Raw genomic sequence first — 576495 nt, forward strand, 5'->3', positions numbered from 1 at the left:
CTCTCAACTCTCACACAAACCATGTGAGGTGGGTACTGTTTTCCTTTAACTTACAGAAATTCAGCCTTACTTGCTGTGAATAAAAAGAGAGATGGAAAGAAAAACCCCAATTAACATACTGAATATTTCACTCACTCAGCATATGCCTCAAGATGAGTGTGTCAGGGGAGAGGCAAATGCTATTCCTTCTGTTCATATCAGTCTCTATATGCCTCTTGTAATCCATGGTGTGTGTGCATTTTGCCACAGTGAGTGTTATTCTAGTACTTTTGGCCCCAGGCAAGCCAAGCTCTTCATCAAATACCTCACTAAAGAAACAGAAATCTGTTCCAGGGCTAGAGGACAAATTGGCTGGGCTGTTGAGAAACGGTTCTGTACTGTACATAATGAGGGATCGAAAGGTTCCCAAGGTTAATTTTTACACAGCTTTGTAGAACCTTAGCCCAGGTAAGTTTTGACTGGACTGTAGTTCACAAATAGAGTGACCAACCATCTCAGTTTGCCTGGAACTAAAGCATTTCTGGGGCTTAAGACTTTCGGTGGTAAAACCGAGCAACTGGACCAAGTTGGTCTCTATCACATAACACATCTCTGGGGCTGCGTGAGAGCCCTATTGAGGTCATGGTCCACTCTGTCATTCTTTAGGAGGCTCTCAGGAGAAATTCTTGTCTGACCTTCATACCAAGAATAGTTGTATGTCTCCTAAGGAATAAGTGGTTTGTTTTCATCTCATGAACACAGTGAACTGTGTAAGTGAACAGGTTTCCCTTTTTGCCTTGGCTCCTGAAAGTCTTAGAGCTAAAAATGTGGGACATGAATTTAGCTGAATTTGTCACTAAGTTCTGTACTTTTTGCACCATCCCAGGTTCCACTTGGTCTCTGTTTTGTTTTTCTCAATCTTGTCTTAATGATCTTGTTTTACTTAAATGTTTTTCTAGATTTTAAGATGGGATAAAATTAAACAATTCTTAGAGTCAATGTACCTTGCCAATAGTCATTGAAAATCTGCAATGATCTGCAAAATTTATGTGTACATACTTTTTTTTCCCCCCTGGGGAGAAGGAGCCATGGGTTTTAATTTTCTAAAGGAGTCATTGGTGTAAATGAACCAAGAAACAAATGCTTTTACTTGAAGGAAGTTGGAAGATTGAAAGTTTCAAGTGCAATACATAACGGTATTTTAAAATGTTGGAGTGGTGGTATGGAGGAATGTTGGTGGGGCAGAACATTAGAATGGTAGAAAGAGGAATGCTGGTGGGTGGAGCCCCCCATAATGGAATGGCAGGGTAAAAGAACGTGGTATGCTGGGATATTGGTGTGAGAATTTTAGTATTTCTGGAATGTTGATGTGTTTGGGTTCCTAGAACATCTCCTTCTAGATGTCCTGGCATCCTCCTTGCTTAGTTGTACCTTAGGGTCAGGCTTCTCTCTGATTCAGCCTCTAAATCTTCTGCATCCCCTACTCAGTGCCCTACAAGAGGTCAGTGAGGGTTGGTTGCTAGAGCCTTGCGCTAATAGGCACCAGGCTGGCTCATGGGCTTCTGTCAGTTTTGCACATAGATGCATATTCCTTCCTAACTTTGCCTTTTCTTCTTTGAGATGTAGCTCAAATGCCCTGCAGACCCAGGACCCCAGTAGACCACCTTGTCCATTTCTGTGTTTTCAGTGTTTATCTCAGGGCCTGCCCAGAGGTCATGCCAGGCTTATGGCTACTCTAGGGTAGCCTGGCTAAGCTGCTGCCCAGTGGGCCATCTGTAGATGGGACTCCTAGGGCTGGAGTTCAGCTTCTGGGGATGTTAGTCTAAAGGCAACTCGGGATCCTTGGAGCTGATCGTGAGCAGGGGAAGCCAGGGGAAGCTATGGGACAGTTGAGGTTTCATTACCAGAGGAACCTGATCTAAAGGCCAAATCCAGGAGTTGAGCTAGGGCAGAGACTGCCGCTCTTGGCCTGGTGTTTAGAATGGAAATGGAGCAGGAGTTGGGGTAAGGGTGGGTTCTTGGATGTTCTCTCCTACTTTTTCTCGATTCATTTATTCAATTAGCTAACTTTGCTGAGGCCTCTCTATGAAGACTTGCCTTATCGTACCCTGGAGTTGACAGTCTATAATGGAGGAGAGTGGCACATAGACAGTGACAACCCAACGTGGTCTGGGCTGTGACACGGGGAAGTCGTAAGGGCTGTGGGAGTCCAAAAGATCTTCCTATAAGAATGCTGTTTGAGCTGACTTTGGAGTCAGGATGCAGTTGGGGGGTATCTGCATGGTGGGAAGGCTGTCTCAAGGGCCAAGGCACATGGAAGTTCCCTAGCATCTAGGTGTGGGCTCAGATCAAGGTGCTAATGATTGCAGACTGTCCAGTTCTTTGGGCCAACAAGTTTGATCCGTCCAGGTCTAAACTAATTGTCTTCAGACCTCTTGCCCCAGCTATTCTAATAACTGATAAATTTAAGTCTCTTGGAATCATTTCCAATCAGGAGGAGGTAACTGGCTCTCAACGTCTGGAGACATTTCCTGATTGTGAGAGAACAGGATGGAGGTGCAAAGCCTCTTACCTCCAGCCGTCCTGCTGCCGTGCTCTTTCTTCCGGGCCCACATCTTAGCCAGGCCCTCATCCCAGTAGCTGGGTGGATCATGTATTTGCTTGCTGTCCATCTCAGTTACATCAACTTTAAAATGAGCTCCATGGTGGGGTGGGGAATATTCACTAAACTGGAAGGTAAGGTACATTCAAACCCTAGCTCTTGAATGAGGCTTCACAGGTGGCACTGTGCGAAGTTCAGAAGGGCACTTCTTCCCTCCGGGCCTCAGCTGTGCCATCAGTGAAGGGACGGAAAGGATGTGGAGATCACTAAGACCTCTTCCTGGCCTGACATTCTGTGCCTCTGTTGAATCAGTGTTCTGCTTTCAGCCTGTTCCTTTGAAATTGAGGCCACGTGACAGAGAAGACTCTGGAGACAGGAGATCTAGACGTGATTCATGTTCTGACTTGCTCTGTGAGCTTGGAACAATCACTAAGCCTCCCTGAACCTCAGTTTTCTCATTTGGCAAACTGGGGTAATACCTACTTCCCCAGGTTTTGTGAGGCTTCTATGAGCTAAAAGCGCTATGATGATGATAACAGTGGTAATGGTGATGATGAAGATGGTGATGCTCCATCTGCATAGCAGCCAATCTCTTGGAATCCTGCCTGAGGTCACACAGCAAGTCCGCAGTGTGGTATGGGACTAACCATGAACACCTTAGTAGTACAGTGTATTTATATATCACTTTCCATCACACATTATTGTTGAACAGTTTATTGTTGATACACTGGTTCAAAAGCCTTAGAATACCCCCATGAGGCCCACAGGACCAGAATCCTCTCTTTAGATAGAGAGGAAGGTAATACCTCAAGGTAAACCTATAAACAGTAGTGGCCTGTACCCCACGACTGGTGTTCTGGTTATGTCCACACACATGAGGTCACATGGACATATGCTGCTGCACCCTGTGAGCAGCCCCATGTGAATATGTGGGTACCTGGTACATTAGCCACCTGGGGTGAGTCAGTAGCTGCCTGTGAAGCCAGCAGAGAGGGAACATCATATACCCGAACCTACAGAAAGGAATACTCCTTAAGCCACTATGCTGATCTGGGGTGTGACGGAATTAGGGTGTTTAAGGTATAGGGTGAGGAGTTGGGAGGTGGACTCACCCTAAATTGGGGCCTCCTCTGCTGGGCCAAATAATCAAGGGAGGCTTTGATTCCTGCAGTGTTGTTGAAATGGTTTAATTGAATCTAATGGGAGAATATTTGTGATGAATATGGACAATACAGGCAATGAGCCTCAACAAAAGCTGGCTGGGGGAAGGCTGATGAACTGAAGACAGGTGTGATGGAAACTAGGCTAAGGCTTCAGGGATAAGCCCAGAAGGCTGACCTGGGTCTCCATCCAGCCCTGGTCTAATACCTAAACTTCATGCTTGTATGGAATCAGAGAAAGTGAAACTCACAGAGTTCTGGGATTCGAATCAGGATCAGGATTCCAGAATCATAGACTTTAGCATCACATATGGTAGTTATAGAAAATTTTGGAAACTAATCATTTGACAATTGGAGACCCTTGGGAAAAATTTACACTATCCTTCTCCAACTTTCTTTTAATAACAATAAATAACATCTGTTGCACATGTCATACCTTCCAAAGTCCTTTTACATCACTCCATCACACTGGAGTGGGTGGTATTCTACCTTTAGGTTAAGTAATGTGTAGTTCAAAATGAGCCAGTTGGGACTGGAACTCAGCTTTGCAGAATAAATTCTATTTTTCATATGCCAAAGTTTTGATACCCTTGTCTTCAAGAGTTGTAAAAACACTTTTAACTATTTGGTATAATGTGTCCAAATTTTTGGAAGTTTGTTGAGTAAATTTTGCACGTTCATGTACCGTTTTCTTAATGCCTTCTGGCAAACTGCAGCGCTCTAAAATGTGATTATCCTTGTTGCATCAGCATAATCAGGGCTGGTACATTCTGCGATAGCTTTTTGGCAGGTTTTATCATCCAGCACTATTTTCAGTGAACAAAGGACTTAAACAACATATCCGAGAATAGATTTAAAGTCACGAACGTAAAGACTGAACTTCAAGTCGTTCTAGGTTTAGTCAGAACATGTTCCAATCTTCTTAGAACAAAAAGTTAAACTACCAACAATGAAGAAAGAAGAAAAAAGAAAATAAACCTCCCTGAATAGAATCGTATAAGGCCACACGGAGGTGTGGCTGTGGTGAGGAAGGGGTGTCTCTCGTGGAGGAAAGCTTTGTTTATGATGCTGCTGGTAACGTGGGGCAAATCCCTGCGCTTCTCTGGGTCTCAGTTTTCCCCAGTTACAAATGGGATAATAATTCCTGTCTTGGGAAAGTTGGGGAGTTTATCAGCCCTGGGGGAGAGCTGCAGCCACAGAAGAAACGGCTTAAAGACGAGGCGAATGGGGGAGGGGTGCGGAACAGCAGGGAGCTGCGAGGGGCTTACGGTCTCCATGGTAACGCGCAGCAGCCTGGAGAGGAGGCGGGGCTTGGGAACCGGCTGCCGCAGGGTTTGAAATTGAAGGTTTCACAAAGAAAGCTCCCTTCTCCCAGGAGAAAGGCCTTCTCGGAGACAGAGCTCTGCACTCGGACAGGCCTCTGTGCCGAGTGCACTCTGCTTTTTGCCTCGTGTTATAGACACGGAGAACAGGTCCACAGAGAGGTCGAGAGTCTTCAGCAAATCACTGGCAGGGCAGGCATTCCTGACCTCTGATCCGTGCTCTGGTCTGTACCAGAATGCTGTTTCTCTGAACGTTGGTCTCCCCGAGTGTACAATGAGACAACTGAAAGAGTAGGTTTCCAAGGACACTTTGCGCCCTGAGAGTGTTTGATCAAACTATTAGCAAACACAATGGAGATGGTGAATACTAAGATGAGGATCATGCCATCTGTGAGGCATGGGCTGATTTGTCTCTGGGTCCCCCACCCCAACACGTGGTGAGGCACAGAGGGGACATCTGGTATTTGTGGAATGAATGTTTGTGTCAATAGACACAGTCATTCTTTTGTTCCAACAGATTTAAAGAGCACCTACTAAGTGCCAGGTTAGTTCAGAGAAGGGCTCACTCACTGAGGGCTGAAGCCTTGCTGGCCAAGGAAGCCCTGAGTGCAAGAAACAGCTGCCCAAGCAGGTGCAGGTGAAGGAGAGGATGTCTGCCCTCTGCCCTACAAAATGCCCTGCATTCATGTCCTGGGGCTTCCTGCCCAACCGTGATTTCTCCCAATCCCCAGGCTCCGGAAGGGCAGATTTCATCCTCAAGGATCCTGCTAGACAATGAGGAAGGCAGCCAGGCCAAGACCTTTTTTTGGAAAAGCTCAAAAATTTCTGTGGAAGAAAAGGCTGGGCAGATGGCCCCTGCTGTCTTCTCCTAGGAGTGCACACTTTGTTTTTTGTTTTCTTCCCCAACTGGCTTATAGGACGGAAGGAGGGCACGCCTCTTCCTCACCTGTAGGGCAAAAACAGCACTGCACTGGGAGTCCGAGATTGGATTCAAATTCTGACTCTACCTCCAGCTCAATGTGTGGGCTTGGGCAGGTTGTTTTTCTTCCTGGTCTCACTTTGCTTAAAAAACCCCAAAATATATGGGGATAGTGATCTTCATAGTGGTGTAGTAAGAGTCAAATGAGAAAATGGTTATGAAATCCCTCTTACCTCCCCACCAAAGTTATATTTATCATTTACTGTGATCCAAAGATTTTACAAACTTTATCTATAATCCAAGCAATAGTCCTGCAGTGTTGGTGTTGGTTATTTAGCATATGAGGCTCAGAGGAGTGAAGAAGTTTGCCCGAGCTCACACAATTAGGAAGCCACAGAGCCAAGATGCAGACCTAGGTCTTTTTGACCAGAGTATAACTATATCAGCAGATCCCTTGGAATCTCATTCCTTCACCAAATGACATTTATTGAGCGTATACCATGAGCTAGGTGGCAGCTAGGGTAGATTAATAATACACTATCAATCAGGATATTGGGAGGAAACAGATGGCATTTCTCAAATTGGATACTTTGAGAGGGGTTTTAATAAAGGGATTATGTAATGCAGGGAAGAGGAATAGGGCGATACTGCAGGGCAAGTAATACTGAGGCACTAGTTATTACCCTTAGGCTTAAAGGAGCAAGGAGGGAGCAAGAATCTGGAGTCAAAGAGAGCTGTGGTAAGGGCAGTCTGACAGGAGCTATATTCTTGGTATAGAGATGCAGCCAATCCATGATGTTACCTCAGGCAGGAAGCTAGGGGAATTTATACTCTGCTGGGACTTTAGTTGGCCAAATCCTACTAGAATCCAAGGGCACAGTAATGCCTTAAGGTAAACCATACAAATCCTCCTGTTAAGATATGGATCAAGGTCAAGAAAGGAAGAAAGTGGGTCTAGAGTAGCAAACAGAAGATAACACAAAGACCTTTTTTTAACTCTAAGGAGGAGCTCACCAAATAATGAAGACAGGTATATTCACAATTGTAATGAAATATGTGAAAAGAACTATATCAGTAATCTACCCTTGTGTAACAAACTATACTAAGACACATGGCTTAAAATAATAACCATTTATTAATATTTGCTAATGAGTCTATGAATTGGCTTTGGACTAGGCTTAGCTGGTGGTTCTTCTGCTGATCTCACCTGGGATCATTCAGTAGCTGCAGTTAACTGGTAGTTCAGCTGGGTGCTAGTTGGCCTGGGGGCCTCAGTGGAGAGCTCACATATGTTCTACATGGTCTCTTCTACCAGCAGGCCAGCCCAGGCTTCCTTACATGGTAACACTGCATTCCAAGAGGGTGAGAGAGGAAGCTGCAAGGTCTTTTGAGGCCTAGACTCAAAATAGCACAGTGTAACTTCTGCCACTTGCTGTTTGTCAAAGCAAGTTGCAAAGTCAGCACAGAAACAAAGGATGGGAAAATACCTTCCACTACTTGATGGGAGGGGTGGCAAAGTTACATTGCACTAATGTAATACCATGTAAATTTGTATAACCTATCTTAATGGTAAGCCATCTTTCAACCATTGGAGAAATAACAAAATACATCTAATTGTGTATTAACCTATCAGTCTTCCCCCAATAGCCTAAGAGCTCCCCAAGGATGTGAGTTATGACTGATTGATTTCTTTGTTCCTAGAGCTCAGGGCAAGGCACCCCAAACATATTAAACGTAGTTTGTTAAATGACTATGGCTGGGGGTGGGGCTGGTGAATGGTCTACTTGTCCAAAACATTGGAGCCACAAATGGGACTCTCTTTAAATACAAAGTTGACATTACAGAACACTTCCCCTACCTCACTGAGACCCTTTGAATATTGCCATGGTCCACCAGGGTCAGATTCAATCCCCATATCCTCCATAAAGGTGTTCGGACTACTTCTTTCCTCCTGTTTCAGAATCTCTGCAACTCTCATGGCCTATACCCCACAGCTTGACATTTGCTTTCAAAATCTTATTGCTCTCTAGGGGTCTCATGGGTCAAACCTACTTTTTATCTCTAGTGAGTAAATCCCTAAGGGCAGGACTGCGTCATGTTTCCTTAAGAACTTGTCAACATGGTGGGTCCACAGTACCTCCTCAGTCAACACTCCCTACGTGGATCATGCACTCTGGGCAGCCTAGACCTTATGAGGTATGTAGAAGGCATGTAGGGAGTCATTCACACCCTTGCAAGTGTTCCCAGATCTCTGGGATAGAGCAAGGCTCGTTTCCCTTGGGCTCTGACCTGTGGCCTGGGCCTTGTTTGTCTGCACTCTGGCCCCTGGGCTAACTGGACCCAGACCAAGAGGAACAGTGTCCCACTTGGCAGTGGAATGACCTCCTCCTGACAAGAGGAGAGATGTCCAAGGTTTGAGCCATTTCTTATGGGCAAGAGAACCATCACTGTCTGTCAGACTTCTAACGTTTCGGGAACCAAAGGGGCAGTTATTGACGAGGTCCCAAAAGCAGAGCTCCTGGGTGGCAAATTTCACTTCAGTGTCACAAAGAACATAAAAAGCTGTCACATAAGGTACCGAGTTCCTTCCAATGCTTTAAATTCTATCCCAAGGCTCCCCCTTGCCCACAGGATGAAGCCCAAGCCCCTTGATGTGGCCAGGCTTCAGGACTTGGCCCATATACCCCTTTAGCTTCATCCCTTACCATCTCCCACATTGTAGCCTCCACCAAACTCAACTACTGATTGTTTCCTGAGATCATCATTTGCTCTCTGCCCTCGGTCATTGTGTTTCAGCTCCCTCTGCCTTGAATGCTATTCTCCATCTTGTACCACAAACTCCCTTTCCTTCAAGACTTAATTTACAGATCACTTCCTCCAGGAAGCCTTCCCTGAAGCCGTTGGCTGGGTTAGGGATCTCCTGTAGATACCATAGCCATGAACTCCTTGAGGATGGAAACTGGGACTTCCTTTAGCCCAGATTCTGGCAGAGAATCATTGTCAGTGATGTTGAAGGAACAAACAAATGTACATGTTTAGGGGAGGCTGGAAAACCACCTGACAGGGGTGCTGTAAAACCGAGTGGAAGGTTCTAATATTTCCACGTTGTAAGATTCAGTTCCTCCTAATTCTTGGTCAAAGATTCAGACTTGGGCTCCACTCCATCTGGGGCCCTCTCCCCAGCAAGCTACCTCCACCCCTTGCCCTCTGAGTGTTTGTTCCCAGGCAGGCAAACACACGTGTCCTGAACATAACCAGGAAAGCAATTTACGAGAAATAATTGCCAGCCAGTCCATGTGTGCTTGAGAGCAGCGGTGACCTCAGACTATTTCTGTCTGTGCGTCAGCCCACCCCGCTTCCTTCCTCTTCGGCTGCCCTGAGGGAGGGGTTCCTGCTGCACAGGTTGGGCAGTGTGTTTCCAACCCAGGACTGAGGCAGGGCAACACCAGTGTGAGCCAGCTCTGGAGGCTGATTGAATTCAAATGCGAGATGCTGAACAAGGGCAAGGGGGAGGAGCTTTACGGGGGCCTGGGATGTGTAGTTCAGCAAAGGCAGCGCACAAATCTGTTTTCCACCTATGCCCACCCCATCCACACAGGCTCTGCTGGGGAGATTCCACTAGGCCTTGGGGCCCTGCTCAGTGTGAGGTCTCCTTCTAGCCTCCCCAGCTCTGAATTCTCTTTGTTCTTCCTGGCCAGTCATTCTCAAAGGGTGGTCCCAGACCAGCACTGCCTGGAACTCATTAGGAATGCAAATTCTGAGGACTTAATCCAGACCTACCCAATCAGACACTCTGACGGCAGAGGGGGTGGGGAAAGGGGGGCAAGGATCTGTGTTTTAAACTAGCCCTCCAGCTGATTCTGACCTTGGCTGAGGTTTGAGGACCACTGTTTAGGCCACTGATGACCATTTGAATTTTTAGAATTTACAGATCCTCTCCCCCTAACAGACCAAGAGCAGTCTAAAAGTAAGGTCCTTATAGGATTCTTCCTTTAACCTGCCAGAAGGTGCTCTGAGGAAAAATCTCTGAGGATGTTCCTGATGTGGATACCAAGGAGACAGACAGGATCCGTCCTGTGAAAGGTCACAAAGTCCGTCAGTGACTACACCCCCTGCCTGTCACCCGTTCCCGCCACACATGTGTGCACACACACACACCCTAAGCTCTCTCACAACAAATGACTTGCAGTGCTTAGGCTATGCTAGGCTTTTTCTCACTGTTTTTGAACAGACTGTACTCTGGCCATAATTTCTAATGATTCTGTCTTACCTGGAAACTGACTCATCTCTGATGATTCAGCTCAGGCATCGCTTATTCCTCCCTCAAGCTGCATGAAGGGTCACTGTGGGTCCATTGCTCTTTTGTGTGCCCCTCACCCGTCACATGGACTCCCTGGGGAGAGAAGCTGTGGATAATTCCCTGTTGTTTCTGGTAACCTGAACAGGATAAACACCATGGAAAGTACAATAAGGCGAAAAGGTGCTGGCTTTAGAGTGCTGAAAATTACACATACACATGCCACAGGAGACCACAAATAAAGCAAGGCCAGAACTGAGATCTCCTGATGTGCAGCCTGGGGCACTTCTGAGGTTGACTCACCTGGCCTTTCCACCTGTCGTGTGTCCTTGGCTGGTTCAGGCCCCAGGCACAGATGTCTAAGAGTGACCATTTCACGGTTGCCAAATCCAGCGGCAGATCATGTCAATGTCAAAAATGTCAAGAACCGCTTTCCGTGGCTACTGAGTCTCCCCATCCTTGCCTTACACCCTCAAGGAAAAGCCTAAAGCCACTGACAAAATGAAGATAAGGAGCGTAGCTGGGAGAGAACGGGCGGCAGTAGCATCCTACCCTAAGATTCCTTTGCTGTCAGACTAATAATATTTTAAAACCTAATAAAAAGAGCTAATGCAATGCTTTCCATTTGCCAACCTTGTTCTAATTACTTGGATGAAGTGATTTAGTCCTCCCCCAAATGTTATGAGGTAAATATTACTGTTATCCCTGCTTGTATAGATGATCAGGTACAAATGTTACTAAGCAAGTAAGGGCAGGGACGGGATTTGAACCAGGCATTTGGCTCAGAAGTCCCTGCTCTTAATCACTATGTTACATTGCAAAATACTCACCTATAACTTTTTAAGTCTTTGTAGCACTTTCAAGTTTAGGAATAGGGTTCATATACATCATCTCAACACTCACCATAACCCTGCAAGGGAACTGAGGCTCAGAGAAACTAGGGGACTTTACCAAAGCCATGCTGTGGAGTCTATTAACCATTCATTCCCTCACTCACTTGATTATTCACTCTTTCATTCACCTGAGGAGCTGAACGATATTAAACATGGCTGAGTCCTGTGTATGTACTCTGTATGCTATGCTTAGTCATGTCCAACTCTTCGTGACCCCATGGGCTGTAGCCCGTCAGGCTCCTCTGTCCATGGAATTTTCCATGCGAGAATACTGGCGTGGGTTGCCATATCCTTCTCCAGGGGATCTTCCTGACTCAGGGGTCAAACCCGCATCTCTTGTCTCTCCTGCACAGGCAGGTGGATTTTTTACCCCGGCACCGCCTGGGAAGTCCAGTGAGTATGCTCTATTCCCTCTCATTCTGTTCCTTGGCAAGGGACTCACTCCAGGAGCAATGCTGAGCTGTTGGAGAGGCAGAAGTCACTGCTTCTGGGTCCCAGTCATCTTCCCTGGATTTCCTAAGTACATCTGCTCCATGGCAGGAAGACTAAGTCAGAATTCCCTGACTCCCTGGTTTAGGTGAGGGGCTCCTCTGAATCTCCACAAGCCCCAGACTTCTCCCTGATCACATGGAGTTGTCATGACCATTTTACTGGAGACCCATGTCTAAACTCCCTTCGGCCCACAGTGGGCCAGGTAGAGCACTGTAGCTGGGTTCACAGTGGAACCTGAGTGGGTTTGCAAGGAAAAGCACTCATTTATCCTGTTAGGTTCCAAAGTCCCTTTGATTATCCCCACTCCCACGTTTCTTTTTTTTTTTTTAAACACCAAAAAGAGGCTCCAGAAGAGGATGGTGGAGAGACATATATTGGATGTTTATGGGGCTGGGTATAGTAGACTGGGGACAGGAACCTCCTCAGGGCTCCCTGGAAGGTCACCGGCGGTCACTGTAGCCATGAAGCAGTGCTGGAGGAGGCGTTTGGGATCCTTAGCCTGCTCCTCATTGCAGTCCAGCCAGGAGTTCAGGAAGGGGTGGCTCTGCCTGAGAGGGCTCACTCCTCGCACCTCCACCGAGTTGCCTGTGTTTCCACCTTGGCAATCAGAGGGTGCCTCATCAGGGTCTGGAAAACAGCAAGCCAAGGGCATGGGGCTTCCTCCTGTAAGCCCTTCCTTTCCATCGGGATCATATTATACATGTAACTTCCCTGAGTGCTTACCTTGGACAGGGGTGGGCTCAGAGTCTTAAACATTCATTTAAACAAATCATTCATTTAAAAAAATATTCATTAATAATATTCCACATTGTGAACTATGAGCTATTAATGTTTCTCATGAGCTTAAAGTTTAATGGAGGGGACAGACAATAAACAATTGCTAGCAGATATGAAGACTTCATCTTCACCATAAACTCATAGGGTCAGTTCAGTTCAGTTCAGTCACTCAGTCGTGACTCTTTGCGACCCCATGAATCGCAGCACGCCAGGCTTCCCTGTCCATCACCAACTCCTGGAGTTCACTCAGACTCACGTCCATCAAGTTTGTTATGCCATCCAGCCATCTTATCCTCTGTCCAGTAGCATATTGGGCACCTACTGACCAGGGGAGTTCCTCTTTCAGTATCCTATCATTTTGCCTTTTCATACTGTTCATGGGGTTCTCAAGGCAAGAATACTGAAGTGGTTTTCCATTCCCTTCTCCAGTGGACCACATTCTGTCAGACCTCGCCACCATGACTCGCCTGTCTTGGGTGGCCCCACAGGGCATGGCTTAATTTCTTTGAGTTAAAAGTTACTATTAAAAACTCACTTATTAAATGAAGATTCAGGCTGACTACACAGCTAGCCTGCAGGGAAGTGTAGTAATTTAAAAAATACATATTGTTCTTTGCTTTAAGAATAGATTTCATGACTCTCTTCACTTACTGCTTGATCCTCTCCTCCTTTTATACCTGGACTTGATAGGAAGCTCACTTGGCCATATTATTTCCCACTTCCCATTCATGACATTCTGCTGCAACCTACTTGGTTTCTGCCTGTAACACAACTTAAAACTTTTTGTCACTAAATCCTATGGTTACTTATAAATCATTGCCTCCTTTGACTTATTAGGAGCATTTGACAGAATGAAGCACTCTTGCCTTTTTTGAATTAAAAATGTATCAAGTGTTCAAGCTAGAAATCAAGTGTATCAAGTGTTAGCTCTCACACCTTCTCTCCCTACCCATGTCCAAGGTCAAGCAATTCACTCCAGGTCCTGTTAATTCCACCACATCACTATCTGCTGTACCCACCCATTCTCTCCATCCTCAAGGCACCACACTAGATCTGCTTTTCATTTTCTTCTGCCCAGACCAAAAGACAGCCTTTGGTTGGGCCATCTTCCAGAGAGATCTTTCTAAGGTTAAATGAGTCCATGTACTACTCTTTCTCAAAAGCACTCAATGTCTTCCCATGACCTGTGATACTCGAGGTGGCATTCAAGGTTCTTTAGGTATGGGCCCCATACCTAGCTTTTCACTACTACTCTTCTCGGAAGAACTCAATGCTTTACTACACCAGAATTTTATTGTTCCCTGAATGGGTCCATTCCTTCATATCTCTGAGTCTCTGCTTTTACTGTTCCTTCTGTCTGGAATGGCATTTTATACCTTGTTTATCTAGAAAACTCCTATGCTTTAAAACCCATTGATGGAAGAGATCAAGGATGAATGGTGCCTCTGAAAACAACGAAAGAGGAAATTTGAAGAAGGACGCTGTATGGGACACTGGAGTTGGCTATGCAATATCCATTCCACCCTCTTTCCACCCAGCAATTATGTTTGGTTGGGATTGATCCCATCTCAGCTCCAGCAGAGGGGCCTGATTGATATGAGCCTGTCAAGTAATCCTGTTCCTTTGCCACAGGATGGGCAATCAGTGCATAGCATTTCCCTGGATGTAGTGATTGGGCACATGACCTGAGATGGTCCAATCAGAGTCAGGCCTCCTCCTTCCCCAGGGGAGGGATGAAGGAAGAGAGCGCTCCTTTCTTCCCCTAGTTAGATGGGAACAAAAAGAACACAGTCCCAGGGACTTCTGGAAGCCAACTTACTACCATGGGAAAAATCAGTCTGAGGAGAAAGCTAACACAAGAGGGCAGAGTTGTGAGAATCTCGGAGGATGGAGCCGTAGCCTGAGGACACTGAACTTCCACTTAGACCATTCCTAAAGCTCACCATACTTTTGGACTTCTCATTTACAGAGCCAATAAATTTTCTTTTTTGTTTTGAACTCTCTATTTTTGATGATTTAAGACTCACAAAAAGTTACAAAACAGTTGAGTTCCATTGTACCCTTCACTTAGTTTTCCCCCATGATAATATCTTATATAATCATAGAGTAATTTCAAAACTAGGAGACTGACATTAACATACTACAACTGACTAAACTACAAATCCTATTCAATTTTACCCATTTTTTTAATATGGACTTTTTTTGGGTGTTTAGTACTATGAAAGTTTATCACATGTATGCGTGTGTGAATGCATGCTAAGTCACTTCAGTCATGTCCAACTCTTTGTGACCCTGTGGACTGTAGCCTGCCAGGCTTCTCTGTCCATGGGACTCTCCAGGCAAGATTATTGGAGTGGGTTGGTGGCCATGCCCTCCTCCAGGAGATCTTACTGATTCAACCATTGAACCTGCTTCTTTTATGTCTCCTGTGTTGGCAGGCTGTTCTTCACCACGAGCGCCACCTGGGAAGCCCTATCATATGTACAGTTTTATATTATCACTGCCACAATCAAGACAAAGAACTGTCCCATCACCATGAATAAAAATTTCCTTATGCTACCTCTTTACGTCAGAACTTCCTCCTAAATCTAACACTGGTAACCACTAACCCCTTTTCCATACATAACGTTGTCATTTAAGAAATGTTACGCAGATGAATTATACACTGTACAACCTTGTGAGATGGGCTTTTTTCACTCTGTTTAATACCCTTGCAATCCATTCAAGTTGTTATGTGTATTGATAGTTCATTTGTTTTTATGGCTGCATATATTCCATTATATGGTTGTACCATTTGCCCACTAAAGAACCTTTGGCTTATTTCTAGCTTTTGTCTATTAAAAACAAAGCTGTTATGAGCAGTTGTGTATAGGTTTTTGGACAGACATACATTTTCATTTCTCTAGGATAATAATAATATTGTTTTGAATGGTATAGTGGACTGAATGGTGACCCCCAAATATATCAGGTCCCAATTTCTGGAACCTGTAACTGTTAACTTCTATGGTTTTTGCAGATGTGATGAAATTAAGGACTTTGAGATGAGATTATCCTCAATTATCTAGATGGGCCCTAAATGCCATCACACGTGCCCTTATAGGAGAAAGGCAGAGGGAGATAGACACTCACAGATAGTGATGTAAAAACAGAGGTAGAAACTAGAGTGAGCTACAAGCAAAGGAATGCTGGCAGTCACCAGAAACTGGAAGAGTCAAGGCACAGACTCTCCTGTGGAGTCGTTGATTTCTGCCCAGCAAAACTGATTTTGAATTTCCAGCCCTGAGAACTGAGAGAGAACACATATCTACTATATTAAGCCATCAAGTTTGTGGTAATTTGATACAGTGGTCATAGGAAACTAATACTTATAGTGAGGATGATTAACTTTATGAAAACACTGTCTTCCAAAGTGGCTATATATCATTTTAATTCCCACCAAAAATGTGTAAGAGATCCAGTTGCTCTATCCTCCCTTGGAATTATCAGTATTTTTACTTTAATATTCTGATAGGCGAGAAGTGGTATCTCATTGTGGCTTTAATATGTGTTTCCTTAATGGCTAATGAAGATGAAACATATTTTCATGTGCTTATTTGCTCTCTGTATCTCCTCTTCAGTAAAGTATCAGTTCAAGTATTATGCTCATTTTCTAAAAGCATTGTTTGTTTTCTTATTTTTTTTGTTTTTAATTTTAATTAATGAAATTATTTTTGGCTGTGCTGGATCTTTGTTGCTGTGTGGGCTCTTCTCTATCTGTGATGAGCAGAGGCTACTTTCTAGTTATGGTGCGTGGGCTTCTCACCGCTGTGGTGTTCCTTGTGGAGCACAGGCTCTGGGGCAGGCAGGCTTCAGTCGCTGCGGCGTGTGGGCTCAGTAGTTGTGTTTCCCAGGCTTTAGAGCGCAGCTCAGTAGTTGTGATGTGCACACTCGTGTGCACACCTAGTTGCTCTGCAGCATGTGGGATCTTCCTGGATCTGGGATTGAACCGGTGTCCTGAATTGGCAGGCAGATAGATTCTTTACCACTGAGCCACCAGAGAAGCCCTATTTGTTTTCTTAATGTTGAGTTCAGGGGACTCTTTATATGTTCTGGGTAAAAGACCTTTGTCAGATATGTGAACATTATTTCCCAGTTAGAGGCTCTTCTTTCCTTCTTCTTAATAGAGTCTTTATCAGCAAAAACATTTTGAGTTTTGATCTAGATCAATGACTAATGTATTTTTTTGTGCTTTTGATGGCTTGTCTAAGAATTCTTTGCCTAACCCCGGGTCATGAAGATCTTCTCCTGTTTTCTTCTAAAAGTTTTATAGTTGTATAGGTTACATTTTGGTCCATGATTTATTTTGGGTTAATTTCTATATAAAGTATGAGGTTATGTAAAAGGTGTTTTTTTAACCTGTGGAAGTCTAATTGTTTCAACATTATATATTGAAAAGACTATTCTTCTCCCATTGCATTGCTTTTATACTTTGTAAAAAATCTTTTGGACATACATAGGATGTGGGTCTATATCTTTGATAGGAACAAAGTAGATGATTAAATAGTTAATCTCACTAGGGGATTGTAAGTAGAAAATATATGAGGGACACCTATAAGTTAATGATCACTCAAGAAAGCAGGTTTGCTTAACCACAAAAATTACATGGTGGATTTTAAAAATATGGGAGACCCCTGTAAGTTAATGATTACTCAAAAAGTGGGTTTGCTTAACCACAAAACCAAGCAGTCTTGCTTAGCAACAGAACCATGCAACAGAAGGACGAGACATGCCCCCAAACAATAAACAATGGTGGCATGAGACCCACATCCTGCCCAGTGAGCTCAGTGAGTTAATGATCCCTAGGACATGCTTTCTGCACACATAAAAAACAGTAATTTGTAGACCTAAGCTTGACCATGTGCAGACAAAAAACTCCCCTGCCCAAAGGAGGAGAAGATGATGATGGGAGTATGACATCTACTCAAGAAAGACAAAGTTCTTCTCCCCCTCCCCACTTCTCCTTTGATTATAAAACTGTAGCCCAGTAGGTTCTTGGGGCGAGGCATTTCTCACCTGCTGGCTTGTAAACCTCACAAGCTTCCTATTCTAATAAATCCTTTCTTATCTATCATTTTGCCTTTTGCTTAATTCTTTTCTGCACTGGGATATGAAGGACTATGGTACCAGGGCTCTTCAGAGCCCCTGAAATGCCACTCAGTCAGTTTTATCATATCTAGGTGTCTGTCCCTCCTCCAGTACCACACTGTCCTCAGTATTGTTGCTCTATAATGTGTTAAAATCAAGTAGGGTGATTTCCTCCAACTTTATCTCTTTCAATATTATTTTAGCTACTCTATTTCCTTTGTCTTTCCATATAAATTTTAGAATCAGCTTGTCTATATATACCAAAGAGCTGCTATGGTTTTTAATCTTTACTATGTTGAGTCTTCCAATTCATGACATAGTGTGTGTGTGTGGGTGTGTGTGTGTGTGGCTCAGTCATGTCTGACTCTTTGCGACCCTGTGGACTGTAGCCCGCCAGATTCCTTTGTCTGTGGAATTCTCCAGGCAAGAATGCTGCAGTGGGTTGCCATTTCCTCCCTCAGAGGGTCTTCCTGATCCAGGTATCAAACCTGTGTCTCCTGCATTGGGAGGCAGATTCTTTACCACGGAGCCACCAGGGAAGCCCATGACATAGTGTATCTCTCCATTTATTTAGGTCTTCTTTGATTTCCTTCACTAGCATTTTGTAGTTTTTATTGTATAGATCCTATACATGTTTGTTAGCTTTACACCTCATTATTTCATTTTTTAGAGTGACTATAGATGATATTTTATTTTTTAAAGATCTGTCTTTTTAGAAAATATTTATTTATTTGGCTGGGTCTTTGTTGCTGCACGCAGCCCTTCTCTAGCTGTGGCAAGTGAGAGCTACTCTCTCCTTGCAGTGAGCAGGGTTCTCATCACTGCAGCCTCTCTTGTTGTGGAGCATAGGCTTTGGGGAACAGGCTCAGTAGCTGTGGCATTAGAGCTCAGGTGCCTCGAGGCATGTGGAATCTTCCCAGAGCAGCAATTGAACTCCTGTTGTCCCCTGGATTGGCAGGTGGATTCTTAACCAGTGGACCTCCTGGGAAGTCCCTATATTTAAATTTTAGTCTCTAGTTGTTTGTCACTGATACATATATAAATACAATTGATATTTGCTTCTGACCTTACGTACTGTGAGCTTGCTAAGTGCACTTGTTAGGTTTAGGAGGTTGTTTAGTGTGTCTCTGTGTGTTTTGTAGATTCTTTGGGATTTTTTGTTATTTAAGCTTGCATTTTAAGGCATTCCATTTGGCACAAGGATTTAGTTCAATTTTCTATTCAATGCAAGAATCTCCTTCAATGAATCCCACATTTAGCCTTTTCCTGGTTACCTTCCAGGCTTGGGGTGCTTTTTAAATGGAGAGTTACAAACTGGTGAACCAAATATAGCCCTCATGTAACTTAGAGGGTGCACTTTACAAAAGAATTTCAGGTCTTAGTCTAAGAAAGACCTAGCTTTTTTGAATCAACATCTGCCTCCCTATGGCTTCTCCCACTGATTTAACTCTGTTCTCTGACATCTCATAAAATGTCTCTTCTTCATGCCCCAGGACAACCTTGCAGAGGCCTGGGGTCCTAGGGTGTGAGCCCTGAGCCTTCTTTGCTCAGGGCCAAATGTCCCCAGCTCTTAGCCCATATACACATAATCTGGTTCTCAGACCAAGCTGGTCACTCACCTCTGATCACCTTCTGACTGATTAGTCAAGGTTCTTAAATTGTGGGGCTCTGGGCTGCAAGGAGATCCAACCAGTCCATTCTGAAGGAGATCAGCCCTGGGATTTCTTTGGAAGGAATGATGCTAAAGCTGAAACTCCAGTACTTTGGCCACCTCATGCGAAGAGTTGACTCATTGGAAAAGACTCTGATGCTGGGAGGGATTGGGGGCAGGAAGAAAAGGGGACGACAGAGGATGAGATGGCTGGATGGCATCACTGACTTGATGGACGTGAGTCTGAGTGAACTCCAGGAGTTGGTGATGGACAGGGAGGCCTGGCGTGCTGCGATTCATGGGGTCGCAAAGAGTCGGACACGACTGAGCGACTGATTTGATCTAATCTCTGATCTGATCTGAGCCGCAGGCAGTCAGGGGTTGGGAGGAATCCTTGGGCTTTTAGGAGTTATAAAACCTTGGCTTAAATCCTCATCTTGATATTAAATTATTACACTGCTGCTGCTAAGTCACTTCAGTCATGTCCAACTCTGTGCGACCCCATAGACGGCAGCCCACCAGGCTCCCCCGTCCCTGGGATTCTCCAGGCAAGAATACTGGAGTGGGTTGCCACTTCCTTCTCCAATGCATGAAAGTGAAAAGTGAAAGTGAGGTCGTTCAAGTTTCTGACTCTTAGCGACCCTTTGGACTGCAGCCTACCAGGCTCCTCTGTCCATAGGATTTTCTAGGCAAGAGTACTGGAGTGGGGTGCCCCGCTAACCCCTTCTCTCTGGATCTCAGTTACTATTGTATCAAATGGGGTAGAAAGTAGGACTGGCCTCATTTTTCTATTTGTTTTCCCTCAAATTCCAAATTGTAAAGAATTCAGTCTCTTTAATGGACTGCCTTTATTAGGTACTAGCCTCTCCACTCCCCATGACCATTTTCTGTTAATCAAAGAGTTCTCATTAGCAGGAAAGAGCCCATGCTAAGTACCCTCCTTAGCCTAATACAATTCTAGCTCAAAACAAAGAAACTTGGTCCCAGTAAAACCTTTGAAATATTGGAAATTGCTCAAGAATCCTCATTGCTATATTTGGGGATGCTTGAGTGATATATTTGGAACCAAAGTTGTGCACCTGTGGAGTGGATGCTAAAATGTTACCTCTGAGATGTGATGGCTGATATGTTCTAATTCAATTGGGGGTAAAGAAGGACCACCATTCTCTTGCTTCCAGACTCTATAATTCTGTTAACATGACCTGAGATTTCACTCATTTTTTTTTTGGCAGATACATCAAAATGCAGGTTCACACTGAACTTGTGGGCCCAATATGCCCACAAGTTTTTTTACATGATTCTCTTTCCCAGATGCCACGGATTCCCTCACATGAGTATCCCAGGGTCTTCAAATCCACAACTCTTCAATCCCCTTCCAGGGAAACCAGCAAAATAGCCAGTGGTCCAACTCTTGAGCACACTGTTTCTGCCTCTTCCTCTGGCTGATATATAATGAAAGTTCTTAAAGTCCCTCAGTGGCGCCTGAAGCCTGGGGGAGGAAGAACCATCTTATAAAGGTGCTAGCCAAGAGGAAAGGAGGATGCCTAAGGCACATATAAAAGATTCAATTTTCAAGTTACAATAAGAAGATTCATGTTTGGCTAAAACATGCTGGCACAAGCATCTTATTCGATTCTTCTAACGATTCTCTGAGGCGAGTGTTATTTCATGTTATAGACAAACACAGACAGAGAAGGTTACCACTGGCACAGCTATTAGTACCGGATCCAGGATACACTTTCAATTCTACTTGATTCCAAAGCGTGGGCTCTTTCCACAGAGCAAATCTACCCTTAGTATAGGTTAGGAACTCTACTAGATGCTGGGGACACAAAGGCATTTAAGACATGATTCCTATCTTTGACATATCAACAGTCTGAGGCGACTAACATGTAAACATCTAAATGCCTAACGATAATAAAAATGAGGGTTACTCATTTTTAAAAGCCACCATGTATTAGAAACCAAGCTCCAATGTAAGCTTCATCTCTAGTTTTATTGCTTTCTTAGTGGGTATTATTGTACACATTTTACAGAGTAAATTAAGGTCCAGGGAGAAGTGACTCGCCTAAGGCCACACAGTGAGAGTAACAAAGCCGGAATCAGAGTCATGTTCTCTGACATCCCAGCAGGGTTGTGCTTTCCCATCTTTTTTTCAGGGACCTTTTGGCCAGTCCCCCCATTGCCTGGGGTCTTAGCCTGTCGTGACCAGCAGGAAAGGAGTTCTCAGGTTTTCTCCCTGATTGGAGATGAGTCAGCCTTGACTCATCTCTGAGGCTTGTTTGGGTCATAGGTACCACCTCTCCAAGTGTGGTTAAGTAAAAAGCAGTGGGCTCTGAGGAAGTGGAACACTTCCTGGAAGGTCAGAGGGCCTGCTATAGGAAAAGATCTTTGGCCCTGGAGGCAAAGTCTTGGCCAATTGGCTGGGTGACCTTGGGCATATCACTGACACTTTCTGGGCCTCAGCAACCCATTGATAAACTGAGAACATCAGGCTCGATTCCCAGGAGCCCTAAGAGTTAGAGGGACTTCCCAGGTGGTGCTAGTGGTAAAGACTTCACCTGCCAATGCGAGAGACCCAGGATACCCGGGAACGGGTTCAATACCTGGGTCGAGAACATCTTCTCAAGTAGGAAATGGCAACCCACTCCAGTATTCTTGCCTGGAGGAATTCCATGGACAGAGGAGCCTGGTGGGCTACAGTTCATGTGGTGGCAAAGAGTCAGACATGACTGAGCATTAGAGCCACAAGCCAATTAATGCCCAATAGTTCTCTGAGGTGGTTGTTAACTGTATTCAGACCAGCAATGAATGAGAGAGGTGAGAGATGAGTTAGTGAAAATGACAAATTAATGATATCCCCACCAACATTTTTCAGAGGAGGATGAGTCTCCCCACCTCCCATTTTTTATCTCTTATTAAAGGTACCTAGGTTAGAATACTTACCTCACTTACCCCATCAGTAAAATAGAGTTGATAATAACCTAAAGTAGCTGAACAGGTTAAATGGGATAATGTGCTAGGCACCTTGGCATAGTGCCTAGCACAAAAGTAGGTGCTTGGTCAGCCTCTGATCAAGCTAGTTCCTCACAAAGTACAAGAATGAGAAAGCTATGGTCTTCATTGCATCCCGAGTTTGAGGGATGGGTGGGATAGGGTTCATGGGACAGTAGAGAATACCTGGGCAGCAAAAGGAGCCTATCTTCAGAAACTGTTCTATTTTCACTGTGCTCTTGTCAAGGAACTCCCCACCCCACCCTTGCCCCCAGGCTCAGAGATTAGGACCCAAGGTACAGTGTGTAGTGATTGTGGGTTTTAGAGTAGGGAAATCGGGGTTGACATCCCCAAATGACAAGCCCACTAGCTGTGTAGACTTGGGCCAATTGCCTTCTCGTGGCTGAGCCTTGATTTCCTCTCCTGTAAAATGGGGCTAATGATCTCTCTATGGGCTTCCCAGGTGGTGCTAGTGGTAAAGAACCTGTGAATGCAAGAGACATAAGAGACTCAGGTTCAATCCCCGGGTAGGGAAGATCCCCCTGGAGGAGGGCATGGCAACCCACCCCAGTATTCTTGCCTGGAGAATCCCCATGGACAGAGGAACCTGGCAGGCTACAGCCCATAGGGTCGCACAGAGTTGGACATCACTGAAGCAACTTAGCACGCGTGCATGCACATACCATCTCTCTACAGGTCCTACTGTAGAAGGAGACAAAAACAGATGAAAGTCTGTGTGAGGGGGAAGGCTCTGAGTGTAAGGGAGTGGCCTGTAAATGTTGATGCTGGGTTTGATCAACCCAAATGTTGGGTTGATGCTGCAGGTTCAGAGGAAGGAGAGGACAGCACTTCATGAAGAAGAAAGGAAGGAACTAAGAGCTGAGTTTGGGCAAAAGACAGAGAGAGCTGAAAGCTGTTATTTAATAAACAGAAAGTGCATTTTCCATTTTAAAAGTAAGAAGCAAAAAGCAAGAACACAAGCTGTATCAAACCCTGGTGATTGAATAATCAAAAAATCTAGCTGGTGGCTGAGCAGTGAAAAGCAGGAGGATCGTCTTCATTCACAGGACCGCCAGGTGAGCTGTGTTCCATTGATTTAGAAAGGCTGCAGGTGATAGGGTAGGGGGAGATGAGGGGAGCAGGGTATAAGCACCCTACACACCCGGCCTGGTGAGGTAGAAATAGGACTTTGGAGGCAGAAAAACACACACATTTGAATTACAACTCTGCAGTTTACAAACTGTGACCCCGTGGGCAATTGAAACACTGTTTTCACATCTGTAAGATGGGCGATAATAATACCTACCTCACTGGGGTGGTTTGGAAAATTAGACAAGATAGTGCATGTAAAGTTTCAAACAGAGTCTGGCATCAAGTAGGGACTTCCCTTCCTCAGCACAGGGATAAGGAGAGGAAGGAAGGTGGAGATGGAGTTGGCTCTAACATTCACTCACTAGGTATGTGGGCCTTAGTCTCCACATCTGTAAAATAGATTTTAATAAGATCCATACACTGCCTGGTTATTATGAGGAGCAAATGAAATTGTCTATTTAGAGATAATGCATTCCTTTTAACGACAGTATTATTTTTCATTCCTTCTATGTTGATGGACATTTAGTTTCTTTCCAGTGTGACAAATTGTCATGGTATCCATCTTTACAAGTCCTCTCCTAGTGCAACTGTGTCTCTAAGGCAGATAATTAGAAGTGGAATCACTAATAGGCTATATACATTTTCAGTTTAAATGGATAGTGCCAAAATGCTGTACAAGTGGTTTTGCCAATTTATTGTTACCAGTGGTATATGAGATTACCCATTCCCCCATGTAACCTTCTCACTATCAATGTGATCCATTTTTTATTTTTGCCAATGTAATTGTTTTTTAAATCATTTTTTGAAAAGGTATGTCATTCTTAAATTGCATTCTCCTGATTATTAGTAAGGTAGAGTATCTTTTTATGTGTGTTGGGCATTTGTATTTTTTGGTGGATTATGTATTTCTCATGTGTTTAAAGGTGCACTTATATATCCTGGATATCAATCTTGTCTCTATTTTATATACAGTTGATTCTCATTATTTACTGTGCACGCATGCTCAGTCACTAAGTTGTGTCCAAGTGTTTGCAACCCCTCTGTCCATGGATTTCCCAGGCAAGAATACTGTAGAGGGTTGCCACTTCCTTCTTCAGGGGATGTTCCCAACCCAGGGATCAAACCTGCATTTCCTGCTTGGCAGGCAGATTCTTTACCACTGAGCCATGAGGAAAGTGAAAGTGAAAGTTGCTTAGTCATGTCCAACTCTTTGCAACCCAATGGATAGTTCATGGACTTCTCCAGGCCAGAATTCTTGAGTGGGTGGCCGTTCCCTTCTCCAGGGGATCTTCCCAACCCATGGATTGAACCCAGGTCTCCAGCATTGCAGGCGGATTCTTTACCAGCTGAGCCACCAGGGAAGCCCATTATTCACTGTTATTTTGTTCTATTAACTTACCATTAACACTGAATTAGCAAATACTGAATCAATTGCCCCTTGCTGCTGCTGCTAAGTCACTTCAGTTGTGTCCGACTCTGTGCGACCCCATAGACCGCAGCCCACCAGGTTCCCCCGTCCCTGGGATTCTGCAGACAAGAACACTGGTGTGGGTTGCCATTTCCTTCTCCAATGCATGAAAGTGAAAAGTGAAAGTGAAGTCGCTCAGTCATGACCGACTCTTAGCGACCCCATGGACTGCAGCCCACCAGCCTCCTCCATCCATGGGATTTTTCAGGCAAGAGTACTGGAGTGGGGTAGGGAAATACAAATTTAGGTTCCTGTGAGCCTCTGGTCACATTGTCAACCAATCAGTACATAACTTTGCTTTATGTATGTTTCTGCTTAAAGATACTGTATTTAATATATATTACTAACTGATAACATTTAACTCATGTGTATTGAACACATGTATTTTTTCCATAAGGCACATGACAGCCTTTTTATGTTGAGGAATACTAGATAGCACTTCAACGTTATATTTGGGGGCCATTTTCAATAGCGAAAGTGCCAATAAAAACACAAAACTGCAAAAATGTGACACTAAATATACCATGAAAAGGACGCTTGTTCATAGTCTGAGAGCTGAAACAAAAAGGCAAGCGTGGCCCTGTGCAGCCTCCGCTGGGCAACCTCAGTGTGACTGGGCAACTCAAAGTTTTTGTTGCTCTGTGCACATCCACGTCTGCAAATGACCTCAAAAACACTGAAAGTATTGATTTTTGAGGTTACAAGTTAATTCTAGCATGTAGGCAAATTCACCAATATGGAATCTGCAAATAATAAGGGTTGACTATGCATCTGTATTTACAATATCTTTGCAGTCCACCACTTGTTTTTTTAACTTTATACATAGTCTCTTTTGTGTTATTTGCATTTGTTGGAGGCAAATTTGCTAATATTTCTCTTATTTAAAAAACTAAACATTTTATTCATGTTACTATATTTTAATTAGTCTCTTTCTGGAGTCTTCTTCTATTCTAAGGTTTCTCAACATCAACAGTATTGACATTCTAGGTCAGATAACCCTTTTTTTTAGACCTTGTTATGCAGCCTGTGGGACCTTCCTTAACCAGAGATAGAATCTGTGTCCCCTGCCCTGGAAGCACAGAGTCTTAACTGCTGAACCACCAGGGAGGTTCTGGGTCAGATAACTCTATTGCAGAGTGCTGTCCTCTATATTGTAGGATGTTTAGTAATATCTCCCTGTAATAAACATAGAATTATTTTGATTATCAATGAACACATGAAGAGTTTGTGATGGAAATGTTCATATCATGAACCTCCTGAAAAATGCACTGGTGCTTCTTAATATTCCAGAAACACACGTGAGGCAAATAGTCCAAACATCATTTCCAAATATCTCCCCTCTGAAAAGGTGCTAGCCTGCTGAATACAAGGAAATCACGTGGCCCCTTTCTTACCTGTAGTCTGTAAGTTTAAGCCTGGGTCCAACTTTGTGTGGGGTTTTGAGCTGATGAACAGGTAACAAAGCACACAGGCAGTGACAATGAAGGCCAGGAGGACCACTGCTGCTATGGACAGGCCCACAAGAGCACCAATACTGGGGACAGAAAACCACAAGGGAGCAGAGTGTCAGGAAAGGACTTGGAAGGCAGCATGTTACAGGAGAAATGTTGTAGGTGTTATAGGAATCAGCCAGTCTTAACTTTTGTTCTGTTTCTGCTTCCCTTAAACAGACTTTTGGGGCCTAAGCCTGGGAAAGAGCATCAGCTGTGTGGCAAGTCCTCACCACGTACATAACTTGATGTGGCTTTATCCATACACATATTCAGTGCCATGATGTAGTTGAGACTGAATTTGTGTTCCCTTTATTCTCCTCTCCTTTCCTCAACCTGCTGCCACCCCAAGAAGCTAGAGATGATCTTTTTCAATAATTATTTTTTATTTATGTATACTTCACTTGGCTGCTCCATGTCTTAGTTATGGCATGTGAACTCTTAACTGCGGCATGAGGGATCTGGTTCCCCAACCAAGGAGCAAACCCCGCCCCCTGCATTGGGAGGGCAGAGTCTTAGCCACTGGACCACCAGAGAAGTCCCTAAAGATGATCTTAAAGAGCCCTCCCCATACTGCCATTTCTTAAAAATCAAGACACATAGCAAGCCTCAATTTAATATCAACTGTCCTTCCACCCTCAAGGTAATATCTGACTCAGTCTCTAGTGGGTCATCACGGCAGTGTGGACTCCACATCTGAAACCCCTTTTCTGCTGCTGGTCCCTCACCCCTCAGCCTCATTGCCTCTGCACCAAGTCAGGCCCTGGTCATCTGGTCTCCAGACTACTACCTTCTGGCTTGTTCAGGGAGCCACTGTCTTTCTGTTTCACATGATCCCTCCCATCATCTCCCCACATCAGAATTTTACCTGTCCTTAAAGGCCCATCTCAATGTCTCCTCCTCAGTGCTTTCCTTGGTCCCCTTTCTCTTTCTTTTCTTCTCCCAGTCCAGGCCTACCCAGCTAGGACACCTTACTTGGGGTCATTAGCACTTTCCACTTGGTCAGGGAGTCCAGTGTGGTAGGGAAAGAGCAAAGAGCTTTGGAACTCTCACAGACCCACCTGGTAAATTTAGGACCCAGATCTGTAACTAACTCGATATGACATCTTGATGAAATTATTAAGCCTGTTGAGTCTCAGCTTCTTTGCCTGAAAAGTGAGAATGATCAAAACACAGCACCTCTCAGGTGGTAGTGAGGGTGAATGATATCTATAATATTCTTGGCACACAGTAGTTCAACATATTCCTCATGCGTTCTCTGTAGGCATACTGAGACCATGTTTAACTGGCTCTGTTCTGCCTTTGTACGAGCCTAGCACATAGCACGCACTTAGCAATGATTATTGAGTACCTAATTTGTGTCAGACACTGTGGGATGTTCTCCCAGTGGTAGGACTAGGCTTGACTGTGTGCCCTTTCTGCCTACGACTCCTTCTGCAGCTTTTCTGCCTTCCCTAGCCCGACCCTGACCCCAGTCTCAGATTCCTGCCTTTGCCATTTCTGCTAGATTTCACTCCCAGCTAGCTGATGGTTATCTTCCAGTAAACAGAAACACCTTAGAGCTTTGGAGAGTCTGCTTTCCCAGGGCTAAATAAATTATTGGCTATCCCTACGATGGAATAGTATAGAGCCATTAAAAAACATGTTTTCAAATAAAATTTAAGATCAAAGATAAATTCTGATGAGTTAATGTGAAGTGAAAAAGGCAGGACCCAATATTAAATATATAGTGTAGCCCTAACTTAAATACATAAAATAACATGTACATATATAACATAACAAGGTGAGGATGGATGGAAATACACTAAATGCTAATGGGCTGTCTCTGGGTATAGCACAGGCTATGGATGTCCTGTCCATGTCCCACTGGATCTTACAATTCTGGAATATTCTGGCCAGGGTTTCAATGCCAGCATATGTATCTCTTTGCCTGAAAGCTTTCTTGGGCCCAGAAGAATCTCTGCACACTGAACAGGTCAAAAGTATAGGAAAATGGATGCCTCCCTTCTCCCTCCAGCATGTAGCCAATGACTGAAAAAAACTGACATGTAAACACCCAGCTTCCCGGCCCTGAGGTGGGATGACTCTGAGACACGTGTGCAGTGGCTGACACAGGATAGCAGTTTCAAGGCTGGTGGCCCTTGGTGTTGACTTGCTTGGTAGCACACCGCCATTAACTCCTTCCCTTTCCCATCTCACTTCCCACCCTGTACCAGTATTTCCTAGGATCGTTTGTCATGTAAACTGCTTGCCTTAAAGTCCTTTGTTTCCCAGTCTTCTAGGGAACCCAAGCTAAGACACTGGGGATCTCCCATGATTGCTTTTCTTTTCTGTTTCTCCTGCCCTTTCTATTTTTTTCCCACATTGAGCATGTAGTAGTTTGTAGTTCTTTAGTATTAGTTTAATACTTTTTAGTTTAGTATTTTAATTAAATATTATTTCTTTTTTTTTAATCTACTCACTGTTTATAAGGCTGTTATCTGTGGCTCAGATCATGAACTCCTTATTGGCAAATTTGGACTTCAGTTGAAGAAAGTAGGGAAACCACTAACCATTCATGTATGACCTAAATCAAATCCCTTACAACTATACAGTGGAAGTGATAAACAGATTCAAGGGATTAGATCTGATGATAGACAGAGTGCCTGAAGAACTATAGATGGAGGTTCGTGAAGACCATCCCCAAGAAAAAAAATGCAAAAAGGTAAAATGGTTGTCTGAGGAGGCCTTACAAACAGCTATGAAAAGAAGAGAAGCAAAAGGCAAAGGAGCAAAGGAAAGATATACCCATTTGAATGCAGAGTTTCAAAGAATAGCAAGGAGAGATAAGAAAGCCTTCCTCAGTGATCAATGCAAAAAATAGAGGAAAACAATAGAATAGGAAAGACTAGAGATCTCTTCAAGAAAATTAAAGATACCAAGGGAACATTTCATGCAAAGATGGGCACAATAAAGGACAGAAATGGTATGGATCTAACAGAAGTAGAAGATATTAAGAAGAGGTGCCAAGAATACACAGAAGTACTATACAAAAAAGATCTTCACAATACAGATAATCAAGATGGTGTGATCACTCACCTAAAGTCAGATATCCTGGAACACAAAGTCAAGTGGCCCTAGGAAGCATCACTATGAACAAAGCGAGTGGGGGTGATGGAATTCCAGTTGAGCTATTCCAAATCCTAAAAGACGATGCTGTGAATGTGCTGCACTCTATATGTCAGCACATTTGGAAAACTCAGCAGTGGCCACAGGACTGGAAAAGGTCAGTTTTCATTCCAATCCCAAAGAAAGGCAATGCCAAAGAATGCTCAAACTACCGCACAACTGCACTCATCTCACATGCTAGTAAAGTAATGCTCAAAATTCTCCAAGCCAGGCTTCAACAGTACATGAACTGTGAACTTCCAGATGTTAACTGGATTTAGAAAAGGCAGAGGAACCAGAGATCAAATTGCCAACATCTGTTGGATCATCAAAAAAGCAAGAGAGTTCCAGAAAAACATTTATTTCTGCTTTATTGACTATGCCAAAGCCTTTGACTGTGTGGATCACAACAAAGAAATTCTTAAAGAGAATTACACCCTGTGTGGAAAATTCTGAAAGAGATGAGAATACCAGACCACCTTACCTGCTTCCTGAGAAATCTGTACAAAGGTCAGGAAGCAACAGTAAGAACTGGACATGGAACAACAGACTGGTTCCAAATTGGGAAAGGAGTACGTCAAGGCTGTATATTGTCACCCTGCTTATTTAACTTATATGCAGAGTACATCATGAGAAATGCTGGACTTGATGAAGCACAAGCTGGAATCAAGATTGCTGGGAGAAATATCGATAACCTCAGATATGCAGATGACACCAGCCTTATGGCAGAAAGTGAAGAAAAACTAATACATGTATACCTGTGGTGGATTCATTTTGATATTTGGAAAAACTAATACAAAAAAAAATTAAATAAAATTAAAAAAAAATAAAGAGCCTCTTGATGAAAGTGAAAGAGGAGAGTGAAAAAGTTGGCTTGAAACTCTCAGAAAACTAAAATCATGGCATCTGGTCTCATCCTTCATGGCAAATAAATGGGGAAACAGTGGAAACAGTGACAGACTATTTTTTCGGGTTCCAAAATCACTGCTGATGGTGACTGCAGGCATGAAATTAAAAGACGCTTGTTCTTTGGAAGGAAAGCTATGACAAACCTAGAAAGCATACTAAAAAGCAGAGACATTACTTTGCCAACAAAGGTCCATCTAGTCAAAGCTATGGTTTTTCCAGTAGTCATGTATGGATGTGAGAGTTGGACTATAAAGAAAGCTGAGTGCCAAAGAATTGATGCTTTTGAACTGTGGTGTTGGAGAAGACTTTTGAGAGTCCCTTGGACTGCAAGGAGATCAAACTAGTCCATCCTAAAGGAAATCAGTCCTGAATATTCATTGGAAGGACTAATGCTGAAGCTGAGACTCCAATACTTTGGCCACTGGATGCGAAGAACTGACTCATTGGAAAAGACCCTGATGCTGGGAAAGATTGAAGGTGGGAGAAGGGGATAACAGAAGATGAGATAGTTGGATGGCATCACCGACTCAATGGACACGAGTTTGAGTAAACTCTGGGAGGTGGTGATAGACACAGGGAGGCCTGGTGTGCTGCAGTCCCTGGAGTTGCAAAGAATCAGACATGACTGAGTGACTGAACTGACTGACTGATCTGGAAGATTCGTGCTCAGGTTGGGACCATACCCTTTACAAGGGACATCTATGGGTACCTGGCTGGAAAAAGCCTGTAAAAGTAGGATCCTTTGAGGAGTGGGTGAGAGAGTTGGGGGGATGCGTTCCAGATCAGCAGACAGTCAGGTAGTAGGTACTGCACTGAACGTCTTCCAGGGGACAGAGGAACCAGTTTCAAGGACAGAGCTGGGAGCAACAGGGGAGAGTCCAAGGGGGCAAAATCTGTCCTTAGTATAAGATGAACTCCAGGGAGTTCCCTGGTGGTCTAATGGTTAGGATTCTGGGCTTTTGCTGTCATTGCCTGGGTTCAATCCTTGGTCAAGGAAAGGAGATCTCACATAACATATGAAGTGACCAAAAAAATATAAGTTCAAAAAATGAACTTCAAATGATCAAAGTTGTCCCATGGTGAATGTACTGCCTCAAGAGGTGGTGAGTTTTTTATTATCAGACAGGTTTGCACAAGACCTGGATGAATCCACCTTTCAATGAAGTTAAAGATTCTTGCTGATGATGGGTAACTGGCCTGAAGAGCCACTAGCCTTCTAGAATTTCACAAACCTACAACTCTGAAAGATAGGTAACCCACTGTGACTTCTGGGAAAGAACTGGAGGGGTGATCTAACATTTGTTAAGGTTTTTGAGTCAGGCAGTTCTAAGTTTGAATCCTGGCTCTCTCACATATAAGTTGAAAACTCCTTCACCTTTTGATCTTCATTTTCCTTCATTCATAAAATTCACTATCTCACCAGGTGTCCATACAGATTAAATGAGATAATGTATCTACAGTGCCTGAATGCCAGTTCTGCCCTTCAGCAAGGCTGCAGCCCTTGGGCTCACATCTTAATCAAAACCAGAAACTACTGATTACGGGTGTTTGGAAAGTCTATCGGACATGTGATAACACCAGCTGCTTCCCCACAGGGAGTCTTCATTTCCTGAGACATGCTTTTAAAACAGCAATTCTCCTCTAGCACTATCCAAGGAAACAGTTCATCTGCAAATTTTTTAAAGGCCAGCTTTCATGAAAAGGGCCAAATGGAGTCCAGAGCAAAACAAGGTCTCCACCCTGCAATGGTGGGGCTCGACAGGAACATGCCAGAAGGGTTATTTCAGGGTCTGGAGTACACTGATCACCTAAATGTCCTGAGGACTTCAGTTTCCCTTCTCCACTTTGAAATTGTCTGTGATGTTTGTGAATCACATTCTAGCCAAGCCTAGGGGGCTTCCCTTGTGGATCACTGGTAAAAGAATCCACCTGCAGTGTAGGAGCCACAGAAAACATGGGTTTGACCCCTGGGTTGGGAAGATCCCCTGGAGAAGGGCATGGCAACCCACTCCAGTATTCTTACCAGGAGAATCCCACGGGCAGAGGAGCCTGGCAGGCTATAGGATATAGAGTCACAAAAAGTCAGAAACGACTGAAGCGACTTAACATGCACCCAGGAAAAGTCAGCCCTACAGGCTGCCCTTGGGGTCATAAACTCTGAAGGACACTGATGTGCAATGTGACCTCATAGCTCACTTCATGCAACCTTCTACCTCACTGTCTGAGCCATTAAAGCACTCCATACCTCAAGAGGGTCCCAGGCAAGGAGAGGAACCATAGGGGTGTATGGGGAATCGGGTGGTAGGAGTGGAATGGGATTCTGACTACATGCTGAAGGGTTTACTCATTCTGTATCCCCAAGTGCCACAACGGTGCCCAGAAGACAACAGAGGGTCAGCCAGTGACTTTTCAACTGATCTGAGTAGAGCAGGTTCAGTTCAGTTCAGTCGTTCAGTCAAGTCCGACTCTTTGCGACCCCATGAACCACAACACGCCAGGCCTCCCTGTCCATCATCAACTCCTGGAGTTCACTCAAACTCATGTCCATAGAGTTGGTGATGGCATCTAACCATCTAATCCTCTGTTGTCCCCTTCTCCTCCTGCCTTCAATCTTTCCCAACATCAGGGTCTTTTCAAATAAGTCAACTCTTCACATCAGGTGGCCAAAATATTGGAGTTTCAGCTTCAACATCAGTCCTTCCAATGAACACCCAGGACTGATTTCCTTTAGGATGGACTGGTTAGATCTCCTTGCAGTCCAAGGGACTCTCAAGAGTCTTCTCCAACACCACAGTTCAAAAGCATCAATTCTGCGCACAGCTGTCTTTAGAGTCCAACTCTCACATCTGCATATGACTACTGGAAAAACCATAGCCTTCACTAGATGGACATTTATTGGCAAAGTAATGTCTCTGCTTTTGAATATGCTGTCTAGGTTGGTCATAACTTTCCTTCCAAGGGGTAAGCGTCTTTTAATTTCATGGCTGCAATCACCATCTGCAGTGATTTTGGAGCCCCCCAAAATAAAGTCAGCCACTGTTTCCACTGTTTCCCCATCTATTTCCCATGAAGTGATGGGACCAGATGCCATGATCTTCGTTTTCTGAATGTTGAGCTTTAAGCCAACTTTTTCACTCTCCACTTTCACTTTCATCAAGAGACTCTTTAGCGCCTCTTCACTTTCTGCCATAAGGGTGGTGTCATCTGCATATCTGAGGTTATTGATAATCTCCCGGCAATCTTGATTCCAGCTTGTGTTTCTTCCAGTCCAGTGTTTCTCATGATGTACTCTGCATATAAGTTAAATAAGCAGGGTGACAATATACAGACTTGACGTACTCCTTTTCCTATTTGGAACCAGTCTGTTATTCCATGTCCACTTCTAACTGTTGCTTCCTGACCTGCATACAGGTTTCTCAAGAGGCAGGTCAGGTGGTTTGGTATTCCCATCTCTTTCAGAATTTTCCACAGTTTATTGTGATCCACACAGTCAAAGGCTTTGGCATAGTCAATAAAGCAGAAATAGATGTTTTTCTGGAACTCTCTTGCTTTTTTCATGATCCAGCGGATGTTGGCAATTTGATCTCTGGTTCCTCTGCTTTTTCAAAAATCAGCTTGAACATCTGGAAGTTCACGGTTCACGTATTGCTAAAGCCTGGCTTTGAGAATTTTGAGCATTACTTTAGTAGCGTGTGAGATGAGTGCAGGAGCTGACTGTGGCTCAGACCATGAACTCCTTATTGCCAAATTGAGACTTAAATAGAAGAAAGTAGGGAAAACCACTAGACCATTCATGTATGACCTAAATCAAATCCCTTATGATTATACAGTGGAATTGAGAAATAGATTTAAGGGCCTAGATCTGATACATAGAGTGCCTGATGAGCTATGGAATGAAGTTCGTGACATTGTACAGGAGACAGGGATCAAGACCATCTCCATGGAAAAGAAATGCAAAAAAGCAAAATGGCTGTCTGGGGAGGCCTTACAAATAGCTGTGAAAAGAAGAGAAACGAAAAGCAAAGGGGAAAGGAAAGATATAAACATCTGAATGCAGAGTTCCAAAGAATAGCAAGAAGAGATAGCCTTCTTCAGTGATCAATGCAAAGAAATAGAGGAAAACAACAGAATGGGAAAGACTAGAGATCTCTTCAAGAAAATTAGAGATACCAAAGGAACATTTCATGCAAAGATGGGCTCGATAAAGGACAGAAATGGTATGGACCTAACAGAAGCAGAAGATATTAAGAAGAGATGGCAAGAATACACAGAAGAACTGTACAAAAATGATCTTCACGACCCAGATAATCATGATGGTGTGATCACTCATCTAGAGCCAGACATCCTGGAATGTGAAGTCAAATGGGCCTTAGAAAGCATCACTACGAACAAAGCTAGTGGAGGTGATGGAATTCCAGTTGAGCTATTCAAATCCTGAAAGATGATGCTGTGAAAATGCTGCACTCAATATGTCAGCACATTTGGAAAACTCAGCAGTGGCCACAGGACTGGAAAACGTCAGTTTTCATTCCAATCCCAAAGAAAGGCAATGCCAAAGAATGCTCAAACTACCACACAATTGCACTCATCTCACACGCTAGTAAAGTAATGCTCAAAATTCTCCAAGCCAGGCTTCAGCAATATGTGAACCATGAACTTCCTGATATTCAAGCTGGTTTTAGAAAAGGCAGAGGAACCAGAGATCAAATTGCCAACATCTGCTGGAACATGGAAAAAGCAAGAGAGTTCCAGAAAAACATCTATCTCTGCTTTATTGACTATGCCAAAGCCTTTGACTATGTGGATCACAATAAACTGTGGAAAATTCTGAAAGAGATGGAAATACCAGATCACCTGATCTGCCTCTTGAGAAACCTGTATGCAGGTCAGGAAGCAACAGTTAGAAGTGGACATGGAACAACAGACTGGTTCCAAATAGGAAAAGGAGTACGTCAAGGCTGTATATTGTCACCCTGCTTATTTAACTTATATGCAGAGTACATCATGAGAAATGCTGGACTGGAAGAAACACAAGCTGGAATCAAGATTGCCGGGAGAAATAACCTCAGATATGCAGATGACACCACCCTTATGGCAGAAAGTGAAGAGGAACTAAAAAGCCTCTTGATGAAAATGAAAGTGGAGAGTGAAAAAGTTGGATTAAAGCTCAACATTCAGAAAACAAAGATCATGGCATCCGGTCCCATCACTTCATGGGAAATAGATGGGGAAACAGTGGAAACAGTGTCAGACTTTATTTTTCTGGGCTCCAAAATCACTGCAGATGGTGACTGCAGCCATGAAATTAAAAGACGCTTACTCCTTGGAAGGAAAGTTATGACCAACCTAGATAGCATATTCAAAAGCAGAGACATTACTTTGCCAACAAAGGTCTGTCTAGTCAAGGCTATGGTTTTTCCTGTGGTCATGTATGGATGTGAGAGTTGGACTGTGAAGAAGGCAGAGCGCTGAAGAATTGATGCTTTTGAACTCTGGTGTTGGAGAAGACTCTTGAGAGTCCCTTGGACTGCAAGGAGATCCAACCCGTCCATTCTAAAGGAGATCAGCCCTGGGATTTCTTTGGAAGAAATGATGCTAAAGCTGAAACTCCAGTACTTTGGCCACCTCATGCGAAGAGTTGACTCATTGGAAAAGACTCTGATGCTGGGAGGGATTGGGGGCAGGAGGAGAAGGGGACGACAGAGGACGACAGGCTGGATGGCATCACTGACTCGATGGACAATAGTCTGAGTGAACTCCGGGAGTTGGTCATGGACAGGGAGGCCTGGCGTGCTGCGATTCATGGGGTCGCAAAGAGTCGGACATGACTGAACGTCTGATCTGATCTGAGTGCAATTGTGCAGTAGTTTGAGCATTCTTTGGCATTGCCTTTCTTTGGGATTGGAATGAAAACTGACCTTTTCCAGTTCTGTGGCCACTGCTGAGTTTTCCAAATGTGCTGACATATTGAGTGCAGTACTTTCACAGCATCATCTTTCAGGATTTGAAATAGCTCAACTGGAATTCCATCACCTTCACTAGCTTTATTCATAGTGATGCTTCCTAAGGCCCACTTGATTTCATATTCCAGGATGTCTGGCTCTAGCTGAGTGACCACACCACTGTGATTATCTGGGTCGTGCAGGTCTTTTTTGTACAATTCTGTGTATTCTTACCACCTCTTCTTAGTATCTTCTGCTTCTGTTAGGTCCATACCATTTCTGTCCTTTATTGAGCCCATCTTTGCATGAAATGTTCCCTTGGTATCTTTAATTTTCTTGAAGAGATCTCTAGTCTTTCCCATTCTATTGTTTTCCTCTATTTATTTGCATTGATCACTGAGGAAGGTTTCTTATCTCTCCTTGCTATTCTTTGGAACTCTGCATTCAAATAGGTATATCTTTCCTTTTCTCCTTTGCTTTTTGCTTCTCTTCTTTTCACAGCTATTTGTAAGGCCTCCTGAGACAGCTATTTTGCTTTTTTTGTATTTCTTTTTCTTGGGGATGGTTTTGATCCCTGTCTCCTGTACAATGTCACGAACCTCTGTCCATAGTTCATCAGGCACTCTATCAGATCTAGTACCTTAAATCTATTTCTCACTTCCACTGTATAATCATAATCGTTTTGATTTATGTCATACTTGAATGGTCTAGTGGTTTCCCCCACTTTCTTTGATTTAAGCATGAATTTGGCAATAAGTAGTTCATGATCTGAGCAGGTTATGAGAGTCATTTAGCCTTAGACATTTGTGGAGCAGGTCAAGTCAGGGCTTGGGACCAGACAGGCCTGAGTTTTCATCCTAGTTCTGACACTTCTTCTCACTAAGGTAATCTAAGATAGTAACTTAACCTCTTACAAGTTTCCTCATCTGTAAAATGGAGAGATGTGGAAGAGCTGTGATTGTGTAAACGCAACTAGCCCTAAAATGGTGTGAAGTAATGTTCTTTTACCACCAGACACATCCACAACTGAGCATTGTTACCACTTTGGCCCAGCTCTCTTTCTGGAGCTATTTCTCCACTCTTCCCCAGTAGTATATTGGACACCTACTGACCTGGGGGGCTCATCTTCTGGTGTCATATCTTTTTGTCTTTTCATACTGTTCATGGGGTTCTCCAGGAAAGAATGCTGGGGTGGTTTGCCATACTTTCCTTCAGTGGACCACATTTTGTCAGAACTGTCCATCCTGACCTGTCCGTTTTATGGATGTCGATGTAGTTATGTCTGGCGGTGAAAGTAAAGTCCTGTGTTGTAAAGAACAATACTGCAAAGGAACCTGGAATGTTAGGTCCATGAATCAAAGTCAATTTGATGTGGTCAAACAGGAGATGGCAAGAGTGAATATTGACATTTTAGTAATCAGTGGACTAAAATGGGTGGAAATGGACGAATTCAATTCAGATGACCATTATATCTACTACTGTGGGCAAGAATCTCTTAGAGGAAATGGAGTGTCTCTCATAGTCAACAAAAGAGTCTTAAATGAAGTACTTGGGTGCAATCTCAGAAATGACAGAATGACCTCGGTTTGTTTTCAAGGCAAACCATTCGACACCATAGTAATCCAAGTTTATGCTCCAACCAGAGAAGGCAATGGCACCCCACTCCAGTACTCTTGCCTGGAAAAATCCCATGGACGGAGGAGCCTGGTAGGCTGCAGTCCATGAGGTCACTCAGAGTCGGACACAACTGAGCTGAGCAATTTCACTTTCACTTTTCACTTTCATGCACTGGAGAAGGAAATGGCACCTTCTCTGGCTCCAACCAGAGAAGGCAATGGCACCCCACTCCAGTGTTCTTGCCTGGAGAATCCCAGGGACAGAGGAGCCTTGTAGGAGGCCGTCTATGGGGTCACACAGAGTCGGACACAACTGAAGTGACTTAGCAGCAGCATGCTCCAACCACTGATGCTGAAGAAGCTGAACAGTTCTATGAAGACCTACAAGACCTCTGGAACTAACACACAAAAAAATGTCCTTTTCATCATAGGGATTGGAATGCAAAAGTAGGAAGCCAATAAATACCTGGAGTAACAGGCAAGTTTGGCCTTGGAGAACAAAAATTAAGCAGGGTAAAGGCTAACAGAATATTGTCAAGAGAACACACTGGTCATAGCAAACACCCTCTTCCAACAACACAAGAGACAACTCTGCATATGGACATCACCAGATAGTCAATACTGAAATCAGATCGATTATATTCTTTGTAGTCAAAGATGGAGAAGCTCTATACAGTCAGCAAAAACAAGACCTGGAGCTTACCGTGACTCAGATCATCAGATTCTTACGGCAAATTTCAGACTTAAATTGAAGAAAATAAGGAAAACTACTAGGTCATTCAGGTATGACCTAAATCAAATCCCTTATAATTATACAGTAGAGGAAATGAATAGATTCAAGGCATTAGATCTGGTAGACAGAGTACCTGAGAACCTATGGATGGAGGTTCATAACACTGTACAGGAGTTGGTGACCAAAACCATCCCCAAGAAAAAGAAATGCAAGAAGGCAAAGTGGTTGTCTGAGAAAGCCTTACAATAGCTGAGAAAAGAAGAGAAGCAAAAGGCAAAGGAGAAAGGGAAAGATATACCCAACTAAATACAGAGTTCCAGAGAACTGCAAGGAACGATAAGAAAGCCTTCTTATGTGAATAATGAAAAGAAAGGAAAACAATAGAATGGGAAAGACTAGCGATTTCTTCAAGAAGACTGGAGAAAGGGAATATTTCATGCAAAGATGGGCTCAATAGAGCACAGAAATGGCAAGGACTTAACAGAAGCAGAAGAGATTAAGAAGCAGTGGCAAGAATACACAGAAGAACTATATAGAAAAGGTCTTAATGACCAGGATAACCACAATGGTGTGATCACTCACCTAGAGCCAGACATCTTGAAGTGTGAAGTCAAGTGGGCCTTAGGAAGCATCACTACGAACAAAGCTAGTGGAGGTGATGGAATTCATGAGATATTTCAAATCCTAAAAGATGATGTTGTGAAAGTGCTGCACTCAATATGTCAGAAAATTTGGAAAACTCAGCAGTGGCCACAGGACTGGAAAAGCTCAATTTTCATTCCAATCTCAAAGAAGGGCAATACCAAAAAATGTTCAAACTACCATGTAATTGTACTCATTTCACTTGCTAGCAAGGTAGTGCTCAAAATCTTTCAAGCTAGGCTTTAGCAGTACTTGAACCTAGAACTTCCAGATGTAAAAGCTGGATTTAGAAAAGGCAGAGAAACCAGAGATCAAATTGCCAACATCCACTGGGTCATAGAGAAAGCAAGAGAATTCCAGAAAAACATCTGCTTCATTGACTACACTGAAGCCTTTGACTATGTGGATCACAACAAACTGTGGAAAATTCTTCAACAGATGGGAATAACAGACCACTGTCTCTTGAGAAACCTGTATGTGGGTCAAGAAGCAACAGTTAGAACAGGACATGGAACAACAGACTGCTTCAAAATTGGGAAAGGAGTACCTCAAGGCTGTATATCGTCACCCTGCTTATTTAATTTATATGCAGAATACATCATGCAAAATGCCAGGCTGGATGAATCACAACCTGGAATCAAGATTGCTGGAAGAAATATCAATAACTTGAGATATGACATCACCCTAATGACAGAAAGTGAAGAGAAACTAAAGAGCCTCCTGATGAGGGTGAAAGAGGGGAGTGAAAAACCTGGCTTAAAACTCAACATTCAAAAATCTAAGATCATGGCATCTGGTCCCTTCACTTTATGGCAACCAGTTGGGGAAAAAGTGCAAACAGTGACAGATTTTATTTTCTTAGGCTCCAAAATCACTGCTGATGGTGACTGCAGGCATGAAATTAAAAGACGCTTGTTCTTTGGAAGGAAAGCTATGACAAACCTAGACAGCATACTAAAAAGCAGAGACATCACTTTGCCAACAAAGGTCTATATAGTCAAAGCTATGGTTTTTCCAGTAGTCATGTATGGATGTGAGAGTTGGACTATAAAGAAAGCTGAGTGCCAAAGAATTGATGCTTTTGAACTGTGGTGTTGGAGAAGACTCTTGAGAGTCCCTTGGACTGCAAGGAGATTCAACCAGTCCATCCTAAAGGAAATCAGTCCTGAATATTCATTGGAAGGACTGATGCTGAAGCTGAGACTCCAATACTTTGGCCACTGGATGCGAAGAACTGACTCATTGGAAAAGACCCTGATGCTGGGAAAGATTGAAGGCGGGGGGAGAAGGGGATGACAGAGGATGAGATGGTTGGATGGCATCACCGACTCAATGGACATGAGTTTGAATAAACTCTGGGAGTTGGTGATAGACAGGGAGACCTGGCATGCTGCAGTCCATGGGGTCGCAAAGAGTCAGACACGACTGAGCAACTGAACTGAACTGAACTGAACTGATGGTTTTTCCAGTAGTCACGTATGGATGTGAGAATTGGACTATAAAGAAGGCTGAGTGCCAAAGAATTGATGCTTTTGAACTGTGATGTTGGAGAAGACTCTTGAGAGTTCCTTGGACTGCAAGGAGATCCAACCTGTCAATCCTAGAGGAAATCAGCCCTGAACATTCATTGGAAGGGCTGATGCTGAAGCTGAAACTCCATTACTTTGGCCACCTGATGTGAAGAGCCAGCTCACTGGAAAAGACACTGATGCTGGGAAAGGCTGAGGGCAGGAGGAGAAGGGGGTGACAGAGGATGAAATGGTTAGATGGCATCCTCAACTCAGTGGACCTGAGGGAGATAGTGAAGGACACACTCAGGGAGATAGTGAAGGACAGGGAAGCCTGGTGTGTTGTAGTCCACGAGGTCGCAAACAGTTGGACACAACTTCGCAACTGAACTGTGCCTAGCATAGCACCTGGCACAAAGAAAAAGCTATAATCAACGAATGAAAATATGGATAAACAGAGAATATATGAATATAATTCTGCAAGCGACAGCAGCCAAATGTGCAGGATTTGAAAACCTGGCCATCTGAAAATCCTTTGAAATTACAAACCGAGCTGTCTATAAAAAGCAATGATATCTGTAATTGTTAGTGGCATATGCCAAGCTGATTTTACCTTGATCTTGATCTCATTTGGCCCTTGCCCTAGTCAGCATCATCATCCCCATCTGATAAGTGAAAAGACAGTGGCTCAGAGAGGGTTTAAGGCAGGCTGTCCTTTCACATCCAGAAGGCGTGCAGCCTCCAGTCACATACCTCCAAGGGACAGGAAGATCAATGTCTACAGAGATGGCCCACCCCATTTTTGCTGATGCCTGTTTTCTAGAGCACTCAGGATCAAGTCCTGTTTTCTGGGTGAGGCCTTTGAAGACCCAGAGAGACTGAGATCTATTGATCTATTGCCCTCTCAGCTCCACACTTAGGTTCCAGGAATGTCAGCACTGGTCTTATCATCTCCTTCTCTGAACAAGTGAGGAGACTGGGGTCCTGTGGGTGGGGGTTCACCGCAAATACACTGATCTGGCTTCTGCTGTGGCATTATGTCATTGTTTAATGATGAACTTGAAGGCAACTCTGAATCTCTGGTCATCTGCCTTCACTCAGAACTCACCACAGGACCTGACATGCTAAGTTCACAGGCAAGGGTGGCTGAAAGAATGACTAAATATGAGCGGGAACAAAAGGACTGAGGTTAGGCTGAGTCTTGGATTGAGTTGGAGAATAGCATCTAATGAAGTATTAAGGCTTGTGAGTGAGGTCTAGATAATGTTTGGAGTCAGGGTGGGGAAGGAGAGCTGAGGTGAGGTTGCAGGGAGGATGAAGGAGGAGATCAGGGCTGCTGGTAGAGTAAGAGCTTGGATCAGTACTGGGGAGTGGGTAAGGTCAGGAATGAGGCTGGTGATGATATCAGGAAGGGGACCTTGCTGGGCACACAGATAAAGGAGGAGTTATCCTGTGAATGCTGCGTGATGGGAGTTTGCTGTTAGGGTGGGGGTTGTTGTGTAATTTGGGTTGAGGGTGGTGGATGAAGACATCTGGAGTGGGGATGAAATGAAGCTTTTCCAGGGTGGAGTTGGGGTAAGGTTCAAGGATGGATCTGAATAACGGTTGGGTTAAAATGGCGGGGGGTGATGGAGAAGGCAATGGCACCCCACTCCAGTACTCTTGCCTGGAGAATCCCAGGGACGGGGGAGCCTGGTGGGCTGCCATCTATGGGGTCGCACAGAGTCGGGCACGACTGAAGTGACTTAGCAGTAACAGTAAAATGGGGGAATGGAGTGGAGAAGCGGCTGCAGGGGGGATCTGGGTTGGTGAGAGCCTGAGGGGGTAAAGGTGGGGTGGGGGTCGGTGCTGACTTTGGGGTGGGCACTGGATGAGGATTGAGGGTTTAGCACGCGGTTGGGCCGAAGATGGAGCAAGGGGGCTAGGACGGGAGCGGGGTTCTAGGTGGGGTGAGGGCCAGGGCCGGTACCTGAGCCACCACATGTAGCTGTGCTCGTAGGGGAAGAAGCTGTGCGGGTCGTCGCAGCAGTACTTGTGGTCGCGGAAGCCGCAGCAGAAGACGGCGGCCGCCTCGCCCCCCGGCCGCGGGCAGCTGAAGCCACGCACCACCTCCTGCTCGGCGCTCACGTAGCTCGTGCAGGCGCCGCTCATCGCGGCCTGCGCGCGGCCCGCCGCCACCCCGGGTCCCCAGACGGACTGACGGACAGAGACAGCAATGAGCCCGAGAAAGAGACACACAGAGAGGCAGAGATAAGCAGAGAGACAGAAACTGACACAGAGACGGAGAGGCACACAGATGGGCGCAGACGGAGTGGTGAGAGACCCTAGAGCCCCCGAGATTCTAGAGAGGATCGAGAGGCAATCGGGTACGCGGACAAGTCTTGCCAAGAGAGGGGACGGAGGAGGGAGAGGGAGGAAGGAAGGAGGAGGGCCGAGGAGAGGTGGGAGTGGAGAGGGGCGGGAAGGCGGGCGGGGGATCGCGCCTGAGCACGGGGCGGGGGGCGACTCGCGGAGCCGGGAGGAGGGAGCAGCCTCTCGTCTGTGCGCGCGGCTCCCACCAGCCCCACTTCGTTCCCGGTGGACGCACTCGGGCGCTGGGTGCTCAGAGAGACAGCCCATGTGCAGGGTGGCAAAGCGGGAATCGAAGTCACCGGCTTGGATTCCACACCTGTGCTGAGCACCATCCATTGTGCTAGGTACGCATTGTGAGTGTCACTGGGAATCCCCGGGCAGTGCCAGGCTAGTGTAGGACACGGACGAGGGACCTGACATCGACCCCACAGTAGGGTCAGTACAGGTATGATTAATGCACGATCTCACTTAACCTTCACAACAACTCAGAGAACCAGGGATTTTCAAACTTATTTTATAAATGAGAGCTAAGGGTCAGATGAGAGTCATTTTCCTGAGCTCTTAAACCCATGGGATTTTAACCTGGGTCTTTCTTGTTCCCAAGCCCTTGATCTTTCTGGGGTTCCCACAGCGCCTCTTTTTCAGTGACTTTTACATGTTGTCATCCTTTGGCTTCCTTGCCTGCAACTTCCTTTCCCTGAGCAGCTAGCTCATGCACTGACGTGTTCACACTCCCCTGATCAAACACTCTCTCTCCCACACTGGCCTAGGATAAGGGGGCTAGCGGATGTTCAGATGGTAACTCCACCTACCCAAGAGCAAAGCCAATAGGCCTGACCATTCTCACATAACTTTCCCAGATCACAAGGTTAGTGTTCTTATTAGGATCAGAAGAAGCTCCTTCCTACAGTCTGAAGGAGCTGTAGGAAGCCTTTGCAGATTATCTGTCTGTCTGGTCAGGGTTCACTGGGGAGACCCAGGCTCTAAGTTAAGGTGCACATTTTGGCCCAGTTACACTGAACCAGGACTAGGGACTGTTGGACTTGAGTTGTCAATAATTCCTATTCAGTCAATCACAGAGTGCTTAGGCTGAAAAGGACCTGTGAATCATGTAATCAGTGGATGAGTTACAGCTAGCATTAAGAAAAAAAAAATTAATGGAATAGAAAAAGTATAGTGCAAATAGTAAAGCTAAGTAGTCTTTCATAAAATGTTTCAGTTACATATGTCTGTATGTATTGTGGTCCAGATCACAATGTAAAAAGGATTTCTCATTTTGAGTCAGGTCAAAAAGGTTTGAAAGCCACTGAATCTGACACCTTCCATTGTTCTGATGAGCAGAGACTCACACACGATTACAAAATCTTTAGCTCTCCTGATTTCTTACAGCAGTGGGGAGAGTAGGAAATAGCTGATGTGATGCCTTGGGAGTCCCTAGTTCCTCTATCTCTTGCTTTTAGTGTGAATGGGATAAATAATGGGCATCAGGGGATCTCAAGCCCTAGCTACTCCTTCTCTGCTTTTTTCCTCTCTGTGCTTCAGGTTCCGTTTCTTCATCCAGGCCAGCTCCTCAGATGCTGATGTGTGCCATGCCCTTGACCTGGGCACTGGGCCCCCTGAGAGAGATCAGATCTGGGTCTGCCCAGAAACACAGTATAGAATGAGAGCCAGACAGATGATCTAGGACGGGGCAGGGAAAGGGGAAATGCAGGGACCATGGCCACAGAGGGATCACCATCTGAAAGAGAAGGGAGAAGTTTTGAGGGGGTAGTATCTTCAAGGGCCACTGTAAGGTCAAATATGAAAACTGGAAGGAATTGTTTTATCCTCCAGAAAATTCCTCCTGTGAATCTCTGCAAACTGGAAACTGGATGACATACTCTAAGGGAGGTGCACTTTGGCCTCTTTATCAGGTAGGGATTAAAGAGGAAGGATTTGGAATCCTATGGAAAGGAGCAAGGTGTCCTGAAGACATGGGATTCAGCTGTGAGATACAAAGCACTCTGCTCTGGCTTTTGGCAAATTGGCAAGCTGCCAACAGTTTCCAAAGCCCTTTCCTGCCAAGAATTAGTTTCTCCAGCAACCCTGTGGAGTGAGCCAGGTAGGGATGATTATGCCCCTGAGAGAGATAACAAGCCCAATGTCACAAAGCAGCCAATGGCCCAGGAGGGACTAGTACCATGTCTGTCTAGCCAACAGTCCTCTTTGGCACTGATGAAGACTATGGTCCCCTATTCAGAAGAATATTTTTAACTACAAAAAGTAAATTAGAATTACAAAGTATACCAATTATATAGAATCATTATCAAAATAGTTATTTTGTGAATTAGTTCTTTTTTAACATATTAAATAATAAGATATAGAGATTTATTTATTAACTATTATTACTTTTGAGGTGGTAAATGACTATAAAAACAATACTTCAAGATATTGCTACTGTAATGCAATACAAAAATAACTATGATTTCTGTTGGTGACAGAGCTTCCCTGGTGGCTCAGATGATAAAGAATCTGCAAAGCAGGAGATGCAAGAGATGTGGGTTCGATCCCTAGGTCAGGAAGATCTCCTGGAGGAGGGCATGGCAACCCACTCCAGTGTTCTTGCCTGGAGAATTTCATGGACAGTGGAGCCTGGCAGGCCAGCGTTCATAGGGTTACAAAGAGTTGGACATGACTGAAGCGACTGAGCACACACACACCACTGGTGACAAAGTCACAGGTTCTGCTAATCCTATGCTAAATTTGACTTAGAGGCAGTGAAAACAAGGATGTCACTTTTTTCCATCCAAGTTCATGGACCTCTCCCAGGCTGAGCTCTATCTGTGGACCCCTTGGGCTTTTTGGAATCTATGCTAGGATCTTTGACCTCTTCTGGTCTAGAACCTACTGTAATGCTCGTTCCTTATCATGTGCATCATGTTCCTTCCTACAGACACTTACTGCAGACCTACTGTATGCCAGGCAGTTTCCCACCTTATATGTCACATAGGCCTTGAAAACTTCCTTTGTTTTTCTCCCCATTCTGCAGACAAGGTAACTGAGACTCAGAGAGGTCAAGTGATTTATCCAAAGCTACACAGGTAGTAAATAGAATTCTGTACCACCGCACCTTCTTCCCAACCTGAGGTCTGGGGGCCAGAGTCTCCAACCAGAAGGGCAGGTAAGTGTAAGAGGGAAGAGTGAGCAGGGAGAACTCACATTTATGGAGAACACACTGTGAACTAGGAATTGTGCCAGTCTCAACCCACTCCAGTGTTCTTGCCTGGAGAATCCCAGGGATGGGGAGCCTGGTGGGCTGCCCTGTATGGGGTCGCACAGAGTCGGACACAACTGATTCGACGCAGCAGCAGCAGCAGTCTCCTTCAATGCTTACAGTTCTGTGCTGTTACTCTCTTCATAAAAATAACTAGATACATATGTATTCATTATGAAACAACAAATTAGAAAATAAGGATAAACCACATTAAAAATAACAGTCACCCATAACCTCACCTTGTAGAAATATCCACTGATACTTTGGTATGGAGTCTTCCAGATACACACACATACATACACACACAACTTTTTACCCACTCTACTCATAGGAAAACTGGACCCAGAGAGGTGAAGTAACTTGCCCAAGGATATACAAGTATCAAGTTTCAATCACCTGCGGTGTGACCTTAGACTGGTCACTTTCCCTCTCTGCCTTAGGGCAGTAGTTAGTTGATGGCACCAGGCCAAGCTCGCGGTAACTGGAAGCCTCTTGGGCGTGGTTCTCTAAACAATGCTTTCCAGACCTACCAGCCTTGCTCCGGATCCTCAGGGGTCTGGAAAGACATGCCCCTTGCTGTTAGTCCACAAGGAGGCTGAGGACCCGAACACAACCCGAGATGAGGGTTCGATCCTGCTCTCTGGGTGGTCCACTCCGAGTCCCTGGACTCTGGACACCGCGGAGCAGCCCCTATCCTCTAGCCCTACTGCCTCCAGCTGTGCCGGCCCGACACCCCTCCCCCAGGGCTCCCCCGTCCCCTACTCGGCTCCCCTTCAGCTTGCAGGTCACTGCATTGGAGAGGTAAAGAAAGGATGCCGAGAGGGCGAGGGTGGGATGATTTGGGAGAATGACATTGAAACATGTATATTAACATATGTGAAACGAATCGCCAGTCCAGGTTCGATGCAGGATACAGGATGCTCCAGGCGGGTGCGCTGGGATGACCCAGAGGGATGGTATGGGGAGGGAGGTGGGAGGGGGGTTCAGGATGGGGAACACTTGTACACCTGTGGCAGATTCATGTCGATGTATGGCAAAACCAATACAATATTGTAAAGTAATTAGCCTCCAATTAAAATAAATAAATTTATATATATATAAAAAGAAAGGGTGCCAACATGCATTAATTCCCTTTGAGTGCTGGTTCTAGGCACAACCACTCTTCTGATGCCCACGATGGATTCTTACCCTTTTTTTCCAGTGTGAGGCTCCTGCCTCTCATCTTGAAAGAAGTGACATTGCCAGGTTGGAACATGAAGTCCAAGGACAAATTGGACCAAAGCTCAGATCTCCTGATACCAGCTAGACACTCTCCGAGCTGGAGGTGGTCTTTGGGTTTAGGTTTTTGTTAGTTTGTTGTTTGTTTTCCTGTGAAATCTTTAAAGCACACAAACAACATAAAGAATAATACAAGAACCACCCATGCACTCTCTACTAGTAAGAAATTGCTTCCACTCACAACTATTCTCCTGAATTTGGTGTTTATCATTTCTATGTTCTTACTCATGCATTTATCATGTACGTGTGGATCTTTGAACAATGTATAGAATTTCTTTACATGTGATTATATCTCAAATAAATAACATCACATTAATGTATTCTTCTGGAGTCTGCTTTTTTTTTTTACTCCATCTTATGTTTTTGAGCTTTGTCCATACTTATGTGTATGCTCAATCTGGTTCATTCATTTTCACTGCTGTATAGTTCCCCAGTTACTGAATATATGATGGCTTATTATCCATTTTCTTTAACATTGATTCCTTCCAATTTCTTTTATTACTATACAATGCTGTTTCTCTTGAGATTTTTAAAAATAATCAATTTTACTGAGGTATATTTTACAAACAATAGAATACACACATTTCAAGTGTGCATCTTAGTGAGTTTATACTCAAGGAGCCACCACCGCAGTCAAGATACAGAACATTTCTGTCACCTGTCACCATTCCTTGGGGTGCAATCAACCCTCCTCCCTACCCCTAGCCTTGCCTGAGACAAGACCTGCTTGCCCTCCCTATAGATTAGTTCTATCTGTTTTTGAATTTTTGTCTCAATAGAATCAGATAGTATGCCCTCTTTTGTGTCTGATCTCTTTTGCTCACCGCAACGCCTTTGCGATAAACAGAAATTGCTGCATGTAACAGTAGTTCCTTCCTTTTTATTGCCAAGTACATGGAAATATACTCTTTATATGAAAAACTGCAATTTGTCCATTCAACAGTTCTTGGGCATTTGAGTTGTTTCCAGTTTGGGACTATTGTGAATAAAGTTGCTATAAAATTTTTGCATATATGCTTTTTACAGGTGCCTATGCTTTCATATACCTTGGGTGAATCCTAAAAGTGGAATTTTGAGGTAATAGAATAGATATATGTTTAACTTTGGGCTTCCCAGTGATGCTAGTGTTAAAGAACTTGCCTGCCAATGCAGGACATGCGGAGACAGGGGTTCGATCCCTGGATTGGGAAGATCCCCTGGAGAAGAGAATGGCAACCACTCCAGTATTCTTGCCTGGAGAATCCCGTGGACAGAGGAGCCTGGCAGGCTACAGTCCATAGGGTCACAAAGAGCTGGACATGACTGAAGCGACTTAGCATGCGTGCATCCTTGGCACATCAGACAGTTCTCTGATCAGAACAGTTCTCTGATCAGAACTCAGGCATCCACACTGTAAGCACCAAATCCTAACCATTAGACCACCTGGGAACTTCTCGATCTTTTCTCTATTGAATTAACACCTTTGGTATATCTCAATTAATCATGTATGCATGGATTTATTTCTGGATCCTCTATTCTATTTCATTGATCTTATCTGAATCTATCCTTATGCCAGTTCCACTCTGTCTTACTTACTGTAGCTTTCTAAGTGGGTCTTGAAATCAGGTAGCATAAATCCTCTAACTTTGTCCTTATTTTTCAAAATTGTTTTAGTTCTTCTGAGTCCTTTGCATTTCCGTATCAATTTTAGAATCAACTCATTGATTTCTGCCCCCCTAAAATCCTGCTTGGATTTTGCTTAGGGTTATGTTGAATCAATAGATCAATTTGAAGAGAATTAACATCTTAATATCGAGTTTCCCTATCCATGAACATGGTATATATCTCTTCATTTATTTTGTTCTTAATTTCTCTCAGCAGTGCTTTATACTATTCTATGTACAGGTCTTGTACACATTTTGTAGAACTTTTCCCTTTCTCTTATTTTTGATGCATTGTAAATGATATTTTTTGAAAATGTGATTTTCTAATTGTTTGTTGCTAATTTATAGAAACACAAATTATTTTCATATATTCACCTTGTATTCTGGGATCTTGTTAAATTCACCTATTAGTTCCAGCATTTCTATAGGCTGCTTAGGATTTTTTTTATGTTAACATGAAAAAATTTCCTCACAAGCAATATATTTTAAAGGCAGTTTTACTTTTCCTTCACAGTTCGTGCTTTTTCTTTCCCTCTTGTTTTGTTATACTCTTTAGGATTTCCGGTATAATGTAGAAGATAATTCATTTGACTTTTGAGGTGGAGTTATATGATTCTTTTTCTCTGCATTTTGATTCTCTCCCATCACACACTTATCAACAGAGAGATCCTCTGAAAGCTTGACCTGAGCTGTTTAAGCAGCCCCAGTGGTTCTAGTCTGACCTCTAAAATATGAAACTGTCCATACCTCTCCAACTATACCTGCCTCTTCTCTCCTACAGGAAGCCTCTGTTTCAGCCAGTCTGACCTGGGAAAGGAGCCTCCTTTCCCAAGTTTTGCCTTTATTGTTCCCTTCTTCTGCTTATCTTATTCCTCTATACTCTCCAGGGTCCATCTTGAAGACCACCCCCACCCTGTCCCACAGAAAACCCTTCTGTGACCAACACTCAGAGTACCATTCTTTTTTTTTTTTTTTTTGCAGTATCTGCCGTTCTGTCTGCCATTCATTGAGCACTTCCCTGTGCCATCATATCACTTAGGAACCACAGCTTCAGACTATAGGCTCCTCTAGGATAGAAAATGTACCTGCTTCCGGTCTGGTTTCACCACACTCAGTCTAAGGCCTGGTTCTCAATGGCAGGGGTGTTATTTTGTGCCGCCTGGTTTTTTATGTGCTTTTGTGCAAATGAAAAAAAAAAAAAGTACCCCTTCCTCTGGCCTGATACAGCTCTATTCCAAAGGTAAAGCTGGGTAAATAAGAATTCAGGCTAGATTTCAACTCCTTCTTGTTCCTTCTGCTGGCCACCTTCAAAATCTGCATAGCCATATGGGTTAAAGGGAGAGGAAGAATTAATACATTCCCCTTAATAAGAGAACAAATGATTCTATATATGGGTATTTTATACATAAAGATATTGAGTCTCAACAAGGTTTGTCTCACCCAAGGACCCAGCTAGGAATGATAGAAACTACGATTTGGCTGTATATTGTCACCCTGCTTATTTAACTTCTATGCAGAGTACATCATAAGAAACGCTGGGCTGGAAGAAGCACAAGCTGGAATCAAGATTGCTGGGAGAAATATCAATAACCTCAGATATGCAGATGACACCACCCTTATGGCAGAAAGTGAAGAGGAACTCAAAAGCCTCTTGATGAAAGTGAAAGAGGAGAGTGAAAATGTTGGCTTAAAGCTCAACATTCACAAAACTAAGGTCATGGCATCCAGTCCCATCACTTCATGGCAAATAGATGGGGAAACAGTGGAAACAGTGTCAGACTTTATTTTCTTGGGCTCCAAATCACTGCAGATGGTGACTGCAGCCATGAAATTAAAAGATGCTTGTTCTTTGGAAGGAAAGTTATGACAAACCTAGACAGCATATTAAAAAGCAGAGACATTACTTTGCCAGCAAAGGTCTGTCTAGTCAAGGCTATGGTTTTTCCAGTAGTCATGTATGGATGTGAGTCAAGTTGGACTGTAAAGAAAGCTGAGTGCCAAAGAATTGATGCTTTTGAACTGTGGTGTTGGAGAAGACTCTTGAGAGTCCCTTCAGTCCCCAAGAGAGACTCTTGAGAGATCCAACCAGTCCATGCTTAAGGAGATCAGTCCTGAATATTCATTGGAAGGTCTGATGCTGAAGCTGAAACTCCAATACATTGGCTACCTGATGCGAAGAACTGACTCATTTGAAAAGACTCTGATGCTGGGAAGGATTGGAGGCAGGAGGAGAATGGGACAACAGAGGATGAGATGGCTGGATGGCATCACTGACTCGATGGACGTGAGTCTGAGCGAACTTCGGGAGTTGGTGATGGACAGGGAGGCCTGGCATGCTGCGATTCATGGGATCGCAAAGAGTGGACACGACTGAGCGACTGAACTGAACGGGACTGAGCAACTGAACTGACTGATCGACTGACTGAGGATTTGTCTTGGGCCTTAATGGCACCCCACTCCAGTACTCTTGCCTGGAAAATCCCATGGATGGAGGAGCCTGGTAGGCTGCAGTCCATGGGAGCGACTTCGATTTCACTTTTCACTTTCATGCATTGGAGAAGGAAATGGCAACCCACTCCAGTGTTCTTGCCTGGAGAATCCTAGGGACAGGGGAGCCTGGTGGCTGCCATCTATGGTGTCACACAGAGTCGGACACGACTGAAGTGACTTAGCATAGCATTCCAGTCCCCAAAGTTCAAGGAAACAAGCCCTGCCTTTGTCTACGTCCTTCTTTGGTTTTGACATGAGTCCAGCACTCTATTTGTTTTCAAGCATTTTTCATATTCACAGTTATTTTTCAGCCTGAGATTAGCCACCTCTGCAATTTACTTCAAGACTGTTGTACCCTGGAGTGAATGGCTTTCTCCCAAAATAAAAGTCTCCAACTTAGACCCTCCCCATCCCTGCTGGAGTGTTACCAGGGCCTAGAAAGCAGAGAATAGAGGGAGAGGGCAAGGACTTTGGTATTACGTCAGCCTGAATTTCTTTTTTTAAAGTTGGTCATTAATAAGGACAGTGAGTTTATTTTAAAAAATATTTTTTAAGTCTTTATTGGATTTGTTTCAATATTTCTTCTGTGTTTTTTTTTTTTTTTTTTGCTATGAGACATGTGGGACCTTAGCTTCCCAACCAGGGATTGAACTTACATCCCCTATTATTGAAAGTCAAAGTCTTAACCGCTGGACCGCCAGAGAAGTCCAAGCCTGGATTTCAATTGCTACTTGGCAATTGACTTGCAGGGAGACTTTAGACTTCTCACATAGTCTCATCTGTAAAAATGGAAATAATAATACCTATCTTAAGATATTAGATATAGGTATGTGAGCACTCAGTAAAAGTTCTCCTTTGCCTTCCACTTTCCTGAGAGCAAGGTTGGTGTCTCATCTTAGGACCACACACAAGAAAACTGCAGCCTTTGTCAACAGAAGATTCTTGGTGATGTTTGTCAACCCCATGAGTAGAATTGCTTTTTCTCTTGACCTTAGGCAAGTCTGTTCCTATTTCTGAGTCTCATTTTCCTATCTTTTAAATGGGGATATGTGTGCGTGCATGCTAAATTGCTTCAGTTGTGTCCAACTCTTTGTGACCCTATGGACCATAGCCCGCAGGCTCCTCTCTCCATGGATTCTCCTGGCAAGAATACTAGAATGAGTTGCCATGTTCTCCTCCAGGAGATCTTCCCAACCCGGGGATCAAACTGGCATCTCTTACATCTCCTGCACTGGCAGGCCAGTTCTTTACCTCTAATGCCACTTTGGATGCCCTTAAATGGGGACAGCACTACCCAAATAACTGTAAGAAGAACTATGATTTACTGAATGTTTACTAGGTATCAGGTACTACAGTGATTTATGGGCGTATTTTCATTTTCATCATAATAGGCCTATGAGGCCAGGGCTATTAATATCCCCAAGGTCTCAGAAGAGGACACTGAGGCCCAGAGAAGTAAAGTCCACGAGTCAGCCAGCTGCTGAGTGGCAGAGCTGGGATATAAATTCTGTTTTTCAGTACTCCAGACCATGATTTCTCAACCAGATGACATTTTAAGCCAGGTAGTTCTTTGCTGTAGGAGACAGTCCTGTGTACTATGGGATGTTTAGCAGCATCCTTGGCTCTACTCACCAGATGCCAGCAGTACCCATCACCCAGTCTGACAACCAAAACTGTCTGCAAACATTGCTAAATGTCCCCTGTGAGCAAAATCACCCTTAGTTAAGAATCATTGCCCTAGGCACTAGATCCCAGTGTTTTTTCTCTACAATAAGAGCAAGCCAGGGAAACTTCTTTCCCTTCAAGTTTTCAGTAAAGAAAATAAGCTGCAGATAGCTATTACACGAATGCTAATACTATTTCATATTTTACAGCCCACTTCCACTTAGAAAGTGGTTTTTCACGCACTAGTTTGTCTGAATATTCCAGGGGAGACAGCACACACACAGAAGTGTCTAACACTGCATCCAGCACTTATTAGGTAAAATCTTGGTTTTCTTTTATTGGCTAGATGAAACAATGGAGGTTCAGGGAGATTAAGTGACTGTCCCAGTGTTACACAGCTAGTAAGGGGATATTGTTATTTGTTATATTGATTAGCCAGTTAACTGTATATTCAATTTTTGGACTTTAATCCTGAGTCTGCTTTCCTTGGGAGTTACAAGGCAAATCAGAAGGCTATATAGTTCAACTTCCTATTGTGTGGTATTCAATCCTGGATTAGCATTGCCAGATAAAATGCAAGATGGCTAGTTAAATTTGAATATCATATGAAAAATTAGTAATTTTTAAAATATGTTTCATGCAACTGTTCCTAATACCAGGGATGACAGTAGCCCTGGGACCCCCTCTGGAGAATGAAGAGCAGGGTGCAATTGGTCATGTGCTCAGAGGGGAGCACTCATATTCTAAGATATTAGAGGAAAGGCCTTCTGACCAGGCTTTCCCATCTACCTGAGACTGGTCACCTCTCTCATGGGAGGATTTGAGACTTTTAGGGGGAACCCAGCTGAGGCAGGGGTTGAGACAGTCTCTAGGACATTCAAAAATAGACATAGATGATGACAATGAAGTCTAATCAGTCAATATATGCCTTTTGAATACCTACTATGGGCCCAGCTGCAGAGGTGGGGGTGTCTCAGATGGTAAAGAATCTGCCTGTAATGCAGGAGACCTGGATTCGATCCCTGGGTTGGGAAGATCCCCTGTGGAAGGAAATGACCACCCCACCCATTGCAGTATTATACATGGTCACAGTTTCTTGTACTTCTTCCTGGTGCTTATCATAATTGCAATTGTATAATAACTGGTGTAATTATTTGTTTAATGTTTGGATTTTCTTTTATTCTCTTAGCACCATGACAGCTGGGACATGGGTGTTTTGTTCACTGATGTACCCCTAAAACCTAATGCAGAACTTGACACATAGGCAATGCCCAAGAAGTATTTGTTGATGAACAAATGTCTCTTCCAACCATAATTTTATAGAAAATCCCCTGACACATGCTTTCCTCCCTCCACACTCTAGCCCAGCTCAGAGAGATTAAAAAGCAGTCAGGATGGGTCCACTCTTTCTCTGAAACCTGGACCAGTTGATAGTGAATGAGAATCATCTGAGGGTGAAAAGACAGAGGCCCTTACTGTATCCACAGCCAGAAATGAATCCTTCTCCAACTAAACTGTGAAGTGCTAAGATATAACCTAATAAATACAGTATTTGGCTTACAAGTAAAGTGTTAGAAGATAATGAAGGCATTAGTAGAAAATCAAATATTAACTATGTAAGTGTTAGCTGATAACCAAGGAATTAATTTAAAACTAAGTTGTTAGCAGATATTGCTTAACCAATGACTGAGGTAACAGTTGTTTTAAAGTGAGATTTTTCCTAGGGGAACCCTTGCCCATTGGAGGGGGCTTGGGAACAGCAGAAAGCTGACAAAACCTAGGAATGAAGGTCTAGTCAGATCAGATCAGATCAGATCAGTCGCTCAGTCGTGTCCGACTCTTTGCGACCCCATGAATCGCAGCACGCCAGGCCTCCCTGTCCATCACCAACTCCCAGAGTTCACTCAGACTCACGTCCATCGAGTCAGTGATGCCATCCAGCCATCTCATCCTCTGTCATCCCCTTCTCCTCTTGCCCCCAATCCCTCCCAGCATCAGAGTCTTTTCCAATGAGTCAACTCTTCGCATGAGGTGGCCAAAGTACTGGAGTTTCAGCTTTAGCATCATTCCTTCGAAAGAAATCCCAGGGCTGATCTCCTTCAGAATGGACTGGTTGGATCTCCTTGCAGTCCAAGGGACTCTCAAGAGTCTTCTCCAACACCACAGTTCAAAAGCATCAATTCTCCGGCGCTCAGCCTTCTTCACAGTCCAACTTTCACATCCATACATGACCACAGGAAAAACCATAGCCTTGACTAGACGAACCTTTGTTGGCAAAGTAATGTCTCTGCTTTTGAATATGCTATCTAGGTTGGTCATAACTTTCCTTCCAAGGGGTAAGCGTCTTTTAATTTCATGGCTGCAGTCACCATCTGCAGTGATTTTGGAGCCCAGAAAAATAAAGTTTGACACTGTTTCCACTGTTTCCCCATCTATTTCCCATGAAGTGATGGGACCAGATGCCATGATCTTCGTTTTCTGAATGTTGAGCTTTAAGCCAACTTTTTCACTCTCCACTTTCACCTTCATCAAGAGACTTTTTAGTTCCTCTTCACTTTCTGCCGTAAGGGTGGTGTCATCTGCATATCTGAGGTTATTGAGAAGGTCTAGTAGGGACTGCAAAATCCCCAGGTGGACTCTAAACTTCTGTGGGAAACTGTTGGCTCATCTGTGGTTTTCCAGATAGGGTCTAGGCAGAGATGGAATGGAGCCAGTGCTCAAAATGCTTCCCATACAATTAAGTTTAACCTGCTAAGGGCCAAGCACTGTGCTGAGGAGAGAAGGGAAGGCAGTTACATAAAGAATGAGACTGTGGTAAATGAGCAAGTGAGTGATGTGTAAAAGGAAGGGTTTAAGGGGTTTGTGAAGGCTGTGAAGGGAGAGAGGTGTGTCAGGGAGAGGTGATGAGCTTAGTTCTGGAGACACTGAATTGAGGTGTCTCTGGTCATGCCCCAACAGGCAAGTGGATATGAGTCCACCGTAGATACAAAGAAGAGATTTAGGTATCATCAGGGTGTGGATGGTGGTCAAGATCTTGAGAAAAAATGAGATGGCTGTGGCAGAGCATATGAAGTGAGAAAGGGACCAGCCTAGAAGCCCAAGGAAGACCAACAGGAAAGAGTGGGCAGCAGAGGAAGAGTTACCAACAAATACCCAGAAGGAAGGTGCACTGGGAGAGATGGGGGAAACCAAGAGAAGGCAGGGGCAGGAAAGCTGAGGGAAGAGAATGTGTCAGGGAGAGGAGCAGTGCGGTCAGCAACGTCAGATGTGGCTGACAGGTCAAGCAGGGTGAGGTCAGAGATGTCCATTGAGAATGTGGTTCTGAGATGTTCATCACAAACATTTCTGTGACAGCTGGGTTTCCCTGTGTGTGTGTGTGTGTGTGTGCCCATGTCTCTACAGAAATGATCACGTGGCAAGCCAGAGCATGGGAACAGTGTGCAAGGACAGGCTGGAGGCCACCACAGGGTGGTTTGTGGTCAGCCCACAGAAAGCCTTCATTTACTCTAGGAGCTTTGGGGAAGGAATATTAAAGTAGGCTTTGAGGATTGTGAGCACAGATCAACCCTTTCTCTGTCCAATGGGAAAATGGAAGACAGCAGAAGGAACCATTTGCTCAGTCTGTGAGTCAAGGGTACAACCAGAACTTGAATCTGAGTCTCCTGCTTCTAGAAGAGTGACTTTGGAAGAAGTGGATATAAAATCCTCATTGGTCAATAAATTATAGATCAGTGACTTTGCTCATCACCTCAGTTTTTAGATGCCTCTTTTTTAGATTTATATAAAAGTGAAATACATATTTTACATACAAAATGTAAACATTAAAAAAATACCTAACAAAGAAAGCGAATGACTCCTGTTATCCCACCCCATGCCCTCACAGGCAACAACAATTAACAGTTTTGTCTACATCCCTCCCTCCCTCTCTCTCACGCTTAACATTGACATTTTTAATACAAATATTATTCTTGTTTATGCTGGATGTTTTGTGTGCATGCATGTGTTCATTATAACTTGCCTTTTTTCACTTTTGGACAACTTTCAGCACAGAAATTAATTTATCTGAACAACTGTACTAGTGGATCATTTGGTTTTGTGTCATAATTTGCTATAAAACCATACTGATGGACACAAGGTTGCATAAAGTTTTCACTATAATGAACAATGTGCATACATATTTGCACTGTTTGGGAGTCTTTTCAAAGGAGAAATGATGGAGCAAAGCGTGTAGACATTTTGTTTTAAAAGATACTGACAAGTCATCCTCTAAAACCCTGTACCAGTTTGTCCTGCCAACAGCTTATGTGAATGCCGATTTTCCCACATCCTTACCAACAGCAGGTATTATCATTTAACAAAATCTTTCCAACTTGAATGAAGCTGAACATCTTTTCATATCTTCATTATCCATCTCTATATTTCAGTGAATTACCTATTCATATTCTTTGCCTGTAATTGAAGTGTATTTTTGGTCAGTGAATTTCTTATCAGGCAATAATGATTGGTTTGATTAAAATAAGTTTGAGAAGACTTTGTACCAAATTGCTAAAAGTTTACCTCCAGGGACCAAGAGTACAGAAAATGAGGGAGATACTTTCATTTTTTATTTTGTATCATCTTGTATTATTTTACAATGAATTGTATTACTTTTGTAATTAAAAAAAAAAAAACACATGAAAACAGTAACAGCTACAAATGTTTGGCCTGGATTCTCATGGCTCTAAATTCATGTTGAGTTCAAGTTTTTATTGATCACAACTTATTTTTTGGTACATATGCAAAAACCATTTATTGAATGCCTCCTGGTTAGCTGGCACTGCCCTTGGCACTTTCATAGGCTTTTCTTCCTCATCCTCACAACAGCCCTGTGAGGTAGGAATTGGCCCTGCTTTATAGGTAGGAGATTATTGCTTGAAATGCTTCTATTTGCCACACATTCTCACGGGCTAGAGGTTCTTATCGGCTGGTGAGTCATTGGTCAAGAACTCTCACTGGTCAGGAGTTCCTAGAGGTTGCTCTAAGATTCAAATAATCAAGCTACTAGAATTTTCCCCCAGTAGGAGTGATGGGGTGGGGGAACAAGAGTGGAGGAGAGTCAGTGGTCTCTCCCTTTGTAGCACCATTTCAGTCTGCTTTGGTCACTCATGCACGGTCAGGGGAGGGGATGGGGGTGAGGAGGGAAAGTGGTTATAAGTCTTCTCGCTTCTTCAGGATGAGTTTCCTCACAAGCGCTGTAATCTGGGGCCTGATTTCCTCCACCGACACAGTTGGGTCCCAAGCTCCTATCACCTTTCCATCTGGGGCCACCAGGTACTTCCAGAAGTTCCAGGTAGGCTCCTTCCCAGAAGTCTCTAGAGAAAAGGAAGGAGAGCAAAGTGTGCTTCTCTGTGTCCCGTCTCCTGGAATTCCATTAGCGGTATCTATCTCTCCCTTGAAGCACTGGTTCTATTAGTTAGAATGAACTGCAGAACTTTTAAAGGTCCTGATGTCCAGTCCATACCCACAGACTACTTAAGGAAGAATCCCTGGGGGTAAGACTCAGGCACCAATATTCTCTAAAAGTTTTCCAGGAGATTCCAATGTGGTGCCTAGGTCGAGAACCATTGCTTTAGAATTATGTCAAGTGCCTGATAAGGCAATATCTGATCTTCCTTTATTAATGATCTCAGAGACTTCCCTGGCAGTCTAGTGGTTAAGATTCTGCTTTCACTACCGGGGGCACGGGTTCAATCCCTGGTTGGGGAACTAGGATTCTGCATGCTGCATGGTGTGGCCACAAAAAACCAAAAAGTTTTAATGACCTCAAACTACTGCATAGTCTGTAACCTACTCTCTGATTTAATCCTTTTTTTAGGAGTATTTTATTTAATTTATTATAACACTGTTTCATGTTTTGGTTTTTTGGCCACGAGGCATGTGGACTTTTAGCTTCTCCCACCAGGGATCGAACTAGCACTCCCTGCACTGGAAAGGGAAGTCTTAACCACTGAACCACCAGGGAAGTCCCTGATTTAATCTTAATGGTTCCCATATGTTAGTCCTTGGACTGGTTGCATCTGAATCATGGTGGTGGTGGTGGAGCGGGGGCTTATAATTAAACAGATTCTTGGGTCCTGCTTCAGTAGGTCTCAGGCTAATGTATTTTAAAGAGCTCCCCAGGTGCTTCTAAAACATGGCCAGGTTTGATCTATAACTATGGGAACTGGGAAGGAACTAATAAAAACACACGGGGGGTGGGGGTGGGAAATATTAGGACTGACCCACAGAGCAAAATTCAAATTGCCTCAAGAAGGGACCTTTGGTTTGCAACACTGCTGTTTGTCATTTACTCTTCCAGGTAAATGGGTTCTGGGGGAGGGCAGTGAGGGATATGAAAGCAACCAGAAGCATGGAGTGGGAGGTGGGAGAAGGCAAGAATGGAGCCCCCAAAGGAAGGGAAAAGCCTGAGAAAGGAAACAGGACTTAATGACAAGATTGGCTAATGACCCCATTTTGTGGTTCTCAGGCTTCTGGGAAGGGATCTGTTTCTCAAATACCAAGATCTTTTCTTTTTTTTGTTATTTTGGGGCTTTTTTTTTTTTTTTTGCCATGCCTGACAGCTTGAGAGAGCTCAGCTCCCTGACAAGGCACTGAACCCAAGCCCTGGAAGGCAGTAGAAGTGCTGAGTCCTAACCACTGGACTGCCAGGGAATTCCCAAGAGCTGGTATTTTAGCTTAGAAGGTTTACCTCCTGTGGTCTACAGACTGACTGCCTCTAACTCAGGACAGGAGATACCTGTCAGCCTTCTCCAGGAATGTGGTGTCCCCTGTTTGAAGCTAAAATCTGAGAGTGCAGTTTCCTTCTAGGAGCCCCTGTGGATGGTAACAGGAGCGGAGACAGGCCTGCAGAGTGACTCTGGGGGAAACTGCAAGGCATTAAGGGTGGAGATACTCTTAGGCAGGAATATTCTTCAGTTCATCCTCAAAGATTTGTGCTAGAATAGACCATCAACCCAGCTGCGGGCATCTAGAAGGGGCCCCAGGTCACCCAGCCAGCCAGTGGCTTTTGCTGCCCAGCCAGCTGGGGGACTCACCAGTCAGGTACTTGAAGGCAGGGTGGGCACCAGTGCCGGTGACTGCAATCTTGCTAAACATGGGGAAAGAGACACTGTATGTGCGGCGGGCAAAGCTCTCGATCTCCTTGTTGCTGTCGGGCTCCTGCTGGCCAAACTGGTTGCAGGGGAAGGCAAGCACATTGAAGTGGTGGGGCCCCAGGTCCCGCTGCAGCTGCTGCAGGGCCCGATAGTGCTGGTCTGTGAAGCCGCACTCGCTAGCCACGTTCACCACCAGGGACACCTGGGCAGCAAAGACAAAACCCAAACACATACACAACCCAGAGAAGAGGCACACGCTCTGACATGCCCACATGTGTGGCCCCTCAACAACGAAAGCATTCTCTCATATATGCAGGAACACAACGTATACACATGTAAATGATGCTCTCACATATACACAAACACATACACACAGGCACAAATGAAATCAGACATGCAGGGGCTTACAGAAACATAAACACTCAGAATAAGCACACAATAGACATCAGTGGGTCTGCCTATGGCCTAGGACACAAAGATACTTTAGTACTCATTACTCATGCCCACAAACACAGAAAGAACACCATCACAGAGAGAGGCACACATACTGGCGAACTCCCATCAGGAGGTGATACAGGAGACAAAGAAGGCAGACCTGGCTTTAATTTCTGGCTCAGTCAACTAGCAGTCATCATTCTATACTGGAGTCATCATTCTATTCTATATACCTGTTGGTCTCCCTTCTAGAATGTGAACCTGCTGAGGGCAGGAGCTACGTTCACTTCACTGGGGCTGAAACATGGAAAAGTCTTAGAATGTATGTGCTGAGTGAATGAGTAAATGTGCACATATAAATGATCACCTATGCAATGGGTACATAGATAGACATGGTTTTCCTGATAAAAGGATCTCACGAACCTCAGGGCAATCCTTTTTTGCTCTTCTCCTTCCAGCAAAAAAAACACCACTTCCTTCTGTCACTAGACTAACCTTTAAATAATAATTGCCTTATAACACATTTATTCATTGCCTTCAGGTGATAAATATAAAGCTGGCTGATGGAACTCGATTATATGACTGCAATTACAATTTTGGCACCAATGTGCTATATTTTTCAGCTTCTGGTTACATATTATTGCAGGATTTAAAATCTTACCCTGTATCTGGGCAGCCAAGTCCTATCAATCTGGCCACCTTTTAATACAAGTGGAAGGATTATACCAGTTGGCTCCATAGAGAGCCAGGGGCAGCTCAGGGCACTAGACATGCTCAGGCTGGGCAGGGTTTCTAAACCTCAGCACTACTGACATTTGGGGCTGGGTAATCTGTGTTGTGAGGTAGCTGCCCTGTTCACTGTAGAATGTTTAGCCATATCCTTGGCCTCTACCCACTAGCCGCCTAGTCTTACTAATCAAAAAGTCTCCTCCAGACATTCCTGAAAGTCCCCTGGGGAGAAAGATCACCACCAGCTGAGAACCACTGGGCTGGATGCTGAGAACCATTGAGCTGTAACTCCCTCACCCATTTCTTGGGGCCCCAGCCTGTGGCCATTTTGTCATCGTATGCCATATTGTGAGGCCCCTTTAGCTCCCTTCACTAGGTGGAGGTCTTCCTCTTTCTTCTCTGCTGGATCCCTGGGCGCTGAGAGCATTAAAGCTTGTATAACCTACATCTTGTGTGTCTGCCCATACTTTTAGAAAGAGGGAAATCCTACTTCTATTTCCATGCCTGAATCCAAAAAGCTTATCTTTAAAGTGACCAAAACACAGACATGCCTATGTGCTCAGTCATGTCCAATTCTTTGTGACCCCACAGACTATAGCCCACCAGGCTCCTCTGTCCATGGGACTTTCCCAGGCAAGAATACTGGAGTGAGTTGCCATTTCCTCTTCCAGGGGATCTTTCCAACTCAGGGATTGAACCTGTCTCCAGCACTGGCAGGCAGGTTTTTGACTACTGAACCACCTGGGAATTTCGAAAACACAGATACGCCCAAATACACACAGTTAATTTATATATATACATATATAAGTACAGATGCAAACTCATAGGTGTATGCAAAATAAATAAACCATTCACACTGGGGGGGTTTCCCTAGTGGCTCAGATGGTAAAGAATCCGCCTACAAAGCGGGAGACCTGGGTGTGATCCCTGGATTGGGAAGATCCCCAGGAGGAGGGCATGGCAACCCACTCCAGTATATTCTTGCCTGGAAAACCCCCTTGGACAGAAGAGCCTGGCAGGCTACAGTCCATGGGGCTGCAAAGAGTCAGACATGACTGAGCGACTAAGCAGCACACATACACTACACTCAGGCCTACACGTACATAACCTCACAGCATAGGCCAGGGAATTCCTGAGTGTCATGCACTCATCTACACTCCACACTGGTCTAAAGGACTGTCTCCCAGTTTGTGCCTGAGGACACAAGCCATTCAACTTTGCCCATGGCTATGTCTCCAGGGCACATATGGCTATGTCTCCCTGCAGCAGGCAGTAAGGAAGCCAGTGTTTTGTTTTGTTTTGTTTTTTTCCTAATTAAAAAACAAACAAAAAAAAAACCTGTAGTAAAATATACATAATGAGCCAGTAGCTGTTTGCAGGTGAAGGACTGACCATACTGCCAAAGGATCAGAGCAAACTTGGGTTAATTCATAGTATCATTTACAGCTTCCTGGCCTGACTGTTCCTGGTTTCCCTCTAAAGCTGGAGATTAAGACATGGGCTCTGGGAACTGGATTGCCTGGCCTCAAATTCTAACTCTACCTCTTAGCAGCTGGGTGACTTTCTGGATTTTTTGTTTTTGTTTTTAAATTTCTTTCTGATTGAATTCTAGGCCTCTCACTCCAATGCTTTTTAGGATTTACCAATGACCTAGAGGATGAAAACATTCAGAATTCTGGAACCACTTGCTGGGTAATTTTTTTCCAGGATTTCTGTTCCTCACATCCTGGATGCCTTATTACTTCTAAAAACAAACAGTCTGTGTCTCTTTTTGCCTTAGTACCTTTTACTATTAGAAATTACATGGTTCGTATCTCTGTTCTTTTCTTGTCTGTCTCCTCTCGACCTCATATAAGCTCTATTTAAATTGAAACTTGGCCACTTTGTTCACCGTTGCATCCCCTGTACCCTCAGGGCTGGCATGGTACTTAGTATATAGTAGGTGGTCAATAATAAATGAGTTAATGAGTAGCAGAGCTGGTCAAGTGTTAAACCTGGGGCTCTCTCTGATGAGCTGCACTAGTGGGAAGGGAAGGCCCGAGTGGGAATGGGTCCTGCTCTGACTGGCTGTTTCCCCGAGTCCTGGATGAGATTTCTGCTGGGGCCCAAGAAACACAAGTACATGGCACTCTACCAAGGGTTTCCACACTGCACGTCATTTGAACCTCACAATACCTTGGGGAGGGGGGGAACCTGGACAAGGGCTACTGTCCCCAGGACTCCCAGTATAATTGAGAATTTCAAGGGGTAGAGAGTACTTTTTTCATTGAAGATGGCCTTGCTCTTGGAAGATTGCTAACAGCCATTTTCTTGTGTGGTTCATCCAAACCTGGAGGCTGGGCCTACCTGTCCATTAGAGACCAACTCCTTATCCTTTCCACACACAGCCCCAAGTCTACCTTGAGAAATGAACTTGGAGGGCTCTTTGTTTCACACAGTGAAACATTTAGGTCTCTGAATAAAGTGTTTAAGGCTCCTTTTGATCACTCCCTACCCTCTTCAGCCTCATCTTTCAGCAGATGCTTTATATTCCTTCAAGCACAACGGCTTGAGGACTTCACTACCCCTCATCACCCTTCTTGCTGTTTATTTCTGAGCCTTGCTTCCCTGGTGGCTTAGATGGTAAAGAATCCGCCTGCAATGCAAGAGACCTGGGTTCAATCCCTGGGTTGGGACAATCCCCTGGAATAGGGAATGACTACCCACTCCAGTATTCTGGCCTAGAGAATTCCACGGGCAAAGAAACCTGGCAGGCTACAGTCCATGGGGTGGCAAAGAGACCGACTGAGTGACTTCCACTTGGCACTGACAGTTCTCTTTGCCTGAAATGCTCTTCTTGGTTTTGCTAAAACTCACTCTTGTTTCAAAGACTCACCCAGGCACAATTCCTCTCTCAAGCCCTCTCCGAGCTGAGATGCCCCCTCTGTAAGGAGGTAGCAATTAGACTGGATGACTCTTCCATCTCAATCTGAGCTGCCATCTTAAAAGTTTGCCTAGAGGAGACCACGGATGGGTGAGTGGTTCTCCTCCAGGCTCCCTGCTTTCTAGCGCTGTGTGACCCTCCATCTCTGGGTCTTAGTGTACTCTCCAAAACTGGGCTCTCCAAGTTTTAGAGAGTACTCTAAACTCTGTACTCTCCTCTGGGCTCTATTGCCTGATGACCTGAGGTGGAGCTGATGTAATAATAATAGAAATAAAGTTCACAATAAATGTAATGCATTTGAATCATCCTGAAACCACCCCACCCTCCCCACCCTCTGAAAAAATTGTCATTAATGAAACCAGTCCCTGGTGCTAAAAAGGTTGGGGACCGCTGCTCTAAAAGACGATGTGTAAGGTCCCGGTGCATCTGAAGTGATAACTTCCTCCGCACCGAGCTTTCATTTCCACAGTGTTCTCAATGCACTTAATATAGCCAACTCCCTTTGTTCCGGTCGCGGAAACTGGGGATGGGAGAGACAAAGGCTGCTACTGTTAATTTTTAAACCTGTGCGTGACAGGCTGCGCCCCGCTGCCCAAAAGCGCTGGGAGGGAAATCGGCGCGAGCAGCGAGAGTTTCGGGTTTCACCGCGCACGCCGGGCCGTGCCACGTAGTCATGGGACAGACCCGGCCGAGGATCTGGGGGCGCCACGCCCGGGGGGGATGCCGGGGTGGGGGCGGGGAGCCAGGGCTGGGTGACCGAACGACCCGAGCCCCACGGAGCCCCATCCGGCAGGGTCCTGGGCGCCCGGCTCCCGGGCCAGGGTCCGGCGGGGCGGCGCCGAGGCCCGGCGGGCGGACACTCACCGAGCCTCGGTACTTCTCCAGCGACACCAACTTGCCCCGGATGTTGACGGCCTTGAAGTCGTAGAAGTCCTGCTCCCGCGGCGCGCAGGCCGCCGCAGCCAGGAGCAGCCACGCCGCCGCCCGTGCCGCCACCATGACTCGCTCCGCAGCAGGCGGCGTGGCGAGGGCAGAGGCAGGGCAGGGGGCACGGGCGCAGCGGGGGCGGGAGGCAGGAGGGGGCGGCCCCGGCGCCACGCGGCCCTCCAGGCAGGACGCGCCCCCTTCTTCCCCGAGGGCGGTGGAGCGCCGGGCTCTGGACCTCGGTCTCCCCATCTGTACTGCAGGAGTGCTGGGCTCCGCGCCCCTTCCCCGACCCCAGGGCCGTGGTTTCAGGGTTCTGACCACTGAGATCCGAATTCGTTTCAATGAGGTTTCCTCTTGTTCCAGGATGCAGGGAAAGGGAGTGGAAAAACTTCATCTGGGAGCTCCCCTTCTGATTAGTGCCTTTGGCTGGTCGCTTCACCTTTCTGGGCCCCAATTTTTCATCCGTTCCCTTCCTGACCCACCTAGACAGGACAGGATGATAGCAATAGAAAAATGGATGTGAAACGTTTTGAATGGTGTCTGTGAACTTTGGGTGGATGAATGAACATTCCCTAAAAGTGATGGGACAAAGAAGACAAGCTGCTGCTGCTGCTGCTAAGTTGCTTCAGACGTGTCTGACTCTGTGCGACCCCATAGACGGCAGCCCACCAGGCTCCCCTGTCCCTGGGATTCTCCAGACAAGAACACTGGAGTGGGTTGCCATTTCCTTCTCCAATGCATGAAAGTGAAAAGTGAAAGTGAAGTCGCTCAGTTGTGTCCAACTTGTCACGGCCCTATGGACTGCAGCCTACCAGGCTCCTCCATCCATGGGATTTTCCTGGCAAGAGTACTGGAGTGGGGTGCCATTGCCTTCTCTGAAAGAAGACAAGACAGAGGCCCAATTTCAGGTTGGATTCCTGGGAAGCAGATTCTGAGATGGAGATTTGCAGTTCAGGGTGTTTGTGGGGGAGTGCCCTTGGGATGAACACCTGTGGAGGGAGGCGAGGAAGCGGAGTCGGCAGAAGCCAAGAGCTCCATGCAGGCTCAAGGACAGTCATGGCTGACCCCGCAGGGGCTCTGGAGCTAGAATGGCCCGTCAGAGTTGTCCCCAGGTGAGCGAAGATGACCAGACCAGGCCTTTATATCCCTGCCTTCATCTCTCATGGGGTGTGGGGCCATCTGGGAAGAGGTCTGACAGGAGCCAAGGTGTCTGTGGTGCGTGGCTGACAGTTAAAGACTCTTCACTGACAGCATTCCCAACAGCTGGTGTTCCAAATCTTCCCTGATGGGGCTTCTGGGAAGCATGTCACAGTGTCTCCCAAACTTGGAAAACCCTTATGGTGCCCCACTAAGTGCCAAGCATGGTCCTGGATGCTGACACTCTCCAGGGGCTCACGGGCTGGTGGGAGAAAACTAGAGCTTTCATGTAATGCGATATGGACTAAGCACTTCTACAGTCATTCAACAAACGCTTCTTCCGGTTCTATAGCAGGTACTGCTGTAGGTGCCTTTCATGCAAAGGATAAGAAGAAAAGACAGAGAGGCAGGTAGGCCTGAGGTCGCACAGTCCCGACAGGCCACAGAGAAGATTATGATACTTAAGCCAAGAAATAAAGCTTATTTTTCTCAGGCCCCGTGGGTTTTGGTATTTTTTGTTCCCTGACCAGGGACTGAACCCGAGAGCTCAGCAGTGAAAGCCGAAGAGCCCTAACCACTGATCCGCTAGGGAATTCCCCTAAGCTGCTGCTGCTTCTTTTTTTTTTTAAGCAGGGGCGAGCCGGTGAGTCCTATGTTGCAGAAAGAGCCCTCTGGATAGGAAAGGGCAAGAGCAGATGTGCTCCACACGCTGCAATAGAGGAAATTCTGGGGTTTTGAGACCATCGCTAACCTAGCCACCAGGGAAAGCCTCCTGGAGGTGGTTAACACCAGGATCGTGTCTTCAAAAAGGAATGGGAATTCTCCAGCTTGGGAAGGAGGAGGGGAAAGATGTCAACCGAGGTAACTGTCTGTGAAGACACAGAATCCAGAAGAAGTACTTGGCTGTTAGGTGAGAAGGGGTAAGCGATAGATGAGGCTGGAGGGGTCATCAAGGGCCAGAAGAAGAAGAGTCTTGAGAGCCAAGCCAAGGAGCTTGGACTTCATGCTCTAGAGTATGGCTAGCAAAGGTTTTGAAGCTGGGCATAAGGTTATACAGTTGATAGGACTCAAACCCGGGCCTTCAGATTCAGAACATGAGCTCTTTCTGTACACCAGGGCAGCTTCTCTCTTCAGAAGCAGACATTTTAAGGAGGTGTGGAGAATAGGAAAACGGCTGCTCTAGGCAAGGGCCAAGGCAAAAATAATGTACTCCTGCCTTCATACTCCTCCTTCCCCATGTCTTGTGGGAGTCTTGAGGCTGTGATGGGTCCTGTGGAACAAAATGGTCCCCTCTTCTCTGCCCTGCCCTTGTGAATCTTTTGGTCTCACTTCCTGCCATCTGTCCCTTTCACTCAGCCTTTCCTTGCATGTCCCAATCACCAGGAGTTCTCAAATTATGCCCCACAAAACTTGGGAGTTTTGCAAGCTTGGCCAACCTATTCCCTGTTACAATCCAGATACCTAGGCATTTCTAGTAAGCAGAGAGGGGAAAAATTGTAGTGAATTTGTAAATTTTGCTTGTAAATTTCTCACTGGGCATTTCCCTCCTTCCTGTTCATGCTTTAGAACCCAGCTCAGATAACATCCTCCTCTGTGACTGCACTTAATCATCCTGTCCTCTCTGTTGCCTTTGTACTTAGGACATTTTCCTGTTAGTGAGCTGATGATAATATTGTGTAGTTGTCTGTTTCCATGGTCTATCACCCCATCATACCCGGATCATCTTTGTGCCCCCCTGGCACAAGCTGGCTTTTCAGTAAATACTCATTTTTCTTAAATGTTCCGGTGACTTTTTACTACTTGTCTATACTGGAATCTATAAAATCTAAAAAATGTTGATTTTAGCCAACAGTATATATTTTGTCAGGTTTCCCAGCTGGTGCTAGTCGTAAAGAATCTGCCTGCCCTTGCAGGAGACATAAGAGATGTGGGTTTGATCCCTGGGTTGGGAAGATCCCCTGGAGGAGGGCATGGCACCCTGGGTTAGGAAGGTCCCCTGGAGGAAGGCAAGGCAACCCACTCTTGCCTGGAGAATTCCATGGACAGAGGAGCCTGGCAGGCTACAGTCCATAGAGTTGCAAAGAGTCAGACATGACTGAAGCAACTTAGCACACACGCATATATTTTATCATTTTATTTTCAGTCCACTATATAAATTTTTGGTGTTTCTGAAAGAGCACAGCTGTTTCTAGGTAGTCCATTGACACAAACATGAGACCTCCAGGCACAGACAAATGTACCCTTACTCTCAGCTGAGCATCTGGAGGAGTAGAGGACTCAATCCTGGATCCCCCATACTCCTCTTTCCTATAATAAGCTCAAAGAGGCTTTTTATGGGTATTTAGAATACTTACTGGGTTTCCCTGGTAGCTCAGCTGGTAAAGAATCCATCTGCAATGCAGGAGTCCTGGGTTTGATCCCTGGGTTGGGAAGATTCCCCTGGAGGAGGGCATGGAAACCCACTCCAGTATTCTTACCTGGAGAATCCCCATGGACAGAGGAGCCTGGTGGGCCCCATCCATGGGGTCGAAAAGAGTCAGACATGACTAAGTGACTTAGCATAGCACAGCCCAGAATACTTATTAATGTTTTGTTTGTTCAACAAATTGTTGAATACCTACTATGTACAAGACATTAATTTCATGGCCAGGAATATAGTAGTTAATAAAACAGATTAAAAAATTCTTGAACTTACATTCTAATGGGGGCAGGAAAGGATAATAATTAAAATTTATAATATGGAACATACAGTACATTAGATGGTGACAAGCAAGAGAGAGGGATAGAGAATATGGTGGTGGTGGGAAGGGATGGCAACGTTATTTCAAAGATCAGGAATCCTCACTGGAAAAGTGGTTTGGGCAAAGATTGGAAAAAAGAGAGCAAACAAAAGAGAAAACTTGAAGAAAAGTCACATTCCAGGTAGAGAAAACAATAAAAGGCTTTGAGGCAGGAAATGATGTGTTTGGAAAACAGCAAGGAGGCTAGTGTAGCTGCAGTGGAGTGAGGGAGGGGAGGAATAACAGGGCATGCGGTTAGAGAGGTAATGGCATGGGAGTGGGGCAGAGACTTAATAGCCACTATAAAGACATAGGCTTGGAATCTGAGTGAGGTGGGAAGCCACTGAAGAGTTTTAAGCACAGGAATGACATTTCTATTTTAACAGAATCAGTCTGACTGCAGTATTGAAATAAAGAGACTAGTCAGAAGGCTACTGCAGTCATCCAAGAGGGAGGGGGCAACATAAAGTCTTAGACCAAAGTGATGGCAGCAGAAGCAGGGGGATGTAGTCCAGATTCTGAATGTATTTTGAAAGTAGAGGCAAAAGGATTTCTTGACAGGTTGGATGTAAGGTTTGAGAGGAACAAAAAAGTCAAGGATGATTTTAAAGTTTTTGGTCAGAGGCACTGGAAGGGTGAAGTTGCTATTAATTGAAATGAAAACATCATCATTCTGCAGGGACAACTGGTTTGGAATGGGAAATCAAAAGTTCAGTTTTGGACATGTTAAGTTTGAGTTGCCTGTTAGTAGTGGTATGCTGGTAAATGTTTAACAACTGGCTCTCTAGGGAATAAAGCTGTGTAAGTGTGTGTGTGTGTGTATATCCCATATCAGTTTGTTATAAAGTTTTCTGCTATAAATGATGCATAGCAAATAATTCACAAATAACAATAAAATATACAATACTCCTTATTGTAAATCCCACATGGCCAATTTATACTTACAGAATGCTTTTTCAATTTTTGCCAAACTGTATTGGTAGCCAACTAATGGCTGAATGAGTATAGTTCTAGGATGAATGTTTGCTGATATTTTCATTTGCATTATATGCAGAGTACATCAAGAGAAATGCTGGGCTGGAAGAAGCACAAGCTGGAATCAAGATTGCTGGGAGAAATATCAGTAACCTCAGATATACAGATGACACCACCCTTATGGCAGAAAGTGAAGAGGAACTAAAAAGCCTCTTGATGAAAGTGAAAGAGGAGAGTGAAAAAGTTGGCTTAAAGCTCAACATTCAGAAAACGAAGATCATGGCATCTGGTCCTATCACTTCATGGGAAATAGATGGGAAACAGTGGAAACAGTGTCAGACTTTATTTTTGGGGGCTCCAAAATCACTGCAGATAGTGATTGCAGGCATGAAATTAAAAGATGCTTACTCCTTGAAAGGAAAGTTATGACCAACCTAGATAGCATATTGAAAAGCAGAGACATTACTTTGCCAACAAAGGTCCGTCTAGTCAAGGCTATGGTTTTTCCAGTAGTCATGTATGGATGTGAGAGTTGGACTGAAGAAAGCTGAGTGCCGAAGAATTGATGCTTTTGAACTGTGGTGTTGGAGAAGACTCTTGAGAGTCCCTTGGACTGCAGGGAGATCCAACCAGCCCATTCGAAAGGAGATCAGTCCTGGGTGTTCTTTGGAAGGACTGATGGTAAAGCTGAAACTCCAATACTTTGGCCACCTGATGGCGAAGAGTTGACTCATTGGAAAAGACCCTGATGCTGGGAGGGATTGGGGACAGGAGGAGAAGGGGACGACAGAGGATGAGATGGCTGGATGGCATCACCGACTCGATGGACATGAGTTTGAGTGAACTCTGGGAGTTGGTGATGGACAGGGAGGCCTGGCGTGCTGCGATTCATGGAGTCGCAAAGAGTCAGACACGACTGAGTGACTCAACTGAACTGAACTGAACTGAGATGAAAGTGAAACAATAAAGACGTATTGGAATTCACTACAAAGACATAAGTGACTTCTATGCTGAATGGGTTAATAGTTTTCCAATAGTAGAAGAATATTTCCTCAAGTTTTAAAGTTATTTACAATGTAATAGCCAGACACGATACACTGTAAATTTATTTTGCATTATTAATATTTTCCTATCACTTAAAAAATATTTATTTATTTTTAGCTGTGTTGGGTTTTCATTGCTGTGCAGGCTTTTCTGTAGTTGCAGAGAGTGGGCTGCTCTCTAGTTGCGGTGCAAGGACTTCTCGTTGCCGTAGCATCTCTTGTTGTGGAGCATGGGCTCTAGATCGTGTGGGCTTCAGTGGCTGTAGCACATGGTCTCAGTAGTTGCAGCTTCTGGGCTCTAGAGTGCAGGCTCAATAGTTGTGGTGCAGGGGCTTAGTTGCTCCACAGCATGTTGGATCTTCTTGGACCATGGATCGAATCTGTGTCTTCTACATTGGCAGGCAGATTCTTTCCCACTGATCCACCAGGGAAGCCCTTTCTGTCACTCTTAAGTCTTGGCAGTCAACAAAACAATAAACCGAACTCTCATTGGTAGCATTTGTCAATTTCTGTTGTATAATACTCTCACCATGGTTGATTTCAAGCTACCAACTTGATGTCACTGAACATGGAGTTAGGAAGGGATGCAAGAGTAGCACACTATTATATAGTATTTCCATAATACAAGGAGAATAGATGAAAATAACCCCAAGAGTATAAAAAATAATAAAATATACTGAAATAATTAGAATGATTAATTTTAATTTTAATTTTTAATATAATTTATTTTATTTTTAAATGTACATAATTTAAATTTTTAGTAATGACTATGTTTAATACTCGGAGAAGGCAATGGCACCCCACTCCAGTACTCTTGCCTGGAAAATCCCATGGATGGAGGAGCCGGGTAGGCTGCAGTCCATGGGGTCGCTAAGAGTCGGACATGACTGAGCGACTTCACTTTCACTTTTCACTTTCCTGCACTGGAGAAGGAAATGGCAACCCACTCCAGTGTTCTTGCCTGGAGAATCCCAGGGACGGGGGAGCCTGGTGGGCTGCCATCTATGGGGTTGCACAGAGTCGGACACGACTGAAGTGACTTAGCATGTTTAATACTTAATACTCTGATACCTGTTCAGATCGTACGACTCTTACACCCTTTTCAAGAAGGTTTGACAAGAGGCTGAAAAAATTCCTGAAAATGTAACAATTGGTATGAGGGGTCAACTCCAGATACCACTCCTATCTCTAGTTAGGTTGGATATATAAGCCTGAATTTGGAGGAGAGATCTAGGTCAAAGATAGAAACTTACTGGATGATGATGGAGAGTTAGTATAGACAAGAGAACCGAAGATAGTCCTTGGGACTCCAAGATTCACCTTCAGGGAGATGAAGACATCAGGAAAATAGGAGAGAACCAGAAGAGAAAACTGAGAAAGAATAGCCAGAGGAAGTTATTGTTTAGTTGCTAAGTAGTGTCCAACCCTTTTGAGACCCCATGGACTGTGGCCCTCCAGGTTTCTCTGTCCATGGGATTTTCCAGGCAAGAACACTGGAGTGGGGTGCCATTTCCTTCTCCAGGGGATCTTCCCCACTCAGGGATCAAACCCTCATGAATCTACATTTCCTGTATTACATGCAGATTCTTTACCACTGCACCACCTGGGAAGCCCTAGCCAGGGGAAGAATAAAAACCAAAAGAGCTCAATGTCATGGAGGTCAAGTGACACATTTCTCCCAAGAGAGAGAGCAATAAATTGCTTAAATGCTGCTGATGAATCTAGTAAGAATAGGACTGAGAACGGAACATTGCATTTAACAATATGTCCTTCACCAATAAAGGGAATTAAACAAAAATATAATATTTTCATGCCTCTTTTTCATTGCTCATGCTGCTCCCTCTGCTTGAATATGTTTTTTTCCCCCCTTCCTTATCCTTAGAGCAAGCTCCCATCCTACTTCTAGGCTTTATCAGTCTCAAAAGGAAACAGATGACACACTCAGATTAGGATAATTAGACAAAGGTTTATTCACAAGAAGTTCATGATCCGAGCCACAGTCAGCTCCCGGTCTTGTTTTTGTTGACTATATAGAGCTTCTCCATCTTTGGCTGCAAAGAATATAATCAATCTGATTTTGGTGTCAACCATCTGATGATGTCCATGTATAGAGTCTTCTCTTGTGTTGTTGGAAGAGGGTGTTTGCTATGACCAGTGCATTCTCTTGGCAGAACTCTATTAGCCTTTGCCCTGCTTCATTCTGTACTCCAAGGCCAAATTTGCCTGTTACTCCAGGTGTTTCTTGACTTCCTACTTTTGCATTCCAGTTCCCTATAATGAAAAGTGCATCTTTCTTGGGTGTTAGTTCTAAAAAGTCTTGTAGGTCTTCATAGAACCGTTCAACTTCAGCTTCTTCAGCATTACTGGTTGGGGCATAGTCTTGGATTACCGTGATATTAAATGGTTTGCCTTGGACACGAACAGAGATCATTCTGTCATTTTTGAGACTGCATCCGAGTACTGCATTTAGGACTCTTTTGTTGACTATGATGGCTACTCCATTTCTTCTAAGGGATTTCTGCCTGCAGTAGTAGATATAATGGTCATCTGAGTTAAATTCACCCATTCCAGTCCATCTTAGTTCACTGATTCCTAGAATGTCGACGTTCACTCTTGTCATCTCCTGTTTAACCACTTCCAATTTGCCTTGATTCATGGACCTAACATTCCAGGTTCCTATGCAATATTGCATTGAACCCTGCTTCTATCACCAATCCCATTCACAAATGGGTGTTGTTTTTGCTTTGGCTCCATCCCTTCACTCTTTCTTGAGTTATTTCTGCACTGATCTCCAGTAGCATATTGGGTACCTACCGACCTGGAGAGTTCCTCTTTCAGTGTCCTATCTTTTTGCCTTTTCATACTGTTCATGGGGTTCTCAAGGCAAGAATACTGAAGTGGTTTGCCATTCCTTTCTCCAGTGGACCACATTCTGTCAGACTGCTCCACTATGACCCGGCCATCTTGGGTGGCCCCGCCTGGCATGGCTTAGTTTCATTGAGTTAGACAGGCTGTGGTCCGTGTGATCAGATTGGCTAGTTGTCTGTGACTGTAGTTTCAGTCTGTCTGCCCTCTGATCAACTAGCTGACTGTGGCTCGGATCATGAACACCTTATTGCCAAATTCAGATGAAATTGAAGAAAGTGGAGAAAACCACTAGACCATTCAGGTATGACCTAAATCAAATCCCTTATGACTATACAGTGGAAGTGAGAAATAGATTTAAGGTACTACATCTGATAGACAGACTGCCTGATGAACTATGGATGGAGGTTCGTGACATTGTACAGGAGACAGGAATCAAGACCATCCCCAAGAAAAAGAAATGCAAAAAAGCAAAATGGCTGTCTGGGGAGGCCTTACAAATAGCTGTGAAAAGAAGAGAAGTGAAAAGCAAAGGAGAAAAGGAAAGATATATCCATTTAAATACAGAGTTCCAAAGAATAGCAAGAAGAGATAAGAAAGCCTTCCTCACTGATCAATGCAAAAAAAATAGAGGAAAACAATAGAATGGGAAAGACTAGAGATCTCTTCAAGAAACTTAGAGATACCAAGGAAACATTTCATGCAAAGATGGGAACAATAAAGGACAGAAATGGTATGGACCTAACAGAAGCAGAAGATACTAAGAAGAGGTGGCAAGAATACACAGAAGAACTGTACAAAAAAGATATTCACGACCCAGATAATCACGATGGTGTGATCACTGACCTAGAGCCAGACATCCTGAAATGTGAAGTCAAGTGGGCCTTAGGAAGCATTTTTTTCTGGGCTCCAAAATCACTGCAGATGGTGATTGCAGCCATAAAATTAAAAGACGCTTACTCCTTGGAATGAAAGTTATGACCAACCTAGACAGCATATTAAAAAGCAGAGACATTATTTTGCCAACAAAGGTCCGTCTACGGTTTTTCCAGTGGTCATGTATGGTCAAAGCTACAGTTTTTCCAGTGGTCATGTATGGATGTGAGCGTTGGACTGTGAAGAAAGCTGAGTGCCGAAGAATTGATGCTGTTCAACTGTGGTGTTAGAGAAGACTCTTGAGAGTCCCTTGGACTGCAAGGAGATGCAACCAGTCCATCTTAAAGGAGATCAGTTCTGGGTTTTCTTTGGAAGGACTGATGTTGAAGCTGAAACTTCAGTACTTTAGCCACCTGATGCGAAGAGCTGACTCATTTGAAAAGACTCTGATGCTGGGAAAGATTGTGGGCAGGAGAAGAGGACAACAGAGGATGAGATGGTTGGATGGCATCACCAACTGGATGGACGTGGGTTTGGGTGGATTCCGGGAGTTGGTGATGGACAGGGAGGCCTGGCGTGCTGGGATTCATGGGGTTGGAAAGAGTTGGATACGACTGAGCGACTGGACTGAACTGAACTGAACTTATTCACAAGGGGACTAATTTCAAACATGTGGGTGGGGTATAGAGGAAGACAAGGGATAGTTCAGGAAGCTATCTGGGCTGTTCATACCCCTTGACCTGAATGGGTAGGGATAAAGGGGAGAGATTATGGAATCTGAAGAGTCCTATTCATCAAGCCATCTTGAGAGTGGAATTACCTTCAAAGGAGGGTCATAGCCAGCCCTAGGCAAACTTACCAGGACGTAGCCAGGGAATTACTACCTGCCTGCCCTCTCACCAATCTCGTGCTAGGGTGTTGGCCCATACCTAAGCTGAAGCCAGTGAGCAAAGGAACCCATTGACTTTGCACAGTTTCAGTGTACTCAGCAGACCGTGGATCTAAAGGATCAAATAGAAGGTATTCAGTGCAAAAGTCAGCTCAAAAAACAACTTCTCTTTGAGGCTTTTCTCAATACCTTTAGATAGTTTGATGCTCCTGTATTGTGCTTCCCTTTAATGTCGCGCTTATACTTTATTGCTCTGATCCTCAGACCAGTTGCCTTAGAATCACTTGTGGAGCTTTTAAAAAATACCAATATCCAGGGGAATGGGAGGAATTGGGAGATTGGGATTGATACATATACATTATCAATATTACAGGTAAAATAGATAACTATTGAGAGCATACTGTAAAGCACAAAGAATGCTATTTAATGGATGGGGTGATCTGAATGGGAAGGAAGTCCAAAAAAAAGGGGATATATGTATATGTATAGCTGATTCATTTTACTATACAGTAGAAACTAACACAACATTGTAAAGTGATTATATTTTAACAAAAACTAGCTAAAAGCATACCAAAATTAAACAATGAGTGTATAATGAGTTTCAGGGTCCACAGGAAGTCTATTATTCCACCAGCATGGATCTACCTAGTTGATTCTCATTAGTTAACATCATATCCTATGGCTGTGCACTGCCTCCCTCCCTCCTGTTTCAACTCTGGAGCCCAAAAAGTAAGAGAGTTTCCAATGTGTTTTTCCCTCATAATACTCCCTGTTATCAATATATGTGCATGTCTAAATAACAAAAAAATAAAAAATACAAATACAAATATCCAGGCCCCATCACATACCAACTGAATCAGAAACTCTGGGAATAGAGACTCAACACTAATTAGTACTTTAAAAACAAATCTTCTGAGTGATTCTAAGATGCAACCAGGATTGAGAACCACTGCTGGCTGTCTTTGCCTACCCACCTGTTTCCTTGAGGAGGCTGTGAATGCTTTGAGTGCAGGACTGTGTCTGATTCAAACCTGTGTCTTTGACCTGCAGCATGGAACCTGATACGGGCATTAAAGAGTATGACAACTTCACATTTTGTGCAATTTTGTTAGGGTTGTGGTATATATGTTGCCTAGGGACTTGTTTTTCAAACTATGTATTTCAAATCATTAGTAGGTCATAGAATCAATTTAGTGAGAAGGCAATGGCAACCCACTCCAGTACTCTTGCCTGGAAAATCCCATGGACAGAGGAGCCTGGTAGGCTGCAGTCCATGGGGTCGCTAACAGTCGGATACAACTGAGCGACTTCACTTTCACTTTTCACTTTCATGCATTGGAGAAGGAAATGGCAACCCACTCCAGTGTTCTTGCCTGGAGAATTCCAAGGACGGCGGAGCCTGGTGGGCTGCTGTCTGTGGGGTTGCACAGAGTCGGACACAACTGAAGCAACTTAGCAGCAGCAGCAGCAGCAGTGGCTCAGAACAGCATAAAAACAAAACAAAAAAAAGAATAGAAAATATTGAGTGTGTCCCCCATAGTAAGGATTAGTATAATATTGTGAAACAGGTATGTGTGATCTAAAGTATAAGGTAAACTATGTTTCTGCTATGTTCAGTTCAGTCACTCAGTCGTGTCCAACTCTTTGCGATCCCATGAACCACAGCACGCCAGGCCTCCCTGTCCATCACCAACTCCCGGAGTCCACCCAAACCCATGTCCATCGAGTTGGTGATGCCATCCAACCATCTCATCTTCTGTCGTCCCCTTCTCCTCCTGCCCTCAATCTTTCCCAGCATCAGAGTCTTTTCAAATGAGTCAGCTCTTTGCATCAGGTGGCCAAAGTATTGGAGTTTCAGCTTTAGTATCAGTCCTTCCAATGAACACCCAGAACTGATCTCCTTTAGGATGGACTGGTTGCATCTCCTTGCAGTCCAAGGGACTCTCAAGAGTCTTCTCTAACACCACAGTTCAAAAGCATCAATTCTTCGGCGCTCAGCTTTCTTCACAGTCCAACACTCACATCCATACATGACCACGGGAAAAACCACACCCTTGAATAGATGGACCTTTGTTGGCAAAGTAATGTCTCTGCTTTTCAATATGCTGTCTAGGTTGGTCATAACTTTCCTTCCAAGGAGTAAGCGTCTTTTAATTTCATGGCTGCAGTCACCATCTGCAGTGATTTTGGAGCCCAGAAAAATAAAGTCTGACACTGTTTTCAGTGTTTCCCCATCTATTCCCCATCACCATGAGGTGATAGGACTGGATGCCATGATCTTAATTTTCTGAATGTTGAGCTTTAAGCCAACTTTTTCACTCTCCTCTTTCACTTTCATCAAGAGGCTCTTTAGTTCTTCTTCACTTTCTGCCATAAGGGTGGTGTACTCTGCATATCTGAGGTTATTGATATTTCTCCCAGCAGTCTTGATTCCAGCTTGTGCTTCCTCCAGCCCAGAGTTTCTCATGATGTACTCTGCATAGAAGTTAAATAAGCAGGGTGACAATATACAGCCTTGACGTACTCCCTTTGCTATTTGGAACCAGTCTGTTGTTCCATGTCCAGTTCGAACTGTTGCTTCCTGACCTGCATATAGGTTTCTCAAGAGGCAGGTCAGGTGGTCTGATATTCCCATCTCTTTCAGAGTTTTCCACAGTTTATTGTGATCCACACAGTTAAATGCTTTGGCATAGTCAATAAAGCAGAAATAGATGTTTTTCTGGAACTCTCTTGCTTTTTTCATGATCCAGCAGATGTTCTGCTATGAGTTGCACTCAAAATGCTAGAAATCCACTGACCTAGGGCAAGTAATATAACTCCCTTGGCTTCTGTTTTGTTATCTTTAATATGGGGATAATAATAGTACCTCTTGCTTCATGGGATTGTAATGAAGATTAAATAAACTAACATATGTAAAGTACTTGGTGTCTAGCACAGAGTAAATAATCAACAGCAGCTGTTTTATTGTTGAACAACAAAAAACATTTTTGTAAAGCAGAATATAAAATTGTTTATCCTATGATTACTGCTGTCTAGTTAGGCACAGAGATAGATAATGGCATTCTGTCTATTTTAGATCAGTTATTATTGGTACATGCTAAAGCAATAAATAACCTTTTACAAATAGGAAGCTGTGTACCCAACCTCTTTCCTTTTCTTCAGGCCAGGAATGTTGTGGGGCCTGACTGGGGTGGTGGAATTACTGCCTTACATTCTATCCGAGGCTCCGTCCTATTAATATCTCTACTGCATCTGACCAGTTCCCACAGGCTATCTCTGCACCTGCTCTTGGAAAATTAACACAGCTCTGTTTAGAGGCCCTGAGAGGAGGAACTCAGCAGGGCTTATTTATTTAAATATCCAAAGCACTTAGCATCATGTCTGGCACTCAATAAATATGGGATAAATTGAATTGAACTATTGGTAACTATTGTGTGACCTTGATTGAGTCACTCCCACTCTGGACTGGAGTTTCCTGTATAAGGTAAGGAAGGTTGCATGAAAAGTTAGATGTAGAAGGCAACTCTGATTTTATAAGTGAGGAAGCTAAGATTCAACTAGGAAAAGGGACCTGCCCAGGTTCACACCACATGTTAGTAGAGGGGCAGGGGCTATAGCTGAAGTCTCTCCACTCAGTGATAAAGCCCTTTCTATGGCATTGTATTGTCAATCTAATTCTTTAATTCTAGGAAGACAACAGACTAAAAATAAACATGTAGCAGGAATAGATCTTGAAAAATATAATGTGGTGTACTGAAATAAGTTACAGGGACTTCCCTGCTGGTCCAGTGGTTGAGAACTCACCTTGAAGTATGGGAGATGTGGGTCCCATCCCTCGTCAGGGAAATAAGATCCCACAGGCCTGTAAGCAGCTAAGCCCAAGTGCCACGACTAGACAATCCATGTGCCTCAACGAAATATCCTACATGACACGGTGAGGATCCTGTGTGCCACAGTGAAGACCCAACACAGCCAAATAAATAAATAAATATTTTTTTAAGAAGTAAGTTACAGAATGAGATACATAACTCAGCACCATTTGCCTGGATGTAAAATACGTTCAACACAATATGAAAACACATATTTGCAATATAAAGTTACACAATAAATACATGAAAGAGTTTACCTATAGGGTTTGGGAGAAGAAAGAGGGTAAAAGGGAATAAATAAGTAGATAAGACAAAGACCAAAGACAACCGAGTAGTATGTTTAACTCAACTCTCTGCTTTTGCGGTCAAAAAATAAAATAGGTTCTGCTTTCTCGTGGACCTTATTTCTAGCAGTATGTGTAAAGTTCATAGTCTTTGTCATTGATTTCTAAAACCTGTCCTCCTCTCCCTGGCCTCTACCCTCATGTGGGCCTCAGCTTCTCTCACTGGGACTCCTGGAGCAGCTTTCTCCTTGGTCTCTCTGCCTTCACTCTTGCCCCATTCAACCCAATCCAAGCCAATCTGTAGAGCAACCAGGATAATCCTTGTCTCACAAATATTGGATCCTGGGATTTTCTTGTTGGTCCAGTTATTGGGAGTCCACCTGCCAATGTAGGGGACACGGGTTCAATTCCTGGTCTGGGAGGATTCCACATGGCTTGGAGCAGCTGAGTCCAGGTGCCACAACTACTGAAGCCCACATGCTCTAGAGACCATGGTCTGCAACAAGAGAAGCCAGCATAATGAGAAGCCTGCACATTGCAACTTCAGAAGGCGCATGTGCAACAGCAAAGACCCATGTCAGCCAAAGCAGCAACAACAAAATGATCCTGGTTCACCACTGTTTAAATACCTTCAGTGGCTTAGTCTGTGACCAAATGACCTAGGCAGCGTGGAGCAGTGATCAAGCATGCTGGAATTATCATTGGTGTGTTCTGCCACATTCTGTGGGATTTTAAGCAAGGTAATTAACCTCACTGTGCCTCAATTTCCTCATCTATAGAATAGAAATAAAAGCACCTACTCATTGTGTGGTTGGTGGATTAAATAAATGTAAACATGTAAAGTATTCCAAACAATGTCTGTCATACCACAAACATTTAGCTATCATGACTGTTATTCTCAGGCCCTTGACAGTTTGGGCCCCATGTAACCCCTCAGTCTCATTTCCTGCCTCTTCCTTCTGGTTTCTGATGCCTGTAAGGGCTTGCCTCCTTTCCCTTGTACGGTAGACTCCCACTTGATTAGAAATCGCCTTCTCCAGGAAGTCATGCTTCAGTCACTCCGGAAGCCCTGCTCATGCCCTCTTCTAGTCACTACCTCCCAAGTCCTCAATCTTGACTTTTGGCAGTATAGATTACTTCTTCCTGTTTTTGTACTTTAAGTGTAATCATACAGAATGTACTATCTAGCTTTATTCACTCATCATATGTTTCACTTTTGGCAGTATAGATTACTTTTTTCACTTGTCATATGTTTCACTCAGTCATCAATATCTCATATCTTTGTGTATAGTTGTAGATCGTTCATCCTCTTACTGTGTGCATACTATTAAGTCGTATGAACATGCTACAACTTTATCCATTCTACTGTTGCTGTTGATGGGCACTCAATAAATATTTCATGAATAAATGAAGAAATCTGTCCATTCTGCTACATTATGAATTACTTGAGGAAAGACACTAGGTTTTATTTATAAGTCCCCAGTACCTAGCACAGGGCCTGGCACTTGGTGGGAGCCCAGTGAATATTTAAGAAATGAACTGATGCATGATTCCCCTGAGAATTTGTAATTAAACTGGTCATTTCCACATCCTCTGTGGGGCCCCAGCTTCAGATCCCTGGGTGATGCAGGTGAGTTGCTAGGCAACAGCATGAGGTTGGCTCTGGGGTCACAGTGGAGAGTGTGCTGCGGAGGAGGCTGAGGCCGAGGTAATTGGAAACACTTCTATTCAGCAGCCTCTGAACTGTCTCTGGTTTCGCCCCTCCAGCCCATCCCCCACACAGCTGCAGGAGGGATCTTTCTAAAATGGACATGGACACAGCACTCCTCTAATCCAAGAACTTTGGGGTCTCAGTTGAGGGAACTAAGGTTCTGAGATTTGAAGTAACTTGCCCAATGTCCACCAAATGAGTAAAGTGCAGAGCTAAACCCAGATTTGTCTGATTTTAAAGCCCAAACCATCTCCAGTATTTTGACTTTGGACAAATCAAAATCTGGAGTGTCTGCAGATTCTCAGGAGGAGTGATTCAAGAGTTTGTGGGTCACACTGATGCCCTCCCCATGAAGGTTTCAATGGGGTAAGTGCTTCAGCAATAAGCAAGAACTAGAAGACTGGGAGATCAGCTCCATGTAGGACAGAGATGACCTTGATGGTTCCCTCCAACTTGGTATCTGGGGTCCCAGTTGGTGGACTTTGATCCAGAGAGCAGCAACATCAGAACCCCAGAACTCTCTGTCTAAGCTCTCTTGATGCCAGAAAGACACAACAGAGTGGTAAGTACTTGACCCAGACTGGAAGGACAGAGGAGGGCTGCCGGGAAAGGATTCTGGGACAAAGGGAATTTCCTGGCTGTTACGTGGTTAGAACTCTGCACTTTGACTGCTAATGGCCTGGGGTTCAATTCCTGGTTAGGGAATTAAGATCCCACAAGCTGTGTAGTCAAAAATAAATAAATAAAGTTCTTACAAGCATTCATTCATTCATCCATTCCACAAATATTTCTTGGTTGAGCTGTGTGCCCTATGCTTTAATCATACTGAATTTCTCACTGCTCCTACAAATAAACAAAAGCTCTATGCTCATCCAGCCTTAACATATATACACAGTTCTATGGGAAACCATGGCAATAAGTCAGTCTAGGTGTGGGATGGAGAAAGGGCTTGTGAAGGAAGGCTTCCAGGAGGAAGTGTTAACCGAACTGTTACCAGAAACATGTATAGAGTTAACTGGGTCAGGAACAGGGAACGGGGAAGTGGTTTAGATAGAGGAACAACATGTGTAAAAGTTCAAAGGCAAGATAGCATGGTGCGTTTAGATAACTGGAAGAAGCTTCTCGCAGCAGATTCTTACATGTTCTTCAAATATGTCCTCTCTCCTTATGGAGCTGTTCCCAGTTATTCCAAGGAGACTTGCATCCTCTCCTGCTCCCTGAAGACTTACAATGTCTCTTTTTAGTGGATTCATTATATTGTCATTTATCTGGATTGTAATACTCAGTGTGTATTTGTCTTTTCTCCTAAAGACTATAAGTTCCTTGAAGGCAGGGAACTATGTCTGATTCTGCTTTGCGACAGCAACTAGTAAATACTGCTACTATCCCCTTCTATCGCCAAATGAAAGCAGATATTTTTTCTGCTCAAAACTGAGAGAAGACTGGGGTGCTGTCCCTTCCTCTCAGGGACCCCAGATTACAACTTAGAACCCCCTAGCTCAGTGTTACATGCTTAGTTTCCCTTAGACCTTCCCACTTTCCCCTTTCTTTTGTTCACTCCCTTGTACCATCTGTGAGTACCTGTCCATCTCCTCCCCAGACTGCAAGTCCTGGGAGAGCATGAATCAGGATGGATCAGGATGGATTAATACCCTGGCTCCTCAGTGTCCTAGTACAATGCCTGGCACATGAGGAGTGCTTCTCCTTAATCACATGTGAAGGACAAATATGAAGAACAATGAGTCTGAATAATACATTCAGGGTGATTACAGACTCTAATTTAACTCAAAGACATCCCATTAAAAAATTCTTCTTTCCTGGTAGCAATTTTCTATTTGGGGCCAGTGACTTGGTTTATTGAAAGACCTTAAAGTGCTGTCAACTTGAGCCAAAAAAGGTTCAGAAAGCCTTTTCTTGGCAGGGACTCAATCCTTTCCTTCTATTATGTCAGTTGCTTTAAACAAAAAGGGATTTAAAAAATCTTTTTTAATTGATTCTCTTGTAAACACTCAAAGAAAGAATGTGTGTTCTGTGGCTGGGCTGTGATTGACTCTAAGAATAAACTGGAGGTCTCTTAATTGTAAAGACACGAAATGTCTGAACCTTTCCTCCTACATATTGAGTGTAATTGGCAATAATTTCCCCCTCCCCCACTCCCTGATTGAGAGACAGCTCACTTCCTATTAGAAGAAAACCAGATCACTAACCTGGGAACCTGAGTCTTGGAAAGAGTTTACTTTACTAGAGCATGCTTCCAGAGGGAGTAGAAAGCAGGAAGCCTGCATTTTCTCTCTGCTTCAGTCCACCTGGTACCTGGACTTATCACCACACTTATGATTGGCCTCAGCTTTCCCTCTTCCCTCTTGGGACACTTCACAGCCTTCGAAATATTTGGGCAGATGTTTCCTGTGGAAAATATTCCAGAGGGCTGCCCTCCGTTATGTGAGTTTCTGGTAGATGTATCAAAGGTTTGAAGCTGGGCCGTGTATTGAGATCCTAGGAGGTATATTGTACTTCTAAAAGATCTGTTGTAATAGTAGAAAATTCCTTCTTAGAAATTTCTTCACGTTGCCAACAATCAAACTTCTTTTCTTCAGCAGGCACACTTTGAAATTTGTCATCCTCCTGACCCCACCGTTTATTGACTATATGGTTTGGGACAAGTTGCCCAAACATCTCCAAAACTCAATTTCTTTTTCAGAAATAAAAGTTGCTTTTGAAATAACAAAGTCATTATGAGGTGGAGAAATAGGCATGTGAAAGATCCTGGCACATAGTAATCACTAATAAATTATAACAATTATTAGTGTTATACCTTGACACCAAAGGATCAGTTTGGTTCCATATAAACACTTCAACTGGAGTTAGAGTATTCTTCTAGGCTTCCCTTCCTGCCTGCTGCTTTGTACCACCTAGTCTATTCTTTCCTGGGGTCCTGCTTGGCTTCCCATCTTGACTGTTCCTTCTCATCTTGCTCTGTTTACAGGTAGTAATCTTGTTCCAATGCCTGGTTTGTAACTGACCAGACAATATTTGATCAATCACTAAATGTATTTAGGTTTTGTATTAGTTTGCTAGGGCTGCTTAATAAAACACCACAGACTAGATGGCTTCAAGAATAGAAATTTAGGGACTTACCTGGTGGTACAGTGGTTAAGACTTTGCTTTCCAATGCAGGAGGGTACAGGTTTGATCCCTAGTTGGGGAGCTAAGATCTCACATGCCTTGCGGTCAAAAAACCAAAACATTAAAAATAAAACCCAAAAAACTAGAAGCAGTACTGTAACAAACTCAATAAAGACTTCAAAAAAAGGGTCCACATCCAAAAAAATTGAAAAAAAATAAGAACAGAAATTTGTTTTCTCACACTTCTGGAAGCTAGAAGTCCAAGAGGAAGGTATCTGTAGGGTCTGGTTTCTCCTGAGGCCTCTCTCCTTGGCTTACAAGTGGCCACCTTCTCATTGTATCCTCACACGGTTGTCCCTCTGTCCACATATGCCCGCAGTGACCGTGTGTCCAGATTTCCTTCTCTCAGAAGGACAGATTGAATTAGGCCCATCTTAACGGACTCATTTTAACTTAATCAGGTCCTTAAAGGCTCTGTTTCCTAATATAGTCACATTCTGAGGTACTTCAACATAGGAAGTTTGACAGAAGACAGAATTCAGCCCATAACGGGGTTCTAAGCAGTAAGCAACAGAAACTGACTCATTGATTTCAGCAGGAAAACAAATTATTAAAAGCACATTAAAAAGGTGGAGGTGGGAGGGCCATTGAGGATTTCACAGAATCACAGCAAAGGCACGGAAAATACGCAGCAGTGAGAAAAGGTGAGGCAGTGAGTAACTAGCCCACAACGCAAACCACATCACCAAGCCAGTCTGGCGAGAGCGCTGCTGCTGGGACCAGTGGAACTGCCGTCTCTGGACCCTGTACGCTGCCACGGTCCCCACCCACAGAAACTCAGCATGCCCGCTGCTGCTCCCACTTTGCCACTAGAATGGGTTTTCTGTGGCCCCTCCTCCTCTGGGTCACCAGCCCCAGATTCAAAGTTTGGGGTGACTATGTCTGATTGGAGGACACAAGCCCTTACTTAGTTGCAAATGAGGCTGGGGAAACAATCATCTTGTGTTTTCTGACTCTCTATAAGACTCTGCCTTCCACCAAGACTCAAAGAGTCTCCCAATATAAAGAGGAGGATCAGAGGTGAGAAGTGGCCTCCTGATCTAAGGATATCTGAGATTGGACACAAGGTTCCACAATACAGAGACATACCCCCACATGCACTGAATTCATTCGTTCCTTCATTGATATTCTCAATCTCTTTTGGAAGTTTCTTAAACTGCCCAGCCCTATGCTAGGCAGAGGTGGGAGATGAAACAGGAGAAGCCATGTCTGTGCTCTTTTTTTCTTTGCTATGCTTGCTGCTTGCAGGATCTCAGTTCCCCCAACAGGGATCCAACCCAGGCCACAGCAGTGAAAGACCAGAATCCTAACCAGTGGGTCTGTGTTCTTAAGAAGCTTATAATCTGGCTCTGGAGAAAAAAAGGTCTGCAGTGGAGCTAAGAATGTGGTCCCAGGAAAGGTCTGCTGGTCACCTGGATTCATTTTCACAGACTGGTACATTACCAGGGTCCAGCATCCTGACAGGCTCAGAACTTTGATGTTTATGGCACTTGACAGTGGCTACATCTCTCAGATTAGAGACATATCTCAGACCCACATTAACAAAGATCACTATAACTGATGCATAAACCAGGAGTCCATTTATTAATTCTCAAAAAGAAAGTGCTATTTTCAAAGCCAATTTAATTTGCAAAACAGACCAGAATATTCACATCAGAAGATCCATGCATTTTCTAATGGGGAGCCAAGTATCAGAGGGTAGCCTGGTGGTAGGTCTGGAATCAGAGGAAAGGGTTTGAGTCAATCTCAAGAGAGACCTCTACATCAGTAAGCTTAGACACTCTACTCATTTCAGCTGTTTCTCAACCCTGATTGCACTTTAGAGGCATCTGGGGAGATTTCTTAAGCGCTCATGCTTGGGCCCTCTCTTCAAGATTCTGATTCAGTTGGTTATGCACCTTGCTGTGCTGTGCTCAGTTGTGTCCAACTTTTTGCAACCCCCTGGACTGTAACCCGCCAGGCTCCTCTGTCCATGGGATTTCCCAGGCAACTATACTGGAGTGGCTTGTAATTTCCTCTTCCAAGGGATCTTCCTGACCCAGAAGTCGAACCTGCATCTCCTATGTCTCCTGCATTGCAGACAGATTCTTTACCACTGAGCCACCAGGGAAGCTCTTTCAGTTGGTTATGGCAAAGCCCAAATAGGAATCTTACTTTAAAAGTAGCTGAGGCAAGTCTAACATGCAGCAAAGGACTGTTTTCTAGGTCTTGTCAAGAAAATCATATTGTTAACATTGCTTAGCTAAAATTTCTTATCCCCGGGTAGTACCTGGAGAGACACCTGTGACTTTACCTTTTCAGGTTTCCATAGTTGACCATTCTTGTTTTTCTATTCACACAGATGTTCTCCAAACAGGATATATTACAGTTGATATGATTTCCACTCATTAAGTTGCAGTCAGTTTCTAGGGAACACTTCCAGATCACCTTGGCATCTTGTTTTGAGTGTTTCCAAACTTCTCTGACAGTTTTACACACAGGCTCTTAGTTTCCTACAGATGTTTAATTTCACTTATGGAGAGTGGATTTTATTTCAGGGGCAACTTTATTCTCTGTCTTTTTGAGGATGCCTCATTGTTTGTCATCAAGTATCCAGAGAATAATCTAAGGCTGTGGAAATTCAAAGAGAAAGTTGAAGTACAGTGAATTAACTCTGATTATTATGTACATAGTGGTGGCTCAATGGAAAGAATCAGAGAGGTTTTGATCTTCTGGGGGTATGTGACTTTGGGCAAAAGGCTTTATCATCCTGAGCTTCATCTGTAACCTAGCCTTTAGAGTTGTGGTTAGCAATAAAGATACTATATGAAAAATCCTTAGCGTGATGTAGGCACTCAATGAAAATAACTTTTAATATTTATATTATTGACAGAATCTGTTTTTTCAAAAGTTAGGGAGTATTTCCTCAGAACCAAACTCCCTCTCCAGTTTTTTAGAACAGTAATTTTGTCATGATTTAAAAATAGTAATATATGCTTATAAAAAATTCAAGCAATACAGAAAAAAATGCCAGGAAGAAAGTAACATATCACTCTTAATTCTAACACTCAAAATAACATCTTTAACTTATGGTGAAAATCATTCTGAACATCTCTATATGTATTTATACTGGATAATTGGCATAGAGAAACCATTTAAAGGGCTCACACTAAGCAAGATGTTTTAAATAAAATATTTAATTAAAAAGCCTTATGGAAGTTAATTTAACAAGTAAAATGACTAATGGATTTATGAATAAGTTATAAAAGATTATGAAAATAATTGGAGTTATTTTTAAAAACTACACATTTTAATGTTAAACAATATTGACTATTGTCTATTAAAAAGATGATCACTAATCTATACTTCTCCCATCTCCTCTCCTACACCTAATTTTTGTTATTCATTATTTTTACTATTGGCTTCTCTGGTGCTCAGTGGTAAAGAATCTGCCTGCCGATGTAGGAGATGCAGGTTCAGTTCCTAGGTCAGGAAAATCCTCTGGAGGAAGAAATGGCAACTCACTCCAGTATTCTTGCCTGGAGAATCCCATGGACAGAGGAGCCTGGCAGACTACAGTCCACACGGTTTCAAAAGAGTTGGACACAACTTAGCAACTAAACAGCAATAATTTTTACTTTACCAATATTTATAATATATACATTTTAATTTACAACTATAATTCCTCTAATTGTTTAGGCTAAGTTCTAGATTTAAATAGATACAATTTTCATCACCAATATTTCATAATAACTTCTTTTATTTACATTCATGTTTTGACTTGCTGGATTTCAGCATCAAGTTTTTTTTTTTTCAAGAAGGATTCTAGATTCTTTAAATTCTTTCAATTTTAATAATAGTTTTAACAACTTTAAATTGTTAAAGCACTTGTTATTTTTTTATTTCTCTGACAACATAGTTGGGTAAAATATTCCTGGGGTTACACTTTCCCTCAGAATGACATAAACTTTTGCTGTGGACAAGTCTGATTTTATTCCTCCTTATAGGTAACTTGCTTTTACTTCTTGAAGAAAGAATTGTTTCTTCATCTGTGAAATTCAACAATTTGATCAGGATTAATCTATCTTTTGATAGTATCACTAGAGAATTTTGAAGAAGGCAATGGCACCCCACTCCAGTTCTCTTGCCTGGAGAACCCCATGGACAGAGAAGCCTGGTAGGCTGCAGTCCATGCTAAGGGTTGGACACGACTGAGCGACTTCACTTTCACTTTTCACTTTCATGCATTGGAGAAGGAAATGGCAATCCACTCCAGTGTTCTTGCCTGGAGAGTCCCAGGGACGGGGGAGCCTGGTGGGCTGCCGTCTATGGGGTCGCACAGAGTCGGACACTACTGAAGTGACTTAGCAGCCACAGTAGCAGCTAGAGAATTTATTATGTTCCTGTAATTGGCTGAGTGAACTTGGGTTAAGACCTTGTCACTCTCTGGGCCTCATTTTCCCCAAGTGAGGGAGACAATGAGTACTTTCAGCTTTGGCAGTCTATGCTCCTCTGATTGAATTTGTGAATGAGCAAGCAGGTAGTTTTTCTTTTGTGGCCTGTTAGGAAAAAGATATGTAAGAACTGAGTTGAAAGAGCTGCTTCTGGAGGTTATTGCAGGACTTCAGGTTCTTGTGGGGAAATGGACTAGAGCACTAGATGGTCCTTTCCATCCCTAGAGTGAATAACAATGCTTTGATATGCATCTGTGACTAGGGGCCAGTTGGCTAAAGTCTGATGTTTCATAGAAGTTTAGAGTAGGAATGTATCTTTAAGCCCTTCTACCCAATGCTTTCATCTTACATATTAGCAATCAGATGCTCAGAGAAGAGGTATGGCTTGTACAAGGTCACACAGTGAGTTAGTGGCACAGCAGGGACCGGAATTCAGACTTTGTAATCCTCAACCTATACTTTCTTCTCTGCAGTGCAGTATGATGACGAAACTTAGAACAGGTCTAGACCCAAGATGAACCCATTATCTTGGCTCTGCCTCGCCATTGTCAACTGACACCAATAGGTCCTCATTTTAGTGGGAACATCTGGGCACTTAGGGGCTTCCCTGATAGCTCAGTTGGTAAAGAATCCGCCTGTAATGAGAGAGACCTGGGATCCATCCCTGGGCTGGGAAGATCCCCTGGAGAAGGGAGCAGCTATCCACTCCAGTATTCTGGCCTGGAGAATTCCATGGACTATACAGTCCATGCGGTTGCAAAGAGTCAGACGTGACTGAGCTACTTTCATTTTCCTTTTCCTTGGAGAAAAAGTGACTTTCACTCACTTCACTTCACTCTGGACACTTAAAATGAGGTTGAGGAGAAAGATGAAACTTAAAGATGTCCTTCTTTTTCATCAATTCCTTTCAACTCCTCAGTCAGTTCAGTAGCTCAGTCATGTCCGACTATCTGCGACCCCATGAATCGCAGCACGCCAGGCCTCCCTGCTGCCACTGCTAAGTTACTTCAGTCGTATCCGACTCTGTGCGACCTCATAGACAGCAGCCCACCAGGCTCCCCTGTCCCTGGAATTCTCCAGGCAAGAACTCTGGAGTGGGTTGCCATTTCCTTCTCCAATGCATGAAAGTGAAAAAATAAAGTGAAGTCGCTCAGTCGTGTCCAACTCCTAGCGACCCCATGGACTGCAGCCTACCAGGCCACTCTGTCCATGGGATTTGCCAGGCAAGAGTACTGGAGTGAGTTACCATTGCCTTCTCCGCCAGGCCTCCCTGTCCATCACCAACTCCCGAGGTTCACTCAGACTCACGTCCATTGAGTCAGTGATGCCATCAAGCCATCTCATCCTCTGTCGTCCCCTTCTCCTCCAGCCCCCAATCCCTCCCAGCATCAGAGTCTTTTCCAATGAGTCAACTCTTCGCATGAGGTGGCCAAAGTACTGGAGTTTCAGCTTTAGCATCATTCCTTCCAAAGAAATCCCAGGGCTGATCTCCTTCAGAATGGGCTGGTTGGCTCTCCTTGCAGTCCAAGGGACTCTCAAGAGTCTTCTCCAATACCACACTTCAAAAGCATCAATTCTTTGGCACTCAGCCTTCTTCACAGTCCAACTCTCACATCCGTACATGACTATTGGAAAAACCATAGCCTTGACTAGACGGACCTTTGTTGGCAAAGTAATATCTCTGCTTTTGAATATGCTATGTAGGTTGGTCATAACTGTCCTTCCAAGGAGTAAGCGTCTTTTAATTTCATGGCTGCAGTCACCATCTGCAGTGATTTTGGAGCCCAAAAAAATAAATTCAGCCACTGTTTCCACTGTTTCCCCATCTATTTCCCATGAAGTAATGGGACCAGATGCCATGATCTTCGTTTTCTGAATGTTGAGCTTTAAGCCAACTTTTTCACTCTCCTCTTTCACTCTCATCAAGAGGCTTTTTAGTTCCTCTTCACTTTCTGCCATAAGGGTGGTGTCATCTGCATATCTGAGGTTACTGATATTTCTCCTGGCAATCTTGATTCCAGCTTGTGCTTCTTCCAGACCAGCGTTTCTCATGATGTCCTCTGCATAGAAGTTAAATAAGCAGGGTGACAATATACAGCCTTGATGTACTCCTTTTCCCAACTGGAACCAGTCTGTTGTTCCATGTCCAGTTCTAACTGTTGCTTCCTGACCTGCATACAGGTTTCTCAAGAGGCAGGTCAGGTGGTCTGGTATTTCCATCTCTTTCAGAATTTTCCACAGTTTATTGTGATCCACACAGTCAAAGGCTTTGGCAAAATCAATAAAGCAGAAATAGATGTTTTTCTGGAACTCTCTTGTTTTTTCCATGATCCAGCAGATGATGGCAATTTGATCTCTGGTTCCTCTGCCTTTTCTAAAACCAGCTTGAACATCAGGAAGTTCACGGTTCACGTACTGATGAAGTCTGGCTTGGAGAATTTTGAGCATTACTTTACTAGCATGTGAGATGAGTGCAATTGTGCGGTAGTTTGAGCATTCTTTGGCATTACCTTTCTTTGGGATTGGAATGAAAACTGACCTTTTCCAGTCCTGTGGCTACTGCTGAGTTTTCCAAATGTTCTGGCATATTGAGTGCAGCACTTTCACAGCATCATCTTTCAGGATTTGAAATAGCTCAACTGGAATTCCATCACCTCCACTAGCTTTGTTCATAGTGATGCTTTCTAAGGCCCACTTGACTTCACATTCCAGGATGTCTGGCTCTAGGTGAGTGATCATACCATCCTGATTATCTTGGTCGTGAAGATCTTTTTTGTATAGTTCTGTGTATTCTTGCCACCTCTTCTTAATATCTTCTGCTTCTGTTAGGTCCATACCATTTCTGTCCTTTATCGAGCCCATCTTTGCATGAAATGTTCCCTTGGTACTCTAATTTTCTTGAAGAGATCTCTAGTCTTTCCCATTCTATTGTTTTCCTCTATTTCTTTGCATTGATCACTAAGGAAGGCTTTCTTATCTCTTCTTGCTATCTTTTGGAACTCTGCATTCAGATGCTTGTATCTTTCCTTTTCTCCTTTGCTTTTCGCTTCTCTTCTTTTCACACAAGCTGGAATCAAGATTGCTGGGAGAAATATCAATAACCTCAGATATGCAGATGACACCACCCTTATGGCAGAAAGTGAAGAAGAACTAAAGAGCCTCTTGATGAAAGTGAAAGAAGAGAGTGAAAAAGTTGGCTTAAAGCTCAACATTCGGAAAACTAAGATCATGGCATGTGGTCCCATCATTTCATGGCAAAAGATGGGGAAACAGTGGCTGACTTTATTTTTGGGGGCTCCAAAATCACTGTAGATGGTGACTGCAGCCATGAAATTCAAAGATGCTTACTCCTTGGAAGGAAAGTTATGACCAACCTAGACAGCATATTAAAAAGTAGAGACATTGCTTTGCCAACAAAGGTCTGTCTAGTTAAGGCTATAGTTTTTTCAGTGGTCGTGTATGGATGTGAGAGTTGGACTGTGAAGAAAGCTGAACGCCAAAGAATTGATGCTTTTGAACTGTGGTGTTGGAGAAGACTCTTGAGAGTCCCTTGGACTGCAAGGAGATCCAACCAGTCCGTCCTAAAGGAAATCAATCCTGAATATTCACTGGAAGGACTGATGCTGAAGCTGAAACTCCGATACTTTGGCCACCTGATGCGAAGAACTGACTCATCGGAAAAGATCCTGATGCTGGGAAAGATTGAAGGTGGGAGGAGAAGGGGATGACAGAGAATGAGATGATTGGATGACATCACCGACTCAATGGACATGAGTTTGAGTAAGCTCCGGGAGTTGGCGATGGACAGGAAGGTCTGGCATGCTGCAGTCCATGGGATTACAAAGAGTTGGACGTGACTGAGCTACTGAACTGAACTGAAATGAACTGAACCGAACCGTGATTGTGCAGTATGTTAATATTAAAGAAAATTTAGTACATATAATTTTCTATTCCATTCATCTATAAATTTAACTTGAAATTAGACAGTTAAAATGCAAAATAATACTATATATTATTCATGGGCACAAATATGCACTGAAAATATAGAGGAGTGAAAAACACCAAAATCACAGTGGTGAATACCTTGAGATTCTAGGGGAGGAGATGAGAGAGGTAGGCAACTGAGGAGTATTAGGGGATTCAGTATTTTATTTCTTAAATGGGCCTTGGGAATAGAAGTATTTGTTACATTGTTTTCCTATAATTTTTTGGTATATTTGAAATATTTCATTAAAAATTAAATATATAGTTCAATGTCAAATTGAACAACTGTGATAAGGACTTACCCTCTTCCTTTATGATCAGGAACAAGACAAGGATGCCTACTCATGCCACTTTTATTCAACAGAGTTTTGGAAGTCCTAGCCTAAATATCAGACAATAAAAAGAAATAAAAGGAATCCAAATTGGAAAGGAAGAATTAAAACTCTCACTGCTTGCAAATTACATGATACTATACATAAAAAATCCTAAAGGTGCCACCAGAAAACTATTAGAGCTCATCAGTGTATTCAGTAAAGTTACAGGATAAAAAATAAATATACAGGAAACTGTTGCATTTCTATACACTAACAATGAACTATCAGAAAAAGAAATTAAGGAAACGATCTCATTTACCATCTCATCAAAAAGAATAAGATACATAGAAATAAATCTACATAAAACGGTAAAAGACCTGTACTCAGAAAACTATAAGATGCTGATGAAAGAAGTGAAGATGACATAAACAAATGGAAAGATATATTAAGTTCTTGATTGGAAAATTAATACTGTTAAAATTGCCATACTACCCAAGGTTTTCTACAGCTTCACTGTAATCCCTGACAAAATACCAATAACAAATTTCACCGAACTAGAACAAATAATTTAAAAAATTGTATGGAAACACAAAAGACCTGTATAGCCAAAACAATCTTGAAAAAGAGTAACAGAGCTGGCAGAATCACACTCCCTGATTTCAGACTCTATCACAAACCTATATAACCAAAACAGTATGGTACTAGCACAAAATAGACACGTAGATCAATGGAACAGAATAGAGGGCCCAGAAATAAACCCAAGCGCTTATGGTCAATTACTCTGTGACAAAGAAGGCAAGAATATGCAATGGAGAAAAGAAAACCTCTTCATTAAGTGGTCCTGGGGAAACTGGACGACTACATGTAAAAGAGTGAAATAAGATCATTCTCTAACACCGTACCCAAAAGTAAGCTAAAAATGGACTAAAGACCTAAACGTAAGACCAGAAACCATAACACTTCTAGGGAAAAACATAGGCAGAGCATTCTTTAAAATAAATTATAGCATTTTTTTTTGGATTGGTCTCCAATAGTAAAGGGAATAAAAGCAAAAATAAACAAGTGGGATCTAATTAAAACTTAAAACCTTTTGCACAGCAAAGGAAACCATAAACAAAATGAAGACAACCAACTGAATGGGAGGAAATATTTGCAAATGATATGATCATTAAGGGGTCACTCTTTTATATGTAGTTGTCCAGTTTCCCCAGGACCACTTAATAAAGAGATTTTCTTTTCTCCATTGCATATTCTTGCCTTCTTTGTCACAGAGTAATTGACCATAAGCTCTTGGGTTTATTTCTGTCCAAAATATATGGACAGCTCATACAACTCAACTTAAAAAAAAAAATCCCAATCCAATTTTAAAAATGGGCAAAAAAAAAAAAAGAGAGCAGGAGAACTGAATAGACATCTCTCCCAAGAGGACATGCAGGTGGCCAACAGGAACATGAAAGGATGCTCAGCGTCACTATTATCAGGGAAATGTAAATCAAAACCACACTGAGATATCACCTCACACCTGTTAGAATGGCTATTATTAAGAAGAATATAGATAGCAAATATTGGCGAGGAGGTAGAGAAAAGGGAACAGTCACACACTATTGGTGGGAATTAAATTGGTGTAGCCACTGTGGACGGAGAAGGCAATGGCACCCCACTCCAGTACTCTTGCCAGAAAAATCCCATGGACTGAGGAGCCTGGTAGGCTGCAGTCCATGGGGTTTCGAAGAGTCACACACGACTGAGAGACTTCACTTTCACTTTTCACTTTCATGCGTTGGAGAAGGAAATGGCAACCCACTCCAGTGTTCTTGCCTGGAGAATCCCAGGGACAGGGGAGCCTGGTGGGCTGCCGTCTATGGGGTTGCACAGAGTCAGACACGACTGAAGCGACTTAGCAGCAGCAGCCACTGTGGAAAAGAGTATGGAGGTTTCTTAAAAAACTAAAGTTAGAACTACCGTATGATCCAGCAATTCCACTCCTGGGTATAAATTCGAAAAACAAAAATACTAATTTGAATAGATACATGCACATCAATGTTCATGGGAGCGTTATTTACAGTTGCCAAGACATGGCAGTAAACTAAATGCCCATCAACAGATGAGTGGATAAACAAGGTGTGGTGTATGTATATACAACAGAATATTTGTTCTTGTGTTGTTTTTCAGTCGTTCGGTCATGTGTCTGACTCTTTGTGATCCCATGCACTATAGCCTACCAGGCTCCTTTGTTCAAGTGATTTTCCAGGCAAGAATACTGGAGTGGGTTGCTAGTTCCTTCTCCAGGGGATATTCCTGTGTTTCCTGCAGCTCCTGCAGGGCAGGTGGATTCTTTATCACTGAGCCACTGGGAAGTCCACAATGGAATACTATTTAGCCATAAAAAATAATGAGAATTTTGCTATTTGCAACAACATGAATGGACTTGGAGAGCATTATGGTAGTGAAATAAGTCAGATAGAAAAATGCAAATACTGTGTGATATCACTTCTAGGTGGAATCTAAAAATACAGCAAACTAGTGAACATAACAAAAAGAAACAGACTCACAGATATAGAGGACAAACTAGTGATTATCGGTGGGGAGAAGGAAGGGGGTGGGACAATATAGGGGTAGGGGATTCAAAGGTAAAAACTACTACATATAAAAAAAGTTATATAGGTATATTGTACAACACAGGGAATATAGCCAATATTTTATAATAACTATAAATGGGGTACAAACTTTGTGAATCATTGTATTGTGCACTTTTAACTTATATAATATTGTATATCAGCTACATTTCAACAAAAAAACTAATCATAAATAAGGGGAAAAAAGAATATGACTCTGGCTACAATAGAGAATGAATTGAATGGGGGTTGAGAATAGAAGCAAAGAGATAAACTGGGAGGCTGTTACCATAATCTAGAGGAGAGTATATGGAGTCTAAACCAAGATGATGGTGGTGGGAAAAGTGAGAAAGGGAAAAATAGAAGACCTATCTTAGAAGAAGCTATCTTAGAAGAAGGAAATAAAAGAAACAATACTTGGAATATGATCAGATATGTGGTAAGTAAGATTCAAGGATGATGACTCCTCTGAACTATCTCACAAATGCTCTCTGTACATTCACATCATTTGGCATTTAAGCAAATACAGAATGCTATGGTTGTTTTGCTTTTTGTGTTTATCTTTTGTCTCCTCGACAATCTCTTCTGTGGCTCAGATGGTAAGGAATCTGCCTGAAATGCAGGAGACCTGGGTTCAATCCCTGGGTCCAGAAGATATCCTGGCAAAGGGAAAGGCCACCTATTCCAGTATGCTTGCCTGGAAAATCCCATGGACAGAGAAACCTCGTGGGTTACAGTCCAAGGGATCAAAAAGAGTTGGAAACAACTGAGCAACTAACATTTTGTCTCCTCGATAGACTGGGAGCTCTTTGAGGGTAGAAACTCTTTTCTTTTGACTCTTCCACACCACCCAATCCCTTACCTTGTGCCAGAGCTTTTGAGAAAGGCTTGGTAGGAGCTGGGGAGGTGCTGAGTGGGATGGCTTGGGGCCAGAAGCAATAATATTCTGATGCTCTGGGCAAGGCTGTTGAGGAAATGGGAATCCTCTGGCTGGCTGGAATCAGAGGAGCCTTTGAAGAACCAGGAAGGAGAACTTGGAGCAAGAGATGAGTTGAAATCTGGTATAGGAAAACAAGCTCAGGAGATTTTGATAGCAAGGAAGGGATTACTAGAAATGATTCAAGAGCAGAGGGGAAAAAGGTGGTGTGCATAGAGGTCGCTGTAAATTGTCTTGGTTAAGACACTGTTCTTCAACTGTTTGCTTGGCAGAGCAACAACCCTGATTCTTAATGGTGCATTGGAAATACTTACAATACTAATGGGTTATTTGCTAATTTGATCAGTTCTAATCTATCATAGAGCCTCCTGAAAGCTAAGTCACTAAAGTGAAGCAAAAGTCACCCAGTTGTGTCTGACTATTTGCAACCCCATGAACTATACAGTCCATGGAATTCTCCAGCCAGAATACTAGAGTGGGTAGCCGCTCCCTTCTCCAGGGGATCTTCCCAACCCAGGGATGGAACCCAGGTCTCCCCCATTGCAGGTGGATTCTTTACCAGCTTAACCACCAGGGAAGCCCAGGCCACTAAAAAAATCATATTAAAAATGAATTATAGCACTTTATTCATTTATTCAGTAACTTATTCAAAAGAGTTTTTTTTGAGCACCTGTTATCTTATATATTCTGTTCCAAGTGCTGAATTATGAAACTTCTGCTCCACTGGAGAGACAGTGATTAAGTATTTACAAGTGTGATAAATGACACTGAGAAATTTACCATTTTATAAGACCGTATAACAGGAAGGTCTAAACTTGTCTCTGGGCCAGGGAGGGCTTTCTTCAGGAGTGATGTTTAAGTTGAAGCCTCAAGGATGAGTAGGAGTTAGCTGGATGATGAACTGGAAAAATGAACGCGAAGAGACAGTGGGAGTGGCATTGGCATGTGGGGAGGCCCATAGGCCTTAAGAGCCCAATGTTATTCAGAGAACTGAGAGGTATATCTTGACTGGAGCATGTCGTATGGGACATGAGACAAAGCTGAGAGACTGCTGGAGGCCAGCTCATCTAAGACTTCATAGTCACGTAGGAGTATTCACAGACCTTCTTGCTGGAATGGCTTTGTTCTGGTACTAGAGAATATACAGAATTGAATCAGACTTTTAAAGGACTTTAACCCTAGGCCTTAAATAGCTCATCATGTGGGTAGAACCACTCTACTAATGACAGTGCAGCATGATAAATATGATGATAGAAGTAAGAAGAGATGTTCATGGGGATTCACAGAGCAGCCACTTAACGAAAAAAGTATCTCATCATACTGCCTTTTATGTTATGGCATATTGTCTCTAAACTCATATTAGAACAATCAGTTGTAGAACTAAGTTTAGTTTAGTATTCTTTTCAGACACACAGAAAAAATGGTTTAGCCACTTAGGCAATCAAACAATTTATAGTATAGTTCTTGCTTATGACCTATTTCTTCCCTTTTCATAAACTCTCACTATTCCTTTAAGACTCTGCTGAACTGTCCCCTTTCTGCTTTACTCTAGATTGAGTCAGAAATCTTTCCCTCTGTGTCCCTGAAGGATCCTGGTATATAATCTATTATAATATATTCTTTTCATTTTCTGTATCCCCACTAGACCTTTTTTTTTCCAGGTAAACTTCATAAGTATAGAGATTTTGTCATGCTCATCCTTAAACTGGTCATTCGACAAATATTTATCAAACACCTACTATGTGCTGGTCATCAGGTTGAGTGCTGCATATTCAGTGATAACCCAGATAAGACTCAGTCCTTGGTCTCACAAAGCTTCTAGTCTAGTGCAGAAGGCAGATAAGTAAAGGGGCAAGAACAGTAAGTATACAAACGCTATGATAAAGAGAATGCAAAGTGCTGTGGGGAGCTCAGAGCAAGGGCATGTAAATTACTTGAGGAGGGGAGGCAGGGGGCGGGAATAACTATGGTTTGCAGAAAGAATGGCTTCCCAGGTGGTTCAGTGGTAAAGAATCTGTCTGCCAAGGCATAAGATAAAGAGTTCAGTCCCTGGGTTGGGAAGACCCCTGGAGGAGGAAACGGCACCCCACTCCAGTATTCTTGCCTGGTAAATCCCATGAACAGAGGAGCCTGGTGGGCTACAGTCTCCAGATAGTGGGACAAAACTAAGAATGCACACATGCACGCACGCAAACTGAGAACTGAAGGATAAGCATGAGTTAACAGGGCAAACTGAAGTCATGGTTCCAAAGCTGAGACACAGAGAGTACAACACATTCAAGAAACTGAAAGAAGTTCATAGAACAGTGGAGTTTTGGGGCAGGTAGAAGTGATTAGGTGGAGGGGTGATAGGGGAAAGGAGGGAGCAATTAGAGATCAGTGCTCAACATGATGGTGTACACATAGAAAGCACTATGTAAATATTTGCTAGATGAACGTCTCATTTGCCTGAGAAAGTGAGACCTTTGGGAAAGCCAAGTTCGCGAGCAATTATTTGTTCTCTTGTTCTCTAGGAGACATTGTACTGGGTGAGTTAAAAGCCTGGTTTCTGATACCAACTACTTATATTAGTATCCTGGCTTTGACAATTAGTAGCAGAGGTGACCTAGACAAATTACATAAACTCTTTTGAGTCATTTATTCTTATCTGTAAGTTAGAGATGATAATAATACTTCATATGATTGTTGTCAAGATTAAAGTTAATATTTGTAAAGCATTGGAACAGAGCCTAGAACTAAGCACTGTGTGTTGGCTGATATTATTCCTCCATTCATCAAAACATTTAATGAAGGACAGAACTGTGATAGAGGCTGTGAAAATAAGATGTGGCTCCAGCCATGGAGGAGGACCATAAAGTCTGGTGAGGGAGAAGATTCATAAATAAGTAATTACAATACAATATGATCAAGCAGCGTGATAGCAGTAAGTGCTGAAGAAGAGGGAGAGACTCATTCTCTCCAAAGAAGCCAAAAAAAAAAAAAAAGACAAGGGAAACTACAGAGGGGAGGATGCATTTAAGTGGGTGAAGAAGGAACAGTTTGCCAGCAAAGAAAGGCAATAGAGTTTATCATGCCAAGGAAGTACCATATTGCAAAGGCTTAGGAGGATGCAAGCCTAAGGCATGTTTAACAAAGGAAAAGGGGCCCTAAAAATCTTTTATGTTCCAAGGTCTATGCCTGACACTTTTTTAAAGTTACTTCTTTTACTTTTCATAAGAACTATTACCAGTGTACCCACTCTACTTGATACTCATATAGAACCTACTGCTGCACTTTATGTATACAAACCTTATGAAAATTGTATGAAATAGGTATATTATTATCCCTGTTTTACAGATGAGGAAACTGAGGCAGAAAAAGGTGAAGTACCTCAATCAAAAGCATATAGCTAGGAAGTGGCAGAGCCAAAATTCAAGCCTGTAGTTTGACACCAGAATCTGTGCTCTTCACCACTAACTTATTCTGCACCCCCAACTCCCACCCACTAGTTGATGATTTTGATCTGTGATAGTTATGGAAATTAGATATCCAACCTAGTTGGAAGTGCTTGTAAAGTTAGAGTTGAAGGTCACTTCTGGGAGAAAAGTGTGTGAACTCTCTAGTATGTGCAGTCTGCACAAGACTGTACATAAAATTGCTTGAATATAACTCCTTCCCCTCCCTGACTTTCACATTTGCTTTAGCCAGCAAATATGGGTTAGGGGTAGGGTGGATATTCATTGAATTACACAGGATGCCTCAAGCCATACATGTTTCTCTGGGGGTCCATTTTAAACTTGGATCCTCCAACCAGCAAGTTGCTCTTTCTGGAAACAAAAATGTTTAAAATACCCCTTTCACTGGAGGGGTGGACAAAAGTGCACAGAAAATACAACACAGACAAGACACATGACAGAAAATTAGGATTTTATCTAGAGCTAGGCAGAGCCATATTAATTCACAAAGAGTAACATTTCAGGGGACAATCAAGAATAATAAGAGAGAATTTTGCAGGCTTATTGGAGGAAGCAAGCTTCCTCAGGAATATGATCCATTAAGATTGTACTTAAAGTGAACCTTGAGCCAATACAGTTATGGAGATTTAGATTTAGGGCTCCAGGCAGAAGAGAATTTATAAAATTAGGATAGTGCCGAAAGGAAAGTCTAAAGTGGTTCTGAGGAATTCACTTTGCTTAATAGTTTCCCCTAATTTTCTTAGAAAGAAGGAACTGAAGTTTAAACCAGAACCTACTAAACCACCTTTGAAGATCATTAAATAGATTTATCTGTAAGTCAATGGGCGGTAAACTGTACATTTCCATTTTAGAGCATGGACTTAGTCTTTCTCAGTGAACCCTTTTGTGACCTTTGTAAAATCTCCAGTTAAAGAAACCCTCTGTGTATGTCCTATAAATAGCAATCTGGAAGGTTAGACCTAAGTTGACGTGTAGTCAAAACTCTATCTTCCAGAGTGGACAAAAAAGAGAACACTTCTTTTTAGTCTGAGTGTAATATATAGAACACAAACTTCTAGACAACTCCGAGGATGTTCAGATTTCTCCGTGTGTGTGAAACTGCTGGAGAGCTGGGTTCTGGAGAGGTGGAATTTATAGCAACATTATGTCCCAGATTTTTGAGGACAGCTCAGATTTCAAATATCCTATCTTGTTGCAATTATAAGTATGCTTATAAACTTGCACTCTCATGTATCCTAATTTGAATAGAGGAAAATATGGGCATAATGTAACTGATTCCTTCTTGGACTTTACAGTCAAAGCTATGGTTTTTCCAGTAGTCATGTACGGATGTGAGCATTGGACCATAAAGAAGGCTGAGTGCTGAAAAATTGATGCTTTTGAACTGTGTTGTTGGAGAAGTCTTTTGAGAGTCCCTTGGACTACAAGGAGATCAAACTAATCAATCCTAAGGCTATGGTTTTTCCAGTAGTCATGTATGGATGTGAGAGTTGGACTATAAAGAAAGCTGAGCGCTGAAGAATTGATGCTTTTGAACTCTTGAGAGTCCCTTGGACTGCAAGGAGATCCAACCAGTCCACCCTAAAGGAGATCAGTTCTGAGTGTTCATTGGAAGGACTGATGTTGAAGCTGAACCTCCAATACTTTGGCCACCTGATGCAAAGAGCTGACTCATTTGAAAAGACTCTGATACTGGGAAAGATTGAAGGTGGGAGGAGAAGGGGATGACAGAGGATGAGATGGTTGGATGGCATCACTGACTCAATGGGCATGAATTTGGATAAACTCTGGGAGTTGGTGATGGACAGGGAAGCCTGGCATACTGTGGTCCATGGGGTCACAAAGAGTCGGACATGACTGAGCAACTGAACTTAACTGAAAGGAAATCATCCCTGAATATTCATTGGAAGGACTGAAGATGAAGCTGAAATTCCAATACTTTGGCCACCTGATGCAAAGAGCCCACTCATTGGAAAAGACCCTGATGCTGGGAAAGATTGAGGGCAGGTGGAGAAGGGGGGGACAGAAGATGAGATGGTTGGTTGGCATCATTGACTCAATGGACATGAGTTTGAGCAAACTCCAGGAGATAGCAAAGGACAGGGAAGCCTGGTGTGCTGCAGTCCATGGGGTCACAAAGAGTTGGACATGACTGAGTGACTCAACAACAACAATGATAAGTATAAGTAGCAGAAGGAGATCATCTTTGGGTTAGAGGGATAACAGTGCTCTTTAAAGAGTATTCCTTGGTAACAAGGTGAAAGAAAGCTGTCTTAGGTGTAAAAGAGGCTGGGAGAAACTCCTGCAAAACTGAGACTGTGGGTGCCATTTGGACAGAACAGAAAAGTCCGAGGGAGAGAAGTCTGGGGACAAAATAGAGAGATGCAGCTCCTAGTTAAGGTCAGCTGTGTCCCTGTTGAAGAGGAGGAAAGGGCTGAAAGTTTGAGAAAACAAGGACAGAGAGGGAAAGGGAGAGCATTAATAGAGAATTTAAGAGAGAAACTTAAGACTCAGGAGAGTGAGGAGAGAGGAGAAGATTAGGAAGATCAAGAGCAGAAAAATGGAGTGAGAATGGGTAGTAGGGAACTAGAGTAAGCAAGCGTATGTGGGCCAGAGAGACAAAGGGGAATCTCAAGATTTCTCTCAAGGTTATAGATGCCTGGAGGGCCCTTGGAGGAGTGTAGGGAGAGATCTAAGGCTGGGTAAGGATTCTGGAACTGGACCAAGGGTTGTCTAAACAAGAAAAATTCAGAGCTGCATATAAAATCTGCTTGAACTGCTAATCCCTCCAAGGATCTCTTTGACAGTCTCCCCTCCAAAACTGTAAGTGATCTTGGGTCATATTCTCTGGGGAACTTTGGAAACGCAGCAAGGTTTTCACTGATGTTGCCTAACCTTTAGGTAATCTCTGTCTAAAATATTGTTGATGTGTAAGGTAGGGGTACTTGACTATTTAGAAGGTGTGTTTTCAGACTCCAGGGGGATGTCAAAGTAACTAAAGTGTGACAAGTCCCCCCACTCCCCAAATCTGGCACTCCTGTGTTTTTAGTCAGTATTTTTTTTTTTTTTAAGGAAACTGTGTTTGTGGATACTATAGCCTTTATTCAGAGATTCTGAGAAACCTGTCATTTTTAAAGCCTGAAAATATTTAGTTTGTTTTCTCTCCCACATAGTAGGGAAGTAGAATTTAGGACAGATCTTTTAAAGTAATTTGGTAATACACATCAGGAAGCTTTAAAATTTTAGAAATCCTCCATCTTAGAATTTTCTCTGAGGAAATATCTTTTTTATTTTTAATTTTATTTATTTTTGCCTGTGCTGGATCTTCGTTGCTGTGTGGGCTTTTCTCTAGCTTCAGCAAGCAGGGGCTCCTCTCTAGTTGCAGTGCACGGGCTTCTCTTTGCTGCGGCTTCTCTTGTTGTGGAGAACTGGCTCTAGGGTGCTTGGGCTTCAGTAATTGTGGCAACGGAGCTTCAGTAGTTGCTCTGTTGCATGTGGGATCTTCCTGGCCCAGGAACTGAACCCGTGTTTCCTGTATTGGCAGGCTGATTCTTTACCACTGAGCCACCAGGGAAGCCCTGAGGAAATAATATTATAGTGCTTTATACATTAATGCAAAAAGCATTATTTAGAATAGAAAAAAAATTAAAAGTAACTTAAATGCCTAACAATAAGGGACTGGTTAAGCAAACTATGACACCTTCTTTTATATAAAATTTTACAGCTGCTAAAACTGTATTTACAAAGAATTCTTAACGATGTGGAGAAATACTTAGGATAAAACCAGTCAATCTTAAAGGAAATCAATCCTGAATAGTCCTTGGAAGGACTGATGCTGATGCTGAAGCTGAAGCTCCAATACTTTGGCCACCTGATGCAAAGAACTGACTCATTGGAAAAGAGCCTGATGCTGGGAAAGTCTGAGGGCAGGAGGAGAAACGGGTGACAGAGGATGAGATAGCTGGATGGCATCACTGACTCAGTGGACATCAGTTTCAACAAGCTCCAGAAGATAGTGAAGGACAGGGAAGCCTAGCAAGCTGCAGTCCATGGGGTCACAAAGAGTCAGACACAACTTAGCAACTGAACAATGACAAAACATTAAACAAAAAATATATTATGTGCAAAGTGTGATCTCAACTGTTAAAATGCATTAAAAAAAAAAAGGCTGAAAGGAAATATGCCCAAAAGTTGTTTAGATTATCTTAAGATAGTGGGGTATGGTCTATTGCTATTGTTATTTTCCTCTTTGTATGCTCAGTCACTCAGTCGCGTCTGACTCTTTGTGACCTCATGGACTGTAGACCTCCATCCTCCTCTGTCCCTGGAATTCTCCCAGGCCAGAGTACTGGAGTGGGTTGCCATTTCCTTCTCCATTTTCTTCTTTATTTTTTCCTAAAATTTCCAGAGTTTCTGAAAAGAGCATGTAATTCTATTATAATCAGAAAAAAAAATGATTTCATTTTAACAGTTTAAGAAAACAGGGAACTATTGGGTTGGCCAAAAAGTTCATTGGGATGAAATTTTAACTTTTCACCCAACCCAATATTTACAAACATAAAAGTCATTTATTAGAAAATAATTTTAGAAAAGATTTAGGAGTTGTAAAATACACATTAAAGGAAATAAAGCAAAATTGTTAAAAGAAATAAAATAAAACTTTTACTTTAAAAATTGATTTTTAACTTTTATTCTATGAAAAATAAAACTTAACCTCTGAAAATGCAAATAGTTATGAAGACTATATAGCAACATGAAAAATGCATATGATTTAAGGTTGAATGAAAATAAGACAAAATTATTAAGATTACAACTATCCAGTCTAACACTTACATACAGCTCACAAAATACAGTAGGCACCCAGTCAAAGGAATTTCTGTATACATATAGTGGGTAACACTTGAACCTTTCCACCTTTGCACTCTAGCCCTTTGCTTTTTCGTTTTAGACATGTATTTCTGACGTGGTCTACTTCTAGATTCTGCCTTGCTCCTGCCAAAATACATTCAGAGACAACTTTTGGTTATGCTTTTCCAAATCTGACCTAGTCTCTGGTACTGGGCTATCAGCACAGGCCAGCTGTCTTATCTTGAAGAGCTGTTGTTTTTTTTTTTAAAGAAGAAAGACTGTTATGAAATCCAGTATATGAAAATGCTAACAGTACTGTAGTAGAATTATCCACAGTTCATGCCCCCTTTCTTTAGGTTTGAGACTTTGCAATGTGGTTATGTGAGGTCTATAATAAAAAATATTCAAAGTTTGAATTAAAGACACTTGCCAGGTACTTTCAGAGGTAATTGGATTCCCCTCCCTTTTATGATTTCCAAGGATGGATATAAAATTGATAAACCATTAGCCAAGAGGATACTGGGTCTGAGATCCAAGCTGGGTCAGAGAAACTGTTCTTCACTTTTTCTCTCCAAAGGAGACTCTGCACAGCCAAAACAGAGATATGGGAATATCCAAAGCTTTATATACTCCCCAAAGGCTGTAGGAACAAGTCCAAGCTCTTTAATGTGTGTGTGTGTGCTCAGTCAATTCAGTCGTGTCAGACCCATGGACTGTAGCCCGTCAGAATCCTCTGTCCGTGGGATTCTCCAGGCAAAAATACTGGTGTGGATTGCCATGCCCTCCTCCAGGGGATCTTCTTGACCCAGGGATGAAGCCCATGTCTCCTGTGTTGCAGGCAGATTCTTTTACTGCTGAGCCACCCGGGAAGCCTACACTCTAAAATGGTTTCCCAAACCTTTCACTATCTATTGCCATTCTATTACTTCCCCAACTTTATCTCCCAGTAGTCTGCTAACCTTTTTCTTTCTTCCTTACCCTATACAACATCCAACTATTTGCCATTCCTTAAACACATATTCACTTTTTTCATTTTTAAAAATTGATATATATAATTCATATAGTAAGAAGCACAAAACTTAAGTGTACCACTTATTGGTTGTTCACAGATATATACACATGTGTGACCACCACCCAGATCAAGATCTAGTAGATTTCTAGCACTCTAATATGCTCCCCTGTACCCCTTTCCAGTCCATATCTACATCCTCACACAGAGATAACAACTATTTTGACTTCCATCAACAAAAATTAATTTTGTCTGTTCTTGAATTTTAAAAAATGGAAATATACCATATGTATTCTTTAAAATACTCAGTTTATCTTAATGTTTCCTCTGCCTGAGAGTGAAATGTTAAATATCTGTCATGTGCCAGTGCTTTCCCATTCAGCAGACATTCCTAATTCATCATTTAAAAAAAACCGTTCTATTTATTTGGCTGTGTTGAGCACAGGATCTTTAGTGTGACATGTGAACTCAGTTGTGGCATGTGGGACCTAGTTCCCTGATCAGGGATCAAACCCAGGCCCCCTGCATTGGAAGAGCTGAGTCTTAGCCACTGGACCACCAGGGAAGTCCCAATCACTCTTTCTCATTGTCCCTAGACTGAGTTTTTAGGCTTACTTTCTAAACTGCGTACCAGCAGTTGCTCCTGGTTGTTCAGAGCTGGTGATAGTGAAACCTCCCTGAATAAGAACAATCTCTTCTACATGAGAATTTTATCTGTACCATGAACAACACATCTTAATAAACCATTTAGGTCTTGTTATTCTAACACTGTACACATGTTACATCTTTCTGATCTGTCCCTTTTTTCTGTCCTACTTCTTCTACTTATTTCAAGCTTTCATAATCTCTCACCTGATTTTCTACAACAATCCCTAACTGTTTTCCCTGCCTTCAGTTTTGGCTCCTCTATTCTTATCTATGCATTGCTAATTAATCTTTTCTAATATCCAAATATGACTGTATCATTCTCCTGGTTGAAACTCTTTAAGGACTACCTTTCAGGTACGGCCAGGTGCTCAGCCTGGTACTGCAGGCCTATGATCTGGCCCTCCAGTATCATCTCCTGCACCCTGCCCTCCAGTGTGCCAACTAGCTGCAGATTCCCATAACATGCCCTACCCTTTTTCTTCTCTATATCTTGAATGCTCTTCCTCTCCTTTAGATGGCTATTTCACTCGCCTTTCAAAGATACTTCAAGAATATTTATTTTCCAAAGTTTTGTTGATCATTCTTTCCTTCTCTCCCAAATAAAATTAGTTATCCCTTATTTGTGTTTTCATACTGTTTATACATACCCTTATTATGGAAATTATCACATTCTATTAGTATTTGTTTATGTTTCTGAGAGCTCCTTGAGGAAAGAGAGATTTCCAGCTCCAGAACTCATCAGAGTGTGTCTTTTTTTTTTTTTACAACTTTTTAAAGTTCTGGTAAAGTACATGTAACATAAAATTTATTATCTTTACCATTTTCAAGTGTACAATTCAGTCAGCATTAAATGCATTCATAATGTGCAACCATCACCACCATTCATCTCTGCCACTCTTTTAATCTTGTAAAATTGAAACTCTTTCTTCATTCTCCCCTCCCCCAGCCCCTGGTAACCACCTTTCTACCTTCTGTCTATGATTTTGACTACTCTAAGTATATAGAATCACACAGTATTTGTTTTTTTTTGTAACTGGTTTATTTCAGTTAGCTTAGTGTCATCGAAGTTCACCCATGTTGTAGCATATGCAGAATTTCCTTTCTTTTTAAGACTGAATAGTATGCCATTGTTTGTATATACCACATTTTGCTTATCCATTCATTCATCAGTGGATATTTGCAATGCTTTCACTTTTTAGCTATTGTGTGAATAATGTTGCTAAGAATATGGGTGTACAAATATCCCTTTGAGACTTAGTTTTCAAGTCTTTTGAGTATATGCCCAGAACTGTAATTGCTGGGTTATATGGTAATATAATTCTATGTTTAATTTTTTTGAGGAACCACTTACTGTTTTCCACAGCAGCTGTATCATTTTGTATTCCAACCAGCATTGCACAAGGGTTCTAATTTCTCTACATTCTCACAAACACTATTTCCTAGTTTTTTTGTTTGTTTGTTTGTTTATTTGTTTGTTTTATGGTGGTAGCCATACTAATGAGAGAGAGAGATACAATGATATCTTGTAGGTTTGATTTGCATTTCTTTAATGATTGGCAATGCTGAGGATCTTTTCATGTGTATATTGGTCATTTGTATATTTTCTACAGAGAAATGTGTATCAGGTTCTTTGCCCATTTTGAATCAGGTTGTTTGTTTTTTTGTTGTTGAGTTTTACTTCACTCTATACTGTCGATATCAGATATATGATTTGAAATATTTTTGCCCATTCTGTGGGTTGCCTTTTTACTCCATTGATACTGTCTTCTGATGCACAAGTATTTATTTTTCTTGAAGTCCAATTTGTCCATATTTTCTTTTGTTGCCTGAGCCTTTCGTGTCATATCTAAGAAGTCATTGCCAAATCCAATGTTGTGAAGTTTTTGCCTTACATTTCTGTCTCAGTTCAGTTCAGTTGCTCAGTTGTGTCTGACTCTTTGCAACCCCCTGAATCGCAGCACACCAGGCCTCCCTGTCCATCACCATCTCCCGGAGCTCACTCAGACTCACATCCATCGAGTCGGCGATGCCCTCCAGCCATCTCATCCTCTGTCATCCCCTTCTCCAGCCCCCAATCCGTCCTAGCATCAGAGTCTTTTCCAATGAGTCAACTCTTCGAATGAGGTGGTCAAAGTACTGGAGTTTCAGCTTTAGCATCATTCCTTCCAAAGAACACCCAGGGCTGATCTCCTTCAGAATGGATTGGTTGGATCTCCTTGCAGTCCAAGGGACTCTCAACAGTCTTCTCCAGCACCACAAGAGTTTTATTATTTTAGGTCTTACACTTAGGTCTCAGATCCATTTTGAGTTAATTTTTTTATATGGTATTAGGTAAAGGTCTCACTTCATTCTTTTGCAATATGACTGTCCATGCACTATTTTCCTAGGCAAAAAGACTTTTTGCCTTTGAATAGCCTTAGCACTTTCATTCGGAGAAGGCAATGGCAACCCACTCCAGTACTCTTGTCTGGAAAATCCCATGGGCGGAAGAGCCTGGTAGGCTGCAGTCCATGGGGTCGCTAAGAGTCAGACACGACTGAGCGACTTCACTTTCACTTTTCACTTTCACGCGTTGGAGAAGGAAATGGCAACCCACTCCAGTATTCTTGCCTGGAGAATCCCAGGGACTGGGGAGCTTGGTGGGCTGCTGTCTATGGGGTCGCACAGAGTCGGACACAGCTGAAGCGACTTAGCGGCAGCAGCAGCAGCACTTTCATTGAAAATTATTTGATCATATATTATCTGGGATTTATTTCTGGACAGAATGCATGACATTTTAGAGGATTCAAAAATGAATCAGAGTATAGATTGTCCTCAGTTCAGTTGAGTCTCTCAGTCATGTCCGACTCTTTGTACCAGGCCTCCCTGTCCATCACCAACTCCCGGAGTCTACCCAAACCCATGTCCATCGAGTCGGTGATGCCATCCAACCATCTCATCCTCTGTTGTCCCCTTCTCCTCCTGCCCTCAATCTTTCCCAGCATCAGGGTCTTTTCCAATGAATCAGCTCTTCGCATCAGGTGGCCAAAGTATTGGAGTTTCAGCTTCAACATCAGTCCCTCCAATGAACACCCAGGACTGATCTCCTTTAGGATGGACTGGTTGGATCTCCTTGAAGTCCAAGGGACTCTCAAGAGTCTCCTCCAACACCACAGTTCAAAAGCATCAATTCTTCGGTGCCCAGCTTTCTTTATAGTCCAACTCTCACATCCATACACGACCACTGGAAAAACCATAGCCTTGACTAGACAGACCTTTTTTGGCAAAGTAATGTCTCTGCTTTTTAATATGCTGTCTAGGTTGGCCATAACTTTCCTTCCAAGGAGTAAGCATCTTTTAATTTCACGGCTGCAATCACCATCTGCAGTGATTTTGGAGCCCAGAAAAATAAAGTCAGCTAACACACTAGAATTGGTCACAGGGAGATTGTTAGAATGGGAGTTGGACCTCATTTTTGTTTTGAAGGAAAAGGGGAAAAGATATGATTCAGAGGAAGTAAAATAGCTGACTTAAAGGGAGTTTATATCAGAATTATAGACCTTTAGACTCCTATTCGGCTTTAGTTCATCTAGTTCACATCCTTGTTTTTATATATGAAGAAAAAGAGGCCTGGTGTTACTCTTGAGGTAAGAACTTACAAAAAAACAGACATTATAGTAGGAAGATTTCAACTCAGTAAAGGAAGAATTTCTAACATATAGCATAAATAAACATGGGAAGAAATGAGCTCTGTGTTAAGTACAAATATTCAAACAGAAGTTGTGTTACTGAATTAGAAGCAAGGCTCCCTCTTGGGACCCTAGCTGAACTGAAGATCCCCAGGCTCAGTCAGGGAGTTCTTTCTCAATCAGCTTTGCACTGCCAATAATAAAACTGAATTTGGTACAAGCAGGGCAGGCTTTTATTCAATGGCCAGAGAATGGAGAAGGGGAGTTCATGCTCTAAAAGCACTTTTTAAGTGAATAGGTCAACAGGGCTCTAGGAAAGGAGCAGAGATTTTCGTGGGCAGCCAGGGCATGCACAGTCTATCGTGTTCCTTTGCATCCGGCACCAGTTGTGCCTAACAGAGTACAAACCCCCACTTTGGGTGGAGATCTTATTAAGGTAATGAAGCAAAGGTAATTTTCAGATACCTCTGGGTTTCATCTGAGCAGGAACATTCCTGTGATCAAGTCAGAGCTGGTTGGGGATGGTTGACCATTGTATACTTCTCAAAGCACTTATCTCTTACAGTACAGCTGCAAGGCATCTCTGCCAATAACTAGGAGGTAACTTGAAACAAACACAGAGATAAATCAAGGCAAGTGTATTTCAGCTTTCAGGGGTTGGTATGGAAACAAAGAGATAAATCAAGACAAGGAAAGCAGTGACCTTTAGCTTACTTTATCCACCATCTTGGATCTAGCTGTTTCAGTCTGGTTTTATCGTGGTCCTTTGTGGCATCCTGTTGATAAAATACAACTTACAGTACCTATACAGTAAAAAAAATACAAAATACAATCCCTATATAGTAAAAAAAAAAAAAAAAAAAAGTCAACCAACAGTGTCTATGCCTGGGACCTGAGCTGTGTAGCATGTAAGTAAGTTTTGCTGTAGGAGGTAGATCTGATGATCTCTCTGCCTTGCTTGCAAATGTTCTGTGTTATTAACTCCATTTTAACTTTCATTGTAAAAAGGCTGCCCTTTAAAATGGCACACATGGCCCTTATGATATGGTCCTAGGTTACAATTACAGCATCATCTCTTGGTCTGTATTTAAGTATTTGATATATACATCTATACCAACTCCAATGTCTTTTCTAATTCTCATTTCTTATTTACATTAAAGAAGAAAGCCACCCTGAAAAAAAAAGAAACAGACCATTTCAACACACTTCAAGCAAGTACACTAAAGGGTGTGGCTGTAGTTAAAAATTCCATGCATTGAATCTTCAGAACAAATTAAATGGAATCAATGGATAGCAAGTATTCACATGTGCTAGTGTGAGTCTGGGGCAGATGAGAAGAAACTTGATTTTAAGGATAAAGGGAATTAATTTTCATTGAATGTTTACTAAGATAGGCATTTTAACATATTTTAGCTTATTTAATTCCAAGAATGCAAAAAAATAAAAAGAAATCAATTCTTTACACTCTCTTTGAAGTGCGCATTAGAGGCTCTGGTATTGCATGCTGCTTTTAAGAATCACAAAATTTTAAACTCTGAACCTACCTTCTGCTTTACAGATGACTTAGAGTGTCAACAAGCAATTTCTAGGTACTTTCTGAGTATCGGAATTGTTCTGGGTGCTGGAATACACAGGTGAAGAAGACATATTAGGACCATATCATGGGACTCTTTTTGACTGGAGAGTATCATCAGCCAGAGTCTATAAAAGGTTACCAAGCACTGAAGTCTCTCTCTTGAAGAAATCAGGTTATTTGGGAGAAAAAAAGGAGTCTTAGAAAAAAACTTTAGCAGATCTGATTGTATATTTCTCTTACTTACGAATGTTCAGTAAGTTTCCATTAATTACAGGATAAAACCTGTTTTTTTAAAATAACATACATGCATGGCTTGTTACGATTTGTTCTCTTTATGATTTACCAGTAGATGTTGGTTTTAGCAGACTTATCTCTAAGGAACCTTTCTTGTTCTGATATAATTTACTCATCAGTCACCTTTTCACTCAATATGATGAATGATTTTTGGATTGGGTTTTCCTGTCACCTAGGAAACAAGAATACACAGAAGAACAATACAAAAAAGATCTTCATGACCTGGATAACCATGATGGTGTGATCACTCACCTATAGCCTGACATCCTGGAAAGGGAAGTCAAGTGGGTCTTAGGAAGCATCACTACGAACAAAGCTAGTGGAGGTGATGGAATTCCAGTTGAGCTATTTTAAACCCTAAAAGATGATGCTGTGAAAGTGCTACACTCAATATGCCAGCACATTTGGAAAACTCAGGGTGGCTACAGGACTAGAAAAGGTCAGTTTTCATTTCAATCCCAAAGAAAGGCAATGCTAAAGAATGTTCAAACTACCACACCATTACGGTCATCTCACACGCTAGCAAAGTAATGCTCAAAATTCTCCAAGATAGGCTTCAACTGTACATGAACCGAAAACTTCTAGACATTCAAGCTGGATTTAGAAAAGCCAGAGGAACCAGCAATCACATTGGCAACATCTCTTGGATCATAGAAAAAGCAAGAGAGTTCTAGAAAAACACTTACTTCTGATTTATTGACTATACCAAAGCCTTTGACTATGTGGATCACAACAAAATGGAAAATTCTTAAAGAGAAGGGAATAGCAGACCACCTGACCTGCCTCCTGAGAGATCTGTATGCAGGTCAAGAAGCAACAGTTAGAACTGGACATGGAACAACAGACTGGTTCCAAATAGGAAAAGGAGTACATCAAGGCTGCATATTGTCACCCTGCTTATTTAACTTCTATGCAGAGTACATCATGTGAAATGCCAGGCTGGATGAAGCACAAGCTGGAATCAAGATTGCCAGGGGAAGTATCAGTAACCTCAGATATGCAGATGACACCACCCTTATGGCAGAAAGCAAAGAAGAACTAAAGAGCCTTTTGACGAAAGTGAAAAAGGATAGTGAAAAAGCTGGCTTAAAACTCAACATTCCAATCCCATCACTTTATGGCAAATAGATGGGGAAACAGTGACAGACTTAATTTTTGGGGGATCCAAAATCACTGCAGATGGTGACTATAGTAGCCATGAAACTAAAAGACGCTTGCTCCTTGGAAGAAAAGATATGAGGAACCTAGACAGCATATTAAAAAGCAGAGATATTATTTTGCCAACAAAGGTCCATCTAGTCAAAGCTATGGTTTTTCCAGTAGTCATGTATGGATGTGAGAGTTGGACCATAAAGAAAGCTGACTGCCGAAGAACTGATCCTTTTAACTATGGTGTTGGAGAAGACTCTTGAGAGTACCTTGTACTGCAAAGAGCTCAAACCTGTCAATCGTAAAGGAAATCAGTCCTGAATATTCATTGGAAGGACTGATGCTGAAGCTGAAACTCAAACTTTGGCCACGTGATATGAAGAACTGACTTATTAGAAAAGATCCTGATGCTGGGAAAGATTGAAGGCAGGAGGAGAAGGTGACGACAGAGGATGAGATGGTTGGACAGCATCACCAACTTGATGGACATGAGTCTGAGTAAGCTCCGGGAGTTGGTAATGGACTGGGAAGCCCGGCATGCTGCAGTCCATGGAGTCGCGAAGAGTCAGACATGACTGAGTGACTGACTTGAACTGAACTGATAACCTAGGAAGATAATAGAGTATGAATATTGATCCACTGGGCAATTACATTTCTAATTACTTATGATGAAATAAGACTTTTGCTGTAAGTAATTTTCATCTGAGTTTGGGAGAAACTGAGCTCCCAGAACTTCCGAACAGGAGACTTAACCACAAGCATGAGGTCTTTCTTGCAAGTATCAGATGTAAGTCCTTAGAGTATTTATACAGAGCAGTCAGATATTTACCATTTAATTTCTCATTAAATGGGTGATTCAATGAAAAGGACACATAACTGGTATTCTAGGACTGCCTGTGACTTCCCGTGTGACCCTGGCCACTAATGAAGTCTCTTATACCTTAACTTCCCTCATTTTTCACATAGAAATACCTGTGTTATAAGTGTTTTATTGTAATGATAAACAGGAGTATAGTTGCCAGAGGTTTCCTTCAACAAGTATGTAGGCATTATAAGGAATACAAATGTTAAGTATTTGCACTCAAGTTTATAACTTATTGGAGTCAGACTCATAAAAGTAATGTGTAGGGATTCAGAGAACGGAGGAATCTCATTCAGTGGCTTGTGGGGGTGTTGCTGATGAAGATCATTTAATAAAGGAGGTAGAAGTTGAACGGATCTTGAGTAATAGGAAAAGTCGTACAGAAGCATTATCTGGAAGGGATAAGAGCAGAGAGGCACTGGGATTCTGTCTGGCCCCCACCTTTGTTTTCAGAATCATTATTTCCTGCCCACTCCAGACAAAACAATGTTCTCAGGATCACAGACATGTGTCCAGCATATATAAGCAAACTTTCAGGGTTCAGCTTCTACCTCTTCCAATAAAACTTCACCCACGTGGGATTTATCATGCACTCCTCTGTATTAGTCCAGCTCTTGCTAAAACCTGTTGCCTTTATTGTAGTGCAGTAGTGAACTTCCTTGCTCAATGGTGAACTTTTTTGGAGACAGGAATCTGGTTTGGCTTTATAACTCTTAGTGTTTTGCTATTAAGTAATTGGGAAATTTTATTCAATTGAACTTGCTCCAGGGACCTTGATATCACTCACCAAAGAGAAGGACATGTTAGTATCATCTTAATGTCTCTACAGGTTTTAAATTTGGGATCTGCTATTTTCCTTACATTATCTCTGTGAAGTAGCTATTTTGTCATTGAAAACTTACATATAAAGAAACTCAGAATGTATTTGGCTAAAATTAAACAACAGATAAGTGTTGAAGCTAGGTAGAGCTCTTTTAACTTGAAATGGCAACCCACTCCAGTACTCTTGCTTAGAGAATTTCATGGACAGAAGAGTCTGGAGGGTTGCAGTCCGTGACATTACGGAGTAGGACTGAGAGAGTAACACACTTACTCTGTGTACTATACCTGCACACCCTGGCATGAAATGGGGGCTGGGGCGTAAAATGTATTAGTTCTCAGAGCTCTGGTTTTCTCATTTATAAATGGGACCTCATGGGATTGTTATAATTTTTTTGCTGGGGGGCTGTGCCACTTGTGGGATCCTAGTTCCCTGACCAGGGATCACACCTGAATCCCTTGCATTGGAAGCTCAGAGTTCTAACCATTCATCAGCAGAGAGAATTCTCTGTTATAAGAATTAAATGGAAAAACATATGAAATCTCTAGCTCAATGACTAGCACTTAGTGGTCTCTTCTCATCAAACTTCAGATTCATATACATACAAAAAGATAAATAAGAAGGAACCAGTTTTGGAGTGCAAAGAAGATGGATCCTGCAGAGAGGAAGGCCCCCTCTGTAAACTTTTATAGGTTCCAGCCTCTGAGTCATATCATGAGAAATTTTATTAGGCAATATCCTAGGTGGCTCAGTGGTAAAGAATGTGCCTGCCAATGCAGGAGATGCCAGTCCGTCGCTGGGTGGGGGAAGATCCCCTGGAGAAGGAAATGGCCACCCACTCCAGTATTCTTGCCTGGGAAATCTCATGGACAGAGAGCCTGGTGGGGCTCACGGGGTCACAGGATAGTCCGACACGACTTAGCAAATAAATGACATCTTGTAAAGACTTAAGATTTTGCATCTTCCCTCAGGTCCACCCTATCATATCCTTTTCCTGCCTTAGCATGTGTCACCTGCAAGGACTATAGTCGTGTGATTTGTCCAGCTTTGAGGTTAGAGGTTGGTTGAATAATCTCCAAGGCTGGGACCTTAAAAAAATTAGGACCTGGGCTTCCCAGATGGTTCAGCAGGTAAAGAATCCACCTGCCATGCAGGAGACACAGGAGACGCCGGTTCAATCCCTCCGTGGGGAAGATCCTTTAGAGGAGGAAATGGCAACCGATTCCAGGATTCTTGCCTGAAAAATCCCATGGACAGAGGAGCCTGGTGGGCTACAGTCCAAAGTGTTGCAAAGAGTCGGACACGACTCAAAAAATTAACCAAACCATAAATCCTTTCCTATTGGGACTTTAAATAACTACATGGAGGAACCTATATTAAAAGCAAAAGGGGGAGGAGGCTCATGGATGGTAGTTGATTCCAAACCCGTGTAAAACTAAATAAGTGATTTCTAAAATCTTTTTCCGGGCGGCGCGCGGAGCCGGGGGGTACTCTTGAGATTTCTTTTGGGCTCCTAACTCCAGAAATTAGCTGCATTTTTAAAGAAAAGGATTCCAGCTTTGGTGGGGTGGTGGCAAAGGTGAATAGACGGGGAATGGTGGGGGAGACCCAGAGGATTCGATTCCTCTGTCTGCCTACTCGCTGGTGGTCAGAAGCCCGGGCTAAATCGCCAAGGGTCCGCGGCGGCCGGGACCGGGCCAGGTCAGTACACAGGCCGGAGGGTGCATGTCCAAGGCCGGGGTTTCCGACCCCTGGGGGCTGGCTTTCCGGCCCTCTTCACGTTTGGGGGCCTCCGCGGGGAGGTCCATAGCCCAGGAACCAGAACTAAGCAGGGCGGTAGTGCCCGCGACCCCGGCCTCCGCAAGCAAATAGAAGTCCTCCCGCCGCTCTCCCGTGGGGCCCCGGCAGGGAGCTGGACTTAGCGACCCCCGCTCGGGCCCCCCCGCAGGCCCGCGGTGACTTCAACCCTCCCCCAACGCTAGAGGGGCCCCGCCCCCTCCTCGCGGGCTAACGAGTGTCCTCGCGCGCTCGCCCCTTCCCACAGCGTGAGTGTGAGTGAACTGTCCTCCCACCTCGGTCCCCTCACCATTGTTTCCCGTCTCCACCACCAGCCCCTGAATGTAGCCCTTCTCCCATTGGTGTTTACTACCTCCCGCCCCGGTTTAACCAGTGCCCTGGGGCCCCTAGAACGAAAGGAAGGGGCACCCCCAAACCCTTTCCTCCGCGCCTCCTACCCACGGTCTCCTGTGCGTTTGTTCCCTACCCCCGCCCGGGTCACGACTCCATTCAGGGCTCTGTCCCTCTCTCCCCTCCCCCCTCCCTTGGCTCCCTTTCTCCCTCGGCCCCCTCCCCTCAGCGGGTCCTCCTCTTTCTCTCCCCCTCTCTCCTCCCCCTCCCCATCCCTTCCCCCCCACAATGCAGTTCGCGGCGCGGCGGACATGGCGGTGGAGCCCTGAGCTCGTCGTGTCCTGGCCTCCAGCGGCGGCGGCGGTGACGGCGGCAGCGGGAGGCGGAGGGGGAGCGGGAGCCACTGAGATGAGGAGGCGCCGCGCGCGCCTGTAGCTCGCGGGCTTCGCAGGTACGGAGGTTCCGGCCGCGGCATAGCACCCGGCGCCCGAGGGGGTGTGCTCGAGGCAGGCCGGGCGGCCCCCTCGTCGCCCTCAGGTGCCGCGCCTCGCAGGTGTCGCGGTCCCGGCCCGAGCGCGTATCAGCCGCCCTCTTGGGGCCTGACACTTCTTTCTTTGCTGGATTGGGCATCGGGTGTCCCAGGGGAAGGCGGAGATGAGGGAGGTAGGGGCGGCGGCCTGGGCTTCCTGAGCAGGGCACCGGGGCGCTTTGGGACCGAACTCCACGGTGAGGTTGGAGCTCTCGGCCCCGAGCCGAAACCTGTAGACCCAGGCGGAGGATTCTGAGTTAACGGGATAGGAGTGAATATTCTCTGGGGTCCAGTAGGATTCCCTGTCCTGTGTGCCTTTTCTTTCATCCTGGCTTTGATACAGACTACGTATATAACTTATAGACACACACGCATATAATACATAATAAATATTTATTCCGGGATCGCCCTTGTCGGGAGGAGAGAAGGCAGAGGTGTCTGTGAGGATTTCGTTTCTTGCTCGCCCGCCTTCTCTCTCCCCCGCCCCCCAGTCGAATGGTGGTAATGAACGCTTTTGACGTGGGAAACTGTGAGATTCGTATTTGTAAACAGACAGCACTCGCCGAGTGTGTTGTACGCCTCCGCGAGAGGTTTCAGGTCCTTTTGGTATCCGGGTTGCAAAAGAATGAGATATTTAGACCTGAAAGAAAGACCTCATCGGGATTTCAAGTCGTATGTGGATGCGATGAATTACTGTTATTTTAACAACATTGATTAAATTCTTTTTAGATGATCAACTTTTTAATCAAATGAATGTTGTACCTTGCGCGAGATCTTAGTTTCGGCGTACCGTGTTTCTTCGTTTTGATTATTTTTAATACAAAAGTAATTCCTTACACATTTGACGTTCTGCTCCCTTTGTGATCTTAGTGTCCAGAAATGCAATTCGAATTTTGTATTGTTGGTATGCATTTAGTAATTAGCTGGAATGGATCAGGTTACCTTTTGTTTCCGAAGATCGGCGCCCCCCCCCCCCCAAAGTCTTGTAGTTCCGAAATGTGTAACTCTGGGTGAAACAGAACATACCCTGTTTCTGTTTTAAAGTGATGAGAACTGTTAGTTATTAAAATTGGGTAATCTCACCTGGATATAATAATTTAGAGAGAATGATATATCAGGGTGGTGAATTGTGGGATAGTTTTTTTTTTAATTTTTTTTTTTTTTTGGTTACTATCAGTCAGCATGTTCTGTGTGTGAGTAAAGCGTACGCTGAAATTTTCTTTAGGCTCAGAACCCTTGTATATATGTCTGCTTGGAAATTGTTGCACTACACTGCATCCTAGTATTGATTAGTCACAACTTGTAAAATTATGAAATATTGGTTCATTTAGAAAACTGCTTAAGACAATGAATTTACTAGTATCTAGTGTACTATGATCCTTTTATAAACAAATTTTAGAGTGCATCTTAAAAACTGTATACTTTGGGGCAGATAAGAATTTTAAGTTGTTTTAGGCTTTAAAAAGATCACATTTAATGAAAAAATAAAGCTTCCTTGAAATAATACAGAAAAGGAAGTGAAAAGTTATTAACATTTAATGTTTTAAGTCTAGCAAAATCTAAATACAAAAAAGAAATTAAAATGTGTTCATTTCCCTAGGTTGTAGCAGATAAACTAACAAGATGTTATCATGCACAAAAGTTTAGTTCAGTATTGTAAATCACTTCTAACATTACATTTAATTTTAATCAATGTAACTGGAACAGAACAGTGTCTACATTATAATTTTAGACCTTTTTAAATAAAATTTTATATATGTAATTATAAATGTCTGATTAATAAAAAGCTGTTTAAAGATAATTTTTTTTAGTTTTGAGTACTCAGAGTCATTTTAGTAAGAGTAATTGGAGAACTTTTTGACCTCAAAGTTAACCTTGACATGCATAATAAACAGGATTAATTATGTTATATTCTTTATATAATGTCAAATCAGGATCTTTGGGTAGGAAAGGTTATGAATTTTATTTCTGCAGCAAGTTTCTGGTGTCAGAAAAGCTATAAATAAGACTTACCTATGAATGCTGATGTCAATAAATTTTATCCTTTTTTTTTTTAAAAAAAAGGCCATTTTGATAAAACAAATTCAGTGAGATGTATTACTTCCTAATGTAAACTGCAAATGGTTGAATTAAGTTGTTTCTGCAGATAGAAATATGTTCTAAAAAAGAACAATTCTAGAAAGACTAACAGGCAAGGGGAAGGGATACTGTAGTAAAGCAGGATATGTAGACTTTTTCCTCGTCTTAATATTCGAGGAATTAAGATTGCTTTTGCTGAACTAAGTAAATTAGAATTTTTTTACACTAAACTAAGTTTATACCTGTTTTATTTCAGGCATTGTGCTAGACATGTCCATGTATTTTTTTTATTTGTTCAGTGTAACGCCCCTATGAAACCTGTTTTATAAATGAGGAATCTCTGACTCAGATGTTGGCTAATTTGCTTAAGATCATAGAGTTAGAAAGATTGAAAGCAGCTCTGCGTAGTTTTATTATAACATAGGCCATGTTGCTTCTCAGATGTATCAAGTGTTTTCCCAGTTTTATAGGAGGAACTGCCTCAGGTTGCTCATTGATTCATCATTTAATCATCAAACATTTGGGTTTGTACTTTATGCTAGACATTGCTACATTTTAGAGGTATAAACTTATTGAAGATAGTCTCTTGCTTCAGGGAATTCAATCATATAATCAGTTCAGTCACTCAGTCATGTCCGATTCTTTGCCGACCCCATGGACTGCAGCATGCCAGGCTTTCCTGTCGATCACAGCTCCTGGAGCTTGCTCAAACTCATGTCCATCGAGTTGGTGATGCCATTCAACCATCTCATCCTCCGTCGTCCCCTTCTCCTGTCTTCACTCTTTCCCGGCATCAAGGTCTTTTCTGATGAGCCAGTTCTTTCCATCTGGTGGCCAAAGTATTGGAGTTTCAGCATCAGTCCTTCCAGTGAGCATTCAGGACTGATTTCCTTTAGGATTGACTGGTTTGATCTCCTTGCTGTACAAGAGTCTTCTCCAACACCACAGTTCAAAAGCATCACTTCTTCGGCACTCAACTTTCTTTATAGTCCAGCTCTCACATCCATACATGACTACTGGAAAAACAGCTTTAACTTAACTATATGGATCTTTGTCGGCAAAGTAATGTCTCTGCTTTTTAATATGCTGTCTAGGTTGGTCATAGCTTTTCTTTCAAGGAGCAAGCGTCTTTTACTTTCATGGCTGCAGTCTCCATCTGCAGTGATTTGGAGCTCCCCAAAACAAAGTCTGTCACTGTTTCCACTGTTTCCCCACCTATTTGCCATGAAGTGATGGGACCAGGTGCCACGATCTTTGTTTTTTGGATGTTGAATTTTAAGCCAGCTTTTTCACTCTCCTCTGACTTTCATCAAGAGGCTCTTTAGCTCCTCTTAGCTTTCTGCCATAAGGGTGGTATCGTCTGCATATCTGAATTTATTGATATTTCTCCCGGCAATCTTGATTCCAGCTTGTGCTTCAAACAGCCTGGCACTTTGCTCGATGTACTCTCCATATGAAGTAAATAAGCAGGGTGACAATACTACAGCCTTGACATACGCCTTTCCTAATTTTGAACCAGTCTAGTGTTCCATAACCAGTTCTAACTGTTACTTCTTGACCTGCATACAGATTTCTCAAGAGGCAGACACACAATAGTCTGGTAGTTTTAAATGGATATTTGATTTACAATGATAATAAGTAACTTACTGCATAGTTATTATTTGTTAATTTGTTTCCAAAGATCTTAGTCCTCAGTCCTCACAACAGCTTATAAATTATCAGCATTTATAGGTGAGGAAAGTAGCTGCAGAAAGACTAAATAGCTTGGATAAGATCTCAGAGCTAGTTTGCTGCTGAGCCAGGAATTGAACTGTGGGTGTCTAAGTCTAGAGTTAGAGCTCTTAACCACTATGCTGTGTTGCACGTCAAGCTTAGGTTGTCAAAATTTAGTATGCAGAGAGTGTTAAATTCAAAATAGTCACATAGGTTGTCAAAAACTATCTTGTAAGAACACAGAGTATGAATTAAACATGACAATGAAATTTAATTGCATTTTGTTAGTCTTAGCTGTACATTGTAGTTTAAATAATTTAATTATCATTAAAATTGATTGGTCATTAACTATTTTAGCTCAGTCTTGTGCTGAGTGGTAGGTTTAGGTCAGTGATATTCAAACTATGTGTGGGGAATCTTTTTGGGGTTTCTGAGTCATAATTGTTTTCATAGAATGTTAAGATATTTCCCTTTTCCCTTTTCATTTTCTCACCTGGAATGTAGAATGATAGATACGTATGAAAACATTATTGCTTTGATGGCTATTGGAATGTGTAATCGTGTTTGTTTGTTTTTTTTTGCTTTTGCTTTGAGATACAATTTTCAGTACTGTAAAACTCACCTTTTTAAAGCATGTAGTTCAGGGACTTCCCTAGTGGTCTAGCGGTTAAGATTTCATGCTTCCAATGCAGGGAACACGGGTTTGATTCCTGGTTGGGGAACTAAGATCCCGCATTCCACGAGGTGTGGCCAAAAAAAAAAAAGGCATGCAGTTTTCAGTGTATGTTCATAAGCTTATGTAACCATCACCATTATTTAATTCCAGAATATTTTCATCTTCCTCCAAGAAACCCTGTGCCCTTTAGCAGTCACCCTGCATTCCCCCCCACCCCCACCCCCTCAAGCTTTTGACAACCACTGAACTGCTTTTCTGTCTTTGAATTTGCCTACTTTGGATGTTTCATATAAGCAGATTCATATAACATGTGGCTTTTTGTACCTGGTTTCTTTCACTGAAGCATAATGTTTTCAAGGTTCATCCATAATATATCGTGTATTAGCACTTCATTCCTTTTTATGGTTGAATAATACTACATTGTATGGAATGTATTCTATGGAGATACCACATTTTGTTTATCCATTCATTATTTGATAGACATTTGGATTTTTCCCACTTTTTGGCTGTTACAAATACTGTTGCTTTGAACATTCATGTATAAGTTTTTGTGTGGATATATGTTTTCATTTCTCTTGGATGTATACCCAGGAGTGGAATTGCTGAGGGTTTTGATACATTTATGTTTAACTTTATGGAGGACCTGCCGAACTGTATTCCTGAGAGGCTTCACTATTTTATATTTTCACTAGTAATATATGAGGGTTCTAATTTCTACCCATCCTCACCAACACTTGTTATTGTCCATCTTTTAAATTATAGCTATCTAACTGGTGAAGTGGTATCTCATTGTGGTTTTGATTTGCAGTTCCTTAATGACTAATGATGTTGAGCATCTCCTCATATGTCTGTTGGCTTTTTATATTAAAATATGGGAGAAATGTCTATTTAAATTCTTTGCTCATTTAAAAAATTGGATTATTTGTCTTATTGTTATGAGTTCTTTATATATTCTGGATATTAGATCCTTGTTAGATAAATGATATGCAAAAATGTTCTCCCCTTTTGTGAATTGTCTATTCATTTTCAAATGTAAGAATTGTGGAAAAATATGCATAAAAGTTACCATTTTAATCATTATTAAGTGTATATTCAGTGATACTAGGTACATTCACAGTGTTGCACAAATCATCACCACCATCCATGTTCAGAACTTTTTCCTTTTTCCTGTTCTGTGCCCACTAAGCAATAACTCCTCATTCCCTCCTCCCTTCAACCCCTAGCAGCCATCATTCTACTTTCTGTTTCTATGACTTTTGACTACTGTATGTAATTGCTGCTAAGTCACTTCAGTCATGTCCGACTCTGTGCGACCCCATAGACGGCAGCCCACCAGGCTCCCCCGTCCCTGGGATTCTCCAGGCAAGAACACTGGAGTGGGTTGCCATTTCCTTCTCCAATGCATGAAAGTGAAAAGTGAAAGTGAAGTCGCTCAGTCGTGTCGGACCCTCAGCAACCCTATGGACTGCAGCCTTCCAGGCTCCTCTGTCCATGGGATTTTCCAGGCAAGAGTACTGCAGTGGGGTGCCATTGCCTTCTCTACTGTATGTAATTAGAATCATATAATATCTGTCCTTTTGTGACTTGTTTGCTTCATTTAGCACAGTGTCTTCAAGGTTCTTCTATGCTGTAGTATGTGTTGGAATTTCCTTCCTTTTTAAGGCTGAATAATGTTCTGTTGTATTTATGTATATACCATATTTTGTTTTTCCAGTCATCTGTTGATAGACACTTTGGTTGCTTCTAACTTTTGGCTTTTGTGAATAATGCTTCTGTGAATATGGGCATAAAAATATCTGTTTGGGTCCCTGCTTTCTGTTCTTTGGAAATATACCTAGAAGTGGAATTGCTGGATCATGTGGTAAATCTTTGTTTAATTTTTTGAGGAATTGCCATTTTGTTCATTTTCTGGAGTGTGTTTTTTCAAGCACCCAAGTTTTAGGTTTTGATAAAGTTATATTTATTTTTTCTTGTGCTTCTGGAGTCATATCTAAGATAAGCCAAGATTATAAAAATTTACACCTATGTTTTCTTCTGACAGTTTTGTAGTTTTAGCTTCTACATTTAGTTCTTTGACCCATTTTTAGATAATTTTATATGTGCTGTGAGGTAGAGGTCCAACTTCATTCTTTTTCATGCGGCTGTCCAGTTGTCCCGGCATCACTTATCGGCAAGACTGTTATTTCCCTTGTTGAATGGTATTGGCATCATTGTTGAAATCAATTGACCATAAATGTCTCTGTTTATTTTTGGATTCTCAATTGATTCTGGAGTCTCCATTGATTTGTATGTCTGTGCTTATGGCAGTACCACCCACCCAGTCTTGATTACTGTAGCTTTGTAGAAAGTTTGAAGTTGGAAAATTGAAGTTGAAGTTGTGAGTTCTCCAACTTTACTTTTCTTTTTCAATATTGTTTTGGCTGTTCTTAGTCCTTTGCATTTCCATGTGAATTTTAGGATCTGTTTGTCAGTTTTTGAAGAAAACCTTGTATTTCTTTGTTAAATTGATTCCTGAGTATTTTATTCTTTTTGAAGCAATTGTAAATGGAATTTTGGACTCTACATTGCTAGTATATAGAAATACAATTGATTTTTGTATGTTGATCTTGGATAGCACCCTTGCTAGGCTAATTTATAGCTCTAATTACTTTTTTGTAGATTCATTAGGACTTTATATATGAGATCATGTCATCTACAAATATAGATTGCTTTACTTCTTCCTTTCCATTCTGGATGCCTTTTAATTTCTTTTTCTTGCCTAATTGCCCTGGCTAGTACAGTATTGAATAGAAGTGAAGACAGTAGGGAATTTCCTGGCGGTCCAGTAGATAGGACTTTGTGCTTTCACTGTGGAGTCCAGGTTTAACCCCTGATTGGGGAATTAAGATCCCACAAGCTGCACAGCCTAAATAAATAAATAACATTAAAACAAAGTGAAGACAACAGACATCTTTGTCTTGTTTCTGTTCTTAGGGGAGAAAACATTTAGTCATTCACCGTTAAGTGTGATGTCACATGTGGTTTTTCTGTCAGATTGATGAGAGTTTCTTTCCATTCCTAATTTGTTGAGGTTTTTTTTTATTATGAAAGGACATCAGATTTTATCAGATCCTTTTTTTGTGTCAGTTGAAACAACTGTGTGGTTTTTGTCCTTTATTAATATGGTGCATTTCATTGATTGGTTTTCATATTGAACCAAACTTGTATTCCTGGGTTAGAATACACTTTATCCTAGTATATAACCTTTCATTGCTGGATTTGGTTTGCTAGAATTTGTTGAGGATTTTGCATCTATTTTCATAAGAGACATTGGTGTATAGTTGTCTTGAAATTTCTGGATTTGGTACTAAGGTAATACTGGCCTTATAGAATAAGTTAATAGTGTATTCTTGTATTTTAAAAATTTCTCAATTTTAGTATCTAATGATATAAAACCAAAATATATGTCTCTTCTTTCTTCTCATAAACCAATCCCATTTGTGTCATTTTACTCAAGTCATATACTCAGGGTGTCTCAGTAAATAAAGTGAAACACTACCAGACTGTGTTAACTTTACAGATTTGAAAAGATAAATGAATGGGCATATTAGACATATATATGTTAGGTAATGCTGTATCTTCAAAACAAATCTTTTTTTAAACTGAAAAATTTGTAAGAGCTGCAGTACTTTTATAGCCACTTATGGTATTGTTATGAGTGTCTTGTATTCTGTCATACAGGTAAAAAATGGCTAGTTTGTGTTTGCAAATTGTATTTACGCTTTCTGTGATAGTACCAGTTTTAAACCAATGATTCTCGCTGTATGACAGGTACTCTTCCTTAGGAAGGTATTTCATAATTGCTTTGGAAGGTCTTTTAAACCACTCACAGCTAGCCTTTCCCATCTCCCATTCTTGTGTTCCTCTTCACTTCTATTGGACATGTATTCTATTTCTTGGATGTGTTAGAAAAAAAACTGGGAACCATTATTCTAAATCCTCTAAGGAGGGGTGTAGCTTGTTTTTCTCACACCTGCTTCCTTAAAGCCGGAAAACCAGACCCATGTTTTTCTAATTAGTGTCTGTTTATTCTTCTATCTTCCTCTACAGCTTCTCTTCTTTTAAGATTGGTACCCTACTGGCTGTTTCTTACCTGACTTTGTCATTTCAATCTAGGAACTTCTATGCCACTCCCCTGTATTCACTGATAACTTTGGTATAATTCTTCATATCATATTAGGCAGTTGGAAGTGTAACATTGAAGGTTACTTAACATCTTAAGTTTATTTTTCCTTAATTTCTGTATTCCAGTGGTATTCAACTTTCTTTGACACGGCTACTAATATGGTTCAGAAATGGTTCTACTTCTAACCAAAATCTCCTTAATATCTGTATACTTCTTTCTCACTTCTTTAGGTTTCTCATCTATCCCTAATCTTTTTGTATAACCTCTTTTGAGTTTTATCCCTCCCACTTACCAGTATCATCACCGTTGTGTTCAATTCAGTTGCTCAGTCGTGTCTGACTTTTTGCGACCACATGGACTGTGCAGCATGCCAGGCTTCCCTGTCCATCACCAACTCCCGGAGCTTAACTCAAACTCATGTCCATCGAGTCGGTGATGCCATCCAATACCCTATTGAAATATTCATTATGTTAATTCCCTGCTGCTGCTGCTGCTAAGTTGCTTCAGTCGTGTCCAACTCTGTGCGACCCCATAGACGGCAGCCCACCAGGCTCCCCCATCCCTGGGATTCTCCAGGCAAGAACACTGGAGTGGGTTGCCATTTCCTTCTCCATGTTAATCCCCTACCCAGAATGAATTTAAATATCTGCATTGTATAAACTAGTAGACAGGTGTTTTATATAATGTAGTTAGACCTTTAACCCAGCCTGGCAATATTTCAGTCAGGTTTCTTTCCTGTTTCTCACTTTTGGTATTGTTTTTCTCTGATCTTAAGTCCTCTACTGCCCTCTGCCTTTCTCTGTTAGTGCTGGCCTTCTGCTTCATAGAACAGTGTTATAAAACTTATTTTTCCCACAGTTCTTTCAGATGCTAATAGGTTGTCCTGGCAAAAAATGTTTTTTGGTCAAATAAATCTGGAAAATGTTGCAAATTTGATCTTTCTCTTAGATATTTACAGTGCTTATTACCATACCAAAGCGTCTTCTGGGAAGAAGTCCATTTACCTTCAACACAGCTTTTCCCTCTCCACAATCCCACCAAAATTGCTTGTAATAAGATCCTAAATAACCTCCTAATACTTTTTAATAATAATTGGTAATTACTTTTACTTACTTTAGTAGCATCTCTTTTTCCTCTTATCTCTGTCTTCCTGTTCTGCAGAAGTTAAGCTGAAGCAGAAATTGTGCCACTCTTCTGCTCATAATCTATGGCTTCTTTTTGCTAAAGTCTAAACTTGACTCGGTATGTAAATGTGTATAATGATTTACATTCCCAATTCATCTCCTGTAATCATTATACATGCCATTTTGCATCCTAAAAAACTTGTTAAAATTTTATAAATGTATTTAGTATATACAGATCCTATTCCTTCTTACTCCCTTTCTCAAGTGAAAAATTCTTTCACAGCTCAATTACCTCTATGATGAACACTTTCACTTAGGCTCTTTCCTCAGAGTTTCCCTAACATATGTCATGTAATATTGTCATTATTTGTTTATATGACTGTCTCCTCTTTTATACATGAGACTATTCTATTATTTATCTTTGTATTCCCAGCTTTAAACTGAACACCTTCTGTGTTAATGTTGACTATCTTTGTTAAAACACATTCCATGTTTATATTTGTTTATCTGAACAAGTGCAGGCCCAGCTACATAATTGCAGGATATATTGAGAAATAAAAATACAAAGTCCCTAGTTCAGAAGGCAGGAAAAAGTGCTGTTAAAGGTACTAAAACATAAAGTTTTTTTCTTTCTTCTTTGATCTTTATCTTAGCTTGTCATGTTTATTTACTTTTTAATGTCATTCTAAATAAAGAACAATTGAAATTGTTGAATTAATATTAAGCATGAATTTTACTGTTCATCTTTATACTGTGCAATGCCAGTTTTAAATGCAAATATATGATTATTTAACTCTTATGTGAAATTGATGCTATTTCATAGCTTATACATGTATATTTCATTCTTACCAGAACAGGGAAAACACTGTGTAAAACTTACTCAGCTGTTTTTATTTAGTTTCGTGCACATTCTACCAACAGTCTCTACCTTTGATTTGGCAGAACTGAAAGGTGAAGGACCTGTGGCTTCTTCCTCTGTCTTTCCCTTTCCTTCTGTTGTCACTTTTGTCATAAGTGGTTAGTTAATACAGGGAAGTAACATGAGTAAGAAAAGATGTGATAGACTTTTTGGTAATTCATGTTTCTTAGAATCAATTGCCTTTGCTCTGGGAAGAAAGTTATATTTTAATAGAAAATGTGACTTCTTGGGCTGTTACTACCCTTGCTTACCTAGTTGTAGACAACATGCTTACTTTATATCCCTTTGAGTTTTGCTAAACTCCTACACATCATGGATCTACTGAATGTTCACAGGGCATCATCAAATCTGTAAGAATAAAGTAGAAAGCAATGGCAGATAGACATTTTGCATGTATCTCTTCTGCTCCTCTGCCTGTTACTTTGTCCCATTAGACTTCACTACAAAACACCAATTCAAAGATAAAGTTATTAAGAATATCAAGTTGATGACAGGAGAGCTTTAAATCAAGCATAGTGTCTTTCTGAGTATGGAGCCCTGTATAACTACACAGATCACATGACCATGAAATTAGCCTGGAACAAAAGGATTGGAGGAAAACAGTAACATACGTGGAGACAAAGAGATTGGCTTATTTCACCTTGTACTAATGTGATAAGCCCTGTTGCTACTACTTTATTTTGAGGTATTCTGAGGGTTGTGTTCCTTATTGCCTTGAAATTAGGTGTAGCCATGTGGCATTTTTTTTTTTTTTGGCAAATGAAATGTGAACGAAGGCTATTCCTTCTCCCTCTGTTTTGCTAATATGGGAGGTAAGATAAAATTAAAGCAGCTTGGCATGCTGAACCAGTGCATGAAGGACAGCTGCCTTAGAGAGTTACCTTAATTCCAAAAGGATTTTGCATGAGTTAAATCAGTTTATGTTATGATAAGCATTAGTTGTAGGAGTTCTTATCACAGCATAACCTGGCCCATTCCAAACGGTATGGATGTAAAATTTCAAAATGAGTGTGATGTTAGAAGCACAAGCATTGGAGGGCCAGCACAGTTATATATATCACAGTTTTTGGACCTATGGGACAAGCTAAGTCTCCTCAGCAAACCACACTTAAAAAGTGTTAGCTACATTATTATATACGAATACCCAGGAGCTGCTTGAAACTGGAGGAATGAGGAACTTTCTGGAGTATCTAGCATCACAGAACTCTTCCTATAGAGCTCATTCTTAATTTTTTGTTTATAAGGAACAAGAGGAAAAGCTGGCTTGGATAATTAGGGAATCCAGATGATCTCCATATCTCAGGGGAAAAAACTCAAAAAACAATTGACGACCTCAGGCTATTTTAATCAACAAATTGCTGGTGAAAAGAAGCGTGACCTCAGCTTCTTTGACCAGTGGCCAAAAAAGCTTACCTAGATGAACATAGAAGGAAAAGACTTGAGTAATCTAGAAAACCTAGCTAATGGGGATTTAGATGAAGATTTAGGTAATTTAGTTTAGAAATCCCATTTATTTACAAAACTGAATTTTTTTTTAAATTTTATTTTATTTTTAAACTTTACATAATTGTATTAGTTTTGCCAAATATCAAAATGAATCCGCCACAGGTATACATGTGTTCCCCATCCTGAACCCTCCTCCCTCCTCCCTCCCCATACCATCCCTCCGGGTCGTCCCAGTGCACTAACCCCAAGCATCCAGTATCGTGCATCGAACCTGGACTGGCAACTCGTTTCTTACATGATATTTTACATGTTTCAATGTCATTCTCCCAAATCTTCCCACCCTCTCCCTCTCCCACAGAGTCCATAAGACTGTTCTATACATCAGTGTCTCTTTTGCTGTCTCGTACACCGGGTTATTGTTACCATCTTCCTAAATTCCATATATATGCGTTAGTATACTGTATTGATGTTTTTCTTTCTGGCTTACTTCACTCTGTATAATAGGCTCCAGTTTCATCCACCTCATTAGAACTGATTCAAATGTATTCTTTTTAATGGCTGAGTAATACTCCATTGTGTATATGTACCACAGCTTTCTTATCCATTCATCTGCTGATGGACATCTAGGTTGCTTCCATGTCCTGGCTATTATAAACAGTGCTGCGATGAACATTGGGGTACACGTGTCTCTTTCCCTTCTGGTTTTCTCAGTGTGTATGCCTAGCAGTGGGGTTGCTGGATCATAAGGCAGTTCTATTTCCAGTTTTTTAAGGAATCTCCACACTGTTCTCCATAGTGGCTGTACTAGTTTGCATTCCCACCAACAGTGTAAGAGGGTTCCTTTCTCCACACCCTCTCCAGCATTTATTATTTGTAGACTTTTGGATCGCAGCCATTCTGACTGGTGTGAAATGGTACCTCATAGTGGTTTTGATTTGCATTTCTCTGATAATGAGTGATGTTGAGCATCTTTTCATGTGTTTGTTAGCCATCTGTATGTCTTCTTTGGAGAAATGTCTATTTAGTTCTTGGGCCCATTTTTTGATTGGGTCATTTATTTTTCTGGAGTTGAGCTGTAGGAGTTGCTTGTATATTTTTGAGATTAGTTGTTTGTCAGTTGCTTCATTTGCTATTATTTTCTCCCATTCTGAAGGCTGTCTTTTCACCTTGCTAATAGTTTCCTTTGATGTGCAGAAGCTTTTAAGGTTAATTAGGTCCCATTTGTTTATTTTTGCTTTTATTTCCGATATTCTGCGAGGTGGGTCATAGAGGATCCTGCTGTGATGTATGTCAGAGAGTGTTTTGCCTATAAGGGGGTGTGGTTCTACATGCCTTTGATCATAAAAATCTCTGTCAGTTGATTTACCTATATAAAAAGTTATGCTTTTTTAACCTTTAGCTATTTTAGAGTTGATAAATGTTTAAAAATCGAGCTTTGTGATACTTTATATAAGCTTAATACACATTGTTTTGACCTTTTGAGTTAAATTTTTTTTTATTGTGGTAAAGGATCAAAGTGAAAGTGGCTCAATTGTGTTTGAATCTTTGTGACCCCATGGACTATACAGTCCATGGAATTCTCCAGGCCAGAATACTGGAGTGGGTAGCCTTTCCCTTCCCCAGGGGATCTTCCCAACCCAGGGATCAAGCCCAGGTCTCCCGCACTGCAGGCGGATTCTTAACCAACTGAGCCACAAGGGAAGCCCAAGAATACCATAGTGAGTAGCCTATCCCTTCTCCAGGGGATCTTCCCGACCCAGGAATCGAAACAGGGTCTTCTGCATTGCAGGTGGGTTCTTTACCAACTGAGCTATCAGGGAAGCCATAACGGTAAAGGATACATAACATTAAGTTTACTGTTTAACCTTTTTAAGTGTACAACTCAGTGACATTAGTACATTCATGATGTTGTGTAACCATCACCACTGTTTATTTCCAGAGTTTTTTTTTAATCATCCCAAACAGAGACTCTACCCGTTAAACAATGACTCCTTGTTTCCCACACCTCCAGCCACTGATAACTTCTGTTCTGCTTTCTGTTCCTATGAATTTACTAATTCTCAGTCTTATACAATTGGAATCATGCAATGTCTGTCCTTTTGTAAGTGACTTATTTAGCATGATGTCCTCGAGGTTCATCCATGTTGTAGCATGTGTCAGAATTTCTTTCCTTTAAATGGCTGAGAAATATTCCATTGTATGTATATATCACATTTTGTTTATCCATTCTTCTGGTAATAGATGCTTGGTTGCTTTTACCTTTTGGCTGTTGTGAATAATATTGCAGTGAACATGATGTTCAAATATCTGAGTCCCTACTTTCAGTTCTTTTGAATATATGCCTATGAATAGAATTGCTGGATCATATGGCAATTCCATGTTTAAGATTTTGAGGAACTTCCAACTGTTTTCTGCATCAGCTGCATCATTTTAGTTCCACCAGCAGTTGCATGAGAATTCCCACTTGTTTTGTTTTTGCTTTTGTTGCGTTTGCTTCATATCAAATCCAAAAAATCACTGCCAAGGTAGATGTCAAGGATGAAAGTTTAAATTTTGATGAAGTCCAATTTATCTATTTTTTTCTTTTGTCTGTGCTTTTGATGTCATATTTAGAAAATGTTGCCAAACTATGAAGATTTATAGTTTTTATGTGGTTATATGTATGTGTATGTTTGTGTAACTTAGTGTATAAGGTATAGTTTTAGTATAGGGATTAAATTTAGATCTTTGTTCTTTTGTTTTTGTTTTTATCCTTCCGTTGTTTACTTCTGAAAACACAAGTATGTACTCTTTCTTACAAGAAATTAGTTTATTATGGATGCCTGTGTGTATTATTTTTTTTTTCACTTAACAGTGTATTTTCAGTATCGCTGCATAGCAGAATAGAGATTTCCTTATTTTGTTTCATATCTGTATGGTTATATATTTTGTTTTATGATAGTTTTTCTGTAATTTTTCAAGTGATTCGAATGGTCATTTGTGTTCTTTCCCTGTCTGATCTTTTTACATTTAGTGTCTTGTCTGATTTGACCCATTTTGAGATAATTTTTATAACTGGCAGAAGGTCAGGATCCAGCTTCATTCCTTTGAACAGGTGTATTCAGTTTTCCATCACCATTTGTCCTTGCTGCTAAGTTGCTTCAGTCGTGTCCGACTCTGTGTGACCCCATAGATGGCAGCCCACCAGGCTCCCCTGTCCCTGGATTCTCCAGGCAAGAACACTGGAGTGGGTTGCCATTTCCTTCTCCAGTGCATGAAAGTGAAAAGTGAAAGTTAAGTCACTCATTCGTGTGCGACTCTTCGCAACCCCATAGACTGCAGCCTACCAGGGTCCTCCATCTATGGGATTTTCCAGGTAAGAGTACTGGAGTGGGGTGCCATCACCTTCTCCGCCATTTGTCCTTACCCCTATTCAATACTATTAGCGTTGTCAAGTTGAATGACCATGTGTGTGATGGTTTATCTATTGGCTCTGTTCCATTGTATGTCTTTCTTATGCAATTACTGGACTGTTTTGGTTATTATAGCTTTGTGTAGTAAGTTTTGAAGTAATAAAGTGTTAACTCTTCCAACTTTTCTTTTTTTAGATTGTTTTGCCTATTTAGAGTCCTTTGAAATTCCATATGACTTTTAGGATGGGTTTTTCTATTTCTGCAAAAAATGCCATTGTGGTTTTGATAATGACTGCATTGAATCTTTAGATCACTTTGGGTAGTATTGGCATCTTAATAGTACAGTTAACAACGTAGGTCATTGGCATTGACTTAAGTGAAGGAAACAAATGGGGGAGTGCACAGTGGGCTGAAGTTTATATTTGCCAGTCTCCAGCTTTTGGCAGCTCTGGGGACTCGTGACCTTAATTTTCTGACCCCATGGACTGTAGCCCGCCAGGCTTCTCTGTTCATGGAATTTTCCAGGCAAGAATAATGGAATAGGTATCCATTCCCTTCTCCAGGAGATCTTCCAAACTCAGGGATCAAACCGAGGTTTCTTGCATTGCAGGCTGATTCTTTACCGTCTGAACCACCAGGGAAGCTCAATAACAAAGGGAAAGAAAGAAAAAAAGTGAAGTCGCTCAGTCGTGTCTGACTCTTTGCGACCCCGTGGACTGTAGCCTACCAGGCTCCTCAGTCCATGGAGTTTTCCAGGTAAGGGTACTGGAGGGGGTTGCCATTTCCTTCTCGAGGGGATCTTCCCAACCCAGGGATTGAACCCGGGTCTCCCCCATTGCAGGCAGACACTTTACTAGCCACCAAAGGGTGGAGTATATAATTCTTCTGAAGTGAATGATAAACATTGTAAAATGTGTGTTTTCCAATCTTCTGCTCCCTTGGGCTGTAGGACACGTGAACTTAGACTTTTCTTTCTTTCTGACTCCTTAGTTACCGTAGGTAGTGATCAGAGTTTGAAAAGAGAAGAGCAAGAAAGAGATAGGCAGGGAAGGTAGACCGCAAGGAATCTATGAACCTGGGATGTCGCTGCATGTAAGTGTTTAATTTCTTTCAGTAATGTTTTGTAGTTTTCAGTATACTAACTTTTTTTTGCCTCCTTGGTTAAATTTATTCTTAGGTATTTATTCTTTTTGATACTATTGTAAGTGGAATTGTTTTTTAAATTTCCTTTATGAATTGTTCGTTGCTACTGTATAGCATTCTTTGTGTGTTTATTCTATATCTTGCAACTTACTGAATTTGTTTATTAGCTTTGATTTTGTGTGTATTTTTAGGATTATCTTATGATTTAAGATCATATCATCTGCAAACAGAGATGATTTACTTCTTTCCCAGTTTGGATTTCTTTTATTTCTTTTACTTGCCTAAGTGCTCTGGCTGGAACTTCTAGTACCTTATTAAATAGAAGTGACAAAGCAGATGTTTTTTCTGGATCTTAGGGGGAAATTTTTAAAATCTTTCATGGGGTATGATGTTAGTTGTGTGTTTTTTGTTTTGCTTTAGGTTTTTTTGTTGTTGTTGCTAGCTGGCCTTTACCATGTTGAAGAAGTTCCTTTCTATTACTAGTTCATCATGAAAAGGTGCTGGATTTTGTCAAATGCTTCCTTCTGCATCAGTTGAGATGATCATGTAATTTTTCTTTTCCTTCAATCTATTAATGTGGCTTATCACATTGATTGGTATTTCATACATTCAATCACCCTTACATTCTGAAGATGAATCTTACTTGATTTTACTTGGTCATGGTGTATAATCCTTTTAATATGCTGCTAAATTTGGTTTGCTGGTATTTCATTGATGATTTTTTGCATGTGTGTTCATAGAATCAGAGTAACACTGTCCTCATAGAATCAATTAGGAAGTGTTCCCTCCTTTGCAGTTTTTCAGAAGTATGAGAAGGATTGATGTTACTTCTTTACATATTGAATAGACTTCAGTGGTATAGCCTTCTGATTCTGAGTTTTTTTGTTGAGGGATTTTTGATTATGTATTCAGTCTACTTGTTATAGGTGTATTCTGGTTTTATATTTGTTCTTGACCCAGTTTTGGTAATTTATGTGTTGGTAGGAATTTGTCATCCCATCTACCTTATCCAGTTTGTTGATGTACAGTTGTTCGTAGAATTATTTTATAGTCCTTATTTTTTTAAATTATATTAAATATCCTTTTGTTTTCATTTGAAAATTTATGGTAAAATAATACATTGTTTTTAAAAAACACATTGTTTTCAAAAAACACATTGTTTTCATTTGTCTTGAAGTATTTTCTAATTGTCCTTGTGATTTCTTTTCACTCATTGGTTGGTTGAGCCCTTTGTTTAACTTCACATATTTGTGAATTTTCCAGTTTTTTCCTGTTACTGATTTGATTTCTAATTTCAGTCTGTTGTGATAAGAAAAGATAATTTGTATAATTTCAGTCTTTACATTTATTGAGACTTGTTTTGTGGCCTAACAAAATAGTCTATCCTTGAGTATGTTCCTTGTGTACTTGAGAGGACTGTGTATTCTGCTGATGTTGTGTTGAGTCATCTGGATCTATCTGTTAGGTCTCATTGTACAGTGTTACTTAAGTCCTCTGTTTCCTTAGGTTTTTTGTCTGGTTGCTTTAACCATAGGTATCGTCCCTGTAGCTCAGACAGTAAAGAATCTGTCTGCAATGCAGGAGACCCAGGTTCGATCCCTGGGTTGGGAAGATCCTCTGGAGAAGGTGATGGCCATCCACTCCAATATTCTTGCCTGGAGAATCCCATGGACAGAGGAGCCTGGCGGGCCACAGTCCATGGAGTCACAAAGAGTCGGACACGATTAAGTGACTAACACTACCACTACTGCTCTAACCATTATTGAAAGATAGATATTAAAGTCTCCAATTAATGTATTTACTTATTTAATTGAAGTGTAGTTGATTTACAATGTTGTTACTTTTTGCTATACAACAGAGTGACTCAGTCATATATATGTGTATATCTATCTATACACACACACACACATTCTTTATAATATTCTTTTCCATTGTGTTTTATCCCAGGATACTGAATATAATTCCCTGTACTATACAGTAAAACCTTGTTTTCAGTCTACTCCATATGTAATAGTTTGCATCTATTAACCCCAAACTTCCAGTCCAAACCCCCTCCACAGTCCCTTCTCCCTTGGCAACCACAAGTCTGTTCTCTATGTCTTTGTGTCTGCTTCTGCGTCATAGTTAGGTTCATTTGTGTTATATTTTAGATTGTACACACACACACACACACACACACACACACACACATATAAGTGATATCATACAATATTTGTCTTTTTCTGACTTCCTTCATGTAGGATGATAATCTCTAGTTGCAGCCATGCTGCTGTAAATGGCATTATGTATTTTGTTCTTTCTTATGACTGAGTAGTATTCCATTATATATATGTACTGCTGCTACTGCTGCTGCTGCTCCTGCTGCTAAGTCGCTTCAGTTGTGTCTGACTCTGTGACCCCATAGACGGCAGCCCAGCAGGCTTCCCTGTCCCTGGGATTCTCCAGGCAAGAACACTGGAGTGGGGTGCCATTTCCTTCTCCAATGCAGGAAAGTGAAAAGTGAAAGTGAAGTCGCTCAGTCGTGTCCAACTCTTAACGACCCCACGGACTGTAGCCTACCCGGCTCCTCCATCCATGGGATTTTCCAGGCAAGAGTACTGGAGTGGGGTGCCATGTTTTAAAAAAATTTTTAATTGGAGTACAGTTAATTTACAATGTTGTATCAATGTCAGGTGTACAGCAAAGTGAATCAGTTTTACATATACATATATCCACTCTTTTTTTAAGATTCTTCTCCCATATAAGTTGTTACAGAGTATTGAGTAGAGTTCCTTGTGCTATACAGCAGGTTCTTATTAGCTCTCTATTTGTATATGTATATATATATACATATATATATATCTCATATATATATATGACATATACATATACTATGTATATGTCAGTCCCAATCTCCCAATTTATCCCTCTTCTCCCTCCCCCCATCCTCAGGTAATCATAAGTTTTTTTCTATATTTGTAATTCTGCTTCTGTTTTTTAAATGTTCATTTGTACCTTCCCTTTTTGTTTAGATTTCAGATATAAGTGATATCATGTAATGTTTGTTTTTCTGTGTCTGACTTACTTCACACAGTATGACAATCTCTGGGCTGCGAATGGCATCAGTTCAGTTCAGTCACTCAGTTGTATCTGACTCTTTGTGACCCCATGGACTGCAGCACGCCAGGCCTCCCTGTCCATCACCAACTCCTGGAGTCTACTTAAGCACATGTCCATTGAGTCAGTGATGCCATCCAACCATCTCATCCTCTGTTGTCCCCTTCTCCTCCCTCCTTCAATCTTTCCCAACATCAGGATCTTTTCAGATGAGTCAGTTCTTCACAACAGGTGGCCAAAGTATTGGAGTTTCAGCTTCAGCATCAGTCCTTCCAATGAATATTCAGCACTGATATCCTTTAGGATGGACTGGTTGGACCTCCTTGCAGTCCAAGGGACTCTCAAGAGTCTTCTCCAACACCACAGTTCAAAAGCATCAATTCTTCGGTGCTCAGCTTTCTTTATAGTCCAACTCTTACATCCATTCATGACTACTGGAAAAACCATAGCTTTGCCAAGATGGACCTTTGTTGGCAAAGTAATGTCTCTGCTTTTTAATATGCTGTCTAGGTTGGTCATAACTTTTCTTCCAAGGAGCAGGTATCTTTTAATTTCATGGCTGTAGTCCCCGTCTGCAGTGACTTTTGGAGCCAAAGGAAATAAAATCTGTCACTGTTTCCACTGTTTCCCCATCTGTTTGCCATGAAGTGATGGGACAAGACCCCATGATCTTAGTTTTCTGAATGTTGAGTTTTAAGCCAACTTTTTCACTCTCCTCTTTCATCAAGAGGCTCTTTAGCTCTTCACTTTCTGCCATAAGGGTGGTGTCATCTGCATATCTGAGGTTATTGATATTTCTCCTGGCAATCTTGATTCTAGCTTGTGATTCATCCAGCATGGTATTTCTCATGATGTACTCTGCATACAAGTTAAATAAGCAGGGTGACAATATACAGCCTTGACATACTCCTTTTCCAATTTAGAACCAGTCTGTTGTTCCGTGTCCAGTTCTAACTGTTGCAAATGGCATAATGCTGTTCTTTTTAATGGCAGATTAATATTAATATTCCCTTGCATATGTGTACCACTCTTCATCCATTTATCTGTTGATGGTCATTTAGGTTGTTTCCATGCCTTGACTATGGTGAAGAGTGCTGCTGTGAAGTTACAAATGCATATATCTTTTGAATTATAGCTTTGTCTAGATATATGCCTTGGAGTGGAATTGCTGGATCTTATTGGTAGCTCTTTTACAATTTTAAATAGCACAACTGGAATTCTGTCACCTCCGCTAGCTTTGTTCATAGTAATGCTTTCTAAGGCCCACCTGACTTCCCACTCCAGGATGTCCATCTCTAGGTGAGTGACCACACCACCATGGTTACCTGGGTCGTTAAGACCTTTTTTGTATAGTTATTCTGTGTATTCTTGCCACCTCTTCTTAACCTCTTCTGCTTTTGTTAGGTCCTTCCTGTTTCTGTCCTTTTTATGGTGCCCATCCTTGCATGAAATGTTCTCTTGATATCTCCAGTTTTCTTGAAGAGATCGCTGGTCTTTCCCATTCTATTGTTTTCCTCTATGTCTTTGCATTGTTCACTTAAGATGGCCTTCTTATCTCTTCTTGCTATTCTCTGGAACTCTGTGTTCAGTTGAGTACGCTCAAACTGCCATACAGTTCAGCTCATTTCACATGCTAACAAGGCTATGCTCAAAATCCTTCAAGCTAAGCTTCAGCAGTACAGGAACTGAGAACTTGCAGATGTTCAAGCTGGATTTATTTAGAGAAGGTAGAGGAACCAGAGATCAAATTGCCAACATTCGTTGAATCATGGAGAAAGCAAGGGAATTCCAGAAGAACATCTGCTTCGTTGTGTGAATCACAACAAACTGTGGAAAATTATTAAAGAGATAGGAGTACCAGACTACCTTACTTGTCTCCTGAGAAATCTATGTTTAGGTCAAGAAGCAACAGTTAGAACTGGACATGGAACAACATACTGGTTCAAAATTGGGAAAGGACTATGACAAGGCTGTATATTGTCACCCTGCTTATTTAACTTATATGCAGAGTACATCATGTGAAATACCATGCTGGATGAATCACAAGCTGGAATCACAATTGCTGGGAGAAATAACAACCTCACATATGCAGATGATGCCACTTTAATGGCAGAAAGTGAAGAGGAACTAAAGAGCCTCTTGGTGAGGGTGAAAGAGAGTGAAAAAGCTAGCTTGAAATTCAGCATAAAAAAGCCAAGATCATGGCATCTGGTCCCATCACTTCATGGCAAATAGAAGGGAAAAAAGTGAAAGCAGAGACAGATTTTATTTTTTTGGATGCCAAAATCTCTGCTGCTGCTGCTGCTAAGTCGCTTCAGTCGTGTCCGACTCTGTGCGACCCCATAGACAGCAGCCCACCAGGCTCCCCCGTCCCTGGGATTCTCCAGGCAAGAACACTGGAGTGGGTTGCCATTTCCTTCCCCAGTGCGTAAAAGTGAAAAGTGAAAGTGAAGTCGCTCAGTCGTGTCCAACTCTTAGCGACCCCATGGACTGCAGCCCACCAGGGTCCTCCATCTATGGGATTTTCCAGGCAAGAGTACTGGAGTGGGGTGCCATTGCCTTCTCCGAAAATCACTGTAGCAGGCATGAAATTAAAGATGTTTGCTCCTTGGAAGGAAAGCTATGACAAACCTAGACAATTAACTGAAAAGCAGAGACATCACTTGGCTGACAAAGGTCCTTATAGTTAAAGCTGTGGTTTTCTAGTAGTCATGTATGGATGTGAGAGTTGGACTATAGAGAAGGCTGAATGCCAAAGAATTGATGCTTTTGAATTGTAATACTGGAGAAGATTCTTAAGAGTCCCTTGGACAGCAAGGAGATCAAACCAGTCAATCCTAAAGGAAATCAACCCTGAATATTAACTGGACAGATTGATGCTGCAGTACCAATACTTTGGCCACCTGATGGGAAGAGCTGGCTCATTGGAAAAGACTCTGATGCCGGGAAAGATTGAAGAGAAAAGGAGAAGGGGGCAGCAGAGGATGAGAAGGCTAGATAGCATCACTGATTCAATGGACATGAGTTTGAACAAACTTTGGGAGATGGTGGACGACAGAGGAGCCTGGTGTGCTGCAGTCCATTTGGTTGGACACAGCTTAGTAACTGATCAACAACAACAACAAATGGTAGCTCTATTTTTGGTTTTCTGAGGGGTTTCCATAGTGGTTGCACCAGCTTGTATTCCCATCAACAGTGTAGGAGGGTTCCTTTTTGTCTTCACCCTCTCCAGCATTTGTTATTTGTAGACTTTTCGATGATGGCCATTCTGACTGGTGTGAGGTGGTACCTCATTATAGTTTTGATTTACATTTCTCTGATAATTAGCAATGTTGAGCATCTTTACATGTGCTTTTTGGCCATCTGTATGTCTTGTTTGGAGAAATGTCTATTTTGGATCTTCTGTTCATTTTTCGACTGGGTTGTTTGTTTTGTTGTTGTATGAACTATTTGTATAATTTGGAAATTAAGCCCTTGTTGGTCTCATCATTTGCAAATATTTTTTCCCATTCTGTAGGTTGTCTTTTTGTTTCATTTATGGTTTCCTTTGGTATGCCAAGGCTTGTAAGTTTGATTAGGTCTCATTGGTTTATTTTTATTTCTGTTGCATTAGGAGACTGATCTAAAATACTAATATGATTTATGTCAGAGAATATTTCACCCATGTTTTCTTCTGGGAGTTTTATGGTGTTAATGTCTAAAATCTTTAAGTCTTTAAGTCATTTTGAGTTTATTTCTGTGTATGGTTAGAGATTGTGTTCTAACTTTATTGATTTATATGTGGCTGTCCCAACTTTCTCAACACCACTTTAAAAATTTTTTTATTCATTTTTATTTATTTATTCGACCATGCTAGGTCTTTCTTGTGGCACGTGGGATCTTTAGTTGCAGCATACAAAGTCTTAGTTATGGCATGTGGGATCCAGTTCCCCTACTAAGAATTGAACCTGGGCCCGCTGCATTGGGAGCACAGAATCTTAGTTGCTAGACCACCAAGGAAATCCTCTAATATCACTGTCTTTTATCACATTGTATATTCTTGCTTCCTTTGTTGACAATTAATTGACACTAGGTGTGTGGGTTTATTTTTGGGCTCTCTGTTCTATTCCATTGATCCATATGTCTTTTTTTGGTGCCAATACCATGCTGTTTTGATTACTGTTGCTTTGTAGTATTATCTGAAATCTAGGGTGGTTATGCTTCCTGCTTTGTTCTTTTTCTTCAGGATTGCTTTGGCAATTCTGAGTCTTTTTTGGTTCCATATAAATTTTAGGATTATTTGTTCTAATTCTGTGAAAAATGTCATGGGTAGTTTGATAGGGATCCAGCCATTGTCATAGAACTGCCTATTTCTGTTTTCAATTTTGTTAATTTTTCTTCCTATTTTGGGGTCTCTGTTATTAGGTTCATATATGTTTATAATTATTTCATGCTTTTGCTGGATTAAACTTTTTATCAGTGTATAATGTCCTTCTTTGTCTGTTGTTACCTGTTTTGACTTAAAGTATATTTTTTTCCTGACAATTATATAGCCAGTTCAGCTCTATCTTGATTATTGTTTTCATGGAATATCTTTTTCCAGACTTTACTTTCAACCTTTGCTTCAGCCTCTAAAGTGAATCTCTTATAGTTAGATGATAGATGGATCATATGTTTTTTAATTTAGTTTTCCAATCTTTTGCCTTTAATTGAAGAGGCTAACTCATTTACATTTAAAGTAATTATTTACTTATTTACTTTTGGCTTTGTTGGGCCTTCATTGTGTGGACTTTTTCTCCAGTTCAGGCAAGCAGAGGCTACTCTCTAGTTGTGGTGCGTGGGCTTCTCATTGCAGTGGCTTCTCTTGTTGCAGAGCACAGGCTCCAGGGTGCATGGACTTCCGTGACTCTTGGGCCCTAGAGCACAGCGTTAGTAGTTGTGGTGCGTGGGCTTAGTTGCTCTGCAGCATGTGGGATCTTCCCAGACCAGGGATCAAACCCATGTCTCCTGCCTGGCAGGTGTATTCTTTACCATTGAGCTTTGTTTTCTTGGGCTCCAAAATCACTACAGATGGTGAATGCAGTCATTAAATTAAAAGACGCTTACTCCTTGAAAGAGGGCTTTCCTGATAGCTCAGTTGGTAAAGAATCCGCCTGCAATGCAGAAGACCCCAGTTTAATTCCTGGGTTGGGAAGATCTGCTGGAAAAAGGATAGGCTACCCACTCCAGTATTCTTGGGCTTCCCTTGTGGCTCAGCTAGTAAAGAATCTGCATGCAGTGTGGGAGACCTGGGTTTGATCCCTGGGTTGGGAAGATCCCCTGGAGAAGGGAAAGGCCCCACTCCAGTATTCTGGCCTGGAGAATTCCTTGGACTGTACAGTCCATGGGGTTGCAAAGAGTCAGACACAACTGAGCGACTTTCACTTTCCTTCTCCTTGAAAGAAAAGCTATGACAAACAGACAGCATATTAAAAAGCAGAGACATTCCTTTGCCGACAACGGTCCATCTTGTCAAAGCTGTGGTTTTTCCAGTAGTCATGTTATGGATGTGAGAGTTGGACCATAAAGACAGTTGAGTGGCGGAGAATTGATCCTTTGAACTGTGGTGTTGAAGAAGACTTGAGAGTCCCTTGGACTGCAAGGAGATCAAACCAGTCCATTCTAAAGGAAATCAGTCCTGAATATTCATTGGAAGGACTGATGCTGAAGCTGAAGCTCCAATACTTTGGCTACCTAATGGCAAAAACTGACTCATTGGAAAAGACCCTGATGTTGGGAAAGATTGAAAGCAGGAGGAGAAGGAGACAGAGGATAAGATGTTGGATGGCATTACTGACTGGATAGACATGAGTTTGAGCAAGCTCCAGGATATGCTGATGGACAGAGAATCCTGGAGGACTACAGTCCATACAGTCCCTAGGTTGCAGAAGTGAACTGAAGTGACTTAGCACAAACGTATGACATACTGATTCCATATTCAAGTATATTGGGAAATGATCACCATAATAAGTCTGGTTAACATCTGTACAAAAGCTGTGTCTTTATGGGAACTGAGAGGTCCTTGGTGATTTTCTGTAATTGTAAAATTATCAGAACTAATATAACATTAGCATCACTGTGTTTTAGGATTTGCATTGAATTATAACATCTCAGTTGGAATAGACTGGTTTATTTTATAGTTTAGAAATGACTTAGAGAGGGTCAGTGTCTCTTGTTTAATGTCACTCAGTAGGTAACTAGTGGGCCTCAGGGGTTGGAAAAGTGAGTGTTAGACTCTCAGTCGTGTCCCACTCTTTGCAACTCCATGGACTGTAGCCTGCCAGGCTCTTCTATCCATGGGATTTTCCAGGCAAGATACTGGAGTAGGTTGCCATTCCCTTCTCCAGGGGATCTTCCCCATCTATCAGTCAAACCTGAGTCTCCTGCATTGTAGGCAGATTCTTTACTGTCTGAACCAGGGGTTGGAGGCCTTAGCTGAAATTGACTCATATAATTTTTCTTTCCAAAGTAGTAGGAACTTTGGATAACTTTCTGTAATTATGCCTTAAAATAGTTTCCTTTGTCTATCCCATGAAGGGTTACTTGAGCAGTAAGGTAACTCTGTGATACAGCTTTTCCATTAGTTATGCAACAGTTATTTCAGGTAAGCTTTCTCAGTTAATGTATCCAAACAACACTTTTTAAGTTTCAGGCCCCAGAACTTGTGGTCAACCTGCCAATTGAACGATGGATAATTACAGAAAGGCATCAAAAACTTCTCTTGAAAGAATTCCAATTTCTGCTGAAGACTTTAGTTTGTAGCAGGAAAAGAATGATGTAAAGACATCAGTCTGGAGTAGATATTCTTTTAATTGCTAGTGATTTTAAATGTTTATTAAGTATGTAGCATTGTGGTAGTCATTGATGGTAAGGATTCAAGGAAGGTAGAAGACATGATTAGAACTAGAAGTAGGAAATGGACTGATGTTTAATGATTTACTAAAAATTGCATGGAATACATCCTGAATGCTAATGCTATATCAGACACTTAAATTTGTTAAAAATTATCTGTATTTTCTTGTTAATAATTGGTTATTTAAGGTTAAAATCTCATTTAATACTCACTACTGCATTATGAAAAAAAACCCAGGAACTGGAAAGTCTGACATTTTTATTTGTTTCAACCAATTTTGCTGAATGTGCACTGGGAAGCAGTGAATCTTATTTTCAAAGCACTATGTTCTCAGAGAGAACTTCGTTTCTAGGGACTGTAGCTTTTTGGGAAGAATTTTATACTCTTGATGCATGCATGCTACGTTGCTTCAGTTGTGTCCAGCTCTGTGGACTGTAGTCCTCCAGGCTCCTCTGTCCATGGGATTCTCCAGGCAATACAGAGTGGGTGCCATTTCCTTCTCTAGGGGATATTCCTGACCCAGGGATCAAACTTGAGTCTCCTGAATTGGCAGGTGGGTTCTTTACCACTAATACCAACTGGGAAGCGCATATTGTTGATAGCTTAAAATAAAAAGTTAAAAATAGTACTTTTTTAGTATAATTAGTACCTTTTTTTGAAAGCAAGAGGACATTTGCCACTCATATAAGAAAAAGTGCAGAAGGTCAGAAAATAACTAAGGTATGTTTTTTAATAACACATTATTTCTATTAAAAATGTAAATGTTGTTTCAGTTACGTGAAACAGATTGCTCACTTAAAGTGAAGCCTAGCAATTTTTCGGTCTTTTAACTCCTCGGTTGCATTTATCTATATTCAGTAGATTTAAAAAAAAATCTTTGTAGCTTTTATTTATACATACAAACTTGATTTATAGAGGTTTTTCTGTTCTTTTTTTCTTTTTGAATGGAGGAATAGTGTGTCTAAAAAGTTTTATAAACAGAATTGTGGATCACCTTTGCTATATCAGGTCTTTATTGTTTAGGCTTTTGTCAGTAAGATGATGTCTACAAAATTATTAGAGTTGTTATAGAATAGCAAAAGAAAATTTTAAATAATTTGGTTACTGGATAAGGTTAGCTAGTACTTCAGAGCCCATTTTTATTTTTAAAATTAGGAACCTTCAGCAGTTTCTACAAGAAATTATATATGTTTGACAACTGTTTTGACAGGTATGTAAAAAAACTTTATCAAGAATAATAACAGAAAAATGTATTTAAATATCAAAAATCCAGGAGCAAAAACATTCTTTTATAGGTAAAAGTGCTATATTTCCAGCTTTTTACTGGAAAATAATGTTAGTCAAAAAATAAATTAATGGTGAAAATCTAATATGGCTTTGGCTTAAGTTTTAATTAATTCCTTTAAATATTATCTTATAGAATAATTTAGAGGCAGAGGGACAACCATGTGAGGACACAGGAGGGAAAAAGAAAAAAAAAGAAAAAAGCCTAGTAAATTTTTTTTAATTGAAATATATTTTATTTACAATATTAGTTTCAGGTGTGTAGCATAGCGATTCAGTGTTTTTAGAGATTATACTTCATTGAAAGTTATCACAAGATAATGGCTGTAATTTCCTGTGCTGTACAATACATCCTTGTTGCTTATCTACCTAGTAGGTTTTCAAAATAAAAGATAATATTAATCTGAACAGAGATGAAGGCAGAGAACGTAGAGGACTGTACTACAACAGGAATTATAAAAGCTAGGTCCAAGTAGGTTAGTACAATTAGTAATCCCAGATGGCTCAGTGGTAAAGAATCTGCCTGCCAGTGCAGGAGACCAGAGGTTCACCTTCAGTCTCTGGGTGGGGAAGATTGCCTGGAGGAGGAAATGGCAACCCACTCCAATATTCTTGCCAGGAAAATCCCATGGACAGAGGAGCCTGGCAGGCTACAGTCTGTGGGGTCAAGTCAGACATGACTGAGCATGCACGCACACCAAGTTGAATAAGATGTTTCAGTGAAGGCATAACTGGGTAAGTTTAATTTCTTTCTTTTTTTTGGAAATAACGCTTTGATATAAACATAGTTTGGAGTAAATGAATTGTGTTCTGATCTTTTGAATTTAGGTAGTATTTTTGTTTTAAAATGATGTATAGTTATATGATTAGAGGTGTTTGACTGCCCAAATTTGTTATTTAATAAATTAACCAAGTAAAATAAAAAATGCTACATGCAGTTTGCTTTTGGTGACTAATTTTTATTCATGTTTTTAATCTTTGTTTAGAGGCGTAAATTTAAGTATCAATTTAAGGCATATAGGACAAACTGAAAAGTAAAAAAAAATCCTGATTTCCATAATACATAGTATACAATCTATTTCTCTTATAGAGGGGCTATAAAATGTAGTATTTTGATTTGTTTATAGTTTGTACTCTGTGGTAAAAGTGTAATAGTTCTTTTAATATTTTAGAAAAAAATTGGTTCTGACTTTTTGTTCATTATTACTGTCTTTTTGTAAACATTATTATTCTTTTAGAGCAGTTTTAGTTTCACTGTAGAGTTGGGCAGAAAGTACATTGTTGTTGTTCAGTTGCTCAGTCGTGTCCCACTCTTTGTGACCCTATGACTGCAGCACACCAGGCTTCCTTGTCCTCCACCATCTTCTGGAACTTGGTCAAACTCATGTCCATTGGGTTGGTGATGCCATCCAACCATAGTGCCCATGTAACTCCCTTCCCCCACACAGGAATAGCGTCCCCCACTATCAACATCCCTGCACCAGAATGGTACATTTGTTATAATCGATGAACCTACACTGACACATCATTATCATCCAAAGTCATAGTTTACCTTAGAGTTCAGTCTTAAAGATATCCATTCTGTGGCTTTTGACAAATGTATAATGACATATATCCACCATTATATCATCATACAGAATATTACTATCATTTTTAAACTCTGAGTTCCCATTGGTTTTTTATTTTTTTAATTTAAATTTATTTATTTTAATTGGAGGCTAATTACAATATTGTATTGGTTTTGCCATACATCAGCTTGAATCAGCCACGGGTGTACACGTGTTCCCCATCCTGAATCCCTCTCCCACCTCCCTCCCCATACCATCCTTCTGGGTCATCCCAGTGCACCAGCCCCAAGCATCCTGTATCCTGCATCGAACCTGGACTGGTGATTCGTTTCTTAGTTGGTTTTTTAAAATTTTCTTACTTCAGAAGATTTTATTAAATTCCATTGTTCTTTGGAGATGGAAAAAGTCTGTTTGACGTTGATTCCCCATGTTTAAAGGGTCACGTTAGAAGTAGATTAATGACATAAACAGGTAGTGTATAGTAGGAAAGTCATGTGGGAAAGATCTTACCACCTGTGTATGTGTTTAGTTGCTAAGTCATGTCTGACTCTTTGCAGCCCCCTGGACTGCAGCATCCCAGGCTTCTCTGTCCTTCACTATCTCCCGGAGTTTGCTCAATTCATATCTGTTGAGTTAATGATGCTATCTAACCATTTCATCCTCTGCCATTCCCTTCTTTTGTTGTAAGTCTTCCCCAGAATCAGAGTCTTTTCCAATTTGTTATTTTTGCTTCATTTTCTTTTAGGTGGTTGCGGTATATCACTTGGAAGTTTTATTTCGCTTTTAGTTGAAATGCTTAGTGTAAAACATTTTACTTCTAAAGTTCCCATGTTTTGATGTCATTTGCCAGAATTACATTAGAACCTCCTTTACGGGCATTTTGCTGTTATTTACTAAGTGGGCATTAACCCTTTTTCATATTGTTTTCAGAGTTTAAAATTTTTTATTTTTTACTATTCAGTTTTGAAAGTAAATTGTAAAAGCTTTTTTTTATGTCTAACCAATTTTTTAAAAATGGTTTTTGCATTTTAAATAACAGATTTTTTGTTGTTGTTGTTGTTTTCTTAACCCAATAGTTTGCTTGCCTAAACTGGATTTGAAGTAATTCAAACTACTGGACCTCTGCCACGTTACAATATCATAGAAAGAAGCAGGTTTTCAAATAATGGAAGAGTCTAAGACCTCTGAAAATGAAAATCATGAACCAAAGAAGAATGCTTGGGCTCTTTCTGAAGAAAGCAAAGCAGTTAAAGTTATAACTAATCAAACTTTGAAAGCTAAAAATGATAAATCCATAAAAGAAATTGGGACCAATTCTCCAAATAAGAATAGTAGTAAAAAAAATAAGCAAAATGATATTTGTATAGAAAAAACAGAAGTTAAATCATGTAAAGTAAATGCTGCCAGTGTTCCAGGTAAAGATTTAGTCCTTCGAGATCAAAGTCACTGCAAAGCAAAAAAATCACCTAATTCACCAGTGAAAGCAGAAAAGTTACCTGTTTCTCAGGCAAAAGTAGAAAGAGCACCCAGTTTACAGGCAAAAACAGAAAAACCATCAAAGTCACCTAATTCACCAGTGAAAACAGAAAAGACACCCAGTTCACAGGCAATAGTAGCAGAAAAGACACTTAATTCACAGAGGAAAGCAGAAAAAGCACCTGGTTCTCAGATGAAATCAGAAAAGGTACCCAGCCTGCCAGCAGAAGCTGAGAACGTACCCAATTTGCTGTTGAAAGAAAACATGAGACAGACAGAATTACAGCACATTGGAAAAAAAATTCCAAGTTCCTTTACTTCTCTGGATAAAGTGAATATTGGTGTTGCAGAAGAAGAAAAATCTGCTATGGAAAACTCACAACGATCTCAGAAGCAGCAAACGTGTACAGATAATACTGGTGATTCTGATGATAGTGCTTCAGGAACTGAAGACATATCAGATGATTTGAGTAAGTACAACTTAGATTATCCCACAAGTCACATTTTTGGAGAGATTTTTTAATATTAATGTCTTTAAATTTTTTCCTAGTTTAACCATTTTAACTGTGAAAAAGACATTCTTTAGATGGAAAAACATTTATTATGATAGGACAAAGCTTGTGAAAATACGAATTTAGTGGCTTCTGTAGTTGGTACACGCACGGACACATATACTATTTTTAAATGGTCCTGGTAATACAATGCTCATTCGTTCACCAAACGTGTATGCCTGTATTGAGTTCCTGTTATATGTCGTTCAGGTATTTACAATGGAAACCAAAAGAACACAGCCCTAGGTCTCAAGGAAGCTTCTAGTTAGGTGAAGGTATTACAGATAAGTAAGGTGGTAATTTAGTTTAGTGCCAAAAACTTAGAATTGAGAAAGTACATGATTTAATTGAGGTATTTAGACTTTTAGGGCTTCCCTGGTGGCTCAGTGGTAAAGAATCTGCCTGCCAATGCAGGAGACACAGGTTCATTCCCTGGGTTGGAAAGATCCCCTAGAGAAGGAAATGGTAACCCACTCCAGTATTCTTGCCTGGGAAATCCCATGGACAGAGGAGCCTGGCAGGCTGTTACAGTTCATGGAGTGGCAAAAGAGTCGGATACAAGTTAGTAACTAAACGTCAACAACATTTAGACTTTGGGTTGAGAAAGGCATGATGCAAATGTGAGACTGCAAGTGTGACCGAGATTCATCATGACTGAAATAAGGACTTGAGGAATGTGGCAAAAGATGGAGCTGAAAAAGGCACACAAGAATTAAGAGAGTAAGGGGCCTTTAGGATATGACAGGACCTTATGAGTGTTTTGAGAAGCCACTAAAGAGGTAGCACTGTGATCACATGTATATGTGTGTGTCTTTTTTGGGGGATACAATGCAGCAAATTCTTTGACAGGAACAAAACTGGAAACAGAGATCTGTCAGGACACTGTTGGAATTTACTTGAGAACTATCAGTGTAAAATTAATTTTCTAATGGGATCTTGATATTAGCTTTAATTAATTACTTATAAATATTGTCCATGTCTCTCGAGTAATCTTAATTTTGTTGAAATTAATGAATTTTCCCTGGCAGTCTTTTTTCCTGATGTTTTTGTGGCTAAAAGAATAAAACCTTTTCTTGATGTATAAATAGAAAAAGCTATTTTTAAGTCATCACTTTTTGAGAAATGCTAATAAAGAGTTCAGAAATAACTTTTTTTGTTTCTAGTGGTACACAGATAATGGCCTATTGACAGACTTTTTTTTTTTTTTTTAATTTAGTAGAGGTACCTGTATGTATGTAAAAAAAAAATTTAATACTTTTATAGATATGGCTTAGGACAAGGCCCCACAAAGTAAGCCAAATTAAAGACAATATCAAATAAATAATAGTACTTGGAAGTTTTTGGATATGGCAAATCTAAACATGACAGTATGTGACTCAGGTTGGGAAATACTGGTGTATGAGATCACTTACAAGGGTCTGGTCACTTTAATTAGTTAAAGCTATGATTTAAAGATTTTTTTTTAAAGGTGACAAAGTGACAGAGTGAGGTAGTTAAGCTAGTGAGCTCTGGAGTAAAATTTCATAGGTTTTGAATCTTATCTTCCTCACTGAAGAGCTTTGTGATCTTGGATAAGCTGCCTATCCTTTACAACATATCTTCAGTTTCCTCATTTTTTAAAAAAGTGGAGGTGCTGCTGCCTTTGTTATAAAGGTTAAGTGAAATAATTCATAGAATGTTTCATGTAGTCCTTGACACAGTAGGCACAACGGCAGTGAATATCCTTTATTATTATTATTTCTCCAATTCAGTGCAGTTTTGTTGTTTGTTAATGTGGAGAACAAGTTGAACTAGCTTAAGGAAGATAGTAGACCGAGTAGAGGTCCTTTTGGGAGACTTGTTTTAACAAAGTAATAAGAAGGAGTTATAGTAATCATTTCATAAATAAGGGCTTATTTTAAAGAATTTTCTTCAATATGTATAATATTGGCCTTGAAGTCATGTTGATACATAATTAGCTCTTTTTTTTCTGTTTTGTAAATTAAATTTTTACATAGATTTCCCCTTTGTAAATGAAATAGAATAAAATCTCTTTGTCTAGGTCATTGCCTATTTGGACTTAATTTAACATAGGTTATAGACTTTTGATTAATCTCAGGCCCACCTGATTAGTGAATTAATTTTCATTAAGTCCAACTTTGGCTCCTGTGTAGCACTTACACAATTTCTCCTTTTGCCATTCATAAATTTAAAAAATATTTTGAGTGATATCTGCTATGTGCCAGTTACTGATCTAGTCACTGAGAATATAACAATGAACAAAACAGGTAATACTACACTTATGGAGTTAATATTCTAGTGGGAAGAAATAGATGGCGACATAGTAAGTAACAGAAGTATGTAATAAGTTCACTTCAGTTCAGTTCAGTTGCTCAGTCGTGTCCTACTCTGCGACCCCATGAATTGCAGCACGCCAGGCCTCCCAGTCCATCACCAACTCCCGGAGTTCACTGAGACTCACGTCCATTGAGTCAGTGATGCCATCTAGCCATCTCATCCTCTGTCGTCCCCTTCTCCTCTTGCCCCCAATCCCTCCCAGCATCAGAGTCTTTTCCAATGAGTCAACTCTTCGCATGAGGTGGCCAAAGTACTGGAGTTTCAGCTTTAGCATCATTCCTTCCAAAGAAATCCCAGGGCTGATCTCCTTCAGAATGGACTGGTTGGATCTCCTTGCAGTCCAAGGGACTCTCAAGAGTCTTCTCCAACACCACAGTTCAAAAGCATCAATTCTTCGGCGCTCAGCCTTCTTCACAGTCCAACTCTCACATCCATACATGACCACAGGAAAAACCATAGCCTTGACTAGGTGGACCTTTGCTGGCAAAGTAATGTCTCTGCTTTTGAATATGCTGTCTAGGTTGGTCATAACTTTCCTTCTAAGGAGTAAGCGTCTTTTAATTTCATGGCTTCAGTCACCATCTGCAGTGATTTTGGAGCCCCCCAAAATAAAGTGTGACACTATTTCCACTGTTTCCCCATCTATTTGCCATGAAGTAATGGGACCGGATGCCATGATCTTCGTTTTCTGAATGTTGAGCTTTAATCCAACCTTTTCACTCTCCACTTTCACTTTTATCAAGAGGCTTTTTAGTTCCTCTTCACTTTCTGCCATAAGGGTGGTGTTATCTGCATATCTGAGGTTCTTGATATTTCTCCTGGCAATCTTGATTCCAGCTTGTGTTTCTTCCAGTCCAGCGTTTCTCATGATGTACTCTGCATATAAGTTAAATAAGCAGGGTGACAATATACAGCCTTGATGTACTCCTTTTCCTGTTTGGAACCTGTCTGTTGTTCCATGCCCAGTTCTAACTGTTGCTTCCTGACCTGCATACAGATTTCTCAAGAGGCAGATCAGGTGATCTGGTATTCCCATCTCTTTCAGAATTTTCCACAGTTTATTGTGATTCACCGATGGTGATGAATATTAAAAATAAAACAGGAAAGGTCATAAAGAATGGAAGAATGATGCTGCTGTGTCTGGTGATGGTGTTTCATATTTAAATTGTCACTGACAAGGTGACATTAGAGCAAATATTTGAAGATAAGAGGTGAGAGAGTGCGCCTGGTAAATATTTGAAGGGAGAATATTCTAGATTTGGGCTTCTCAAACTTTAGTGTGTGTAGGAATCACCTGGGAAGTGTATTAAAATTCAGATTCTTGGGCTCCATTCTCTGGGGTTTTTATTTAGAAAGTTAAGAGTTTGATGCTGGATTTCTAGCAAGCTCCTTAATGAAACTGCTGCTGCTGCTGGTGGTCAGGATCATGCTTTTGGCAGCAGAACCTATTAGTAACTCATCTTTTTACTTTTCACTTATACCACCCTTCCTTATGTTTTCAACATAGCAGCCAGAATGATCCTGTTAAAATTATTCAGATTGTGTTACTGCTATTCAGAATGTTTCAGTGGTTGTCAATATATTAGAGTAAAAGCTAGTGTCCTTGCTGTGACCTTGTGATTTTTGACACTCCCCCCTGCTTCTCTGATCTCATTTATCTACTTCTTATCCTTTTTCTCTGTTCCAACAGCATGATTTCCTTACAGTTCCTCAAATGTGAAGGCAAGTGGTCACCTATTGTCTTTTGTATTTGCTTTTTTCTTTGCCTGGAACACTCTTCTTCCAGATGGCCACATGGCTAGCTGTCTTACTTCTTCACCTTCTCATTGAGCCTTTTGCTGGGTTGCTTATCTAAAATTTATAACCCTTACCTCTACTTCTGGCACTCCTTATTCCTTGTACTATTTTAATTTTTCTCCAAAGTTCTTATTATCATGTCGTATTTAAAGTTTCTCCCACTTACCTTTTTATGTTTCAAGATACAGTTCATACACCATAACATTTGCCATTTAAAAATATACAATTTAGTGTTTTTTTAGTGTATTTATGGAGAAGGCAGTGGCACCCACTCCAGTACTCTTGCCTGGAAAATCCCATGGGCAGAGGAGCCTGGTAGGCTGAAGTCCGTGGGGTCGCTAGGAGTCAGACACGACTGAGCGACTTCACTTTCACTTTTCACTTGCATGCATTAGAGAAGGAAATGGCAACCCACTCCAATGTTCTTGCCTGGAGAATCCCAGGGATGGGGGAGCCTGATGGGCTGCCGTCTATGGGGTCACACAGAGTCGGACATGACTGAAGCGACTTAGCAGTGTATTTATAAAATTGTGTAGACATTACCACTGTCTAAATCTTGAATATTTTCACCACCTCTAAAAGAAATTCCATACCCATTAGCAGTCACTACTCATTATCCTGTCCTCCTAGGTACTGCCAACCACTAATTTAGTTTCTGTCTCTGTAGATTGCCTCTTTTATATGAACAAAATCGTGAAACATGTGGCCTTTTGTGTTTCACTTCTTTCACTTAGTATATTTTAAGATTCGTCCATATTGTAGGTATTGGTATATCATTTTTTCTCATTGCTAAGTAATACTCCAGGTATGCCCTTCTTGTGGTAGGAGACATATCACCTCCAGAGGCACACTGTTTTTGTTCAGAAAATTAGTGTTATTAAAAGAAAGAACCTACTTTCAGGGTTCTTGTAGATGGCATGTAGAGTGGCTTTTCAGGGCAGCAGGGAGAGGTTTATTGATTATCTATGAGCATTTACTTTTAGATTTGTCCAAGTCAATTTAACACTCTGTTATTGTCATCTCTGGTCTAGGCATTGTATTAAACTCTGAAGGTACAAAAGTGAATAAGACCTGGTCATTAGCATCAAGGAATTCATTATCTCATGTAACATGTAGATAAATGAATACAAATTACATTACTGTGAAAATGAAATAATAGAGAGTGCTCGGAGAATATAAATATCAAACTGTCTTCTGAAACAGATGAAGCTTAAGCTGAATTTTGCAGGACAGGTAAACAGTACTAATTGAAGTGGGACGGGCCTTGATAGTAGAGGAAACAGAGCATATGAAGGCATTGATCCTTGGAGCGCAGTGATCCATTGTAACACATTTGTTATGAATGAAGTGGAAAGTGTTAGGGCAGGATATAAGGTTGGAGATATAGACTACTTAGCTCTTTTTAATGGAAAAGGCAATGGCACCCCACTCCAGTACTCTTGCCTAGAAAATCCCATGGATGGAGAAGTCTTATAGGTGCAGTCCATGGGGGTCGCTAAGAGTTGGACACGATTGAGCGACTTCACTTTCCCTTTTCACTTTCATGCATTGGAGAAGGAAATGGCAACCCACTCCAGTGTTCTTGCCTGGAGAATCCCAGGGACGGGGGAGCCTGGTGGGCTGCCGTCTATGGGGTCACACAGAGTCGGACACGACTGAAGTGACTTAGCAGCAGCAGCAGCTCTTTTTTAAAAAATTTTAAATTTTTTATTTTCCATTTTAAGTCTTTATTGAATTTATTACAGTATTGCTTCTGTTTTATGTTTTGGCTTTTTGGCCATGAGACATGTGGGATCTTAGTTCCCCAACCAGGGATTGAACCCCCACCCCCTGCATTAGAAAGTGAAATCTTAACCACTGGACCATCAGGGGAGCCCCAGCTCTGTTTTTGAGGTGTTGGCTTAAAATCTCAGAAAAGCCTTCCCTGAAAGTTTATCTCCTCCATTACTTGTTTTTTTTCCTTTATAGCATTTGCACAACTTGGAATTATTGTATTTAAACTGTTGACTGCCTGCAAGAGGACAAGTACTGTGTGTTTATTCTGAACTTTATGAGAGCCCATTAGTTATTTTAAGCATGAGAGTTACATGATTCAATTTGTATTTTAAAATATCACACTGGTGGAGCATGCATTATTGCATGTTGGAACCTACTCTATTCCAAGTATATATTGATAGGTGCTAGAAATGCATGGATTGAAAGCACATAGTCTGTGCCTTAAAGAGATTGCAGTCTAGCTAGGAGAAACAAAGAAAAAATATTGATGTGGTTGAAATATCTATTGAGTTCAGTGAAAGCAAAAAGAAGGACCCTCATAGATTTGTGTATTTGTGGTCTGGAGTATATATATTCTTTTAGCTCATACTTTATAGTGATAAAGTCACTGAAGTGACTAGTTCAGTGAGTCACCTTTGGGATTTAAAGTAGTTTTATATCATATTTGCTTTGGAGATTCTGCAAGATAGTATGTTACATTAGCCTTGTATAGTGAGTCTTAGTCATAGTTGTCTTTTTTGATATAGGTGGGTCAGAAGAAGATAGACATTTGACCCATGAAGTAGTTTTTTGTGTGTGAATTTTGATATCATGTATATCTTTTACTTAATATTTTATGTAGGTATACCAATTTGCACTACCAAGGAAAAATATTTTTTCTGTATGTGTATACATTGAATGTCTGTTTTTCATTAAATTTTTTTTAATTTACCAATTCTGTTGATGGTAACTAAGTGATTGCTTCCTTTTCTAGGTAAAATGAAGAGTGATGAATCTAATAAAGAAAATTCTTCAGAGATGGACTATTTAGAAAATGCCACTGTGATAGATGAATCTACATTGACACCTGAGCAAAGGCTAGGCTTGAAACAAGCAGAAGAACGCTTAGAAAGAGATCACATCTTTCGACTTGAAAAAGTATACTATATTGTTTTAGTTATTTGGAGGAAAATGCATGTTCAACCAAGTACAGCTCTTTTTATTTTTCTTACAGTATTCCTTAAGCAGAGATATCACTCATTTTCCCTTCCTTCCCTCTTCTTTTCTTCTTTTCTCCCTCTCTTTTGCTCCGTTCTTCAGCAAATCCTTTCATCTGTGAGTCTTCATTCTTTCATCCCAGGGCTTGACAAACTATGGTCTATCACCTTGTTTTTGTTTTCTAAAATTGTAGTAAAATAAATACCTCATGTTTTTATGAACAGTTTTATTGGAGCACAGCCATGTCATCCTTATTATCTATGGCTGCTTTCTTGCTCCTATGGCAGAGTTGAGTTTTGAATACTTGGTGCAGTGTATTTGGATCACTAAGCATAAAATATCTACTCTTTACCAAAAGCATAAAATATTTACTGAAATATTACTTTGTTCCTTTACAAAAAGTGTGCTGACCCCTGATTTACTCATTTATCAAATAGATATGGAGAGCTTGTTACGTTCTAGATACTGTGCTAAACACTGGGGATATATTGGTGAATATGGCACAGTGTCTGCCCATTAGAAGTTAACAGTCTGTTTGGAGTGCCAAATAGCAAATACTACAGGATATACTAAACTTTCTTCCTTCCCTCTGGGTTTTCTCTTTCTCTTTTCTCCCATATTTACTGAGTATCTTCTGTGTATTAGGAACTGTTCTAGCCATCGGTATCTTGTTCCTAAGTACTTATTAATTCCCTGACCTAGAAATACACATTCCCAGCGTTAACAACAAAAACACTGCTAGATGTTGAAAGAAAGAAACATAAATCATCTTGTTCTTAAACAGATTCTTGGGATATTTGTTAGTATGCATACAGGGAAATATTAGGTTGGTGCAAAAGTAAGTATGGTTTTAGACCCTGAATTTTAAATCTTTATAACTAGGCTCAGACACATCTTTATTAATCAAAATAGGAACCATTATAATCATCGCATTTTTGCCAATGAGAAATAAGTTTGTTTATTCCTGTAGCATAAAAATACATGCTTGATTCAACGAACTCTTGGAAAGCATTTTCCCTGTAATGGTTTCTCCAGGATTCAGAACATGGTAGTGGATCAGACTGGCAGCAGACCACCAGTGACCGTGACATTTTTTGGTGCAAGTTTGACTTTGGGAAGTGCTTTGGAGCTGCTTCTCGGTCCACCCACTGAGCTGGTTGTTGCTAGTTGTGTAAAATCCACTTTTCATCACGTCTTCTTTCATCACTCATCAACTTCTCCTGTAGTTACAAGAGGATCAGTTTTGATGATCCTCTCAGTTGGTCATTGTCACCTTCCAGTGGCCAGCCATTATGCTCCTCATCTTCAAGGCTCCCATTTCCTTTACAAAACTTCTCGAGCCACCACTGTACTAAACCTTCATTAGCAGTTCCTGGCCAAATGCGTTGTTGATGTTGCAGGTTGTCTCTGTTGCTTTATAACTCATTTTTAACTCAAATAAGAAAATCACTGGAATTTACTTTTTGTCTAACATCATTTCTATAGTCTAAAATACATATAAAATAAACAGAGGTAATAACTCATTAGCAAAAAACATAAAGCAAGAAATGGGCATTCAAATGATGTATAACATAACTTTTATTTAAGAATGTATTCCAATATCAAATGGCAAATTTCAGCAATGCAGACTTGGAATTACTTTTGCACCAACCTTATATAATAAATATAATAAATACTTATCATTTCTGATAAATAGGGAAAGAAAGAAATGGTGTGATTTTATATAACTTAGAGAAAAGGTCATATCTAAATTGAAGAAGGCAATCCTGAGTCATTAGTAAAACTTATGAAAAAGTAGTTATCCTGTGAAAGTAGGAAGGAATATCAAAGAGTATATAAAATAGGAAAGAGTTTGGCTTATATAGTTTCAGACAATCCTAGTTAGAAGGAAGTCTTTTTTTCAATTTGCTGTTTCACAGAGTTCTGTCTTTCCTCTCACTTTCTCTGTCCTAAGTCTGGAATTAGTCTGGATCTGTGTATTATCAGGATAAATATTGAATACTTGTGTGCCATGATCTTGTGATAAAAAGCTAGAATTGGGGCATACATGGCTTCATTATACTGCTTTTCTAGGGTTTCTTTTAGAGAAAGACATGTAAGCAAATAATAATAGTAGTAACAATATTGTTTGAAAATGGGTTCCCAACTTGAGTTGGGGTATAGAGGCATAAATTTGGGAATGCTTTATAAGAAAGTGACATTGGAACTGAGTTTGCAAAAATGGCTAAGAGTTGAGTAGGTGGGTTGGAGAATGGTGGTGTAGGTAAATTGTATGACATGTATAAAGGAAAGGTGAAATGTGTTTTCAAGGGATAGAAGCAGGGGACTAGGTGTGAAAATGTATAGTATATGAAGTAGGAAAAGTCACTTGTTGGGAAAAGGAAGAAGTTGGGGTGGAATGGATATTTGATAGTAGTAGGAAAGAAGGGCCTGAGGTGAAAGAAATCTTGAAAGCATGTAAAACATATTGTTGTTGAATTTAAATAGTAATGATGTAAAATCAGCATGCCAGTACCAGCATAGATGTCTATAAACTCTTCTTTTTCTGACACCTTTTTGGTTTTCATGCCCTCCAAAACCTCTTGTTTTCAATCCATTATATTCTTAGATAAAACTTTTCTTTACCAATTTTAAATACTCATTAAGAATATTCTTACCAGCTTGCTTTTGATTGCATCAGGTATTTGGTTCACAGTTTACCTGTGGATTATCTAACCTAAGAGTAAAGACGTAGACTTTTTAACCTGTAGCAAGAAGGAATAAACCCAAACTGTTAGATCTGGGTCCCCAACCTCCGGGATCTAATACCTGATGATCTGAGGTGAAGCTGATAGAATAGTAATAGAAATAAAGTGAACAATATATGTAATGTGCTTGAATCATCCTCAAACCATCTCTCCCCATCTGTGGAAAATTTACCTTCCATGAAACTCATCGCTGGTGCCAGAAAGGTTGGGGATCAATGTAGATCAAAAGAGTAAATTTCCCCATGTGTGCATGCATGCTCAGTCGTGTCCAACTCTTTTTGACCCCACGGACTGTAGTCCACCAGACTCCTCTGTCCATGGAATTTTCCAGGTAGAATACTGGAGTGGGTTGCCATTTCTTACTCCAGGGGAATCTTCCCCACTCAGGGATCAAATCCAGTCTCTTGTGTCTCCTGCATTGACAGGTGGATTCTTTATGACTGTGCCACCTGATACTAAGTGTTAAATATTGATTATGAAATACTTAGATTCTCCATGCTCAGGAATCTTTTTTTTTTTTTAATTACAGCTTTTATTTTTTCCAGTTTTATTGAGAAGTAATTGACATACATTGACTGTATAAATTTAAGGTATATAGCATGATGATTCCATTTACATGGATTGAAATAATTACCACGGTAGGTTTAGCTAACATCTTCTCATATAGATGCAATAAAAAGAAAAAAGTAATAAATATTCTTTGATGAGAACTTTTAGGATTTACTCTCAGCAACTCTCTTACATATCGTAACAGCAGTGCTCATTATATTCCTGGTGCTTATTTATCTTATAAGTAGAAATTGGTACTTATTATCCACACTTCTCCAGTATTCTCGTCTTCTCCCCTCTGCCTCTGGTAATCAGAAGTCTGATCTCTTTTTCTTTGAGGGATTTAAAAAAATTGATTCCATATAAAAGTGAGATCATAGAGTATTAATCTTTCTCTATCTCACTTATTTTACTTGGCATAATGCCTTCAAGGTCCATCCATGTTGTAGCAAATGGTAGGATTTTCTCATTTTTTTTTAATGGCTGATTTGATTCCTGGGCTGGGAAGATCCGCTGGAGAAGGGATAGGCTATTCACGCCAGTATTCTTGGGCTTCCCTTGTGTTTCAGCTGGTAAAGAATCCGCTTGCAATGCAGGAGACCTGGGTTCCATCCCTTCCATCAGGGAAGATCCCGTGAAGAAGGGAAAGGCAATCCACTCCAGTATTCCTTCCTGGAGAATTCCATGAACTGTATAGTCCACAGGGTCATAAAGAGTCAGACACGGCTGAGCGACTTTCACTTTCCTTTTCTTTGCTTCTTCATATAGACATTTATTGCTATGAACTTTCCTCTTAGAGCTGCTCTTGCTGTATCCCACGGGTTCTGGTATGTTATTTTTCCAATTTTGTCTCAAGAAACTTTTATTTCCCGTTAATTTTTTGTTTGGTCCATTGGTTGTTCAGGATACAAATCTTTATTTTAGCTGGTCTACGTAAACTTACCAATGTGTTTGTTAATGGTAAAATAAAATACTATAACTATAATAAAGAAATTTTTAAATATTGTATTTTTCATGTGTCCCTTCTGTGAAACTAGAAGCTTCATGATGATGAGGACATTTTTGTCTTATTTACTGTTATGCTGAATACAGTACCTTGCACATAGTAGTTGGTTAGTAATTAGAGATAGTTTGCATCCTGGTTAAATAAATGGGTTTTGGAGTCACTGGGTCTTAGTTCTGCCACTTACTGATTAAGTAAGTGGTTAGAATTGGTAAGTTATTTAACTTCTTTAAACTGATTAACATTGGTAAGTTATTTAACTTTAAACCTCAGATTATCATTAAAATGGAGTTGATAGAAATTTGCTTATTGGGCTATGACAGATAGTAGAGATAAAGTTCTTGGTCAGTGCCTGGTGTATGCTAAGTACGAAATAAAGATTAGCTACTTGTAGAAATGAGTTATTTTACCAAGTAGGGCAATTTTTATTACTTCATTTTTACAGCCATAGAAGCAGGTTTAAGTGTTAGAAATTTATCCAAGATCAGTTGAGATGTCATTTCAGGCCTTTTGTCTCCCCAGTCAGTGTTATACCAAGCTTTTCTTACTTAAAGATTCCAGGCATGTCTTGTCTGCTCACATTTTACATTTGAAAAAGTTGTCTGATAAGAGGGCATATGATTTCCTTAGTGACGTCATCAATATTCATGGCTTTAGGTATTTTTTATTTATGCGTTCAACTCCTCAGTCCAGCCATTCTTGCCACTTCCACAATTCTTACCTTGAACCAAGTCAGTGTCATCTGGATTATTGCAGTGTGCTTATAATAGCAATAAGTTCTTTTTGTTTCTTTTCTTGATAAAGAAGGCAAGTGATCCCTGTTAATAGATTAGATCTTGTAATTCTCTGCTCAGAAGTCTTCAGTACCTTTCCCTCACACTTAGAATCCTTAGAGTCCTTAATAAGGGGCCTTGTGATCTGACTTCTATTACCTCTCTCTTCAGTCATAGTAGCTTTTTTTTTTTTTTTTTCCAGTTTCTTAAATTAAGCACATTCCTTCCTCAGGGTCTTAGCATTCACATTTCTCTTCACTTGAAATGTCTTCATACATCCATACAACTCAGTCCTTTACTTCCTTTAAGTCATTTTTATCAGTAAATGATGATTCTATTTTTAAAAAGAAGATACCTCCCTTAAATTCCTATTTTTTTATTTGTGCATTTATTTATTACCTTTCTATCTTAGAATGTAAATTCATGAGGACAAGAATTTTCATCTATTTTGTTTACTCCTAGAGAATATTTGACATATAGTATGAGCTCAGAAAATATTTGGTGAATTAAGAAGTAGTTATGGTCGGAAACTAAGAGAAGTCTCTGTGAGGGCTTAATTCATTCCCCAATAAGGACAGGTTTGAAGTAATTTTAAAGAAATGACTAGATTGAACTGATTTTTCTTACTTGCTTATTGCCTTGGGCAGATTTCTTAATTCTAGGGGTTTAGTTGCTTTGCCAGTAAAATGAGGAATTCCTCATGGGGGTATTGTAAGGTTAATAATGGATACTGTATATAAGTGAAAGCTATGTTTATTTTTGATCTGTGGCAGGACTGTTGCTAAATTGGGGCAGGTTCTTATTTAAAGGAAATTGTGTTATGTTCTGAAGTAAGAGAATCTTTTTGCAGCCTATTGAAGGTCAATAATGGCACCCCACTCCAGTACTCTTGCCTGGAAAATCCCATGGACGGAGGAGCCTGGTGGGCTATAGTCCATGGGGTCGCTAAGAGTCGGACACGACTGAGCGACTTCACTTTCACTTTTCACTTTCATGCATTGGAGAAGGAAATGGCAACCCACTCCAGTGTTCTTGCCTGGAGAATCCCAGGGACGGGGGAGCCTGGTGGGCCGCCGTCTATGGGGTCGCACAGAGTCGGACACGACTGAAGTGACTTAGCAGTGAAGGTCAGTATGAGGTAAAAATTAAGCATTGCTGCAATTTCAGTGTAAGGAACTAGAAACAATTTTAAAATTCAACATAAATTCATTGTGTTTGGTAATTTTTTATTGTACCATCTTAGGGTCTTTGGTGGATTTCGTCTTGGCTTTGATTCAGATGTACATGAAATTAAATCAGTGTCTACCTTGTAATACTGTTGTATCCTTGTAAAAGTTACAAGCTCTGTGAGCTTTTTTCCCCCCAGGTGTATAAAATGAAGACAATACCAATGTAATAGGATTATTAGGGGAGTTAAAATGATAAATTTTATGTTGAACATCTAGCATAGTGCCTAGCATATAACGGACCCTTTGAAATTTTTAATTTTTTATTATTTCAAGATTGCATGTATAAAGTATGATTTAAGTATTGTGACTGCTACTTTCCATGTGTCGTAATTGTTTTTCCTTTCAGAGTAGTTACCTCAAGAGGTTATCCATTTATTCCCAGGTGATTGTAACTGATTAGAGTGTTTTCACAACTCATCTTTTGGAGTTGTCTTCTGTATTTATAGTATTTGTTGTTTGTTTAGTCGCTAAGTTGTGTCCGACTCTCTTGTGACTCCATGAACTGAAGCCTGCAAGGTTCCTCTGTCCATGGGCTTTCCCAGGCAAGAATACTGGAGTGTGTTGCTATTTCATTCTCCAGGGGATCTTCCTAATTCAGGAATCAAACCTGCATCTCATGCATTGGCAGGCAGATTCTTTACCACTGAGCCACCAGGGAAGCCCCATATTTGTAGATTCTTTTGAAATCCCCAATTTAAGAGTAGATTTTATCTTTTATAGGAATCAAAAAGACAAATTTTGAAACCAATTTTTGGCAGTGTTGGAATAACACTAAATAATAATACTGCCTTTCTTATTTTATAATGAATTCTAAAGACTATATTAGATGAATATCAAACATGTTTAGGACTATCATGATATTGTTTGAAATTAGTATATTATCTCCTATGATGACTACTTTAAAAGGACACCTACCTCTTGGGTGTATGAGTATTGAATTGTTTATTAAAAAGCATTACTTCACTGCTTATTTTTGCCTCATATATTTACATAGTTGTTGTATTAACATATGTAGTAAAAAATTTTACTGTTTCTGTTTTCTGAAAAAATGTGTTTTTAACTTTTTTTTTAGCGCTCACCAGAATATACCAATTGCCGATATCTATGCAAACTTTGCTTAATTCACATTGAAAACATCCAGGGAGCTCATAAACATATAAAAGAGAAACGACATAAGAAAAACATTTTGGTAAGTCTTTTTAGAAAATATTTATTTATTGAATGATAAACCTGTATGAAATATTTTTATTAATGAAACTAAAAACCAAGTGTTTGTCCATTCTTATAGTAATAACTGATATGATAGTGTTGAAAGCTGTGATTTCCCTCCTTCTGTTAGATGGTCAGGAGGGGAACCTGCTCAGTGACCAGTTTGCTCATCCTAAAGTATGTTGTGATTCCTAAGCTTAAAAGTCAGGTATAGTCAGTCCAACTGGTTTTTATTGAGTTCTTATGTGTTAGCTCTATGGAGTGGTGAATAAGATAGTCATGGTTCTTGCCCTCAGAGTTTCTAAAGTATTGGTGAAAGCATACAATGAATAAGAATTTAAGTATGATGAGTTTCATTAAAGGGGGAATTGTAATACTAAGGAAGTATACAAAGGATATTTTACTTAATGTAGAGGAGGGATGATTTCTTTAAGAAAGTGACATTTGAATTGTTGAACCTTGAAGTAGAGGTTTAAAAGGCAGAAAGCTAAAGCATAGAAGGATGAGATGAGAGTATTTTACACAAAAAAGCAGCATGAATAAAGGTCTCTAAATTGTGAAAGGACATGACATATGAGGAACTGAAAGAGTCTAGTATGACTGGAGCCAAGAGAGCTAGGGGAAAAGTGGTATAAGGTGAAGCTGGAGAAGTCTAGATCACGCAGGGCCTTTGGGAATTCATATGTGATAAGTTATTAGAATGTTTTCTTTTTGAAATTCATTAGTATGTTAGCTACTTAATTTTTTTCTTTTCAAAATTATAATAATAATTCTATATAACTTCTTACTTATCTCTAAGATATCCTCTCTGAGAAATACTCTTTTACTTGACCTTTCCAGCAAGTCTGTGTTACAGATATTTTCTTCATGTTCCTATAGTGACTTGATCAGAAAACCTTACACTTATGTATTATAAATATCTGTGCTTCTCTTCTCTTGCAGACTTCAGTATGTAAATGTTTTCAAGCACAGATTTAATTTCTTATTTATTTATTTTTCTTCATTCCTAAGTACAGTATCTGATGCATAGTTGGTGATCAGTACATTTCTATTGGAAGAAAAATTCATTCAAAATATTCAACAACTTGGAAGAGAAATCACTCAAATTTTATCAGCCTATTTTTATTCAATTAGCATTTCAGAAGAGTTGATAGAGACAAAGTGGTAGTTTAAGAGATAATAACTGAGAAATTTCAAGAAATGTTGGAAGGTGCTGATCACTAGTTGCAGGAAGCTCAGGGAATTCCCAAAAAACTTAAAAAGAAAGTCATTACACATTATATACATTACAGAGAAATTTTAGAATATTAAAAAAACCCAAACCAACCTTAAAATCAGCTATCCTGAACTTTTAGTGAAGTTGGAATAGTAAAGACTGGATTTACCTTCTTGAAATAAGCAATAAAACAAAACAAAAAGAGAAATATGACTAATAATTTTTTTCTTTAGGCAGTGAAGGACTGACAGTGAAAACAAATGAGCTCAATGATTACTTCAATTTAAGAGAGTTTTCAGATTGTACAAATGGGAGCAGAATGCAATGGACTCCCAGAGATGAGGAGATGAACTTGACTTCAGGGAGTACAGTGTGGCTAGAGTTTGTAGGACAGAAAAACATAAAAGAAAGCTATACAGGCAGAAACTCAAAGATCTATGAACAGTTCCCTCAGAATATTTAGTGCAGTACTGATACTGATTGGTGCACGCCTGTGAGAAAGCTGCCTGAAGTCAGGGAAAGAACCATCTGAAGGGATTAGAATAGTGCTTGGCGCGCCTCCAAAACCGCAAATAGTATCTTCCAACTGTCCAGACTGGAAAACCTCATGAGACTTCCCTTGTGGTCCAGTAGTTAAGATTTAGCGCTTCCAATGCAGGGGACCTGGGTTCAGTCCCTGGTCAGGGATCTTGATCCAGTATGCCACAACTAAAGATCCTACATGCTGCAACAAAGATACCACATGCTGAAACGAAAATGAAAGATCCCGCGTGCCCAAACTAAGACTCAGCGCAAACAGTGAATGCATTAAAATGAGCTAAACCCCAAACTCAAATAGCTAATCTGCAAATAAGAAAAACCTTGAAAGGAAGAGTTGTATTTTTACCCATATATGTGACAGCTTCACATGAAATCTACAATGATATTCAGACTGCTACTAGGATCTTCTCCAAAGTATAACTTTCTTGATAATATGAACAGAATCTTATTTAAAATAAAGCCTTCTTGGACTTCCCTGGTGGTATAGCAGATGAGAATCCACCTGCTACTGCAGAGGACGTGAGTTTGATCCCTGGTCTGGGAGGATTTCACATGCTGTGGATCAGCTAAGGCCATGAGCCACAACCACTGAACATGCGGGCTGCAGTTACTGAAGCTCACATGCCTAGAGCTCGTGTGCTACAACAAGAGAAGCCACCACAGTGAGAAGCCTACTCTTACACTGCAAGTAAGAGTAGCCACTGCTCTCTGCAGCTAGAGGAAGCCTGTGTGCAGCAATGAAGTCCCAGCACAGCCAAAAATAAGTAATAAGAAAATAAAATTTTTAAAAAGGCCTAGTGTAGCTGGATAAATAAATAAATAAATATGTATTTTTTTGAATGGAAAAGCAAAAAGAAAAACCTCATACTTTGTGGGAAGTTGGGTAAAATAATCAGAAAGATCTTATTTCAGTAGTGGGGAATCTTTAACCCTAAGCTAAATCTGGTGCCAACTAAAAAATTCTGAAGGTAAGACACCAAAAAATAACCTATTTTCAATTATTTCATGTCATTATAGAAAAAAGCTTGAGAATATTTTTAGGAATACAAAATGTCCATCCTCCCCTGAAAGTTCACATTGTCTGCCATTCAGTCAAAAATTATCTGGAGTACAAGGCAGCAGGAAGATACAAATTGTGAAGAGAAGAAAGATCAGTCAATCAAAAGCAACCTTGAACTGACACCGTAGAATTGGTAAAGAAGGACATTAAGACAGTTAATATAACTACTCTTGATGTTCCTAAAAATAGAGACTTGGAAGATATAAAAATGATTCAAATTGAACTTACAGAAATGCAAACTATAATGTCTAAGATGAAAAATACAGTATTTAGGATGGCAGATGAGACATTGCAAAAGAAGAGGTTGGTGAACTTAAAGATATAGGAATGGAAGTAAATAATGAAACAGAAAGAAAAAAGAACTTGGAAAAAAGAGCATCATTGAGCTCTGGGATAATTGATATTTGTATCATTCCTTCATAAACTCTTCAGAACATTGAGGAGGAATGCTTCCCAACCCAGTCTATAAGGACCATATTACTCTAATACAGGAACCAGAAGAGGATATTACAGTGAAAGAAAACTTCAGATCAGTATCCCTCATTATAACTGCAAAAATTCTAAACATTATCTTAGAAAATTGAATCCAACAATATGTTTAAAGAAGGAAATACAAAATGACCAAATAGGAATTTATTCCAGGAGTGCATTTTTGGTTTAACATTAGAAAATGAATCACTGTAATTAATTAGCATTAATTAATTAACTATAATCATATTAACAAACAGAAAAAGAAAAACATGTGATCATCTTAGTAGATGCTGAAAAAGCATTTTAAAAACTCCTGATTAATAAAAATCTCAGCAGACTCGGAATAGAAGGGAACTTTCTTCACATCCTAAAGAACATCTGTGAAGAAGTTACAACTAACATTATACTTAATGGCGAAAACTGAATGTTTTCTTCTTAAGATAGGAAAAAGACAGGTATGAAAATGGTATAGCTGTGGAAAACTGTATTGTAGTTCCTCAAAAAGTTAAAAATGGAATTACTATATGATCCAGCAGTTATACTTTTGAGTATAAACTCAAAGGAATTGAAAGCAGGGTCTTTAAGTGATATTTGTACCATCATATTCATTATAGCATTATTCACAATAGCTAAAACATGGAAGCAACTCAGCTGTCAGCAGATGAATGGATAAACAAAATGTTACATATACATACATTGAAAAGTACTGCCTTAAAAGGAAGGTAATTCTGATATGTCACAACATGGAAGAACCTTGAGTAAGTTAATGCTAACTGAAATAAGCCAATCATAAAAAGACAAATACTGTAATTATTCCACTTATATGAGATACTTAGAGTAGTCAGAATCATAAAGACAGAGAGTTGAATGGTGGTTGTCTGGGGAGATGGAGGAATGGAAAGGTTTCAGTTTTACAAGATAAAAAGAATTCTGCTGATGTGTGATGGTGATGGTTGTACAACAAATGAATGTACTTAATTCCATTGAATTGTACTTGTAAAAATGGTTAAGATAGTACATTTTATGTTATGTGTATTTTATTACAGTAAAAAAAATTGGGGAAAAAGATAGATATGTTCACTCTTAACCACTTTTATTCAGCGTTTTATTCGAAGTTCTAGCCAGTGAATTCAGACAAGAGAAAGAAAGGAAAGCTATCTAAGTTGGAAAAGAAGAAGTACAACTATATTTGTAGGTAAATGTGATTATTTATATAGAATATTCAGTGACGTCAGGGAATTATTAGAGTTAATGAGTTTAGCAAGGTTGCAGAATACAAACTCAGCATGCAAAAGTCAGTTGTATTTTTATATACTAATAATGAATAGTACAAAAGTGAAATTCAAAAAACTACTATTACAATAGCATCAAAAATATGCAAAATTATGCACAGAAATTATAAAACATTCCTGAGAGAAATTAAAGAAGAGCTAAAGAAATGCAGAAATAAACCGTATGTGTTGGAAGAACTAATATTATTAAATTTCTTTCTAAACTGATCTGTACACTCAGCCCAATCCTGAACAAAATCCTGAATTGAAAGCCTAATTCTAAAATTCATCTGGAATATACACTGCTATATTTAAAATAGATAAGCAACAAGGACCTACTTTATAGCACAGGAAACTATATTCAGTATCTTATCAGTTCTGTTCAGTTGCTCAGTCGTGTCCAACACTTTGCGACCCCATGAATCGCAGCACGCCAGGCCTCCCTGTCCATTGCCAACTCCCGGAGTTCACTCAAACACAATATTTTATAATAACCTCTAATGGAAAAGAATCTGAAAAAGAATGTATCTGTATGTATTTACGTATATATGTATGTATAACTGAATCATTTTGTTGTAACCTGAAATGCTGCAAATCAACTATACTTCAATAAAGAAAACTAAAAAAGAAGGAAGAGAAAAGCTGAAATTCCATCTGGGAAAGCAAAGGCCCTAGAAAATTTAAAAGAACTTTGAAAAAAACAAAGTTGGAGGACTAACAACGCCTGCCTTACAGACTTAAACTACAGTAATAAGGCAGTGTGGTACTGGCATCAAATAGACAAATAGATCAGTGGAGCAGAATAGTGAGTATAGAAATGGCACACTTATATGAACAACTGATATATATATATATATTTTTTTACAGAGATTCAAAGGTAATTCAGTGGAGAAATTATATTCTCTTAAACATATGAGTAGTTAAATATCCATGAATAAAGACCTTTGGTCCATACCTTACTTATTGACCTAAATGTAAAACCTAAAAGTATAAAATTTCCAGGATAAGATATGGTAGAAAATCTTTATGACCTTGGATTGGGCAAAATTTCTTAGATATGATACTAAAGAGGAAAAAACTGATGAATGGACTTACTCAAAATTAAAAACTTCTGCTCTTTGAAAGATATCTTTAAAGAATGACAGACAATAGTAGCTGCAGATTGGGAAAAGATATTCACAAATCATATCAGGTAAATGAGTTGTATCTAGAAGAAATAAAAAACTTCTAAAACTCAGTAATAAGTACAGTAATCACTCCTTATTCATGGTTTTGCTTTCCATGGTTTCAGTTACCCTTGGTCAGCCATGTCTGAAAATATCAAATGGAAAATTCCACAAATAAAGAGTGTACAGTTTTAAACTGCATGCCATTCTGAATTCAGTTCAGTAGCTCAGTCATGTCTGACTGTGAAACCATGGACTACAGGATGCCAGGCTTCCCTGTCCTTCAACTGTCTCCTGGAATTTGCTCAAACTCAAGTCCATTGAGTCTGTGATGCCATCCAACCATATCATCCTCTTTCGTCCCCTTCTCCTCCTGCCTTCAATCTTTCCCAGCATCGGGGTCTTTTCCAGTGAGTCAGTTTTTTGCATCAGGTGGTGAAAGTATTGGAGCTTCAGCTTTAGCATTGGTCCTTCCAGTGAATATTCAGGGTTGATTTCCTTTAGGATGGACTGGTTTGATCTCCTTGGTGTCCAAGAGTCTTTTCCAGCACCACAGTTCAGAAGCATCAATTCTTTGGCACTCAGCTTTCTTCATGGTCCAAACTCTCACATTGGTACATAACTACTGGAAAAACCATAGCTTTGACTATATGGACCTTTGTTGGAAAAGTAGTCTCTGCTTTTTAATACTCTGTCTTAGGTTCGTCATAGCTTTTCTTCCAAGGAGCAAGCATCTTTTAATTTCATGGCTGTAGTCGTTCGCAGTGATTTTGGATCCTAAGAAAATAAAGTCTGTCACTGTTTCCATTGTTTCCCCATCTGTTTGCCATGAAGTGATGGACTGGTTGCCATGATTATAGTTTTTTTAATGTTGAGTTTTAAGCCAGCTTTTTCACTGTCCTCTTTGACCTTCATCAAGAGGCTCTTTTAGTTCCTCTTCACATTCTGTCATTAGGATGGTGTCATTTTCATACCTGCAGTTACTGATATTTCTCCCAGCAATCTTGATTCTACCTTGTGCTTCATCCAGCCTGGCATTTTGCATGATGCACTCTGTATATAAGTTAAATAGGCAGGGTGACAGTATATAGCCTTGATGAACTCCTTTCCCAATTTTACACCAGTCTGTTGTTCCATGTCTGGTTCTGACTGAATAGTGTGGTGAAATTTCTTGTTTGACTTTGTCCTGCCCATGATGTGGGTATCTGCATAGTGTATGCTACCTGTCTGTTAGTTACTTGGTAGCCATCTTAGGTATCAGATTGGCTGTTGGTGGTATCACAGTGCTTGTGTTTGAGTAATTTTTACTTAATAATAGCCCCAACGTGCAAAAGTAGTGATGCAGGCAATTTGAGTAGTCTCTTAATGTGCCTAATTTATAAATAAAACTTTATCATAGGTATGTATGTGGAGGAAGAGAATAGTATTTACAGGGTTCAGTGCTTTCTGTGGTTTTAGGCTTCCACTGGAGGCCTTGGAGCATATCCTCCAAGGATGAGAGGGAACTACTGTAAACAAACAACCAAATAAAATATGGGCAAAAGATTTGAGCCAACATTTTATTAAAGAAGACATATAGGTGTCAAACACATGAAAAGATGCTCAACATTATTCTTTATCAGGGAAATCACTGCACTTATAAGAACAGCTAAAATTAGAAAGATTGACTCTGCCAAGTGTTGTCAAGGATGTGAATGAATGGCAAGTCTAAAACAGTGCTGGTGGAAATGTAAAATAGTATTGGGTTGGCTAAAAAGTTTGTTCGGGATTTTCCATAGCATAAGATGGTATAGAAAAACCTGAATGAACTTTTTGGCCCACCCAATAATCCACCTTTTATTTTAAAGGTTTATTTTTAAATTATTTTTTAATTGAGAGTTGGTTGACATACAACATGTTAGTTTCACATGTACAACATAATGATTCAACATATATATATTTTGTGAAATAATCACCACAATAAATTTAGTCAATACCAACTACCACACATAACCTTTTTTTTTCTTGAGGTGAGAACTTTACCTCAATTTTCACTTTAAGATTTATGCTTAGCAACTTTTCAATAGACAATACTGCATTATTAACTATAATTACCAAGAAGTATATATAAATCTTAAGGACTGATTGATTTTATAACTGAAAGCTTTTACCTTTTGGCTATGTTCACCCATTTCACTCACCCCCAGCCACTAATCCCTGCCTCTGGCAATGACCAATATGTTCTCTGTATTAGTTCAGTTTTTGTTGCTGTTCTTTTTAGATTCCACATACAAGTGAAATCATACAGTATTTATCTTTCTTGGTCAGACTTCATTTAACAGTATGCCCTCAGGGTCCATCCATGTTGTTGCGTATGGCAAGATTTTCTTTTTTTTAATGGCTGAATAATGTTAAGTTGTATATATGGACCACATTTTCTTTATTCACTCATCCATCAGTGGACATGTAGGTTGTTTCCATGTCTTGGATATTATAAATAAAGCTGCAGTAAACATGGAAGTGCAGATTTCTTTTCCTGTTAGTGTTTTAATTTTTTTTGGATAAATACCCAGCAGTGGAATTACTAGGTCACATGGTAATACATCCATTTTTGAAAACACATTGGCAGTTTTTTAAAAATTAAACATACAACTAATACATGAGTCAGCCATTCCATTCCTATGGGTTTACCCAAGATAAATGAAAGCATATGTCTCTACACTTACTTGTGTATGAATACTCATTGCAGTTTTATGTTTAATAATTAGCCAAAGAAGTGAACAAATACATGTGGTATATCCATATCTTGTTATGCTATTTGTTGTTAAAAGGAGTGAACTATTGACTATACAACAACATAGATGGATCTTAAGTATCATGAGTGTAAAAAGTCAGACAAAAATGACTATATACTGTGCAATTCGATATATATATAAAATTCTAGAAAATGCAGTCTAAGCTGTAATCATAGAAAGCAGATTGGTAGTTCCCAGAATATGGGTGTAGAAGAAGGACGGAGTGATTACAAAGGAATATGAGGAAATTTCTGACAGAGATTGATATGTTTATTATCTTGATTGTGGTGATGGTTTTATTATATATATATATATACGTCAAAAATGAACCAAATTGTAAAGTTTAAATATGTGCAATTTATTTTATATAAATTATATCCACAGTAAAGTTGCTTTTTTAAAAGCAGCCGAAAAGATAAAGTCATTCACAAAGGTGCAGAGGATGGGAATGTTGGCTGACTTATCAATAACAGCAGTAGAAGCCAGAAGACAGTTGAATAGTATCTTCAGAGTTCTGGAGGAAGGAAAAATCTCCTGTCAACATATGTTTATTGATTTTTTTGGCCACACCACACGGCATGAGGAACTTCCCTGACCAAGGATTGAACCCATGCCCCCTGCGTTGGAAGCACAGAGTCTTAAGTACTAGATCACCAGGGAAGTCCTTTTTTTTTTTTTAAACTATATTTCTATACCCAGTGAAATTGCCCAACAGTAATGAGCACAGAATATATATATATACACCCATGCATTTATTTTTATTTTATTCAAATATAGTTGATTTACAATGTTGTGTTAATTTCTGCTCTAAAGGATAATAATTCAGGTCAATATATATATACATTCTTTTTTTTTAAATCATTGGCCCATGGTCTTGTAAGCCAGTAACTTTTATTTATTTATTTTTGGCTGTGCTGGGTTTTCATTGCTGTGCATGCAGGCTTTCTCTAGTTGCAGCTAGCAGGGGCTACTCTTCGTTGTGCTGTGTAGGCTTCTCATTGTGGTGGTTTTCTTGTTGCAGAGCATGGGCTCTAGGCACATGGGCTTCAGTAGTTGTGGCACATGGACTCGGTAGTGGCATGGGCTTAGTTGCTCAGCAGCATGTAGAATCTTCCTGGTAGTGTTCGAACTTGTGTTCCCTGCATTGGCAGGTGGATTCTTAACCAGTAGACTACTAGAGAATCCCAGTATACATTATTTTTTTTTAAGTTTATTTATTTATTTGGCTGTACCAGATCTTAGTTGAGGCACATGGGATCTTTGATCTTTGTTGTGGCTTGCGGCATCTTGGTTGCAACATGTGAGATCTAGTTCCCTGACCAGGGATTGAACCTGGCCCCCTGCACTGGAAGTACGAAGTCTTAGCCACTGGACCACCTGGAAAGTGCCCCATGTTCTTTCCAATATTCTTTTCCATTATGGTATATCCCAGGACATTGACTATAGTTCCCTGTGCTATAAGCAGGATCTTGTTGTTAATCCATGCTATATATGTAATAGTTTGAATATCTGTTAATCCCAAGCCTCTCAGTCCATCTCTCCCCACCACTTTTGGCAAACACAGATCTGTTTTCTATGTCTGTGATTCTGTTTCTGTTTCAAAAGTAAGTTCATTTGTGTCATATTTTGGATTCCACATACAAGTGAGGTTACATGATATTTGTCTTTCTCTGTCTGACTTACTTCACTTAGTATAATAATCCCTAGGTTCATCTGTGTTGCTGCAGATGGCATTATTTTATTCTTTTTTATGACTGAGTAGTATTCCCTTGTATATGTGTACCATGTCTTTATCCTGTTGATGGACATTTAGTTTGTTTCTGTGTCTTGGCCACTGTGACTGGTGCTACTATGTACATAGGAGAGCATGTATTTTTTCAAATTAGTGTTCCCTCCAGATATATTCCAGGTGTGGGGTTGCTGGTTCATATGGTTCTGTTTGTAGTTTTTTAAGGAAACTCCATACCGTTCTCCATATTGGTTGTACCAGTTTACATTCTCACCAACAATGTAGGAGGGTTCTCTTTTCTCCACAGTGTCTTTAGCATTTTCATTTGTACACTTTTTAACGATGGCCATTCTGACTGATGTGAGATGGTACCTGGTAGGTTTGAGTCACATATTTCTAATAATTAGTGATGGTGAACATCTTTTCATATGCCTGTTGGCCATCTGTATGTCTTCTTTGGAGAAGGATTGATTTAAGTCTGCCTCTTTTTTGATGGACCTAACAAGAGTCAGAAGAGGTGGCAAGAGTACACAGAACTATACATAAAAGGTATAGTTCTTATAAGTTCTTAAGTTCTTAAGTTATAGTTTTTAAGTTATAGTTCTTAAATTCTTTTAAGGACTGGTGTGGTGTGGATGCTCACTTGGAGCCAGATATCCTGGAGTGTGAAGTCAAATGGGCCTTAGGAAGCATTACTACAAACGAAACTAGTAGAGGTGATGGAATTCCAGCTGAACTATTTCAGATCCTAAAAGATGATACTGTTACAGTGCTGCACTCAGTATGTCAGCAAATTTGGAAAACTCAGCAGTGGCCACAGTACTGGAAAAGGTCAGTTTTCATCCCAGTTCCAAATAGGGCAGTGCTAAAAAATGTTCAAACTACCAGACAGTTGTGCTCATTTCCTGTACTAGTAAGGTTATGCTCAAAATCCTTCAAGCTAGGCTTCTGCAGTACTTGAATTAAAAGTGTCTAGATGTACAAGCTGGATTTAGAAAAGGCAGAGGAACCAGAGATCAAATTGCCAACATTCATTGGATAATAGAGAAATAAGGGAATTCCAGAAAAAAAAAATGTGCTTCATTGTGCTAAATCCTATGACTCTGTGGATCACAACAAACTTTGGAAAATTCTTAAAGAGATGAGAATACCAGACCATCTTACCTGTCTCCTGAGAAAGCTGTATGTGGGTCAAGAAGCAACAGTTAGAACCTTATATAGAACAAATGACTGGTTCAAAATTAGGAAAGGAGTATGACAAAGCTGTATATTGTTACCCTGTTTATTTAACTTATATGCAGAGTACATCATGCAAAATGCCGAGCTGGATGAGTTACAAGCTGGAATCAACATTTCCAGGAGAAATAGCAACAGTCTCAGATATGCAGATGATACTCTGCATATCTCATGCCAGAAAATGAAGATGAACTGAAGAGCTTCTTGATGAGGGTGAAGGAGAGTGAAAAAGCTGGCTTAAAACTCAGCATTAAAAAAACTAAGATCATGACTTCCATTGCCATTACTTCAGGGCAAATAGAAGGGGAAAATGTGGAAGCAGTGACAGATTTTCTCTTCTTGGGCTCCAAAATCACTGTGGATGGTGACTGCAGCCATGAAATTAGAAGATGCTTGCTTCTTGGAAGGAAAGCTATGACAATCCTAGACAGTATATTAAAAGCAAACAGATCACTTTCCTGACAAAGGTCTGTATAGTCAAAGCTGTGGTCTTTCCAATAGTCATGTACGGATGTGAGAGTTGTACCATAAGGAAGCCTGAGTGCCAAAGAATTGATGCTTTCAGACTGTGGTGCTGGGGAAGACTCTTGAATGTCCCTTGGACAACAAGGAATTCAAACCAGTCAATCCTAAGGGGAATCAGCCCTGAATGCTCATTGGATGGACTGATGCTGAAGTTCTAAGACTTTAGCCACCTGATGGGAAGAGCTAGCTAACTCATTGGAAAAGACCCTGATGCTGGGAAAGATTGAAGGCAGGAGAAGGGGATGACAGAGGATGAGATGGTTGGATGGCATCACCAACTGGATGGACATGAACTTGGGTGAACTCTGGGAGATGGTGAAGGACAGGGAAGCCTAGTGTGCTGCAGTCCATTGGTTCACAAAGAATCAGATGTGAGTTAGTGACTGAACAACAACAAAAATCCTGCTTTCCTAGTACCATGTTTTGATAAGACAGTTTTTTCCATATTGAATGTTCTTAATATTTTTATTAAAAATAATTTGACCTTATATATGAACATCTACTTCTGGGGCCCTCATTTTATAGGCCTCTGTGTCTGTCTTTATGCCAGTGCAATACTCTTTTGGTTACTGTGACTTTGCACTAAGTTTTGAAATCAGGAAATTTGAGTCCTCTAAGTTTGTTGTTCTTTTTCAAGATTGTTTTGGCTGTTTGGGGTCTCTTGAGGGTCCATGTGAATTTTAGGATTTTTTTTTTCTTTTTCTACACAAAAGTTGTTGGGATTTTGATAGGGATTGAATTGGATATGTAGATTGCTTTGGATACTACTGACATCTTAACAATATTGAATCTGCCAGTCCAGAACATGGAATGCTCAGTTGCTTAGTTGATTCTTTGTGATGCTATGGACTGTGTAGTCTGTCAGATTTCTCTTTCCAGGAGTTTCTCCCAGCATGGAATATCTTTTTTTTTTTTTTGTTTTATTCATGTCTTCTTTAGTTTCTTTAAGCACCATTTTGTCTTTTTCAGTGCATACCTCTTTCATCTTCTTGGTTAAATTCATTCTTAAGTCTTTTATTCTCTTTTATGCTGTTTTGGATGGAATTATTTTCTTCTGTTTCAAATTGTTTATTGTTAGTATATAGAAATGCACCTGATTTTAAAAATAATATTATTTATTTTTATTTTTGACTGAGCTCAGTCTTCGTTGCTGTGCAGAATTTTCTCTAGTTGTGGTGAGTGGGAGCTACTCTAGTTGTGAGCAGGTTTCTCATTGTGGTGGCCTCTTTTGTTGTGGTACACGACTCTAGGTGTGCAGGCTTCAGTAGTTGCAGTATATGGGCTCAGTAATTATGGCTCCCAGGCTCTAGAGCACAGACTCAGTAATTGTGGTGCATGGGTTTAGTTGCTCCATGGCATGTGGGATCTTCCCCGATTAGGGACTGAACCCATGTCTCCTGCATTGGCAGGCAGATTCTTTACTGCTCTGCCAACAGGGAAGCCCAGAAATGCACCTGAGTTTTGAGTGTTGGTTTATATCCTGCTGAATTTGTTCAGTAGTTCTGATGTCTGTTTTTAGACTTGTAAGGGTTTTCTATATACTAGATAATGTTTATTTGTGAATAGGGATAATTTTTTTTATTCTTTTTTAATGTGAATGCCTTTTATTTCTTTTTCTTGCCTAATTCCTTTGGCTAGAGGTGTTGAATAGAAGTGGTGAAATGGTCATTCTTTACTGGTTCCTAATCTCACAGGAAAAATTTCAGTTTTTCAGTATCAGATATGATGTTAGCTATAGGTTTTTCATACATGGTCTTATATAGCAGTAGTTTCATTTTGTTCCTAGTATTTTTGAGTGCTTTTACCGCAGAGGTGGAGAAGGCAATGGCACCCCACTCCTCTTTCCAGTACTCTTGCCTGGAAAATTCCATGGATGGAGGAGCCTCGTGGGCTGCAGTCCATGGGGTCGCTAAGAGTCCGACACGACTGAGCGACTTCACTTTCACTTTTCACTTTCCTGCATTGGAGAAGGAAATGGCAGCCCACTCCACTATTCTTGCCTGGAGAATCCCAGGTTCGGTGGAGCCTGGTGGGCTGCTGTCTGTGGGGTCGCACAGAGTCGGATACGACTGAAATGGCTTAGCAGTACCACAGAAGGGTGTTGTATTTTGTCAAATGGTTTTTCTGCACAGTTGAGGTTCTTTGTCCTTTCTCTCCTTTCATGCTGTTAAGATGATATATTACATCTTGATTGTTTTATGTTGAACCATTCTTGTGTTCTAGGAATAAATCACATTTGGTCATGGTGTATAATCCTTTTAATATTCTGTGAATTCAGTTTGCTAGTATTTAGTTGAGGATTTATTGAAAGTTTTTAAATAGAAGAATAACTGGTATGTGCTATGCTTAGTTGCTCAGTCATGTCTGACTGTTTGCGACCCCATGGACTGTAGCCTGCCAGGCTCCTCTGTCCAAGGGGATTCTCCAGGCAAGAATACTGGAGTGGGTTGCCATGCCTTCCTCCAGGAGATCATCCCAACTCAGGTATCGAACTGAGGTCTCCCACATTACAGCCTGATTCTTTATCATCTGAGCCACAAGGGAAGCCCAAGAATTCTGGTTGGGTATCCTGTTCCTTCTCTAGTGGAACTTCCCCACCCAGGAATCGAACCAGAATCTCCTGCATCGCAGGCGGATTCTTTACCAGTTGAGCTACCCAGCAAACCCAATAACTGGTATAAATACAGGGAATTGGATGAAGAGTCAGAGATTAGAAATGGGAGAATGATTAGGAGATTTTGCCTCCTGGGCAAATTTTCCAAGCCTAAACTAGTTCTTTCCATTATACCTCACCTCAGTAGAAGGCACCACCATTTGCCCTGTTCTTAGCATAAGCACATTTGAGTCATCTTTGGTTCATCTCTTTCTTTCATATTCCACGTTCAAACAATTAGTAAATTCTATTGAATATGCCTTCAAAATATTGTGTGTTTCACATTTAGTCATTTGTCACATATCTCTACTTTTTGTACTGTAATCTGAGCTACCACCCTCTGTCACCTGAACTATTTTCAAGTTATTCCATTTCTTTCCCCCCACAATCTTCTTCACTTAGCAGCCAGAATTGTTCTTTTAAAATATATCATGTTATTTCCTGTTCATAGCCCATCAGTGGCTTCCCAACTTAAAATTCTAAACCCTTATCAGATTTTACAAGGTTGTACAGTATTTGGCTTCTACTTAACTTTTCAACTTCATCACATTTCATAGTCACATCTTTGTTACTGACCTTCAGACATTAGGCTTTTTTTGCCTCTGAGTCCTTGCATTTACTATTTCCTGTGTCTTGGAAAATACAGGGAATTGGATGAAGAGTCATAGATTAGAAATGGGAGAATAATGTGGAGATTTTTGCCTCTTGGGCAAGTTTTCCAAGCCTATTTCCTATGTCTTGAATGCTCTCCCCCAAGAAATTTAAATGTCTCTTTTCTTCACTACTTTCAAGTCTCTTTACCTGTTTAGAGTGATTTTGTCTACTGTATTCTATAGTAGCACCCTCTTCTCATTAGTCTGTAGCCTCTTACCCTGTTTCTTCTTAATAACATTACCTGACACTATAATATTTATTTATTTATATGTTGTCTGTTTTCTCTAATTAGAATATATGTTACAGAAGGGCAGGGACTTAATTGATCATATTTATGACAGGATATATATTGTGTTGATATGAGGATGATCAATGATATGAGGATATAAATGACAATATTTGATGGAACAGTATCCTAAAGGAGGTAGAATAGGCTTATTAATAGCATAGAGGAGTGTGTTCATTGATTGTCTTTTATCCATTTTCAATCTAGAAATACTTCTGTGTATATAAAGATAGTTTTGTTACATGTTAATTTTGTATCATTTTTTTCACTAAGTACGTTGGATAAATCCTGAAAAAAAAAAAGTCCTGAAAACTGATATATCTGTTCATATAACTTGTATTTAGTTTATAGTTAAGATTGTAAAAATGATCACAGAAACTTATAAAAACAAAGTTGTCTTACTTTCTATGCTTAACTATTCTGTACCATAGGTAAACTTTATATAGGTTAAAATTGATTATGATAACAATAAAATTAGGAATAGACCAAAGTCTTTGTTTAGCCTTATTGAGTGTGGGAGGGGGAAAGAACAAATTTACTTTTGATTATTATTTTGGGAGCTCCTTTTCTCAAAAAAATAAGAGATTGTTTCTTGACTGAAATGTGATAATATGCCTTTATTATAATATTAAATAAAAAACGTAATAGATGGAGGAGATGCGGGTTCAATCCCTGGCTTGGGAAGATCCCCTGGAGTAGGAAATGGCAACCTGCTCCAGTATTCTTGCCTGAAAAATTCCTTGGACAGAGAAGCCTGGTGGGCTACAGTCCATGGGATTGCAAAGAGTCGGACATGATCTCGCATGCTGCATGCACGCACACACACACACACACACACACACGATCTTCAGTTATGTTAAAAAAAAATGAACAGAATAGTATGGGAGCTAGTGGATGATTTTCTTCTTTTCCTGTAATTTATGTAGCTTTTGCAGTTACCCTGTATTTTTTAAAATCAGTATTAATTAATTTTAAAAAGTTACTGTGCATATATAATATAGTCCCTCTTTAGCTCCTTGTTTTAAATTGGCTTTCAAACTTATCAGAATAAAGATTTTTTTTAAACATTTTGCCTAGTTTTGTATAAAATAACAGGGAAATCATTTTTTAATGGGAGGTAGTATAATATATGATGATAGTGTTTAGAATGTTTTCCTGCAGTGATTTAATCTGATTACTGTACATGCCAGTCACAGTCAAGACCTTCTGCTACACCTAAGTCAGTCTCTTTTGGCTACAACAGAATGATCAGCTAAATGTTGTACTTATAGAATCTTGGCTTGTAGCATTTCATAATTTATGCAGACAGTAAAGTAAAACGAGTTTTATTTTTTAAATGTTTAATAACAGCTTCTCCCATAGCATGTCTCATTCTTTCAGTCCTGTTTCACAAAGGCAGGGATCTGTTTCTTTTGTTCAGTTTCATTTCCTAGGTGTCTTAAATCTGGCAATAGAAGATGAATATATGTTGAGTATGTCCTGCTCTCCTAAATATGAGGACATTAAAATAGAAGTCTCTTTTTGTATTGTTGTTATTAAACGTTACACTAACAGGAAAAACAGGAAGAAAGTGAGCTTCGTTCTCTGCCGCCTCCTTCCCTTGCTCACTTGGCTGCTTTAAGTGTTGCAGTTACTGAATTAGCAAAAGAACAAGGAATAACAGATGATGACCTCAAAGTCCGTCAGGAAATTGTGGAGGAAATGTCAAAGGTTGTAACAACATTTTTACCAGGTACAACTTCATTTTATACTTAGTTTTAAAAGTGATACAACTCTTCCTCTTACTTCCTCTTGAACTTAATGTTTTTCTTTCAATTTTTTTCTCTTCTTTTTTTCTACTTAAAAGTAGATGAATTTCATTATTTTATAAGTGAACTTTTTGGTGGGAGATAGTTCAGAAAAAGAAAAGGAAAAATTATAGTATGGTATAATTTTTGTAATAAGAAAAAAAGATTTTTAAAGTGTCAGATACACTTTCAAATAATTGCTTAGTGCTTGAATATGGTATTTTATATTAAATTTTCATTGTCATTGACTTCTGAATGGACATTTTAATCATATTTATTTCAGTTGTTTGTATTCATGCTACTCACTAAATAAAATTTCTTTTGCTTGGTTGTGGAGGAAATTAAGGATGTTAGAGGCAAAATTTGCACTTTTATTTCTTTTTTTGACTCTTGATCTTTCTTTACAGAAAGCTTAAGTTTTGGGTTCAAGGGGGAATTGGGTCATTTATTATAGACATTTATGTATAGATTGTTTGCTTAGCCCTAATTTTTTTCCATTGATACTGAATTTACATAAATGTAAATGTATATTAAATACGATTTGTTTCTTACCACCAAAGGGATTTTGGACAGTTAATAAATTATAGTTTTATATGAAGCCGTTGTGATATTTATAAGAAAGAATATAAATTGAAATTGAAAAATGTTTACTTCTCTATTATTTCTAATAACTAATAATAAAATTAATAATGTAGTTTTATATCTAAAACACATTGGTATTTAAAATTACATATAGAAATAATTCACCATTATTATAAAAAATGAAATATTTAGGATTTTAATGACTTAGATGACTTTAGACATTTTGTGAACTTGAAAAGTAGAGTTTTATATGTATAACTGAGTATAAACTTATACTTTCTAATATACTAAATATGCCCATCAGTCCTAATCATGTTACTTTTCAACTTGTCCTCAGAGTTTTCCAACTCTGTTCATAGTATTTGCCTTATTATGATTTTTGAAATAACATGTTTGTTAGTTTGCAAAAGATGTAGGTGGCATGTTATCGTTTCCTTTATTTTGTTCTATGAACTCTTGAAAACTATAGTTTTTGGATTTTAGGTCTGCAGTATCAATTGAGTTGGCTTCATTTTGTGTTTTTAAGAGCATTGGCTGAGTGTCTGTGATTCCTTCCCCATTTAAAGTGCTATTGCACATGTAAATAGAAATATCTAAAAATGTAGTTTGTGACAGTAGCCATGGCTAGGTTAGTACATTCTTTACTGTTACGTATTAAATGTGAAATATACTTCTGGTCATTCCTAAATGAATTATTACTAAAATTTTGTCTAAACACTGAATTTGTATGAGTTATTTCTCTCTTCCTGAACCCTATAAATGAGAAACCTTTTTATTCTTTTGTAGATCAGTTAGAAAAGGATATTATTGTTTTATAATTCTTGTGTTAGAATTGGAAGACACAGAATTGAAATATATGCAATTTTCCTACCACTGTTTATTTTTTAAAGTTCTCATATTTGCATGCTGTTTCATACTTTAATATTTTTCCTTCATTTCCAGAGTGTTCACTTAGGTTGTATGGCTCATCTCTGACTAAGTTTGCTCTGAAAAGTAGTGATGTTAATATAGATATAAAATTTCCTCCCAAGGTAAGTAATTAGAAAAGAACCTTTCCTGTGTAGTTCTTATTTAGTAGTTAGTGATTTTTATTATCTTTTTAGAGAAGATACAGGAGAATATAAAACTCTGGCTTGTAGAATGTTACCATGATTTAACAGTGCTTTTGGAAAGTACTTTTTAGGTGTTAGGCATAGATAGTATTAAAGAAAGATGAGACAGAAAATAAAAAGGAAGAAGAGGATGGCATTAAAAAAAAAAAAGAAAGGAAAAATGCTTGTGTTTGACTGTGCTGAACAGTTATTGCTTATGGTAAGCAGCATAAAAAGAGGAAAGAATTTTGAAATCATACCTCTGTGTTCAAATCTTGGCTGCAAGGAGCAAGTTGCTTGACCTTCTTGAGCTTCAGTTCTTAATTTCCAAGATAGGAATAATAACTTTTATATTAAACAAGGTGATATATACCATATATTTTTGTATAGTACCTGGTACATTATGGGTACTTTTAATAAGTAGTGGCTAGAGCCATTAGCAGAATACCAGTGTTGTTTAGCATTGCTGAAATTGCTTATTTACTGATACACCAAACATTTAAAATAATTAGTTGACATTTTTTGTGTTTTGAATTTTTTGAATAATAAGTTTATGCTCAAGGAGGTTTAATTTGGGTGAAAGTTTTTTGATGTTTGATTTCTAGTCTGAATCAGCTGTTAACTCTTTTTTTAAATAGCAGCAAAGAACACATTTAAGGTAAATATTTGACATGGTTGTTATTTAAAGTAATATTTCAATCTAAGCCTTTTAGCCATGCTGCCAATTGTCAATATCCTTTAAATTTCTTATCTCAACAACTTCTCTTTAGAAATCATGTGGTAATTTCTTTTTCATTTGTTTTGATATGAAATTGCAGACTTTTGTCACTCTAAGAACTCATTAATTCTAGGAGTGTTGCTAGAATAATAGCAGTACATGATTTATTAGATTCTACTTCCATGAATCAGACCTCTTAATATAAAAGTAAAACACTATTCTGTTTTCATTATTTTAACATGCAAAGCATTATTTTACTTGTGTTTAATGAATGATCTCTAAAGTTTTGCAACTTGAAGTTTAAAATTAGTATATTGGTTTAATTTGAAACTTATTTTTAGATGAATCATCCAGATCTTCTGATACAAGTGCTTGGAATTTTAAAAAAAAGTGGTGAGTTTTACAAGTTGCTTTCCTAAAGAAAGTTCTCTAAATTTATATGCATTGTGCTGTTTATGTAGGGCTATTCAAGTTATGTATGGCTTCCCTGGTGGCTCAGATGGTAAAGCGTTTGTCTATAGTGCGGGAGACCTGGGTTCAATCCCTGGGTTGGGAAGATCCCCTGGAGAAGGAAATGGCAATCCACTCCAGGACTATTGCCTGGAGAATCCCATGGACAGAGGAGCCTGGTAGGCTACAGTCCATGGGGTCGCAAAGAGTCGGACACGACTGAGTGACTTCACTTGACTTCACTTCATTCAAGTTAAACTAAAACTGCTAGCATGTTTGAGTCATTGATTAAACACAGATATATCCATATACATACATGTATTTAATAGGTTACGAGAATATTTACATGTCGGTTAGATAAAAAGCATCATATTTAAAATCAACATATTATAAACTGTTGCCTTTTGGGTAATTTTAAAATTTTACCTTTGAATATTATGGACTGTTCTTGTGTAGAAGGAGACAGAAAACGTACAGTCATTAGATTGTTGATGAAGGAAGATTTAGGGAGAGACTTGGGGAAAAATATGTGTATGCATTGAGTAGATATGTTTTTTTCCCCACTTAAACAATATTAACCATTTATAGTACATCAACCAAATTATACCTAATAAGTTTTTCATATGTGGCCCTTCTGTCTGGATTGATTTTTATGTAAAAATGACATTCATGTAGGTAAAAATACTTTTTGAATAAAAATTGTAAAAATTACATCTTTTTCAAAGTAAATCCCAGATCATGTAGTACAGTCTGCAATACTATTCTCTTGGTTTTATTTGCTGCTTTTCTTGTTATAAAGTAAATGCTTAAGAGCTTAGAATATGAAGCCAGACTTTCCAGACTCAAATTTTAGTTGTACCACTTACAGGTTGTGTGTCCTTTGACAAATTACTGGTGTCAATGCTTCAGTTTTCTCATCTGTAAAATGGCAATAAGTTAGTATCTTTTTGATAAAAAGAGTGTTTATGAGGATGAAATGGGTTAAGTCATAGCTTAGAAAAGTACCCGGTATACAATAACTTATTAAATTTCTGCTGCCATTGTTGTTATTATTACTATTATCATCCTAAATTTTATGAATCAAAATTACCTGTCAAAAATATTTGCATTTTGACTTAGCAGACATAGCTGATTGACTTTAGCCATACCTCCTTATTGGCTCTAGTGTCAGTTCTAAACTTCTTTTTCTCTCTCTGTCTGCCCTGTCAGCTCTCCGTTATTTATCAGCTTTTTGGCCATTTTTCAAGGAAATTTTTAAGGAATTATTTTGGTTCAATTTAACCTGTGAAGGAATTTTACATTTTCTTTTGTAATAAATAGCTAACGCTCATTGTGTAAAAGCTCTAAAGCATATTATTGATAAGAGCTTTTACCTTTTTAGACTCACTGCAATTCACTGTCAAGCTGGCAAAAATATTTAAAATACGTATTTCCACTGAAATACATGGATAGTACATCTTAAGTCACATAGCATAGGTTTTCAAGATTTAGTCTGATTGATGGATTATTCCCTGCATTATATACCCTCTGTGTTCTTTGAGGACCTCTATCTTGTTATCTACAGGATTTATTTGCAAATTCTTGATTGAGCTCTTTGTATTTATTCATTGTCATATCCACCATGCATAATACAATTCCTGATATATGGCTCTTCAGCACATTTGTTTTGAATAAATTAATTCCAACAAGTACTACTAAGAGATTTTCTTTAAACTTCAAATGAGATAATGTTAATCCATCTATTTTTGTTTAGATTAGATATTTTATGGTGTGGAGCCTACCTTGGAGATGTAGAGAAAGACTTCAGAGTGGAAGTGTGCTTCACCTGTTAGTCCTTCCTTAGGAGCTTTGATTGGGCAGACTCTCCATATATTAACAGCAAATGAGGCCAATAGAGTTAGCCTTTTACTGCCATGGATAATTTAAAAGAACTATATTGTCAAAGCGTTGTAGGTTCTCATTTCGTGACTCCTGTGGAAGTTAGTCTTCAGAAGTAAGTGATGTCCTCCTCTGTTTACTATATGAAGGTTTAACAACTTTGACTAGATTGTATATGTACTTAGAAAAAACTTTTAGGGATGTTAAAACCTTTCTTTTTAAGGTAATTACAATGTTCTGATAGTACTTGGGACTCTGCCTGTTTGTGGTTTGTGATAATACAGCAGATGACATCAAGAGAGATAAGAGATTTTGTTGGGTTGATGCTCAATACAAGAACATCCATCATCTTATGGATTATCCACAGAAGCACTAAGAGTGATTTTTAGAAGGAGACTATTACATGTTTACCATAGAGTAAATAAACATTTGACAGTTGTTGACATTAGCTTAACTGTTTTATTTTTTTTTTCCTTATTAGTATTATATGTAGATGTGGAATCTGATTTTCACGCTAAAGTTCCTGTTGTGGTGTGCAAAGATCGGAAAAGGTTGGTAACAGTGAAGAGAAAGTAAAGTTTTTTGTTTTTTTTTTTTGAAATAACAGCAACCAAGTATGCAGTGAGTATTTCTAAGAGAGAACATTTTTGTTTTAGATTTCTCCTTGGATTAACTTGATTAAGCTAGTTTCTATTTATTAAAAATAGCAAGCCTACTACAAGCTTTTGAACAAGAAATTGGGTTACCAGAGAGTTAGAAATAAAACGTTCTGATGCAAAACTTTTCATTTTTTTATTCACCCAACAGTATTGAGCACTTACTATATGTTAGGTACTGCTTTGCTTTCAAACTTTTGCTTTCTTACTTTTGTTTCAAAGTAAGAAATAGTCTTTCTTCTCAAGAAGCTCACTGTCTATTAGAATTTAGTTTTTAGTTCACTGAAATTGAGGTGTCATTGGATATGACTTTCTGTTTGGATATTTATAGGACTGAGACAGCAACATACCTTTGATAAAGGAAACTAAAATAATCCTATTTGAGACCAATGTGGGAGAGATGGAAACAGTACAGAAATAATAAAGTGTTCTTTTATTGATTATTTATCATTATTTCTTGTATTTTAAGATTACTGTGCTTTCTTATTCAAAGCTAGAAGGATCTATGAAGATCTAGTTCAACTTCCTTATTTTCTAAATTTGAAAATTGAGACCTAGAGTAAGTGATTTATCCAAATTCAAATTATTCAGGGGAAAGTTAGAACTGGAATAGAAGTATTAACGATTTCTAGTGATTTTTCTACCACATTGTGTTAAATTGCCTTTGTGGCAACCTCAGTCACATTCTCCCTGTCACCAAAATGTTTCTGCTATAATTTTGTTTAAGGTATCTCTTACTTTCACTTAAATATAAGCGTTACTTGTGGATTAATAGATAAATTCTTTCTAATCTCTAATCTGGAAATAGCCTAACAATAAAATCTTAAAAGTTAGACAGTAAAAATTAGATTTAAGAAGTATAGCTAGTTCAGTATTTCATATTTTGTTTTTATTATATGCAAAGCAAAAAGAATGGACTAGGAAGATATGTTGCATTGTTTAACATTGATGTGATCAGTGTCTTTCCCCTCATATAAATCAAATTTTGATTAATCATAATGCAGCTTTTGAGATTAATTTTTCATGATTTTAAGTACTAATTACTTAAGATTATTTTTTTCTGAAGTATAAATGAACAGATAAAACATCTTTAATTTATATGGAACTTGATGGAAATGATACATAGTTTTCAGTTAGCTGTAAGTTTATTAAAATATTTGTTTTTTATTATGACTTCTTAGGTGTTAACTATGGGTACCTGGAAAGTATAGCCACAGGATTTGAAATATTCTGCTTTTTAAGGTATTAATACAGTGAACTTTGTTTCTTTTTCATTCACAGTGGTTTACTTTGTAGAGTGAGTGCAGGAAATGATATGGCATGCCTCACTACTGATTTGCTTGCTGCTCTTGGCAAAATGGAACCTGTCTTTACTCCTTTGGTGTTAGCCTTTCGCTATTGGGCTAAGGTATGTGGAACAGAAGGGAAAAGTACTTAATATTTAGATAACTAAGGCTTTTTCTTACACAAATACATAATATAAATTATAGTATTGTGGGGACAAAATAGTTATCTGTGCTGGACAGAAAGTGGTATGGCAGGTTCTGATAATGGAATGAAAATAAAGTTTCACAGGCATGTAGAGTTATTTAGAGATTTTAGATTTTTGATTATTATAGTTCATTCTCTTTTATGCCATGTAGAAATATTCTCTTATATCTAGACTTAGGTTTTCACTCTTCCTGTAAGTTAAAGTTGTAAGGTTGTAAGATATGGTTACGCAAGTTAAGATTCTTATGTTTGCATGTTTTTTTTCCAGTTTCTGTCTTAGAATATTATTCTCTTTCCTCTTAAATTGTTGATAACCTGCTGCAGTTTTTGAACGGGAAACTGCTAAGATTTAGGTATCTGAGTTTCCTAAATTAGAATTAACTTACATTATTAAAGGCTGTGATTCCCCCTCTGCTCCCCCTTTCTACCCTTGGAGGTAGCAAGGAGTGGTAATTACCAGTATCAGTCCAAATGACAAGAGAGAGAAATTTTAGCTTTTTTGTATACTGTTCGTCAGTACAGTATTCATTACTTGTTAGACTAGTGATGAGTAAATTCTCTGTCTTACACAAGGAAGATGAATTAAAGGGATAGTGGTGGAGTGATAACTTGAGAACAAAAACAGACAGAGGGTTCTTTTTAAATATTTTGCCTCAACTTTTGATTGGAGGAATCTCCCCATAGTTGGGGCAGAACCAGCTGAGTGGAACAACTTAAAAAATAAGAAACTATCAGAAGCCTACAGTTGGGGTGTCTTCATACGTAAGGCCTTTGTGTTTGTTATTCCCTTCATCTAAAATGTTCTTACCCCCACATATCCCTGGGTTAGGAAAATCCCCTGGAGAAGGGAATGGCTACCCACTCCAGTATTCTGGCCCGGAGAGTTCCATGGACAGAGGAGCCTGGCAGGTTATAGTCCATGGGGTTGCAAAGAGTGGGACACAACTGAGCAACTTTAACTTTTTCCACATATCCAGAATGGTTCACTCTCTTACTTTTTTTCAAGTTTCTCCTCAAATTTCATCTTTCCAGAGTTTCATGGCCCACCCTGTATAAAATAGCGTCACTCTCTCCGCCTTTTCCTTTTTTAATTTGTTCATATCATTTCTTACTACCTGCCATACATATATTCATGTATTGTTTATAATCTGTTTTCTTCTGTGAAATTATAAGCACTGTGAGATAGGAATTTTAGTCTGTTTCATTATTCATGGCTGGTCCCAATGCTTCTCATTTTCCTGTGCCAGCTCAGAGTAGGCATTTAATAAATATTTGTTGAATACATGAACTAGTTCTTCAGAAAGATTTTTAACCCTTGGAAGTGACTGGGAGAGGTGAACCAGTCTAAATAAAATATAAGCAAGTGGAATATATGGAAGATACCATTGTAACAAAAGCTAATATATTGTGACCATGTAGGGTTTATTTCAGGAATATAACAATAGTTTAATCTCAGGAAATCTGGTAGCATAATGTATTATAGTAACAGTTTGAAGTGGAATTAACATCATAGATGCTGATAAGGCATATTCTTCCTTAAAGAAAATTCTTAAGTAAACTAGAAATGGAACTTAATGACTATTTTCTAAAACCCCCAAACAAAACAGAAGCAAACACCATCAAAAAGGTGAATTGCTCAAGCCATCTGTGTTAAAATAAGGAATATTACAGAGATGTTCACCAATGATGTTATACATTATTTTGGAGATTTTTTAAAAAAATGCAGCAAGGAAAGAAGACAAAGTAATGAATGTAAATACTGGAAAAACAAAATGTTCTTTTTGCTAATGATATGATTGTATACCTAGAAAATTGAGGTTAAAAACTACTAGAATCTGTGATGACTAAATACAATATAAACGTATAAAAACCAGTGGCTTTTCTCTGTCATAAAAATAACCTTCTAGAATAGACATAGGGAACAATATTACCTTCATGACAGTGATAAAAATTATAAAATACTAAGGAATAAATTTAATTGGAAAGGTACAGGAAGAGAATTATTGAATGGTGAAAACAGGCTCTGAGCAAATTTATTTATTAAGAAAACATTTGTTAAATGCTTCCTGTGTGCTACATACTGTTCTTAGGTGCTGGAAACATCTAACAGGATGAACTGAGTCCTTCTGTTGTGAAGCTTACATACTTGTGGAAGAATCAGACAGTAAACAAATATTTAACACAATATGTGGTAGAATTTAGTGCCATTAAAATGAGATGGTGTGTTAAGAGTGTGACATTTCATTGGATGGCAGGGAAGTCTCTTTGAGGATGTGATATATAAACTCAGACCAGCGTAACTAGCCACTTGAACATCTGAGGGAGTAGCATCCAAGGGATAGCTCATACAAAGTCTTGAAGGTAAGAATGGATTCTTGAGAAGCAAAACAAGGCAAGAGTGGCTGGAGTGAAGCGAGTAAGAGTGAAAGTTGTAGTGGATGAGGTTAGGCAGATACTTGTAGTGGTAAGGAATTTGTATTTTAATTGCAGTGGGAAGGCATAGGATGAGTTTTGTAAGCAGTGTGTGACTTGATGTGATTTATGTTTGGAGAAGGTCTTTCTGGGGTAAAGAGTAGTAATGGGGAACCAATTGAACAGGATTTTGTGGTAGATTAGCTGGAGAGGATAATGACCTGTGTTGGTTCCATCACTTCATGGCAAATAGATGGGGAAACGATGGAAACAGTGACAAACTTTATTTTGGGGGGCTCCAAAATCACTGCAGATGGTGACTGCAGCCATGGAATTAAAAGACGCTTTCTCCTTGGAAGAAAAGTTATGATCAACCTAGACAGCATATTAAAAAGCAGAGACATTTCTTTGCCAACAAAGGTCTGTCTAGTCAAAGCTTTGGTTTTTCCATTAGTCATGTATGGATGTGAGAGTTGGACTATAAAGAAAGCTGAGCACCGAAGAATTGATGCTTTTGAACTGCGGTGTTGGAGAATACTCTTGAGAGTCCTTTGGACTGCAAGGAGATCCAACCAGTCCATCCTAAGAGAGATCAGTTCTGAATATTCATTGAAAGGACTGATGCTGAAGCTGAAACTGTAGTACTTTGGCCACCTGATGCAAAGAACTGACTCATTTGAAAAGACCCTGATGCTGGGAAAGATTGAAGGTGGGAGAAGGGGATGACAAAGGATGAGATGGTTGGATGGCATCTCCGACTCAATGGACATGAGTTTGAGTAAGCTCCGGGAGTTGGTGATGGACAGGGGAGCCTGGCATGCTGCAGTCCATGGGGTCGCAAAGAGTCACACACGACTGAGCGACTGAACTGAACTGAACTGAGACAGATTTGGGATAACTTTTATTAGTAGGACTGGCAGCGGTGAAGGACGTTAAGAATTAAGGGAAATGCTGAGTGATGACAACTGCTAAATTTTTGGAAAATGGAAAGATACTAAGTTTTTGGATAGAGAGATGGTATCCCTGAAATGTAAAATCTTCTTAAATTAATTTTCGAGTGTACAGCAGTTTAAATTAGAATCACCAAGAATTTTTAAAAAAATTATAAGATAATACTTTAACTTAGTATGGAAGAATAAATGTTTGAGAGTAGCCAAAATAATTCAGAAAAAGAAAACTAGTGGAAGAAGATGTACTTTACCTTATAAAACTGCTTTAGTCAAGTATATACCATTGGCATAGGGATAGACAAATAGATCTCTGGAGCAGAATAGAAAGCCCAGAAGTAAATCCTAGTGTAAATTAAAGTTTAGTCTATGAAAAAATAAAATATTTCAGTGAGAAAACAATGGTTTATTTAATAAATGGTGCTGTCACAACGTATCTTTCTTAAAGAAAATAATGTTGGACCTTAGCACACTGCAAAAATAAATTCCACTTAAATGAAAATTCAGAATTTTAGAAGAAAATTTAAGAGTATATGTATATAACCTGTGGATTAGAGAAATCTTTTCACCATGGTAGGAAACCTAGAAGCTATAAGCATCTTTAACTACATAAACATTAGTATATTTTATAGGATAAAAGTACCATAAATAATGCCAGAGCAGATTAGGAAAAATAACATTTTTCAAATGTATATAACATATATAAAGGGTTATTATCTATAATGTAAAAAGAACACATACAAATTGATACGTATTGTTGAAAACAGAAAAATTGGCAAAAGACTTAATAGTTCAGAAAAGAGCAAATTCAAATCGTTAGTAAATACATGAAAATTTGCATAACCTAGTAGGATCAAGGAAATGCAAATTGAAGTAATTATTAGATATTACATCTCACCCATCCTGTTGACAAATTTTTAAAAAACTGATAACACCTATACACCTGAAACTAACACAACTTTGTAATTCAACTATATTTTAATTAAAAAAAAAAACAGCAACTGGTAACACCTAGTGTTGGAAACCATGTGTATACATTCTTGTTACAGATGAAAAGAGGAAATTTTACACTGATTCTGGAAAACAGTATTATAATATCTATTAGAATTTAAATATATCACATTTTAAAATCCAGCAAACACTTCCCTGGTAATATAGTGCATAGAAATGAGCACCAGCACTCAGGAAAATGTAGAAGGATAAATACTACAGTAGTGTTTAAAAGTGGCAAAAACTGGGAACAAATGTAAAAATCCTTGGGTGGGGAACTATTGAATAACCATCCAGACCATAGTCTATAATTTAATCATTTAAAAGGATACATTAGACATATGCTAATTGACTAAGGAGCTTCCCAGGTGGCTCGGTGAAGAATCTGCCTGCCAACACAGGAGACGTAGGAGACACAGTTCTATCCCTGGGTTGGGAATATCCTCTGGAGGAGAAAATGGCAACCCACTCCAGTATTCTTGCCTGGAAAATCTCATGAACAGAGAAGCCTGAAAGGCTATATTCCATAGGGTCTCTCTCACAAAGAGCTGAACATGACTTAGTAACTGAGCACACAATCGACTAACAGGAACTTTCTTGGTGCATTGTTAAGGAAGAATTATAATATACAGAGATATATCTGTAATACACAATTTTAGTAAAACAGTGACAAAAAAGATAAAATCCTCCCTGTATTTATATAGAAAATTGGAATATATATATATTTGTGTATGGTTGAGTATAGAAAAAGGCATGGAAGAGTACATAGAAGATTGTTAACATTGAGACAGAAGTGGGAAATATGAAAATAATATTTTTTAAAGATGTCCACAGTAAAAGCACTATGGGTGATATGATTCCATTCAACTAAAAAATATATGTCTTCATATGCGCTAAGGAAATGAGTTGATACCAATTTATAAATCAGGGTGGTGTGATTTCAAGTAATTCCTTGTATTTTTCATTATTTGAACTTTTAACGATGATTGTGGAAGGAAATAAAAGCTACTTTTATTTTGAGGGGAACAGAAAGAAAGTTAAATGGTGGTTCTTTTTTCCCCTCTTCATTTTGCAGTTGTGCTATATTGACTCCCAAACTGATGGTGGAATCCCTTCTTACTGTTTTGCTTTAATGGTGATGTTTTTTCTACAACAAAGAAAACCCCCTCTTCTTCCTTGCTTACTTGGAAGTTGGGTAAGCATGAGTTTGTAACATGTATGTGTATGTATATATGTATGTATGTATGTAGTTTGCTCTTGCAGAGTACTCTGTTCATACATTTAAAGCTGGATTTCTGGTTTGTCTGTTTGTTCATCTTGTTTTTTTCTTTTAATAATTTTTTCACTACCTATCTGGAATGCCTTTTTATATAGATTGAAGGCTTTGACCCAAAAAGAATGGATGACTTTCAGCTGAAGGGCATAGTAGAAGAGAAGTTTGTGAAGTGGGAATATAATTCAAGTAGTGCAACTGAGAGAAACTCAATTGCTGAGGAAAACAAAGCTAAGGCAGACCAACCAAAAGATGATACCAAGAAGACAGAAACAACTAACCAAAGTAATGCCAGGAAGGAAAAATATGGCAAAGTAAGCTTATTTTGTTTTTGCTTTTGGCTTTTCTATCTGTAGAATTTTTGATACCTTTGATTAAAGCTATTTTAATAGTAGATTGACTGACCTTAAGTAAGCCTCTTGGCCTCATATTCCTCATCTGTAAAGTGAGGGGTTGATCTGGTTTAGTTTTTCAGTACCAATATTCTTTAATGAATTCATACCTCATTTTGAAAGACTTGTATTATTTGAATCATATCAAGGTAATTCTTTGTATCCTTTTCATTTAGATAGAAAAATTTTCCTTTAGAGATGGGCTGTGACCAAAGCTTTAGTATATGACTATACTGATTATGTTGCCAGATTGGTGGATAATGAAGACCTTATGCTTCTTTAGAGGGTGGCTTGCTTATTTAATCATTCAGCATTCATTTATTAAGGACCAGCTATGTGCCTGGCATTATCTTGAGCGCTAGATAACCCAAGATGAATATTCATGGATGATTATGTCCTCTAAAAGTGTGTAGTCTTCTGAAGCAGACAGACATGTTATTACAAAAATTACATTACAGATATCATTGCTCTAGCTATACTGAATTATATGTAGTTCTATAAACTCATATTCAAGTCTTCTACTTTCCTAGACTACCTTCTACCCTTTCCTCAAACCATCAGTACTCCAGCTAATGATTTTGCTTATTCTCTAAGAAAACTGAGGCAGTGAAAAGAGAACTTCCATTCCTACCACTAGCTCCCACTCTCTGTACCCACATATTCTGCCTTGCTGCCTGCTTTCATAAAGGAACTTCCCCTGTTGTTGTCTGAAGTCATTTTCTCAACTTGTGTATTTTGTCTCATCTTTTCTTGTCTATTTTAGAACATTGCCCTAGCAATTCTATCCTAGGTTACCAATTTTTCATTCTCGATTGATCATACATGCTTTTATTTCTCCCACTTGAAAGAAAAATCTTGCTACCACTTCCCTTCCCAGCTATTTTCTTGCTCCCTTTTGAAGAAAACCTTCTTGAAAGAATTGTTTGTGTATACTATTTCCCAGTTTCTCTGTCTCCTCGTAATTCAGTCTACTCAGGCTTTGATCCCCATCAATCTACCAAAACTTATATCATCAGTGTCCTCTGCATGGCTAAATCCAATAGTTATTTCTTAATTTTTATCTTTTTTTATTTGTCAGCAGCATTTGCCAGTTGATCATTTCCTTCTCTAAAAAATTTCTTAACTTGGCTTTCAGAATACCACACCCATGACTGGTTATTCCTCCTCAGTCTCTTTGTTGGTTCCTCCTTTCCTCTCCAATCACTTTAATGTTCTTGATCCCCCTTTTTTATGTGTCTACACTCCCTTGATGATCTCATCCAATCCCGTGGATTACTTCTCTCTTTCATACCCCATCCAAAGTCTATCAGGAAATCCTGTCATCTCTACTTCAAAATAAATCCACAGTTTGGCCACCTCCCCTGTTACCATCCTAATCCTAGCCATATGATCTTTGGCCTGGATTACTACCACAACCTCATAAGTTTCCTTGAATTTACCCTTCCTTCCCCATTTTATAGTCTGTTCTCAACACAACAGTCAGAATTGTTCTTCTAAAACTTAAGTCAGATCATGCCCTTCTCCTTCCCCACCCTCCAGTTACCCCTCATTTAATTTAGAATAAAGGCCAAAGAGTGCTTACTGATGAGCTCTGTTTCCTTCTGTCTCTGCCACACTAGTTTTCTTTTTAAAACTGTTTACACTCCTACTTTATCCTGCTTTAGTGTGTTTGCTCTGTTTCCTGTTCTTAGAATACTTTTTCTTCTTTTTCAAATCAAACCTTTTCAACAAGTCCTATCCTGACCACTGTATTTTAACACTGAAATCTCCTGCTTCCATATCCCATCTCCTTTACTAAACATACTCAACTTTTTCTTATTTCCACAACAATTTTCTTCTTCTAATTTACTGTGTAATTTACGTATTAAGTTTGTTGTTTATTATCTTCTAGTTTACTCTAGATTGTAAACTCCATTAAGGCAAAAAACTTTGGTTTTTTTTTTTCATGGGTATATCCCCAGTGCATGGCACATAGTAGGCACTCAATGAATAGTTGTAGAATGGAATGAGTGAATGACTGTTTTATGCTTTTTTATACCTTAGTGGTCACTTTTAGTCAGCATTCATCTAGCTAATTCCTTCAGAATTTAGATACTACCTTTTCTGTTAAGACCCCTCTGATTTAGAGGTCCATTTTAACTTACAGCCTTTACTGTAAATGTTAAAAGGTCTCTTCCACTCCTAATGGTCTGTGAAAGAGGACCTCATCTTGTTTGAGTGGCACTATGCAGTAATGATAAGCAGCATGGACCCACGTGGTCCTGAGTCACATCCAACTTCATAGTTGTTGAATTAGTTATTTATGTGTAGCACTTAGAAGAGTGAGTGATGCATGGTTTACATGGCAGCTCCTGTTTTTTTTTTTTTTTTTTTCCTTTTATCCGCAGCACAGTGCTATGGATTTAGTGGGTTCTAAAATGTTTGTTGAATGAAGGAATTAGCTTTTGAAAACCCTGGGCCTTTACATAGATTTTATAAGTAATTGCTATAATGGAAGCGTTATAGTAGTTATACAGTGGTTAGCAACCTTGGTTGCACAGGAGAATCACTTAGAAAGGAAGCTTTAAAAATCTCTGTCCATTAAGTCATAGTCTTGGAAAGGGTATGGGAGATGGGAATGGGGTCAAACTAAAATTAGTGAATTTTAGTGCTCTCAGTGTGATTCTAATGTGCAGCCAAGGTTGAGAATCACTGGTTTAGTGGAAAGAACACAAAATTCTAGGAGTTAGTAATCTGGGACACTGTGTTCCCAGCTGTGCCACAAATTGCTTTTTGGCAACTAACCCCTTTATGCCTCAGTTTTTGAAAAGGTGATCCATCTCTAAGGCCTTTTTAAATTGAAAATTAAGTGATTCTATAGTTTTGTGAAGCTTAAAGGTATTTTTTCTTTTCTAGTCTCCTTTAACATTGGAAACACCAAATCGGGTGTCCCTGGGACAGTTATGGTTAGAGCTGCTAAAATTTTACACACTGGATTTTGCTTTGGAGGAATATGTCATATGTGTACGAATAAAAGATATTTTAACAAGAGAAAACAAAAACTGGCCTAAAAGGCGGATAGCCATTGAAGGTGAGATGATATGTTATATTTCATTTGGAGAATTTTTGTGTGTGTGTGCTACTCATTATCTATTTCTTTTTTAAAAATTAATTTATTTGTTTTTGGCTGTGCTAGGTCTTCATTGCTATGCACAGGCTTTGTCTAGTTGTGGCGAGTGGGGGCTGCTCTTTGTTGTGATGCGAAGCTGTGGCTTTTCTTGTTGGGGAGCATGGGGTCTAGGCATGCAGGCTTCAGTACTTGCAACTCATGGGCTCTTGGAACACTGGCTCAGTAGTTGTGATGCTGGGACTTAGTTGCTCCACAGCATGTGGAATCTTCCTGGACCAGGGATTGAACGCATGTCCCCTACCTTGGCAGATGAATTCTTAACCACTAGACAATCAGGGAAGCCCCCTCCTCATCTGTTTCTAAAATAGTATTATATATAAATTTTACCCTTTCACTTTGTAGCACTATATGCCACCAGGTTGTCAGTAAATATTTTGGATAAATTCTTTATTAAGTCCATGATAGCTTAATAGGATTAATGCTTATTTGAAAGTTTCCAGTCTGTAAATATTATAATGGCTAGGGTTATTAGCTTATTTACATGCCTTTATTTTTAATTGTAAAAAATTTCAAAATATAGAAAAATAGAATAGCTATATAAATAAATAAGATAGCTTTGAATATATTTGTGCCATAAAATTATGTTAAATTTTAAAACTCAGTTTTTCATTGTCTTGTAAAGTACATCTGTTAAATGTGGCTAAGCTAAAGGAAAAAAGAACAATTGATATTGACAAATAAGCTTTCATATGAAATCTCAAGAACATTAAGATAGAAATTAATAGTAAATATTGAAGAATAGTAAAGAATATTAATAATATGGCTTCCAAATTCTTAATAAAAAAATTTAAATTCTACAACATTTTGCTCATCTTTTATAGATAGGAAATTGAATTTCTGTCATCATTTTATTATTAGTCTGTTTAGACTGCACATTCTTCTGTTCCCTTCATCCTCTGTATGCCTTCTCTATTGTCAGTTGGACCTGTAGATATTCTCATGCACTCACATCTTTTACTCTCTTGAGATCTGAAGTCTGCAACCATCATAATTTCTCTGCCTTTTTTTCCCCTAGAAAAGGGAAAGAGGCTAGGTAAAGCTTTTTAAAGCCTATGGATTTAGATAACAGTAAAAAGAAAAGTAACAGATGCCCCAATCTTAATATTATGAAGCCTGGCCTATTATTAATTCTTTTACTTAATGATCTTCAGTAGTGGAGAAAATGTGTATTGTCTTTTGGGTGGCATCATTCTTTTTTCCTGGGGCATATTTTTATTAAGGCTTATAAAATCCAAACACCCATAAACATTTTGAGAATTCTGTTCTATGCTCCTAGTAATGAGGATTCAGTTGTCACAAGCATTTTCAGCATAGACATTTTAGACTGGATCAGAATTGAAATTTTGGTTTAATCTTTACTTTTAGGTTTCTTTCTATTATTTCTCTTTCTTTCTGTCTTTAATTTTCTGATTATTACTGAAGTTAATCTTAAAATATAACTTGAATCCTTGAGTGTTTTAGGTTGTATATTATTTGTTTAAATTGCAAGGAGTATATAACTAAAGAATACTATGACAAGAGATGAAAATTATTAATAAAATAGGTCCCAGAGCTTGAAAAATTTCACTCTAAGACTGTACAGTGAAACATGTTAGCATAGCCTTTTCTACCAATTTCATCACTGCAATTTTGTAATTACTAAGTTGGCCTCCTCAGCCATTCTGTCATTAATTACCTTATTTTATTCTTTTCTCCCTCTTTTTTTTAAGTTTTTTATTTTATGATAGAAACAGAAGAAAGACACTGCTTTTTCATTTCCAGTTAGCAGGAACTCTCACTGGGAGTGGGGAAACGTACTCTGCTGACAATGTAGCTGTTCGTATAAGCTTGGAAATGGAGTTTGTTAGTAAATACTTAGCTACTGACCATTTTCTTTTTTACTAGATCCATTTTCAATCAAGAGGAATGTTGCACGGAGCTTGAACAGCCAGCTTGTCTATGAATATGTTGTAGAGAGATTCAGGGCAGCTTATCGTTACTTTGCCTGTCCTCAGAAGAAGGGTGGAAATAAATCTACAGTGGATTCCATGAAAAAAGAGAAGGGGAAAATAAGCAATAAGAAACCAGTGAAGACTGAAACTGTGGCATCCAGTTGTTGCAGTCTACTTGGGGAAAGCACAGAAAAAGTAAATGCAGGAAAAGGTCAACCTGATAAATACAATGAAATGGAATGTACATCACAGCGATGTATTACTGAAGCTGATAATTTGTTGGTAAATGATCTAGATTTGGCTAAACGTGGACAGGAATCTTCATCTCTTTCTACCAGTGAAAACAGTGAATTAGAGCCCAGATCAATTAAAAATCAAGATGTTTTAGCACCCTCAGAAACTTGTTTTAAAAAGGATTTCAGCCAGTATAATTGCATTGATTATAAATCCCCTGAACCAGATGAATCTTCTGGTACAGACTGTAGGTCAGATTTAGAAACAAAAAGTTCACATCAGATTGTGTGCACTGACACATCTGCTACCTCTTGCAACTGCAAAGCTACAGAAGATGCTTCTGACCCTAATGATGATGAGAACCACCCCATCCAGGAATTATATTATGTGTTTGATAAGTTTATTTTAACCTCTGGCAAGGTAGGATACAGTTTTTAAACATTCTGTAAGATTTTGTGGTTGTTGTATGACTCTGTATTTAATGGTTTTTAGATTCAGAAGTGTAAAAATAGCTTCTGTGATGTTAGACTGCTTTTGGAATGGTATTGTGGTGTGTGTGTGTGTATATATATATATATATATATATATATATATTTTTTTTTTTTTACTTTTTGTGTATTTGCCTTATAAGAATGTACATGAAACCCTGAAAAGCACTCTTTTTCTGGTTGGTGTGCTTAACTTTTTCATATATGAAAGGATTTGTTACAAAAGTGAGTTTGGTAAAGGCAGCATATATTTTAAGTTTTGTTGCTTTTTTATAGGTGTGATTATATTTCCTTCTACAAAGGAGAACACAGTGTAAACTTTAATAGTATTTTAAAGTTTTTGATGAAGCTTAGGAGCTGTTATATAAACTTAACTAAAGATAGTTGAGTTAAAACTATGTAAGGTCAGGAACCAAAAAAAAAAAAAAGAAAAAATTCAGAACCTGTGTCTGCCACTGAGCTTCTCTTTGGATTTTGGCACTTTTCTCATGAGTCTTTAACTTTTCTACTTTTAAAGTGGAATAGTCTGAACTTTAACTTGATGAATTACAGAAAATAAGCTACTTTGTAACAGAAAATAATTACTTTGTGAATAAAATTTTAGCTAAGTTTTACATTGCCTCAAGTACAGGGTATGTAACTGAACATATTATCAGCGCCTCGTATGAAAAAATGATTATATAGATAATGTATAAATCAAATAGAATACCAAAAAACCCTGAAAAGTCATCAAGTTTTATTGTTTGATCAATAATTATTTATTAACAAGCTTAAAAAATTTTACCCTAATTACTAAAATGTGTATTTTCATCCTTTTTAAGGGTACTCTGTCCCATTTTGTTTAGGTGTAGTATTTAGGGCATGTTGCTGCTGCTGCTGCTAAGTCTCTTCAGTCGTGTCCGACTCTGTGCGACCCCATAGACGGCAGCCCACCAGGCTCCCCCGTCCCTGGGATTCTCCAGGCAGGAGTACTGGAGTGGGTTGCCATTTCCTTCTCCAATGCATGAAAGTGAAAAGTGAAAGTGAAGTCGCTCAGTCATGTCTGACTCTTAGCAACCCCATGGACTGTAGTCTACCAGGCTCCTCTGTCCGTGGGATTTTCCAGGCGAGAGTACTGGAGTGGGGTGCCATTATAATGGACTGTTAAAAAGATGAAATAAATGGCAGATTTTTAGAAGAGCCTCTTAATAATATAACTGCAGCTTACATTTCTTATACTTTTTTTTTCCTGGAAACTTATCTTAGGGTAACTGTTTCTCCAATTTTATTTCTCTCTGTATTTATCTGTAACATATTTCTAGAATTTTCTGGTAAATATGTCATTTTTATAAAGGTTTTTAAGCTGATAATGGCACCCCACTCCAGTACTCTTGCCTGGAAAATCCCATGGACGGAGGAGCCTGGTAGGCTGCAGTCCATGGGGTCGCTAGAGTCAGACACGACTGAGCGACTTCACTTTCACTTCTCACTTTCATGCATTGGAGAAGGAAATGGCAACCCACTCCAGTGTTCTTGCCTTGAGAATCCCCGGGACGGGGCAGCCTGGTGGGCTGCCGTCTATGGGGTCACACACAGTCGGACACGACTGAAGCGACTTAGCAGAGCAGCAGATAGCAGCAGGAGCACAGTATTCTCACAAATACAAATTTCTGTGTATATTTGGCTAGGTAACTGTCCAGACTAATCCTGGAGAAAGAAGCTAAGTTCCTAAGCATATTATAATAAAGCAAAGAGTAGTGCTCTTCCTTAATCATATATTTTTTTTTTCTCCAAGCTTGAATTTTTACTGTTTTGGTTCCCTGTCTGGTAGTCCATTGGAATATATTTGAAAATGGTATTGACAGGGTTTGAAAGTTAAGTTTGTGATTATTGCCTAAGAATTGTTTCTTGTATATAGTTACTTTTAGTGTTCAGCCCTTTAGTTTGTTTTCTTGAGTACCATGTTAATGTAATAAATTGAACCAACTAGTCTAGGTTCTATAATTAATTGACTCTAAAGACAGAAAATGTTTAGAGTGAAATGAAAGTTACCACTTGAACTTTCTTTATAATCTAGTTTGTTAAGGACCTTAATAGATTAAAATGGGATGCATACATTTCATTTTGGGAGCTGATCAAACTCTTTGAAATAACCTGTTGCTTTTGTGTCTCCTGCTATTTCCTTTATCCTTCATTTTCAGGTAAATCTAATCCTTGGTAATATCATTTTAGTGAAGAAGAAAATGTTGGCTCAAAGTATGTTTATTTACATTTAATACTGAATTTCAGTAATATGCTTTTTTTTTTTTTAACCTCTTGAAAGTGCAGGCTTTCAGACTGAGTTACTAGTTTCTTTTTGTACTACTTTGTAAGTGATTATGAAGTCCCTCAATAGCTTGTTTGATTATTAGATTTTTTTTTTAACCTTTGTATAGCCGCCAACAATAGTATGCAGCATCTGCAAAAAGGATGGCCATTCAAAAAATGATTGCCCAGAGGATTTCAGGAAAATTGATTTAAAACCTCTACCACCAATGACAAATCGATTTCGGGATATACTTGATTTAGTATGTAAAAGATGTTTTGGTAAGTCTTTTATTATTAGAGCTACTGAGACTAGATTTTTTTTTAATTTTGGTATTTATTTATTTTTTTACTTGAAAATAGTTTGCTAACATTTTGTTTGAGTAGAGCTTCTAAATAGTTTAGACACCCAACACATATATTTATTAACTGCCTACTCAATGCCAAAGGGAATGCAGAGTCCATAGTGTTGCTTTTAAGGAGCCTTAGACTCTAGATTTGTGCTTCTAGTTTGATGGTCACTAGATATATGTGGCTATTTCAGTTCAGTTCAGTCGCTCAGTTGTGTCTGACTCTTTCAACCCCATGAACCATAGCAAGCTAGGCCTCCCTGTCCATCACCAACTCCCAGAGTCCACCCAAACCCATGTCCATCGAGTCGGTGACACCATCCAACCATCTCATCCTCTGTCATCCCCTTCTCCTCCTGCCCTCAGTCTTTCCCAGTATCAGGGTCTTTTCACATGAGTCAGCTCTTCACATCAGGTGGCCAAAGTATTGGAGTTTCAGCTTCAACATCAGTCCTTCCAGTGAACACCCAGGACGGATCTTCTTTAGGATGGACTGGTTGGATCTCCTTGCAGTCCAAGGGACTCTCAAGAGTCTTCTCCAACACCATAGTTCAAAAGCATCAATTCTTCGGCGCTCAGCTTTCTTCACAGTCCAACTCTCACATCCATACATGACCACTGGAAAAACCATAGCCTTGACTAGATGGACCTTTGTTGGCAAAGTAATGTCTCTGTTTTTTTAATATGCTATCTAGGTTGGTCATAACTTTCTTTCCAAGGAGTAAGCGTCTTTTAATTTCATGGCTGCAGTCACCATCTGCAGTGATTTTGGAGCCCAGAAAAATAAAATCAGCCACTGTTTCCCCATCTACTTGCCATGAAGTGATGGGACCGGATGCCATGATCTTAGTTTTCTGAATGTTGAGCTTTAAGCTAACTTTTTCACTCTCCTCTTTGACTTTCATCAAGAGGCTCTTTAATTCTTCACTTTCTACCATAAGGGTGGTGTCCTCCGCATATCTGAGGTTATTGATAATTCTCCCGACCATCTTGATTCCGACTTGTGTTTCCTCCAGCCCAGTGTTTCTCATGATGTACTCTGCATATAAGTTAAATAAGCAGGGTGACAATATACAGCCTTGACGAACTCCTTTTCCTATTTGGAACCAGTCTGTTGTTCCATGTCCAGTTCTAACTGTTGCTTCCTGACCTGCATACACGTTTCTCAAGAGGCAGATCAGGTGGTCTGACATTCCCATCTCTTTGAGAATTTTCCACAGTTTGTGGTGATCCACACAGTCAAAGGCTTTGACATAGTCAATAAAGCAGAAATAGATGTCTTTCTGGAACCCTTGCTTTTTCGATGATCCAGCGGATGTTGGCAATTTGATCTCTGGTTCCTCTGCCTTTTCTAAAACCAGCTTGATCATCTGGAAGTTCATGGTTCACGTATTGCTGAAGCCTGGCTTGGAGAATTTTCAGCATTACTTTACTAGAGTGTGAGATGAGTGCAATTGTGCAGTAGTTTGAGCATTCTTTGGCATTGCCTTTCTTTGGGATTGGAATGAAAACTGCCCTTTTCCAGTCCTGTGGCCACTGCTGAGTTTTCCAAATTTGCTGGCATATGGAGTGCAGTACTTTAACAGCATCATCTTCCAAGATTTGAAATAGCTCAATTGGAATTTCATCACCTCCACTAACTTTGTTCATAGTGATGCTTTCTAAGGCCCACTTGACATCACATTTCAGGATGTCTGGCTCTAGGTGAGTGATCACACCATCGTGATTATCTTGGTCGTGAACGTCTTTTTTGTACAGTTCTTCTGTGTATTCTTGCCATCTCTTCTTAATGTCTTCTGCTTCTGTTAGGTCCCTACCATTTCTGTCCTTTATTGTGCCCATCTTTGCATGAAATGTTCCCTTGGTATCTCTAATTTTCTTGAAGAGATCTCTGCTGCTGCTGCTGCTGCTGCTAAGTCGCTTCAGTCGTGTCCAACTCTGTGCGACCCCATAGATGGCAGCCCACCAGGCTCCCCCGTCCCTGGCATTCTCCAGGCAAGAACACTGGAGTGGGTTACCATTTCCTTCTCCAATGCATGCAAGTGAAAAGTGAAAGTGAAGTCGCTCAGTCGTGTCTGACTTTTAGCAACCCCATGGACTGCAGCCTACCAGGCTCCTCCATCCATGGGATTTTCCAGGCAAGAGTACTGGAGTGGGGTGCCATAGCCTTCTCCGATAGTCTTTCCCATTCTATTGTTTTCCTCTGTTTCTTTGCATTGATCCCTGAGGAAGGCTTTCTTATCTCTCCTTGCTGTTCTTTGGAGCTCTGCATTCAAATGGGTATATCTTTCCTTTGCTCCTTTGCTTTTCGCTTCCCTTCTTTTCACAGCTATTTGTGGCTGTTTAAATTAAATAAAGAATTCAGCTCCTCAGTTAAACTAGCGCACTTCAAGTACTGATGTGTACTGGCCTGCCTTTAGCTGCTGCATGTGGCTAGTGGCTACTGCATTGGACAGTCTGGTTAGAGAACATTGCTGTCATTGCAGTTTTCTTGCACCGTATTGCTCTAAATGGATGTATACCAACCCATGTATGTACACATATTTATGAATATTTCTCTGTGACCATCTTAACCTTTATCAAGCTAAATATGAGGTTGTACTGATGTCTCCAACTCTAATACATTACCGTGTGGCTCTTTCTAGCCTCCTTTTTCTGCTTATTTGTAAATCTCCAACTCTTAACAGGGAGAAACCTGACTTCCACCATGTGCCACCCATTTATTTAATTGCTCCATTTAGGTACACATGTATGGCATTATCAGAACTGTTATCGTCTACCCGAATGGGAAGCAACTTTATCAATTAGAGTACAGTGCTTATGTGCAGTTCCTTTAACCTTCAGTCTTAAAGACTCTACTTAATTTTGAAATTATTTAGATTAGCACTGTTTCCCCCTACTCCCTTGAGTGAAGTTTTCTTACACATTTATAATACAGCAGGATTCTTTTGCTATAGACTATATTCCATCCTGAATTCCCTGACCTCTTAGATAATTTTTTAAAATTTGCGTACCATAAAGTTGACTCCTTCTTTGTACTGCAAAGTTCCGTGGGTGTTTACAAGTGCATCATGTCATATATTACCATTAGAGTATCTACAGAATAGTTTCTCCACTCTTAAAAAAAAAAACACCTGTATTTCAGCTATTCAGCTTGCAACCATTGATGCTGCATTTGTTTTTCAAAAGATGAATATTAGTTTAATTCTTTACCATATTAACTCTTTGAGTCTAGAGGAAGAAATAGGAAAAAAAGACTATTCTTAAGGAGTATGTGGTTTTATTTGGAAAAATAAATGAATATAAATGAAATAACTGGAAAACTGAAAGTATAAACTGACAAGAACGAAGGAATGAAGGTTTGGAGAACGAAGGAAATTCAGTTAAGGAGAGGTCATTGAAGGCTATGATTGGTCAGAGCAGCTTATAAGGAAAATAGGAGTCTTGACCAGGCATTTGAGGGAACTGTTAGATTTAATTGAATTGGGTATCTAGTGTAAGTATGAGAATAGTCTTAATAGAAGGGAAAAAAACAGCATGTATATGGGAGAGAGTGGATTGTATGACAAAATATTAAATGATTTGTAGAAGAAACTATGTCTTACAGCTGTTTCATAGGGGAAATGGTCATGTGTAATATACATAAATCTATAAAATTATTTTTCTGCACTTTCTTTGCACCTTCCTTCCCAGTAACATTTATGTGTTTAATGTCAGAAAATTCAACAAATTATGAAGAAAAATGAAGTTTTTAGGGGAAAAAATTGAAAACATTTTCATATTTCATTTTCCTTTCTTTTCTTTTTCCTTTTTTTTTTTTAACTTAGATGAATTGTCACCACCTTTTTCTGAACAACACAACAGGGAACAAATATTAATTGGCTTGGAAAAGTTTATTCAAAAAGAATATGATGGTATGTTGTATGTCAAAATTGATTGCTTTCATTATTGTAGTCACCTGGTTTGAGTTTCATTCATTTGTATAAAAGTGTTTATTTCTTCATTCATTTGTTTGTAAGTATATTGCATGTTATGTGTTAGGTACTATTCAAGTTGCTGGGGATATAGTGCTAATAAAAGAGGTGAAGCTTGCTTTCATTAAGCTTATATTCTTATATTAAGAGGGGTGACAGATAATCAACTGACAAGTAAATAACAACATCAGGAAATAATAAATACTGGTAAATACAGAGGTTAAAAGGATAGTGATGAGTTATTATGGTAGTTATCTCTGGTAAGGTGACATTTGAGCAAAGCCGTGAATAATATGAAGGAGCAAGTCACTATGAATATTTAAGGAGAGAACATTCTAGAAAGGAGGAGTATTAAGTGCAAATATATCATGACTGAATTATGCTTGACATGTTTGAAAATCAGTGTGACTTGAGTGGAGTGTGTGAAGTAGATTGTCTAGAAAATTGAGGTCAGAAAGTTAACCTAGAGTTTAGATAATGAGTCTTATAGATTTTGAGAAGAAGGACTTTAAATTTTATTTTGAATGTCTCATGAGAAGCTTCTGGAGGGTCTTAACAGATAAGACCTGATCTGAAAGAATAGAGTACAGGCCCATAAGGATAGAAGCAAACAGAACATTTAGAAAGCTGTTGCATAAGTTCAGATGAAAGACATAATGGTGATTTGAAAGAGTCAATGAGAAACAAATAGAAGATATATTTTGAATGTAGAGTCAGCAGGATTTGTTGATGCGATACGTGTTAGATGTGAGAAAAAGAAAGGAGTCAAGGACAGTTTCAAAGTTTTTCATTCACTTTTTGGATGGTGCTGTTTAACTGAGATGACAAAAGTATCAAGAGCAGGGTTTAGGTATGGGGTAAAGAATCAAGAGTTCTATGGTCATATATTTGAGAAGAGGATAAAGAGTTGATATATAATCAGAATGAACTTATATCTTTACAAGGTGATCTTTTTTGTGCTACAAGATTCTAGTTTTTAATTATATTTTGCTAGTGTATATTGACCAAATCTAAGTTCCTATTATATTAAACCCATGTACATTTTTATCTGCTGATGAATGTAGGTTCTTATATGTCTCTCAGCTGTCATTGATTTCAAGTAGGGCCTCATAACTGAATAGGAGGATTAAGTTTTGAAAATACAGAATTTGTTATCTAAATGTGCAGGCTATAAGAGTTAATAGGGAGAATAATCCAATCCTGGTAAGCCACAACTTGTTTGAAGTAGCAACTGTTACTGAGTGACACTGAGCATGAAGGAGATAGTAAGAATAAACGTCAACATCCTAGGAATCAGTGAACTAAAATGGATGGGAATGGGTGAATTTAATTCAGATGACCATTATATCTACTCCTGTGGGCAAGAATTTCATAGAAGAAATGGAGTAGCCCCCATAATTAACAAAAGAGTCCAAAATATAGTACTTGGGTGCAACCTCAAAAATGACAGAATAATCTTGATTTCTTTCTAAAGGAAGCCATTCAACATCACAGTAATCCAAGTCTATGCCCCTACCACCGATGCTGAAGAAGCTGAAGTTGATCAGTTCTGTGAAGACCTAGAAGACCTCCTAGAACTAACACCTAAAAAGATATGTTCTATTCATCATCAGGGATTGAAATGCAAAAGTAGAAAGTCAAGATATATCTGGAGTAACAGGCAAGTTTGGCCTTGGAGAACAAAATGAAGCAGGGCAAAGGTTAACTGAATTCTGCCAAGAAAATACATTTAGTCATAGCAAATACCCTTTTTCAACAACACAAGAGACGACTTTACACATGGACATCACCAAATGGTCAATACTGAAATCAAATTGATTACATTCTTTGTAGCTGAAGATGGAGAATCTGTATACAGTCAGCAAAAAAAAAAAAAAAGACCTGGAGCTGACTGTGGTTCATATCATCAGCTTCTCATAGCAAAGTTCAGGCTTAAACTAAAGAAAACCAGGAAAAACAGTAGGCCAGCCAGATATGACTTAAATCCCGTGTGAATTCACAGAGGTAACAAATAGATTCAAGGGATTAGATTTAGTTAGCAGTGTACCTCAAGAATTATGGACAGAGGTCCGTAACATTGTATAGGAGGTAGTGAACAAAACCATGCCAAAGAAAAAGAAAAGCAAGAAGCCAAAGTGGTTTTATCTGAGGAAGCTTTGCAAAAGAATGAAGAGAAGTGAAAAGCAAAGGAGAGAGTGAAAGTTACATCCAATTAAACGCAGAGTTCCAAAAAATAGCTGGAAGACACAAGAAGGCCTTCTTCAATCAACAGTGCTTAATAATAGAAGAAAACAACAAAAGGGGAAAGACTAAAGATCTCTTTAGGAAAATTGGAAAGGTCAAGGGAACATTCTGCCCAAAGATGGGCACAGTGAAAGATAAAAATGGTAGTGACCTTTGGTAGCTGAAGAGATCAAGAAGACATGGAAAGAATACACTGAGGAGCTGTGTAAAAAAGATCTCAATGAATTGAATTTCTATGATGGTGTGGTTAGTCACCCAGAATGAGACATTCTGGAGTGCAAAGTCAGGTGGGGCTTAAGAAGCACTGCTATTAATAAAATTAGTGGATGCAATGAAATTCTGGCAGAACTAGTCAAATCTTTAAAGGATGATGCCATCAAGGTTTTGCATTTATTATGTCAGCAAATCTGGAAGGCCAAGCAGTGGCCACAGGACTGGAAAAGGTCAGTCTTCATCCCAGTTCCCAAGAAGAGTAGTACCAAAAATGTGCTAACCATCAGACAGTTGGCACTCATCTCCCACGCTAGTATGCTCATGCTTAAAATCTTGCATGCTAGGCTTCAGCATTATGTGAACCAAGAACTTCCAGATGTCTAGGCTGGGTTTAGAAAAGGAAGAGGAACTAGAGATCAAATTGCCAACATTTGCTGGATTATAGAGAAAGCAAGGGAATTTCAGAAAAACATCTATCTCTGTTTCATTGACTACACTAAAGCCTTTGACTGTGTGGATCATGACAAACTGTGAAAAGCTCTTTGAGAGACAGGAATACCAGACCATCTTACCTGTCACCTGAGAAACCTGTATGCAGGTCAAGAAGCAACAGTTAGAACCCTGTATGGAACAACTGATTGGTTCAAGATTGAGAAAGGAGTATGAAGGACTGTTTGCTGTCACCCTGTTTGTTTAACCTATATGCTGAGCACATCATGAGAAATGCCAGGCTGGATGAGCTACAAGCTGGAATCAAGATAGGTGGGAGAAACATCAACAACCTCAGATATGCAGATGATACCACTCTAATGGCAGAAAGTGAAGAGGAACTAAAGAGCCTCTTGATGAGGGTAAAGGAAGAGAGTGAAAGAGCCGGCTTAAAACTAAATATTAAAAAAACTAAGATCGTGGCATCTGGCCCCTCTACGGCATGGCAAATAGAAGGGGAAAAGGTGGAAGTAGTGACAGATTTCCTCTTCATGGGCTCTAAAGTCATTGCAGATGGTTGACTGTAGCCATGAAATCAGAAGGCAATTGCTTTTTGGCAGGAAAGTGATGACAAACCTAGACAGTGTGTTGAAAAGCAGAGACATTACTCTGACAACAAAGGTCCATATAATAAAGGCTACGGTCATCCCAGTGTTTGGGTACAGTTATGAGAGCTGGACTGTAAAGAAGGCAGAACACCAAAGAATTGATGCCTTTGAACTATGGTGCTGGAGAAGACTCGTGAAAGTCCTTTGGACAGCAAGGAGATTGAACCAGTCATTCTTAAGGGACATCAACCTTAAATATTTACTGGAAGGACTGATGCTGAAATTGAAGTTCAGGTATTTTGGTCATCTGATGCAAACAGCCGACTCATTGGAAAAGTCCGTGGTGCTGGGAAAGATTGAGGGCAGAAGGAGAAGAGGTTGTCAGAGGATGAGGTGGCTGGATGGCATCACTGATGCAATGAACATGAACTTGGGCAAACTCTGGGAGATGATGAGGGACAGGGAGACCTGGTGTGCTGCAGTCCACGGGGTTGCAAAGAATTGTACACAGCTGGGCAACTGAACAACAACAAAGCATGAAGGAATAACCCTATTATAATTTATATCAAATGGATTAATCCCTCACTTTTAGAGGAGGATTAATTCTATATACTGAGGTGATATTTGTAAAATTATTTGAATTGTGCCCTAAAAAAAACCCAGTTTATTTCCAAGAAATAAATCTCTATATGTTGATTTTAACTATTGGTATTGATGGTGAAAATGAATAAAAGTAGATGAGTTTATGAGATAGTTATGTTGGAAGAAGTTAAAGGACTTGGTAAGAGTATGAATGTGGAAGTCGAGAGGTGTTAAGAACCACTTGTTTATTTCTGGTGTAGACAGCTGAGTAGACGATGATCCTCTTTGCTGAGAAACAGGGATTATAGGGATAATAGTAGATTTGAGGTGAAGTTGCTAGTTTAGTATGCACTTGTTGAATTTATGATGTCTGTGGAAAAATGGAAAAAACAGTTTGATATACAGGTGTAGGATTTTGGTTAGAACATTTGGGCTTTAGGTGAGTGTTTTGGAATTTTTCGGTACATTTGCCAGTGGTAGGTAATGTAAGCTGTGGAATTGGGTAAGATCATCCTGTGGTAGGCCATTAGTAGTTAATAGAAGATTTGTCTTTCCTGGTAATTATACAACTTTTGACTTTTGTTTTTCTTTACTTAGAAAAGGCAAGATTGTGCTTATTTGGCTCTTCTAAGAATGGATTTGGATTTCGTGATAGTGATCTGGATATTTGTATGACACTTGAAGGCCACGAAAATGCAGAGGTAAGAGTTATTTAGTGTTTGGAAAGGGATGTGGAAGTATATTTTCTTCCAATGATGAATCTGTTTTTAATTTTGTATGTAGAATTGATAAAAATGTGTGAAGTCATTCTTTGGATAAATACATTAGCAGTAGCAGTGTTTGAAATGTAAAAACATTAGCATTATTGTTTTAAAAGACATTCGAGTATTTGAGTAAATATACTGTTCAGTGATTTTATGATGTGAAACCCATGTCATCAATAGTTACAAGTGCTTTTCAATGAATTTTTGAAAAAAATATGCCATAGAGTTGGAATTTTTTTCTTTAGAGCCAGTGAGAAACTGTTGCTTTAGTTTGGGTAGGGAACATTGATCTCACTTATACCATCTTTTCATATCTCTTCTGTTAGGTGATGTCTCTGTATCACTAAAGATAGAAGATAAAGGTGGACATTTAATTTATAAATGGATTGTGTTCTGCAAGTTAATTATGATTTGGGGGCACTCAAAGCACATTTTTTTCTGTAGAAGAATTGTTATAAATGATGCATTCTAAGATAGCTTTTAGAAACTCATTTTGGGGTGGGAAGGGGAACTAACATTTGAGTCCCCAGTATACACTTTTACATACATTTCTCATTTCACTCTTACAACCACCTTCGAGGTAGATAATTTCCCCCATTTTACAGATGAGGAAACTGAGGCTTTGAGAGATAAACTGACTTGCTCAAGTTCACACAGCTAGTAAATGTTGGAGCCGGGATTCATACCCAGGTCTGTCTGTCTCCAGAGTTCACGCTCTTTCCGTTGTATCCCACTGCTTCTCTGTAATTTATTTAACCCATAATGTAGTTGAAATATAGTACTAATAGTACTGTAGAACCTAACCACTACTTTCTGAGATTGAAAGCTTTCTGAGTTACACCATGAGATGCCAGGAGCAAACCTTCCCCCCAGAGCAGTCTCAGCAGTGGGAGTGGGTACTTATGTTTTCCTTCTTTGTGTGCCAGGCCTCAACAGTGGGAATAAGATTGTCCAAGCTCCATAAAGAAAGAGAGTGAATGGACAAGAAAGAAGTGTCCCAAGCCTTCCTAGCAACAACTAGAAAAGGAGGGTATCCCTGTAGTTGCTTGTTTCTTTACCAGCATAGCTGTTGGGATTTATGTTTCCAATTCAGGGACTGCTTGCAAGATTGGGGTGAGGCCAAGCTTCTGGCATCTTTAGTGGTGTCAGTATACCCTCTGTTGTATTATAAAAGAATTCAGCAGAATAGTGTATCTGTGAAATAGCTTTTTTAAAAAAAATTTCTTTTCATTGTTAGAACCAAAGAAAAGATGGCACTGATGCCTGGTAGATGCTTATTTCTTGTCTCAAGAAATTGCTTCTGGTGTTAATATCTTTTTGTTCTATAAAGAAACTGAAGAGTTGTAAATTTTTTAGTTCTCCTTAACTAACTTCTACTCAATGCCATCTACTTGGGAAGATGGCATTCTGAAGGACAGAATTCCCTCTTCCATTCTGAAGGGCAGGAATTGAGGGAATAGGAAATAGTTTTTACCCAGGGAGGAGGTTAGAGTTTAGATTTCTTCTATGTAAAATTTAATAATTAGACCTCTAATCACTAAGGGTTTATATATTGTATAGTGTCTGTGCCATTCACACTGGAAAGTTGAAACAATGAAAAATACTAAATTTTTTTTCAGATGAGCCATAATTGAAACTTTTTAATTTAGTATAAATCGTATTTTTGTATAATAAAAATAACATCTTTTATTATGGATTAATTCTAAGGATTCCCTTGAAATCCTCAGGTTAAGCTGCAGTGGCTGCTCTTCTCTTGTAGCTAAAAAGGAACATTTTGGGGATATGAAAAAGTGATTTTAGTAGTAGGTATAGCCATTGAGCTTAGTCCAGTTAGTTTATGCCATTATCTTCCTGTTCCTTATATTATGATTATTGTTAGCGTATCAGCTTTGCTGTCTAGTTTTTAAATAACCAACACATTTAAATTGGCAGAGGTGGGAGGTTTTTTTGGAAGAAGGAGGTGTTGGTAATGGTAGGATTATTTTTCTTCTCCTCATCAACATATAATAATAAATGACAGACTTAAAGTGCAACTGTGTATGAAGTATGCTGCTGAATGATTTACCTAGGTGTCTCATGTAATCTTCCAGATACTTTACAGAGTATGAGTTTATGTTTATCTTGATTTTATAAAATAGTAGTATGACACTCAAGAGAGGTTAAGGATCTGGTCAAAGTCAGTACTTTGGTTCAAGCTAGTCAGTACTTAGGTTCAAGATTTGAATCCAAGTTTGTCTAAATTTAGAGCCTATGTTCTTAATCACTATACTGTTTTGTCTTCACCAAACCCATCTCTGGTTGTTTATCGGTGTATTTTAAAACATTATTTCCCTGTTTTTGTGATTCTCAAACTTTAATGCAGATTTGAATTACCTGGGCATATTGTTACTATGCAGATTATGATTTAGTAGATGGCAGTAGGGGTTTAGATTCTGCATTTCTATCAAGTTTCCATTTGTTGGTGATACTGCAGGTCTATGGACCCATGTTCTTTGACCACTGAGGTTATGTAGATCTTCTGGCTGGAGATTTTATATGCTAGTATTAAATGTCTAGATTAAAATAGAATTTGTACAAGGCCAAGTTAAGTCAGACAGACTTATTTATTTATTAATTTAATTATTTATTTTTGTTTTTTAGAAATTAAATTGTAAGGAAATAATTGAAAATTTGGCAAAAATTCTTAAGAGACATCCAGGTATGAACTTTAAAACAAAAAGAATTTTTTTCAGTTTTATGAAAATTGTTTAACCTAGTAAAGTTTTGTTTTTTTTAATCAGGTTTAAGAAACATTTTGCCTATAACTACTGCCAAAGTGCCTATAGTAAAATTTGAACACAGGCGAAGTGGTTTAGAAGGCGATATCAGTTTATATAATACGTTGGTAAGTTTCACTGTTTGTAAAGACCCAGGTATGTTTACAGTCGTCATTTTAAAAGTTTGCAGATCACTGACTATACCTCTATGTTTAAAACTTATGAATGTGAGCAGTATAAGGGAAAAAATTTTATTGATCATTTTAACATTTCCTGCAGATTGAAAATTAGTTTTTGCTTCACTCCCATACAGGTATTTTAAGTTTAACATCTGTTTGGATGTTCATTTTACCTTTTTATCTGATCTGTAAGTTTAATTTTAGTAAATTTGAAGTGCTTTCAAATATGTATTTTGTTTTTCAGGCTCAGCATAACACAAGAATGCTAGCTACATATGCAGCTATTGATCCTAGAGTACAGTACTTGGGATATACAATGAAAGTATTTGCTAAGGTATTTGTGATCCACTTTGTTATAATACTTATGATATTAAGGTAAAACATATTGATGTCAGACTTGTGAAAAATGTTTTCTCAGTTTTGTTTACCTGAGCTTTTAAGAAGAGACTGTCAATATTAATGGGTTTAAAAGTATACCTGTTAGACTAGGTTGATTCTTCGTTTTTCCTGGGTTTGCTGTATTCTCAAGGGTAACATTCTAGTAAATTTCTCATAGTATAATTTCTCAGTGATGATTTTCAGCCCCAAGCGTGAGAGTTGGCATGCGAAGTTAAAAAGCTCTGGATTAGGAGATCTGGTATTTGGATTTTAGTTCAGTTCAGTCACTCAGTCGTGTCCGACTCTTTGCAACCCCATGGACTGCAGCACGCCAGGCTTCCCTGTTCATTACCAGCTCCCAGAGCTGGCTCAAACTCATTTCGATTTAGTGGTAAATTTTTCTGGCCAAGAAAACAAAGCAATACCAATAAAACCTAATGTTTCCTCTATTATCACACTTAAAATACTCAATAATGTTTTCTTGATTGTTCTACTCCATGTATGAACTCCATGAGGATTGAGGCCTCTGTATCTTTATTTCAATGTAGTGTCTGCTTTATGGGTAGCTGCTCAGTAAATAGGTAATTTTGTGAATGTGTTGGTGGAAGGGTTTTAGTAGGGGAGTGACTCAGTTATGTTTTCATTTCATAAAGCCCATTCTTCCAAAAGGGAGACATACTTGTTTAAATATTTCTATACGTGTCTTTATGGATAGTAAGTCATCTTAGAAAAGAAGGGCATCCAGCGACATACTACAGATCATATTCAGTACAGCTAGTCTTCTATATTCATTTCACCAAATAACTCCAACATAACAGATCCTTGCTCTAGTGGAGTTTTGGTAATGAAATCACGTGGTTCATGTTAAAGAAATCGTTCTTCTCCCTCCCTTTATGTCAGAAAATCTCCCTTCCCCATCTGTCTCTTAACCAACCATTGCCTCTTGTTAGAGGCAAACAGTGTTAAACATTCCTCTGTATCCTTCTATAAATATATTATTCCAGTACAAGCAAATATATACATTTCCTACCTCTTTTTTTATTATGGATATAATATACTGAGAACATTGTTTTGTATTTTGCTTTTTTAACTGAGCAGTAGATATTGGAAATTATTTCCTATTAGTATACTAAGGGTTTACTTTTTTTTTTTTTAATGGTTACATACTATTCTGTTGTGTGGATACTCATCAGTTTTTTAAACCTGTATTTTACTGATGAGCTTTTAAGAAAGATCCCATATTTTGCTATTAAAATAGTGCTACAATAAAAATCTTAGTCATTTCATGTGTTTTTGGCATATTTACAGGATAAATTCTTAGAATTGATATATTAAAGGAGATGTGCTTTTGTAATTTTGATATTGTCAAATTATTCTTCATAAAATTTACACTGATGTATACTTTTATCTGTAATGTGTAAGAGTGCCTATTTACGCATACCCTCTGTAACAGTTTATTTTTGAACTTTTGGGTATTTGACAGTTTGATGAGTTTAAAAATGGTGTTTTAAGGTAGCCAATACTTGTGCATGGAATAAGATTCTGAAGTTTTATTTTCAATCATTATGTTTTTTTAGCGATGTGACATTGGGGATGCTTCTAGGGGAAGTTTATCTTCATATGCTTATATCCTTATGGTGCTGTACTTTCTGCAGCAGAGAAAACCACCTGTTATCCCAGTTCTACAAGAGGTAAGTGTTTAAGAAAATTATAAAGTCATTTCTTGTGACAGCAATAGATCTAAATATAGTAGACCTTGCTCAGTTCATGAGATCATGAGGGATTTTTCTATCATGAATGGCCTAAGTTTTCTTCTTCCATTAATGGTATAATCAAACAATGAACCTTTGGGAGAGTTTATTATGGGAGAATATAGACTACTGAAAGAACATTAGAGGAATAGAACTATTGAATACCTTTTGCAGCGTTTTTGTATTTTACAGCCTTAGAATGCTGCCAATGATTATGAAATTTGTAACCATTCAAAAACTTAAACAGTCTCTCAGATGAAAATACATAGTTTCTTCTTTCCAGAGTATTCTCCCTCCTTGTGCTTGGCAACGAAGCTTGATTTTGTTGAAAGTTAAAAGTGTTAGTCACTCAGTCATGTCCAACTCTTTGCAACTCCGTGATCTGTCCATGGAATTCTCCAGGCAAGAATACTGGAGTGAGTTGCCATTTCCTTCTCCAGGGGATCCTCCCATCTCAGGGATCCAACCCGGGTCTTCCTTCCTGCATTGCAGGCAGATTCTTGAGAAGGGAAGCCTGAAGTTTGATTTATTCTGTATATGTTTTGGTCAACTTTGTGAATTTTGATTGAGGAAAAAATTCAAGGAAATTCTTTCTTATCTCTGTAAGGTCATGTCAGTTGTATTAAGCATAAGAATATACATCAAAAGAAACATATTATATTTACTCAGATTTGGTGACTCATAGAGGCTTGTTATAGCCCATTTATACTCTCTAAAATAGAACCAAAAGAATTCTTAATCATCATCTGTTCCTCCTTTTTCTTGGCACAAAGTGAATGAGCAAGCCTTGGGGTGGATCAAAGTCTAATTTCTTAGAAAGGTGGTTATTTTGAGGTAGGCAGTAACCATCAGAATTATTTGGAAAATCACATATTCTGATTTCACGTTAACTTTGGTCATCATAGCAAAGATGTACATTGTAAAATAATAAGCCATATTGTGTGCCAGATGGCCTTAGTAAGTTTTTTAAAGTTCTAATGAATGCCATGTGGTTTTAACAGCATTTCCTTCCCTCTTTTAAACAAATAGTGGGAGAGAAAAAATTTAAATATCCTTTTCTAACAGAAAAGTTTAAGTTGCTTGAATCTGTGTTGAGTGATGTTTATTTTTTACCAAGTTTGTTCACTATAGAATATTTAAAATTTTGCATGAATTAGTTAAGCCTGCCAAAGCCAAGGTTATTCTCTATATTAGTCTAATTCTTGTTAAGGCTTTAAATTTGGAGATCTTATGCATAATTGCCCGAATAATATTATAGCAGCCATTTGCTATACTTTGCTATGCCTTTGATAGAATACTGTGATTAACCCAAATGGAACGCAAAGTTTGTTTTCATTGTGGTTTGTCTCTGTTCTCTCATTATGTTACCCATGGATGAAGAGTTATTGAGGCAGCGTGATATAATGGAAAGACGATGATATAATGGGCAGACCATGGTTTTGGAGTCAGAGTTAATTGATCTGAATCCTGATTTTAACATGTGGCCTTCAATAAGCTGCCTGACTACCACTAGTCTTAATTTTATCTTTTGTAAAAATGTAATAATAGTAGTATTATTTCAGTGTTGATATAAGGAACAGAGACATCAAATGGTTTTGAATGCAGTAGATGCTAAAGTAGGAATTTATAAATGGTGGTTGCTTTTATTATTACTTTTATTATTATCATTAGCAGCTTTATTAATATTATTATTGGAAAATTGTAGGTAGGATTGCTGTAGCCAACTTCAAGAACTGTTCCATTATCTGCTTAACAGACAGTGATTGATGAAATGAGAGACAGTCCATGGAATGTTTTCCATCATAATGAGCTCTGATTGTGGGGGGCTTTGTGATACATATGAACTGATGATAAATGGATTTTTGCTTCTGGCCTTTTTTGCTTGTCATATGGGACCCCATTGTCCATTGCTCTGGCATCATTTAAGTATTGATCATTGGCATCGATCAACTTTTAAGGGTAAGGATATGTTTAATGAAGCTGATGATCTTTGACTCCATTTGTAACTGAACTTAGACTTTAAGTGACTGGGTATAATAAGTAAGGCTTTGCTGAGTGTTATTCATGATCAACAATACAGAATTCTTTAGGTCAAAGGAGCTTTTCTAAGCAAGATGATTTTGCTGTATTCTAGCAATCATTGTAAGTAAAAGTAAATTTTCACATAAAAATTAATACCAAGAGAAGATTAGGGAGTGTTAGTCACAATTGATATTATGAACTATGTTTTCTTAGCTTCTATCAGCTTAAAAATTGAAATTGAATGGATGAACCTTGAGGACATTATGCTAAGTGAAATGAACCAGTCACAAAAGGACAAATACTATATGATTCCATTTATAGGAGGTACCTAGCGTAGTCAGATACATGGAGACAGAAAGTAGAATGATGGTTGCCAGGGCTGGAGAGAGAGAGGCATGGGAAACTATTGTTTAATAGGTTCAGAGTTTCATTTGTGTAAGATGAGAAAAATTCTGTGGATGGATAATGGTGATGGTAGCACAGTGATGTGAATGTGATTAATGCCACTGAACTGTACTCTTAAAAATGCTTGAAGATGATAAGCTTTATATATATTTTACCACAACTAAAAAATTACAGTTTAAATATTCCAGTAGATATTAAAATATCATAATACAAAATAAGAAAGACTTGTTTGGTGAGGTTTTAGAGGGAAGACTTGAGTGCTTGAGTAGAGAATGATTGGCATTGAGAGAAAGAAAAAGAAACAAAGAAGGTGGGGCCTTCTTTGGTGATCCAGTGGAAAAGACTCCACGCTCCCAATGCAGGGGGCCCAGGTTCTATCCCTGGGAGGGGAACTAGATCCTATGCTGTAACTAGGTGTCTGCATGCCAAAACTAAAGATCCCACAGGCCACAACTAAGACCCGATGTAGCCAAATCAATGATAAATTTTTAAGACAAGAAAGAGAACGTAGATATGTTTTGTATGTGTGTGTGTGTGTTTAAGAGAAAGAGAGGACAATGTTAGTACTTCTAAGGGCTGAAACAGTGAAAAGTTAGGCTCTATGAAACATGATAGGTCATTAAAACAGGTGGCAAATCAGTGATTAAAGGCTCTCCAGAGCCCTCAGGTTCAGTTTACTGTGTTTTTAGCCAACATGATTGGGTTTGGATGTTGGTTATTTCTCAAAAGTAGGAATCTATTGAAATAATCAAAGTCTAAAGAGGCAGCTTGTATAATAGCACCTTAATCTACGAAGGCAAGATGTTATACTTTTGCCCCTTTAAAACCTTTTTTTTCTTCCTTGAGTGTAGGATCCCATGTCTCTTATTTTAGATATTAATACCTGTAATTGCTGGACTTTCTCTTTTTTGATTTATGGAATGTTGCAATTTATGCTAGATGATTCTTGGTAACTGTGTTTGTTTAAATTATATGTAAATAGTAAAAGGCCAGGTATTAGTTTAGGTCCCTGGAAACCTGATCTTTATGTAAACATGCTTACAGAGTAAATATATTCATTCAACAGACATGTATTAAGTATTCTCTATATGGCAGGCTTTGATGTGGTAGGAGTTTTGGCTCTAGATGTCAGTTATAGTCCTTGCCCACAAGGAACTTAAACCTAAGAGTGAAACTAGAGGGACAGACATGCAGTTAATTTTATAATTAACTGTCTCATTTAAAATGGAAGGAGCCATGGGGAGCACCTTAGCTAATGGTTTTAAAGTCTATTTTGATAAGTTCTGTGCTTAGTCAGACTGCTCAGTCATGCCCAACTCTTTGCGACCCCATGAACAATAGCTCACCAGGCTCCTCTGTCCATGGGCATTCTCCAGGCAAGAATACTGGAGTGGGTTGCCATGCCCTCCTCCAGGGAATCTTCCCAACCCAGGAATCTAACCCAGGTCTTTTGCATTGCAGGAGGATTCTTTGAGCCACCAGGGAAGCCCTGACAAGCTCTGAGAGCTCTTTAAAATGTGTGTGAGGAGTGGAGGAAGGAAAAGATAGGCTGTAATTTTCTCCACTCAGGCTTTTATCAGAGTACCTCTGTTTTACTGTTCAACTTCCAAGAAGAATCCATTTTAGGAAGGGGTTCTAACAGTTTGAAAGAAAAATAAAATTTGAAAACAACTGACCTAATTAATCTAATCTCTCTTTTTTTTTTTCCATTGGGAAAACTGAGGATTTCGAAGGATAATTGTCTTGTCCAGAATTATTAGTTGGCAGGACTAAGACTAGAAATGAGGTCTGCTGACTCTGCACTTATCCCAGCTTTTTACTTTATTGCATCTCTTTCTTAAAGCTCCTATAAGAAATAAGTCTCAAAATTCCTTATAGAGGTCAGTTGTACCTGTACAATCATCTTATGAAATTCTTCTAGTAGAATAGCATTATCTTCCCCCCTTTCCTTAGGACAGGGAATTACTATTCATAATTAATCATGAAGATTTCACAATATTTATCAAAATGTCAAGAAAAGCTATCTAATATTCTATTTAAAAGAGAATCAGTGTCCAGGCCCTTTTCAGCCTCATCTGATACACATAATTGATTAAAGGTACTAGAGCTGTTCCCCACAACAGCTTCTTTGATTTCCTTAAGATTTACAGTCAGTGAGTATTATCTCTTATGGATTTCTGCATCTGTGATCCTTTGATGAAAATGCCATTTTCATTTATTTTTTTAGTTTTACTTAATTAAACTTGGGCTGGATGTGTTTTGATAGACCAAATAGATAACATCAAATGTATCATTTGGACAGTCTGGTGCTCTCAAGATACCCTTTCCCAGCTTTGGTCTTTCAGATACATTTTATTCATTTTCATTAATAACTTGACATCAAATTATACCATCTTGACATGTTCCTTTTGGAATAAATATTTCAATGTGTCTATTATATGTAAATTCTAAAATGATGTGAAGGTATTTAGGCTTTGAGTTGGATGACTTGAAATCTAATAATAAAATTGATTTTCTTAATGCAGATCTTTGATGGAAAACAGATTCCACAGAGAATGGTTGATGGATGGAATGCTTTTTTCTTTGATAAAACAGAAGAACTGGTAATTTCTTCATAGTTTTTATGTTGTGGAATGTTCACTGATACATGTTAGGATTTGCATAATTTAATAATTTTACTTGGATTTGGGATCTATATTTTGGATAAGTATAGATAGATATGTCACTCTCCTTTTTTTCTTCTCACCTTAGAAAAAACGTTTACCTTCACTTGGAAAGAACACAGAAACATTAGGAGAGCTTTGGTTGGGACTGCTTCGCTTCTATACTGAAGAATTTGATTTCAAAGAATATGTAATTAGCATTCGGCAGAAAAAACTGTTGACAACTTTTGAGAAGCAGTGGACATCAAAATGTATTGCCATTGAAGGTAATCATTCATCTGATATTAATTAGGAACAAAACAAAGCAAAACAAGACAAAAGCAGAATTTTTAAAATATATTTTTAATTGAACAATAATTGCTTTATAATATTGCTTTGGTTTCTGCCATACATCAACATGAATTAGCCGTAAGTATACATATGTCCACTCCCTCTTGAACCTTCCTCCCACCTCTCACTCTTCCCACCCCGCTAGGTTGTTATAGAATCTGAATTTGAGTTCTCTGAGTCATACAGCAAATTTCCTTTGAAAAGCTAGAATTTTATTTGGCTAATGAAATTGAGAGGGAAACTGAAACACATTAGAATTTGGAAGATATTTCCTTGTGTGTGTTTTTTTTTTTATCCTTTTTTTATCCTCCAGTTTCCATCCTTTAATCTGTAATTATAAAAAATAATTTCTAAAAAAAAATAATAATTTCTGACTTTGGTCTGTGTTACTTAGTATTAGACTCTAGTTATGGTTACTAAGTATATTTATGTTACAGTGAGCTTCTTAATTAAAGAATAAAATATTTCTTTTCTAGATCCTTTTGATTTGAATCATAACCTTGGTGCTGGAGTTTCTAGAAAAAGTAAGTTTTAAATATAGAAATACCCTGCTTTTAAAGCTCTTACACCTTAGGGTCTGGATCTTCATTGTTTTTCTTCTTTTTTCAATAGTGACCAATTTCATCATGAAAGCATTTATCAATGGAAGGAAACTTTTTGGTACCCCTTTTTACCCACTCATTGGCAGAGAAGCTGTAAGTTTACATAATTCGAATTCTGAGTCTTTTCTGTTTTCCTGTAGAACTTTTTTTTTTGTAGTATAAGAAACCTAATCCTGTTACAAGTTGGTGTTAGGAATAGGGGAAAAGATGGTTATAACTCCCTCTGTCTTTTCTTATTGCACTTACCATAGTCTATAGTGAAATATCTGTTGGCTATATTTTATCTGTTTTTTTAATCTATTCGTTAAATTCTGTCTCTCCCACTAGACTGTTTAGCTCCATGAGGACAGAGGCCATGTCTGTGAGGTTTACCATCATATTGCCAGTGCTTGTCATAATTTCTGGCACATAGGATGCATCAAATAAGCGTTTGTTAAACAAGTGAGAGTTGATAGGACTCAGGATCCTTTAATTGTGAATCTGAGGTGCTCCCTACTGCCTCTCTTCTATCTCTAGAAATCTTGGTGAAAATACAAACAGAGAAGTCAGTACCAAAGTATCAATGTGAAAGTGAAAGGGTTAGTTGCTCAGTCATGTCTGACTCCTTGCAACCTATGGACTCTATGTAGCCCACCAGGCTCCTCTGTCCATTGGATTTCCCAGGCAAGAATACTATAGTGCGTAGTCATTCTCTTCTTCTAGGAGCTCTTCCCAACCCAGGGATCAAACCTGGGTCCCCTGCACTGTAAACAGATTCTTTATTGTCTGAGCCACCAGGGAAGCCCAAAATATTGGTAAAACTTTATTATTTGCTGAGGCTTCTGCTTTAATTGTGATACAGCCCTTGGTAAGCTGAACTAATGGTATGGAACTAAGAGTTCCACTTCACCCCCTGAACTGGGGGGTGTAGTGTCCCCCATTCCTTTTGGTCTTATCTGGTTTAGGTTGCTTTCTAATGGGTGGATATCACAGTCTCACAGAGAAAGAAGGAAGAAATCTTAAAAGAGAAACAATGTCTCTGTTATTGCATAATAAATATCTTTGATCTTGTTCAGTTTCATCACTCTTGCTTGTTGGGGTGAGAAAAGCAGAAAAAGTCTAGAGCTTTTTTCCTTTGAAGCAGTTTTGATAGTCCTGATTCATAGGCTGCTGCTGCTAAGTCACTTCAGTTGTGTCCGACTCTGTGCAACCCCATAGACGGCAGCCCACCAGGCTCCCCCATCCCTGGGATTCTCCAGGCAAGAACACTGGAGTGGGTTGCCATTTCCTTCTCTAGTGCAAGAAAGTGAAAAGTGAAAGTAAAGTCACTCAGTCGTGTCCAACTCTCAGCGACTCCATGGACTGCAGCCCACCAGGCTCCTCCATCCATGGGATTTGGAGTGGGGTGCCATTGCCTTCTCCGATTCATAGGCAGTGGGGGTGATAATAATTGTAATCAAAATAAAATAACAGTAAAATTTGAAATGGCGCAAAAGTCATGCAGAAGCAAAATATATAACAAAAGGAAAATATAGTGATAATTTTACTAATATATTAAAATAATAAATGAAAAGCACAGTCAAATCAGAATAAATATGGTGATGCACTGATAAAGCATTTTACTTGAAAATCATGGAAATTCTATTAGTATGTGTGCATGCATGTGTTTTCTAGAAACCTAGCAGTTTCATGCAGTCAGACTTTTTAGTGAAATACTAACATAGAATCCTCTTGAATGTGATTTGGCATAAGAGCCTATCAGAGGGGGCCTATGATTCTTCCCAGTCATCTTTTAATTTGCTTTATTCTACTTTAAAAGTCAATATATGGTATTTTAGAGCTTGGGTATACCAGTTTAACTCTTCTCCTTAAATGGACATTTAAGTTGGTATCAGTGTTCTAACTGATATTATAGAAAAATAACATTGTTAATATAGTTTTTCATGCTTAATATTTTCCATAGTAAAGTTCATTCTTTCAACACATACTGAATTCCTGATTTGTACCTATTTCTTTGATATGTACTAGGATTATAACGGAGAAGGCAATGGCACCCCACTCCAGTACTCTTGCCTGGAGAATCCCATGGACAGAGGAGCCTGGTGGGCTGCAGTCCATGGATTCGCTAAAGAGTCGGACACGACTGAGCGACTTCACTTTCACTTTTCACTTTCATGCATTGGAGAAGGAAATGGCAACCCACTCCAGTGTTCTTGCCTGGAGAATCCCAGGGACAGCAGAGCCTGGTGGGCTGCCGTCTGTGGGGTCACACAGAGTCGGACACGACTGAAGTGACTTAGCAGCAGCAGCAGGATTATAACAGCATATAGAATAGATGTGTTTCATCCCCTTAGATTCTAGTGAAAATGACGACCAAGTATATTTTCTGTACTTTCTTGCTCACTGAAATATTCCCTTTTCAACTATTCTTCTATTCATTAGGTTCTCTGACATATTAATCCCTTTTCTCCCAGTCTGTCAGTTATCTCCTGTTTTCATTTTTCCTCTCCATTTAACTCACGTTCCTTGGTCTCCCTGTGGCATATACTTCATATTCCTTTGTACCATTGTCCTTCTTTCGCATTGTTGTGTGTTCAGCTTTACATGAACTCAGCCATCCACCATCTCTTTATGCTTGGACTAAGCACCGATGGAAAAAAGTCTTAAAGCTAAGCAGTTTATAGCAAAACTATAAATTAATGTTCACCAGCCTCAACTGGACTTTCAATACTCTCTGACGTTCTTACTACATTTCTTTAGTTACCTCTGTCTCCCATTCAATAGGGACTATTCCAAGTTTTATTTATTTTACTAAAAATTCAGTGCCCAATTTATTTTGTCCTATCTTTCTTCTCTGCCTTTCTCACACTTGGATGTTTTCCTTTTGAGGCAGAGATGATATTAAATAGATATTCTTCAACTTTCTGCTACCACATCTATAAATCTGCTTGTATCTTCAGATATCTCTTCTTTTTTTTAAAAAAAATTTGAGTTCATATTGGAACATAGTTGATTAAAAATGTTTATCAGTTTCAGGTATATAGCAAGGTGATTGAGTTATACATATACATGTAGCTATTCTTTTTAAAATTCCTATTTAGGTTATTACAGACTATTGAGGAGCATTCCCTGTGCTATACAGTAGGTCCTTGTACAGATACATACAGTTGGTTATTTATTTTGAATATAGTATTGTGTACATGTTAATCTGAAACTCCCAATCTATCTTCCTCCCCCTGCCCCTCCATAACCATAAGTTCATTCTCTAAGTCTGAGTCTGTTTTGTAAATAAGCTCATTTGTATTTTTTTTTTTTTAGAATTCACATATAAGCAATATCACATGATATTTGTCATTCTCTGTCTGACTTTCTTCACTTAGTATGAAAACGTCCAGGTCCATCTACGTTGCTGCAGATGGCATTGTTTCATTCTTTTTAATGGCTAATATTCCACTGTATGTGTGTACCACATCTTTTTCCATTCACTTGTCAGTGGACATTCAGGTTGCTTCCATGTCTGCTATTGTAAATAGTGCTTCAGTGAACATTTGGGTGCATATATCTTCTTGAATTATGATTTTCTCTCGATATGTACCCCAGGATTGGGATTGCTGGATCATATGGTATCTCTGTTTTTAGTTTCTTTTTGGTTTTGTTTTTTTAATTATGTTTTACATTGGAGAATAATTGCTTTACTATGTTGTGTTGGTTTCTGTCATACATCAAGGTGAATCAACTGTAAGTATACATACATACCTTTCTCTTGAACTTCCCTCCCACCCCCACCCCAGATCTGTGCCTCTAGGTCATTACAAGAGACCAGGTTGTGCTCCCTGTGTTATACAGCAACTTCCCACTAGCCATCTGTCTTACACATGGCAGTGTATATGTTTCAATGCTACTCTCTCAATTTGTCTAGTTTTAGTTTTTTAAGGAACCTCCATACTGTTCTTCATAGTGTCTGTACCAATTCATATTCCCACCAATAGTGTAGGAGGGTTCCCTTTTCTCTACACCTTCTCCAGCATTTATTGTTTGTAGATTTTTTGATGATGGCCATTCTAACTGATGTGAAATGATACCTCATTATAATTTTTGATTTGCATTTCTCTAATAATTAGCAGTGTTGACTATCTTTTCTTGTGCCTCTTGGCCATCTATATGTCTTCTTTTGATTGGGTTTTTTTTTTTTAATTGAGCTGCATGAGCTGTTTGTAAATTTTGGAGACTAATCCTGTCCATCGCATCATTTCTTTTCATTTTGTTTATGGTTTCCTTTGTTGTGCAAAAGATTTTGAGTTGAAGTCACATTTGTTTATTTTTTAATTTCCCTTACTCTAGGAGACGGCTCAGAAAAGATGTTGCTGTGATTTATGTAAAAGTGTGTTCTGCCTGTTTTCCTCTTGTTTTATAGTATCAGGTCATACATTTAGGTCTTTAATCAGTTTTTGTGTATGGTGTTAAAGAATGTTCTAATTTCATTTTTTTACTTGTAGCTGTGCAGTTTTTGCAGCACCGTTTGTTAAAGAGACTGTCTTTCCTCCATTGTATAGTTTTGCCTCCTTTGTCATAGATTAATTGACCATAGTTGCATGGGTTTATTTCTGGGGCTTACATCTTAGTCCGTTAATCTGTATTTCTGTTTTTGTGCCAGTACCATACTATTTTGATGACTGTATCTTTGTAGTACAGTCAGACATCAGGAAGCCTGATTTCTCCAGCTCTGTTTTTCTTTCTCAGCATTGCTTTGGCTATTCTGGGTCTTTTGTGTCTCCATACAAGTTTTAAGATTTTTTTTTGTTCTAGTTCTGTGGAAAATGCCATTGGTAATTTGATAGGGATTACATTAAATCTGTAGATTGCCTTGGGTAGGATAATCATTTTGACAATATTGATTATTCCAATTCAAGAACATGGTATATCTTCCCATCTGTTTGTGTAATCTTTGATTTCTTTCATCAGTGTTTTATAGTTTCAGAGTACAGGTCTTTTCTCTCCTTGGGTAGGTTTAATCCTAGGTAATTTTTTCTTTTTGATGTGATGATAAATGGGGTTGTTTCTTTAGTTTCTCCTTCTGGTCTTTCATTGTTAATGTATAGAAATGCAAGATTTATGTGTATTTTATATCCTGCTGCTGCTGAGTCGCTTCAGTCATGTCCGACTCTGTGTGACCCCATAGATGGCACCCCACCAGGCTCCCCTGTCCCTGGGATTCTCCAAGCAGGAACACTGGAGTGGGTTGCCATTTCCTTCTCCAATGCACGAAAGTGAAAAGTGAAAGTGAAGTCTCTCAGTCGTGTCCGACTCTTAGCGACCCCGTGGACTGAAGCCTACTAGGCTCCTCCGTCCATGGGATTTTCCAGGCAAAAGAGTACTGGAGTGGGGTGCCATTGCCAAATTCATTAATAAGCTCTCACAGTTTTCTGGTGGCATCTTTAGAATTTTCTGTGTATAGTGTGTCATCTAAAACAGTGACAGTTTTTCCTCTTTTCCAGTTTATATTCCTTTTATTTCTTTTTCTTCTCTGATTTGTTATGGCTAGGACTTCCAAAACTATGTAGAATAAAAGTGGTGAGAATACGAATATCCTTGTCATGTTCCAAATCTAAGAGGTAATGCTTTCAGCTTTTCACCACGGAGTATGATGTTAACTACAGGCTAGTCATATATGGCCTTTATTATGTTGAGGTATGTTCGCTCCCTGCCCACTTTGTGGAGAGTTTTTATCATAAATAGGTGTTGAATTTTGTTTAAAGCTTTTTCTGCATTTGTTGAGATGATTGTATGGCTTTTATTCTTCTATTTGTTGATGTGGTGTATCATACTAATTGATGTGCAGATATTGAAAAATCCTTGCATCCCTGGTATAAATCCCAATTGATCATGGTGTGTGATCCTTTTAATATATTGTTGGATTCAGATTGCTAGTATTTTTGTTGAGGATTTTTGTGTCTGTTCATCAGTGATAGTGACCTATAAATTTTTTTTTTGGTAGTATCTTTGTCTGATTTTGGTTTCAGTATGGTGATGGCCTTATAGAATGAGTTTGGGAGTATTCATTTCTCTGCATTTTTTTGGGAATAGTTTCGGAAGAACAAGTGTCAACTCTTCTCTAAGTGATGGAACTAATCTGTGATGCCATCTGGTCCTGGACTTTTGTTTATTGGAAGTTTATATTTCTTTTTGGTTCAGTCTTAGGTGACTGTGCCTTTCTAACAATTTATCCATTTCTTCCAGGTTGTCTACTTTATTGGCATATAGTTGTTTGTAGTAGTTTTTTATGATCCTTTGTATTTCTCTGATGTCTATTGTAACTTCTCCTTTTTAATTTCTAATTTTGTTGATTTAAGCTCGCTGTCTTTTCTTGAAGAGTCTGGCTAAAGGTTTATCAGTTTTGTTTATCTTTTCAGATAATCAGCTTTTTGTTTCATTGATTTTATTGATTTTGTTTGTTTATATTTCTGCTCTGATCTCTCTTTCTTTCCTTCTGCTAACTTTGAGTTTTGTTTATTCTTTTTTCTCTGTTGGCTTTAGACATAAAATTAGGTTGTTTATTTGTGATTTTTCTTGTTTCCTGAGGTAAGATTGTATTGCTATAAATTTCTCAAAACTGCGTTTATCATGTCCCTAGGTTTTGGATCATTGTGCTTTCATTTTCATTTGACTCTAGGTAATTTTTATGTCCTTTTTGATTTCTTCGGTGATCCATTGATTGTTTAATAGTATTTTTTTTAGCTTCCATGTATTTGTGTTTTTTAGTTTTTTTTTCTTATAGTTGATTCCTAATCTAATAGCAATGTGGTTAGAAAAGATGCTTGATATGATTTTTAATTTTCTTAAATTTACTGAAGCTTACTTTGTGGCCCAGCCTGTCATTAATCCTAGAGAATGTTCCATGGCCTCTTGAGAAAAGTGTATATTCTGCTGCTTTTGAATGGAATACTCTATAAATGTCAGTGAAGGTGGTCTGGTCTAATGTGTCATTTAAGACCTGAGTTTCTGTATTAATCTTCTTTCTAGATAATCTGTCCATTGATATAAATGGAGTATTTTTAAGTCCCCCACTATTAATTACATTACTGTTGATTTCTCCTTTAATGACTGTTAATATTTGCCTTATATATTGGGGTACTCTGTATTGGGTAAGTATTTATATACAATTGTTATAGCTTCTTCTTGGAATGATTCCTTGATCATTATGTAGTGTCCTTCTTTGTCTCTTTTGTCTATTTTGAAGTCTCTTTTGTCTGAGAAAAATATTGCTATTCCAGCTATCTTTTAATTTACATTTGCACAGAGTACCTTTTTCCATCCCCTCACTTTCAGTCTGTATGTGTCCCTAGATGTGAAGTAGGTCTCTTGTAGATATCATGTATATGGATCTTGTTTTTGTATCCATTCACCTCTATTTCTTTTGGTTAGAGCACTAAACCCATTTAATGTTTAAGGTAATTACCAGTATATATGTTCCTATTGCCATTTTCTTAATTGGTTTGGATTTGCTTTGTAGGTCTTTTTTGTTCCATTCCTGTTTTGTTCCAGTAGTCATGCATGGATGTAAGAGTTGGACTGTAAAGAAAGCTGAGCGCCGATAAATTGATGCTTTTGAACTGTGGTGTTGGAGAAGACTCTTGAGAGTCCCTTGGACTGCCAGGAGATCCAACCAGTCCATCCTAAAGGAAATCAGTCCTGGGCATTCATTGGAAGGACTGACGTTGAAGCTTCAACTCCAATATTTTGGCCACCCACCTGATGCAAAAAACTGACTCATTTGAAAAGACCCTGATGCTGGGAAGGATTGAAGGCAGGAGGAGAAGGGGATGACAGAGGATGAGATGGTTAGATGTCATCACTGACTCAATGGGCATGAATTTGGGTAAACTCTGGGAGTTGGTGATGGACAGGGAGGCCTGGAGTGCTGCGGTTCTTGGGGTCGCAAAGAGTCGGACACAACTGAGTGACTGAACTCAGTTCAACAGTTCAGTGTCCTGAACTCAGTTCAGGACAACAAAACTGAACTGTTTTGTTCTCTTGTTTTGTGATTTGATGACTAACTTTAGTGTTGTATTTGGATTCCATTTTCATTTTTGTGTATGTATCTGTTGTAGATTTTCAGTTTGTGGTTACCCTGAGGTTTTGATATTCAGTTCAGTTCAGTTGCTCAGTCATGTCTTGACTCTTTTCGACCCCATGGACTGCAGGACATCAGGCCTCCCTGTCCATCACCAACTCCTGGAGTTTACTCAGACTCATGTCCATTGAGTCAGTGATGCCATTCAACTATCTCATCCTCTGTCGTCCCCTTCTCCTCCCACCTTCGATCTTTCCCAGCATCAGGGTCTTTTCAAATGAGTCAGTTCTTCGCATCAGGTGGCCAAAGTATTGGCATATCAGCTTCAGCATTGGTCCTTCCAATGAATATTCAGGACCTTTTTCCTTTAGGATGGACTGGTTGGATCTCCTTGCAGTCCAGGGAACTCTCAAGAGTCTTCTCCAACACCACAGTTCAAAAGCAGCAACTCTTCGGTGTTCAGCTTTCTTTATAGTCCAACTCTCACATCCGTACATGACTACTGAAAAAACCATAGCCTTGACTAGACGGACCTTTGTTGGCAAAGGAATGTCTCTGCTTTTTAATATGCTGTCTAGGTTGGTCACAACTAGTTTGTGGTGACCATGAGGTTTTGATATAGCATTCTGTATATAAAAAAGATTGTTTTAAGTTGCTGGTCTTTTAATTCAAACTTTTTTCCAATATCCTGCATTTGTGTTCTCCTCTTCTCATAATTACTGGTTTTGATATCATATTTGTGTGCAGATGATTTCTTACCTTTACTTTGTATTTACTGGTAAGCTTTTCCATTCATAATTTTGTTTCCAGTAGTTGCCCTTTCTTTTCTGCTTAAAGTTCCTTTGGCATTTGTTGCAAAAGTGGTCTGGTGGTGCTGAATTTTCTTAGTTTTTTCTTGTTTGTAAAGCTTTTGCTTTCTCTATCAAATCTGAATTGAGATCTTTGCCAGATGGAGTACTGTTAGCTGTAGGTTCTTTGCTTTCATCACTTTAAATATATCATCAGATCAGATCAGATCAGATCAGTCGCTCAGTTGTGTCCGACTCTTTGCAACCCCATGAATCGCAGCACGCCAGGCCTCCCTGTCCATCACCAACTCCCGGAGTTCACCCAGACTCACGTCCATCGAGTCAGTGATGCCATCCAGCCATCTCATCCTCTGTCATCCCCTTCTCCTCTTGCCCCCAATCCCTCCCAGCATCAGACTCTTTTCCAGTGAGTCAACTTTTCACATGAGGTGGCCAAAGTACTGGAGTTTCATCTTTAGCATCATTCCTTCCAAAGAACACCCAGGGCTGATCTCCTTCAGAATGGACTTGTTGGATCTTCTTGCAGTCCAAGGGACTCTCAAGAGTCTTCTCCAACACCACAGTTCAAAAGCATCAATTCTTCGGCGCTCAGCCTTCTTCACAGTCCAGCTCTCCCTTTTTGCCTGCAGAGTTTCTGCTGAGAAATCAGCTGATAACCTTATGGGAGTTCCCTTGTATTTGTTGCTTTTCTTTGTTGCTTTTAATATTTTGATATTTTTTTCTTTGTTTTTAATTTTTGTCCATTTGATTCCTATTTGTTTTGGTGTGTTCTTCCTTGGGTTTATTCTACCTGGAACTCTCTGACCTTCCTGGAATTGGATGACTGTTTCCTTTCCTTTGTTAGGTAAGTTTTCAACTATTACCTCTTCAAATATTTTCTTAAGTCCCTTCTTTCTTTCTTTTCCTTCTGGGACTACATGATGTGAATGTTTGAGGCTTTTAAAGTTGTCCCAGAGGTCTCTTAGAGTGTCTTCATTTCTTTTCCTTCTTTATTCTGTTCCATGGCAGTGAATCCACCATTCTGATTTCCAGATCACTTATCCTTTCTTCTGCCTCAGTTACTCTGCTGTTGATTCCTTCTAGTGTGTTTTTCATTTTGGTTATTGTATTGTTCATCTCTGTTTGTTCTTCAGCTCTTCTGTGTCTTTGTTAAACGTTTCTTTCATCTTCTTAATTTGTGGCTCCATTTTTTTTTTAAGAGATCTTGGGTCATCTTCACTACCATTAATCTGAAATTTTTTATTTTTTTTTTAACCCTAGATTGCTTATCTCCACTTCATTTTGTTTTTCTAGGGTTTTGTCTTGTTCCTTCACCTGGGACATATTCTTCTGTTGTCTCATTTTGTCTAACATTCTGTAATTACAGCTTCAGTTCTGCAAGCTGCAGGATTGTAGTTCTTCTTGTGTCTGCTGTCTGCCATCTGGTGGATGAGGCTGTCTAAGAGGCTTGTGCAGGCTTCCTGGTGAGAGGGTCTAGTTCCTGTCTGCTGGTAGGTGGTGCTCTGTCTTGTCCGTTTGGTGGTCAGGGCCATGCTCAGAAAGACTTCAAGTGACCTGTCTGCTTGATGGATGGGGCTGTGTTTCAGTCTTTTTGGTGGTTTGGCCTCAGGTGTCCTGGCACTTGAGCCTTCAGGCTGTTGAATGGGGTTAAGGTTGTGGGGAGGAAATAGTAGCCTCCAGGAGGACTCACACCAATGCATGCTCATTAAAACTGCTGTTGCAAGTGTCTTTGTTCCCAGAGTGAGCCACAGCCCCACCCCCCCACCTCTGCCAGAGACCCTCCAATAATAGCAGGTAGATCTAGCCCAGTTTCTTATGAAATCACTGTTCTTTCCCCTGAGTCCTGGTACCTAGAGGTCCTTGTGTACTCCTTCTCAGAGTGGAATTTCTGTTTTTCCCAGTTCTGTGGAATTTCTTCAATCAAACTCCACTGGCCTTCAAAGTTAGATTCTCTGGGGGCTTCTCTTCCTATTACCAGATCCTCAGGCTGGGAAGCCTGACATGAAGTTCAGGGCTTTCAGTCCTGTGGTAGAACTTCTGTGGTATAATTATTTTCTAGTTTGTGAGTTGCCCACACAGCAGGTATGGGATTTGATTTTACTGCAGTTGTGCCTCTCCTACAGTTTTGTTGTGGCTTCTTCATCTTTGGATATAGGGTGTCTTTTTTGATAGGTTCCAGCCTTTTTGTTTTTATTGTTCAATGGTTGTTCAGCAGTTAGTTGTTATTTTGGTGTTCCTCTAAGAAGGGAGCTTCCCTGATAGCTCAGTTGGTAAAGAATCTGCCTGCAAAGAGACCCCAGTTCGATTCCTGGGTCGGGAAGATCCCCTGGAGAAGGGAAAGTCTACCCACTCCAGCTTTCTGGCCTGGAGAATTCCATGGACTGTATAGTCCATGGGATCTCAAAGAGTCAGACACAACTGAGAAGGGGTGAACTCAGTCATTCTGCTTCACATCTTTCTGGCCAGTCACCAGATACACCTTCTTTATCAGAGACTGGTCCTTCCATAGGTACTCTAGATCCGTTCATTATTTTCTGTACCTTAAAGATTCAGTCATCTGTGAAAAATATTTTCAAAGATGAAATAGATAAAATGTAGTTGCAGATTAGGATTAACAATTTGCCTTCTATTTTAATGATAGGGAGCACTAACTTTGAACTCCAATTAAGCAAATGTCTCCTCCAGAAAATGTTCCTTTTTTCAAATTAGTAAACTTACATTATAAAAACATTATACTCTGTTGTTATTAATATATTTTGAAATTCTTCAATAAAATTTTTGTGGGAATTTTCTCTCTTATTTTATAAGTACCTATATAATACAATGTCTTCAATTTTACCTCAACACCTAAAATTTTAACTCTCTGGCTCTTCCCAGAAGTTTGCTGACCCCAGGTCTAGGCCACCTTAACTAGGAAGGTGGGATGAAGAAAAATTGATTAAAGAGATAGATACTCAGGAATAGAATGGATACAACCTGGTGGTTAATTAGAGGTGATGAGTCGAGGAGAAATCAGGGGGATTTCCTAGATTTTGCCATAAGCAACCAGGTAAATTAAGAAAGGCTTTCATTTTTGTCTTATCAGAAAAAATGATAATGAAGAGTTTAGTAAATTATGTTGACTTCATCAGTAGTAAAGAATTATATTGTGTTCTTTTATAGAAATACAGTTTTATTGAGAAATAATTCATGTACTTTAGCGTTCACCTATATAAAGTGAGTAATTCAGTTTTTTTGAGTATTTTTTGCAAGATTGTACAACCATCACCACATCTAATTAGAACATTTTGTCCTCTCTCAAGGAAACTCCTGTCCCAATTAGCAGTCAGTTCTCCTTCCTTTTTCCTCTCACTCTGTTGATTTGCCTATTGTGGACGTTTTATGAAAATGGAATCAGAGTATGTGTAGCCTTTTGTGACTGGTTTCTTTCATCTAACAGAATGTATTCAGGGTTCATTCAAGCTGTAGCATATATCAATATTTCATTCTTTTTTTTATGGTTGAATGATATTCCATTGTATGGTTATATTACATTTTATTTATTCATTCTTCAGTTTGTTGGAAATTTGTATTGTTTCTATTCTTTGGCTACTATGAGTAGTGCTGCTATAAATATTTGTGTACAAAATTTTCTGTGGATGTATGTTTTCATTTCTTTTGGGCATATACGTAATGGTAGAATTGTTGGGTCATTTTAATAAGTTTATGTTTAACTTTCTGAGGAGCTACCAAGCTGTTTCTTAAAAGAATTGGACTATTTTATATTCCCACCTGCAATATATGAAGGTTCCAGTTTTTTCACATCCTCACAATACTTGTTGCTATCTTTTTTCTTTTCTAATAGCCATGTAGTGGGTGTCTCTCTTAAACTTTTATCCCTGACATTAGATAGATTTGAAGAAATCAGAGTACTAAGTAAACATGTTCTCTTGCCATCCAAAGATATGGGTATTGTCAGGATAAACTAGTCTTTGTGATGGTGCAAAACTAAACTAAAGCTTAGAAAGATAACAAAGGTAGTAAGATAAAGCAAAAATGAGCTGATTCTTCGAAGACTTGGAAAAATGATTTAAATTGTTATTGGTTCTCTGTATTCTTTTTAGGTGTATTCTACTTTGGATAGTAAATGTTACATATTCTTGAAATGTTGAATGTAAATCCAGTGATACTTTAAACAAACCAGAGGATTGATTTATTTACATAGAGTTATTTTGTAAAGATACTGATTCCTTTGTGGAAGTAGCCTGGTGGGGCAGAAAGCATGAGATTTGTAGTCAGACAGACTTAGCTTGAAATCCTTTATCTCTTACTTACTAGCATTTTTTGCTGTGGGCAAACGGCTTGAACTTTCCGAGCCTTGGAGCCTCAGTTTCCTCATCTATAAAATGAGCAGGAAAATAGTATCTACTTTATTGGGATATTACACAAAGATGTTACAGATGAATGAGAAAAAAGTGTGAATGTGAAGTGATTAGTACTGTTAGCAGCTGTGATATTGATGATGATAATTCTGAATCTTGTTTTCATATCATGGTTTTAGTTACAGTGAAATACTTGTTGATATTTATTTTGTTTTTTAAAAAATTACTTTTGGGTCCTGGTCTGTTTTCCATTTGGATTCAAAAGTTTACAGTGATTTTTTTTTTTCCCTAGTAAAGTTGTATTTTCTTCCTAGGAGTACTTCTTTGATTCCAGAGTATTAACAGATGGAGAACTGGCTCCCAATGATCGATGTTGCCGTGTATGTGGAAAAATAGGCCACTATATGAAAGACTGCCCCAAAAGGAGAAGGTTGGCAAATGATTATATAACAACATTGTAGGGAAAATAAATATGAGGCAAATTGATATAAATAAATATGAGGAAAATAATATGAGGCAAATTGTGTTTAGATATGTTTAAATTGAGAAAGTTTAGAGCTTGAAGTTGACCCTTAGGTAAATGTATATTTGAATGGTGTTTTGTGAAAGAGTGAGATTTATTCCTGGTACATTGGTGTCTCATGATGTTTATTATTTGTTCATCTATTCATTAAGGCTTTTTAAACTGCAGAAGTATTTATTAACACCTACTGTATGCTGGAAAGTGTGCTAGGATCCAAGGGGAAAAAAGACCAAGATACGAGGTTCTTGCTGAGAACCTCACTGTTACGAAAACAAATAAGTAAAAAATAATTAAATGAATCTTTGAGGTATATATTGTAAGATATGCCTATATACTCTTTCCCTTAAGGAATATTCATCCTCTGTGCTCCCTGAAAATATGTCTGTCGTACTTTCCTGTGTTCTTTATACTATGTTATTAGGCCAGGAAATTCCTTTTTTAGTCATCAAGCCTTACTTAATGTAAAGAGCTTAGAACTTTTCATACAGAACAAATTCGTAGTTTCCATCACTGCTATTTATTAAATTTAGAGAAGACACTTTCTCTAAGCCTCAAATGTCTTTCTCTATAAAATGGAGATAATAAATAGCCAACTAAGGATTGTAGAATTAAAATTTGCTATTAAACATTAAAAACTGATATTGTATTATGAAACTACTAGAATACCCAGTGTCTGCCATATGAGTAGGTATGTGAGAACCCTTGCCTTCAGAAAAGTGCATGAAACAATGGGCATGTTAGTCCCTTTATTGTGAGGCTCTTGTATAGTTTAGTTTATTCTATAGTTCCCTTGGTTTATAAGTCCCTAGCCCCACGTTATTGCTATCAGCAGTTTACTGTTTAGACTAAAGAAGAAAGACAGTGAAGAAGAGAAAGAAGGGAATGAAGAGGAGAAAGACTCCCGAGACCTTCTTGACCCCCGAGACCTCCACGACACTAGAGACTTTAGAGACCCCAGAGACCTCAGATGTTTTATCTGCGGAGATGCAGGACATGTGCGAAGGGAGTGCCCAGAGGTCAAGCTGGCCCGTCAGAGGAATAGCAGTGTGGCAGGTAAATAGAAAAAGCCAAAAATAGTTTTTGGCAGAAATAGTGTCATTTATGTTGATGTCATTTTAAGGGCCCTGATTCTTCTCTATTCTAAACATAGCTGTATGACTTTAGGTCTTTTAATTTATTAAAGAGAAAATTTAGGTTTTTACTTTGAATAGTATTTGGATATGTTTAATATCAAGGTCTTAGCAGTCTGTTGTATTCAGTCAGCTCCCTCCACGTATTTTTTGGATTTGAGTCATATTCTTTATTCTCTTGCTATGAAAAGTTAACAAAAGTTAACTACCCACCCCCAAAAGTTAATGAGAGATTGTTTTTCTGGGAATATATAGGAGAAATTGTATCTCTTCCCATGTCTTTTATAAGAGAGGGAGATCTGTTCTTATTATATTTCATAGGGAATTTTATGAATTAGAAACCCAGATGAGAGTTTATTGAAAGAAAAAAACAAAATATATGTGATGATTTCTAGTTATTCAGATTCTTGTTGCCAGAGTTATTTTCTTAAATAAATGTATAATCTTCTTTAGAAAACAGTATGATATTTGTTCTTGTTTCCAGAATCACTGTATTTTTTTAATGCTCTAAGGATTGAGAAATGGCATGATACTGGATGCTTGGGGCTAGTGCACTGAGACGACCCAGAGGGATGGTATGGGGAGGGAGGAGGGAGGAGGGTTCAGGATGGGGAACACATGTATACCTGTGGTGGATTCATTTTGATATTTGGCAAAAATAATACAATTATGTAAAGTTTTAAAATAAAATAAAATTAAAAAAAAAATTAAAAAATGAGTTGTTAAAAAGTTCTTTGCTAACATAATCATAGTTTAAAAGTCCAAGTTTGTAAAATCATAGATTTGAGACTGTTGTACTGAAGAAGGGAGTTTATTGATTACCATTTTTCTGTTATTTTATCTATTTTATTTCTTTTTGATGTCTTCTCTTAGCAGCCCAGCTGGTCCGCAATCTTGTAAATGCCCAGCAGGTGGCTGGTTCAGCCCAGCAACAAGGTGATCAGTCCATAAGGACTAGGCAGTCCTCAGAATGCGTGAGTACTCTGCTTGCAGATGGGTTGGTCTTGGCAGGAAAACAGCTAATTTTGGTGGGTGATAAGGTTGATCTTTGAGATTGGCAAATTCAGTCTTTCAGATTACACAATGCTTTATAGAGATGTCCTTGCTAGGCACATCAGCTAGAATGAGCATTACTTTTGGAGTAATATAGATCTGAGTTTTAATCTATGGGCAAGATACTTAACTTCAGTGAACCTATTTCTTATTTATAAAATAAGGTAACTACCAAATAAGGTTGTTGGTTGGATTATAATAAAGTAATAACTTTAAGGTTTTAGGTTTTGCATAATGCAGGAATATGGAAGAATATTCTATAATGAAAGAACACTGTTAATTAAAAATAGACCCCAAAATTGAGATGTATTAAGGATTTAGTACTGTTAAGGCAGTGCATGCATGATACTTCATTTGCTTGAAATTTTTTGGCTTCTCATCGCTGATATGGATACCTAGTGAAATGTATCCTGTAAAAGACAGAGTATTTAATTAGATTTCTGATTCACAGGTTTCATGTTATCTTTGCTGAGTTGCTCTAACCTTTGTCTAAATATGTATTCACCTTGTACATTTTAAATTAGGTAAATACTAATTGAATGCTTATTCTAAATCTGACACTGTGCTTTAGTGCTTCACACCTGTTATCACATTTAATCCTTCGAATGGCCATGTGAAGCAATAGGTATTGGTATGATCAAATTTTACAAATTGGGAAGCGGAGAATAAGAGAAATTAAAAGATTCAAACACAGGTCTACATCACTTCAAAGCTGTTAACTATTAAACATGCTAAATCTGATGTGATCTGTGTTTTGGAAAAAAATTCTTAGAGCATTTGAAGAGCAATAGTAGAACTTGTCTTAAAAAAACATTTAGGATCCCACTAACCCTACCTCCAACACTTGAATATGTACCACTATGGGTCTGACATTTTCATAAAAATTATATAATAACAATTATATTACAGTAACAACATTTATTGATTGCTGTTTGCTATCTATGCATCTTTCCTGTTTCTTCTTATTAAATATTTTTAAAATACTGAAAAGGTATAGAAAATGATAAACATCCATGCACTACTACCAGGCTTTAACAATTCTCAATGTTTTCTTATTTTGGTTTTATTTAAGTGTATCCACAGTTGACAACTCCTATGCATTCCTCTTGGATGCTGTTCCCTTCTTAAAACTTTCCTACTATCCCTTCCTTGCTACTAAAATGTATCTACTATTCTGAATTTGGAGTTTATGTTTTTGACATATATTGTTGTAGTTAATCTTCACAAAAACCTATGATGTAGATTCTATTATTTATACAGGTGAAGAAACTGAGATTTAAGTTTGTTGCCTGAGGTCAATAAACACTTGGAACCAGAAATTGTATCCTTAGGTTCTGTTTCCAAAACCTGTGCTCTGACCACTTTGCTATGGTGCCCCTAACTCTCATCCTCTACTTCTAGCACTCACCCCACCTGAGACTGGGTAAGAGTCTGACTAATGGACTTTGCAGTTCAAGGTCTCACAAAGCACTTCAGCTTCAACATGTCTAGAATGTAGCTTATATTTCTTTCCAACTTCCCAAGTTTGCCTCTTGCTCCTGTCTTCTCCATCTCATTGAATGATCTCACTGTCTCTAGTTTCCTGCCACTACTACTTTTCCCTCAACCTCCGCATCCAGTCAGTCACCAGGTCCTATTGTTTCTATCTATAAAAAATAGTTCACATCCATTTGCTTCCCTAGCCTAGGTAACTGTCATTTCAGATTCCAGTTACTTTAAAAGGCCATGTGCTTTTGTTTCTGTATACCTTCAGTTATGTTGTTCTCTAACTGAATCTTCCCTTCTCCTTTTTCTCTACTCTCTTTTATCATATTGATTTCTATATAAGTATCAGCTTAAAAATCGTTTCCTTCAGGAAGATTTCCTTAATTTCCACTTGCTTTCATCTTGTTTTCTCCTCTTCTCCCAAAGTGGGTTTAGGTATTCCTGCTCTGGGATTTCATTATACATTATACAGTCTTTATCATAGTAATCATTATATTTTATTGTGATTGCTTATGTAATTTTTATCTGTTCCTCCTCTTTTTCCTTATTGACTTTAAGCTTCATGAGGGCATACATGTTAGTATTTTATTTTTAATACCTAGAACAATGCCCAGTACATAACTGACACCCTGTAAATGTTTGTTGAGGAGCTAAATGAAAGTCAGTGTGAGATACTTAGATGTAAACTTCTAGTTACAGTTGGAGTTGTGGGTTCTATGTGATAAGTATGTTGTCTGGACTTTGTCTTCTTTGGGCAATAAAAAGATTTATAGATAAAACCTATGTGAGAGAGGGTTGAGAACCTTGGGAAAAACTCTACCTTCATATAAAATGAGGTTCTGTTATTATCTGTTAGTATGTATATCATAGAGTTCTGTTTATAGTATTCTGATGAAGTAACTCCATAGTTTTATATTTTTATAATTTCTGCTTTTATAAAATTAAGATGTTCATAAATTAATTTTAAAATATATCTTTTTTTTTCTCTGCAGTCTGATTCGCCATCTTATTCTCCTCAGCCCCAGCCATTTCCACAGAACTCTTCCCAATCCACTGCCATTACCCAGCCTCCATCCCAGCCAGGATCCCAGCCCAAGCTTGGCCCACCTCAGCAGGGAACCCAGCACCCCCATCAGGTCCAGATGCCTATGTATAACTTTCCTCAGTCACCACCAGCTCAGTATTCTCCCATGCACAACATGGGATTGTTGCCAATGCATCCCCTCCAGATCCCTGCCCCGTCCTGGCCTATTCACGGCCCAGTGATCCATTCTGCACCAGGCAGTGCGCCCAGCAATATTGGCCTGAACGATCCCAGCATCATCTTTGCACAGCCTGCTGCCAGACCCGTGGCGATCCCTAGCTCCTCTCATGATGGACACTGGCCCCGTACTGTGGCTCCAAATTCCCTGGTGAACAATGGTACAGTGGGGAATTCGGGTAACCCTTTCTTCTCTTCTTTTGTATCTTTCTGTAGAAAGGTTGGATGAATTGTATTATTGGTTGAACCTGGGGAGATAAATTTGAGTAAAAAGATGGCAATCATTATTTGTGGAGTGGGGAGCATAAGGTAAGGTGAAGAGTATGGGCTATGGATTCAGACCACCTGGATTTGAATTGTGGCTCTGCCATTTATTATGTGGCATCAGGCATTTGCTTAATCTCTTTGTACATTGGTTTCATGTGTGAAATAAGTGTGTATTAATAGAACCTAACTCTCAGGAATGTTGTGAATATTAAATGAGATAATAAATATAAATGTTTGTTATTATTTTAAAATTTCATTACAGTCTCATTTGGTGTAGGTATTATTAGCACTTATTTTTACAGTTGAGGAAATTGTGAAGAGTTAAAAATAACTGTCATGCTGTCATAATCATAGTAGATCCAGGATTTAAACTTAATTTCTTTCTTTAAAACCTGTAATCTTTGCTTTGGACTCTTACTGTCTCCTTACTTACTAAGAAGCAGTTTTCTAAAAAGAAAAAGATTAGTAACCCTTTATAGCTTAAGAAAGAATAGTTTTTTTTACTGATATTTAAATAATGCATATTCTTTGTAGAGCATTTGAAAAGGAAAAAATAAACCATCTATAATCTTAATTCCTGGGTAGAATTGTTCAGAAGTATTTTGGTTTATTGCTAGCCAGTCATTTTTTTCATTTTTATGTATTTAAAAATAGTTGATAAATGCTGTTAAACTAGTTTTACATTATATTTATTTTTAAAACTTTTATCATGGAAAACTTGAACACGAAAGGAGAAAGTTAAGTATAACCCTCCCATTACCCGGGTTTAAGTTATCTATGTTTTCTATTTATTGTTTGTGATTCTTCTGTAACTTACTGTCTGTGATTCTTTTCCTTATTAACTACTTGGTTATCCTCATATATTGTTTGTAGAGGAAATGTAGAATAAAAGCTTGATTATTTACCTTTATAAATTTTCAGAATAATTTTAGTGATAGTTTTAAATCAATATATGTTTTCTTAAAGCACTGTAATGGAGGAATCTCTGACCTCTTTTGGAATAATACAGATAGTATATTTTGCTGAGCAGAAATTCCAGAATGTGGAACTCATTTAGATTTCAAGGATCAAAGGATATATGTCATACATGGCCATTCTAATGTGGCCTCTGCTTTTTTCATTCAACGAATGTTTATTATATGCATGCCATGATAAACACTGTGATAGTCACTGAGTTATATAACCATGAAGACAGACACATGCTTTGCCTTTTGATATATTGATTCAGTTTGAACAGTTTTAACTTCTTCCTCTCTCTACCACTAGTTGATCTCTGTTTTAGCCTTAATGAACTAATTAATTAACACCCTACAGACACACCATGCTCTTACCCCTGATTATTTACTTAAGTGGTTGGTTCCCTCTGCCTGGAATGTCCTCTGCAATAACTCTCCTGTTCACTCTCGCCTCCTTCTGCATTTCTCCAAAAGCTTAGCTAACTTACTTATCCTTCATTTTAAAATTTGGATCACTTTCTTTAGGAAGTCTCTAATTCTTATAGATCCTCTCCTCCAATTGTATTAGGTATTCTTTTCTCTCCTCCATGTTTCCTTAATATCCATATTATAAGACCTGTCTTACTGTGTTGAAATTGCCTGTTTACTTGTCTGCGTAATGCATTAGACTGAACTTTAAGAGATTGTAAATTGTTTCTTGTCTATCATTGTTTTCCTAGTGTCCAGTATAGTGACTGTTGTCAGATAGATGTTGTTTGTATACTTCTATTATATAATAAACTATTACTCAACAAAAAAATTTATTATTTGTTGGATGGGTGTACAACTTCTAGTTACTATTACTGCTAAAATTAACATTATGTTAAAAATGGAAAAACCAGATGGGGATACATTAAAATGATAATAGTGTTTGCGTTAGAATAGGGGGTTGTATGAGTGTGTCCCCCCATTTTTCAAATTGTCTTTAATGGTAATTGTTCAGACTATCTCGAATTACAAAAATATTTGGTTGTGAAAAACGACCAAGAGAGATTGAACTATATCCTAAAAATACTCTTTTATGTAAAAATGTTTCTCAGTTAGTAAGGATTTCAGTGATGTATACCCAGTCTTATTTTTTGTAAACTCTGAGCTCTGTAGCTTCAGCTCTCAGTTGTAACTTGGCTTTACGAACTTGCAGTGAACCAGCTGCTATGTTTACTAGCTACCTCCTAAGAAGACCAAGCTTGTAGGAGTGTGGCTAGTATGGGTTTTGGTTTTCTTCTTCCCTATCCTGTCCCTCCTAACTTCCTGCTAGGAAGTTTAGTAAATAAGGGCCAGTGTCTTTCAGATTATTTCCTGCCACATTTTGATCCTGAATGAGAAAAGCCTCCAGAAATGATCCAGAAGATTCAGGGGTTACTGCATTTTGAAAGACTTACTCTAAGATAGGTAGGGGTGGTTTGCCGTAGAATAGGACTCATGTTTGGTTTTTTTTTTGAGTTCCTGGTTATATGCCAGAATTTGTGCAGGCCACTTTATTTTTGTTATCTTATTTAATCCTCATAACAACCTGGGGTTCATAATTAAACTTTAGTAATTTTTGTAATTAGTATTTGAACTTAAAGTTGTTTGGCACCAAGGCCTGTTTTCAACCATTTCACCACAATGTCTCAGCTTCTAACAGAATCTTCCAGGCCAATATATAATTGATTCTAGGATAATTGCCAGTGTCTTTATGATAAAATGTAAGCTGCTTAATGACATACTAAGGTTCTTTGAAATATAAATTCTACCTACCTGTCCAGCCTTTCCTCTTACCACTGCTTTCCTTTGCATTTGTCTCTGTATTGCCAATTGTTTTGCAGCTTCCCAAACTTGTACTTTCCTGCTTCCTGGCTTTTGAACACACTATTCCTTCTGTCTGAAATTCCCTCCCTCTCCCATTTTGCCTAACTTGTTTCTTGTCTTTTAAAATTCAATTTAGTCAATCATTTTAGGAAAACTTTCTCTGTCTTTGAACAGTTGGATTAGTCCCCTCTTTAGACACCATCACCAATCTGTTACAGCGATTACCCATATTATTGTATATGTCTTCTTAAGTATTTCCTTTATGAATAATTTAGGAACAGTTACAGTGTTTATTCCTTAAAAGTTTTTTTGGTTAACATGTATACACTGTACATAATACATATATTGACATATGTACATTATTGATATATATATATACACACAAATTGATATGATTTACACTGTTAATATATAGTATTAATTGTGTAGATATGTCAACCAAAAAAACTTTTAAGAAATAAAACACTGTAATTGTTCTCAAATTATTCCTAAATAAGACATTTAGATAACTAATGAGAACCTACTGTATAGCACAGGGGACTCCACTCAGTGCTCTTTGGTGATCTAAATGGGAAGGAAATTTAAAAAAGGGTATATGTGTAGCATATAGCTGATTATAAAGCAACAGTACTTCAATAAAAATTTTTTTAAAAATTTGGGAGGAGGATATCCTCTGCATTTAGCATATTTCTTGGTCAGTGATGACCCATAAATCTTTGTGGAATGAAGGGATGTTTGAATGAACAAGGTGATGTTTTAACATATATCTCTCCTTTGTTCTTGAAATGCAGAGCCAGGATTTCCAGGACTGAATCCTCCAATTCCCTGGGAACATGCACCACGACCCCATTTCCCTCTTGTCCCAGCTTCGTGGCCTTATGGTTTGCATCAGAACTTCATGCATCAGGGAAATGCCAGATTCCAGCCCAACAAACCTTTCTATACTCAAGGTACCGTTGCTTACATATTTGTTACAAGGCTGAGTGGGTTTTGTTCTGGGACAATGGAGCCTTTGTAAAGGCCAGGATCTGGGAGTGAAACTTCAGGAATTCAGTAAATATTCATTGAGAGAGCATACTGTATGTCAGATTGTGCTAGATGCTTACTGCTCAAGCAGAATTAAATAATAACACCTACACTTAATACATATTTTATTAGGAAAGCTAGACATGTAAAACAGACAAGGATAGGAGCTTAGAGGAATCCATTAACTTTGCCCTAGCAGAGAGAACAGAATATGGACACCAGGGATCGAACTGCCTAAGATTTTGACATTTGAATTAAGTCTTGAAATATATGGAATTTTTTTCCCTAGAGATTGATTGTGTAGAGATTAGAGAAGAGTGTTCTTAGCTGAGGCAAAAATATACGCAAAATCACTGAGTTTTGCCTCAGTAAAAAGAATAGGAAAAAAGAAAAAATAATAGTAGATGAGGTAAATGGAAAAATGTGTAGGTAATGAGGCTAGAGAAGGTCAGCTGAGGTCATATTATAAAGGAGTTTGGATTTAGTTTAGTAAGCAATGGAATCTAGTAGAATTTTTGAGTTGAGTAGTGTAATTGTTTAGTAAAACTGAGATTTGAATGACATTTGAATTGATTATATTGTTGGTACTTATGTACCAGTAATGGCTTTGATCTAAGTAATGAATAGCACATTATCTAGTCTTATTTGCCTCCACAGTATCTCAATTCAAATAAGGAATGTCTAGGGGGAAAAAGTTAATTCTAAGTGGTTATCAGGTAAATAGGCACAAGCCTTTCAGTTTCCTGTCTGTGTTGTGTCCAACAGACAGATGTGCCACCCGTCGGTGTAGAGAGCGTTGTCCCCACCCACCAAGAGGAAACGTGTCGGAGTAATGCAAGTCCATTTTCTTTCAGCTGGTCTACAGATGCACAGCAACCAGCCAATCCTGCTGTCTCAAGGGTATCCGTACCTCAGTGTCAGTTACATTCAGCAGAAAAAGTGACATTTAATGGAAAATAAAACAAATCAGGTTCTGATTTAAAATTTTAACATTTAGATAGCTTATTTAAATTCTAAGACTGTTTTTAAAGACTGTATTATTTGTATATAAATATGAACTATAGTTTTTACTAGTATCACCAAATTGGGTGATACAAATTTCATCTATTTTATTACCCTATTTTTAAGGGAATTTTGTTTTGTTTAACCTTGATGAATTGTATAAAGAGAGAATTTAAAAATTACATTCTTTATTTTCTATTAGCTGTATTCATACTTTGGTTGCTTCAGACTTTATATATATTGTTCTTAAGAATTAGGAAAGACTTTCATGTGTTTTAAATTTGTCACTTCTATTCTTTACAGAACCTTGTAGTGCCAAAAACTTTTTAAAAGGTAAAAAAATAATAAAATAAAACCTCAAGATTGAAGATTTAGAATTTCTTTTACATTCTTGTATATTGAAAATATTCATACTTGAACAGAAATTTGCTTTTGTCTGTATTTGAAGTAATTCTATTTTAAGTTAATAAATCTTTTTGACAAGAGTCAAATTTGGTTAATTCATCTAGTTGTTTAGATGATAGGAATATAATGTTACAATTCAGAGATTTTTTTTAAAGCATTTATTTATTAGGCTGCACCCTGTCTTAGTTGTGGCATGTGAACTCTTAGTTACTACATGTGGGATCTAGTTCCCTGACCAAGGATTGAACCCAGACCCTCTGCATTGGGAGTACAGAGTCTTAGCCACTGGACTACCAGGGAAGCCCCAGAGATTTGTTTTTCTCCCAGTGAATAGACTATTCTGAATCACAGACTTAATTTTAGAAAAAGATCTAAGAATCTTTTCACTTTATTTTATTGGATCTTCACAACACCCATATGAGATTGATAGAAGCAGATACTATCTCATTTTATCATTGGAAAAACTGGAGGTGCAAAACAAAATGAATTCTAAAGTTAGGACAGTTACATGTTGGGAATCAATTTGAAACAGGTCTTTGAAGTAGAGTTTTTAAACCATTGAAACCGATACTGACAATTAGAATGGAGGGAAGGTAATTCTTATTTACTGAGGAACTAACATATGCCAGACTGTTTTGAGTCCTGTATTACTGGACTCAAAGTACGCTTTGGAAGGATGGTGTTTACCAATAATACCTCGTGATCAGTGATTATAGTTGGATTTCAAGCTTGTATTGGTGGTGGTGTATTTAACTGTTCCTGGTACTTTACGTTGAAGTGAGGTCATCTTATATGAACAACTGAGAGAGACTTGCCAGAGATTTCAGACTAAACGATGCTATAGATTTATTTGGAAATCTGCAGAATAAGTAAATACAATGTCTTTTAAGAACAGTGTATTATCTTTCTTCTGCTTCCTCACAGATATGTGTTCCTTAAATAGGAGAGCACGTGGGCTTTTGCCACAGTTCCAGTATGGAAGGGAGATGCTTGAAATCTATTGCAGGTGGTTGGAAGGCTTTCCTGCCGTATTTATAGCCTTGGAAAGGAATTTATTAAATGTTAAGCTGTTGGTTTTTCATATTAAAGCTTCAGCATGCCTTGGCGATCATTGTGAATTACTATGCTGTGCACCTGGAACTAACATAGTGTTGTTGGTCAGTTAAACTTAAAAAAAAAAGCTTCATTCACAATCTCATGGCATCCTCCTAAGTGGTGGAGTTTAGCTTATTGCTTTTGTTAATGATGAGATAGGTAACTGGCCCAATGTACACTTTTCTGTTAAAATATGACTTAAGAGAATTCAAGATTTTTCTTTAAAGTCAGTGTTCTAAGCATTTCATGTCCTTTCAGGTCTTAGAGAATAGAGTGCTGGTTTTTCTGTTCTACTTTTGTACATATTTTAAATATTCATTAAAAAGAAAATGATTTGAGAATTCCCTGGTGGTCCAGTGGTTAGGACTCTGCACGAGCACTGCCAAGGGCCTGGGTTCAATCCTTGGTCGGGGAACTAAAATGCCAAAAGCTGTGCAGCGCAACACTCCTCTTGCCCCCAAAATTAATCTGCAACAAGAGACTGCCCCAGTTCAGCCTTCCTTCTCTAAGGTAGGTAGTATACTATCTGGCAAAAGGTATTTATGGGGCAATAAACCCCAGTCACCTAAGTTTTACTTATATAACAGTGTTCCTATGTAGTAATTTTCAGCATTTCACTTGTCCTTCCTTCAGTAATTGCTAGTATTCAATTGTAGAACTGTTCCAAGTTGAAAAATAGAAAATTTGTTTGTAATTTATGTGGTAGTAGCTGAGTTTTACAATTTATAGACTTTTCATATAAACTATAAAATTTATTATGAATTCAAATCTCTTGTAGATCAATTGAAAAGTCTGAAATTCAGTCTTCTGCAGAGAATACATATACACGCTTAAGATCACATTGCTTTGAAATTTTTGTATAGTGTTCAATCACATGGAGTAATTAACATTTTCCTTTGCCATTAAAGATTATTTAAAAATATGAACATACTATATATTCATTCAGTCCCCTGCAGATAAGACATTTCTGCTGTTTCCAGCTCTTCTAATTTATAAAATATATATGTAAAATGATGATAGGATAGGCTACTCTTGTATTTGGTTATAGTCAGCTCTCAGTATCCAGAGAATTGGTTCCAGGATCTGTGGCAGATACCAAAATCCACAGGTGCTTAAATCCCATAGTTGGCCCTCCATATCCACATCTGCAGATTCAGCCAATTTTGGATCATGTAGAACTGTAATGTTTATTGGGAAAAAATCTGCATACAAGTGGACTCATGCAGTTCAAACTCACATTATTCAAAGATCAACTGTATTATGGTGAAATTTTTTTTTTCAAATTAACATTTTATTATAAATGAAATATCTCAATTTTTATGTCAGTTTTTTATAATACTTAATTCTTTATTTTGTTAACTATTCTGTTAGCATTGTTTTTTATTTATCTTGTATATTCAAGATTTATAATATAACCCATTTCAGTATTAAATGAGTGATTTAAATTTCACTATTAAATAATCATAAGAAATCAAAACAGATGCTAGGAAATTATATTCAATTGAACATTAAAAGCATAATAACCCAGAGAGAAACAGCATTTATTCACAAACTATAGATCTTGTGATAAAAGAAATGATAATTTACCTTTTAGGCAGAAACAAATCTTAAATGGCAATTATCACTGCACTTTAAGTCAGAATTTTTATTTTTTTAATATAAATTATTTTAATTGGAAGCTAATTACTTTACTATAAATGGGATTATTAGATAAAAAGGATAAACCTCTGGTGGCTCAGAGGTTAAAGCATCTGCCTGCAATGCGGGAGACCTGGGTTCGATCCCTGGGTTGGGAATATCCCCTGGAGAAGGAAATGCAACCCACTCCAGTATTCTTGCCCAGAGAATCTCATGGACGGAGGAGCCTGGTGGGCTAGTCCACGGGGTCACAAAGAGTCAGACATCACTTTCACTTTCAGGATAAACATTCAAAGGTTCCTGCTGTGCTATGCTAAGTTGCTTCATTGTGTCCAACTCTTTGCCACCACATGGACTGTTAGCCCTTAGGGCTCCCCTGTCCATAGGATTTTCCAGGCAAGAATACTGGAGTGGGTTGCCTTTTCCTGCTCCAGGGGATCTTCTGGATGGAAGGATCTAATCCATGTCTCTTACACTGACATTTCCTGGCGGGCAGGTTCTTTACCACTAGCGCCACCTGGGAAGCTACATACTACAAAATTGCTGTATTGTCAAAAAGTGGTTACTAATTTGCAATTCCAAGAAACAATATATAAAATGTGTTGATAAGCTTATAAAAAAGCCCTAAACGCCAAACACAGTTTTTCCTTGTAAAGGATAATGTTTATTACAAAAAGAGCATTAAATAACAGTATAAAAATCACTAAAAATTCCATAAGCCAGAAATATTAATATCCAGAGTTTCATTCTTTCAAACCATCTCTTTAATACACACATAACATATAGTTACACATACATAAGAAAAGTTTTACAAAAGTGGGTTCATATGCTGTATTTAGTACATATAGCAAATTAATTTTACATCAATTTAACTGAAGAAAAAAAATGTAAAATTTTCAACTTATAAAAAATTTTTTTCTACAAGAGAATCTAAAGACTCCTAAAATAAGGACAAGTATAGAAAACATTAAAGAGGCTGGAGTTTTTTTTTTTCCCAGTTTCATGTATGTTTTAGAGATCGTATGACTCCTGTCATAAAAAACTGAGTTCTCCTACTTCCTGCTTATTTCTGTACAGTGTTCAAATATTTCATTTGTCTTAACGATTTTCCATTATTTTTATGTAAAATTTCTAAAGCATTTACTACCATTTCTTTTACTGCTGCTTTTTTCCCCTAAGTCCTTAATTTGATTCATTTCTTTTTCAGTAACATCAGGCAGTTTTCCCCCCAAGTGGTTGTATGCTTATAAGCACTTGAAAACTTAAGAATGTCTATTCCCTTTATATTTTAAGGACAACCTTGGCTGGGTATAAAGTTCCCGGCACACTGTTTTCCTTAGACCTTTGGAGCCTTTTGCTTCACTGCCTTAATGGCAGTGCCTGGGGCCATCCTGATCCTTTCCCTCACTATACATGACTTGATTTCTCTGCTTGGGTGCCCATATTTTTTCTCTTTAAATCAAGGTGATTTTTCTTCTATTTGAATTTTTTAAGTTGATTTGCTCAATTCTCTTTATCAGAAATATCAGTTAATCATGGGCAAGATTTCTTTCCATGTCTTTTTATTATCTCTGCAGCTTTTTCCATTTTTTATTTCCTCCAATCTGTTTTCTCTGTGCCTTATCTATTTTGTATTTTCTAAGGCTTTCATTTTCAGTTTTCAAATCTTCATTTCTTCAAGCTCTGCCATGCTTACTTTCCACCTCTTATCTTTTAATCTCTTTGAACTTGTATTCTTGCGTTAAAAAAAAAACAGATCATTTTATCTTTTTTGAATCTGTAGAAACTTGTTCCTTTTTTTGGCTAGGAATGACCAGCATGTGAGCATTTTTTTCTGATTAGTGCTTATTTAAATTTAGATCTGCCAAAAATAATGGAAAGGGGCTAGAGGAATGAACTTTGTTACATTGGAAGCCTCTCACCAAATCCATTGTTTCCTTTGCCCCTGAGAATACATATCCCTTCATTCTTTAGTATTAAAAGGTCATCATGCCCAATGGCAAACTTTTTAAAGCAGTATAATTCAAATTGTGGGGAGTATAAACCATCTAGTGATTGTATACCCAACGGTAAAACTGATAATGAAATATCAGAATGTATTTTGCATAAGGAGTATCTTCTTGAAATCTGTTTTAGTGCAGAATATGTAAAAGTATAGAGGTAAGATGTAAAATATGTCTCAATACAGGCCAAAGAAAGTTGTAAACCTTTAGTTCCAAGGCCTCACTCATGCAGTAGGCTAGCACACAGATGGCAGAAGTGGTCCCTCAGCAAGGTTTGTCCTAAAGTCATCTGCTCTACAATTCTGTAGTTTATCAAAGGGATCTCCAGAGAGAGAGGTTTGACATGTCCTACTCTCAAGTAGGCTGTCAGTGTGTAGTTTACGCTTGGGAAGGTTTATTTTTGGTATTAAATATTACTGGGGTTTAGGGTGGGTTTCTACATTTTTATACTTTAAAAATATACTTTTAAAACTAATATACTGGATGATAATTTGGTTGGTCCATAGGTCATTCAGCCAGAATACACTTTTTTTTTTTCAATTTAGAGCACTTTGATAAAAGAAATAACTGCTAGGACTCTATGTAACAGATTCAAATAGAGGCGCTTACATTTAATTTTTAAAGACAGTCCTATATATAGTTGTATGATGAACCATAACAACTCTTATGATTTTATTAGCTCAAATATTATCAGGAGAGCAATTATTGAACAACATGAAATCTCAAATACAATCCCCAAACTAATATTGATACTAAAGTCCTTAAGTTCAACAAGCAATAGGATATTCAGCCTGTAACTAGATATGACTTCCCAAGAAACTGGATCCTGTGTGGCAGTTGGTCTTCACAATTGTTGCCAGGGGCAGAGCTGCAGGAAATCAATTTTTTTTTTCCATTTTAAAGGAGGAAAGGTGAGTACAGGTAGACAGAACTCCTCTAGCAAAGATCCAACACTCTCTTGATTATCAATACCCATGGGCACTATTTAATCCTTATTTTGCTTTGTCCTTAGCATCCTTAACCCCCCTCTCCCATTTCCTCTACCTTTCTGAAATGATTCAATTTTCAGTCAGTGTTTGCCCTTCTTCCTCAACAGAGTGAGTGTTGCTTATGATTCTACTACTGGTTTTCCTTACAAATGTATGCTCCCTGGGCATTGCATTCAATTCTACATCTTCTACAATTACCTGAACATTGTCAATTCAGGGTTAGATCACTAGCTCAGCTCCAGTTCTTATTTATAATGTCTGGGCTTTATCTAGATATACCATAGCTGTCTCAAAGTAAACTTCAAGTTAAGGTGAATGCATTCTTTTCTCCCTACTACCACAATTCTCACTACCTGCCCCTCTAAAACCTGGTCTCTTCCTGCTGTATTTTCTGGTTTTGTGAATGGTGCTGTTGTTTAGTAACTCAGGTTAAAACCCTGAGTGGCATTAGATATTTTTCTCTCCATTGAATGTTTTCACCCTGGTTGCCCTACTGCTACTGCCTAGTCTTGACAGTATCAACGCTCACAGCATAAAGGTGCTGAGCACCTTAATTTGGAATTCAAGGCTGTAGGGAAGAAGAAACACTATACAATAATGCTATGTAATAGGTGTCAAGTTTTACTCTTTGTTGAACATTTAATGCAACTGGATTAAATAATCCAGAAAAAGCCTTACAACTGAATTCATTCTTATAAAGTTGCTGATAACAGGTCAGTTTTCATGTTTATTACCATTTGCTGCTGCTGGAAGTAAAACCTGGAGCTAATATATTTTACCGACTTGGTTTTTTTAAGGGAACAGCAAGCAGTAGCCCGTATCTCAGAATTCTCGAAACAGTTCTAATCTCAGTGTAAACCAAAACTAAAACCACAGAAAAACAGGAAATGGGTGTGTCAAATTTAATAACAAAAATAACAATGTGGCCACATTCTCCCCTTGTTTCATACACCCTATTTGAATCCATTCTACCCTCATAAATTTCAGTACAAACAAGGCTGATTGTACAAAGAGGCCAAAAGCAGCTCAGTTCAGGAAGCATTATCTTTCAAATGTGTGGATTACATACAATTCATAAAGAGATACAAAACTCAGCACCTCTTTCATGTTAAAAAAAAAAAAAAGTGAAAACTTGGTTTAAAAAAAAATCTAAAATACTCTCATAGCTGCCTGGGACTGAGTAGATCTTCTACGTAGACAGATGCCTTCATCTCCACAGAAGGCCACTTGTATTAAAACCAAACTGAGTCCATTACTCATTCCCTCTCCGGCTCTTCTTGTGGCTTTTCTTAGACCTGAAATGGTGACACATACAAATCATTAAATTTACCAGCTGTTTTAGGAGCTGAGTAAGGATTTTTGAGAAAGACTGATACGTGCTAACACTGATGGGGACAAAGACAGTCAATATTCATTAAATGTACTTGGTGTTTTTATGTTTAAGAGCAACACTGAGTTAGGCATTACTCTCCAAAATTTACCATTGAAGAATTGACCTCTGAGAGATCGAGTGCTTCCAACAGTGTACAGTTTCTAGAGGTATCTAATGGAAGCTTACCAAATGAAAATGACTTATCCAGTGTCACTCAACTGCTAAGTATTAAAAATTGGGACTGGGACTTCCCTAGTGGTCCTGTGGTTAGGAATCTGCCTGCCACTGCAGGGGACACGGGTTCAATCCTTGGTCCAGGAGGATCCCACATGCTGTGGGGCAGCTATGCCTGTGTACCGCAGCTTCTAAGCCCATGAGCCCTAGCGCCTGTGCTCTGCAATAGGAGGGGTCACTGCAGTGAGAGGCCTACACACCGTGGCTGGAGAGTGGCCTTCGCTCGCCACAACTAGACAGGGCCCAGGAGCAAAGAAGCCCAGTGTGGCCAGAAGTAAATATGTTTTAAAAAATCTTAAAAGCTGGGACAGAGTCCCAGGGCTCCTGAGATTAAGGCTCATGCCTTTATCCAAAGCCGCAATCCTACAGGAAAAATGACTACATACGTATATATAATTCTAATAATTTTCAGGTCAAGAGACCACTTCTTCCTGTAATTAAGGAGAATTCCTAAATTGTATTGATGGAGATTATACCTCCATTAACACAAGGTCCAACTGACTTGTAATTGGGACTTTAATTTGTGAATAAACACTTATATTCTTAAGTCAAAATAGAAGTTAATCCATACCTTTCAGGAGATTTTGAGTGGCTCCTGTGCCTGTGACTACGGTGATGACCTGGAGAAGAAAAAAGGCTATTCAGTGTACCAGTTTCTACCCTCACGCTCTGCTATTTCCCCTAGTTCATTTTTGGCTTGTGATAGGGACACTTTGTTGGTAGTGAAGAACTGAACCCACTTAGCCTTCAGGGCTTTATGGCTAAATTTCACTACCACCACACTGGGTATTTACCACTACTTTGTCATGTCTTACTCCTATAATTTCAGACAAAAACTGAAGCTCACCATCCTATCAACAAAGCTGATAAATGACAATTAAAATGTGAACTCTAATTTTCAAATTCTATGTCCACTTCCTTTTCTAGACAGTAATAGAGAAGATACTCCTGTATTGTAGGAGGCTAACTGCTCCTATTGCATTTCTTTATTAAGACAACCAACAGCAAGCAAAAGGCCCCAGTGCTATACCTGGGGACTTGGAGCGGGATCTGTGCCGTCTATCTCGGGACCTGCTGCGATGACGTCTTGGACTCTTGCTCCGATGCCGTTCTCTGCGAGGGGAGGGGCTGTGGAAATGACTGGTCAGACTCCCGTATCTGTCCTGACAATATAAACACAACAACATCCCCCCTCCCCAAATCTCTATCCTTCATCACAAGTCACTAAAGGCCTACCTCCTCCTTTTGGGAGACCGACTCCGCCTATATGGAAAGAAAAAAGAGAAAAAAGAACCTTAGTAGGTGCCCTGGACACTGAAAATTGCAAAAATTGCCCCAATTCTTAACCCAACTCTGTTATCCATGTCTTTGTCATTTAACTTTAAGATTGGCCATGTGACTTGCTTTGGCCAAAGGGGTGTTTGTACATGTGATGCAGATGCTACAAAGATTACTTCATGGTTGGGCTTGTTCAGTCTTGTGTTCTGCCACTGCCATGGGAACAGGCCTAACCTAGCCTAGAATGTGACACACACACAGATGAACTGCTCCAGTCATCATAGCTAAGGCCAGCTACACTAGCCAACAGAGAATATTGCAAAACAAGTGAGTGACCATAGCTTATACTCAAAAAACTGCCTAAGCCCAGATTAAATCACTGGCCACAGACCTGTGAATTAAATAAATGTTTGCCACTGAGGTTTTGTGGGTGGTGTTTTTGTAGCAATTAATACATTGGTGAGCACACAATATCCATAGGCTAGCATTTTCCTTCCATGAAGTCCAAACTTCTACACTCCAGTGCTTAAAGTATCCCTGGAATATGCCAATGCCTAAGGCCTTACCTTCTGGGAGACCGACTCCTACTCCTCCGATAGCGTAGTGTGGGAGAGCGACGGGGTTTGTCCAAGTCTCGGTAGCTTCTCCGGCGATGATCAGGTGATGGCACTCTTTCCAACTGGAAAAGAGAGGGTCTGGGTCAGTGATGAGCACAGGCTTACAGAGAGCCAACTAGGAACATGGCTTATACCCTCCTCCCCATCCCACCCCAAATTCCACCTCTAACTGACTTTAAAACACAGTACTCTGAATATATATGGGATAACACTAAGGACAAGAAAACACATTACCAAATAAAAAAATCAAAATCTAATAATCCCGTTACTGTTCTTGTGCTGGTACCATTATTCTGGAACTATGTAAGAGTAATGAGAGCTAAGTATGCTTATCTCCTAAGAAGTTGGATTTCCAATGTGAAAGAAGAAATAGAGATGTAAGACTGATGAGGTTAAATATATTGTATTTTAAGCTTACAATTTCTTTTTCCTTTAGCTTTATCAACTGTAAAGTCCTAGAAACACCATGTAGCAATGAGCCCAGACTGTGGTCTCTGAATAACATATCTCAATTAATGGAACTAAGAGCTTCTTGGAAAAATGGCAACTTTTAGGTCCAGGCTACAATCTTAACAAGACATAACGAGAACACGTCATTGTATCAGACAGCAAGGGGCTGAAACTACTATGATTGTTTCAAACAGTGAAGTTGAGGGGCCCCCACTGGCCAGACAGAGGGCAATCCAGCACCAACAAGGACAATAATGGTCCAGACACCAAATATATTTAAATTGATAAATTCAAATGTTACCAAGGGCAAATCTTCTTAGGAGAATACTATAAAATCAACTCATGATTTTAAAACATGACAAAGGGAAATAACTTATCTTACTTTTCTTATATAAACTTTATAAAAAAAAAAACTAAATGTTGATTTGGGAGGTTTTTTAAAAAATACCATTATTTTACAACCCTTAATGGATCTATGCAGAGATCATCAAGTGGATCCTAATATTACAAAAAGAGAGCAGACTATTCCATCCTGGAGGAAGTACACTATACCTATGAAGTAGTGTTGCTTCACTCCAAAAACCCCAAATCCAATTAAAGACTCAAGAACTAGTTAACAGAAAATAAAATAGACGAATGAAATATGAGATATATGATGGCCGTGATCTGCTTTGAGATAACTGGTGGAGGACAACTGAGTAGATGTGGAGGAAACAAAATAGCTGAGCTGATCACTGTTGAAGCTAGGTGATGGGTAAATGGAGGTTTATTCTCTCCATTTTGGTATGTGATTAAATTTTCCATTAAAAAAAAAAAAGAATGCATGTTTTTGGTTCACTCACCACAGAAAAGCCCCTCAGCCGTGCCTGGCTTTCCATTAATGAATGACTGTGCTTCCCTTAACACTTATCTTATATGGAGCCTACTAAGCTCAGAGCTACACTTTCATCTGTACTACCTTAGTATCCACAGGCCAGAATTTCTTATATTTCCCCCTAGCTTTTTCTACACATGTAATTTTAATCACAAATGTTTTAGATCTTAAAAAAAAAAAAAAAAAAAAGCTTACTGTAATCGTTTCCACGTTATCACATACATTTTTTTCTGGCTGCACCAAGTGGCATGCAGGATCTTAGTTCTCCTACCAGGGGGAACTAAGTTAGAACTTAGTTCTCCACACCACCCCACTCCACAGCGGGAGTCTTACCCACTGGACCTCCAAGGAAGTTCATTTGTTATTTTTCATAATACTTCTAATGGTGGCCTAATACTGTTGAACTGTTAAAAATAGTTTACCTGACTGCTCCCTGACAACTTGCTTGTTTTCAAGTTTTCAGCATTTTAACAAATAGTGGAAGAACATGACTATGCAGTAGGTGGTTTTTATTTCCCTAAACTAGGTTTACTTCTTAGTATGCATTCAATTATGAACACTATTATTTTTGTCCCAAGTGTTTAATAGCTACCACTTATTATGCAATTATAATGTCCCAAAGCTAAGGGCTCTATGTATGTAATTTCATTTAATACTCATAAAAGTCCTAAAAGAAAGGTATCATAATCCTTGCTTTATAGAAGAGAAAATATATATGGAGATTATATAATTTACATAACATAAGGCCACTAGTAAACAGGAGAGCTGAGATACGGATCAAGTCCATTTAACTCTAGGACCCATACTCTAAATGATGAAATACTGTATTTTGGGGTTTTTCTTTTTTGGTTAAAACTAAATACAGTTTGAAAACAAAAAAAAATTCCCATTCCCTGTAATTCTCCCTCCTTCAACCCTTAAGCTCCCAGGTGCCTGACCTTCTCATCTTCTTCTTCCTCCTCTTCACTGGACTCCACGTCATCCATGTCTTCTTCTAGAGCACTAACCCGAGGCTCCAGCTGTTCAGCTTCCTCTAGCACGTAGCGTTTCTACAGAGAAAACAATGAAAGTTAGAGAGGGCCCTTCTATCTCCTCTATGTCCTGAAGCTCCAATACTGGGCTTCTGGAAGTGACAGAAAACCTATGGCACAACAGCCGAGGCAATTTCATTTCAAAGACATCCCAGACACAGATATTCTTAGAGACTTTAGCATACCTAAGATCTATATATATTTTTAAGTTTCCCTGTAAAGAGATAAATACAAAGATGAAGAGAATATCACTTTTCTATTGCCTCTATTCCCTGTGACCTTATACTCCAAGGTCACTAGAGTATCAATCAGTATAGCTGTAGCCTTGAATAGAAATTATGGGCTTCACACACAAGGGTCAATAGTTCAAGACAATGTTGGCTGGGACTTTGCCAGGAGCAGCTCAGACCAGAATCCACTAAGAGATTCACTAAGACTCAGTCCACTGTGGGGGTTTGGGTCCTCCTGCTCTTGAGTAGCACCAATTCTCTATTAGACCCAGGATTTGGGGAGCTGTCATGCATTCTGAACAAGGCTCAGGATATAAACAAACCACCTCCTAGTTTCCTTTTCTTCTAAGATGTGACTTAGCAATCCTAAGTGACTAAGGACCTGAAAGGCAAAGGTGAGTTCAAAACAGACAAAAGGACTGGCTGGGTCATAAGACCCTTATGGTTTTGTTTTTGTTTGTGTGTGTGTGCACGCCAAGGACATACAGATCACTGGATAGCCCTAAAATAAATAGTACCATTTGTACTCTTATTTTGCTCTCATTCATCCCTAACAAAATTCTATAAAGGTTAGGAGAAATGAGATAAAGATGCCATTCAGCGACGTGAATCCCTTGAAAAAGGGTTCCTTGGAAAAGATCACCACAGTCTGGGATCTAGGACTGCATCAGACAGGGCATCCAGAATCCCTGATGCTCACCAGACTTGGAAGTGATCAACGTCAATGTATTAACTTCCAGTATTTGTGTTTGATAAAATTAGAATTCATTCCAGAGCAGCTCCCTGCCAATGCCAGGGCACATGAGAAGCTATGCCCTATGGATTGCTTGAAAGAAACAAATCAAAGCTAAAGGTAGTCTTAAGGGTCACTTCATCCAGCACATAGAGGCCCACACCAGAACACACCTCTCAGTGATATGGTAACATGTATCAGTCATATTTTAACTTTCCTCTCCTCAGTGAGGTCTGCTTTGCGGTCTTTCCTTCTGGACTCCAGCAGACTACCCCATTTGCATCAACACTCTTGCTCAGAGATGACTGGATTTAGAAACCTTAGTCACAACCTGACTGTAGTTCAGAGTATATCATTTTTTACAGTATCTCTAAACTTAATAATCATAGCTAAGGATAAAAAGTGTGAGAACTGGACCCTGAAATCAGGTTTTCAGATTTGAAATGTCATCCTTTTCACTAGTCTATAATAATCAATATGGAAAAAGAGAAATAATGTTCAGAATTACTTTCTATGATTTTCTGTAACTGAGTCACTCTGGAGGAAGAGTGCTTCATTGTACTTATCTGTGAGCACTACCATCTATCTTCATCCATCTGCTTTGCTGCCTCAAGAAAGTTTACCTTACCCATTTATCATATTTACAATCCATTCTGTACTCCACATTGATGTTTTTCAGGTCCCTTTGATCTGTTTTTTATTGAGGTGAAATTCACAATGTACACAATCAGCAATTTTAAAGTGTAAAATTCTTCCATCACCACCTCTCACTAGTTTAAAAACTTCCTCATCACACCAGAAAAACATGCCATACTTATTAAGTAATCCTCATTTCCCTTCCCTGAATCCCCTGGTAACTACTAATCTCTGCTTTGTCTCTTATGTATTTACCTTGTCTGAACAGGCAATTTGTCCTTGGAGTACAAAATGAAACAGGGCAAAGGCTAACAAGAGTTTTGCCAAGAAAACACTGGTCATAGCAAGCACCTTCTTCCAAAAATACAAGACATGACCCTACACGTGGACATCACCAGATGGCCAATACTGAAATCAGACTGACAAGAACAAGACCTGGAACTGACTGGCTCAGATCATGAGCTCCTTATTGCAAAATTCAGGCTCAGATTGAAGAAAGTAGGAAAAACCACTAGACCATTCAGGTATGACCTAAATCAAATCTCTTACGTTTATACAGTGGAAGTGACAAACAGATTCAAGGGATTCGATTTGGTAGACAAGAGTGCCTGAAGAACTATGGACAGAGGTTCATAATACTGTATAGGAGGTGATGACCAAAACCATCCCAAAGAAAAAGAAATGCAAGAAGGCAAAATGGTTGTCTGTGGAGGCTTTACAAACAGCTGAGAAAAGAAAAGCAAAAGGCAAAGGAGAAAGAGAAAGATACATCCATTTGAATGCAGAATTCCAGAACAGTGAGGTAAGAAAAGCAAGCTTTTTAAAGTGAACAAGGCAAAGAAACAGAGGAAAACAGAAGAAAGACTAGAGATCTCTTCAAGGAAACTGGAGATACCAAGGGAACATTTCACGGAAAGATGGGCATGATGAAGGACAGAAATGGCAATGACCTAACACAAGCAGAAGAGATCAAGAAGAGGGGGCAAGAACACACTGAAGAACTAAAGAAAAAAGGTCTAATGACCTGGATAACCAAAATGGTGTGGTCACTCATCTAGAGCCAGACATTCTGGAGTGTGAAGTTAAGTGGGCCTTAGAAACCATTACTACAAAGCTAGGGGAGGTGATTGAATTCCAGCTCAGTCATTTCAAATCCTAAAAGATAATGCTATTAGTGCTGCACTCATTACGCCAGCAAATGTGGAAAACTCAGCAACGGCCACAGGACTGAAGAAGTTTTCATTTCGGTCCCAAAGAAGGGCAATGCCAAAGAATGTTTAAATTACTGCACAACTGCACTCATCTCACATGCTAGCATGGTAATGCTCAAAATTCTTCAAATTAGGTCCAACAGTATGTGAACCAAGAACTTTCAGATGCACAAACTGGATTTAGAAAAGGCAGAGGAACCAGAGATCAAATTGCCAACATACACTGGATCATAGAAAAAGCAAGGGAATTCCAGAAAAACAACTACTTCTTCTTCACTGACTATGTGAAAGCCTTTGAGTATGTGGATCACAACAAACTGTTGCAAGTTCTTAATGAGAATACCAGACCACCTGACCTGCCTCCTGAGAAACCTGTATACAGGTCAAGAAACAACAGTTAGAACTGGACATGGAACAATGGACTGGTTCAAAATTGGGAAAGGAGTACATCAAGGCTGTATATCATCAGCCTGCTTATTTAGTTTCTATGCAGAGCACGTCATCCAAAATGCTAGGCTGGACGAATCACAAGCTGGAATCAAGATTGCCAGGAGAAATATCAAAACCCTCAGATATGCAGGTGATACCACTCTAAATAAAGGCAGAAAGCGAAGAGGAACTAAAGAGTCTCTTGATGAGGGTGAAAAGAGGAGTGAAAAATCTGGCTTAAAACTCAACATTCAAAAAACAAAGATCATGGCATCTGGTCCCTCACTTCATGGCTACCAGGGAAAAAATGTTAACAGTGGCAAATTTTATTTTCCTGGGCTCCAAAATCACTGCAGATAGTTGACTGCAGCCATGAAATTAAAAGATCCTTGCTCCTTGGACGAAAAGCAATGACAAACCCAGACAGTGGATTAAAAAGTAAAGACATCACTTTGCTGACAGAGGTCCATGTAGTCAAAGCTATGGTTTTTCCTGTAGTCATGTACAGATGTGAGAGTTGGACCATAAAGAAGGCTGATCTCCGAAGAAGGGAGGCTTTTGAATAGGGGTGTTGGAGAAGACTCTTAAGAGTTCCTTGAACTGCAAGGAGATCAAACCAGTTAATCCTAAAGGAAATTGACCCTGAATATTCAGTGGAAGGACTGACTCTGAAGTTGAAGCTCTAATACTTTGGCCACCTGATACAAACACCCCACTCACTGAAAAAGACCGATGCTGGGAAAGACTGAGGACAGGAGGAGAAGGGGGCAACACAGGATAAGATGGTTGGATAGCATCACCGACTCAAGGGACATGAGTTTGAGCAAACTCTGGGATATACTGAAAGACAGGGAAGCCTGGCGTGCTGCAGTTCTTGGGGTTGTAAAGATTCAGACACTACTTAGCAACTGAACAGCAAAAATGCTATGTTGACTTTTGATCTTTAAATTATTCCTTCTCGGCTTTTATCTAGCAAGGCAAGGTGGGATACAGCAAACTGCTTCAGAATTACTGAGCTACAGCAGCATCAAAAAGGAGATCTTAAGTTCTGGGTCTTCCCAATTTGGGTTTCTGTGGTTGCTTAAAACTCTGAAGAATCTGTTCCCATGCCCCATCTTAAACACTGTCTGTGGGACCCTTTCATCAATGCTACCAATTTTACACAGAATATCAGAATCTGAGAGTCAAAGACTCTTAGTCTACAGGTATTCCAATGACTTTTGCAATACATTTTACAATTTCACTGAGGAATAAGTGATACACAATAAACTGTAATTTTTATAGTATACAATTTGATGAGTATTGTGTTGTATACAAATGTAAGTCAATACATCAGTATAACGGATAGAGCCGCCCCACCCAACAGTTTACCTGTGCTCCTTTCGGATTTCTCATTCCCTCTCCTCCCCAATCCCTTACTCTATAGCTAGGCAACCACTGTTCTTTATTGTCACTATAGTTTACATTAGAAAGGAATTATACAGTACATACAATTTTGTGTCTTTTTTCACTCAGCACAATTATTTTATGATTCATCCATGCTACTGCTATTTATCAACAGTTCATTTTTGCTGCTGAGTAGAGTCAGATACGACTGAGCGAGTTCACTGTCACTTTTCACTTTCATGCGTTGGAGAAGGAAATGGCAACTCACTCCAGTGTTCTTGCCTGGAGAATCCCAGGGATGGGGGAGCCTGGTGGGCTGCCGTCTATGGGGTCGCACAGAGTCGGAGTATTAGCAGTAGCAGCAGTATCATTGTATGGCCACATCATTCACTTGATGGACATTTGGTTGCTTCCAGTTTCTGGCCATTACAAACAAAACTGTTAAGATTATCTGTGCTTAAGTCTTTGTGTGGACATATGCTTTCATTTCCTGAGTAAATTCCTGGAAGTGGAATAGCTGGATTGAATGGTTTAGAAACTGCCAAACTTTTCCAAGTTTGGTTGTTCCAGTTTATATTGTCACCAATAGGCTCTGGAGACTACTAGTTCCTCCACATCCTCACTAACACTTGATACGATCAGTCTTATTTTACACATTTTATAGGTATGTAGTGCATATTTCTATGCTTTTAATTTGCATTTCCCTAATGATTAATGTCTAGTCAAGGCTATGTCAAGTCTATGGTTTTTCCAGTGGTCATGTATGGATGTGAGAGTTGGACTGTGAAGAAAGCTGAGCGCTGAAGAATTGATGCTTTTGAACTGTGGTGTTGGAGAAGACTCTTGAGAGTCCCCTGGACTGCAAGGAGATCCAACCAGTCCATTCTGAAGGAGATCAGCCCTGGGTGTTCATTGGAAGGAATGATGCTGAAGCTGAAACTCCAGTACTTTGGCCACCTCATGCGAAGAGTTGACTCACTGGAAAAGACCCTGATGCTGGGAGAGATTGGGGGCAGGAGGAGAAGGGGACGACAGAGGATGAGATGGCTGGATGGCATCACCGACTTGATGGACATGAGTTTGGGTAAACTCTGGGAGTTGGTGATGGACAGGGAGGCCTGGCGTGCTGCGATTCATGGGGTTGCCAAGAGTCGGACATGACTGAACAACTGAACTGAACTGAATGATTAATGATATAGAACACCTTTTTATGTGCTACTGGTCAACTATGTATTTTCTTTGGTAAAAGATCTGTTAGAATTTTTTGTTCATTTTCCCACTCGGTTGCCTTCTTTTTAGTAAGTTCAAGAGTCGTTTATAAAGTACAGATTAAAGAACTTTTATGGATATATGTTGTACAAATGTACTCTTCCAGCCTGTGGCGTGCCTTTTTAGTTTTGTAATGGTATCTTTTGAAAGGCAAGTTCTTAATTTTTATAGTCAATTTATTAATTTTTAATAAATAGTTCACGTTTTATTACAGGAATTTGTCAAACACAAGGTCACTAAGATTTTCACCTATGTTTTCCATAAGTTTTCTGCTCTTAGCTTTTATGAGTCTATTATCCCCTTCAAGTTTATTTTTACATATAATGTGAGTTAGGGGGACATTCATTTGTCTCATATGGGTATTTAATCATTTTAGCACCATTTGTGGAAAAGATTATCCTTTTTCAATTGTTATTGCCCTAACATCTCTGCAGAAAACCAACTGACCATAAACATGTACTATACACTTACTTCTGGTTCTTTCACTTTGTCCCGCTGATCTGCTTGTCTAGCTTTATGCCACCACAACACTGTCTTATAATTAGGTAGCGTTTGTCCTACTTTGTTCTTTTTCAAAGCTGCTTTGGATATTCCAGGTCCTCTCCATATTCATATACATCTTAGAATCAGTTTGCCAAGTTCTATCAAGTTTTATTTGGATTTGGATTGGAACTGAATTGAATCTATAGATTAATTTGGGAGAACTGACAACAATTGTTAAGTCATCGTCAGATATACCATGAACATGATATATCTCCATTAATTATGTCTTCTTTAACTTCTGTCAGTAATGCAATGTTTTATATTGTTTAAAGTCTTACACATTTTAAACAAAATTATCCATAATTACTTTATAATTTTTGATGCTGTTATAAATAGTATCTTTTATACAAAATCTCAAATTTAATTGTTCCTAGCTCATGTACAGAAACACAACTGACTTTTATACACTGACCTTGCACTCCACAATTCTGCATAAATAGATGACTGGATAAACAAATTGTGGTATATATACCCATGCAACAGAATATTATTCCTATCGAGCAACAAATGAAATAAAAAACTGTTAGTATATGCAAAAACATGGATATATTCCAAAATAACTATGTTAAGTGAGGAAAGATTAAAATATTCTTTTTCTAATTCTTTTCCTATTTAGGTTATTACAGGGTATGGAGCAGAGTTCCCTGTGCTATACAGTATTGGAGGATATTCAGTCAGTCAGTCAGTTCAGTTGTCAGTTGTGTCCGACTCTTTGCGACCCCATGAATCGCAGCACACCAGGCCTCCCTGTCCATCACCAACTCCCGGAGTTCACTGAGACTCACGTCCATCAAGTCGGTGATGCCATCCAGCCATCTCATCCTCTGCCGTCCCCTTCTCCTCCTGCCCCCAATCCCTCCCAGCATCAGGGTCTTTTCTAATGAGTCAACTCTTCGCATGAGGTGGCCAAAGTACTGGAGTTTCATCTTTAGCATCATTCCTTCCAAAGAACACCCAGGGCTGATCTCCTTTAGAACGGACTGGCTGGATCTCCTTGCAGTCCAAGGGACTGGAGGATATTATTCTAAGTGAAATAAATCAAACAAAGACAAATACTGTATGATATCACTCATATGAGTCTCAAAAAAGGAACAAACTACTAAATATAACAAAGAAGTAGACTCACAGATATAGAGAACAAACTAATGATTACCAGTGAGAGGAGGGAAAGAGGGAGGGAATTAAGAGGAACAAAGTATTCGAAATAAAATAAGCTACAATGATATATTGTACAGAGCCACTGTTTTATAATAACTATAAATGGAATACTACCTTTAAAAATTGTGAATCACAATACTGTATACCTATAACATATAATATTGTACATCAACTACACTTCAGTTAAAAAAAGATTTTGAGATCCACGGTGTTTTATAATGCATGTGTATAAAGAGATCTTTACACACATGTTATTGTGTACTGTGTATGTATGACCTTTATCTCTTACCTGCAGCCGGGGCAGAATGATATCACAGACTCTCTCGCTATGCAGTAGTTCATCAATAAATTCATCTACATGCATCAGCTCAAACTCTGAAAGAAAAACCATAAGCTCAAGTAACTTGGAAGTAAGTTTAAATAGCCAAAAAGTTAAAAAAGTTTAAGACTCTTTATGTAAGACATCTAACAGGGTATTTGGTATAGAAAGTGTGAACTCTCTGCAGTTTCCCTCCATGTGTGTGTGTTAGTCACTCAGTCGTGTCTGACTCTTTTGACCCCATGGACTGTGGTCCACCAGGTTCCTCTGTCCATGGGATTCTTCAGGCAGGAACACTGGACTGGGTTGTCATTTCCTTTTCCAGGGGATCTTCCTGACTCAGGGATAGGACCCAAGTCTCCCACATTGCAGGTGGATTCTTTACCATCTAAGCTACCAGGGAAGCCCCTTCCCTTTGCCTACACATGCACTAATAAAGCTACTACAGTGTGGCAATTAACACTGAATAGATTACTGTCAAACCTGGGCTCAACCTACAGGCTTTCACTGCCTTGTCACCACCACCAATCTTCAACCAGTCAACTCCCCTTTATTGAGGCCATTTACGTGCCATGCTTCTTCTAGGAACTGGGAACAATGGGATGAATGAAGCTGTCCCAATTAGAAGGAAAGACAAGCATAAAAAGAAGCACAATAAGTCCTGAATTACAAAAGGGTAATGTTTTTGAATAAAATTTACAACTCAAGTATAGCATCTCCTGTGAACCTACTAAGTTCCTAAAAATAAAATATCTATCTTTTCCCCTATGTGGGTCAGCAAACTTTATTAAATGAACGTATAACTGATTTGGGGCTTCCTGGGTGGCTCAGTGATAAAAAATCTGGCTGCTGATGAAGGAGACGTGAGTTTTCTCTCTAGGCTGGAGAAGGAAATGGCAACCCGCTCCAGTATTCTTGCCTGGAAAATTCCATGGACGGAGGAGCCTGGTTGGCTACAGTCCACGGGGTCACACATAGTTGGACATGACTTAGCAACCGAGCACATGTGGCAACCTGACTTAAGATATTATATTAGTTCCAAGTGATAGTGATTTGCTATTTTTAAGAATCATGTATCTTACATGGTAAGTGGAGCAACAGCTTTTTAGAATTTCTATGGTAAACATTACCTTAGTTTAGTGGTTCTCAACCAGGGGTGTTGCCTCTCCAACTATGGGGTGCTAACGGCCTTTAGTGAGTTGAAGCCAGGGATGCTGTTAAACATTCTACAATGCACTGGACAGCTCCCCATAACAAAGAAATATCTGGCCCAAATGATCACTAGGTTTAAAAACCCTATCTTAGTCTAGCATAATATAGTCATAAACAAGTAATCTCATGATGGCCAGGACCATGTCCATCTTGTTCATCACATTATTTCCAGTATGTAGTACAGTACCCGGCGCAACATTGTCACTTAGTATGTATTTATTCAAATGAATAAGTAAGCTAACAAAAGTTTGAAGAATAATACCAAATTCTTAACCTTGTACTCCTTAATGTAATATTTAGAGGGTAAAGGCCAATGTTACTAATCTTTTGTTATGACACTAAGTGAGAAAAAGTTCTGATTGCATTATCTGAATCCCATTTTACCATAAAATGTGTCTCTTTGTAAAAGGTATGGAGCTGCCCCTCCTGGATATACTTATGTTTTAGGAAGATTCCTACATAAGTATGAGCACACTCAGTCCATGTATTACAGGGTGAAGTATCATATAACAAAGGCCAGTAGAAAGAACTGTGAAGGTCCAACAAATGGAAAACAAAGGTCATTCAGGAGCTAGATCTTACGGGATGTAGCACATGACACAAAGCAGGGATTAACATAAGATGCAGCTGGAAAGATAGGCAGACAGGGGCAGACTGGGTGAGGTTGACAGGAAGCTAGTAGTCTAATGCAGTATTATTACTCCCCAGGAGAGATGGAGGACCTGACTGAAGACGCTAACAATCTGGATTATGTGATGCCAGAGATACTGGTGAAATAAAAACTGGCTCAGGGATGAAGGCCTAGATACTTAGCACCATACTCACCTCCATTTCGGTTCTGACTCTTGATTTTTCGATAGTCATTGTATAGAGGCTCCAAGTACTTGTAGCAATCAATCGCAGTGCCTGTCAACCTCATGTAAAGTGCTCCCAGCATGCGGACGTACCTGACAAATAGACCACAGTGAAACAACAGGCCATTCCACAAAGTTCCTGAGTTTTACCAGTAGCTTTTCTCATGATAGCAGTGGATAAACAAGTTCTTTTTTCTCTTTGGCAGATGAGAAAGCTACATTTTTAGAGGTAGCATAGGGCAGCAGAAAAAATAGCTAAAATATGGAAACCTGGGTTCAAGTTCTCATTCTACCACTTACTGGCTGCAGTGACTTGGGTTATAATGCTCAACTTTCATAGTCTATTATATCATCTGTAGAACTAAGATACAACCTATTTACCTCATGGGATTATTTTAAGAATCAAATGAGATACTGAATTTAACAACAGAAAGTAGAGATTTATTTATTAACAATATAATTTACACAGATTGCTACTTGCTGGAAAGCAGAATGCTGATTATGGAAAAAAGTCAGTCATCTGGGTTCAAATTTTGATTCTATTATTTACTAACTCTGTAACACTAGGCAATTTACTTTTGCTTTCTCAATCCTTGTAAAATGATAGTCCCTAATTTGATGGCTTGGTATATTAAGTAAAAAATGAATAAGATGCTAAGCGAGGTATATAGCACAGAGTACGTACCTAATAAAAGTTAGTTATTTTCTAGCCATTAATGTTTATAAGATTCCTTTATTTTCCCTTTCTCCTATACCCCAACTACCTACTCAAATCTTCATTTCAATAAACAGTAGGCATTTGAAATTCATTTCCTTATATGACAAACAGAATACAGTGGCGAAAGAAATGGACTCTGAAACCAGCTTTGCCACTTATCAGCATTTGACCTTGGGGAAATCAATCTCTCTGTGCCTAAGTTTCATCCCCTACATAATGGGGATAATAATTTTACAGGGTAGTTGTGGAGGTTAAATAAATTATCCCATGTAAATTTCTTAGAATAGAGATTGGCAATAACAATCTATTATTACATCTGTCTCCTGTTCTCGTCTGTGAGCTCCTTGAGCAGCTTATCTTTTGGGGCCAGATACCATGCAACAGGCACTGATAGAGATTTACAGCTCTTTCTTCCTTAATCCTCACATCTATCCTGAGTTGGTAATATTGTTTCCATTTTACAGGTAAAGAAAGTAAAATTTAGAAAAGAAAGTAACTTCTCCAAGGTCACAGTTCATAGGTAATAGGGTCTGGACATGAACCTACAATTAACACAAATGTTTCCTTCTTCTTTACCACACTTTATGTTGCTTTCTTCATCCGTAAGTATTCAGTGCTACCAACATATTTGGCACTAACATCTGCTTAATATATGTCAGTGAGTTTTGTGAAATACTTTTTTGGAAGAAAAGTCACCAAGGCTCAGAAAGTAAAGAAGAAGGTTAATACAATCAAAACAGACAAAACAAAAACTCAAGGGGCTCAAGAACAAAATACTGGAGTGGGACTTTGGAAATGAGATACAGTGTTTTCACTTCTTTTAACCAAAGCCAAATTCTGAACCACGAAATTAAAATATTTATATTAGCCAGTAAATATTTCACTCACTTGAAATCTTCATTTTTTATAAACTCTACAATGATATCCTTCTCGGGTTGAATCTGAAGCATCTTCAAGGTTAAACACAAAAAAGGAGTTGGCTTTATGTTGCCACCGTAGACACCACCCACAAATCTTAACTCCATGGCTTTATCGACTACAAGTTCAGCTAAAAAACAAAACAGAGTGGCATTGCAACATATTAGGACTAAGCTTTTACAGGTTTGAAGTGCAGAGAGTTAAAGTTAGTTCAAAATTTGGTGCTCCTGAATTAACAGCTTAATATTAGGAGAACAAGTGTGTATTAAATAATAACAGCAGCCAATATACACTGAATTATATGCCAAGTACTCTGCTAAGCATTTCATATTACCTCATTTAATCTTCACAAGTCATGAGGTTAAGTTCTAGCACTGCCCTTGTTTTCAGCTAAGGAAAATGAAGGCTAAGAAAGGTTAAGTGATGTGCTCAAGATTCACAGCCAGAAAGTGGCAGGGCCTGGATTTTAGTTCAAGAAGTCTAACTTCAGAGTCTGTGCTTGTCACCATCATGTTACAGGAAAAACTGCCAGATTAAATAAGAGTTAGAAGGACGAAAACTGTAACAAACCACTCCTCAATAACTAGATAACTCTAACTAAAGTTTATCTAGACAATGGGGATAATAACTTTTCGATGTTGTCATCAAAATCAGACACCAGTTTTGTAAACTAGGGCAAGTCATTTCACCTCTGGAATGAGAAAAGGCCCCCAAAGTAAATCTTACATGACTCCAAAATTTAATGGCGACTCAGAAAAACAATATGACGCCTCCGTGGACACATAGCTAGGGTGATGGCAGCGCAGTAACAGCACAGGAGTAATTAACAGTGGTAACAACTAGCACCACTACCACCCCTGATTACTGAGTACTTTTATTAATATATAGCTGTAGCTAAATATACATAGCATCACCGACTCAATGGACATGAATTTGAGCAAACTCGCAGACAGTGGAGGAGAGAGCAGCCGGGCAGGCTACGGCCCAGGGGGTCACAAGAGTCTGACACTACTTAGCGAATGAATAACAAGCTGTAACTATATACCAAACACTTCTTACACACTATTTCCTTTAATCCTTACGTTTCTTGGGTTAAATCATTTAATCCGTAGACCTTTGATGTGGGTATTACTGCGCTCGTTTTACAGTAGATGAACTCATGGTTCACGGGGGAAACACAGGTACCAAAAACAGCCAGAATTAAACAAGTATCAAAGACGACCTGGAAAATTTCTTTTAAAAACATGTATTTATATTAGGACTGGGACGTGAAAATATTTCAAATGATCCAGATTTGGGGGTAATAAGATTATAAATTTGGTTTCGGGAATACTGACGCTCCTTTAAGACCTTCAGGGTTAACACTGGAACCCAGTAAGTTCTCATTAAATATGGAATGCCTCGAAGAAACGACCTGTGACACCCTTCCGAATAAACTCCTATCAGGTCTATCTGTGTTCCCAAAGCCCAACACAACACTAGGCACAGAGTAGGCGCTCAGATTCTTCTGAATGACTGAAAAATTCTCCCTAAATCTCACCCCTAGTGGGCCCGTCCTATTGTACTACTCCGGAAAACTGGGCCATGGGACGACGGGGGTTGGGGCAGGGAAGGGGGGTGTTCAGCACGCTCTTGCTCACCTGTAAGTCCAAAGCACTCCTCTTTCCAGTATTTGGACTCATAAATTCGCGTCCGAATGATTTTCTCCACCAGATACTGAGGGTTGGTGCCGTGGATGCTGTGCGCATCTTTTACCGTACGGTTCGCCATTTTAGAACGCCTGACGTTCTATTTCCGTCGGGTCCTTTAAGACGTCACATCCAGGTTAAAAAAAACCAGAGAGAAAAGATAAGGTTGGAGGAAGTCTCACTAAACGGTTCGAGCGTCCATATTGAACCCGGAAATGTTTTCGAGTTAGGAACTTTCTTCGGCGAACGGCTTCGCAGACCTAATCAATGATGGCCGCGGCACGTTGGCGGGTGTACGTCGTGCGTCCCCTCCTTAGATGGGCGGGGCGGAAGGTCTGGCTGCTGACGGACTATGGAGACACCCTGGGGGCGGGGCTACGGCGTTTGGCGCGAAATTTCCTTTTCTCCACCTTCTTTCCATTCCTAGTGAGGCTTCCGTTTCGGCGTTTGTGCGCGCCTGGCAGCTGTAAGAAGAGTCCCCCTGGGGCAGGTAGATTTGCTGCAGTTCCACGAGCTCCTGAAGCGGGGACGCTGGAAGGAGGCTTGCGCCCATCTCCAACAAGCTTTGGCGCCCGGTGAGTGTGGCGTCCCGGGCTGGAGAGGGACCTGAGCCGCGGGACTGTGGAATTTGTTCTCTGCGGACTCATTGAGCCATAAATCCATTCAGCACATATGTACTAAACGCCTGGTAAATGCCAGGTACTGTTCTAAGTGCATTAGGAGCGTCTTACTTTCCACATGGCGATTTCTAACAGCTTTCTGCCTCTGCCGGGGATTGCGATCTTGCAGTGGGAAACCGGAAGCCAACAGCGGAGAAGCGTGAACACTCCTGTCCTCAGCTCCTTGAGACTATCAATATTGACCTGAGTCATATGAACCTTATATCCACATGGCCCGTGGGAAGCAATCGCATCCTTCTTCCTTTCAGGGTAGTGTAACAAGCACCACAGGGAAGCGGAGCAGCAGAGTTATTACTCGATATGGATGTCGCTATTGCTCCCAGAGGGAAAAAGGGGCTAGTCTTAAGTCCCTTTTCGTGACTAAAGGGCCTGAGCTCCTACTCATATCTTTTCCCCTAAACGAGCTGCTCTTAACTGCAGTGGCACCTCTTTTACTTTCTCTAGTCTAACCCCGAAATAGAAGGGCCTTCTCTTCTGGCAAATTGGAAAAAGCACTGGACTTAGAGAAATGAGATGCAAGCTTCTTATCTTGGGCTATCTGCCAAATTGCAATGATTAGATATGGTAGTTTTCTATTTTGGTTGTCTGTAAAAGTGGTACCCTCTTCCCTACTGTTTTGGGTACATGTGAATGCCACTGGAGGTTTTTGTGCGAGGTCATGTTTATCAAGTCCCTTTGCAACAGTTTTTAATGTAACAGGGCAATATGCAACTTTAGAAGGTTTCTGAATTCCTTGAAATTGAACGCAGAATTTTGTGTGAATTGTTTCATAACATTCATCAAAGTATTAAAAAACAAAACCAAAAAAAACCCACTGTCGCTTATAAATAAATGCAAGGGGTTAGGGAGTGGGGAAGGACTTTCCTGGCAGTCCAGTGGGTGAGACTTGGTGCTTCTACTGCAGGGAGCGCGGATTCGATCCCTGGTTGGTGAACGAAGATCCTGCGTGCTGTGGCCAAAAATAAATAAATTTTTTTTAAAAAGAGTGGGGAAATAAATCGACCATTTTGCATTTTCTCACTTCATCCTCAGTGATCGTAGAATAATGCCCCCAGCACAGAATGGATGATTAATAAATAAATATTGGTTGAATAAAAGAAAGCTTCTATTATTATTTGCATTTTGTGGGTAAGGAAATTGAGACCCATTTGACTGCTCAGTCAGCAGGTAGGAAGCCTGGCTTATTGTAATAAGCATACCAGAAGCAAACTCTTGTGTGCCTGTATTTTCAGTCGCGTGTGACTCTTGGTGACCCTATAGATTGTGGCCCCGCCTGGCTGCTCTGTCCTGGGATTCTCCAAGCAAAAATACTGGAGTGGTTTGCTATTGCCTCCTCCCCTTAGACATGTATTAACATTACCCACTTTCACACAAGGTGTTCTAAGGTGAAGCGCTTAAGAGCACAGTCATCGGAATCCAGCTGCTCAAGGTTTGAATTAGGGCTGTGCCGTTCTGTGTAACATTGGGACAACTTACTATCTTGAAGTGCTAGAGTTTTGGTTCTACCTTTTGTCTTGGTGGATCAATAAATATATGCTATCGTTATTTTTAGGGCTTCCCTGTGGCTTAGTGGTAAAGAACCCAGAGACATGGGTTCTATCCCTGGGTCGGGAAGATCCCTGGAGGAGGAAATGGCAACCTATTCCAGTATTCTTGCGGAGAAAATCCCATGAACACAGGAGCCCGGTGGGCTTGCAAACCCCGGTAGGGTTGCAAAGAGTCGGATGTGACTGAGCACGGACATTTTTTTTTTTTTTCTGCAACTCGTATCTGTTTTTCTTGGGTGTGGCTCCTCGACTGGATAGTGTGTATGTTCAAGATTTCTGGTATCTTCAACATTGAGAGCCTGTAATGTGTGTTTCCTAGAAGCCAAAGTCTTTGCTGAGCCAAATCTGGCCTGTCTTTCCACTCTGTTCATCACTCCTGTTGGGAAACCTCTTTCTGATGATGAGATGCAATACTGGGTCAAGGGTAGGAAAGTGCTGCCTCTTCAGAAGGACTCCTGATTAATTTTTTGAACTTTTCATGGAAAAATAACCTACATATAGAAAATTCACATCATAAGCATACAGCGCAGTGAGTTGTTTTGAAGAAAACATACCTGTGTAACCTGCATCCTAGAAGCACCCCATTCCCTCCCTGTGCTTCCTTTCAGTCATTGAGGTTTCCTTTTAGTCCGACTTCTAGCATCATAGGTTAGTTTTACCTGCTTTTGAGCTTTGTGTAAATGGAATCAATATAGTATGTATTCTTCTGGTGTCTGATTCCCTTAGCTCATTGTTATTTTGTAAAATTTTCCTCATGTGTGCAGTCGTGACTGGTTTAATTTCACTGCTTTATAGTGCTGCTACAACCATTCTGGTGCGTGTCCTTTGATGGTTTGTTTGTTTTTCTGTTGAATATATTTTGTTGGAACTACTGGATCATAAGATATGCACATGTTCCGTTTTAGTAGATACTGTCTGTTTTCCACTTTCTAATTTATGCACTCTCCATCTGTGTATGAGAGTTCTGGCCACTCTACATCCTTATCACACTTGGTATTGTCCAAATGATTTTTAAAAACCTGTTCATTCGTTCATTTATTCGTTCACCTATTATGTGTGAAGTCTTAACCTAGGCCCTGGGGATGCAGTTATGAACAGACAAACAAGGTGCCAAGATCCCTGCTCTTTTGGAATTTAACATTCTGATGTAGAAAGTGCAAAAAATAAGAAAGTAATATAATGGTTATTGCTTTGATAATAGAGTGGTGCAGTAGAACATGACCCTGAAGGACAGTATAAAGGGGTGGGGAGTAACTTTCCATTGGGCATCAGTGAAGGCCTATCTGAGGAAGTTTTACTGGCACTGAGACCTGAACCATCCCTGCAAAGATAGGCAAGAAGAGAGAACAACAACTGTATAAGTCTGAGGGGACTAACAACCTTCGTCTGCTTGAGATTCAGAAAAGCAGTCCTGAAGCGTAGGGATAGACCAAGACAAGGCAGGTTATGTAATCCAGGCCCAGAGAGCCTTCTGATACTCCTGCCTTCTCAGCCTTTGGTAAATCATCCACCCTTGCATACAGATATACTGGTCTCAGTGTATAGAGCTCCTGATCTAGAAAAGGAGTGTTAAATTTTATCTTGGTTTAGTTTTTGAACTAGGATGCCTGCTTTAGTAAGCTAAAATATTGTCTGTATTTAAAATCATTGAAAGCATGGATCTGATGCCCTTAGATACACGTGAATACCTGAGGAGTATGGAGATAGTCCTTCTGTATGCCAGTTTTTGGTTTGAAAAAATGAGATCCCTGTGCCAGTGTAACCAAATATCATAGATAATGTGACAGGTCAGGGCATCTATTCTTCAGTTAGGTTATTCAAGAATTGTAGAAAATGTGTTGCGTGAAAGTGAAAGTCACTCAGTCATGTCTGCCTCTTTGCGACCCCATGGATCCCAGGGACTCTTTGTGACTCCACAGTCCATGGAATTCTTCAGGCCAGAATACTGGAGTGGGTGCCGTTCCCTTCTCCAGGGGATCTCCCCAACCCAAGGATTGAACCCAGGTCTCCCGCATTGCAGGTGAATTCTTTACCATCTGAGCCACCAGGGAAGAAAATGTGTTGGGAGATTCCAATTTGCTATAATACCACTCTCAGTGATACTCTGTTTTTTCCAAAAATGATTGAACTTATTTACTTGCATCTTTTGTCTGTACCTCAGTAGCCTATTTTGCCTGATTTCATTGTGGAAAGGTGAAAAGTTCCAAGGAACTTCTAATAGTTCCGTGTTACATCTTCCATTAAAAGGAACATATATTGAAAGGAAGTTAGAGTTAATATATTCCCTTGGACATTTATTGAGATCCAAACACTTTTATTAATATTTTATCGAAAGATTATTGGATATAATGAATGCAAATGCATTTTTTACTTGAACCCAAGTCTCCAACCTGTGTTAACTCCTCAGTCTGCTGTTTGTTCATTTCTACAATGTATTTTGTTAAAATTAGATTGATTTTAGTAGTACTGTGTTGTGAATTACACTCTACATGTTCTTAATAGTAACCATTGAGGCCTCATTTGTAAGCTGTGCATTTATTGACTCGATAGCTTCTTTTTGCTAATTAGTTTCCTCACAGTGTATTAAAAGATACATTTTTTAAAAGCAGAAAATCTTATGGGTCAAAGTGTTCCCAAGTAGAATGTAGGACATAATGCTACTGGACTTTAGGAAATCAGCTCATTTAATCAGGATGTCTGTATACTGTTCTAATTCTGTTGTTTTCAACATGGACTGAAATTATTGGTCCCTCTCTGAGTAAGTCAGAGTATTCTGTCAGACTGGATTAAAAAAAATTTTTTTAAACCTAGTTTTGGCAAACTTTAGCTCTATAAGAAAAGCATTGAATTTAAAGGAAAGTTATTATTTTCTTAATAGCAAACTTAAGATGATGAATTGGCATTATTATTAGGACTCGTAGATTGCCGCTTCCAAATTGTAAAGATTGTTAAATATGTTTGGATTTTTCATTCATGTTTCAGTATTGTCAGTAAAATGTCTTTTTTTTTTTTCATGTACTTTAATACAATCATTTCTTTTCAGCTATTCACAGTACTTATATCTAGGACCTATCAGTTGCAAAGAAAAATACTCCTTCCAGCTGCCAGAGCAGTACAGGTTAGTGACACTGGGATTTTGTTTTGTTTTTAATGTAAGTGGAATGATACATTTGATAAAACCCATTGCCATTCCCCCAAATGCCTCTTGCATGTTTTTCCCTCCATCCCTTGGAAACCCTCATTTCATCCATCTTATCAATTAGCTATCCATTATTCAATATTCAGTTTAGAAAACCCCTCTAAGAAACCCTTCCTCCCAGAAGTCAAAAGACCTGGTCCTTTACCTTAGCCTTTCTGGCTCTTTCTCTCGGCTCTTTGTACTGTTAGTTGTCCTTCCGTGCATTTTTATTTTATCCCTGCCTAGATTATAAATGTTATAAAGATACTTAAAACTACTGTATCACTGGCTTTTAGTTTCATGTTGGTAGATGTTTCTTATCTCGTTGTGCCTTGTTGCCAAGTACTTCTAAATACCTGTAGTTTCTTATATTGACCTTTCTGTTTCCCTGGATAGGAAGAGATAAGGCATAGTACCAGATCTTACTGAATTGCCTATGTTTGATCTTCACAGAGCCTGAATTTTTCCTCAAAAAGTTTTCTTTTAAGCCTAAAATGTGTGGGAGTGTGGTAGGGGCAGAAAAAAAGGCTGAACCCATTGAAGGCAGGAACTGTGCCCTAGAATTCATCAGAGCTTGTCATGTTAACTCAGAGTTAGTGACTTTTACACAGGAGCCATGGCGTACTATTCTGCAAGACTGAGGACCAGACAAACTTATTCCTGGGTTGGCAGGCCATTGTTGGATCAAAAACTACACTACCAAACCTACAAGTGAGTGATAGAATTCTTTAGTACTGAAACTAATAGCTTCTCCAAGCTAAGCTGTTAATAACTTGTATCCAAAGTGTCCTAGTTATTACAGGTTGAGGAGTGTGTGTGTGTGCGTTTATGACTACTCAGTTATGTCTGACTCTGCAACTCCATGGACTGTAGCCCACCAGGCTCTTCTGTTCATGCGATTCTCCAGACAAGAATACTGGAGTGGGTAGCCATTCCTTTCTCCAGGGGATCTTCCTGACCCAGAGGGACAGTAAATATGAATTGATAATAAGGCAGCAGGGGTTTGTTTAATGGAAGAAGATACTAGCATAAATAGAGCAGCTAGTGAGACAGGAAGACGTTATATCAGGTTAATAAAATTTGATATGTATGATAATGTCTTACCTATTTCAGATAGGTTCTGTGTAATTCTGCATGATAGCAGGGTAGGATTAGATGTTACTATATCTTCACCCAAGACTTCTCTGAACAATTTGATGTTGCTCTTGGGCAGCTTTCATGTCTTAGGAAGCCTTTGTTGTTCTTTGTGAATAATTGAGAGAAGTTAGGTTTCATACGGAGGCCTCTGGATTAATCATCCAATGTAAAACAATTCACTTAACTCATTTCATCTACACTTGTATATGACTGGTATGTTGGTTTCTAGTATAATTGGTCAGCAGAGAAAAACTATTCAGGAGATTTTCCAGTTAAAGAGCATATTCTTCTGTGCCAAGGGGTCTGAAGAGCTTGGCCCACCCTACAAGATTTCCTAACTTGTTTCTCTGTTATTTCCTAGAGAGATGAGTATGAAAAGAGAAGGTTATTCAACTGAGATTCACATCCAAGTTGGACAGTTTGTGTTGATTGAGGGGGATGATGATGAAAATCCATACGTTGCTAAATTGGTTGAGTTGTTTGAAGACGGTGAGTTTGGGGCTGGAATGAAAAGCATTCCTTGTTGTGAATGACTGGGAAGTGCTCCATGATGGGGGAGAAGGGTGGTTACTGATTCCTCTGCTCAGAGCAGTGTATCGGGTGTGCATATGGGGTCACTTAACCACCAGCTGTACCCTCTTCTACCTAGGGAACATCTTTACTCACTGGAGCAGTACTGGGAAAGAGTGGGATTGGGGTCTCAATAATTTAGCTTGTCCATTATTTTTAGGAGCCAGTGAGAATGGCTGTGAAGGCAGGATTGTTGAAGTGGAAAGGATGATTTAGGAAGAGGGCGGAAGGGAAAAAATAGGTGATTTGCACTCTAATAGAAATGTGTCCTTTATTTTGGCATCAGGAAGTTAGTAATTTTGCAAATGCAAAGTTACTTTTACCGGGGAGTTCTTAAGTTGGATTGTGTATTAGTTAACTGATGTTCCGTCAGAAAAACGAAAACACGAGGTGTTTTATTTACGCAGAGGGACTTGTCTACAAGTGTTGAGAAGGTAGGAGAGCAAACATTGGTGCTTTCCAGAGATCAGTAAGGGCAGAAAGCCACTACTGCCCTTAAAGCTGGAGAAGCCAAAGGGAAAGGAGTGTTAAATGGGACCTGCAAGGCCACACTCAAGCGGCTGCTAATTTTCTCTGCTATTAACCCTCTGCAGAGTAGAGAAGAGCACTGAAAAGTGGAAATGGGGCAGAATTCCAAACGGAAGATGAAGGATAACAATTTAAATGATATAAAACTGCTTCTTCCAAAAGCTAGGAGAAGAGTATGTAGTAGTTAGTCCTAGCCTGTGGCAGTTTGTGTGCCTAAAAGAACTCATAGAGTGGATGAAGATGTTTTACATTGCAGAGAGATGAAGATTCTTCACCAAGTATGGAGGAAAACGTCATCAACCTAACGTCCACTAGGGGGAGCACGTCAGCAGGGTGGGCTTTTATACATGGGGTTCGAACCTTTCTGTATAGATTTTAGAATTTGTGTATTGTGCTGCATCGAATGGCTGCAGTCTTTCTCTGAAGCAAGATAAGGAAGAGAAGAGGCAGTGGTGATTGTGGCACTAGTGAGGGTGTGTGCTTGCACGTGGAGCTAAGACTGGTATGGAGTGGTGTTAACAGTACATTACAATGATAAAGCTCAAGACTGCAAGCATATATTTGCCAGAAGTCATCTCAGTAGCTTATGCTCTGAGTCTTACTGGGAGTTTTCCACAGATTTGCAAAATTTATTCAGTGCCTGTGATTAGAATTGCTCCTCTCAAATGCCTTTTATAATTTATTTGGTGACTGATGACACCATTGGGAATGGGGCAAAATGAGAAGAACATGGGTGCTGGGTGGAGTCAGCAAGCTGGTTGGTCCTGTGACCTTTGACACATTACTTAAGGTCCCTGTAATGGGATTACTTTACCTGTAAATGGGAGACAGCCTTAGTGTCTGCCTTGTACAATTATTGTGAGGATTAAGGATAATGTATTAATCAAGTATTATCAAGTACTTAGCACAGTGTCTGGCACAAAGAAGTGCTTAATGAAATGTTAATTGTGTTTTATTAACCTTACCTTTTCCATCTGTCCTTCCTAGATTCTGAACTTTATTCCAAAAAACGTGCTCGAGTACAGTGGTTTATCCGATTCTGTGAAGTCCCTGTCTGTAAACAGCACTTACTGGGCCGGAAGCCTGGCACACAAGAGATATTCTGGTATGACAACCCGACCTGTAACAGCAACATTAGTGTTGAGACCATCATTGGCTGTGTGCGGGTAGGTGGTACTTTGATTCTCAGTTCTGTTGTGAAGCTTATTTATGACTTGACTCCTAAACTGCATGGCTTCAAATATATTACTCGCTCTAGTTTACCTCAAAGAAATGAATTTTTCCTGTTTGTCATTGTCTCTGCTTGCCTGCCTACTTCCTTTCAACAAATACTTACTGAAAGCACTTACCATGTGTTAGGACCCTTCTGGAGGAAGTGACATTTAGGTTGTGACCTGAGGGAAGAGCAGAAGTTGGCAGAAGTATCTCCGTTTGGAAATTACATTTAGCTATGATTGTGGCAGGCATAAAGCATTGTGAGGCTGAATATGCTTGCTTAAATGAGGACTTCACCTTCAGTAAATCAGTACAAAGAGTGCTAATTGCTACAGGCAAATACATGTTATGGGATTTTATGATAAATCAGGTTCTGATGAGGTGTAGCCTGAGCTGGGACACTGGAGACTAGGGTGTGGGTTATTTCTCAAGCTACTTCAGGCCTCCCAAATGGGTTTAGGTCATGATGCGATCATGTGGTGATTAGGTGGTTGGTAGGGCAAGGAAACCATGGTTTGGCAGGACTATAATCAGATTTTTCCAATCTATGGGCTCAGCATATTGTGTGCCACAAAATAACCTTTGAGTTAAATGAGTGAAGAAGTGAAAGGCGGATGTAGAAGTTGAAGCAGCAAGATGGGTGGATTTGGAAAGGCAGAGAAGGCGTTTAGGCGGGAATGAGCAGCACTGTGACAAGCCACAGTCGACTAGTGGTGGGAAGCCATTTTGAAGAGTATTGAGGACTCAAGAGATAGAGTGGGGTCAGATTTAGAACTCACTGCAAATCCATTGAAGTAATCCAATCTTGTTATAGTAGGTAACCACTAGGTTATTGAAGCATTGTGGACTACGCTTAGATAAATTTTTGTGGGGAAATCTGGCCTTGGTGAATAAAATGGATTGAAAAAACAGCATGAGGTATTCATATCAGCAAGGAGGAGTCTGTGGAAATATGCTATATCATGTTCATGCCTTTTTTGTTTAGAAAAGTAATGTTCCAGGTAATAATGCAGGCTTACATGCCTTTTAATCATAGCACTCATAGAACATTCCTTGACTCTTTTGCTTCTCCTTTCATTCTGTCATCTCTGCTTCCTAAATTCAGGTAGTAGCTTTAGCCCCAGATGAAGTCATGCCTATAGATCTGAAAAATAAGAAGACATTCTTTGTGAAACTATCTTGGAATGAGAAAAAATTCAAACCACTACCTCCAGAAGTATTTGCTCAGTTGAATAAGCTTCAAGAAGACAATCATAGATACCAGAAGCCCATGCAAGCCAAAACTAAGAGTGCAGAAAGCCCTTCTTGGACCACAACAGAACATGCAGTCAAAAGGATTGAATCAAGGCATTCCACGTCCAAATCTCGTCACACTGCTTCCCATCCTGTCACCCCAAGGGCAAGGAAGAGGCTGGAGCTCAGCAGTAAGTGGGAAATGGGTGACAGTGGGCAGTATTGAGGCTAAAGGACAGTGGTAAAATATTAATTCACGCTACAGTACAGCATTGAGTTAGTGCAGCAGTGGGCCAAGTACTGATTGGACATACCTTGAAATATGTGTCGTGTAAGATTGACCATTTTCATCATTTTAAAAAGTGTACAGTTGAGTGGCATGAAGTACACTCACACTGTTGTGTCACCACCCTCATTTTCTTCTAAAACAGTCTTTCCAACCTTTAAGCAATAACTTCCCCTTCCCTCATGCCCCATCCTCTGGCAACCACCTTTCTACGTTTAGTTTATTCTTGTCTCCTTTGTTGTAAATTAATTGACCATATATTCTTGGGTTTGCTTCTGGGCTTTCTATTCTGTTCCATTGACCTGTGTGTCTGTTTTTAATGCCAAAACCAAACTATTTGGATTACTTATTGCTTTGTATTGGGTTGGCCAAAAGGTTCATTTGGGTTTCTCCATGCCATCTTACGGAAAAACCTGAATGACCCTTTTGGCCAGCCCAATAATATAGCTTCAAATCAGGGACTATGATGCATCCAGCTTTGTTCATCTTTCTCAAGATTGCTTTGGCTTGTTGGAGTGAGATTTACTTTTTTCTTAAGGCTGAATCATAGCCCATTGTACATATAACCACACTTTATTAATTCATTCAACTGTCAGTGGACGTGTGGGTTGCTTCCACCTTTTGGCTATTGTGACTAATGCTGCTATGGAATTGAGTTTACGAATATCGTATCGAGTCCCTGCCTTCGCTTTGGGTATGTATTCAGAAATGGAACCACGACAGCTGCATCAATTTTCTTTTTACCTTCTCATTAATAATACTAGAGTTCCATCTCCCCACGTCCTCACTAAGTATTTAGATCTTGTTATTTTATATTGTTATTTTCCATGGCTTTGACTGTAGCTATCCTAATGGGTGTGAGGTAGTATGTCATTATTAACATTTTCTTAATAATTACTGATGTTAAGCCCTATAATCAGCTAATTCTTTAAGAGCTCAGCTACTAAGGTGACATTACTTTTAGATCCTTAGCGGAAGAACTAAGAACTCAGTTCAATTCAGTCACTCAGTTGTGTCCGACTCTTTGTGACCCCATGAATCACAGCACGCCAGGCCTCCCTGTCCATCACCAACTCCCGAAGTTCACTCAGACTCACGTCCATTGAGTCAGTGATGCCATCCAGCCATCTCATCCTCTGTCTTCCCCTTCTCCTCCTGCCCCCAATCCCTCCCAGCATCAGAGTCTTTTCCAATGAGTCAGCTCTTCGCATGAGATGGCCAAAGTACTGGAGTTTCAGCTTCAGCATCATTCCTTCCAAAGAACACTCAGGACTGATCTCCTTTTGAATGGACTGGTTGGATCTCCTTGCAGTCCAAGGGACTCTCAAGAGTCTTCTCCAACACCACAGTTCAAAAGCATCAATTCTTCAGCACTCAGCCTTCTTCACAGTCCAACTCTCACATCCATAATGACCACAGGGAAAACCATAGCCTTGACTAGACGGACCTTTGTTGGCAAAGTAATGTCTCTGCTTTTGAAAATGCTATCTAGGTTGGTCATAACTTTCCTTCCAAGGAATAAGCGTCTTTTAATTTCATGGCTGCAGTCACCATCTGCAGTGATTTTAGAGCCCCCAAAAATAAAGTCTGACACTGTTTCCACTATTTCCCCATCTATTTCCCATGAAATGATGGGACTGGATGCCATGATCTTCGTTTTCTGAATGTTGAGCTTTAAGCCAACTTTTTCACTCTCCACTTTCAATTTCATCAAGAGGCTTTTGAGTTCCTCTTCACTTTCTGCCATAAGGGTGGTGTCATCTGCATATCTGAGGTTATTGGTATTTCTCCCGGCAGTCTTGATTCCAGCTTGTGTTTCTTCCAGCCCAGTGTTTCTCATGATGTACTCTGCATATAAGTTATATAAGCAGGGTGACAATATACAGCCTTGATGAACTCCTTTTCCTATTTGGAACCAGTCTGTTGTTCCATGTCCAGTTCTAACTGTTGCTTCCTGACCTGCATACAGATTTCTCTAAGAACTATATATATGTATTTGTTATAATGTTAAAACTCTTAAATTCATACTGATACTTCTAATCTACACCACAGGGTTCTTCCTGTCCTTCCCACGTTGCGTAATTCCAAATCGTAATTGATTTGTTATTCTTTATATTTTTAGAATATATTCCACTGAAGGAGTAATGTTACTTTGATTAAATATTTTTCTTCTGCTAATCATTATTTATTGGTGATATACAGTTAAGTTCTTTCATTTATGTTTAATTTTAGGGCTTTTCCCATCTTTGACTTTTAAAATGTGAAACATTAGCACAGAGTCAAAACTATTTAAGACGAGTGTCCTCAGAGAAGCCCCATTCCTTTCTTTATCCTCTCACCCTGCTTCTACCTCATCTATTATAGGTAATGAATATTATTAGTTTCCGGTTTATTTTTCTCCTAATTTTATTTCCCATTATTTCTAAGCCAGTAGAGCATTATACTGGATATATTATTTTCCCTCTTAACTTTTTTCACTAATAATGTGTCTGAAACTGCTCCATGGCCATTCTACAAGCTCATCCTCATCCCATTATGTGTCCTTAATTTTTTTGTTTCTGTGCCAAGTCCAGTGAGTATTCTTGAAACTTCTTAGTACAACGTATGTTTCAGTTCAATTCAGTTCAGTCACTCAGTCGTGTCTGACTCTTTGCAACCGCATGGACTGTAGCACGCCAGGCTTCCCTGTCCATCACCAACTCCTGGAGCCTGCTCAGACTCATGTTCATCGTGTTAATGATGCCATTCAAACATCTCATCCTCTGGCGTCCCCTTCTCCTGCCTTCAATCTTTCCCAGAATCAGGATCTTTTCCAATGATTCAGTTCTTCGCATCAGGTAGTTTCAGCTTCAGCATCAGTCCTTTCAGTGGCTATTCAGGACTGATTTCCTTTAGGATGAACTCGTTGGATCTCCTTGCAGTCCAAAAAACTCTCAATAGTCTTCAACACCACAGTTCAAAAGCATCAGTTCTTCGGCACTCAGCTTTCTTTATAGTCCAACTCTCACATCCATACATGACTACTGGAAAATCCATAACTTTGACTAGGTGGACCTTTGTTGGCAAAATAATGTCTTTGCTTTTTAGCATGCTGTCTAGGTTGGTCATAGCTTTTCTTCCAAGGAGCAAGCATCTTTTAATTTCATGGCTGCAGCCACCATCTGCAGTGATTTTGGAGCCAAAAAAAATAAAGTCTCTCACTGTTTCCATTGTTGCCCTGTCTATTTGCCATGAAGTGATGGGACCGGATGCCATGATCTTAGTTTTCTGAATGTTGTTTTAAGCCAGCTTTTTCACTGTTGTCTTTCAGTTTCATCAAGAGGCTCTTAAGTTCTTCTCTTTCTACCATAAGGGTGGTGTCATCTGCATATCTGAGGTTATTGATATTTCTCCTGGCAATCTTGATTCCAACTTGTGCTTCATTCAGCCTGGCATTTCGCATGATGTACTCTGCATAGAAGTTAAATAAGCAGGTTGACAATATACAGCCTTGACGTACTCCGTTTCCTGATTTGGAACCAGTCTGTTGTTCCATATCCAGTTCTAACTGTTGCTTCTTGACCTGCATACAGGTTTCTCAGGAGGCAGGTAAGGTGGTCCAGTATTCCCATCTCTTTAAGAATTTCCCACAGTTTCTGTATGTTTAGGAGCTGAATATGAACATATGAAACTTTCTGGAAATGCAGACAACTACTAAAGAAATAATTTGTACAGTCACCATTTAGAAATAATTGCGGTGTTTTTTTCACTGTTGATTTTGTAGGACCTTGAAAGTTAGGGTAAGAAATTTAAACTTGACACAGTGACATAATTAGATGTGGCAGTTATGAGGAAAATATTATGGATTGTTTTTGACAGAAAGATGGAGAAATGAGGCATAAGGGAGACTAGGATATTGGGACATTTTTATATTAGTCTAGACATGCTTTATCCTCATATTTGCCACACAGGTGCTAGCTGACTTCTTGCCTTGCCTGCAGCAGCAGTTCCACACACGCCCTGTGCTGTGGCTGAAGTGAACTCTGCCCAGTGCTTTCCTGCCTCGCTGCCTTAGCTCACACCAGTCTCAGTTATTCTCTTCGCTCATCCCCCTCCTTCCCCTTTCAACTCTGTTGAAATTTTGTCTTTCTTTCAAGGCCTGTCTCAAGAGCTGTATTTATTAGTGCATGCGAGCTAAGTCACTTTATTTGTGTCTGACTCTCTGCGACCCTATGGACTGTAGCCCGCCAGGCCTCTCTGTCCAGTGGATTCTCCAGGCAAGAATACTGGAGTGGCTTGCCATGCCCTCCTGCAGGGGATCTTCCTGATCCATGGATCGAACCTGCATCTCTTATGGTCTCCTGCATTGGCAGGCAGGTTGTTGACCATTAGAGCCATCTGGGAAGCCCTATTTATTAGCACTAGATGCTTTAGGATCATTATTAAACTTGATATTATAGACATTTATGCATCTCATCTGCCCTGTTAGACTAGAGTATCTTAGGATGGGAACCAGGATTGAGTCTCATTCAACTTTTGTCTCCTAGCACCTGGTATATACCTTGCCATTTTAATAGCTCAATTGATGAGCTATTTGTCTATGAATGAATGTCCAGGTTCTTGATGCCTTTGATCATGATGAAATTGGAGGAGATCCAAATGTGGTTCTGTGTACTCTCAAAGCCCAGTTGATTGCCTGCAGTATCCATCTCTCCACTGGTATTGTCTGGGTTAAGAAAAAATGTAAGGCCTTGGTGTTACTCAACAGAGCCATTGGAATAAATTTCAGATGGGGTTGAATGGGGCTTGAGGATGTGCAGTATCACCCTGGTTGAGAACAACTGTTCTAGGAGATTACTTCACGGAAAACCTGATGTTTAAACATTTATCTATGAAGGCTCATTTAACTGTTCCAGCTAGCAAAATTACCCATAGAATTTAAGAGAGAGACTAAAAATTAACAGCTACCTGACCTGGGAAAAGAAAGTATAGAATAATTCCAAATATGGATAATTCATGTCTTTGTATCGCTCAGTGAAAGAATTTATCTCTAAAGAGATTAGCAATCTGTACAGTGCTTGTTAGAAAATTCACACACTGTCTATGGTGATTTCTCTTGAACTTAGGTTTCCCTAGGACTCCTAACACAAGGATTTCCCCGGCAGCTTCGTGTGCCTCATTGGATTCTCCTGGAAGAATGAAGCGGAAAGTGGCCTTCTCTGAGGTCATGTCACCTTCAAAGAGGTCTCTGCCTGATGGTTTTCAGACCTCATCTCCAGCTCTGAAAGCCCCAGAGAAAACTGGAGAGATTCAACACTCCTGTACCAAAGATGCCAAGAAGACCTCACCTGATCATGGCATGATCCTGAGAGCTCGAGCCCCAGCTTTGAAAATAACAGAGACTAGTGAAGAAAGAACACTTACTCCTATCGGCGGGGGACGGAAATCCTCAGTGGTGCCTTCTGTGATTCTGAAACCAGAATACATCAAAAGAAGGTGACTTGGGGATGTTACCCTCTCTCCCACAGAGCAAATCAAGATCCTTCACATGATGGAAATGTGTGGGTCACAGCCAGTGAATCTGTCTGTGTCACAGAATCACCAGCTTTTCTAAAATCCAGATTTCTGAGCCTCTCCCCAGATGCAGTGAATCAGTCTCCAAGTGTTGGGCCCAGGAATCTGTGTTTTTGAGACACTCTTATGATAATTCTGACATACCCAGCTGTCCTTTGGGGATTGCTGCTCCAGAAGATAATTCCCAGACCTGAATTGCTTCACAGTCTTGGATTTCATTACTTGCTTGGCTCTTTACCACATTTTAACAGTAATTTTCTTAATCAGTTTCTTTCTTCTTTTTTAAACTGGAAACCATTTTCAAATACATAAAATACAATAAGATAATGCATTTAGAACAACTCTGAAGTTTGACACTGGGCCTTGTCTGTACATAATGGGCTGTACAAATATGACAATCCTGAAATTTCTGTGTTTGCTGCTCAGAAACTCTAGCACCTGGCTTTCCTGATTTTATTTGGTTTCCTTTTTTTTTTTTTTAGATTTTTTTAAAAATGTGTATCATTTTTAATGTCTTTGTTGAATTTATTACAATATTGCTTCTGTTTAAGTTTTGGATTTTTAGCCCCAAGGTATATGGAATCTTAGTTCACCAACCAGGGATCAGACCTTGTTTGATCAATCCTGCACCCCCTGCAATTGAAAGGCAAAGTCTTAACCACTGGACTTCCAGTAAAGTCCTTTACCTAGATTTCTTGATAAATGCTTTGCATTGAGAGTATACCTGCATAGCTACTAACCTTGAGTGGATAGTAAATTATAGATACATCAAAAATTTAAAAAGAATAAGAAACTCTGTATAGAATTAGTATTAATATATTCTGATTTCTAATTGTGGAGGTGATGAGTCTACTTTAAATGATAAACTTTTGGCAAATTTTAATCTCTGGGATTGAGTCAAACTTCCATTATAAACTTTTGGGCAAATTTTGCTTAGCTCGTTCCAAAGTAGCTGCCGAAAGAATAGGAGCCTGTTAGGCTACCTGACTCACTTCCAGTCCTGCTGCTGATAGCTGGCACCCAAAACCGCTTTCCGTAATCATGCTGTGATATCTTGCAGGGAGGGTAAAGAGCCAGAAGTTCAGGATGAAGCTCCCTCTACTTCCCGTATCCGCAGGAAGAGTTCTGTCTTGACTTTGAATCGGATTAGGCAGCAGCTTAGGTAAGACTGCTCCTTGGCAGGCAGAAAAACATCACTGCCATCTGTGAAATCTGTAATCCTATTTCTTAAATCCTCTTAACATTTCTTGTTTATTTGCTAATCCGTTGAAATTTACCTTTACCTAGTATGTCTGGAATTTTGTTAATTTCACATAAACATTATAGTTTGAAAGGGACAAGAAACACTGCTCTCGGTTTAGATGGCTCCCAGGGCCCCAAGATTATCACACCCAGCAAGACTATTAGTAGGGTGCCTAAGACCATGAACTTTGATTCTCATAGACTTGGATTTGAACCTAGGCTTTGTCATTTATTAGGTTGGTGCAAACATAATTGCAGTTTTGGACCGTGAATTTTAAATCATTATAACTAGGCTCAAACACACCTTTTCTAATCAAAACAGGAAGCATTACAACCAAATTATTTTTGCCAGCGAGAAATAAGTTTGTTTATTTATTACTATAGCATAAAAATTTGTGCTTTGGGATTCGAGGAACTCTTTGAAAGCATTTCCGCTTCCTGCTGGTTGTGGAAGTGTTTTCCCTGCAAAAAGTTGTTGAGATGCTTGAGAAAGTGGTAGTTGTTTGGCAAGAGGTCAGGTGAATGTAATGGATGAGGCAAAACTTGATAGCCTGATTCGTTCAACTTTTGAAGCGCTGGCTGTGCATCGTGCAGTCAGCTGCTGTTGTGGAGAACTGGGCCCTTCTATCAACCAATGCTGGCTGCAGCCTTTGCAGTTTTCAGTGCATCTCATTGATTTGCTGAACATATGTCTCAGATGTAAGGGTTTTGCTGGGATTCAGAAAGCTGTAGTGGGTCAGACTGTCAGCAGACCATCAAGCAGTGACCATGACCTCTTTTTGGTGCAAGTTTGGTTTTGGGAAGTGCTTGGAGCTTCTTCTTGGTCCAGCCTCTGAGCTGGCTGTCGCCAGTTGTCATATAAAATCCACTTTTCATTGTATCACAATCCGATTGAGAAATGGTTCATTGTTGTGTAGAATAAGAGACGACACTTCAAAATGACAATTTTTTTTATTTGTGGTCAGCTCATGAGGCACCCAGGTATCAAGCTTTTTCACCTTTCCAATTTGCTTCAAATGCCAAATGTAGAATGTAGAAAGGCAGGTATTAAGTTCTTCAGCAACTTCTTGTATAGTTGTAAGAGGATCAGCTTCGATGAGGGGCTTCCCTGGTGACTCAGATGGTAAAGGATCTGCCTGCAATGCAGGACACTCAGGTTTCATCCCTGGGTCGGGAAGATCCCCTGGAGAAAGGAATGGCTACCCACTCCAGTATTCTTGTCTGGAGAATTCCATGGACAGAGGAGCCCGGTAGGCTATAGTCCACGGGGTCCACAAATAATCAGACACAACTCAGCAAGTAACTTGATGATCCTCTCAATTGGTCATTCTCAACTTCTAATGACCAGTCACTGCGCTCCTCATCTTCAAGACTGTTGTTCCTTTGCAAAACTTCTTGAACCAGCACTGCACTGTATGTTGTTTAGCAGTTCCTGGGCCAAATGCATTGCTGATACTGTGAGTTGTCTCTGCTGCTTTACAACTCATTTTGAACTCGAATAAGAAAATTGCTTGAATCTGCCTTTTGCCTTTTGTCTAACATCATTTCCCTAGTCTAAAATAAACATAAAATAAACAGCAAGTAATGTCATTAGCAAAAAAACATGAAGCAACAAATACGCATTAAGATGATGTATAGCATAGCCACATGTATTTAAGAATGTATTACAATATCAAACAACAAAGTTCACCAGTGCAAAACTGAAGTTACTTTTGCACCAGCCTAATACTATCTGTGTAACCTTGGGAAGATTACTTAACCTTTCTAAGCTGTGGATTCCTCATCTGTAAAATGGGAAAAGTAATATACAAGTCACAAAGTTGTTGATGGGTTTAGTGAAATAATATGAATAAAGCCCTTAGCAGAGCTTCTCAGTAGCAAGGGCCCAAGAACTGGAGCATGTCTAATATTGCTCAGTTGCAGGAAGAGACTGCAGTACTCACATCCACACTGACCTGATAGGAGCTTCTTATTTAGACTTCACACACTGAATATCAGAAAATAATGTGTCCTACCGTTTAGGTTTTTAGGTAACAGTAAAAGTGACGAAAATGATGAAGAGTTTCTGCCAGCAGCCGAGATTTCAGACTGTGACAGTGAGGAGGAAGAGGCTTCCACAACCCCGCTTCCAAGGAGAACACCCAACAGTGTGTCCAGGAACCTACGCTCTTCCATGAAGTCTTCCTTACAGACCCCCTCCAAGACACCAAAGAAAACTGTAAGGTTCTTTTAGGTTTATTCCCAGTGAAGCTCCTCTCTTAATTTAGAAATTGTGATGACTGAAGTCACACAACTAGTAACAGCTGGATTTTGAGAACATGTCTCTCAAATTCAAAGCTATGCCGCCTGGAGTATTCATAGAGGAAAGCTTCTTTTTTGGGGGGGAGAGTAGTGGATTTACAGTGTGTTTCAGGTGTATAGGCAGTTGATTCAGCTATACATATATCAGTTCTTTTTCAGATTCTTTTCCCATATAGGTTATTACAGGATATTGAGTAGCGTGCCTTGTGTATTCATGGAGGAAAGTTCTAAGTGAACCCTAGGACTGAAAATGGGGACGTCTGTCTGCTTTGTGTGAAACTGAGCAGAATAACATTGAAAGCTATTGAGAAAAGAGGGTCCTACCGTGTTCAGATATGTTTGAAAAATGTTTGGATTAAACAAAGTTAAATTGGTTTCACTGTCACATGACTTCTCAGGGCCTTTAACTTATGTTATTGTGACCTTCCAGGAGACTGTTAGTATATTAGGAAACTTTTCTTCATGAAGCGTCTTGTTCCTTAGAGCAATTTAGAAATGCCTAATTAGGAGACTTTTTCTAAAGCCGATCTCCATTTCTCCATATCAAGAAAAATGTGATTGAGCTTGGGTTGAAGTCAACAAAAGACCTTTAGGGAAAGAAATCCAGTTCAGCACCCCTCAACCTTTTTGGCACCATGGACTGGTTTCCTGGAAGACAGTTTTGCCATGGACTGGGTTGAGGGAGGCGGCCTGTGTAGATTTAGGGATGATTCAGGCACATCACATTCATTGTGCACTTTATTTCTATTATTATTATGTAAGCTCCACCTCCAGTTGTGAGGAGGTCGGGGGCCTCTCCAATAGATCACCTTTGGAGACCAGGCAATCTTATATAAGGGAATAGCTCTGGTTTGATTCCATTTTCTGAGTCCCATTCAGAAGAATGGATTTAGGGTATGGGGGGCCCTCTTTAGCATAATAAAAAAAGGTCAGAGGACAGCCTTTTTTAAAAAAATAACTTCTTAGCAAGGTTTTGTTAATATTTTCCTGTTTTCTCCAAGTTAATAGATATAAAGCTGATTTGAGTCTTAAGTGCTTCTCTGCTTTTGAGAAAAGGTGCAGAGATTATCACTTTATATCTTGGCTGGAAGCAGAGGGTTGGTAGGTGAAACGCCCCCACAAAAGGGAGTGCTTTGTGAAAACCCTGTGGATACTGCTGGGTAGCAGGCCTGCTCTAGTGAGCCAGAGGCAAGGAACAGAATAGTAAAATAGGGCTGTTGGCCTAAGCTGAACAGTGACCCTGAGGTCTGGAGTGGAAAAGTCTGGGGAGGTTTCTCTGGGTACTATGTAGTGAATTTTGGAAATTCTGAACTAAAGTTTGGCCATATTTTCAAAAAGTCTAAAGGAGAATCTTTTTTTTAGGGATGATTTTTTAAATTTTAATCAGTAAATGCAACTCACGGGGGTGGAATAGAGGAGGATCTTATGAATCAAACCTAGTTTATGCCTTCTACTCTACCCTGTATTGGGGCAGAGTATTTAGGATTTCTTAATATTTGTCTTTCTTTTAAGATAAGTTTATTTGAAAAAGTATATTATCTGTACTTTTATTCATTCCTTCGTCAGTTCAGTTCAGTTCAGTCACTCAGTTGTGTCTGACTCTTTGTGACCCCATGAACTGCAGCACACCAGGCCTTCCTGTCCATCACCAACTCCTGGAGTCTACTCAAACACATGTCCATTGAGTTGGTGATGGCATCAAACCATCTCATCCTCTGACATCCCCTTCTCCTCCCACCTTCAATCTTTCCCAGCATCAGGGTCTTTTCAAATGACTCAGTTCTTCGCGTCAGGTGGCCAAAGTATTAGAGCTTCAGCTTCAGCATAAGTCCTTCCAATGAAGATTTCAGGACTGATTTTCTTTAGGATGGACTGGTTGGATCTCCTTCAAGAGTCTTCTCCAACACCACAGTTTAAAAGCATCAATTCTTTGGCACTCAGCTTTCTTTATAGTCCAACTCTCACATCCATACATGACTACTGGAAAACCATAGTCTTGCCTATATGGATCTTTGCTGGCAAAGTAATTATGTCTCTACTTTTTAATATGCCGTCTCTTTTGGTCATAACTTTTTTTTCCAAAGAGCAAGCATCTTTTAATTTCATGGCTGCAGTCACCATCTGGAGTGATTTTGGAGGCCCCCAAAATAAACTCTGTCACTCTTTCCACTGTTTCCCCATTATTTGCCATGAAGTAATGGGACTAGACGCCATGATCTTAGTTTTCTGAATATTGAGTTTTAAGCCAACTTTTTCACTTTCACTTTCATCAAGAGGCTCTTTAGTTCTTCACTTTCTGCCATGAGGGTAGTGTCATCTGCATATCTGAGGTTATTGATATTTCTCCCAGCAATCTTGTTCCAGCTTGTGCTTCATCCAGCCCACTTTGTCATGATGTACTCTGCATATAAGTTAAATAAGCAGGGTGACAATATACAGCCTTGACGTATTCCTTTCCCGATTTGGAACCAGTCTGTTTTACCATGTCCAGTTGCTTCATGACCTGCATACAGATTTTTTAAGAGACAGGTAAGATGGTCTGGTATTCCCATCTCTTGAAGAATTTTCCAGTTTGTTGTGATCCACACAGTCAAAGGCTTTGGCATAGTCAATAAAGCAGATATTTCTCTGGAACTCTCTTGCTTTTTCAATGATCCAGTGGATGTTGGCTACTTTATCTCTGGTTCCTCTGCCTTTTCTAAATCCAGCTCGAAAATCTGGAAGTTCACGGTTCACGTACTGTTGAAGCCTGGCTTGGAGAATTTTGAGCATTACTTTACTAGCATGTGAGATGAGTGTAATTGTGTGGTAGTTTGAGCATTCTTTGGCATTGCCTTTCTTTGGGATTGGAATGAAAACTGACCTTTTCCAGTCCTGTGGCCACTGCTGAGTTTTCCCAATGTGCTGACATATTGAGTGCAGCACTTTCACAGCATCATCTTTCAGGATTTGAAATAGCTCAACTGGAATGCCATCACCTCCACTAGCTTTGTTTGTAGTGATGCTTCCTAACGCCCACTTGACTTTGCATTCCAGGATGTCTGGCTCTCGGTGAGTGATCATACCATTGTGATTATCTGGGTCATGAAGATCTTTTTTGTACAGCTCTTCTGTGTATTCTTGCCACCTCTTCTTAATATCTTCTGCTTCTGTTAGGTCCGTACCATTTCTTTCCATTATTGTGCCCATCTTTTCATGAAATGTTTCCGTGATATCTCTACTTTTCTTGAAGAAATCTCTTAGTCTTTCCCATTCTGTTGTTTTCCTCTATTTCTTTGCATTGATTACTGAGGAAGGCTTTCTTATCTCTCCTTGCTATTCTTTGGAACTCAACATTCAAATGGGTATATCTTTCCTTTTGTCCTTAGCCTTTAGCTTCTCTTCTTTTCACAGCTATTTGTAAGGCCTCCTCAGACAACTGTTTTGCCTTTTTGCATTTCTTTTTCGTGAATGGGGATGGTCTTGATCCCTGCCTCCTGTATAATGCCACGAACCTCTGTCCATAGTTCTTCTGGCACTCTGTCTATCAGATCTAATCCCTTGAATCTATTTCTCACTTCTACTGTATAATCGTAAGGAATTTGATTTAGGTCATACCAGAGTGGTCCAGTGGTTTTCCTACTTTCTTCAATTTAAGTTTTAATTTGGCAATAAGGAGTTCATGATCTGAGCCACAGTCATCTCCCGGTCTTGTTTTTGCTGACTGTATAGAACTTCTCCATTTTTGGCTACAAAGAATATATTCAATCTGATTTCAGTATTGACCATCTGGTGATGTCCATGTGTAGAGTCTTCTCTTGTGCTGTTAGAAGGGAGTGTTTGCTATGACCAGTGCATTCTCTTGGCAAAACTCTATTAGCCTTTGCCCTGCTTCATTCTGTACTCCAAGGCCAAATTTGCCTGTTACTCCAGGTATTTCTTGACTTCCTACTTTTGCACACCAGTCCCCTATAATGAAAAGGACAACTTTTTTGAGTGTTAGTTCTAGAAGGTCTTGTGGGTTCATAGAACCGTTCAACTTCAGCATTACTGGTCAGGGCATAGGCTTGGATTACTGTGATATTGAATGGTTTGCCTTGAAAACGAAGAGATCATTTTGTCATTTTTGAGATTTCATCCAAGTACTGCATTTCAGACTCTTTTGTTGACCATGATGGCTACTCCATTTCTTCTAAGGGATTCCTGCCCACAGTAGTAGATATAATGGTCATCTGAGTTAAATTCATGCATTCCAGTCCATTTTAGTTCGCTGATACCTAAAATGTTAACGTTCACTCTTGCCATCTTCTGTTTGACCACTTCCAATTTGCCTTGATTCATGGACCTAACATTCCAGGTTTCTGTGCAATATTGTTCTTTACAGCATTGGACTTTACTTCCATCACCAGTTATATCCACAACTGGGTGTTGTTTTCGCTTTGGCTCTGTCTCTTCATTCTTTCTGGAGTTATTTCTCCACTGAGCTCCAGGAGCATATTGGGCATCTACCGACATGGGGCGTTCACCTTTCAGTATCCTATCTTTTTGCCTTTTCATACTGTTCATGGGGTTCTCAAGGCAAGAATACTGAAGTGGTTTGCCATTCCCTTCTCCAGTGAACCACATTTTGTCAGAATTCTCCACCATGCCTGCCCGTCTTGTGTGGCCCTACATGGCATGGCTCATAGTTTCATTGAGTCAGACTGACAGTGTTTTCAGATCCTCATACTATATGTAAATTAGAAATAAGAAATTGTTTGGACTGTGAACAAAATGTATGTGTAATGTGAGGGGAGAAGGGAGAATCTTGGTACTTTATACAGGAAAAAACTTAGAGGAATTGACTCACTACCTCTCTTCCTCTTATCAGATCATCAGAAATCAGATTTGCTGATGCATCCTGGATGGAGTTTGCTTTGTTTTTCCCTTCTAAAATATGTTCTCTCTCTTAAAAATCTTTATTTTGTTTTGGAGTACTGGTGATTTGCAGTGCTGTATTAGTTTCAGGTGTACAGCAAAGTGATTGAGCTATATACATATACATAGATCCACGATTTTTCAGATTCTTTTCCCATTTAGGTTATTACAGAATACTGAGTAGAGTTCTCTGTGCTGTACAGTAGGTCCTTGTTGATTATCTAAATTTCCCTCTTTTGAACACAGCCTGAGCCCAGAACACCACGTGATGCCACTCCCCGGATCCGCAGCCGAAACCTGACTGCCCAGGGGCCCACCAACATGCTGGAAGAGGCCCGGCTAAGGTGACGCCGCTCTGGGGCCCCTTTCAGATAGGCCGAAGCAGACCTCTGCTTTTATTCATGTGAACTGGCAGTACTTCCTAGTCATTCTGTATATAGTAACAAAGTGAAAGTTGCTCAGTTGTGTCTGACTCTTTGCGACCCCATGGACTATACAGTCCATGGAATTCTCTCGGCCAGAATACTGGAGTGAGTAGCCTTTCCCTTCTCCAGGGGATCTTCCCAAACCAGGGATCAAACCAAGGTCTCCCGCACTGCAGGTGAATTCTTTACCAGCTGAGCCACAATGGAAGCCCAAGAATACTGGAATGGGTAGCCTATTCCTTCTCTAGTGGATCTTCCTGACCCAGGAATCCAACCGGGGTCTCCTACTCTGCAGGCAGATTCTTTACCAACTGAGCTATCAGGGAAGCCCAGTATATAATAAAGGTAGAGGGTAAAATGAAGGTGCATGTTTAGAAAGGAGAAACCTCTCAAGCAGTGTCTGAGTGAACTACTGTGGACAAGTTCTGGGAGGAGTCTGCAGTGCACTGCTACCCCTTTCTCAGGGATGGAAGGTCATGACACTGCTTCTCAGTTGCAGTACGTTTTAGAACTTTGTAGGGACTTTTTAAAAATAGGTAAGCCTAGATCCTGCCAGAAATCAGCTGAATCATAATCTTATGTGAGATGAGGTCCACCCACATGATCTGGGGAAAGCTCCCAAGTAATATGTACTCTTGATTAGAACCACTGAGCTGTTTAATTTGTTTGGGTGGAGAAGAGCCAAATGAAGAGGTTTAAGAATGAAGGCATTCCCGTGGATTTGTGATTAAGGTTTCCAGTAGAAACTATAGATAAGTCTTTTCCTTTTTTATGGAGTTGATAGTAAATTGTTTCTAATGTCCTCCTTTTCCCTCATTTACCACCACTGTAGGCTGCATGTTGCTGCTGTACCGGAGTCTCTTCCCTGTCGGGAACAGGAATTCCAGGACATTTACAACTTTGTGGAAAGCAAACTCCTTGACCAAACTGGAGGGTGAGTTGTGTTGAGGGAGGCAGAATGGTCAGGAGGCCCCTGCTAGTGCACCACTGTAGGTGTGAAAGGTTGTTGTTGAATCACACAAAGACGCCGCGATTCTTGGCCCCCGGAGGAGAAGAATTCAATCTGGAGCCAGAGACGAGGCTTGATTGCTCAGAGCTTTTGTGTAATAAAGTTTTATTAAAGTATAAAGGAGGTAGAGAAAGCTTCTGACATAGGCATCAGAAGTGGGCAGAAAGAGTACCCCCTGCTAGTCTTCAGCTGGATGTTATACAGTCACTCAGTTCAGTTCAGTTCAGTCGCTCAGTCGTGTCCAACTCTTTGCGACCCCATGAATCACAGCACGCCAGGCCTGCCTGTCCATCACCAACTCCCAGAGTTTACCCAGACTCACGTCCATCGAGTCAGTGATGCCATCCAGCCATCTCATCCTCTGTCGTCCCCTTCTCCTCCTGCCCCCAATCCCTCCCAGCATCAGTCTTTTCCAGTGAGTCAACTCTTCACATGAGGTGGCCAAAGTACTGGAGTTTCAGCTTTAACATCATTCCTTCCAAAGAAATCCCAGGGCTCATCTCCTTCAGAATGGACTGGTTGGATCTCCTTGCAGTCCAAGGGACTCTCAAGAGTCTTCTCCAACACCACAGTTCAAAGGCATCAATTCTTTGGCGCTCAGCCTTCTTCACAGTCCAACTCTCACATCCATACATGACCACAGGAAAAATCATAGCCTTGACTAGACGAACCTTTGTTGGCCAAGTAATGTCTCTGCTTTTGAATATGCTATCTAGGTTGGTCATAACTTTCCTTCCAAGGAGTAAGCGTCTTTTAATTTCATGGCTGCAATCACCATCTGCAGTGATTTTGGAGCCAAAAAAATAAAGTCTGACACTGTTTCCACTGTTTCCCCATCTATTTCCCATGAAGTGATGGGACCAGATGCCATGATCTTCGTTTTCTGAATGTTGAGCTTTAAGCCAACTTTTTCACTCTCCACTTTCACTTTCATCAAGAGGCTTTTTAGTTCCTCCTCACTTTCTATATAGTCACTAGCAGTCTGTTAATGAAAGAAAGGAATGTCTTAAAACTCAGAATGGCACCAGGCCCCTCACCCATAAGATGCATTTTGGGATAATCTTGGCACCAAATGGTTTATCCTGGGCCATAAAATGATTAACTTGAATCTTGAAGAAGGGCAGACAACCATACAAATAGTTTCATTTACATAGATTAGAGGAACAATATCTGAGTATAACATACTGGTTTGTCAAGTAGGTTCTGAGCCAAGAGGAGGAACCGGCTTGAAGATAGAGTCTGGAGTAAATGCATAGTACATTAACATAGCTTAAGACAGACATTTCCATAAGAAAAAGGCTTTGGTTATCTCTAGGTTTGAGAATAGTTAACTTCAGGTGAAACCAGGTGTCATTATGGCAACACAGTATTTTAAGAGAAACCTCCTTTTAAAGTTGTATAGAGAAGGGAAAAATATCGCTAGTTTGTTTCCTCCTGCCGCTTAAGAGAGATAAAAATGTCTGACACTTGCAGGCTATTTCCTCCCTTTGGAGCCCCCTGGCCTTCCTGCCTGTTACCCTCTCAGGTGCAGTTCAACCAAGCAGCCTTTCCCTAGTGTTAGAAAAACAGGCAAGCTCACTGCTGAAGCAGCTTTTGTTATCAGAGTATTTCTATAGAAATTTTGTCTTACACAGAAAATAACTCTGGCCTTTTTGGGGAGGCATTTTGCATACAGCATTGCTTATGGAACGAGTGACTATATATAAACAGGTCCTGCTCTAATCAGCTTCCAAAAATGACCCTTACTCCTCCCACCTCCACATCTCAGGGGTCCTTCCTTCAGCATACATTCTCATACTCATAACTGACGATAGTGTGACGCAGCGACACAGCCCTAGCCCGGGTCTTCTCTCGCCCCAGGTGCATGTACATCTCCGGGGTCCCTGGGACAGGGAAGACTGCCACTGTGCACGAGGTGATATGTTGCCTGCAGCAGGCAGCCCAAGCCAATGAAGTTCCTCCCTTTCAATACATTGAGGTCAATGGCATGAAGCTGACAGAACCCCACCAAGTCTACGTGCAAATCTTGCAGGTGAGCAGAGCTTGTTAGGCTTTCTTGGTTTATTTTGTTTTGGATTGGGGTGTGTTTTTTTGGTCAAGCAGCTTGCAGGATCCTAGTTCCCTAACCAGGGATTCAACCCAGGCCCTCAGCAGTGAAAGTGCAGAGAGTCTCAGCCACTGGATTGCCAGGGAATTCTGATTGGGGCTTTTTGGAAAATATCGTTTCTGGGTGGCACATGAAAAGGGAAAGGTGTATTTAGTTTTGTGCATATAATATGTTTTCACCTTGCCGTATGTGTAGCAGTAGAAAGGGCAAAGAAGGCAGAATTCATGCCCTCAAGGACCTTGAAGTCTGGGAGCTAGTACTTACCAGGAGGGTGAAAACCATTAGTATACACAGGCATGGCAGTACACTGGAAAAGGGTAGGCTGGACTTTCGACTCACTAGCTGCTGTCCCGAAACAAGTAATGTCCAGTCATGCAGTGATGATTCTGGAGGGGCTTCTGGGATTGGCCTGTGACTCGTGTGCATTTCAGACACAATTTATGTCTCTTGTGGCCTTCTCTTCTCCTCCTGGTGGAAGGCAGAGGGTAGGATACTGAAGTCCTCAGGCTAAATAGCTTCCTCTATAGGCAGATTTAACTTTAAACTCTTAAAAGGGGAGTCAAATTCTTAGAGTGTACCACTCCCATTCTTTTCCCCCTCACTGCAGAAGCTGACAGGTAAAAGGGCAACAGCCAACCACGCAGCAGCACTGCTGGCTAAGCGATTCTGCACTCAAGGGTCCTCTCAGGAGACCACCGTGCTGCTTGTGGATGAGGTGAGAAGGCGCCCACGGGAGGACCGCAGTGGCTCTGGACTGATGTTCGGGAGCAGATACAAGGCAGGAGGGAAGTCCTGGCTCCCTTCTCCTTCACTTGGGCACATTCTCTGGTCGGGAGGGGGCATGTGTCCATCGACATCCTTGCTGCTCAGGTTGTGTGACCTGAGGGCACATGCTGCTGAAGCAGCGGTAACCGGCTTCTCCCTGGGGGCCCGGCTCATTCTCTGTGGTTGACCCTGTGTCTCTCTCCGTTTCCTGGCAGCTTGACCTTCTGTGGACCCAGAAACAAGACGTAATGTACAATCTCTTTGACTGGCCCACTCACAAGGAGGCCCGCCTTGTGGTCCTGACCATTGCTAACACCATGGATCTGCCAGAGCGCATCATGATGAACCGGGTGTCCAGCCGACTGGTAGGGCCATTCTCGAGCTGTTCTTATAGTCCCAGAAGCTGGGCCAAGGAGTTCTGCAAAAATGAATACATAGGAATCTAAAATAGATGGGGAAAAGGAAGAAATGTTATTTCTGAAATTCTGGTAATTTCTATATTAGAATTAAATATGTCACCATTGCATGGTTTTCTGCAAATGTATCTTCTTGGGGTTCTACTACCTCTGCACTCAAACTGCACAGAGCACTAAAGGTTTAATTATTTAAAAGAAAAATTAAGTGCTTACCCCTTGGCAGGCAGTGATAGATGCATGGAATGTGGCAGTGAACAGGGCAGACCCGGTCTCTGGCCTTGTGGACCTTGTGGTTCAGGAGAAGTGAAACCAGAAGCTCAGCCGATGTTACAGAGCCAAAAATCCTCCCTCTAGCTCTAATGAGAGCACCTCTGCTCAGATCTACTAGTAAATGATTCCGGTAGAATAAAAGTTTCTTTTAAACTAAATGAAAAAATTGTTGAGAACTACTGCCCTACAGGGTCCCACCGGCCATTGTCAGTAACAAAAGGAGCAGGAAGCAGTGGTAGTCCTGGGATGAAATGTGTAAATTGTTATCTGAGACTTGGTTTGGGGGATTTGCAAGTGGCTTTCCACCAGGACTGTCCTGAGTGGGAAATCCATGAACTTGTTCCTCTGTCGCCTTGGCTCCCCAGGGTCTAACCAGGATGTGCTTCCAGCCTTATACTCACAGCCAGCTGCGGCAGATCCTATTGTCCCGACTCAGACACGTAAAGGCTTTTGAGGATGATGCCATCCAGCTGGTAGCCAGGAAGGTGAGTTGCCTTTGGGGCGCCTGTGGCCACACTGACAGTGTTTGCTGACTACCTGCCCATGTCAGGCCCTAGGCTGGGTGCTTTGGAGGTGAAGAAAAAATTAGGAAGTCCTCTAAAAACAAATTCCAGAAAATAGAAACAAAATTCTGAAAAATTCCTTAAGCTTCTTATTGTATGATTAATTATTAAAAGGTTCTGAGTATGATGGGCTTTTATATATATATATATGTGTGTGTATATATATATATACACACACGAAGATTAATTGATTCAGAGTGTTTTGTATGATTAGAAGAGCAACATAGTCAATGAGGTAGACAAACCTGGTTTGAACACTAATAGGTATGTAGCAAGTTATAGAAAAGTTACTTTAAAACTTCTGGGCTCCGGTTTTCTTCTGAAAAATGGGAATGATAATAGCTATGTCATAGGGTCATTGTGGGAATTAAATGAGACCATGTCTGTAATGTGCCTAGCAGGGTGCATGCTCTGTGGTGGGTATGACGTGTGGCATTCTCCCACTTGAGGCGCACTGGGAGAATGCCAACTGAGATTCCACTAAAGAGTTCTCCGAGGCTGCTGAGGAACAAAGCAGGTTAAACGTCTACCTGGGGCTAAACAAAAGAAACCACACGGCCACAGTATTTGAGCACCTAAAAGAATTGTAAGCTTCTGTCTAGTTTCTTGCCAGAAACAATGTGAATTCTGAATGGCTATAGCAGCAACACTTGTCTAAAACATGTGCTCAGAGCTATGCACTCTGTTAAGTATTAGGGTCAGCAGAGAGCCAGATATGGTGTTTGTCTCCAAGCTATGCTTTCCAGGAGAGAGAACCTCAAAGTTACTCTCTACCCCCTCTATTGGGTAGAGTTTCTCCACCCCTCAGCTAAGTTCAGTCGCTCAGTCGTGTCCTACTCTTTGCGAACCCAAGGACTGCAGCACGGCAGGCTTCCCTGTGCATCACCAATTCCCAGAGCTTGCTCAAACTCACGTCCATAGCATTGGTGATGCCATCCAACCATCTCATCCTCTGTGGTTCCCTTCTGCTCCTGCCTTCAGTCTTTCCCAGCATCAGGGTCTTTTCCAATGAGTCAGTTCTTTGCATCAGATAGCCAAAATATTGGAACTTCAGCATCAGTCCTTCCAACGAATATTCAGGACTGATTTCTTTTAGGATTGACTGGTTTGATCTCCTTTCTGTCCAAGGGACTCTCAAGAGTCTTCTCCAGCACCACAGTTCAAAAGCATCAATTCTACCCCTGCAGTCATACACTTTCTGAAAGTTCTTTTCCCTCCTCTGAACGGTCCTTTTATGTACCATCCTACTTATTCGAGGTTTTCTTCCTTTGACCAGGGGAGGTGGGCTGGAGTCAGGGAGGGTGGAGGTCTTCAAATTCAGTATGCAAATAGTAACTGTCTATATTTAGTAAAGGACATCCCCTTCTTGGCAACAATTGCTAGTGTTCCAGGTGGATAAACTTTCTTTCCTTGAGAATAAATTTCTGGTTTCCTGCCGTGGTATAAGTGGGATAATCTCCAGGGCAGAGAGTTTTATGGAAACAGCACAAACTACCAAGGCATAACATTTTCTCACAGAGCCCTCAGTTGCTCTCATGTTCACCCAACAGCATGAAATGGGGGGAGGCCTAGGCAAGGGTCAGCAGACTTCGTGAATGGCCAGTAGTAAATGTTTTAGGTTTTGTGGGCCATAATGGTCTGTTACCACTATTCAGTCCTGCCCTTATATTGTGAAAGCAGCCACGTAAACAAATGTGCAAAGCTGTGTTCCAATAAAACTTTATTTACAAAAACATGTGGCAGGCCATAGTTTGACTCCTAATCTAGGGCATCAGTTTCTTAACTTTCAACCAGTCCTCCTCATTTTAGACAAAGTTCCCCCTTTACCCCCAGTTCCAGTACCACTAACAATTTGTGTGTTTTGAAGATTTTTAGTGTAGCTTTAGGTTTGTTCTTGGATTCCTCACTATTGATTTAGGACAGGGCTTTCTACAGTCAGCTAAGTCAACCACTACTACCCTGCCACCTCTTTCTAACTTTCAGAATTATATTGTTTACTGCTCTCCAGTTGCTTGCTTATTTAGGGTTCTTGGTCTTTAAATACTGTTTCAGAAGGCTTCAAATTTGGCTGCTGTTTTTACCCAAAACTCTTGCCTGTAATTTCAAACCTCTTTTTTGTTCCTTAACATAAAAAGAAACATACCTATATTGTTTATCTTGTAGTTATGATATCTGATGTCTTTGTGAGTTTACTTCTATTACTTCTATAAACAAAGCCATGTCTATATGGCCTTGTTTCCTTGTTTTTTTTGTGTTTTGCTCCTTAGAGCTTTATCTGGAAGTTGACGGAGGCCTGGGTTGAACTTGAATTCATTTAGTTCGTTTTGTGCTTCTGTCAGTTACCAAGGGGCACTGCCAACTGGGGCCATTTTTAAACAAAATTCTCCACTGAGGGTTTTTAGGAGACACAACATAAATTCGGGCTGCAGATCCACATGAGGGCTTGTAGTTGCAAAGAGTTGCCTTACACTCCCCCCTAATACCAAAGTCACACAGGCCATTTTTCTTGCCATCCCTTCTGAATGAAGAGTCACTCACCCTCATACTGGGGGTGTAGTGTCTGGACCCCAAGTTTATGCAAGGTCTTCTCAGATTCCATGTTTGGTGGCCCCAGCTTTTTCTTTTGACTCCCTCACACCAGCAGCAGTCAAAAAGAGTGCTTATGGTCACCAAGACTCATGCCCTTGGAGGGGGAACTGCTTTGGGTGTTTTCTTGCTTCCCAGGGTCCCCTGCCCACTCTGATTCTAGGCCTCTGCAGCAGCCCTTGAGTCCCTGCTATTATCCACTGTATGGAGCTACTTCACATGAAGGAAGGAGGAAAGATAGGGAGGAAACACCCATAGGACATCCTCACCAGCTGAATATGGAAAAGTAGAAGGAGGGAATAATATACACTGCTGTTCGTATTTCTGTCTGGGGTCACTGGAAAAGTGACCCCAAAGTATTTTGAATGTCTCATAGTTGAATTTTGAAAACAGAAATAGAAAACATATAAAAACTCCTATAATCCCACTTCCCAGAAATAACTCTTTTTAATGTCCTAATTTGGTGTATGTGTGTATACCTATATAGTTTGCGATTCTGTTTTTTAATCTTATCACTTTGTTTTTGATTTGTTTCAATATTTATTTGTTTATTTGGTGGTGCTGCCTCTTCGTTGTAGTGCACAGGATCTTTACTTGCAACATGTGAACACTTAGCTATGGCATGTGGGATCTAGTTCCGCAACCAGAGGTGGAACCCCGGGCTCCCTGCATTGGGACCACAGAGTTTTAGCCACTGGACCACCAGAGAAATCCCTGCAGTTTGCTTTTTGAGACCTGATGTTGTATAAATTTTGGAAGAAAATAGTTTTTTGGGGATACCATCAGACAGGATGTCATTGCCTGCAGTGGTTGTTAGGCAAATGACAGCATTGCTGGAAAGCACTGGGAATATAGAAACAGGTCCCTGCAGACAGTGCTGAGTCCAAGAGTTCCCTCAGTGCAATTTAAAATGCAAGGCTTCCCCTGGAGGGGGCCCAGGAGCCCCTCGGCCCCAGTGCACATGGAAGGGCAGGCACAGAAGTACAGCTGCTGGAACGGGGGCTGGTCTGATGCATCGAATCACGGCTTCCTCTGGGTCCTCCAGTTTCATGGCTTCATTCCCTCTTGATTCTGGTTCATTTAGCCATTGGCCAGGTGGTTTCCAAAACTGACCACGTGCTATGAGCCTCAGGCTGTGGCAAAATAGGCTCCACTTTGGTCTCTTGGCTTTTTCTCTTTATGCAAGGAAGAGACCCTTCTTTTTCCAGATGGTTCAATAATAATCTTGGGCCAAGGGTCTCTTCTTATAGATTTCTTCATTTCTCTATTATTAAATACAGCTGAGAATTTCTGCCTTTTCCATTCTGGAATTATCTGTAAAGCCAAGACAAAGGTGTGGACTCAGGGAAGAGTTCCAGATACAGTATGATAATTTACAGTGTAACTAGGCTCCTACCACGTTCCCGGCAAGGGCTAAGTACTTAATTTCAGGCTTAAGTCCATTTGTCTTTATTGAATTTGTTGCAGTTTTGCTTCTGTTCCATGCCCAAGAGGTATGTGGGATCTTAACTCCCTGACCAGGGATCAAACACTCAGCCCATGCATCGGAAGGTGAAGTCGTAACCACTGAACCACCAGGAAAGTCCCCCTACCTTCCTTTTTAGCTGAACACAGAATCAGTTGGTTTTTCTCATGGACTGAGATGACAAGGGGATCTCAAGGAATAAAATATTGCCTCTTGTAGGTCGCAGCCCTCTCTGGAGATGCACGACGCTGCCTGGACATTTGTAGGCGTGCGACAGAGATCTGTGAGTTCTCCTGCCAGAAGCCCGACTCCCCTGGCCTGGTTACTACAGCCCATTTACTAGAAGCCATAGATGAGATGTTTTCATCATCATATATCACTGCCATCAAGTAAGACCCTTCTGCCTCCCGACTCTCAACCTCCCTCGGAGGACCACTGAAGAGGGCCATGGAAGCATGTTTTCCTTTCAAAGCTTTTACTCATTCAACCTACATTTACTGACAATGCTGTTCTTTTTCTTAAGGGGCATAGTCTAGTCAGAGAGACAGAAATGTAATCCTAGTATGATATATTGAGTTACACTATAGGTGTTTATGAAGTAAAGTGCTGTGGAAATATGATTCAAGTAGCTATTCTCTGACTTTGAATGATGTACTCAGCCATGTAATGGGAGTGCTGGTACATGTCCAGATATACTTGCTGTGTTCCCACACTTCCAAAGTGGTATTTTTCATATCATTTTGAGACTTTGGTGGGGCGGGGAGGGGAATCCTTGCCAAATAATATAGGAACACAGGAGGAGACAGTTCCAAGTTTTTTCCTGTCTCTTCTCTAAAGACACAGAATATCTTTGACTTTTGTCCAGGTTGGTGGTACAGGAAGTCCCCTACATACAAATGAGTTCCGTTCTGAGAGTGCGTTCATAAGTCCAACGAAGTTAGCCTAGGTACCCAACTAACACAATTGGCTATACAGTACTGTACTGTAATAGGTTTATAATATTTTCATGTAAGTAATACATAAAAAACAACAACACAAAAGAAGGAAAACATTTTTTCATCTTATGAAAGTATACAGTGTAGCTCAACACCTGGCATACGGGAGCTGGCAACCAGGGAACAGGCAGGAAGACTTACTGACTGGAGCGGGGAGAGGCGGTGGGGGACGGTAGAGCTAAAGGATCATCAGCAATAGGAGATGGAGGGCACGCTGCCACTTCACTCACCCTGAGGTTGACGGCACAGGTTCTGGTTCCTTGCTGGAACCAGATGTACGTTCGTATCTTTGAAGGTTCACATGTAGGGGACTTACTGTGCAGCCACTTCGGAGAATTCACATTTCCTCATTTTCTTTAAGAAATTCCTCCATTCTGGAACAGAGCTTCCTGAGAGCCATCCTTGCAGAGTTCCGTCGATCAGGACTGGAGGAAGCAACATTTCAACAGGTGATTGATCTGTTTTTCAAAAACCCTAGATTTTGGTCTGGTGCCTTTAAAATATGTGGGAATATCAAACCAGCTCATTTTTATTGAGCCTGGTATATTGAAAATAAAATAAAACCATATTGAATTGCCTGAGAAGAGACCTACAGCAAATGATTTCTGCATATGAGATTGAAGCTTTACTATGTGCCAGATACTTCTATGCAAGTCGGAGATTCACAGATGAACAAAAGTTACTGCCCCGATACAGTTTATGGTATGGTGGGAGGCATGGCTCTTAGAACAAGCCTTGTTTAAAAACAAATCACAAAGACCAGTCCAAATGCTCTGAGCATAATTTCAATTATCTCAAGTAAAGGAATCATCAGGGCTCCTGCCTTAATGAGCCGGGGGCCTCCTACTTATGCTACACCTGTCATGTCTCTGCACCTGGCCCCACTAGAGTCAAGTTCAGTAGGGTCTTCATACCCCGCTGATTCTGCCAAGCCCATTCCCTTGGCTGTGGTTTCGATGGATAGTAGGTAGAGACAGTGAGAATCTCTTTCATCCATTCATGTGAGTCACTAATTAGATGACAAGGCATTTTGGCTATCTTAAGAGAGTAAATGGCAGTCACTCCTGCCATTTACCGGTGCTTCATTGAATTTCTTCAGTTTGACATTCAGAGCACTGGGCAGAAATAACATCGTGTCAACACCTGCCTCAGGCCCTCGCTGTGCTTTGTTTTAATTAAACAGTTGATTCCCCTGGTCTGCACCAGTTCTAAGTTGGCTGCTGGGCACTGGCGGAGGCAAGGTATGTTTGAAACTGGTGCGCATAGGTACTGGGCTGCCTTTGAAGATGAATTACCAAAGATGTTTGAGTGTATACCCAGCAGTTTGTATGTCTGTGTGTATGAGTATGTTTTAGATAAATAGAGAAGTCAGGAGAACATTTCCTTCCAGCTTTTCTTCATTTATTTATGTTTGGCTGCTCTGGGTCTTCGTTGCCACTCTCGGGTTTTCTCTTGCAGCGAGCAGGGGCTACTCTTTGTTGCGGGGCTCGGGCTCCTCATTGTGGCAGCTTCTTCTGCTGCAGAGCACAGGCTCTCGGTCTGCAGGCTCAGCAGTTGTGGTGCCTGGGCTTAGCTGCCCTGAGGCATGGGGAATCTTTCTGAACCAGGGATCGAACCCGTGTCCCCTGCGTTGGCAGGTGGGCTCTTTCTGAACCGCCAGGAAGTCCTGAATTCTGTTTTTAAATATTTAGTTACTAATCATGTTTTGCCTGTTACTGGTTTTCTAAAGCCTGAGACAGCTCTTCTGCAGAGTGTCCTGTATTCTCTCTGGACTTTTGACTTTTCCAAGGGTCATACCTGGGCACCTGCTCACTGTTTCTGCCAAGGAAAAATGCCCGTATAGCAAAATTTGACTTGAATTATGACACTCTCAACTGGAACCATCAGCCCCTGGAGATGAGGACTGTTTGTACAGCTGTGACAGTTACTAGGCATTTCATATCTATTAACTCATGAGGAATGTCATATATTTATTAGATAAAACTGAAGCTTAAAAAGTGAAATAACTGGCCCAGTTTGCTTATTTAGGTAATTGGTAGAACCAGGGTTCAGACCTGCTATTTTCTGATCCTGAGGCCAGTACTACATTCTGTCCCTGTCTTTTCAACCCAGTGGGCCACCCCTTGGTTCCCTTCTGGGGTCCTGAGTATCCTGGAAAAGAAGTGTCTCAGTTTCCCCAAAGAAATAATGATTGGATACAGGACTACCCTTATGACTAGCTGACCTCAAGTTTGCTTTTTGTTTCTAGGTATACATTCAGCACGTGGCGCTGTGCAGGATGGAGGGCCTCCCGTACCCCACCATGTCGGAGACAATGGCGGTGTGCTCTCGCCTGGGCGCGTGCCGTCTCCTCCTTGTGGAGCCTAGCAGGAATGACGTGCTCCGTCGGGTGCGGCTCAACGTCAGCCAGGATGATGTGCTGTATGCTCTGAAAGAGGAGTGAAGGGCTTCACAAGGAAGGACTGTGATCTGTTTTTAAGAAGCCCTATTTCCTTTTTCTAAGCACATGGAATCATTGTAGCAAAGTGTGGAAATGGCTGTCATGTATTTTGGGATTTTCCATTAAATCATTTACTTTTTCCGGGGTGTTTGGGAAGTTTTACAGTCATCATAAATATCAAATTATAAAACCACACACTGTCCTTCCTACAGTAGGCCCTCTCTCTGGCTTTTATTTCTGTTGGTAGCCCTGCCATTTATTTAATGGTAACATAGCATGTATATAAATACATGCACACAGTTACTGTATCTATATAAAATAGTTCCAGGAGAGTAAGGAATTAGCTATATTGGTTGCCTCTGAGATGGCTACCTTCAGGGTTAGAGGAAGACTTTCACTGTATGTCATTATGTTTCTTATAACTTTTGAACAATGTGAGCGTAACATACTTAGTGTATAAAAAAGAACTGTTGGAAATAATATCAGTAATAAATAATCCCTGCTGCTGCTGCTGCTGCTGCTAAGTCGCTTCAGTCATGTCCGACTCTGTGCAACCCCATGGACTGCAGCCTACCAGGCTTCTCCATCCATGGGATTCTCCAGGCAATAACACTGGAGTGGGTTGCCATTTCCTTCTCCAATGTATGAAAGTGGAAAGTGAAAGTGAAGTCGCTCAGTCATGTCCAACTCTTAGCGACCCCATGGACTGCACCCTACCAGGCTCCTCCACCCATGGGATTTTCCAGGCAACAGTACTGGAGTGGGGTGCCATTGCCCTCTCCCTAAATAATCTCTAGCAACAAATAACTAGAAAATGGAATTTTTAAAAAGGTACCATCTATCATAAAAAAATCTTTAAAAATTACTTAGATGGCCTAAAAAATTAAGGAACCTAGGAATAAATCATTAATAATAAAGAGATAATTAATCTCAATTAATCTAAATATAAATAAATTCCAATTAAAATCTTGGTAGGGTTTTTTGTATAACTTTGCAAGTTAACTCTGATAAACCAACAACTGAACAAACTGACATCTAAAAGCCTCATGTCAGGTCCTGAGGAAAACACATCATCCGTGTCATAGTCCTGCCAGAAACCTACTGCTAAAAAGAAATATCAGGTAAATCAAAACTTACCTAATAAAAAGAGCTAAACAGCTAAGTAAATGTAAGGACTTTGGGTCATGGATTTAAGACATTTAATACAGTTATAAGCATTATTATGGACTATATTCATATTAGGTAATAGGATTATGTAAATGTCAAGTTTTATGTGTGTGACAAATTATTGTGGTTGTGTAGAAGAACGTCCTCATTCTGAGGAGAATCATGATAAGGCACTGAGTGAAATATAACATCTGCAACTAATAGACATGCATATATTTAAAACTGCATGTAATGGACTAAGGGTCAGTATCAGAATAAAGTATTTTACAATAAGAAAAAGGGGAAATGGGTAAATAAGGCATCCACAGAATAAGAAATATGAATGGCCGACAAATTAGAAACGTAGTAAAAGATGCCTGCAAGTCAAAACACGTTTGTATCTATTAAAACATCTTTCCATGGTGATATGGAACAATTAGAACCCAAATGGGAGAAGGCAATGGCACCCCACACCAGTACTCTCGCCTAGAAAATCCCATGGACGGAGGAGCCTGGTAGGCTGCAGTCCATGGGGTCGCTAAGAGTCGGACACGACTGAGCGACTTCACTTTCACTTTTACGCATTGGAGAAGGAAATGGCAACCCACTCCAGTGTTCTTGCCTGGAGAATCCCAGGGACGAGGGACCCTGGTGGGCTGCTGTCTATGGGGTCACACAGAGTCGGACACGACTGAAGTGACTTAGCAGCAGCAGAACCCAAATGCCTCTTTGATACAAGTGTGAACTAGGACAACCGCATTGGGGATGATTTGGTAATATTTAGTCTATAAAATCCTATTAGCCAGCAGTTCCACTGCTAGAAATACACCCTAGAGAAACATACACAAGGAATGTATAAGAACACCCATAGCACTGTAATGGCAAGCCATTAGAAAAATGAATTATTTTCATACTATGAGATATCATACAGAAATGAAAAGTAAGATCAATGGATGAAGCTTAAAACCAAGGTTGAGTATAAAAAGGAGTTAAGGAAAAATATGTGCAGGCAGTGATAAGGATACAATGTTAAAGCTAGCAAAACATATTACAGTATGTCTACTAGCAATAGTAATGCTCAGGAATAATAAACTCCAAAATTAGGAGAGTGGGTATCTGTTTGGGAAAGGGTTGCAACATGAGAGGTGGACGGGTGGCTTCAACTATATTTCTCAAACTTAAGTGCCCATGTATTTAACTCACACAAGAAATAGAAACCGTTGAGTACCTACTATGTACCATGCACTGCTCTAGATATAACTTAAAACACAAAAACTTCTTTTAAGTAGCTTGCATTCTAGTGAATGTTAAATATTGTCCATTTTTTAATGTCTTAAATATTTCATTGTAAAATATTTTCAAATTTAATGAAATATGGGAGTGAAATTTCCACTTTATTTACTTCTAACACTTTTTTTCTTGGCTACCCCGTGTGGCTTGTGGGATCTCACTGCGGAGGGCCCAGGTTTGGTGCAGCAACCAAGATCCCACAAGCCACACGGGGTAGCCAAGAAAAAAAGTGTTAGTCTTAACCTCTGAACTGCGAGGGGGGATTCCCTGAAATTTCCATTTTAAAACAATAAAGATGGGGAATTCCCTGATGGTTCAGTGCTTAAGACTGACTGCACTTCCATTGCAGCGGTACCCTGATCAAGAAACTAAGATCCTGCATGCCAAACGGTATGCCAATTAAAGCTGGGTTTTTAAAAATATAAAATAGTAAAGACTGTCTCTTCCTCGGAGAAACCACCAAAAAGAAGTAAGGACGGGAAGATAATTCAGAAGTTTAGGAAACAGGCAAGAGGAAACGATTTGCAAGGTTCCAGGTGGTAATTTCTCTCCCCCACCCACCCATACATTGCATTGGCTTGCAGGGTAGGAGAGTAAGAACTTGGTATTAAACTGTCTGAAGTGACTTTATAAAGAGGTGCGATGAGTACTGCCTCTCATATATTAAAGATTAAACCCGCCTTCTGATTAGAAAAGGTACCTTTAGATGCTGCAAGATTAAGAGGAATCTGTGAGCTTCTGTCCCTAGAGACTCAAATTATAAAGGACACTGAAAGAGATGGTAAGGCAGAGAAATCACTCCTATAGGGCGGCGGCCGCAACCACTCTCCCCGCCTCGCCGACAGGGGCGAGATGTGGACTTGAAGCTAGATAGGTGAGAGAGCACCCAAGCAACCTTGGAATGGGAGTGACGGAGGAAGGTTGGCGGGAAACCTGTAAATGGGCTAGTACAGACGGCGAGGCTGCTGTATTTGCTCCAGATGAGGAACAACGTGGAACGGCCCAAAGACCCTCCCAGAGAACTTCGCGTTACCTGCCCGAAGGCGCCTGCGCGCTGAGAACTCCACCCTTGGAGTCACCTGTAGGAGCGCCACGCCCGCCTCGCCTTGCGCATGCGTGATACGCGCCGCACCGGCCGTGGAGTCACGTGTTAGGGCGCGAGGCGTCTCCCGCCGGGGCGCTTCCTGTCACGGCTGCCTTGGCGGCCCGGGGGCCGCGGGAGGCCTGGGCGGTACCGGGAGGGAGAAGGCCCGGGTCGGTATCGGATCCGCCGCGAGGTATGCCGCGAACCCGCCCTCTGGCGAGGGAAGAGGAGGGGACGGCGGGGGAGATGGAGGCGGCAGGGCAGGGCTGGGCAGGGCGGCGCGTCCTGCCGCGGGAGTGGGGTTCCCGGCTTCGCCTCCCCTGCGCACTCCCTGCCCTCCTCTCTCCAGAGCCTGCGTCTGGGTCCAGCACCACTGCTCCCAGTCGGGTGCCCCCGGAGCCGCAGACTTGGCGGGTCTCGCCGACCCACTCACTTCGTGTCCCCCGTTCAGTTGACCACCCGCCGTACACCCAAGCCACTGAAATCTGATGCCTTGGAGTCACTCTGAGCGCCTCCTCCAGTGGGCGCACAGCCAGTTAATCTCCGAGTCCTGCTGGTGGTACCCCTCTAACTCTGGAATCGGTCCACTTCTCTCCCTCCCCAACACGGCCCCCACGGTCCCTCAGCCTCTCCCCTTTTCGCCGGGACCGATTCACGATCCTCGGTGTCGAGACGGCTTCCAGCCTGCGTTCTCCCTCCTTCCGTCCTTTCTGCAGCCAGGGGGCATGTTTCTGAATCGCCGACTTCATCCCCTCAAGTCCTTTGCCTTCAGAACCGTGCCCAAACTGCTTTAGGCTTCAGAGTTTTTCTCATTTGCCCCTTGCTAACATTTTCAGCTTCGCTTGTCTCACACTGTATGCCGCACTAATCCCAGTTTAGTTTCCCTGTGCAAGTCAAGCTATTGTCACCTCAGAACCATTATCAGGTTGTTCGCTATGTTTGGAATCCTGTTCCCCTTCCTCCCCTTTAACATGTTCGTGACTCAGCACAGGCATCACCTTCTCCAAGAAGCCTTTTCTCTCTCTGCTGGATAAGGGCCGGCCCTGGGCAGGCGCGGCGCCTGGCACATCCCTGTTTGGGTTTTGTCCAGTGGTGAGGGGCTCTCCACCTTGTGAATGTTCGTTGAGAGCTGAGGGTATGTCACATTCACTCCTGCCCTCCGGGTGCCTAGCACAAGGTCTCATATAGTAGGTCCAGTGAATGGTTGTGAGACCTCGGAGAGAACTAGAATACCAAGTCAGATTTCTCCAGAGCAGAACTGTCCAGTAGAACTTGGTGCAGTAATGAAAATGTTCATTATTTGTGCTGGCCCATGGTAGCCACTAACTGAGGGACAGAAACTTTAACTTGATTAAATTTAAGTATCAGCAGCCACATAGGGCAACCATGCTTAACAGCACAGTTTTAGAGCCTTTCTGAATCCTGCCAAGCTTTACACCCTCCTTGTACCTGGAGTTAATGTCCCTGATCTGCCTTCTTAGGCCACTCACCACTCAACCTCTTGGGTTTAATCCAGATTAAATCAGTTCAGTGACTTTTGATTGTGTCCACTCTCCCCTCTTAACGGTATTACTAGGTGGTCCCCTCCCTTCCATCTTCTCTGTTGCTTGCTTCAGTGCTGTACTTCCAGCTTAGGTATTTCAGCCTTGGATGTTAAGCGTATTAAGCATTGACTTCTTTCTCTGAATTGGGAGTTTACTAACCACACCTGTTGGAGGGCCGGGCTTGTAAGCTACTCCAGTCTGAGTTTCTTCCACTCCCCACTAGACAGGTATCCAGGCTGCCAAGATGCCAGGGCCAAGACCTCGGAAGGGCCCTCAGGCCAGTGGCCAGGGTGTGGCAGCTGCCAAGCAGGTATGGATATAGTCTCCTTCACGTTCACTTCTGAGTCAGTCTGAGGATAAGGGTCTCTGACAATTTGGGCAAACTGGATCACCTTTGTGGTTTCCTTGTTAAGTCTAGTGACTTTGAGCCATGCCTCCTGAAGCTGGCAGAACCCATGGAGACCCTCTGGACCAGCCCCTGCCACACACATGTGGAAGCTAAGGCCTGAACCCTCTTGTGTTTCAACCCAGGCTTCCTTCTACAATGGCCATCTCCATGTGAACGACCCAGAGAGTTCAGGAACCACCAAAATTTGGGGTGTTTTCATTGGATCTGCCTGCTCACTTTCTCCCTTTATTTCTTTCGGGCCCAAATTTGAGACTTCTTAGCCTATTGTTACTGTCTTAAAAGAAGCAGGTAAGGGTGGTGGTAGGATAAAGGGCATAGACTCAAGTCACAAGACCTCATTTATTTTATTTATTTTTAAAATTTTTTGGCTGCACCTTGTGGCATGTTATTATAGTTTCCTGACCAGGGATCACACCTACTCCCCTTGAAGTAGAAGCACGGAGTCTTAATCATTGAACAGCCAGGGAAATCCCTTAAGATCTTATTTTAAATTCTAACCCTGCCACACTTACAGGGCTGTCTCAGTTTCATCTGAACATGGAGATAAAAATAGGACCCACTTTAGGTAGTATGCTGCTGCTAAGTCACTTCAGTCGTGTCCAACTCTGTGTGACCCCATAGACGGCAGCCCACCAGGCTCCCCCATCCCTAGGATTCTCCAGGCAAGAACACTGGAGTGGGTTGCCATTTCCTTCTCCAGTGCATGAAAGTGAAAAGTGAAAGTAAAGTTGCTCGGTCGTGCCCGACTCTTCGCGACCCCATGGACTGCAGCCCACCAGGCTCCTCTGTCCATGGGATTTTCCAGGCAAGAGTACTGGCGTGGGTTGCCATTGCCTTCTCCAAGTCAAACTCATAGACAGAGAGTAGAGTAGTGGTTACCCTGGGGGTGGGAGGAGGAGCAATGAAATTGTTTAATGGGTGTAGAGTTTCAGTTTTGCAAGATGGTGATAATAGTTATGCAACAGTGTGAATGTATTTAATGCCACTGAACTCTACACTTAAAAATGGTTAAGATGGTAATTTTCATGTTACATGTGTTTTACCACAATTTAAAAGGAAATAGGATCTACCTCAGGATTTTGAAGATTAACTAAGATAGTCACGTAGGCTGCCAGGTACCCTGCCTGGCAGCTGGTTCTGTTATTGTTAGTAGTAGTAATGGCAGTGTGATCTTATTGGGTCCTTTGTAGAGTCTCCAGGGAGATAAGTGTCCCAGGGAAGGCTGTAGTTTCCCTTTCTGCACATTAGGCCCCACAGGGAGCCGCTTGGCTCCTGTGGATTGACTCCTGGGCCAGTCTCTACTCTCTCCTCATTGTATGGTTCATAGAAACCTTCTCTGCTCTCAGCTCGGGCTCTTCGTGGAGTTCAGCCCCGAGGACGTGCTGCTGGGGGTGGAGGAGGCTGAAGACGACGGGGACTTGGAGGCAGAGTTGCTGGCCCTCACTGGGGAAGCAGGGACCACAGGCAGGAAACCAGCACCCAAGGGGCAGGGTGAGTTTGCCACAGTTGGTGCTGGGACCAGGTGGGCTCAGGCAGGTGGTTGGACAGGCCTTTGTTCACAGCTACGGGGAGCCGCCCAGATCACCTGGTCCTTCTGGTATTCCTGTCCCTTCTGCAGCATTCCCTTTGAGAGGCCATCTTGTTCTGCTCACTTGCCTGTGTGTTGTATGTGGGGAGCTCACTCCTTCCTGGGTTGCATCCTCTCCCTTTGGACAGTTGGAGTCTCTGAGCCTGGTATAGGCTAGGGACTCAGCACAGACTGAATCGGTCACACAATGAGTGCGCAGAAATTGTATCAAATGAACAAATAAGTGGTATCTTCCTGCCCAGCTTGAAGAGGACAGAGACCTGAAGCCTTGTGGGGGAGGCCAGAGGGAACCAGGAGCCCTCAGAGAAAGCCATCTCCCATCCCACATGTCCCTGAGCCAAGGGCAAGGAGAGGACCCTGAAGGGACTGACTGGTCTGGGAGAACCATAGCCATCACTTCTCTCTCAGTGCAAACCTGCTTTGGGTTTGATGAGCCTGGGTTTGAATCTTGGCTCTGCTATTTCCTAAGATTGCAATGTTAGGAAAATTAATAAAGTTCTCAGTTTATTCATATGTAAAATGGGGATAATATTACTTTTGGGGCGGGGGGAGTGGTACCTGTGCTGCACGGCATATCTGATCTTAATTCCCTGGCTGGATCCTCAGACGTGAAAGTGCAGAGTTCTAACCACTGGACTGCCAGGGAATTCCTAGTATTCCCTATTTTGTGGAATCATTGGGAAGCTCAGATGTTAAAAATCTTCATGTATGAAAGGTGGCTAGGGGGAACGGATGGCTATGTCTGTGAATAACTGCCATAGTAAAAGGGCTGAGAAGGCAATAGCCTGATGCCAGTTGGAGGGCCTAGAAAAGTTTCCCTGCGGAGGTGGGACTGTGGCTGTGGAAGGAAGCTACCTGGGTGTATCTGCCAGTGCAGTGGACTGAAGACCATCCTCTACTCCTCGGGAACCTTTTCTGTTGCTCTGACCCTCTGTGACCCTCTTCCCCCAGCCCCCCTGCCTATGGCCCACATCGAGAAGTTGGCAGCAGACTGCATGCAGGATGTGGAAGAAGAGGAAGAGGAGGAAGGGCTGGAGGAGGATGCAGACTTGCTGGTGCGTCTGCCAGGCTGGTGTCGGGGGCTCTGCGGTCAAGCTGTGGAGGAGGCCTGGGTCTGTCCCTCTTGTGCTGATGTTGAGCCAGTGCCTTGCCTTTCCTGGGCCCTTGTCCTGACATCTGAGCTCTGTACTTGGGGATTCTCAGTTCCAGAGGCTTCACTGTTTTGGGGGCTGTCCCTGATCAGATTGGAAGGATGTAGGAGTGTTCTGGTAAAGGGGATTTTCAGGCACAGTGAGTGATGCTTGGAAATACAGCTGGAGGAGTGTCCTTTATTCTCAGGTCCTGTTGTGGGTATGATCATGAGGCTCCCAACTCTTGGGATCTGTGTCTCCCCAGACGGAGCTGCAGGAGGTCCTGGGTACAGATGAGGAGGCTGGGGCCCTGGATGGTGATGAGACAGCCAGCCTGGGTGGCCCTGAGGAGGAGAAGGAACAGGAAAACGTTGAACCTCTGGTGCAAGCAGCTCTCTTGACAGCTCCAGTCCCCGCAGCTCAGGTAGGTTCTGGAGGTCTCCAGTGTGCCTTTGGCTGTGTCCTCTGTGCCTATATGCCCGTGTAGAACACATGTGGAGCACAGCTTGTCTAGGAACGCTGCAGTAATAACCCTTTCCAGCACCCTCCTCCAGCAGCTGCCCCAAGCCGAGACTGAGCACGAGAAACTCCTTGGTGGCTGCCGGCCTGAAAGGCCTCTCTGTTCTCCCATACCACCCCCCACAGCCATTTCCCGGCCTCCACAGATTGTCTGGACCTCTGTGTCTGCCTCTGACATGGCCTCTGACCTCTCCATTGAGTCTTTGTCCCCCACCTTGAGGCTTTTAGGCCCTCCTTCTCCTTGAATCCAGGTGCTTCGTGTTCTGGGGCAGCTTCCTTGCAAGGAGGGAGTGGCAGGGGCCTAGCCCTGGAGTGGCCAGGCCCTGAACTGAAGTATTCACAGGCTGGAGGGCCCCGGGGGCTGCAGGCCCTGCTGGAGGATCGGATCCGCAACTACCAGGAGGCCGCGGCCAGTGCTAAGGAGGCAGGTGAAGCGGCCAAAGCCAGGCGCTGTGAGCGAGGCCTGAAGGTGCGTTGGGCTCGGCTGGGCACCAGTGCTGGGAGGAGTGAGGCTGAGGGTAGTGAAGGGTGAAGCACCAGAGGAGCTTGGTCCAGCAGAGGGGAAGCCACTCCACCAGAATGTGGAGGTGAAGGACCCCTGGCCTGTCTGAGCAGGCTGCAGTCCATGGTGGCTGGCTAGGTTTCTGGTTCTTTTCTCTCTCAGACACTGGAGTCCCAGCTGGCTGCTGTGAGGAAAGGCAAAAAGATCAGTGAGGATGAGATCCCGCCTCCAGTGGCCTTGGGCAGGAGGCCCCTGGTCCTCCAGGAAACAACTAACAGGAGCCCTGAAGCAGAACCCCCAGCTGCCCCCTCCGTGGAGCCAGGTATCTGGAGACAGTCAGGTCCTGGCCTAGTTCCCAAGGTCAGGGCCCGTGGCCTGCCTCCCCATCCTGCCGTTGTCTGTGGCCATCAGTCACAACTTCCGTAAGACATTCTCGGGCTGGCCAGACCTGGAGGCACTGGAAACCTTCTTTGACCTTGATATTTTCTTTTGTTTCTCCATAGATAACCCCTCCCAGCCTGAGACAAGCCTCTTGGGCAGCCCTGGTATTTCTGCCCCACCCGACTCAGACCTGGACCCACGGGCCCTGCTGTTGGCCCGGCAGAGAGAGTACAAAGTGGCTGCTCTGAATGCCAAGCGGGCTGGAGACCTAGACCGTGCCCGAGAGCTCATGAGGGTTGGGAAGGTATGGCATCGGGTTCGGAGGCCCTGTGTCCAGCCCCTCATTTCACAGCTGTGAGCGGTGACCCGGCCAAGCTTCAGTGAGACTGGTCTGCGGGGGCTTTTCAGCCCAGATCCTTGGGGTTCCCTGGCTTATGTTCCCGCCTTGTTCCTACCACAGAGATTTGCTGCTGTCCTGGAGGCCCTGGAGAAGGGGCAGCCTGTGGACCTGAGTGCCATGCCCCCATCACCAGAGGGTCAGTATCAGGGTGGTGGGGGCAGCCTGCTCAGGCTAGGGCTGGGGCTGGCCAAGCACGCCTACCCATACCTACACCTGTGCTCTGGATTCCCCAGACCTGAAGCCCCTTCCACAGGCTTCCCAAGCCCCCACAGCGCCCTCAGATGCACCCCCGGCAGTGGAGCGAATGCACCCAGTGATGGCCTCTGACATCCCAGCAGCCCCGGGTAGGCCTGGGGACACTGTGGAGTGGGGACCTGGGGGGAGGCAGGCAGAGCTAATACTGTCTCCTTTCTCCTTTCAAGTGGCCCCTGCTGAGCCACAGACAGTGCTGGATGCCCTGCAGCAGAGGCTGAACAAGTACCGCGAGGCAGGCACCCAAGCGCGGGGCAGTGGGGATGAGCGCAAGGCCCGGATGCACGAGCGCATTGCCAAGGTGGGCTACAGCCTGCCTCCTTGACCAGCTGCTGTCCGTCTGCTCCCTGGTCTTTGAGTCTTCATCTTGTCTGTGTGTCTCTGGAGCTCTTGCTGTCTCAGGGCTCTCCTTCCTCCTGGGGCTGCTGTCTTCATCTTCCTCTTCCTGCCTCTTGCCTGAGTGGAGCCTATGACCGCTGCCCACCATAGGTCCCTCCCTCCCTTCTCTTGCAGCAATATCAAGATGCCATTCGAGCCCACCGGGCGGGACGGAAAGTTGACTTTGCCGAGTTACCTGTTCCTCCAGGTAAGTGGGGTTTGGCCTGGGGGCTCATGAGGTTTTTTCTCTGAGCAGGATGGAGGGGAGGGAGAAATGATTTCTCACACATCAGCCTCTACCCTGGGGGAACTACCCATCCCAGCCATGCCCAGGAAGACCCCAGTAGGACCCACAGCAGCCTGATGCATCCTCAAGGCTCCCTGAACCCTCTCCCAGTGTCTCTCTCCTGCAGGATTCCCCCCTATACCTGGCCTGGAGCCCACCGTGGCTACTGAGGAGGATATGATGGCAGCTACTTTAGCAGCTGCCCAGAAACTGGCCTCCGCAGAAGATACAGCCCCAGTAGAGGAAGAGGAGGATAACAACAAGGTTTGGCTGAGGGCTCACGACTCCAGGGACTGGTAGGGGGAAACAGCCGATGAGGGGTAAACCCAGACATTGGTGTCCGTACTAACAAGCCCAGCAAGGTAGATATTTTTGCTTTTATTTTATAGAGGAAAATACTTGGGCCAGGGCACCCAGCTGGTAATTAACAGAGCTGGATTCAGACCAAGGTCTTTCTGACTTCAGAGCCCAGTTCAGTCCCCTTTCCCCTCCTCTCTCACATTGGGAGGTTAGTGCAGAGAACTTTTGAGACTTCTGGTTCTAAGATTCTCTAGGGTCCATGAGAGAAAGCCATTCATCTCAGGTCACACAGAGAGTAGTACAGTGTTACAAAGAGAGCCTGAGTCAGGGAGCTGCCATGGCCAGGGTGGGGAACAGAACCCCTGTGACAGCCTCCTGGGCACCTGCAGGATGAGCCCCCAGCCCAGGCCCCAGTGGCCAAGAAGCCAGCACAGCCTCTCGCCCCTTCTTCGCGGTCCCTGCCTGAGCCCAAGACCTCGAGTTCTAAGGAGGTGCTGAGTCCATCTGGTGAGTTGGGGAGAAGAGGGATGGAGGAGGGAAGGCTGTAGTGAGAGGCGGTGTGGCTCTCACCTGTGTCCCCTCCCTCCAGCACGAGAGCAGCTGGCCCTGCTGGAGGCACGGAAACTGCAGTACCAGCGGGCAGCCCTACAGGCCAAGCGTGGCCGAGACCTGGAGCAGGCCAAAGCCCATCTGCGGGTGGCCAAATCCCTCGAGGCTCAGATCACCCAGGTGCGAGCTGGCCGCCCTGTGGACCTCTCCAAGGTGAGTGTCGCCTGGTTAAGCAGCAGGACTTCTCGGGCAGAGAGGTGGGTGGCAGTCTTGATGAGCAGGACTGTGAACAAGGTTGCTTGGAGGAGGGGGGACTTCAATAGGATGTGATGACAGCTGAGAACTCTTTTGCTTATATGTCTCCCTGTCCCATGACCTCAAGAGAGCCCCGGGGGCCCGCCTGTGGTGAGAGGTGACCAGGCCGGGCAAGGCCAGTGAAAAACAGAGCATTACACTGGGATAGGATGGCAGGCAATGAGTTCCCATCACTTGAGGCTGCTGAAAGCTGGAGAAACATTTAGTTTAGATTTCTGGTCTGTTTGGCTCAGTAGAGGAGTAATTTGACTCTTGAGGGCCCCTGAGGGGCCTTGTGACCTGGACAGGTACCTTCACCCTTAACGGATGAGGAGAGTGACTTCATCCTGATCCACCATGAGGACCTGCGACTCTCTCAGAAGGCTGAGGAGGTGTATGCCCAGCTACAGAAAATGCTTCTGGAGCAACATGAGGTCAGTCCTCCCCTTGCAGTGCCCATAGCCTCTTCTTGGCGAAAGGCAAGATAGGGTTCCGATTCTAGCTCTTCACCTTACTGGCTTGTGAGATCTTGGGTAAGGAATTTCTCTTCTCTAAACCACATTTTCCTTATCTGTAAAATAGGATGATTACTACCCCTCTTGCCAGGCTATGAATTTCAAACAACAGAGTGGAGGGGGAATTACCTTGAAGATGGGAGAAAGACATGTTTGAGGAGTATTTGTATATTTCGGTGTATCTATCTGAATGGCTGCCTGCAAGTCTGGTTGCTAAAGTGATGAGGATTGGGTCATTTATTTTTCTGGAGTTGAGCTGTAGGAGTTGCTTGTATATTTTTTAGATTAGTTGTTTGTCGGTTGCTTCATTTGCTATTATTTTCTCCCATTCTGAAGGCTGTCTTTTCACCTTGCTAATAGTTTCCTTTGATGTGCAGAAGCTTTTAAGTTTAATTAGGTCCCATTTGTTTATTTTTGCTTTTATTTCCAATATTCTGGGAGGTGGGTCATAGAGGATCCTGCTGTGATGTATGTCAGAGAGTGTTTTGCCTATGTTCTCCTCTAGGAGTTTTATAGTTTCTGGTCTTACGTTGAGATCTTTAATCCATTTTGAGTTTATTTTTTTTGTATATGGTGTTAGAAAGTGTTCTAGTTTCATTCTTTTACAAGTGGTTGACCAGATTTCCCAGCACCACTTGTTAAAGAGATTGTCTTTAATCCATTGTATATTCTTGCCTCCTTTGTCAAAGATAAGGTGTCCATATGTGCATGGATTTATCTCTGGGCTTTCTATTTTGTTCCATTGATCTATATTTCTGTCTTTGTGCCAGTACCATACTGTCTTGATAACTGTGGCTTTGTAGTAGAGCCTGAAGTCAGGTAGGTTGATTCCTCCAGTTCCATTTTTCTTTCTCAAGATCGCTTTGGCTATTCGAGGTTTTTTGTATTTCCATACAAATTGTGAAATTATTTGTTCTAGCTCTGTGAAGAATACTGTTGGTAGCTTGATAGGGATTGCATTGAATCTATAAATTGCTTTGGGTAGTATACTCATTTTCACTATATTGATTCTTCCAATCCATGAACATGGTATATTTCTCCATCTATTAGTGTCCTCTTTGATTTCTTTCACCAGTGTTTTATAGTTTTTCTATATATAGGTCTTTAGTTTCTTTAGGTAGATATATTCCTAAGTATTTTATTCTTTTCGTTGCAATGGTGAATGGAATTGTTTCCTTAATTTCTCTGTTTTCTCATTATTAGTGTATAGGAATGCAAGGGATTTCTGTGTGTTGATTTTATATCCTGCAACTTTACTATAATCATTGATTAGTTCTAGTAATTTTCTGGTGGAGTCTTTAGGGTTTTCTATGTAGAGGATCATGTCATCTGCAAATAGTGAGAGTTTTACTTCTTCTTTTCCAATTTGGATTCCTTTTATTTCTTTTTCTGCTCTGACTGCTGTGGGCCAGCAATGGGCCACAGATCTAAATAGACATTTAGACCCAAAATGGGCCAAAGATCTAAATAGACATTTCTCCAAAGAAGACATACAGATGGCTAACAAACACATGAAAAGATGCTCAACATCACTCATTATCAGAGAAATGCAAATCAAAACCACTATGAGATACCATTTCACACCAGTCAGAATGGCTGCGATCCAAAAGTCTACAAATAATAAATGCTGGAGAGGGTGTGGAGAAAAGGGAACCCTCTTACACTGTTGGTGGGAATGCAAACTAGTACAGCCACTATGGAGAACAGTGTGGCGATTCCTTAAAAAACTGGAAATAGAACTGCCTTATGATCCAGCAATCCCACTGCTGGGCATACACACTGAGGAAACCAGAAGGGAAAGAGACACGTGTACCCCAATGTTCATCGCAGCACTGTTTATAATAGCCAGGACATGGAAGCAACCTAGATGTCCATCAGCAGATGAATGGATAAGAAAGCTGTGGTACATATACACAATGGAGTATTACTCAGCCATTAAAAAGAATACATTTGAATCAGTTCTAATGAGGTGGGTGAAACTGGAGCCTATTATACAGAGTGAAGTAAGCCAGAAGGAAAAACACCAATACAGTATACTAACGGATATATATGGAATTTAGAAAGATGGTAATGATAACCCTGTATACGAGACAGCAAAAGAGACACTGATCTATAGAACAGGCTTATGGACTCTAGGAGAGGGAGAGGGTGGGAAGATTTGGGAGAATGGCATTGAAACATGTGAAATGTCATGTATGAAACGAGATGCCAGTCCAGGTTCAATGCACGATGCTGGATGCTTGGGGCTGGTGCACTGGGACGACCCAGAGGGATGGTATGGGGAGGGAGGAGGGAGGAGGGTTCAGGATGGGGAACACATGAGAAATAAAGGAATAAAAAATTAAAAAAAAAATAAAAAATAAAGTGATGAGGAAGAAGAGGAATGTGCTAAGGGAATTTGGGGGAATGGCTATCCCCAGTCGAGGAAACAGCAAAAACTTAGTGCAGTGGGACTTGGGAACAGTGACCTTGGGTTATTATGTTGGAGAAGGAGAGGGGGAGGCTACAGAAGGTTGGGGCTTTCAGAAGTCAGGCCTTGAAGGCCAACTTAGCTGGGTCCTGTTCTGGACCCCGGAGTCACTCTGAACCCCCGTTTTCAGAAGTGTCTGCTGTTCTCCAAGCAGTTCATGCACCAGGGCAACGTGGCCGAGACCACACGGTAAGTGCAGGGCTGGGCCAGAGCTGTGGTAGGAAGCAGGAAGTGAGCGCTGCTGTGCTGACGTGCACACCTTTTCCTGTCAGGTTTGAGAAGCTTGCTCAAGACCGCAAGCAGCAGCTTGAGATCCTGCAGCTGGCCCAGGCTCAAGGCCTGGACCCTCCCAGCCACCACTTTGAGCTGAAGACATTCCAGACTGTGAGGTGCCAAAGCCTGAGGGAGACCGTGGCTCCATGCAGAACTGGGCAAGAGGCTGGGAGCCAGGGGTGGAGACTTGGGCCCCTTGAGTGAGGCTGCTCAGGCTTGGCCCTGACATAGGCCCTGGGGCTGGAGAGGGGCAGGACGTGGTGCCTGCTCGTGAGGAGGGGCTCGGAGCTGTGTGGTCGCTGGGGCAGGAGCCCTGTACTAGGGTCACAGACCGAAGCCTTCACTCCAGCTCTGCTGCTCAGACTCAGACAGGTTTTGCCTCCCTGGGCCCACCCTCCTCTTGGCCGCCACCCAGCTGGATAGGCAGGCATTGGAAGAAGGAACCTTTTCCCACTGCTCTCCTTCACTTTGCTTTCCTTGCTTCCTGGCTCTAGGATCTTTGCAGAACTCAACAGCACAGAAATGCATCTGATTGTTGTCCGGGGAATGAACCTCCCAGCCCCTCCAGGTAGCCCTGGGGCCACCCCTGCTCTCTTGTCCAGACACTCCAGCCCTGGCCAGTAGGAGGCACTGGCTCTCCCTCTGCGTCAAGTGCTGGGGCTCCTGGCTACTCCCTGTGACCCTGACTCGTCCTCCTCCTTCCTAGGGGTGACCCCTGACGACTTGGATGCTTTTGTGCGGTTTGAGTTCCACTACCCTAATTCGGTGAGGTTCCAGTAGCAGTAGGGTCCTGTGAGCTCCATCTTCCCTTCCAAGGCCCTGTGCTCTTTTTCTCCCCATCCCTTGGTCTCATCCCCTTTAGGGGTCCCTTCCCTCAGCACTGATGTAAACCAGAGCTCCTGGGCCTGTATCTCTGTTTTTTTCAAGCTGTCCTGACTTCTCTCTTCTCACTGCTTCAGGACCAGGCTCAAAAAAACAAAACAGCTGTGGTGAAAAACACAAACTCTCCAGGTGAGGACCTACAGGAGGGCTGCTTCCTCCTCCCCTCCCCCTCTGATACCTGTGTGCAGCACTTGTGTCCAGAGTACTTTCAGATCTATTATCTTACTTGGTCTACTTATCTTGGGAGATGAAGGCAGGTATTACTACTACTTCTCGAATGTAGTTGGGGAAGCTGAAGCTCAGAGAGGTAAAGGGATTTGGCTAGGGCCTTAAAGCAAAGAGGTGGTGGAAATGGGACTTGAGGCCAGGAATCCTGACTCCCATTTTGATATGATCTGCATCTAACAACTGTCCAGGTGAACTTCAAAGCCAGGATTTGGATGCTCTACCTCCCTCTGGTGGCAGTGGCTGTGAATTGCAGGCAGAAAGACGGAGTGGAGGCAAGTGGGCCAGTTTCCACGTGGTCAGGAGATCCCTGTGAGCCAAGTCCCTCCTTCTTCTTTTCCTCTTGCAGAATTTGATCAACTCTTCAAACTAAATATCAACCGAAACCACCGGGGCTTCAGGAGAGTGATTCAAAACAAAGGAATCAAGTTTGAAATCTTCCACAAAGGGTGAGGGCCCATTGCTCACACGGCCAAGGGGCTGGGAGGAAGGATTGGCTTCTCTTGGTGCCGCTGCCCCCGCTTCAGTTTTCTTGTGCTGGTTTTAGCCAGCTCATTTCTGCTGTCCTTGCCCAGTCCAGTCCTCTGCTGACTCTTGGCTTTCCAGATCCTTCTTCAGAAGTGACAAGCTGGTTGGCACAGCCCACCTGAAACTGGAGCGGCTGGAGAATGAGTGTGAGATCAGAGAGATTGTGGAGGTAAGATGGGCAAACCGGAGGACTTGGCCAGCAAAGGGCAGCATTCTCTGAGTATCAGTCCCTGTCGTAGGTTTTTGATGCCTGTAAAAATATCCCTAAGTGTGCTGTAGAGTATGTGCTATTCCCATTTCACAAATGATGAAATACAGAGGGTCTGAGAAAAGTTCATTGTGTCAGAAAGGAAGTAGCTATATTCTTTCCATAATACTCTGAGCTGTTCATGCTCCCTTGAGGGGCCTGGTCGTGGCTGTCAGTGTGGCACACACAAATTCCTAGGTATCTGGGAGCAGGTTTTGGTTGAGTCAGTTGTGGCAACATGATGAAGCAGAAAAAACTCTGGACATAAAGTTGATAAGGTATTTCCAAGGAGGGACCTACCAGAACACAGCTAGTCTGCTTAGGAATCACCCCCAGACAACTCCTTAAGCTGCCCTGAACTCACTGAATTTCAGAGGGATGTGCCCCTGACGATAGCAACTAAGATCCACAGAGAAGGGTCTCTGGCAGAGCTGGGCCCAGACGTTGGCTGGTGCCTTCATAGGCTGAGGCTTTTCCTGCTGCATTGCCTCTGCCTGCTTGGAGAGTTGTTCTTATATGGGGCCTGCTTTGTATCAGCCCCAGTGAGGTTGGTCAGACTTCAGAGCCTGAGACACTGCTTTCTCCAGCTGCCTCTTCTCCTGCACAGGAGGAAGCAGCACCGTGGGTGAAAAGGCAGGCGTGTCCTGACCTTGCTGCACAGTGGACCGTGTGACTGTAGCCCTCAAGCCATCTGTGAACCAAGGGTTTGGGCTCAGTGGCTCTCAGGCTGTGCCTTAAAGCCAGAGCATTTCTTCTGGGAGTTGCCATGTAGGAGTTGCCAGGGGACTGTGGGGGAAACTGAATAAGCACAGCTCTAGATTTCTCACCTCCACTTCAGAGCACTGGTGCTTATTTGGACTGATGTATTTTCTGAGACTTACCTAAAACCACAGAACCCAAACAGCAGGAGGTTGGGGTTGTCCTGCAATGGAGACTCTTCTGTTGACATGCAGGATACTTGAGCTCCTCTCTCACCTTGTGAGCCCAGGGAGCTGCCTGCCCCCACCCCACCTCTCAGTTACCATCTCCCTCTCCGCGGTCCTCACAGGTGCTGGATGGAAGGAAGCCCACTGGGGGCAAGCTGGAGGTGAAGGTGAGGCTGCGGGAGCCTTTGAGTGGCCAAGATGTGCAGATGGTCACCGAGAACTGGCTGGTCCTGGAGCCCAGGGGCCTGTGAGGTGGGCAGCTCTCTGGGCCCTTAGAACTTCTGCCTGAGCCCCATGGGAACCCTTCCGGTACTCGTATCTAAGGAGAAAACCCAGGAATTTCTCATCTGTGAGGAAGACCAAGAGGCAAAACTGTTGGGTTGGGCTCAGGCTGGTTCATGATCTTCAGTAGAACTGGGGAAGGAAGTTAACCCCCCCAGGTCTGTTGTCAGGAATCCCTTCCGAAAATCTACTTGTACACTCACTGCAGTTTAGACTTCCTGTGCTTTGTGCAACAGAGGGTCAACGGTGGAGTGGAGTCAGGCCAGCGACTCTCCTCCAGCTTTTTCCCCTGGGCTTTGCTGGCTACAGAAGTCTGTGTACATAAAGGAGACGCTGCTACACAAGCACCAGAGACCTGTTAAGCACGTGCATTACTGACCACGGCTCTGGTCTTTCCTGTTGCTGGCCTCTCCCCAGGCCTCTACCAAAGCAGGCTGGATTCCAGGATTTCCCCCTCCCTCTCTGAGTAGGGCAAGGACAGCCTCGCTGCTCTGCCATGGAGCCTTGTAACCAACCCCTTAACCCCTGCGAATCAACTGTTTGCAACTTGCCCCAGCCCCCAATTGCACCATTTCTAGACGTGCCTTTAAAAGATAAAACTGTAAGGGATAGGAAAGCTCGAGTGTGATCTGGACCCCCCTCCCCCACAGGGTGGGGCGGGGTTCTGTGACTGCAGGTGGTCAGCAGCCGCCTGGCCCACACAACTCAGTTGACCCCAGCCCTGCCTGTGCCTCGTCTCCTGACAGCTGCTGCTGCAGCCTCCCTGCTTCCCAGTGCTCTTGGTGGAGTTTTGTTCAGGACTGTGTGGTGGGAAGTGAGAGTAAGGTTATCTTGAGTTAGGTCCATGTACCTGAGGCTGAAAGACTGTTAACTGAGGAAGAAAGAAAAAAATTTATATATATATATATATAAATAAGTAAACTGTAACTGATTTTATTTAAGAAACTAGGTCTAATTCATTGTAGGGGATTTACGTTCTCACAAAATAACCATCAAAGTCTTAAACAAAAGCCCTGCTCCTCCATGTCACTGCCCGCCCCCGGCCCCCACCCCTGTCACTTTTTAAAAGCCAGAGTGGCAGTAACATTTGTTAACTGACAGAAACTGCAGCTATGGCTTCCTCTTCAGAGACAGGGCAGGAGAAGCCTTGCCTCTTCATCTAATCACCTAGGGAAATCCCTAAATTTCTTCCCAAGAAATTCTTTGGATTTATTTTTGTGAACAGATGGAGATCAAGGAGGGATTTATATCAATATTTGCAGTAGATTTAATGTTCAAAACTGCAGTAGTCTACATCTCTTAGAAATAAACTTTAACACCCCATCTTTACCCCCCTCTCTTTGAAACATTAACAAAGCATTCCTGAAGATAGTATTTTAAGGCTCTACATGAAGCAGATACATTCAACTTACTGATGATTGTAGTCCTGCAAACATACAAGTTTGGGATTGAGCTTTTGTGTGTGCGTCTTTTTCTGGGATGCAGCTGGACCACACTTCCCTGCCCTTAAGAGCAGAGCTTATAGTGTAACAACAGGGACAGCAGATAACTTCTGAGCACTAGAAAGCGTCTAGTTAATCTTAAGGCTGATCTTAACTTACTAAAAATTCCATAGATGTGAGACTTAACACTTAAATGCAGTTGTATCTGTGTGTCATATGAGCAGCCATCTAGAATGAAAAGGAGGGCTGTCAGCCCTCATAAGGTGGCCTAGAGCAGAGAGGGAAGCCGAAGCAGGTTCCTGACTCAACCTAGTCTTCCTCTCAGGGTTTGTAAGTGCTAAGAAGTGCTTGAAGTTTCCGACCAGTACCAGGAATGTCTAAACTCAGTTGTCTGTTAGAAATTGGATAACAAGTTTTTCTCTGTGGTTCAAAGATTTCCCATCATAGCCTGTTCAGTTTCATTCTGCTTCACTGCCTTTTGCTTTTTGGAAACCAGAACCTCCAGGCTGAGAGAGGCAAGGCGAAGCCGCCCACTGGACTTACAGACTGAGGTTCTTAAAAGGCCTTTGTTGTAGCCCAGGCATGCAGGGGTCACTGGCATGGGAGGAGCCTGCCCAGCCTCATCTTGTGCTAAGATTTATCCAAATTCAGCAATTCAGCAGTGCAGATTAGTGACTTGTGGGCAGTTGGGAACCAGCCACAACCCAAATGATTTTTAAATTTTAAAATTTCTTTTCAATTGTATAGGACATACTTTCTTCTGAATACAATAGGAAGGAATTTATCTTAGAATCAGGAAGTCTTGCTCACAATTAAAGGGCAAACTAGTTTGCATTTTATTACTTTCCTTTCTCACGGTTCTATTCTGAAACCTACATTGTTGCTTCCCAGTTTTTGAGTGCTTGTTTTCCAAATATTTGTGGGCAGTTTTTAAACACTCTTTTACCCCTTGAGGCAGCTGCTTTGAAGATGAAACTGTGGGGCTGAGGCTAGCAGAAGGCAGCGCCAGGGAGCTCGCATCTGGTTCAGTTCCATCACAGATGGATTCTTCCCTTCTCTCAGCCTCAGCTTCCCAAGCTCTAAAATGGACATCCTCATTCTTATGCTCCTTTTCCCTTCTGGCTACGTTATAGTCCTCCAAGTCCCATTACCGTCATCATTAAAATTATTTCAGCATTATTATTAAAACAAACAACTATCACAGACTTTTTCTAGAAACAGTGTTCAGCAGATTTCTTACTGTCTGAAGTGCATTAAATGCATAAATTATTCCCCAAATGACTAGTTGTGATAGAAGAAAATTTAGTTGGAAATTAGGAGCTCACCAGCAGTCAGGAACCAGTGTAGATGAGGGAAGACACTAGATGGGAACTTACACAGGGCAAAGTTCAGTTTATCTATAGCCCTAGAGACCAACTGTAAAGGAAAGGAACTTTGAATATTTACTGGAAGGACTGATGCTGAAGCTCCAATACTTTGGCCACCTGACGTGAAGAGATGATTCATTGGAAAAGACCCCGATGCTGGGAAAGATTGAGGGCAGGAGGAGAAGGTGGTGACAGAGGAGTAGATAGTTAAACAGTGTCACTGACTCAATGGACATGAATTTGAGCAAATTCCAGGAGATACTAGAGGACAGGGGAGCTTGACATGCTGCAGTTCATGGCCTTGCAGAGTCAGACATGACCGAGCGACTGACCAACAAGAGTCCAGTAGGTGCTCAGATACATGTTGATTTAAAAAAACTGGAGAAACTACATTGCCTAGCATTTGGTGAGAATTTGGTAATTTTTTTAAAATGTATTATCAGAATGGCAGTTCTGTTCCTCATTATAGGATCTCTATATCTCAATCTGAGTTTACATTATAGAAGAATCTGCCTTATTTAGAAACATGATGTTTCCAGTTCTATACAGCATACAGTGTACAAAAACAAAAGTGAAACAAGGGAAAACAGTAAACTAGCCTTGGCTATCTTATGTCCAATTCCACAAGATGATTTCTTTAAATATAAAGGACATTTTATGCAATTGAGAATGGACCCAACTCTGCAAGGCCAGAGTCTGTTCTTAGAATATAAAGGTTTGCACTGATCTGGAAGAAACGTGTACAACTGCAAGGTCTGTTTAGCTGAGAAGGAAGAAAGGTCATGCCTATAGGACAGAACCAAGAGAGCCAGCCCCTGTAGAAGCTCCAGTTTAGACCAAGCTGGATGTTGGACCCCAAGTTCCTACTACGCCTGTTAACAAGTGCATCCTGCGCCTGTCAGCTTTAGGGGGTGACAGTCCAGGGCTTGGTCCTCACAAGCTGGTGTTCAGTGGGCACCCGTTCTTTCTTTGGAAGCTCCCTGTCTATGGGAAAGGTTACAATCCCAGCCCTCTGTAGCCACCATCAGTGAAGCCTATGAAGAGGCAGATGTAGAGTGTGAATTTTCCCCTCTGCCCCAACAGAAGAGGGATAAACCCTGGGCTTCCCCAGTGGCTCAGCAGTAGAGAGTCCAATGCAGGTTCAACCCTGGATCAGGAAGATCCCCTGGAGGAGGGCATGGCACTCTTCGAGTATTCCTGCCTGGAGAATCCCATGGATAGAGGAGTCTGGCGGGCTATAGTCCATGGGGTCACGAGAGTTGGACAGAACTGAGCGACTAAACAAAAACAACAGACACCTTTGGGCCTCAGAAAACAGCTGCTAATCTAAAGGGAGTTCCACAGCCTGTAACTGCCAAGTACTAGGCCTGGCTCCAGCCACTGGGGAGCAGCCTGTCACTGCCTCAGGCCTGCACTACCTTCTCAGAGATTCTTGGAGCTGTGCTTTCACTGCAGAGGGACCAGCCTCCCGCTTGGCCTGGGGTTTTAGACGATGCCAGTGACAAGGAAGTGAGCTGCCTTACAGCAGTGTTTTTCAAACTGGGTTGTGAAATCTATTTGGTCTGACTAAAATAAATTTTTAGTTAAGGAGAAAATGATCAGAATGCATCACATATGTCATAGGTAAAACCAAATCTTGGCTTCTAATACCACTTCCACAAAAAAAAAACCACCCAGCTGATTCCAAGGCTGGGACAGGGTAAGCACAAGATGGCGCTGGGGCATCTTGTTAGGCCAGAAAAGGAAGTGTTAAGAAACAGGAGCATGTTACAAGGATGTGGGACCTCACCTAAATAATGAATTAGAACCATTCAGAGAGTAATCCCAAGTCCATAATGAAAGTTAATTAAATGAATAAATAAGAAAGAAGGGCTTTGGGAACTTTCTTGGCAGTCCAGGGGTTAAGACTCCATACTTCCAATGCAGGAGATGCGATTTCAAATCCCTGGTTGGGGAACTAAGATCCCACATGCTGTGCAGTGCAGCACTCCCGAGGCCACACCCCTCTCCCCCGGCCACACCCCTCTCCCCCAGCCACACACACACAAATTAGATAGGGGCATTAAAGTGAAAGTGAAGTGAGAGTCACTCAGTCATGTCTGACTCTTTGCAACCCCATGGACTGTATAGTGCATGGAATTCTCCAGGCCAGAATACTGGAGTGGGTAGCTTTTCCCTTCTCCAGGGGATCTTCCCAACCCAGGGATCAAACCCAGGTCTCCCGCATTGCAGGAGGATTCTATACCACCATTAAACTTTCATATATATATATATATACACACACACACACACACATATATATATATAAAGAAGAGTGTTGCTTACAGGTAAATCAAGTGCAACTGATAAACAAGTGCTGGAACTGAACAGTCTTGTAGCCATCATAGTAAAAGATCTATTCAGGCAAGAAACATCAGAATGCTAAATCTAAGGGGACATTTCAATGAGTAAGATCTCCACATGATCAGAGTATCTCTATACAAACCAGTTACTTGTTCCAAGAGGGGAATATCCAGTGGAGAAACCAGACAACACCCTGACCAGGTAAAAATTTATCATCAATGAGGGGCAGAAGGACATATCCCTAAGCGACCCACGATGTGATGTCCCAAGAAGGACACAACATCACTTGGGTAGGATTCTGGCCAAGAATGCATAATTCATCTAATTCTGAGGAAATACCAACCAAATTAAAAATGGGACATTTTATGTTAAATGAGTTGGAGGAACCTATATTCACCAAAAATATCAATGACATAAAAAAAAAAGGTGAGTCATGACAGAAACTTACCATGTCTGATCTAGGCTGGAAGCTTCACTGGACGCTGTGAGGGACGTTACTGGACAGACACTGGGTTAAAGTGTCAACCTGAAGTGGAGCCTGTCCTGTGGTGATGAGGATACCCTTATTTGTAGGAAGTCAGCATTAACGTACTTAGGGGTGAAGGACTTTGATGTGTGCAATGTACTTCTTAAGTGCCTCAGTTTTTTATGGAGAGAGAAAGGAACACTGATAAAGCCAACAAGTTAATCTGTAAATAACAGGTGAATCTGGGTAAAGCATACATAGGTGTTTTTTGTGTGTGTGTGTGTGTAACTTGCCACTTTCCTGGAAGTTTAAATTATTTCTCAATAAAGTATTTTTAAAAATACCTCCAATGTGGAGAGCCCCCTGGTGGTCCAGTGGTTAGGAGGGACCTGGCACTTGCACTGCCGAGGCCACAGGATTCAGTTCCTGGTCAGGAAACTAAGATCCTGTAAGCCATGTGGGGACGCCAAAAATAAATAAAATGCCTCTAGTGTGTACTCTAACTAGAAACGTCTTGGGTATAACCTGTCAGCTTTCACAGAAAGGTCCAGTTTGGTGTCTGTCATTCAGTCTGGCAGGTCTTGAGAGAACCTGAACTTGGCTTTACTATTCAAGTGACCTCATTTATACCAAGTCGCCCGTCTTTGGATAGAAGAGAATCCTTTGGGTCTTTGATTCACTTCATGAATAATCTAGGGGGAAAAATACCTAAATGTGACTTCGTGAGGTTGCTGTAATGTATCTGGGACAAGATCAGTGTGAAACTGTCCTTTTTACATCAATTCTGTATAAAGAGTTCAAGACTGATGCTTCATTTTTTATTTCCCTTCTGCCCTCCCACCCACCCTTGGTGATGGCTGTACCCATTTGAGCATTTCTGAGCACAAGACCAAAAGTAAGTCTTAAAACAGAGGAGCAGAATTCTTGTCTAAACAGTAACAGAAGGGGATTAGCTGCAAGGATAGCATAACTGTTGTGCAGTAACAGAAGCTGCCCAGATCTTCTTGGTGGACAATGCATAGAAGACTTAGAATTATGGAACATCTGTCCCTCCACCACCCCTTCCCACCCCTGTCCCCCAAACCCCAACTCCCACCCCACCCCCCATTAATAGTGTTAACAAAAGCTTAATTTTCCAGTTCTAAAGTGCAAATGATTTGGGTATGACTGCTGTTGCAACAGGTCTGAACAGAAAACAATGAAGTCCTCTCTGTCTACGCGATGTTTTCCAGAATATAAAAGATGAGTTCCATGACGATGGGGCCCTCACTGAGCTGGCAGGCCCCTCCATGGATCACCGGCACCAGAGCGCTGTCCAGATCGTTCATGTACTGCGAGGGAAGGGGCTGGCCATTGCTCCCTGCTTGATAGCCAACCTACACCGTGGAAAGAAGGGGATGACAGGTTACTGGACAGAGAAGATCTCTCCAGAAGGCTGAGGGCCAAGGAGGCTGAGCAGGAAAGGAGATGTCCTTTCTGGCCAGGGGCTAGACGCTGGCAGTAAACACAAACTTCTCTTCCTTAGAACTGTCACGTATCGTCCTATCATATGTTCATCCTGCCCCTAGCACCTGGTAGCTGTGAGATGTTGGGCAAGACCATTAACCTGCTGTGGTCTCAAGTTTCCCAGGAAGGGAGGCTGGGGCACAGAGAGGTGTGGAATGTCAGCAACAGTACATAAACCTTTGGGTGTGGAAGTTAAATGAGAAATATACTGGGTAAACTCCCTAACACAGCAGGAACTGAATACCTGTCCTTCCGTCCATTTCTCCATATACCATTTTTTAAACACCTACAAACACAAGAATTCAAGCATGAATGTAAACAGGGCTCCTGCCCTCAAGGGCCCCAGATATTTAGTAGAAAAAAAGTGATGGTCTTATTTTATGTGAAGTAATTCTCTCTCCAGTCAGATTATCAGTACCATTTGGGAAAGGACTGTAATACTCATTTGTATTACCCTGACATGCTTAGTAAAGCATTGGGCAAGACCGTAAGTAGAAAATAACTATCTGTTGATTGATGACTAGTCAAGAAATGGAGCTAAACATACGACCTTTCACATTTTCCCTGATAATAACATAACTGCATCAAAGCAGGAGCACTGGGGCATGTCACAGGGATCTAAAATCCAAAAGAGCGACTTCCCTGGCTGTCCAGTGGCTACAGATCTGCACTGCAAATGCAAAGAACCCCAGGTCGATCCCTGGCCAGGGAACTAAGATCCCACATGCCGCCCCAAAACAATAAAAATCCAAAAGAAATGTAGAGAGATGAGAGTGTTTGGCCATATGAAAGAGGCACTGGGACAAGGAAGTGAGGGCAGGCTGCACTCAGACTGGACTGTGACTACACAGAGCGCACAAAAAGGTTAATAAGTAAGACAGGGAGGGAAGTCCGGCCACAGGAGAGCCGCACTGACAGGAAAACTACTGGGGAAATGGTTCAAGTCACATCCAGAACTAGCATGGCAATGTCGGCAGTAAAAAACACAAGAAGTGGAACTGCAGAGACCAGCGGAAGCCTGCTGTAGTTGGACCAAGAAAACAACAGGAGACGGGACAGCCTGGGACCTGCTCTCTAAAGGAGGCAGGGTGGCCCCTACGTCATTCACACAGGGGCGGCAGGTCCTCACACTTCTTACCCCACACCAAAAAGGTCGGTCCCTGCAAGACATTCAGGCGAGGAAGCCAGAGTTCACATGGTTCAGAGACAGACCAAGCAGCACATCCAGCTGTATTACCAACAGAGGGAAGGCCAAAGACTATATCCGGTCAGGCCCAAGGTGCAGAGACTTGTACTCTGGGTTGCAGGAAGAAAACTCATGTGTCAGAAAACAGACACTGCCCAAGACCTGCTTCAAAGGCTGAGATTCTTACCTGATCTGAGTCAAGTGTCACACGAAGTCCCAGTTTTGTCATTCCATCTTCCTTCAGAAGCTTCAGGTGGGGACACAGAGCAAGACAAAAGGCCTTGGCAACATGCTCCGTTAGTCGGCTGTGATCTGCAGGATCACTCAGGCAATTGTGCTGGTCATCATTTTCTAGGAAAAACACCTGTTCCCCAAACCAAAGAGACTTTTAAGCTTGTGTCCAGGGTCTGTGGGAAGAAATGAGTGCACCAGCTCATGGGTATGCGTACCCTGACTCCCTGAGACGTGCGGGAAGACCAGACACATGGACACCAAGAAAAGCAGGGCACTGACATCTCACATCGAAGAAACAGCCTCTGCCTCTCACAGTCTCTGCATCCACAGGGTGGTAGCTACCACTTACTGATCTCCCTAAAAGCCACGGCCGCAGTCGTAATGGTACATTCTGTTCAGAACCGGGAGAGGCTTACATTTTACACTGTGTACTTCTAAAAGGACTCCCTAATATGTGGACAACTTTCTAAAGGAAATGATCTTAGAATCTAAGAGAACAGTCCTTATAGATCACATTACCCAACACCTGCATATTACTGCTCACTCATAGGAGGGCAGGCACTTGCTCAGGGCACAGGTGAGAATCTGCGTCTTTTGCTTCTCATCACAGAGCTCTTCCTACCACGTGGCTCTGCGACTGCTGAGGTCAGAGCTGTGTCACTGTCTGTGAACTGAACACCGTGCTGGCGCAGGCGGAAGCACAGCAGATCTGGAACTGAGACCTGAGTCCTATCACACAGAGGAGGGTCATGAGCAAGTCCTCTGGCTTCTTAATGCCGATTTGCCTCTGTAAAATGGGAAGCACCTACCTTCTCTGGTTATCGTGTAAATGATATAAAAGCAAAACATAGGCTGATTCATGTTGATGTTTGGCAGAAACCAACACAATTCTGTAAAGCAATTATCCTTCAAATAAAAAATACATTTAAAATTTTTAAAAAAGCAAAACATAAAAGATATAGACATGTAAATCTACAGTGCTTCTCTATACCAATACTTGGCTTATGGCTTAATATAAGCATCAGCTTATATTAAGAATCTGCAAAGGGGTAGCTCTGAAGCCTGGTGCCCGATGCATTAGTGAAAATGGCAGTGTGAAGTGACAGACAGAACTCTTAAGTGGGAGTCAGGAGACCTCTGGTCCCTGCTCTGCCAGCAACCAGCATTAGACAAGTCACAGAGTCACCTGGCCTCTCTCAGACTGTTTTCTCATTATGTAATTTCTCATTTCTCATCTCCCTATCTCAGGGCATTAGTGCCCTGAGAGCAAAAAAGAGGGAACAGAGGTCAAACTACTCTGTAAGCAATAAAGTCATTCACATGTTCAGACCTCGACTACTCAAGATATGTCAAATAGATGGTTATTACAAAGCAAGCAGATAAAACCACTCAGCTGCATATAAAATTACCAAGTCTGGTATGAAAGATGTCACTTGGAACAGCAGCTGAAGAACTTCTAGCCTCTGTGTTGCCAGGAACCAGCTAGAAAACTTGGGTTGCTGCTGCTGCTGCTAAGTCGCTTCAGTCGTGTCCGACTCTGCGACCCCACAGACGGCAGCCCACCAGGCTCCCCGATCCCTGGTTACTAGGCACTTATCCTCCCTTGGCTCGTTTACCTTGTATGTAAAATGGAAAAGGCAGAAGTCACAGAACTTCTTAAGTTAAAAAAAATTAAGACATTTAACGCTAGTAAAGTAATGCTCAAAATTCTCCAAGCCAGGCTTCAGCAATATGTGAACCGTGAAGTTCCAGATGTTCAAGCTGGTTTTAGAAAAGGCAGAGGAACCAGAGACCAAATTGCCAACATCCGCTGGATCATGGAAAAAGCAAGAGAGTTCCAGAAAAACATCTATTTCTGTTTTATTGACTATGCAAAATCCTTTGACTGTGTGGATCACAATAAACTGTGGAAAATTCTTCAAGAGATGGGGATACCAGACCACCTGACCTGCCTCTTGAGAAACCTATATGCAGGTCAGGAAGCAACAGTTAGAACTGGACATGGAACAACAGACTGGTTCCAAATAGGAAAAGGAGTACGTCAAGGCTGTATATCGTCACCCTGCTTATTTAACTTCTATGTAGAGTACATCATGAGAAACGGTGGGCTGGAGGAAGCACAAGCTGGAATCAAGATTGCCAGGAGAAATATCAATAACCTCAGATATGTAGAGGACACCACCCTTATTGCAGAAAGGTAAGAAGGACTAAAGAGCGTCTTGATGAAAGTGAAAGAGGAGAGTGAAAAAGTTGGCTTAAAGCTCAACATTCAGAAAACTAAGATCATGGCATCTGGTCCCATCACTTCATGGCAAATAGATGGGGAAACAGTGGAAACAATGGATGATTTTATTTTGGGGGGCTCCAAAATCACTGCAGATGGTGATTGCAGCCATGAAATTAAAAGACGCTTACTCCTTGGAAGGAAAGTTATGACCAACCTAGATAGCATATTGAAAAGCAGAGACATTTTGCCAACAAAGGTCCATCTAGTCAAGGCTATGGTTTCTCCAGTGGTCATGTACGGATGTAAGAGTTGGACTGTGAAGAAAGCTGAGCGCCGAAGAATTGATGCTTTTGAACTGTGGTGTTGGAGAAGACTCTTGAGAGTCTCTTGGATTGCAAGGAGATTTGGACAGAATGATGCTAAAGCTGAAACTCCAGTACTTTGGCCACCTCATATGAAGAGTTGACTCATTGGAAAAGACTCTGATGCTGGGAGGGATTGGGGGCAGGAGGAGAAGGGGACGACAGAGGATGAGATGGCTGGATGGCATCACCGACTCGATGGACGATAGTCTGAGTGAACTCCAGGAGTTGGTGATGGACAGGGAGGCCTGGTGTGCTGCAATTCATGGGGTCGCAAAGAGTCGGACACGACTGAGCTACTGAACTGAACTGAACTGAACTGATAAATGAGTTTCAAAAGAAATCAAGAGATCCAGGACCTACCTGTTTATTCTCAAAAAATAAACTTTCTGATTTGTTTGATGCGCTTCCCAGGTGGCGCTAGTGGTAAAGAACCTGTCTGCCCATGCAGGAGACAGAGGAGACAAAGGTTCAGTCCTTGAGTTGGGAAGATACCCTAGAGGAGGGCATGGCAATCCACTCCAGTATTCTTGGAGAATCTCACATGAGATTCTAGAGAATCTCACGAACAGAGGGGCCTGGTGGGCTACAGTCCAGAGGGTTGCAAGAATCAGACACAACTGAAGCAAATTAGCACACACGCACATACACATATACAAGGTCCCTGCCTGGCTCCTCTCATCCCTGGGTAAGCCTCTAACACAGCTCTAAGAAACAATATAGTAGAAAACAGGAGTCGGCCACATCTGGCTTTGAATCCGGACTTTGCCAGTGCTTATTTGCCATGTAATCCTGGACAAGTTAGTTTCTGAACTTTCGTTTTCTTATTTGTGAGATAAGTCTATTTTTAAAAGACAGTGTTATCTAAGTTACAACTGAGTGCAACATAACCAGCCTAGCTTTCTGAAGAATCCAGCAAAGACAGTATGCACCCTTCTTGAGGTCCAGTGTGAACAAATCTCTAAAAGCTAGTTCATGGGGCGGAGCTGTCAGACTGCTGCAGGCCACACTGGGTGCACTTCCTCCCAGTGAGCTTAGACAGACCAGAGGGAACTGGAGCATAGAAGGTAACAGAGATTTCCCCCTTTATGCCCCAGAATCAGTCCAGAATGTCTCTGGGCCAAGTAAAAAGTTGTCTTCCAAGTGGGGATCAAGGATGCCAAGTTCCCATTTCCTTACCTCAGTCCATCTGATGACCTTTCCATTCGCTTTGTACTCTGATCCGTGGAATATCTTCACACTTGTTATAGACTCCATGGACTTCCCATCTATGGGACTTAGGACACTAAAACAGAACAAAGGAGAGAGATGGAAGCAGCTCTTAGAAGAACTACTTCTCTCTTATCATACACTGGGTGCCTTGCTGAAAACACCTATGCAAAACATCACAAAGAAGAAGCCACTGCCCCAAAATGTACACGAACAGAGCTCTCAGGGAGGGGCCTGTGCACTGAAATAATTCTGAGGACACACGTACGAAAAAGGAGTTCTGATGGCAGAAGCTGGTTATTTAACAAAAATGTTTCCAAGTCTGCTCTCTTCCTCTCATGTTCCTCCAGTGACTGCACAGACCCGCACCCAGCCCTGCTCGCCCCTGCTCCACCACCACACCCATCACATCATACTCTCCATATGTTCGTGTATCTGCCTCACAAACTTCCGAAGGGGCAGGTACATGATATACTCATTTCCATGTGCAACATTCACGGTCTGACACAACGTAGGAGTTTAGTGTTTACAGACTAAAGGAATTATTTGACCAAGTATGTTAATTATGACAGTGCTGGTATGAACTGATGAACGTGCATCTATATTATCTATTGAAACAAGTTGCCTTCAGTGCTGCATAGCACTCCTAGGTTCCTGAATCGAAAGGCCACATTTTATGGTCGTGTTCTCCAAAATATAGCAAGTATAAATATGTGGATGAACACACTCATTCTGAGGAGGAGTCAAAGTAATTGTTGTGAACTTTTCCTAACAACTTTCAAACCTGTTTTTGTTTTTGAATCTCTATGTATAAAAGATCAGATTTAGCCTAAAGTTGACTATCGGGGACATGCTACATTTGACTGAATTAAAATTATTTAAACACTGTTAAGTTTAATTTCTAACTCATCAGACAGTATAAAAACTAGAGCAGCCTTAGTTGATAAGAACTCTCTTGAGAAAGGATACCCTGACATTGTGGGACAAGCTAGAAAACATTCCGTCTACACACTATACAATAAACTCCTGGGTTTGAGAGTTTTCCCTGATGAGCTCTTGTTCTTTTTTTGAAGACGCTGCCACTGTTGTAGGAAGGGACAACCTACTTGTTGTTAGCTACCAATACCATATGGCATCAGATTGTCAGATTACCAATTTTTTGTCCTAATAACCATAGAATTTATTGTGATAATACAGATGCTTGCTCATATCAGTTCACACCATCAACCTAACAACCGACTATAAGAGAATTAAACACAAATTGATTTTGAAATTAAATTTTCCAGGAAGTATGGGAAGATAAAGTGTTATTTATAAAGCAGACAAACATACTCATTGATTTAGATATTGCTTCTGTTTGTTCAATAACATTCATTAAAAAAAATCTGGTATGCCATGCTGGAAGCGCCCTCTATCTGCCTTCGCTCCTGCCGTTCCCTCATACTGGCAGGCCCACTCTGCCACAGCTGGGCGGCAGATGTCTACCATCTTACCGGACTCAGCTCCAGAGGCAGCCATTCCTCTAGGAAGTCATTCCTGAATCCTGCCCTACCACCTCTACCGAGTTCCTCATTTCTCTTTTATCTTTACTGTCTCCTATAGAGTGTTCTATGAGCATCTTGCATACTTTGGTGCCCTTATTATAACTATCTTCAAAACTAGACTGAGTCACCTGTCACTAAGGACCATAAATTCATTTTTGTCTTTTCCGAAGCCCACGTATAGAATTATTGCCTGAAGGATGAATGGGAGAAGGCTTAATACAATGAAGTCTGACATATTTATTCAATTAATCAGTTTTTAAAGACCCTATTAGGTGCCATACAGTGTTTTAGGTGCTGATGACACAGCAGTGACCAAACCAGCAAAAATTCCTGCCCTCGTGGATCTTACATTCCAGGGCCAATATAATAAATAAGTAAAAATATATGTTAGTGAGTTATAGGTACCCTTAAATATAATGCCGGGAAGGGGGGTATGAAGTATTTGGTGGAGGACGGAAGAAATGTACATGAGAGGCTTACAATGTAGTAGGCTGGCCAGGGAAGCCTTTGTTGAGAAAGTGAAGGTACAAAGGTCTGAGGGCAGAAGAAGGCTGATATATTCACACAAGAAACCGATACTGTTTCTGAGAAATAAGAGAGTGGGCAGGGGATTGTGTAAGGCTTGTAAGTTGTAACAGACTTTGGCTTTTACCCTGAATGACCCTGAAAGTCAGTGGTGAGTTTTGAGCAAGAAGTGACATTGCTCTGGCTGCTGTACTGGAAACTGACTAGGCTAGGAGGAGGGAGGAGGCCAAGACTAGAAACAAGAAAACAAATCTGAAGCCTACTGTAATAATGCAGACCAAACGATGGCAGGAGAAGCAGGGAGCAGTAGTACACTTCTGGACATGTTTAAAAAGAAAGCTAATAGGCTCTACTGCTGGATTAAGGTGTAGGGGGTGAGGCAAAGTGTCAAAGAGGACTCCAAGGTTTTGGCTTGAACCCTCAGAACATAGGTGCCATATTCTAGAGATGAACATAGGATTTGAAGCCCAAGGAGGTGGCTTTAAGTCCTAGCCCAGCCACTTGCAAGCTTTGTGGAGTCATTTATCCTTTTGGTGTTTATTTGCTCATCTGTAGTTGTTATATCAAATGAAACAATATTAGCAAAAGTGTTTTGTAAACCAAAAAGGCTTAGGTTTTACTATTATCTCAGTAACTTTAGAGGGACTGCTGTGTTTCATCAGCTGCTTTCTTCCCCTTCCCTTCAAAAATATGCATAGAAACTCTTTCAGAAATTAAGCCAAGAAACCAGAAATTTAAAAGTCCATGTTATAATACAAAGCAGTCCTTTCTCTTAGGCAGGGGTTTCAGGAGAGTAATAAAAGGCCAGTCTAGACAAAACCCAGAGGCCAGCCCATAACGAAACACCACTGAGGGAACGTTTGCTGCATTCACCCCTTGTTGACGTCCTTGTCATCATCCACCCACTGGATGTGGATTTGCTCCTGCGGGTCCTCGGCCTCTGCCTTGCCACAGGTGATGGTGAAGTCCTTCATCTCCCGCAGCGCCTGCCTCAGGGCATCCATGTTCTCTGCAGTGATCTGGACCATAACGCCATCTGAGAATCAGCACCAAGACAACACAGATGGAAACAATGCAAAGCCAGGGAGAGGGGCAGATGAAACTCTGTACCTGGCATCTAGCAAATCCCTCTAGGATTAAACGTGAAACTTCTGTTCTCTAAAGCTGACAGATACAAAGAGGTTTTGTCCTTTGAGCTCAACCTCTTACTTACTGAAAGTGTTACGAGAAGCAAATGCCAAGATGGATTCTGCTTAAAACACCTGCCTGTTGATTTCACCAGGCACAACTAAGTTTGTCCTGAGACTGCTCAAAAGGAAAACTTACACATGGTCACATCCCTCTTTTGGACACACAGAGCATTTTGTTTGTGTTTCCACTGTTGCATCATGCTCTAATCATATTCATTTGTTCGTATCACTCACCTTACTATGACTGCATACAGTGAATGCCAGTGCTTGTTAAATAAATCACTGAATAAACAACAGGAGTGAACTGGGGAGTAATTCCATTTATTGACTGGCAATAAAGCAAATCTACCATGTATGTTTTACATGGGCTACCATGAGCCAACAGATGATAACTATTTGGGGGCTACCACCTAAGTTAAAGGAAAATACTGAAATTGAGGGAGTAAGCTATCACATGCTGAGCAATTATCCTGCTTCTCTGACACATAATTTTGTCAACTGAAATAATTTCTAAAGAGCATCAGTAAAATTTTCATAAATAGGTAGCTAACTGCTCTACTGACACACGTGGCAAAATGTAAGACCTGAGAAATTCCCACCAAAGGCATAAATGTAACTTTCTAAATACATTGCTTTGCATTTGTAAGGATTTCTTTCAGTTCAGTTTATCATTCTGACATTTAAGGGGTACTTTTTAAGCATCTTGTAAAGACACATTTTAAAGGTAGTCAATATTTGATTACAAAGGCATTAATCAGCCATTTAACGCCTAGATTTCTTGATGAGGAAGCAGAAGGACTAACTCCTAGACTTCTTAATTTCTTAATAGAATATTTCTGCTTTGAGTTGTGAAATTAAGTTGCGAAATATTAGCATACTTTGCTCTTCACTTGCTGTTTTGAGTTTGGCAATAAAGGAGATCAAAGTCAATCTCTGTTAACACACATTAAGTTTATCTATGTATTTCAATTAACACAAAGGAATCCACCCTCAGGAAGAACTGCTCTTAGGGCACTGGAGTGGAAATGAAAATCTGTCATTCCGTATGCAGACTGCACTTTCCAAAGATAATCATAACATCTCCTGTCTCACATGCTTTTCTACAATGCTGCCTTTCCTTTTCCCCCTTAAGAAATGGAGTCTAACTCCTCTCCCCCCAGCAGACTTATGACCACTTCCACCACCAGAGGATGATGGATGCGACTGTGTGATTTTCAAGCCGCATAAAACCAATGCGGCTTTGGCCTTGTGCTGGAACACTTGTGGTTGGAGTTCTAAGCCACCATATAAGAAGCCCAACTAGCCCAAGGCCACATGCTAAACAGTCCATTGTTAAGGACTCCAGTCATCTTTCCTAGTCTTTAAATCATCCCAAGACCGGCCCCAGACATGTGAGTCAACAAACTTTCAGATAATTCTAGCTCCTGGCCATCAAGTAACCACCAACCTTCAAGTCATCCCAACTGAGGCCCCAGACATCACTGAGCAAGATCAAGCCATTCCTGCATTGCCCTATGAAGGGCAATCAGTGAGGGTGATAAAATAGTTGCTTTAAGCCATTAAATTCTGGTTAACTTGTTACACAACAAGAGTAACTAGATCAAAATACAGTGAGAATAGTTGAGGAAGAAAATCCCCAGTGATAAACCATAATGGAAAAGAATATGAAAAAGAATGTGTGTGTGTGTGTGTGTGTGTGTGTGTGTGTGTGTGTGTATATGCTGCTGCTAAGTCACTTCAGTCGTGTCCGACTCTGTGCGACCCCATAGACAGCAGCCCACCAGACTCCCCCATCCCTGGGATTCTCCAGGCAAGAACACTGGAGTGGGTTGCTATTTCCTTCTCTAATGCATGAAAGTGAAAAGTGAAAGTGAAGTCGCTCAGTCGTGTCCGACCCTCAGCAACGCCATGGACTGCAGCCTTCCAGGCTCCTCCGTCCATGGGATTTTCCAGGCAAGAGTACTGGAGTGGGTGGCCATTGCTTTCTCATATATATATATGTATTACATTGCTGTACAGTAGAAATAAACATAACATAATAAATCAACTATACTTCAATAAAATAAACTTATAAGTTCACTTATACGTGAACGTCATCTACTTATTTATAGATTTGCACCCAGTGATGTTTCTGAACTCAGTCTACGGCCCCTTGGATACCTTATTCCAGAGCTCTGAAAAGCCATCTCTTAACTTTATGTCAGTGTCCCATGGCATCTCTACCACTTACTCCTTTCTTTGGAGAGTTAAGCACCCTTATGACAGTCTTAATTAGCTGTACAGTGAGATGCTATTGAATAAATAACTTCTGTGGAGTCTGAAGTCTATGGCAAAAGTGTCAAGTTTTCCTTTAATGTCCCCTGTTTTTCAGTTGTATAATTAAGACTGAACTTGTTCATGCAGTAAATAACCCATTCTTTACCTTCCACAATACTGGACTTGGCAAGATATCCTGAAGAGGATTTCAGAGCGCCACTGAACACAAAGAAACTGGCACCAGTCACTAAAATAGCAATAGAAATATGTTAGTGAAGAAAGACTTTGAGATGGAGGGACTGAAAATAATAATGAAATAGTTGGTAGTTGGGAACTCAAACCATCATACAGAAAATAAAAAACACTTACTCTATACACTACCATATACAAGTAACCAATAACTCAGATGCTAATGAGAGCTTAGAGAATGAGGTTTTAAGATACGTGCTTCCATTTTGTTTTGAGCTTCCTTCAGTCAAGAAGCAAGGAAATCTTACTAGTCAAGACTAAGGTTTGGTCTGCAGCTTGTTTTTGTAAATAAAATTTAATTGGAACACAGCCATATTCATTCACTTATATATTGTCTATGGCAGTTTTTGAAGTGTGATGCCAAAGTGCTGGCAACAAAGACCACAGGTTTGCAAAGCCTAAAATATTTATCATATAGCCATTCACAGAAGAAGTTTGCTGACCCCAGATCTGATTCATTGCTTTTTTTTAAGAGCAAATATATTTTGAATATGGAGATATGATTGCCAACTATTTTATTTACAAAGTGGAGCTTTTAGAAAAACAAACACCTATTTAAAATATGAATACCTCTTCGTAAAAGAAAGGGCATTTAATTACATTTTGCTTTATAAAACTGCACTACACTGTTTTATTTCTCCACATCTTACATTGGACTAAGATATTCCAACTTCCTACCCACTGGCCCTAGAGCATCTCTAATGGGTAGGTCATCCAGCCTTTGTCAAAGACTCCTACTGACAGGGAGCCCACAATAGCACAAGGCAACCATTTCTATTTCTGGATAGCTCTCAGTGTTACAGAGTGTGCTCTCAAACAGAGCCCATATCTAGATCCTTGTAGCCTTCACCCACTGGTGCTGGTTTTGGTCTTTTATAGCTATAGAGAGTAAGTTGAATATTATTTCCACATAATAGAGAATCTTAAAAATAGAGATACCTATTTTTCACCCTCTTTCAATCTATACTTTTTTAGGTTAAACATTTATATTTTATTCAAGAGATCTTCCTGTGACCTAGTTTTCAAACTTCTCACAGGCCTTGAATCATCCTTTGAAGACCTTCTAGTTTTATCAGTGGATATCACCAACTACATTAATGATACCCAGAACTTATTAAAATATTATAGATATGATTTGACTAATAGGGAGCATAGTAGACTTGTCACCTACCTGTTTTAGATATTATATTTGAATATACATGTGCTCAGTACCTTTTATGCCTTTACTAAAGAACTGATTTTAAAAATATACCTCGAAGACAGAAATATATGTCTACTAGAGAAGTGCTTAATGAAGCATACTAAAGAAAGCTAGTTTTAGGAGATATTCTGAGAGGAAAAAGATTTATGGTCAAATAAATTTTAGAAGGTCTAGGCACTATCTTCCTTTAAAAAAAAAGAAAAATGCTAAAGGCTCCGAAAAGTCCTGCAGCAAAGAAATCTGCTTAAACTTTTTTAATACAAGGTTTCTCAGTCTAAAATAATAAGCAAAAATTTTATTTATTTATGTGAATATTTTAAAAACCATAGACACTGGTAAGACATTTTAGGAAATGGCATGTTAAGCAGTGCCTTAAATTCTAATGTTGAGCAGCACTTCTTAAACTCTAATGTGTGTTTGAATCACACTGCAATTGTGTTAAAATGCAAACTCTGATTTAGCCGATCCGGGACACAATCTTCATGTCTAACAATCTCCTAAGTGATGAGACCACATTCTGAGTACCACTGAACCTGGAAGGCTTCCTTTAGAATCCTGTCTATCTGTTAATTAACACTCTTTGGGTATGATCATTCAAAAAGCACTATATCTACCTAAACATATTCTCACTATGGGGGCGATGCCTCAAACACCTATGCTGGCCTGGTCAGTGTCCTGAGGCAGTATTTTCAAGATGCTCCCCTCAATAACAGAGTTCCATTTGCAACTCTAAGTCTGAGTAGTCAACATACACTTGCACAACAAGCTTCGAAAGGTTAATATAATCAATTGTTTTCACCTATTCTGACAGTGAGTGTTTATGGGGTTGAGATATCCACTCTCCAGTTACAGTACAATCTTCCATTCCATGACCTCAATAAGCTCAAACACTCACCCTTTCTGGGCTGATTATGAATACTGATAGCCTGGGTCTGATAGTTGCCATCATCATTCTGTACACACACGAGATGGGAGTCTGCCTTCTCATTGAAACAGGCACCTCCTGCCAGGACGTGCTCATTGGACTTGTTCATGGCTTTTATCATCTACAATCAAAAAAGAGGGCTATCTTTCTCATTCTGCCAAGAACGGGCACTTTTTGGTGTGTGTGACACAGCACAGCTCATTCACCTTCTCAAAGACAAAAGAGAATATTATTTATTAAAGCGACAAAGGAGCTACTAAAGAATGAAGACAAAGTCAAAAATCAGTCACCATTAGTAAAAGTTCAACATACACAAAAATTTTCTCTATAATTTACAGGTGATTTGTGTTATAACCCAAGCATATGACACATTTTGCATTTATTTTGTCTTTTTTACTGCTGCACTGAACTCAAGTAACTAAAATTAGTTTACCTAATTACAGTAGTTTCTTCTATCCAATGCATTCTCTGAGAGTATATATACACTGAAATTCTAAGTCAAAAGAATATCCTATATTTAAGTGTATATGCCTTCTTTTTCCACATCCATACAAAGGAGTGCTTTCCTCTATAAATATACGAACTCCATTATTTCTTAGTTTTACTAACTTATGTTTGATATCTTCAATGTAATAACTAATATTTTGCTTTATTCTTATCAAAAGATTTTAAGGTGATAATTCTGAACCTCACATGGAAAAACTCATCAGCCACCATTTTGTATCTAGTCAATAAAGGACAGAAGTGGTATGGACTTAACAGAAGCAGAAGATATTAAGAAGAGGTGGCAAAAATACACAGAACTGTATAAAAAAGATCTTCATGACCAACTGATCACAATGGTGTGATCACTCACCTACAGCCAGACATCCTGGAATGTGAAGTCAAGTGGGCCTTAGGAAGCATCACTACGAACAAACCTAATAGAGGTGATGGAATTCCAGTTGAGCTATTTCAAATACTAAAAGATGATGCTGTGTAAGTGCTGCACTCAATATGCCACCACATTTGGAAAACTCAGTAGTGGCCACAGGACTGGAAAAGGTCAGTTTTCATTCCAATCCCAAAGAAAGGCAATGCCAAAGAATGCTCAAACTGCCACACAATTGCACTCATCTCACATGCTAGTAAAGTAATGCTCAAAATTCTCCAAGCCAGGCTTCAGCAATATGTGAACCGTGAACTTCCAGATGTTCAAGCTGGTTTTAGAAAAGGCAGAGGAATCAGAGATCAAATTGCTTACATCCACTGGATCATCAAAAAAGCAAGAGAGTTCCAGAAAAACATCTATTTCTGCTTTGTTGACTATGCCAAAGCCTTTGACTGTGTGGATCACAATAAACTGTGGAAAATTCTGAAAGAAATGGGAATACCAGACCTGACCTGCTTCTTGAGAAACCTGTATGCAGATCAGGAAGCAATAGTTAGAACTGGACATGGAACAGACTGGTTCCAAATAGGAAAAGGAGTACGTTAAGGCTGTATATTGTCACCCTGCTTATTTAACTTATACGCCGAGTACATCATGAGAAACACTGGGCTGGATGAAGCACAAGCTGGAATCAAGATTGCCGGGAGAAATATCAATAACCTCAGATATGCAGATGATACCACCCTCATGGCAGAAAGGTAAGAAGACCTAAAGAGCCTCTTGATGAAAGTGAAAGAGGAGAGTGAAAAAGTTGGCTTAAAGCTCAACATTCAGAAAACTAAGATCATGGTATCCAGTCCCATCACTTCATGGCAAATAGATGGGGAAACAGTGGAAACAGTGACTGACTTTACTTTTGGGGGCTCCAAAATCACTGCAGATGGTGACTGCAGCCATGAAATTAAAAGACGCTTACTCCTTGGAAGGAAAGTTATGACCAACCTAGACAGCATATTAAAAAGTAGAGACAAAAAAAAAAGCAGAGACATTCTTTGTCAACTAAGGTCCATCTAGTCAAGGCTTTGACTATAAAGAAAGCTGAGCACTGAAGAACTGATGCTTTGGAACTGTGGTGTTGGAGAAGACTCTTGAGAGTCCCTTGGACTGCAAGGAGATCCAACCAGTCCATTCTAAAGGAGATCAGTCCTGGGTGCTCATTGGAAGGACTGATGTTGAAGCTGAAACTCCAATAGTTTGGCCACCTGATGTGAAGAACTGACTCATTTGAAAAGATCTTGATGCTGGGAAAGATTGAGGGCAGGAGGGGAAGGGGATGACAGAGGATGAGATGAGTCGGTTGGATGGCATCACCGACTCAATGGACATGAGTTTGGGTAAACTCCAGGAGTTGGTGATGGACAGGGAGTCCTGGTGTGCTGTGGTTCATGGGGTCACAAAGAGTCGGACACGACTGAGCAACTGAACTGAGTGACTAAAGATGTTAAGCATCTTTTCAAATGCTTGTTGGCCATTTGTGTATCTTCTCTGGAGAAATGTCTCTTCATATCTTTTGCTCATTTTTAAATTGGACTGTTTGTCTTTTGTTGTTGAATTGTAAGATTTCTTTATTCTAGACCTAGAGAACAGATCCTTATATCAGATAAATGGACTGTAAGTATTTTCTCCCATTGTACTGGTTGTCTTTCCACTTTCCTGTTAATATCCTTGGATGCACAAAAGGTTTTACTTTTTCTTAATTCTAATTTATGTATTTTTTCTTTTGTTTTTTATGCATATCTAAAAACCCACTGCTAAATCAAAGGTGATGAAAACTTACCCTCATGTTTTTCTCTAAGAGCTGTATGAATTTAGCTCTTATATTCAGGTCATTGATCTATTTTGAGTTAAACTTTATGATTTGAAGTAAAGGGACAACTTAATTCTTTTTACATGTGGATATCCAGTTGTCCCAGTACCATCTGTTGAAGACTATTCTTTCACCATTAAATAGTCTTGGCACCCTTGTCAAAATCAACTGGCCGTTAAATGTATGAATTTTATTTCATGCCAATACCACGCTGTTGATTACTATAGCCTTGAAGTAAGTTTTGAAACTGACAAGTTTTGAAGTCTCCAATTTTGTTCTTTGAACATGAGACCACATCTCATGTTCATGTATTGGAAGATTGAAAGCTGTTAGCATATCACTACTACTCAAAGTGATCTACAGATCCAGCACAAGCCTTATCAGAATTCCAATGGGGACTTCCCTGGTGGTCCAGTGGACGAGAATCCACCTGCCAGTGCAGGGGAAACAGTTCAGTCCCTGGTCTGGGAGGATTCCACATACATAGCACAAAGCAAGTAAGCCCCTAAGCCATAACTATGGAGCCTGCAGAGCCTGAGCTTATGAGCCCATGAGCCACAACTAATGAGCCCTCAGGCTGCGACTGCTGAAGCCTGTGAGCCTAGAGCCTGTGCTCCGCAATAAGAGAAGCCACTGCAATGAGAAGCCTGTGCACCACAGTGAAGAGTAGCCCCTGCTCACAACAACCAGAGAAAGCCCTGCACAGAGCAGCGAAGACCCAGCGCAACCAAAAAAAAGAATAATAAATTTTTTCTTTAAATTCCAATGGCCTTTTATAGAACTGGAAAGCCAATACTCAATCAAGTTCATTTGAAATTGCAAGGGACTCTGACGCCAAAATTGTGTAAAAGAACAAAATTTTTTAGGTCTTCTTCAAGTTCTTTCAACAAATTTTATAGTTTTAAGGTTTCAAGTCTTTTATATCCTTGGTAAATTTATTTCTAGGTACTGTACCAATACAATGCCAAGATACCATCATCCTCTGGTTTGACTCTGTTATGTTTATAACTCTTGCAAAGTTAATATTTTAATAAATAGCTGTAATGCCAGAGGCATCCAAATAATAATTAAAAATTCCTCTCACACTAACTTTTATCAACCCAATAAAACAAACCAGTTCTATCAGGGTTTTCCAACAAATACTTTAAAATAAGTTTTTGCAAATAAAGTAAGTCAGAAGATTGCTTCTTGGAGAAGTCAGTAGACAGACTAATTTAGGCTCTCAATTACAATTTACATTTATGTCGCATGAAAGAAATGGATACAATCATATACAGCAATTCTAAAAAATATTATATCTGCCATTTCTTCCAAATCATTAGGCTAAAGTGATTTCTAATTTTGCTTACATTGAGCAGATTAAAAATATTTTCAAGAATTTCCTGGTGATCCAGTAGTTAGGACTCAGCGCTTTCACTGCTGGGTCCAGGTTCAGTCCCTGGTCAGGGAACCAGAGATTGCACAAGCCGAATGGCCTTGTCAAAAAATATAAAAAGTTTTCAATTTGGATATTCTGAATAAATTAGCTAGCCTCTAACAAAATCATTTCCCTGGATATCAATTTCAAAGCTAATGAGATTTTCTTAAAACTTCGTATTTCTTTAGAAATGAATGAACAGGGTTGGTTGGTTTGGTTTCTTAAAACCATGTTCATTTTATACCAAAGAGAGAATTTCCCAAATATTCAAAGGATCTTACTGAACATAAGGCAAACTTACACTTGTCATACAATGATATAAATAATTGGTTTTCCACTTTAGTTGAGCCATTTCTCTGCTCTGTCAATTCAAATTCTGTAATATCTGTTGATCCATTACTATTGTTTAAGACCAATTACCTCTTTTCTGGACATTTAACAACTTTATAACTGTTTTACCTACAGTCAATCTCTAGCAGCACTGATTCATTCTACATGTGAAATAAAATTCATACTTAATGGTAAGATAAGAAAAATTTTAAATATAAAAAAATTTCTCTGTTGGCCTTCTACTGTGCATTGTGCATCTGCTGCACTATGCATCTACCAGGCCTCCCCTATTGGCAACCATGAAAGCAGCATTCTCCAAGCTCCAACAAGACCACTTAAAAGAGAACATTTCCTCTGGATCTTGTAAGGGGGTCATTTCTAGCAGATCTGGATTGTGTCAACTGTTAATTATAAGTCATGTAATGTATAGCATTCTGTCTCAAAAAACTGATAACTGTGCATTGATTTCTAATGGGTGTTAACAGTTCTCAGAGCTTTCTGAGATGCTTTTCCAGGCTATAATCCTCAATTTGGCTCAAATAAAAATTTTCTTTTCTTTCTTAGATCAACTGAATGTTTCCATATTTACCAAAGGCACAGCTCTGATCACATTTTCCCCACCTTGTCCTCCACTCAGATCATAAGTGTCTTATGCTCTAACTCCAAACCAGCTTTCTTGCTTTACCTTGCTTCCTACTGTATCCTTGCAAGCAGGACTACCTCCTGATCTGTTACCAGTTCCCATCTCTGAGCTGTAGCATATGCTGTTATTTACCTTCCCTCTGGGCTTCCTTTGTAGCTCAGTTGGTTAAGAATCCACCTGCAATGCAGGAGACCTGGGTTCAATTCCTGGGTCAGGAAGATCCCCTGGAGAAGTAAATGGCAACCCACTCTAGTATTCTTGCCTGGAGAATCCCATGGACAGAGGAGCCTGGCAAGCTACAGTCCATGGAATTACAAGAGTCAGATATGACTTAGCAACTATACCACCACCACCACCCTCCTTTTTCTTCTCCCATATCCAAGCAGCTGAAAAAAGCTGATCCTGAGTCAAGACTTAGTAAAAACACCAGTTCCTACCAGTAGCCTTCTTTAATTCCCCATCAGAACTAATGTGACCACTCCCTTTTTTGAACTGCCACACCACATTTTTTGTATTTCTTATATGGCATCATCCACACCCAGCTCTGGACATTTCTCTAGAGAAGATTCACAAATGGCCAACAAGCACTTGAAAAGATGCTTAACATCTTTAGTCACTCAGTTCTGTTCAGTCGCTCAGTTGTGTCTGACTCTTTTCGACCCCATGAACCACAGCATGCAAGGCCTCCCTGTCCATCACCAACTTCTGGAGTTTACCCAAACTCATGTCCATTGAGTCAGTGATGCCATCGAACCATGTCATCCTCTGTCATCCCCTTCTCCTCCTGCCTTCAATCTTCCCCATCATCAGGGTCTTTTCAAATGAGTCAGCTCTTCACATCAGGTGGCAAAAATACTGGAGTTACAGCCTCAACATCAGTCCTTCCAATGAACACCCAGGACTGATCTCCTTTAGGATTCACTGGTCGGATCTCCTTGCAGTCCAAGGGGCTCTCAAGAGTCTTCTCCAACACCACAGTTCAAAAGCATCAATTCTTTGGCACTCAGCTTTCTTTATAGTCCAACTCTCACATCCATACATGACTACTGGAAAAACCATAGCCTTGACTAGATGGACTTTAGTTGACAAAGTAATATCTGTGCTTATTAATATGCTATCTAGGTTGGTCATAACTTTCCTCTAAGGAGAGGGTATCTTTTAATTTCATGGCTGCAGGGAAGATACAAATATTTGTCCTTCTAATTAGCTGTAGTTCCCTTGTGTGGAGAAGCTAGCATCCACCTTCCAGGCCTATGGGTCTACAAATCATGAACCATGAACCTTCACTCATTCGTGTAGCAATGAGCATCTAATGTGTACCAGGCTTTGTGTTAGTATTCGGTTTATTCAGTACTCAACAATCTTCCCCCACAGAACTCATATTCTTGTGTGCAGAGGGGGAGGGGAAAAAGTAAAATACATTAAATGTTAGACACTGATAAGTGCTATATAGAAAAATAAGGCATGAAGGATGGTTAGGAGTACTGGCAAGTGCCACTTAATACTGGATACTTGGGAGAGTTCTTACTGAAAAGAGAGAGAAAAGCCATGGGACTATCCAGGGAAGAGCCTAGAGCTCTACAGGCACTTAGAACAGCTGGTTCAATGGCTGTGTAGTTGCAGCATGTTAGCAAGCCAGACAATTTCAAGGAGCATTAATTAAGGACAGTGTGGCTGAAAAGGGAGAGGTGTAAGAAGAAAGGTTAAAACAGGGAGTGGGTTAAGGAGAACACAGGGTACAGAAGACTTCAGGTATCGTTCTGATTGGGATGAAAGATCTTTGGAGAATTTTAAGCAGAAGAGTGACATGATTTTACTTAGTTTTAACAGGATCACTTGGGCTGCTGTGTTGAGAATAAATGGATGGGGGAAAGGCTGCCAACAAAGACCAGTTAGGAGACTACCGCACAAATCCAAGATTACCTCAGACCAAGACTGGCCCTAGGGTTGAGAGGTGGCTGGGTTCTAGATAGGTAGAGCCAGCAGAACACAGAACAACAGGTTCGACTCAGGATATGGAAGAAGACTTAAAGACAACTCCAAAGTTTTGGGCCTAGTAAATGGAAGCATGGCACTGCCATTAATTTAGGGAAGACTGCAAGAGGAAATTCTGAGGGAAGATCAGGAGTTCAGAATTGAACATGCTAAGCTTAAGATGCCTAAAAAAACTGGAGATGTCAAGTAAGGAACAAGAAACTCAAGTTGAGGGCTTCTCTGGCGGCCTGGTAGTTAGGATTCCAGGCTTTCACTGCCATGGCATGGGTTCAATCCGTGGTCAGGGAACTGAAATCCTCCTGCAAGCCATATGGCATGGCAAACAAAATCAATAAATAAAAAAATTAATTAATTTTTTAAAAAGACGCTCAAGTCTATAAAACAAGGAAGAGTCAGGTTGAAGGAAGATATCTGGAAGACATCAGCAAACTGTATTTAAGGGACTGGCTAGATCAACAAAGAAGTGGACAGAGACAAATAAAACTTACAGGGACTGAGCCTTTGAGTTTTTCAAGATGAGTGAAAAATGGGGTCAGAAAGGTGGATGTACAGAGATAGAAATTAAATTTGGGGAGATGAGGGATATGGAGGGAGACCAGGGTTTCTTATGGTACTTGAACACAATGAGATTAGAGCTGGTGGCCTCAACGCTAAAAGTAGCAGCAAGCTTGTGAGAGCTAGGAGATAGGGAAAACTAGGGGTTTAGCCAGAAGGCAATGGCACCCCACGCCAGTACTCTTGCCTGGAAAATCCCATGAGCAGAGGAGCCTGGTAGGCTGTAGTCCATGGGGTCGTGAAGAGTCAGACACGACTGAGCAACTTCATTTTCACTTTACACTTTCATGCATTGGAGAAGGAAATGGCAACCCACTCCAGTGTTCTTGCCTAAAGAATCCCAGGGACGGGGCAGCCTGGTGGGCTGCCGTCTATGGGGTCGCACAGAGTCGGACACGATTGAAGCAACTTAGCAGCAGCAGCAGCAGCATTCTGAAGCCACTACTCACCGCTATCAGTGGACACGCAGGGACATGAGAGAGGAGGGGTAAAGACAATCTTACTGTGAACATGCAGTGTTCAGCTCCTGCTGCAGTCACTGGAGAGGTAACAGCCAGGGCTCCTGAGGGATCTTTATATTTTCATTCAACCTGCGGTTAAACACTGTCTTCCATGTATAACACGAGGAACAGCTATGCTAACAGTCAATGGAACAACACCTCTTTCCTCTGCCCCATTTTCCAGAGCACCTTTCACCAACTCCTTTCATTCTTTTGAAAAGAAGATTATCAGTTCCTCCTCCCTAAGAGAAAAGAAATGTATTCCTGGAAGGCCAAAAAATAAAACATTCCTCCAGCAGATTTTAGGACCATCTGTTCGTGCTTGTGCTACAATGAACCTTTAAAATTATGCTTTTGTAACTTCACAATTCTCTGAAGGATATATGTAGCTTTGAACTAAAATAAACAGAAATTCCTATTTTAGAACTGTTCAGGGAAAAAGAATCTCAAGAGGCCATTCAGCCTAAATTATACAAGTTGGGGACTGCATAGATACACAGTTTTATAGACTCTTGTATTATACAACCAACATTATTTCTCTCTGGTTTTTAGTAAAGAATCAACACAATTTTGTTCCTTTTTGCTTGAAACTCTGACATGAGGCTACCTCTTTGGTTCTATTCCCCCAGTGATGTGATTAAAGTTTGAATGTCCACTACATTTCCTGAAAGATTTTGTGATATTTTTTAGCTGTATTTAAAATAAATGACAAAATGTACACATTTAAGGTATGTAATCTGACAAATTTTGGTATGTGTATATACCCTTATAAACAGCACTTGAAATCACTCAACTCTGTTCTACCGATCTAGACATACATATTACACTAAAATAATACTGTCCTGATTAACATATCTTTAAAAGAAGCCTTAAACATCAGGTAGTGTAAGTCTTTGAATTACGTTCTTTTTCAAAGTTGTCTCAGCTATTCTGGATCTCTTAAATCTCCATATACATTTTAGAATCAGTGTCTCGATTTGTATTTTAAAATAGCTTGCTGGTATGTTGACTGGGATTGTACTGAAGCTATGAATCAATCTGGGGACAAATGCCATCTTAACAATATTGCGTCTTCTGATTCAAAAACGTAGTATACCTCATAGTATTTATTTGGGTCTTCAGTTTCTCTTAACAATGTTCTGTAATTTTCAGCATAGAGGGACTGCTGATAATCTGTTAAATTCACCCCTAAATACGTCATATTTATGATGCTATTGTATTGTTTTTAAATTCCAACTTCTGATTGTTAGTATACAGAAATACAATTGATTTTTACACAATGATCTTATAACTCTGATAAACTGATTGATTAGATGTAGTACTATTTTGTAAACTCCTTAGGTGAAGAAGTGGTAAAGAATCCACCTGCCAGTGCAGAAGACACAAGAGACTGGGGTTCGATCCTTGGTCAGGAAGATCCCTTGTAGTAGGAAATGGCAATCCACTCTGGTATCCTTGCCTGGGAAACCCCATGAACAGAGGAGCCTGGGGGGCTACAGTCCATGGGTCTGCAACGAGTTGAACATGACTGAGCATGCACATACTACTCCAGGATTTCCTACATAAATAATCATGTTATCCATGAATAAAGACATTTTTTTTTCAACTATATTCCTCTAATTTTGTTTTTTTCCCCCCTTATTACATTGGCTAGAAGATCCACTGAAATGTTTAATAAAAACAAGAATAGACATCATCTCCTTGTTCCTCATTTTAAAGAACCAATCAATCAGTCATCATTGGATATATTAATTTTAGGTCTTTCATAAATTCTCTTTATTCAATTGTAAAACTTCTATTTTAAACTGCTGATATATATATATATATGTATATATATAGAGAGATGAGATTTCTGTAGTTTTTTTCTTTTAATATGCTTTTCCTTTCTATCCTATTAATATGCTGAGTTACAGATTGATTTTTTAATGTTAAACCAATTTAGCATTCTTGGAATATATCCCATTTAGTTATGAAGTATCTTATTTTTTCTGTATTATTAAATTGGATATACTAAAAACTTGTTATGTATTTATGCAACCAACTATGAAGGATATAGGTTTTCATTTCTTAAAAATTTTTTCTGATTTTGATACTAGTGGAATTAAAGCCTCCTCATCTATTTTCTAAGAGTTTGTATAGAACTGGTGTTATTTTGTCCTTCCTTTTGTAACAACCACGAGTGAACATATCTAGACCTGGGCTTTTCTTTGCAAAAAGGTTTACAATAATAAATTCAATTCTTTCAATGTATGCAGGGCTATTCTAGTTACCTATTTTTTCTTGACAGAGGTATGAAAGTCAACATTCGAAGAATTTGTCCATTTTGTCCAAGTTGGACATGTATTAGTATAAATGCATTCATACTATGCTCTATTGTTTTTTCACTATTTACAGAGCCTGTAATGATAGCCCCTTCTCTCATATCTCATAATGGGACTTTGTGTTTTCACTATTTTTAAGTGAAATATGGGTGATTTACAATACTAATTTCAGATGCACAACACAGTGACTCAATATTTTTATAGATTATACTGCATTTACAGTTTATAAAACAACTACACTTCCCTGGGCTGTATAACATACCCTTCTGGCTTATTCATTTTACAGACAGTGGTTTGTACCTCCTCATTCCCCTATGCATATCTTGCTGCTCTTCATTCCCCTCTCCCCACTGGTAACCACTAATTTATTTTCTACATCTGTGAGTCTATTTCATTATGTTCACTTGTTTTATTCTTTTCGATTCCACAAGTAAGTGCTAACATTACAGTATTTGTCTTTGTCTGACTATTTCAGTAAGCTTCACATCCTCTAGGTCCATTCATTTTGTTGTAAATGGCAGAATCTCATTCTTTTTTATGGTTGAGTAACACTCCATTGCACGTGCAAGCATGCGTGTGTATTCATACATATACATATACCATTCATCTGTTGATGGACACTTAGGCTGCTTCTATATCTTGGCTATTGTAAATTATGCTTCTATCAACATTTGGGTCCATGTACATTTTCAAATTACTGTTTTTTCCTTCAAATATATACCCAAGAGCGGAACTGCTGTATCATATGATAGTTCTATATTTAGTTTTTTGAGGAACCTCCATAATATCTTCCATAGTAGCTGTGCCAATGTACATGCCCCCTAACAGGAATCCCCTCTGTATTAGGATCCTCCTTTCTCCACAGCTTTGCCACATTTGTTATTTATAGACATTTTGATGATAGTCATTCTGACAAGTGTGAGGTGGTTCTTCACTGAGGTTTTGATTTGCATTTCTGTGATGATTAGAAATGTTGAGAAACTTTTCATGTGCCTATTGGCCATTTGTATACTTTCTCTGGAACATCTATTCATATCTTCTTCCTTTTTTTTTTTTTTTTTTGCTACATCATGCAGCTTGCAGGATCTTAGTTCCCTGGCCAGGGATCAAACCCAGGCCTAGGCAGTGAGAGTGCTGAGTCCTAACCACTGGACTTCCAGAGCATTCTCTTCTGACTGTTTTTTAATCGAGTTGCTTGTTATTGTTCTTTAATTACTTTATTCATTTGGCTGTACCAGGTCTTAGTTGTAGCATGTGGGATCCTTCAGTTGTGGCATGTGGGACCTAATTCTCTGACCAGGGATCGAACCCAGATCTCCTGCATTGGGAGCATGGAGTCTTAGACACTGGACCACCAGGGAAGTTTCCCAAGTTTTTTCCCTAATATTGAGTTCTGTGAGCCATGTATCTATTTTGGATACTAACCCCTTATCAGTAATATCATTAGCAAATATTTTTTCCTATTCAGGGGGTTGTTTTTTCATTTTGGTGATAGTTTTCTCTGCTATTAAAAAACCTCTTACATTTAACTAGGTCCCATTTATTTATTTTTAGTTTTACTTCTTTTGCCTTAGGAGATAGATCTAAGAAAATATTGCTACACTTTCTGTAAATTAGTGTTCAGCCTATGTTTTCGTCCAGTTTTATGGTCTCAGGTCTTACATATAGGTCTTTAATCCATTTTGAGTTTATTTTTATATATGGTGTGAGACAATGTTCTAATTTCACTCTTTCACAAGCAGCTGTCCAGTTTTCCGAGCACTATTTATTGAAGAAACTCTCTTTTCTCTGGTGAATATCATGCCTCCTTCATTGTAGGTTAATTGAACTTAAGTATGTGGGTTTATTTCTGAGCTCTCTATCTGATTCCATTGATTTTTATCTCTTTCTGTGCCAGTACCATTCTATTTTGATGACTGCAGCTTTGTACTATACTCTGAAGTCAAAAAGTATTATACCTCTAGCTTTGTCCTTTTTTTTTCCCCTCAAGATTAGATGACATCTCAAGGTCTTTTGTGATTCCATATAACATTTAGGATTATTTCTTCTAGTTCTGTGAAAAATGTCATGAGTATTTTGATAAGAATTGCATTAGATCTATAGATAGCTTTTGGTAGTATGGATTTTAACAGTATTAATTCTGCTAATCCATAAATCTGGAATATCTTTCTATTCCTTGGTGTCATCTTCAATTTTCATCATCAATGTTTTATGATTTTAAGAGTACTGATCTTTATATCCTTGGTTAAATTTATTCCTGGGTATTTTATTTTAGGTGTTTTAATCTATAGGCTGATAGGTTATCTTTTTTTAGTACCTTAAGGATTTTGTGCACTGTCTTGGGAACTGAACTGTTTGAATGAGAAGTCTACAGTCATTCTTATACCCACTGCTCAGTATATAAAGTGGATTTTTTTTCTCTAGTTGCCTTTAAGATTCTTCTCTTTACCTCTGGTGTTAAGCAATTTGATGATGATGATTATAATGTTCCTTAATGTAATACTTTTCATCCTGCAGCTGGAGTTCACTGAACTTCTTGAATCTATATGATTCTCAGTTCAGTTCAGTCGCTCAGTCATGTCTGACTCTGCGACCCCATGAATCACAGCACGCTAGGCCTCCCTGTCCATCACCAACTCCCGGAGTCTACCCAAACTCATGTCCATCGAGTTGGTGATTTACAAAATTTTTCATCACTGATTCTTCAAATATCTTTTCTGTCAACCTACTTCTCCACTCTTTTGGGGACTTCAATTACAGAGTTAAGCCATCCAACATTTCTCACATCTCAATGATACTCCATTCATTTCAGTTTCCAGCCTTTTATCTTTGTGTTTCATCTTGGATGGTTCTGTTTTTATTAATTTTTTCCAGCAGTGTCTGATCTGCCATTAATCTCATCCAGTGTATTTTTCATCTCATTGTCATTTTTGTTTCTTAAAGTTTGATTTGGGTTTTTTATATTTTCCAAGTCTCGCCTTAAAATGTACAGGCCTTCCTCTTGTTGAAGTTTTATTTTAAGCTTGTTAGGTAGGATCAGAGCAGACTATATTTATGGACAACTTTGATCACTAGAAATTATTTGTCCCTTTCTTACTCTAGATGGTAAGAATATAAATTATTCCTGGACCTTTGAGAACTGTTCTAGCTGTTCCTCTTCAGTGTTTTTCTCATATACATGCATTGATTAGTAGTCAGCTGAAGACCCAACAGGAACCTCTTACAGATCTCCAGAGTTCCTTTATTTCCATAATCTGTCTTGTAAATTCTAGCCATCATGGCCTCCCTACATTCTCTTCAACTCAGGGAGCCTCTAGACCTCTAGGATCGGGTTAAGTTCCCTCTAATTGCACTATGGCCTGGAAACTAACTCCAGACAGTAAGGTAGGGTAACCATAGGGCTCATCTTCTCTATCCCACTGTTCTTAGGTTTTTGCTTTTTTCCCCTCACATATTTTGTCATGATGTTTAGCTATTTAAGGTAGACTGGTATGTTAGTGTGTGCAAGTGCTGCAATAAAAAAATAGCAGCTTAAACAAGTGGTGATGGCTTTAAGTGGTGGCTTAAACAATAGAAATTTATTGTCTCACAATGCTGGAGGCTAGAAATCCCAAATCAAGATGTCAATAGCATTGGTTCCATTTGAGGGTTGCAAAAAGAAAGATTTGTTTCAGAACTCTCTCCTGACTTGTAGATAGTCATCTTCTCCTTATGCCTCTTCCTGTCATCTTCTCTTTATACGTCTATGTCCAAATTTCCCCTTCTTAGACAGTAAAGAATCTACCTGCAGTGCGGGAGACCTGGGTTCGATCCCTGGATTGGGAAGATCCCCTAGAGGAGGACGTGGCAACCCACTCCAGTATTCTTGCCTGGAGAATCCCCATGGACAGAGGAGCCTAGCAGGCTACAGTTCATGGGGTCTCAAAGAGTCGGACATGACTGAGTGACTAAACACACAGGTCATACTGGATTAGGGCTTTACCTCTGTAAAGACCCTAAAACCAGCCCTACGATCAGACATAATAATTAAACTGATGTTTATGAAAATCAGTTTAGGATAGTGTTTAAGAACAGGGATACTGAAATTAGAGTGCATGGGTGTGATTCTAGCTCCAACACTTGCTGCTTCCCTGGTGGCTCAGAAGGTAAAGTGTCTGCCTACAATGTGGGAGACCTGAGTTCGATCCCTGGGTCAGGAAGATCGCTGGAAAGGAAACGGCAATCCACTTCAGTACTCTTGCCTGGAAAATCCCATGGACAGAGGAGCCTGGTAGGCTACAGTCCATGGGGTCGCAAAGAGTCGGACACAACTGAGTGACTTCACTTTCACTTTCCAACACTTGCTAGCTCTGTGCCTTAATTCCCTTACCTGTAACAAGGGACTTACTCTACTCATTTCATAGAGATAGCGTGAAGATACATATATGTTTAGAATAATACCTGATACATAATATACCCTCAATAGATATTACTTAACACAATGAACAAAATAATGTTTCATAAGAACATGAGTAACTTTACCTAGACCAACAGAGTTCTTGATTAGCCTTGATGAAGGAGATTAGAAAATTTATATTCAGTGACTACTTCATTTATTAAAATTACCACTTCAGAAATCCTACCCTCTAGCTTTCTAAGCTTAAGTCTTTCCTTATATGGAAAAAAATGTTGTCTGACATTTCAGTAAAAAAGCATGCTGCCTGTCATTCTGGTAAACAATGAATGCTGCCTGCCATCAATTCATCACCACTATAGCCGCCATCAACAGTCCATGATAAGGGGACATCAGGATGGAGAAAGACAGGACACTGGCCCTAGATGGCTCAGATGCACATCTAAGGAATAATTTCAGTGAACTCTGACTCTTGCATCTTTCCATACTCAGAAAGAACTAAAATCATTAACCTGAGATGTCTGGATTTTTTACACTTTTTTACACTTTACAGTAATCTTTTGATGTTCAACTACATGTTTTTTTTCCAGCAAAAATTCCTACATGTCCTGGCTCCTCCTCCCTTACCTCTTTGAAACAGTCCCTCAGAGGTATCTGAGAGGCTGTCTCCTGGGCTGTATTCTCAATAAGGCCACTTAAGAAAACATAATTCTCAACTTTTATGTTGTGTTTGTTTTTGTCAGTCCCCCTCTCTCCATAATTTACATATAAGCTGCCAAAACTCAGTTTTCTAAAATTTTACTTTGGTTAAGTCATGTTTTTGCTTTAAAACCTATAAAATCTCTTTTACAAATTATCATATTAGAAGCAAAATGCAAGGTAGAAAGGGAAAGATATATCCAACTGAATACAGAATGTCAGAGAATAGCTAGGATTAAAAAAAAGGGGGGTCTTCTTAAGTGAACAATGCAAAAAAACAGAGGAAAACATTAGAATGGGAAAGTCTAGAGATCTCCCTAAGAAAACTGGAGATATCAAGGGAATATTTCATGCTAGGATGGGCACAATAAAGGACAGAAACATTAAGGACCTAAGAGAAGCAGAAGAGATGAAGACGAGGTGGCAAGAATACACAGAAGAACTATATAAAAAAAGGTCTTCATGATGAGATCATCATATTGGTGTGGTCACTCACCTAGAGCCATACATCCTAGAGTGTAAAGTCAAGTGGGCCTTAGGAAACATTATTACGAACAAAGCTAGTGGAGGTGATGGAATTTCAGCTGAGCTATTTCAAATCGTAAAAGATGATGCTGTGAAAGTGCTATACTCGGTGTGTTAGTAAATTTGGAAAACTCACCAGTGGCCACAAGACTGGAAAAGGTCAGTTTTCACTCCAATCCCAAAGAAGGGCAATGACAAAGGATGTTCAAAAACTATCATACGATTGTACTCACTTCACATGCTAGCAAGATAATGCTCAAAATCCTCCAAGCTAGGCTTCAGCAGTATGTGAACCAAGAAATTTCAGATATACAAGCTAGATATAGAAAAGGCAGAGGAACGAGAAATCAAATTGCCAACATCCATTATATTATAGAGAAAGCAAGGGAATTCCAGAAAAACATCTACTTCTGCTTCATTGACTACAAGAAAGCCTTTGACTGTGTGGATCACAACAACATGTGGAAAATTCTTAAAAGAGATGGGAATACCAGACTACCTTACCTGCCTCCCAAGAAACCTGTATGCAGTTCAAGAAGCAACAGTTAAAACTGGACACGGAACAACAGACTGCTTCAAAATTGAGAAAGGTTGTATATTGTCACCCTGCTTATTTAACTTCTATGCAGAGTACACCATGGGAAATGCCGGATGGATGACTCACAGCTGGAATCAAGACTGCTGGGAGAAATATCAACAACCGTACATACGCAGATGATACTACTTTAATGGCAGAAAGTGAAAAGGAACTAAAGAGCCTTCTTGAGGGTGAAGGAGGAGAGTGAAAAAGCTGAACACAGGAGCCTGGTGGGCCACAGTCCATGGGGTCACAAAAGAGTTGGATACAACTTATGGCTAAACAACAACAACATACAATGAAATATTGTGTATGAAATTACTTTTCCAACTAATAGACACAACTGTCCACGATCATAAGAAATAAAATTTCATTGAGTTAAAACAAAAATTGAATTAGAAGAGAAGTGAGTCTGCTAAATCAAGTAAGGAAAAGAAGTGATATACAATTGGTAAACTTTACTGAAAATTAAATATAATAAATTACAAGAAATACAGTTATTGCTTTTGAACAAAAATTTTTGAAACTTCACAGCCATAAAGTTAGGAGGCGGGATTCAAATAAAGACAGATAATATGAATGGACATTGTCATGAATGTCCTTAGTCAAGTACTGAAATAATTATGGGGGCCTCATAGCTTTTATGGGCTTCTTGGTTTGCTCAGAGGTCAAGAATCCTCCTGTCAATGCAGGAGATGCAGGTTCAATCCCTGGGTCAGGAAGATCCTCTGGAGAAGGAAATGGCAACCCACTTTAGTATCCCTGCCTGGGAAATCCCATGGACAGAGGAGCCCAGCAGGCTACAGTCCATGAGGTTGCAAAGAGTCGGACACGACTGAGCAACTAAACAACAACAACATAGCTTTTACAGATATACTTGTATAAACAGTTCCAATTACCAAACGCAAAGCATCATCGTGCAAACATCAGGGATAGCAACCTGTGTTATCATCTCATTTCTGGATGATAAACTCCCAGAAGCATTCATAATGTCTAATTCATCTTGGTATTTCATATCACATAATATATTTAATAGATATCTATGAAATAGATAATAACACTTCGATGAGAAATAAAACAAGTTTTCAAAGCATAGTTTAAAAAACTAGGGTACAAATTACATATTTGTTTAAATATGTAAATTTTAATTAGAACTAAATTACTATTTAGTTCTCTTTAAAAATCTGACTCTACGTAGTTTGGTATCAGAGAAGACAGTGGCACCCCACTCCAGTACTTTTGCCTGGAAAATCCCATGGATGGGGGAACCCGGTGGGCTGCAGTCCATGGGGTCGCTAGAGTCGGATGTGACTGAGCAACTTCACTTTCACTTTTCACTTTCATGCATTAGAGAAGGAAATGGCAATCCACTCCAGTGTTCTTGCCTGGAGAATCCCAGGGACAGGAAGCCTGGTGGGCTGCCACCTATGGGGTTGCAGAGTCAGACACGACTAAAGTGACGCAGCAGCAGCAGCAGCAGTTTGGTATAGTTTCAAAGTAGGACTATTCAACAGCTAATTGTACCCAGAAAAAATTAAGCACTCTTTCTCACTACTATTTTCTAGTGCCCTGAAAAAAGCCATCAGACAGAAAGCACGGGGTAAAAGTTTTCTTCAAATATGTCTTTCCCACATAATAATACTGAGCCCTGAGCTTATAAATCCAGTAAGACATTTCTGTGATTTTAAGTGTATATCAAGTACAAAAATAATGTTTACCGAATGTACAAACGACCAAGTGAATAAATGGCAGAATGGGAAAGGAAAAAAGAAAGGAAGAAGGGAAAGTAAGAGAAGGAAGGAAGAAATTATTTTATACCCAAAATAGTACAAGAAGTAATAGGGGAGTTACTACCCTGCCTAATAAAACAACAAATTTTAACACATCAAACTAAGTTTTAAAATTCCTCTTTTAAATCACAGTGATTACTATTCTACACTTCAGAATTGATTTTAAGAAATTTTAAAATTCAATTAGTACTTCACTTGGCAAATAGGCGAGAACAGTGCTTACATAATTCTGTTAATATATGTACAGTATGCACAATTTCATTTTAGTTACAAAATACAGCTTAATTCAAGATGTAATCATTTGCTTTCAAAATTTTACTTAAAAATCATTTTGGGACTTACACAGGTGAGCTATTCTTAAACATGAAAGGTAGTTAATAATATATACTTACCAAAAGAGGGAAAAATCAAAAGATCCCACCACTAATATTATAAAGTTAATTTTATACCTCAATCAAAATGCAAATCTGCTACTGATCGTCAGCACCAAAAGGTCAAAAAACAAGAAATGACGCACCAAAAACTAAGTAAGACAAATTTAACATCTTCCTTTCTGTTATGAAATTCTCTATCACTGATCTAATTCATATAATATTATGAACTGATTTCACTGTCACTAAATTAAAATTTTACATGCAATCATGTATTTTTCATCTTCATTTATAATGCTCAATTATGAAAAACATCACAGTAAATCTTACCTCATTGTATCTGTTGCTGGGAATTTTGATGCTGGTTTTCCGAACTTCCATATCAACCACCAAACCTTGAACTACTGGCAATGTATACTGGTAATTTCTAAAGTCCTGGGCAAAAGCAGATTGAAGTAGAATAAAGAATTCATCAACGGCAGGATCTGATTAACAGCAATAAAATTAGCACAAAGGAAAAGAATGCCAAAATTAAATACTTTTGAATTAAATGAATGAATTCATTCATTTAAATAATAAGAAAATGCATGATGAAAGCCCCACTGTGTGTATTCTAGCTCTCCAGTTAGTCTGTAAACTCTCACAAGGAAGCAGATTAAGAAGTTTTATATACCATTATATACAATATTAAACAAATATTTAAATGTTTATCTTGCTTTCTCAGCACCTGACATTTTCTGTATTTATTTGTTAACTGTCTCTTCCCTATGAGGTAAGCTCCAAGACAGCAGAGATGATCACTTGTTTTGTTCTTGTTATATCCCAAATGCCTGGAACGTGCTGGGAACTCAGTGAACACTTATACACTAAAACACACACATATACCACATCCAGTGTGGCTGAAGCAAAGTGAGCAAGAAGGCAGGAGTTCAGGTCACAGTGACAGCACACAGCTAGATTTCACAGGGTCCTGTAGGTCACAAGGACCTTGACCTTTACTTTGAGAAGGCTTTCGACCTACTGTAATGGATCTCTTTAACTCTCTCCTCTGCAAAGAACAGATGGAAAAGGAGCAAGAATAGAAGAAAGGAGATCAGATAAACACAATAAAAATAATCTGAGCAAGAGACAGTGATAACTTGAACCAAGATTTTAACAGTTCCAAAGGCAGTCAGAAGTTATCAGATTCTAGATATATTTAAAGGGAAAACAGACAATATTTGCCCTTAAGTTGGATGTGGAATGTGAAAAAAAAAAAAAAAAAAAAGAGTTGATGATTCTGAACTGTATGGCTTGGGCAAGTAGAAGATAGGAACTGCCACCAAATGAGATACAGAATATGATGGGAAGGGGAAGGTGGCAGGTCAGAAGACTGCAGGAAAAGAACTGAGAAAGAATGGTGTCCTGGAAACTAAGAGTAGAAAATGCGTAGATGCTAATAAGTTGTTGGATGGAACTGTGTGAAAACTATCTTCTTATTGCTTCTATTCATTCAGGGAAAATGGGGTTATGTCATCAGCTGAAACTGAGGAAAGGAGAGGCAGCACAGGAAATTTGAGAAGAAATCACATGCAAAAAGTCATATGGGGAGTTAGGAATGTAGTAGGGACCAGGAAGGATTGCTGGGTACGTTCAAGAGCTTCCTTAATGGTACTGGTCATGAATCTAAAATGAGACCCATGGGTATGCTGCTCTTTCTGTCTTCACTCATATTTAACTTGGATGGAAGTTAAGAACGAAGAAAGAGTCAGATCTGCACTGGTAAAATCAATTGACTTTTCAGCTATGACCTAAAGCAAATCCCTTACGATTATGGAACGGAAGTGACAAATAGATTGAAGGGATTAGATTTGATAGACAGAGTGCCTGAAGAACTATGGATGGAGGTTCATGACATTGTACAGGAGGCAGTGACCAAGACCATCCCCAAGAAAAATGCAAAAAGGCAAAAGGGTTGTTTGAGGAGCCCTTACAAATAGCTGAGAAAAGAAGAGAAGCTAAAGGGAAAAGAGAAAAGGAAAAATATAACCATCTGAAAGCAGAGTTCCAAAGAATAGCAAGGAGAGATAAGAAAGTCTTCCTCAGTGACCAAAAAAAAAAAAAAAAAAGAGGAAAATAATAGAATGGGAAAGACTAGAGATCTCTTCAAGAAAATTAGAGATACCAAGGGAACTTTTCATGCACAGATGGGCACAATAAAGGGCAGAAACAGTATGGACCAAACGGAAGCAGAATATATTAAGAAGAGGTGACAAGAATACATAGAAGAACTATACAAAAAAGATCTTCATGACCCAGACAACCATGATGGTGTGTGATCACACCTAGAGCCAGACATCCTGGAGTGTGAAGTCAAGTGGACCTTAGGAAGGAAGCATCACTATGAACAAAGCTAGTGGAGGTGATGGAATTCCAGTGGAGCTATTTCAAACCCTAAAAGATGATGCTGTGAAAGTGTTGCACTCAATATGCCAGCAAATTTGGAAAACTCAGCAGTGGTCACAGGACTGGAAAGGTCAGTTTTCATTCCAATCCCAAAGAAAGGCAATGCCAAAGAATGCTCAAATTACCGCACAATTGCACTCATCTCACACGCTAGCAAAGTAATGCTCAAAATTCTCCAAGCCAGGCTTCAACAGTACATGAACCGTGAACTTCCAGATGTTCAGGCTGGATTTAGAAAAGGCAGTTCCTCTGCCTTCATGAGATCAAATTGCCAACATCCGCTGGATCATCGAAAAAGCAAGAGAGTTCCAGAAAAACATCTACTTCTGCTTTATTGATTATGCCAAAGTATTGACTGTGTAGACTGTGTGACTGTGTGGATCACAACAAACTGTGGAAAATTCTGAAAGAGAAGGGAATACAGACCACCTGACCTGCCTCCTGAGAAATCTGTATGCAGGTCAAGAAGCAACAGTTAGAACTGAATGTGGAACAACAGACTGATTCCAAATCAGGAAAGGAGTACATCAAGGCTGTATATTGTCACCTTGCTTATTTAACTTATATGTAGAGTACATCAGGTGAAATGCCAGGCTGGATGAAGCAAAAGCAGGAATCAAGACTGCAGGAAGAAATATCAATAACCTCAGAAATGCAGGTGACACCACCTTCATGGCAGAAAGCAAAGAAGAACTAAAGAGCCTCTTGATGAAAATGAAAGATGAGAGTGAAAAAGCTGGCTTAAAACTCAACATTCAGAAAACTAAGATCATGTCATCTGGTCCCATCACTTCATGGTAAGTAGATGGGGAAACAATGGAAACAGTGACAGACTATTTTTTGGTGCTCCAAAATCACTCAGATGGTGACTCCAGCCATGAAATTAAAAGATACTCGCTCCTTGGAAGAAAACCTATGACCAACCTAGACAGCATATTAAAAAGCAGAGACATTACTTTGCTGACAAATGTCCATCTAGTCAAATTATGGTTTTTTTCCAGTAGTCATTATGGATGTGAGAGCTGGACCATAAAGAAAGCTCAACACTGAAGCACTGATGCCTTTGAACTGTGGTGTTGGAGAAGACTCTTGAGAGTCCCTTGGACTACAAGGAGATTCAATCAGTCAATCCTAAAGGAAATCAGTCCTGAATATTCATTGGAAGGACTGATGCCGAAGCTGAAACTCTAATACTCTGGCCATCTGATGTGAAGAACTGACTCATTGGGAAAGACCCTGATGCTGGGAAAGACTGAAGGCAGGAGAAGAAGGGGACGACAGAGGATTAGATGGTTGGATGGTATCACCAACTCTATGGACATGAGTTTGAGCAAGCTCCGGGAGTTGGTGATGGACAGGGAAGCCTGGCGTGCTGCAGTCCATGGGGTCACAGAGTTGGACATGACTGAGCGACTGAACTGACTGAAAGGTGCTAAGGCAAGTAAATGACAAGTGATACTGAAATTACTGGACATGCAAATGGGGAAAAAAAGAACTTCAAGGAATGCCTCACAAACAAAAATTAACTAAAAATGGATCACAAACCTATATGTAAAACATAAAACCATCAACTTTTGAAGAAAGCATCAGGGAAATGTTTGTGATTTAAGTTTTAGTCAATAAGTTCTTAGATATGATATAAACAGAATGCCCCATAAAAAATTAACAAACTGGACTTCAACAAAATTAAAAAATTTGGTTCTATTAATGACATTATTTTTAAAAATGAAAAGATGATCTACAGACTTGAGACAAAATATTTTAAATTGATACAAATCTACCAAAGGACTTACATTCAGAATGCATGAAATACTCTCAAAATTCAACAATAAGAAAACAAAAACCATATCTTTTAAATAGGCAAAAATTTGAACATTCATTAGAGACATAAAGAAGATAAAATAAGCAAATAAAAAGATGCTCTAAATCACTCATCATTGGAAACATAAAAATTAAAATCACAAAATTAAAACAATTAGACTTCTATTAGAATGGCAAAAATTAAAAACTAAAGGAGGAACAAGTGTTGACCAAAAAAAAAAAGACTCTTACACCTGATGAATGCAAAACATTGCAAGCATTTTGGAAAACAATTTTACAGCTCCTTATAATGTTAAATCCTGATAGCTCAGTTGGTAAAGAATCCACCTGAAATGCAGGAGACCCCGGTTCGATCTCTGGGTCGGGAAGAACCCTGGAGAAGGGATAGGCTACCCACTCCAGTATTCCTGTGCTTCTCTTGTGGCTCAGCTGGTAAAAAATCCGCCCGCAATGCAGGAGACCTGGGTTCAATCCCTGGGTTGGGAAGATTCCCTGGAGGAGGGAAAGGCTACCCACTCCAGTATTCTGGCCTAGAAAATTCCATGGACTGTATAGTCCATGGAGTCACAAAGAGTCGAACACGACTGACCGACTTTCACTTTCATAATGTTAAACATACAATATGGCTCAACTCTCCCACTCCTAGATAAATGAAAACTAAACATTCACACAGAATTTAATACATGAATGTTTATAGCAGTTTTATTCAGTTGCAAGAAACTAGAAACCTAGATATCCATCAACAGGTGAATGAATAAACTGTAGTTCACACATACAACACAACCCTACTCAGCAATAGAAATCAATCATCTATTGATAATTGAAGGTTACCAGAGTATGCCACAGCTAAATATGCCTCTTGTTAATCAGTCTTTGGCCAGTTTAATTTAGAGGACCGCAGCCAAAGAACCTGAGATGAGTGGAAGAGAATGATTTTATTTCCTTCCCAACAATATATATAACATAGATTAATCTCAAATGCATTAAGATAAGTAAAAGAAGTCAGACTGAGAAGGCTACGTTCTGTATAATTTCCCTTACAGGACAGTCTGAAAAAACTAAAACTACAGGGACAAAGAATCAATGATTACCAGACATTAGAAGTGCACCAGCAAATATTCTGGAGTGACAGAACTGTTCTGTATTTCAATTGTAAGAGTGGTTGTAATGTAACTGTTACATGTGTGAAAAGTCTTGGAAATGTACTCATAAAAAGGTGGCTTTTACCATACAAAAAATTGTTTTAAGTTTTAAAGAAAGAGGTAGATTTAAGCAGGGTTTACATTTTGCCAGGCTACCACAACACACTTAGTAAAAGAGAAAAAGGAACTAGAATTATGTAAAAAAGTGATTTGATGATGAAACTATGGAATCAAAATATACAAAAACAGAAAAGCAACAGGAATGAGAAACAGTGAAAAGGTTTCTTGAAATCAATAGACTGCAGGATCCTGATAATCTAGAGAGAAAGCGATAATGTAGAGTGAGATGCTTCAGGAGATAATTCAACAAATGTTTGTATAAATGAAATGATAGTGACCGTAGAAACCTTAGGCTGCTGTTGCTAGATTACGGGACAAATATCTCCTTTACATTCCAAATTAGATTACAACCTGAAAGAAAAATTGTCTTGCAGAAAAATGAGACTAAAAACTAAAATTACCAAGGAAGGACAAAGGGGTGGGGGCTGGAGTAGAAGAATATAGAGAGATATTATATATTAAAATATAACTTAGAAATTTTCATTTCTGCCCAAGGTGGAGGAAAGGAGACTGGATTAGCCTCATGTCTTAAACAACAAAAGACCACACAAAACACATGGAACAATGATTTTCAAGAGAGTGAATTTCAGGTAACAAGGACAGTGATCCTTGAGAGACTGGAAACAAACAAGATGAGCTCTGTGACTGCCCAGGTTATGCTCCAGGAGAGCTTCCAAGCTCAGATGCAGGAAAGGGGAACCCCGGCAGAGGCTGGCAGATTTCCTGAGGAGAAAACTGAAAAACGAGAAAAATGAAGATAGTTAGAGTTGACAGGACAGAGAGGAGAAAACTGCAGACAGGACTCCAAAGGTTTGCAGAAGGTCACATCCAGTGTTTAGCAGTGCTCTCATTAGCTAATAAGTGTGAGGAAACCTGAGGCCAGTGAAAGAAATGCCTGAAGTGATTATTGGGAGCATTATCTGATACACAGGTCTGGGAATAATGCCTATTCCCAAAATCCAGATAGAAAGACCTCTTGGGCATTCATGGGCATTGAGTAGATCTTACTGTATAATAAAGAATTTGGCTGACCTTTGCCCCTGGTTTCTGGGACATAGCTTCTAAACCCTTGGAATTTCCTGAGTGATATGAGTGCCCTTGTTATTCCTGGTTGGCCCTATGTCGATGTCATTTGACAGTCTGTGTCAACTTGATGATATTCAGGCTAACAAGATGACTCAGGGTGGTAGCTGGCCATCTCAGAAACATCAACCACATGATGAGAGGTTGGGACTTTGAGGTGCACGATACCAGCCTGACTTTTGGGGAATGCTGAAGTGGGGCTGAAGATTGAGTTCAATAACATAGCTAATGATTCAATCAATCAGTAATAGTAAGGAATCTCCAATAAAAACTCAAGACACAAAAGTTACTTGTTTGGAACTCTCCCCAGACCCTGCACTCTGTGTCTCTTCTATTGGCTGCTCCTGATTTATATCTCCACTGTTATAATAAAACTGTATCTTAAGTACAGTTGGCTCTTGAATAACATGGGAGTTAGGGGAATCAACCCCTGCTCAGTAAAAAATCCATGTATAACATGAGTATAAACTCAGCTCTCTAAACTGCAGTTCTGCAATCTGCAGATTCTAGTAACCATGGACTGTGTAGTACAAATTTACTGGAAAAAAAATCCACCTAAGTGGATCTGAGCAGTTCAAGCCCATGTTGTTCAAAGGTCAACTGAATAATACTTTGCTGAGTTCTGTGAATCATTCTAGTGAATCATCAAACCTGACGGGTTAGTGGCATCTCCCACATTTGTATCTAGTTAGTGCCAACTATAGGAGGTCTGGGGACCCTTGAACTTACAGCTAGCATCTGAAGTAATGGCAGTCTTATGAAGGACTGTGTCCTTAATCTGTGAAGTTTAGCTTAATTCCAAATAATGTTCAAAGTCACTAAAAATCACTGTGGTTATTGTTTCTGTCGCTAAGTAATGTCTGACCCTTGAGACCTGATGGACTGTAGCCCACTAGGCTCCTCTGTCCATGCGATTTCCCAGGCAAGAACACTGGAGTAGGTTGTCGTTTTCTTCTCCAGGGGATCTTCCTGACCCAGGTTTGAACCTGTGTCTCTTGCACTGGTAAGAGGACCCTTCACTACTGAGCCACCAGGGAAGCCCTCTTCCACTTATGATGGCCACCATATATTTTCCACTATTTTATTCTCAACCCTACAGTTTGAATAGGTAATTTGCATTACAACTGTTTTTTCTGTACTCTGAGCCAGTTAATTTTAACATAATTCAAAACTGAATTGATAGACTACTTTGTTGAGTGTTTAGAGAAGCTAATCACTACATTTCAAAACAAATTTAATAGTACTACTTTCAACATATGATAATTAATGCTTTATTTGGCTAGAATATTGAGAAAAATGTAATGATCTGATCCACCCTAAATTCAATAAATTCTATAAAGCAAGTTTGCTTTAAATCTAGAAGCTTGTTCTCACAAGTGTTTGCATCTAAGAGCACTGACTGAGAATACAAGGAGTATGCAGTAGAAAGAGCAAGGAGGATGGAGTAGGAAGATGCAAACCCTGGCTTTACAATTTGCTATACAATTTCTAAGCTTAGGTTGCTGAATCTTTAAAATGTAAATAATATGCATCCCTACTAACTTGTAGAGAACTACTGTGGTAGCAAAATAATATAAAGCATTTTGAGTTACAAAGAATCATAAAAATTTCATCATAAATAGTGAAATAACAGCTAAGTGTCCTACTGGTGATAGCTTAAAAGTTTCTTTGTCGTGGCTGAAGGACAGAAAGTATCTGAGCATAATTATATAGTATATTAGAAAAATGGCTGTACATTTAAAGTATTTTTCTATTGATGTCAATACCTGCTCTTGTTTCTCAAAATTTCTACTCAATTTGTGGGGGGAAAAAATGCTTCTTACATTCTCATTCCAAATATCATACAAATTGCTGTAGAGAGGAACAAAGAAAGGCAAGATGGAAAATATATTTCTCATCAGAAAAAAATGCAAACCAGAAGGCAATAGAGTAAATCTTTAAAATTCTCAAAGAATAGAACTGTCAGCCTAGAATTCTACATCCGGCAAAAGTATCTTCTTTCAAATACAAAGGACTTTGTAAGAAACACAGATGCTAAAAGAATTCATTACCAGTCAATCCACACTATAAGAAACATTAGAGGAAATCTTTCAGGCAGGAGGACACCAGATGGAAATACAGATTTCCACAAAGGAATGGAGAGCACTGCAAATGGCAGCTACATGAGTAGACCTATAAGAACTTTTCTCATTGTTTAAATCTCTTTAAAAGATAACTGGAACTACAACTACAATTCCATGACAGAGTAATAAATCAAGTCCCCCAAAAGCAATAAAGTTAGATAATTTATCTAAAAAAGAAAACAAAAACCTAACCATTTCAGTGCCCTTGACTCAGGCTAAAAGCACACAATACACTGAGATGTGCTTATTCAGGAAAATTACTGAATTTCAAGTAAGAAGAATAGAGTTGAGTCTGTGATCTTCTTGCCTGGAGCTGCCCTTAAGTTTGTCCGGTAGTTCAACCAAGGCAAGGTAGTAGTTTGTGAAAACAGTAAGTTTTGCTTCTTGTAGAATCTTGCTTGATTTGGAGTGTCTCAGCCAAAGTGGTAATCTCAGTGACTAGTGAAAGAAGACCAGTGGCTCTGTTACCCAGAGGCTGCTAGTCTATTTGGAGCAAGTAATAAGCAGGCAGACTGGCCAGAAATTTAACAAGGAGTTCTGGGAATGAGACAGCCACAGGGAATTTCATAAATTCTCCACATACACACCCAGGACTGACCTTAGTCTATGCACATGTGCAGCAGAGACCTTAGCGGGCCCAAGCCAACTAATCCTTGGTCAACAGGGTCAGAGTCTATGCATGTGCCAAGGAGACATGAGAGAGTCCAGTGGAAAATAAAGGAATAACATTTGAATCCCAGTCCACACATCAAGAAAGTATAGATACCTTATTGCCTTGAGGTATGTGAATACAATCTCTGATCAATCTTTGGCTAAACTATAAGCTACATGGACACAGGGGAAATTGCTAGGATGCTAGGCTTAAAATTAAAACAAGACATAATGCTGGGGGCTTTAAGTATGCACTACTCCTCACTAAGTGACCTCCTGCAAGGTCACTTAGTAAGTGTACAACCAAGAGCCAGAATCCAGTACTATTTCATTCCAAAGCTCCAAGTACTTTCCAAAGAATATACATGTTCTGTTCTTTTCTTTTAGCATAAATCTTTACTTCCCTGAAGCAGCAAGGTATGAACAAAATAATAAAATCTGCTTCCTTCTCCCATACAAATCCCAGTAAGGAACAAGAAAATAATAATTCTCAACTTACTGCAAGAAGATTCATGATGGTATGCCCAGTCTCTCCAAACAATGGCTTCCGAAATCTGACGCTGAACAGTGGGCATGGATAAACTATGCAAATGAGAAATGAACAGACTAAGTTTGGCAGCTTATAATTTTGGTAAAAGAGATATCAAGCTTTATAAAGTTCTCAAAATATAACTGTAATTACTCATTACAGCACTGAATTCCCTCCTCTGTGGTTAGGAAGTCTTTTTTAAAAGAGTTCACTGTTATACATGTCTGAATCAGGACACTCCTTAGATAAGCCAAACACCAGGTGATCCTAACTGGCTCCTTGAACTTTACGGTTTCAACTGCCTGTGCAAGCCAGGGAGATACAAATGTTTCCTCTTATTTTAATCCTTTCCTTTCCTTACTTTATTTTGCTGATTCATAATACCATCCTCTTAATAATACCATGCAACAGAAAAGGCAAAGAAACTGACAGTCAGCAACTTATATGACTTCACTCACAGTAATAGAGCTAGTAAGTGGCAAAGTTAAAAACCTATTCCAGTGGTCTGATTCCTAGACCAGGACAACTTTGATATGAAGTTTAAAATAAGGCTTGCATTCAGGCCTTAATGTCTTTAAAAACAATCACAGCTTAGTTGCACTGCTACAACCATGGACACAGAGGCTCTTTTATTGCTTACTTTACCAGCTGAGAGTTATCTCTCACTAGCTTCCAGTCTGTTACATTATATAAAATATAATTTGTCATAACTATTTTCCAAGCAAGTGACAAAAAATATGCTCACCATATATGGATATTATAAAAAATACTTGTTACTCTGATATTCATTTTTTCTGAAGATGGTCATGTATAAAACCTATAAATTAACCTATAAAACCAGTAAGTTATAAGGCAATAATCACTAACATCCTCACTTGTTATTTTGAGTCCTTCCCATTACAGCCAAAGCAATGCAAGAGACATGGGTCCAGAAGATCCCTGGAGGAGGCCACAAAAAGAAAGTAGAGATACTGACCTAATTTAGCTTAGTTATTTTAAAAGACTACTTCTGTTTAATTGTATCACCATGAGGCTCTGAATATCTCAAGTCTTTGCTTAGTTTTTATGTCTTGGTCTTGGTCATATGGTTTAGAAGAGGGTATTTTTTACTTACGTCGATATTCAGCTCCAAGTCTCAACATTAGTCGGATGGGAAACACTTTAGCCCAAGGAGTTTCCCATTTCTGAATGAGAATCCCAAACAAGTAAGGTGGGGTTGGGAGTACTAGGTCTTGCAGTGACTGGTAGGTAGATGTCACATATAAGAATCCACCATGTTCTTTACTGCCAAGGAAACTTTGACTGAAGAAGGAATGTCCCAAGTTGCCTACAACATTCCCTAAAACAAAAAAGTACATTAATTACTATCAATAAAACAATCATATTTTTAATAATAATTATTATCAGCACTGGGCCAGACATTACCAAACATTAATTCCCAACCGTTCACTATGAAAGACACACATTTATAAAGTTGTTTTTTAAATAAATGGCATTTATTAAATGAAAATTTGTTTTCCAATTTGATGAGGGCTTCTGGTGAGCATAAAATACCTTGCATTATTAGTACACTCTAGTTTGTCTGGCTAAAAGATATCAAAAAATATTGATACCTTCCTTTAGATTATACAACTTACTGTATGAATTACTTTAGAGGTGTCAGGATCAGAATTATTACCTCAAACGTCATGAAAAAATATTAGGATTAGGTACCTGCTCTCACACAGTTTACAGTCCCACTGAGTAAATAAATTCAATTCACAAATATAATTAATGAAGACATTAAGTACAGATACATAAGAGACACTTAAGGGAAAAAAATTCATGGAGAAAGTAGAGCCACAGATTGGATTTATTCTAATTTTATTAATAGTTGAGGTAAATATGAAACAGAAACAACCTAGGGCTTATTTAATCTCATATCAGGCAGGTTTTTTTCTTTTACTTGCAAATGCTCTTAACCAAGTACTTTCTAATTCAAGTATTTTTTGAATGAAATAGTAACAATAGTTACTATTACTAGTTAATAGTCTCTTCATTAAGGAGACAGTTTTCTCAGTTTAGAATTACAAAAGAACTTCCTGATAAGAGCTGTCCAATAATGTAACAGATTTATTCCGAGACATGTGCAAACTTCCTTTGAGACCTCTGAAATAATAGCAAGTAGAGAAATCACCATCAGAGAAGTTAATGCTTACTTTCCTTGGAAACTAGAGTCTATTTGCAGAACAGTTCAGTGATGGAACATAGAACCCTTGAGAGAAGTGGAAGCTATACTAACAGCAGGGACCACAAGTGGAGAGAATACCACCCCAAAGAATCCAGAGAAGCTTTATGGCTGAAAGCCACGTTCACTGCGCATCATCATCTTAAAAATACCTTTGGGGTATTTTTTACCTCTGCCTCATTGGAAAAGACCCTGAAGCTGGGAAAGATTGAGGGCAGAAGGAGAAGAGGGCAACAGAGGAGGAGATGGTTGGATGGCATCATCAAATCAACAGACATGAGTTTGAGCAAATTCCAGGAGATGGTGAAGGACAGGGAAGCCTGGCATGCTGCAGTCCACGGCGTCACAAAGAGTCAGACATGAGTAAGCGACTGAACAACAACAATCTTTGCCCCAGAATTAACCAAATCTGGCTGCACATTTAAACTGCTGGTCCAGATCTATAAGAACAGAATAATCCCCATATCAAGGAAGGAAAATGTTATTTTGGAAAAAAAAAAAATCACAGTATTTGAAATCACAGAGACATGGGTTTGAACACTAGTTTGAGCATTTACTATTAAGAGATTGGGGACAAGTTACCTAATTTCTGTGAGCCTCAGCATCTGTGACAATAGGGAAGCTTACACTAAATTTCAGACTTGATGTGAATAAATGATAGAATATATATCTGTAAAATGCCAAATAGCATCTTTCACACAGTGTGTTCTCAAAAAATGTTAACTAGATGGGGAAAGAGTGACATACTTTATTTTCTTGGGCTTCAAAATCACTATGGATGATGACTACAGCCATGAAATTAAAAGACGCCTGCTCCTTGAAAGAAAAGCAATGACAAACCTAGACACAATATCAAAAAGCGGAGACATGTCTTTGCCTACAAAGGTCTATATAGTCAAAGCTATGGTTTTTCCAGGAATCACGTATGGATGTGAGTTGGACCATAAAGAAGGCTGAGTGCTGAAGAATTGATGCTTTTGAACTGTGGTGCTGGAAGACTCTTGAGAGTCCCTTGGACTGCAAGATCAAACCAGTCAATCCTAAAGGAAATCAATCCTGAATATTCACTAGAGGGACTGATGCTGAAGCTGAAGCTCCAATACTTTGGCCACCTGATATGAAGAGCTGACTCATTAAAAAAAGACCCTGATGCTGACAAAGATTGAAGGCAGGAAGAAAAGGGGATGACAAAGGACAAGATGGTTGGATGGCATCACCGACTCAATGAACATGAGTTTGAGCAAGCTCTGAGAGATGGTAAAGGATAGGGAAGCCTGTAGTGCTGCAGTCCATGGAGCCTCAAAGAGTTGAACATGACTGAACCACTGAACAACAACATCCATTCAACCATACAGACAAATCTCAAAAGCACTGCACTAAAAAAATTAGTCAAATACAACAGTGAGTTCCATTTATATAACTTTCTCAAAAATGTAAAACTACAGGGACAGAAATCAAATTACTAGTTGCCAGGAGCAGAGGGTAAAGTGAGGGGATTAAATACAAAGGGACATGAGGTAGGGTTTAAAGATAATGAAAATATTATATATTTGACACTGTTACTGGACTTTATTGGTTTGTCTAGATTCACTGAACTGAATATATGTGTATTTATATATAGTAATATATGTCTAAAAAGGTACATTACTGTATATAAATTATACCTCATATACTAGACTAAAAAAACTCAGAGAACTTTAGTAGTGAACTTACAGAAAACCAAAGAGAAAGAGACAGTTCTAAAAGCCAAAGAGGAAAGACAAATAACTATTTATTAAAAAAGGAAAAAAGGGGGATTCTTTGGCAGTCCACTGATTAGGATGCTGCCCTTATACGGGCTTGGCCCCTGGTAGGGGACTAAGAATCCATAACACATGCAGCTCAAAAAAAGCAGCTAGATGGCAGGGCTTCCCTGGTAGTTCAGATGCAAAAACTCTGCCTGCAATGCAGTAGACCCAGATTCAATCTCTGGGTCAGGAAGATCCTCTAGAGTAGGAAATGGCATCCCACTCCAGTAGTCTCACCTGGAGAATTCCAGTAACAGAGGAGCCTGGCAGGCTCTCGTCCATGGGGTCGCAAAGAGTAGGAGAAGACTGAGAGACTAACATTTTCACTTTCTTTCAGATTGCAGAAAATGCCAAAAGACAATGAAGTAATACCTTCAAAGTACTTGCTAAGGGAAGGTGAAATGAAGCAATCAACAAAAGAAGGAAGAAAGAGAGGGAAAAAATCTGTTAACCTAGAATTCTGTAGCCAACTAATTACTCAAGAATGACAGAAAAATAAAAACATTTCAGACATACAAAGACTAATGGAGTTTAATAACCATACCACCTCATCAAGAGAACGAATTAAAAGATGTATTTCAGCAAGAAAAGCAAGTCCTAATGGAAACATGGGATACTAAAATAGCAGATAACAAGAAAATATAGTGGTAAATTTAATAATTTTGGTTGAACTGAAAATCAGTATTGATTTTTAATACTGGAATTAAAAACTGAATATAATTGAATATAAGTAATATTTTTTCTATTACAAAAGGTAAAACAAATTACAACAAATATAAGAATGGCAAGGATATTAAATGAGTGAAGCATGCTGAGGTCTGTGTCATGTTTGGAAGGACTGAAATGCTCTGAGGCAGAACTGTCAGCTTCCTCTTGTTCACACCTTGTTTAATTCCCTACCTTTCTGTGGCGCAAATACCTATTAATATATTGGGTGTCACTCCCATGATTAGGTTACTAATCAATAAACTTTGAGTTAATCAACAGGGAGATTATCAGAGTTGGCCTGACATAAGCTCTTTAAATCTAGGTCTAGAGGTCAGAGATTAAAAGCGGAGACACAGTCCCGCTGACCTGAAGGAAAGGAAAACACCCACGTGGTAAACTATCTATGAGGCAAGAACTGCAGGCAGCCTCTAGGAGCCAAGAGTACGTCCCAATCAGTTGTAATAAGAAAATGGGTATTTGTAAGAAAGTGAATTCTGCCAACAACCTGAGGACCTTGCGCTCCAAATGAGAAGCCCAGCATAGCTAACACCTTAAGGCACCCTGCGATGAAGATTCACCTAAGCTGTGCCTGGACTCCTAACCTATGGAAACTGAGAGAATAAATGTGTGTTGCTTTAAGCCAGTAAGTTTGTGGCTTAGGAATACAGTAAATAAAAAACTAATACATACTGAATTTAACTCTGTCAGAAAATGGTCATAGTTAACACATATGTTGAAAAAATTAAAGGAATCCCAAAGAAAATGCTAATGCAATAGAAACAGGGGTGAAAGACATAAACAGGATGTATCCATCACAGAAAAAAACTATACATGGCCAATAAATACATGAAAATATGCTCATCTCATTAATAGTCAGTAAAATGCAATTCAGAGTGAGATATCGTTTTATATCCACCAGTATGGCAAAAATTAAAACTCTGATAATATCAAGTGCTGACAACTTTTATACACTGGAGATGGGCACAGATAGATATAAACTGGTAAACCTCTCTGGGAAACAGTTTAACCCACTCCAGTACTCTTGCCTGGAAAATCCCATGGAAGGAGGAGCCTGGAAGGCTGCAGTCCATGCGGTCGCTGAGGGTCATACACGACTGAGCGACTTCACTTTCACTTTTCACTTTCATACATCGGAGAAGGAAATGGCAACCCACTCCAGTGTTCTTGCCTTGAGAATCCCAGGGACGAGGGAGCCTGGTAGGCTGCTGTCTATGGGGTCGCACAGAGTCGGACACGACTGAAGCGACTTAGCAGCAGCGGCAGCAGCATGCATGGCAACCCACCCCAGTATTCTGGCCTCGAGAATACTCATGGACAGAGGAGCCTGGTGGGCTACAGTCCGTGGGGTCGCAAAGAGTCGGACACGACTGAGTGACCAAGGAAGGAATAATGTTGAAGATATCCATACCCTATAAAAAAGCAATTCTTCTCCTAAGCATTGTTGTTGTTTAGTCACTAAGTTGTGTCTGACTCTTTTGCAACCCCAGGGACTATAGCCTGCCAGGTTCCTCAGTCCATGGGATTTCACAGCAAGAATACTGGTTGTTGTTTTACAGTCGCTAAGTTGTGTCTGACTCTTTGCAACCCCATGAATTGCAGTACGCCAGGCTTCCCTGTCCTTCACCATCTTCCATTGTTCAAACTCATGTCCATTGAGTCGGTGTGCCACCCAACCATCTCATCCTCTGTCACCCCCATCTCCACCTGCCCTCAGTCTTTCCCAGCATCAGGGTCTTTTCCATTGAGTCAGCTCTTCACCAAAGTATTGCAGCTTCAGCTTCAGCATCAGTCCTTCCAACGAATATTCAGGGTTGATTTCCTTTAGGACTGACTAGTTGGATGTCCTTGCTGTCCAAGGGACTCTCAAAAGTCTTCTCCAGCAACACACTTCAAAAGCATCAATTCTTCAATGCTCAGTCTTCTTTATGGTCCAACTTTCACATCTGAACATGACTACTGGAAAAACCACAGCTTTGACCATACAGACCACATTGTCCAACACTGATATCTCTGCTTTTTGATACACTGTCTAGGTTTGTCATAGATTTTTTCCCTAGGAAAAAGCATCTTTTAATTTTGTGGCTACAGTCACTGTCCACAGTGATTTTAGAGCCTAAGAAAATAAAATCTGTTACTGTTTCCACTTTTTCCCCTATCTAATTGCCATGAAGTGATGGGACCAGATGTCATGATCTTAGTTTTTTGAATGCTGAGTTTTAAGCCAGTTTTCTGTAAAACCCAAACAAATTTTTTGGCTAACCCAATGTGTAACAAACCAAGAAATGTTTAGCTTGGCTTCAATGGTACTATTAGAAGATTACTAGTGGGAAATGAGATTGAAAATAGAGGATCAGATATGTACAGCACTGAATGTCAGAGTACACAGTTCATTCTAAAGGTAACATGAAGCCAAGAAAGGTTTTTAAGTAAAAGAGGGAAATAACTGAAGACTAACTCCAAAAAAAATAATCTGGTACATACAATTCCTGTTTCATTCAAATTCATGTTCTGAGTGTCTGTTTGCAAAACATAAGTATAAGACATGCAGGAAGAGAGGGGAAATGGGGAGAAATACCTTTCCCATGCCCTGCAATAACCAGTAGGCATCCTGAAACTCTCAGAATGTCACTTCTCACAAACCACCATTTTCCCCCTTACTGTGGAAAGGATAAACGGTGATGTGTGACCAAAAATTTTATATACGCTAAAAAAGAAACATATATAAACACATATATACATTATTATTAATACATGTAGTTTAGATTAAAAATTCATAAAAGAATTATAAAGACAGTTCATATAAGGGCTTCTGCAGTCTTCTGAGTGACATATAGCAGAGAAACCACTAAGCTAGGGATAGAGTGTTTAATAACTTCTAATAGCTATGCATTTACTTTCATATTGTTACAGTTAATAATATTTATAATTTACTTTGAAATCATAATAAAGTCACCCATGCTAGTGGTTTTTGAAACTTGAAAATTAAATGAATATCTACATTATGATTATATGAATATTATTAAACAAGTTAGCAAGTTATCATTATCCTTCCTTCTACCAGTTAATAATACCATGTCCTAAACCAATCAAAAGAAAAGATTCTTACATTGTGGTCAGTGGATTATCTTACAACTCTGATTACAGTCTTTGTAAAATAATAACAACTACACTAGATAAAGTATTAAAATTTATAACTTCCTCAAACCATGCCAAGTTCTAACTTGCCAATAATTCCAAAGTCCAATGCCAGGCTTCCAAATTAAAGACTATTATTTTCCATCTGAGTCCAAAATTTTTTATCAACTATAAAGGGTGCAGACAAACTCATAAAGTATCCCCACCTGCCAGAGCATCCCGATAAAGCTGAACAAAATGATTGAAGATATCCTTTGGCAAACACTTTTCATCTGGTAGACACTGCAGAAGAATGACTATCTCAGACTGGCCAACTGCATGCATTCCCTTTGTTGTGAAACACCAGCACTTCCTGTTCACATCTACAGATGAAATAAAAATATATGAATGAAGACCTTCTTCTCAATCCTTACCCTTAAGAAATGCACAGAACTCTCTGTTTTAACACACTGAAGAATAAAATAGATCCCACTGACTTTGTATAATTCAATTGTGAACTGTCACTACTGAGCCAAAGGACTATTGCAGAAAATAAAACATACCAATGCCTCTGGCTTGGAGCAAACACTTAGATTGGATTCAGGCTGTGGCCTACAGAAAATATATTTTGATGTACACTTACTAAATTTAAACTGTGATTGAAAGAGTCTAGCTATTTATAGTCTTTCCTGGTAGAAAGTTCCAGATAGCCAGCAAGAGAACTTTAACTGGCTTCATCCTGTAAAAAGTGGTGAAATGCATGGCTTTTCTGGACTAATTACTTCCACTTCTTCACTTTAAGGCTACGCAGAGCCACAACAACACAAGCTATATGTAGTTCAAAACAATGTCAGTCCATGATACTTTTATTATTTGTACTTCAACACAAGATTCTCAATGGAATTGAAAGAGGGTTCAAATAAAATTATGGATACAGGATATAAATCAACACTAATACAAGATCTTTCTTTCCCTCTGGGAATTGTTTCTTTATATACCAAACAAAAGGTGCCCAATCCAACTATATTAAGATGGTACACACTTAAGGAAATCTAGACTAGCTATTTTCTAAGTATATAAACTAGATATGGTAAATTGAAATTGCAAGCAAATTATTTAAAAATTTGATCCTAGAAGGAAAGGGGGCAAGCAAATACACAGTGAGACTGGAGGACTCCCAGTGCTTTCTTCGTCTCTCCAAAACTCTGCCTATTAACATTCATCCAGGATAAATGCATTCTCCATTTTCCAGTATGATACTGGAACCAAGATTTGAAGTTACTGTCCTCTCTCTCATTCTGTTGCCTAAGAAGCTAGCACCAAGAATTGAGAAGTTTCTTCTGAGTTCTAACTTGTGATACATTGAAGTTTTACTATGTGTTAGTTAACACTACTCCCAAATAAGGTTTTGCACCATGATTAAATGTTTCTGAGATTTAAACCTAGCATGTATAAATTGATCCCCCTGGATAATTTATCCACCTCTAGTTATCCAAGTGGTGAGTTGTGACTTGGCATACTCATCTCAAGAAGAACTTAACTCAGAAGTTCCGTTTGGCTTTCCTCCATGGAGAATTCACTTATCTCACTCCTTTGACTAAAAACAAGAGTCTCAGTCCCACAGTTGTCCTCAAGGATATATAATTTTATACAAACCAACTTCTTTGGTACCCAGTTTTCATTAAGATGTACTTCTTCAGCAACCAGTTTTCATTAAGGATTTATTTCATTAAAAATACTTGTGTGTAATGAATCTAAAAGCTTTATTATCTATGACTCAGTACCTCATTTTAATTAAAAAAAATTCATTTTGATATTTGGCAAAACTAATACAATTATGTAAAGTTTAAAAATAAAATAAAATTGGAAGAATAAAAAAAAAAAAAAACACAAATTTTCAACTTACAATTTACAATTTTAACCATTGACAACAAATTTGCATTTAAAACAAATACAAGTGGGTCAGGGCCACCATCCTCCAACTGCTGCATTACTGAAATCTGTGATGGTTTCTCTTCCACAGCATAGTCTGTAAAGGGAGAAGACAGTGTAAGAGACTGATTAAAGAGACAAATCAAGAAAGAAATCTGATAGAGGAACAGCCTCATTGTTCATAGGAAAAAGCAACTGATTTATAGATAGGCAAATACAGGTTTATATCTGCTACCCTAGTGTCATGTTAATAGTGCCCCTTTCATTCTCAAAAGTGAACCAGTCCAGTTTGGATGGTAACACAGTTATCCTATGCTTAGACTTCTCCACACAATGGTTTATATCACAGTCTAAAAACAACACTTTGATTTAACAAAAATCCTCCAACTATCATAATAAGAATTTCACATATAACATGTGAAATGAAAACACAATCTTAAATTTAACAACAGAGGCCAAGTTAATTTCTTATTAATTTAAGATTTATTAAAATAACCCAAATTTGAAACCTAAGTGGCAAATTTACTTATTACAAAAGAATATTTTTAGACGGTTCTAGTAAAGAAGTATTATCCAATCAAAAGAACACTTAACTTTATGTGAAAGTTCATTGTTGCAGCACCTGAGACACAAGCTGGACTTGACAGTATGATACATTCAGCCCAGAACCATGAAAGGAACAGAAGACACAAACATGAATTCAGACTGAAGGAATTCATGGTTTAGGTGAAAGAATCAGACCGCTACAGTATGTAAATTACAGTGAAAAATGTGTTAATGTAGTAATAGTCTATAAGAATTTCTCTTTAAACAGAGATGAGGATGTAAAACACTACTACAAAGACATCCAAGGTAGGATTCAGAGAAGTTTTCCATTAATATGGATTTTGAAAGATTGAAGAGTTATTCAAGGAGACTGGCATATAGCAGGGTATTCTATTCTAGAGAGAAGAAAGGAAAATAATAAAAATATTTATTAAATGCCTGCTTTGTACGAATTTTATTATGTATTTTCAGGTATGAAATTTAATTTAATATTCATAATGATACTTAAGTAGGTATAGTTACATAATTTAAAAGAAAACAAAAAAATAGGAAAAGGATTCAGAGAGATAAATGACTTGCCCACTGGATCATAAGGGCTTCCCTGGTAGCTCAGCTGATAAACAATCCACCGGCAATGTAGGAGACCTAGTTCGATTCCTGGATCAGGAAGATCTGCTAGAGAAGGGATAGGCTACCCACTCCAGTATTCTTGGGCTTCCCTGGTGGCTCAGTTGGTAAAGAATCAGCCTGCAAAGCAGGAGACCTGGGTTTGATCGTTGGGTTGGGAAGATCCCCCTGGAGAAGGGAATGGCTACCCACTCCAGTATTCTGGCCTGGAGAATTCTGGTCTGGAGAATGCCATGGACTGTATAGTCCATGGGGTTGCAAAGAGTAAGACAGGTCTGAGAGTCTTTCACTGGATCATAGAGCTAAAATGGACTGGTACTGGAATTAAAACTCAGGCTTTTCCAGCTCTTAATTAAGTCCATGTTCTTCCCACTATTCCACACCATAAAAAAAAGCATGGAAGTATGAAATGTGAACATTCAGAAAACAGCAAATAATCTGTAGTATGCCTGTAAAGTACTAGGGTGGTGGCTGAAAATAAAATTAAATAAATTGAAATAAAGTTACCAGGAATACTACACGTCAAAGGAAGTAATTTATCCTGAAGGCACTGGGAACCCACTGAATTTTCTAAGCAAGAACAGTATATGATAATATCTATGTTTAAAAAGATAACTGGACCTAAGCAAGATTATAAGCTTTTGCATCACAAAGAAAATCATAAACAAAATGAAAAGGAAATCTATAGACTAGGAGAAAATATTTGCAAATGATGCAACCAACAAGAGCTTAATTTCCAAAATATACAAACAGCTCACACATCTCAGTAACAAATAATAATCCAATCAAAAATGAGCAGAAAACCTAAAGAGACATTTCTCCAAAGAAGACATACAGATGGCCAACAGGCACATGAAAGAAAAGATGCTCAGCATCACTCATAGAAAAATGCAAATCAAAACTACAATGAAGTACCACCTCATACCAGTCAGAATTGCTATCACTAAAAAGTCTACCTATAACAGCCTGGAGAGGCTGTGGGGGAAAGGGAACCCTCCTACACTGCTGGTGAGAATGTAAACTGGTGAAGCTATTATGTACAACACTACGGGGATTCCTCAAAAAACTAAAAATAGATTTGCCATATAATCCAGCAATTCAACTTGTGGGCATATACCTGGACAAAACTATAATTTGAAAACATGCACGCACCCCTCCCTATGTTCAGAGTAGCAACATTTAAAATAGCCAAGACATGGAAACAACCTAAATGTCCACTGACAAAGGAACAGATAAAGAAGATATGGTGTATATACACACAATGAAATATTACTAAGCTATTAAAAGCGAAATAATGCCATTTGCAGTTACATGAATGGACATAGAGATTACTATACTAAGCGAAGCAAGTCAGAAAGAGAATTGATATCACTTATATGTAGATTCTCTACAAAACAGAAACAGACTGACTGACATAGAAAATAGATTTGTCATTGCTGAGGGAAATGGGCGTGTGGGGGAGGGTTGGATTGGGAGTTTGGGACTAGCAGATGCAAACTATTATATATGGAATGGATAAAAAACAGGGTCCTACTGCACAGCACAGGGTACTATATTCAATGTCCTGTTACAAATCATAATGGAAAATACATCAGAAAGTATATATATACATACACACGCTCACACACACATACATATATATACACACAAACACATGTATAACTGAATTACTTTGCTGTACACCAGAAATTAACACATTGTAAATAACTGTACTTAAAAAAAATAAAAGATAACTGGCACCAATGTGCAAGATTAAATAAAGGTGAGAAAAACTGAAGGCAAGGCGACAAGGTAAAAGCCTAGGACAAAAGTGAGGAAAGATTATTGGAAAAAACCAGCTCCTGAAAATGTACTGACTGGATGCTGATCTGGATCTATCAACAAGAAAATTTCACATAGAGATAAGCATTCTTTTGACTGAGTAGTAACTTAGCTTCTTACCAGGGCTCACTAAAAATATTTTTTAACAGAAAACTGGTACTTATGTTCTGTGCTCTCCACTTATTATATATACATTTCTGAATGTGTATTCTACTCAAAACAAAAAGTTAAATGAATATACTGACTGTATAACATGGGTCAATCCTAGAACTATGAGCAACTCTTCACAGAGTATTATATGCTTTGGAATATAAAGAAAGAACTGCCAATAAGCTACATTTATATTACAATTAAAAATAATACAGCCTTTCAACAAATGCAATTATAATATAAAAACATAAATATATTCTCTAAAACAATCACTAACAGCAACAGTGCTTTTCATGGCACTGAATAATCACTTTTTTGTTGCTAGAAAAGAGAAAGGAGGTTATTACTTGAATTCACTCTCATTCCCTTAATTGGAAGGCAACATTTTGCATGTATAACTATCCCTGTTTAAACATCTAAGTCTACATACCTCCTTTTACCCCAGTGGAGATGAGAATGGGAGGAAGGCCATCTTCAGGAATAAGGTTCATTGCACTGCCAACAGGACTTCCAACCTGAGTTATACTTCCAGAGAATAGAGAAATATTCGTCTAGGAAAAGTAAATTGGCATAGACAGTATTACAGAGAGTTCAAGAATTTGGCAGGATATAGTCAAGACTACAAATGGGAATTTAAGTGAAAACTTCAAATTCATACTTTTTGCAACATAGCATAAGATACTCATTAACCTGTGAGTCTCAAGGGTTGGGCTTAAACTATGAATGAAAATGTGCAAATGTTTACAGTTGTATAGTTTCTCCTTTTGGCATCATCAAATCATAGTAATGAAAGAAAGGTTCCTTTACCAAGGTTTCTTTTACCATAAAAGAAAAATATTTTTTAAACCAGCAGTGGCAACAGAAACAAAATTTCAATATTATCTCATACTTTCTGAACATTTACACATTTGGATCTACTTAAAAGTCTTAGTGATAGGCTTTTTCAAAGTAACTTTGAGAATTGGGGTGATGGTTATACAACAATGTAAATGTAATTTAAAATGATTAAAAAGGCAAATTTTAGGTTATATATATTATACTATAATTTAAAAAATTAACTTTGATAACCTACAGTTTTCATTTACTTTGTAATGAAATTAAATTTCAAGTTCTTTTTCTTTGCATCAACATGAAGATCACATTAACTAAACTTAATAAAGTATAATGTTGCAGAATACATCTTGAGTGGGTTTAAATCTACTTAATTAACAATTTAATAGAATATGCTCAGAGAGCTATTAAAATGATGCTCTACTCTCTCTATTCTTCACAACTTAAGCAAGAAACAGAAGCTTTAAGTACTATTTACAGCAGCCAAGACATGACACAGAAGCAACCTAAGCATCCACTAACAGATGAATGGGTAAAGAAGATACACACATATACACACATACACACACACATAGGGCTTCCCAGGTGAACCTGCCTGCCAACGCAAGAGACATAAGAGGCATGGGTTCGATCCCTGGGTCAGGGAGATCCCTGGAGGAGGAAATGGCAACCCACTTCAGTATTCTTGCCTGGAAAATCCCATGGACGGAGGAGTCTGGTGGGCCATAGTCCATGGGGTATCAAAGAATCATGCACACATGCGCACGTGTGTATGTGTACACACACACACACACACACACACACACACACAGGAATATTACTCAGCCATAAAAAAGAATGAAATAATGCCATTTGTAGCAACTTGGATAGACCTAGACATTATCACACTAAACGAAGTAAGTGAGAAAGACAAATGTCACGTATTTATATATGGAATCTAAAAACAGTAATACAAATAAACTTATTTATAAACCAGAAATAGAGTCACAGACTTAGAAAACAAACTTTCCCTAAAGGGGAAAAGGGGAGGTGATAAATTAGGAGTTTGGAATTAACATATACACACTAGTTTATATAAAATAGATAAACAGCAAGTTCCTACTGTATAGTCAGTATCTTGTAATAATCTATAATGGAAAAGAATATGGAAAAGAATATGAAAAAGAATACATAAATATATAATATGCATAAATGAATCACTTTGTTGTACACTTTGCTATATATAATACAACACTGTGAATCAATAATCCTTCCACTGTTAAAAAAGAAAGCTTTAGAAGAGTTAAAGGAAAAGCACATAAAAACTGTTTAACATGTTTAAAAATGTTTATACCAGCTTTACTCAAATAGCGCAAATATGGAAACAATCCAAATGCCTATTAATAGGAAAACAGGTAAATTGTGGCATAGCCATATGATGGAACATTACTCAGCAATAAAAAAATATTTACTCTTGATGCACACACCATGGATAAATCTCATTAATTACAGTTTAAGAAGCTAGACACAAAACATCATATACTATGTTTTTCCATTTATATGAAATTCAAAAACAGGCAAAACAAATCTGTGGTGATACATGTCAGAATAATGTTTATTTTCCAGGTTGGGGGCACGGGGAAGGGGGAAGGTATTGACAGAAAAAGGGCATGAAGGAAACTTCTATGGCAACGGAAATATGTGTATCTTTACCTGGGTGGTGGTTACATGTGTGTATGTGTTCATATGTATATATAGAGAGACACACACATATATGTATGTTCATCAATATTATCCTAAAGATTAATGCTCCTTAAGTACGTCACTATATATATATATAAAATACTTGAATAAAGATTAAAATTATTAAAAAAAAACACCCAGGCATTAACATATTTTTGTCTATATTAACTATAATTTAGGACTATAAGTTTTTAGTGAGTTTTTGCTAAAAATTTTGCAGTGTTCTCAGTACACCACCCTATAATGAAATTTGGAAAATTTTATTGGCTAAACATTATTGATCTAAAGGGCTAATACAGGAAATAAAGTAACCTAATTCAACTTGTTATTTAATGATGGATAAATCCACCTTTCAGTATTATAAGAAGTAGTCATCTGGCCTCTACTTAAATATCTATGAAAAGAAATTTGTTTCATTTACTGAGCATCTTTTAAATAAGTGCCAGGCACTCTACTAGATCATAAAAATGAAAAAAATATATTCAACTCTGGCCTTAAAGTATTTGTTTCCCTTCATTTTATCAGACAAACATTAAAATAGAGTATTGAACAATGTGAGAGCACAGAAAAGCTAACTTGTTTTAGTTTCTCTTAATGACCTGAACTGTTTCACTAAAACAGTCATTCACTAGAGCTAGCTCATTCATTCACAAAATTTATGTTTTAAGAACCTATCATATAAGTTTCACAGAAAGAAAAACACTATAATCTTTACTGTATAATCACTATGGTTATCACTGATTCAGGTAAGATTGTCTCCAAGGGCAGTAAGATCATTGGCTGAAAGACTATAGAACAGGACACCCAGAGTCTCAAAGTATCACCCTCATTTTACTTTTTAATTGCAAAGAGGAAAAGCTACTTTTGCAGTGGTCATACACAAGAGACATCAATTTAACCAACTATAAATTGATACTTCTCAATGTGTTCCAGTAAAAAATGACCATCATTTATGATAGTATCATTCTTGCTGAAAATATTTAATCTGAAACTATTTATGAGGATAAAAACAAACACAAATTAAGGATTTTATGCCAAATATGGCCTAAATGCTTCAAAATATTAATGATGTGAAAGACAAAAAAAAAAGTGGGAAAACTGTTCTCAATGAAAGAAAATCAAAGAAACATAAGAACTAAATAGAACCGTGATCCTTGATGGAATCCTAATTTTTAAAAAATATTTTAATAAAAAATTATATATATAAAATATATATACACATACATATGTGTAAATGAAAGAATAAGAACATCATGGAACAACTGAAGAAATCTGAATATGAACGATATGCTTGATAATAGAATTATATGTTAAATTTGTTTTATCATGTAATTGTACTTAAGTAAAAAAAAAAAAAAAGACTTGTTCTCAGGAAACATAAGCTGAAGTATTGAAGTGACAAACTGCAACTAATCCTCAAATGGTTCCTCAAAAAAAAAGGTATGTGTGTGGGGAGGGTAAAGTAAAAATGTGGCAAAATGGCAACAGCAGGTGGATATGGATGAATATATATAAGCGTCCACTGTACTATTCTTGCAGCTCTTCTGTGGGTTTGAAGTTTTTCCACGTAAACAACCGTAGAAAAAATAAATTTTCTTGACAAAGTCATTCTATAGATACAAAGAAGAATCAGTCATAGTTCTTGCTATTGTCCTCTGCAGCCATAGAAAAATCCCCTAAAACAGACTTAGAAATACTCGAAGACAGTGACATGGTTTACTGTACTTTCACCAAAAAGGAAATTTAGCTCTGTATGTCAATAAATTTAATCTTAATAACATGTAATTTCAACTGCAACCAAATCCAAAAATCATGTAAATTTCTAGAAAAATATTACTGAACATAAATATAAATAGTAACCATAAAAACTTGAAAAGTAGCAACATTATCCTAATTCTGATCCTCTTACTTTACTTAAAAAAAAAAAAAAAGACAAACACACATAGCTGGAATTAATCACCTTATTATAATCTTGACCACCATATTAAATGGGCAAATAGGAATAAGATCGGGACCCACTGTATAAACAATCCTATGTGTATACTTTCTAATTATGGTCCTAGGTGGCTCTATTCTTTCACGGACTCAAAAAAAAATGAAGATAATATTTGTCCCCTTCTGAAAATAAACCTCCAAATGTGACCAGTATATCCTATAGAGACAAAGTAAATGTGACCACACAGTATGAGCTCGTTTCCTCAGATAAACTAATCTTTTACCCATTGAGTCCGTAGATTTTCAACTTATTTTTAAGCTTTAGAATCCCTTTTTAAAAATCTTACATGGGAAAAAAAAAAATCTTACATGGAAACACTACAGGTAAACCAGAAAAAAGTAGAGATACTCAGACTGAAGACAAAGGGACAGATTAATTCCTCAGCCATCTTCCTATTTCCTGGCCCTTCCTCACCACGACAACTTCTTGGAGGCTATCACAGAACCTGGGGAATATGCTTTTAAAAAGCTTGTGTATCATGGGACCAGGGTTTCCCTGGTGCCTTGACAGCAAAAGAATCTGCCTGCAATGCAAGAGATGCAGGAGATGTAGGTGCAATCCCTGCATAGAGAAGATTCCCTGGAGGAGGGCATGGCAACCACCTCCAGTATTCTTACCTGGAGAATTCCATGGACAGAGGACCCTGGCAGGCTCCAGTCCATGGGGTCACAGTGTCAGACATGGCTGAGCGACTGAACACACATGTATATCTGTATCAGGGGACCAAGATTCTCTCCAGCACAACCTCTAGCTACAGTGGTAGGCTGAGCTCACCCAAGAACGCCCTTTATAAGATTCTTTCTCCTGAAAAAATTTCCAAATATAGAGCAACAAGAACAACTGATTTTGCCACATTTATTTTAGCCCTAAATGCACACACAAGCAGGCACATTCGCGCACGCACACACACGAAACTGTATCAAAAGTCTATAGGGTTCCACAGAAAGGTCACTCAATCCAGAAGAAGGCAAGACAGAGGCAGCACAATGCTGAGAAAAGAAAGTACTCACTTTTAGTTGTTGTTTTATTTTCTTACCTCTGCTGGTAGAGGACTGGTAGCTGCTGGCTTGACTGGGTCGTGTGCCACAGCCAGGGTTCCTGCAGAGGAAGTTCCATTCATGGTTAATTTGGCTGCATCAGCAACTTCTCCATTAGGCAAGATCCCATCAGCAAACCAAACTCGCCTCTGCTCTCTGGGCTGAGCCACTTGAGGAGCCAGAAAAATAAAACAGGCATCACTGTGACATTGGTAGGGTTTCTAACACCAAGAAGAGAAGGTCACCAATTTCAGATGTACAAAGAAACCACTATTTAGCATTTTATAATTATAAACATAATTGTGTGCATAAAAGTGGTTATCAGTTAATAAAATACACATTTAAATATATTCCTTACTTCTATAATTAAATATATTCCTTACTTCTATAATCCCTTAATTCTATAATCTTTAAACACAGTTTTAAAGATTTAAAACACTTTGCTTTAAAATATTAAATACGCCTATGATTGTCACATACTCTGTCCTGTTAACACAAACAGATAAACTAAGGAAAATGTTTGAAGTGCATAGGAAATAAACATCAGGGAAAAAATATCTAGAAATAGACGTCCAAATCTCCAGAAAGTATGAAGTTTCTGTAGGAATAAAGTATCTATCTGGAAAAGTGATACAGCATTTTGAAAGGGCAAAAGATGCCCTGAAGAATGTTGAAGAATCATTAACTAATTAAAGAAGAGCTGGCACAGATATGAAAGAACTGGGAAGCAAACTGACCAGATCTTTGGCTGAAGCGTAGCTGAGAAAGAAAAAGACTGATCTGGCAGTGTGAAAGAAGTCTGCATTTTAGTAAAAGGATAGGGAAAAGCTGGAAAACTGAGTCCGGAAAAATGATCTCTTCAAATCCAGTTTTGAAAATCAATTCAAACAGTGAAAACAAAGAGAGACTAGGGAAAAACAACAAAAGATGTAAAGAGGATAAAGATTTTAAGAAAGAAAACCTGAGCTCATAAAAACACGAGAATGACTAAGGGATGATCTGAAAAGAAGAGGAAATGGGGAAAAGTATGATAATGTCAATAGAAGTTTTTGATCTTCAAAAGGGGAGGAGGGCTATTTAGCAAGGGGAAGGGAATACTGCTAGACAAAAAAGTTATAAAATTAATGAAAGAATACAGAGTTTAATTATCAAGGGAGACTTATTGACAAGATCATTTTAAAGAAATAAATAATTGCTACTTTTGCTATTCATAATCCCCTGAACTTAACAAAGTGCCTTTCATCTAACAATACTATTATCATAAAGATATAATAAACTAAAATAAGTTGAGTCTATAATTTTCCATCTATCATATGATATCAGAATTAAAGTTTGATTTTATAAAGATCTGTGCACCTAACACAGTATTTTCATATTTTTATATGGATAGATTTTTTTTTTAATGGTAATATATATTCCAAAAATTGATACTAGAATGGGCTGTTCAGAAAAAAGAATTCTCATTTTTATCACTTCTTAAAGTCCTACAAAGAACACTAAGGTAGGCATGAGGCTAGGATTTTTCAGGCTGACTTCAAATTCTTCAACTCTTTTCAAGTAAAAACAAAGTAATTACTCCATTCTTCAGTGGGAGAGGGTATTGGCATATTTTTAGAGGTGCCTCCAAATTATCAGGCAATACAATATTATTCTTAATTTGCCCAGAAATAGTCTCAGGACATTTCTCACCTGTTCTTCCACTTTAATAACCACCCAAAGGGACTTATCTGCAGCGTGTTAAAGACTTGTGATGTAAAATCACATCAGCACCTTTTCAGAGGAACTTGGTGAGGAAAAAGAGAAAGAATAGCACATGATCCCCTACCTTCTGCTCCAGGGTGCTTTAAAACTCCCACAGGTACCATCACAGTGGGAGGTGGAGAGCTCAGGGCTCCTGAGGCCTGAGCTTGCTGCAAGGGAGGGATAGTAGAACAGTATTCAGCAGGATTGTTAGGGTTAGGGCTCTGGCTTGAGGCACTCATCATGTTCTCCCAGGCTTGAGCTAAAGCAAATACAGACACAATCAATGTGAATGGATTGCAAAATATGGACATCAAGACCTCCACAATATTGGATAAATAATGTAGTTCCTCCTCATTAACACTCATAGTATGTCTCTCTTCCAGCTAATAAAGGTATTAAGGAGACAGGTGATTTTATTCAGTAAAGGAGACCATGTAGTTAAGTAAACTATTTGGAAGCAACAAATAAGAATTACAGGATACTTCTGATACAGACTGACAGCAGACTAGTCTTGAGGTTAATGATAGGCTCCTGGCTCCTTTAAAGAGGACCACACATTCTCTTAAGAGGGAGTAAAATAAGTTTAAACTTATTAAAGATTTACAGTTGGGATAGCATTTAGACTTTTCTGGTGGTGGGGCAGGTTTAATATTTAATGCATTAAAAAAAAAAACCTCAGGGGCTAAAAGAGCAAAACTCTGTTGTATGATATTTTTTGTTTCATTTCTACATTTTTAGGCTCTTCTCAGCTGAAGTAAAATCTCATTTGAAAAATTCTGAAGCCTAAAGCTCAGAAGAAAACATCTTAACATTTCTATGAATTTTGCTTTCGTGCAATCATTACCCTGTGTAAATGTATACAGCAAGAACAACCATTTCACATCTCTGGTGTGTCTCAAAAGCACAGGACCCATTTGAACATGAAAATGTGCCAATATCATATAAGTGCCATCAACCAGTATGAATGATCACAAATGTGTTAAGGTTCTGCATACTCCATAATTTTACTAATTACTGACATATCAACTATTGTCTTCAAAGTAAATAGGATGAAAGATGCTACAGAAATGAAATATATAAATTTTATTATCTAGGCTCAGGTAATATCACACGCTCAGGAATAAAATCACCCAATTTTTGGAGCATTTTTTTAAAAATCTCATTCTGCATCAAAGAATGATCCATAAGATTTTGAATACTTGTTGCCTCCAAACTGCAGGACAAAGCTAGAAAACAACAGTTATGTTCCTTTGAAAGCACTGGCAGGAAGAGGGAAGGAAGAGAAAAGGAGAAAGGGAAAAAGGGACAGGGAACACTGAAAAGCATCAAATTAAATATTCAGTAAAAGACCAGGCTAAGCCATGCGAAAGGAAAGATGCTGGAAAAACCAGGAAAAGAAGAATTTAGGATCCCCTGTTAAGGGCATCCTTGGCTTAATAAAAAAAGTAAGTATTCCATATGAATCCTCTGCCATTTCCTTCATCTTTAGCTATGCCAAGTTAAAAAAACAAGCTATCAAGTTGGAAGACCTCATCAAATAAAAGAGGTATTGGGTACTGTAATTAAGCAGCATGCTATTATCTGTGAATAAATATCTGAAAATGAAATGATCACTGAGTGAAATAACCACCATCTGAAAAATGACCCTTAAGAGTAAAGAGAATGAATTCATATTTGATCAAAATTATAAGAATTCAGAAATGGGAGGAAACTGGGTGGATCATAGGAAATCAGAAAAGATCAGATTAAATAACATGCAATAGGTTAATAAGCCAGCAACAGGAAAACATCACTATGAGCAATGCAGACACAAAGAGCAGGAGGGGCTTTGAGCAGATAAGTTTCAGCCTCCAGGAGACACACTATCCTGGCGTAAGCAGCACTGGTATCTAACGCCAACATTTCATGTCTATTAGTAACTGTTCTGGCAACTGTACAAAGATGCACTCAAAGAGAAAACACCAAATAGTCTAATCAATTTTATTTCATCTTTTTACAAGAATACTCTGGGGTTAGTTGGTTTGTTTGGTTTTAACTAAAATGCCCTTGGATTTATTTCCAGTCCTGCAAAAGGTGAACACAGGATAAGCTATATTTACCTTTTCCTGGCCATATTCTTTGACCATATAAGTAAATTCAAAATCATTATCCTCATAACAAATCTAAGTGGTACTAAGGTGATAAATGATAGAAAAATGCAATTTTCTTTGATCCTAGATGCTAAAAATATTTATTTTTCACAAGATGAGTGAACCAAGGTGTTAATAAGAATATATTCAGTCATTAAGATATTCCCTAGAAAGAGAATTCTTCCCTCGAAAGGAAAACCTCAGCCCAGTTTAAATATTTCATCAACTTAGTGGTCAATAGCCCCCTCCCCCTCCCACTCCAGTTACTTCACAGGAACATTAACAGCCATGTAGCACCAGATTTCCACAAAAATTTCCATTCTTCCTGCAAAACTTACCTGAATTTAGCAATTATTCATTAAACTAGGCACAGGAATTCTGAAATACTAAGATATTTTCAAATTTTTCTGTTAAAGTTACAACATCTGAGAAGGTGAGCAACTTGAAGAGCAAGGCAGGAAAAATCAGGAGTTTTTTCACTGGCATTCTCTTGTTCTGTCTCAGTAACTGTGAATTCAACCTGTTTTAATACTTACCATTCATTAGCACTGAATGGCAGATTACACATACTCTAGCTTCCTTTCTATCCATGTATAACAGTTTACATTTCAAGCTACAGCAGGAAGCACAAAAGACCTGCAGGAAAAAGAACATACTAAATTACTTAGGATCATAGTATAAAGGAAGTAAACCAATACTGATCAACACTGTGGTCAGGAAACCATATTAATACAACACTAAAAACTTCAAAGTGAAGTCACTCAGTCGTGTCCGACTCTTTGTGACCCCATGGACCCCTGTGGACTGTAGTCTATGAGGTTCCTCTGTCCATGGGATTTTCCAGGCAAGAGTACTGGAGTGGGTTACCATTTCCTTCTCCAGAGGATCTTCCTAACCCAGGGATTGAACCCAGGTCTCTCGCATTGTAGGCAGACACTTTACTGTCTGAGTCACCAGGGAAGTCCTAAAAACTTCAAAGGAAAATGCAATTGAGAAAGCTGGGTGTGGAGACCCCTATTCAAAAGCAAGAAAGAGATGAACATATCTGTCAAAAATAAGGAAAGTTAAATTGCTGACTGAGAACAAACATTTTTAGCCAAGACTATATAGCAAATATATACATGCCCAGTCTCTTTAGTCAAGTCTGACCCAGGGAGAGAACCCACATGTCCCATGTCTCCTGCACTGCAGGAGGATTCTTTACCGCTGAGACACCAGGGAAGCAAATACATAGCAGGGGAAAAAATCTAAGCTGTTTTTAGGCAAAATTTCTCTTCAAAATATCATATGACATGGGTGTTTAGACCAGTAACATCTGCTATTTCTGTTTAAAGAGTCAATATTGTTGTCGTTCAGTCACCAAGTGGTGTCCGACCAGGCTCCTTTTGTCCATAGGATTCTCCGGGCAAGAATACTGGAGTGCATTGCCATGCCCTTCTCCAGGGTACTGGAGTGGGTTGCCATGCCCTTCTCCGGGGATCTTCCCAATCCAGGGATCGAACCCAAATCTCTTAGTCTCCTGCAATGGGAGACGGGTTCTTTACCACTAGTGCCACCTGGGAAGCCCTTAGCTTTCCTGCCAAGAAGCAATCGTCTTCTAATTTCATGCTTGCAGTCACCACCTGTAGTGATTTTAGAGCCCAAGAAGAGGAAATCTGTCATTACTCCACCTTTTCCCCTTCTATTTGCCAAGAAGTAATTGGACCAGGTGCCATGATCTTAGCTTTTTTACTATTGAGTTTTAAGCTGGCTTTTTCACTCTCCTCTTTCACCCTCATCAAGAGACTCTTTAGTTCCTCTTCTCTTTCAGCCATTAAAGTCATATTATCTGCATATCTGAGATTATTGATATTTTTCCAAGCAATCTTGATTCCAGCTTATAACTCATCCAACCCAGCACTTCACATAATGTGCTATGCAAACAAGTTAAATAAATGGGGTGACAATAAATAGCCTTGTCGTACTCCTTTCTTAATTTTGAAACAGTCAGTCTTCCACATAATGTTCTAACTGTTGCTTCTTGACTCACATACATGTTTCTCAGGAGACAGGTAAGATGGTCTGGTATTTCCATCTCTTGAAGAGTTTTCCACAGCTTGTTATGATCCACAACTGAAGGCTTTAGCATAGTCAATGAAACAGAAGTAGATGCTTTTCTGGAATTCTCTTGCTTTGTCTATGATGCAGCAAACGTTGGCAATTTGATCTCTAGTTCCTCTGTCTTTTCTAAGTCTAGCTTGAATATCTGGTAGTTCTTGGTTCACGTACTACTGAAGCCTAACTTGAAGGATTTTGAGCATAACCTTACTAGCATAGGAAATGAGTGAAATTGGCCAGTAGTCTGAACATTGTTTAATATTGAAGATTGATCTTTTCCAGTCTTGTGGCCACTGCTGAGTTTTCCAAATTTGCTGGCATAATGAGTGTAGCACTTTAATAGCATCATCTTTTAGGATTCTAAATAGCTCTGCTGGAATTCCAGCACTGCCACTAGTTTTATTGGCAGCAGTGCTTCCTAAGGCCCACTTGACTTCACACTCCAGAATGTCTAGCTCTGGGTAAGTGACCACACCATCGTGATTATCCAGGTCATTAAAATATTTTTTTGGTATAGTTCTTCATGTATTCTTGCCACCTCGTCTTAATCTCTTCTGCTTCTCTCATTTCAGTCTTTGATTGTGCCCGTCTTTGGATGAAATGTTCCTTTGATATTTCCAATTTTCCTGAAGAGATCTCTAGTCTTTCCCCTCCTGTTGTCTTCCTCTATTTCCTTGCATTGTTCATTGAAGAAGGCCTTCTTGTCTCTCCTTGCTATTACCTGGAACTCTGCATTCAGTTGGTTATACATTTTCCTTTCTCCCTTGCTTTTCACATCTTTTCTTTCCTCAGCTATTTGTAAAGCCTCCTCAGACAACCATTTTGCCTTCTTGCATTTCTTTTTCTTTGGGATGGTTTTGGTCACCACCTCCTGTACAGTGTTATGAACCTCTGTCTACAGTTCTTAAGGCACTCTGTCTACCAGATCTAATCCTTTGAATCTATTCGTCATCTCTACCGTATTATCATCAGGGATTTGATTTAGGTCATACATGAATGGCCTAGTGGTTTTCCCTAATTTCTTAATTTTAAACCTGAATTTTGCTATAAGGAGCTGATGATTTGAGCCAAAAATCAGCTTCAGGTCTTGTTTTTGCTGACTGTATACAGCTTTTCCATCTTTAGCTACAAAGAATGTAATCAATCTGATTTCAGTACTGACCATTTGGTGATATCCATGTGTAAAGTCATCTCTTGTATTGTTGAAAAAGGGTGTTTACTATGACCAGTGCATTACCTCTGTGTGACTCCATGGACGTAGCCTGCCAGGCTCCTCTGTCCATGGGATTTTCCTGGCAAAAACACTGGAGTGGGTTGCCATACCCTTCTCCAGAGGATCTTCCTGACCCAGGGATCAAACCCACATGTCCGTCTCCTGCACTGCAGGCAGATTCTTTACTGCTGAGCCACCAGGGAAGCAAATATATAGGAGGAAAAAAAAAAAAAACCTAAGCTGTTCTTAGGCAAAATTCCTATCTACAAACATATAACTTGGGTGTTTAGATTAGTAACATCTGCTATTTCTGTTTGAAGAGGCAATATAGCAGGTGAAATAAACAAAGACTGGGAATTCTGGGCTTTCACTTCTGTTTTTTTACTACCCTTATGTGTGGAATAATAATCATACCAGCTGCTTTCATTGGTTTGCTATGCAAGCCAGGAAAGATCAAAATACACAATTTAACCATAAAAGTAAGCACAGCCCCAGCTCCAGGGAATCAAATCAGGCCACCAAAAATTGGCCATGCCAATTTCCAGCACCTTATTTCCACTTTCCAGGGTTGGTTCCCGACAATCTTACTTTATTTTCCCTTTCATACCAGGCAACAAGAATCTCCTTAGCTCCCTGTTAAGATTTATTTTCTTGAGAACTCATTAATCCCTATCAGAGAAAACTTCATACAGGTAGAAAGGTGTTCCCAGCAGTGCAAATTTTACTAATCCAGTTTTTATGGCCAATAAGTATCCTGTATCTTACATAACTGAAACAAGGGATGAGGTCCTATTAAAGACAAAGTGAGAGCAATCACCTCTCCTTCTACTAGGTATAATTAATCTACCTAGTTACCATGACTACCAATTTACATTTTCAGAGGCTTCCCATTATCAAAACAACTCTGTGGTATAGGGAGAACTGGGGCTATATTACCTTATTTTCTATCAGAGGAAACTGAATTTGGATCGTTAAATGACTTGCTCAAGTTCACAGGAAACTATATGAATTCTAGGCACTTAACATACATGTATTATCTCATCTAAACTCATAAATTCTATGAAAGCATTCATTCATAATTAACAGAGTTAAATAAATGTGAAGTAAAACTACTCTGTCATATAGCTAGTAAGCTAGATAAAAGGTTCGAAACACTGTATTGGAGGCAGTTACCAAAACCATCCCAAAGAGAAAGAAATGCAAGAACTCAAAGTGGTTCTCTGAGGAGGCCTTACAAACTGCTGAGAAAAGAAGAGATGTGAAAGACGAAGAAAGGGAACGATATACCCAACTTAAGGCGGAGTTCCAGAGAACAGCAAGGACAGATAAGAAAGTCTTAAGTGAGCAATGTAAAGAAATAGAGGAAAACAACAGAAGGGGAAAGACAAGAGATTTCTTCAAGAAACTTAAGAGATACCAAGGGAATAATTCATGCAAAGATGGGCACAATAAAGAACACAGATGGCAAGGACCTAACAGAAGCAGAAGAGATTAAGTAGAGGTGGCAAGGATACACAGAAAAACTATACAAAAAGGTCTTAATGACCCAGATAACCACAATGATGTGGTTACTATTCTATAGCCAGACATGGAGTGTGAAGTCAAATAGGCCTTAGGAAGCATTACTACAAACAAAGCTAGTGGAGGTGCTGGAATTCCAGCAGAGCTATTTAAAATCCTAAAAGATGATGCTTTTAAGGTGCTGCACTCAATATGCCAGCAAAATTGGAAAACTCAGCAGTGGCCACAGCACTGGAAAAGGTCAGTTTTCATTTCAATCCAAAAGAAAGGCAATGCCAAAGAATGTTCAAAGTACTGTACAACTGCACTCATTTCACATGCTAGCAAGGTAATGTTCAAAATCCTTTAAGCTCGGCTTCAACAGTACGTGAACCAAGAACTTCCAGATCTACAAGCTGGATTTAGAAAAGGCAAAGGAATCAGAGTACAAATTGCCAACATCTTTTGGATCATAGACAAAGCAAGAGAATTCCAGAAAAGCATCTTCTGCTTCATTGACTAAGTAAGCTAAAGCCTCTGACTCTGAGGATCAGAACCAACTGTGAAAAATTCTTAAACAGAAAACCAGACCGCTTAACCTGTCTCCCGAGAAACCTGTACGCGGGTCAAGAAGCAACAGTTAGAACTGGGCATGGAACAACAGACTGGTTCAAAATTGGGAAAGGAGTACATAAAGGCTGCCTGTTGTCAACCTGCTTATTTAACTTCTTTATGCAGAGTACATCATAGGAAAGGCCAGGCTGGACGAATCACTAGCCAGACAATCAAGACTGCCAAGAGAAATATCAACAATCTCAGATATGCAGATGATACCACTTTAATGGCAGAAAGCAAAGAGGAACTAAAGAACCTCTTGATGAGGGTGAACAGTGGAGAGTGAAAAAGCTTGCTTAAAACTCAAAGTTCAAACAACTAAGATCATGGCATCCGGTCCCATCACTTTATGGCAAATAGATGGGGAAAAAGTAGAAACAGTGACAGATTTTATTTTCTTGGGCTCCAAAACCACTGTGGATAGTGACTGCGGCTATAAATTAAAAGACGCTTGCTCTTTGGAAGAAAAGCTATGACAAACCTAGACAGCGTATTAAAAAGCAGAGACATCACTTTGCCATCCGTATAGTCAAAGCTATGATTTTTCCAGTAGTCATGTAGAGATGTGAGAGTTGGACCATAAAAAAGACTGAGCACCAAAGATGGAGAAGACTCTTGAAAGTCCCTTGGACTGCAAGGAGATCCAACCAGTTAATCCTAAAGGAAATTAATCCTGAATATCCATTGGAAGAACTAATGCTAAAGCTCTAATACTTTGGCCAGATGATGCAGAGAGCTGACTCACTGGAAAAGACCCTGATGCTGGGAAAGACTGAGGGCAGGTGAAGAAGGGGGTGACAGAGGATGAGATGGTTGGATGGCATCACTGATTCAACAGACGTGAGTTTGAGCAAGCCCCCGGAGATAGTGAAGGACAGGGAAACCTGACATGCTGCAATCCATGGGGTCGCAAAGTCAGACACAACTTAATGACTGAAAAACAACAGCTCATTACAATGCTCTTAACACCACAATTCAACACAACTGTAGTTTGAGAAATTAACTACCGAGCAGGGAATGGCACCCCACTCCAGTACTCTTGCCTGGCAAATCCCATGGACGGAGGAGCCTGGTAGGCTGCAATCCATGGGGTCGCGAAGAGTTGGACATGACTGAGCGACTTCACTTTCACTTTTCACTTTCATGCATTGGAGAAGGAAATGGCAAGCCACTCCAGTGTTCTTGCCTGGAGAATCCTGGGAACGGGGGAGACTGGTGGGCTGCCGTCTATGGGGTGGCACAGAGCTGGACACGACTGAAGCAACTTAGCAGCAGCAGCTGCTTACCAAGAAGCATAACCAAGTGTCTATGTTTTAAGACCAGAGGACAAAAAAACTTGAGAAATTGATCTCTGAGATTGTAAGCCAACAGATTATTTTAAAGTTCTTTTAATTCAGGGTCTTATAAAGGTTATGCCATATTCACCACCAAAATCCTCAGCGGTAAACAAAACTGACTGTAAGTCAAGTTATTCAAAAGTAATTTGCAACTTAATGTATAATTTTATTTAAAATAACAAATTGCCATCTAGCAAAATACAAATCAGGGTTTCTTCACCTTTCTTTTTGAATTAAGTATAAAAGTGTATAAAAGTATAGCATTAAGTTTAATAGGTTTTTTTTTTGAGGGGAAGTATTTTATTTTTGTATTGATACTACTGTCACTCAACTCTGCAGGGAAAAACAGAGAAAAAAGGAATAACAATGGACAAAAATTACTACCTTTAAATGCTCAAAGGTCCAGGTGATGTCTATGCAATAAACCTATTAGGTTTTTAATTTGTACCCTCTCCATCACATTTATGGGGAAAAAGCATGAGTTATACAGCCAAAAAAAGCCTTGGTTGGTTTCTAGTTCCACTTAGTTTCTTCAACTGTAAAGTAGGGATAATATCACCGTTTACACAGGTTTACTAGAAAGATTAAATTAGATAATAAACAAAATACTGAGCATGTACTAAATAAATGTTAGCTCCTTTCTGATTCCCTCTTAGCTGGCTGCCTAGGAACTGTGTGGTCATAGTTCCAGGTGTTGATAGAGAAGTGGCCCTAGTACTAAGGACTTCAATTTCACCATTCTCTTATTCTGTTTTTTCCTAAAATAATTGCAAATTGCTTTGGAGTGTGGACTCTGCAAGTCAAAGAGTCTGAGTTAGAATCCTAACTCAAACAGTTAGTTGCTGTGTGATTTTGAACAAGTTACTTAATCATTTTAAACCTTTTGCAAAATATGGATTATAACACTAGCTATCTCCTAAAGAGTTAACATATACTAAATAAGATAATATAATCAGCATTTAGAAGTGTCTGGCATGTGGTAAACATTGAATAAATATTAAATGAGAACATTATCTCATTCTCCTCACCATCACTACCACCATCATCATCAATCTGCCTCCAACTGTAAAGCATCTGCAACTTTGTTATTGTTTTGTTACTTATTATATTTCATATACTAAAGCTTTGTCATCTACAGAAATATGAGCAGTATGTTTTCATACAGTGACCATTCCTATACTGTTTTTGCCTCTCTTTAATTAAAAACAGAACAGTAAGCAATACATAATGTTCACTGAATGAATCAATGAGTAAACAAATAAATGGAAATAGATGAACAGACGGCAACATAGATGGGCCCTTTTCGACTTTCCTTGCTTTTCCAATAGAAAGTGCTTTTATTGCAAAGACAATGTAACAAGTTAAAAATGTCTCCAAAGACAAATACTGACCCTATCCCAAGAATGGACTGGACTAGTACCATTTGGCTGAAAGTTTAATACAAAGTTTTACAGGGCTATGAAAGTTTCAATTTTCTCCTAGGATTTACTTTCCCACTCCAAAATAACTAACAATTTTCTGAAACCTTCATCATCTATCCCTATTTCACCTTCTCTCTATATTTTTGATATGAAATATGAGCCAAGGATTTAGAAATTTCTTACTGCTTTCACCACTAAATACAAAAATTTACCTAAATACAAAAAAAAATTCCCTACCTTCTCTTTCTTACCCTTGTTGAAAACCTAACACTCAATAAATGCACAAATGTCATCTCTCTGGCTTTCTCAAAATTTTTTCTCTTCCTTTGATTAATCCCCTTTTTCTTCTAAAACAACTTGTCTAGAAGATCATTCATGATGTTATATAAATACAGTAGTATCTTCCATCCTTAAAAAAATTCACCCATAATCACCACCTTCATTTAATAATTGCTCCAATTTTTTCTGTTCTCCCTTAACAGTAAAATCTGAACAGGATCTCTCAGTCCCTTCACTTCTTATTCCATTTTCAACCAATTCCCCATTTTTGACCCATCCTGCTTCTGTATTCATAGAATAGGAAAAAACATTCTCTATCAAGACAGCTTTTATAAGTGACCCTACTGTAGTCAAGTATAATGGTCCTTTCCCTGTTCCACCTTATTGACCCTGATCAGCATTTTACATAGGTGACAGTCCCCATCCTTTGACAAACTACATTCTTCTTTTGACTTCCAAGACAACACATTTTCTTTGTTTTCTACCTGTCTCTCTGCCACTCTTTCTCAGTCACTGTACTGAGTCTTTCTTCTCCATTTGACCTCAGTGGCTCAGGCCTGGGCCCTTTCTCTTCCGTCTATCCATTCTTCCCTAGGTGAGCTCATGCATCCCCATGGCTTCTCACTGAATTCCCTACATAACCTGCAAAGCCCAGTGATCTATTCCCTGAGTCCCTCTCTAAGCTCTTTTTATGAGGTTTCTTTTACTTGTTGTACTTTAACCACACTGTATTCCTTTCAGTTTCCTGAAGAGGTGCTTTCCTGCCTTAGAGACTGTGTCTATAATGTTCACTCTTCCTAAAGCATTCTGCTCCCTGTTTTGATGACTGACTCCACAAATTTCATATATCACCTAAAATGCCACTTTTCAGAGGACTGCCCAGACCTTACTCCCCCTGTCCCTCTTATACAGTATCCCTCCTTGTTAATTTCCTAAATAGGCCTCATCACAATTTGCAATTCTATTTGTTTGCTTTTGGTTATTCCCACTAATCTTTACATGAGAATATGGATCTTAGCATAAACCAGCACCCAGCACAGTGACAGACACTCGGTGTTTACTGAATAAAGTAATTGTCTGGGATTCATTTATTCATTAACAAACATTCACTGAGTGCTTTGTAGGTAGCAGGTACTGCACCAAATGCTGGGGATATAAAAAGAATCATAATCATAAGATCCTTACAGACCAATGAGGGAGAAGGACAAAGATAATACTGTATGATAAGTGCTATGACATGGGTGAGGCTGATTTTTAGCCCTCAGTCTTTTCAATGGAAAACATTTCCTAGCTTCATTAGAACTCAAGATGAAACCAGCGTGCTTGATCCTGTTTCACCACGCCAGAATAGTTAAACTCATGTCAGTGAAAAGATAGGACAGGCAGGTTTTCAGGCAGAGTATGAGGGAAACTAACTTACTATGCAATATTCTATTTAAAGCATCTATTTCTTACTCTTATATCTATTGTTTCCCATTAACATAAGCAAATAGAAAATGGGATTGCCCTGATGGCTCAGTGGTAAAGGATCTGCCTGCCAATGAAGGCACACAGGTTTGATCCCTGGTCCAGGAAGATGCCACGTGCTGCAGAGCAACTAAACCCGTGTGCCACAACTGCTAAGTCTGTGCTCCAGTGCCCAGGAGCTCTACTACTGAGCCCACGTGCCACAACTACTAAAGTCCACGTGCCTAGAGCCCGGGCTCTGCAATAAGAGAAGCCACCACAAGGAGAAGCCCATGCATCACAACTAAAGAGTAGCCCCCACTCACCACAACTAGGAAGAAGCTCTCATAGCAACAAAGACTTAGCAGAGCAAAAAATAAATAAATAAAATTATTTTTAAAAAGAAAACAAACAACCCAATTAAAAGATAGGCAAAAGATTTAAATAGACACTTTACCAAAGAAGATACACAGATGGGAAATAGGTGTAAGAAAAGACGTTCAGTATCATGTCATTAGAGTTGCAAATTAAAACAAAAATGAGATACTACACCTATTAAAACATCTAAAATTTGGGATTTCCCTGCCTGTCTGGCAGTTAGGACTCCAAGCTCTCATTGCCAAGAGCCCAGATTCAATCCCTGGTTGGGGAACTAACATCCCACAAGCCACACATCGTGGCCAAATAAATTAATTAATTAAAATGTCTAAAAATCCAAAACTGACAAGACCAAATGCTGGTGAGGATGTGGAGCAACAAGAATTTTCATTCACTGCTGATGGGAATGCGAAAATGGTACAGCCACTTTGGAAGACAATTTGGCAGTTTTTTATGAAGAGAAGCGCTTCTCTGGTGGCTCAGACAGTAAGGAATCTGCCTGCAATGTTGGAGATCTGGGTTTGACTCCTGGGTCAGAAACATCCCCTGGAAAAGGGAATGGCTACCCACTCCAGTATTCTTGCCTGAAGAATTCCACGGACAGAGGAGCCTGGTGGGCTACAGTCCATGAGGTCGCAAAGAGTCAAACATGTCTGAGCTACTAACACTCATGAAGAGAAACATAGGCTTACCATACCCTCCAGTAATCATGCTCCTATATATTTATACAAATGAAAAACTTACATCTAGTCAAAACCTGCGCACAAATATTTATAATATCTGTACTTATAATTGCCAAAAACTAGATCAACCAAGATGTCTTTCAACAGCTGAATGAATAAACAAACTTGTGGTGTACCCATACAACAGACCACTACAGAGCAATAAAAAGAAAGGAGTTATCATGTCAGAAAAAGACACAGAGGTTCCTTGACTTTGGCCTTTGCAATGATCAAAAAAGTAAAAATAAACAAGTGGGACTACATCAAGCTAGAAAGCTTCTACACAGTAAAGGAAACCATCAACAAAATGAAAAGACAATATGGAAAATGAGAAAATATTTTCAAGTCATGTATCTGATAAGGGGTTAATATTGCAAATGTATAAAGAACTCATATAGTTCAACAGGAGGAAAATACACAATCCAATTAAAAATAGGTAAAAGACATGAACAGACATTTCTCCAAAGAAGACAAAAGAAGGGTCAACATGTATGTGAAAAGATGCCCCCTAATTATCAGGAAAATGCAAATCAAACCACAATGAGATATCAACTCATACCTGTCAGAATGGTTATTATCAAAAAGTTAACAAACGTTGGGAAGGATGTGAAGAGAGCCCTGTGCACTGTTGGTGGGAATGAAAATTGGTGCAGCCACTATAGAAAATTGGTGCAGCCAGTATAGAGGATGCTCAAAAAATTAAAAATACAACTATCGTATGACCCAGCAATTCCACATGTAGGTATTTATCCAAAGAAAACAATATCAATAACTCAAATAGATGCCTGCACCACCATGCTCACTGCAACATTATTTCCAATAGTCAATATATGGAAACAACCTAGGTGTCCATTAATAAATGAATAAAGAAATTTTGGGGGGAGGAGCCAAGACGGCGGAGGAGTAGGACGGGGAGAACACTTTCTCCCCCACAAATTCATCAAAAGAGCATTTAAACGTCGAGTACATTCCACAAAACAACTTATGAATGCCGGCAGAGGACATCAGGCACCCAGAAAAGCAACCCAACTCTTCGAAAGGAGAGAGAAGAAATACAGCTCCACCCACCAGAACACCGACACAAGCTTCCCTAACCAGGAAACCTTGACAAGCCACCTGTACAAACCCACACACAGTGAGGAAACGCCACAATAAAGAGAACTCCACAAACTGACAGAATACAGAAAGGACACCCCAAACTCAGCAATTTAAACAAGATGAAGAGACAGAGGAATACTCAGCAGATAAAGGAACAGGATAAATGCCCACCAAACCAAACAAAAGAGGAAGAGATAGGGAATCTACCTGATAAAGAATTCCGAATAATGATAGTGAAATTGATCCAAAATCTTGAAACTAAAATGGAATCACAGATAAATAGCCTGGAGACAAGGATTGAGAAGATGCAAGAAAGGTTTAACAAGGACCTAGAAGAAATAAAAAAAGAGTCAATATATAATGAATAATGCAATAAATGAAATTAAAAACACTCTGGAGGCAACAAATAGTAGAATAACAGAGGCAGAAGATAGGATTAGTGAATTAGAAGATAGAATGGTAGAAATAAATGAATCAGAGAGGATAAAAGAAAAACAAATTAAAAGAAATGAGGACAATCTCAGAGACCTCCAGGACAATATTAAACGCTACAACATTGAATCATAGGGGTTCCAGAAGAAGAAGACAAAAAGAAAGACCATGAGAAAATACTTGAGGAGATAATAGTGGAAAACTTCCTAAAATGGGGAAGGAAATAATCACCCAAGTCCAAGAAACCCAGAGAGTCCCAAACAGGATAAACCCAAGGAGAAACACCCCAAGACACATATTAATCAAATTAACAAAGATCAAACACAAAGAACAAATATTAAAAGCAGCAAGGGAAAAACAACAAATAACACACAAGGGAATTTCCATAAGGATAACAGCTGATCTTTCAATAGAAACTCTTCAAGCCAGGAGGGAATGGCAAGACATACTTAAAATGATGAAAGAAAATAACCTACAGCCCAGATTATTGTACCCAGCAAGGATCTCATTCAAGTATGAAGGAGAAATCAAAAGCTTTTCAGACAAGCAAAAGCTGAGAGAATTCTGCACCACCAAACCAGCTCTCCAACAAATACTAAAGGATATTCTCTAGATAGGAAACACAAAAACAGTGTATAAACTCGAACCCAAAACAATAAAGTAAATGGCAACGGGATCATACTTATCAGTAATTACCTTAAACGTAAATGGGTTGAATGCCCCAGCCAAAAGACAAAGACTGGCTGAATGGATACAAAAACAAGACCCCTACATATGTTGTCTACAAGAGACCCACCTCAAAACAGGGGACACATACAGACTGAAAGTGAAGGGCTGGAAAAAGATTTTCCATGCAAATAGGGACCAAAAGAAAGCAGGAGTAGCAATACTCATATCAGATAAAATAGACTTTAAAACAAAGGCTGTGAAAAGAGACAAAGAAGGCCACTACATAATGATCAAAGGATCAATCCAAGAAGAAGATATAACAATTATAAATATATATGCACCCAACACGGGAGCACCACAGTACGTAAGACAAATTCTAACAAGTATGAAAGGAGAAATTAACAATAACACAATAATAGTGGGAGACTTTAATACCCCACTTACACCTATGGATAGATCAAATAAACAGAAAATTAACAAGGAAACACAAACTTTAAATGATACAATAGAACAGTTAGACCTAATTGATGTCTATAGGACATTTCATCCCAAAACAATGAATTTCACCTTTTTCTCAAGCGTACATGGAACCTTCTCCAGGATAGATCACATCCTGGGCCATAAAGCTAGCCTTGGTAAATTCAAAAAAATAGAAATCATCCCAAGCATTTTTTCTGACCACAATGCAGTAAGATTAGATCTCAATTACAGGAGAAAAACTATTAAAAATTCCAACATATGGAGGCTGAACAACACGCTGCTAAATAACCAACAAATCACAGAAGAAATCAAAAAAGAAATCAAAATTTGCATAGAAACGAATGAAAATGAAAACACAACAACCCAAAACCTGTGGGACACGGTAAAAGCAGTCCTAAGGGGAAAGTTCATAGCAATACAGGCACACCTCAAGAAACAAGAAAAAAAGTCAAATAAATAACCTAACTCTACACCTAAAGCAACTAGAAAAGGAAGAAAAGAAGAACCCCAGGGTTAGTAGAAGGAAAGAAATCTTAAAAATTAGAGCAGAAATAAATGCAAAAGAAACAAAAGAGACCATAGCAAAAATCAACAAAACCAAAAGCTGGTTCTTTGAAAGGATAAATAAAATTGACAAACCATTAGCCAGACTCATCAAGAAACAAAGGGAGAAAAATCAAATCAACAAAATTAGAAACGAAAATGGAGAGATCACAACAGACAACACAGAAATACAAAGGATCATAAGAGACTACTATCAACAATTATATGCCAATAAAATGGACAACGTGGAAGAAATGGACAAATTCTTAGAAAAGTACAACTTTCCAAAACTCGACCAGGAAGAAATAGAAAATCTTAACAGACCCATCACAAGCATGGAAATTGAAACTGTAATCAAAAATCTTCCAGCAAACAAAAGCCCTGGTCCAGACGGCTTCACAGCTGAATTCTACCAAAAATTTAGAGAAGAGCTGACACCTATCCTGCTCAAACTCTTCCAAAAAATTGCAGAGGAAGGTAAACTTCCAAACTCATTCTATGAGGCCACCATCACCCTAATACCAAAACCTGACAAAGATGCCACAAAAAAAGAAAACTACAGGCCAATATCACTGATGAACATAGATGCAAAAATCCTTAACAAAATTCTAGCAATCAGAATCCAACAACACATTAAAAAGATCATACACCATGATCAAGTGGGCTTTATCCCAGGGATGCAAGGATTCTTCAATATCCGCAAATCAATCAATGTAATACACCACATTAACAAATTGAAAAATAAAAACCATATGATTATCTCAATAGATGCAGAGAAAGCCCTTGACAAAATTCAACATCCATTTATGATAAAAACTCTCCAGAAAGCAGGAATAGAAGGAACATACCTCAACATAATAAAAGCCATATATGACAAACCCACAGCAAACATTATCCTCAATGGTGAAAAATTGAAAGCATTTCCTCTAAAGTCAGGAACAAGACAAGGGTGCCCACTTTCACCATTACTATTCAACATAGTTTTGGAAGTTTTGGCCACAGCAATCAGAGCAGAAAAAGAAATAAAAGGAATCCAAATTGGAAAAGAAGAAGTAAAACTCTCACTATTTGCAGATGACATGATCCTCTACATAGAAAACCCTAAAGATTCCACCAGAAAACTACTAGAAATAATCAATGACTATAGTAAAGTTGCAGGATATAAAATCAACACACAGAAATCCCTTGCATTCCTATACACTAATAATGAGAAAACAGAGAGAGAAATTAAGGAAACAATTCCATTCACCATTGCAACGGAAAGAATAAAATACTTAGGAATATATCTACCTAAAGAAACTAAAGACCTATATATAGAAAACTACAAAACACTGGTGAAAGAAATCAAAGAGGACACTAATAGATGGAAAAATATACCATGTTCATGGATTGGAAGAATCAATATAGTGAAAATGAGTATACTACCCAAAGCAATTTATAGATTCAACGCAATCCCTATCAAGCTACCAACAGTATTCTTCACAGAGCTAGAACAAATAATTTCACAATTTGTATGGAAAAACAAAAAACCTCGAATAGCCAAAGCGATCTTGAGAAAGAAGAATGGAACTGGAGGAATCAACCTACCTGACTTTAGGCTCTACTACAAAGCCACAGTTATCAAGACAGTATGGTACTGGCACAAAGACAGAAATATACATCAATGGAACAAAATAGAAAGCCCAGAGATAAATCCATGCACATATGGACACCTTATCTTTGACAAAGGAGGCAAGAATATACAATGGATTAAAGACAATCTCTTTAACAAGTGGTGCTGGGAAAACTGGTCAACCACTTGTAAAAGAATGAAACTAGACCACTTTCTAACACCATACACAAAAATAAACTCAAAATGGATTAAAGATCTAAACGTAAGACCAGAAACTATAAAACTCCTAGAGGAGAACATAGGCAAAACACTCTCTGACATACATCACAGCAGGATCCTCTATGACCCACCTCCCAGAATATTGGAAATAAAAGCAAAAATAAACAAATGGGACCTAATTAACCTTAAAAGCTTCTGCACATCAAAGGAAACTATTAGCAAGGTGAAAAGACAGCCTTCAGAATGGGAGAAAATAATAGCAAATGAAGCAACTGACAAACAACTAATCTCAAAAATATACAAGCAACTCCTACAGCTCAACTCCAGAAAAATAAACGACCCAATCAAAAAATGGGCCCAAGAACTAAATAGACATTTCTCCAAAGAAGACATACAGATGGCTAACAAACACATGAAAAGATGCTCAACATCACTCATTATCAGAGAAATGCAAATCAAAACCACTATGAGGTACCATTTCACGCCAGTCAGAATGGCTGCGATCCAAAAGTCTACAAATAATAAATGCTGGAGAGCGTGTGGAGAAAAGGGAACCCTCTTACACTGTTGGTGGGAATGCAAACTAGTACAGCCACTATGGAGAACAGTGTGGAGATTCCTTAAAAAACTGGAAATAGAACTGCCTTATGATCCAGCAATCCCACTGCTGGGCATACACACTGAGGAAACCAGAAGGGAAAGAGACACGTGTACCCCAATGTTCATCGCAGCACTGTTTATAATAGCCAGGACATGGAAGCAACCTAGATGTCCATCAGCAGATGAATGGATAAGAAAGCTGTGGTACATATACACAATGGAGTATTACTCAGCCATTAAAAAGAATACATTTGAATCAGTTCTAATGAAGTGGATGAAACTGGAGCCTATTATACAGAGTGAAGTAAGCCAGAAGGAAAAACATAAATACAGTATACTAACGCATATATATGGAATTTAGGAAGATGGTAACAATAACCCGGTGTACCAGACAGCAAAAGAGACACTGATGTATAGAACAGTCTTATGGACTCTGTGGGAGAGGGAGAGGGTGGGAAGATTTGGGAGAATGACATTGAAACATGTAAAATATCATGTAAGAAACGAGTTGCCAGTCCAGGTTCGATACACCATACTGGATGCTTGGGGCTAGTGCACTGGGACGACCCAGAGGGATGGTATGGGGAGGGAGGAGGGAGGAGGGTTCAGGATGGGGAACACATGTATACCTGTGGCGGATTCATTTTGATATTTGGCAAAACTAATACAATTATGTAAAGTTTAAAAATAAAATAAAATTAAAAAAAAAAAAGAAATTTTGGTATGTATTTTTCTATGTATATGTGTACACACACACACACATGATGGACTATTACTCAGCACAAAAAAGAATAAAATCTTTACATTTGCAACAACATGGATGCAACTTGAGGGAATTATGCTAGTGAAATAAGTCAGAGGTACACAAATACTGGATGAGCTTACTTATATGTGGAATCTAAAAACTATCAAAACAAAACAACAAATAATGAGCTCATTAAATCAGAGAAGAGTCTGGTGGTAGTTGCCAAGGTGGCAATATATGTGAAAGAGATGAAGATGCTCAAAAGAAACAAATTTGAAGTTATAAACTACATAAAACATAGGGTGTAGTGCCTGTCATCTTATCTATTGTTAATAATACTATATTGCAAATTTGAAAGTTGCTATGAGTGTAATCTTAAAAGTTCTCATAAGAAAATTTTGTAACTATGTATGGTACAGATGTTAACTGGACTTATTATGGTGATTTCACAATACATACAAATACCTAATCATTATATTGTATACCTGAAAGTAATACATCCTCCTTATATGTCAATTATACTCAATTTTTTAAAAAGTTAGGGAAGAATCTTAAATGTATATTTCTTTTTTTTTTTTTTTTTTTTTTTTTTTTTTTTTCCCCATCCTGAACCCTCCTCCCTCCCAACCTCCCCATACCATAGTCAAAGATGCCAGTTTGAAAGCCAACATAATATATGAATGGCAACCCACTCCAGTGTTCTTGCCTGGAGAACCCCAGGGACAGGGGAGCCTGATGGGCTGCCGTCTATGGGGTCGCACAGAGTCAGACACGACTGAAGCGACTTAGCAGCAGCAGCAGCAACTACTGATAAAAGACATTCTGGAAAAGCAAAAACTACGGAGCCAAGATCAGTAGTTGCCAGGGTTCAAATAAAGTAAGGGAGGGATACATAAGTGGGGCACAAGGGACTTTCAGGGTGATATAACCATTCTATATGATAATAATAAGGTAGATAACTTGCATTTATCAAACCAATAGAACTGTAAAATTCAAGGAGCAAACACTAACAAAAACTGTAGTATGTATTTCTTTTATATGATTATTCTTAATAAAATAATGTATCAATATTGGTTCATTAATTGCAACAAATGTACTACTCTGGTACAAGATATCAATAATGAGGTCCACTTGAGGGGAGGTGTGCCTTTTGCCCAATTTTTCTGCTACAAAAAAAGAAAAGTCTATTCAACAAGCAAGCATCAGTCTTAAAGGATGCATTAGACTGTTTGAACTTAACAAACATCTACAGGACATCCAATCCATAAAAGCAGAAACACATTATTTTCAAGTGCATATGGAAGGTTCTCCAGGACAGATTATATTCCAGGTCACAAAACAAGTCTCAACAAATGTAAGATAGAAATTACTTCAAGCATTTTTCCATATTTTCAAGTGCATATGGAAGGTTCTCCAGGACAGATTATATTCCAGGTCACAAAACAAGTCTCAACAAATGTAAGATAGAAATTACTTCAAGCATTTTTCCAATCATAATTGTATGAAACTAGAAATCAGCTACAGAAAGAAAAATGGGAAAAACATAAACATGTAGAGACTAAACAGCACATTACCATAAAAACCAATGAATCAATGAAGAAATCACAGAGAAAATCAGGAAATACCCTAGACAAATGAAGTGGAAACACAACATTCCAAAATCTTTGAGATGTAGCAACAGCCGTTCTAGGAAGCAAGTTTATGGTGATACAGGCCTACCTCAAGAAGTAAGAAAAACCTCAAACAAACTATAATCTAAAACAATTAGAAAAAGAAGAACAAACAAATCCCAAAGTATCCTGCACTAAAGGTGGGTTCTTTACCACTGAGCCACCAGGGAAGCCCATGACCATAACTAACATCATATTCAATGGTAAAAAGCTAAAAGCTTTTCTTCTAAAATCAGGAACAAGACAAAGGATGCCCACTCTTAATCACTTCTATTTAACATAGTATTGGAAGTCCTAGCCACAGCATTCAGACAAGAAAAAGAAATAAGATGCATCCACACTGAAAAGGAAGAAACAAAACTGTCATTATTAGTAGATGACATGACTCTGTTGCTGCTGCTGCTGCTACTGCACTTCAGTCGTGTCCGACTCTGTGCGAGCCCATAGACGGCAGCCCACCAGGCTCCCCCATCCCTGGGATTCTCCAGGCAAGAACACTGGAGTGAGTTGCCATTTCCTTCTCCAATGCATGAAAGTGAAAAGCGAAAGTGAAGGCGCTCAGCCATGTTTGACTCTTAGCGACCTCATGGACTGCAGCCTACCAGGATCCTCCATCCATGGGATTTTCCAGGCAAGAGTACTGGAGTGGGGTGCCATTGCCTTCTCTGAGATGACATGACTCTACATATAGAAAAACCCTAAAGTCACCACTAAAAAGTTATTAGAATAAATAAGTTTAGTAAAGTTAGAGGATATGAGGTTAATGTACAGAAATCTGTTGCTTTTCTATAAACTAATAATGAACTACCACAGAGAAAAAGCAATAAAACAATCTTGTTTAAAACAGCATCAAAAACAAAAAATATCTAGGATTAACTTACCAAGGAGGTAAAAGACTCTAAAAATGAAACACTGATGAAGGAAATTGAAGATGATATTGAAGAAATGAATTGAAGAAACTGAAGAAATGAATCAGAAGAAGTAATATTGATAAATACTGTACTACCCAAAGCAATCTATAGATTTAATGCCATCCCTATCAAAATAACCATATTTTTCACCAAATTAGAACAACCCTAAAACTTATATGGAACCACAAAAAACTGACTTGCCAAATCAATCTTAAGAAAAATGAACAAAGTTGGGGTGCTAGCTTCAGACTATACTACAAAGTTACAGTCATAAAAACAGCATAGTACTACACTGCTGTGTTTAAAATGGATAGCCAACAAGGACCTATTGCACAGCACATGGAACTCTGCTCAATGTTATGTGGCATCCTGGATGGAAGGAAAGTTTGCAGGAGAATGGACACATGTATATGTATGGCTGAATCCCTTTGCTGTTCACCTGAAACTATCACGACTATCACCATTGTTAATTGGTATACCCCAATACAAAATTAAAAGTTTAAAAAAATAGCACAGTACTGGCACAAAAAAAAGACACACAGATCAACACAGAATAGAGAACCCAGAAATAAACCCATACACTTATATCAATCAACCTATGACAAAGGAAGTAAGAATATACAAAGGAGAAAAGATAGGCTCTTCAATAAGTGGTGCTGGATAACTGGACAGCTACATTTTACAAAATAAAATTAGAATATTTTTTCATATTACTTACAAAAAGAAAATGGATTAAAGACCTAAATGTTAAACTGGAAAGTATAAGACTTCAAGAAAACATAGAGAACACTCTTTAACACAAACTGTATCAATATTTTTTTGGATTTGTCTTCTAAGCCAAAGAAAAAAAAATCAAAAATATATAAATGGCATATAATTAAATTTAAAAGATTTTGTACAGCAAAGAAAACCATCAACAAAGCAAAAAAGCAACCTACAAAATGGGAGAAGACATTTGCAAATTATATGATCAGTAAGGGATTAATATTCAAAATATCTAAAGAGCTCAAACAATTCAGTATCAAAAAAAACAACCAAATTTAAAAATGGGCAGAACACATGAACATGCTTCTAAAGAAGATACACAGATGGCCAAGAGCCACGTGAAAAGATGCTCAACATCACTGATCATCAGGAAAATGCAAAGCAAAACCATAATGGGATATCACCTTCACACCTTTCATGATGGCTATCATCAAGAAGTCTACAAATAATGTCAGCAAGGACATGGAAGGGAACCCTCATAAACTACTGGTGGGAATGTAAGCTGGTATAGCCACTGTGGAAGACAGTATGGAAATCTCTCCAAAAGTTAAGCACAGAACTAACATATTATCCTGCTATCCCAATTCTGGTTATTCAGCCAAAGAATATGAAAATAGTTAACTGAAAAAGATATGGACTCCTATGTTCATCATGACATTATTTACAAGAGCCAAGATATGGAAACAACCTAAATGTTCATCAACAGAAGAATGGACAAAGAATATGTAGGGCACGTGCATGCACGGATGGACACATATGATGCACACGCCCCGCCCCCGACACACACACACTAGAATATCACTCAGCCACTAAGAAGAATGAAATTCTGCCATTTACAACAACATGGATGCACCTTAGAGAGTATTATGCTTAGTGAAAAGAGTTAGAGAAAGACAAAACTCTATATATGAAATCTAAAATATAAAACAAATGAATATGACAAAACAAACAGACTCACAGATAAGGAGAACAAACTAGTGGTTAGCACTGAGGAGAGGGAAGTGGAGGGCAAGATGGGAATAGAGGATTGAGAGGCAGCAATACAAACCACTATGCATAAAATAAATAAGGTACAAGGATGCATTATACAGTACAGAGAAACACAGTCATTATTTTAATAATTTTAAATAGAATATAGGGAATTCCCCGGCAGTCCAGTGGTTAGGACTCTACACTTTCACTGTCAAGGGTGTGGTTTCAATCCATGTTCGAGAACTAAGATCCCACAGTCAGAAAACAAAAAAAGAGTATAATCTATTAAAATACTGAATCACTATGTTGTACATTTGAAACTAATGTAATATTGTAAACCAACTATACTTTAACTTAAGAAACAGGCTATTAATTTCTTAAAGTGGGTATATCCAGGGAGCTGAATTAGGGACTCGGGATTTGTAAAAGTAGGTAGAAGATTGCCATCTTTAAACATATAAATATTACTCTGTTTAAAACAAAAATAGTACCAAGCCTCTTCTTCTCAACTAAAAATGTGTTTTATTTTCAATTTCAAATTTGAAAAATTATTTTAATTCTTCAAAATATTTTTCATTTAAAAATATGCTATAAAGACAAAGATATCAAAATATTATTATATAGTTCTTTTATATATCTTTATAGACAAAATTACTCATAACTACTGTGGAACAGTAATTCAAATTAAAAGTATGGTGTTAAATACTAACTGTAGTTTGCCATTTTATACATAAACATATAAATTATATAAACTTATATTTGTTATATAAATATAAATTTATGTAAAACATAAAATTTTGTGATTACATTTAGAAATGTTCATTATACATGGATCACTTTCATAAATATAAATTTATGTAAAACATAAAATTTGTAATTACATTTAGAAATGTTCATTATACATGGATCACTTTCATAAATATAAATTTATGTAAAACATAAAATTTTGTAATTACATTTAGAAATGTTCTGTATACATTAAATACCTATAATCCCCATTGTGTAGAGGGAGGTACCTTTCTAGAACTATATTAAAAATAATCTAGATCAGTTTTCAATATGCCATTTTGATGTTATACATGTCATCAACCTATCTGCTTTAAACTATATGTGATGATCATTTGTGTGTCAAAGTATTAGTACTATTGGAAATGAAAAAAAAGGAACAGTAATTGCAAAATACAATCCCTAGTATAGCACATTAAGTGGTACTGTAATAAGCAGCATTCCAATCAAACTAAGATGACTTCCAGAAAACACACTTCCAGCACAGCACATTACAAAATGCTTAATGGCATATTTTTCCCACAAAGTGACCTTGGCTAATCAAGTATGTTTAATAATAACTTTACAGAGATAAATCAGTGCTAGCACAAACCTTATCATTTCCTTTTCTTTCTTTTTTAAATACAGAAGTTCACACAAGATTTCAGAGCTGCAAGGAAATAAAATCTATGCAATCCCTTCCTTTTACAGCAGAGAAAACTGAAGTCTAGAGCTATTTCATACCCATTCCAGTGTTCTTTCCATTCTGCCTCTCCTACATTCCTCTTCTGTGGTCTGTCTATTCAAATCACCATCTATCCAAACATAGTAAAAATCCATCAATTTTGAGTTATACTGTTAAAGTCAATTAATGTGGAAAAAGTAGTGAGTAAACTGGAGTGGTATATCTCTCCTCATACTATGACCTGGCACCCACATTATTCTTTTCTTAATTTGTAGTCCAAGACCTAATAGTGAAGTAAAACCTAAAATCCTGCTATCTTTGCTATACTCTCCCATCCACTGACAGCACCAATCACTTAGCATTTTTGTCTTCCTTTCAAATTCCCAGTCCTTTCAGTTCAGTTCAGTCGCTCAGTCGTGTCCGACTCTTTGCGAACCCATGAATCGCAGCACGCCAGGCCTCCCTGTCCATCACCAACTCCTGGAGTTCACTCAGACTCACGTCCATCGAGTCAGTGATGCCATCCAGCCATCTCATCCTCTGTTATCCCCTTCTCCTCCTGCCCCCAATCCCTCCCAGCATCACAGTCTTTTCCAATGAGTCAACTCTTCGCATGAGGTGGCCAAAGTACTGGAGTTTCAGTTGTAGCATCATTCCTTCCAAAGAAATCCCAGGGCTGATCTCCTTCACAATGGACTGGTTGGATCTCCTTGCAGGCCAAGGGACTCTCAAGAGTCTTCTCCAACACCACAGTTCAAAAGCATCAATTCTTCGGCGCTCAGCCTTCTTCACAGTCCAACTCTCACATCCACACATGACCACAGGAAAAACCATAGCCTTGACTAGACGGACCTTTGTTGGCAAAGTAAAGTCTCTGCTTTTGAATATGCTATCTAGGTTGGACATAACTTTCCTTCCAAGGAGTAAGCGTCTTTTAATTTCATGGCTGCAGTCACCATCTGCAGTGATTTTGGAGCCCCAAAAAATAAAGTCTGACACTGTTTCCACCAGTCCTTTACCACTATCCAAAACTGATGTTCACCCAAGGACAATCACTTAGATTTCTAGTAAGCAATCCAAATACTGATAAATTTTGCTACTATGTCCTGTGTGGTAAAAAGAGCAAGGGGCTTTGGAACTGAAAAAATCTGTGTTGAAATCCATGCACTCTTGCTTATAAACTTTACTTTCTGAGGCACTTTTCTCCTCTTTAACTGTATCTCAGAGAACTATGCTTAGTTTAGACCAGATAAGCCTAGTATATAGTAGAAGTGTTAAAAAAAAAAAATGCTATTCTCAACTTGCACACTGTTCTAAACAAATACACAGTATCTACATTGTGAGTATCAGTTCAAGAACTTTTAAAGGCTATTTTCAGGTCTATTTTAGTAGATAGAACAGTCATTAACCAGCTGCTGCTGCTGCTAAATCACTTCAGTAGTGTCCGACTCTGTGCGACCCCATAGACGGCAGCCCACCAGGCTTCCCCGTCCCTGGCATTCTCCAGGCAACAATACTGGAGTGGATGGCCATTTCCTTCTCCAGTGCATGAAAGTGAAAAGTGAAAATAAAGTCTCTCAGTCATGTCCGACTCCTAGAGACCCCATGGACTGCAGCCTACCAGGCTCCTCCATCCATGGGATTCTCCAGGCAGCTAGCATCTCGTAAATAACAACGAGCCACATCACTGATGGTAATGGATAAAGTGTGATAAAACCTTGTGAATGACCAAATAAAAGAAAAAACTTTTTCTTTTAGAAATTCTTTTCCACTTTCAAAAAACTCTTTCCTGTACTCTTAAACTCAATAGTTTCCTTTAGGCCTTTCAAGTCAAATAATCAAATAAAAGGGGTCAAAATATTTATGGCAAATGGAAACATGACAGAGGATGAATAACCATGATCTACTAGATTCAGTGTTTTCCATAGGAAATAAACATAGGTATATAATAACAATGATCATTTGAACTTAAAGGGCTAAGTTCATTAGATTAACAATGATCATTAGAACTTTTCAAGGAAGAAATTCTCTGTACTCTTTTTTTTTTTTTGGTCTCGCTGCACAGCTCTCAGGATCTTAGTTTCCCAACCAGAGATTGAACCTGGGGCCACAGCAGTGAAAGCCCCAAGTCCTAACCACTGGACCAGCAAGAAACTCTCTTCTGTATACTTTCTATTCTGTAATTTATCACTTATCATACAGGAAAAGTAAAGATTACGCTGCTATATGGAACAATTATATGAATTAATATTGCATGAAATCATAAAACAAAACCCATTTGCTAAGCATTTTAGAGCATGACATAGTTTTCCAATTAACAATGAAGACAAGAATGGAATCCAGGTGTTTTGATGTCCACTGTAACAATATAGAAATAAACTGCAATATTTTAATACCTTCCTAAATTCAATATAATTATATTCTTCTTAATGACAATATATCAAGATAAATGTAACAATATCTGTAATACTACTCATCAAGAGCTGAATATATGCCCTAAGCTTTGCTAAACAATTTCCCACAATTTTCTATTAACTCCTTCTATATTCAAGTGTATTTTTATCACAGCCTATTTGTCTGTAAAATGATTTCCCTTTTCCTATTGCTAATTCTCCACCTGTGCTCTGCTGTGATCCCATTCTCTTCACATACTTTAGAATTTTGATCCATAAATTATATCCACTTTCTTATCTCCTTCTCCAAATAGTCATTTTATCTTTTAGCAGGGGGCAGAAGTGGGGTACGGTATGCTCACAGGGCAGCATGCGGGATTAGCACGAGGGATCTTAGTTCCTCCACCAGGGGTGGAGCCTAAGACCCCTGCAGCAGAAACACAGAGGACTCTTAACCACTGGACCACCAGAGAAGGCCCAAATGGTTGCTTTTTGTATTACAATTTTCCTGACTCCTCCTTCCATTCTTGGAAAAATTAAGCTCCCCTATCTTACTGTTTCTAAAGCATTTTGTTCATACTGCTATTATAAATGAGGAGACATGTTAGGAGAAGCAGTTATGATGGAAGGAAAGAGTCCTAGCTTTTCCTCCAAAGGTGGCTCTACCACTTTCAAGCTGTGTGACCTTGGATATATTCCTTGACCTCTCTGAGCCTCTAATACTTGATCTGTTAAGTAGGAAAAAATTAACCACCCATTCTACAAGACAAGAATGAATATAAAACACACAAAACTGCCTCTTAAAATACTGTATTATAAATTGTATGTGATGGTCCAATTTTCTACTCAGATCAGCAGTTCACTATTTTTTTTTAGGATTTTTGCAAAACTACAGGAAATCCAGATACTCCTCACTCACTGAAATCAATCCTTTTGATTATAAACTCTATGGGGTCATACATTCTATCTCCGAATCTCCAGCACTTAGCCCAGAAACTTTCATACAGTAGATGCTTAATATATGCTTGTTACAGTAAGGAAAACTTATTGCCTATAGATATTAAGTTTAAAAAAGTATTGGAAATTACTAGATAGTAGAAATATTAGAATGGTACAAACTAAACTTCTTTTTTCGACAGTAAACACTATTTTACAAAATCACATTGCTTAGGGTATTTTTCCAGCTATCTTCCAAGTATCATTTGATTAATTTACTGTCTAGAAAAACTATACCCACATTTATAGCCCCTTTGCTTCTGAGACGCTCAAGGATTTTTACAGACATTATCTCAATAATCCTCAGAATATCCCTGAGGAAAATGAAGATGGAAAGAAAAAAAGATGGAATATGAATCCATAATCCATATGAATGATAAATTTATAAATTCTACAAATTCCACTCAGCAAAAATTCCACATAATTTTTCAGCTTATGTGCATTTTTACGCCAGCATTTTCTTTCTGAATCCACCTAAGTTACCTATTTAGTCATTATATCTGAATATGTTAGCCTGGAACAAAAGCATTTTTATTATTTGCTTAAGAAAGCAAAATTTTCACAAAGTGTTATACACAGTAAGCAAAACACAGAACAGAAACAAAAAAAATGATGCCTCTAATCCCCTAACAGAAAACTAACTATTCAGGCTACTGACCACAGGTTTACTTCAGATTGCGAAATATTTAGGAATCAGACACATTATTTTCTTCAAATTTTAATAATCAGATACTAACAGACCAGTCACAATTTTAACAACTTTCTGCTCCCCATTATTTGGTTCATTTGTTCTATGACTTTATAGTAGCCCTTGTTGAATGTCCATCCAAGAACCATTCTTCCCCTTTTCCTTTGCCATTGTACTAGATATTCCGGAACCTTCTGTACACATATTTTTGTCTTTCCCCCCTATATAACTATGACTCAAAAAAGAGTTGAAGGCTATTGATCCTTGTGACATTATAAGGAAAATTGATATTCCTTAGTTCTCTCAAAATTCTGTTAGCTAGTAATATATATTATATACTAGGTTTTTTTAAGTGAGAACTATAAACAAGGAGGAAATGGGATTTTGTATTTTTTAATATTCTTTTCATTATCTGAGCTTTCTGGAGCTAATGCTGCCATACTGGCTCAGCCCCAGGAGGTGAATCACGATTGATCTTTGCCAATCCTGGCAATTCTGTTCCCTGTTGTCAGTCATTGGTCTAAATTGGGCCTGTGGTCTAGAAGTGGCCAATAAATTGAAAGAAGTTGCTGGGGTTTCTTTCCTTCCTGATGAGAGGGTGGCAAGAGAAATAGGCTTTATTGCCACTGAACAGCTTCTCTGTACTTAGGAAGTCGTCAGGTTGGACTTGATGCTTAAAGCTGTGCCACATTATATTGAGACCATGAAGGGAAGACCAAGAGAACTTCAGTAACCCTGACTACATCCAGACACAGCAGAGTCTCTATTTTCAGACTTCTTGTTATGTGAAATAAATGTTATTTTTGTTTGAGTCACTGAGAGCCAGATAGTCTGTCCCTTGAAGTTGACGGCAATCTAATTAATTCAGACAGACCAGTAAATCAGGCAAGAAGAGAAACAGAGGTCATTTACTGAGCACTTACTACTACATGTAATTTCATTTAATCTTCAGAGCAGCCCAGTGAAAGTTATCTTTTGGTTTGTTTTCTTATGATAAACTTGGCACATGGCACTAGTGGTAAAGAACCTGCTGCCAATACAGGAGATGTAAGAGACATGGGTTTGATCCGTGGGTTGGGAAGATCCCCTGGAGAAGGAAATGGCAACGCACTCCAGTATTCTTGCCTGGAGAATCCTATGGATAGAGGAGACTGGCAGGCTACAGTCCACAGGCTCACACAGAGTCAGACACAACGAAAGTAGCTTAGCATGCACGCAAAGCTTAACAAAGTTATATAGTTAACAGTAATAAAGCTGAAGTTCAAATCCAGACCTGACACCAAACCTTACATTCCTTTAAAAAATACAAAATCCTATTTCCTCCTTGTTTATAGTTCTTGCTTAAGGAAATACTAGTATATTGTCACTAGTGTCACTAGCTAACAGAATTTTGGGAGAACTAAGGAATATCATTATCCTCATTACACTGTCACAAGGATCTGCAGCTTCCAAGTCTTTTGAGTCAAAGTTATATGGGGGGAAAAAACAAAAATATGTGTACAGAAAGTTCCAGAATGTCTAGTACAATGGCAAAATTTCTATAGTAAAAACTGGGATGGATTCCAAGTATAACATTCAATTTACTCAAGAATTAAAAAATATAAAATCAATTATAAACATTTCTTAAATTCTTAAAATCTTATTCAAAAGAATAACTTCCTCATTTCAAGCTATTCCATTAAGCAAGTATCAATATAGAACTCAAAGTTACCACTTCTGCAGTTCCCATCTCTTCATGAAAACTGATTCGGCTTAAATCTTCACAACAACAAGAAAATTATATAAACACTAAGAATCAGTGAGGCCATTTTTCATTTGGAAATTTACTAGAACTGTATATTCAAAAGCTATTTGTAATTTCACCTCAGCCTTAAGCATGCTCCCTTATATTACCTTTATTAAGTTTTAATTGAGCGTTGTAAAATGCACGTGCCAGATTCCTGACACACACAACTTACCTTCCCACATGCTCTGCAATGATGCCTCCTTTTGGTGAATGTAAACCTGGCTTCACATTTCATGCAGTTTGGAGCCTGAGAATCTGGTACCCACACTGGAGCCACTTCACCCAGAGTGGTAAATGGCTTTCTAGCAGAAATTCCAAACTGACCAGCTCTGAGATCATTATCTGGGCTTTCTGGAGCTAATGCAAGGCACGGTCTACTGGATATCCCAGATTCATAACTTTCTAAATGGTCCCCATTTGTATCAGCAATAGAGATGTTTCCCGAAGAGGCATTGCATACATTGGTTGCTGAGTTTTCCCCTAATTTTGCTTTCCCAAGAACATCATTTTTGTTTTTAGCGGTATTTCCACTGTTCGCAGGAAGGTCATTTTGTAAATGGTCTGATAATGGCTTTGGAATTTGAAGTTTAAGATTAGAAGGTTGCTTGGGTCTTGCACCACCAAAAGGAACACTGATAGATTGCAGGTTTGCTACTATCTTGGGGGAAGATTGCCCAAGCACTGATGGAACCTGGCTACAGAAATTGTGTAAATAGTTTTTCTTCGTTAGGTCACCAGTACTGTTTAAAAGTAGTCCACTCCCTTCTGTGGCTTCATTTCCTCTCTGTTCATAAATATTTGAGTAGCATTCTGACTTGCTCTCCTCTATTTCCTTTTCTTCTGTTACTGAATCTTCTTTGGAGGGTAAAGTCTTTGGAACAAAACAAACAACTGGGCTCTGCATTCCATAGGAATCACAACAATTAGATAGTGAATTTGCTGCTGGTGTATCCATAACAGTGGAGAAATCACATCCTTCACTTTCATTCATGCAAGTTCCTTTTAAATCTAGACCTGCTTCTGCCATTCTATCACACTCTCCACTATCATCACAGGTGTCTTCAGGCTGATTCATCTGCAGGAACTTCTCATTATCTTTTTTCACTTGGCTGTCATTCATCTTGTTTGGTTTAGTCAATTTCCAGTTAGTCATCTCCTGAGATTCAGAGAAATGCTCTGTCATATTAAGAAATTCTTTAGTGCCAAGAATTTCTTCATGTTTACAACCTTCCTTGTCATCAGCTTTACCCTCACTGGGCACAAGACAATCTGAAACCTGTTCAGAGTTATCATCCCTGCCAGACCCATTAGGCGTGTCAGTTTTGAGAAGTAAAGGTAAAGCAGACTGGGTGGATTCTTCAGTTGTCCTCTCCTCTGATGGCTCTTTTTTCATCAAAATCTCCTCACTCAAGTGAGAAAAGGAGTTTGGACTCCCCAGGTCTGTCCTAGGAGAGCTGGTTTTGCCAGTGAGAACCTCATCTGGGGTAGAGTCCTCTTGCTTTACATCAGGACCTTCCTCTGTTCGCTGGGATGAGATTACTGAATCTAGTGTTAAGCTTGTAATCACAGACATGGAGGGGTCTCTATCTATATTTTCATCATCCTGTAACTGTGAAGGGGAACAAACACTGGCTAGATTATCAGAAGTAGTACATATATACTTATCAGAATCCCCCTCTGCACTTGGTCTATTCAGTGGATCCATTTGTTTCTCTGAGTTCATATCTTTTTCAGTGGACCCATTTATACTAAAACTAAACTGATCAGTTTGTCTGTTTTCATTATCCAGTGAACAGCTAAAAGCATTCTTGAGGGACTGACTATTATAATTATTACAATCCTGCAAATCACTTTGAAATGTCCTTTTATCACAGTTATGCATGACAGCTACAACAAGAACGTTCTTCTCATCTGGCAGACAAGCTAGGTTTCCACATTTCTTCTCTCCCACTTCGACAGTACTGCATTGATCATCTCGATTACAGTTCCTCTTAATTAACTGGTCTTCTGTAACCGCATTTTCATCAATCCACATTGTGTTGATCTCTGGATTCAGACTACAGTCTTGTCCATTAGCACAGTGGTCCTCTCCCTCTGAGTCAGGAGGAGCTGAATGAGCCAGAGAGAAGACTTTCAGTTGTGGCTGTGACTCAGAAACTGTAGGTTCATTCACACTGGTCAATGCAGAGTTGAATGACAGCTGACGAGAAGAGGGATCTAGAATCTTATTCCACTTTGTATCCAATAAAATAGGAGAAACGGTTTCATCTGAAAAAATAAATAATTACAGTAAGTTTGTTGGTAACACTGATAAGGCTAGGACTAAGTTATTGAAATACACTTGCAAATATTCTCTGAAAGTAAAATCTACCTAGGATATGTGAAAACAGAATATTCCTAGGATATGAAGTTTCTGATTTTTAGCTAAGGATAAGAGAAAACATTTAAGACAGTTCCCTGAATTATATATCACGAAATGGTAATATCTCAGAACATTTCAAACAACGGAAGAATTCTACCTCAATCTAGTTAACATAATTAAAGTGATTGGCAGGCTGTCCTTTGAGCTGAGCAGGGGAGTGCAGTAATCGGGTAGGCCTTGGATAGGCTAAGCACAGTATGGGGTAGTGGCTAATCTAAAGTGAAAAACAAATTGAACAGTGATAAGGATATAGTAATAGAGTGGAAAAGAAACAAAGGAATTTTCTGTGGAGACAGAAAGTTCTATAATCTACATTATGACTAAGATGTGGGTTATATGGATATATCTCTTGGCCCAAACTGTACATTTAAGATCTATACAATTAATGTATAAATTTTACCTTTAAAAATCTGTTAAAAAAAAAAACAATGAAGCAGGGAGAAAGGAATAAATGAAGATATATAAATGAAAAATGGCAGTACGTCAATCACTACTGAAGTTGTATAATGAGTACACAGGAATTTATTATACTATTCTATTATTCTATTTACTTTTGTATATATTTGAAATTTGTCTATAACAAGTTTAAAAGTTTCCTACAGCATGTGAAATTCTGCTTATAACCATGTGACAATACATTATTTCTTAGGTTCATAATTATACTGAGGAAATTTGGCAGAAATTCTGCATTTGCCATATAAAATCAACGTTTTTATACTCTATCAATAATCAAAATTTCATTTAAAGTTTATTTTTTAATAGATCATAACTATGATAGCTACTTTCCCAAGTTATAGTGCTATGTGTATGTCTAATTAGAGAAGTAAGAAACAAAGCACTTTGCAACTATTGCCTTTCCTGCTTTCTTCCTAGAGTAAATCTGATAATCATAGCCCTGAAATTACATAGATACGATTTGCTCTCAGGGAAGCCCCTTCCTCTAGTAGCAACATTAATCTTTAAGGTTTCCTTAGCACTTTGTTCATATCTCTATCAAAGCATTTATTACACTGAAATGCAATGATTTACCTAACATTTTCAGGCAGAAACCATTTCTTCCCATCAGTGTTAGTCCTAGCTTTGCAGAGCACTTGATATGTAATAGGAACATGATAAAAACATGCTGATAAATATGCAGTAGGTACACAATAAAAACATGCTAAGTGATACCACAGTAAGAGCATTGAGGTTGAGGAATATGAGATTAAATGATAGCTCTGGCTTCCAAAAAGTACATAATCTAGCTGGAAAAATAAGAAATAGATACAGCAAACATGAATATCTAACTAGCAGTATATGATAGATTAAGTATTTGAAAACTACTATGTAGTAGTAGAAAATAAATTTAGTACAAAGATATTTCACAGGCTGATGCAGCAAACTTGAATTCATGGAAGCAGGAGGATATGTGCTGGGCTTCAAAGACAATTTTACATAAACTTGGAAACAGGACATATATAAAAGAGAAAAAAGGAAAAGTACAGCCCTAAGCATAAGAATCTGAAAGAGCAATTAAGTAAATCAGCTTGAGGTGAAAAAAGAATTACTGTAAGAATGTAGTGAAAAGAAGCTAGAAAGGTCAGATTGCAAAAGCCATAAAAAAAATTCAGATTGCATGGAGAATGGGATTAATATACTCTGACTGCTAGATGTTAAATCCTGAGTTCCCCAAATTTGGGCTAGCAGAGACTTGAGATTTGGTAACATGTACTTCCTTTAAGAGATTAAGAGATGGCAAGAATACACAGAAAAACTATACAAAAAAGATCATAATGATCAGAATAATCATGATGGTGGAGGTCACTCATCTAGAGCCAGACATCATGGAGTGTGAAGTCAAATGGGTCTTAGGAAGTGTAACTATGAGCAAAGCTAGTGAGGTGATGGAATTCAACAGAGCTATTTAAAATCCTAAAAGATGATGCTATGAAAGTGCTGCACTCAATATGTCGGCAAACTGCCTGGAAAACTCAGCAGTGGTCACAGGACTGGAAAAGGTCAGTTTTCATTCCAATCCCAAAGAATAGCAATTCCAAAGAATGTTCAAACTACCGTACAATTGCACTCATTTCACATACTAGAAATAGAAAGATAATGCTCAAAATCCTTTAAGGTAGGCTTCAGCAGTATGTGAATCAAGAAATTCCAGATGCACAGCTGTACCAGAGTTTAAATTGCCAACATCCACTGGATCACAGAGAAAGCAAGCGAATTCCAAAGAAACATCTACTTCTGCTCCATTGACTACACATAAGTCTTTGACTGTGTGGATTACAACAAACTGTAGAAAATTCTTAAAGAGATGAGAATACCAGACCGACCACCTTACCTGCCTCTTGAGATACCTGAATGCGGGTCAAGAAGCAGCAGTTAATTCAGATACAGAACAATGGACTGGTTCAAAATCGGGAAAGGAGTACGTCAAGTCTGTACATTATCACCCTGCTTAGTTAACGTCTATACAGAGCACATCATGCAAAATGCCAGGCTGAATGAATCACAAGCTGGAATCAAGATTCCTAGGAGAAATATCAATAACCTCAGATATGCAGATGATATCACTCTAATGACAAGAAAGTTAAGAGGAACTAAAGAGCCTCTCGATAAGGGTGAAAGAGAGGACTGAAAAAGCTGCCTTAAAACTCAACATTCAAAAAACTAAGATCACGGCATCTAGTCCCATCATTTTATGGCAAATAGATGGGGAAAAAATAGAAACAGGGGCAGATTTTATTTTCTTGGGTTCTAAAATCACTGCAGCCACAGTTCAGTGCAGCCATAAAAAAGACACTTGTTCCTTGGGAGAAAAGCTGTGACAAACCTAGACAGCATTTAAAACCTAAAAAGCAGAGATATAACTTTGCCGACAAAGGTACAGATACTCAGAGCTATGGTTTTTCCAGTAGTCATGTATGGATGTGAAAGTTAGACCATAAAGAAGGCTGATCACTGAAGAATTGATGCTTTTGAATTGTGATGCTGGAGAAGACTCCTGAAAGTCCCTTGGACAGCAAGGAGATAAATAAAACCAGTCAATCCTAAAGGAAATCAACCTTGAATACTCACTGACACCAAAGCTGAAGCTCCAATACTTTGGCTACCTGATGCAAAGAGACAACTCATTGGAAAAGACCCTGATGCTGGGAAAGACTGAGGACAGGTGGAGAATGGGGTGACAGAGGATGAGATGGTTGGATGGCATCACCAACATAATGGACATGAATTTGAGGAAACTCCAGGAGACAAGTGAAGCCAGGCATGCTACAGTCCATGGGGTCACAAAGAGTCAGACACGGCTGAATGACTAAACAGCAACAACAGAGATTTTTAAAAAACAGTTCAAAACAGGACTTCCCTCATGGTACAGTAGACGGGAGTCTGCTTGCCAATGTAGGGAGCATGAATTCAATTCTTGGTCCAGGAGCATTCCACATGCTGCAGAGAGACTGGGCCCATGAGCCATAAGTACAGAGCCTGCATGCTAAAACTACTGAAGCTCACGTGCATAGAGCCTGTGCTCCTCAACAAGAGAAGCCACTGCAGTGAAGAGTAGCTTCTGTTCGCCACAACTAAAGAAGGCCCACACACAGCAATGAAGACCCAGAGCAACCACAAATTAAAAAAAAGAAAAAGTTCAAAACAAATGATCAGCACAGTTGCAAAAAATGTGGCTTCTGAAATCATTCTCCTTTTAAAGGAGTTATTTTTGGTAAGCAAACATAATATTTCAACTAAAGCAACAATTTTTACTGACTCAACAGAAATATTTTGCAAATCAACTATATAGAAAATATTCTACTAGAACCTACAAAAGTTGCAAAGAGACCGAGGTAAAGAACTATAATTTTATTAATGAGAGTCAGTGGTGTTCTAGAGACAGTATTCACATGATTAAGTGTAACATTTGTGTAGATGACAAAAAACTGTGATACAAGCAGGGAAGAAACCAGAGAAGAGAGTGAGAAGATACTTGTATAAATGATCCAAACTGAAAGGATAATACACTTTCCACTTTATATTTATAAAGCCCATCTACATACATCTAATAAAATCCCAAAATAATAAGTTTCAAATTTACATGAATCAGGAGTTAGCCTAGGGTTATGGGTTAGCTTAGTATCTGGCTGCTGCTAAGTCACTTCAGTTGTGTCCGACTCTGTGCGACCCCATAGATGGCAGCCCACCAGGCTCCCCCGTCCCTGGGATTCTCCAGGCAAGAACATTGGAGTGGGTTGCCATTTCCTTCTCCAATGCATGAAAGTGAAAAGCAAAAGTGAAGTCACTCAGTCGTGTCCGACTTGAGTGACCCCATGGACTGCAGCCTACCAGGCTTCTCCATCCATGGAACTTTCCAGGCAAGAATACTGGAGTTGGGTGCCATTGCCTTCTCCGTAGTATCTGGCACATAGGGCTAAAAAAATGTTAGTTCTTCCTCTGAATATTAATATATAATACTATCATCAATAAGGCATTGGACCCAACCTTCTCTGTTTTAGTACTGCATCCTCTTATAATCCCACATTTTCTGTATCATAAATACATTCAAATAGTGTCACCAAACTAAATCCTCACCTTCGTTTTGTTCAAATTCATCTAACACCTTGTCCAGGTTGTAAGCTTCTGCTTGAAAGTAATTCTCCATCGGTGAGAAAACACCACTCAAGAGACTTATTTAAATCTAGAAAAAAGATCAAACTTTATTATACTCCCAATTATTAAAATATAATTTATAGATATTACAACTGATAAAACAGAAATACAAAGGAGCATAACAGACTACTATGAATAAGTATATTCTAATAAATTGGACAACTCAGAATAAATGAATAAAGTCCTAGCCACATACATCCTACCAACACTAAATCATAAAAAATAGAAAATATGAACAAACTGATTACTAATAAGGTGATTGATTAGATCACTATTTAAAAACTACCCCATAATATACTCTGTGATGCCAAACTATACTACAAAGCTACCGTAATTATAACAGTATAGCACTCATACAAAAACAGACACATAGATCAATGGAACAGAACGCAGAACTCAGAAAAAAACCCACACTTGTATGGACAATTAACCTATAGCAAAGGGAATGGGGAAAAGACAGCTCTCCAATAAATGGTGTTGGGAAAACTGGACAGCTACATGCAAAAGAATCAAACTGGACTACTTTCTTATACCATATACAAAAACTCAAAATAGATAAAAATACTTGAATATAAGATCTAAAGCCATAAAACTAAAAGAAAACATAGGTAATATACTCTTTGACATCAGCCTTAACAATATTCCTTTGGATACGGCTCTTTAGCCAAGAGAAACAAAAGTGAAAATAAACAAATGGAACTACATCAAACTAAAAAGACTTTGCCCAGCAAAAGAAACTATCAACAAAACAAAAAGGCTGCCTACTGGGAGAAGATCTTGCAAATGATATATCCACCAAGGGGTAAATATACAAAATATACAAAGAACTCATATAGCTCAACATCAAAAAATAAACAACCACATTTAAAAGTGGGTAGAGGACCTGAAAAGATATTTTTCCAAAGAAGACATAAGATGGCCAACAGGTACATGAAAAATGCTCAACATCACCAATCATCACGGAAATGCAAATCAAAACCACAAAGGTATCATCACACCTGTCAGAATGGCTATCATCAAAAAAGAAAACAAATAATAAATGTTGGTGAGAATGTGGAGAAGAGAGAATCCTTGTGTACTATTGGTGGAAATGCAAACTGATAGAGACACTACAGAAAGCATAGAAGCTCCTTAAGAAATTAAAAGTATAACCACCATATAATCCAGTAATTTCATTGCTGGGTATACATCCAAAGAAAATAAAATTGCTAGCTGGAAGAGAGTCTGCACCTCCATGTTCACTGCAGCATTATTTACAATAGCTAAGCCACAGAAACAATCAGATCAACATATTTGCAGTGCATCTACTGTATGCAGGGTACTGGGATCAACTGAAGTCTCAGATAGGATCCCTAACATCAAGAATCTTATCATTTACTTAATGATAAACAATACTAAATGAGAAAATTTAAACAGTAATCAAAATGATTTTCATAACAACACAACGCAAGAAACTAAATGATTAATCTGTCAAAATTAACACATTAGTATTACAGAGAAAGTACTATAAAAGTTCAAGAATGGACCAGCTCATCAGTCTGGATGGTCAAGGAAGGCATTATTTATGGATCTGAGCTGGGTCTGGAAGGATGGATAAAATTGTAATAGTCTTCTACATGGGAAGATGCACAAGTGAAATTTCAAACAGGGAGAGACATACTAGGAATGGGCAACTATTGAGGAATCAGTGAAATTGGAACAAGGATTTATTTACATGGGTAACAGCAGGACACAGCTGTAGTGACAGGCATTATATTATGGAAGCCCTGGAATGTAAATTTGAGAAAGGCATTGTTTATACTTTAAGCAACAGTAAGAATTACAGCATAATGGACAAGAACATAAACTCTAGGACTAGACCGTCCAACTTCTAATCCTAGTTTCTAATTCACTTACTAACTACTTGACCTTAGGGAACTTACTCAATTTGTGCCTACGTGCATGCTCAGTTGTTCAGTTGTGTCCGACTCTTTTTGATCCTGTAGACTGTAGCCTGCCAGTCTCCACTATCCATGGAATTTCCAAGGCAAGAATACTGGAGTGGGTTGCCATTTCCTTCTCCAGGGGATCTGTCCGACCCAAGGATTGAAACCACATCTCTTGTGTCTCCTGCAGCAGCAGGCCGATTCTTTACCACTGAGCCACCTGGGAAGTCTAGTATTCAAATTACCTGTGACTTAATTTTCATCTGCAAAACTGAGTAATAACAGTACATACCTAAAGATTAAATAAATTAACATAGATAACACATTTAAAATACTGTCTCACGCATGATAAATGCTTCATCAGTAATTATTTAAGTTTTTAAGCCTTGGAGTTGATCCTTTGATTATAAAATAAATAATCTAGCAACAGTGATTACACAGGCTAATTTTCAGTCCTATCCTCCCTTCCACTAATATTTACTGAACACCTATTATATGCAGACACTATGCTTTGTGCTGGAACCCTACTTGAATATACACTTCTTCAATGTCTCATGCTCCTTTTCTCTTTGAGACCTTTTATCTGTCTCCAATACACACACTCCTTGCCAAAATAGTGGGCCAAAAAGTTTTATCAGTTTTGTCTTTAACTTCATTTAGCTTCCCTGGTGGCTCAGAGGTTAAAGAATCTGCCTTTAATGTGGGAGACCTGGGTTCGATCCCTGAGTCGGGAAGATCCCGTGGAGAAGGAAATGGCAACCCACTCCAGTAAACTTCATTTAAAACAATTTTGTTAAATTGTATTGTGACAGCTGTCATATCAAAGTGCACTTTAAAAAAAAAAAAAACATCAAAATTGGTGAATTTTGGGGAAAACATTATAACATTGAAGATGGAAGAGAAAAAGTAACATTTTTGGCATACTACGCTTTATTATTTCAAGAAAGATAAAAACACAACTGAAATGCAAAAAAAGATTTGTGCAGTATACGGAGAAGGCTCTATGACTGATCAATCATATCAGAAGTGGTCGGTGAAGTTCCGGGCTGGAGCTTTCTCGCTGGATGGTGCTCCACGGTCGGGTAGATCAGTTGAAGTTGATGTCAATCAAAACGAGGCATTAACTGAGAACAATAAATGTTAATACCACACAGGAGATAAACCAGCATATTCAAAATATCCAAATAAAGCCTTGAAAATCATTTGCACCAGCTTGGTAATGTTAATCACTTTAATGTTTGGGTTCCACATAAGGTAAATGAAAACTTTCCTGACTGTACTTCTGTGTGTGATTCTCTACTTAAAAGATAAAACGTTACGGTTTTAAAACAAATTGTGATGGGTGATGAAAAGTGAATACCGTATAATAATATGGAATGGAAGAGATCATGGGGCAAGAGAAAGGGACCACTAACCACACCAAAGATGGTTTTCATCCGTAGAAAGTGATATCGTGTATATAGTAGGATTGGAAGGGAATCTTCTACTCCTTCCGGAAAACCAAACAATGAACCAACAAGTACTGTTCCCATTTGGACCAAATGAAAGTGGCACTCAATGAAAAACATCCAGAATTAGTCAACAGAAAGCACATAATCTTCCATCAGGACAACATAAGAGTGAATGTTTCTTTGATGACTAGGCAAAAACTAGGAGCAAGGACACTTGTTCCTTGGGAGAAAAGCTATGACAAACCTAGAAAGCCATTACTAAAAAGCGGAGACCTCACTTTGTCAACAAAGGTCTGTATAGTCCGAGTCATGGTTTTTCCAGTAGTCACGTATGGATGTGAAAGTTGAACCATAAAGAAGGCTGAATGCTGAAGAACTGATGCTTTTGAAGTGTGGTGTTGGAGAAGACTCTTGAAAGTCTCTTGGACTGCAAACCAGTCAATCCAGTCAATCCTAAAGAAAACCAATCCCGAATATTTACTGGAAGGACTGATGCTGAAGCTAAAGCTCCAATACTTTGGCCACCTGATGTGAAGAGCCGACTCATTAGAAAAGAACCTGATGCTGGGAAAGAATGAAGGCAGGAGGAGAAGGGGATGACAGAGGATGAGATGGTTGGATGGCATCATCAACCCAATGGGCAGGAGTTTGAGCAAGCTCTGGGAGATGGTGAAGGACAGGGAATCCTGGCATGCTGCAGTCCATGGGGTCACAAAGAGTTGGACACGACTGAGCAACCGCACAACAAGGCAAAAACTGTTACAGCTTGGCTGGGAAGTCCTGATTCACCTGCCGTATTCACCAGATAGTGCACCTTTGAATTTCTATTTATTTCAGTCTTTACAAAACTTTCTTAATGGAAAAAATTTTAATTCCCCAGAAAACTGTAAAAGGCACCTGGAACAGTTCTTTACTCAAAGAGATAAAGTTTTGAGAAGATGGAATTATCAAGTTGCCAGAAAAAATGGCAAAGGGGAGTAGAACTAAACAGTAAATATGTTACTCAATAAATTTCCTGGTGAAAATGTAAAATGTGTCTTCTATTTTTACTTAAAGCCTGAAGGAACTTTTTGGCCAACTCTACATCTTTAGTTCTTAACTCAAATACTACTTTCACAAGAAGTCTTCCCTGAATCCCTAGAAAAGGTGATATCTCCTTATAATCTCTCAAAGCACCCTTACCTTTCCCTTTATAATAATTATCACAGTCTTATTATAAATATACATTGGTGTGATTATTTGATTAATGTCAGTCTCTCCCACCACACCATAGACACCACAAGGCACCCACTAAACTGCAGTCAAATGCTCCATCCCTGAGCTGTAATCCCAAGACACCCCCTAGACAGTGTTCACCATGTAACTGTCACAGAACCTAATGTGGCACCTATTTCATAAACACCTGTGAAATAAACAAACAGTATAAACAGCCATTCAAGAAATTGTATTGAACTCCAATTATAACTACTGATTCAGGCAAGCATCAAAAATGGATACCTAAAACCTTTAGGTAAACAGTGGGGAAGAAAATTTTCACAATGCCTCAAAATATCATTCTATAGATGATTTATTAGTCCCAAGGGAGAAAATGGACATTTACAGTGAAAAGATGCAGTAATCACTCCCTTAACCAAATGAAAAAGTTTAGCATCACCAACAGTTTAACAAGCTGACAATATGCATCTCCTGATGTGATACGATAAATTTAAAACATTTACCTACAAGGTATTCTTTCTCAAATTGTTCAATATGAATTGAATCATGCAAAATTAGACAAATGTAGAATGTGAGGCATTCTAAGACAACGGTCCTGAATTCTTCAAAAAATTCAGTGTATTCAATTCTGAGTTGAGACAGACTAAAGAAATGAAATAACCAAATGTTATGCATGAATAGTAACTGGATCAAGGAAATATACATATAAAATACACAGCAAAAAAATGACATTTAAGGGATAATCAGGGGAATTTGGACTATACATTAGTGATACAATGAATAAATAATCATTTTCCTGGATGTGATAAGTATTTAAATTTTGTAGGAGAATGTCTTTACTCTTAGGAGACACCTACTGTATCTATTTGGGGAAGTTACGTTATTTGCAACTAACTTTCAAATAATTCAGGAAAAAAATATGTGAATGTCAGTGTGAGTGAGTGGCAAGGGTGAGGGGGAGAGGAGAAAAGTGCTCAAGAAAGAGGCAAAACGGTAGAAATTAATGAACCTGGTGATGGATATTTCTGTACTGTTCTTTCATTGTATATTCTTCATTATACTATTCCTTCAACTTTTCTACAGGCTTGAAATTTTTCAAAAGAAAAGGAAAAAAAGTGTACTGAGCTTGTGGTGGAAAACATTCCTTTCTACTTAGAGTACAGAAATTCTAGATAAAACACATTATTTTTAAAGAGTTCATACAGTGAAATTCAAAACCAAGAAAGAAATATGCCATTAACAAATAAGCGATCAAGCCACAGCAATGAGTGAGAACTGAAGGGTAGCAGTCACGGAGGTTACAAAACTAGACATCAACCTTCAAACCCAGGATCTGAAAGCTAGAAAGTACGATGGGAACCATTGGCTGTAAACTTCTAGAGGTTTCTGCATTACAGAGGGCCAGACTGGGCTCTCTGCATAAAGCCAGGAGCTGAAGGAAAAACTGCCCCAAGTGGCCCCAAGACTCAGCAATGGTGCCCGATGGAAAAAAGTGCCAATAAAATCAACCTTCAGAAATTAGAATTCGTAGCCTGCCCCTCCCTCAGGATTGATAATGATACTAAGTTTTCCCATTCATGAACATAACATGGTTTATCTCTATCCTTGCTCAGCTCTTCTCTTCCTGTGACTTGTAATAATGTTTTTAATTTTAAGAAGTCATTAAATATGTGACAGTGGAGAGAGAAGAATTCACATGACAATAAAGGAGAAGCACAAGGGAGATATCTGTGGTGACAGAATCATGCTGTATCTTTCATTGCAATGGTGGTTACACAAATCTGCCTGTGATAAACGGGACAGAACTATATACATTCATGAATATGCACACAGCAGCACTTTTCATAAGAGCAAAAGGGTAGAAACAACCAAAATATCTATCAACCGATGAATGGACAAGTAAAATACTAATTTCCTGGATTTTATATTTTCTCTAGTTGCATAAGATGTAACAAATGAAAAAAACTGTAAATGAAGGATACATAAAAACTATATTATTTTTGCAATGTCCTGTGAATTTATAGTTACTTTAAAATAAAAGGTTGAAAAAATAAAAATAAAAGGGAAAAATTATTAACAGTTCAATAAATAGGGAGCAGATGAAGAGGGCATCTGTGTATGGGGGGAGTCAGAGCCCAAGATGGCAAGCAGATGTCCTTACGTAGGGGTGGCCCAGCATAATGTGTCACAGCCCCAAGAAGGAAGGAAACTGCCTGTGCAGCACAGCCCAGCGTGGGTTGTTAAGAGTCCCAGAGAGGTGAGGAAGGCATCCACATGAAGGGGATGGTCTGGCAGAGAGACAGCATAGTGGGTAAGATGGCTTCACATGCAGGAAGGGTGAGGAGGAGATATAAGAGGGCAGTCCAGGGTGGCAGGTCACAGCCTGAGCAGAACTGGAAGGACCAAGGGAGAAGACAGTGATAGGGCACAGATTACATGCAGAGGGATGCATCGGATAAGCGATGACATAAAGGGTAATAGGAAGAAGGTTTCTCACTGGTGGAGAAGGGGTTAAAACAGGGGAAAACTGAGAACTAGAAAGAACACTGCAATGTACATGTGGAAAAAGAGAAAAATACAAAGAACCCTGCAGTGTTGGTTTGGAATCCGAGTTGTCAGTTTGAGCTCATGGATTTCAATAAGCATACTTATAGTAGTAAGTAAACACAGTTTTTGTATTCAATAAACATATTTCTGGCAATAAACACAGATCTAAGTGTGTGTGTGTGTACACATATATTCAAAGAACCTTGAAGCAGAAGATCCCCACCTCCACTCCATGTAGCAATGAGCATACCTAGCACCAGATTTGATTTATAAATATTGTTATTCACTAAAAGAAGCAAGGGCTCCACAGGAAAATGTCTGATTCTAAAGCTAAAGTAGAAAAAATATAAGAACTTTGATGAGGATGGAGAGAAACATAAACCCTCACACACAGCTGGGAAGAAAGTAAAATGGTGTGGCAACTTTGGAAAACAGTTTGGCAGTTCCTCAAAAAGTAAAAAAGAATTAACCACATGGCATAGCTATTCCACTCCTAGGCTTATTTCCAAGAGAAATGAAAACATCAGTTCAGTTCAGTCGCTCAGTCATGTCCAACTCTTTGTGACCCCGCGAATCGCAGCACCCCAGGCCTCCCTGTCCATCACCAACTCCCGGAGTTCACTCAGACTCATGTCCATCGAGTCGGTGATGCCATCCAGCCATCTCATCCTCTGTTGTCCCCTTCTCCTCCTGCCCCCAATACCTCCCAGCATCAGTCTTTTCCAATGAGTCAACTCTTCATATGAGGTGGCCAAAGTATTGGAGTTCCAGCTTTAGCATCAGTCCTTCCAATGAACACTCAGGACTGATCTCCTTTAGAATGGACTGGTTGGATCTCCTTGCAGTCCAAGGGACTCTCAAGAGTCTTCTCCAGCACCACAGTTCAAAAGCATCAATTCTTCGGCGCTCAGCTTTCTTCACAGTCCAACTCTCACATCCATACATGACCACTGGAAAAACCATAGCCTTGACTAGAAGGACCTTTGTTGGCAAAGTAACGTCTCTGCTTTTCAATATGCTACCTAGGTTGGTCATAACTTTCCTTCCAAGGAGTAAGTGTCTTAATTTCCTGGCTGCAATCATCATCTGCAGTGATTGTGGAGCCCCAAAAAATAAAGTCTGACACTGTTTCCCCATCTATTTCCCATGAAGTGATGGGACCAGATGCCATGATCTTCGTTTTCTGAATGTTGAGCTTTAAGCCCACTTTTTCACTCTCCTCTTTCACTTTCATCAAGAGGCTCTTTAGTTCCTCTTCACTTTCTGCCATAGGGGTGGTGTCATCTGCATATCTGAGGTTATTGATATTTCTCCTGGCAATCTTGATTCCAGCTTGTGTTTCTTTCAGTCCAGCGTTTCTCATGATGTACTCTGCATATGAGTTAAATAAGCAGGGTGACAATATACAGCCTTGACGTACTTCCTTTCCTATTTGGAACCAGTCTGTTGTTCCATGTCCAGTTCTAACTGTTGCTTCCTGACCTGCATACAGATTTCTCAAGAGGCAGGTCAGGTGGTCTGGTATTCCCATCACTTTCAGAACTTTCCACAGTTTATTGTGATCCACACAGTCAAAAGCTTTGGCATGCATTCACACAAAAACTTATCTGTGAATGCTCAGAACAACATTATTCATAACACCAAGAGTTGAATATGATCCAAAGATCTATTAATTGATAAATGGATAAATAAAACATGGTATGATATATTAACCAAATATAATAGTGTATGATAATTTAAATGGATAAAGTATTGCTATATGCTATAACATAGATGAAACTTGAAAATATCATGGTAACTGAAAGAAGCAGACACAAAAACCTACAGATTACATGATTCCATTTATATGAAATGTCCAAAATAGGCACAGAAACAAAAAGTAAATTAGTGGGTTGCCAGCAGCTGGGAGGAATTGGAGGGAAATGGGAGTAACTGCTAACAGATACAAGATTTCTTTTTGGAGTGATGAAAATGTTCTGGAATTAGATAGTGGTGATGACTCCAAGACTCTGCAAATATATAGAAACCACTGAACTATATATTTTAAAAGGGTGAATTTATGGTATTGTATGTGAATTACATTTCAATTAAACAAAAAAGAAAAAAGAAGTGTCCAAAAATGATGGGGACATATCAAAGGACACAGAAATCAGCTTGAAGGAGATTTCACTGACCTAACCACAGACATTCTAAACATCAATGTAAACAACGGTAGCAACAGATTATAACCATTGGATAAAAAAAGAAAGCCATGAGTCTTTACAACATAAATGAATGAATTCCAAATGTAATGAGGAATGGGGTGTTTATATAGTTTCAAAATTCCTCTCCACAAAAATACTAATTACAAAAAAAAAGGAGTCACTTCTGAAGCAAATCTTGGCAGATGTCACCTTTCATGAGTGATCAGAGTGAATGAACATCATCAGTAATGGGACAAACAAACTTCATGCTCCCTGACAGATCGCAATAAAAAGGACACAGCAATGTCCTCACTAGGGGAGGTTGGGAGAGGATTTGGGGGGTGGGGTAGGGTGACATGAGGTATATAGGAACTCCCTGTACTTTGCTCAATTTTTCTCTGAACCTAAAACTGCTCTTAAAAAAATAAAGTTTACTGAAGAGAGATCAAGGTAGTGAAGCAGGAGAACAGTGGAATTCACCTCCCTCCAAAAACACATCAAAAATACATCTCCATGTGGAATCACCTCATTGAACACTAACTGGAGACTGGCAGAAAGACTCTTCTACAACCAAGGCTATAGGAAACATCCACGTGGAATCAGGTAGGAAAGGAACAAAAGTGATCAGGTCGGGGACTGTGTGCTTGGGAGGGGACTCAGAAGAGGAAGGGGATTTCACGGGTGGAGAACCTCCCTGGGGAGTGAGCTACTGAAGGCACATACTGGGAGCCACAGCCCAGGGGTTCGATGCCAGGAAGACAAGTCCCCTTGGCCGGTGGAAGGGCTGGTGGTACTAACAAAAGGGCTGTGGGAAGCACACGGGGAGCACACACACTCTTGCTTACTCCCAAAACAGGGTGGGGAGGTCAGACTGAAACTGCATGAAACACTGGCTGGTTTCCCAACTAAATGAAACATGTGATCCGAAACTCAGTACTCTTGACCAAAAAGGACATTATTTGCACATCTGGCAAAACGAGAAAGGTCTGACAACTGGATGGTGGTAATGCATCAAAGTTCATTCCCTAATTTGATGGCTGTGCTGTAGTTATGTACAAAATACTTTTTTGAAAGGAACAGTTTCAAACATGGCAGGGGATGCAGGTAGCAACTTACTCTCAAATGGTTCAAAGAAAAAAATTCTCTGTACTATACTTGCAAATTTTCTATAAACCTGAGATAGTTTTTTGTTTTTGTTTTTTTTAGTTTAAATGCCCTAAAACTATTATATTTTAAATTTCCAGGGTACTTTCTTTTTCTGATGCTTTTTATGACATCTTGATCTTACTTCATGGATATAATTCTTTTCTTACTTCTTTAATGTAATTACCTACAATTTGGTCTGACCTTTTTTCTTTTTCCTAAACCTTCTGTTTCCAATACTATTTCCTCTAAAGTTCCTGTTTTGTGTTTTGATCTCTGTCTTTCACATTGGATGCTTTCCTTAAAATGCCTCACATTGAACAAATGAAGTACCAAAAACCAATTGGAAGCTCTGCATGTGTGGCTTCTCAGCTGGAAGGCTTCCACTGCATGGTGACTGGGGAAGAACACAGCTATTTCATTGGGAGACCTCCAAATGTCAGAATAACTAGGTCTTTTCTTTGGACTCCTGAGAAGAGTCATATAATCTCCTATAAGGGGGTATAAAGATGTAATACCAGGTAGTCACTGTCTGAAAGAAGAAAAGAACATGGGAAGGGTCTCTCTTTAATATATAGGATTTCCCTTTATCCTCCTGCTTTTACTTTGGATCTTCATCCTTTGGTCTCTCTTATGTCTCACGTCCCCAAGTCTTAACCCTCTTCAGTTTCATTTTCCAAGGAAAACCTGCGATCTTGGAGCAGACTTTTCATTGTATAGGATGGACCTTTCAGAGAGTTCAAATCTTATCTCCCTTTATGTCCACCTCTTATTCAAAATGAAAGTCACTAAATATCATATATGTACAAATAATTGTTGAACAACATGGGTTTGAACCATGTGGGTCTATCTATATATGGATTCTTTGAATAGTAAATATTATAGTAATACATGATCCACTGTTGGTAGAATCCACGGATGCGGAACCTCAGATATGGAAGAATTACGTATATAGGAGGGAGGGCGGTATGGGCCAGGCTACCCTCCCTGGCTTCTGCTGTCTGGTTAGACTCCAGCCAGAGCCATTTCTAACTGCTTTTGGGTCATAGTCTTCTCTGGAGAACCTGAATTGCCTCAGATAACAATTCTCCAAGTTTCCACTTGGTATTCTCCAAACTGTCTGCTTACCAGGATTTAGAGGGGTCCATGGAGAACGCAATGGCACCCCACTCCAGTACTCTTGCCTGGAAAATTCCATGGACAGAGGAGCCTGGTAGGCTGCAGTCCATGGGGTCTCGAAGAGTCGGACACGACTGAGCGACTTCACTTTCACTTTTCACTTTCCTGCATTGGAGAAGGAAATGGCAACCCACTCCAGTGTTCTTGCCTGGAGAGTCCCAGGGATGGGGGAGCCTGGTGGCTGCCGTCTATGGGGTCACACAGAGTCGGACACGACTGAAGTGACTTAGCAGCAGCAGCAGCAGCAGCAGCAGCAGCAAGGAGCGGTGGCTGTGTGGGTGCAGGAGGGCCAAGAGGAGGTGGCTGTGAGGAGACACCCCTCCTCCAAGATAAGGAGCAGCGGCCGTCCTTTGCTGGAGCAGCCCTGAAGAGATACCCCATGTCCAAGGTAAGAGAAACCCAAGTAAGACGGTAGGTGCTGCAAGAGGCCATCAGAGGGCAGACACACTGAAACCATAATCACAGAAAACTAGTCAATCTAATCACACTAGGACCACAGCCTTGTCTAACTCAATGAAACTAAGCCATGCCCTTTGGGGCCACCCAAGATGGGCAGGTCATGGTGGAAAGGTCTGACAGAATGTGGTCCACTGGAGAAGGGAAAGGCAAATCACTTCAGTATTCTTGCCTTGAGAACTCCAAGAACAGTATGAAAAGGCAAAATGATAGAATACTGAAAGAGGAACTCCCCAGGTCAGTAGGTGCCCAATATGCTACTGGAGATCAGTGGAGAAATAACTTCAGAAAGAATGAAGGGATGGAGCCAAAGCAAAAACAATACCCAGCTGTGGATGTGACTGGTGATAGAAGCAAGGTCTGATGCTGTAAACAGCAATATTGCATACGAACCTGGAATGTTAGGTCCATGAATCAAGGCAAATTGGAAGTAGTTAAACAGGAGATGGCAAGAGTGAACATCTAGGAATCAGTGCACTAAAATGGACGGGAATGGGTGAATTTAACTCAGATGACCATTATATCTACTACTGTGGGCAGGAATCCCTTAGAAGAAATGGAGTAGCCATCATGGTCAACAAAAGAGTTAGAAATGCAGTACTTGGATGCAATCTCAAAAATGACAGAAATGATCTCTGTTCGTTTCCAAGGCAAACCATTCAATATCACACTAATCCAAGTCTATGCCCCAACCAGTAATGCTGAAGAAGCTGAAGCTGAACGGTTCTATGAAGATCTCTAAGACCTTTTAGAACTAACACCCAAAAAACATATCCTTTTCATTATAGGGGACTGGAATGCAAAAGTGGGAAGTCAAGAAACACCTGGAGTAACAGGCACATTTAGCCATGGAATACGGAATGAAGCAGGGCAAAGACTAATAGAGTTTTGTTTGCCAGGAGAACACAATGGTCATAGCAAACACCCTCTTCCAACAACACAAGAGAAGACTCTACACATGGACATCACCAGATGGTCAACACCGAAATCAGATTGATTATATTCTTTGCAGCCAAAGATGGAGAAGCTCTATACAGTCAGCAAAAACAAGACCAGGAGCTGACTGTGGCTCAGATCATGAACTCCTTATTGCCAAATTCAGACTGAAATTGAATAAAGTAGGGAAAACCACTAGACCATTCAGGTATGACCTAAATCAAATTCCTTATGATTATACAGTGGAAGTGAGAAATAGATTTAAGGGACTAGATCTGATAGACAGAGTGCCTGATGAACTATGGAAGGAGGTTCGCGACACTGTACAGGAGACAGGGATCAAGACCATCTCCATGGAAAAGAAATGCAAAAAAGAAAAATGGCTGTTGGGGGAGGCCTTACAAATAGTTGTGAAAAGAAGAGAAGTGAAAAGCAAAGGAGAAAAGGAAAGATATAAGCATCTGAATGCAAAGTTCCAAAGAAAAGCAAGGAGAGATAAGAAAGCTTTCCTCAGTGATCAATGCAAAGAAATAGAAGAAAACAACAGAATGGGAAAGACTAGAGATCTTTTCAAGAAAATTAGAGATACCAAGGGAACATTTCATGCAAAGATGGGCTCGAAAAAGGACAGAAATGGTATGGACCTAACAGAAGCAGAAGATATTAAGAAGAGATTGCAAGAATACACAGAAGAACTGTACAAAAAAGATCTTCATGACCAAGATAATCACGATGGTGTGATGACTCATCTAGAGCCAGACATCCTGGAATGTGAAGTCAAGTGGGCCTTAGAAAGCATCACTACGAACAAAGCTAGTGGAGGTGATGGAATTCCAGTGGAGCTATTTCAAATCCTGAAAGATGATGCTGTGAAAGTGCTGCACTCAATATGCCAGCAAATCTGGAAAACTCAGCAGTGGCCACAGGACTGGAAAAGGTCAGTTTTCATTCCAATCCCAAAGAAAGGCAATGCCAAAGAATGCTCAAACTACCACACAATTGCACTCATTTCACACGCTAGTAAAGTAATGCTCAAAATTCTCCAAGCCAGACTTCAGCAATACGTGAACTGTGAACTTCCAGATGTTCAAGCTGGTTTTAGAAAAGGCAGATGAACCAGAGATCTAATTGCCAACATCCGCTGGATCATCGAAAAAGCAAGAGAGTTCCAGAAAAACATCTATTTCTGCTTTATTGACTATGCCAAAGCCTTTGACTGTGTGGATCACAATAAACTGTGGAAAGTTCTGAAAGAGATGGGAATACCAGACCACCAGACATGCCTCTTGAGAAACCTATATCCAGGTCAGGAAGCAACAGTTAGAACTGAACATGGAACAACAGACTGGTTTCAAATAGGAAAAGGAGTACGTCAAGGCTATATATTGTCACTCTGCTTATTTAACTTATATGCAGAGTCCATCATGAGAAACGCTGGACTGGAAGAAGCACGAGGTGGAATCAAGATTGCTGGGAGAAAGATCAATAACCTCAGATATGTAGATGACCCCACCCTTATGGCAGAAAGTGAAGAGGAACTAAAGAGCCTCTTGATGAAAGTGAAAGAAGAGAGTGAAAAAGTTGGCTTAAAGCTCAACATTCAGAAAACTAAGATCACGGCATCTGGTCCCATCACTTCCTGGCAAATAGATGGCGAAACAGTGGAAACAGTGTCAGACTTTATTTTGGGGGGCTCCAAAATCACTGCAGATGATGATTGCAGACAGGAAATTAAGACACTTACTCCTTGGAAGGAAAGTTATGACCAACCTAGATAGCATATTGAAAAGCAGAGACATTACTTTGCCAACAAAGGTCCGTCTAGTCAAGGCTATGGTTTTTCCAGTGGTCATGTATGGATGTGAGAGTTGGACTGTGAAGAAAGCTGAGTGCTGAAGAATTGATGCTTTTCAACTGTGGTGCTGGAGAAGACTCTTGAGAGTCCCTTGGACTGCAAGGAGATCCAACCAGTCCATTTGAAAGGAGATCAGTCCTGGGTGTTCTTTGGAAGGACTGATGCTAAAGCTGAAACTCCAGTACTTTGGCCACCTCATGCGAAGAGTTGACTCATTGGAAAAGACTCTGATGTTGGGAGGGATTAGGGGCAGGAGGAGAAGGGGACGACAGAGGATGAGATGGCTGGATGGCATCACCGATTCCTTGGATATGAGTTTGAGTAAACTCTTTGAGATGATGATGGACAGGGAGGCCTGGCGTGCTGCAATTCATGGGGTCGCAAAGAGTCGGACACAAGTGAGCGACTGAACTGAACTGAATGTATATAGAGTTGATTATAGGTTATATGCAGACTTTCCAATGCACGGAGAGTCAGCACCCCCTCACCCACATGTTGTTTAAGGGTAACGGTACATCTCAAAGATGAATATGATTATTTAATTCAGTACAGTTTCTTCCTGAGGATCTCTTCTTTTTTATTCTATTGACCAGAGATCTTTTAGACACTGTCTTGAATCTCAGTCTTAAGGGTCTAACTTTTACAGCACTTATCTGATTGCTCTTCGGGTGTCTCCTTCACTGTTACTTCCTCTATGCTATATACTAATTACAATGAACATGTGTGCATTCATGCATAAAATATTCCTGAGCATCTACTATGTATCAGACACTGTTTTAATCATTAGGTTACAATGACAGTAAGACAATGTCCTTGACCTAACAGTACCCAATGTTTTATAGAAGATGGATAAGTAGACTTAAAATATGAAATACTGTGATATATACTAATTGATATTAATATATGCACTGGGTACTATGGAGCCAAAGAAGATGGGAATCCAAATCAGACTAGAGCAGGGGTATATTATTTGGGGTAGGATGGGCTACTGTAAGAAATACTCCAATAATTTATTATTGCTGACTAATTATTATTTATTATTATTGATGGTCTTTGCAGTGGGTTGAAAACTTCCTAAAGAGGAGATGCCTGAAAAAGAAGATTTGGCCAGATGAAGGCAGACAGAAGCACTCTTCTCTCACACTCATGTGAGAAAGCTAGGGGACAAGAAATACCTAGCCAACTCCAAGTCCAGAAGTTTTGGTGAGGAAAGTACTACTGCTAGGTGCCTTAAGAACTCAGTCTGCCAGACCCATGCCTCTATCCTTGAAGCTTACATGGAAAATCAGAGCACTCAGCCAGAGCACACAACAGTCCAACAGTGAATGGCATAATCAGTCTCTGAAACCAATCTCACCCACATACCTTCCCTTCCCACCACCATGTTCTACGCATTAAATAATCATAAGACTTGAAAGAAAACAAAGATTCCTAGTCAGAAAAATGTCAATGATTAAGAAGTCTTGCTCTATCAGAATTAATAAAATACTTCCAATTTTCTGCTGGAAATGATTGCTCTTCAGAACTAGTCTAAACATACAAAATAAAAAAGTGTAATTAAATCTGTATTTCTGTTTCCTTATCCTAAAGTAAGATTTAACTATTTAACACTTGTGCGATTGACTAAGAAATATTCATAACATTAATCGGGTAGATATACCAATTAATTGGGTAGATTTTCTCTTAATAATATTGCTCAAGTCCATGCTCTTTGTCATGCTGAAATTACCTGTCTATGCCCAAGGTAGAAGTTGACTCTGAAAGGAAGAAGCCAAGCACTGGTAGAGAAATTAGCATTTTGATGTAATTCAATAGGAATTTTAAAACATCCTTTTTCCCTGGACTTAAGCCAAATCTTTTTTGTAAAAAAAGCAATATTCCTGATTTAATAAGAGACAGTTTCATAAATGAAGCAATTAGAATATATATTCATGAGCATTAGCTTCTATAAAGCTATTTGTTTTCTCAAGTTCAAGCTCTCAAGAGAAATAAGGTCACTGGATTTCTTACCTTTTTCCTTTACACACGTGGTAAGGAGCGGGCTTCTGTGTGTTCACTCATGGTGCTTGCTGTACTACCAGCCAGTCCTGCTGCTTCAGTGTGCTCTGTCTGATCCTAAAGAAAGAACACATTGCTCATTATACCTGCTAAAGCAATAAGCCCCATTTTTCTTCATATCAATCTATCATAGCTAGACAAATAAAAGCTATTGCAATTATATCTTCAGATTCAAAGACCTGGCCAGTATGGAATGCAGCAGCAGACACATTATATTGTCTAAAAAGGCCCAAAGTTAAATGTTTCAAAGAATAGTTAAGAATTTCCACACGCTTCTTATTTTCAATGAGTAATACAAAGTGAAAGATCAAAGGCAGGTACTTTCTATCCAATGACTATGGTAATTCATAAAAACACTATTTATTTATATTTCAACAGGCCTTCCACGAATCCAAAGCTAACAAAACTGCTGCTTCACAAGAAAGTCCTCTGTTAGTGATTTTTTTCCTGTATATACAGAATTTTTAAACTGAGATCAAAAGATTTCTGTTAAGATTTTTTAATGCCAAACAACTGTTTCTCCTCCAAATGGAGTCCCTTATGATTTCAGCCTCTCTCTGCTGCTTAGAAGCAACGGATTAGCAGTTGAAACTAATCAGAATAAAACTAAGTATCTCATATTATCTGTATAAAATATCTAACCTATGATCAAAACAGTTTCAAAATAGAAGAGTATCCTAGACATGACCTAGTAAACAGCACTTAATTTTAAAGTTATCTGGCAATACAAGAAATTTTTCTGACATTATTTCAAATGTAATTCTACTATCTGATGTGAAAATGATGTGCTTACTAAAATGATAAGTATTCAAAAAGGCCAAAGCATAAGTCTTTGACTTTGTGGATCACAACAAACTGTGGAAAATTCTGAAAGAGATGGGAATACCAGACCACCTGACCTGCTTCCTGAGAAATCTATATTCAGGTCAAGAAGCAACAGTTAGAACAGACTGGTTCCAAATTGGGAAAGGAGTGCATAAAGGCTGTATATTGTCACCCTGCTTATTTAACTTATATGCAGAGTACATCATGAGAAATGTTGGACTGGATGAAGCATAAGCTGAAATCAAGATTGCTAGGAGAAATATCAATAACCTCAGTACGCAGATGACAACACCACCCTGAAGGCAGAAAATGAAGAAGAACTAAAGAGCCTCTTGATGGAAGTGAAAGAGGAGAGTGAAAAGGTTGGCTTAAAACTCAACTTTCAGAAAACTAAGATCATGGCATCCGGTCTGATCACTCCATGGCAAATAGATGGGAAAACATGGAAACAGTGAGAGATTTTACTTTTTTGGGCTCCAAAATCACTGCAGATGGTGACTGCAGCCATGAAATTAAAAGACGCTTGCTCCTTGGAAGGAAAGCTATGTCCAACCTGGACAGCATATTAAAAAGCAGAGACATCACTTTGCCAACAAAGATCCTAGCCAACAAAGTCTAGTCAGGGCTATGGTTTTTCCAATAGTCATGTATGGATGTGAGAGTTGGACTATTAAGAAAGCTGAGCGCTGAAGAATTGATGCTTTTGAATTGTGGTATTGGAGAAGACTCTTGGAGGAGTCCCTTGGACTGCAAGGAGATCCAACCAGTTCATCCTAAAGGAAACCAGTTCTAAATATTCATGGAAGGAATGATGCTGAAGCTGCAACTCCAATACTTTGGCCACCTAATGCAAAGAGTTGACTCATTGGAAAAGACCCTGATGCTGGGGAAGATTGAAGGCGGAAGGAAAAGGGGATGACGGAGGATGAGATGGTTGAATGGCACCACCGACTCGATAGACATGAGTTTAAGTAAGCTCCAGGAGTTGGTGATAGACAGGGAAGCCTGGCGTGCTGTGATTCGTGGGGTTGCAAAGAGTCGGACACGACTGAGCGACTGAACTGAACTGATTCTAAAAGGCCAGGAATTCAAGGTTCCAGAGAACAATTTTAAAAAGTGGAAAGAAAATCACTGATGAAAGATTTTCCTGTCTTGAGAACTTGGAAAAATATATACATGCTATACACTCTAAATGAGAAGAGCTACTGATGCTAAGAAACAACTTCCATCTATCAAATAAGGGATAAAATCATACCAGAAGTATGTAAGGGCTGTATAGGATAGAAGTTCCAAAGTCAAAATGAGAATGAGGCCAAAGTAATAATTTTAATAACTAGCTAAAATTAAAATATATATATATATATATACACACCTAAATTCAAAGTCAAATTCTGAGTATGTGTGTCTATTTTAACGTGTGAGGCAAGTCCAATAATATGATGTAAATGTCTTAAATATCATAGGTTTTCCTTCCCGATCCCTCTGATCTTCTAGCCCCAGCTGGCAAAATCTCAAGCCTGGTTAAATTCAACCATCTACCTACTCTATACATTCTCCTAAGCAGTTTAAACAAGGCTAAAGGAAAACTCACATGAGATGGTGACACCTCTCAACTTCACATTTATAACTTCACACTACATTTTCCTTAGTTAGTCTACTTTCAACCCTATATCTCATCTTCACCTTTCTGATATGCCCCACATCCTTCAGTTGAAAGCTTTCACAATTCAATTCTACCAGAAGATAAACCTCTAGTCTCCTGCAGGACAAGAAGGAAAGTTACTTGACTACAAAAGATAAGGTGGAATACCTGCAAAATTAACCACTCGTAGCACAGACTTCCAACCAATCCTGTTTTCAACACCACACCTCACCTAAGCCTTTAGAGATCCCTAAAGCCTCCACATCTATGGTGGTACTCACTTGCTTCTGATCACAGCTCCCTCTGCAGGTAATTTACAGTCTTTGTTTTAAATCCTTTCTTTACTTTTTCTCTTTTTTATAGCTTATTTTTACATTTATTTTATTATTTAATTTAGATAATTTTAAAAGCCTACTTTCCATTTATAGTTATTACAAAATATCAGCTATATTCTCCATGTTGTACAATACATCCTTGAGCCTATCTTACACTCAATAGTATGTATTAATACCTTCCACTTCATGACCTCTACATTGCCCCATCTCTCTCCCCCTGGGAACCACAAGTTTATTCTGTGTTTCTTTTTTTGTTATATTTGCTAATTTGCTATATTTCTTAGATTCTACATATAAGTGGTAACCTATAGTATCTTTCTCCGACTTATTTCATTTAGCATAACATCCTCCAAGTCCATCCTTGTTGCTGTAAATGGCAATATTTCATTCTCTTTTATGGCTGAGAAGGCAATGGCACCCCACTCCAGTACTCTTGCCTGGAAAATCCCATGGACGGAGGAGCCTGGTAGGTTGCAGTCCATGGGGTCGCACACGACTGAAGTGACTTAGCAGCAGCAGTATTCCAATATACATCTATACCACATGTTCTTTATGCATTTATCTACTGATGTACACTTAGGTTGTTTTACATCTTGGTAATTATAAATAACACTGCTATGAACATTGAGATGCATGTATCTTTTTGAAATAGTGTTTTTGTCTTTTTCATATATATAACTTAAGAGTGGAACTGCTGAGTCATATGGAAATTCTATCTTTAGTTCTTTGAGAAAACTCCATACTGTTTTCACAGTGGCTGTACCAATTAACATTCCCACCAACAGTGTAGAAGGGTTCCTTCTCCTCCACACCCTCCCCAACACATATTATTTGTGTCTTTTCAATAACAGTCATTCTGACAAACCTATGATTTTTGAGAGTTACATAATATCATTGGACTTGCATCACAGTAAAAAGACACGCATACTCAGAATGTGTCCTGATATCACATTATGGTTTTTATTTGCATTTCCTGATGATTAATGATGTTGAGCATCTTTTCATATGCCTGTTGGCCATCTGTATTTCCACTTTGGCTATTTAACTCTTCTGCCCATTTTTAAAACAGGTTGCCTTTATGATGTTAAATTTTATGAGCTGTTTATACTTTCACCCATTCAGTAGGTTGTCTTTTCATTTTGTTGATGGTTTCCCCTGCTGTGCAAAAGCTTTTAATCTTAATTAGATCCTATTTACTTACTTTTGTTTCCTTTACTTTAGGAGATGAATCCAAAAAAATATTGTTGCAATTTATGTCAAAGAATGTTCTGCCTATGCTTTCCTCTAGAAATTTAATAACATCCAGCCTTGCATTTAAGTCATTAATCTATTTTAAGTTTATTTTTGTATATGATATTAAAGAATGTTCTAATTTCATTCTTCTACATGTAGCTGTCCAATATTCCCAGCATCATTTACTGAAGAGACTGTCTTCTCCACTGTATATTCTCGCCTCCTTTGACCATATGTGCATGGGTTTATTTCTGGGCTTTCCATCTTGTTTCATTGATCTATAAGTCTGTTTTTGTGCCAGTTCCTATTGTTTTGGTTACCATAGCTTTGTAGTATAGTCTGAAGTCAGGGAGACTGATTCCACTGGCTCCATTCGTCTTTCTCAAGATTGTTTTGGCTAGTTAGGTTCTTTTGTGTTTCCATACAATTTTTAAAATTATTTGTTTTAGTTCTGTGAAAAACACCATCAGTATTTTGATACGGATTGCATTGTAACTATAGATTGCCTTGGGTGGTATGATCATTTTAACAATATCAGTCATTCCAATTCCAGAATACAATATATGTTTCCATCTCTTTATGTTGTCTTCAATTTCTTTCACCAATATCTCACAGTTTTCCAAGTGCAGGTCTTCTGCCTCCTCAAGGAGGTTTATACCTAGGTATTTTATTCTCTTTGATACAATGCTGAAAGTGAAAGTCGCTCAGTCATGTCTGACTCTTTGCAAGCCCATGGACTATACAGTCCATGGAATTCTCCAGGCCAGAATACTTGAGTGGGTAGTGTTTTCCTTCTCCAGGGGATCTCCCCAACCCAAGGACTGAACCCAGGTCTCCCACATTGCAGGCAGACTCTTTACCAACTGAGTTACAAGGGAAGCCCAAGAATACTGGAGTGGGTATGGGATCATTTCCTGAATTTTTCTTTCTGCTATTTCGTTGTTAGTGTACAGAAATGCAACAGATTTCTATGTATTAATTTTATATCTTACAACTTTACTGAATTTGTTGATAAACTCTAGTAATTTTCTGGTGGTGTTTTTTAGGATATTCTGTGTATAGTATTATGTCACTTGAAAACAGTGACAGTTTCACTTCTTCCTTTCCACTTTCTATTCCTTTTCTTTTTCTTCTGACTGCTATGGGTAGGACTTCAAACTATGTTGGATAAGAATGGTGAGACTGGGCATCCTCAGTTTCAAATGTTCCTGATCTTAGAGGAAATGGTTTCAGCTTTTTACCATTAAGTATAATGTTAACTGTGGATTTGTCAGATATGGCCTGATTCATGTTGAGATATGTTCCTCAATGCCTGTTTTTGGAGAGCTGTTTTTTTTTTTTTTAACATAAATGAATGCTGGATTTCATCTGAAGCTTTTTCTGCATCTATTGAGATGAGCATAAGCTTTTTACTCTTCAGTTTAATGTGGTGTATTACACTGACTGATCTGCAAATATGGAAAAATCCCTACGTCATTGGGATAAATCCCACTTGACCATGGTATATTATCATTCTAATGCATTATTGGATTTTAGTTTGCCAGTATTTTGTTGAGGATTTTTGCAGTTATGTTCACCATAGTGGTATTGGTCTGTAATTTTCCTTTTTTATGATATCCTTGTCTGGTTTTGGTACTAGGGTGATGGTGGCCTTATAGAATGAGTTTGCAAGTGTTCGTTCCTCTGCAATTTTCTGGAACAATTTCAGAAGGACAGGTATTAGCTTTTCTCTAAATGTTTGATAGAATTCATCTGTGAAGCCATCTTGTCCTGTACTTTCGTTTGTTGGGAGTTTTTACATCACAGTTTCAATTTCAGGACTTGTGACTAGTCTGTTCATATTTTCTAGTTCTTTTTGGTTCAGTATTGGGAGATGGTATCTTCCTACGAATTTGTCCATTTCTTTCAGGTTGCCCATTTTATTGGCATATAGATACTTATAATAGTCTCTTATGATCCTTTGTATTTTTTTGTGTGTCTGCTGTGGCTTCTCCTTTTTAATTTCTAATTTTATTGATTTGAGCTCTTTCCCTTTTTTTCTTGATGAAGTCTAGCTAAAGCTTTATCAATTTTGTTTATCTTTTCAAAGAACCAACTTTTACTTTCCTTGATCTTTTCTGTTTTCTTCATTTCTATTTCATTTACTTCTGCTCTGAACTTTATTTTCTTTCCCTTTACTAACTTTGGTTTTGTTTGTTCTTTCTATAGTTTCTTTAGATGTATGGTTAGGTTGCTTATTTGATTATACATATCAATTAGCTTAAATGTAAATGGATTAAATGCACCAACCTAAAGACACAGACTGGCTGGGCAGATGAAAACATGTGCATGTATGCACTTCTACTTATCACATCACACTGCTTGACCCTCCTCCCAAATTGTATGTAATTATTTTATACTGTTAGGTTAATCATGTTCCCATTATGGCTTGCAACTGTAATTATCTTCTATTTCTTGTCTGGTTATTGACTGTGAAAACTGATAAACATCTTTATTATTGTGGGAAAAAAAATACCATGCATTTGTATTCTCTTCCCTTCACAATTACTGTATTTGATATCCACAACGGCTTATTGTGGATACAGATGATTTTACCACGTTTGTCGTTTAACCTCCCTACTAGTTTCGTGTGTGGATGATACACTATTTTTACTGTATGTCTGCCTTTGACGGTCAGTCTTTTCTTTTCTTTTTTTTTTTTTGAGTCTTTTCATTTCATAACTCTCTTGTTTCTAGTTGTGGCCTTTTCTTTTTTGCCTAGAGAAGTTGTTTTAACATTTGTTGCAAAGCTGGTTTGGTGGTGCTGAACTCTTTTAACTTTTTCTTGTCCATAAAGCTTTTGATCTCTGCCGGTAAGGTATTATTATTGATTTTAAGCTTTTCCCTTTCATCACTTTGAATATATCCTGTCACTCCCTTCTAGCCTACAGTTTCTGCTGAAACTGATAGCCTTATTAGGAGTTTCCTTGTATGTTACTTTTTGCTTTTCCCTTGCTGCTTTTAATATTCTCTCTTTATTTTTTGTCATTTTAATACAATATGTCTTGGTGTGTTCCTCTTTGGATTCACCGAATATGAGATTCTATATATACTTATGTGACTGTTTTCTTTCCCAAGTTTGGGAAGTTTTCAGCTACTATCTTTCAGGCCCTTTCTCTCTCTGTTCTCCTTCTAGGACCCCTATAATGCAAATATTAGTGCACTGACTTATGGCATCACAGAACGGCTTTTTGGAAGGAACAAAAGAAATTCAGTAAATGCACAGACATACACTATAAAATACAGTATGCTGCTGCTGCTGCTAAGTCGCTTCAGTCATGTCCGACTCCGTGCAACCCCATAGATGGAAGCCCACCAGGCTCCCCTGTCCCTGGGATTCTCCAGGCAAGAACACTGGAGTGAGTTGCCATTTCCTTCTCCAATGCATGAAAGTGAAAAGTGAAAGGGAAGTCGCTCAGTCATGTCCGACTCTTAGCGACCCCATGGACTACAGCCTACCAGGCTCCTCCATTCATGGGATTTTCCAGGCAAGAGTACTGGAGTGGGGTGCCATTGCCTTCGCCAAAATACAGTATAAAGTGCCTTAAATACAGTTTAATATACACAGAAAAAAGTATCTTTTTTATTCTGGATAAAAAAAGTATCCTTCAATATTCTGTTCAATGTCACCTCCCAATGTGACATTAACAGTCACTTAATTCTCTACATTCTCAAAATACATTTATATCAATAACACTTTTCATATTACACAGTAATTTCTCTCTTTATAAACCTGTTACACCCCACTGAACAATAAGCCACTCAAGAAAGGAAGCCACTCAAGAAAGGAAGCCCTTTTTATTCATCTCTTTATACCAATACTTCAGCACAGTGCTTGTCATAAAGTAGGTATTAAAAATACATAGCATAATTAATTAAGTATAGCATGGCAAGGATTCCAAATCAGTGCCTCCTAACTATATCCCCTCCTTCTATTTCTACAACTGCCTTAGTTTAGGCCCTCATTAGTTCTCATCCAGATTGGTTCAGTATAGTTTCCAAACTAATGTCACTATCTCCTTTTGTCTAAAAAATATATCCTCTCATAGTCTTACCAAAGTAACTTTTTAAAAGAAAATCAGGTCATGTTATTTTTCTGCTTAAAAATATTTAAATAGCTCTCCACCTCACCTATTTAATGGACATATCTCTGGATGTCACAATGATGGGTCTTCATTTGCTACCATATATACTAGCCTGATTGATTGTACTTTCCTAGCTAACTGAATGGATCCTCTTCCTCCTTTCCCCCAAGAATGAAGTGTAGTTTTTCAGCATGGTATACAGATCCCTTCAGAACTTGGTCTTTCACTACTTTCCAAAGCTCCAATCATACCAAACTACCAATATTTCTTGTGAGACGCTCTACCAAGCTTCTCTATCATTGCATGTTCTATACCTATGTTGAACTACTTTTGATTTGCCTAACTTGCATTACCAAGGTTCGGTTCACTTCAGCTCAACCTGGGAAGCCTTCCTCCATTCTCTACAACCTGTTTTAGAAGAGTTACCCTATGTTCATCTCTTTACTAATGGCAGCACAGACCAAATTAATTTACATTGTGAGTAATCCTGTCTGTCTTCCCCATTGGACTGTGAATTCACTGAGAAAACAACTATGTCTTCATTCTCTTTAAGCCAGGGCATGACACATATGCATGCATGCATGCTCTGTTGCTCAGTCCTGTCTGGCTCTTTGTGACCTCAGGGACAGCAGCCCACCTCTGTTCATGAGATTTCCCAGGCAAGAATACTGGAGTGGGTTGCCATTTCCTTCTCCAGGACATCTTCCAGACCCAGGGATCGAACCTGCATCTCTTGCACTAGCAGGCAGATTCTTTACCACTGAGCGACTTGAGAAGCCCATAGTGTTCAATAAATGTCTCATGAAGAAGTAAATCAAATGAAACTAATAATGTTCATACTTAAGCAATCAACTTCATGATGAAGATTTCTTCCTAAGAAATAAATATTTATGAATATGTGTGTGTTCAAAGAGAGAGGGCCAGTAAGCAAATACAAGCAAGAAACAAACAAACAAAAAAAATTTTCTAGTAGGAGACAGAAAAAGTGTCAAGGATTTAAATAATTGGGAAATGTTATTGTTAGTATACAAACATAGGCCCTTTGACATTTATCTTACAGAAAAAAATAGAAAGGATGTAAAACACGTTAACTGTGAGATTGATGTTTTAACACGGTGTATAGTAAGAAAAATCTAAATGTCAAATGGAAGTATCAATTTACAAAATGGTACAAATGGTAAGACTCCACATTTGGGGAAAAACATAAAAGCCTTTAAAACTATATACACTAAAATATAATAGTCTCAATAGTGTTTGGGTGATTAACATTTTCTTCAAACTTATCTATAGCCCAAATTTTTCTTAGGATGAATATGTACTATTTATTCATAAAAGGGAAGAGAATGGAGCATCCATGAATTTCAATGAATAAAAACCAAAGTACTTCAATTCTTACTTTCAAATATGAAAACTGAAAAAGGAAGGAAGCAGGAAAGACAAGTATTTTAAAAGATTATCTCCCTGGGATGTACAACAGGTGATTAAAATTTTAATTATAATACAGGGGAAGTGAAAGAAGAATCATCTAAAATTAAGAAACCAAGATTAAAAAAAAAAAAAAACCTATAAGGAAAAATGACAAGAATAAAAATGATGTTTAAAATATAAAATACAAGCAACTTACAGGACACTATGATGTGGGATTGTTTACAACATACGAGATTAAGGTAATAATTTCCAAAATCCTGGCTGCACATTTAAAAAAAGAAAAAGAATAAATTAGAAGATATTCTCAGTTAAATATTGTTTCCTGTCTTGTCTCTGGTTAATACTATTCGCCTCAGAACAAATTCAGTATCTGCTTAACATCCAAACTTCTTAATAGTATTTCCACCAAGAAGTCTGACAAACAGTCTAACTCAATATATACAAAATTACGTTTACCATCCCAAAGTCCTCATTCTTGTTTTCCTATCTCAGTCTGGGCAGGGATCTCAAGGTAGGTGGTGGTGGTGTTCAGTTGCTCAGTTGTGTCCAACCCCGTGACCCCATGAACTGCTGCATGCCAGGCTTCCCTGTCCTTCACTATGTCCCAGAGTTTGCTCAAACTCCTATCCATTGAATCAGTGATGGCATCCAACCATCTTATCCTCTGTCTTCCCCTTCTCTTCCTGCCTTCAATCTTTTCCAGCGTTAGGGTCTTTTCCAATGAATGGGCTCTTCACATCAGGTGGCCAAAGTATTGGAGCTTCAGCTTCAGCATTAGTCCTTCCAATGAATATTCAGGTTTCATCTCCTTTAGGGGGCTTCCCTTGTGGCTCAGCTGGTAAAGAATGTGCCTGCAATGTGAGAGACCTGGGTTCGATCCCTGGGTTGGGAAGATTCCCCTGGAGAAGGGAAAGTCTACCCACTCCAGTATTCTGGCCTGGAGAAATCCATGGACTGTATGGTCCATGGGATCACAAAGAGTTGGACACGACTGAGCGAACTGGCTAGTTTGATCTCCGTGCTGTCCAAGGGACTCTCAAGTGTCTTCTCCGGCACCACAGTTCAAAGGCATCATTTCTTTGGCGTTCAGCCTTTTATACTGTCCAGCTCTTCCATACACGACTACTGGAAAAACCATAGCTTTGACTATACGGACCTTTGTAGGCAAAGTGATGCCTCTGCTTTTTAATATGCTGTCTAGGTTTGTCTTTGCTTTTCTTCCAAGGAGTAAGCGTCTTTTAATTTCATGGCTGCAGTCACTGTCCACAGTGATTTTGGAGCCCAAGAAAACAAAGTCATTCACTGTTTCTATTGTTTCCCATCTATTTGCCATGAAGGGACTGAATGTCATGATCTTAGGTTTTTGAATGTTGAGTTTTAAGCCAGTTTTTTCAGTCTCCTCTTCCACCTTCATCAAGAGACTCTTTAATTCCTCTTTGCTTTCTGCCATAAGGGTGGTGTCATCTGCATATCTGAGGTTATTGATATTTCTCCCCACAATCTTGATTTCAGCATGTGCTTCATCCAGCCCAGCATTTCACATGATATAATCTGCATATAAGTTAAACGAAAGTGAAGTCGGTGAAAGTGAACTCGCTCAGTCTTGTCTGACTCTTTGCGACTCCATAGACTGTAGCCTACCAGGCTCCTCTGTCCATGGGATTTTCCAGGCAATAGTACTGGAGTGGATTGCCATTTCCTTCTCCAGAGGATCCTCCCAAACCAGGGATTGAACCCAGGTCTCCCGCATTGTAGACAGACACTTTACTGTCTGAGCCACCAGGGAAGCAGGGTGACAATATACAGCCCCGATGTACTCCTTTCCCAGTTTTGAACCAGTCTGTTGTGCCCTGTCCAGTTCTAACTGATGCTTCTTCACCTGCATACAGGTTTCTCTGGAGGCAGGTAAATTGGTCTGGTATTCCCACCTCTTTAAGAATTGTCCACAGTTTATTGTGATCCACACAGTCAAAGGCTTTGGCATAGTCAATAAAGCTGAAGTAGGTACTTTTTTTGAATTCTCTTGCTTTTTCTATGATCCAACGCATGTTGGCAATTTGATCTCTGGTTCGTCTGCCTTTTCTAAATCCAGCTTGAACATCTGGAAATTCTCAGTTCATGTACTGCTGAAGCCTAGCTTGAAGGATTTTGAGCATTACTTTGCTAGCATGTGAAATGAGTGCAATTGTACAGTAGTTTGAACATTCTTTCGCATTCCCCTTCTTTGGGATTGGAGTGAAAACTGGCCTTTTCCAGTCTGTGGCCACTGCTGAGTTTTCCAAATTTGCTGACATATTGGATGCAGCACTTTCACAGCATCATCTTTTAGGGTTTGACATAGCTCAGCTGGAATTCCATCACCTCCACTAGCTATGTTCATAGTGAAGTTTCCTAAGGCCCACCCACTGACTTCACATTCCAGGATGTCTGGCTCTAGGTGAGTGATCACACCATTATGGTTATCCAGGTCATTATATCTTTTTTGTATAGTTCTTCTGTGTATTCTTGTCACCTTTTCTTAATATCTTCTGCTTCTGTTAGGTCCACATCGTAGGTATGACATATTATATTTCCAAAGATGGGGAATTCCCTGGCAGTCCAGTGTTAGAATTCCACGCTTTCACTACTGAGGGCCCGGTTCAATCCCCGGATCAGGAACTAAGATCCTACAAGTCCCACAGTACAGCTCAAAAAACAAAAATTACCAAGATGGCTGCTGCAGTAGCCATTCCATCCCACATAATCTTCTTTCAAGAACAGTAAAATCTATATCCCCTTCCTCTAAACATAGGCAAAGCTTTATGACTACTTCAAATAACAGAGTAAAACAGGAGGGAGACAACTTCTAAACGTAGGTCATAAAATATAATAGACATGGAAATGGGGCCGGTGAGGAGCTCCGGTAACACCAGGCGCCGCCTCCTCCCTGCAGAGGCTGGAGGAGGAGCTGCGCCTGCACCAGTGCTCCACGCAGGAGTGCATCGAGAAAAAAAAAATATATATATAATAGATATGGCTGAGTCCCTTTGCTCTCCACCTAAAACTGTTACAACGTTGTTAACTGGCTATACTCCAAAAAGTTTTAAAAACTGCTATTCCTTTAAATAAATCAGAACTGGGGGGAAAAAAAAAAAAAAGTAATAGAGTTCCTGCCTGTTCTTGGGACACTCAGTCTTTGAATCCAATTATCCTGCCAGAGAGACCACAGGGAAAGGCTACTTGTAGGTGATTTGGCCCATGAACCTTCCCAAATGTGAGTGAGCAAACCTCAAGATGACCCTAGCCCCAGACACTGTCTGGCTACACTTTCATGAAGACCCTTAAAAGAGAACCACTTAGCTAGTTCAATCAATCCCTAGAATCACAAGAGAGAATTATATTATTGTGGTGAGACATTATGTTTTTGTGCAAATTATTATATACCAATAGATATAAACAATAGTAAGTTAGTAATTTGACACTCTTCAATCCAATCTCATATGAAAATTCCACGAAAAAAGGGTAAGAACCATAAGAAGAACAGGCAAAAAAAAAGATCCCTGATGGCAGCCTCTCCAGTACTGGCTTATTTTTAGCTCTAGTTCCAAATTTACATATGCCACTCAATAAAAAAGCCTTTGGGCTTCTCAGAGTAGTTTAGAAAACATATTCATTACTCAAACAAGAAGGTAGGTGAGAGAAGGGGGTCTTATCTCCTTCTCTAGAAGCTTACCAAAGTTTTCCTCTACAAGAGTTCTCGTAAATGCATTTTTTCATCTCTTTAACTTTCCAGTGTTACTTTAGTACTCCTTATAGATTGGCACCCTGGGAATTCATCTACCTAGCCAGTTCCTTAATTAATCTATGCATCATAATCCACCTGGCCCACCAACCCTAAAACTTCAGTGCCATTCTAATTCCACCTCTCCTTCTCCCTCTTGCCAATCCTGCCTTTTAAACCTCTCATATCTATCCACTGCTCTCCATTCCCAGGCCGTATCCCACACCATCAACATCTTTCTGTTGCTCAGATTTCTGCAAGAAATCTATCTCCCTGGCCCCCATTTTGCATCCATCTAGCCTATCCTCTACACAAATAAAAAACACAATTTGATGGTATTATTTTCATACTTAACACCATTCAATGGTATCCTGTTGCCCTGAGGATAAAGCCCATACCTCTGTAACACACCTTTGTTGATTTGGTTTCTGCTTACCTCTCTAGTATGAAACATTCTCTGTAGTTTCAAATCCTTGTGCTATACATCCTGATCAATTGAACTTTAGATTCTAGATACTGCTCATCTCCATTTCTCAAAACAGGCCTTCATACTGATACATGCTACAATATGGATGAACCTTGAAAACCTTATGCTAAGTGAAACCAGTCACAAAAGACCACATACTGTATGGTTCTATTTATACGAAATGTCAAGAACAGGCAACTCTTTAGAGACAGAAAGTAGATTAGTAGTTGCCAGGGGCCAGGGAGAAGAGGGAATAGGGAGTGAATGTTAATGGGTATGGTGTTTCTTTGGGGGTGATGAAAATGTTCTGGAATTAGGTGGTGGTTGGAAAACTCTGTGAATATAACTGAAAACCACCGAATGTGAACTTTAAAAGAGAGAATTTTATGATATGTGAATTATATCTCAAAACTATTGAGGAAAAAAACGGATCTTCACATATTATTATTTAGGCCTGGAATACTCTGCACCCACCATTATTACTCAACTAATTCTTGCTTATCCTCGTTTTCCTACCCTAAACATCCTATCTTCCATGAAGCCCTTCTGATCTAGGTCTAGGACAAGAGCTCCTTCTTTCCATATATCTTCATTTCCTCTATCACACCACTTATATGAACACTTATATATGAACACCACTTATATAAACAATAGTAGGTTAGTAATTTGACACTCTTCAATCCAATCCAATCTCATAACTGTTAACTCCTCTTTCCAGGCTACAGAGGTTTTCCAGAAAAGTGACTGCTTCTGACTCATTGATCACTATATTCCACGTGTGTGTGTGTGAGACAGTGTTTGGCACAGAATAAGTGCTCACTAACTTACTAGTGATCCAAAGTAAAATAACCAAAAAGCAAACTTTTAAAGTACTTCCACCCACAAAGGATCCCAAGAGTTGTGCTAAGACTGATAAGGCTCTAATGTAATTACCATTTTAAAGTTCACTAACGCCAACATAAAATTATTAGTTTGCATAATGAAGTTCAAACTTAAACTATGTTTTATCAGGGCTTTCTATCCTAGTCACAACTTCAAGCAGCTTCTATTAGTTTGATGACTCACCTTTAAAGAAAAAAGAAAAAGGTGTGATTCAAGGGTATCCATAAATACAGCAATGGAATATCTAGAAAACTGGGACTGGAATTTCAAATCAATGATTACCAATAAGCAACAGACTTGCTTTTCTGATGTTTAATCAAATGAACATTTTTATGAGCATCAGTGGAGTTTGGTGAAAGAACACTAGCACAAGACTCTGGCAAATTCAAGTCTGAATTCATGCTCTAGCATCTAACAAGGAGAAGGAAATGGCAACCCACTCCAGTATTCTTGCCTGGAGAATCCTGTGAATGGAGGAGCCTGGTGGGCTGCTGTTCATGGGGTTGCATAGAGTCAGACACGACTGAAGTGACTTAGCATGCATGTATGCATGCACTGGAGAAGGAAATGGCAACCCACTCCAGTATTCTTGCCTGGAGAATCCCAGGGACAGAGGAGCCTGGTAGGCTGCCGTCTATGGGGTCACACAGAGTCGGACACGACTGAAGTGATTTAGCAGCAGCAGCAGCATCTTTGTTGTTGCTTAGAGCAAGTTACCTAAACTTTCTGAGTCTTAGTTTCTTTTATTTTGTATGAACACTAACCTTGCCAGGGCAGTTTTAATAATGAAGAAAGTATTTATATATAAAGTGCCTTCCTTAGGTCTCATATGTTGTGTTCAATGAGTGGTTGCTATTACTATTCATCATCAAAATGCAATCTGTGTGAAAGAAGTACAACAGAAAACCAGAATGTGATCTGAACCATAACGCCAACAGTGGACTAGTCTGTTTATACAATTAGTAATCCATCAGTGCCACTGGTCTTACGTGATCGATTCAAGTTTGAACAATGAAAAGAAACACAGGAACAAAAAGTAACTTGACTATTCGACTAAGAGGCTAAGTATATCTGATCCTATAAAAACATGCTTTAAATACAAACAATCTCACTCACAGTGGCAGAAAAAGGAATGAGATAATCTTTGAGAAGAGCTTTATTCCAGCAAGATCAAGACCAAAGTACATTACGAGAGGAAGATGTGGGAAGTTGACATTACTGCTATATCAAATTCACACAGGGTTTCAATTTCCAGGTTATCAACCTGGCATCTTTCACAAACATTGAATTCTCGGTCAAGAGCTATTAGGACCAGGTAGTTGCTTTCATCTAGTACACACTGGGGAAAGAAAAAAAAGCAGAGTTGAACAAATATTGGAAAACATGGTAACAGATGTATCAAATATATACACCCACTGAAACCTCTAGAACAAAAACTGATCTGAGACTGGCACTGAAACAAGTAACATGCATAATTCTCAAGTCTAGAGTAATAAGACTCAAGACATAAAAACAAATTTGTGTATATAGAGTATATTATTCAGATATACAACATCCTTTAAGTAGCGAACAGATGGTCCATGACTGGAAGCACTAATGAACACTACAGTAGTTCAAGTCCATATCTTTAATTTTTAAATAGGTAGTAGGTATCTATTATATTATCTTTGTCAACAGAACTCTAGGATTGCCTTCCTCTCATTCCATACACACACATAAATTTTTATTGCAAGATAAAAAGCCATATTCTGGGAAAACTAATCAATTTAACCAGTTTATTAATCTGGTGTGGGCTCTTGGACTAAACTAACGAATTACAGACTGTCCTGTGCTATTCCTAAGAGACAACTGCAATCCCTGCCTTTCTGTGAGATAATGCTAGTACCCTTATAAAATTCTCCTTTTCCTTAAGTAAGCTTTAATTGGTTGCTTTAACTTACAACAAATATCTTAACAAATACATCTGCACAGAATGATATAAACTGAGACAAGTGACATAAAAATCAGAGTTTTGAAACTTCCCAGTGGTTAAGACTTCACCTCCCAATCCAAGGGGTACAGACTGATCCCTGGCCAGGGAGCTAAAACCCCACATGCCTCACAGTCAAAACATAAAACAGAAGCAAAGTTGTAACAAATTCAAAAAAGACTTTTTTAAATGGTCCACATCAAAAGAAAAAATTCTTTAAAAAATCAGAGTTTCAACCTTAATCACATACTTAATATTTCAAAGATCAGACACTAGCTTAGAAATTCTATGAGGGACAGTAGATAATAAGAGATAAATTCACTGGGGAAGGGTCTTATTTTTTTAGATCACTTCAGGCAGAAGATTGACAGGGAGATATAATTTGTACAGCACAAATTGTATGTACCAAAAGTAATAACAAAAGTTTGTGTAAAAAATGATTATGACTCACCATTAATCTAGTCACAACAAGTTATATATTTTATGTACAAACTACCAACTATTAAAAACCTAGCCAAACAGGTAGGTTCATAAAATTTTTACCCTAACAACTGTAGTAAAATGAGATCCTATGCTGTACCTGTCTTGACAACCTTGAAGGGGAGCAATTTAGAGCACTGTATCTTACTTTTAACAATGTCAAATTTAAGAAGAGCAAAATCTAATTGTATCAGCCAAAGCTTTGGATAACTGAGTTGGAAAAAACAAACCCATGCTCAAATTACTTGTACTAGAAACACTACAACATTATTTAATAACAATCCAAAGAAAATCTCTAACTACAGATGACCTCCCAGTTTTATCTTTGACCCCCTTTTCTTCTAAAGCCTTCAACTGCCATCCCCATGTGAATGACTCTCCGATTTCTCTAACCCACACCTCTCACTCGAATTCCAGGGCCACAGTTGCTTCATCTACCCAACATACAATCCTTCTCCATTTAGATATTTCACTATACCTCGAATTTCAAATAGTTAACCCTTCACATTCAAAAGGACTATTTTCCTTTTATCATTTTTTTTTGGTCTTGCCATGTGGCATACAGGATCTTAGTTCCCTGACCAGGGATCAAACCCATGTCCCCTGCATTGGGAGCACAGAATCTTAACCATTGGACTGCAAGGGAAGTCCCAGGAGAGCTATTTTCTCAAAGATTTGTCTACTTTCAACGTCTCCCCTTCACCGGGCATGCATGCCTCACTCTTTTCCAGCTTTTTTTTCCCTCTTCAGTTCAGTTCAGGTCAGTCACTCAGTACTGTCTGACTCTTTGCAACCCCATGAACTGCAGCACGCCAGGCCTCCCTGTCCATCACCAACTCCCGGAGTTCACCCAGACTCATGACCATTGAATCGGTGATGCCATCCAGCCATCTCACCCTCTGTCGTCCCTTTCTCCTCCTGTCCCCAGTCCCTCCCAGCATCAGGGTCTTTTCCAATGACTCAGCTCTTCGCATGAGGTGGCCAAAGTATTGGAGTTTAAACCTCAGCATCAGTCCTTCCAATGAACACCCAGGACTGGTCTCCTTTCAAATGGACTGGTTGGATCTCCTTGCAGTCCAAGGGACTCTCAAGAGTCTTCTCCAGCACCACGGTTCAAAAGCATCAATTCTTTGGCGCTCACCTTTCTTCACAGTCCAACTCTCATATCCATACATGACCATAAGAAAAACCATAGCCTTGACTAGAAGGACCTTTGTTGGCAAAGTAATGTCTCTGCTTTTGACTATGCTGTCTAGGTTGGTCATAACTTTCCTTCCAAGGAGTAAGCGTCTTTTAATTTCATTGCAGTCACCATCTGCAGTGATTTTGGAGCCCCCAAAAATAAAGTCTGACACTGTTTCCACTGTTTCCCCATCTATTTCCCATGAAGTGATGGGACGAGACGCAATGAACTTCATTTTCTGAATGTTGAGCTTTAAGCCAACTTCTTCACTCTCCACTTTCACTCTCATCAAGAGGCTTTTGAGTTACTCTTTACTTTCTGCCATAAGGGTGGTGTCATGTGCGTATGTGAGGTTATTGATATTTCTCCCGGCAATCTTGATTCCAGCTTATGCTTCTTCCAGTCCAGCGTTTCTCATGATGTACTCTGCATATAAGTTAAATAAGCAGGGTGACAGTATACAGCCTTGACAAACTCCTTTTCCTATTTGGAACCAGTCTGTTGTTCCATGTCCAGTTCTAACTGTTGTTTCTTGACCTGCATATAGGTTTCTCAAGAGGCAGGTCAGGTGGTCTGGTATTCCCATCTCTTGAAGAATTTTCCACAGTTTATGTGATCCACACAGTCAAAGGCTTTGGCATAGTCAATAAAGCAGAAATAGATGTTTTTCTGGAACTCTCTTGCTTTTTCGATGATCCAGCGGATGTTGGCAATTTGATCTCTGGTTCCTCTGCCTTTTCTAAAACCAGCTTGAACATCAGGAAGTTCACGGTTCACATATTGCTGAAGCCTACCTTGGAGAATTTTGAGCATTACTTAACTAGCGTGTGAGATGAGTGCAATTGTGTGGTAGTTTGAGCATTCTTTGGAATTGCCTTTCCTTGGGATTGGAATGAAAACTGACCTTTTCTAGTCCTGTGGCCACTGCTGAGTTTTCCAAATGTGCTGGCATATTGAGTGCAGCACTTTCACAGCATCACCTTTCAGGATTTGGAATAGTTCAACTGGAATGCCATCACCTCCACTAGCTTTGTTCATAGTGATGCTTTCTAAGGCCCACTTGACTTCACATTCCAGGATGTCTGGCTCTAGGTCAGTGATCATATCATCGTGATTATCCTGGTCGTGAAGATCTTTTTTGTACAGTTTTTCCATGTATTCTTGCCACCTTCACCTTACTCAATCTTAAATCTTGAAATGGGGCTTTCCCTGGTGTCTCAGTGGTAAAGAATCTGCCTGCCAATGCAGGAGAGGCAGGTTCGATCTTTGGGTTAGGAAGATCCCATGGAGAAGGAAATAGTAACCCATTCCAGTATTCTTGACTGGAAAATCCCAAGGATAGAGGAGCCTGGCAAGCTACAGTCCATGGGGCCATAAATGAGTCAGACATGACTTAGCAACTAAATAACAACAAAATGCTGAAATTCCACAAAGTTCTATACTTAGCCCTCTTCTTTCTGATTTGTATTTCTTTTCTAAGAGAATTCTACTACAATTGCCTCAGACACTATCTGTTAACAAGTCCTAATTTCCTTTTATCTACTTCAGACTTCTTTTCTGGGTTCTAAATCTATATATACAAGTGCCTATTTAAGTCTTTGTGTCTCACAGACATCTGAAACTTAATATGCACACCTACTCTCATAATAATCAATGCTTTTTCTTCTCTGTTCCCTATATTATCAATTACCCAGATGCTCAGGACATAGTCATTCTCCATCTCTCCCTCTCTATGATGGTCATCATCAACATTCAGTCATGTTCTAAAATTGATAAAAATACACTTTCTCTGTCAACAACCACTACTTTGGTCCAAGCCACTATTATACCATATCTGGATTACAGAAACAATCTCTTCAATGATCATCTCATTGTACCTTTGTCACTTCCCCCAATCCATCCTTCACTCAGCAGCTAAAGTAATCTTTTAAAAAGGTCTAATTAGGGGCCAACAAGGAGATCAAAAGAGAGCTTTAAAAATATCTTTTAAAAGTACCTAAGACAAATGAAAATGGAAATACAATATGCCAAAATTAATGGGATGCAGAAAAAATATTTCAAAGAGGGAAGTTTATAACCATAAATGCCTACCTAAAACTAAGAAAAATCTCAAATAAACCACCTAACTTTACACTTTCCTAGGAAACTAGGAAAAGCAGAACAGAAATAGCCCACAGTTAGTAAAAGGAAGGAAATAAGAAAGATTAGAGTGAAAATAAATGAAATAGACACTACAAGACAATAGAAAATATCAATGAAACTAAAGCCAGGTTTTTGAAAACACAAACTTTAAGCTAGACTCACCAAGAAAAAAAGTGGACTCAAATAAAATCAGAAATGAAAGAAGACACATAACAACGTATCACAAAAATAAAAAGAATCAAAACAGCCAACTATAAACAATTATACACCAGCAAATTAAACAACCTAGGAAAAAATGAACGAATTACTAGAATCATACAACTTTATGAGACTAAATTATGAAGAAATACAAAATCCAAATGCAGCAATTGCTAGTAAGAAGATTAAATCAGTAATAACAATACTCCCAACAACAAAGTCCAATGTCAGCCATATTTAAAGAAGAATTAACACCTATTAATTAATAATACTAATTAATACCAAATCTTCTCAAGTTCTTTGAAAAAACAGAAAAGGAGGGAATGTCTTTTACAAGGCCAGAATTACCCTGATACCAAAACCAGACCACACATCAAAAGAAAAGAAAATTACAGACAAACATCCCTGATAAACACAGATGCAAAAATCCTCAACAAAATATCAGCAAACCAATTCAATGATATATTAAAAGGATCATACACTACAATTAAGTGGGATTTATTCCAGGGATGCAAGGATGGTTCAACACCTGCAAATCAAGGTGATATATACCATGCTAGCAAAATGAAGGATAAAAATCATATGATCATCTCAATAGATGCAGAAAACCATCTGACAAAATTCAATACCTATTCATAATAAAAAATCTCAAATAAGTGGGAATAGAGGGAATGTACCTCAACATAATTAAAGGCCATACATAACAAGTGCATAGCTAATATCATACTTAGTGGTGAAAAACAGAGTTTTCCTCTAAGATCAGGAACAGGACAAAGATGTTAACTTTCACCACTTTTATTCAACATAGTATTGGAAAGCCTAGCCAGAACAATCAGGCAATAAAAAGAAATAAAAAGCATCAAAATTGGAAAGGAAAAAGTAAAACTGCCACTATTTGCAGATGACATTATATTATATACAGTATAGAAAATCCTAAAGACTTCACCAAAAAACTTAGAACTAATAAATTCAGTAAATTTATTTTTAAATTTTAAAAAATAAATTTTTTAAAAAATTTATTTTTAAAAATAAATTTATTTTAAAAAATAAATTTTTAAAAAAAGTTGAAAAATACAAAATCAATATACAAAAATTTGTTGCATTTCTATACACTAATAAACTATCAGAAAGAGAAATTAAGAACACAATTCCACTCACAATTGCATCAAAAAGATTAAAATACCTAGGAATAAGTTTAACCAAGGAGGTGAAAAATTTGTAACTGAGAACTCTGAGACACTGGTTAAAGAAGTTAAGGAAGACATAAACAAGCAGAAAGATATTCTGTGTTCATGGATTACAAGAATTAATATTGTTTAAATTTACATACTACTCAAAGCATTCTACAGATCCAAAGCAATCAATACCAAAATTCCAACAACATTTTTCACAGAAATAGAACAAACAATCCTAAAATCTGGATGAAACCTCAAAAGATCCCAAACAGCCAAAGTAATTGTGATAAAGAATAAACAAGCTGGAGGCATCACACTCAAATTATATTACAAAGCTATAGTAATCAAATCCCTTATGATTATACAGTGGAAGTGAGAAATAAATTTAAGGGCCTAGATCTGATAGATAAAGTGCCTGATGAACTATGGAATGAGGTTTGTGACACTGTACAGGAGACAGGGATCAAGACCATTCCCATAGAAAAGAAATGGCAAAAAAGCAAAATGGCTGTCTGGGGAGGCCTTACAAATAGCTGTGAAAAGAGGAGAAGCGAAAAGCAAAGGAGAAAAGGAAAGATATAAACATCTGAATGCAGAGTTCCAAAGAATAGCAAGAAGAGATAAGAAAGCCTTCTTCAGTGATCAATGCAAAGAAATAGAGGAAAACAACAGAATGGGAAAGACTAGGGATCTCTTCAAGAAAATCAGAGATACCAAAGGAACATTTCATGCAAAGATGAGCTCAATAAAGGACAGAAATGGTATGGACCTAACAGAAGCAGAAGATATTAAGAGGAAATTGCAAGAATACACAGAAGAACTGTACAAAAAAGATCTTCACAACCCAGATAATCACAATGGTGTGTTCACTGACCTAGAGCCAGACATCCTGGAATGTAAAGTCAAGTGGGCCTTAGAAAGCATCACTACGAACAAAGCTAGTGGAGGTGATGGAATTCCAGTTGAGCTATTCCAAATCCTGAAAGATGATGCTGTGAAAGTGCTGCACTCAATATGCCAGCACATTTGGAAAACTCAGCAGTGGCCACAGGACTGGAAAAGGTCAGTTTTCATTTCAATCCCAAAGAAAGGCAATGCCAAAGAATGCTCAAACTACCGCACAATTGCACTCATCTCACACGCTAGTAAAGTAATGCTCAAAATTCTCCAAGGTAGGCTTCAGCAATATGTGAACCGTGAACTTCCTGATGTTCAAGCTGGTTTTAGAAAAGGCAGAGGAACCAGAGATCAAATTGCCAACATCCGCTGGATCATCGAAAAAGCAAGAGAGTTCCAGAAAAACACCTATTTCTGCTTTATTGACTATGCCAAAGCCTTTGACTGTGTGGATCACATAAACTGTGGAAAATTCTTCAAGAGATGGGAATACCAGAACACCTGATATGCCTCTTGAGAAATCTGTATGCAGGTCAGGAAGCAACAGTTAGAACTGGACATGGAACAACAGACTGGTTCCAAATAGGAAAAGGAGTTTGTCAAGGCTGTATATTGTCACCCTGTTTATTTAACTTATATGCAGAGTACATCATGAGAAACGCTGGACTGGAAGAAGCATAAGCTGGAATCAAGATTGCCAGGAGAAATGTCAATAACCTCAGATATGCAGATGACACCACCCTTATGGCAGAAAGTGAAGAGGAACTCAAAAGCCTCTTGATGAGAGTGAAAGTGGAGAGTGAAAAAGTTGGCTTAAAGCTCAACATTCAGAAAACGAAGATCATGGCATCCGGTCCCATCACTTCATGGGAAATAGATGGGGAAACAGTGGAAACAGTGTCAGACTTTATTTTTGGGGGCTCCAAAATCACTACAAATGGTGACTGTAGCCATGAAATTAAAAGACGCTTACTCCTTGGAAGGAAAGTTATGACCAACCTAGATAGCATATTCAAAAGCAGAGACATTACTTTGCCAACAAAGGTTCATCTAGTCAAGGCTATGGTTTTTCCTATGGTCATGCATGGATGTGAGAGTTGGACTGTGAAGAAAGCTGAGCACCAAAGAATTGATGCTTTTGAACTGTGGTGTTGGAGAAGACTCTTGAGAGTCCCTTGGACTGCAAGGAGATCCAACCAGTCCATTCTGAAGGAGATCAGCCCTGGGATTTCTTTGGAAGGAATGATGCTAAAGCTGAAACTCCAGTACTTTGGCCACCTCATACGAAGAGTTGACTCCGTGGAAGACTCTGATACTGGGAGGGATTGGGGGCAGGAGGAGAAGGGGACGGCAGAGGATGAGATGGCTAGATGGCATCACTGACTCAATGGACGTGAGTCTGGGTGAACTCCGGGAGTTGGTGATGGACAGGAAGGCCTGGTGTGCTGCGATTCATGGGGTTGCAGAGTCGGACACGACTGAGCGACTGATCTGATCTGATAGTAATCAAAGCAGTATGGTATTAGCACAAAAACACACATAGGTCAATGGAACAGAAATAGTGCCCAGAAATAAATCCATATATATATATAAGTGCATATAATATATAGTCAATTAATATAACAAAGGATGCAAGAATATACAACAGGAAAAGGATAATCTCTCTTATAAATAATATAGGGAAAGTTGGACAGCTACATGCAAAAGAATATAACTATTCTTACAGTATATACTAAAATTAACTCAAAATGGATTGAAGACTTGAATAATAAAACCTGAAATCATAAAATTCCTACAAGAAAACATAAATAGCAGACCTCTTGACATTTGCCTTGATGATGACTTTTTGGATCTGACTCCAAAACATTGGAACAAAGGCAAAAATAAACAACTGGGACTAAATCAAACCACAAAGTTTCTGCATAGCAAAGGGAATCATTAAAAAATGAAAATGCTTGTAAAAATGGAGAAAATACCTATAAACCATATATCTAATAGGGGTTTCACATCCAAAATAAATAAAGAATTGATACAACTCAATAGCAAAAAACTAAAAATCTGATTTAAAAATGGACAGAGGTCTGAATAGACATTTTCCCAAAGATGACATATTTACAGCCAACAAGTACATGGAAAAGTGCTTAATATGACAAATTATCAAAGAAATACAAATCAAAACCACAATGATAGCACCTCACACCTGTAAGAATGGCTACTATCAAAAAGACAAGAGATAATAACTGTTGGCAAGGACTTGCAGAAAAGTGAACCCTGCGCACTGCTGGTGGTGACATAAATTCGTGCAGCCACCACAGAAAACAGTACGGAGGTTGCTCAAAAAATTAAAAACAGAACTACCGGGAAATAATCCAAGTGTCCAATGAATAAACAGATTTAAAAAATGTAGTATAGACAATGGCATATTATTCAGACATAAAACATGGATGGACCTTGAGAGCATTTTGCTAAGTGAAATAAGTCAGAAAGATAAACACTATATGATTTCACTTATATGCAGAATTTAAAAAAACAAAACATCAAACTCATAGAAAATTGGTGGTTGCCAGAGGTAAGGGGATGGAGAGTGGTGAAATGGGTGAAGGGATCAAAAGGTACAAACTTCCAGTTATAAAATAAATGTCATGGGACATAATGTACACCATAGTGACTATAGTTAATATTATACTGCATATTTGAAAGCTGTTAAGACAGCAGATCTTAAAAGTGCTTAATCCAAAGAAAAATTTTTTTTCAATTACATGTTAACTTGGCTTATTGTGGTGATCATTTCACACTACTACATACAAATATCCAATCATTATACTGTATACTGAAACTAAAAAAATGTTATACATTAATTATACCTCAATTTAAAATTTAATCAAGTGACTTTTCAACTTGAAATTCTTCAACTGTTTCTTGTTGCACTTACAATAATATCAAAACTCCTTACTCTGACTTTATACGGTGGGCATAATTTAATCCTTGCCTAACTCTGCAGCTTATTCTTTTGCCACATCTCCTTCCATTTACTTCTCTCCATCCACATTGACATCTTCCTATTCTGTAAGAGTATTATGTCCTTTTCACCTCTGGTTCTTTTTGTTGCTATCCCTTCTCCTTGCATTACTGTTTCCCACTCATTTCTTTTTTTTTTTTTTTCCCACTCATTTCTTATAACTCTCTCCTGGCTAATAAAAACTCACTCAACCTTCAGGTCTCTAATTAAATCTCAGTTCCACAAGGAAGATCTCCTTTGACTCCTCTGACTAAGTCTCCTGCATTATTCTCTTATAACCCTATAATTATTTCTGTAACAATGTGAAATATCAGCTATATGAAGGTAGGGTCCATGACTATGTAGTTCACTACAGAACTGATAGGATTTAACATAATAGAGAGAAGGCAATAAATAAATAAATATTTGTTCAATGATCCAAGTATGATTCACCAGGCCATTCAGGTATGACCTAAACCAAATCCCTAATGATTATACAGTGGAAATGACAAATAGATTCAAGGGATTAGATCTGATAGAGTACATGAAGAACTATGGACGGGGTTTGTAAAAATGTACAGGAGGTGGTGATCAAAACCATCTCAAGAAAAAGAAATGCAAAAAGGCAAAATGGTTGTCTGAGGAGGCCTTACAAATAGCTGAGAAAAGACGAGATGCAAAAGGCAAAGGAGAAAAGGAAAGATATACCCATCTGAATGTAGAGTCCCAAAGAATAGCAAGGAGAGATAAGAAAGCCTTCCTAAGTAAGCAATGCAAAGAAATAAAGGAAAACAATAGAATAGGAAAGACTAGAGATTTCTTCAAGAAAATTAGAGATACCTAGGGAACATTTCATGCAAAGATGGGCACAATAAAGGACAGAAACAGTATGGACCTAACAGAAGCAGAAGATGTTAAGAAGAGGTGGCAAGAATACACAGAACTATACAAAAAAGATCTTAATGACCTAGATAACCATGACGGTGTGATCACTCACCTAGAGCCAGACATCTTGGAGAGCGAACTCAAGTTGGCCTTAGGAAGCATCACTACAAACAAAGCTAGTGGAGGTGATGGAATTCCAGCTGAGCTATGTCAAATCCTAAAAGATGATGCTGTGAAAGTGCTGCACTCAATATGGCAGCAAATCTGGAAAACTCAGCAGCAGCCACAGAACTGGAAAAGGTCAGTGTTCATTCCAATCCAAAGAAAGGCAATGCCAAAGAATGTTCAAACTACCACAAAATTGTACTCATCTCACACGTCAGCAAAGTAATGCTCAAAATTCTCCAAGCTAGGCTTCAACAGTACATGAACTGAGAACTTCCAGATGGTCAAGCTGGATTTAGAAAAGGCAGAAGAACCAGAGATCAAATTGTCAACATCAGTTGGATCATAGAAGCAGCAATAGAGTTCCAGAAAAACATCTACTTCTGTTTCATTGACTATGTTGAAGCCTTTGTGTGGATCACAACAAACTGTGGAAAATTCTTAGAGATGGGAATACCAGACTACCTTACTTGTCTCCTGAGAAACCTGTATGCAGGTCAAGAAGCAACAGTTAGAACCACACTGGGAACGACGGCTGGTTCAAAATCAGGAAAGGAATACGTCAAGGCTGTATGTTGTCACCCTGCTTATTTAACTTATATGCAGAGTGAAACTGAAACTGAAGTCGCTCAGTCGTGTCCGACTCTCTGCAACCCCATGTACTGTAGCCTACCATGCTCCTCCATCCATGGGATTTTCCAGGCAAGAATACTGGAGTGGGTTGCCATTTCCTTCTCCAGAGGATCTTCCCAACCTAAGGATTGAACCCGGGTCTCCTGCATTGTAGGCAGACACTTTACCGTCTGAGCCACCAGGGAAGCCTCTTATATGCAGAGTACATCATGCAAAATGCTGGGCTGGATAAAGCATGAGCTGGAATCAAGACTGCCAGGAGAAATATCAATAACCTCAGATATGCACATGACACCACCTTTATGGCAGAAAGTGAAGAGGAACTAAAGAGCCTCTTGATGAAGGTGAAAGAGGAGAGTGAAAAAGCTGGCTTAAAACTCAATACTGAAAAAACTAAGATCATGGCATTAAGTCCCATCACTTCACGGCAAACAGATGGGGAACAATGGGAACAGTGACAGACTTTATTTTCTTGGGCTCCAAAATCACTGCAAATGGTGACTGCAGCCATGAAATTAAAAGATGCTTGCTCCTTGGAAGAAAAGCAATGACAAACCTTAGACAGCATATTAAATAGACAGCATATTAAAAAGCAGAGGCATTACTTTGCCAACAAAGGTCCATATAGTCAAACCTATGGTTTTTCCAGTACTCTTGTATGGATGTGAGAATTGTATCATAAAGAAGGCTGAGCGCTGAAGAATCAATGCTCTTGAACTGTAGTGAGTCCCTTAGACTGCAAGGAGATCAAACCAATCAATCCTAAAGGAAATCAACCCTGAATACTCACTGGAAGGACTCATGCTGAGGCTGAAGCTCCAATACTTTGGCCACCTGATGCCAAGAGCTGACTCATTAGAAAAGATCCTGATGCTGTGAAAGACTGAAGGGTAGGAGGAGAAGGGGACGACAGAGGATGAGATGGCTGGATGGCATCACCAACTCAAAGGACATGAGTTTGAGCAAGATCCAGGAGATAGGGAAGGACAGGGAAGCCTGGCATGCTGTAGTCCATGAGGTCGCAAAGTCGGACACAACTGAGCCACTGAACAACAACAAAAAGATTATATGCTGAAATTTTGTATATTCACAATAAATACAGCATATAATTTCTCCTAGTAGATGCTATACAATTATCAGTCAATCATCCCAGGCTTCATTGATATTTATGATGACCTTCAATTTACCAATGTTAATAGCTTTTTGATCTTTACTCTCTTGATTTTGTAGCATTTCCATCAAGATTCCTTAAAAGAACTACTGAAAATTTTGCACTTCAACATTGAGTACACTCAAAATAGAGTAGGAGAACACTCTTGGGCTAAGAGCTTTTGCAACATGGAATATGGTATATGGTAAAGCTCAGTGGCTGGTAGTGGACAGCACGATCTGTCAGGCTAGAGTCCAGTGACTAAAAATGTATGTGAGCAACTAGCATGTGGAATATTTAAGGATATATTGAAATAGTGTTTTACATATCCTTGAATGTCATTTTAACAAAAATTTTCATTAAATGGTTAATAAATTACATTCCATGTACCTATTTATTTGGGAGGGAAGAACAATAGTAATATTTATTGTCCACTTACTATGTACCAGACATTATTGCAAGTCATTTAGAGGTATTAAACCCTTAATCCTCTTATGAACACTAAATAGTAAGGTATAGAATTAAGTCCTTCAGAGTGTACATATACCACAAGAAGGTAGAGAATTTGTCTTAATCCTCCTTGCTTTATCATTGGCATCCAGAATAGTGTCTGGCATATGGAAAGCACTCAAATATTTGTTGGATGAATAATGAGGAAATGGAGGCAAAAAGAAGCTAAATAACTTGCACAAAGTCAAACACAGTAACAAAGCCAGGATTTGAACCCAGGCATCCTGGTTTCATATTTCAGAGTCTTAGCCACTAGTTATGTATATATTTGGAAACAACATTCCTCTTTCACTTCTGTTTTTTGGCATTTAGAAGTACTTGCAGTATAAACATGCTCTCATGAGCTATAAGTTGTCCTTATTCTTTTTGCTAATAAAAGAAAGAGAAACTCTAGTTTAATAACATCTAAATACTAGACCACAGTATGTCTGAATTACTTAATGCTCCCACTACAGGCAAGAGTACTGAGAGCAGAGCAAGGAAAAAGAGATATACATCAATGGGTTACTATAATGGACTTTTAAAATATACACATGCCTACTGTTAGAGTATATTCACACAAAGGTTATTTAATGTAGCATTATAATCAATCAGCACTACACAAAGCGGTGTAAAATGGGGCATGTGTATACACCTAGGTTTGCCACAGTCTTAAAATAGCTGAACAGCACTCCATTACATGTATTACAATTTAACTCTCATCCCTTTCAACATACATCTAGATTGTCTCCATATTTTTATAACTATATACAATATAATGAATATCTTTGTACACATACATTTACACTTTAATATACAATAAATCCCTACAAGTGGAATTTTAGACAAAAGTATTACACAGACTAAATTTAAATATGTTGCCAAAATTACCAAACATGCTGTGCTTATTTCTATTTCTATGTAAAATTCTTTCTATAAGTTCATCATTATTATTATCCATCTTTACCAATTTCACAGGTAGAAGCAATGGGACCTGATAGTTCACTTAGTATTTTTTATTAATTTTTTATTTCTGGCTGCTCTGAGTCTTTTTTGCTACCTGTGGGCTTTCTCTAGTTGTGCGAGTATGGGCTTCTCACTGTGATGGCTTTTCTTGTTGCAGAGCACAGGCTCTAGGGATGTGGGTTTCAGCAGTTGCAGCTTATAGGCTCAGTTGCCGTGTGGCATGTGAAATTTTCCCAGATCAGAGAAAGCAGACTCTCAACAACTGGACTACCAGGGACATCCTCCTAATTTGTATTTTTAATTATGAGTAAAAGCTGAACATCTATTTATCTATCATACGCTTATTGGCCTTTTTGTCTATATATAGGCATATATACGTGTGTGTGTGTGTGTGTGTGTGTGTGTGTGTGTGTGTGTGTATATATATATATATATATATATATATATATATATATGTTGGGTTAGTCACTCAGTCATGTCCAACTTTTTGCGACCCCATGGACTACAGCCCGCCAGGCTCCCCTATCCATGGGATTCTCCAGGCAAGAATATTGGAGTGGGTAGGCATTTCCTTCTCCAGGAGATCTTCCTGACCCAGGGACCAAACCTGGGTCTCCCACATTACTGGTAGATTCCTTACCATCTGACCCACCAGGGAAACCTACATATACACACACACATATATATATAATATATATATATTAAGCCACCAGGCTTCTCCGTCCTTGGGATTTTCCAGGCAAGAGTACTGGAGTGGGTTGCCATTGCCTTCTCCAATTTATACACACAGATACACACAAGGTTTGGAGTTTTTCTTATTTAAATTTATCTTTAATTGGAGGATATTGCTTTACAACATTGTGTTGGTTTCTGCTATATAGCAACACGAATCAGCCATAAGTACACATATGTCCTCTCCTTCTTGAACCTCCCTCACACCTCCTACCCCATCTCACCCCTAGAGGTTGTCACAGAGCACCAGATTTGAGCTTCCTATGTCACACAGCAAATTTCTACTGGCTCTCTAGTTTTACACATGGTAATGTGTATATTTCAATGCTATTCTGTCAATTCATCCCCCCCTCTTCTTCCCTCACTCACAAGTCTGTTCTCTGTCTGCATCTCCAATATTGCCCTGCAGATAGGTTCCTCAGTACCATATTTCTAGATGCATTAACATGAGATTATTTGTTTTTTTTTCTAACAAATTTCACTCTGTATAATAGGCTCTTGTTCATCCACTTTATTAGCATCTCTATTCCAGTTTAATGCTTATTCTTTTTTTTCTACTTGGAAGTCATCCATTTTTTTGTAATCAAATTCATCAGTTTCCTTTATGGTTTTTACATTTCACACCATGCTTAGAAAAGCCTTTCTCATTCCAATATTATAAAAATGTTAACATATGTTTTCCCTGCTATTTTCATGGCTATTTTTGTTTCACTCTTTCATTGTCTAGAATCTATTTTGGCAGTAAAAGTTCTGTAACTTGCTTTTCTCATTCCATAATATATCCTAGATAACTTACCACATCATACTTCATTTATTTATCTATGCATATAGAATTTTAAAATATTCCTATATCATAGCTTATTTAAACGTTTAATAATTATATAGAGCTATACATTAGTTATGTTATTAGTTATTTAGCACTGATGAGCATTTACATTTTCTCCTATTTTTCAACAAGTACCAAGAATGCTACCATGTATATGCCTCCTTATACACGTTTTTTTAAGATATACATTAAGAAATAGGATTATTGAGTTATTAGCATGTGTCTTTGCTGTTCATAAACTACCCTCCAAAATGATATGCCTAATACATTTTCATTTTAAGAATTCATTCAACAAATAGTTAAGAGCTTTTTTATGTGGCAGACACTTCTAGAGGCTGAGCATACAGCATAATGGTAACCAATTCAGACAAAGGCACCACTTTGGTGATTAAGAATTCAGGCTCTAGAAAGAGGGAGGGGCTCAAATGTATATTTATGGCTGATTCACACTGTTGTACAGCAGAAGCCAATACAACATTGTAAAACAATTATCCTCCAATTAAAATAAATTAAAAAAAAGAGTACAGGCTCTAGATATAGGTTGCTGCTGCTGCTGCTAAGTCGCTTCAGTCATGTCTGACTCTGTGCGACCCCATAGACGGCAGCCCACCAGGCTCCGCCTTCCCTAGGATTCTCCAGGCAAGAACACTGGAGTTAATTCAAATTTGGGCTTAGTAAGTACTGACTGTCTGACCTTGGACAAGTTTCTCTATCCTTGTGCCTCAAGTACCTTAACAATAAAACAATAATAATAATAGTACCCACCTCACTAGGATTATTGTAAAGACTATTGTGCCTGCCACAGAGAAATTACTCAATAAAGTTCTCTTGTAATTATTATTTGAATTTGCTCTAACCAACTTTTACTTTTTTGCCAATGAGAGAAGCAAAAATATTATTTTACTATTTAATCACCATTTCTCTGATTACTGATAAGACTGACATATATTTTATCTTTTTTACTTTCTATTCTGTGATTGTTCAAATCTCTTACCCATTTTTTCTATCGGGATGTTTTGTACTTTTCTTAATGTGACACTAAATGTGATGCAAATATTTCATAGCATGACACCTAAGCTCTGACCCATAAGCTATCAGGTTCTATTTGTGGCCAAGTTACAAGAATAGCAGTGCTGAGTACTATTCTGCTAAGAGAATTTCGTGTTCTGCTCTCTACTTTAAAAAGATGTCTGAGTGCTTAGATTCAGGGGAAGGAGGTAAGGAATACTCTTCAGGCAATGGAAAGTAAAAGCTAAAGCCAAAGGGATGGTTTCTATCTTATCTACTCTTGTTTCCTTAACATGTGGTACAGGGCCTGACACATAATGAACTCTGGATAAACACATATTGTTTGAATGAATGCAAAATCTCCTTACTAGGTTACAAGCTCCTTGTGGGCAAGGATGGCATCATACCTATGTTGGTATCACTCCCACAATGCCTAATAGCATTTTTACACAGAGGAAGTACTCAAATGTTTTTACTGAAGAGACTGCTATCTCTGAACCTGTGTGAAAGCAGCTGAGGTAATCAATGAAAAACAAACAATCCCTTCCTCATATAAAGATTATACTCTGATTTGCAGCTGTAGATAGCTCTGTGTGGAGCTGTTGTTTAGGACTCTGGTGTTGTTTAGGTCACTTCTTGAATTCACCGTCTGTTTCAAGTCTTTGTTCTAGAAAAAAAAAAAAAAAAATGCCCCTGGCAGTTACTATGCTATGAGTCCATGCAGGTGCTGCTGAGACCATGTCTGTGCAATGTTTCTCAAGTTTTAGTCTCTCTCCAAATTATTCTTTCTCAATGTGTTATTTAGAAATAAGTCCAGTCCAGTGCCCTAGACACAGTTGTTTGGGTCTCCTGATTTTCCTCGTCCCACATGCCCTGCCTGACAGAGCTCTCTGCTTTGCTAAATGCTATTTGGCTGATTATTTTCCGGAATATCACTCTTGGTGATCTAGGCTTGCAGTTTCATGTGAAACAGTGAGACAATGTGGCATAATGGAAGAAGTGCAAGATCCTTGGAGCCAGACGATCTGGGTCTGCGTATTAACTCAGCCATTTACTACATCACCTAAATATCCCTAAGTCTCAGTTTCCTTAAGTTTTCAAATGGGAATAACAGCAATACTATATCTAACCCACCTGCGTCACAAGACTGCAATAAGAGTTATAAAATTAGATTAAAATGCAGAGATATTTTATAAAGTATTCTACAACTCTGTCACTACTATATGAAATAGGACTCAACGAGAACATAACGTGAAGTCGCTCAGTCGTGTCCAACTCTTTGCGACCCCGTAGACTGTAGCCTACCAGGCTCCTCTGTCCATGGGATTTTCCAGGCAAGAGTACTGGAGTGGATTGCCATTTCCTTCTCCAAGTGATCTTCCTAACCCAGGGATCGAACCCAGTTCTCCCACATTGTAGACAGACACTTTACCGTCTGAGCCACCAGGGTCACTGCTATATGAAATAGGACTCAAAGACTACACTGAAAGAATTCCATCAGACAATTCATAAGAGCAAGCATCATGTCTGACTGGGCCACAGCTGCATCTCCAAAGCCTGGCATATTTGTTGAAGGAACGACTAAAAGAACAATAGAAAATGAAAAGAGCACCTACCAGTGACCTTCATCAAATTAATAAAGCTCTGAGTTTCAATTTGCTCATTTGTAACATGAGAACGATACCACTTATGTCAAAAGATGTAACATAAAGGATACTTTTCTATTTCCTTCTTCCTCCAAAGCCAGATATACTTTAGGACCTGGTTGTATACAAAGTAGATACTCTTAGTAGTTTAATAATAATGGGTACTGACTCAAATTATTTTAGAGATAGTCAGGAACATTATACTATCATCTGCCCTCTAATCTCACTAAAAATTAATACTAGCTAATCAGACAGAGAAAGATAAATATCATATGAAATCACATATATGGAATCAAAAAATGATACAAATGAACTTATTTATAAAACAGAAATAGACTCACAGACATAGAAAACAAACTTATGGTTACCAACGTGGTAAGGAGCAGGAGGGATAAATTAGAAGCTTGAGATTAACAGATATACACTGCAATATATAAAACAGATAAACAAAAAGAACCTACTGTATAGAACAGGGAAATAAACTTACTATCTTATAATAACCCGTAATGGAGAGAATCTGAAAAACAAATATTTATACACACACACACATTTTGAAACTGCATCACTGTGCTGTATAGCTAGAACTAACATTAACATTATAAATCAGCTATACTTTAAAAGTTGTTTAGAAAAAAATATCAGTACTGGCAAAGTCATTATTAAATACTTTATCTCTGCCACATTTAACTGCTTCAGTTCACTCTGACTCACATATTCATAAACCCTTAAAATGAACCACTGCTGTAGTAAAGTTAAGTCTCTCAGACACAAGAGCATCTTTATGTAACCTAGACAAAATAACCTCTGATGCTCAGCCATGTCTGATTCTGTGACCCTATGGACTGTAGTCCACCAGGCTCCTCCGTCCATGGAATTTTCCAGGCAAGAATACTGGGGTGGGTTGCCATTTCCTTCTCTAGGGGGTCTTCCCAACCCAGGGATCAAACCCGTCTCTTGTGTCCCCTACACTGGCAGGCATATTTTTTACCACTGCACCAACTGGGAAACCAAGACAAAATAACTTACTACTAGTCAAAATCATTTAAGCATCAAAGCCATATCAAAACAAATTCCATTTATTGGTCACAGTACATAAAATGGGAATAATGTTTATTGAGTTATCAACAGAGCCCACATACATAGCATCCAATTCACATTATGCAGCAGAATTAAAGCTAGGGCACCTAACAACAGAGCACCAAAATACATGAAGCATAAACTGACAGAACTGAAGTAAGAAATAGACAATTCAATAGTAAGAGTTGTACGTTTCACTACCACACTTTTAATTGTGGATAAAACAACTAGGGAGAAGATTAGTAAAGAAAAAGAAAACATGAACACTGTATGCCAATTAGACCTAAAGACATCTACAGAACACTCCATCTAACAACAGCAGGATATACATTCTTCCCAAGTGCACATGATTAGGAGAGACCATGTTAAGTCATAAAACAAGCCTCAATACATTATGAAGGACTGAAATCATACAAAGTATGCTTTCTGACCACAATGGAATGAAATTAGAAATCAATAACAAAGGAAATTCAAAAATATATGAAAACTAAGCAACACACTAAATAAACATGTCAAATTATAAATCACAAGGAATATTACAAAATACTTTGAGGTGAAATGAAAATACTTTAAGAATGCCAATGCAACGTACCAAAACTTATGGGGTACAGTGAAAGAAATGCTTAGAGGAAATTTTATAGTTATAAACATCTACTTTTTAAAAAAAAGAAGTAAAATTACAAATAGTAACTTTCTACCTTTAGAAACTAAAAATAAAACAAGGAGGGAGGCAGGAGGCAAACTAAACCCAAAGCAAGCAGAAGGAAGGAAATAATAAAGATTATGAAACAGAGCATGACTCTGTGGGGCCCTCCCGGATACAAATCTTTTCTGTGTCTCCCATCTCTTGTTTGTAGTAAAGAGGTTTCATTCAGCCTCCCTGGTCTTCCCTGAGTTCCAAAGGGCAGATTCAAACAGGTGCTTATCGGGAAGGAAGGGCAGAAGGAAAAGGAGCAGTCAAGAAGCAATAGTGCAGCTGTGGCGCAGTACTGGTTCCTCCTCAAGGAACATATATAAACAATGCCTTCGAGTTCTTCTGTAGGAACTAAAGCCCCCACACAGGTGGAGGATGGCAGCTTCACGCTAAACACAAGATTCCTGGAACACCACTCTGTTACCTCACCACCAACCTATCAGAAGTAAGTCTGTACACAGTAGAAGATAATAAAGTCTCTGACCCCCTCCCCAAATGATTCTTCCTTTAAAAACTTTCATGGTTGAGCAGGATCTTCAGAGTTGGTTTTGGAGTTTGCCTTCTCCCCCGGTTGTCAGCCTCCTGAATAAAGCAATCATATATTTTCAAACCAATACTTGCCTCTCTCTAATGATTTGTTGCTAATGTAGCAACCGTAGGAGTTACAAAACTGGAACTCCAGTTTTGTAGTCCAGGCAAACAAAGGGAAGATGGGATAGCTAGGGCTTCCCAGGGGCTCATTCTATTGGTGAATTCAAAACATAAGAACATAAGAAGCTAAAGGCAAAGGAGAAAAGGAAAAACGTACCCATTTGAATGCAGAGTTCCAAAGAATAGCAAGGAGAGATAAGAAAGCCTTCCTCCATGATCAGTGCAAAGAAACAGAGGAAAATAATAGAACGGGAAAGACTAGAGATCTCTTCAAGAAAATCAGAGATACCAAGGGAATATTTCATGCAAAGATGGGCACAATAAAAGGCAGAAATGGTATGGACCTAACAGAAGCAGAAGATACTAAGAAAAGGTGTCAAGAATACACAGAAGAACTATACAAAAAAGATCTTTCTGACCCAGATAACCACGATGGTGTGATCATTCACCTAGAGCCAGACATTCTGGAATTCGAAGTCAAGTGGGCCTTAGGAAGCATCACTATGAACAAAGCTAGTGGAGATGATGGAACTCCAGTTAAACTATTTTGAATCCTAAAAGATGATGCTATGAAAGTGCTACACTCAAAATGATAGCAAATTTGGAAAACTCATCAGTGGCCACAGGACTGGAAAAGGTCAGTTTTCATTCCAACCCCAAAGAAACGCAATGCCAAAGAATGTTCAAACTAATGCACAATTGCACTCATCTCACACACTAGCAAAGTAATGTTCAAAATTCTCCAAGTCAGGCTTCAACAGTACGTGAACCATGAATTTTCAGATGTTCAAGCTGGGTTTAGAAAAGGTAGAGGAAACAGAGATCAAATTGCCAACATCCACTGGATCACTGAAACAGCAAGAGAGTTCCAGAAAAACATCTACTTCTGCTTTACTAACTACACCAAAGCCTTTGACTCTGTGGATCACAACAAACTGTGGAAAATTCTTAGAAAGATGGGACTACCAGACCACCTTACCTGCCTCCTGAGAAATACGTATGCAGGTCAAGAAGCAACAGTTAGAACTGGACATGGAACAAAAGACTACTTCAAAATCGGGAAAGGAGTACATCAAGGCTGTATATTGTCACCCTGTTTATTTAACTTATATGCAGAGTAAACATGAGAAATGCTGGACTGGGTGAAGCACAAGTTGGAATCAAGATTGCTGGGAGAAATAGCAATAACCTCAGAAATGTAGATGACACCACCCTTATGGCAGAAAGCAAAGAAGAACTAAAGACCCTCTTGATGAAAGTGAAAGAGGAGAGTAAAAAGCTGGCTTAAAATTCAACATTAAGAAAAATAATATTATGGCATCTGGGCCCATCACTTCATGGCAAACAGATGGGGAAACAATGGAAACAGTGAATGACTTTATTTTCTTGGGCTCCAAAATCACTGCAGATGGTGATTGCAGCCATGAAATTAAAAGAAGCTTACTCCTTGGAAGGAAAGTTATGACCAACCTAGACAGCATATTGAAAAGCAGAGACATTACTTTGTCAACAAAGGTCCATCTATTCAAAGCTATGGTTTTTCCAATAGTCATGTATGGATGTGAGAGTTGGACTATAAAGTAAACTGAGTGCCAAAGAATTGATGCTTTTGAACTATGGTGTTGGAGAAGACTCTTGAGAGTCCCTTGGACTGCAAGGAGATACAATCAGTCAATCCTAAAGGAAATCAGTCCTGAAAATTCATTGGAAGGACAGATGCTGAAGTTGAAACTCCAATACTTTGGCCACCTGATGCGAAGAACTGACTCATTGGAAAAGACCCTGATGCTGGGAAAGATTGAAGGCAGGAGGAGAAGGGTAGGACAGAGGATGAGATGGCTGGATGGCATCACCGACTCGATGGACATGAGTTTGAGTGAACTCCGGAGGTTAGTGATGGACAGGGAGGCCTGGCATGCTGCAATTCATGGGGTGGCAAAGAGTTGGACATGACTGAGCGACTGAACTGAACTGAATCTTATCAGAACACCCAACAAACTTAAGATATAAGAGAACTTACTCAACCTGATAAATGTCCTCTATGACAAACACTAAGAGCTAAAACTCTCAAAAGAAATACAAAAGCAAATCTTTAGGACCTTGGATTCAGCAATAATTTCTTAGATATGACACCAAGAGAACAAGTAACAAAAGAAAAAACTACATTAATTAATCTTCATCAAAATTTTAAAACTTTTCTGCCTCAAAGGATATCATCATGAAAGTAAAAAAGACAACCCACAAAATGGGAGAAAATACTTGTAAATCATATCTGATAATAGACTTACAGAATATATAAAGACATGTATGTTATTTTCTTTAATTCTTACAGCCAAAAATAAACAAATAACCCAATTAAAAACCAGCAAAGAATTTGACAAGACATTTCTCCAAAGCAGACACAGAAATGGCCAATAAGTACATGAAAAGATGCTCAAGTCATTAGTTGCCAGGGAAATGCAAATCAAAATGATAATGAGATATCACTTCACAACCATTAGGATAAGTTCAGTTCAGTCGCTCAATCGTGTCCAACTCTTTACAACCCGACGGACTGTAGCACGCCAGGCTTCCCTGTCCACCACCAACTCCTGGACCTTGCTCAAACTCATGTCCGTCGAGTCGCTGATACCATCCAACCATCTCATCCTCTGCTATCCCCTTTTCCTCCTACCTTCACTCTTGCCCAGCATCAGGGTCTTTCAAATGAGTCAGTTCTTTGCATCAGGTGGCCAAAGTATTGGAGCTTTAGCTTCAGCCTCAGTCCTTCTAATGAATATTCAGGACTGATTTCCTTTAGAATGGACTGGTTTGATCTCCGTGCAGTCCAAGGGACTCTCAAGAGTCTTCTCCAACACCACAGTTCAAGAGCATCAATTCTTCGGCACTCAGGTTTCTTTATAGTCCAACTCTCAACTTTGGGCTTCCCTGGTAGCTCAGACGGTAAAGCGTCAGCCTGCAATGAGGGAGATCTGGGTTCGATCCCTGGGTTGAGAAGATCCCCTGGAGAAGGAAATGGCAACCCACTCCAGTACTCTTGCCTGGAAAATCCCATAGACAGAGGAGCCTGGTAGGCTACAGTCCATGAGGTTGCCAAGAGTCGGACTTCATTTTCTTTCTCACATCCATACATGACTACTGGAAAAATCATAGCTTTGACTAGACAGACCTTTGTTGGCAAAGTAATCAAAAGAAAAAACAACAGCAAGTGTTGATAAAATGAAAAAAAAAAAACAAAAAAACTGGAACCCTGATACATTGCTGACAGGAAGGTAAAGTGGGGCAGTAGCTTTGTAAACCAGTTGGCAGTTCCTCAAAAAGGTGAACATAGAGATAACCAAACAACCCAACAATTTCACTCCTAGGTAAACACTCAGGAGAACATGCCTACATAAAAATTTATACACAAATGTTCACAACAGCTCTGTGTACAATAACCTAAAAGTGTTAACAATTCAAACATCTATTAACTGATGAATGGATAATAAAATGTGGTATATGCAATAGAGTATTATTCAGTAATAAGAAGAAATGAAGTAGTGATACATGAATGAATGAACCTTGAAAATGTTTTGCCAAGTGAAAGAAGCCAGATGCCACTTACATGAAATATCCATAATAGAGGAATCCATAGAGACAAAAAATACATTAGTGGTTGTCAGGGACTGAAAAAGGGTGATAAAAGGAAATAGAGAATGGGTGTTAATAGGAAAGGAGTTCCTATGGAGGTGATGAAATTGTTCTAAAATTAAACAATGGTAATAGCTGTATGACTCTCACCACTGAATTGTGTATTTTAAACAGGTGAATTTTATGCTATGTGCATTATAAATCAATAAAGCTATTTTTAAAATATTTATTTATTATTTGGCTGTGCTGGGTATTAGCAGTGGGATCTGGGATCTTTGATCGTCACTGCAGCATAGAGGATCTTTGGTTGTGGTATATGGGATCTAGTTCCCTGACCAGGGATTGAACCTGGGCCCCATGCATTGGGAGTGCAAAGTCTTAGCCACTGGACCATGGGGAAGTCTCTCAATAAAGCTACTTTTTAAACAAAACTAGAAATAACTATTATTTTTAACCTGCCTGATCATAATATGCACGTTCTGTCAAGTCCATCAATCTACCACATAAAAGCCACCGTGAATCTTCAATTATAAGATGGAAAATCTTCAATTGTAAGATGGGAAAATTAACAACCAGTATTCTTTCAATAAAGTACTCTCATTATAAGAGCTACAAGACCGTCAAATTTTTGTTCAAAACTCCAAAACTCTTTTTTCATTTTTAGTTGAAGGATAATTGCTTTACAATATTGTGTTGGTTTCTGCCACATACCAACATGAATCAACCATATGTATACATATGTCCCTTCCCTCTTGAATCTCCCTCCCACCTCCCACCACATTCTGCCCACGACTGAGTGACTTCACTTCACTATCTCCTAGACCCTGCTCAAACTCATGTCCATTGAGTCAATGACACCATCCAACCATCTCATCCTGTTTCCCTCTTCTCCTCCTGCATCTTTCCCAGCATCAGGGTCTTTTCCAATGAGTCGGCTCTTCACATCAGGTGGCCAAAGTATTGGAGCTTTAGCTTCAGAATCAGTCCTTCCAATGAATATTCAGGACTAATTTCCTTTACGATTGACTGGTTTGATCTCCTTGTAGTCCAAGAGACTCTCAAGAGTCTTCTCCAGCACCACACTCCAGCGTTTATGTTTGTAGATTTTTTTGATAATGGCCATTCTGACCAATGTGGGGTGATTATCTCATTGTAGTTTTGATTTGCATTTCTCTAATAATGAGCAATGTTGACCATCTTTTCATCTATTAGCCATCTGTATGTCTTCTTTGTAGAAATGTCTGTTTAGATCTTTGGCCCACTTTTTGACGGGTGTTTGCTTTTCTGGTATGAGTTGTACTAGCTACTTGTATATTTTGGAGATTAATCCTTTATCAGTTGTTTCATTTGCTATTACTTTCTCCCATTCTAAGGGTTATTTCATGGTGTTTACAGTTTCCTTTGCTGTGCAAAGGCTTTTAATTTGGTTTAATTAAATTTAATTTAATTAATTAAATTTAATTAATTAAACCAAAAGTTTAATTTGGTCCCATTTGTTTATTTTTATTTCCATTACTCTAGGAGGTGGGTTGGAGAAGGTAATGCCACCCCACTCCAGTACCCTTGCCTGGAAAATCCCATGGACGGAGGAGCCTGGTGGGCTGCAGTCCATGGGGTTGCTAAGAATTGGACACAACAGAGCGACTTCACTTTCACTTTTCACTTTCATGCACTGGACAAGGAAATGGCAACCCACTTTGGTGTTCTTGCCTGGAGAATCCCAGGGACAGCAGAGCCTGGTGGGCTGCCATCTATGGGGTCACACAGAGTCAGACACAAATGAAGCGACTTAGCAGCAACAGCAGCAGCAGGAGGAGGTGGGTCACAGAGGAACTTGCTGTGATTTATGTCATGGAGTGTTCTGCCTATGTTTTCCTCTAAGAGCTTTATAGTTTCCAATCTTACATTTAGGTCCTTAATCTATTTTGAGATTATCTTTGTGTATGGTGTTAGGAAGTGCTCTAATTTCATTCTTTTAAACTGTCCAGTTTTCCCAGCATCACTTATTAAAGAGACTATCTTTTCTCTACTGTATATTCTTGCCTCTTTTGTCAAACACAAAAACAAGATGTGTGTTTATCTCTGGGTTTTCTATCTAGTTCCACTGGTCTTTATTTCTCTTTTTGTGCCAGTACCATATTGTCTTGATGACTGTAGCTTTGTAGTATAGTCTAAAGTCAGAAAAGTTGATTCCTCCAGCTCCATTCTTTTTTCTAAAGATTGTTTGGCTATTTGGGGTCTTTTGTGTTTCTATACAAATTGTGAAATTCTTTGTTCTCAGTTCAGTTCAGTCACTCAGTCATGGCCGACTCTTTGCAACCCCATGAACCGCAGCACGCCAGGCCTCCCTGTCCATCACCAACTCCCAGAGTCTATCCAAACCCATGTCCATCGAATAGGTCATCCCATCCAACCATCTCATCCTCTGTTGTCCCCTTCTCCTCCTGCCCTCAATCTTTCCCAGCATCAGGGTCTTTTCCAGTGAGTCAGCTCTTCACATCAGGTGGCCAAAGTATTGGAGTTTCAGCTTCAACATCAGTCCTACCAATGAACACTCAAGATGGATATCCTTTAGAATGGACTGGTTGGATATCCTTGCAGTCCAAGGGACTCTCAAGAGTCTTCTCCAACACCACAGTTCAAAAGCATCAATTCTTCAGCACTCAGCTTTCTTTATAGTCCAACTCTCACATCCATACATGATCACTGGCAAACCATAGCCCTGACTAGACGGACCTTTGTTGGCAAAGTAATGTCTCTGCTTTTCAATATGCTGTCTAGGTTGGTCATAACCTTCCTTCCAAAGAGTAAGCATCTTTTAATTTCATGGCTGCAATCACCATTTGCAGTGATTTTGGAGCCCAGAAAAATAAAGTCAGCCACTGTTTCCACTGTTTTCCCATCTATTTGTATGAAGTGATGGGACCAGATGCCACGACCTTAGTTTTCTGGATGTTGAGCTTTAAGCCAACTTTTTCACTCTCCTCTTTCACTTTCATCAAGAGGCTCTTTAGTTCTTCTTCACTTTCTGCCATAAGGGTGGTGTCATCTGCATATCTAGTTCTGTGAAAAATGCCGTTGGTAATTTGATAGGGATTGCACTGAATCTGTGGATTACTTCTGGCAGTATAGTCATTTTCACAATATTTGATTCTTCCAACCCAGGAACATGGACTATCTCTCTGTTTATTTATGCTGTCTTTGATTTCTTTCATCAGTGTCTTATAGTTTTCTGTATGCAGCTCTTCTGTCTCCTTAGGTAGGTTTATTCTTACATATTTTATTCTTTTTGTTGCAGTGGTAAATGAGACTGATTCCTTAATTTTTCTTTCTGATTTTTCATTGTTAGTGCATAGGAATACAAGTGATTTCTGTGTATTGATTTTGTTCTGTGACTGATTAGCTCTAGTAATTTTCTGATAGTATCTTTAGGGTTTTCTGTATATAGTACCATGTCACCTGCAAACAGTGAGAGTTTTACTTATTCTTTTTCAGTCTGGATTTATTTCTTTTTTTCTCTGATTGCCATAGCTAGGACTTCCAAAACTATGTTGAATAATAGTGGTGAGACTGAGCACCTTTGTCTTGTTCTTGATCTTCAAGGAAATGCTTTCAGTTTTTCACCATTGAGAATAATATTTATTGTGGGTTTATCATATATGGCTTTTATTATGTTGAGGTAGGTTCCTTCTATGCCAATTTTTTTAAGATAAAACTATTATTTTTAATGAAATGATATTCTTTGAAATGTTCATCAAATGCCAACTATGATAAATGCTGAAGAAACTAAGCAATTTTATTTTTAACAAAGGATTTTAAAGTGTTTAGCAAAGCTCTATAATATATTAAAATCTCCAACTCAAAAACAGCATATTTTGTTTGATTTATCAAGGACTAGTACTAACTGTCTAACAGCGCTGAGCAGAGGAATTTAAGACATTCTTGAACATTTCCCAACTTGTAATTTCATGAAAAGTAACTACACTAAGGGCTTCCCAGGTGGCTCAGTGGTTAAGAAACTGCCTGCCATACAGGAGATGTGGGTTTAATCCCTGGTTGAGAAGATCCCCTGGAAAAGGAACCCAATCCAGTATTCTTGCCTGGGAAATCCCATGGACAGAGATGTCTGGTGGACTGCAGTCCATGGGGTCACAAAGAGTCAGACACGACTTAGCGACTAAACAACAATAACAACTTCCACTAAGCATTGATAATTCTGTCAGAATAAGTTTCCAACCTTATTCTGAGTGCATGAGTTCATAAAACTCCATGATGTCCTATCTGCAGCCCCATACTTTAACTGTCTCTTAAGAATTGCTTAAAAAGGAAAAACTCTGATAAACCTGTATTGAAGACAAAGTTGAAAGAATAACAGAAGAGGGAAAGCTACTAACAATAAAGCAATTCTGAAAGTATGTTCACAATTTTCAAAAACTCTACGCATTGGTTTACAATCTTTTAGCATGGTGTGACCTTACAAAAGTTGCTTGACCTCTTTTTACCTTGTTTTTTAATTCCTTATAATAAAATTATCTGTCCTAACCATTTATTTGATTGCTATGAAAATCAAAAAAGAAAGCATTCTGTAAAGAACAATTATTATCTCCTAAATGGACAAGCAGATGATTAAAATTTCAAACACTTCTTAGGAGGAGCATAAATCTGCGGACGGACATGTGGTGCTATACTAGAAGGAAACAGACCTAAAAGCTTCTAGTTGCTCAAAACAAAAAAATAGTATATCAATTGACTTATAAAGCTTTTTATCAATTATTTTATACTGAGCATTAGTAATTACTTAAATCTAAAGGATCATTATCAGTGATAATCTTCCTAGATAGTCAAGAAAGAATTTATTTTCGAGCAGGACAGAAAGAAATGTTTTTTAAAGCTGACTTCACAAGTATTTTCCTTAAAGCTTTTAAAGTCAAGTCACAAATGTCATGTTGACCTGTTTAACATGTTGCTTTTAAAATACTACAAAAAATATTTGAGCAAAAGTAATGCTCTCTCCAACACCACCCTAAGCAATCTAAAATAGGAACCCCATGCTAGGAAGCATCCACACTTGTCATTAAAGAAACACCAAAAGGACAACAGAAAAAGAAAATAACCTAATTTAAAGTTGGCAGCTAGAAAGGTATTCTCCCAAGGAAAAAAACTGTATTAAATTACCCAACAGTTACATGAGTTCATAAAACTTCATGATGTCCTTCCTATCTGCAGCCCCATCCACCCATACTTTAACTGTCTTTTAAGAATTGTTTAAAAAGGAAAAGCTCTGATGAACTTGTGTTAAAGACAAGGCTGAAGGAGCAACAGAAGAGGGAAAGCACATAACAATAAAGGAATTTTGAAAGTATGTTCACAATTTTCAAAAACTTAAAACACATCTTCTGGTTAACCTTCACAATAAAAGACAACTCATAACTGGTAAGGAAGACACTGGTGTGCATCAATTCTCTCTTTGAAACATCCAGTATAACAAATATGGAGGTTGAGGGCAGACACCTCAACAAATACATGTGATTACGAAGCTTCAAAGTGGGGGGGCGGGACTACTACTCCACCTAAACACTGAAAATAAAGCTCATAAATTTAAGGATTGCTGAAACTCATCCACAGTAAGAGTGGTATATCTGCAGGTTTAAGGTATTTCTTTCCCTTCAGTTCAGTTCAGTTCAGTCCAGTCGCTCAGTCATGTCCGACTCTTTGCGACCCCATGAACTGCAGCACTCCAGGCCTCCCTGTCCATCACCAACTCCCAGAGTTCACTCAAACTCATGTCCATTGAGTCGGTGATGCCATCCAGCCATCTAATCCTCTGTCATCCCCTTCTCCTCCTGCCCCTAATCCCTCCCAGCATCAGAGTCTTTTCCAATGAGTCAACTCTTCACATGAGTTGGCCAAAGTATTGGAGTTTCAGCTTTAGCATCAGTCCTTCCAAAGAACACCCAGGACTGATCTCCTTTCGAATGGACTGGTTGGATCTCCTTGCAGTCCAAGGGACTCTCAAGAGTCTTCTCCAACACCACAGTTTAAAAGCATCAATTCTTTGGCGCTCAGCTTTCTTCACAGTCCAACTCTCACATCCATACATGACCACTGGAAAAACCATAGCCTTGACTAGAAGGAACTTTGTTGGCAAAGTAATGTCTCTGCTTTTCAATATGCTATCTAGGTTGGTCATAACTTTCCTTCCAAGGAATAAGCATCTTTTAATTTCATGGCTGCAGTCACCATCTGCAGTGATTTTGGAGCCCAGAAAAATAAAATCAGCCACTGTTTCCCCCTCTATTTGCCATGAAGTGATGGGACCAGATGCCATGATCTTCGTTTTCTGGATGTTGAGCTTTAAGCTAACTTTTTCACTCTCCTCTTTCACTTTCATCAAGAGGCTTTTTAGTTCCTCTTCACTTTCTGCCATAAGGGTGGGGTCATCTGCATATCTGAGGTTATTGATATTTCTCCCGGCAATCTTGATTCCAGCTTGTGCTTCTTCCAGCCCAGCATTTCTCATGATGTACTCTGCATATACGTTAAATAAGCAGGGTGACAATATACAGCTTTGACGTACTCCTTTTCCTATTTGGAACCAGTCTGTTGTTTCATGTCCAGTTCTAACTGTTGCTTCCTGATCTGCATACAGGTCCCTTGGACACTGGTAAATTTATGCATGAACAAAAAGGAAAATCTATCTTTTGGCCAGTCTGTGAATTCATCCAAGTATCTATCTATTCAAGAATATATTTAGGACTTCCCTGGTGGTCCAGTCGTTAAGAATCTCCATGCCAGTGCAGGGGACATGGGTTTGATTCCTGATTCGGGAAGATTTCACATGCTGCAGAGTAACTAAGACTGTATGCCCCAACTATTGAGCCTGCACTCTAGAGTCCGCAAGCTGCAACTACTTCAGAGCCTGTGTTCTACATTGAGAGAAGCCACTGCAATGAGAAGCCCGTGTTCTGCAACTAAAGAGTAGTAGCCCCTGCTTTCCCCAACTAGAGAAAGCCCATGCACAGCAATGAAGACCCAGCGCAGCCAAGTAAATTTTTTTTTTAAATAATATATTTAGGAATTCTCCTCCAGTGGTTAGGAGTCCATGTTTTCACTGCCAAGTGCCAGGTTCAATCCTTGGTCAGGGAACTAAGATCACACAAGCGACATGGTGCAGCAAAATAAAAAAAAACATTTACAAATCACTTATGTATGCTCAAGAGTTATTTTAAGAGCTCTGAAAATAAGAAATTTCCAGTCCAATGGGGGTCAGGGGACTAACAATATTTTCCATGAGAGATGAGTATACAGAGACACAGCACTTAGTTCACCAGAGAGAAAGTAAGAAAGATCGAAAGAGATATTTGAGATAAATGTGGAATCTGAGGAACGAGTACGCTGCATAAATTATTCTTTTCAAGGTATGCATATTGACTTGTCTAGGATGGTCTTTTTTTTGTTATTTTTTAAAGTTTCATGTGTAATTAGAATATCTTAAAAACTGAAAGTACTTTATCTAGACAAACGTGTAACAAAATTGGTCCTGAAAAAGGATATTCAAGAACATAAGTTTCTTAATTTAATCAATTTAGATAAATAAAATCAATAGCTTAAAAGACAAAAGTACTAACCTAGATCTCAGTTCACTCATCTATCCAAAGAAGAAACTAGCCTAGAAAATCTCTTAAGTACTCTCTGACTTCTAAAATTGACTAGACTGATTAAGTCAAACACTCAATGGAGTTTATCTAACAATGCTGTTGAACTTATGGAAGTTTAAAAACAAGCTAGGAAATCTTATAAGCAAAGTTCAGGCTGCCTGAAGGCATCTAAGCACAATATGGGATGAGTTGAGTAAGTTCTTAAAGCACGGTCCACAGACTCCAGGAGATCTTCCAGAAAGTATATGAGGTCAAAACTATTTTCATACATATACTGATCATTCTATTGTACACCTGAAACTAATATAATGTTAAACGTGAGCTACATCTCTCAATTAAAAAAAAAAATTCATAACGGGCTTCCCTTGTGCTCAGCCAGTAAATAATTTGCATGCAATACATGAGACCCAGGTTCAATCCCTGGCTCGGGAAGATCCCCTGGAGAAGTGAATGGCTACCTGCTCCAGTATTCTTGCCTAAAGAATTTCATGAACAGAAGAGCCTGGAGGGCTATAGTCCATGGGGTGGCAAAGAGTTGGACACAACTGAGCGACTAAGCACACACATTTTTTCATAATAACACTAAGATATAACAGCTTAGTATGCCTTTTTCACTGTATTGACCTTTGCACTGGTGGACATATTTGTGAGGAGCAAAAGCAGAAGTGGGAAGAGCTGTCTACACTTGGGCGCGAATCAAGCCGGCAACACCAAATTGTATTAGTAGTCATATTCTTCACTGCCATGTACTCTCAATTTTAAAAAAAATTAAAATGCCAGTTTCACATGATGGATGAAGCAATAAAACTATTAATTTTGTTAAATCAACTCTTGAGTAAATGTCTTTTTAATGTTCTGTGTGAAAAAATGGTAAGTATGAATAAGGCACTTGTGCTGCATACCAAAGTGTAATGGTGTCTTATGAAAGCATCTGCACAATCATTTGACATGCAAACTCAGCCAGCCCCTTTTTCCATTGAACATACTTCAAAGAAAAGAGGGAATAACAAAGAGTGTGAATAGCAGAAGGAGATTCAGAGGAGATATAAATACTACAAGATATGATTCCAGCCCTCCAGTAACTGATAGCATAGCCTAGAAGTCAGATGGCAGTTTCCAGCTACAGTCCCTTGAGGATCCCTAGCTTTCAAGCTAAGCCCACTCTCTTCCAGGATAGCTGATCATAGCACAGCACTAAAGCCTGGACATTTCTGTCTAATACAGGACACTCTAATGAAGAATATTTGATGGAGCCCTCACTGGGTCTGAGACTGTCAGATCAGAATCACACTAAAGCTCTTCCTGCCAATTCTGTTTCCTCCCTCTTTCCTTTCATATGAGTCCTCCCCCACTCCCTTGTGAAAGTAGCTCAATCGTGTCCGACTCTTTGCAACCACATGGACTATACAGTCCATGGAATTCTCCAGGCCATAATACTGGAGTGGGTAGCCATTCCCTCTTCCAGGGGATCTTCCCAACCCAGGGATCGAACCCAGGTCCCCTGCATTGCAGGCAGATTCTTTACCAACTGAGCCACCAGGGAACCCACTCTCCCTTTTACCTCTTGTATTCCTAACTCTGTCTTGACGTTCACTTCCAGAACTCCAGCTGGCACAGCTGGTACAAGAAACGGACTGAGAAAGCAGAAGGTAAGAAATGGGGTTTGGAAACTAGATCACTTACTGTCCTGCTGGAAATAAGGATCTCATCCAGTTGATGTGCGAGGCATGGACAGTCCCTGGAACAAGCTGGTGGCCCAAATGCTAAAACCTTCCTGGGAAAATGATAAAACTTTCTTGGGAAAATGTTTCCAAAGAGGAATATTCCATCTGGTGTAATAACTGTGATGACTGAAAAGTGTAAGGGGCACAGTACAAATAAGAAAAACGGAATTGGCTGGCTGTTACGTGGCACTGACTCGCTAGCAGGGGCAACTGACTATTGGAAATTAAGTGTGGCTCTCTGGTAACTCACAAAGAAGTCCTTATCATTTATAGTGAAAGAGCAGAAAGAGATAATTAAAGGCTGCAAGCCTTCAAAGATGACTGAATCCTAAGTCAGGGCAAGTTTGCTATGCTTAAGGTCAGGGTCCTGGTTTGGAAAACATGGAGGCCTGATAGACGGTGAAGGGATAAACAAGATGGTTGCCTCCAAACTTTGGCACTTCCCCCTCTACAGGAACACACTTCAGAGGTCTCTCTCCTGCAAGGCAACCAGAGCTCCCCTCAAAATCTGCCGCCAACCTCCATTCCTGGTTGCCATGATAATAATTAATGTGAATCCTGTTAAGGACATCTTGGGCTTGATAAGAGAGAAAAGAGACACCTCAAAGGTGCTCCAAGAATTAGCCAACATATACCAGGTGGATCAATGCGGATACCCACGGTGATGGATTTTGAGAGTGTTTAATCAAGGAGGTCAAACATGACTGAATAAGATAAAGTCTGGTTAGGAGGAGGGCCACTGTCGCAGAATATGGGGATTACCACTGCGACAAGGATTTAGCATGTGGTAACTCAAGGCAATGGCAACCCACTCCAGTACTCTTGCCTGGAAAATCCCATGGGCAGAGGAGCCTGGTAGGCTGCAATCCATGGGGTCGCTAAGAGTCAGACATGACTGAGCCACTTCACTTTCACTTTTCACTTTTCACTTTCATGCATTGGAGAAGGAAATGGCAACCCACTCCAGTGTTCTTGCCTGGAGAATCCCAGGGACAGGGGAGCCTGGTGGGCTGCAGTCTATGGGGTCGCCCAGAGTCGGACATGACTGAAGCGACTTAGCAGCAGCAGCAGCAGCAACTCACTGCCAGTGACTCCTAAAAGCCTGGAAAAAATAGCCCACACCAAATGAAGTTCAGATGCCTGAATTAACATGGCAGAGAATGGATGATGGGATTAAGAGGCTCCAGAAAGGGGGAAATGCTGGAGTGGATATATTATGTGAGGTCAGAAGAATCACCAGATAGCTATGTTCCATAAGACGGTCCATTAGACACATCACTCACCAAGGCCACTAGAATACACAGTGAGACAGGCATTAGCATAACTAAGAAGGGGCTCTACTCTACAGCAGAGGCTGTCATAGAAATTGGTTCATTGATGAAGGCAATGATGGGGCCTGGAAGCAACAGCAGCCAGGTGGTGGCACTAAAAACCAGAAGCCAGTGGACCACACTATCATCATAACTTGCAAGGTAGGAGATAGCCAATAAAGCCTGACCCAAAGGGAGCTGTGGAGATAGTTAAAGAACTTGGTGTCATAAAAGCAAAATAGGCAATCAACAACAGTTCTGCTTATTACTACATTCGCAATCAAAGCAAGCAAGAACAGATAAGAACAAAACTGAGAGTGCCTGCCTCAATAAATAGTTACTATTCCTTGCCTAATTCCTGGACCTGAGTCAGTTTTCTGATTCAGACCCACGGATTTAAAAAGATGGCTGGGTCCCCAGGAATAAGACCTTGAAGCAAATATTATACATATATTTCCCCAAAGGGATCTAGGACTATTTATTCAGGTGAGCTTCAGCAATATGTGAACTGTGAATTTCCAGATGTTCAATTAGAAAAGGCAGAGGAACCAGAGATCAAATTGCCAACATCTGCTGGATGATCGAAAAAGCAAGAGAGTTCCAGAAAAACATCTATTTCTGCTTTATTGACTATGCCAAAGCCTTTGACTGTGTGGATCACAATAAACTGTGGAAAAGTCTGAAAAGAGATGGGAATACCAGACCACCTGACCTGCCTCTTGAGAAACCTATATGCAGGTCAGGAAGCAACAGTTAGAACTGGACATGGAACAACAGACTGGTTCCAAATAGGAAAAGGAGTACGTCAAGGCTATATACTGTCACCCTGCTTATTTAATTTATATGCAGAGTACATCATGAGAAATGCTAGGCTGGAGGAAGCATAAGCTGGAATCACGATTGCCAGGAGAAATATCAATAACCTCAGACATGGAGATGATACCACCCTTATGGCAGAAAGGTAAGAAGGACTAAAGAGCTTCTTGATGAAAGTGAAAGCTCAACATCCAGAAAACTAAGATTATGGCATCTGGTCCCATCACTTCATGGGAAATAGATGGGGAAACAGTGGAAACAATGGATGATTTTATTTTTCTGGGCTCCAAAATCACTGCAGATGGTGATTGAAGCCATGAAATTAAAAGACGCTTACTCCTTGGAAGGAAAGTTATGACCAACCTAGACAGCATATTAAAAAGCAGAGACATTACTTTGTCAACAAAGGTCTGTCTAGTCAAGGCTATGGTTTTTCCAGTGGTCATGTATGGATGTGAGAGTTGGACTATAAAGAATGCTGAGCGCCCAAGGATTGATGTTTTTGAACTGTGGTGTAAGACTCTTGAGAGTTGCTTGGACTGCAACGGAGATCCAACCAGTCCATCCTAAAGGAGATCAGTCCTGGGTGTTCACTGGAAGGACTGATGTTGAAGCTGAAACTCCAATATTTTGGCCACTTGATGCGAAGAGCTGACTCATTTAAAAAGACCCTGATGCTGGGAAAGATTGAGGGCAGGAGGAGAAGGGGACGACAGAGGATGAGATGGTTGGATGGCATCACCGACTCGATGGACATGGGTTTAGGTGGACTCCGGGAGTTGGTGATGGACAGGGAGGCCTGGTGTGCTGCGGTTCATGGAGTCGCAAAGAGTCAGACACAACTGAGCGACTGAACTGAACTGAACTGAACTGATATAGGTATAGTGGGGAAAGGAAAATACCTAGGCATTTGAAGAACTACAGGCCACAGAGTCTAAGTTAGTGTTGATATCTGGAAACCTGGAACATCATTATGGCTCTACTACAGGGGAAGGAATTTAGGAACTAAGTAATAAATAGAATCCTGGCCAAAGTCTATTTTACAGTGGGTCCACTGTCCACTGACCCACCCAGCAATTATTTTCCCAGGCCCTGAATATATAAATGGGATTGCCATACTTAGCAGTTTAAAGCCAAATGAGACTTAAAAATGTCTGCCCACTTCTTGGCCAAAAGAGTAAATCAAAAAAATATTGTGTTGGGGTGGAGGTAAGAGGAATGGCAGATATTAATGCCACCCTTAAGGGTCTCAAAGACACAGGGGTAGTGGTCCGTTCCATACGTTTAATTCACCAGTCTGTTCTGTGAAGAAACTAGCTGGATCCTAGAGAATTAGAGACTAACACACGTTCAGCCAAGCAGTAGCCATGGCCATGGCTATCATGTTGCTGTGCTCAGCTGTGTCCAGCTCTCTGCAACCCCATGGACTGTAGCACCCCAGGTTCCTCTGTCCATGGGATTTTCCAGGCAAGAATACTGGAGTGGGTTGCCATCCTACTCCAGGGAATCTTCCCGACCCAGGGATCGAACCTGGGTCTCCTGCATCTCCTGCATTGCAGGTGGATTCTGTACCACTGAGCCACTGGGGAAGCCCATAGCCACCATGCTGGAGGTAATATGTTTGCTACAGCAGATATAAGCCTCAGGTACATGGCACATGGGCTTCCCTCATGGTTCTGTGGTAAAGAATCCACCTGCCAATGCAGGAGACGGAGGTTCCATCCCTGGGTTGGGAAAATCCCCTGGAGAAGGAAATGGCAACCCACTCCAGTATTCTTGCCTGGGAAAGCCCATGGACAGAGGAACCTGGCAGACAATAGTCCATGGGGTCACAAAAGAGTTGGATACGACTTAGTGACCGAACAACAACAACATGGCATGCAGCCACTGATCTGGCTAATGAGCTCTTTTCTATCCCAATTAGAAACAGTTCCTTTCATGTGGAGTGAACAACAGTATACACTCAGTTTTGCCTCAGGGCTTCATTAACTGTCATACCTTGTCATAATACAGTCTGAAGAGACCTGAACTCAGAACACTAACCTTTTAAATCAACGACATGATGTTGTTCATGCAAAATGAACAAGAGATGGCTAGCATGTCAAAGGATATATATCCAAAGGGATGAGAGAAAAACTACAACTATTCAGGGTCTGCATTTCAATGAAGTTTTGGGGATCCAGTGGTTAAGGTTATGCCAACACCCCGTTCCCCAAAGCAAAAGACAAACAGCTGCACCTTGTATCTCCACTACTTTAAAAAAAAAAAAAAGGGAAGCATAAGGTCTGTAGATTTCTTCAGATTCTAGATATAACACATTCTATACACTGCTCTGGCCCATGTACTGAGTAGTATGAAAGGCTGTCAGCTTTGAGTGGCATAAACAACTCTGCAGTAGATCCAGGTTGTACAGCAAGCAGTTCCTATGCCACTGGAGGTATAAATGGTGGGAAAAGTTGCAGTACAGCATTTATAGCAAGCCCCAGTAGGAGAGTTACAATGCAGGCCCCTGGAGTTCTGCAGAAAAGTCATGCTATTAGTAAAACAGTTCCTGGTGTGCTACTGGGCTCTGGAAGAGAGAGAACACTTGACTGTTGGGCACCGTATGTCCAGAACTGCCCATAAGCAGGGTTCAACAGGAAGCTCTCCAAGTCGTAAAGTCAAGTGAGCTCAGCACCAATCCATTACGAGACAGAAATAGTATAACAAAAATCAAACCCAAGTAGAACCACAGGGCACAAGTAAGCTCTGTAAGTAGGCAGGCAAGACTTCCCTGACATCTACCACAGCTGTGCCAGCACCCTTCCTCAGCTCACATCTATAACTGTTTGGGGATCCTATGAAACCAACTTGGGGCTTCCCTGGTGGCTCAGTAGTAAAGAATCTAACTGCAATGCAGGAGACCCCGGTTCGATCCATGGGTTAGGAAGATCCCCTGGAGGAGGGCATGGCAACCCACTCCAGTACTCTTACCTGGAGAATTCCATGGACAGAGAAGCCTGGTGGGCTACAGTCCAGAGGGTCGCACAGAGTCAGACATGACTGAAGTGACTAAGCAGCAGCAGCATGAAATCAACTTAAGGAGGACATAACCAAAGTTTAGCTTACAAGAAGTCAGGTCAGTATGTGAATGCACACTGGGGGAAAAAAAAAAAAAGGCTTCAGGGACTTCCCTGGTGGTCCAGTGGCTAAGACTTCATGCTCCCAATGCAGGGGGCCCAGGTTTGATTCCTGGTCAGGCAGTTAGATCCCACATGCCACAGCTAAAGATCACATGCCACAAATAAGACCCCGTGCAGCCAAATAAATAAATAAAAATTTAAAAACAAAAACCGAACAGCTTTATTACAGCTACACTTAGGGGTGACCTTGACAGTGGAAAGGGAAAGTCTCCCTAAGATGGAGCTTTGATACACTTTGTGCAGAAAGAAAAGTGGCCTGAGACGAGAATATAGAGACTTATGGGCAATGCAAATGGATTGAGTACCTAGTTAGGGGTCTTTAAGGAAAAAGACGGTACAATAGATGCAAGAAGATGTGAGTGGAGACAAATGAATTAACATACAGGAATGAACATAAAGTGTGAAAATCTTTTCCAGGTGTTAATGTCCACCAGAAGGCATCCAATGCAGAAGAGGCAAGTAAGTAGACAAAATGACTCAGACAGCTGACATTAGCCACCCCAGAACTGGCATATGGAGACATGAACAGAGAAGCCACTCTAACAGAAGTGAAGATGGACACAAAGAAGAAGGCGTGGACTCCCACTCACCAAGGCTTAATCAGGCTACTGCCAACTCTGAATATTCACCCTATGAGCAACAGAGACCAACACTGAGCCCCCAGTACAGCACTATACCTCAAGCTGACCAACTGGCTCTAGATGACAAGCTGACCACTTGTGTTACTTCCTCTTGAAAGGGCCAGTGACTGATCCTCACGAGTATTCAAAAGATACTTATTCCAGGTATGGGTTTGTGTTTCCTGCCAATAGAGCTCCAGCCACATGACTAAGAAAGGGCTTAGAAAGTACTTGACCCACAAACATGAAATCCCACATAAGGGAGCATCCAACCAAGGGAACCACTTCATCATGAAGTAAATATGGCAGTGGGCCCATATCCATGGGATCAAGTGGTCTTATCACATAACAGCACTACAAAAAGGCAGCCAGGCTTACAGATTATCGAAATGACCTACTAAGGACACAGCCAATGTACCAGCTCAGAGGCAAGAATGGTGTGCTATCCTCTGGGATGCAGTATATGTACTGATTCAAAGCTATGTTTCCAACTGGGTCTAAGAACCCATGGGTTCAAGAACCAAAAGGTAAAAGCGGAAATGATCCCCTACTTACCTTCATACCCAGTGATCCACTGGAAGTCTCCAGTGGATTCCCAAACACTGGGCTCTACAGTGTTAGAGGTCCTGGACACACTTGCCAGGAGATATATCAAGGATCATACCTGAGCATTTGAGACTCTGTGTGTCCAGGGACCAGGAGACAAGAAGAATCACTACCATGGCAGAGCTAATTAAACCTCATCCTCAGGAGAAGTAGGGCTGCTGTTACATAATGGGATCAGGGAGTATGTGTGGAATTCAGATGATCTACTGGGTACCACTTGATACTCCCCTGCCCAATTGTGACTGTGAATGGAAAAACACAACCACTTTACTTCACCCTTAGAAGAGTATGGTTTTCAGACCCCTCAAAAAGGTTTGGGTCGTATCACTAGATAAACCACCAAGACCTTCAGAAGTGATAGCTGATGGCAAGAATTCAGACTGGATAGTGGAGGAGACAATGAGAACCACTGTGACCCTAAGACTAGCTACAGAGATGAAGGCTGACGCCTGTCTCACTGTTGGAAGCCTACTTCTTCTAACTTCTAACAGGAAGAGAAGGCCATGGAAAAGGGAGGAGTTGCTCTCAGAAAATGTTTAGAGACATAGATCCATACAGCATAAAAAAAGGACTATAGCATTCACTTGCCTCTCCCTTCAAAAAAGAACTTGCATTCACGTGCAAAGGGTACAATTAGCTAAGAGCCTCCAACTGCAGCATATCAGAATTCATCTCAGCTTTCCAGTGGAGGCCAAACTCTTCTTGGGCAGTTCTTCCTTGTTTAGTCCGATTCTTTGCAACCCCATGGACTGTATCCCGCTAGGCTTCCCAGTCCATGGGATGTCCCAGGCAAGAGCACTGGAGTAGGCTGCCATTTCCTTTTCCAGGGGATCTTCCTCACCCAGGGATCGAACTCACATTTCCTGCATTGACAAGCAGATTCTTTACCGCTAAGCCACCAGGGAAGGCTGGGCAGTTCCTAGCCAGTGACTAAACATGGTGGGTGTTCCATTGAGTTGACTGAGATTCCCGCCCCCAGCCCAGATTTGCATCATAGACTGAGGCTCTCCTTGGTCAGTTCAGTTTCCTCTCCCTTTCCCTTCACAGGCATCCATCTCAGTGATTCCCAGGGGACCACACCAACACACTATGTAATTAGCTCTTTATATGGACCATCCCATTTAGCCTACTAAAGTATTACTGTTATTCCCTCTTTATGGATGAGGAAACAGAGGTGATGACTTGTGCAAGATCACAAGGCAAAAGCAGTGAAACTAAAATATGAACCCAGACAGTGTGAGCTTTGAGTCATTATACCAGGGAAGACAAGAAATTATCTTGTCATCTTCAGATATTAAAATGAGAGCAAATGTATATTCTGTATAATTTCAGAGGTAAAACAACAAAAGGATAGATAGTAAAGAAAAGCAGATCTTAATTATAAAAGAAATTTTCTAATAATCAGCAGTAACCAACAACAGAATGAAGTCCTTCAGAAATAATCAGGGCAAATCACCGGAGGGTTGAAATCGCCATGGATATTGTGAAGAGTGAGGCTTTATAAAACAGATAAAAGTTGATCTAGATCAGTAAAAGCTGTACGACTAAGTATCATGTGGAAAAAATGGTTCCACAGTCAATTAGTCTGGGTACTGCTACTGCTGCTAAGTCGCTTCAGTCGTGTCCAACTCTGTGCGACCCCACAGAAGGCAGCCCACCAGGCTCCCCCATCCCTGGGACTCTCTAGGCAAGAATACTGGAGTGGGTGGCCATTTCCTTCTCCAAAGCATGAAAGTGAAAAGTCAAACTGAAGTCGCTCAGTTGTGTCCGACTCTTAGCGACCCCATGGACTGCAGCCTACCAGGCTCCTCCATCCATGGGATTTTCCAGGCAAGAGTACTGGAGTAAGGTGCCATTGCCTGAGACCGCTAAATAAAGTGAAACAAATTCTTTACTTTTACTCTTCAGTTTTTAAAATACTAATGTGCAGTTACGAATCTCTGAGGGATCTAGTATGCTGGGAAAAAAAACAAAAACAAATTTATTTGACTAAAGAACACTTCCTTGCTCCTGGTCAAGGATTATTTTTTTGCTAAGTCAAGAGTCACTGATTGAAAGACTCCAGAAGCTAACAAGGAAAAGCATGATCATTTTCTAGCTGAGTAACAATTCTCCAGCCAGCCAAAACATCACCTGATTACCTACATATCAATATTAGCATATCTAATACTTTCAGGGTGGGTAGGCTATATAAAAGTTATCACTAAAATACATTTCATCGTTTTTGAAGGCAAAACACACCCTACTTGACTTTATAAACAAATTCTCTTAAGATCCATAATAATGGGTCCACATTTTAATGACTGAATTCCCACTTTATGAGCAATATGAAAGCTTTAATTATTTCAAGTGTGCTAGTGGTGACCTGGTTATTTTCACATAACAGTTTTACATGCATTTTCCACAAATATAAACACACAAGAAAGGGCAGAAGAGGGAATTCCCTGGCAGTCCTGTGGTTAAGACTCAGTGCTTTCACTGCCAAGGGTGCGGGTTTGATCCCTAGTTGGGGAACTAAGATCCCACAAGCTGCAGGGCACAGCCAAAATAGAATAAACAACAACAACAACAACAACAAAAGGGCAAAAGAAGGGGAATAATAGGTAGAGAGGGAAGAGACCTTAGCCACAAACTATTCATCCAGCTAATTTCCAGAGTTTCTGTGTTTTTATTCAGAACATTCTCTTTAATCATTCAGGGAATACATTTCTGTAAATCACAATCCCTTGACCTTGATTCTCCTATCTTCCTCAGCCACTACCAACAGACCACTGCCACCCGTTCTGTTACTTCATTAATGACATCTAGTCACCACTGCCTAGAGTTGTTCACATACCAACCATCTTTTCATTGAGCTCTTCTTTAGAAATATTGAACAGACTATTAAGTGTGGAAAGAGCCTTAACATCTAGCCCAGCACTCAATTTCAGATCAGAAAAATGAGGTCCAGAGGTCAGTTATTATACTTATCTACTAATCACAAAGCAGGCAGGCACTTTATCTACTTCAAAAATAAGTGTATGAAAGCTGAAATTCCCAAAATACATGCATATATACATTTTAAAAAACGAATACAAATAGCTACGTGCCAGTTCAGTTCAGTTCAGTTCAGTCCAGTTGCTCAGTCGTGTCTGACTCTTTGCGACCCCATGAATCACAGCACGCCAGGCCTCCTTGTCCATCACCAACTCCCGGAGTTCACCCAGACTCACGTCCATCGAGTCCGTGATGCTATCCAGCCATCTCATCCTCTGTCGTCCCCTTCTCCTCTTGCCCCCAATCCCTCCCAGCATCAGAGTCTTTTCCAATGAGTCAACTCTTCACATGAGGTGGCCAAAGTACTGGAGTTTCAGCTTTAGCATCATCCCTTCCAAAGAAATCCCAGGGCTGATCTCCTTCAGAATGGACTGGTTGGATCTCCTTGCAGTCCAAGGGACTCTCAAGAGTCTTCTCCAACACCACAGTTCAAAAGCATCAATTCTTCAGCGCTCAGCCTTCTTCACAGTCCAACTCTCACATCCATACATGACCACAGGAAAAACCATAGCCTTGACTAGCCAGACCTTTGTTGGCAAAGTAATGCCAACTTCAAAGGCAAATATCCACCAGAATCAATCAACTAAAGTTGTGTTCTCCTAATTTGAATACTTCCTAAAGCAGTATGGAAAATCTTAGGATAAAACAAATGCAGAACACATGGGTAAGTTCACTTGATGAAAAAGACTGGACTTTGCAGTCAGTTACATGGATGTGGGCTTAGGAAAGTCAATAAAACTCTCTAAGCCTCAGTTTCTTCAGTTGTACAACATCCATGACACCATGGATATTACAGGATCATTTTAAGAATTCTAAAAAAAAAAAAGAATTGTAAATAACAGACATGAAACACCTATTAGAAAGATGGCACACTGTTGACAAAACTTTTGTACATTACACAAATAAGTAATAAAAGGCAAAAGAAATCAAGAAAAATTTTGTTAACCTGGGAGCACTGGATAATGGGGTAAGCAGAAATAAGAGTGAGGAATGATCAGGCTGGAAGCAGACCATGAAGGGCTGTGCCAGAATAAAGAATTTCAATCTTTCTTTTTAACCTCTGAGCAAAAATTTCTGAGTGACCTCACAATAATTTCAAAAATAATTTACTTTAGCTACTAATTTAAAAACAAACAAACAAAAAAACTATGGACAGCTATTACATCACCAGAATCACAAGAAGGTCTAAATGATGAAATTCTGAAGTTTAAAGATTTTTTCTCAAAGTGGCAGTGTTTTTAGAGATTGTTTCTCTCAATTTAAAATGAGAAATGGAGACTAACATTTACATAAACCTTGAGAGAATATTTTCACAAAATTTTGATACTGCTTGCTCTTTATTTTAATAAAGGGAATTCTGAGATAGGCTCTGCTGAGGTTTAAAATTATAATGAAAACATTTATCATTTATCTTTCTTCATTTAAATAAAATGAATCCCAGCAGGTAAGTCCCAAACCTTGCCATGAGAGGTTAAAGAACTATATTACAAACAGAAATGTTTACCTTTCCATTAATCCCAGTAAAAGACTCCAGAACTGTTTTTTTTTTAATAACTATATAGAAATTATGGCATCCAAAGCAACTATAAGACTGTGAAAAAACCAATTATACAATCTTGTATAACTTTCAGCTCACTCAGTTCAAAGTTAGCATTAAAAGATCTAACAGTGATCATAATCAAACGGGAAAATACTGAAGGTGATCCACTGTATGTAGAATGAAGCCCCAAAACGCATTCTGTTTACTCAAACAATGGTTCCCTGGAGAATTTCCTAACTAGTTTGAAAAAACTTAAGGAACATAAGCAAGTCATTACTGCTGACTTTGAACTGTGTCAAACAAAACCTCACAGAAAAGGTTTTAATAACCTGAATGGGAACAAACAATAGGAGACCATCCTACACACAAGTATAAAGAACTTTGCTGTAAATAATTTGTATTTTTGACTAATCTGTATTTATACAGAATTACATCTCATGGGGAGGTAATGACAATCCTTAAAACCTGTCAGAACTGAGTGCTTAGAAACATTAATAGGTAAATTTGCAACTGTATTCTTAACTTTTAAGAAATATTTTAGCAGTTAACAGAAAACTAAACCTAAGGTTTACAACTGCATTTTATTGACAAAAATTCTTAGAATTCAATCTTTTAGTTGAAGTCCCCATACCACAATCTTCATCACCACCCAATGTGGTTAACCAGCTCACTGTTGACTAAACATGAAACTAAAAAGTTCACGGCATTCATCCTCAAGCCAAAAACCCCTTCTCATCGAAGAATCTGGCAATTTATCTGCAAGTAAAAGTTTCAACAACTTACCTAATGATGGAAAATAAAAGTTACAAATCTCAAATAAAAGCCTTATCTTATCACTTCACACCCACTAGGATGGCTATAGGGTAATTTAGAAGACAGATAACGTGTTTTGAGGATGTGAAGAACCTGTGGTAATGTAAAATGGTGCAGTTCCTCAAAAAGGTTTAAACAGTTACCATTTGACCCTGGCAATTTCACTCCCAAGTATATGCCCAAGAGAAATGAAACCACATGAAATATCCAAAGCAACATAATTCATGATAGTGAAAAAGCTGAAACAACCCAAATCGAATGGATAAATTAAACTGGTATTATCCATAAACCCCTGCATGGATCATAGCCTTATTGTGGTGAAGCGGCTTGTGTAACTCAATGAAGCTATGAGCCATGCCTTGCAGAGCCACTCAAGACAGATGGGTTACAGAGAAGAGTTCTGACAAAACATGGTCCACTGGAGAAGGAAATGGCAAACCACTCCAGTATTCTTGCCCCAAGAACCCCATAAACAATATAAAAAGGCAAAAAGATATGACACCAGAAGAGGAGCTCCCCCAGGTTGGAAGGTGTCCAATATGCTACTTGGGAAGAGCAGAGAGCAACTACTATGAACTCCAGAAAGAAAGAAGAGGCTGGGCCAAAGAAGAAACAACGCACAGTTGTGGATGTGTCTGGTGGTGAAAGTAAAGTTCAATGCTGTAAGTAACAATACTGCATAGGAACCTGGAATGTTAGGTCCATGAATCAAGGTAAATTGGACGTGACCAAGCAGGAGATGGCAAAAGTAAACACTGACATCTTAGGAATCAGTGAACTAAAATGAACGGGAGTGGGAAAATTTAATTCAGACGACCATTATGTCTACTACTGTGGCAAGAATTTCTTAGAAGAAATGGAGTAGATTTGATAGTCAACAAAAGAGTCAGAAATGGCAGTACTTGGGTGCAATCTCAAAACAACAGGATGATCTCAGTTTGTTTCCAAGACAGATCATTCAACATCCCAGTAACCCAAGTCCATGTCCTAAACACTGATGCTGAAGAAGCTGAAGTTGACAACTTCTACAAAGACCTACAAGACCTTCTAGAAAAAAACACCAAAAAAAAAAAAAAAAAAAGGTGTCCTTTTCATCATAGGGGACTGGAATGCAAAAGCAGGAAGTCAAGAGATACCAAGACAAATTTGGCCTTGGAGTACAAAATGAAGCAGGGCAAAGGCTAACAGAGTTTTGCCAAGAAAACACATTGGTCATAGGGAATGCAAGAGACAACTCTACACATGGACATCATCAGATAGTCAATACTGAAATCAGATTGATTATATCCTCTGCAGCTGAAGATGGTGAAGCTCTACACAGTCAGCAAAAACAACCTAGAGCTGACTGTGGCTCAGATCATGAGTCCTTATTGCAAAATTCAGGTTTAAATTGAATAAAGTAGGGAAAACCACAAGGTCACTCGGGTATACCTAAATCAAATCCCTTATGAACATACAGTGGGTGGCTAATAGATTCAAGGGATTAGATCTGGCAGACGGAGTACCTTAAGAACTATGGACAGAAGTTCGTAACACTGTACAAGAGGCAATGACCACGAAAATCCCAAAGGAAAAAAAAATGCAAGAAGGCAAAGTGATTGCCTGAAGAGGCTTTACAAATATGCTAAGGAAAGAAGAGAAGTGAAAAGAAAGGGAGAAAGGGAAAGATATACCCAATTGAATGCAGAGTTCCAGAAGATAGGAAGGAGAGATAAGAAGGTCTTAACTGAACAATGCAAAGAAATAGAGGAAAATAATAGAATGGGAAAGACTAGAGATCTCTTCAAGAAAATCTGAAATATCATGGGAATAGTTCATGCAAGGAAGGACACAATAAAGGACAGAAGTGGCAAGGACCTAATAGAAGCAGAAGATATTAAGATGTGGCAAGAATATATAGAAAAACTATACAAAAAAGTCTTAATGACCAGTATAACCACGATGGGTGTGGTCATTCACCTAGAGCCAGACATCCTGGAATGTGAAGTCAAGTAGGCCTTAGGAAAAACTACTACAAACAAAGCTAGGGGAGGTGATGGAATTCCAGCTATTTCAAATCCTAAAAGATGATGCTGTTAAAATGCCGCACTCAATATGGCAGTAAATTTGGAAAACTCAGCAGTGGCCACAGGACTGGAAAAGGTCAGTTTCATTCCAATCCCAAAAAAGGGTAATGCCAAAGAATGTTCAAACTACTGAATAATTGTGTTCATTTCACATGCCAGTAAAATTACGCTCAAAATCCTTCAAGCTAGGCTTCATCAGTACGTCAACCGAGAACTTTCAGATATACAAGCTGGGTTTAAAAAAGGCAGAGGAACCAGAGATCAAATTGCTAACCAGAGATCAAATTCCTTGCTAAAGAAAGCAAGGAAGTTCCAGAAAGACATCTAGTTCTGCTTCATTGACTATGACTTTAGCATAGTGTGGATCACAACAAACTGTGGAATATTCTTGGAGCGATGCAAATACCAGACCACTTGACCTGTCTCCTGAGAAACCTGTCTTCATGTCAAGAAGCAACAATTAGAACCTTCAGTTCAGTTCAGTCACTTAGTAATGTCCGATTCTTTGCAACCCCATGGACTGCAGCACGGCAGGCTTCCCTGTCCATCACCAATTACCGGAGCTTGCTCAAACTTATGTCCATCAAGTCGGTGATGCTATCCAACCATCTCATCCTCTGTTGTCTCCTTCTCCTCCTGCCTTCAATCTTTCCCAACATCAGGGTCTTTTCCAATGAGTCAGTTCTTTGCATCAGGTGGCCAAAGAATTGGAGCTTCTGCTTCAGCATCAATCCTTCCAATGAATATTCAGGACTGATTTCCTTTAGGATTGACTGGCTGGATCTCCTTGCAGTCCAAGGGACTCTCAAGAGTCTTCTCCAACACCACAGTTCAAAAGCATCAATTCTTCAGCATTCAGCTTTCTTTATGGTCCAACTCTCACATCCATATATGACTATTGGAAAAACCATAGCTTTGACTAGATGGACCTTTGTCAGTGAAGTAATGTCTCTGCTTTTTAATATGCTGTCCAGGTTTGTCGAGGCTTTTCTTCCAATGGAAACAGTGATAGAATTAGAACCTTACATGGAACAACAGACAGTTTCAAAACTGGGAAAAGAGTACATCAAGGCTGTATACTGTCATCCTGTTTATTTAACTCATATGCAGAGTACCTCATGTGAAATGCTGAACTGGATGAATCACAAGCTGGAATCAAAAATGCCAGGAGAAATATCAACAACTTCAGATATGCAGATGATACCACTCTAATGGCAAATAGAAGAGGGGAAAATGCAAACAGTGACAGATTTTATTTTCTTGGGCTTCAAAATCACTGCAGACAGTGACTGCAGCCACGAAACTAAAAGACACTTGCTCCTTGGAAGAAAAGCTATCACAAACCTAGATGTCATATTAAAAAGCAGAGACATCACTTTGCTGACAAAGGTCCAGATAGTCAAAACTATGGTATTCCAGTAGTCATGTATGGATGTGAGAGTTGGACCATAAAGAAGACTGAGCGCCAAAGAACTGATGCTTTCTAACTACAGTGCTGGAGAAGACTCCTGCAAGTCCCTTGGACAGCAAGGAGATCAAACCAGTCAATCCTAAAGGAAATCAACCCTGAACATTCATTGGAAGGACTGACGCTAAAGCTGAAGCTCCAATACTCTGGCCACCTGATGCCAAGAGCTGACTCACTGGAAAAGACCCTGATGCTGGGAAAAATTGAGGGCAAGAGGAAAGGGGGATGACAGAGCATGAGATGGCTGGATTGTATCACTGACTCAATGGACAGGAGTTTGAGCAAACCCCAGGAAACAGTGATGGACAGGGAAGCCTGGCATGCTGAAGTTCATGGGACAGCAGAGTCGGAAACAACTCAGCAACAACAATGTGGCTCAGAATCCACCCGCCCAAGCAGGAGACACGGGTTCAATCCTTGGGTCAGCAAGATCCTCTGAAGAAGGAAATGGCAACCCACTCTATTATTCTTGCCTGGGATATCCCATGGACAGAAGAGCTTGGCAGGCTACAGTCCATGGGGTCACAAACTTAGTGACAAACTTGGACACGACTTAGTGACTGAGCACACACACACATGCACGCACACATTTAAATTATTTTATTAAATAAGACTGAGAGTATTATAAAGTGTAAGACATTCCACTAACTATACAATTAAAATACTAATTCTGATACTTTAGCTTCTCCCTAATTTAGCAATATCTAATAGTTACATATTGATTATACTGATTTTATTTTCTTATAGTTAACTCTATAAATAATCACCTTCCAAGCTCTTTCAAATAGAAGTAAACAAGACGTATATTTCCCACTTCCAGGGTAACACTGATTTACCAGGACTCATGGGGTTGAATTACAGATCTGACTTACACATTACATCATTTAATCCTTGCTATAATCCTATAAGGTGGGCATTATCAGCTTCATTTTATAGGAGAATAAATTGAGGCTTATAAGGGGTAAGAAACTTGTCCAGGGTTAATGGGTTATAAGAAAAGACTGGACCCCATATCTGACATGTTATAAAAATCTAGTTCTAATCTACAGCAGTATGTAAGGAAAAGTCTACGTTTTGAAGATTCGTCAATAAACTGATACTGCTTTTTGAAAACTAAGTATAAGAACTATTTCTATTCAATAACTGCAACTATGTACCTCTCACTGATTATTATATACCAAGAATATTGTTCTACATAATGCAAGTAAAGCCAAAGATCATGCAAAACTCTGAAAATGAATAACTGAAAATCAACAAAATTCTGAAAATGTAACGTGTATATTTTCACAGGTGATGGCTAATTTTTAGCTAAACACAGGGAATAGTTAATTTGTTAGCTAAAAATGAAATGGAAAATATGTGTAATAGTTAAGATCAAAATAGTTTTCCATCAAAAAAAAAATTTGTTTTTAAAGTTCAAAAGTAAACTCATTCTCTAAAAAATTAAAGCTACCAAGTTTTAAGTCACACAGAAATTCCAATGCCTGGTTTTGTTCTTGTTTTCCCCAAAATAAGGAATGGAATTAAATATTTATTAAGCACCTTCTAAGTGACAGACACTGAACTAACTGCTTTTGATTACTTTTATCTCATGGAATGCCTGAGTACTAAGGGGTACTATTACCCCAACAGCACCTAAGAAGAAACTCAGGATCTAAATGCCACATTGCTCTAGGGTGTAGGTAACACTGCAGAAAGGATTCATACTCACATCTGACTCCATGCTCTGCACCACATCATGCAATTAACAACCAGAAAACACACCATTTAGGAACATGAGAATTTAAGTTGAAATTCAAGCAGTTATCTTTTAAATAATCTTGCCTGGAGAATCCCAGGGACGGGGGCGCCTGGTGGGCTGCCGTCTATGGGGTTGCAGAGAGTCGGACACGACTGAAGCGACTTAGCAGCAGCAGCAGTGCCGGTGCTACTAGTCTGTGGCAAGTACAAGAAAAGTGCCAAATAAAAGTTTATTGAATGGAATGTAACAGAGGAAGAAATGGGATCAACTCCACTCACATCTTCTTTTCTTTTTTTGAAGAAGGAAATGGCAACCCACTTGAATATTGTTACCTGGAGAACTCCATGGACAAAGGAGCCTGGCAGCCTACAGTCCATGGGGTTGCAAAGAGTCAGACACGACTGAGCGACTATCACTCACTCACTCATAAACACACCAAAGAATCATGTAATATATATTCCCTGCCTCTTGAGCCTCCCACACACACATACCATCTTTCTAACGGAGCTAATGTAAAATTATTCCTCACAAGTAACATATACGATTTTTTCCTTAAAAAATAAAACACTGAATCAGGAAACAGAAGAAGGAATGAACATATATAAAAATTATTACTATCTGTAAAGAGCAAGCTACTGGATTAAACATAGAAGCTTTAAAGAGAGATCCAGCATGTTCCCCTCGATTACACTTGTCTGGTTCTGCCTTATAACATTTAATTAAACACGTCCTGCTTCCACAATTACCTAGTTGCTCGCAGAGACCTTGGTCATTTCCTGGTTCTTAGAACACCAAAGACAGGACCTCACACTTAATATTGGTAACTAAAATTTTATAAAGATCTTTACAGATTACAAAACTTTTCCAAATGTATTTACCCTAAAAGCCTTGCATAAATATAATAACTATCTGTATTTTACAGACAATGACACTGAAATCCAAGATTAAGAGCCAAGGTAAGTAGGCAGGTATCCTCCTGTAACACCACAGCTACCAGAAAAGGCTCTCAAAAATGTGTTTGATTGAATCAGCTGTCCCTCAAAATATTATTTTTCTAAGAGTATAACACCACATCATGTATGAGATAATAAATGATCTGTTGCTATGAGAAATGACTGTACTGCCACTTAAGACTTACAGATTTGCTAGAAAACAGATACCTTCATTTAGCTTGACAAGGTTAATTTTACCAGTGATACTTAAACTTTGGAAGGACTAAGAACTGACTAGCTTGATAAAAATGAAGCTCTTGGATCATCACCAACTCTAAAAATTCTGATTCAAGGGGCCAGCAATCTGCATATTTTAATAAGCACTCTTAGCTGATTCTAATGTTGGCAGTCTTTAGAGACACATTAAGAACTGAATTAGATTTGTTTAAACTTAATCTACCTCCCCAAAATGTTTTAATGAAGGCCATTTTTTTACAGTTATATTTAAGCAAAAATCTTCCAAAAACAGTACTAGACTATGGCATCTAACAGGATAGGGCCCCCAAAAGCATTTCACACACAAAACGTCCTACCACCTGGAGCTTCACACACTGCACAGGAGGTAAATTAGGGGTCTTTTAGGTAGTTACCTATGTTAAATTCTGTTTTAATTGAGGAAATCGACTATGACTGCAATGTAATTTAGTAAAACATCTTTATAGGTCTAATACAAATAACTGGTTGTTCAACAGTAAAATGGAACAGTTAACTCTGAACCTAACACAGAAATTATCACTTAAAAATCACCAGTAATACAAGCCCATTTTTAAACTTTAAGTGGCCATCAAAATGTTCTGTCAGATTATGGCTGAATTTTCCCCCATTATTAAATATTTACTGAGGGTTGGCACGCACCTCTGTGTACTTTCTGAATTTTCTACAATAAGCATATTTTTTTCAGGATTATAAGTTTTATAAGCAATTAATTCTACAACCTTCACATGCATAACAGAAAACAAGAATAATCCGAACCACGTTTATCATTAACTATAAATACTCAAATATCTGACTACGGTATCAAATCATGATCACTAACTTTTCTTTTTACATTAATACTAGGACAAATCATTTACCTACTAAAATTTAGAATATGTCCTATTTCTATCAGGTATGTTATTAAGATAGTTAGCATGACTTTAAAATCATCTTGTCATTCATCCTATGGATCTATTTAGGGAGACAATTTTGTAAAGAGGACTGAGGCACTAAAATATTTACACTCTCTTATGGTAGGGGTGGGGATGGGGGACCAGACCTTTGTTTAAAAAAAAATACACACGATGTTTTTCTAATTGTGAGTATTTATCTAGGAAACTTAACATCTCAAAGCTGGAATAGGGCTTTCTCCAAGGCAGACCACGCTTAGGAGCAAAATGTAACAGAAGAAGGCAGAGCTGAGCTCCCATGAAATTTCACCTCAAATAAGACGCAAGCGGTTGTTTTCAGCCCAGTCAGGTGGGGGAATGACACTCCAGGAGTTCCAAGGGCTTTCGGGGCCCCGCACTTTCGGCGCCGGTTCTCTCACCCTGCCCTCCCGCCCCTCCCCCCGGGACTCTGCGGGACTCAGCACCGGGCGCGGAAAAGCCCAGGCTGTTCGCAAACAGGCGTCCTCTGCCTCCCTCCGGGATGTACGTGCCGGGCCCTGAAGAGGCTGCGCTTTCCCAGGCCCGCGGCCAATCCAAAGGTGGCCAGCGACCCTGCCAGCCCCCGGCTTCACACACCCGGCCGCCCCGCTGCCCAGGCCGGAGCGAGGGCTTCCCGGCGTCGCGGGGCCTAGTCGCCCCCCACGCGCTTCCAGCTTCTCGGGGGACGCGAGGAGGAAGGTCTGAGCCACCCCCCACCCCCCGCCCCAGCCGCGGGGTTGGGAGGCGGCCGCCGCGGCAGGACGCCCCGTCCGCCCGGCCCGAGGACTTGCCGCCAGGGCCCTCCTGGGCGGCCGAAGGCCAGCGAGCCCGGGACCGCGCCGCGCCACACTCACCTCGAGCAGCGGCCGCTGCCGCCTCAGCATGGCCGGGGGGGTCGTCCCTGAGCCGACAGCCTCCTCCGGAGGGCACCGGCCGGGCCCCAGGCGCCGCCGCGAAGCCTCCCACTCCTGCAGGGGCTGAGGTCGCCGCTGTTGCTGAGGCCCGGCGCCCGCCAGACCGCATCGGGCTCCCGGGCCGCCGCAGCCACGCGGATCCCGCAGGAGCGCCGCTGAGCCGGGCCGGGGTCGCAAGGCTGCGGCGGGACGACCGAGGTGCTGCAGGCGGGGATCCTCCGCGAAGCCTCCAGCGTCGCCGTGGCCGCTCCTGCCGCCGGCGCCGCTGGGCCACAGCGCCCCCTGGACCCCACGCCCGGCTACGGCGCCGGGACTGCGGCGGCCGCCAGGGCACGAGCGGTAGGGAACGCGAGGGAGCGCGGCCTGGGGTTGGCGGGGGCTGAGTGCTCCCTGCGCCGCCCTCAGGTCCCCTGCCCGCCCCCGACGACGCCTCCCGGGAGCCGGAAGCCCCTCGGTCCCCACCGAGCTTGATGGGTCCCCTCCCCACTTCCCAATCTTCAGGCCCTGAGCATCTTTGCACCTTTTCCTTCTCTCCAGAAGGTACGTGAACAATCCTGGCACTCGGACCTTCACCTGAGAGCGGGAATGTGAGGCGGTCTTCTTGTTTTCATCTCTCGTGATTCAAGGGGCATCCCTCCTTATCCCTTCAGTGTGTCTGGATATAAGAAGTGACCCAGAATCAACCTCCCTCCCACCACCCCACCCCCCACCCAGTCCTCTCCCAAAACAGACGAAGGAATTGTCTTTGACCTTAACATATTTTGGGTCTAGTGGCAGATCATATGAGGAATTTCCTTCAGATTCCAAACCCGTAACCCCTAACCTCCCCCAAAATAGAAAATAGTAATAATATCCCGAGCAAGAGAAGAGTTAACCAATGAGTTGTCCGGAAATTCATAAGTAACTTAAAGGTAAGAGAAGAACTATCCATTTATTCTAACTAACCTACTCCCCTGCCTCCATCTCTACTCTTCCTCCCGCAACCCCTGCCAAATCCCAGGTGAGGTTTTGCAGGAAGGAAATTGTTACATAGCCGGGACTGTGGAGGGGCTGTGGAATTGTTCTGTTTACAGACACCCCACATTCGAGCCCACTCAAACTCTAGAGTGCAAACATCAGAACCAAAAACAAAACCAACGAAAAGACTGTCAGAGGGAAAATAGGGAAACTGAGAAATTCTTTAAATCCTCTGGTCTCCACTTTTTCCAAATAGACCATTTTGTCATAAAGTGGTGTAGTGGAACAAGTAGGGACTTTGACGGCAGACAGGTCCTGATACAGCCCATTGCAGTTCTGTCGTGGGTAACTTTATGACCATGGGCGAATTATATAATGTTTCAGAACCTTGGTTTTCTGATGCCTACCTTGCTGGTTGTTGTGAAGATAAGACAGAATTTATGTAAAGGAACTGGCCCATGAAAGATACTCAATAAATGTTAGTTCCTACTATGGTTGGTTCCAAAACACCCTTGCAGTCTTCCTTGGGTGTATGAAAAAAAGGTGCAATATTCTTGGACTGGGTAAAATCTCCCTAAATTTCACTGTTGAATTTATATAACATCCCTCCACGGAAGGCTAATAGAGCCAGTATACTGGATCCTATGACATTCTGTTGCATGGCAGATATCAGCATAGAACCAGTATATTTTTCTGTATGAAAAAAGAATTACAAGGCAATCTCACCTTACCTTAGGTTATGTCCTAATAATAATAAATCTTAATGAGAAAATTATATAAGGTCTCTGGGAACTTTCAAATAATAATTGAGCAGCCACCTCAGAGAAAATATAACCTAACAGCTCTCTTCCAATGAAAGCTGTTCCAGCATGTGCCTTTGCCACCTACTTCTGAGTCACATTGCAAAAAAAGTCACTATCCCCTTTTTATAACAAGAGAAACTGGGGCTCAGAAGGAAAATATGATTCATTCTCACAACAGTTCTATGAATTAAGTACTACACTATCACCATTTTACATGTGAAATACATCCAGTGTAAGGAAAAGTTGGAATTAGACCCTGAAATTCCTGCTTCAAGTATCATCTGGTGCTCTAACAGTCCTTTATGCAATAGTCTGAAAATGCTGTAAGGCTACAACAGTTGCTAAAACTTTTCGATCTAGAGAAATGGGCTGTTTAATTAAGATTAGTTTGGCAACCTAACATTAGCACTGTGCTTTTCAAGCCTAGTTCACTACCACCAGCAGGAAATCTGCATTTGTTTATGAATAATCATGCTGCACAGGGTGTAGCTACTACATGAAGATGATTCATTTGTTCCCAGGACCAATTTCCTCTTGCTTCACACTTTCTCCCCTTATATTCAAATTATGTTGCTCAAAGAGGCTGCCTTGATCATCACTACCGTTTCTCTGATTATAGTAGTCCATTTTAGATCCTTTCATCTATGCTTTTATTCCATGGTTTCAATACTTCCTACCCAATCTGCTCTCTGCTTCTGAAATGTCTTTCATCTGTTATCCTCTACTGTAAATCTCTTTCATTTTAATCCACATTGACCTGCTGTCAATTGATTTGGTTACCCTACCCTCAATTTTTCTATTGATTTCCACTCCTATCCAGTGACAGTAATACACCTCCTTATTCCCAGCCTGGTAAACACACTTTCACTTTTAGACCATGTATATCCTATAGAAGGAATTCCCTGGTGGCTCAGACAATAAAGCATCTGTCTACAATGTGGGAGACCTGGGTTCGATCCCTGGGTCGGGAAGATCCACTGGAGAAAGAAATGGCAATCGACTCCAGTACTGTTGCCTGGAAAATCCCATGTACAGAGGAGCCTGGTAGGCTATAGTCCATGGGGTCGCAAAGAGTCGGACACGACTGAGCGACTTCACTCACTCATCCTATAGAAAGCGCGTATTTCTAAGAATGGTTTCTTCAAGTGAGTTTAAAGTATAGCACCCCAAACAAAATTTTCCTTGCTCCTTAAAATTTGTTCTTTAAAACTCAGTCCTTTTATTTGTCAATTATAGGCTGAGAAAAGAAAATTCAGAGCAAAGTTATTCATTTTCTGGCTTGGTGAATGGCATAGGAATCATCATTAACTTTTGTGTCTCTATCCTGGACAACTGGTCACTATGCCTGATAAATTATACTTCTTTTTTTTTTAACTTTAATTTTTTCACCATGTGGCATGAGGAATCTTCATTCCCTGAGCAAGGATCAAACCCACACCCTCTGCATTGGAAGCGTGGAGTCATAACCACTGAAACACTGGGGAAGTCCCTCTATCTGTTACATAATAATTGATTTTCTCTCCTTCTCTCCAATTCCACTTCTGTAGATGCACTGAATACAAAGAAAGAAGGGAAGGAAGAAGGAGGAATTAGTATTATATTTGTGTACAGGAATATTACTGTATCAGTTCAGTTCAGTCATTCAGTCATGTCCGACTTTTTGTGACTCCATGAATCGCAGCACATCAGGCCTCCCTGTCCATCACCAACTCCAGAGTTTACTCAAACTCCTGTCCATCGAGTCGGTGATGCCATCCAGCCATCTAATCCTCTGTCGTCCCCTTCTCCTCCTGCCTCCAATCCCTCCCAGCATCAGGGTCTTTTCCAATGAGTCAACTCTTCACATGAGGTGGCCAAAGTATTGAAGTTTCAGCTTTAGTATCAGTCCTTCCAATGAACACCCAGGCCTGATATCCTTTAGAATGGACTGGTTGGATCTCCTGGCAGTCCAAGGGACTCTCAAGAGTCTTCTCCAACACCACAGTTTAAAAGCATCAATTCTTTGGCACTCAGCTTTCTTCACAGTCCAACTCTCACATCCATACATGACCACTGGAAAAACCATAGCCTTGACTAGATGGACCTTTGTTGGCAAAGTAATGTCTCTGCTTTTGAATGTGCTATCTAGGTTGGTCATAACTTTCCTTCCAAGGAATAAGTGTCTTTTAATTTCATGGCTGCAGTCACCATCTGCAGTGATTTTGGAGCCCAGAAAAATAAAGTCTGACACTGTTTCCACTGTTTCCCCATCTATTTCCCATGAAGTGATGGGACCAGATGCCATGATCTTAGTTTTCTGAATGTTGAATTTTAAGCCAACTTTTTCACTCTCCTCTTTCCCTTTCATCAAGAGGCTTTTTAGTTCCTCTTCACTTTCTGCCATAAGGGTGGTGTCATCTGCATATCTGAGTTTATTGATATTTCTCCCAGCAATCTTGATTCCAGCTTGTGTTTCTTCCAGTCCAGCGTTTCTCATGATGTACTCTGCATATAAGTTAAATAAGCAAGGTGACAATATACAGCCTTGGCGTACTCCTTTTCCTATTTGGAACCAGTCTGCATATAAGTTAAATAAGCAGGGTGACAATAATCAGCCTTGACATACTCCTTTTCCTATTTGGAACCAGTCTGTTGTTCCATGTCCAGTTCTAACTGCATACAGGTTTCTCAAGAGGCAGGTCAGGTGGTCTGGTATTCCCATCTCTTTCAGAATTTTCCACAGTTTATTGTGATCCACACAGTCAAAGGCTTTGGCATAGTCAATAAAGCAGAAATAGATGTTTTTCTGGAACTCTCTTGCTTTTTCAATGATCCAGTGGATGTTGGCAATTTGATCTCTGGTTCCTCTGCCTTTTCTAAAACCAGCTTGAACATCTGGAACTTCACGGTTCTCGGATTGCTCAGCACAAAATCTCTTCCATGTTTTTGATAATCGTTGTGCTTTCCAATTTATAAGTACTCATTACTACTACTACTAAGTCGCTTCAGTCGTGTCCGACTCTGTGCGACCCCATAGACGGCAGCCCACCAGGCTCCCCCATCCCTGGGATTCTCCAGGCAAGAACACTGGAGTGGGTTGCCATTTCCTTCTCCAATGCATGAAAGTGAAAAGTGAAAGCGAAGTCTCTCAGTCATATCCGACTCTCAGCAACCCCATGGACTGCAGCCCATCAGGCTCCTCCATCCATGGGATTTTCCAGGCAAGAGTGCTGGAGTGGGGTGCCATTGCCTTCTCCTAAGTACTCATTACTACCCTGTCAATATCTGTTTGCTTGTATGTTTTCCCTATCAGATTGTGAATGTTTCATTCATTTCTGTGTTCCCACAACCAGTCTAAACACAGAGTACGCCTCAGGGGATATTATTGTTCTGTTCAGTCATGTCCGAATCTGTGATCCCAAGAACTGCAGCACACCAGGCTTCTCTGTCCTTCACTATCTCCCAGAGTTTACTCAAACTCACGTCATTGAGTCAGTGTTGCCATCCAACCGTCTCATCCACTGTCATCCCCTTCTCCTCCTGCCTTCAATCTTTCCCAGCATCAGGTTCTTTTCCAATGATCAGCTCTTCCCATCAGGTGGCCAAAGTATTGGAGCTTCAGCTTCAGCATCAGACCTTCCAAAGATTCAGGGTTGATTTCCTTTAGGATTGACTAGTTTGATCTCCTTGATGTCCAAGGGACTCTCAATCATCTTCTCCATTACCGCAGTTGAAAAGCAGCAGTTCTTTGGCACCAGCTTCCCTGGTGGCTCATATGGTAAAGAATCTGCCTGCAATGCAGGAGACCAGGTTCAGTCCCTGGGTTGGGAAGATCCCCTGGAGAAGGGAATGGCAACCCACTCCAGTGTTCTTGCCTGGAGAATTCCATGGGCAAAGGAGCCTGGCAGGCTACAGTCCATGGGGTCCCAAAGAATTGGACACTTTCAGCTAACTCTCACATCCATACATGACTACTGGAAAAACCGTAACTTTGACTATATGGACTGCAAAGTGATGTCTCTGCTTTTTAATATGCTGTCTAGGTTTGTCATACTTTTTCTTCCAAGGAGCAAGCGTCTTTTTAATTTCATGGCTGCAGTCACTGCCTGCAGTGATTTTGGAGCCCAAGAAAATAAAATCTGTTACTGTTTCTACTTTTTGCCCTTCTATTTGCCATGAAGTGATGGGACCAGATGCCATTATCTTAGTTTTTTTAAAGTTGAGTTTTAAGCCAGCTTTTTCATTCACCTCACCATCAAGAGGTTCTTTAGTTTCTCTTCACTTTCTGCCATTACAGTGGTATCATCTGCATATCTGAAGTTGTTGATATTTCTCCTGGCAATCTTGATTCCAGCTTGTGAGTCATCCAGCCTGGCATTTTGCATGATGTACTTTGCATTTAAGTTAAATAAGCAGGGTGACAATATACAGCCTTGACATACTCCTTTCCCAATTTTGAACCAGTCCATTGTTCCATGTCCGGTTCTAACTGTTGCTTCTTGTCCTGTATACAGATTTCTCAGAAGACAGATAAGGTAGTCTGGTATTCCCATCTCTTTCAGTATTTTCCACAGTTTGCTGTGATCCACACAGTCAAAGGCTTTAGCATAGTCAATGAAGCAGAACTAGATATTTTTCTGGAATTCCCTTGCTTTGTCTATGATCCAAAGGATGTTGGCAATTTAATCTCGGGTTCCTCTGTCTTTTTTAAATCCAGCTTGTACATCAGGGGATGTTAAGCTGAACTAAACAGTGGTTTAGCCTGATGTGCACAAGACTAATGCAACCTACCCACTCAATTACTTTTTAGGCCTTTCCTGTTAACTTCCAGGGTCCACTAAAGAGTAAGACTCTCCTTCAACAGGTGATTGCCCTGCAGCCCAGCTTGCTGTTGCTACCTATGGTCTCCCCAACCCCTCTGACCAATCACAGCCAGGGTTCAAACCAAAATTCACTTGTTATTCAAACAAAATTTACTTGTTACCAAACAGGAGAGCCCTAGACGAAACCAGAAGTCAGGTCAGTAAAGCAACACAAAAAGAAAAATTGGGAACATTTGGGAGTTGGTTAGGTCACTTGAGTCATTTCAAAAGGAAGAAAGCAGTTCCCACTTTCCGAATAACTACATTAAGGAAGTAATCAAATATGTGAAGAAAGATAGGTGCAAAAAGATGTTTATTATAGATTTTACTGTAGGTTTATGATTTTATGTAGGTTTATAGATTTTACTGTAGGTTTATTTTACTGTAGGTTCCTTACAAAAATGTAAGGAAAACCTTAAATGAATTACAGAATCTCAATACAAATATTGTGCATCTACTAATTGCATTTTTGAAGAGTTTTAAAAGATATTTAATACTGCTTGTGATTCAATATCAAGTGAAGTGTTAAGTAAAAAAGACCATTGATGATGCCAATCATTTTTCTATATATTTCTGAAACATATAATATTTAGAACAAGTAATACAAAATGTATGTTTATGAGATTTTTTTTAACTTTCTGTTTTGAAATAATTTCATATTTAAAGAAAAGTTGCAAAAATACTACCAAAAAAAAAAAAACCCCATATATCTTTCACCCTTGTGCTGTGCTGTGCTTTGTTGCTCAGTCTTGTCCGACTCTTTGCGACCCCATGGGCTGTACCCTGCCAGGCTCCTCTGTCCATGGGGATACTCCAGGCAAGATTACTCGAGTGGGTTCCCATGCCCTCCTTCAGGGGGTCTTCCCGACCCAGGAATCGAACCTGGGTCTCTTATGTCTCCTGCATTAGCAGGTGGGTTCTTTACCACTAAGGCCATCTGGGAAGCCCTAGTAGAATATGGGGTCTTTTAGGGGCAGCATGTGGGATCTAATTTCCTGACCAGGAATCGAACCCTGGCTCCATGCATTGGGAGCATGAAATCTTAACCACTGAACCACAGGTCCCTACCTTGGGTTTTGGTTCTATACATTTTATTGTGGGTGGGTGCTAAGTCGCTTTAGTCATGTCTGACTCTTTGCAACCCTATGAACTGTGGCCTGCAAGGCTTCTCTGTCCATGGGATTGTCCAGGCAAGAATACTGGAGTGGGTTGCTATACCTTCCTCCAGGGGATCCTCTCAATCCAGGACTCCCATATCTAACCACATTTGCTTTATTCTACCTTTCTTCTGTGCATGCGTGCTCCTTTCTCACTCTTTATTCTGTCTCTACAGAGAGAGAGATATAAATATATTTAAAGAAAGTATTATAATTATTTTCTGATCCATTTATTCCTAAATATTTTAAGTGTATTTCCCCAAAATAGTACAGATATCACAATACAATTATCAAAATCAGAAAATATTGATACAGCACTGTGACTTAATCTATGACTCTGTTCAAATTTTGCCAGTTGTCCCACTAGTATTCTTTACAGAAAAATAAAATATTTTTTTCTGGCCCAGGATTCAGTGCAGGATAACACATTATAATTAGTGTCAATTTTTTTTTTAATATTCTTTCATCTGAAACTATTTATCAGTCTTTGTTTTTTATGATCTTGACATTTTTACAGAATATATGCCATTTATTTTGTAAAATATCCCTCAATTTTAGCTTGCTATTTCTTCTTGATTAGATTCAAATTATGCATTTTTGGCAGGAGTACTACAGAATTGATGTTGTGTCCTTCTCAATGCATCATATCAGAAGTCATATGCTAACTGTACATCCCATCACTGGTAGTAATAGCAGTTTTGTTCACTTACTACCTTACCCTCCTAAGAAATCTATATGCAGGTCAAGAAGCAACAGTGAGAACCAGACATGGAACAAGAAACTGGTTCAAAACTGGGAAAGGAGTACGTCAAGACTATATTGTCACCCCACTTATTTAACTTATATGCAGAGTACATCATGGGAAATGCTAGGGTAGATGAAGCACAAATTGGAATCAAGATTGCAGGGGGAAATATCAATAACCTCAGATATGCAGATGATACCACCCTTATGGCAGAAAGTGAAGAGGAACTGAAGAGCCTCTTGATGAAAGTGAAAGAGTGAAAACGCTGACTTAAAGCTCAAAATACAGAAAACAAAGATCATGGCATCTGGTCCCATCACTTCATGGCAAATAGATGGGGAAACAATGGCAGCAGTGACTTTATTTTCTTGGGCTCCAAAATCACTGCAGAGAGTGATGCAGCCATGAAATTAAAACACGCTTGCTCCTTGGAAGAAAAGCTATGACCAAACTAGAGAGCATATTAAAAAGCAGACATTACTTTGCTGACAAAGGTCCATCTAGTTAAAGATATGGTTTTTCCAGTAGTCATGTATGGATGTGAGAGTTGGACCATAAAGAAAGCTGAGTGCCAAAGAATTGATGCTTTTGAACTGTCGTGTTGCAGAAGACTTTTGAGAGTCCCTTGGAGAGCAAGGAGATCAAACCAGTCAATCCTAAAGGAAATCAATCCTGAATATTCATTGGAAGGACTGATGTTGAAGCTGAAGCTCCAATACTTTGGCCACCTGATACAAAGAACTGAGTCACTGGAAAGACCCTGATGCTGGGAAAGATTGAAGGCAGGAGGAGAAGGGAACCTCAGAGGGTGAGATGGTTGGATGGCATCAGCAACTTGATGGCCATGAGTTTGAGCAAGCTTGGGAGTTGGTGATGGACAGGGAAGCCTGGCATGTTGCAGTCCATGGGGTCTCAAAGAGTCATCAGACATAACTGAGCAACTGAACTGATGACTAATGATGATCACTTGACTGATTAAGATGGTTTCTGCCAGGTTTATCCAGTGTCAGTAACTATTTTGCTCTTTGTAATTAATAAATATCTTTTAGAGAGATTACAAATTTTAACATGTGTTGATAACTCTTGCTTGAAATAGTTATTGATTTTATTGTTGCCAAATTTCTAATTCCATCATTATCATTCCCAATACATTTTTTTTTTTGCCTCCCTACGCTATGGGCGAGCTTTTTGCTTCTCCCCCATTTATCAATCAACTTGTTGATTTATATCAGAATAAACTCATCAATTTTTATTTTATTCTATGAATTTTATAATCATTACCTTCATTATTTCTTTTGATGGAAAAATTGTTTCAGATTTGGTTGGCTTCTGTGTTCATTTATCATCTTTCCATCATCTTCTAGGCATTTACTTTACTTTCTGGCACTATATCCCAGGCTGGCCTTGCGCTTTCCTAGTCCCAGCCCTGGAAACACCCATTTCCTCTAAAAGCCTTAGTTCTATTTAGTGAAGGAAGGTATTTAGAAATTAAGATCTAGGTGGTAGGTGTGCTCACTGCCACTATGATGCCATTGCTTCTAGACTCTCTCAGTAAGTAGAGCTAGAGAATTCACAAACACACACACTCCACTTTTACTTGAACCTCATTTTTATTTTAAAGAACAGATTAACTCTGGTATTCAGACTTGAGAATTTGGCAGTCATTTTCTAGAAAATGGCTGAAGTGAGCTTGTCACTTCAAGGAAAGGAACTAGCAGTATTTGTTGCCAAGGATAGAATTCAAGCTTTCTACCAACATAAACTTGACAGCTTCCCAAACTTTTCTGAAGAGATGGGTGATTATTAACAAGTGTTGTGGAGTTTTTTGTTTTAATTGTGTAATGAAATATGTTAACATTTGGAAGGTCTACATAACTCAGCATCCTAGTATTTTTTTTCAGATGACCAATGCATGATTTTACAAATATATATGTGGGTAAAATATCCCTTTAAAATGTAATATAGACCAAAATATTTTAAAGGAAACGCATGCAAAATAATTGATATGGTTTCAGATCCTATATTGTAGTGTCAGGACTTTGCTGGTGGTCCAGTGGCTAAGACTTCAGGCTCCCAATGCAGAGAGCCCAGGTTTGATCCCTGGTCAGGGAACTAAATCCCACATGCTACAACTGTAAGATCCTGCATGCCGCAACTAAGACCTGATGCAACAAAAAAAAAAAATATATGTATATATATATATGTATATATAAATATTTTTCTTCACATGAATGGGCTTCTCTGGTGACTAGATGATAAAAAATCTCCCTGCAATGCAGGGGACTCGGGTTCAATTGCTGGGTTGGGAGGATCCCCTGGAGAAGGGAATGGCTACCCACTCTAGTATTCTTGCCTGGAGAATTCTGTGGACAGAAAAGCCTGGCAGGCTACAGTCCATGGGCTCCCGAAGAATCAGACACAACTGAGCGACAAACACTTTCACTTTTCATACATATATATGTATATGTATATATATATGTATATATTATATAAAGAAATTACCACTTGTCAAGTTTTAAAGTAGTGTCAAAGAAAATATCCACTATTATCTGAAATGACTGTTAATGTACTCCTCACTTTTCTAATTATGTATCCTTTAAGGACAGATTTTCTTCACATACAGCAACTCAACATATCCCAAGAGATTGAGTGCAGAAGTAGATATGATAATCCTGCTGTCTTCTAATTGACTGACTTTACAGAGATTTAAAGGGAATTCCCTGGCAGTCTAGTGGTTAGGACTCTGAGCTTCCACTGCAGGGGGATGGGTACTCTGGTTGGGGGCAGGGGTGGAATTTACAAAAATGTAAATAATGCCAGTTTTCATAATATATTTTTGTTGTGAAAAATACAATTATTTTTTCACTAAAATAAGTTGCTTATGTTAACATATAATGAGTTCACTATTATTTTAAATAAATGAATAATTCTTTACATTATTTTCTCAGTTTTAATTTCTAAGATGATAAATATTAACAGGTATCCACACAGACAAAAGATTTCTGCAGTCTTCCATAATTTATAAGGGAGTAAAGGGGGCCTGTTACCAAAATGTTTGAGAACCATGTCTATAGTTTATTCTTCCATAGTTTATTCTACACTTTCTCCTACATGTAGGTATTTATGTTGTTTCCAGTATTTTGCATTACAAACAATGTAACAACAAATAATTTTGTTCATCTATGTTTTTATAATGTTGTAGATGTATCTTCAGGGGAAATTCTTAGAAGAATTGATATTTCTGGCTCAAGAGATAAATGCACATGTAGTTTTATTAGATAGCGCCTATTACTCAACCATGAAAACTGTACAATTTACAGAGATGTGGATGGACCTGGAAACTGTCAAACAAAGTGAAGTACATCAGAAAAAGAAAAACAAATATTGTATAATATTGCTTACATGTGGAATCTAGACAAATGTTACACGTGAACTTATTTGCAAAGCAGAAAAGAAGACAGACAGAGAAAGGACATATGGATACGGGGACGGGGTGGGAAAGTGGGATGAACTTGGAGATTGTAGCTGACATATATACACTACTGTGTATACAATAGAAAATTAATGAGAGTCTACTGTATAACACAGGGAACTCAATCCTCTGTGGTGATCTAAATGGAAGGGAATCCAAAAGAGAGGATGTATGTGTACATTTAGCTGATTCACATTGTTGTCCAGCAGAAACTATCACAACAATATAAAGCAAATATACATCAATAAAAAATAATTTGCAAAAAAGATAGCACCAAACTACCCTACCAAGGGGTTGTGCCTCAGTACTACAGATGTCTTTCTCTCTTCCCAATGTTGCATTTGTACTCAGTCATGTCCATCCCTTTGCAACTCCATGGACTGTAGCCCGCCAGGCTCCTCTGTCCATGGGATTCTCCAGGCAAGAATACTGGAGTGGGTTGCCATTCCCTTCTCCAGGGGATCTTCCCAACCCAGAGATCAAACCCACATCTCTTGCATTGGCAGGCAGATTCTTAACCACTGAGCCACTAGGGAAGCCCACCAACACATGTATTTTTCTGTCAAATCTGATACAGTAAGAGATTACAATAAAAGAATAACAGTTTAAATGATCTGTTGTACAGAAAGCTTTGGAACAAGACAGATCTGGGTTCAAATCCTGAGTAAATGGGGAAGAAGTGGAAGCAGTAACAGGTTTTATTTTCTTGGGCTCCAAAATCACTGTGGATGGTGACTGCAGCCATAAAATTAAAAGACACTTGCTCCTTTAAAGGAAAGCTATGACAAACCTAGAGAGCATATTAAAAAGCAGAGACATTACTTTGCCAACAAAGGTCCATATAGTCAAAGCTTTTTCTGTATTCATGTACAGATCAGAGAGTTGGACCAAAAGAAGGCTGAGCACCAAAGAATTGATGCTTTTGAATTGTGGTGCTGGAGAAGACTCTTGAGAGTCCCTTGGATTGCAAGGAGATCAAACCAGTAATCCTAAAGGAAATCAACCCTGAATATTCATTGGAAAGATTGATGTTGAAGCTGACTGTCCAATACTTTGGCCACCTAATGTGAAAAGCCAACTCATTGGAAAAGACCCTGATGCTGGGAAAGATTGAAGGCAAAAGGAGAAGAGGGTGGTAGAGAATGAGATGGTTAGTTAGCATCACTGACTCAATGGACATGAGTTTGAGCAAACTCTGGGAGATAGTGAAGGACAGGGAAGCCTGGCGTGCTGTAGTCCATGGGTGGCAAAGAGTCAGACACAACTTAGCGACTGAACAACAACAACAATGAACAGAGGACCATTTTTTTCATCAATAAAATGAGGCTAATATCTGCTATATTTGCAAGGATTGGCATATAGTAGGCACTCATTTATGGTAACTGTTGTTATTATCTGAGTCTCTCTGGGCAAGTGTTGAGTTGTGGTCAGGGTTGACCAGCCCAGTTACCCTGGATTCCTTGGAATATCCTAATTCCTTGGATATTCCAATTCCCTGGAATATCCTAAATGGAACTGCAGAGGGTGTTGACAAGAATATTCAGGATTGAAAGTCTTAAGAGACCTGGGGACAAGAAGAGAATAGGGCACCTAAATCAGAAAAGAGGGCTAGAAACAGATCCTAAAATCTAGGGTACAGAGCCAGGAGTCTAGGCAGTGAGAGCATAGAACAATTCATTAATTCATTCAGTTGATCACATATTTATTGAACACTTCTATGTATGAGATAGTATGTTCTATGGTAAACAAGATATTATCTCTGCCCTTAAGTTCAGACTATTGGTGGAGGCAGATGAGAAAATAGGCAATTAGAATTTTAGGCGGAAGCACAGTGTGTTATATAGGAGCAAAAATCAGGGCATCTTAATTAAACTTAGGGGTTGGGCAATATTTTTTTAGGGGAAATGATACCTAAATGGAGACATGAAAAATGGCTAGAACTTAGCTAGGTAAATTGGGTGGAGGGGCACGAAGTGGGTAGTTAGGGAAAGGGTGCTCCAGGCAGCAGGAATGGAATGTGCGACAAGCTAGGGGCAAGAGAAAATATGTGTCTGAAGAACTAAGAGACAGTTTTGTCTGAGGCAAAGTAGACAGGGTTGGGAAGGAATGACAGCCAGGGCAGAAGCAAAGTCAGGAAAGGCTTTATAATCAATATCAAAGACTCTGCATTTAACTTTATGGGTGAGGGAAAGCCATTAGAGCTTTTAAACTGGTCAGTGGGATTAGTAGGTCTGATTTTTACAGAAGATCACTCTATCCACTGTATAGAAAATAGATTAGAGACTTCCCTGGTGGTCCAGTGGTTAAGAATCCACCGGCCAGTGCAGGAGACGGGCTTGATCCCTGGTCCAGGAAGTTTCCACATGCCACAGGGCAGCTAAGCACATGCACCACAGCTGCTGAGCTTGAACACCCTAGAGCCCATGCTCTGCAACAAAAGAAGCCACTGCAGTGAGAAGCCCATGTCCCGCAACTAGAGAGTAGCTCCTGCTTGCTGCAACTGGAGAAAGCCTGTGGGCAGCAATGAAGACCCAGCATATCCCCAAAATAAATATTAAATAAAAAGAAAATAGAGTAGAGGACACAAATTTGGAGACATAGAAGCCATTTATAAGTGTCTATTGCAATAATCTAGGCAAAAGCAATGGTGACCTGAATTAAGGTAGAGTAGGGAGAATGGAGATTTCACAAGGCAAAATGATCAAACTCATGATTGAATCAGTATGTGAAAAAGAGGGAGAAGTCAATGGTGACTCAGATTTCTGGCTTAGGCAACTGGGTGGTCGGTCTATGGCTATCAGACTGGGCCACAACCGTGGGAAATAGCGGGCTTGAGAGAAAAAATGATGACTGCTGCTTCAACATGTTGACAAAGTAAGAAACAGGTTACTTGTTCCAGGTGACTCTAAGTGGCAGAGCTAAGATTCCAAGTCTGGTCCATCTGACTACGATGTTCCTGTTGCTTCAGCACCACCACACCTCCTCCCACACACCGAGTGGGAATGTGCACCAGCCACCAGGGAGGGGAAAACCACTGGAAACATTTATAATGTGAGTGAAATATCTTCCTGTGAGTCAAATTTGACTGAATAACAACACAAGAGGGTGTTTCCATATGCATAATTATTAACCCTCTGCCTGTGATGACTCACACTGCCATTCTCTGGTCCTAGAAAGAAAGTATGGAGATACATTTGAGACTGGGGAATGTTTATTATGGGTTTTCTCATAAGGTTACATATGAGGCAACATGGCAGGTATGTACAATGAAAAGATCTGGGTTAGAGACTGGACACCTGGGTTCTAATCACATAAACATGGACTGGACTGAAGAAGAAAATTGTTATTTAGGTCTTTCAATCTCTGGGCCTTACCTCAGGGTGTCCAGTTCAATCAGGGCTGCTTCAGCATACCAGCCTATTCCATACTACTGGCCATGTACAGAAATAGTATAGTATAGTGGAAAGAACCTGCACTTTGGAGTTGGCAAATCTGAGTTTAAATCACAGTTCCACTGACTTCAGGCTATTTGACTGAAGGTAGCCACTTATTCTGAGTCTTGTTTTACTCATTTGTATGGCATGTGGTTGAAAGCATCATCAAGAAAGTGCCACGTACATGGTAAACACTCAAGGTAAATTATGTTCCCTTGTCTTTTCTCATCTTTTCAACCTCAAACACTGTTTCCCATCTCTGTCAGCTCCAGAAGAGAGTTAATAGTTTCTTTATATGCCTTCCTATTCTTTCCAATGCACATGTATCCTCTCACTGTCAGAAAATCAAATAAACAAAAAATATTTTGGAGCAGAGTAGACCAGCCAAATAGTCAGTATCCATTATAGCCTGATGACTCACAAGGTTTATTGTGTGATAAAAGTAGCTTGTAGCTACTCACAAGCCACACCCCAGTTGTGCATATGAGCAAATAACATGTGTGTGTGTTCTCATATGAATTCAGCTCAGTCCTACAAACACTGATTTTTAACTATGATCCAGACACTATAGGGATACAGAGGTGGAAAAAAAGGACATCTTGCTTAGTTTTAAGTGTATTTATATGCGTCTGTTGGGCTTCCCTGGTGGCTCAGTCAGTAAAGAATCTGCCTGCAGTGTAGGAGAACCAGGTTCCATCCCTGCATTGGGAAGACCCCCTGGAGAAGGAAATGGCAACCCACTGCATTATTCTTGCCTGGAGAATTCCATGGACAGAGGAGCCTGGCAGGCTACAGTCCATGGGGTTGCAACGAGTCGGAAACTGAGCAACTAAACCACACCACACCATCAGATCAGATCAGATCAGATCAGTTGCTCAGTCGTGTCCGACTCTTTGCGACCCCATGAATTGCAGCACGCCAGGCCTCCCTGTCCATCACCAACTCCCTGAGTTCACTAAGACTCATGTCCATCGAGTCAGTGATGCCATCCAGCCATCTCATCCTCTGTTGTCCCCTTCTCCTCTTGCCCCCAATCCCTCCCAGCATCAGAGTCTTTTCCAATGAGTCAACTCTTCGCATGAGGTGGCCAGAGTACTGGAGTTTCAGCTTTAGCATCGTTCCTTCCAAAGAAATCCCAGGGCTGATCTTCAGAATGGACTGGTTGGATCTCCTGGCAGTCCAAGGGACTCTCAAGAGTCTTCTCCAACACCACAGTTCAAAAGCATCAATTCTTCGGCGCTCAGCCTTCTTCACAGTCCAACTCTCACATCCGTACATGACCACAGGAAAAACCATAGCCTTGACTAGACGGACCTTTGTTGGCAAAGTAATGTCTCTCCTTTTCAATATGCTATCTAGGTTGGTCATAACTTTCCTTCCAAGGAGTAAGCGTCTTTTAATTTCATGGCTACAGTCACCATCTGCAGTGATTTTGGAGCCCAGGAAAAATAAAGTCTGACACTGTTTCCCCATCTATTTCCCATGAAGTGATGAGACTAGATGGCATGATCTTCGTTTTCTGAATGTTGAGCGTTAAGCCAATTTTTTCACTCTCCACTTTCACTTTCATCAAGAGGCTTTTTAGTTCCTCTTCACTTTCTGCCATAAGGGTGGTATCATCTGCATATCTGAGGTTATTGATATTTCTCCCAGCAATCTTGATTCCAGCTTGTGTTTCTTCCAGTCCAGCGTTTCTCATGATGTACTCTGCATATAAGTTAAATAAACAGGGTGACAATATACAGCCTTGACGTACTCCTTTTCCTATTTAGAACCAGTCTGTTGTTCCATGTCCAGTTCTAACTGTTGCTTCCTGACCTGCATACAAATTTCTCAAGAGGCAGATCAGGTGGTCTGGTATTCCCATCTCTTGAAGAATTTTCCACAGTTTATTGTGATCCACACAGTCAAAGGCTTTGGCATAGTCAATAAAGCAGAAATAGATGTTTTTCTGGAACTCTCTTGCACACCACACCATATGTATGTGTTAATATGTGTTTTGGCTGAGGAAAGGAAGGATTAGACTCATTGAGGAATATATAAGCTGAAAACAGTGATAGGGTGGAGCCAGCTTTATTGGCTCATGAGAGCCAATTGTTAAATTTTAAGCAACTTTGTGAGCTAGTTGTTAAATGTGGCCATTTTGAAAAGTTATATAAACATTATGTTAGAGTAATCCATACAGGCAACTTGCTTTGCAAAGTTTTGAAATGTGCAAATTTTAGTTCCCACTGCTGCTGCTAAGTTGTTTCAGTCGTGTCCAATTCTGTGCGACCCCATAGACAGCAGCCCACCAGGCTCCCCCGTTCCTGGGATTCTCCAGGCAAGAACACTGGAGTGGGTTGCCATTTCCTTCTCCAATGCATGAAAGTGAAAAGTGAAAGTGAAGTCGCTCAGTCGTGTCCGACTCCTAGTAATCCCATGGACTGCAGCCTACCAGGCTCCTCTGTCTATGGGATTTTCCAGGCAAGAGTACTAGAGTGCGGTGCCATTGCCTTCTCCACAGTTTAGTTAAATAACATCAGTCCAACAAGACAGTTCACATTTCAATTCATCACAGTATATTAACTGCAAGTAATTGCACTAAGCTCAAACTTTGCTGCTGTCTCTTTGGTTCACAAAGCACTATATAAATAACAGATGCACTTTATGACTTGTGGTCAATCACATCACTTCTTTCAAAGTATCAGGAATTGATCACAGTACAGCCATTGTTTTTCAGTTTTTACACAGACAATAAAGTATGTATTGTGTTGCCTCTTCTTTTTACTAGTGACAAAACCCACATGACATTTACAGAAATCAATAATCAAAAAAACAAATTAATAATCAAAAAAGGGAATTAACCAAAAAAAAATGAAGCAAGGTAACAAAAAATGATAAGACTGAAAGCGAAACTTTAATTGAACATAGAATTATAGAAGAAATAGTTGAGCATGGAAATACTGATACTTCTTTCATTTGCAAGGCACTAGATGTGTGTCCCCAGAGAAACTTAGTGAAGGCAAGCTTATTGATATCATTGAGGGAAGTGGTTGTGAGCGAAAGACTGAAGGTGTCTTAGAGAAAGTAACCCTGGCAAAACACTTCACTTTAAAAAGTTTAGAGATACTTTACAATGTTGGAAGTACAAAGAATGCAATGTTGAAAGTGGATCCAAACTTAGAGAGAAGTAGGACCACGTTCTACTTATAGAAAAGTTGCTCACTCATATTTTAAGATATAAAGCAGGAAGGCAAGCACTGTTTAAATTACTCTTAATAATTTTTTACAAAGAAACAAAACAGTTTAATTCTCTGTGTTTTGAATGTTTTCAATTATAATGTGCTATACCACTCAACAAGGAAAGAATAGCCTTTGAACATATAGTGTTCAGACAACTGGATATCCACATGCAAAGGAATGAAGTCAGACCCTGCCTTACACCATATACAAAATGAACTCAAAATGGAATAAAGACCCATATGTAAAACCTAAAACTATAAAACTCTTAGAAGCAAACATAGATGTAAATCTTTGTGACCTTGAATATTTAAGACATCACCCCCAATTCAAAGTCACAAAGATTTACATCTACGACTGAGTGACTAACACTTCGTAAATACAACACCAAAAGTACAAGCAGTCAAAGGAAAAAAATGGATAAATTGGACTTCATCCAGCACACCACAGGCTAGAAAGGACATCAATGATCCTATAATCTATTATCATTTTACATGTTAGGGGCATGAGACCCAGGACCTGCCCAAGGTTACAGACAAGTGAATGAATGGATGGTCAACCTTTGAATCATGTTCTGTTCTTTTACACTTTGACACCACCTCCCTGGGTATCCAGGAAAATATATTTTCCATGACATGCCAGAGTGACCATGGGCAGCAACAGTGTATAAAACAGTGGCTATCAGTTTAGCTAATAAAAAAGCCCTTTTTCTCCAGAGTCCTAATAATGCTGTGTACCTCCCCTAGGGGAAAGAGGCGCGAGAAGAATCAGGACACAAGAAGAGACGTGCCAGGTGCTTCTCCCTATCCTGGCAGACAGCAACAGGGCAGGCAAACCAGCCATGTCTTATTTTTGGACTTTTCTCTGCTTACACCCTGAGGCATTAAAGAGACCGGGGAGATATTCAGGCTTCTCTCTTCAATAAGGGATTAAACAAGAGACCTGGCCCCATGGGAGAGGATCGGGTTCAAACTTGGCCTCCAGGCCAAAGCTCTCTCCTTGGCCTCAATCACTTGAAATATTACTTCAGTATTATCTTATTTACCCAGAGTCTCTCTTGAGAGGATTATTAATAATAATAGACCTTTACTTTTAAATACAGCCCTTTACAATTTGCAAGGCCTTTGTACATGCACCATCTTGTTTGAGCCCCTTAATAGCCCTGTATTGGTGAGTAGGGTAGGGGATTAGTAAAGCTATTTTATAGATGAGGAAATGAGGCTCAAAGAGACAGGGTGCTCATATTCATGAAACAAATTTTAGGACTGGAACCCAAATATACTGACACACAATTGAGTTGTCTTCCATGGTACAAAAGTACCACAGCACAGGCCTAGAAGTATTCAGAGGATTATTACTAGTTAGTCATTTGTAATAAAAAATAGATTGTTAGGAGAGGGAAGAACTTGGGCAAAAAGATCTTTGAGAAGCCGTTATTCAGGAGGGTCCAGGAAACTTGTTACTGAGGAAGTGGCATGTAAGTTGGGACCTGCAGGCCAAGGAGCATTTAACCAGGAAGCCACGTGCACAGTGACCTGGGAACCTGAGTTAGCCAGTGCGGCTGGAGTGGCCAGAGTAAGGAGTGAGTGGCAAGGAGCGAGACCAGAGAGAGGCAAACGTCAGATCACAAAGGACATGTAGCTTATGGTAAGGAGTTGGGATTTTATCTTACAGACAGTAGGAAGCCTTGAAGGCTTTTCAACCAGGGGAGGGATATGACCCAACTTATGTCTAAAAGATCACTGGCTGCTGAGAGGCACTGGAATTGTAGAAACAATATTTGAAACTGGGAACAGGAGTCTCAGAAATCCAAACAATATGAATGCATTTGAAATATATGCTTGTTACTGTCAAATACAGTCTCTTATTTAGGCCTCATGACAACCGCGTGATGTCAGTGTTTTACAGATATTTTTAAAAATTTATAGATGAAGAAGCTGAGATTCAGGGAGGTTCAGCTTCCATATCATCCTTCCCTCTGCATAATAATGATCATCTCATATTCACTTGGTTGGTAAAGAATCCGCCTGCAATGCAGGAGACCTGGGTTCGATCCCTGGGTTGGAAAGATACCCTGGAGAAGGGAAAGTATACCCACTCCAGTATTCCGGCCTGGAGAATTCCATGGACTGTGTAGTCTGTGGGGTCACAGAGAGACAGACTCAACTGAGCAACTTTCACTTTCAATATGCCAAGTAAGGAAACCAGAGTTGGTGTCAGAGTGATTAGCATGATAAAGCTCCTGTCTAAAAGGCTTTTTCTTTTTCCAGATGAAAGAGATCAGGCTAGCATGGAACTGCTATGGTTAGAGGCTACTGCTGCTAAGTCACTTCAGTCGTGTCCGACTCTGTGTGACCCCATAGACGGCAGCCTACCAGGCTCCCCCATCCCTGGGATTCTCTAGGCAAGAACACTGGAGTAGGTTGCCATTTCCTTCTCCAATGCATGAAAGTGAAAAGTGAAAGTGAAGTCGCTCAGTCGCGTCCGACTCTTCTCGACCCCATGGACTGCAGCCCACCAGGCTCCTCCGTCCATGGGATTTTCCAGGCAAGAGTACTGGAGTGGGGTGCCATTGCCTTCTCCAATGGTTAGAGGAGGTTATGTCAACTAGAAAACTGTGTTTGACTCAGCACAAGACCAGGCCATCAGAACCCCTTGATGCCAGTTAGTAGGGAGCTTCCTATTGGGCAACATGAAAAATTGAAGCCCTAGAAAGGTGTCGTTCTCAACATGGAGGGGATATATGTATACATATAGCCGACTCGCTTTGTTGTACAGCAGAAACTAACACAACATTGTGAAGCAATTATACTCCAATAAAAATAAATGAATAAATGAAATGTTTAGCAATTTAAAAAAAACTATAATTGCAGACTGAAAGACTCCTTACAGGTGGTTGGGTACAAATATCCCACTGCACAGATGAGAAAACTAAAAATTAAAATTCAGAGAAAGGGAGGAGCTTGCAAGTATCACCACCCAGAATGATAGTGTCAGAGTTGAGGTAGAACCAGGTCATCTGACTCCCAGCCTATAGCTCCCACAGAACTGGACTCTGCTATTTCTTTGATGGGCCCAATGATACTGGAATATGCCATATCAAATAAATTCCACATGAGTAAAGGAATTTTGAGTAGGGGAAGGAGGGGCAAATCTCATTTCTGCTCCTAGGAGTTCCCTGTCAGAAACAATTGTCTTCCCACTAACAACCTCTTAAGTCCCCGAACAAAGCCAGCTCCTAGAAAAACTGGAGAGAGGGTCAGATTGTCCCCAGGAGTCAAGGCTCCTATTCCTCCCGCTCTGTCCCCTTTCTTCTCCAGGTGATCTCTACTCTTAAATGCATGCTTTTAGGAAAGGATATTCTGTCATGAATTAAAGAGAAGCAAATCCCAGTTAGTCAGGGTCCCTAAAGTCTGCCTCACTGCCATGTATTGTTGTTCAGTTGCTAAGTCTTGTCCAACTCTTTGCAATTCCATGAACTGCAGCGTGCCAGACTTCCCTGTCCTTCATTATCTCCCTGAGTTTGCTCAAACTCATGTCCATCAAGGCAATGATGCCACCCAACCACCTCATCCTCTGTCATCTCCTTCTCCTCTTGCCCTCAGTATTACCCAGCATCAGGGTCTTTTTCAGTGAGTCAGCTCTTTGCATCAGGTGGCCAAAGAATTGGAACTTCAGCATCAGTCCTTCCAATGAGTATTCAAGGTTGATTTCCTTTCAGTTCAGTTCAGTCACTGAGTCGTGTCTGACTCTTTGCGACCCCATGAATCGCAGCATGCCAGGCCTCCCTGTCCATCACCAACTCCCGGAGTTCACCCAGACTCACGTCCGTCGAGTCAGTGATGCCAGCCAGCCATCTCATCCTCTGTCATCCCCTTCTCCTCCTGCCCCCAATCCCTCCCAGAATCAGAGTCTTTTCCCTTTAGGATTGACTAATTTGATCTCTTCAACACCACAATTTGAAAGTATAAATTCTTCGGCGCTCAGCCTTCTTTATGGTCCAATGCTCACATCCATATATAACTACTGGAAAAACCATAGCTTTGACTAGATGGACCTTTGACTATATGGACTATACTGTCAGCAAAGTGATGTCTCTGCTTTTTAATACACTGTGACCCTTGGGCAAATCACTGCTTCTCTCTGGGCCTGCTTCCTTATCTGCACAGTGAGGATACTGGACATAACTTCTGAGGGGCTTGCTAGTTCTGCTCTTATGGGATCAGCACTTCTTAGTTCCCATGATTCAGTTCCCCGGCACAGAGTAGGTAGGAGATCACCTACTTTGTGATGTCTTCCCTAACACACTGGCATATCTCTCATTCCCTTGGTGGTAGGCATTAAGACTTTTCCCTCTGTGTCCTTGGCCCTATCCACTTGATAAAAGTTCAGTAGATATTTGTTGAACTCATTAATCTTTTTTTTTTGAACTCATCAATCTTAAATCATTTATTATAAATTCAGTGAAACCAATCAAGGGAATACATATATTTTTTAATCTTAAGGATCTTCAAGTGTACCTAAGAAAATCGAGAGTGACACTTAGAAAAACAGTGGTGTAATTCAAGCTATGTCCAACAGGTGGCACAGTAGTCACGATCAAAGCAGTCAAGGAGGTGTTCTTTACAAAAGGGACAACAGCAACTAATACTTGGGTAATGTTCATAAAGCACTTTTTTAATGTATACTATCTACATGACTTTTTAATTCCCACTTTACAATTGAAGTGAGAAATAAGGGAGCTTTCCCAAATCCCAGAATCTTTTCATTATCAATCAATTGTTCAGTCGCTAAGCTGTGTCTGACTCTTTGCGGGCCCCATGGACTGTAGCCCGCCAGGCTTCTCTGTCCATGGAATTTTCCAGGTAAGAATACTGGAGTGGGCTGCCACTTGCCTCCTACATTGGCAGGAAGATTCTTTACCTCTAGCACCACCTGAAAAGACCGATCAATCAATTAGGTAAGTTGATTTCAAGGGTCCACCAGAGACTCTGATTTTCCTTCCAAATTACCTCCCTCCTTTTTTGAAAATGTGTGTAGTGTTACATTAGGAGCTTCATCTCTTTGGTTGAGATTTTAAACTTTAAATATTTAAATGGAGGGTAGGGTTTGGGGAATGTATTAAATAATTCATTTGCATTTCAGTGTAAAAAGTTTAAAATATGAATGTATTTCAAAACCACTTGACCTAAGTGGATTGGATGGATGCAGTGAATGTGCACAGGGCAATGGGGACCTGAAGTTCAGTTCAGTTACTCAGTTGTGTCTGATGACTCTTTGAGACCCCATGGACTGCAGCATGCCAGTCTTCCCTGACCATCACCAATTCCCAGAGCTTGCTCAAACTTATGTCCATCAAGTCAGTGATGCCATCCAACCATCTCATCCTCTGAGGTCCCCTTCTCCTCCTGCCTTCAATCTTTCCCAGCATCAGGGTCTTTTCTAATAAGTCAGCTCTTCACATCAGGTGGCGAAAGTATTGGAGCTTCAGCTTCAGAATCAGTCCTTCCAATGAATATTCAGGGTTGATTTCCTTTAGGATTGACTGGTTTGATCTCCTTGCAGTCCAAGGGACTCTCAAGAGTCTTCTCCAACACGAAAGTTCAAAAGCATCAATTTTTCAGCACTCAGCTTTCTTTATGGTAAAATTCTCACATCCATACATGACTACTAGAAAAACCATAGATTTGACTAGATGGACCTTTGTTGGCAATGTCTCTGCTTTTTAATATGCTGTCTAGGTTTGTCATAGCTTTCTTCCAAGGAGCAAGCATCTTTTAATTTTATGGCTGCAGTCACCCTCTGCAGTGATTTTGGAGCCCAAGAAAATAGTCTGTCACTGTTTCCATTGTTTCCCCATCTATTTGCCATGAAGTGATGAGACCGGATGCCGTGATGTTAGTTTTTTGAACGTTGAGTTTTAAGCCAGGGGACCTGAAGAAGAGCCACAAAGATGAGATGGCAGATAGGGGAAGGAAGAGGGACTATAGGAAGTGTCATTAACTTAATTTTGCCATAGGCTAACCTGGTTCTCTGTTGTGGTAGCCATTGCCAGAGGACTCTATTCATCAGGAGATTTGTTATCCCAGGAATTCTGATTTGACACTACAGTTCAGGACAGTGTAGAGTCAAGTAAGAATGCCTAGAAAATTCTCAAGAAACATTTCATGGCATCCTCTAAAGAGAAGCTAGAAAACCAAGAGTCAAATCTGGGGTCATAAGAATGAAATCTGGAATAAAATAGTAAAATCTGAAATTCCAATTTGGTACCTGCAGTTCAGTATTAGAATCTCAGACTTCGATAGAACTGAAAGGTCCAAAATAAAGTATAAAATTTGCAAGTTAGAACCTGTGTTCCAGCATAGAATCCTAGGTTGCTATTATTGAGATTCCAGTAGAATTTCTCTTTTTCTTTCCAGCTGCACTGCACACAGCTTGCAGAATTTCAGTTCCCTGACCAGGGGTTGAACCCAGGACATAACCGTGAATGTGTTGTGTCCTAACCACTGGACCGCCAGGGAATTCCCCAGAAGCAGAATTTCTGATTGTGATTTTGGAATCTAACTGTAGGATTCAAGTTCAGAGAATAAACCCTATTCTTCCGGTAGTATAATTTTGGGGTTCCGAGTAGCAGCTGAGTTCTAACTGTAGAATGCCCAGGCTCAGAGAATAGAACCTGAAGCTTCAACAGTAGGTACAGGAATTCAGTACTCGAGTCTCAGACTTTGAACCAGGAGCCTGGAGTTCTAATAGTAAAATCTCTGGAAAAAAATAAAACTCCAGTTATGAGAGTAAAATCTAGAGGTCCAATAGAGGAATTTCAATTTCAGAGAAAGAAACCAATGGTTCCTAACTTGAATGTGGGGTTACAAGAATAGAATATGGAATTTATAATATTATTAGAATCTTGGGCTCTGAGATTGGAACTTTAAGTCCCAATAATACAGTATTGAAGTTTGAATGCTTAGCCTGAAATCCAAACACAGAATACGGGGTTCAGAGAGCACATGTTGCATTCCAATAGAGAATCTTGAGTTGTCATGGTGGAACCTAAGGTATAGTATTGAATTATGAAATTCCAAAATTGAAATCTAGCATATTAGATTAGTATTAGAATCAGCCTTCAGTAGTAACAATGCTAATCACTAATGCTAATTAAGTGCTTACTATGTGCCAAGCATTGTTCTAAGTCCTTTATCTGTATGATCATTGTCATTGTCATTATTGGGCTTCCCGGGTAGTGCAGTTGGTAGAGAATCTGCCTGCCAATGCAGGAGATGCAAGAGACATGGGTTCAACCCCTGGGGTAGGGAAGATCCCCTGGAGGAGGAAATGGCAACCCACTCCAGTATTCTTGCCTGGTAAGTCCTATGGACAGTGGAGCCTAGGGAGCTACAGTCATCGGGTCTCAAAGAGTCAGACACGACTGAGCAGCACACAGACACATGTGCCAAGCATTGTTCTAAGTCCTTTGCCTGTATTATTATTGTTGTTGCTGTTGTTATTATTACATGTAAATGCTCACAGAAAACCTGTCAGGGGAGTACTATTATTATCATCCCTATTTTACAAATGAGGAAACTGAGGCATAGAGAGGTTAAATAATTTTCCAAAGGTCACACCTGGGAAGCACAGAGATAGATGGTATCTGACCATAAGCAAGTATGCCTCCAGAGCTCGTGCTTTTAAGTACTATTAGAAGTACCTCTAGATTCTATAGTTTAGAAGAACTTTAAATTCTATTAGTAAAACCTGAGGTTTAACTAATATAAATTATGCCAATAGCAGCATCTTGAGTGATTTTTATGTCCAGTGGTAGACTAAGGGACTCATGCAATAAAAACTGAATAAAACATAAATGATTTCATCCTGAATTTAGAGCTCCAAATGAAGACCTCAATTTCATCTCAATAATTGGAGTTCAAAATTTTACAACCAGAATTTCAGACTCAGCTCTGAACCTTCAGGTTTAATCCTGATAATGTAATCTATTCTGCAAGTAAAGTTTATATAGTATAATTTTAGTTTCTGAGAGTAGAACCTTGAGTTTTAACGTTTGAATTTTCCTGGGGAGACAAAGACCTAGGGTTTTCATGGCAGAATCCAGAATTAGTGGATCCTTGAGTTCCAAGATTCGAAACTGAGATTCAAATAATGAAATCTTCAATTGAAGTAGTAGAATGTAAAGTCCAATATTAAGATCTTGAGTTCAGGGCTTCCCTGGTGTCCATAGGTTAAAGATCTGCCTTGTAATGCAAGGGACACAGGTTGGATCCCTGGTCTGGGAAGATTCCACATGTCATAGCACAAATAAACCCATACACCACAACTACTGAGCCATGTGTGGACACTACTGAAGCCCGTGCACCTAGAGCCTGTGCTCTGCAACAAGAGAAGCCACCACAATGAGAAGCCCATGCACTGCAACTAGAGAGTAGCCCTTGCTCTCTGCAACTAGACAAAGCCTGCATGCAGCAAATGATGACCCATCACAGCCAAAAAATAAAAATACATAAATAAATCTATTTTTAAAAGGATCTTGAGTTCAGAGAGTACAATATCACATTCCAAAAGTAGGATATGTGATTCAAAGAATAGAACCTGGAATTCTAATGTTAGAATCTTGGGCCTTGACAAGAGACTCTGGGGTTACTGGAATATTTTAATCTAGAATCTAGGGAATAGAATCTAGTATTGCCAAAATAGATGCTATAATTCCAAAAGCAAAATCTTAGGCTTTATTTAATACTGGAATCTGTTTGCCCAGGGGGAGAACATAGGACTCACAGAATACAACCTGGAATTCTAAATATAAACTGGGTTCCCAGAGTAGAATCTATAGTCGATAGATTAATTTTATGGGATGATAGTAGAGTACGGCAACCCACTCCAGTGTTCTTGCCTGGAGAATCCCAGGGACGGGGGAGCCTGGTGGGCTGCCATCTATGGGGTCACACAGAGTCGGACACGACTGAAGTGACTTAGCAGTAGAGTATGGTTTGCATTAGTAGAATCAGATATGCTCAGAGTAGGCCTAGACGTCCAGTGTTAGAATTTGGAGTTCACAAAATAGATCTTGGGGGTTTCAGTGGAACAATCTAGAGTGCAATTGAAGGGTTCTGGAACTTACAGTAGAACTTGAACTTATGATGGTGAATCCGATATAGTTAGTTTTCAATTCAGTTTTCAATCTTTATCCAATGTTAATAATAAGATTGTGCCTCCACAAAAATCAGTTTCCTATCTAATGAGGGAAGGATCTTATTCAGAGAGTAGGAATTCGGCTGCCACTTCCAAATATGTGTAGAACTGAATGTAACCTCCCAATGTTACTGAAGGCTATTTGGCTGTAGTTGAAAGAAGTCTTCTAAGCAAAGAGCTTAGTGATCAGACCTGTGTTATGTGCTCTGAGGCATTCCAAAGAGAAGATTCTGTCCTTGTTCTGAGAAGCTAGCCATGAATAAGACAATACAAGCCCAGTGCAGGGTAGAACGTAATCCAGGGCAAAAATGTGTAGGCTGGCATTATTGAAACAGGGGAAAGAGCTACGTGTAGGCTGAAACAATTGGAGGATCCACAGAGTAGGCATTTCAAAGGATAGATAGAATTTAAATAGGCAGAGGGGAGGTAGGGTATTTAGGTGGGAAAATACTAAGAGCTTATGGAAGTAGGATCTGACATGGTGTGCACCAACAATTTTCCACAAAGATATATTATGGAGTGTCTGCTACTAACCAGTTACATTGTAAGCCCTGGGGAAATAAACAGAAATCACAAGTCGTTTCCTCTGAGGAAATTATGTGGAAAAAACAATTATAATAGCTTCGGCATTAGACACACCTGGGTTTGGAAAGCAGGCTCATTAACTTACTAGCTATGCAACTAAGCAAACCCCTTTATATCTTTGAACTAGTCTCTTCTTCTATACAAAGAGGATAATGATACCTTCCTCGGGGGTTGTTTAAGGATTCAGAATGTCCATAATTGTGTGTGTGTGTGTGTGTGTGTAAAGAGGCATGGGGGATGCTATAATGATGATGATGATAGTGATGATATGCTGAGAGTCACATACAAAGTGTTATGAAAACACAGAGTAAGTGGCATTTCAGCTAAGTCCTAAATAATAGTAGGATGCATCTGACAATCAGAGAAGGGAAAGAGCATTTCAGAAGAGGAAGCAAGAATTATAAAAGTATGGAAGCATGAGAGAGAACAATATTTTGAAATACTTAGTCATTGATGAGGCTAAGTAAAGGATTTGTAATGCCAGGCTAATTGCCTCTATAAGGTTATGATGAAGCACTGAAGTGTTGTTAATAGGAAAGTCACTCAACAGAAATACATTGAACAGGCTCAGAGCCTAAGTGAATACTAATTAGACTAGTGTAGGAAAGGTGTCTCTGCTTACATATACCTTACAAAAATTCAGCTGGGAAGAAAGATAAACAGCAACATAAGCATAGAAAGAAAGGTTGGGTTTTCACCCATCAAATTTACCTACATTTACTGATCCTCTCCTTTAATCTGTGAGCTCCTTGAGAATAGAAATTATGTCTTTCCCCCCAAACTCCTTTTTGTGGAAAAACTCATACATACAGAAAGTTTAAATAAATATCCATGAACTCAACTTCCTAGGTTTAATAATCAACATTTTAACTTATTGCTTTGAATAAATTTTTTAACTGTGTGGGAGTTGCAGACATCATGACCCTTTACTCCTAAGAAAAAGGAAATTTTAAAATAGATCATAATACAATTATCAATTTCAGGAAATTTGACATTCATTCCAAATTTTTGTCTAATATATAGTTCAAATGCAGATTTCACTCCTTGTCCCACTAAGTCTCGTAGGTCAAGAAACAACCTCTCCACAAATATTTTCACATTTCTGCATGGTTAGGGCTGAGAAAACAAATTCTGGCAACCTGGGTTAAAGGATGACTGAATAGCAACCCTGGAGATAGAAACTTCTGGAGAATTAAAGTTTTCTCTCTCCCCATAGCTCTTTTGTCCAGAAAGGTAGTGATCATTCCAACCTCTCCCTAAATAGGATTTATTGCATTCCAGAGCAAAGATTTCTCTTCACTTCTGGAGGGAAGGATGGGCAGCTGTGAAGGCCATGCTAGATAAGCTCTAGGATTCATAAATTTGGAGTCTCGTACATAGTACAAACTGCACTGTATGTACAGATTACATCAGGCTCTCTTTCTGTCACCCCATGGGAAAATTGGACACAGAAAACTGGTGCTAAGATTGTTATATCAGTAAAAACAGTTCTATTTCTGATCCAGATCCAGAGGTATCATGTTCCTCTGTGTGTGTGTGTGTGTGTGTGTGTGTGTGTGTGTGTAAAACTGAAAGTGGGGAAATACCTCAGACCCTTTACAGTTCAGGACTTAACACTTTAGAACTCTTCTCTCCCCAGATCCAGGAACCTACTGGGGAATGAAAAGTTGCTTTTGTTTGTCAAGTCTCTTTATTGTCTTTTCATATTTACGTCTTAATTTTTTTTTTTTTGGTCGCTCATCACACTGACATTTTTTGAGAGTTCAGACCATTTGTTTCATAGTTCCCTTCCTTCCTATAAGATTAGGGTGGGCCAACAGTACTCTTCTGTACTTTGCTTTTTTTTCACTTAACAATATATCCCAGAGATTATGCTGTATCATAATAAGCTCTTCTGTTCTTTTTTAAAACAAAATTTTATTTATTTGTTTAATTTACTTGGCTATGCTGGGTCTCAGTTGCAGCATATAGGATCTTCACTGCGTCATACAGGATCCTTAGTTGTGGCATGTAGGATCTGATCTAGTTCCTTGACCAGGGATCAAACTCGGGACCTCTGCATTTGGAGTGTGGAGTCTTAGCCACTGAACCACTAGGGAAGTCCCTTCCTTACTTTTTTCTTTTATGGATCCATAATCCTTCTTTGTTTGGGTATGTCACATATAGTACATATATGTAGCTTATGGGGGCTTCCCAGGTGGCTCGGTGGCTCAGTGGTAAAGAATCCTCCTGCCAATGCAGGAGACTCGAGTTCAATCCTTGGGTCAGGAAGATCCCCTGGAGGAGTACATGGCAACCCACTCCAGTAGTCTTGCCTGGAGAATCCCATGGACAGAGGAGCCTGGCGGGGGACAGTCCATCGGGTTGCAAAGGGTCCAACACGACTGAGCACACAGGCAGCAGCCGCAGCAGGTAGTACTCTCAGTGAGTGTGTTGAGAAAGTGCTTGATCCAAAAGAAAAAAAAAAAGTATAACTGAATGAGGAACAATTAAGTAACAGAGCAATGTATCATTTGGGCAGAAAATATTTTGAAGTCAGTAAAACAGGCTAGAGATGCAAATCCAGCTCTCCTGTCATTGAGTAGTTCAGCATAGTAGTTAAGTAAACAAGCTCTGAGACCAGAGTACCTGGGTTTGACTCTACCACTCCACCTTGGGAAAGCTATTAAACCAATGGTGCTTTAATTCAGTTTTCTCATCTGTAAAATGAAAATAAAAAGAGCACCTACTACGTAAGGTTATTGTGAGAGCTCAATAAATATTAGCTATAGTTTATAGCTATGATTTTTCTAAACTTCATTCAACAGGAAGTGTGTTGAGGACTAAGGAAGCTACTGTCGGTAGGGCACTGAGCATCGTGACTAGCACAGAGAAATAATCAATAAATTATAGCTATGAAGACTAGGAGCAGAGAAGGATTATCGGCACTGTAAACTCTCTGAAGGTTGACTTTTATCTTGTTCACTAACTCACACCCAAACACAATGCCTGTCACACTGGGTTTAGAGTTAGACAAATCTAATTGTGTTTAAATTCCAGCCAGAACACTTGCAAATCGTGTGATCTTGGACAAGTTCTCCAATCTTGCTGATCCATATTTTCCTCACTGATAAAACAAAGATAATATTAGTATCTATCTCAAAGTTGTTGTTGGAATTAAATAAAATGATTGGTGTAAAGCTATCCAATTTCACCCTAGATGATGATTTTTAAAAAGTAAAGCCGATGGCTACCCTTGTATGTATGCATTACAAAATATTTTAATGATTATATTGAGGTGGTAGCCATGAGAATGTGACTTGGAGAATTCCAACCAGGGAGGGTAATTGACCAAGACTCCAGTTGCTGAATTGTGAAATCCATTGCCACATTTGTACTGAGTCTGTGCCTTTCAGGGGCTGACCCAATTATTGAGTATGGCAGAATACTAAGGCAGATCTGTATCTGGAAGACATAGGACTCCTCTGATCACTTATTTTGGCTTGGGGATTCCATATGGCTTTGCCAAACCTGCCTCTAACTGTAGGGAAATCTGGAGGGTGTCTTTTCTTCTCTCTTTCACTTAGGGTCAGATTTATATGGTAGTCTGACAGCAATCCCAGCCTGTCCCAGTTCTCTGCCTGTTCTCTTTTACAGAGGAATCTCCCCTAATAAAACTTGTGTATGATAATCCCATCTTGGATTCTTTGAGGACCCACACTAATAACCGCCTTGGAAAAGGGGATTTACTCACTTAAACATAGTGAGTATGTGCCTCTTTAGTGCTGGAGTTCATGATTAGTATATTTAAAATCCAGATATTGGCTAAATTTTATTTTGGAAGGAAAATGACTCAGAGAGGAAAGAAACATTGTAAAAGGTCTGACCCTCAGTCACTTTACACTCCTGCTCCTCTGCTTATCTTCCACAGATGTTACCCCCAATAGATTCATTGCACTTTATCTCGGTCTTGCTTCCAGGAGGACTCCAACCAACACAGCCATCCAGAGGGGGAGAATGCCTAGCTCTTAAAAAGTGTTCTATACAGAACAAAGGAGAAAAACGAGTCAGGGTGGATGAGGGTGTGTGTGCAGATGAGGTATTAGTGCCACTTACCATTTTGCCTCTAAAATAGTACTTGAATGTTGCCCTAAAGGTCCGGGAGTGAGCGACAAGTATGAAAACAGAACACAAAATCTGGGGCAATGGTCAGGGTACCCGCAGTCTCTATTGGACTGCGGTTCAGAGTGCACTCTGAGTCCAGCTTTTATTTCTAATTGCAGACTACAAAACTTTCTTTGATCTTTCTTTCCCAAGACACTACACTGACATAGTCCAGCTCTCCTTGTTTTTACCCCAGGCCATTCCCTTCTGGGAAAGTCTCGGGAACCATCAGCAAGTGCAAAGGCAGGGTTCATACCTGACACTGACCTGGTGTTCCAAAGTCCATGCATTCATGATCCCAATCATAATCCCTTATGGGGTCTGGCCTTGGGGTTTGTAACAAGGTTATTATTCTAAGAAAAACATGAAGAATAATCATAACATAGTTTCTTAACTGATACTGTTTTTCCAAGTGCTATTTTTGTGAAATTGCTCAAGGCTGTGAAAGCACATTATTAGGAATTCCCACTACACTTGGAGACCAGTATATGCAAACTTGAGTTGAAATTAGCTAAAATTAAATTCTTCTAATCCATTGAACAAGCTCATCTGTGATATAAAAAGTGATTATGTAGTTTAATAAATTAGAGACCATGATTGGATGATGTCTTGGGGAACAGAACACAACCAAAGCTGTGGAAAACTTCACATTCTTATGCCTTGGGGGTGTTTTGTTTGAATTTATTTGGCTGTGCTGGGTCTTAGTTATGGCATAAGGGGTCTTTAGTAGCAGGGTGTGTGAGTGCTAAGTCGCTTCAGTTGTGTCCAACTCTTTGCGATCCTATGGACTGCAGCCCGCCAGGCTCCTCTGTCCATTAGATTCTCCAGGCAAGAATACTGGAGCAGATTTCCATGCCCTCCTCCAGGGGATCTTCCTGACCCAGGAATCGAACCCGAGTCTCTTATGTCTCCTTCATTGGCAGGCAGGTTCTTTACCACTAAGACCATCTGGAAAGTCCTAGTAGCATGCAGGGTCTTTTAGGAGCAACATGTGGGATCTAATTTCATGACCAGGAATCAAACCCGGGCCCCCTGCATTGGGAGCATGTAATCTTAATCACTGAACCACAAGTTCTTGCCTTGGGTTTTGGTCCTATGTATTTTATTGTGTGTGGGTGCTAAGTCACTTTAGTCATGTCTGGCTCTTTGCGACCCTATGGACTGTGGCCTGCCAGGCTCCTCTGTCTATGGGATTTTCCAGGCAAGAATACTGGAGTGGGCTGCCATGCACTCCCAAGGGGATCTTCCCAACTCAGGGATGGAGCCTGGGTCTCTTCTGTCTCCTGCATTGGCAGGCAGATTCTTTACCACTAGCACCACCCAGGCAATAAGGTTAAGGAAATGAATCTCAAGCCAATTGTCAAATGAGTTTCATTGTTTTTCATTGTTTTCCAAAATATACCTCAAGCCTCTGAGGGGGAAAAGAAAAGTAAGATAAAAAGTAAAATACTATGACAGATTCATGTTGATGTATGGCAGGAACCAATGCAACATTCACTGTAAAGTAATTATCCTTTAGTTAAAAATACATAGATTAAAAAAATAAACAATCCTTCAAGAATTAAAAAAAAAAAGATAAAATAATACAGGGGGCAAGGTAAAAATACTCTTGTACCTTTATGAATGTCAGGGCTGGTTGGCCCCTGGTGTAGGAAAAAATTGCCTCCGGCAGATAGCACAGAGCCTTACTAAGGAAGCCATGCAACACAGAGCCATCTCTGTGTCCTATTTGCTGTCCCACTTGCTCCAGGAGCTGCGTGTGGGAAAGATAGCCCAATATCACTGTAAGAGTTAATTATATAAAATGAGCATTGGGAAATTAACCATTGGCCTAGATTCTGGCTCCCTGGATACACTCACCATCAAGATAACCTGAACTTGGTGATCAGTCAGTCCACAAAGGATATACAAGATATGAATGTTCTTATACTCATTTTGTGAAAGAAAAAAAATTACATTTTCACAAACATTTTTTGTTATCTACATAAGGGAACTTTGATTTCTTATATTGCTTGGTACATATTTTGCAAAAAATCCACCTTATAGTATTCAGTCATAATAGAAGCCTGACAGTCAAAATAGAAGCCTGAAGCTCGAGTGAATGAATGAAGTAGCAAAAACTAGATTTGAATTTATATCTGACTCCCAAACCAGTTTTCCTTTCACCTGACCATGATGTACCATAAAGAAGGCTGAGTGCAGAATGTATGCTTTTGAACTGTGGTGTTGAGACTCTTGAGAATCCCCTGGACTGCAAAGAGATCAAACCAGTCAATCCTAAAGGAGATCAGTCCTGAATATTCACTGGAAGGACTGATTCTGAAGCTGAAGCTCCAATACTTTGGCCACCTGATGCCAAGAGCCAACACATTAGTAAAGACCCTGATGTTGGGAAAGATTGAAGGCAGGAGGAGAAGGGGATGACAGAGGATGAGATGGTTGGCTGGCATCACTGACTCAATGGACATGAGTTTGAGCAAGCTCTGGGAAATGGTGAAGGACAGGGAAGCCTGGCGTCCTGCAGTCCATGGGGTCACAAAGGGTCATTGGACATGACTGAGTGACTGAACAATGACAACAATGATGTATTTATAAGCAGTCCTTTTCTAATCCTGTGCAAATTATTCTGTCAGAGGAATAAATGCTAGTAAGTAAAATAGAAAACTATCATTTTTGTGCAAAGCTAAAGCACAAAACTCTCCATAAATGTTGAACAGCAATGATAGAAATCCACCTATGGCAGTGTGCACGGATTCACTCAGAATCCCTGGGGGCAGAAAATCATCAAATCTAGAGAAATATGTTCAGGTAGTAGAATTGCTAGAGCTCACAGTGCTCTTTGCAAAACATCACAGATTACTGACAGCTAATATTACATAAACTAGAAATGATGTCACTAGCAGATGCCATGGTGTACTGGGAAGGAGCAGACTTTAAAGTCTCACAGATCTGACTTTTCCATTTGCTAGCTTGTGACCTTGAATGAGTGAGTTAACCTTTCTGTGCCTCTGATCCCTCATCTGAAAAATGGGGAAATTTCCATTTCAGGGTTGTTAAGGATTACTTTTGACAGATGTAATGCTAATACCTTGACAAATGGTAGCTACAGGTCCATAATTTCATATGTAAAGTGCTCAGAGCCAGATTTTTTTTCAGAATTAGTATTTTGGGATAAAGAAATGTAATATAGGACATATGTCTTACAAGTAACACTCCAGCTGAATCTGAGGCAGTACCCTATAATCCAACAGTTTTATATTTCTGCAGCATTTGCACCAAGTTTATTAAAAATATACTTTTCTCTCAAGCTGTCTTGAATTTAGTTGGGGTTTTGGACTTGTAGATAAGGAATTGTAAAGATGTATTATTATTATTTGAAGATAATATGAGTGCTACATATATGCAGGTCTCCATAGCTTAAGAAAAATACGTATTTTTTATGAGGGATGCTGTTAGTACCAACTCAAATCCTTTTTCACCAGTTGATGCAGCCATCCTCCAGCTCCTGCCAGTGGTGGCTGATAATAACTCAGGGTTGTCCCCTTTCTGGAACTTGTTCTCAAGCAAGGAGGAGCCATCTCTTTTGGCAGTAAAGGAAGTGGGGAGAAGAACTGTCAATGACTGACATAATCCTTTGCCTCAAAAGACTAATGGGGCACAGTTATTTCAGAGTTTCTCTGTGGAATTAGAACAATACCAGTCTTTGAATCCACAGCCTTCTTTAGTTTTTCTTCCCTCTCCTAGGCTGCTCTATCTCTCTTCTCCTAAAAGCAAATCCCTCATGTTCTGCTTCTACAGAGCCTAACCTAAGACATTTGGAGCCAAGAGTAGTCCTATAAAGCAGATTCTAGGGATGGACATTGACTCTGAAGTTGGATGACATGAGCACTGGATGGCAATGTGGTAGACGGAGTACAGATTTCCTTGCATCAGTTCCATTCAGTCGCTTGGTTGTGTCCGACTCTTTGTGACCCCATGGACTGCAGCAGGCCAGGCTTCCCTGTCCATCACCAGTTCCCAGAGCTTACTCAAATTCATGTCCATCGAGTCGCTGATGACATCCAACCATCTCATCCTCTGTCATTCCCTTCTCCTCCAGTCTTCAATCTTTCCCAGCAAAGATTTTTATCTGTAGTCAATTGGGATGGAATTTAGGAGGAAGGAGGGCTTCCCAGGTGGCACTAATGGTAAAGAACCCGCCTGCCAATGCAGGAGATGGAAGAGCCACGGGTTCCACCCCTGGGTCAAGGAGGGCATGGCAGGAGGAGGGCATGGCAACCCACTCCAGTATTCTTGCCTAGAGAATCCCATGGACAGAGGAGCCTGCCGGGCTACAGTCCTTGGGGTTGCAAAGAGTTGGACACAACTGAAGCAACAGCATGCACAAGTGGAAGGAAGGGGATGCTCAGTTTAAGTGGAGCAATGTCTAAGACATTTAACAAATATAGGAGAAATAGCAACTATAAGGATTGTGGAAGTGGGTGACTGTTGCTAAGAGTCTGATGAAAGACTGATAAAAGAAAATGACCTAAGATCTATTAACCAACAATTTAAAGCAAAGGACCTCACTGTTAGCTTTTAAAGAGACCCTCATCTCTTGCAGTCAGTGATCAGAGTTAATTATCAGGGAGAATTTTAAGAAAGAGAATTTTAGAAGGCCAAATTCTCAGTGTAAGAAAGTCTCCATATAAGACTTGAGTTTTGATGGAAAAGAAGTAAGACCTTAAGATCTGGGGTGAAGATATCTAGGTAGATTCATCTGGGATGCCTGAATCCCAAGATTCCTCTGAATCCTCTGGCCCAGGTAAGAAGATAAAGGCCCATGTCTCCCAACTTTGTAGGTACCTTAGAAGACAATGTAAGTACTCCTTAGGACCTACTCTGATTTCTCCTCAACCCCAGACTCATAACTAGGATCAAATAGCCCAAGTAGGCAAGATTTTATCCCCAGATAGCTATAGGACCTGACTTACATGTATGGCAATTACCAGGAAAGTATGCCTGAGGACTGGATATATGCGGTGGAATTTAAGGCTGGATAAAGATGGAGAAGCTCTATACAGTCAGCAAAAACAAGACCGGGAGCTGACTGTGGCTCAGATCATGAACTCCTTATTGCCAAATTCAAACTTAAATTGAAGAAAGTGGGGAAAACCACTAGACCATTCAGGTATGACCTAAATCAAATCCCATACGATTATACAGTGGAAGTGAGAAATAGATTTAAGGGCCTAGATCTGATAGACAGAGCACTGGATGAACATGGATGGAGGTTTGTGACATCGTACAGGAGACAGGGATCAAGACCATCCCCAAGAAAAAGAAATGCAAAAAAGCAAAACGGCTGTCTGAGGAGGCCTTACAAATAGCTGTGAAAAGAAGAGAAGTGAAAAGCAAAGGAGAAAAGGAAAGATATACCCATTTGAATGCAGAGTTCCAAAGAATAGCAAGGAGAGATAAGAAAGCCTTCCTCAGTGATCAATGCAAAGAAATAGAGGAAAATAATAGAATGGGAAAGACTAGAGACCTCTTTAAAAAAAAATTAGAGATACCAAGGGGACATTTCATGCAAAGATGGGCTCAATAAAGGACAGAAATGGTATGGACCTAACAGAAGCAGAAGATATTAAGAAGAGGTGGCAAGAATACACAAAAGAACTGTACAAAAAAGATCTTCACGACCCAGATAATCATGATGGTGTGATCACTCACCTAGAGCCAGATAGCCTGGACTGTGAAGTCAAGTGGGCCTTAGGAAGCATCACTACGAACAAAGCTAGTGGAGGTGATGGAATTTCAGCTGATGATGCTGTGAAAGTGCTGCACTCAATATGCCAGTAAATTTGGAAAACTCAGCAGTGGCCACAGGACTGGAAAAGGTCAGTCTTCATTCCAATCCCAAAGAAAGGCAATGCCAAAAAATGCTCAAACTCCCACACAATTGTACTCATCTCATACTCTAGTAAAGTAATGTTCAAAATTCTCCAAGCCAGGCTTCAGCAATACGTGAACCATTAACTTTCTGATGTTTAAGCTGGTTTTAGAAAAGGCAGAGGAACCAGAGATCAAATTGCCAACATCTGCTGGATCATCGAAAAAGCAAGAGAGTTCCAGAAAAACATCCATTTCTGCTTTATTGACTATGCCAAAGCCTTTGACTGTGTGGATCAAAATAAACTGTGGAAAATTCTGAAAGAGATGGGAATACCAGATCACCTGACCTGCCACTTGAGAAACCTGTATGCAGGTCAAGAAGCAACAGTTAGAACTGGACATGGAACAACAGACTGGTTCCAAATAGGAAAAGGAGTATGTCAAGGCTGTACATTGTCACCCTGCTTATTTAACTTATATGCAGAGTATATCATGAGAAACACTGGGCTGGAGGAAGCACAAGCTGGAATCAAGATTGTGGGGAGAAATATCAATAACCTCAGATATGCAGATGACACCACCCTTATGGCAGAAAGTGAAGAAGAACTAAAGAGCCTCTTGATGAAAGTGAAAGAGAAGAGTGAAAAAGTTGGCTTAAAGCTCAACATTCAGAAAGCTAAGATCATGGCATCCGGTCCCATCACTTCATGGGAAATAGATGGGGAAACAGTGGAAACACTGGCTGACTTTATTTTTCTGGGCTCCAAAATCACTGCAGATGGTGACTGCAGCCATGAAATTAAAAGACGCTTACTCCTTGGAAGGAAAGTTATGACCAACCTAGACAGCATATTAAAAAGCAGAGACATTACTTTGTCAACAAAGGTCCATCTAGTCAAGGCTATGGTTTTTCCAGTAGTCATGTATAGATGTGAGAGTTGGACTAAAAAGAAAGCTGAGTGCCAGTGAATTGATGCTTTTGAACAGTGGTGTTGGAGTAGACTCTTGAGAGTCCCATGGACTTCAAGGAGATCCAACCAGTCCATCCTAAAGGAAATCAATCCTGAATATTCATTGGAAGGACTGATGCTGAAGCTGAAACTCCAATACTTTGGCCACCTGATGCAAAGAGCTGATTCATTTGAAAAGACTCTGATGCTGGGAAAGATTGAGGGCAGGAGGAGAAGGGGACAACAGAGGATGAGATGGTTGGATGGCATCACCAACTCAATGGACATGAGTTTGGGAGTTGCTGATGGACAGGGAGTCCAGGCGTGCTGCGGTCCATGGGGTCCCAAATAGTCAGACACGACTGAGCTACTGAACTGAACTGAAAGGAGAGTTGGTCAGTATCAGGACACTCTGCTGTGACACAGGATTTAACACAGCAAGGGCCCCTAAGAGATGGTTATATACACTGCTGGGATGGCTCTTTCCAACTTGAAAAAAGTGATAGCTACATCCACATTAAATAAATAGAGATGCCAGAATTGCCATGGTAAACTGTAGTGAAAGAAATCAAAAGACTCAGTAAAGTGGGTCTGCAATAATGGGTCTATTATTTAAGATGGAGAAAGACCACCAGTAAATCATGCTTCTTGGAAAGGCCTGGAGGACACTCTGTTTATCAGGTACTAGATAAGGGATGTACTAGATAGGGAAATGCCAGCACCACTGAGAATCTTGTTGCAGATGTGGTCTTTAAGTAGGGACTGATGGTAGGAGATGGGCTCCCTAATAGCAATGAGGATAAGAATGCAGATTAGCAGAGAACCATGATTAGATGGCATCACCAACTCAATGGACATGAGTTTCAGCCAGCTCTGGGAGTTGGTGATGGACAGGGAAGCCTGGCGTGCTGCAGTCCATGGGGTTGCAGAGTTGGACACAACTGAGCGACTGAACTGAACTGACTGAGGTGGCAGTCCTTAACCACCTGGAAAAGGGTGGGGCTTAATGTTAGAATGGTAGCCAGGAGGGTCTGGCCAACAGGGATTTTGGCAATGGTTCAAAGAAAGTCATGTTCAGGAATTTCTTGGCCATTCAGTGGTTAGGACTCTGAAGCTTCTACTTCTGGGGGTCCAGGTTCAATCCCTGGACTGAGATCTAAGATCTTGCAAACTAGGTAGCACAGTGAAAAAAAAAAAACAAAAAGAACATGGTGTTCATAGGGCCAAGGTAGATGGAATGCCCATTGTATATAACTAAAAAGAAGGGGAAAATGAGTTGTTCACTGGATAGTTTCAGTTTGGCAAGATGTTAAGACTCTAGAGAGCTGTTGCACAACAATGTGAATAATCTGAATACTACTGAACTGCACTCTTAAGCATGGTTAGGATGGCAAATTATATGTTGTGTGCTTTTTACCACAATTAAAATTTTTAAATTATTTACCAAAAAATGGATGAGAAGGCTGAGCTCCGCTGCTCTACTGTAGAGAGATAGTCACAAATATTTGTTTGTTATTAAACCTAGAAGTTATCAACTGAAGGAGACCAGATTCCCATGAGGAAGGACCCTATGAAACCACAGCAAGTATACATACTAGTGATTCCTGCAGTCCTTCCCCACATGAATCTATTGCCATTTATTCAGAAAACTCTATAGTGAAGTTAGGAAAATACCCAGGTATTTCTAGGGTTGTTGGATAGAGGGTCCAAGTTAACACTGATACCTAGGGACATAAAGTATTAGCATTGTTTCCTTACTGGACTAGGAGCATATGAGTTAGGTAATAAATGAAGTCTTGGGCCAGGTCTGTCTCACAGTGATTCCACTAGGTGCACGGATCTACCCAGTTATTTCTCCTGTTCCTGGATGTATAATTCGAATGGGTGTACATAGAAACAACAGAATTCTCACATTAGTTTCTTGACCTATAGAATAAGAGCTGCTACATGGTAATAAGAAAGGCCAAGTGGAAGCCCCTGAAGCTGCTCCTCAACAATGGTCAAAATAATAAAAAATCTGCCACATTTTAGGGAAATGGAAGAGTTTAGTACCTCCCTCAAAACTTTAAAGAATACCAGAATGATGGTCCCTATCATATTCCTGTTTAATTCACCAGTCTGACCTCTGCAAAAACTGATGGATCAAGGCAGATGACAGACAATGCAAACTTAATCAAGCAGTGGCTCCAACTACACTTGCTGTGTCAGATGTGATGTCTTTCTAGAGGCGCTTAATAGAGCCTGTAGTACATCGTGTGTAAACATCCATCTAGAAACTGTTCTTTTCCACACCCATATAGAAAGAGGATCAACCAGGATGGGCCATTGTACATTCATGGTCATCCCCCAGTGTCATATTCTCTGTCATATTGTAGTCCAAAGGTATATAAACTGTCTGAAAGTTTTGCAGAACATCACATTGATCCAGTATATCAATATCATCAGATGTGATAGAAGAGGCAAATATCCTGGATGCCTTAGTAAGGCATATGCTACTCTAGAATGTGGGGGAGAAACTATACAAATATTTAGAGTTCAACCACATCAGTGAAGTTTTTACAGGTTGAATGATCTGGAACAATCCAGTACATTGCTTCCACCATTAAAAAAAAAAAAAAAAAAAGCCATTTGCACAATGCACCTGTTAACCACCAAGAAGGAAGCACATTTGGTAAGCCTCTTTGGGTTTTGGAGGCAGCATATTCTACACTTGGAAATACTGCAAAGATCCATTTATCAGCAGGTACAGGTTTCCTGGTTTCCATCCCACAAACCCAAAAGCCCTGTACTTGCCCAGCTTCAAGACCAAAGAGCGAGCCCAGAGTCAGCAACAGAGACTTCAACAGTTTAATGAATGGGGGAACTTATATGTCTGAAGCAAGGTCCTGGAGCAACACCCCACCGTGTGTAGCAGACAGCAGACAGGACATGGCAGCAGTCTTCACTCCCAGCAGGAGAGGGAGGTTACCAGTTATAGGGGAAATTGATGTCAAGTTGGCTTTTCAGTTACCAGGGAAAGCAACAGAAGGGTATGCCCCTAATCACACCTTTGATAAACATAATGGAGAGTTCTGATCCAAAGCTAGAACAAGCCATAGCTGGGACCTGGGGCAAGTATGTAGGAAGGTCAATCATGTGAATAGGGTACAGGTGAAGTAAGCACTGGTTGAGCAGGGTATTACAGAGAGCAAGAGAACAGCCATCTTGAGTGGCCTAACTGTGCAGGTTGGTACTTTTGATGGGGGCCCAGAAGGACTGAAAGATCAAAACTGAGATATGAGCACCACTGCTGCTTGGGCCCTATCACGACAGATCTCATAATACTTGAGCTATCTGGGATAGAGAATGACACTGTATGAAACCCCTGGTCACCACTTGGATTAAATATATGGACTTTTATGCACTTCTAAATTTAGTTGATTTTAGTTTACTTAATACGTGCTTAACATATGCCAGGTCCTGTCCTGGACACTGAAAGCACAAAGATGTAATAAAACCTATTCCCTGTTCCCAAGTAGCTCAGTCTAATCTTACTCTTACTATTTGCATTCCATTTGATTCATCTATTTCCTCTACCCTGGCCTTTCCTAGGATTCAGGTAGTAACAAAGTGGGGCCAAATGGGAAAAACTTGAGAACAATTCTATTAGCTAAGAATATACCATGAATTGGGCCAAGATCATCGTGATTTGATTTGAACAAGCCACATCAGTCATCCTGTAACAATAAAAACTCAATTATTGAGTTCCACACACTTCATATACACTTATTTTCCCCAACAATCCTGCAAGGTGTTTTCTCTCCCCATATGAGAAAACTGAGGTTTAGGAAGCTAAGTCATCCAAGACAGATATGAAATGTTAGAGCTAAGACTTGAATGTAGAAATACTGCTGGCATTTCAAATCCTCTTTAACCACTCTATCATATACCTTCATGCTACTTCCAGTGACCTATAATAGTCTGAAAATACCTTAATCTCTTCCAACTCCTTCAGTTCAGTCCAGTTCAGTTCAGTCGCTCAGTTGTGTCCGATTCTTGGCGACCCCATGAATCGCAGCACGCCAGGCCTCCCTGTCCATCACTAACTCCCGGAGTTCACTAAGACTCACGTCCATCAAGTCAGTGACGCCATGCAGCCATCTCATCCTCTGTCGTCCCCTTCTCCTCCTGCCCCCAATCCCTCCCAGCATCAGGGTCTTCTCCAATGAATCAACTCTTCGCATGAGGTGGCCAAAGTACTGGAGTTTCAGCTTTAGCATCATTCCTTCCAAAGAAATCCCAGGGCTGATCTCCTTCAGAATGGACTGGTTGGATCTCCTTGCAGTCCAAGGGACTCTCAAGAGTCTTCTCCAACACCACAGTTCAAAAGCATCAATTCTTCGGCGCTCAGCCTTCTTCACAGTCCAACTCTCACATCCATACATGACCACTGGAAAAACCATAGCCTTGACTAGACAGACCTTTGTTGGCAAAGTAATGTCTCTGCTTTTGAATATGCTATCTCGGTTGGTCATAACTTTCCTTCCAAGGAGTATGCGTCTTTTAATTTCATGGCTGCAGTCACCATCTGCAGTGATTTTGGAGCCCAAAAAAATAAAGTCTGACACTGTTTTCACTGTTTCCCCATCTATTTCCCATGAAGTGGTGAGACCAGATGGCATGATCTTGGTTTTCTGAACGCTGAGCTTTAAGCCAACTTTTTCACTCTCCACTTTCATCAAGAGGCTTTTTAGTTCCTCTTCACTTTCTGCCATAAGGGTGGTGTCACCTGCATATCTGAGGTTATTGATATTTCTCCCGGCAATCTTGATTCCAGCTTGTGTTTCTTCCAGTCCAGCATTTCTCATGATGTACTCTGCATATAAGTTAAATACTTCATTAAACATTAAATTCATTTGAGGCCCTCCAGTGACAAGCAGCTCTCCAAAGTGATCCTTTTCATCTATAATCGAGAGATTCTTATAGAGGAAATTCAGATGTTCTCTCTCTAGGATCATTTAGTTGCAAAGAACACTCACGCTAGCTTAAGCAAACAGTAATGGTGGCAGAAGGAGGTGTTTGTTTATTTGGTCACACCATGAAGCATGTTGGATCTTTGTTCCCCAACCAGAGATGGAATTTGTGCCCCCTGCAGTGGAAGTGTAGATTCTTAACCACTGGGCCACCAGTTAAGTCCCCAAGGGGGATGTTTTAAGAACACAAAAATCTCACTGGCAAGTTAGTAACCCAGGGTCAGAAAAAGGACAGCTGTGCATCATGGGGACAAGAATTTTGAAGCCATTTTCTGAAGCTGTCATTTCTACGTCATTCATTCTTCATTCCATATCCTTCTTACCAACTCCCACTGTTTGCTCATGACCCAACATTAGTGTTTTAGCGCTATCCTACTTGACTTTTCATATTCCGTTATCTCTGACTCAGTCTTTTTTAAAGTACAAAATCCTTAGAAATAAATAGATTGATAGAATTTAACCTATGGGTTGGATCTTGGATCATGTTCTAACCTTGGTCTGACCATCTATGACTCCAGTGGAGTCACCCTGAAAACATGGCTGCTTGGGTTTAAGCAGGATCTCTGGATGTAAAATAATTTCAGAAGGGGTATGTACTGGGTTTGTGTTAACAATCTTGTTCAGAAAAACGTAACGATGGAATGAATATCCTCTTTTTCTGTGACACTTAAACAGAATCTGCAGTACTTACCTGGTCCATGGCATGATATTTTATTTTTTCTTTCTTATTTTTTAAAGTATGGTAACATATTTACAGGAGACTTAGAAAATACACAACAAAGTTACATATAATTACACTATGAAAATTATTTTTAAGTAAATTAAGATTTTTAGTTGGAGTTTTAATATCAAACTCTCAAAAATTAAAAGACAGAAAAGTAGAAGGATATAGCAGACATGAAAAGCACCATGAACCAATTCAGTATAATTAAGATTTATAGTTTTCACACAACAGTAGGATACAATACAAATTCTATTCAAGTTTCCAGAGACTATAAAGTAGGAGACACTGGAACATACCTAGGAACATAGAATAAGGTACCAAAATTGCAAGGTCTAAAGATATTGAAATTATACAGAGTCTGTACTCTTATCACTGTGGAATTATGTTAGAAATCAACATCAAAAGATATTTGAAAATAACCCATATATTTTGAAGTGCAATGTGACATTTACCAAGAGAGATATCTGGCTTAGCCATTGTCAGCCTCAAGAAAGTTAAAAGACTGAAACAACACAGAGGGTGATTGCAGAGAAGAAAGCATTTAAATGAGAAATTAATATCAAAGATACTTTAAAAACCCCATGTATTTGGAAATCAAATGTCCACTTTGAAAGGATGGGTGTATCTAAGAAGCCATAACAAGGAAAATTAGACAAAATTTGTAACAGAATAAAAATGAAAAGAGAATTTACCAGAATTTGTTGGATGCAGGTGAAGCTGCTTGATCATTTATTTTTTGCTTGCTATTTTTCTAATTTAACTAAGTACCATGGAGGCAGGGATTGGCTCCTATCCATCCTTGACCCTTCAAAATTTATATCCAAGGGCTCTCCACACTGTGCCCTGGATCAACTTGATGCTGAGGCGAACAGTTTTGTGATGGGATACACTTACCTACTGCTGGCTGACCTATTAAGAGTACTGAGAGGCATGCTGACAGTTTGATTTGTGTGTGTGATAAGATATACACAATATAAAATTTACCATTTTAACCCCTTTTGAGTATACATTTTCAGTGGCATTAAGTATGTTCATGTACTGCAACCACCACTACTATCCATCTCTAGAACTTTTTCATCATCTTGAACTGAAACTCTGTACTCACTAATCAGTAACTCCCCATTTCCTGTGGGGTTTCCCACATGGCGCTAGTGGTAAAGAACCTGCCTGCCAATGCAGAAGATGTAAGAGACATGGGTTCAATCCTTGAGTTGGGAAGATCCCCTGGAGAAGGTCAAGGAAACCCACTCCAGTATTCTTGCCTGGAGAATCCCATGGACAGAGGAACATGGCAGGCTACAGTCCATAGGGTCACACAAGAGTTGGACACAACTGAAATGACTTAGCACAGACACACCCCACTTCCGCCTCCTCCCATTAGTAATCACTGTTCAGTCTAACTTTGACTATTCTAAGACAACTTACACAAATCTATATTTGTAGTTTTGTGTCTGCTTTATTTCACTAAGTATGTTTTCCAGGTTCATCTTTTTTTTTTTTTTTAACACGTATCAGATTCTTTTTTTAAGGCTGAATAATATTCTATTGTATGTACAGCCATTCTGTTGATTCCTTCTTCTGTTGATAAGACATTTGTGTTGTTTCTACTTTTTTGGCTATTGTAAACAACACTGCTATGAACATAGCTGTATAAATATGTTTGAGTCTCTATCTCAGATCTGGGGCCTATACCTAAAAGTGGAATTGCTGGACCATTTGGTATGCAATTTTTTGAAGAGCCACTATATTGTCTCCTCAATGGCTGCACCACTTTACATTACCACCACCAATGCCCAAGGGTTCCAATTTCTCCACATCCTTGCCAACATTTGTTTATCATCCTAATAGGTGTGAAGTGGTAGCTAATTGTGGTTTTGATTTGTAATGACATTGAGCATCTTTTCAGTTTGTTGGCTATTTGTATATCTTCTTTGGAGAAATGTCTATTCAAATCTTTTGCTCATTTTTCAATTAGGCTGTTTTTTTGTTCAGTTGGTATTGTACTTATTAATCACTTACCAGATATTTGATTTTCAACTTTGTCTCCCAGTCTGTGGGCTGCTTTTTCATTCTTTTGTAGTGTAATTTGATACACAAATTTTTAATTTTGATGTAGTTCAATTTACTTACTTTTTTGTATGTGCTTTTTTAGTTAACTTGGCTATGGTTTACATGAAGTCACTCAGTCATGTCTATTTGCGACCCCATGGACTGCAGGCTGCCAGGCTCCTTTGTCCATGGGATTTTCCAGGCAAGAATACTGGAATGGGTTGCCATTTCCTTCTCCAGGGGATCTTACTGACCCAGGGATTGAATCCGGGGCTCCTGCACTGCAGGCAGACTCTTCACCATTTGAGCCACCCATGGTGTAAAGGGTATAACTTCATTCTTTTGCATTGTTGCTTATCTATTTTAGGTATAGTTGCTCAATAGTTCCAGCTCTCAGGCCCTAGAACACAGTAGTTGTGGCCTGTGGACTTACTCTACGGCATGTGGGATCTTCTTGGACCAGGGACTGAATCCATGTCTCCTGCATTGGCAGGCGGATTCTTTACCACTAAGTCACCAGGGAAGTCCTGTGTCCTTTGATGTCATACTCCTAATTTGACCCTCCCCCCACTCCCCTCTGAACTTCCCTGGTGGCTCAGACGGTAAAGTGTCTGCCTACAATGCGGGAGACCCGGGTTCAATCCCTGGGTCGGGAATATCTACTGGAGAAGGAAATGGCAACCCACTCCAGTATTCTTGCCTGGAAAATTCCATGGACAGAGAAGCCTGGTAGGCTACAGTCCATGGGGTCACAAAGAGTCGGATGCGACTGAGTGACTTCACTTTCACTTTCCACTCCCCTCTGGCAGTTTGTCTTCCATGTCCATAAAACTGTTTCTATTTTGTATATAGATTCACTTTATTATTTTTAAGATTCCATATATGTGATTTAATATAGTATGTCTTTCTCTGACTTATTTCACTAAGCATATTCTTGAGGCCCATCCACATTTTCCCAAATGACATTTCATTCTTTTTTATGACTAATATTCCATTGTATTTGTGTCACATCTTCTTAACCCAGTCATCTGCTGATGGGCACTTGGGTTGCTTCCATGTCTTGGCTATTGTAAACAGTGTTACTATGACCACTGGGGTATATGTATCTTTTTGAATTAGTTTTTTCAAAACCATATATTCCAGGAGGGGAGTTGCTGGATCATATGGTAGTTTTTTTAAGGACCTGCCATATGGTTTTCCACAGGATCACACCAATTTACATCCCCACCAAAAGTCAGAATTAACTTTTCTATTTAAAAAAACTTATTTGGCTGCACCAGGTCTTCATTTCCACATGCAGGTTCTTTAGTTGTGGCATGTAGGATCTAGTTTCCTCATCAGGGTTTGAACACAGGTCCCCTGCATTGGGAGCATGGAGTCCTAGCCTCTGACATCCAGCGAAGTCCTGAGTTTTTCTATTTCTGCAAAAACTTCATTGGGGTTTTGACAGGGATTGCATTGACTCAGTAGATCTCTCTGGGTAGTATTTACATCTTAACAGTATGTCTTCCAATCTATGAATCCATGGGAGTCTGTTGGACTGCAAGGAGATCAACCCAGTCACTCCTAAAGGAAATCAACCCTGAATATTCAGGGTTGAAATCATCCCTGAAGGATTGATACTGAAGCTGAAGCTCCAATACTTTGGCCACCTGATGCAGAGAGTCAACTCATTCAGAAAGACCTGAGGACAGGAGAAGGGGGCAACAGAGGATGAGATGGTTAAATGGTATCACTGACTCAATGCACATGAGTTTGAGCAACTCCAGGAGCTAGTGAAGGACAGGGAAGCCTGGCATACCACATTCCATGGGGTTGCAAGGAGTTGGACACGACTTAGAGACTGAACAACAATCCATGAACATGGTTATGTCAGTTTGTTTATGTCCTAATTTCTCAGCAATGTTTTGTAGTTTTCAGTGTACAAGTCTTTTGCCTTCTTGGTAAAGTTTATTTCTAAGTATTTTGTTCTTTTTTGATCCTGTTGTGAACAGAATTACTTTCTTAATCTACTTGTGAGAGTTGGACTGTGAAGAAGGCTGAGCGCCGAAGAATTGATGCTTTTGAACTGAGGTGTTGGAGAAGACTCTTGAGAGTCCCTTGGACTGCAAGGAGATCCAACCAGTCCATTCTGAAGGAGATCAGCCCTGGGATTTCTTTGGAAGGAATGATGCTAAAGCTGAAACTCCAGTACTCTGGCCATCTCACGCGAAGAGTTGACTCAGTGGAAAAAGACTCTGATGCTGGGAGGGATTGGGGGCAGGAGGAGAAGGGGATGACAGAGGATGAGATGGCTGGATGGCATCACTGACTTGATGGACGTGAGTCTGGGTGAACTCCGGGAGTTGGTGATGGACAGGACGGCCTGGCATGCTGTGATTCATGGGGTCGCAAAGAGTCGGACACGACTGAGCGACTGATCTGATCTGACCCTGTTCATTGTCAGTATATAGAAATGCAACTAATTTTTGTGTGTTGTATCCTGAACCCTTCCTGAATTTATTTATTAGTTCTTTTTTGTGGCTAGTTTGATTTTTTAGACACATTAAAAAAAAGGTGTTACTGCAGGATAAACTCATCACTACCTCCTTCAAGTTTATACTTTTATCCCTGCTGCTGCTGCTGCTGCTAAGTCGCTTCAGTCATGTCCAACTCTGTGCAACCCCATAGACAGCAGCCCACCAGGCTCCCCTGTCCCTGGGATTCTCCAGGCAAGAACACTGGAGTGGGTTGCCATTTCCTTCTCCGATGCATGAAAGTGAAAAGTGAAAGTGAAAAGGAGGCAAATCTTTGAGAAGAAACACCAGTGCTTAAGGAAATCAACATATGCAACTTAAGAATTTTGGCCCAAATCCCATGACCAAAGATCCTGTCCCAGGAATGCAGAATATCCAATTATTAAGTTTGTAAAAGTCAACTCCTGAATATTTACAAAAACTACGAATCCTACTTGTAAAAAAAAAAAAAACAAAAACACAACCTCTCAAACTTACTGAGTAATCTTTGACTTTCAGGCTAATATTGAGTGATATTTAATGAAGATTTCTATCAAGAGGCCACATATACATACTTTTCATTTCAATAAGCATTGAGTGATGTGGGGTGATATTTAGAATTTAGACCCTGGAATTTGATAGCTTTAGATTAGAATTCTGGTTCTCTCACCAATTAGTTATGTTGCTACTTCTCTACACCATTTTTGTTCTGCTTTAGACCATAACATCTGCCCCAGTGAGAGTGTTAAATGACATAACTCTGGATTCAGTAAGTGTTGGTTATTATGACTGTAAGTAGACTACATGTTGTCACTATGCAAGATATTGGGAATAAAGATGTATGACATACCATCTGCCATCAAGGTGTTCAGAATCTAGATGGGAGAAGTATGAAGAAAATCAATCTCAATATTATACTACAGTAAAAACACGTGCAAAGGAATGAAAGCTTGAAACAAAGTGGTATGTTGGTCACAAATGTAAGGCTGTCATGCTCAGATATGAAATTTAGGTTATAAAGGATGGATTGGAGCCAGTGAATCCCAAGCAAGCCCAATAAGGAGGCTATAATAATCTAGGCAAACTTTGTGTGGCAGAGCAATACAGCTTGAACAGGAGGGTGGCAGTGTTGGATGGGGCCTTGCCGTGCCTAGAACTATAAGCTCCTTTCTGCCATGGCTTGGGAGATAACAAACTTTATAATAATCTTTCATCTTCACCTTAATCATTTAGAGGGTCTGGTCCCATCACTTCATGGGAAATAGATGGGGAAACAGTGGAAACAGTGTCAGACTTTATTTTGGGGGGCTCTAAAATCACTGCAGATGGTGACTGCAGCCATGAAATTAAAAGACGCTTACTCCTTGGAAGGAAAGTTATGACCAACCTAGATAGCACAGTCAAAAGCAGAGACATTACTTTGCCAACAAAGGTCCATCTAGTCAAGGCTATGGTTTTTCCAGTGGTCATGTATGGATGTGAGAGTTGGACTATGAAGAAAGCTGAGTGCCGAAGAATTGATGCTTTTGAACTGTGGTGCTGGAGAAGACTCTTGAGAGTCCCTTGGACTGCAAGGAGATCCAACCAGTCCATTCTGAAGGACATCAGCCCTGGGATCTCTTTGGAAGGAATGATGCTAAAGCTGAAACTCCAGTACTCTGGCCATCTCACTCGAAGAGTTGACTCATTGGAAAAGACTCTGATGCTGGGAGGGATTGGGGACAGGAGGAATAGAGGACGACAGAGGATGAGATGGCTGGATGGCATCACCGACTTGATGGACGTGAGTTTGAGTGAACTCCGGGAGATGGTAATGGACAGGGAGACCTGGCGTGCTGCGATTCATGGGGTCGTGGAGAGTTGGACACGACTGAGTGACTTTCTAAACTGAACTGAAGGAACCCTGTTTGACTCAGGGACCATTTACAGGGGAGGAGATAGGCTCAGAGAACAAGGCCATCATTATACTAATATAGGGGCACTAGTGACATTATCGGAGAAGGCAATGGCACTCCACTCCAGTACTCTTGCCTGGAAAATCCCATGGATGGAGGAGCCTGGTGGGCCGCAGTCCATGGGGTCGCTAAGAGTCGGACAAGACTCAGCGACTTCACTTTCACTTTCCTGCATTGGAGAAGGCAATGGCAACCCACTCCAGTGTTCTTGCCTTGAGAATCCCAGGGACGGGGGAGCCTGGTGGGCTGCCGTCTATGGGGTCGCACAGAGTCGGACACGACTGAAGCGACTTAGCAGCAGCAGCAGCAGTGACATTATACTGTATGAAAATGGCAACCACTGGAACACAACAAATATGAATGGTGACCCCTAGAGCTGTGCATTACAGCAGCCTTATTGAAAAGATAACACAGATAACATAGTAGGCAATGGAACTGACCTCCATCTAAAAACCTGTGCATCTTCTATCCCATACTATTGATATGTCTTTATCGTAATATTTTATTTGTGGATATATAGCACACTTCGGATTAAACACTGAATTGAAACAAAGAAACAAATCAAACACATCCCAATGTGGGTTTTCACAAGAACCTGTTTGCTTATTAAAATTAATTTAATGGAATCCCATAAACACTAGTTACTTAACAATAAATCAAGATGCTTGATGTATATTCTTAAGCCATTACTTAACAGGAAAAATGGGGGTAAAACAAATATAAGACTCCAATTATTTACTTTGGGCTTCCCCAAAAACAGATAAATAAGGACCTTTATAAAAACTGAAAGGACTAACCACAAAAACCAAGATTATCAATCAATTCTCTGCAGACATTTCTTGAATTATCCAAAAATTTTAAGGTGAAATTCCCCAGAAAATTCTTTTATAGTTATCTTGGCAATAAACACATAAACTTAGTAAAAAGTAAATGCTGAGTAACTACTTCATATATTTTAAAAAAACTATATAATTCATATTTATGCCAAGAACACTACAATTGACAGAAGTTTCATCAACATTCTTACCTATACCTACTCACTCTGAAGGCAGGAACATTTCCTTGGGTTGAGTCAGGATCTCAGTATGCTTTGTCCAGGAAAAGTGAAGGTATGAAAATATAAAACAAAAAAGAATATTGGCTCATTACACACAAGAGAGGCCAGCCATTAAGAGTTGTTGTCAACAGGATGAAAGGAAATACTGAGGAGAGCTCCTCTGGGTGAGTAGTTAAAATGTGATCAAAATGTAAAAGAGGAAGTATATATACACAAAATACTTCTATCGGTATTGATACAAAGACATCTCTGAAAAGATGATAAAACACCTACTTGAGGATTTTCAGAAATGAGATTCACAGAACTATAGGAACATAAGAAATACTGATTCTGAAACATCTCATTTGACTGCTGATGAATTTCAAAGTTGTTAGGTTAGGGAACCTGCCCAAGGTCATATGGTTAATGCCACAGTTTGGACTAGGACCTAATTCTCCTGAATTCCAAATGAGACATCCCCACGCCCCAACCATTTGCTATACTACCCATCTCTTCTGTGTTCTTAACCACTTTAAGTCCCTTTAACTCTCTTGGCCCCCACAATGTACCCTTTAGGGAAAGTCAAAAGAACAGCGTTCTGGACTATGGAGACCATGTAGACCTGCTGATCTAACAATGTAGGAAGCAGTATATCAAACAATGACTGGATTGCAATTCATTTTGGGGTGAAGACCAGAGAGGAAATACAAAAGGAGGAAATTCTGTAGACAACAAAAGGAGAAGCACAAGAGGAAGTATTATCCTCTTTTGTTATTTTATTACTGTTATTTTATTTTGTAGTTAAGTCCATATATTATATAAAACATAACAGGAAAAACCAACAAATGTATAAAATAAATTGAGGTGTCTGGATGGAAAAAAACACAAGAGCTTTGCTTTCATGTCTATAGATCTCTTGATATGTTGTTGGTCTTGCACTAGCGATATCAAATAAAGATATCTAGCTTGAAACAAGATTTGATATGCTGCAAGGTTAAGCCATAGTTTGATGATGGGTCATGACAGATTTTCTAAATCTTATTCTTAAATATTGGCTCTAACAAATGCTGATATAACAAAGTGCAAGCTTTTATCATCAGATAGCAAGAGGGAAGCTTCAGTGAATGAATGCAACTTACCTCCAAGTCCTCTGAAAGGAGGTGAAAAAATATATACTGTGTTTTACCAGTATTCCCCCAAAGCATTACCTAAGCATGCAGGAGGATGCTGTGAGCAGCTACAATAGTAAGATTCAATCCAGAGGTAGGTTCAAGGCCAAGAGTAGAGGAACGGTTGAAGTCCTCCTGGGGCCAGTACCATTTCACAGAATGTTCATCTGTGCTGGGGAATGAGTCTATGGCCTATTTTTTCTGATTTGAAAGGACATTCCCAACTTCAACCTTGCTGAAAAAGAGGCATTTTTGCACCTGCTATTAAGAACAGCTAGAACAC

General features: G+C 39.9%; 7 protein-coding genes and 1 long non-coding RNA gene across 22 annotated transcripts; 3 read left to right on the forward strand and 5 right to left on the reverse strand.

Moving 5' to 3' along the window:
- Positions 1 to 12034: 12034 nt before the first annotated feature.
- Positions 12035 to 43135, reverse strand: SHISAL2A (shisa like 2A). The gene is made up of 3 exons (XM_005894754.3): positions 42727 to 43135; positions 26165 to 26304; positions 12035 to 12291 (listed from the first exon to the last, which is right to left on the reverse strand). The coding sequence occupies exons 1-3, from the start codon at positions 42906 to 42908 to the stop codon at positions 12047 to 12049; spliced, it is 567 nt and encodes a 188-aa protein (XP_005894816.3). The 5' UTR covers positions 42909 to 43135; the 3' UTR covers positions 12035 to 12046.
- Positions 43136 to 58020: 14885 nt separating this feature from the next.
- GPX7 (glutathione peroxidase 7) lies at positions 58021 to 65770 on the reverse strand. The gene is made up of 3 exons (XM_070368047.1): positions 65523 to 65770; positions 60512 to 60773; positions 58021 to 58789 (listed from the first exon to the last, which is right to left on the reverse strand). The coding sequence occupies exons 1-3, from the start codon at positions 65655 to 65657 to the stop codon at positions 58626 to 58628; spliced, it is 561 nt and encodes a 186-aa protein (XP_070224148.1). The 5' UTR covers positions 65658 to 65770; the 3' UTR covers positions 58021 to 58625.
- Positions 65771 to 118219: 52449 nt separating this feature from the next.
- Positions 118220 to 249607, forward strand: TUT4 (terminal uridylyl transferase 4). Of its 9 annotated transcripts, none has more exons than XM_070368051.1 (31): positions 118220 to 118390; positions 134593 to 134738; positions 149021 to 149890; positions 156855 to 157018; positions 164452 to 164568; positions 181724 to 181901; positions 183481 to 183569; positions 184689 to 184740; positions 187157 to 187226; positions 188613 to 188739; positions 194247 to 194366; positions 194546 to 194758; positions 197732 to 197906; positions 199890 to 200590; positions 203073 to 203223; positions 207119 to 207205; positions 211939 to 212042; positions 214746 to 214803; positions 214886 to 214989; positions 215285 to 215374; positions 216996 to 217109; positions 222122 to 222199; positions 222348 to 222525; positions 223066 to 223113; positions 223202 to 223284; positions 236726 to 236841; positions 237764 to 237987; positions 238938 to 239038; positions 241595 to 242042; positions 245708 to 245866; positions 246797 to 249606. In XM_070368051.1, exons 3-31 carry the CDS (start codon positions 149110 to 149112, stop codon positions 246883 to 246885), a joined length of 5019 nt encoding a protein of 1672 aa, XP_070224152.1. In that variant the 5' UTR covers positions 118220 to 118390; positions 134593 to 134738; positions 149021 to 149109; the 3' UTR covers positions 246886 to 249606. The 9 variants fall into 9 exon arrangements, with proteins under 9 accessions (XP_070224152.1, XP_070224151.1, XP_070224155.1 ...); XM_070368050.1 differs by lacking the exon at positions 134593 to 134738 and adding an exon at positions 146996 to 147111; XM_070368054.1 differs by lacking the exon at positions 134593 to 134738 and having other exon boundaries at positions 241595 to 242024; positions 246797 to 249607.
- Positions 249608 to 252744: 3137 nt separating this feature from the next.
- Positions 252745 to 272468, reverse strand: PRPF38A (pre-mRNA processing factor 38A). The gene is made up of 10 exons (XM_005894739.2): positions 272187 to 272468; positions 270517 to 270676; positions 268882 to 269003; positions 266815 to 266900; positions 258838 to 258948; positions 256525 to 256637; positions 255917 to 255943; positions 255711 to 255808; positions 255252 to 255300; positions 252745 to 254369 (listed from the first exon to the last, which is right to left on the reverse strand). The coding sequence occupies exons 1-10, from the start codon at positions 272314 to 272316 to the stop codon at positions 254327 to 254329; spliced, it is 939 nt and encodes a 312-aa protein (XP_005894801.2). The 5' UTR covers positions 272317 to 272468; the 3' UTR covers positions 252745 to 254326.
- Positions 272469 to 272619: 151 nt separating this feature from the next.
- On the forward strand, positions 272620 to 310013 carry ORC1 (origin recognition complex subunit 1). Of its 2 annotated transcripts, none has more exons than XM_070368063.1 (18): positions 272620 to 272809; positions 277505 to 277579; positions 278237 to 278350; positions 279138 to 279265; positions 280862 to 281040; positions 282195 to 282513; positions 287714 to 288083; positions 289222 to 289323; positions 291426 to 291621; positions 296847 to 296944; positions 297858 to 297959; positions 299895 to 300066; positions 300749 to 300856; positions 301122 to 301271; positions 301958 to 302077; positions 306426 to 306595; positions 307563 to 307650; positions 309450 to 310013. In XM_070368063.1, the coding sequence occupies exons 3-18, from the start codon at positions 278256 to 278258 to the stop codon at positions 309642 to 309644; spliced, it is 2592 nt and encodes an 863-aa protein (XP_070224164.1). In that variant the 5' UTR covers positions 272620 to 272809; positions 277505 to 277579; positions 278237 to 278255; the 3' UTR covers positions 309645 to 310013. The 2 variants fall into 2 exon arrangements, with proteins under 2 accessions (XP_070224164.1, XP_070224163.1); XM_070368062.1 differs by having other exon boundaries at positions 278251 to 278350; positions 309450 to 310012.
- Positions 301223 to 313234, reverse strand: LOC138987249 (uncharacterized). Of its 2 annotated transcripts, none has more exons than XR_011463721.1 (4): positions 313111 to 313234; positions 307518 to 307626; positions 303069 to 306055; positions 301223 to 301348 (listed from the first exon to the last, which is right to left on the reverse strand). It is a non-coding gene; the product is annotated as an uncharacterized lncRNA (long non-coding RNA). The 2 variants fall into 2 exon arrangements; XR_011463720.1 differs by having other exon boundaries at positions 307432 to 307626.
- CC2D1B (coiled-coil and C2 domain containing 1B) lies at positions 313216 to 335029 on the forward strand. 2 transcript variants are annotated; one of them, XM_070368065.1, is made up of 25 exons: positions 313216 to 313354; positions 314929 to 315015; positions 316461 to 316605; positions 317654 to 317757; positions 318098 to 318256; positions 318695 to 318820; positions 319016 to 319175; positions 319357 to 319538; positions 319695 to 319770; positions 319868 to 319978; positions 320057 to 320187; positions 320400 to 320472; positions 320678 to 320814; positions 321240 to 321357; positions 321440 to 321612; positions 322002 to 322127; positions 324809 to 324867; positions 324951 to 325067; positions 325446 to 325519; positions 325658 to 325716; positions 325911 to 325962; positions 326408 to 326507; positions 326665 to 326755; positions 327882 to 328011; positions 334892 to 335029. In XM_070368065.1, the coding sequence occupies exons 2-24, from the start codon at positions 314950 to 314952 to the stop codon at positions 328008 to 328010; spliced, it is 2568 nt and encodes an 855-aa protein (XP_070224166.1). In that variant the 5' UTR covers positions 313216 to 313354; positions 314929 to 314949; the 3' UTR covers position 328011; positions 334892 to 335029. The 2 variants fall into 2 exon arrangements, with proteins under 2 accessions (XP_070224166.1, XP_070224165.1); XM_070368064.1 differs by lacking the exon at positions 334892 to 335029 and having other exon boundaries at positions 313217 to 313354; positions 327882 to 330823.
- Positions 334550 to 452545, reverse strand: ZFYVE9 (zinc finger FYVE-type containing 9). 4 transcript variants are annotated; one of them, XM_070368060.1, is made up of 18 exons: positions 452442 to 452545; positions 435464 to 435569; positions 428642 to 430737; positions 399969 to 400068; positions 397386 to 397562; positions 395560 to 395621; positions 390405 to 390525; positions 386805 to 386927; positions 385126 to 385281; positions 378156 to 378380; positions 377012 to 377094; positions 367458 to 367562; positions 348244 to 348394; positions 346065 to 346145; positions 343326 to 343488; positions 340354 to 340459; positions 336539 to 336715; positions 334550 to 335035 (listed from the first exon to the last, which is right to left on the reverse strand). In XM_070368060.1, the coding sequence occupies exons 2-18, from the start codon at positions 435531 to 435533 to the stop codon at positions 334874 to 334876; spliced, it is 4158 nt and encodes a 1385-aa protein (XP_070224161.1). In that variant the 5' UTR covers positions 435534 to 435569; positions 452442 to 452545; the 3' UTR covers positions 334550 to 334873. The 4 variants fall into 4 exon arrangements, with proteins under 4 accessions (XP_070224161.1, XP_070224162.1, XP_070224160.1 ...); XM_070368059.1 differs by having other exon boundaries at positions 334551 to 335035; positions 395560 to 395729; XM_070368061.1 differs by lacking the exon at positions 397386 to 397562.
- Positions 452546 to 576495: the final 123950 nt, after the last annotated feature.

Source organism: Bos mutus, chromosome 3, assembly GCF_027580195.1.
Source record: "Bos mutus isolate GX-2022 chromosome 3, NWIPB_WYAK_1.1, whole genome shotgun sequence".
Classification (NCBI taxonomy): Eukaryota; Metazoa; Chordata; class Mammalia; order Artiodactyla; family Bovidae; genus Bos; species Bos mutus.

Excerpts from the sequence above, each read along its gene's own strand:
- SHISAL2A (XM_005894754.3), bottom strand. The coding sequence starts at position 42,908 with ATGAGCGGCGCCTGCACGAGCTACGTGAGCGCCGAGCAGGAGGTGGTG. Across the intron at positions 26,305-42,726 it reads AGCTACATGTGGTGGCTCAG|TATTGGTGCTCTTGTGGGCC; the intron begins GTACCGGCCCTG and ends TTCTGTCCCCAG. Across the intron at positions 12,292-26,164 it reads CTTAAACTTACAGACTACAG|ACCCTGATGAGGCACCCTCT; the intron begins GTAAGAAAGGGG and ends GCTGTTTTCCAG.
- GPX7 (XM_070368047.1), bottom strand. The coding sequence starts at position 65,657 with ATGGTGGCGGCACGGGCGGCGGCGTGGCTGCTCCTGGCTGCGGCGGCC. Across the intron at positions 60,774-65,522 it reads TGGAGAAGTACCGAGGCTCG|GTGTCCCTGGTGGTGAACGT; the intron begins GTGAGTGTCCGC and ends TTTGCTGCCCAG. Across the intron at positions 58,790-60,511 it reads TGCCTTCAAGTACCTGACTG|AGACTTCTGGGAAGGAGCCT; the intron begins GTGAGTCCCCCA and ends CCTTTTCTCTAG.
- TUT4 (XM_070368051.1), top strand. The coding sequence starts at position 149,110 with ATGGAAGAGTCTAAGACCTCTGAAAATGAAAATCATGAACCAAAGAAG. Across the intron at positions 188,740-194,246 it reads CCTTTCGCTATTGGGCTAAG|TTGTGCTATATTGACTCCCA; the intron begins GTATGTGGAACA and ends TTCATTTTGCAG. Across the intron at positions 239,039-241,594 it reads CTAGGCAGTCCTCAGAATGC|TCTGATTCGCCATCTTATTC; the intron begins GTGAGTACTCTG and ends TTTTCTCTGCAG.
- PRPF38A (XM_005894739.2), bottom strand. The coding sequence starts at position 272,316 with ATGGCGAACCGTACGGTAAAAGATGCGCACAGCATCCACGGCACCAAC. Across the intron at positions 269,004-270,516 it reads ATAAAAAATGAAGATTTCAA|GTACGTCCGCATGCTGGGAG; the intron begins GTGAGTGAAATA and ends TCTATTTGTCAG. Across the intron at positions 255,944-256,524 it reads AGGAGTCGGTCTCCCAGAAG|GCGGAGTCGGTCTCCCAAAA; the intron begins GTAAGGCCTTAG and ends CTTTCCATATAG.
- ORC1 (XM_070368063.1), top strand. The coding sequence starts at position 278,256 with ATGGCGTACTATTCTGCAAGACTGAGGACCAGACAAACTTATTCCTGG. Across the intron at positions 300,067-300,748 it reads TCTACGTGCAAATCTTGCAG|AAGCTGACAGGTAAAAGGGC; the intron begins GTGAGCAGAGCT and ends CCCTCACTGCAG. Across the intron at positions 301,272-301,957 it reads ACCGGGTGTCCAGCCGACTG|GGTCTAACCAGGATGTGCTT; the intron begins GTAGGGCCATTC and ends TTGGCTCCCCAG.
- CC2D1B (XM_070368065.1), top strand. The coding sequence starts at position 314,950 with ATGCCAGGGCCAAGACCTCGGAAGGGCCCTCAGGCCAGTGGCCAGGGT. Across the intron at positions 319,176-319,356 it reads TGCCCCCTCCGTGGAGCCAG|ATAACCCCTCCCAGCCTGAG; the intron begins GTATCTGGAGAC and ends GTTTCTCCATAG. Across the intron at positions 324,868-324,950 it reads AACGTGGCCGAGACCACACG|GTTTGAGAAGCTTGCTCAAG; the intron begins GTAAGTGCAGGG and ends TTTTCCTGTCAG.
- ZFYVE9 (XM_070368059.1), bottom strand. The coding sequence starts at position 435,533 with ATGGAGAATTACTTTCAAGCAGAAGCTTACAACCTGGACAAGGTGTTA. Across the intron at positions 367,563-377,011 it reads CCATCATGAATCTTCTTGCA|GACTTTAGAAATTACCAGTA; the intron begins GTAAGTTGAGAA and ends GCTTTTGCCCAG. Across the intron at positions 346,146-348,243 it reads TCATAATCAGCCCAGAAAGG|TGACTGGTGCCAGTTTCTTT; the intron begins GTGAGTGTTTGA and ends TTGCTATTTTAG.